The sequence below is a fragment of the Coturnix japonica genome, chromosome 1 (genome assembly GCF_054131305.1).
Source record: "Coturnix japonica strain WE chromosome 1, WE-NBRP24, whole genome shotgun sequence".
In the NCBI taxonomy this organism is placed as follows: domain Eukaryota; kingdom Metazoa; phylum Chordata; class Aves; order Galliformes; family Phasianidae; genus Coturnix; species Coturnix japonica.
Genome location: NC_140663.1, coordinates 20,664,599 through 21,241,314, shown reverse-complemented (window position 1 = coordinate 21,241,314; position 576,716 = coordinate 20,664,599). Strand labels below are relative to the sequence as shown.

At 36.4% G+C, this 576,716-nt stretch overlaps 4 protein-coding genes across 26 annotated transcripts; 2 read left to right on the top strand and 2 right to left on the bottom strand.

The window, feature by feature from the left end:
* Positions 1 to 181,388: 181,388 nt before the first annotated feature.
* Positions 181,389 to 235,935, bottom strand: LOC146762306 (uncharacterized). Of its 7 annotated transcripts, XR_014938950.1 has the most exons (7): positions 234,268 to 234,480; positions 214,381 to 214,623; positions 214,214 to 214,297; positions 200,511 to 200,564; positions 199,502 to 199,596; positions 197,411 to 197,494; positions 194,384 to 194,668 (listed from the first exon to the last, which is right to left on the bottom strand). XR_014938950.1 is itself a non-coding variant. In XM_085527581.1 (5 exons), the coding sequence occupies exons 1-3, from the start codon at positions 235,674 to 235,676 to the stop codon at positions 199,582 to 199,584; spliced, it is 366 nt and encodes a 121-aa protein (XP_085383707.1). In that variant the 5' UTR covers positions 235,677 to 235,935; the 3' UTR covers positions 181,389 to 183,882; positions 194,083 to 194,668; positions 199,502 to 199,581. The 7 variants fall into 7 exon arrangements, 4 of the variants coding, with proteins under 4 accessions (XP_085383707.1, XP_085383652.1, XP_085383755.1 ...); XR_014938998.1 differs by lacking the exons at positions 197,411 to 197,494; positions 214,214 to 214,297; positions 214,381 to 214,623 and adding an exon at positions 181,389 to 183,882 and having other exon boundaries at positions 194,083 to 194,668; positions 234,268 to 234,483; XM_085527581.1 differs by lacking the exons at positions 197,411 to 197,494; positions 214,214 to 214,297; positions 214,381 to 214,623; positions 234,268 to 234,480 and adding exons at positions 181,389 to 183,882; positions 235,380 to 235,935 and having other exon boundaries at positions 194,083 to 194,668.
* Positions 233,970 to 484,975, top strand: KCND2 (potassium voltage-gated channel subfamily D member 2). Of its 2 annotated transcripts, none has more exons than XM_015853454.3 (7): positions 233,970 to 234,093; positions 236,063 to 237,236; positions 467,640 to 467,802; positions 475,084 to 475,182; positions 476,667 to 476,762; positions 479,914 to 480,161; positions 481,686 to 484,975. In XM_015853454.3, exons 2-7 carry the CDS (start codon positions 236,122 to 236,124, stop codon positions 481,861 to 481,863), a joined length of 1,899 nt encoding a protein of 632 aa, XP_015708940.1. In that variant the 5' UTR covers positions 233,970 to 234,093; positions 236,063 to 236,121; the 3' UTR covers positions 481,864 to 484,975. The 2 variants fall into 2 exon arrangements, with proteins under 2 accessions (XP_015708940.1, XP_015708930.1); XM_015853444.2 differs by lacking the exon at positions 233,970 to 234,093 and adding an exon at positions 234,548 to 234,991.
* Positions 484,976 to 487,614: 2,639 nt separating this feature from the next.
* On the bottom strand, positions 487,615 to 530,680 carry TSPAN12 (tetraspanin 12). 10 transcript variants are annotated; one of them, XR_014938789.1, is made up of 9 exons: positions 530,140 to 530,272; positions 529,636 to 529,772; positions 516,064 to 516,146; positions 515,302 to 515,437; positions 500,661 to 500,735; positions 497,136 to 497,243; positions 494,391 to 494,431; positions 493,806 to 493,949; positions 487,615 to 489,227 (listed from the first exon to the last, which is right to left on the bottom strand). XR_014938789.1 is itself a non-coding variant. In XM_015853413.3 (8 exons), exons 2-8 carry the CDS (start codon positions 529,699 to 529,701, stop codon positions 488,922 to 488,924), a joined length of 918 nt encoding a protein of 305 aa, XP_015708899.1. In that variant the 5' UTR covers positions 529,702 to 529,772; positions 530,494 to 530,680; the 3' UTR covers positions 487,615 to 488,921. The 10 variants fall into 10 exon arrangements, 8 of the variants coding, with proteins under 8 accessions (XP_015708899.1, XP_015708889.1, XP_015708908.1 ...); XR_014938799.1 differs by lacking the exon at positions 500,661 to 500,735; XM_015853413.3 differs by lacking the exons at positions 494,391 to 494,431; positions 530,140 to 530,272 and adding an exon at positions 530,494 to 530,680.
* Positions 530,681 to 546,893: 16,213 nt separating this feature from the next.
* Positions 546,894 to 565,094, top strand: ING3 (inhibitor of growth family member 3). Of its 7 annotated transcripts, XM_085526656.1 has the most exons (13): positions 546,894 to 547,017; positions 547,182 to 547,253; positions 551,441 to 551,546; positions 551,731 to 551,831; positions 553,235 to 553,300; positions 555,630 to 555,726; positions 558,640 to 558,711; positions 558,979 to 559,098; positions 560,221 to 560,378; positions 560,705 to 560,895; positions 561,999 to 562,191; positions 563,204 to 563,242; positions 564,193 to 565,094. In XM_085526656.1, the coding sequence occupies exons 4-13, from the start codon at positions 551,736 to 551,738 to the stop codon at positions 564,307 to 564,309; spliced, it is 1,149 nt and encodes a 382-aa protein (XP_085382782.1). In that variant the 5' UTR covers positions 546,894 to 547,017; positions 547,182 to 547,253; positions 551,441 to 551,546; positions 551,731 to 551,735; the 3' UTR covers positions 564,310 to 565,094. The 7 variants fall into 7 exon arrangements, 5 of the variants coding, with proteins under 5 accessions (XP_085382782.1, XP_085382846.1, XP_085382722.1 ...); XR_014938635.1 differs by lacking the exon at positions 551,441 to 551,546 and having other exon boundaries at positions 560,320 to 560,378; positions 560,692 to 560,895; XR_014938623.1 differs by lacking the exon at positions 551,441 to 551,546 and having other exon boundaries at positions 560,692 to 560,895.
* Positions 565,095 to 576,716: the final 11,622 nt, after the last annotated feature.

Sequence of the window (576,716 nt, the reverse complement as noted above, 5' to 3'; positions counted from 1 at the left end):
AGAAAATGTGTGTGATCCATCCCTCAAGGTGTTCAAGGCCAGGTTGGATGAGGCTTTCAACCACTTGTCTTTACTAGATTGTCTTTAAGGTCACCTTCCAACACAAACAATTCCATGACATTATGTTTCTGTGATCATCTGGAGGAAGAATACAAATTTAGTAAACTAAGGAAATTCTCTGTGTTTTTAATCATTCAAACATGGAGCAGAAGTAGTGGTGGTAACAGATGACTGTTGAGAATAGAAAATAAAAAAATAATAAATGAGAATTTTTCCATTAAATATAATTTTGTTTCATCAAAGAATCCTACATTTTCAGTTAGATTCTTTAGAACTGAATAATTTTTATTTTGAAAAATCTGAAGTACTATGACTACACTATGCTTGAATTAATCAGTGACAAGTATTAGTACTGCATGTAAAAACTGCACGAATCAGTGTGGCCAGCACCCAAACTAATTCCTGAAAAAAAATGAAATGATTCAAGGAAATTTTCAATAGAAGCCAATGATATTACCACTGAAGTGATGTATTCTTCCATGTAAATGAAAACTGGTACAATACAATAAACGAAAATAATGCTTATAGAAAATCCAGGTTAATGTGATATATATACATATACATACATACATATATATATCTTAAATTACCAAACAACTAAAGCCTTTTTCTTAAAGTATCACTGGATGGTTTCACGGTCTGTATTCACTAATACCTGCATTAACTGGAACAGGTGGAAACATGAAATATATATATATATATATATATATATATATATATATAGTAATACTTTCTGTCAGATTTTGATCAGTCACATTATTGGTTTGTTTGAATGTGCTTTGAGAGCACTGTGAACAAAGAAATGAACAAGTGTAGAGCAAGAATTCTTACATGTAGAAAATTATTTAGCATTTACAGGACATATTCAGCATAGTAACACACACCATGAACTGCAAAACCCTTCCTAATGCCTTCTGACCATTTATAAAAGACTGTTGTATTTAAGGACTAAATAAAAGCAACAGTACTGAAATTAACTGGAAAATACAAATGTGAAAAATAAAAAGAATAAAGTACATGATCAGTTTGGGTTCCTAAAAAAGTTTTCCAGAGAAATAGAAAATCAAAATAATCAAACATCCCATTTTAAAGCTGTGCTAAAAAAAAGTCACTACTCTAAATACTGTTTGAGGAGAAAAAAATAAAAATAAAAAAATCTGTTTGATTTCATTTCACTGATTTTATCACCAGTAAAATCTTTTCCAAACTTAACATATGATGCCTGAATCTTGATTTATCAACTAGTCCATTAGGCGTTGATCAGTCAGTCTTGTATTTGTCAGATGCACTGAGAAATGTTCATTTAAGAAATGGCCAGATTAGAATTCTCTAGGGGATGAAATAGTGAAAATTTCCTTATAAAGTATATACAGAGTCTTAACTGAATTTCTAGGTATTCTCCACTGTTTAGCCCAAAATTATATCTGTCACAGCCCCAGGGAGTCTTTAACTTTTGAGTAAGACATCCACTCTCTTACTTATTTTCCACTCAGTTGGACAAACGCAGTCAATTTAGACATCAAAACAAAACCCAAACATCTATCTATCTATAAGAAGGCAGAACATCTTATTTCTTTTCTGTACCAACTGGAAGGTTAAACTTAATAAACACATCCAGCTGTCTTTTATTTTTCAACCACATACTGAATGATGTAATTACAGTGTGCACAAGAAAGAATAAAAACTCCACTAATCAGGCTACAGAGCTTTTGCTTAAAGTTAAGGCAAAAGGAATCAAACTAAACCCTATTTTCCTTCTGGAGAATATATTCACGAAAAACATCTTGATAATGACTTTCTCTATAGCTCTCTGCATTACACTGTGACACTATAGCTGCAGTAATAATTGATTCCGAAGCAGTAAAGAAATGACCTTAGTTAGCTTTCAAAGATGACGTCTTCTTAAACAAGGAATAAAATAGAAATAAAATCACTAAACCGACATCTGGGAATGTAGATATGCTAAAGTGAGATTATAAGACTGCACTAAATGGCTGCACCAATAAACAAGAGATACCAAATTCAACAACAACAAAAATGATGTGAAGTCTGCGTTTTAATTGGACAAAAAGGAGTATTTCAACTCAAAGATTTAAATTCCTCTGGAGTACCTGATATAAAAAGAAGATTTATTATACTTAAAGGTGATTCTGCAGCTGAAGCTGTCTTATGCATCCCACTTTAGAAAAATTATTCTACTGGGTCACAAAAATTACAGTAAATGCACACTCAACCTGTTTATCCATTGACTACCCCTCACCCACCTCTTTCTACCTTGGTTGTATTGTTCATAAAAATGATTACTTGCCAAATAAACCCTTAAAGCACTTATGCAGCCCAGCCAGGAACACACTTTGAATGCACCTCAGTTTGAATTCACAGTAACACTGGACTGCATGTTTGTATTCTGGTAAATATGAGACAGAATATAACCAACTCTAAAAGTGCTCTTTACCACCTTCACTATTTCACCCTGGCACAGAGGTTATTTCTTACAAAACACATAACAGAGTACAGTGTCATCACTGATGGTGAAATGAAGGTAGAATGATAGAAGAAGGTAGAATCAAGCCCTGCTGCATGAATACAGTGCATGTTTTGATGAAGTATTTTTATGTACATTTGCTGTGGACTGTATGCTATATTTTATGATTTTTTTAGTTTTCACTTGAGCAAGGTAATAAAAATGTTGTTACCCTATTTCTTAAATTGACATTTTACATTCTTATCTTGATGCATTTATTTTTCCTTTTCTGAGACAGCTTAAATGAGAATTGAGCATACACCATGGCTGCAATCACAAACTCTTTTTTCAAGTTCTATAAGCAAAACAGTTGCATCAGAAAGTTCAGAACTGCTAGTTACCATGCAGAATTTAATGAATTCTGACATACTCAATGGACAAAAATACTTGGCATTTTCTAAATCTTATAGTTGCTGGACCAAACAGACAGAAATGAATACAGTAATGAAATAAAAATTCGAAAAGGGACTCTAAAAAAATACTAATTACAGTTTTAATACATTTCATTATTGACATAGACCCTATCTTAAATAAGCTATTGTTCCTCTTTTTTGATTTCTCCAGGATATCTTTCTCATCCTAGGGTGAATCTAATCCACAGTTAGTCAATATGTAAACATTATTTGAAGAAAGTTAACAGAATGATTGCTTAACTTCTGTAAAAATGTACATAATTTCTTTTTCCAGACATCTTTACTCCAGTTCTGAATATGGACATTTCATTCCCATTGTACAGTTGATTTTTTGAAGGGACTGAATAGTTATTTCTTCTATTCTCTCTTGGTTGATACTATCCACTAGTGACCCAGATGTTCACCTCCAATAAACTGAACTTTATGAGCTCTACTTCATAAAACTCCTAGTCTAAAACTGACTTTAATATCGACTTCATTCTTTTACATTAGACCATCTGTCGCAAAGTCCATTTATTTGGAAAGGTATTCTACCTCAGCACTGCTAAGGTCATTACTATATCACCTCAGTGTAACAGTGACATGAAACACAGGACAGTTTCTTTGGATATTTGTATATGAAATGAGGCCCTTGAGGTAATTAAGAGGAAGGATTATGCAATAAATTTTTTCCAGTAAATTAAGTAAATGAATATGATGTGTGTTTTTAGTTTTGGGCTTTGACCTTCTGTGTAACCAGACACTTTATTAAACAACTGCCCTTTTATAACACACATGCACAATAAATGCACTATCAGCAGTAATAAGGTTACAGACGGCTTACTCTGACAGATACTATTTGGCCTCCTTGCTGAAAATTTCGTCTTTGCAGTAAAGAGTGGAAGGTGATAGAGGTTCAAATAACATGAAAGCAGTAAAGGGGGTTACAGTACTTATGATGGGAATTTAACTGTGAAGTAGTGGCCTCAGAAGCATGCAGTGATTCTGGATTATAGATAATTTCCAGACATTTACTGAGTCCTTTCAGAATGACAAAAATATGAGTCATACTGCATCGTGCAGTACATCTGTCTACTTGTCTGTCCATCCTCTCTCTCTCTCTTTTACAGAAAAAATTTTAGAATACCAGGTTATCAGAGGTCAATATAAAAGTTGTCCTCAGCTATTGCAGTAAAAGAAAGAGACACGGAGCAAGATGAACATAATGAGTTTTTGAATATTACAAAATTTTCTACTTGTGATTAATGGTTTGCATAAAATAAAATAAAATATTTCACTATTCGCAAATCATGGGAAGCTAACTGGCTGTGTTGACTGAGCTGTCCGATTTTGCCACTGCATTGGTAATCTACAGATAAATCTGTTATTGTACCAGCAGGAAAACATATTTTCAAACTGGAAAAACAATATAAAAAAGAAATAGATGGTATATAATGAGGATTAGACTATGCACTGCATTTTACTGCACTTAAAATTCAATCGTTGTCCATTTTGCCATGCATATTTTATTACTGGACACTTCTTTTGTACTTGTATATCATTATTTCTAGTCAATATTCATAATCAGGATTGTTTTGTTGTTTAAATGCAATCTGTATTTTTCATCCTTAATTTCCCTCCAGAATATCCTTTCTCTGTCCAAAGAGAAGGGTTACAAAAAGTCTAAAATTCTTGCAAAAAAATGTTTAGAAGATATTAGAATTATATTAAAATATGTCTACTACAGTTGATAATTATGCTGAAAGTGTAAATGCTGTATTTGCACAAAATGACATCTTACTTATGTTTTCTGGATCACCTCCTTAAACAAATTTTCATTATGGAGCCTGAAGTGAAAAAGATTTATTTTTTTTTTTTTTTTCTTTCAGGTATCTCTCTCTCTTTTTTTTTTTTTAATCAGGCATGGTGATACTGGTGGTACTTCCAGGAAAACTTATATAGGTACAATGATATTATTTGCATGCTGAACAAGCAAAAAGAAAATATTGACTAATTTACACCAGCATATGATGAGCAGGATGATGAAATTATCTTTTTGTAAAATAATATTTTTATGTGAACATGCGGATGTAATTGAGTGATAAATTTCCCCAAATTCTAAATAATGATCCTATGAGTTGGGATGGGATACTGACAATATAAGCTTCACAAAGTGTGGCTTCATGAGAATAAACATAAAAATCACTTGCTTCCTATTCTCCTTCAGAGAGATGAATGGAGGTACAATCGTGATCTACTGTTTTAATGCAATCTTCTGTTTTGATGTCAAGGAGTCAGCCAATACATAAATAACTGTTATTGTAGTTTTTCTGGGTATCAGAAAACTTTTAGAAATTCCCTTACCTCTGTAAATGAATGAAAAGGCTTTGGAAATTAATCAAAAGTGACATAAAGTGGAAGAACCCTTTCCTATGCATGACAGATTGGCTGAATGATGAAAAATAAGGGGTAATATCTTGCAGATTTACAGTTGTTCCTGTGGTTGAGTGAACAAGAGAGCTCTTTGGGGGTCAGTATGGGAGTTGTACTGTTCAGCTTAGGAAAAAGATCTGAAAAAGGTGAAGGTAGTGAAATAAAGATCATCCAACAGTAATGCTTTTTTCTTTTTTTTTTTTTTTTTTCCTTCTCTTTAGGAGTGAAGTGTAACTGAGAACTTACAGAATAGTCCTTAGAGACTAAATGAAGGGTCAATAATGAGATATTGAAGGGTCAGTATTGAAACTCAGTGTAGATGTAAAATAATGTGAGAAATCAGGGAACCTATAATCAGGAGGGGAGTAAACTGAAATGGCTGATAATAGCAGGACAAGGGGAAATGGTTTTAAGTTGAAAGAGGGAAGATTTAGGTTGGATCTCAGGGGGAAGTTCTTTTCTAGAAGAGTGGTGAGGTCCTGGAACAGGCTGCCCAGGGAGGCTGTGGATGCTCTATCCCTGGAGGTGTTCAAGACCAGGTTGTATGGGAACCTGATCTAATAAACGTGGAAGTTTGGTGGCCTTGCCAAGCAGGGGGGTTGGAGTTCATGATCCTTAAGATCCCTTCCAACCTGGGTGATTCTGTGATTCTGTCATGCAAATTGGTAAGAAATCTACTTATGTCTAGTTTGATGTAAATCACATATTCTTCTTTGACCATTATGGATACAAAAATTTTGAAGTTATAACAGGTATTTTCATAAAAATTACACTTCTGTGTATTCATCAAAAAGACATTAAATGTTAGTAATTACTATTAAGGATAGAAAGAGTAAAACAGAATTTTGTTATACCATTGTATAAATTCACTATATGATCACAGTTCAAATGACTTATGTAATTCTGATTCCCTCATCTCAAAAGGAAATGAAGGGCAGCAATAGTTAAGAATATGTAGCCAATCTTAAAAGTTAGGCACACAGAACTCATCAGTATCAAAAAAGGACAACCCTTCCGAATGTGTTGGAAGTCTTGTAATGGAGGTGTGTAAAATCATGACTGACATGAAGCAGAAAAATAGCCTATTTTTGTAAAAATTGTATGGGTTATATAAAAAGCTTTATAGAAGTCATGAAAGGAATACTGACAGAACATAGACTTCTGGTATTCCATGTCTCAGGGTAGCATGTGTAGAAAAAGTATATGTTGATCACAGGAAAATTAGGAAAATATTCAGTAAACTGAGAGTTATAAAGCAAGCAAATCACAAAGCTAAGACAAATTTCGGCTCAGGAAGTTCCCTGAGCTGAAAGACATGAGAGTGACTAGGTGGGTACTCAAAGGAAAGCTCATATATCATAGAATCATAGAATTCTATATACTTGCACATTTCTTGTTTTCTTCCAGAAGTCCATTTATGAATACTGCATTGAGTTAGAATGGACTGACTGGAGACTAAAAAATCTAATTACTAGTGGCCAGTCTTTTATTGCCGTATGCTGTTAGTATTTAAACTGGTAATTTTATATGGTATCCACTATGGTACATTGAGGCTTTATTAATGGGTTCAGCTACACAAAATTAAGTTATTGTATTTTGGCTTCCAAATGGACTTGCACATCACCTTTTCCTGATATCCAACCTGAACCTCCCTGTTGCAGCTCCATGCCATGGTTCTGTCATCAGAAAGAAGGTCAGAACCTGCCCGTCTGCTCCCCTCATGGGGAAGCCATAGGCCATGATGAGCTCTCCCCCCCCTCCCTCTTCTCTGGCTATACAATCTACCTGACTGCATCCAATTCTCATATGTCTTCCCCTCTATCCCCATCACTATTTTTATACCCCTGCTCTTGATGCCCTTTAATAATTTCATATTCTTTTTGTACAGTGGCATTCAAAACTGTGTGCAGTACTCAAGGTGAGGAAGCACCAGTGTTAGGTAAATTGGGACAATCACTTCCCTTTCCTGCCTAGAAGGGATAAACACTTCTTTTGCCTAGCTAGCAGAGTTCTGCTTGATTCACCCAGGATAACATTTGGCCTTCCTGGCTGCCTGCATAAACTGTTGACTCACATTCAACTTGCTGCCAACTGAAATCCCAGATCAGTTTCCACAGGGCTGCTCTCCAGCCTCCAGTCCCTCATTCTGTACATACATACAGGGTTGGTCCATGCCGTGCCCATTCTGCTGCTGCTTGTTAAATTTCATGTTGTTTGTGGTTGCCCAGCCTATGTGTCACAACAAGAAAAGAGAAAAGATAGCAAAATGTGTAAGGAAACGAGCTGGAACCAGTAACAAGTTAGAATAGAGAGAAGAAAGTCTGTAGGGGTTGGAGATTTCTGCTTTCCGGCTTTGCAGTTCACACTGCTAGCTCAGTCTTTTGCTTCTTTTCTCCATAAAATTTTCTCTAAATGAAAGAATCTTCTGGGTTATAGTTCCCCTTCATCTACTCAGCATTTCCAGTATTAAACAATTCTCTGTCAACACAAATACTAAGAGTGTACCTCTCACAGACTTTTTCTTTCTGTTCTGTTTTGTTTTTTCCTCCCTGAATGGAAAGAGTTCAGAAAAAATGTTGACTCCACATAAAGCCAACTCTGGGGTTTCTGTTTAACATTAATCTTGAGTTTGAAATAGGTTGCATTTTCAATGACCAAAAACCTCATTGTTTGTGAGTGACTGTCTTTTATCCTGTACCAATCAAACAATAATATATTTAGTGAGTACTTAATGAGGAAGGTGGTCATAGTGAGATTCTGCAAATATAGAGTGGAAAAGATTTTTGCAGCCATCATACCAAGTTCTTATGAAAAAACATCATATGTTCCTGAACTTGTCCTGTCTCACTTTTAAAGTAGTTAGATTTGTTCTGTAAGACCTTACAGAACCTCACTCATTCTTCTAATTTTCAGCCTAAATTTTCCCATTTATACCCATTTGTTCTTGTGTCAACCTTGTCTTTTAGTTTAAATAGCTTTCCCCTTCTTTAGCATTTATCTACCTCTGAAGTATTTATAGAGAGCAATGATATACCCTATCAGACTCCATTAAGTTATTTTAGTCTCCTCTTACAAGATAAGCTTTTTTTCTTTTTTTTTCTTTTTTTTTTTTTTTTTTCCTGGATCATCTTAGCAGCCTTTCTCTGCAAGCATTGCAGTTTAATTGTTTAATTAATCTTTCTTGAACACAGGCTATCAGAACAGTGTATGCAGAATTCCAAAGGAAGTCTTACCAGCGTCTTGTCTAATTGCACTAATTCTTCATTATCTCTAATAGTAATACTTTTCTAGGTTTTCATTTGCTTTTTCATAATCACATACTCATGTATCATACCTATATTTTGGCTGATTAGCCTACAACTGAAATAGACAAAGAATTATAATTCTAATTATTTGCTATCCATTTTTCCATCTCTGTTTTATATATACACAAAATTCAGCCTACCTACAGAACAATGAAATGTAAATACTCACTTTGTGGAAAAAAACTTTACCTATGGTAGATGATTCAGTGCTCTGTGTTTACTCTTTATCTCTATATCTTTTGTCATTGTATGAAGTTTATTTTCTAAAGCACTTTCTATGTGCTGGAACTTCTCTTCAACTGCCAAGTACTTCCATACAAGGCTAAACAAGAACAGTTCATTGTTTTTATGGTGATTAGAGAAAATGATTACTTGCTCAGGTTTGCTGATACCATATTTATACATGAAGTTAAAGATTCAGAATGTTACTCAAATATCAATTCAATATTAAAAACATGTTATAGCTGAATTATGGCTGTTGTTCAAATGACACAAGGCTGAACCACTGAATGAAACCCAATTATGTGTTATGGTAGTAAAAATCACATGCTGAATGGTCTTCAAAATAGCCAATAAATTATGTTCTTTCAGTCATGATTTACAAATTAATATGAAAACAATATGGATATCATAAAGAGATTGTTACAGTCCCAAAAGAGCATTCAGGCAGGAGAAAAAACTGTTTGAAATCAGCTCAGTTATCTAATGGATTGCATAATTTGTTTTAGCTAGACATTTAGTTTTGTGGATTCCATTCTGCAGATGAGATGTAAATTTTAAGTATACTTCCCAGCATTAACTAGTTAATCAGTAACAGCCTTGTCTTGATCGTTTTATATTACAAAGCATTGCAGAACTTCAAAATGTAAATTTTTCAGTTTTTAAACAATATTTTCTGCCTGTCTTTCTGTTCCCTAATTTAAATACGCAGAAATTTTTCTTTATAATAACAGCAATTCAGAAAAGAATGTAAGGTCAAAGTACAGTATCAGACTAAAATAGAGCACATTACTGCTGGCATCTTGCTAATGTTTGTAATAGGACAATTACATTGATGGTTAGTAATAGCAGTATAGTGATAGGCAGATACATTAAAAAGAGGACAAGTAGAAAGAAATTTAGCCAAACTGAGCTAAGATGTTCCAATTAGATGCCATAGTGGAAACATTTCTAATTAAAATCATCAACAACTAAAACAAGCCCACAGAGATATTCTTAAAGTTGGCAGTATAAGGCTTTTAGCAATATAAAAATATAATGTGTTATGCTGAAAAACAGAACAAAACTAAACAAAAACATCCTACTGAGCAGAAAATAGAATAAGGATATTTAATCTGAAGAGCCAAAAACTGTGCATGTTCGGTCTTTAAATGAATGAACAACAAATGGGAAAGAATTCTCCTTGCTCACAGCTGATAGAAGAATGTGTGATAAAAACCCAATAAAGCATCTGGAGTGATTTCAGTTTTACACAAACAAATGTTTGCAACAGTAAAGATAGGTAAATGGCAGTGTAGCTTGACTGGGAATCTTCACAGGAAGATTTTAAGAAGAGCAGATATGTGTCAAGTCTACACTATTAGGGGTGCCTTTCTTCTAATTTTAAGGGAAGAGATAGACTAGAAGAATTTCTAAGATTCCGAGGTCTCCTATACTGCAAGAGAAGGACATCGGCAAATTGCAGGTTGTAAACTGTTTCAAAATCATTAAGATGTGAGAGTTGTTTTTATGCTGTAGTATCTTGACTACTTTATTGTCTTATATGAAATATTTGTTTATTTATGATATGAGTCTGTATGTAAGAACTGGGAGTCCATAGGAATAAGCACACCAATTGCGACTTTCACAATGACATGGAAAGGACTGTAAGGTATCATTGTTCAAGGCAATCTGTCAAACTGTCTGGGTGATAAATAAGGAGAACTTATTTAAAGCAAATAGAAAAACTTTTGCATTAGAACATGCAATTGGAGATCGATTCATTGCAGCCAAGAGGATTCCTGTTTTATGGATGTCCTGAAAATAAGGCAAATTATGCAGTTCTGTGGTTGAAAGCACTTGGATTAATACTAGAGGTGTGACACTTTTTCTTCACAAACTGATCTGTCATTTCTGGTTCTGAACTGGGTGTGGGAAAAATGCTGACAGGACAAATTACTGGAAGACATTCACAAAAGAAGAGTCACTTTCATTTCTTTGCTTGTTTTGTTTGCCTTTTAGTGACAGTAAAGTTTAAAGAGGGAAAATATTGAGCAAGGACTCAGTGGAGGACAAACAAGAATAAGATGGGAATTAATATATCCTTACATTGTTAAGGAGATGAAAGCTGAATTCTTTCCTCATCCAATTCAAAAAAGGAAATTAAGTTACTTCTTGGAAAGAAAGCTCAGCTGAAACTAGGTGTAAGTAGAAAGCTGTTACTTAGCTGATTTTGTGCAATTCCTTGTGTGTGACACTAAGTAGGCCTAAAGGACCACAAATAGCCAGCTTAGACAAAATTAATTATTTTCTGATGACAATTTTAATTTCTCTTTTTAGGCTCCTTAGAATCCAGAATAAAATAAAGAATACTGTTTTACATATGTAGTCTTCCAAGCATACACTTTGTTTTGTTTCAGAAAAAGATTACATAAAATAGCACTTAGTGCTTACTTTCATCAGTTGTCATAATGCCCTTTATCATGAGTCACTGAATCCTACATATGACCAGGTGGGTCCCTGAGATGAAATATGGCCATGGATTTTATACATCTACCATTGTCTATAAGTTATCATCAGAGAAGTACAAATGCCTACTTCAAGATAGTATGCGAAGCTGAAAGCCTGTTACTTGGAAAGAAGCATCCAGAGACACTAGAAAGTAAAAAGAGTTATGATGATGATGACAAATGCTATTCCTACAAGGAAGGATTTATTTTTCTGCAAAAAGCCAAAAATGTTGCAATAACACTAAAGCACATCTCACTTTACCTACATCAGTCACAATTTCTCCCTATGAATTTAACATATACATTTGAACATATTGCTTTGTATTCACATTTGAGACAAGTCAAGAACATCTAGTTCTTCACAAGTATACCCTTATGAAATAAGTTTAGATGAACCTTTAGGGTAAAAAATGAATTAAATCTGAAAGATAATAACAAGCAAAATAAGAATTGCAAGCTTTTATTTGAAGAGGGAGAGGTGTGTGTGTTGTTTCTTTACTCTGTTTTTTTTTTTTTCTACTTCGATGAGCCAGTAACAACTAAATTGTCAACTTTAAATGTTGAGATATGTCCACTCTTCTCAGTTGAGAATGTCAAAACTCCAGTCAAATAACTCAAAAAAACACCAAGAATGAACTATCTAGATGGATAGGTGATCTCCATCAAGAGTACTATAATCCTACCGTTAGCTGAATAGCAGCCAATAGAACTCCATTGCTGTTATGTGGCAGAGAGAATTCTCTTTATTTCTAATTTCTGATTAATGGTCTGTGAGTGAATCTTTGGCCAGTTTATGCTTTGGATCAGAGTGTATACTATGCATATACAAACTACTGATCAATATGCACATGAATCTCATTAGAAACACTGGAAAGACTTTGTCTGAAAAATGCAGGAAATAAAATACCTCCAAACTTGAAAGTATGTATTTTCAAAACATTTACTATGTAAGCAGAGACAGCAACTAGGAGGCAAACTCCATAATGAATATGTAGTCAACTGCTTAACTTCCCTTTTGACGTCAAGCAATACATTTGAAAAATAATGAAGGTTAGAACTTCAGATATCTAGATTTAGTCCATTGTCTTAAAAAAAAATAACATTACTTATGGATCATCAAGTACACCTCCTGCTTGGCTTTGATGCAAGAACATATGTTATTGTAGACAGAGAGCTTGCAGAAGAACACCATCAGAAAGTGAAAAAGATGGTAAATCACAGCAAAATTATGCTCCAAACACAGGTTTGCACAGAATTTCTATTAACATTCAAGATAACAATAAAGTGCTAACAGTAGTAAAATTTTCTGTTTCTTGTCCTGAGGGACATGGTTTAGAGAAATATTGGTGGTAGGTGGATGGTTGGACTGGATACTCTTGGAGGTCTTTTCCAACCTTGGTGATTCTACAACTCTACAACAATGATAACGTTAAACATGACAATTTTGCCCAAGATAAATTAAAATAGATTTTGCTGTAATAGCAAGGAGGACTTCATGGGTCATATAAACTGTCCTCTCGTCTTTCTGAATGATATAAAATTATTTAAAATTCCATGTATGTAATATTTAAAAAAATATTCATATGAAGATAGTAAAATGAGAATTATTAGCAGTCTCTGAATCCCTCAATACAGAAACTGAATTTATTTATTTATTTTGTATAAATATGTAATACTAAAGAAAGAGATCAGAAAAAATACTATTTTTCTGTATTTACTCATCGATCTGTTATGTACTTTGTATGTTTGTTATGAGAAACAAAACAGGATTCAGTGAAATAAATATAACCTGTAAATAAATTAAGGGCTTGCACAGGTGTTTGTGATTTTCTAACATGCAGCACATGTGAATATGTGGGGCAATGGTGTTTTCTCCAAAACAGGTGTTTAGTCCAACAAGCCTCAGAGCTCTTTGATAAACACTTTACCAAACTGAAAGCACTTTATTTTACTCCCTTCAGTAGGATAAATATTTCATGTGTTGTAAGGTGTAAAAAAAAATACTGATATTAATAAGAGATCTCTTCAAAGCAGCTAGCAAGCTCCTGGAACAATTTTGAAGTTAAATCACCTATGCAAATTTTTAAACTTTAAACAAACACATATCTGTAATTTTCCAAGACAATTCTAAAAGTTAGGTGGACAAGAAGAGGAAACATTTCAGTAAATTCTAGGTACAGGCCTACAGAGATTGGGCTCTTAAAACTCCTGTTTACTTTAGTAGCTAATCTGGACAGGGTATGTTAATAAAACAAAGTATATTCTGGGTATTTATTTTTAAGGGAATTATTTCTAACACACACATATAAATATCATGGTGAAACAGGTAAAAAGAACTAAGAAATAAAATGCAGGAACCAGAAAAATCATAAGTCTGAGAGCACTGCCTATGCTGCATATTAAAAACCACCATAATGAATTAATTATATGAAACGATCTTCTGAAGTCACTTTTACAACATATAGAAAATGACAGCAAGGAAAAGAAAAAGGGGAAAGGAGAATTATTAAAGTGATACTGGATGAAGATAAGACTTGGCCAGGGAAAATATCTCGACATTCACTCCTTTGTAAATGACTTCAAACCCTACAGTTCCATCATAGAAATTAAGGTTATTTTAAGGACTAACTTACACATTTTGAAAGAGATAGAAGAGGAAACTACTAGAAAGGACAGAAGACAAAAGAGAAAAACATGGAAAGAAAACTAAAGGACACTCTGTTTCTTGAAAACTAATCAAGCAAAAATATCTAAGCAGTATACAGAAATACAAGCAATTGCTGTCATCTTTGTTATGTTCTTGAGAAGTTTACAAATGAATAAAATTGCTAGAGGCACCTCAGCTAGGTTATATGTAGAATACTAAACTCAAGTAGAAGAACTATGTATGAAAATAACTTTGGGGCACAGAATCACTGTCAGCTCTGCATTATTATCCTACAAACTTATATCAACATCTGCACTGAAGTAAAAAGTGAAAGGTATGGAAATGTGCATGAAAATATTGATTAGAGACAGATTTAGAATTGCATTTATTATAAATAATCATATTAAATAAAAAGTGTGGATTAACTTGGTTTAAGGAATGGCTGTTATCTCTGATGGGTACAAAATTCTTAACCAGTTCCTGTTTGGTGTAAAATTCAGTGGATTTTATTTTCTCATATCTAGACAGATTCACAGTTCATAAATTTGCCTTGGACTTAGGGTTTGAATTAACTCAAAAATAAGCTTATTTTAAATGCCAAGCACTGAACAGTAGTAGGAGACTGAGCCAGTACAACTTCGTACAGACCGCTTCACAGACTAGATTGAGCAATGATAGCATATTGCTCAGTAGTGTTTGTAAACTGTGAATATTATAGAAAAAAGAAAGTGGAAGACTAATATGGATTAAAATAGTGTAAGGAAATAATTACATCTAGATTTCAGTTACACACTGATAGTCTGTGCAATCCATGTTGTGGGAATGACTGCTTTTTACTTTTGGCTTTATATAAGGGATACATGGAACCAACATTCATCCAGCATCATTAGCCTAGCCATGCTGGCAAAAGTTCATTGTAATTTTCTTCTCCAAGGCAGTAACTCCTCTTTAATTGCTTTTATTCTGATGTCTGACCACGCATACACACATTGTCTGTTATAATGTTAACTGCAATGGGCTTGTTGAAGGTGAGGCTGTTTTGGAAGCTTTTGTGAGAAGCAGTTGGAAAGGGTCTCAGTTATTGAAAAAGTAATTATGGGATTGCTTCTAATTAGATTACACAGTTCTCTAGGGAAATAGAAAGATGTTGTGGTTTGACATTTTGGCCCATACAATGCTTTGCAACCATTTTTTAGAAAAAAGAACTTTCACCAGAGTGAATTAGACGTATCTCAGAAAGTGCATTAATTTGTAGAAATGTGGATTAAGCTTCAGTAAAGCCAGATTTTCAATTGTGACTCAGATGATTTCAAAGCTCTGTAATATAAGCTTATTATCTAATTTAAAAATGAGCACTGAAATAGTAACATTTTATTTATTAATGAAAAGTTTTTAATGAAAAAATGGTTATATTTTTGTCTTCTTAATATTGGTATAGTTCTCTTCAGCTGATTCTTAAGTCTTTGGATGTTCTCTAATTCATTTGTGAGGATTGTAGTGATATTTAATGAGAAATGTGTTGATCATTTAGGGTTTTATTCTCTTCTGTTATTGTCAACAAACAAGGCATAAATTCACAGTGTTCATTCACTGCCAGTTTTGTAGAATTTGGCAGCTTCTGTGACCTGAATGACTGATTTTACCTTACAGATTTGAAAGGTGGGCCCAGGTGAGCCTAATGAGGTTCAACACAGTAAAGTGCAAGGTTTTGCACTTAGGCTGGAGGAATCCCAGACATCTATGCAGGCTGGAAAGTGTAATCCTTGAGAGCAGCCCTGCAGAGAAGGACCTGGGGGTCCTGTTGAATGAGAAATTTAATTGCCCAGGGCAACCTGATCAATTGATCAATTGAAAATCAAACTGCAGCACAGTTATTTTTGTAGAAGTGTAGATATATCTCCAACTCAAATATACATATTTTTAATATAGTATTTTTTCTACTCTTGGTGAAGGAAAAATTCTACAAAATTTATGAAACGTTTATTTCTAATGTGGAAATGTGTCACGGGTTACTTAGATTTACCTATGCCCGTGACAGGGGAAGCCACCCCGTAGGGCCCCCGCCCCAGGGCCCGGAAAGGAGGGGGAAAAGGGGAATGGGATAAAAACAGTGGCAATCTAAGGAGGAAAAACTTATTTTACTAAATATGATATCGAAATACAAGATAACACAGTATAATATAATTGAGGCTAACAAATCAAACAAAACAGGGAGAGAGAGTCCCCGAAAACTGAGAGGCCTACTGTGAACTCTAGGCGAGAGGCCTACTGTGAGCTCTAGGCAACACGGATGGAACACTTCCCACTCTCCGAGAAGTTCGAGAGAAGAAGGAGGGCACTCCAGCCTGGACACAAGATTATATACCGTCCTGGTCCCGTGACTTATCACTACCCGTGTTGTTCTCTGGGATATGTAGTCTTCTTCTGTGGACTGCACATTCAATAGAAGTATCCATACTTTACATGATGTTATGATGTGGAATACTGATAGCAAAATTACAAAATTACAAAACCATGACAAAATGTTACCAAGCTGTTATGACAGATGACTTCAGAAAAAATTAAACATCCATTTAGGTAGTCACTGTGCAAATTGTCAGCTGAGGTTCTGTGATGAAAATTGTGATAGATTTCTGATAGTATAAAGAATACTAGAATGTACATAATTATTTATTAAATAAAAAGACCATGACTAGAGGAATTAAAGAACTTTGGATGGAAATATAACTGCTAATTTTAATCCTAATATACAGAAAAAATGAACTCAAAATTATAGGAATAAAATTTTTATGAAAGAAATATTCCACTAATGCCCACGCTGTACTCCATGCTGGAGCATCATTCCTTCACTAGAGCTCTCACGTCACCAAGACATCCTTCTTTGGCTCTGCCTAGCTTATCTGTACCTATCCCATGATCTCACCTACTACATAACAATATGGGTCCAAATTTGTTTGCTTCTTCAGTTCTTACATCTGCATATATAATATGCATACATAGTCTGGTCTTCTCCCTCTTCACCATTAATGTATTTACAGACTATAATTAAACTCACACCTTTTTTTTTAGTTTCCTACTGAAGCACTCATCTTTTGCTGTACAGTTCTGACACAACTACAGTTTCTGCTGGCCTGCCAGTATCATGCTGTCCCTTAGGAAATGGTCTGTGTACAAAGGCATAAGCTTCAAAGAACAAACTAGATCTGAAAGCATCACCACAATTACTGTGCAATATTAATCCAGAGTCCCATAGAATGCTAACACTAGCATTATAAATAATTAAACACAATTGGCATTGTTTCAAATATTTTTTCCAGTGTCTCTAAATCCTGGAAGAAAGGCAAATATTTCAGAAACACAGATCTTTGAAGGACCTGTGAATATTAGTGAATATTATGTGAAAATTTCATACCAAAATATGTTGTTAGAAAACGCACAGGTTTATGGGCTTCTATTAATCTTTACGTACTGTTAGTGTTTTTAAGTATTTTAGTTTCTTCTAGGAATATTCATGTATTTTATCATGTTGCCTGCGAACACAATTTTTTAGATATTCAAGTAACGTGTGCCTTTACAAATTAATCTCAGAAACATAGCTGCTAAATCTTTTCAAAATAGCCTCTTTTCAGGATTCTGAAATACAAGTTAATGTAATGACCTTCTTTCAAGTATTTAAAACAATTAGCATGATAAAAACATGCATACACACAAGAAAGAATAAAGCACAGAAAACAAAATAAATCCACACAACTAAATATTTTTTACATTTTTCACTGTCTTCACAAAATATCAAAATTTAGAAATACAAAAACTGTGAAATAAGAATCACCTAATTAGACTTTTCAGTGTGTTAAAATGTTGTTGAGGATCCTCAGATAAACTCTAAACCATGGTTTATCAATCTGTTGGCCTTCGGTTATCAAGTGATGACATTGGCAGGCCAAGGAAGGGCAATAGACACTGTCTGCCTGGACTTGTGCATGGCCTTTAGCATGATTCCACCCCCACATCCTTATAACCATATTGAGGAGATACGGATTTGAAGAGTGAAGTACTTGATGGATAAATAATTGGTTGGGTAGTTGCAGTCAGAGTGTTGTCCTGGTGGAAGCTAGTGATGTGTGATGTCCTCCAGATGTCCATCTTGGGACCATTACTCTTTAACATTAATGACCTAAATAGTGACAAAAAGCTTCCTGATGACACCAAGCTGAGTGGTACAGTTGATACAACAGAAGGAAGGGATGACATCCAGAGGGACCTGGACAAGCTTGGAAAGTGTGCCTGGGTGAACATAGTGAGGTTCAGCAATGATAAGTGCGAGATGTTGCTCTTTAGTTGAGGCAATCCCATATATGTGTACGGTCCGGGAGACGAACTCCTTGACAGCAGCCCTGTGGTGATGGTCCTTGTGAACAAAAAGCTGGACATTAAGAAGTATGTATAAGCAGCACAAAAGACCAGTATCCTGAGATGCACTGAAAGAGTGATGGCCATCAGGGTGCGTTGTCTGCCTCTACTCAGAATCACAGAATCACAGAATGACCCAGGTTGGAAGGTACCTCAAAGATCATGTAGTTCCAACCCCCCTGCCTAGCAAGGCCACCAAACACACACATTTACTAGATCAAGTTGCCCAGGGCCCCGTCCAACCTGGTCTTGAACACCTCCAAGGACGGGGCATCAACAACCTCCTTGGGCAGCCTGTTCCAGGGCTTAACCACTCTCCTAGTAAAGAACTAACATCCAACCTAAATCTTCACTCTTTTATCTTAAAACCATTTCCCCTAGTCCTGCTATTGTCAGCCCTTTCGAAGAGTTTACTCCCCTCCTGGGTGTAAGTTCCCTTCAGGTACTGAAAGGCTGCAATGAGGTCACCCCGCAACCTTCTCTTCTCTAGGCTGAACAAGCCCAACTCCCTCAGTCTGTCCTCATAGGGGAGGTGCTCCAGCCCCCTGATCATCTTCGTGGCCCTTCTCTGGACCCTTTCCGGAATCTCAATGTCTTTTTTGTACTGAGGGCTCCACACCTGGACACAGTACTCCAGATGGGGCCTCACAAGAGCCGAGTAGGGAGGGACAATCACCTCTTTACCCCTGCTGACCACCCCTCTCCTGATGGAGCCCAGGATCCCATTTGCTTTCCGGGCTGCCAGAGCACACTGCTGACTCATGCTGAGTCTTTCGTCCATCAGGACCCCCAGGTCCTTCTCTGCCGAGCTGCTCTCAAGGACCACTCCTCCCAGCCTGTACAGGTGCCTGGGGTTCTTCCGGCCCAAGTGCAAAACCTTGCACTTTGCTGTGTTGAACCTCGTTAGGTTCACCCAAGCCCAGCTTTCCAGCCTGTTGAGGTCCCTCTGAATGGCATCCCTTCCTTCCATAGTATCGACCGCACCACTCAGCTTGGTGTCGTCAGCAAACTTGCTGAGGGTATACTCCATTCCCTCATCGATGTCATTAATAAAGATGTTAAAGAGCACTGGTCCCAAGACAGACCCTTGAGACCCTTCTACTAACCTTGTAAGGCCACATCTAGAATACTTCATTCAGGCACAGGGCCCCCCATACAGGAAAAGTTTTGGAGCTATTGGGACAAATCCAGAGGAGGGCCATGAGATTATCAGATCTACTTAATAGCAAAAATATGATGTTTTCAAGTTTTCAAGCCCAGAACAGCACTGAGAATTCTGCCACATCTGAAATATTTTTACACCCTCCTAGCCAATGTCTTTCAGTTACTATCACTGTATGCTTCTTCAAATCATCTGGCTGATCATGTTGGTGATAGAGAGGTATTTGTGATCAGTCTTCTCCCTGCTATGATCCATTTCACCAGGTTACAAAGCAGACATGAAAACCTGTACTGCTGTTGTTTCTCACAGGACAAGATTGCAATATTAAAGTGAATTACATTTTAAGATTTTTGGTAACATATGAGGGTAGGTTTACCTTTGAACCTAAATGTCCAGAGGCACACACAAAGGCAGTATTGAAAGAACTTTGCAAAACTGAGCATCTGACCTAGGCATATTTTGCTCTTTCTAGTCCCTGAAATCTATGACATTTCTATATTTCTTACAGTGGAAAACACCTGCATGCTGAGCTTAGTTCAGATGGAAAAATAGGATCTTTCACCTTCAAAATCATTGTCTCCAAGGAGACAAGATAACATTCATGCCCATAGGTTTTCTGCTGACATCTCTGGAAGTCCCAAAGAAAAAATATTAATATTTATGATCTCCTGACAGCCTTGTAATGTTTCTAGAATATCCATAATATTTTGGGATTTTTTATGTTTTCTTTTTTTTCTTTTCTTTTCTTTTTTTTTTTTTTTTTTTTTTTTTTCCCAAGTGTTGGCTGAAAAACAGATAACAATTCTAGCCATCAGGCTAATATCTGGGGTGGGGGGGGATGGAGGGGGATGGGGGGCGGGTCATTTTCCAGGTAAAACAAATAAATGCTTCTGTCACCCCAATGTGGTACCTATGAAAATTTGGAAAATATGGAAGAAGTTTAACATTTGTCTTCTTTTACCTTGTTTTGTAAATATACAAAGGAGGCGTACTTAAAGTCCATGTAGGCACAAATTATATCTCATCTCTCTAAATCAAAACAGAATCAAAAAAGCTCAATAAAACAATGTAGAAACAGAATGGTAAGTGATAAATAGTTATTAACTTGTCCATGACTTGATTGATCAATCACTATAAAAACTTTAAGCTCAAATGGTGCTCCTTACAGATAATCAATTCTGTAATAGCCAATAACAAATGTTGAATTATTAAGATGTATGTAGCATATGTGCTTAAGGAATAAATTATGTGTGAAAATCTCTCAGTCTAATTGTGGTACACATTGTCTATGGTGCATGCGCATCACATAATTTATTCTGAAACACAGTAAACCAGGATTTTTGAGCAAAGCACTGTCTGACCCATGTTCATGAGATAAGATGCATCAGACTAATTTTGCTAGGATGCTCTCATTTCGGTTACACTGCTTAGTCTTTTCATTAACTATTTTCTTACATACCAATATAGTTGTAAGGCTGTAATTTTAGAAGCAAATGACCTAGAATATATTTCCCATAAACTTGTGCCTGAGCACATTTTTGAGTCCTCAATGTTAGCCTCTGCTGAATAAATTAAGGCATCTTAGTCGGTAACAGCTCTTAGAGTCTGAAGAAGGAATCCATGAAAAATGTATGTACAGACATGCTCTCAGGATCCACTTTACTTACTCCTGTTCTTCAGTTGTGGCCATCCAGTTTTTATATAATTATGTAGTGACTTAGAAAATATGTGTAGGAGAATCAGGATTTGATTCTGTTAACCAAACAAAACACATAGTAACATTTGAAATTCTGTAGAGCACTTAAGGCATCTGCATGATGAAAAAAATGGAATCTACAGGACAACAAATTCTGTAGTCACATACATTGGTCAAGTGGTATGCCCATCAAGAGATGGCACTGACATGGGATCCCTCAGTTCAAGAAGTAGTCTTATCCCAGGTGATGAAGTTATAGGTTTCTCCTCAGATGCAGAATCTCTACTTCCGATGCATCTGAAACAAGAATATTCTTTACCCTCTGCTGAAGAGTGTTCTACTGCATCCAAGAATACAACAAACGTGGGATCAGCTGAAGCACAAGTGAGAGGATCATATTCGACTGGTGAACATTGAGGGGACAATGGAGTATAGGTGTCACTGACCCCATTCTTCAGGTTCAAAAATCTTTCACAAGCAAAATAGGTTTAAATTAAGAAAACTCTGTGTTTACTTTGATTTTGTAATGAACAGATATGTCAGTAATTCCTGAAATATTTTGGTTTATGCAACACATGCATATTCTGTTAAGTCTGAGTACTGCAAATAGGTAAAGATTTATTTGATTGGTACAGTCCTTTTCCAAGAGTCTAAAGCTGTAGCTTAGAATGTTAATATTTAACAATCCACTGAATATCTGTACACTATACTATATAGTTTTTGCTGTGTGTTTTATTGCAAACATTCATTACTGACCTTTTAGTATTAAATTATAATACAAAACAAAATATTAAATAACATTAATCTGTACATTTTCAGGCTGTATAACACAGTTTTGCTACTTTGACAGCGTGTTAAGAATTAATCAAGTGGTGTTATATGTAACAGTTTGGAAGAATCCAACACATTAATGCCAGTCCAAATTGTTTGAAAACAGTAGAACAGTTCTTTCTTCTTTTTGGATCACATAACACACTTGGGTGACATATGCTTTCCTTCACTGTTTTGAGAGTCAACATTATTATAAAATATGTCAAGAAACTTTCAAATACTGTTATTCCAGAAGCAGATGCTTCAAATCCAAATAAATGAAACCTGGTTCTCTGAGTAACTGTGTTTTTTAGGCTCCAGGATGCTGAAAGATCCTTCATTGTCCTTCCTCGTGATACTGATTGAAAGTAACTGAGAAAATTTCAAGGAAATCCAACAATTTGTTTTTCAACAAATCAACAATATAAAGTGGACAAATCTGTTTCACAACAACAGCAACACCAAAAAAGTAGCTGGCCATCACCATCATCAGCAAATAAAAGAGAATGCTAGTTATTGCACAGGAAGCACCTTTCTCTCATTTTTGAACAGTTAGTTCAAGAGCAAAATAGTCAATTGAAGTACTGCTGTTTTTTTTCCAGAGCATCTAGTTCTACCTGAGTATGTGTGGCTGAGTATATTATTGCCACAATGACTTAAAGACCCTGGTTTACTGCCACTGGCATTGTACAAATAAAGAGAAATGAGAAAAGAGAAAGAAAAAAATCTTTTCTGTCAATGAAGGAAAAGTTTTAATATTGAGTAGAGCATTTTCTCCCCTCTCCTGCATCTGTCTTTCAGAGGTTAAAGAGGGCAAACCCACATTTTGATGAGCTGTTGCTCAATATAATCATTATTCTTGTCAGGTCAGCGTTCAACCTTGATTGAAGTAGACTGTTCTCATGGCATGCATCTTTAGCTATTTTCTCTGTTATTCTGAACAACTGCACAGGGAAGCTTAGCAGAGAACAAATAACCCGCCTTTGGGTGAAGTTCTGGAATTGGTACAGTATTTCATTAAAGATGACAGAGATCTACTCGTTTATCAGGTCAATGTTTTTGAATCAGTGGTGCATTTCTCTAAATAAAGGACCTATCTTATTCTGAAACTTTAGCTTCAGATTAATGACACTACTCTGAGAACAGATTCATTAAGAAACCTGATCTGAGAGCAACGGTTATTGTTGAGTCTATTCAAATTCCCAGTGGAATAAATCTATCTAGTTAAACCATCAAGAGATCTTTCCCCATTCTTGCTAATAAGCTGAGGAGTGCATTCAAACAGCAATCGACTCTCTATAATTTAAAGTTCATCTGCACAAAGAGATGAGTAGTAGCTTCAGAGAGGGTGGAATGCTTGTCAACTTGTCAGTGTAACAAACTACATGATACATACTCACAGGGAAACGAAAGAGCACTGTGTGCTTTTTTTCTTCCAGCAAGGATATATCTGACCGAGGACCTTGATTTAATTTTGTGCATTCTCTAGGTGGAAAGACTGGGATTTCATTCGATAGCCAGGCATGGATATCTGACATACAGTATATTCTGGCCTTCACAATCTAACACAGAATTTCAAGATAAGTTCATTTGCACAGATAATAATGGAAAAATCTTTTCATTGCTCTTTTCTTTCTTCTGGTTCTCTTTCCCTCTTTCTACTTTTCCTAATATTTCCAATGGATTTGTCCTTCTGAACATTTAGGCAAACTTTATGTAACATCAACAGTAAAACTCCTAAGTCTCAGTGAACGTAGCAGTTCCCTTATCAGGGACCTATTGGACCTTCTTGGTCCAGAAGAGGGCCATAAAAATGATTCAAGAGGTGGAACACTTCTACTGCCAGTAAAGACTATGGGGAGATCTGAGAGTGGCCTTTCAGTACATTTTAGGGGAGTTATAGGAGGGAAGGTGGCAGACTCCTTAGCAGGGTCTGTTGTGACTGGACAACGGAAAATGGTGTCAAACTAGAAGGGGAAATTGAGTATAAGAAAAATATACTTTATGATAAGGGTGGTGAAGCACTGGAACATGTTGCCTAGTTTCATTCAAGGCCAGACTGGACCAGACTCTGAGCAATCTGATCTAGCTGTAGATATCCCTGATATCCCTGTTCACTGCAGGGGAGCCGGACCAGTTGACCTTTAAGAGTCCTTACCAACTCAAGTGATTCTATGATTTTAATCATTTTTTTTTAATGACCCTATAGTTCTTGCCTCAATAATCATGCCCAGGAGGACAGCTACACACATTTTTAATTCTGTGTTTTAGATACAAAACAAAACAGAACAAAACAAGGGAACCCACATTTATTGACCTCTGATTAAACTTAATTTTTCTTCATTTTTCCTTTAACTTCTTGTTGTGGTGACTAGAAGTTGCTTAATATATCACTGTTATTAAAATAAATAAATAGATAAATAAATAAATTGCGATCTTTGAAATAGGGATATTTAAGAAAGTCAGAAGTCTTTCAAAATATTGACATCTCACTTTCCTTCTTCCTTTTATCATGCTTACCTTTATGAATTTTGAAATTATTAATGCTGCGGAGAAGCCTTCTCATCCTCTTGCTATTTAACCATGAAGGCCCTAGAAATGTTTTCTCATAAGACGCTTATGAAATTTGATGAATCTGTGTACATCTAATTTATCACTTGTTTTAAACTTACCTGGTGAGCTTTTGCTAATTTTAAGGCGGAAGGGCAGCCTGTGTGAGAAGAGCCCTGCAGTGCCTCAAATCAGAGCAGAGCAGCTCTAGATGCTTAAACAGGTCCCCACCATTGTTAGAGCTGAGCTATGAGTCTGAAGGAAGTAAGGCTCATGGATATTCCTGCAGGTGGGGACCCATGTGGAGCAGTGCCTGAAGGGTGGACCCCACAGTACAGAGCAGTGCTTACTGTGTCTGCTGGATTTCACCTGAGAGATGAAAGCTGCATTTTAAAAATGTGCAACTGGTATGTGCAGCTGGAACAGCACTTTGAACTATTTTTGGCTTATGATTTTATATAAGAACAATGTACTATATTATTATTCTATTTATTGATTCATTCGTCTTTATTTCATGGTATCACTCGATCTATTTTTAAGGAAGCAAACGGAAACCTTGACTTTGCCTTCTGAATGGATACAGCAGGGCAACCAGTCAAGTGCAGTCTCCTCCATGTCATGTCACTGATAGGAGGAAGCCAAACGGAACACCTTTTGGGATTAAATGGCATTTAGGGCTCAGGTTCATTAAACAAGAGAAAAAGAAATGTTCTAGAAGAGACTGCTCATGTGTTCAAGCCTGCTTTCTTGTCATTGTCTGTGGCTGGATCTTTATGCCTTTTGTAAGAATTAATAAGGCTTATTTATCATGCTTATATCACTTGAGGGCACTTGATTTTCATTGGAACCAATGACACTTAAGGATCTTGCAAAATCTGCATTTGAGGATGTCACCTTCCATAGAAGGTGAGAGCATGCACAGTGACTTTAGGATCAATGGGATGTCTTTATCTCACCATCCTGCATCCTGAGGCAGAAAGAATGAGCCCAGGCTCAGCTTTACAAATCACACCAAAATAGAGCATGAGACTGAACCTTTGTAGAGCAGGTATGATGAGGCAGAGAGCCAAAGGTTGCTGCAAGCTACAACTCTATTAGATGCTTACAGCTTGTCATTGGAGAGCCTACCTCCAATTAGAAGCAGGAATCATTAAGATAATTATCTAACAATAGCATTGGCACAAACATGTAAAAAAGCCAGATCTCTGTTTGTGGGAGCTGAAATTTTTGGGGCGTTAATAGTATTTAAGTCAGTTTTATTACAGTTTTAAGATGATCCAGTCATTTCTACAAAAAGAATAAAAATTGAGTAAATTTCACTTCTAATTACCTGATAGACTGTAGAAATGATAACAAAATGGATAGAACGTGTATGAAGCAGAGATTTTGGAACTGATGTTGAATAAAATAAAGAAATGACATTAATTCTTTGGATTATACAATTTTATTTATCAGCATAGCTGACACATAGAATAAGTCACCATTAGCAACAGAAATACTAAAAATATATAGATTTAAACAAAAGTTAAAAAAAACTTTTGGTGGAAAAGCAATTATTTCAGTATATGCTAAAAATATCTTAAAAATAAACTGTGACTGGAATTCTTGACTCAGCTTTTAAAACAAATGTATTTATCTCAGGAATTATAAGACATGCTATTGTCTTTGTTGTCCATAAGTCAAGTAGCTGCTTTGTGTAGAACAGGTTAGTTTTTCTTCACTTCAGTAGTGGCCCAGATTTTTCAATATCTTTTAAGAATCTGCGTATCCGAGCTCTTCTGTTGTAACCATTAGGACTAGCAATAAGAAGAAGTACATTTTAATTGCTTTAACTGACCTTTCTCCTGAGTGTTTGCTCAGATTAAAAATCCCTTTGTTTTATTTGTTTGTTTGCTTTAGTTTACTTTATTCCTTTTTGTGTTTCAGGAAGTTTTGGTGACATATTACAGTTCCATTTAACTTCCTTTTAGTTGCACTAGTCCTATTCTCATCTTTGATATGTACTATTGGTAAATATATCAGCAGTAGAGCCTAGTCTTTCTATAGTGGGAGGTAAATATTTTATTCAAATACCTACTGTGGAACCTGAAAATCAGTGAGATTAGTTATGAAACAGTTCATAGCAGTCCAGCAGGATAAGATGTGAAACTGAACAGAAATTTGTTTATTCTCAGTTAGCAGAAATAACACAGTCTGAGCAAGAAATATATTTAATAGTGATATTTTGAATCTGCGCTCTGCCAGAACAAGCCTTCACCCATGACAAGTTCAACTTTTAACATATTTATTTCTGTATGCCCCCTCATTAATCTATTGACAAACTATTCCAGAGTAACAAACATCTTCTGTTTAGAAGATTATAGGCTAAATTACAAGAATAAGAGATTTAAGGGACTTAAGAAGAACTACTTGAAACTGTAGTTCTTCTTTATAGGAGTACTAATTGCTATCTTTATCATATCTGGTTAACTGGAATCAGCTTGCTTGAGTAGAATCTGAATAGGATTAGCTCCATCTCAGCTAAATGTCAAAGATGTGAAGTTTGCTCCTGACATCCAAAAAAAGAAGTTAATTCTCTTATAGCCTGCGGCTGGATCAGATACCCCAGGAAGTTTCAGAACATCCAAAGCATGATGGTGGAGCTCATTATCCTTCCTGGACATAAGCCAGGCTACAGATGTAGTGAGGTGTACTAAAATGGACTTTTAATATTCCGGGTTATTTTTTACTATCAGACTAGGAAATCTCAGTCAAACCTGGAGTGTCCATAATCTTTTGAGCATAGCATCTTTTTTTTTTCTTTTTTTTCTTTTCTTTTTTCTTTTCTGTTTTTCTGAAACAAAAACTTTATAACACTGCTGTTATGCAACATGCAACAACTTAAATCAGAGGGGCTGAGTTTGCCCCCACCTCAAATAAACACCCAGGTACTAAAGTATACTAAGAAAAGATCAAACACAACTTTGAAAAGACAGTTACAGATAAGGAGGTTAAGCTTTTGCTGTTAAGAGCCTGAGTTTTCTCTGTTCTTAAAAGAACATCTGCTGACACAGGAAATGATCTTTCTTCCATGTTTCTATTGTGGTTTAACCCAGCAAGCAGCTAAAAACTAAACACCACACAGACCTTTGCTCACTCTCCCTTCCTCCTGGTGGGGTAGGAAAGCTGAAAAACTGGAATGTCCCTGCCTCTGTACTGCTCCACTCAGCAACATCTAAAACATCAGTGTATTATCAACAATGTTTTTCTCCTAAAGCCAAAATATAGCTACCTATCAGACTAAAACCAGGACAGGTTCTCAGGTAGACTATTTTCCTGCACTGTAAGATAAAGTTTCCTTTCAAGTGTGTACTGTGACACTCCATTCATCTAACCTTGTCATCCATAACTATTTTGCTAGTAAGCAACACTTCAAGTTGCTGTTTATTTTTTACCCTGCCTGAAACAGCATAGATCTTTTAATGCTCCCAGCAAGAATGCTCTAATATCCTACTGCAGTTGGCATCCATTATTACAAGGGCCACCCTACTGAACTTTAGTCCTTAGACTTCTTTAAGTAGTTTGGATATGTGGTAGCCTGCACCTTTGAACTGGGTTCTTAAACTCAAAAGGAAATGTAATGCAGTAAATACTCTGAGGTCAGCCTTTAGGCATAATCACCAAAGTGGAGGTTCTTAAGGACTGGACAACTAATACATGGTTAACATTGCAGCTGGCAAAAAACTTTTTTGAAAGTTTTGAAATGGAGCAGAACTGATGAGTATCTGCATTTCATTCAGGAGTTAATTAAAAGGTCACACCTTAAAATGATTATATTTCAAAAATTCTGTTTACTTTTGCATGAACTGAATGCCAATGGTTTCTGCCACTGAGTCTGTAGATAGTAAGAGTAGCTTAGTTTATCAAGACTGCAAAACATCTCAGGCAGAGCAAAAATCTTCTTCTGAGATAAGCTCTTTTGAATGCAAGAATCAATTCCACAAACGGAACTTTAAACTTAAATTCCCAAGGAAAAATCAGGGATTAAAAAAGCCCCACACCTTGGAAGAAAGGCTGCCTGGTTCTTAATACAATTCCTTGCTGGTTCTGTTCTAGCAGGGCCAATTAATACCTAGTAATGTAAAGAAATTCCACTGTCATGTGTTATTAAAGAGACGGAACTTTCTTGACTTCAAGTATGATTGTACCTGGATCTCCTGTGCCAGTTAATTTACAACTTTATACTGAGTAGTACAAGATTTTCAAATAATATTTTGTGATAATAGGTGACTGTTTTGGCTACAGTGTTCATGAAATAGTTGAATTGTTTGTCTAATGAGAAAAAATAGCTGAGTCACCACTCTCAACTTTAAGCTACTCAGGGAACTAGTTAGCAGTCTCCATTGGGAATGTGCATTTTAGAGGTCAATATAAGGTAGTCAGTTTTGAGGAACCATCTTTTAAAAGCCCAGGAACTGGCTATCCCATTGTGCCACAAGTCAAGCAAGCAGAGCTGAAGATAGTCTGTTGAACAGGGATCTCCTCTTGAAACTAGAGCAGAATAAGAAAATATGTGATCTTGAGAAACAAGGTCACACTTCACACGGAGATGCAGTTTGTAGGGAGAAAACAAGAAAAGCTAAAGTGCAACTTGAGCTGACACTAGTTGGTGTGTTATCAGAAAACAAACAAACAAACAAAAAAGGCTTTTTAAAGTATGAAGCAGGAAAAATTCTAAAGAAAACACTAAACAATTCAAAAGTACACATCTTCATGAAGACTGTAATGAATGCAGAAATGAGATGGAACTGTGCTAAGGGTGATATCAGGAAAAGTTTATTCACCATGAGGATGATCAAACACTGGGACAGGCTTCCTGGTAATGTGGTTGATACCCTGTGCCAGTAAATGTTCAAGAGGCATTTGGATAATGCCCTTAGTAATATGGTTTAGGATTTTGTAATCCTGAAGTGATTAGGCAGTTGGACTTGATGATTTTTTTATGTTACTTAGAACTGAAATACTTTATTCTAATTTCTAGGGAAATGAAAAGGGAAAGGTTCATGTTGTAAAAGACTTCTACATGACAGAATCATTAAATATGCTGTTACCAAAGATAGCTAAAAAATGGGCATCAGTACAGACGAAACTGTTTTGGAGAGCTAACTAATGACTTTATTAAGATATTTAAATGGGTTTCTTTTAATGCAAAATTCATTACAAATGTTACTCAAATATATTTTGGACTGCAATAAGAATTCAAAAATGCTCCTTGCAAGACTCTGACATTTCCACTAGAAGTAAAAAAAAAAAATCAGACATAATGGACAAAGCTGAAACATAGCTGAAAGAGAACAATGCAGATGTGTGAAAGAGAAGCATTATTTGCCTTGGCATACATTAGGGTATATGAAAATGTGTGAACTCATTCCTCACTGAATATTTCACCACAGCACATCTAAAATGCTTCAACACTTCTAAAAGCATGAAGTATCTTTAGTGCCTCCTGCTTTATGTAAAAGTTGCTGCAGTACAAGATTTGTGTATGCATTGCATGCTTAACAGTTTTCCATCTGATTTTTACAGCCTTATGCCTTAGTGCCAGTGGATAGAACAGACCTTTCTTATCTTAAGAAAAGAGAATATTCCCTGAAAACCAACATCTGTCTCCTTTGTATCACACTTGTTACTCGGCATCATTAATAAATCTCAGACTGAAAGGATTTTGTATCAATAGGACAACATCCAAATAAACATGGTTCTATTACTATAATAATATACTTATTTAAAATTTAGGTTTCTGATCCACTATTTGTCTGTTGCACAGTAACCACTATTTTAGATTTTTGTCTAAACTATCTGGTCTAGCTAGGTATACAATCTAATTTAAGAATATGGTTTAGAATCACAGAAGCATAGAATGGTTTGGGTTGGAAGGGTCCGTTAAGATCACCTAGTTCCTTCACAGAATCACAGAATCACAGAATTATCAAGGTTGGAAAAGACCTAGAAGATCATCTAGTCCAACCATCGCCAATACTTCCCAGCTAAATCACATCCCTCAAATCATATTCCTCTAGAGGGAAACCTCCCTCTAGACCAGGTTGTTCAAAGAAGTGCTGCCCAGCCTGGCCTTGAATGCTTATGGGGAGGGAGCATGCGTAATCTCTCTGGGCAGCCTGTTCCAACCTCTCACCACCCTCAAAGTAAAGAATTTCTTCCTAATAGCTAGTCTAAATCTATGTTCTTCCAGTTTAAAGCCATTTATTTATTCTTGGTTGTCATAGGTTTATTTACACAAGTCAAAATTCATTTATGGAGACTTAAACCTATAACATAAAATGATTCATGCTATGCTGTCCTAAAATACCTAGCAATCATATGACATATGCACAACAATAAAAGTTCTGCATAGTCTGCTAGCTGAAAAATGGAAATGATAAGCAATAATTGAATATAGCAGGTGTAACACTACCAACACAGAATGGAAATGCTTTCCTCTTCTTTACATAATTTTAACTGGAGGGACATGCTACAGGCAAAAGAGAATCACACCCATAAATGTTATATACCAGCCTTTTACTATGTATAAATTTCCATAGTTTCATTGATTTCCAAGTTAGCAGATTCATTTACATCAGTAAAAACTCTGTAGTGTTTTATTGCATAAATTATTTCATGAATGCATCTTATGAAGAACAAGGATGATTATTATGAACCCTGGTTCAGGTTGGACCCTGTAGAACAAGTGATTGTTTCCGAGCAGTTTTAATGTGTTTCACTATGGAATGATGAGTAGGTGGTAGACTGGTATAAAAGACAAGCACTGCACCAATGGCAAATGTTTTTCATTCCCAACCCCATTGCATCTGTGTGGCAATGGTGGGGAGAAGCAGTGTATATTTGACCAGAGGCAGGAGTTCTGAATACTTCTTGAAGATAAAATCATCTGCACAGCCTCTGGGAATCTAAGAATTGGAGAAAATTCAACCTTTATCTGCTTGCTATTCCATAGATTTGATTGATGGGATTAAAAAGCAGTGTAAAAATCTTGGGGTACTGCTCTGCATAGGTTCGTATGTCATATCACATAAGGGCAATTTTCTCATAATTTATTAATTTTAATGCATAATTTAAATGAAAAGTTGTAAAACATAACTCTCTCTGAAGTCATGGAAAATCAATATTCTCCAGCATGTTCAGGTCTCAGCACCATGATTTTAATATGGAGGTTGAGGAAATGTAGGGAAGGTAATTTTTTTCTGCCAGGAAAAAATAATAATAATAATAATAATGTGGTATTTGTGATGTTGCGCCTGAGTAATATTTTTTAAAAAGAAAACAAACAAATAGCCTTTGTTTGCCTAAGTCTGCTGGCAGCCAAATGAAGGTCGGATGGGAAAGTAAAGAACATCAGCATTTTCCACAGTGTATAATTAGCCTGTAATAGTCATTACCCCAATATCAGCAAGAGTAAAGTAACAGATACTAAAACAGTCAGGTGCATAAACAGCTGCTACATTCCAAAAGGATTTCCAAAAGGAATGCAGACAAGAAAATCCCTGCTAGTTTTTCTTATACTATTCTGAAAGTATGGCCTCTAGAAAACAGCTTTGCATATGTTGTGTTATGCTGCATACCTGCCTCCAATGCAAATAGTAGAGACACAGAAAATGCACAGACTGCATGAGTACTTTCCACTCCTTCCTATCGCACAGTATGGTGTATTTGTCAGTGCACTATTACCCTGAGTGTGCATGGTGCAAGCAAGAGATAGGTAATTATTTAAAGGTCTTCTCTGATCACCACAAAAGTCCACCTTGAATATTCACTCAGCAGTCATGGGAGTGGGCTTCAAAATCTGTTTCAAACAGCTGGGTGATTTTCGAATGTTTCAGTAGATATTAGACATCATTGTTTTAAAGGCATCTTAGCACTTTTGTGAATCGAACCCTATGACCTTAGGAAGATTAGAAAAAAAAAAGACAGAGTGTATTAAAGCTAGTTAGGTTGATAATCATAATAATCATAGAATTATAGAATATATTGGATGGGAAGAAGCCTTTAAAGATCTAACTCCAACCCCCCTACCTTGGTCAAAGGTATCTTCTACTACAGTAGTGTAGTCTTCTCACTGCTAGGGAGAGGGCATCCACAGCTTCTCTGGACAACCAGTTCCAGTGCCTCACCATCCTCGGAGTAAAGAATTTCTTCTTAATATCTAACCCAAATCTACTCTCATTCAGTTTAATGCCATTACCCCTTGTTCTAACACTTACAGTCCCCAATAAAGAGTACCTCTCTATCTTTCTTGAAGGCTGCCTTCATAGGAGAGCTACTCCAGTGCTCTGATCACCTCTGTGGCCCTCTGTATTTTTTCCAACTGATCTGCGTCCTTCATAAGCAGGGGGCCCCAGACCTGAACCCCTGGCAGCTGAACCTGCTAGCTCTGCTTCCTTTGATGTAACTGAGGATGTGACTGAAATCTGGGATCTGATTAACTGTATTTACTCAGTTCTAATAATGGACTACACGGCCATATTTTCAGTTTAGAATTTTTCAATTCCTTTAGTTTTTTTTTTCCCCACTGCGACCTTATGAGCACAAGTGAGGAATTCAAATTACTTTCTTTAAGTTCTCAATACAGGTAGTGCATGAAGGCAGACAGAATTCAATTTGGATAAATGTAAGCTAATGCATATTTGCAAAAAATACTCTGAATTTCTTGTATATTCTCAATACTCTAATGTCCTGATTCAATGAGCATCTGAGTGGTCCTGAGAGGATAAAGTGTATTCCTTCCTTGTCAGGAGTTAAGGGCTCTCTTTGTAATCAGACTGTAGTGAAGACATTAGCACTGAACCTTCATTCTTGTTCAGAAAAGGTCTAAGTGCCTGTTCAATGAAGTCAGCTTCTTGGTGTGCTGCAGCAAACAGATTGCTTGGATGAATTACAGGGACTGAATAAATGGTATATAAATACAATAAACCTCTTATATGAAGCAATGCTTCGAGTTGAACAGACAATGAGTCCAATTTTCATGTGATCACTTAAAAAAATTAATACTAGAATGTGGTATTTTGGAGAAAGTTAATGAAAACAAATGATATGATAGAGTTTGCAGGAAACAAGGTGTCAAAAAGCACATTTCCAGTCTCACTGCAGCCTATCTATTTATTTATTTATTTACTATGCCAGCAAGATTGGCCAACTGACCATTAGCCAGATGAGAGAGGATTTAATGCTAACGTGGGTGATTTTATGTCATTACCCTCTGCTGCCCTCAGGATCTCTGGAGTGCTGCTGGAAATGGTCCTGGAAAATGAAAGAAAGAATAAGGTCTGTGCTAAATACTCGGATGAGACTGGTGCTTACTGTAGTCCGTAAACAGCCATTCTCAACAGAACCCCTTTGAGCAGGATGTAGACAGGAGCTGCACACTTTTGGTGGCACAATTAAGTTTACCTCTTGCCCCTTCCTTCTTCAGTAATGGCAAGTATGGATTGCTGAAACAAATGTTGGTGCACAAAATACATAGTTTGGTCAGAAGTATGAATTCTTATCAAGGATCTTATGTTTTGTACGTATTTCAGCATAGAATGAAACATAAATGAAATTTGTTTTGCCCTTTACATGCGCATTTATTAACAATGTAAATTTCTGGAGAAAGCCCTTCTTTGACTTAGCATGGGAAATGAATTTTCATCATCTTCAGATGCATGTTAACATTATAAGAGGAAGGAAACACCATTTTTTTCCCCTTCATTAACCCATGTTGGTTGTGCCTGATAATAGCTTTGTTCTTTAAATGTCTTTCAGTGTCCCCCATACTAATCTCCATAACTGTTCCATGGACTGAGGCTAGACCAGCGGGTCTAGCTTTAAAACTTGAAACTTATAGTCATTCAGTCTGCTACACATGGTTCAACAACTCACCAAATTCAGAATTCAGAGAGAATTTACAGCTTGTGTTGAACGTTTTGTCATAATTGCACTGCGGTAACTAGATATTTTAAAAGTAGTGTGACCATGTTTACATATACAGCAGTGATCATTGTGTGTAAGTAGAGAGAATGAATAGATACAGATGGATCTGACAAAGCTGTAAATATGTACAAGTTAAATGTACATGTCCCACTCAATTGCTGCTCTCAATGGAGAAGTGTAGACACACAGAAAGATTAATTAGTTTGTCTGAACTGCTGACTAAAAGTACCACAGGCTGTAAGGTGTGGGACTACATATCTTCTTTCAACTCAAGATGTCTAACTGCAGGTGATTACTTAGAAGAGACAAATCCCACTCACAGTGCATAATGGATCAGAAAAAGATAAAGTACATTCAGCTTAAGATGCTATTGTAACATTTTCCATTGGAATTCACACCAAGCACAAAGATGAATGAGCTAGAATGTCAGGTAAAGGATGGAGACCTTAATAGAACAGGTATACCTAAAAGTATTAAAATGCTAGAAATCAAGTGTATTACAGAAAATATTCAGGCAATTTCTTTGTACCTAAGAAATTCCACAGAGTGAGATAAATGGCTGACTGGCAAAATATACAGAATCTCAATATAAATCTCTAGCCAAAAGAATATAAATAAGTTATTTGTCTTTCCAGACTCTAGGTCGCTGAAGGAAATTGAGTGTTCAGCTTGGTGGGAGATTTAAAGAGGGAGCTAAAGTTACCATAATGACAGTAGATTACTGGGTCTGAATAGATGCCGGTAAAATGTTGCAGTTGGGATAGAAAGGTCTACACACTCCCAGTACTTCAGATTCTTCTACTTAGGAAACCAGTGAAGATCTCATTACAGAAAGCAGTAGTTTTAATCCCCTGTTAAATAAGATGCAAAAACTTCTTCAAGAATAACTATGGTTGCTACATCACATATTATAACATCAAAGTAAGTTTACCCATAAGACTCATCTGAACAATTTTAAAATCTCTGTTTTAAATTATAATCTTCTGTGCTCCAACTGATTAAACTAGAGAAGTGGATTTCTTTGTTTTAATGCCTTCAAACTTTAAAGTAGTACAGCTGTATTATATACAGAAACCCATCTCATATTGAATTATTGGATTATATTGGATTTACTATCCATTTCTGTTGTGAATTACTTGTTCATACTGTAAGAAGACGCATCTTTGGTAGTCATTCAACCATGTTATTGTACTAGTTCATTTAATTTCTCTATTCCTTTTTTTAAGAATGAAGATACCTGGAAAACTTGTATTGTTTTACATGTACAACTCAGTGGTTGTGACCTCATGCTGCCTATGATGGATGCTAGCCAAAAATGAACACATTCCCTAGGTAATGCATGATAACTAGGAAAAAGACTTTAAAGGTGTGGTCAGTAGCCTGCTGAAGACACTTGCATCAGATAAGGTCGCAGTGTGTAAGCTCAGGAAACTTTAACATAAAGATTTGTACTGCATTTTCACATATTGATCAGTTAAACTGAAAAATCATAATACATTTTATTTTAAAACATAGTTACTAAAAAAAAGTCATTGGAAATGAAACTTTTCACTGTTTAGTTGTTTTACATTCTTTACAGAATCAAATCTGTGATAGATGTATGATACAACCACATACAAAACTATTATAATTTTCAAGTTGTTTCTTCAGCATCTGCCTATAATTCCCTGGTTGCAACACAATACATAAAATTAATCAACATTCATATTTCTCCAGTGAATTTGATTTTGAGTTGACAAAAGTATCTGATTGAAATCCCCATCAAAATAAACAATATACGGATCTAAGAAAACAAATGTGAAAGTTCTCCTGGTATTGCTGGCATTGTCATCTTGAATAGGAGGTGAACGTAGTTCACTTCATCCCCCTTTACCCTTGCTAGAAGGCCACCCACTAAAACTGTTTATTATGAGAGTATTTTTAGTAAGGTGAATACTTCTTTTCCAGTTCACTTTAGATGCACCATTATGACTCCAAAAAAGCAATAAAGTGAGTAATTGTTTTGTCCTTGCTTTATCCATGGAATTTTTATGAATAGGCACGTGGTCATTAAGAGAATTTGTTTGACTTTGTGACTGCACATTCCTGGGATTACATAAATTTACATTCGTAAATGAATACAATTGAAACAAAACAGTTTTGTTCACCTAAGTCCCCTGGTTACTTAATTTTTAGAGCACATTTTAAACCCACCTGAACTAGTGGTATTGCACTCCACGAAATTCCTAGATATTTCTGCCTTTTTCTTAATAACAAACTTTGTAATGGGCATACTGATGTCCAACTACTTCCAATACTCTTGGTTTTGTACCCATACAGGAAGTGAAATAGCCACATGAAGATTTCAGATTCCATTTCAGCAAATTGGGAACCACCTTCATTCATCCTTCTAAAATATTTATTTTATACCAAAAATTTGTTTATGTAGATTAAATTAACCTCACTTCAATGATTTAGTTGTTTTCTTATATATCTATATGTATACATTCCTTTCATATTTATATTCACCCAGTTAACCTGCAGGGGTGCTACAGTCCTCTGTTCCATCCTCAGGTCTCAAGATAAGCCAGCTTTGTGTTCTTATCTTTGTTACAAGTGCATATGTACATTTATGCATGTGGACATCAGTCCCAAGAAAAGCTTTTTTTCTTGAAAACCAAAATACAGAAATGCACCAAAATCACAATGAATATCAGCTGTTAAACTGTCAGTTTTGGAAAAGGAAGTAAATACTATTTTGGATTTAATTTATTTGGCAGCAGTAGATAATGCTGAAAGATAACATAGTCTCAGTGGTTCTTATATACTGAGGCAGCAGGCCTAACCAACCTCAGGAAAAGATGTAGCTCAGATGTGGTCATTAAACAAGGTTGAGTTTGGACATCTGTGCCTCTAGTAAGGCTTTTTATCTCCTGTGTTTCAAATTCTGTCTCAGCTTGAAAATTACAAAGTAATAAGCAGCCTGCCTGGAAAGCTTATTTTTTTGGGAGCACACTACTGTAACCTTTAAATCTAACTTGATCTCCTAGGGCATTCACTCACAGTGAGGTACAGTAGCTAAGGAACCTCCTTTGATATGTGTGCACCTTGTACACAACATCATCCTGCATTTTATATCTGTCTTGGTTTTATTCTGCGTCATTCAAGAAAAAAAGAAGCCATCAGAGAATGAAGTTCTGTTCACGGTGTGAAAAACAACTTTCTACCTAACCACCCTCTCCCTTTGATGAGAAAGTTATAAAGCTCATTTTAAAATTCTGCATGCTTTCACCTTGCTGGAAAAGGAAAAGCAATACTGTAAAAAAGTATGCTTAGACATACTAGAATGCCATTCAGTTGAATTTACTAGAATATAACAATTGTCAAATCTGATCTTTCAGCACAAGTGGCTATTTTCCTTCTTTGAATGAGTTACTCAGAAAAAAAGTTATTCTTTGAGCCTCATATTTTAAAGTAACATTCAGATACATTAGAGTCCAGTGCAGGCAGGATGTTTTTTCAAGGAAATTAGGACTGTCAGATCCTGAAAGAACTTAAACCAAGTAACTCCTTGCTAGGCCTCCATGTTTCACAGGAGTCCTTATTTCACAGTTGGAAATCTGATCACCAGCTCTGCTGGTGACAGATTGGAACTGATAGCAATGTCATCAGCAGTACCACAAACCAGTTAGTGATGATCAGGCTGCCCTACCCACTAGACTCCCCAGACAGGGAAGCTGTGATGAACAGAAGGTGGTGATGGAGTTTTAACTGAATGTAAGTCTGAGCAATGATGAGACGTGATACCCCATATCTTTTTTGTTCCCCTTCATTATTCTAGAAAATTTCTATACCTACAAGCACCAAAAATAATGCTTACTGTTTTATTATGTTGCCTCACAACATAAGAAGCAGATGCTGGTGATGTGGTAGTAGAAGCTGAATCTTCCCACCAGCATTCCATTACATATTGTTGCCGTGTGACAGATGGCAGCAGAGGGGCAGTCTGACAAAATGACGTCTGACATGGAATTCTTCCCTTTGATAAAAATTGCATCCACTGGCATTCATCAATGTTTGCTGTACATTGATGGAGAACAAACAGTGCGTGTGAGCACAGTGAGGTGGTGGGTGGAGTGTTTCAGCAATAGTGACAGTGACAGTGGTTCACCTCTGCTGGTACAGTTTTTTATGAAAGCAGTTCATAAAATGAGTTAATCACCGGTGAAAATGCATAGCTAATGGTGGTGGCTACATTGTAAAATAGCACTTGGTAGCTGAGAATTTGCTCTACCAGATGGTGTTATTGTGCTATTTCTATCTGTTGTACTTTCCATGCAAATTAGTAGGAGGCACCCCTTTCAGAGCAATACATGTCTTCTAATAACAAATGATAAAATAAGTCAGTTGTACTCTGCATATCTTGATCAAGACAAACAGAACAATTAGTATACCTAAATTATAGCAGTCAGTACAACTAGAACGTGGTACTGGCCATTGACAAAAAATGTTATCTTTGAAAAAAATAGTCATAGAAGGAATACTTGATCCTTAGAATGTGCCCTGGTGGTGCAAGTGGGAGGAATGCACGTTGCAAGCACCGGAGCCCAGGTGTTCGAATCCCCGTGTGGCGCAAGTGGTAGAAGTGCCACTCTGCAGCACAGAGGCTTGAATCCCAGGGGTTGGACTCGATGATCTCTAAGGTCCCTTCCAACCCTTACGAGACTATTACCTATTATTACCTATTACTTAGAAAATTTAGTTGATTTAAATGAATGAATTTCAAATATGGTGACATATGTTCATTATTGCTTTGTTTTGTTTTTTTTCTTCCACAAGTCTATATTATCATTTGGAGTACCAGGAAACAGAACATATTAAATATGAATGTATGCAATCTTCTAATTTGGGATACAGAGATCTAGCACAAGGTTCATTTTGGTATCTGTGATTTTTTTTGTCTGCAAGGTCAAGTTGTAAGCTGTATTACAATAAATGCAGATTCAGGTTTGACATAAGTGTCAATTAGTTTTGGTAATCTATATTAGTTAGCTTATTATATTGTCCAAAATGCTTTAGGAAAAGTTTGAAAGATTAGGTATATATAAAATAAATATTCAACAGGAAAAGATTGTTCAAAGAGCTTTTTTGTTTTGCTTTTTTTATTTTTTATTTATTTATTTTTTTAACATACATATTTTTATTGACTCTTCACTTCTGCTTTGCTAAGATGGTTTAAGGAATAAACACAAAATTGCAAATATAGACATCCATGAAGGTCTGTGGCATAACTCTACTTTGGGCTTGGATAGAAAACACACTTGACTTAGTAAAATAATTAACCTATGCGTTAATTTTTATTGCATGATGTCATAGTTTTAGTGTGACTAATCAGAGACAAATCAAATAAAAGCAATGGATTCAGTCAAAACCTAAGCTGACAACCACTTGCATGGGTTACCAAAGTGGTAACAGGAGATTGAGTACAGAGAAGAGAGAAGACCTTCCTTTCATTCATGTTTTTATTAAACTGAAGATAAACATACCTGTGATGAACATTTGACCTTTACTGTAAGTTGTACTTTTCTTATGAATAATTAGTTAAATGTTGCAGCTGGAAGGAGTGAGTGGATGCTCTTCACAGCTGGTATGTTTATCAAGCAGAAGATCAAGTGCAGAACTTTTGCCTCAAACTATGATGGACTGAACATGATATCGGTTTGTAGTGAAGATACTTACTTTTCCAGAGGCTCTGAGTGGAAGCTCAAAGCAGTTTGCTTTGTAATTCTTTAGAGTAATCACAGATTTTCAAGCTGGCTTCTGTTATTACCAAATTGCTCTGGCAGAAAAGTTACTCTGGCACTGTGAAATGGAGCAAAAACAAAGAAAAAGGAATACGAACTGCTAAGGCAGCTGTTTTTGTTACTGTCCTGCATTTACTCCATTTGGCAATGGAGGTGCTTTAGCTTCTGAGAATAATGTTTAAAAGTCATCAGAATTATCCCATAAGGGGAAAATACTTTTTTCTTTTAATCAGATTTACTCCTTCTACGAGTTTCAGATTTTAACGTTCCCTACTGTAAGATTATTTCTGCCAAATTTCAAGCTCATCTTGAGGGCTGCTGAAAACCTCAAATTCCCACTGAGATACATGTTAGCTGAAGCTGCTATAACACAGAAGATGCTCAGTTCCTCTTGCAAGTTCAGAACCTATGTGAAGTGTTTCTTTATAATAAAAAGAGGAAAGCATATACTCCTTGTCATTTTTTCCTTCTAATGATAATATCTCTGGCATTCTGCCACTGTATTTCTCAGTTTTTGTATTTCTCATTGCTAATTTATTACCTACTGTATGGATATTTTTTGTTATTATTCCACTGTAGGTGGGAGAAAAATAATTAGACTACCTTGGGGGTTACTAATTTCTTCTAATATTTCCCCTCAAGCCTTCATCTCTAAATTTTAATGAGGATCTGCTTGATTCCTTTCAAACTGGAATGTTAAGGTTTTACAGCTTCTGAGTGGGTTGTTTTTTTAATCTTGTGTGTACTGTGATTTCATATTCTTTTAAAATGATCTACTACAAACAAAGTTAACAAGGGAAAAATTAGAGGAGTGATGACATAATCCTATCTGTGAGCATCAGAAGGACACTGCAATTCTTCTAATGCTAATGCTGTCCTGTCCCTGGTCTGGTCAGGCTGGTCTCATTCACTGAAGCTAGCCACATCATGACACGGTTTTGTTGCTTACCAAAAAGATCTGCCATTTTATCAGCAATCTCATTTTATTGGAGATTTTTAGTTGTTATTTGCAACTCAGTAGTTCCCAAATACTTCTGTACACAATTGCTGCTCAGTTGTTTGCCACCTTGTGTGCATGTAATCTTATTACAGTAGGCAGAATATGAACAACTTCAATATGTTTCCATGATCATAACACAACTTCAAGATGGGACAAATATTCTCTAGAATTCTAGTTGTGGAATAATGTCTGTACTCATCATGTCATTTTATTTCACAATTGACCTTTACTAATGGTCACTGAAAATTGTACTCCAAGGTTTAATACAAAATTAAATGAAGAAAAAGAGAAATGTAATATTTCATTCATTTGAATAAATTTTAAAATTACTTTTTTTATTTTGCTTTAGCTTAAGTGCTAATACTGTGGTGGGATGAGTTCATCCATTTGGAGACACCAAGGGTTTCATTGGTGAAAAGCCATCAGCATGAATTTGAGATGCAGAAGTCATCCTATAGATGCTTAAAGGCATATAATTGTGTTTTTCCCAGTTTTCTCCCAGTGTTCTTCCTGTCTATCTGAGCTGCCAAGTTTCTGACTTGTTCTTCAATGTTTTATGCTAGTCAGGTGAAAAGTATTAATTTGAGAAGGTAATTTTCTATATCATCAAACTTTTGAAGACTGCTAATAAATGAAAAAAAAATAATAAAATCTATAGATTAAAAAAATCTTTTCTGTCGGATAAAAATTTCAAGAAGGAGAACAATATACAAGTTGCAGGGAAAGATATATTTTTGTTATTTGGATGTAGAGGACCAGGTCAGGGAATACTTGCACAAACTGCACCTACATAAGTCCCTGAAGAGATGCACCCACAAATGTAAGGGGTCCCATAGAAATCTCTTTCAAACCCTAGAATTTGTGATTCTTTGCATAAATAGTTTTGTTAGCAATTTAAATAAAATATTCAAGATTCCTCTGATTTAATCAAGAAGAAGACTCACAACAGCAAAATTAATAAAACTTTCATATTTTTCCTTGAGTGAAAGTTATGTGAATTCCAAAGCCAGGTACCTTGTTAGAAAAGGATAAGCTACCATTTATAATATTCACGGCATTTCAGACTCCTTTCCTTGTAATGTAACAGGGGTGTAGGAACTTTTGGCCGGTATCACTGAATATTAGCTATGGTTCTTTGGAAAGCCAGAAGCAATTTGTGCTATATTATCCACAAGAAATATTTTTTAAACTCCTTTTTAGACTAGAGAACTGGAAGGAATTGGAGCATCTCCATACCCAGGCAAGCTGGTAAATTGAGTCCCGTGAACATGGGAGATGAAATGCCATGAAAGAGGTTAACAGCATCACAGTACATTCACCACTATTTCAGTTCAGTGCTACATATTGCTCAAATCAAACCCTCTACAATATAAAATTGATTACTATTGCATGAGACTGGAATCTAGGGCCTCAGATGTACTTTATACATTGCTAGATTCAGGAAAATAAATGAGATTTTCAGAGACAAGTTTGTCAATTTGTTTTTAAATGTGCTCCTTTCTGATTTGTGCATTCAATGGCCTTTTTGACAGTGATAACACTTTTGAATACATGAGAAGTATGAAGTATACAAATATCTCACCCAAAACAGAAATATTTTATCCATTTTTTTTTTTACCTTGAATCCTTAAAATACAATCTCTAAAAAGATAATGATCTGTCATCCACATATCAATGCTGATAAAACTCAAAGCTCAGAAAGAATACTAGTATCCTACATTATTCAACCATTACTATAACTTCTTGTTGGATACGTATGGCAGCATGGCAAAACAGTATAGATTTGTGTATTTTAGTACAACATGGAATTATGCACTATATTATTTTGTAGTTCACAAGTCAGAAGATTTATAAGGTGCGAGATAATAGACTGTTCAAATGGGCCTTGTCTTCTTGGCAGTTAAAAGAAGGCTGTGTCTCAGTACGCGAATATTAACAGGGCTGCCAATTTGCTGAACTAGTAGCTGCTCAATAAGAAGGTCTAACAAGATTAACTACTAAATTTTTTAATTGCTAGTTATGAATATCACATATAGAAAATGCAGAGTCATATGAGGAGAATCTTATTGAAACTAATTTTTTTAACTTAGTTGATTATGCTCAACCAGGTGAGATTCCCTTTAAAGAATCTAGTATAAAAGTGCAAAGAATGCAAAAAGTGCTTGTATATTACAAAAGAGTAACTGTGTTTTTCATAGGAGAAAGCTAGTCTTATCTCTGTCTTTAACTCCAACTGGGACAGTTAGTCTTACAGATTTTCTTTGTATTATCCCAATGCTTTTATAATTTCTTATTATTACATTTATAATTTTTTATTGTTATAAATTTTTCTTAGTTTCTTATATTGTGGCTAGGACAGGGGTAATCCAGTTTCTACATAAATTGAGCAATAATCGGTCTTTCTGTACCTTCCTCTCCTCTTCATGTCTTAGCTTATGGGGCTGGAATTATTTCACCATAGTATTCCGAACCAATGCATCTAAGAATTAGATTCTCAGCTCCTCTCCCCTGTCAGTCAATGGAGAGAAACATGCACCTCCAGGAGGCAATTCATCTGGCCTGTCTTATACGACTATAGTAACACAAGACAAATGGCTCTCTGGTGCCTGTTTCTCTTCACTGATTGTAAAAATAGACTTGTGTGAGTACAGCAGTTTTAGATGTATATTTGTTAGATGCTTAAGGCAGATATACTTGAGTATATGTTCTCAGCACTTTTCTAGAGATGTGCATTGATGTTGTCATTGCTGATGGAGCCAGCTGAACTATTCTAACTTCTCTGAAACACAGTGAATCTCTGCAGAAAGGAATTTAGGAATTGATGTCTACAAGAACCATTTCTTTCTAATCACTAGAACATATTTTCTCTTGACAGCTATGCCGAGCTCCTGGTAAATACACATTCAAACATGGCTTGATGACTTATAGCACAATTTCAGTGACTCAATACATTTTCAGTCATCACAGTACTTTGAGTGGAAAACAATTTCCCTTTGCTATAAAGAGGTCTGTTTAGGTATACTCTGGGCACTACAATTCAAAAATAGAAGTGTCCTATGTTTTTAGTGCTCCCATTTGCTCTGGAATATGGAAGCATGTGCCTCTGCAGCAGTCTGAACTCAGGCTATTAAAGAAAGGCACCTAAATTTGAACATATTTTATCCGAAAAAATTGTCATACATTCTTGCAGAACCTTTGTTGTCTATATTAAATTAATATAATGTATTTAATAGTATAAACAATGGGAAAATAAAATATGCTTTTGTGGAGGTCATTTATGAAATCATTAGGTTCATGCTGAATTTACGGTGTATGTTTAACATAAAAGTAGTCATTTACTGCTCAAGCTAAAGGAGTTACGGGTCAAAGAACCTTACTGGATCTTTGTGCTTTTGTAGTGAAGAACTGAAAGAAGTTCCCTGGAGAAGCTGTGGATGCCCATAACTGCCATTCACAGCAAGGCTGAATGGGACTTTGGGCAGCCAGATCTAGTGAATGGCAACCCAGACCACAGAAGTGGGATTGGAACTGAATGATCTTTAAGGTCCCTTCTAACCCAAGCCATTCTGTGACTCTATGATTAAGTGATTCTGTGATTCTATGGTTCTATGATCTTGCCCGCTGTCTCCAGAATTCAAGTTCAAAAATGTGTTGACTGATGTACTGACAGATGAAAGCTTTGTAGGAAGTTGTTATGGACTTTGCCTTTAACATAAGGCCTTAATTTGCAAGTGAGATCCTACTTGATAAGATTTATAAAGTATATAAAATCAGATATATTTAAATGATAACTGAGATATTTTCAATGCCATGATGAAAATAAAGGAAGCCATTTCCTCTTTGAGGAAGATCGTACTAATCATCCATATAAACTAGTATAGGTATTTTGATGTAAACTAATTTGCAGTTGAGTGCCTAGAAAATGAATTATATATTACACATCCTATAATTTCATTACAGATTTATACTTTGAGGAAAATAAATTACAGAGATTAAATGGTAAAAACCAACTGAAGATACATCAATTAGTGATCCCTGCTCAAGTTTTAAATACTTCACATTTCTCTCCTTGATGATAAAAATAACAGAAAAAGAAAGGTTGAAAAATAGGGAAGGGAGGAGAGTGGAGAAGCCCAAGCATCCTAGTTGACATCCATCCTTCCAGTTCTAACTAGACAATGGAATGAAATGAGGAGTGAAATCCATTGTATTGGATCCATTTTACTTAGTAAAAATTCTACAGTTGGTTGAAAGAACAGCTGGTGATATTGTACTCAGTGCTCTCTAAAAGATAATTGAAAATGATAGGGAAAAAAATCTGATGTAATGTATAGCTGCACAAATTTTCATTTCACCCCAGACACTCATTAAATACGCCTGTTCTTTTTTCCCACTGAACAATGTAATTCCTCTGAGCTTATTCCAAAGAAACTCATCAACAAGCCAAAAGACAGAGACACAAGTGTAATGTTGAATTTCATCCATCCTGGATTAATTTTTGCTGTACTCTCTATTTTCTGATGTAATGTTTTGTATAGCATCAGTGTAGATATGTAAATATATATGGATTTTTTTTTAATTGTATTTTTTTTTTAACCATGACTAATATTACTGTAGTGCACAAAATGTCAAATGTGATGCTCCCAAATACAAGGAAGTTGCTGCAATTGAATAATTCACAATCTAATAGATTCTATTAGCAAGTAGAATGTTCATTCAAAATTATCTTTTTTGTCTAGAATAAAAGGTAATTTGGAAAGTTGGTGGATTTTAAAGATTGATGTTATTTTCCTAAATACATTCTGGGGTGTTACATTTCCACAGAGCATTTTATATTATCTGGGACATCAGATCAAGCATTACGTAAGAAAACAATAAAATATATTTCTCACATTTTCTCAGAGGTCATAGATACTGAGTATTAATTTATCATTAGGTTGTTAATCTAGCAGGCAGCTTTACAGATTCAACAAGTTGTGTACATCTAATATCCACCTTCTTAAAGCATCATTTATTGTATTTTTTGTCATCTGATATTAAAAGTCTTGTTTTCTGCTTATATGCAGCTGTGCAAGGCAATATAAAAATTTTTGACACCATTTTATATGTGTTAAGAAGCTGGCCACAGAAAGTATAAATGTCTTCTTTTGCTTATATATATGTATTCATGGTTCTTCATTACTGACAGAATTAAATGTCTTATGTCTCTCTTGCAGAATATGTCCAAGAGTTTTCTTCTATATCTTAGTCCTTCGTAGTTGACTCTGTACTATAACTGATTTCACAGTTCCATTATTATTGTGATTTTACAGACTCACACATTCAACAGACTGGAAGACCTGTACTACAATTTGCCATTCACTTGGAAACACTGTTGGTCTCATATATGTGGTCAGAGTTGTACAACACTTCTTTACAGTTTTGAGAGTGCTTACTGAGTTTTCCCAATATTTATAAGATTGTTGTTATAATTCATGCTTCTAGTTGATATTTAGTATTGCTCTCTCCCAAGTATTACAAAAACCTTTCCTTAAATAATAATAATAATAATAATAATAATAATAATAATAATAATAATAATAATAATAATAATAATAATATACTTGTTCTTTATTCTTATTCTTATTCTTATTCTTATTCTTATTCATATTCTTATTCTTATTCTTATTCTTATTCTTATTCTTATTCTTATTCTTATTCTTATTCTTTCTTATTCTTATTCTTATTCTTATTCTTATTCTTATTCTTATTCTTATTCTTATTCTTATTCTTATTCTTATTTCTGTTTTCTCCATAAAATGATGTCATGTAGGGATTCTTGACATTTGGAGAAGACACTGAGAAGCCTACAGAAGAGTTGTAAATTTATAGTAAGATGTTGACAAGGCCACACTCAAACTCCTTCATGTGTGTGTAGAGACATATACAGCCACAACTGTATGTTTATCATAACCATTGTTCCAAAATACTAAGTGATGCTCTGAAAAGGAGGCCCTGAGAACTAATCCCACCTCAAAAAGTGATGAAAACTCTTGTTCTAAATGCCATAAACGCCTCTGAGACTTATTTATTTTTCCACCAACACAATGTGAGAGGCAAGTTAATATATTATACTTACCCATCCAACTGTGTTTTTATGATGCCTTAAAGAGAAATTCTTTGAACAAACTCCTTGGAGGGATAAAAGTCATCAGAGTTAGTAAATTATAGATTTTTTTACTGGGAAATACAAATGCCTACAGTGTTTCCAAAGTTTACAGAAAATGAACCCCATGTTATATACATCAAAAAAAGTACTTTATGTGTGTTCATTCCTACTTGTGTTTCATTTATGGATAAGTCTAGGATCAAAATATTTATCTCTTCAGCTATACAGTAATATAATTGTTGTGGGTTGGCTCAGCAAGAAGCTAAACATAACACACCCTTTCACTCACTCCCCTGGGAGTGGAATGGGGGAAAGAACCAGAAAAAAAACAAAAACAAACAAACAAACAAAAACTTGTAGGCTGAGGTAAAAGCTATTTATAAATACAGAAAATGAGAATATAAGTAGCACTAATTGTATTACATATAGTAATTATAATAATAGATATGCAGTTTTGTAGATTCTTCACAATGTTGTTTTAGGTCAATGGTCCTGCTTCCATCCCATCCCAGCTCCTTGTGCACCCTCACTGGCAGGAGAGTATGAGAAGCTGAAATGTCCTTGACTCTGCATCGCTGCTCAGCAACAATGAACACAGTGGTGTTCTCCTAAAACCACAAAACAGCATCTTGCCAGACACTGTAATGAAGACTGATTTTTTCCCAGCTGAAATCAGTATGATGATAAACTCAAGACCTAAGTTATCCTAAGGATTTTCAGTCACTTATCTCTGAAGTAATTATACCACCTAATTCAGTAGTATTCTAAAATTCTAAATAGACTACAGCACTTAGACTGAATGCTCATTTACTAAAACCTACAGGTACTCTTCTATTCTAAGTCTGACACTAGTGACACATGCTAGACTGATATGACAGAGCAGCCTTTTCCATTTTGTCTGGTAAATGCATAGAATAACATAGAACTAGAAAAGAAAAAAGTTCAGTTTCGTCCTCAGGTATCTAACATCACCAATGAGCAGTCTCACAGTAGCACTGGAATGGATAAAACTATTGTCTTCATTTTACAATCAGTTCCTCCTACTAGAATATTATTTATTCCTATTGTGAGGAGAAATGTAAATGTTACCCCACTGACTTTTTCAGGGGAATGATAATGAAAAGGAAACCTGCAGGATTTCCGTATCCTGAATCACCATTTGCCTGCACAAACCATCACCTTTCCTCACTTCAGACAGACTAGAAGGATCTTTTTTTTACATTTCATATATTTTGTTCTGGTTGGAGGTGAGAGATCCATAAGAAAATATAGGCAAAGATTTTAGCAGAACCACTTAACATAAAAGCTTTACCTGCATCACTACATTTACAAACCTGTTTATGTAATAGGACAAGGTTTGGCTGTGCCAGGTCTGCAGACTTGCCTTATTATGGTTTTACTATGTGACAGAAAAGTGAGTGGTAGTCAGATCATATTAACACTCTTCCTAACAGTGTCTCCATCTCAAATACAACAATCGCAACTAAAGCTTGAACTACCCCCTTACTTCTCTTAGCAACAGCAGTATACGTGTGTGGCAGTGGAACTGGGAGACTGACAAGCCTTAATTACAACCTGGACTACAAACTCTGTAATAAATAAATGAGCATAGCCTCTTGTTGACTTTTCCTCCTCTGGACGTCCATAATATCCCCAAAACATAGTATTAAAGAAATTATTATAACTTATCTTACAAAGGTAACATCTACAAGTGCCCTCATTCCTTCAGTTTTCCTGTTTGGAAGTCCCTTAATATTTGGAGCAAAATACAATGCCCTGGCTTTCTGAGGTAACCCTGTTATTCATATGAAAATCAGAAAGAAGAAAGAAGAATGTTCACTGATAAATATTTAGAGTGGAATTCAGTTACCAACACGTACCTTTTTAGATCCACTTTGAGGTGTCTCAAGCATGTTGGTATGGGGCATTGCAGAAGACCTCCAGTAAACTTGCTTTTCTGGAAGAAACATTGATGACCATGTGGGAAACTATAAAGCTCCTCAAATTGCAGTCATGCCCATATTTAGACAATAGTACCTTTCTTCTAATATCTCATACCTGCCTTTGAATCCATGGAATTTTATGAAACTCTTATATTCACTGTGCGAGTTGCCATATCCATTATGGGAAGCCACTTGTTCTGCCCAAGCCTGTTTTGGAAAATATTATACTACAGCAACCATTTGGGTTATAAAAATGTTGGAATTGTAAGCTTTCTGGTGAACATTCAAATAAATTCTCCCAAGTTGTTGTTTTTTTTTTTTAATTTGCTTTATTTTTTGTTTTGTTTTGTTTTGTTTTCCATTTTTTAGGCTAATTTATGAATTTTCCTCTTGGAAACAAAACAACAGCTTAACTGAATAATACGAAGGCTGGTACTGTTTCAAATTAAGGTGAGCAAATTCATTCATAAAGCATTACTTTCCTCATCTATTCACATTTTTGAAAGAAAATATCTGCACTGGATAGCTGATCCATTTCCTCAGTTTCTGCTAGGAGATACTTAATGAGTAATTACATGTAATGAGGTAACAAATTAATGAGCTGAAGAACTTTAAGGTAATGAAGAAAAAATATGGCACAAATCAACTGCACTAAAATAGACAGATCATAGAATAGCTTAGGTAGGAAGGGACAGGGGCAGGGTTGCCATATAACAGATCAGGATCCCACCCAGTCTGGACTTAGCACCTCCAGGGATGGAGCATTCACAACTTCTCTGGGCAGCCCATGCCACTGCCTCATCACCCTCTGAATAAAGAATTTCCACCTAACATAAAGCCATTCTCCATTGTTCTGTCACTAGGAGAACATTTGAAAAGTCAGTTTCCCTTCTGTTTATATGCAACTTTCAAGTATTGGAAAGCCACAACGAGGTCTCTCCAGATCCTTTTCTTCTCCAGGCTGAAGAAGTCCAACTCAGTCTTTCTCCATAGGAGGGCTGCTCCACTCATCTGATCATCCTTCTTTCCCTCCTCCTCCAACAGCTCCAACTGCAATACTTATTCAGTTGCAGTTATTTTAAAAACAACTACAAATATTTTATACCTATTGAGTATTTTTTTATTTAATTAACAGAAAATATGTTTTTAATGCAGTAGTTTCATTCTTTGCTGGCTTTTCAACTGAAAGCAATAGTCTAGTCTATCTTCTCATTACATTCATTGTAAATGTAGGAAAAGTCTTGCAAATGCAAAAACAGTTCATGTCTGTGAGTCTGTGTGCGTGCAGGATGTCTTTGCCACTGATGTTGAGTGAAGAATCTATTCCACTGTAAATGCAAAAATGTTTTACTAATATGTATTACTAGACAAAAGAAGGCTTTTTTTTTTTTTTTAATTTTTTTCCCATCTAATTTCAATTGCCAATAGATAGGTAGATAGTTCTATAAAGCCCCCGAGACATTTCCAGGAAGACTAAGATGGTTTATTAATAGAAAATAAAAAATATATAGTTCAAACTGCTGAGAAACAGGGAGATGCATGACATAAAAAGTCAGTGCCTACGGATATAGGCTGTGAGGCTGATCCAAGTCAGACCTTCCTTTTAATCTGACTAAACAGTATCTAACAGTCCTCCTTCTAATCTGATACCAGTTTGGAAGTGAAGAATTATCACAACACCTATTAGGAACGTGCATGCTCATTCACACACACATTCAATTCATGTTTGTATATTAATTGGGCACATCTGATCTTTGTATTTTGCTAAAAAATAGGAAGATCAATAAACATGTTTATTATGTATAAATTGTTTCTATTTTACTTATTTATTTATTTATTCGTGTCGTGTCTGTTGTCAGATAAGGGACTGGGAGAATGTATTCTGTAGAGAAAAAGCAAAGAAACATCAGGCAGATCGACTGCTATGCTCCATGGGAAAGTATTCCACTAAAATCTAATCTGACACAATTACTGATTTTTGGCAGGCTCTAACAGGTTTTCCCAAGCTTCAGAATGTTGTTTTCCTCTGTCATTATAGTCCTTAAGTCCAGTGTGTGAGATCGTCAGGAAACTTGAAATATAGGAATGAAAATTTTAAGGTTGATGAAATAAATAATGTTTTCAATATGCAGACACTGACAATAATGACCCTATGTTATCCTTGAAAGCAGTACTATTACATGAGCAAACTGTTACACTGATGTGCACAACTGATAAATAAAGCCTCTCACCATATGTGAAAATAGGTTTACTGCATTATAGAGTTCTGCGAGAATGGTAATTGTGAAAGATAGCTGTTCTTAAATTTTGCCTGTGTGCCTAACTGTTTTTTCTATATACGTATCAAAGACGATTCTCATTCATTTTTTCCTTAAAAAATTTTCCTAGTATAAAATGCAGTTATTTGATGTTCTCTCTCCGTGACCTTAGTTTACTAATGCTTTAAAATTTTTAGCACAGATAAGTAAAATTGACTTTACTGATCAACATTTTTGTTTAAAGGATTAAAAGTAGTTAAATTAACAAAATATTGTTCAAGTGAGTAGTCAAAGGCTGATGAAAGTTCCAAGTGTCCTGCGATGTTAAATTTAATGGTTAGTATCATTATATCTCAAAATAGTTTAAAAATAGTAGTGTTAAGATCTAATGGTACAAAAATTGTACATAATTACACAAATCATAAGTCTACTTCTTTTACTGTAGTAATTGATCCTACAGTGAGATTTATTCTGTAATCATGGAATTCAATGGCATTTACAACTAGAATAAATTAAAGTAAATGAAGAGGAAAATTGTATCCTATGTAACATTTATTTCATTATAGGCTTAAACTATTATGCCAGTCCATGCTCATCTATATAAGATATGATGCTCACAGACATAATTAAATAAAACATTATCACCAAGCAACAGTTAATATTACACAAGAGTAGAAATTGTTACATTATAAAAGTTTTGCTTTTAAAAAGTTTTTATTGGTAGTTCTCATGAAAATCAGTAGTAAACAGCAGTATGGAAAATGATATTGTGTTCTCTACTTTTTTTTTTTTTCCATCTGAAATCATAACAATGCCTCTTCTGCATTGCCTACTGCTGGGTCTTCCTTTCTACAGTGTTGATGCTTGTTCCATACTCCATTAAGTGTCTCTGCAACTCTGTATTTGTTCAGTAAGCATCTCACTAGAGTTCATTAAAGCATATTAGATATCATTAACATTCCTGAGAGGATTGCAGCATAAGAAGTTCAAAGGCCTAAGAGAATTAGTTGGAATTTTGCTTGGTGAATATAAGCAAGTAAACTGTAGGGTAAAATGTGCATTAGGTTGTCTATGAACAACATTATTATCTTTCTGCAATCTTGAGACATGCAAACTGTACAATCTAAAACACTGAAATATCCTAAAAGTTCCAGTGAACTTTTCATTTCCTGCAATAAAAGTGGAATGAAGCTTAAATAAAATTAAGTCATAACTTAAAACAAATATTTTTTCTGCAAAAAAGAAACAGAATCAGTTTTTTTTTAATATGTTCTGATATTTTAGTATGATCATGATATTTTAGTATGGTTAAAAAAACTTTAGCATGGTAGTGTGGACATTTTTCTGTGATATGAAACAACAGAGAACTATTATTTACATCAGTGATGTTTCCTACTTAAAAACATGGAGAATTACAGTAGTCAAATGTCTTCTTATCTGAATCTTAAAATCTGTTCAGTCAGATGGTTCACAAATATTTGTGGAAGAGATGAACTCAGAAACTCTTCAGGTAGAGACAGGAACTGAGTGGTTAGGTCCTGGAACAGGCTGCCCAGGGAGGTTGTGGATGCCCTGTCCTTGGAGGTGTTCAAGACCAGGTTGGACAGGGCTCTGGGCAACCTGATCTAGTAAAGGTGTATGTTTGGTGGCCCTGCCAGGCAGGGGGGTTGGAACTACATGATCCTTGAGGTCCCTTCCAACCCGGGTCATTCTGTGATTCTGTGTGATTCTGTGTGAAGCAAAATTGTATTCAGTCAATTCAGTCAACATCCTTAAACACTGTGCTTCTGAAAAGGGGGAAAAATATTCATATGGATCTTTGGTGACATTAATGGTATCTGAGTGTTGTTCTTTTGTTTTTCTGCTTGTCGTTGTTGTTCTAAAACACCCAGCATGATATTAATTTATTTTCAGTTCAAAATTATGAATTTTGTGTTGAAGTAGTTACCCTTATTTTCAATTTATTTTATATATCAACAAAGGAAAAACCACAGCCATTTTAATGTTGTTTCCTCTTTCTGTTTTGCTAACATTGTTGCTATTGATGAATTGCAGCAAAAGCAAATTATTCCTCAAATCCAAGAGATGCCAGATAGATATCTAATGCCACATAGTCATGCTACATATTTTACAGACTTATTCAGAATTTCTTGGGGAAATAGTACTCAAGAGAAGTCAGTCTTGACTACCCTAGAGAAGGCTATAGAGATTTTATATATTTTTCATTCTAATTTCTTTAGTATCTGACTACCTTTTCTGATTTCATAACTGAGAAACATTATGTGCTAGTAATACAAAGAAAAAATAAAATACAATCTACCTATTTAAATATGTCTTTAGAGTTGCAAAAGTGCCGGGGATATCTTGGATATCTCACAGTCTTCCCTTTACACTAGTCCTGAGCCAGTGATCCAGTGCATTTGCGATCTGATTTATCAGAGAGGCACATGTTCAGAATTTATATATTAAAATAAATAAATAAATAAATAAAAATAAACAAATCAGAAGCAATAAGTCTTGCTATTCATTGTCAGGCTTAATAGCTTTATATGACAAAAAAAAAGCTGTACACTTAAAAAGTATTACATAGGAAGCTATTACAAAATTGGCAGTTGATGACAAAAATGCAATAATGAATTTCATGCTGAAACTGGAAAGAGATTAAACTTATCAAAGAGCAAAAACATGTTAAACAAGTTCTTATTCTTTGAAAAAATGCAGTCAAAGTATGCTATTTTACATTTGCATTGTAATCATTTAAAACATATCAAATCTTCTTAAAAAAAAAAAAGAATTCATAATAAATTTGACAACTTCCTCTTATTGGAAAATTTGGTCATTGCCAAGAGTCCTTAAACAATAACATAAATCTAAAACTAAAAATGCTAAATTACTTCATAAGTTCAGTATTTTAATTTCAATTCTTAATTATGGTCATGACAAAAATTGTTTTTAAAATTGTTGTAAATTATTGCTATTATTCTGTTTGAATATAATTTCCATAATGCCAAGAATGCATTCTGATAACATTTATTCTACCGAATTCTTTTTAACATTCATTTAACTGTTTCTCAGTATAACGTCCTGATTTTTTTTTCCAAATGTAATGCTACATATTTTTGGTTGGATAAATATATATATATTTGCTTAAATAACAAGAATAATTAAATATGATTTTTGTAAAAAAATATTTTATTTTTTGTAAAAAAAGTCGATAATTGTCTGTTTATTCAAAATGGAATCTACTGCATTAAGTTGCTCTTAGTAGTAGCAGTTTTAATCTTAGAGGCGTTGTAACTCAAACCTAGCCAGATTGTCTCAAAGCGCACCATTAACCATATAAATAAGTCTGGGCCCTGAGGGGAAATAAGAACATCAAAGACAGTTTAGAGAAAACACATGGCTGTGTTGTCACTTTACAGCTTTTACTGTTGAAGCCCTACTAAGATGCTTAAGAAAAAGTAGAAAGTCAATGATACAAAAGATGCATTACGTTTATACTCTAAAAGTTAATGTTAATTTAATTTTACCTTCATAAAACAGTCTAAAAGATTTCAGCCTATGAAGATCGTAATTTTGTTTGAACTTTGATTTTAGGAAGCTGTTCTAGAAAGCTTTTGTGTCTTTTTTCAATTTCTTTATTTTGACACCTGCTGTTCTGCTGTCTGTTTCTTAACTGAATGTGATAGATGCTAATGGCCAAGCTAATGCAGAATTTTAAATTTTGCAGTGTGGGTGGTCATCAGGTATTAATTTTAAGAACTTTTAAGAAACTGCATGAAATAGAATAAGAGTATCCAGTTGTCTGGTCACAAAGTTCTTAATTTATCAGTTCCTATGGTGTACTTAACTCTGACAATGACTGGTAAAATCCCTTCAAAAATGTTCATTCAAAAAGACCACAAAGGAACTAGCCCAGTATAAGCAATGCTTCATTTTAATATCATGACTTTAAAACTACGGTACTTCAGAGATGCTTAAATTTTGTGGTTTGGTTGTAATTAACATAATATCTGGACTTCTTCATCTCATTCTGCTCAACAGTCTTTACAACTCCCTAGGTAGATGAGAAGCTGTTTAAATTATATGGTATGCCTCCTTTTAACTTCAGTGTACTAAACTAAACTAATGAGAAACTCCTACTTGGAAGTTTGGGAGGAGATGTCTCTCAGAAGTGGAAACTACCATTTCATCCCTCTTCATTAATCTCTCTTATTTGCTGTCTTGAACTGTGACAACTTTAAAACTACTTCCCTTACATATGAATTTCTTCTCTGTTTCTTATTCCCCTACCCAGATACTCAACATTTCTTCTTTGGTCACATTGCTTTCATTTTCACTGTTGATTTCAACATTCACAAAATATCTGGGGAGGGGAAAAGGTGAGGGAGTTCTACAACTCTGAAAAGCACAAAGACTCCTCAGTGAGCGCATATCAGGGATCAGGAAGCAAATGCAGCATGGACACAGGACCAAGCTCAGTGGTCTATCTGAGAAGCGAAGTACATTAGATTACCAAAATACTGTTTTAATCTAGCTGTGCTGTTTCTGAAGCCCAAACTAGCATGACCAACAACTGGGCTAGCTCTGTAAGGGACAAGTTTACAGATGTCCTGGAGAGAGATGTCCAGCTCTCTCACCTCAATTCTCTTCCACCACATGTGCTACCCATAACAGATTTTCTAGCTGTGGTAGTTGTCTGTTTAAAAGCATGACTTTTTTCCATTTATGCTGCGTAAGTTCATACACACAGAGTGTCATGATGTACACAGCCCTGAGAGTACTTGAAAATCTTACAAACACTTGAAATTCCTCCTCAGTTCTAAATCCTGTTCTTCTTACAAGAAAAAAGTTGTTTAAATATTATACATACTTATTTTACTTAATTCTCTCATTGAATATTTATATAAATACATATATACATATATATATTTATATTAGGTAAATTGGAAGCAGATATTATGACAGATTATCTGAGGGAACAAAAGCTAGAGGCAATATTTATTCAATTTCAAAACACTGAGTGAATTAATTGAAAAGTAGTTGTGATGTTACTGAGAGCAGAAAACATTTCTGGAAGTATCTAGGAAGACTTGGTTACTTGATTAAATTACAGCTCTGCAAAATGGGGCAATTTTAATTAATATTTACTTTTTATCAGTCTTAATAATTTCTTTGGTTAATCATATTTTTCTTTCCAGTTCGAGGAAATCCAAAAAGGTTTTTGATATCCAGCTACATTCAAATGTAGCTGAGTCAGCTGTGATGTTGACAAAGTAATTCTGAGAAACAGCGTAAGCAGTAAGAACTACAGAAACAGAAGAGCAAAGTCATTGCCTCTCCTTTACCTAGCCTAGTTTATATTATAGCAACATGATCAGGTGAACTGTACCTGTTTATGCGTTCCACTACTTTAAAATTCTAATGAGAGAACTAAACTGTTACTCTAGCACCTAAGTAACAGTTGGCTCATGAAAGCGTAGTGTTCATGTAGCCTTGTTAGACATAGGATCTACGATACCATTTAAAGAGAAATAAATCTGCTGCTTTAACAAACTACTTGCTCAAAAATCCTTAAAAATGCAACTGGGGTGCAGCTAAAGCACACACACAAAATCTGTAAAAATAATTTTCTACTTTTGTATACAATGTCAAATATTAAGGTTTGATCAGTTTAAACAAGACTTGCAGGAACAAATTAAAGCTAGGTTGATATCTTGTAAGCTGAGTTCCATTCTGGTGGGAATTAAATTCACTGAGTCATGCACTATAGAAAAATGAGGTTTCTGATAGAACTGTGCTAGCAGGCATAGCTCTGATTACTCTTTAATAATGACAGTGGCAGAGTAAAATAACAGGTTTAACACACTCCTCAAGAAAAAAAAGGGAAATACAACTTCTCCATGTCTGGTGATAATAAGCAAATTTAATACTGAAAAAATTCTGATCTTTTTTATTTTTTTATTTTTTTCCAAAAACATGAATGTAATACCATCTTGCTGGTTACTCTGCATCACCTTATTGCCACCAGTGATGCTGAATAGTTCATCAATGAAAAAAAAAATATGATACTAGCATTATACAGAGAAAAGCTGTTTTAGAGTTCCTAGTTCCTCTCCCTGCTATTATACACGATACTTTTTTTTTCATTGAGATTACCAGTATGACATATACCAATGCATTGTTAATTAATATTTAAAGACCTCCAGAAATTTGTTTCAGTTTATTAATAAATATATGGAAATGCAACAGGGATGTCCCTCTGATGCAGAAAATAAAAAAGGGAAAAATTGTCATTCATTCCTATTATACTTGTTCTGAAATGCTGAGAATATGTCATTACCTCAACATGAGTCATTACTTTGGAATTATCTGGAATACATTATTTGGTTGCCAAGATCAAAACCAAACCTTCATATTCACATGTGATGCACATCACTTATATTTGATCCAACTCTGTTTCATGACCAATCTTCTTGGAATTATTATTCAATGAAAAAATAGTATTTTCATCTGTTTGTTTCCTAGAGAAGATCAAGAATAAAAATTTCTACTGCTTTCTGAAACATGATATGAAAAATAGTTGTATAGTTGTAGCAACTGAAAGAAGAATTAGACCAAAACTAATGGTCAATAAATACCAAAAGCTTCTGTATAGTATGAACAAAATGTTGTTTTGGAGAACAGTACATGTGCTCCTGATCTCTTCAACATCTTCCAAAGAGAAGTAAAGTTTCTTTTTGATATTTGATTTCCTCGTTGCAGCCTCCTGTGATCCAGCAGGAGCATATTGTAGTCCTCTGGCTTTGTCATTCCCAGTAACCTCTTTCTGATCTCTCAGATGTAGGCCCCCAGCAGGCAATGTAACTATCCAGAGAGATTAATGTAACTATGTAACAATGTAACTATCCAGAGAAGTCGCACATGGGTGCCTCAGTGTCCCTTAGCATGAATTCCCCAGTTACTAAGAACCTTCACATTTTTTTGACAGCAGTGATTATAACTCGAGTTTTTGGTTTGACCATCTAAATGTGGTTTTCCTTTTTGGTTCTGAACCATTATCCACACCTTCTTCTTTTCCATCCACAGAGCTTCATAGCTGTTGGTGTGGGGGACTTCAAGGGAAAGAGAGAGGCTCTTCTGCTCTCCACTGCTGAATGTGTCTGCAGAGCTGCTGACTGCCATGGAAAATGACATTAAGTGCAGTTGTGCCACATATAAACCTTTTGCTGCTGCTCCTCACCCTGCTCCCTCTGCATCACCTGCTCAGTAACTCTTGAACAAGAACTCTTGCATTAGAATCTTTTTCAACTTTAACTTCACTCTCACTCTTTTATATTAGGTGAAAATCCTATTTGACAAATGAGGGAAAATTGAGCTCTTTTGGGTTCATTCTAAAAATAAGGAATCTGATATAAAAATAACTTTTAATAGAGAAAGTGAATAGTCATGTGTGAGTTGATTAATGTATAATACAAATATACAGATTTCATTCCTCTACAAATATCTCATCTGAGAAGTTATGTCAGTGCAGAACTTACCAAACTTACATATGGAGTTACTAAACTACTTGAACTGCTCTGATGACAAGTTTTAACAATATTCCACTGCTCTTTAAGGTGGTATCATAAAATGCAAATAAAAATTTAGAGATTTAAAAGAGCAGAATCTCAGATTTTCCTAGTTTAACATTTAATAAACAAAATAATCATGGGACTTTGATGCTAACTTTATTCAAATAAGATACCAATGCACATACTAGGCTGTAAACAGGTTTTTTTTTTGTTTGTTTTGGGTTTTTTTTTGTTTTTTGTTTTTTTGTTTTTTTGTTTTTTTTTTTTTTTTTTTTTGCATGCTATGGGAAACACTAGACATACAAAGGTTCTCACAATGGATCTTACAATTGCTAAAGGGTATGTCATGCATAGTGATCCCAAATAAAACTATACAGCCTGCTCTTGGTGGCCTTGCTTGAGCAGGAGGGTTGGACCAGCTCTCTGGAAGGATCTTCCAACTGCAACAATTCCATGATTCTACACAATTCAGTGGCATTCAGAAACATATGGAAAACTGTAATTTAAAATAAAATATAAATACTACTTTGCATAAAATTGAAATAATTTTGGAAAAAAAACAAAACTGGAAGATGTAATGAGAGATGGCAAAAGAAAGCAATAGTTCATTTATGTCTGTTAAATGATATATATACATATATGTTACAGTTTGCCAGTCTTACAGAGCCTGTTTGTCTGTTTCTTGATTAAAATACAGAACTTCATAGCCTTGTGGATATTCTGTAAGACTGGAGCTTCAGAACCTTGACAGGCATTTGGCCATTTTGGCTTCCTGCTTCTCTTAATGGCACTATATCTCAGTATGTCAATTATTTACCTCAATATTAAACAATCTTACATTGGCACCTAATGTTTTTCCAGCACAGATCATTCTCAGAATGTAGAATTTCATGACATCATATAAAACAGGATGTATACTCAACTGTAAATGCTCATTCACTGAAGAAAACAAAATTAGCATTTATTTTCAGACTGTACTTAAACTATCTTATCCTTAGAGGAAGCCTTTTATTTTCTAGATGAGAACTTATATTATACTGTAATGTCCTTCAAAAATTTCCTAACTATGTTTAAAAATCCTTTATGCTTAACAAAATAGTCTATAGCAGCTGGTGACAGCTAATCTGTGCGTGATTCAAGCAAAATATAAAGCACAGTTCATGTTAAGAATAAACTATGAAATTAGGGAAACTCTGCTTCTTTAAAAGTGAGTTGAATGAGCTTCAAGGAGACATTTCCAGTCAATATAAACTCTAAGTGCAGATAACACAAATTACCTGGAGTGATATGATGAAAAAGTGAGGCATGGCCTGAAGTTGAATTTTCAGTGAATTTAATAGCCCGTTACTGCTAATGATAGTGTTACAAAAAGCCAGGAGGGTTTGAGAAAACCTGGAAGAAAAGACAAGTATGTAACAAATAAGGACCATAACCATGGATAGGGCAACTAAATTTAAAAAGATGGCTCTGTTTTATTTCTGTAATATCCATTGGCTTAGATTTATTTTGTGTGTGTGTGTGTGTGTGTCAGATCAGGTAACCTAGTGTATTATATTTGCATATAATTTTTTTGTAATATAATCCAATATTATAAAAGTTCCATAAAATACAGAAATACAGATCTTTACTTAATTCATATGCATTTAAACACAAAACAACAAAAGGCATTTATAGAAACTAGGGAAAGATCTCCTTGAGAGCAGCCCTGAAAAGATGGACTTGAGTGTCCTGGTGGATGAGAAGCTGGACATGAGCCAGCAGTGAGCGCTTGCAGCCTGGAAGGCCAACTGTGTTCTGTGCTGTTTTAAAAAAGGAGTTGCCTTCAGGGAGAGGGAGGTGATTGTCCCCCTCTCCTCAGCTCTTGTGAGGCCCCATATGTACTGCATTCAGGCCTGGGGCCCCCAGTACAGGAAGGACATGGAGTTCTTGGAGCAGGTCCAGAGGAGAATCACTAAGATGATCAGAGGTCTGGAGCACCTCTTCTATGAAGAAAGGTTTGGGAACTGGGCTTGTTTAGCTTGGAAAAGAGAAGGCTCTGGTGAGACCTCACTGGGGCCTTCCAGTACTTGAAGGGGGTACATCTGTTTATGAGGATGGGTAGTGATAGGACAAGGGAGAATGGTTTTAAACCAGGGGAAGTTTAGGTTAGATATTAGGAGGAATGTTTTCATACAGAGGGTGGTGTCACACTAGAACAGGTTGCCCAAGGAGGTTGTGGATGCTGTACTCTAAATGCTTGAGTAATTCTATTTCTTAATTCATTTCAGAGATAGAAATTGATTTCAAAATTATAAATCCAAAATTCTATTTTTCTTCAGCTTTTCTTCTTATATTACCTCTTCTGTTTAATTACGGTGCACAATCTACTGCCATTGGAGCTAAATTAGAGACACTGAATATTTCTAACTATTTAAGTGATGTGATTCTTGGATTCACTGTTTCTCACAGTGGTTTTATTTTCCGGTAGTAATATTTTTAACAAAAGCATCCTTGATATAAATTGATCTATGTAGACATTTTCTTGATGAACAACATATTCACTATTATAATTCAAACAATATTTAGTGTGATTTTTTTTGCAACAGGATACATCTCCTGTAATCTCGTTATATCATTATGCACAATGTCTGCATGGATAAAATCCTGTCTGATTTGATCTGATTTAGTGAAGAAAACTGAGATTTCTGTTAAAAGAAATACAAAAAACTAACAGAATAAACAGTCGGGAAAATGATTATATTACTACAACTGCTTGGAACAAATAATTCATTTGATGGATTTCACCTTTTGTCCTGTTTTGGCATGGTCCTTGAATACATCTCTGTTTTCTCAGTTGAGTTTTTATTATGGGAAATTACAAGGTCTGTGGAATGATTGAATTGTACTTTTGCTGCTGTTAATTCACAAACAATTCATTTTAAATATCTGGCAATGTAAGCAGGCATATTTCTTGAAAGCCAAGATCTCCAGATTTCCCAAACTAATGTAGAGTTTCTTGTCCTCATAAACAACGTCAAGATTTTTCCTCAGGCTGCTGTCCAGGAAAGATCTTCACTCAGTGTACTTCACACCGCATTGGAAACTCTGTATAACTTATTGTCTTGTTTATGCCATCTGAAGATGATAAGCATTTATAATATCTTAGTCCTTGATGAATCCTCCAGAGCACCTATGTCTAATCTAATACAGCCTCTTGTAATCATCATCATACAGACAAACCAAATTCAATGCTTGATTCATAAAAGCATGCACAGAATCTCTTGAAGAGAGTTTGGTATGTGGAATCCATATACAATTTAGAACTAAGCTTTAAGTAGATAGTCTTAGTAACAAACATCTTGATGATCTAACTAATTACCTACTCACTTCCACATTTAAGTTAGCCAGGACTCCCTTCATGCAGGTCTAATTGGACTGGTAAATTAGGGAGATTTATTTAGTATTCCCACAACTCTTTCTGAAAAATCTTGAAAGCATGCCTAGATTTGTGAAAGAAGGGGGTAAGAACAAGTTGCCTTTTCTACTCATAATCTAGTCATCTGACAGGAATTCAATGATACAACTTTGCTTCATATGCACTTCCTTGTCAGACTATGTCACACCATTTTGTCAGACTACCACTCTGTTGCCACCTATGACATAGTAACAGCATGTAACAGAATACTGGTGGGAAGACTCAGCCTCTAATGCTACACTACCAACATCTGCTTCTGCCATCATTAAATAGAAGGCATTACTTTCAGAGCAGCCTTTATACATTCTTTGACATAATTCCCATGTAATCATGTAACTATCATATAAGTAGATGTCTAACCTCAAGCACTTTTGGATGTTTGGAGAACTGTTCTGAATTTTAGACACATCTATGAGTATTAGATATCTTTGCAAAATTGATATTCTTAAAATTTGGTTTTGGAGGAGATACTATGTTTTTAATATATAATTAACACCAGCATTATAGAAAACAGAGACAAGTTTAAAATACATCTATTAATCCCTGGAACTGTGGTTCTATAGAGGATTCCTATGAGAACCTCAAATAAGCTGAAAAACAAGCAGAGCAAAAAGTATTATTATGATGTCTGTAAGAATGCCATAAATTTTGGAATTCCTTAGATGATGCTTAAAAGAATTAGCCTCTCAAAATTATTTAGGTTAAAAAATGCATATAATTAAAATAATACTTATCACATAATAATATAATATAATATAATATAATGCAATGTAGTGTAATATAATATAATATAATATAATATAATATAATATAATATAATATAATATAATATAATATAATATAATATAATATAATATAATATAATATAATATGTATATTACATCTTTTTAATTACAATACCAGTTCTTTACCTTTGTGCCTTTGTTCGTATGATATCTTGGTCTCACATACTAAAGCACTAGTCTTCAAAATCTTTCAGCATAATTAGTTTCAAACTGAGTTCAATCATATGATCAACATTTATAAAACTACATGATCTTGTTTGTTTGTTTGTTTTTCTTAAATTCAATCTGAACAGGGGTGAAGCTAAGGAATATAGTAATGATAATCTTGTGCTGCTTTGAGATACATTTCTCCCAGTTCTTTTCACTATAATCAATTTTATATTGTTTAGCTATCTTTAAATCATTATGTATGGCTTATAGCTCAGGTCGGCATCTATATAAGTAAAAATATGAGAAAAGAAACAGTATATTTTAGAAGCTGGACCTGGGATCAAATTAACCTCTTTATAATTATTATTACTATTATTATTATTCCCCCAATCTCTCTAAATTGGTAATAGATAGATGATATAAAATAACAGATTGTTTTAAATTGGTGGAGTCACTTTGGATTACTGTGTTTACATTTTCTGATGCTGCCAGTTAATATCAAATGACATATTACAGTTTGTCAAAATGACTTATCAGTAATATGGCAGAAACACCAGATGTCATAGGAACTCAAGAACTGCCAACCACATTTAGTTAATGTGTCCTTTCCAGACAGCCCATCTCTAACAGCAGCCAGTACCAGATGCCTTAAAAGAAGCAAAAAACTTTCTGCAGTAAAAATGATTTGAAAAATCAGTGAAAGGGAGAAATGTCTTTCAAAATTCAATTCAACAAACAGTTACCTGATTTCATGAAATTTAAATAATTTCTTCTGCTTTTAAAACAAAAATTTAATTGTATAGCAGAACTAATATAACTGTTGATTTATTTCTCAGCAATATCATCATTAGCTCTCTGAGAACTCTCCCAAAACCATAACCCCTGGAATTTTGTGCCATACATAAAAAGGAACTCCATGGTGGATTTGTATACTTGTGTCCTCCAAATTACTACTTCTTTGCCATTAATTCAAATATGTATCCCTTCAATTTTCTTGACTTTTTTAAAATTTTGTTCTTCTGTTCTGAGAACAAAAAACGAAACAAGAAAAAAAAAAACCAAAAACAATATTCTTACTCTTACTATGAACTTCTATAAACCAGAACTAAAATAACATAAAAACTGACTCTCACCAGAGATTAATAAGTTTCAGAAAGTTCCCTTTGTTCATCTGAATAAGGCTCCACATACATGAGTGCTTCTATGAAACACTGGAGTGATAATTCTTACGTTCCTCAAATGTTGTATTCAGCTCTTTCAATTTTTGATCATCTTATCGATTCTTACTTTTATGTCATATTCAGTTGACAGTATCAGTTTATTCTGTGTCAATTCAGGTATAACTAGAATATTCAGAAACTAAAAGGAAGAAATATTTCTGAATGCAACAACATTCTCATTATTTGTGCATGTAAAGATATTAACTGTATTAATCTGTTCTCTGAAAAAAGAAGCACATTTGAGTGGGGAAAAAAAACCACAAAAACTAGTCTTTCAAAGGATTTTTTTTTTCTTAAATAAAAACTACCTTGAGAAAATTAAACTGATGTATTTTTCAAGATTTTGTTAATCTAGGGGAACTTCAGTACCATGTGTCAGTAAGGAGACATGAAAGCATATGATGTGATATATGTAAACTTCAGGGGACCTTTGCATAAGGAAATTTTGACTACTTTTAAACAGATAAAGGAATACAGTTAAATGACCTTTTTCTCATAGTGTTAGAGAGATTTCAGGAATACATGCGTTAGCAAGCACATATCCTTCCTATAATTTTTCACCTGGGCCAGTTAGCTAATTCCTATTTTCTATCTTCTCCTCAGGAACATAAAACAGCATCTGTGTAGAAAACTACACATAATCTGCAAAAGTTTGTGACTTAGGGATACTGCTTTCTGTGAGATAGCAAATATCAGTTTCCTGACTTCTGATAGGGAGCGGTGATTGCCTTCTTATATAGTTAATATTCATATACAAGGTCTGCTGTGGAAATAATCTTCTATCTTATTAGGTAGGCCCACAAGTTCAGAGGCAGATATTGTTGGTATGGCAGTAGAGTTGAACTTTCCCACCAATATTCCATTACATGTTGCTGTGTGACAGATGGCTGCAGAGGAGAAGTCTGACAAAATGGCATCAGACATGGAAGTGTGTGTGGGGAAAAAGTGTGTCACTGAACTCCTCCATAAGGGAAAAAAAAAAAAAATGCATCCACTGACATTCACAAGAACTGCAAGTTGTGCTTTTTGCCCTCACAGAAAGAGAACATGCACAAATCAATGAGAAACAGAACATATACAGACGACCATGAAATATTTACTTGGATGAAATAGGGAAAAAGAAGGAAAAAAACATTAAGAGAAACAAACACAAACAAACAAACAAACAAAAACCAACAAAACCAAACACTTTAATTTCAAAGAAAAAATAAAAGAACAGGATTTTGTCCCAATAAGAATGTACTAAATGCACAATGGTTCCCAGTGTGGTTCCCAGAATGGTTCCCAGAACTAAATGTTCCAATGGTTGCTACTAAACCAGCTTACTGTTACAACACTGTTAGACAGTGAATGATTGACAATCTGAGCAGCTAGACTCCTCTGGGAGATCTAAATATAGTGTGTCATAACAGTCCACATCTAGTAACAAACATCTATACTTTAAACTATAATTTGCTGCATTTTGTCAGTCTTTGGCCCTAGAATCCCAGACTATTTATGGGAAAAAGTAGGATAATATCATATATCACAGTTCACTCAAATCTGTTCACATCTTTTTAATAACTAGGTGTAGTTTAACCTTGATCTTGATTACAGAGCAAAGAAAAGCACAGCACGAAACTAAACAGCAGCTAACAGACAAAAATTTATATTTTTAATAAACAGAACATATTTAATTTTTTATGTTTTACTCCCTTATTTCCTATTTTAACAGGTGTATATGTGCAGTTAGGCATCTTTTTCTCCATAAACTTCAGTTACGCATATTGGGCTTAGAGCTGACACTGGCCTGCAGCATTTCTATAATTAATTTATAGAAAAAGGAAGGAATTATTTTTAATCACTAATAAAATTTCCTTATTCATAACTTTATGATATTAGGCTATAAGTAGAGGCACAGGAAATTATCCCCACCATATCATTTTTTTCTCTCTCTGCTTCTTAAAATTACATATTTCATGAGTCTTCAGTTTTAGACTAAACTAAGAGATAAATTTCAATTTTATTTATTTATTTTTTGTTTGTTTGTTTGTTTTCACAGCAACAGTAAGTCATTCTAGTATAGATGTGCTACTCAGGAATTGAATTCTTCTTCTAGAGATATTAACTTCATAGAATCGTAGCGTATCCTGAATGGGAAGACACCCATAAACATCACCAAGTCTATCTTACTCCACACAGGATGATCCAAAAATATGACCATATTTTTGAGTATGTTGTTGAGATGCTTCTTGAACTCTAGCAAGTTCTGTACCTGACTATTTCCCTGGGGAGTCTACTCCAGCACCTAACCACCTTCTCAGTGAAGAATCTTTTCCTGATATCTCATCTGAACCTTGTTTGTCACAGCTTTATGCCACTCCAGTGGGTTTTACTGTAGATCACCAAAAGCAGAGTTCAGCACCTGCCCCTTCACTCCCCCTCATGAGGAAGCCATAAGCCGTGATGAGGTCTCCCCAGGATCTTCTCCAGAAACAAGTTCTATCTGACACACATGGTGGCCTCTATGATAGCATGTCACTAGACAAGAGAAGGGCTACTGATGCCATAAATCTGGTTTCAGCAAAGCCTTTGACACATCATCCTTCTCTCCAAATTATAAATACATGGTTTTGATGGGTGAACTGCTTGATGGATAGGGGATGGTGGCTCATACTCAGAGAATGCTAGTCAATGGCTTAATGTCTGAATGGAGATTAGTGACGAGTGGTGTCCTTCTGCAGAAACAGAGAAAGACCTAACAGTATGCAAACACTGTTCAGGAACAGCTAAAACATAGTTGTGTTATCAGCACTGTATTAGCCATGTGTACAAAATACAGAACCTCATGGGCTGCAATGAAAAAAGTTTACTTCATCTCAGCAAGGTCCAATAGATTTGATAAATAGTTTTCCAGTGAGGGCAGTTGCATCAAATTTCTATTTTTGAAGACCTCTCATGAGATAATGAGGTAAACAAAGGTCATCCTTATGAAAGTGATTGTCAGCTCCTATTTGCTCAGAACCTTTCAAGTTCTAATGGTCCTCTCAGGACAAGAACAGTTATATTTTCATAGTGCTTTTTTCCTGTTTTCTACTTCAGTTCTAAAAGCACTCAAGTTGAGTAGTCAGAGAATGTGTTGCTAATATCCACTTTTGCATTTTTTATTTTTTATTTTTTTTAATATCAGGACATAGAATATATTCACCCTATGTAGAAAGTCTCTGCTTTCTCAGAGATAAGTGCTAAATTAAACACTGTGCTTTTATTGCTTGTAGACAATATAACTAGCACAAGTCTTCAGGTTTATTAGTCAAGATTATTTGTGAAGACTTAATTGGAATGCCTAAGGCTCATTGACTAGATTACTATTAATTAGGCCTTAAATTTCAAATGATCCTGTAGGGAAAAAATAGCCCTTTGCATGATTTAATTTTTTGTGAATACAGAAGTAGAAAGAGGACTTTTGTGATTTTAAAGTCTTTGTTATTGTAGAAGAAATATATTTTAATATATTAGTGCTTGTAACTAGAAAACTGTTTTTAAAAAATCAGGACTCTACAATATGACTGTGACTGTTTCTTCACAAGGAGGATTATTAAAACATTGAAAATGACCACTGAACCTGACAGCCAGATCATTTAAATTTCAGTCTAATAAAAACCTTGTATGTGTACTCAGGGTTTAAAGTTCCTCCTTGAAAAACTTGTGAAGATAAAGAGAAGACAGTGTACCAGGCTCCTGTAAGCCTACGTAGCTGATAGAGAAATTCTGCTACAGCACCCCAGAGTAATGGCCAGTCTTGTCCCCTGATAACTGTTGGCTTTAATGATAATTACTAGCAATTTGATGAGCAATGTACTTCAAGAAAAATTCTGGGTGTTAGTTCCAAGATACATGTCATCTGGCAATTCATCCTGCTCTCTTTTCTTTTTTTGTAATGGCTAAATGTATCTGCTAGAAACGTGGCAGTCACATAGATTAACAAATCAAATGATTTCCCGTTTTAACTACACAGACTATCATAATGCAACAGGGGAATTCTCACAATATCTTTAGCTTAGGGTTCATGACATCAGTTTGTAATAAAAATGCTCTGTGTTGTACGAAAATTGGAATCAATTCACTTATTTACATTTACGTTCCCTCTTTATATTACATAGAGGTGGAGATTTTCCCAAAAGAAAAGGAAATACTAATTGCTACAAAACAAATGACACAGTGAATTTGTGTTTCTCATAAACATTTTTTTATCAATGCACAGTGTTTTTCTTAGATACTTGTATAGCTGGGCTGAAAGGCACAACTAACAAATACTCTTTTTTTTTTTTTTTTTTTTTTTTTTTGTGTGTGTGTGTGTGTGTGTGTGTGTTTGCCAAAATAAAATATTAAAATAATTTCATATTTGCATTTTTTCATTATACTTTTTTAGTAAGAATAAAGCATGAACCTGAATGGCTTATGAAATTAATTGTGTCAGCAGACTAATATCCAGAACGTGTATAACCTTTATTTAAACTTAGACAATAAACTTGTTTAAACAGATTCAGACATCTATATCTGGATATCTACATGGAAGCTATGTCAGAGTTTCTGTTGTAGCCAATGGAGATAGATATGGCTGATTCAGACTACAGATAACTTTTCAGCTCACTCTCAAAGAAGGTCTGTCTTTAGACTCCATGGACTGTAGTGACTAGCTGTCCTTTGAATAAAATGTTGTTGCAGCCAGAGCAGGATTAAATTTCCTGCATTACCTTAAAACATCAGAGCCTTATGCAAGATCTAAGATCTATCTATGGTATTGTTTCCAGCAAATACACACGTACCTCTAGGATGGTAGTTGGAGAACAGATGTTCTGGAGGATCCAAATATCATTAAATTGTTGTATGGGCATTTCTTAGAACTTATCAAATGTGTAGCATTAGCTAAGGAGTCCTACTATGTAGTGAATCACTCCCAGTAAATTAGAAGCTGTACTAGAGAATGTTAATGAAGAATAATGTGTGACAAAGCCTCCATTCATGTATAGAAACTCTTGAAGAATTTGTCCATTATTTCAGTATTATTAATGCTAGTGAAACATGTATGCATAGAAAATTACTTAGGATAAATGTCATCCTAGTTAAAGAGTGTCACCTCCCGATCCGGAGGCAAGTCAAGGCTGCCTAGTGACTGTACCATGCCTCCGCGCACGGGGAACAGATGGGACTCACACACGGTGTGTAATGCTGAAAGTACAAGTTTAATGCCTCGCAACAAACCCTATATAGTGCTACAGGTGAATCTGGACACTGGAGCTTATTTAAAAATCAGTAAGATTACAGTTTTTAACCTACTTGATTATCTTGCACATGCATCGGTTCACAACCTCTCAAACTCCAGTGCTAGGTTTTGACTTCCCTTCCCCACAGGAAAATTGCACCTGGCTCAAAGAAGGTTGAGCAGAAATTTGTGTCTGTTTTTACCACACATCTGCTCAAATTTACCAGTCTTGGGTATCAATGGCCAAGCATTTACCTACACGACTTTCTCTTTTCCAGGATCTTCTCATATATTCATGATCAGTTTTCTCCTCACGACCTTTGCTTTCTTCTTTTCAAACTTAGCTCTTCTTTTAGAGACCACTTATTTTGCAGAACTCTTTGAAGTACCAGCTCTATTTATCTGGATATTAAATTCATGATTTTCCAAATCTAAATAGTTTATGTATATGTGGAAATGTAAGTTGTGATCATCCTCCTAACTGATGGTTTTGCATCATGTGTATTTATTCATTGGATGATTCAGGGATTGTCACTTTCATTTAGTTGAAGCCTTAATCAAAATACACAAACAGGCAGTACTATTTGCAGCTAGCAAGTAGTAGGTCTCTGCTAGAAAGTTTAAATGTTCAGCTTTGGACATTCACTTCCAGATACATTGATGCACCTACTGTCCATCAGTACTCACAATATGAACAGTTTTCAACCTAAGAAACATGCTTGCATTTCTTAAGCCCCTGCGCCATTAAATTAAATTAAATTAAATTCTATGTGAAAAATTACTTTGTTATCTGGTGAATTGCTTAGCACCTTATCACCCACAACCTATGCACAAATATGTAAGCATTCTTTTTTACTGTCATTATAACACTGGTGACCATAGCATGTAACTAAAAAATATAATTCAGTAGCAGCAGAACTGTAAACAGAAATGGATGGTACTGAGTGTTATGCACTCCCAGTATAAGGTTTAGTTAACTGCACAGACTCTGAGAAACTATAGAATGACATGAGAAATTACTGAATATAACAAATAACACAGTAAGATGCTGGCAAAAATTAGAAATAGTGGTGTAAGGAACGGCTGCATTAAATGGCTAAGGGGGAGCGATTCAAGAAATGGCCAAGATTCATAGATAACTTCAGGGGGTACTGGGAATCACTGGAGGAATGGCGCCTAACTAACCAGATTGGTAATGTGAGGAAATGACATGAACCAGGTAACAGCATCAGAAATACTAAATTTCCATACAAGTGTAACAAAACAGTCTACAAGAAACTAAAAATAATTACCAGTTGAGTAGCTTATTTGGGAGGATAAATAATCAAGATGGATTTGGGGAATGTATGGCCACAGTAAGATGTATGTGTATTTGAAAGTCTGAATGCCAGAAAGTATAGACCAGTTTGTGTGAATGCTTTCCTAGAGTTCTTCATTTCTGTGTCTGTTTGCACACACACAGACACAACAGCGGGCACTTATCTGCCCTACTGAATTAAATGTTCCCTCCTACTGTTCCCTCCTCCCTGCTCCCTACTGCAATCTGGAACAGCAGAAGTTACAGTAAATGTGGTAAAATACTACACAGTGAAATTCAGGAGACTGACTTCAAAAGTACACTCTATTAACTGAACAGGGGTGTAGTCACATACAATGTCAAAATAAATTCTACTTCTGTTTTCTAAAGCTGACAGTATTCCAGGCTATTAGTCACAATGATTTCTTTTTCGTGTGATTTTCTACCTTTTATCATCTGGCAAGATACTTTGTAAACTTTTTATTCTATTTACGTCCTTTTTGGGAAGGGTGGCATAGGAAATAGAGTGTCTGTACACCACGGAGCTTTGATGGATAACTGATGAGTATCACTGTCATAATGATGTTTTCCATTTTGCTCTCTGTTTCTTATCCTTAAGATTTTGCTTTTCTGAGTGGTGTTTTATGGCTGGAGTCTTCAGACACAAAAATACTAGGGTTAGAGATCTGTGTTCTGATAATGATCACACATGCAAGTTATTCTCAAAAGCTACTGCAGCACTAGATCAATCATCTTTCCAGTGGAAAAAAAAAATGGTGTGGTGGGAGTTCACATGTAGCAAGCATCGTGTTCTGTTGAGATGTTTCTCTGGTTTTGGAGTTCTCCATCCATGGTGTCTCAGCAAATAAGAACATTTGTTAACTGCAACATTGGTTGTTTTGCTTGCTTGTAGTCCTATCTTTCCTTTTTAGGTTTAGTTCATCTAATAAGATTTCTTAAGCCATTGTGCCCTGAGAACTTTGTCTGGAGCCCAGCAATAATCTATGTTGAAACTTTAGAAACACCACAATTAAAGTTAAGAACAATATATATACATAATTCCCTATAAGAATAGCAGTAATATTTTCTGAGAAAATGAGTAGGTACTTTTTTGGTCCATGTTAACTATAAATAGGCTTTTTATCATTAGCCTGATCAGAAAATGAACTCTGATAGTTCACATTTTTCTCTCTTTCTTCTTCTAAACATCTATTGCAGGAAGCCAGAGAAAGGCAGAGTCAGTAAGTTTTGAGGTGGAAAAGACTGATACACCTACTTCAGTAAACAAAGAGAGAAAGTTCCAGGGTAAGCCTTATTTCTTACTATTTCTTGTTCAGTGTTAAAAAAGTACAGCTGTTCTTGTGCTTTGTTTTGTTTTTAACCATTTAACACATCTGATTCTGATTGCTTTTAAGGAAATAAACTCATTAGGAATAGAAAAGAGACATACTCTTCTGAATTCAAAAACATGGAAAGTGAGGTAAATTCCTTCGCAGCTCCAAAAGGCGTACTCCTCTGAACACAAAGAGCAATATCTTGTTCTCACCTTGAACTGTGTTGCCAGAAATTCTACAAATGAGTTTTGGTCTCATGAGCTATAGTCATCCAGTACTGCTCTTCTGTTTAATCTTCTTATAAAGCCATAACAGCAAAATGATAATCCTGCTGGATTACTTAAGGAAAAGCAAAAACAAAATTGAAAAACAAAATAAAGCAAAACAAATAAACAAAAAAGTTAGGCAGCTTTGCACTTTAAAACTCATTACCATATTAAGTAGTAATAGACAGTGGATCTGAAGCTTATTCAGTTTTCCCTAACCTTCTTAGCCAGAAATGTCACAGCCTTCTAAGAATGTAGAAAACGCAAAGTGTCTTAATCTTGCCATTTTTACATTTTTCTTTCCTTTTTTATTTTTTCCCCCACTCTAAATCTTTGCCTCTGAAGTCAGATTTTACCTTTTAAAAAGAAAGGCAGATTCAGCTCCCAAGATTATAAAGAAGTCTTTTGGTGCCAGACATCCATAGAGTAAAACAAATAAACAAATGAACAAAAAAACCCAAACCTGCCACGTAAGCCAGTAACTCACTATTTTAGACTATTAAACAGAGGTCTGTATGAGTTATTTGTGCAGAGGACTACATTTTTACAGCTTCAGATCTTAGGAGATTAGCGCAGATGAGAGAAGATGGCAAAGAGGTGAAGCCCCTGTTCTGATATTTTCCTTCCCCACTGTTATTGGGGTCTTGCATCTGTTCTAGGGAAGAACTGTAAAGATTCTTCCTCTTGAAGTGATTTTATGTTGTTTTTGTTTGTTTGCTTGGTGATAAAGCCTTCAAGAAACACATGCGGCTCAAAAATCAGATTTAAAAAATCTGTTAATCAAACACTGAGCAGCAGATCTCTCTAAATACTTCTGTTCTGAAAGAGAACTGTGTTTATTCATGGCACTCTAAGGTGAGATTGTCCTACAAGTGGAGAAGAAATTTTTAGGTTGGCAAGCTGCCAAGTTTTACAAAGTCAAATTCTACACCAGAAAATTCTGTATAATTCTGAATATTTAGTTCCAAAATTAAAATTAAATACCCCAGAATTTTATTAATATCCCTAAGTTAACTGGGAAATAAGGAAGCATCAAAAGTAGATTTTATTGAGGCATGCCTAACATGTCTTTTGCAAGCTGCTTACATGTTATTTCCTTATTCAAAACTATATTTCTATCAACCATGCTGTTTTATCATTTGGAAACAATAAGTACTCCTGTCATAATAAGTACACCTGTCATTTTATTTATTTACTTATTTATTTATTTCTGTGAACTGGTTAAAAATCAATCACATTTTGCCAAAAGAAAGCAAATAGCTTTCTTCATGACAGGATTTTCCATGGATTTTTCAGAAGCTATAGTGTTCTGCAGAAATATTTTGTCAGCTCATAACCAGAATGGCACCTGATATGACCGTATTTTCCTTGACAGTTGCAGAATAATCAAGCAGATAAAATATAAAATTAATAATGTCTGTTATCAAGAAATAGGAAGGTAACAGTTTACCTGAATTTAGAAGGAAGCACACAACTCAGTCTGAAAAGTTATTGTATAATACAGCCAAACCTAGAATAATAAATTCAGAAATAAAGGGTGAAGGTTTAGATATACAATATGGAAGATCAAAGATCATACTCATATCTCAAACAAGGAATTAGAGACCACAGCTTGTTATTATCCCAAAGAGCAGATTCTAGTGCAGTGCATTGGGATGCACTAAAGAGAACTAATATAAATAAAAATAGCTAAAATGATAGATACATATATACACCTAAACAGTGGACCCACCGTCTCTGTTGACACTTCTGAAATGCCCTACTCATCACCTCATTGTGCTCACATTCACTGGTTGGTCTCCATAAAAATTCAGCAGACATAGGTGAATGTCAGTGGGTGCAAGTTTTTCCTCACGGAGTAAATCAATAACACACTTCTGCTTTGTACATACTTCCATGTCAGATGCCATTATGTCAGACTGCTCCTCTGCTGCCATTTATCACATGGCAGGAACATGTAATATAATATCTGTGGAGAAGTTCAACCTCTACTGCATACCACCAGCATCCGTCTCTGATGTAAGCCAACATAATAACATAGGAAGACTTTCAGAGCACCCCTTGTGTTTGGCTTTTTGTGTGTATGAAGAAAAAAATTGACAAAATAGCATTTGATGTACAAAAATTGTCATGTTGATTACATAGGTGAATACTTTTATATAAAGAAGAATACTTTGGCTCATTTGGACAAGGTGTGATTAGTAACTGCAAGGCAAAATTTGATCCAAGAGGTAAAGCTTGCATGACTGTGTAGTTCACAGTAGACACTGTCACTGACTAAATGAATCAACAAGGACCTCAGATTCAGAATCTCAAAATATAGATAATTAAAATCCTTGTCAGATGAGGTTCTCAGGCTCTCCAAACCACAAAAGTAGTTTTCATCATAACTAGCTTCACATCAATGGACTAGATCCAACTATCATATTGTACTATTACTGTCTCGATTGGATTCGAGGGAAGAGTTTACACATTATAATTAAAGACTGCATTTTAACAGCAGTGAACAAATGTTTGTCTTGCAGTAATTAAGTATTAATTATATGTACAAAACTAAATCTATATGATAACAAATCACCTACTGTTGCACTCATGCACACACAAACATCGGGGACTTCATCATTACACTTCAAGTAGAAAAACATTCAATAAAATATAAAACAAATTTTTACCTAGTTGTTGGCCCCCAACCATGTTTACTTTATACAAGAAATGACACTTTAGCTTTTAGTGCTTAATCTCTTTTTAGCAACAAAATTCAGTTCTGTTCTACTCATAAATTGCTATGTAACCTCTAATCCGGCTGTAGGGTAACTTTAACATTCTGCTTAAGATCTTTTATTTTCCAAACTTTTTACTTCCCAAAAATTTAGAAATAGTCAACAACATTTACTTACCTGTGGGAGGATAAGGAAGAATAAAGAAAATAACTTTCCATCTTGTTTTCATCTGTGATAATTCATTTTCCTTGTCTCTTGTCATGTTGTGTTTTGAATTTTTGTTAAAATCATAGTGATAAAATACCAGTATTTTAGCACTGGAACACTTCCAGCATGGAGTCAAGGATTTTTCCGCATCTTGTGCTGCTTTGCCATCAAGGAGGCTGGAAACAAGAAGCTGGGAGAGGATGCAGCCAGGTCAGCTGGCCAAAACAGACCAGAGTGATATTCCATGTCAGCGAATCATAGAATCACAGGATCGTAGGGGCTGGAAGGGACCTCCGGAGATCATCAAGCCCAACCCCCCTGCCAAAGCAGGTTCCCTGCACCATTTTGCACAGGTAGGCGTCCAGGTGGGTCTTGAATATCTCCAGAGAAGGAGACTCCACAACCCCCCTGGGCAGCCTTTTCCAGTTCTCTGTCACCTTCACAATAAAGAAGTTCTTGTGCACATTCATGCGGAACTTCCTATGCTCTAGTTATGGCTGTTTCCCCTTGTCCTGTCTGTCTCCACACACTGCTGAAAAGAGTCTGGCCTCCCCACTCTGCCCCCCACAGCTTAGATATTTATAGACCTGGATCAGGTCCCCTCTCAGTCTTCTTTTTTCAAGGCTAAACAGACCCAGTTCGCTTAGCCTTTCTTCATAGGGAGATGCTCCAGGCCCTTCACCATCTTTGTGGCCCTCCGCTGGACTCTTCCTAAGAGATCCCTGCCTTTTTTGTACTGGGGAGGCCAGAACAGGGCACAGTACTCCACATGAAGCCTCACCAGGGCAGAGCAGAGGGGGAGGATCACCTCCTTTGATCTGCTGGCTACATTCTTTTAATGCACCCCAGAATGCCATTGGCCTTTTTGGCCATGAGGGCGATATGATACCATGCTCAGCAATAAAAGCTGGAGGGAAATAAGGATGAGAGAAGACATTCAAGATGATAAGGCTTGTCTTCCCAGTAAATCAATGTTTCTGATAGGCCCTGGTTTCCTAGAAATTGCTGAATATCTGCCTGCCAATAGGAAATATCAAATTAATATGCTTCGTATGAACAGCTTAATCTACTAAACAGTTATTATGTCAGTCCATGAGTCCTCACATTTGTATCTTCTGATTCCCATCCCCACACCACAATGTGCAGAGTAAGCAAGTTACTGTGTGGTACTTAGCTGCCTACCGTGTTAAACCACATGCATCAGAAAAAAGGGATACATGTGGATGTGGTTTTCTTCACATATAACTAGAATCTATATAAAATAAAGCTTGTGTTGCATAAGGCTCAATCTCACTAACCTATTGTTCTCTTTGTAATCTGTAAGCAATTTGCAGAAAAATTAAAGGGTTTGTCAAAACAGTGAAGAGTGATGTTAATGTTGTGGCATTCTACCTTCATTTAATCATTCATAAGTCTTCCTCAGGGTACTGAAGGGCCATGCGTTGGATTCATGTGAATTAACTGAAATCAAGGAGAGTGAAGGTACATGTACTTTTCTCATGAAGCTTTTTATTTTTTTCTATTCTTAACTTGCCTTTCTTTGGAATCAAATTCAGGCTATTAAGTTCTAGCCGGATTTTTCATCTGTTTTATGTATAAGAAACACAACTAAGCTACAAAATCTATGTGCTACGTTATAAAACTCATGCATATCTTAAGACATAAGGCTAGACAGAATCTTCTGGGATAATGAAAATGTTTTGTTAGTTTTGTTTTTTTCCTGATTTTTTTTTTTAATTTGATTTCAAAATAATGTGATTTAGAAGCAGTGTTTCAGTGCATTACTATTAAAAGGCTGTAAAAATAATTCAGTAGACAGAATATAGGTATAACACATCATGATCATGTAGAAACCAAGCCAGAATTATGATTTTATACAGTTTTACATAATAAAAAGAAAGTATGCATAAAGCATATTACAGAAATTTTTAACATTAGAAATTACATATGAGAATAGAATAAGACACATCTTCAAAACTGAGGAACGAATAAATAATGAACCCAGATGACATAAAATGAATACAGAAATAAGCAGAATTAACCCTGGTCACAGGAAAATTTCTCTTAATATCCTTTTTTCCTCATCCAGACTAGTAAGTGGATATGTCCTCAGTCTTTCCAGTAAGAGCCCAAAGCATTTCTCAATCTGCATGTCTGGATAGCACATATGATTCACTCTGTAATAACCAAAGAAAAATATCCCTATGCAAACAGTCAGACATGCTAGTGATTAGAGACAGAAAATGTGTGCATCCTTCCTGCATCTGGTCATGAACTCTGGTATCCTCATTTAAAATACACTTGTCCTAAGTGATGTATTTCTTTATTGCTGATTTACAATCATCATTAGATTAGTTTATGGATTGGCTTATTTATACTTTACACGAAGCCTGACTTTTTGCCACATCCTTATTTGCAAGCAGAGCTTCTACATCAAGATTGTGCTAGAAACTTCTGGAATAATGTTCTTTGTAGAGTAAGAAAGAAACATGGATCTGGATATGTACTCTACCCAAATTCAGTTGTACTTAATGATCTGCAATTTAATTCCCAGAAGTATTGTGTCTGGACAATGGTGATTCCCAGAAACATATTTCAAGGAAAGGCAATTCAGTGACATGATGGCTGAAATCTAATTTTAAGTAGTTGAGTGTAGTATAGAATCAGCGCCATATGTCCAAGTATGATATAGTACAATAATAATAATAACCTGACTACAGAAAGCAAATGGTAGCATAAATTTTAAAATTAAATATAAAATCTACCTTCCATTTTTACAGTTTTCTTAATCTAGACTTTATCTTTTGGATACCTGATATCCCATTCATTCCAATTAAATTATTCAAATCTGATTTTTTTTTTATTTTTTTTTCCAGGTCATGAGCTTCTATATTAAAGCCTAGATAGATATGATCTAAATGTACCAGAACATTAATCATTTTTTGAACAGTACATTAAAAAATCTCATTTTTCAATCATAATTGCCATTGTGTATCTTCCAAAAAATAGTTATTTTATATTACGAGGATAACAGTCACACAACACATTTTCTGACACTGTGGAAATTATATGTGGTTAATCAGAAAACTTATCTAAACCCAACATCTACAAATTAATTTCTGTATGCATTTTTTTGCTAAACTGAAAGTCCCTCTTAACCTCAAATTGCTCCAACCATCCCATCCTAGCATAATGAAAGTCATGGTCATTAAAGAAATGTACTGAGGAAAAATTGCATTTTCTTTTCAAATTGATCAGTGAGCAAATTTGCACAAGACTGTTTTTAAACAAAGGTGATATCTATTGGAAAGCAATTTTAGAATAATTAGAATTTTGAAAATCACTTAACAACCTCAACAAACTTTATAACACTATAATTATATCCTTGTACAGTTTTATCTTGTTCTCCATTTTAGAAAATCTTTTTATCTCCTTAATTCATTCATTCATATTTATTTATTTATTTTGTGCTGGAAACAAGATCAGCATCTTTACACCAGGATGAGTCTGAATGACGAGTGTGGGTTTTTTATTATACAAAATAAATTAATTTCTCAAAATGCAATTCACCACTATCCCTGACAAATCACTCCCAGAACTCATGTCTCCAAGCAACTCTGAAACTCTCTTTATCTATTAACCTAGGGATATTTTCAGTGTTATGCAGTGTATGACACTTTTAGAGATTGAATTTTCTCCACTTCTCATTTCGTTATAGGTGTATCTTCAAAATATGAATACTCTTATCAGAAACACTGCATAGCAATATTTTAGATGCAGTGCTCTACCATGTATTGAAGTCTCACCAGCTTTATTTACTAAGTAACAGGTTCAGAAAACAAATACTTTAACGCAGTAGGGATTCCTAGACATAAAGAGCAGAAAATATTTGCAAAATGTTTGTGAGTGTGCTTGAGAAGAATTATCTTCTGACTGGTTTTGTTTTGGATGACCTAAAGAATGCTGCAGTAAGAGTTCTCTACCAACAAATAGGCATAAACACTTAAAAATGTGTGCAAAGTGTGATTATCATTTAGTATCATACCAGCAGATGCCAGTAGTACGAATACTTCTGAAGCAGCTTGAGGAAAATTTGAAACTGACTCACAAAAAGCAGGTAAATGATTCAGGCACTTTACAGAAAACATGTCCTGACTATTTTGTAGAAAGAAATAATTCTTTCCATTTAGCTTTCCGGTGTAGCTGAAAGAAAATAAGACCAATGAAAAAAGTGTTGAACATTCAGAAAACAACCAGCTCTTCATGCAGTAATGCCAAGGAAATTGTTCTATCCAGAAGATCTATCTTCATGTCACCTTTACAATGACCTATATATATTTAACAGAAACCATCAATTTGAAAACTACTGTAAAGACAAAAACTAGAGCAAGATAGAAGGTTGCAGCAGTAATACCTCATACTCACAACAGCTATTATTGATAGTAGCTATCAAACAATGATATGATTAGTAATACTTGTTACAAAGTGACACCCAGAAAGCTGAAGTGATATGAGGGTCATATTTTGTTGTTGTTGTTGTTTTTGCACAGAATGTCTGAAATATCAGGGGATTTTTAAAATATCAGTCAAGAAAAGCACATAAGCCAGAGAAACTGAATAACTTATCTCCTAGGCAAATCTGTGGTTCAGTGCTAGAAGAAAGTTCTGAATTTCTGCTAAACGAGCTGTAGTCTTACTTCTAAGTTTTAGAGATACCATCAGTTCTCTAAAACTAAATGTTCCTTTAGTTTTTAAACCAAGAAAATAATTTTGAGTCTTCCTATTTTTATTTATTTATTTTCTTATTTTAGTGGTAAAAAGGAAAGCAGAGGAACATTGAACAGTGTGATTTAATCAAAATACCCAGAGAGTGATTAAAATATTCTGTTTGCTCAGGAAAAAAATAATTTATTTCACTATGTAAAGTCTGGAGTAGATGAAAAAAAAAATAGTATATCCAGTATAGTTTTTTTTTTTAATTTAATTCTGAGGTAGACGTTCAAAGATTTTAATTTAGAACGTATTTAAATTATATGACTTTGCTGATGGCTTTATTTTCATGAGTCAAGGGATAAAGGAATCTGACTAATTTGACACATAGTTATTAATTTATTCATTTTCCACAATATTTTTAGTTTAAGAAAATTATAAAAATTAACATCTAATCTATCTCTATGGACTTTTTAATTTATGTTCTATTATTTGTCACAAAGTACCAGAATGTAAGCTAATGAATGATACCACAATATTGTGCAGTCTAACAGCCCATGAACTGATGGTGGTGTTATAACTTCTGAAAACATTAAAGATGTCTACAGGAAGGTCATTAAAATGATACCATATACTTTATTTCATGGAAGCACAACCAAATCTCAGACAAAAATTTTCAAATTGTCATCTTACAGGAGTCTCCTAATCATACAGCTGCAACATATTATTGTCTCTCATTATATTCAAAGTTTTGAAGATATTCTATTTGAAATTTCAGCTGGTCAAAATCACAGATAAAGTGAACAATTGTCAGTATTTGACCTGTCTTTTGGATGACAGCATTTATTGTAAAGGAATTAGCCCTTCACAGCAATTAACATGTTGTAAAAGAAGACTCCTCAACTGCAATAATTACCTAGAGAGCATCCTCTTGTTTCTTCTGGATGAACTATTTCAAGCACATAAATTGATGAGACGAAGAAAAAGTAAAGTGATAATCACTGACTTAGTGCAGAAATGTTCCAGAGATAATTTTCATGTCAGTGTACCATCTTAAACTTCTTTAATCATATATTGCTGGCATATATTGAATCTTGGTATTTAATTCAGCTGTCCTTTGTCCTGCCACAACCCATTATTGATACAATTTGAACTACAACAACATAGAAATGTATTTTGTTTCTCTTGAGTAGCCGTACAAAACCATTGATTTCACACCCTATCAGGCTTAAATCAGATAAATTTCCTGGAGTATGGGACTGCCTTTTTGACAGATCACTCTTGCCTTGGAAAGTTTTCATTCCTGAATCAAATTTTGACAGCTGAGCTCCAGCCAGTTCTTTTCTTATTGTTGTTGTTTTCTATGTGTGTTACTGGAAGAAATTCAAAGTCACTTGTCAAAATGTAATTTCTTAGGGTAAAAGGGAATTTGACCACCAGCTTTCTACTGTAAAAGAGTTCAAAAAGTATGAAGAGAAGTAATATATACTAGCAAAAAAAGTTTACAAATTGTGAAAATGCACTACATTACATATTACATATATGTGTATATTTATATATATTTAAAACAAAACAAAACAAAACAAAACAAAACAAAGTTGTACTGACAAAATATATCACTCAGTGTTTCTTATTCTCCTAAATAAAATGCTTCAGTCATCAATCACAGGGCAGATATACTGTCACAGACTTTCAGTGGCTATATAAAAAACATAGGTAATCAATCAAAGCCAACCTGTCACTGAAAACGCTTTACTGAAACTATCGAAGGAGTAACCAAAACAGCAGTTTTCAAGCGAACTTTGCTGTCAGTTTGCAGCTGTTTTGGTAACAGCAAATGGTTATGACAGTTATTAATTGTGTTCTCAAAATTTTATTTCACTGAAGTTAGTTTCCTGAAGGTTTCTTTTTATTCCCTTACAAAAAGAAAGTATATGATATGACATTTTTCTTGAAAGTCATCTATAATAATCTATAATAAGCACATAATTAACGATATTAATTGCATCTTCTGATTTAAAAACATTTTAATTAGGCTTGATTATTCTGTCACTGTTTTTAAACAGTTCATTTAAGTTCTTTTCTACTGATATAACATAATAACAGATCAAAACCCCTATTTTTGCTCCAAATCTCTCAACACATCTATTTTCTTCACATCCTCTGATGTATGTACATACACATGTACAGAAGTACATTTTCACTTTCATTATTAGTATCATTGTAGTGAAGGACAAAGAAAAAATTTGTTCACACTGCTCAGTTTTCATAAACTTTCAAAAATATTCAGTACTTCAGCACTTCCAGAATCCAAAATTTTAGCTTTTGCTAAGCTACTTGCCAGTATTTGAGAACAAAAGATACATATTTAAATACCCTTCACACATTAAATCAATAAAAATTCTTCCCAGATATAGAAAACGGAGCCAGAGTATAATTGCTAAGTGTTCATGTGCCTTATACCAGCAGAATGCAAATGCTGCCTCACTCCTGTTTGTCCCAGGCTAATCTGTTGTGATGTCCTGCACTGACTTTCTGGTTTGATTCTCTTCCCGTGTGTTGGTAGCACTCTGCTGCATCTTCAGAGTCAAAAGGCTCTTGCTCTTAATCTACTTTGTATTCTAACTATGAATGAGGGTGTAGACTGCAGTCCTCATCCAGGAAGTTGAGGATTTATGTTTCTACAGCATATAAAGTTTTGTTTAGCCAAAGAGAAAGTCTAGGTATTACTAACAGCCCAACCTCAAAAGACAAGGTAATATGGAATTTCCTGGAAACAAAATGTAATGAGAAAATCTTATAGTCTCTGAGCAAAATTATGGTTTTGGTATTTTGTTTGTCTGACTCAGTGGTGAAAAAGCACCTCATTCGGTATTTCCTGAAGTCATACACACTGCAGGATGAATTATATTCTGTGTGTTTCCATCACTGTTGTACCATTCAGAACTGCAGCAAAGTAAGTTCCTTGGAATCATAAGTGTTATTCTATTTTGTAGTAATATTGGGAGGCCCTCAGTTTTGAGTTTGATTCAGTAATGCACCAGGTACTCCCTTGAGTGCTTACATAAGAACAGAAAGAAAACCATATGCAAGTTTGTTCAGACCTGTTGAACCTATTGTCTGAATATGACAGGTTCCTGGATTAATCATTATTGATGATGATGTTACTACTATGAGAAACACTCAAAGTCAACATTTTCAGGTGAGGCAGGGTAAGGTGAGATAACAGCAAGGCTTATTCATTATTGCAATAAAGGGTGCACACCTCCCTGCTGGTAATGAAGAAACTGCACACCAATCAGTGATATTCATCCTGTTACATACTCTATACCTGACGCAGGTAATGTTCTCCTGGCACTTGCTCATTGGTTGAACATCTAGGCTCACAATCTCCCCAACGCCGTTGCTTTGATAAATTTCCATACGAAGTGGTTACCAACCAATTTTTTATGTACTGTACACCATGAAACAGGTGTGCAATTTTTCTTAAAGCATGTTCACTTTGTTCTGTACTAGGATCTCCCTTCTCCCTGCACACCTGCCTTATCTTGTTCCTGTATTCAGTCCCGTCCATGTCAAAATGCCCCACTAGTGGAAGAAAAACAGTCTACCTTGTCAGTGCTCACTGAACTAGTGGAAGAAAAACGACTCACCTAACTGCTCCACTGTTTCACAAGGAGGTTCAGTAGAGGCCTACACTACATACAGAGAATGTTGGTCCCACAGTAAAGACCTACACTACAAACCAGAAGCACTTACTTCACTGCAAAAACACAATCCGCCTCCTACACTACTACGAGCTGAGTCAAAATGCAGTCCATGGAGTGGTGGTTCTTTAATTCATCATCGAATAAAAACTTCAAGACACAGTCCTCGGGAGGTAAAGTGATGTACAATGTCTTTTGCCATAGGAAAAGTATGATCCTTCTGGAACCCAGACAAACCATCAACTTTGACAGCTATTATCTTCCAACATATTGTCTGCAATATACTTTTTTTTTCTGTGGCTTAGGAATCCTTTTAAAGGACTTTATTTTAAAATTCATAGGATATAGAACTACAAAAAACATTAAAGAAAGTCTTATGTAAATACAAAGTGTAGTAGATACGTAGTAGATACTGAATAACAAAATTAAATCATATGTTTATATTCGCTTTGTTTTACACTGTGTAGTATGTGACATACACTGTGTAGTATTTTACACTGTGTAGAATGCTTTTTAAGATCAGAAGTTATGAAGGTGTAGTATAGTTTTATATATACATATATATTGATGCTTCCTTTACTTAGACACTGAGGTCATGATGTCGGAGTGCTGTACAAGAGCTTCATCTTGAACCAATGATTTCAACATTCTGGATGACATTAAATGCCAATTTATGACAAGTTCAATTTCTTTTAGATTTTTTTGTTTCATATTTTTTCTTCCTTTGTTTACATTATTTGCATAGTTACCATGAGTATTGTGAATGGATGTTGTAACTCTTTTGTACACTCAGTAAATTATAGTGTTTTCTTCATTCCAGATAAAAAGCTTTAGAAAATATTTCCTATTAGCACTTCTAATTTAAATAGAAAGTCATGTGTTTTCCTAAAGCATTCAACCACAATTGCACATTGTTATTAAAACAGAATGTAATAATTAATTCTTTTATCTACTAAATATAAAGAGCAGGGCTTAATTAATACTAGCTTTGGTATATTCAGTGAAATTATTAATAAATCACTTAAATATTTCCATACCTCTTTTCTTTAAGGTGGTTGTTACAATTACTCGAGTCAATAGCTTTCAGAAGCACTTGAATTATCTTTAATTATGCTTTTATTTACATAGAAAATCTTTTACATCACAAATTTTGTATTTATTCTTCTAGTCTACCCATTTTTTTCTCAGCAGAATTTATCTTTTCTGTTATCTGCTTCCCATGAATGATTCTTTAATCAATATGCAAATCTCACTGTCAATCTAGCTCTCAGGTTTTATAGGAACATGTGGTAAACTTTCTAAATACTTAAAGCTGTGGAAATGTTCATTGTATGTTAACAAATAAGAAACCTTTGTTCACCTTTTAATAATTCAATTCAATTAACACTTTCTAATTTTTTCTACTTTGCCAATATTTTGGTAGAATTCTTGTAGGTTAATATTTGTCTTTGAATTTAGTAAAAGGATGCAAAGTTTGTGGTTTGGAAGGATGTGGAGGTCAACTTGAGTGCTATTAAATATAGGCAGTTGGGCTGAATATATAGTCTCTTGAACATCTTGCAATGTCATATAAAAGACCTTATTTTATTATTTCATGAAGGCAGTCACTACCTAAGCAAAAACAAGAAATAATTTATGTATTTATTGAGAAGTTGTTCAGAACAGTATTAAATGCTGTTTTGTTAGAGAAAATGAGCATTAAAAATGCTTTATGACTTGGATGGATTTCAGTGATACAATTGTTCTTATGGCTGTATCTGTTCATTTTATTTTATACAATAGTTACAAAGATGTTATTGACAGCACAGAGGGAACATGAAATTGTAAGAGAACCTTGAGCTGTGATGAAGCTGAAAGAAGCGCATCTGTGTAGTTTATTATAATTACACAGTGACTTAATCTGTTAATCTGTGTCATGTTATAAATATGGTTATGTGAATTTTAAACAAGTAGTTCTCAATACTGATATTCATTTGGCAGACTGTATCTGCTTTGGAAGGCAACGTAAACAATTCATAATTGCTCACAAAATAAAATTTTCTTCAGGAATAATGCATATAATTGAAAAACTGTGAAGAGGAAGTACACAAAGCAAGTAATGATTGTAGCAAATAACTACCAAGTAATACATATGCTAATATTTTCACATAAAAGTTATGTGTAAAAACAAATACATATTTTGGTACACCAGTTAACTTTATCCTTAGATTATTTGCAAACAATAAGAATACAACCTTTTTCTAAGTTGCAAGAAGGAAAATGTTTTGAAAATGGAGAAGATAAATCTCATTAAGATATTTTCTTTGATGATATCTGACTTGGCTTCAGATTTTTGTTTTATTTCTCAGCTACAGAGCAAAGAAGCAGGGTCACTAATTTTCAGTTCATATAGACATCTAATTAGTTGATTATAACATTCTACAATATTGTACAAAGAATACTTGTAACAGGATTTTATCAAGAATATTAGGCAAGTGGAAGTCCATGCCAAGATTACCCAGAATCTGGACCCACGATTCTGTTTAATTCCAAACCAAATCATCATTTTCCAGTGGAAAAATGTACTGTCAAAAATTTCTTGGCTGGCTTAGCCGGCAGTTAGACGCACTGTGTAGCTAGCTGACTCCAGAATTCAGTTGAAATATGGGTAAAATAAAGAGGATTTCTGATAGTTGTTTTTCCACATTGTTACTGTGCACTTATATCAATCTATCATATGATAGAAGAATAAAAGAGCGATTTTCAGCTCCCAGTTTCTAGTGCTACTTTTGTATCCAAGTAAGCATTAGTAATGAGAGGTAGAATAGTCTCCCATCTTCAATCTTAAGATATTTCAACTCTCTTTCATCTTTATTATTTCTGAATTAATGGAATTATTTTATAAGATCTAAAGTGTAACAGTTAAAAACACAATCTCAGGATGTTATTTCCACAGTAATGGTGTAGGAAAATCTCACACTATACAACATATATGCAGTAATTATAAAAGCTGCTGAACTAAAGAACTGTGGAAAAGAGTTTCAAAGCCTAATCACATCTGTGTGTAAAGTTTCTTTAACTGTACAAGTCTTAAATCTCTTTGAATGTTCACTTTGCTTGTGTTATGAAACAGAGGGAGTAAGTCAGTTCTGACAACCAGAATGTATTAAATGATATCCATCTTCTTTTTCTTAGCTATATTTTAAATTCTCTATTCTCTAAAATTGATATTAGTAAATGATGTTTCTATGTAGACTCTTTTTCTCTTCCCTTTTTTCTTTTTTTTTTCTTCTTCTTTTTTTAACAAGCAATTTTTCTTTTTTCTTGTATTCTTTTCCCTTTGACAAATGAAATTCTTTTTCCTAATACTTTTAAAGCTGTTTCTGGTTTATCAGGCTCTACTGCCTCTGAATAACTAAAATTTTATTCCACATTTTAGTCTGTTTCCTTTTCCATATCATCTGTAAATACAACAAATAATCTAGGATTCTTATGGGAACTTGATTTACTCAAGAATTTGTATCATGCCATGATAAAAACTAAAACAAGATTTACAGAGAGTAAACATCCACTATAAGTCCAACTGCAGTCGTGCTTTCTGGCACACAAGTCTGATTTGATAAAGCTCTAGGGAGCATATACTGTATATATATATATATATATATATATATATATATATATATACATATATATATATATAATTTTTTTTTTAATCCTGTTCTTCTGAAACATGATACTGAAGAAAATCTTGTATATCTGTTTTTGTTGTTGTTGTTGTTTCCCCTCTCCTCAACTACATTGTTTGTTTTAATAAAATATATTACTTCTACCTGCAAAGCTTGTACTGCTACTGCCCTAGAATCATAGAATGGTGTGGGTTGAAAGGAATCACAAGGATCATCAAGTTCCAAACCCCCTGCCATAGATGGGGCCATTGATGGTCCCATCAAACTCCAGATCTGGCACAAGACCAGGCTGCCCAGGTCTTGAGCATCCACAGCTTCTCTGAGCAGCCTTTTCCAGCATCTCATCACTCTATGAACTTCCCCCTGACATCCAATCTAAACCTTCCCTCCTTGAGCTTAAAAGCATTCCCCTTTGTCCTATCACTATCCACCCAAGTAAAAAGTTCATTCCCCTCCTTTTTATAATTCCTTTTTAAATACTGAAAGGCTGCAATGAGGTCATCTTCTCTTCTCTAGGCTGAACAAGCCCAGCTCCCTCAGCCTGTCTTCATAGGAAATGTGCTCTATCTCTCTGATTATACTGGTGGCCCCCATCTGGACCCTCTCCAACAGCTCCGCATCTTTAAAGTACTGGGGACCCCAGACCTGGACACAGTACTCCAGGTGGAGTCTCATAAGGACAAAGTAGAGAGGGACGATCACCTCCCTGTCTCCACTGTTCACCCCTCTTCTGATGGAGCCCAGGATACCATTGGCCTTCTGAGCTGCAAGTGTACAGTGCTGGCTCACATTAAGTTTTTCATCCACCAGAATTCCCAAGCTCTTTCTGCAGGGCTACTCTCAGAACAGTCTCCTGGGCAAATTACTAAACTGGAAGTCATGAGATTTATACTCTGTTCTAAAACTTTTTTTCAACTTCCTGTAGCACGAACATTTTTTTTTTTTTTTCCCAGTAGTTGAAATAAATAATTTATATAGTCTAAATTTACTCTGTGTACTAAGTCTAGGCTTGTATGCTGGATTTTGGCATCTCTTCAGGGACATTTAAGATGATGTCTAAGACGCTGCTACAACATCTGAGTCCTCAGGCTCACCAACAGCCATAAAACTTGTTTCTTCCTCTCCTAACAGCTGTGACATCTGACTTTAATCCCAGTTTGTGGGATCACATATCGTTAAAATTTGCATAACTGTGAAGCTATGACACTTACTAATAGGGTCTCCTGTCAAGAAACTAGCAAATGGCAAATGACACAGACAATTCAAAAAGCAAAAAACTCAATATGAGACATGAACTTAAGGCAGAGGCTTGCAGTATGACCACTGAATAAGAACCTGTCTAATGAAATTCAGCTGTTATACTCTTCTGTATTTACACCTGCATGTGCACAGACTGGCCAAATAAGTTGTGGATGCCCCAACCCTTGGAGGTGTTCAAGGCCAGGGAGAACAGGACCCTGGGCAGCCTGGAGCTGGACCTAGGTGATCTTTCAGGTTCCTTTCCAATCCAAGCCATTCTATTATTCTGCAGCAAACAAAAGTTGTCATTCAAGTAACACCAGAACCTCCCTCCACTGACTGCCAGTATGAAAATAATTTCCAGTATTTTAATTTGAACAGATAAACATTAACTGCAGTTTTCCAAATACCTTCCTGGAAATAATCTGGTTTACTGCTCCAGAGTTCATAGCTATGTGGACAAATAGATTCCTAAACTGGCTCCAGGCTCACTAAATAAACAGAAGCTAACAGCTAAAATATTTCAGGAGCAACTCACTGAACTACTTTGTACATTTCAAATGGCATCCTTTCATACAAAAATGTTGATTGGTAAGGGTGATTTACCTTTTGTTTTTGAGATATGGTAGATAAGGAAATAAATTATAATACCAAATTTCAACTCGGTTCAATATACTTCTTAGATTTATTTAAAACACATTACTTACATAAAAATACTACACAATATATTGTGGTTTTTTTTCAGTATAGGTGATATATTGTCTACAAGAACCCTAATAAACACAAATATGGGAAAAGTTATGATACAGTAATTCAGAAGAAAAGTGTAGAGAAATCTACTCTTCCCATCAAGTAATATTGTGTTGGAAGCAACAACCATTTCCCAACAGAGTCCCTTGTGTGAAAGGATTTACACCTGCATGTAATCAAGCAGTCTAGGGCACAGGTGAAAAGCAGTTTTTATTGGCCTTCAGAATTTAAAAAGCATTAAATTTAAATCTTCAGCTTTGATGTATGCTTTAAATTACAAATATCTAACTCCAATGTAAAGTTATACACTTTAGAAATAAATACATCTCTATTTTTTTTAATGTAATTTTTTCAAAAATTAGCTTTATCATTCTGTTTGCTAATCCATTTACTTTTTCTGGTGTCCTCTATGAAATGCAGGCCTGCTGTCTCTCAGATAAATGTATTCATTCTATCTGTTGCCAGAGCCCTAAATATTTTGATGGTTTAGTTGAAATCATTTTATTGTTTTTCATTTAACTTTAAAATATGCTCTGTAAATATTTGAGTAGCAATGATTCAAAATAAAGAAAGTAAACAAAAAGAACATACTTCTTTTTCCCCATCCATTATTCAGTCAGTTTTCTTTACACATTTTAAATGACATTAAATTTAATAGTTTTTTCTTCTCTGAAAGATAGAAAGACTGAATACACAAAATGACCTATACAAGCAAACCTATACGAGAGAAAACTTACAGTGCTTTAACTGAGTTGTCAAATGCCTTCTGGACTCTTAAGAAAATACATGGGACGTATTATATTGCAACAAAAGTGATAAGAGCCCCAGCACACAATATATGAACATTTTAAGGATCTTTAATGATATTCTTCTGTTATTAGAGAATTAAAAGATATAAGCAAACAATCAAAACCATACCAGAGTTTATTCTTAGACTGTAAGAGTAGGTCCTACTCATGATACGCTGTACTCTTTACTGAACTACGCATGTCCCTCAAAATTAAATAGTTGATATTGTGTTCACTGGCAAATACTTATATCAGATATCTCTGTCAATTCCAGGAGAGATGATGCATAGAATAAAAACCTCTCATGTAGCCATATGCTATTCATTTGTGCCCTGATTTTGAGTTGTTTAGTTTTGAGGAAAGAGCCATTTTAGTCTCTGTTTGTACAGTTCTCATAGCCATGACTTTCTGATTCCTGAAGAGCTGGCAGCTGCCGGGTCTCGCTCAGCTTCTATACTGTTATGCTCTCGTTAGTTGAATATTCACTTACTTGTGGGGCTTGTGTAATGACAGAAGAAAGCATTTCAAGTTATGCCAGATTTTTTATAAATATTATATTTTGACACCAGACATGTACAAAATAAATAAATAAATAAATGGAAAAGGAAACACTGGTTAAAGACTGAAACAGTAGATAAGAAACAGACTACAGATTAGGCTGAGGAATCAAGTAGTACCACAGACTCCACGTGTCACATAGGGTGTTCTGACATAGTGATTTAGAAATCAGGCAATGATCTGGAGAACAAACACATGGCAGGAATTTTGCATTCATCAGCAGCTCCTCCTCATCATTCTGTAATGTACTTTCTCAAGAGAAGGCATTCTAGACAGAGCTATGGAATTTGCAGATGCTAGTTTTAATTTCCCTTTCCATCATGATAAATGGCAATATCTGGGCTGACCAAGTTTGGTACCTGCATTTCCCAATTGTGTTCTGCCTTTATTCCATATAGAATTAATTCAGATCTGTTTGATCTGAATGGTTCAGTTGATATCTGACTTAGTGAAGTCATCCTCCCATCCAGACTCTCTATATAGCCAATAAAGTAAGACTACGCTAGTTTCACATTCTTAGTATGTCAGATGTTTTGTACTCTAAAATGAATTTATCTCCCTGGCTATATAGTATCCAGGGCTTGTTAGTTCTGTCAACATAGCTAATCAGGTTCAGTAGCTCACATAGATAGTTTAGATCAGATCCAACTCTTCGGCCTTAGCTTAAAATCTTAAGTACTTAAACCAATAGGAAATGAATTAGTGCCTTGAGAACAGAATACAGAAACCAACTACTAGCTAACTAATTCCTAAATTAGGACATTTCAGTGTCTTCCAGACAAGATTTTCTAGGACAACTAACTATTCAGGAGCTTGTGCTCTTAAATAAGTTGATTTCAGTTACCAGTGTGAATAAACTCCTTCCAGCTTCACTTCTTCAGACAGCCTTTCTTTATACTTTGTCAGATATTCTTGACATCTTTTATCACAAAGAGTTATAGTAATTCCCCAAAACAATGAATTTTTAATATTAGTATTATTACAAAGCATTTGTCCTTTCTAGATATGTGACACTAAACAGAATCAATCCCACTCAAGTTGTGATGGAAAGAGCTAATTTTCAGCCTATGCATGACTTCCATCAGGCAGCTACTCAAATTAATATGAGGTATGAGGACTGAAAATGCTAGCAGTCAATGGAAAAATCCATTTCTGAATGGCTGCAATAATAATTTAGAAAATACAGTTGTGATCAAGTCTCATGTTAATATACTTCCTGACAGCAGCTGAAGTTAAAAAGTTGATCTCCATACAAGCACATCCGTATATCTTTCAGCAAGTTCTATTTCAGTTTGATATACTAGAATAACTTTTCCTCCCTTCTCCAACAAATTTAACTTTAATCAAATACACTTACTTTCAGGAGAATTAGACCATGTTAGTAATATTATTATTCTTTCTACTCTCTTCACTCCAAAACATTACAAGTAGAAAAAAGAATGAGACTTTTCAGTAAAATCAGCCACATAGAATCATTAAGATCAGAAAGGACCACTTAGATAATCTAGTCCAACCATCAACAAATCACCATCATGCTGACTAAAAAGTATTCCTTAGTGCCACATCCACACATTTCTTGAAATCTTCCAGGTACAGTGACTCCAGCACCTTCTTGGGCAGCCTGTTCCAATACCTCACCACTGCAAAGTTCATTTTCAAAAATGCAGACTGCATCACGAACACATCATGGGTTTGTGGAATTCCAAGTAATGTATAGTAGAAAATTTGTATTTACTAAACAATAGAAGAAGCCATCTTTGTTCCCCTTTATAGCAACTTATTGGAACCATACTTATTAGGTAGTTTGTATTAAGTACAAAACTACAATCTATAGTGACTGTCTTTTAGTCTTTTGCAAGTTTTGAGGGCAGAAGTTTCAGTTCTAAATCTTAGATGCTCATTTTAACTAGCTGATAATGTGAATAATATTTGTGACATTCTTAGGATCTCCACTGTGATGTTGTTCTGTTATTCTTGCTTGAGTTTTTCCTCACTGTGATCAGTTATCACGATATTAGGGACCCTAAGTGTAGGTGATACAAATATATAAAATTTTTATTGCATAAAAAATTAGTTTACATAAAAGAGAAACAAAGAGTGCAATCTTAAGGTAGAATGAAAAAAAAAAAAAAACCTTCATTATTTGAAGTAAAATTGTCAAGTTCCAATCTGTACCACGAAGCCAGTTATCTGTAATTTCACTTAATTATATGACCATAGAAGGAAAATTACTTAAGCTGTTCCAAGTTAAGAAAATAGGCTGCTGTTGGATAATATATGTAAGTTTGTTCAATACTTAACCTTGAAACCATTACTGATCACATTTTTCCTTCCTCACGCTTCTGTTAGTTGCCATTCCCAACTCTGGGGATGTGCCTAAAGGAAGGATTCTGGAGACTTACAAAAGATCATTCTGTCCTTTATGCAGTCTGTCAGTGCTCCTGCTTCAGAACTCCAAGAATGGGATTCATCTCTCATAATCTCAGTAATCTAAGGACATCAGATAATACCCAGACCCTGTTATAGTTAATACGGAGAAATAGGTAATAAGATGTGTGAAGCAGGGCAAATCTTCTAATAGTTAAACAACAAAAAAGATAATTCAGTAATGACTTTATGCAAAGCCACACATTATAACTAATGCAACTTCCTCTGCTGAAGAATCATTGCCCAGAAGATTAACAAATTGAAATCTGTTGATCTCCAAAGGGTGAAAATATTTTTGATCATTTTCTCTTTTCCCAGTAAATCAAAGTATTTCATCGGATGAATCTCTACTGACCTTACCAGCATAATGCTGTAAAATAGTCTTCTAGAAGAAATATTAAATCCCAAACAAACCTTTCTGAAAATGAAAACATTGATAATGATCAAGAGACTATAGAAAATATTTCCCTGATCTAGATACACTCAGCATTTTTGAAATTTCTAGTTAAGGTTCCTGTACTTGAAATTTTTAAACAATACATACATGATACTACATTTTTTTCCTTGTTTCTTTTTAGAAGTTCAGTAATTCATCCCAAGAAGTATCTGGTCAATCAGGTTAGTCTGTACAAATTTGGCAAATGTGAACTCACATTAATTTGTGGTCGAAGACTGATGTCCTATAGCAAATTTTTATAGTAAATATGTCACACTTTAAAAGTAAATCCTGTTTCCTCTAACCTTACTAAAACAAATGTTTTCTTACCTGAAAACAAGCAGACAAGAGCGAGGAAGAAAAAGATCATGAAAATTTAGTTTTGCTTGGATTTAATGCATCTGAGTAGTATTTAAAAGATTTAGTGCTATGCTTATGCTTAATTGTTGGCTCAATATTTTTACACTAATTTGCTTTGCTTGAAAAAAAGTCTACTTATTCCTGCATAGAAAATTCTTGAGGTTAATTTGTCTTTTTGAATTTCTGATTACATCACAGACTATTTAATGCAAAATGTTGGGAGGATTTTCTATCTTGACTTACGGTTTTGAAATTACTGTAATTTGTATGGGTTCTCTTATCTTCACACAGTTCACTCCCTCTGTGTCTTGTTGTATAAAATGCTGTCACTTCTATTCAAATTAAAATTGCCTAAAATGTGCTCCTCCTCTTGTCTTCCCATCTGAACTGTCGAGATATGATTCTAATAAAAGTATACCTACAGTCTTTTCTGTTGTTCCCATCAGCTTTATAACTACCAAAATAAGCTGATTTGTTTTTGCACTTGGGTTTCCAGCACTCCTTCTCAGAAGTCACAGGGGCACATGACTTTTCTGTTATTTGAACTAGAATAAACAGCCAAAGAGGGAATATTCCAGCAGTGATCTCCCTTTTTGTGTACTTGATAAATTCAGTGGTTCTACAGCTTTCAGATCCTGCACTTGGCAAGTTTATCATCACTGACTGTTGTGTTAGACCTGCTATAACCTTGTTGAAAGACAAACAGATCAGGCATCGAGCTCACTGTTTCAGTAAAAGCACTGCTGATGTAAAGATTACAAACACTTAGCTTGTTTGGAGTTTGGCCAACTATACTAATAGGTGCATTTGTATTGAAAGTGAATGGCTAAATACCATTGCACTGGTGCCAAAGTAGTTTCCACTCTTTGGAGGCTGCTAATTAAAGGTCACATTCCTAAGACTAGAAGGTGTCTCTTTCCTGATGTCCTGTTGCAGCTAATGTTGTTAAGTATTCATTTCATGCACTGGGCATATTGATGAAATAACTTTCTATGCCCATACTGAAATTTTTTAGACAAATTTAACCTCAGCAATTTTCTGTTTTCCTTAACTGAAAATATATGCAAGCCATTAAAAACATCAAGTCAACACATTTTCACGATATTTTCTCTTTTATTTATTTTGGAACAAAGAAGAGTTTTGAAGAGCTGAATGTACCACTCTGCAATGGGAATATTCAAAGATACAATGTGAACGTTCAAGTAGGTACTATGCAGCAACTATTTGTTTACTTTTAATGTATCTAGCCACAAAAATATATTTAGAAGGTAAAATATTTACAGAGGTTCCTGTTTCCACAGAGTTCAGTAAATTTATGTTTCTGATGGTGTGTTGATCATGCCAGTACTGTCTGCATTACTCAGAATTTTTCCATGCAATAGCTCTGACCATAGCTCCACAGTTCCACTACATTACAGCTAAGTTCATCCTTCAGGTGACAGGTATCAGAGTTACATGTCTCATGTAAGGAAAGCAAAGAAGGTTACCTATATAGTTATTCTACTATAAAGAATAACTATACCTATAAACCTATATAGTAGGTTTATACTATACCTATATACCTATATAGTAGAATATAAATATTCTACTATAAAGAATACCTATATAGTTATTCTACTATAAAGGACAAAAACTTTACTATCATGTTAGGTCACTGACAGAGTGGCTTGACAGCTAAGCAGTGTTTATCCTACCATCCAACTGTTTTTATTTTTAAACAGAACAAGAAAACAATTGTTACAGAAAATGAGCACTCATGCATTAGTGTAGAGTTAACAGATCATGGTGAGCTATTGCCTCCAGCTTTTTATACTTACATATGCACTGAATATAAGGTCCACAGAAATCCTTCATATTTCTTTAAATCTTTTTGTACTCTTTTGGTATAATTCTCATTACTTGTATGAGACAGAGAAGGACATAGTCTATATTCTTTTAACAGGAAAAAGAACACATGGAGGAAACTTTAAAACCATTTTTTCTTCTGTATGTGTAAGACTCTAAAGTCTTTCTGTAGCTCCTCAAAGTTGGTACTACATAAGACTTTTTGTTTTCAGACTAAAGATTCCTGCCCTTTTTTCTTTGTATAAACAGCAGATAAGAAGAAACTAATCTGTTCTGCTCCCAAAAAAAAAAAAAAAAAAAAAAAAAAGCAAAATTGCATCTAATGTTTACCAAGTAATACCATATGAAGTATACAGAAGTAGGTCAACAGTCATATATAGAAAGGTGAACTCACTCAGGAAGTGATCTCTAGCAATACAACACAATACAATACTTCCTCACAGAAAGCTTTCTGGAGAGGCCTAGGGGAGACCGTATTGCTCTCTACAATTACCTAAAAGGTTGTTGTGATGAGGTGGAGGTCAGCCGCTTCTCCTTTGTAACCAGTGATAGAGTACTAGAGGTCTCAAGTTCTGCCAGGAGAGATTCTTACTGGGAGTTAGGAAAAAATTATTTTCCATGAGAGTTGTTTGGTGCTGAAACAGGCTGCCCATAGAGGTGGTCGAGTCACTGTCTGTGGAGGCGTTCAAGAAATGTTTAGATGTTGTACTGAGGGATGTGGCATAGTGGGGAAATGTTGAGGTAGGTGGATGGTCAGATTGAATGATCTCGGAGGACTTTTCAAACCTTGGTGATTCTATGACATTCTTCCACAGACAGCCTCAGTGGGCAGCCATGGAAACAAGCTTCCTAAGCAGCTGCACCTGGAGCTGCAAGGCTTTAAATGTAGGAGGTTTTTCAGAGATATAATTTATGAAAATTTTTAATTTGTTGAAGAATTTAATATTTGTGTCACCGGAGGAATCCACACTTTTCCTAGGATACATCTTACAGCTAAAAATCAGCAACATAACAGTGTAGAAATCTCACTCTATAACATCGGCACCCAACATCAGCAGCTCCTGAAAACAGTGAAGTATGATTTGTTGGTCCAAAAAATTCCCGGTGCATCTGCATATAGGCTCTTATCTATCTGGAGACTTCACTGTGTAGGAGACTGATATGTTGCAGACAGTAGCCAAATGGATTCTTTGTAGTTCTGACTGCACAGGGATAATAATAGCAGGGATAGTATGTCTTGTCAGAAAGTGAGAACAGTACATCTGAACCATTTCTGGCCGACACTAGAAGTGAACATTACTTACCTGTATGTGGGTGGAGTGTTTGTTTTTTGCTTTTTTTCCCCCCTTTCTTTACAAATTTACCCCAATGGCTACTTTCTTGTTTTCAAAAATGGTAAGCCTTGCTCAGTTACATATCTGTTCACCTAGGATTTCAAGTGGTCCAAGAGCTTTAAGTTCAAGCCTCGAGTCAGTTACCAGAACTGGAGGGAAGTTTTGGAGTTATCAGTCAACATCAATGCTATGTTTTGTACATGCTCTAAGTATTTTCCTGTATTTCATGGCTTTAATTCTCTGTGAAGTTGATAAGGAGGGAATGTGTCTATGCATGGTGCTGTGAATCATTCTGCTAGGCTGTACCTAGTTCTAAGACGATGTGAAACCACTTAACCTATGTCTGCTCATGGTGAACTAAAATGAAATCAGAATCCATTCAATTCAACCATTCCAAATTATTATACTATATTTCAGTGCCATCTGAAGACTGAAAGAAGAAGTCACACTATTAAGCATGATCAAGTTATGTTGTTAGCAGGAGAAGCACATTTTCCTAGGTTACTGAAATATTTCATTCCTTGAAATAAAACTCTCATGCCTGGTCAAAGTTATTGGAAGGCTGGAACACTTATGCAGAACTTGCCAGAAAAAAAATCACTAACATAAGTGAACATTATATTTCAGTGAAGAAAACAAGTAAATGGGAAGGTAAATAATTCCAAAACACTGAAACACAAAATTGTTTACTTTAGTCCAAAAGAAGGATGATGTGATGTCTAGTAAACAAAAATCCCGAATTAAGCAAAAATAACACCTATAATTTCTTTGTACTCAGAATGAGAATGTAATGAAATGATTCACTTACCTCTGTTTCATGATAATAGGCAACAAAATGATGTCTTTGTTGTTGTTATTGTTGTTTTTCAAGGGCTGTCATCTTAAGATTAAACAGGATCTTTTTTTATACCTTTTTATTAACAGTACAGAAAGATCAAATTCCAAGGTTTGCAATGCCAGCTCTGAAGTTTTCTCCTTGGTGGGCAGGTGCTATGCTTGGTGTCATGATAGAGAGAGCAAGTATTAATGTTTCAAACAACTCATGCAAAGAAAACAAGTGAGACTTTTAAAGTCATCTCTACTCTCTTTTTCCCTCTAACATGTGAGCTCTCCTAAGTGGTTTGCATTTGCTTCTTTTCAGGTCATTTAGTTTCTTTTCTTAGCCATTATTCATTAAATATTAAATTTAAAGCGTTTGATCAGGACACTCACAGCTGGCAATGAGTCTGATCTAAACATTTTATCTTACCAATTTTCTCCGTCAATGCAATTTCTCTTTTACTGCTAAATGAATTATAGGAGATCACCATAGAGAACTAAAGAACCTCTAAAACTAACCCAGTTTAGATTTTAGTTTAATTTACAGATCCAATAACCTCCATAGATTCAAAACCAGGAGAATTATCATATACATTTGCAAATTCAGAGAACCCCATACATTTCAATTTAATAGCTATGATGTTCCAGCAGAGTTCAGAATCTCTTGCCACCATTTTGTAGTCCAGACTGCTTCTTTTTTTTCCAGATTTTCCAGCATTTATATGTAGAAGAAAAAGTAATGAAAGCTGGAATGACTGGGAAAACCAAACTGGGAGAACAGGCCTTTGTCCCCCCTTTCGCACTGCAGAGGAAGAAGGAGGTTTGGAACTAGGCTAGGTAGCAACCTAGCAGCTAGGACTCTTAAATGTCAGACAGTTTAAACAGACTACAAGAAATACCCCCACTGCACCTTTTTTGATAATCAATACCATTAGACACTCACTGACAAAATGTACTACAATGAAATGCAGCTGTGTGAGTTATAAACTGTTCTTCTATTTGTATCTACTAATAATTTGTATTTGCTTCTAATTCATTCCTGTCTTATGGCTATATATAATGCTATCATTGCATTTTTGTTTCCATTTTCTTCTTGTCTCCTAATGACTAGGTTCTTTTTTTTTTTTTCTTTTTTTTCTTTCTTTTTTTTTTTTTTTAATCTAATCTCACAAGTTCTGTTTTGTTGCCATTTCCCTCATTGTACATGGAGGGGGCAGTAAATGAACGGCTGTGTGGTGAGTAGCTACTGCTGGATTAAACCACAACTTCATACCCTTCCTCTGCATGCCACAGTTAGAATATTGTTTAAGAGTAAGCCCAGCTATTCCCTGCATCATACCTAAATTCATCAATGACATAATTTCAACCAATTTTACTGGAATAACTCAAGAGCTGATAAAGGATCAATGCCTATATAAAAAAAGTATATGCAATTTAAAATTCCATATGTGCAGAGAAGTGTTTTATAGAAGACTTACCTGTATTTACAATGCAAAATTTTAACACTTTAGCATGTGTTCTGAGCTTTTCCATGGGAATAAGGATAACAGCTCTTAATCTCTAAAGTGGCCACACAATTTCATATTATGGGAGTAACTCAGGAATAAAAGGCATACTACTGCTCATTCCATCAGTTCATCTTACTTTTAAGGACAGAGTTATGTACTTCTAGAAAGAGAACAGCTTAGTAATATTGGTCTAATACATACTGTTGAGGCTGTTTCTAGTAAAATACAAAGTTTATAAGACTGTTACATTCTATCTGACACATTCATTCTAATTGCCATTAATTCAGAAATAATTCTGGCTCTAGAGTATTTAATAACCATACGTTTGGAGTAATTTTGTGGTTTTGTATATCTTCAGGCTCTTTATCAATTACATTTCCTGCAGCAGACTGCAACAATTCAGTCCTTACACTAAATAGATATTTCAGTTCAGTTTTAATGTATAATAAGAAACACTGTTTCTTACTAACAAAACAGGAAAGATCTATTTTTTTTTTTCATTATTGGTTCCAAGCTAAGAGCATGTGGCCATATTGGAGTGTACAGAAAATGGCTTCAGGTGCCTAATACTGTTATAATTAGTCATTCATCAGCTATCAAATGTGAGGCATAAGTTGTGTCCACAAAAGCATCTTCCATTAACACAACTGTACTGTACTTAAGTAAAAATTCAGAGGAACATCCCTCAATGTTAATGTGCAGAATGAAAGAGAAAGCTGCTCAGATACATAAGATCACAACATGGCAGCCATTTTAGCAACACTGTTCAGAAGGGATAATTCGGTTCTTATTGAATTTCTTTATGCTGAGTACTTCTAAATCACCTATGTCTTTATTCCTACAGAGAAACACAGCTTTTTAATGTCAGCACACTGATGAGTTACATAACAATATCACTAATAGAGCAGGATTTTTCCAGATTTGTATCTTGTTTTATTCACTCTTCAAATGAGTTACACTAAAATCTATTTTCTGTCTGCCACACACTTATTACGCATATTTGTTACAGGGCCTCTCAAACTGGTTCCATGATATCCAGTTTAGATTCAGACCCTGGAGTACAGGGTGCACATACAATTCAAGTTGACTGAAGCCAAATTATCAATACATAAGCATTCATTTGCTGTTAAGCAAAGTCCCTGGCATGAAAGGGTATGTATAGATATATACAAAACTGAATATAAAAGATGATAGGAGGAAAACCTCTAATATATGGTCAAAGTGTGAGTAGGAGAGAAGCCAGTCAGATGAGCTATATCCTGTGCTTTTGTCTGGGATACAGAACTGCATCAGTGTGTCAGCCTTGTTTGTGCCCAGCTGAACAGCCACATACTTAAATTCATACATATCCAGCAAACAGCTAGAATTCATATTTGATTATAAGTTATTTAATATCTTATAGACGTAATCAGTGTAAATTAAACATGTGCTTAATTGTTTTACTGAAGAAAACCAGAGTGGTGAACTGGGTCTCATGAAACCCAAAAGCAGAGCAGTCACTCAAAATAGGAATTCCTTCTCCACTAAATACGTCTATATCAACACTTCTTACACTCAACATTAACTCTCTCCTGCAACCTCTACATTACTTAGAGGCTGACACACATTCCATGGATCCTAAAAACTTAAGTTTCACAAGCAAGATTAAAGGAGCTCTCTTTACTTTGTTGTTTTGCTTGCTTTTCTACATTAACAGCCCAAAGAATTATTGCCTAATTCTTCAATGGAAATTCATCTCTTTGTGCATATGTGCACATGTACCACTTTTACCAAATGAAATTATTTTTTTAGAATATCAGGAATGCATTTGCTCTTTTGATTTCCATCACTTAGAAATTTTTGAGATTCAAAAAAGTACTTCATCTAATTAAGATTTTCTCTGAAAATGTGAAGGAGATCACTTAGGATTCAATTTTTAAGATGTAGACATTCTCCATAAATACTCAGTGTTTCTATTTGTCAAATTTTATACAGATTTTCACTCTATAGTCACTGCCTGAGAACTGCTTCTAAATAAGATTTTTAGAGGACTAGTATTTTGTAACATCTGGCAAGACCCCTCTGATCTGGAACAACCGGTTACATAGGCCTTTTTCTATGAAAGCACTTCTGTGTGGGGGCATTTCCTCAATAAAGTAATAGTTTTTCATTCTTTGGTTCTTTATTTTAGAATCTGTGCATTTACTATTCCATTGATGTGTAACATAAAATTGACTAAGGGCCCTGTAGGGTGCTGTAGGGCTGCTCAATGAGCAGAGGCTGGGGCTGCCCCTTAGGCACACTCAGCTTACCTTGATCTCCTGAAACTCAGCACATCTTAAAATGCAGTAGTTTAGTTGCAGGAACACAGATTCCTACTCTGTATTAAATTCCCATTTGGATAAAGAGAAGCTTGGGGAGATTCAGTGTACTGTTTCCTTTCATCCACCAAATAGACCCTTCATTCCTTTATATCCAGAATGAAGCATATTCTAAATTGATAGAAACAGCAAACTACTTAAAAAAACCAAGATGAGCATTTAATGTACATTTTTAATTCAAATACATATAAAAAAAATTTATGTAATTGTTTTTAATATGATAATTGCATTGCATTCAAAATATTCTAGGAACTAAACTCTAGAACTTGCCTACTATTAGGAATTTTTTAAGTAGAATTTTAATTGAAAAGATACATATTTTTTCCTGTTTGTTCTTTACCTTGATAATACTTCAGATCTAAAACAATTAAATTCAGTTACAGGTTGTGTTATACAAAATGAATTTAGGCAGGATGAGTGAGAAGAGCTCAGACTATAACATCCTACACTTTACTTGTGCATATTCTATAAGACAGAGATTCTGGTAATATATAACAATAGCAAATGGACGTAACTTTAACATTCCAAGCAAATGCTGTTTATATCAACTTCATTGCGCAGAATCTTTCAAATATGAGAATCATACCATTCAAATTATGCTTTCCTTTCATTTTTAAATTATTTCCTTTTAAAATGTAGTTTATATAACCCACCTCACTTGGCAAGAGAGAAGAATATAATACTGGTGTGGATAAAATGGAAGTAGTGTGTATTATAGATATGAAAAATGCTGCTACTATGCATGTAGTTTACGTTCATGGTTGAGCTTTCCTCATGATTTTTTTTTTTATAACTTGCATGCTTGTTTTCTGACTTTTCGCTTAAAAATATAATACATATTTATTTGTATTTTATTGTGTATGGATTTGCTTCTTCAATTGGGAAAACAGTTAATTCTTTTTTGGCAAATGCTCAGGTTTGTATCTTATGTAACAGCTCTTTTCAGAGTTTGAATTAGCATTTTGCTTAGACAAGATCTGAAAATCATTCCAGCTTTATTGACATAGCGAAGACAAGATTCAAAATTGAACATGATTTTTTTAAGCCTAGGCAATATCTCAGTATTATAAACATTGCAGTATTGGCAGTGGCTACGGGAAGTTTTCTTGTAAAAATTACCTACAGATATCCTGTGGATAGAGGAGCTGATTCTCATCTTTTCTGTCATTCATCTAATATGCTTAAGGTGTCCTAAGGCTACAATCAAAGGGGTAGTGGAAAGATTGAAGATGGTGTCACTTTTGAGGAATCTGGCATCTTGGTTCCCCTGTCTGGATACTTACAACAGAAATTATGTTCCAACTCTGCAGAGCAGCAGTTCCAGGTGTTCCCATATCCTGCCACGATCCTTACTAGAACAAAATCCATATATGAGGATCAGAAGAGCCTCTGACAATTAAGAGACCAGGGTTGTGGAATACTCTTATTGCATATGGTCAGCCATGGTGTAAATAATCTGCTTGAAACTATCTGGAGATTAATATTTTAATCTGCCTGAACTGAAAACAGTGGAAGATGATTCATATGTCACGCTGGAATTCCATCTACTCTTCTAAAGCAGAATTGGGTTAGAAGTAAAGTGCAAATCCTAATTTCATAGGCAATATCTATTGTTAATATATGACAATGTATTCACAGTCTGATATCAGAAATATCAATAGCATGGAATCTCTTTACAAAAAATGTGCATTGACTTGGCTCCATGTTACTATCCCCTGAAGCAGGTTCCATCATGAGTGTTTTTTATTTATATTACTTATTTTTAGTACTGCATGTCAAAATTCCAATTTAAAGACTTACTATGTCTCCATTATTAATTTGACTTAATTATAATGTAAGGAGTCTCCTTAATTTCCAGATATGACTATGCTCGAAATAAGACTGATAAAACTTAGATGTTGCTATAAATATTGTGTATTATGCAATTCACTTTGGAACTGAAAGCTTAATTAAACTTTCAAAAACAAACAAAAAAAAATCAAAATTTAACTGGAATTAGTAATGAATCTTACTGTAATGAACCTTCTTGCCCATCGCCTGCACAGATGTACAGATAGAACCTGTGAAAAGCCAAGAATCTTTCCTTGCAAATCCATGTCTGGTTTTGGTATTTTATGCTACCAGAGTTGAATGGCAATTTCTGATTCAAAATACATTGCTCACTGAAGGGTTTTCAGGGTAGTAATCCAATGGATGAATCCTAGTATTTTATTCATGTCATATATATTCCAAGACCCTGAAGGTTAAATCCCAGAAGTGAAGCTAAGATATCTTCTAGAAAGTGCACACTCAAGTAAAATTGTTTTCCAAGATTTAAGATGCCCAAAGAGTATTTTTGGAACAAATATGTGCTAGTAATTGTACTTAATAATTCAAAAATCAATAATAAATTCAAATGCATATACACAAAAAAGCATGTATTACATGAGTCACTAGTGATAGAAATAACATTTTATCTATTTATAGTTTGAGAGCTTATTTGATGTCCGATTTTGGCAAAAAAAAAAGTGTAAACTCTCATCCAAGTGTTCTGCATCATGGCCCTGTGCTTCAGCTTATCATCAGTTCTCCATTAGTTCACTGCATAGTAGAACACCAGCATATTGATTCAATTCCCAGACATATATATGTAAAACATCTGCTAGTAGGAATATGGTGAATTTACAGTAGTTTATTTTGTTTTGTTTTTGCAGTTTTCCTTACATAGAAGAATTAATGGTTTCATCTTCCTTGCTCTATAAGATGCAGGAAGTCTATGATGAAGATAGCACAAAGCCAGACTGAACTGAATGGCTGGAAGTCAGCAGGAGTTTCTCACCGTCTTTGAAAATATAGCAGGGTCAGTACTCTATATTGAATCATTTTGTATGCTCTAAAGCAGTGAGGCTCTATGACTTACATTAACCTTAACACTTACAAATTCATCATGTTTTAGACTACCTAGTCACAGATGCTATGGAAATGAAAATTAGGTACAAACAATCAAGGATAAGATTCAGTTCAAAATGCAGTGTTTGTGTTACTGCTGCAAAAGTAACCCAAATTTCCATCACAATCCACATAAATCAAGTCAATATCCTAAGTGGAGCCAAGGCTGGGATTCAGATACAAAAGCAGTTCAGACACAATTAGTTTCTTTTATGCACACGTATCTATTGCCATTGGAGGTACTTTGGTACATATTTCCTTTTCCCCTGCTTCTGATGTGGGAAAGCATGATTATTTAGCATGATTATTCTGCAGGTTCTGGGTCATACATGCTAGTCCTGTAAGGATAACTCAGGTATGCTAAGGCATCTCCAGTGACAATAGATTCCCACCTGAACCCTCCTTCCATTGTCAGTAAGAGGAAATCTAGCTAGTTGATATTCACATACAGACACCCAAATTTAGGTTATTTTTCTTGCTATTTAAACATTCTATTCTAAGATAGAATAGATCCCTGATATACCAATGAACTCCACTGCCTGGCACTAAAATGGTTAGAGGGACTGAAGTAGCATTGTTTATTTAGCCTGGAGAAAACAAGGGTATCTAAATGGGCATCCAACTTCCATTATCCAGAAGGGAGTTATAAGTAAGGTAGAGCTGGACCTCTTTGATTATTCAAAGCAAAAGGTCAGGAGTTGGTAACTACTATCTGCAAAAAGCAAAATTCTCATTTGATAAATTAATCACTGTGGCAGCAGTCAAGCACTGGAAGAATCATAGAATCACAAGATTGGAAAGAACCTACAAGATCACCTAGTCCAACTGTCCTCCCTTTACCATACCTACAGAAAAACCACTAAATCATATATCCTAGCTCCCTATCCAGACACCTCTTGAGCACTGCCAGGGATGGCGACTCCACCACCTCCCTAGGCAGCCATTCCAGTACCTGACCACTCTCTGAGAGAAAAAGTTCCTTATGTCCAGTCCAAACAACATCTGATACAACTTGTGGCCATTTCCTTGCGTCCTAAATCTGCAGAGAGATGTGATTAAATTTCCCTCCTTGGAGATTTCCAAAATTCCAGCCTTGGGCCATCCTGCCTTCAGCAGTTTGTTGAATATGCCTAAGCCATTTGCCCTCCTCCAGTTAACTCCTTAGGGTAAAAGGGTAAATAACTGGGAAACCTTTCCACCAAAACCACAAAGAACATTTTACAGTAGACTTTCTCTCACTTAATTTATATTTATGCCTATTTGAAAGTTGAATGTCTTCAGAAAACCTGCTGTCCAGTGATGAGACAGTCTCATGCATTCTCAGATCTTGAATAGGTAGCAAATGCCAACTTTCAAAATACTCTCTACAGGTCCAAATGCAATTCTCAATTTACGGAACTATCACTGAATAGACAGGTAGAAAATAGAAGAGCAACTCCAATAAAAAATACATACCACTAACATACAAATAAGTGTAAATTGTTTTCTAAGTCTCCTGAAAATACATCTCTGTAGAAAAGAAAGAGAATAATGTTGTCCTATTTTTTTGAACTTCTAATGTCAGAAAATAGATTAATTCTCTTCTTGTCATTTTTATTTTATTTTCTTCCTTGTCAGGGAAAAGACATTCAATTTATGATAGAGGGCAAGCAATTGAATAGTGAAATTTATATTTAACACTGGCAAGCTAACACTGTAACATGCTTTTGAGGGTTTTCAGAACTATTTCAGATTCTTTGGTTGTATGATGTCATTAATATTCAGCCCACATTGGAAGAAATCAGAAAGAGCCATGTTACAGTTTCCACTGTGCTTGTTTGTGAACTGAAGCATATGCTGACATCCTGTAGTAGAAGCACCACAGTTCATAAACCTGCTTTTCTCAGATTATGCTGTTAGAATATAAATGCTTGAGACATTTTACTCAATAGGACTGTCTTCTATCATTTTGCCTTCAAGAAAAAGACAACTAACTTAAAAATAATTGCAGCATTACATTAATTTGGAGCAGTTATTTTATAGACATGGTGATTGAGGAAGAACAGTGTAAACTGATGTATACATCATGTTAGAAATTGCAAATCTCAGATGGTAAATTTGGTTGTTGTATTTGTGTTGGATGTAAGAAATGAAAGTTTAAATTCTGCTTCTTTCAGATAGCTTTAGAAGGGGGATTTGAAGCTTGATATTCTTAAATAATTGTCCTAATCACCTCATCACTTGTGAACACTTTTCTGATTTTCTGACAGATAGAAACTGAAGATAGGAAAGAATTTTTTTCCTAAAATCCAATTTTAACTTTGCCTGCTGCAGCTTTGTTCCATTCCCACACTTAAATTGTTATGTGTGGGCCTGAAGGATGTTTTGTGCCAGGATCACCCATATACCAGGCATTTCAAGACCACATAAGTATCAGAGAAGCAGTAAAATTACTGCTTACTACTTTCTATGCAGTCACTGAATTTTAGAATAGAGTTCACATCTGTCAACCATGAATGGAGATAAGCTTGTATCACCAGCTAAGTCTTATAGTCAGACTCTCCCCTCCCTGAGGGATTTCCTACTGGTTGTGTTAAATGATTCCAGGAACCATTGGAACCACCTGTAATTAAAAAAAAATATTTTGAAAAAGAAAAATCAGCAGGCTATCAAATGGAACACAAAGTTCTAAGTAAACAAATCACAGGAAATAACAATAATTACCACAATTATAAGATATTAGTATTCAAAGTACCGAAATTTTGTAACCATATTTATTTTCACTTATTTTCTGAAGAAGTTAACATTTAAGGTGTGTGTGTACTCATTCCCTTTTACAAATCAGCTCAATAGCAATGTGAACTGTGAATTTTTTAACTGTCTATCTGTTTTACTAAAAAAGAAGCAATTATATCAAAGAGCAATTGGGTACCTGAGGATGACTAGAATGACTGATAATGACTAGGACCCTACTAGTTTGTAGAGATGCTATATGGGAGGTTGCTGGATAAATAAGAGACTTCTTATCTCATTTATACGGCCGGTACACACTTAAATCCAGATAATAAATCTCTGATTTATTTTTATTTTTATTTTTATTTTTATTTTTATTTTTATTTTTATTTTTATATTTTTATTTTTATTTTTATTTTTATTTTTATTTTTATTTTTATTTTTATTTTTATTTTTATTTTTATTTTTATTTTTATTTTTAAATCAAATTCTAATTCTAAATAAATCAAAGTATTTTGTGATTAGAGCAGTCAAGCCCACTCAGACTACTGACGAAAACTATGCCCCAGAATATTCTAGGAAACACAAACCACAAAACTATTACAACAAAGGCAGTTTTTTTTAGACCAATGGTCTAAAGATGAAGCATATTCCTTGAACCTGTTTTTCTTATAGTGGTATTTCATTGAAATCATATGTTTAATACTTACCTGTAAGTGAAGTTAAGTTACTTTACATTGATTTCCCCCTCTCCCCCCTCCTCTTATTTTAAAAGACAGTATTAATGTCTGCCTGTCCAAGTTGGCCTCTAAGACCCCATGCACCCTCACTCACTCTCTTGCAGTGGTACGGAGGAGTGAAAAAAGCCTAGAAAACTTTTAAAATATAGACAGTTTAATAATACATTACATGGAATATCCCTTAAGCCAGCTGGGGTCAGCTGTCTCATCTGTATTCTTTCAGTCTCTCGCCCTCCCCCAACCTACTTGTTGAGAGGCAAAGCAAGAAATGAAGGTCTTGATACTTCACAAGCACTGTTCAGCAGTAGCTAAAACATTCATGTACTATAAACACAGCCATGGTCACCATCCTGAAACATAGAATTATATGGACTAATTTCACGGGTTACCTAGATTTACCTATGCCCGTGACAGGGGGAAGCCACCCCATAGGGCCCCCCCGACCTGGAAAGGAAGGGAAAAAAGGGGAATGGGATAAAAACAGCAGCAATCTAAGGAGGAAAACTTATTTTACTAAAAATGATATCGGAATACAAGATAACACAATATAATATAATATAATTGAGGCTAATAATTTGGAAAAAACAGAGAGAGTCCCTGAAAACCGAGAGGCCTACTGTGAGCTGTAGGTGACACGGCTGGAATGCTTCCCACTCCCCGAGAAGTTCGAGAGAGAGAGAATTCCAGCCTGGGAACGAGATTATATAGCATCCTGGTCCCGTAACTTATTCCTGACCGTGATGTTCTCTGGGATATGTAGTCTTCTGTGAACTGCACATTCGGCAAAATCATCCATGCTTTACATGATGTTATGATGTGGAATACTGATAGCAAAATTACAAAATTACAAAACCATGACAACTGATGTGAAGAAAATTAACTGTGTTCCAAACAAACACAATATGTTTGATATTCATTGTGTTTGCTGGAGTTCTTTTCACTTTCACTTACTTCCAAGTTACTGTCCAGGCAGCCAAAATATATGGTGTAGTCGTGCTGATAAATATAGCTATTATTAATTTAGCAGTTTTTGTCTTTTTAAAAAATTTGTTCCTTACATCTTTCTATTCATTTTCACTATTGATTTAATTGATGAGAAATTTGCTTTCTAAAAACATTTTTACAGACTACTTATATTGATATGGGTCAAGATATGCAAAGGTAGATACGACAGAGAACTGATAAGCTTCCCCTCCCTAGAGAAATTTCAGCCCTTTAAAAAGGAACATGTTGCTTAAAATATAATGTAATCCAGCAAAAAAATTTTTAGAACTTAGATACTTAAACAAAATAAAACAAAGAACACCTTGTAAATGCAAATGTTGCAAAGGAAATTGCTTTTCTTTATCTTTTGTTTGCCTTCCTACTGAAACCGAAAGTGATTTGCCTGATATGCATTATGTACTATTTACTGAGCAGGTGTCTTGGAAATCGTACTATTTTTATTAGTACCAAATGCAATGCAATGAATTAACTGTTAATATCTGCACTGTAATTTTTTTTTTCTCCAACAGTTTGGCTGTTTAAGAACATCACATCCCTGTTAAAATATCATATGTAAGTGTATACCACTGCAGGAGATAAAGTATAGCATAACTGTTTAAATGATTCCTGATAATCATATGCTTCCGAAGCAAGAACTGAAACAGTGATATTTTTCAGTGATCTACAGGTTTAGCTATTACCCTCACTTGGTGCATCAGGTAAATATTGCATTGATTTTTTTGAAATGGTATTTAGATTGTGGCCTTAATATAAGAACTGAAGTGTCTCACTAAAAGTACTCTTTATTCTCTTGGATACAGCAGCTGGAAATTCTATTTCATTTTTTTTTCTGCAGCAAGATCCTGTCCAACAGCTTTGTCTGTAAAGCAAAGCATTCAACCCATGCATAACTTCAGTACAATCTGACAACTCCGTAAATACACAGGATTCTTGCTTAAGAAATCATATTGCAAAGACAGAATGATAGCATTCTTATAGCCATGCTACATTTGGAATCTTGTCCTAGATCAACATCATTAAATTAATATTTTACATTTCAGGGAAAACTATGTAATCACAGTAAAAGGCAAAATAATGTTTAAAATAATTTAATTTCATATTCAAGATTTCTTCTTGGATAACAAGCTGGAAATAATTATCCTTCCCCTTCAGATTTTTGTTTTTCTTTTTAATTTCTGCAATTTCCTGAAAATCGCTCTCTTCTTGAGAGTAGCTGCCTACTGAAATCAGAACTTAAGCATTGTTCCATTCTTAAAAGAAAAAAAAAAAAGCTTTGTGATTCAGCAGTATTATTTAACTATAGGCTTAGCACTCAATTATCTCTGTTGTTAAGTCATGGAAGAGAAGATTTTTAATTACTTGCAATATTTTTTGAAGAAATCTTAGTGTGACTTTAGGGAATAGTAAAGGACAAAAGTACAGTACAAACTTTATGTTCTTCATAATTCTGTAATAATGCCTTTTATCTTAATAAAATGGGCCCAAAGTTAATTGAGCCTTTTAATGATACAAAGTGTTTTGCATAGGTCAATGAATATTTCAGCAGAGATGCAATTGGTTAGTTGAGATAGAACAGTGGACATTTAAGCCCAGACATTCCAACTTGCCGCTGACATACATGTCCCTATGAAGTATTACTAATTTCATCAATTTTTCATAATGTTTAATTGTATTAGAAATTAAGCAAACTCAGCTTCTGCTTGCCAAATTTCACGGATATGTTTGAGGTGATTGGTGATACCTGAAGAGAACACCACCAGTTTTCAAGAACAGTTCCTCAAGGCATCAACAGTTTTAAAGCCTGATAGTTTGAGATCAGACTATAGATATCAAAAATAAAATCATGAGACCTTTGTTAAAAAAAAAAAAAGAAAAAAAAAAAAAAAGAGTATGGCTTTGATTAATAAATAAATCAAACTAAGTGCTGTTTTACAACCTTTAATCACTATTCAGAGAACATTAATACTGTTGGCTGACAACAAATTTGGTCTTTCCTGTAATGGCAGCTATTAAATCCATGAGAAATCAAGTCATTATCCATTTCATACCAATTACTTAGATACCTTGGCTAAGCACAATTAATATCCTACTTTGTTAGTGGGACCCACAATAAAACACAGTAGCTGTGACTTGGGTCAGTTTAGTAGTACAAGCATTACCTTTGTGTACCACCTTAGTGTTAACTGAAAAAAAAATTTGTGATAATTATGACAGTTAAAAAAAAGGAAAAATGTAGTTCTGTACAGCACCTCACATTACTAAAGATAGTTTCATGAAGAGAAAGATGTATGACAGATGCTTTGGAAATAAAACCTCTCTTGAGGAGGACATGTTTAACAGCAATTACTTCAAAATGTATTTTCTTGTCACATCAAGGCAAACATAGTTTATGCTGATATTTTTCTGAAGGAGGAAATAAAATAAAATAAAATAATGTATATATATAATATATGCTATATATATATATATATAGCATATATATTATAATAATAAAAATATTTCAGTGAGAGGGAAATAAAGTTGAAGAATCTAGCCAGCAAACCAAAGTGTTACATCACATCCTAGTGCAATTAATTTGACCCTGACAAAGATGGTCTCTTTGAAGTACTTGTTAAAAGATCTTCTGTCATTTACTGTAATAAATTTTTGCAAGGAAGCTTATTCAAAGTCATACCAGAAACTTAGTCAAATTTGCACTGAAGAATAAATATGCCCTGGTTTGGGCTGGGATAGAGCTAGTTTTCTTCCTAGAAGCAGGTATGGTTCTGACAATGCTAATAAACCACCAATGTTTTAATTGCTGTTGAGCAGTGCTTACACTGAATCAAGGACGTTTCAATTTCTCATGCTGCCCTGTGACTGAGAGTGGGGAATGCACAAGGAGCTGGGAGTGGACACAGACAAAAAAACCCCAAAAACCCTGATCTAAAGTGTCAGGGTCAGCTTGAACATGAAACTAAAGCATGAAACAGAAGAAACTATAAAATTGGAAGCATTTTTGCATGGTTGGGAAATATTAGCAACAAAATTACATTATGTTGGTTATTTTTAGCAATGGCAAAGCACACAAGAAATGTCCCAAAGTAATGTAATGTAAACATGCAATTAGATTCTTTTTTAACTAAACTACATTTCCCCTAAAACAAATAGCATTAATATTTGTAAGCCACTCAGAGTTCCCATAGGAAAAAAAGAAACTATAAAAATGTAAATTTTTACTTTTCTCACCATACTGGTTAATATAAATACTATGTAGAATGCTACTTCCAAGGCATTTTTAATGTATAACTTTTTTTTTTTTTTTCAAAATGAATTATTATACACAGTCAATTTCGGACAAAACAAATATTACATGTAAAATGCGTACTTTAGAATACACAATAAATCTTTCAACAAATGATTCATTAGAGGAGAATTGCATAAGACTCTCTGCAGCCACAATGTGAGAACAGCTCCACAGCTACAGTGTGCCATTTGATTGCACTCTGATTCCTTCATAGTATTACTGAAGTGAGGAGATTCTAGCTTTCTTAAAAAAATATTCCCTATTCTCCATCTCAGAAATCTGAACCTGTACCATTAATTCATTTTAGTGCATTCTTCCTCCAGTAGTGGTGTTTTAAGCAGATGCCCACAGATCTGAATTTGCCATGTGTTCCTCTGCATTGTCTTGACTCATCCCAGTCTTTTTGTTTTACTTCAGTTCACTTTAAAATGGTCTTAAATTTGACTAACATGTTACGCTGAATTGATAAGTACATATGTAGTGGTACATGAAGATTCACTAAGTCTCAGTTACCATCATCTAACCTTACATGACCTAAGCATATCAGGTACAAACAACCAGAGAGCACAAAATGTTTTATATCTTGTTACCTAACCTCTGCATTTAATAAGACTAGATGCTTTGCTAGTGAAATTGAATTGGAAGGCTAAGCTTCAGTGCAAAAGCAAAAGCAAAACAAAAAAAAAAAGACTCCCAGGATGTAACGATGAGTTATAAACCTATGGAATTATAGAGTTACAATAGAAATGCTGATGCAGTCTTAGCAGTTATATGAAGATAGCAAACTGTAATTGCTCCTAGTATTAAAGATTTGAACTGGCTGTGCATTTCACAGAATTGATTTTGCAATCTGGTTGTAGCTTGTTTCTCAAGCATTGCATCAAACCATGCATGGTTAAGCAAAAAGATTATTTGTGATTTTTTTTCTTATTTTTTATTTTTTAATACATATAACAGTCATGTATTTTTTATGGTACTGCTTGAAGTTATTTCACTGTTAATATTACAAACTGCTACCTCTTCTCTTTGACAACACAACTTCTTAATTTCCTGAATAAATTTATCTCCTCTCACGCCTGAATTTCTTGTTCCTTGGTTATTTCTAGTTCAGACACATTTGATGTCCAACTTTTTCACCTAATAAGAGATACAAGAGATTATACACACCTCCTTTCCTTCCCAGCACCTGCTTTTTATAACATGAGCACTATGAGTGGAAGGAAAAGTAGCCATTCCAAAACTATAACATCTTGCATATATGCAAATGTTTATAGAGATTAGGAAAAGGGATAGAAATGGGTGGATGGAATAATAACTCCAGCTCAGGGTCTGTGATGCTCTTTTGAGCAACCTTTTTATGCCAACCCTGGGGCAAGGACAGGTAAATTCTTCTCTCTTTCTGCTATAGTGAGAAAATAGTTATTGTATGCAAGAATTATAATCTGCTTTCTTCTTTGTATGTGAGGAAACAGCTATGTACAAACTAGGATTATGTCAGAGTCAGAATTATCTCCTTAATGTGTGGAAATACAAGTATTTTGATTTGTGAAATATCTGAGATGACATATCTAGGATGACCTTTTTCCTACATCAGTGAACACTCAGAAGTGACCTATGAGTGTCCATGAAAATGAGATTGTTATTCATTTTGTTGAAGCAGTAGCTTCTGCATTTTACTGTAGCCCAAAATAAAAATAACATGTTCTTCTTTTTCAAGTATTACTGTTAAGTCCTTGTGAGTATTTTAGTAACATTTTAGACATAGCTCTCAGTATTTTTCTTTCCTGTTTCTGATAGTTGATGCAACAGCCATGACACTAGATGGGTATCTGTCAGATTTAATTTGAGTTGATTCAAAACTGTAAACAGAAGTTCTGGTCACTTCTGTAAAGCATTACACTATATGCAATAAATAATTTTCATTCAAACAGGAGAGCTGATTGATAAAGGCATACATATATCAAAGAACCTCTCCTCCCTCCTATAGATTGGAGCAAGACAGGTGGCCTGTAGCTATCTGTGTTCCCTAGGGGTAGATACTCTGACCAGTGCTGTTCAACATTTTTGTCAACGGGCTGGATGAAGAGATAAAGCACATCCTTCAGTAACTAAGCTGAGAGGAGCGGCTGACACACTGGAAGGCTGTGCTACCACTCAACAAGACCTGGACAGACTGAAGAGTTGAGCAGGAAGGACCCTTTATGAGGTTCAACAAGAGCAAGTGTAGAGTAACTGCTTGCATCAGTACACATTAGGGAATGATCTGCTAGATATGAGCACTCTGGAGAAGGACCTGGGGATAACGGGTTGACCATCAGCCAGCAGTTTGCCTTTGTAGCCAAGAAGGCCAATGGTATCCTGGGGTGCATTAAAAAGAATATGGACAGAAGTTTGAGGGAGGTGATCCACCCACTCAACTCTGCCTTGGTAAATCCATATTTAGAATATTGCATCCAATTCTGGGCTCCCCATTTTAAAAAAGACAGGGTTCCCCTTGGAGTCCACCAGCAGGGCCACAGACATGTGAAAGGGCCTGGAGCATCTCCCATATGAGGAAAGACAGAGCATTGGAATAGGTTTTCCTAAACAGTTTATGGAGTCTCCTTCTATGGAGATATTCAAGACCTGTCCGGACAGGTCTTCTACTCTAGCAGGGAGGTTGGACTCCATAATGTCTCCCAACCATTGTGATTCTGAGATTCTGTGAAGATGCTCATCATTCCATGGTGTAATAGTTATGCATGGCCACCTGGAACACAGCTAGTCTTTCATACTGCTGTTGTCACTGCCGAAACACCATCTATCATCTCATGGTGCTCCTATCTGCTGTTTGGTCTCACTAAACATTCAGCAAGCATCAATGAATGTCAGTGAGTACAATTTTTATCTCATGAAGGAATTCAAAAAAATAGGTCTAAAAACTGTGTAAAAGAGAAACTAAATATAGGTCAAATAACTGGACAAGAGAAAAAAAAAAAGAAAATTGTATTTTTCTATATTATGAGAGAATAGTCCAAGCTGTTGCGAAACTGCTTTCATACTGGTTTTCAAGAGCAGTTTTGAAAAATGTTTGTTGGGATGATTTCACCGTAAGGTGATGATACAGGTCATTTTCAAGGTCTTTTCTAATCTTACAGTTCTGCAATTTGGCTTCTTTATAATTCTGTGTTAGCATAAGTGGAGTATATTTTGTGTATAGAACACAATAGATAGTATCAGGTTTGTTTATGTAACATATTTTATGCCACTGTTAACATTTCATTAGCACATATCCACTGTAGAAAAGCAATAATTAAAAATCAATTTTCAAAACAGAAGAGTGGAGTGTCTCTTTATTAAACAATAATTACAAGTTTAAAAAGAAAAAAAAAAAAAAAAGATTAAAAAGTATCTCAACTACGTACTTTCTAAATATAAGCAATTAATTGTTACCACTTACTGTTTAATTTGCAGTGTAATTAAATTCAGAAATATTCTGCGTGGCAATTCTTTCACTCTGATGATGAAAATACACATTTTTGTGCAGTGCACTAAATTATACTTCAAGAAAGTTTTTGAGTTAACTGTTTTAAGTACTGTTGTCAGATAGTCAAATGCATGATTATATAAAACAACCAAGTTGCTCAAGTACATTCTAGAACTCTTTAAGAACAATCCTTATTTCATAGAGTTAAGAGAGAATATAAAGTATCAGGGACATACTCATTGCTTTGTTTTGTAAACCCTGTGAAGACTTAGCACGAAAGAGAAACTGGGTAGTTTATGATCACATGAAAGTATTTTATTGAAAGGTCAGTCATTAAAGTAACTTTCCATTGATACTACATGTATTCAGGACCAACTCCTTAAGTACAAGATCTCTGATAGTGGGGAATTCCAAAACTTCCTGTGCCTCATGAAAGATTTGGCTTTAGGAACACTGTTTAAAAGACAAACACAATCATGTCTATGCTTAAATTCTCTGTGAGGTTATTGAATGGGACCTCTATTCATTTCTGCTCATGAGTTTTACCTGAAAAACTGGGCTACTTTTTACATAGCGCTATGAACATGAACAATTGGCAGGACAGACAATAATTGATAATGACTGATATTGACTGGTGCATTCTGGATTGTCCTTACTTTTCAGGGGAAGTATCTCCTCCTGTCTGTGTAAAGAACAGCCATTATATGCAATGATAAATAATCATTGCCAATTTAGGAAAAAAAATTCAAGAATCTGAGAGGTTCCAGCTCATTTAGAGTAATGCTTATTTCAAAGAGACATCTGACATCATGTTTACAACTTGGATCAAAGATGTTGGCAGCTTTTTCTTGCACATGGAGCTGTGAATATTCTTTGCCAGAGAAGGTGGTAGGTCTTGCTGTGCCTACATGAAGAGATTCTCCACCTTCTCCATTTGTGGCTGCAAGCTTTAGAACACTATTCTTAAGCTTCCTTCAGTATTCATGTACTGGAAATTAATCACAGGGACATTTATCTTGGCAAATAGAGAATTTTCCATCACTTCAGCAGATATGAATAAGGATGATAATTAGGAGTGGTACCCAACAATCTGTAGTGTAATCTTGTGAGCCAAAAAATAGTGTTATCATTCAAATTTATGCAGAATTGCTGAAAAAAAAATAATAATACATTTACATTTATATGCCTCTGTGTGTCTCAGTGTCTCAAAACATGGAGAATATAAATGTGAAAAATATCAGAAATAATGTAAACAAAGTACTTTGAATAATAATTTAATATTTAATTCAAATGTCTTCCTTATTTTTCTCCAAAAATCTTTTAAATCAGTTTCCTGATTTCATCTTCGATGTAGTATATTTTTAAGGCTTACATCAAACTTTAAAAAATGTAGTAAATAAAACATAGAAGTCTTGCATGTCAGTTTGAGTTAATGAGTTAATTGGATTTTGGAAGTAATGAAAGTAATTGCCAATTTATTCCATTAAGTAATGAGATTATCACAGCTGAGCATCCCCAAAGCTGTCCTGAGCATGAACAAATTTCTCCCCCTTCAGGCCCACACGTACTACAGAACCATTCCTATCGTCATCCCTCCATTAACTTGCTTTCCTTGAAAATAAATACAAAGTAATACGAAATTTCCATGCTTTTTTTTTTTTTTTTTTTTTTTTTTTTTTAAATGGGAAATTCAGCCCTATTTTAAATCTGCACACCCATTATACCTGTTTCATTTCAACAACAGAAACACAAGTCTGAAATTGTGATGGTCTATGTTGTGTAAGATTCCTTAGAAGAATGTGAGAATTTTGACATATGTTCCATGAATCCTATCAGAGCTTTCCTAAAATCTGAAGACCTACTTCCTGGCAAATCAACAGATACATTTACTTCCTTCACCTGAAAGTTAAAAATCTACTTTTGAAGCATTAAGCTGTTACAATCAAGGCAGTCTCAAATCACAGTTCTTGATTACTGAACTTAATACTTCTTTTCATTTGCTATACTTTATATTGTACATCCTGCTATGTGTGATTAAACACTCTTGATCACTCATGAGCTCATGCTGAGCCGTATCATCTCACACAGGGTAAAGCTATTCAGGATGGATACTCACACAGAAAGCATTTGCCCCAGATTCACCTTCATCTTCAATTCTGTAGTCAACACGTGTTCAAATCAAGATACAAAAATCTATTTTTTTACTAGTACTAGCAATATATAGAAACAAGCACAATGTCCATTCCAAAAATATTTTGTCAAAGGTCAGGAAGGGAGGTTCAACCATCTTTTGTAGATGAAAAGTTGTATTCTTCAGTTTCTGACTCGCCATAATTCTTTTTCAGTGAAATAGAAGGTCAAGAAGCAATATATTCACAGGAAAAGGTAGAAGATTTTGTTAAAAATGTAAAGGGGATCTTAGTTTATTGAATGGAGTGAAAAACAAAGCTCTTGTTGTGTGAATTTTTTGTTTGTTTGTTTCACATTTTTTAAACAAGACTACCTTTTTTTCAATGTCTCCTATATATTTATACACCTCGTGTTAGGTTGAAGTGGGGCTTGCGATGGAAGTGGACTAAGGCCTGGAGTTTGAGCCACCTCAGGCCACTGTTCTGTTCACCTGTGGCTGGCACTGTGGCTTCTCTATTTTTCTCAGGGAACAGGATAGGTTTCTCAGCAGGATACAAAGAACCAGCACTGTTCCTTCTCTGAGAGAGGCTTCTCCAGTCCTGAAGATGTCATTTCCAAGGTGACTGCTGGCTTCATAGGGTGCTTAACTTCTCATTAGTCCTAGTGTGTTTCACCTGCAAATTATGAAGCAGGCTGTGACCAGCAGTTCTCCCTCTCTCCATGTGGTCATGAATGAATGAGTCTGGTGTTATTGCTCTGCTTGGGAGTGCACTGCCTCAGGTAGAAAAGTTCCTCAGTACTGGACTGCTGTATGAGACAAATGGATAATAGGAGTTTTTGCCACGTTTTCTACACCTCAGGGTATTAGACTAGGGATTTTCCAACTCCTTTGGCTTTAAGAAGTGTCGGAGAATGTGCTTTATAGATTTCTTCAGACATTTGTTTCAATATGACCCAAGATTCACTTTAGGAAGTGTTTGAATTGCCTGGAACAATTTAATAGTGCTGTAAAGCAGAAGTGAATACAAAACTTTGTTACTGTATTCATTTAGACCACAGACTTCTTAGGAGAGATGCATTGATATTCTAAAAGTGAACATAAGAAACGTCAATAAATATTGTGTGGGTCTGGTATGCTGCTGATTTCATCAGGTTCCCGTGCTACAGTTGAATTTATGGTGACAGCTGCTAACAATTTTTTGGTCCAGCAAATCAGTTGCTGTTCAGATTTTTATGCCAGCTTGTACCCAATGAATTTCCCAGGAATCTGGATTGTTTTCCCAATTTTCTGGACAGAGTGTTTTGCTTAAATGATCACATTTCCTTGACTTAGTTAAGTTTTCATCTGGGTGACCGCTTTTTTTTTCCATACAGTGAAAACAAATTTATAGTTAAAATTATAAGAGAAGCATCCATTTATTTTACTGTTACGTAACTGATTTCACTGGAACTGAAAGAAGAAAATATCCTTGCATATTTGTTTCCATCCTAGGATCTGAAGTGCTTACGTAGGGTGGTCAATATTTGCTCCATGAATCATCTTTCTTAACCACAAACCTTTTTATAGCTTGCTTAGACACCATTGTAATGGTAATTTTCTGTTTTTCATTTTCTATCACCACCTGGTGAAAATGAGACACCTGCTCTCCGTATATTTCCATTCCTCTTCATTATTTTTTCCTGTATGTCTTTCTTACAGTATTACCAAAAAAATGTTCAGTATCAAAAGTTTTCAAATAAATGTCAAATATAAACCTGTTATAATTGTTGAAGTAGTTATAAATTTTCCTTAGAGAAAAATAAATCTTTTAACAGTTCTACCTTTTTACTTTGTGACACACATATTTTTGGTAAATACTGAAAATACTGTATTGAAAACTATTTTTCTTCTTTTAGTCTCTGATTTAACACCAATTTTGAGTATATTTGTAAATGGCCCATTTTTCTCCAACTTCCAGTTTCTATTTCACTAGTTTAGGATTAAAATCTTCAATTTCCTTTGCTGGTGAATAATGAGAAAGGAAACAGATGTTTTCTCTTTAAGATGAAACCTCATTAACTCATTGTGAGTGATCCTTGTAGTGAATTGATAGTATAGCATTAACAAGCTTTTTTATTTTCTTTGTGTTGTTTGTTTTTTTTTTTTTTAATTTTATTTTTCATCCTGACACAGTTTGTATTGTCATAACTAAAAAGCGATATTTCCATGGCCACCCAATGGTCCTTACTATTATTTGGTGCCAATAAATAAGCACCAACAACCTGATAACCTGATGAAATACTAGAAAGATCAGGATAAAGTGATTTAGATCCGGATTTCCAATGCAATCTATAAGATTTTATATTTATCATAGATCTGAGAATTCAGACCTTAGGTGGTACCTATGTTCTATATTCACATTTAGCATAGTTTTTCAAAAATTTGAAAACTAATATTTATGTCAAACCTACAGTCAAACATATGTGCCAGACATTTCAATCTCACTCATTTAAATTGAAGCTTCAGTATCCCCTGTTTGAAAGTTTTTGGTTGTTTCACTTTAAAGTAAGTAGGTTAGATAAGAATTATATGTTCCAATTTCCTTTGCGTAAAACTGATCATAAAATCACTGGTGCCAATCCATAGATATTTTTAAGCTGTACACTAATATTGTTGGTGTTGATTTGCAAGGTTATAAGTTCAGACTTCAGTACAGCCAGAGCCTGCACTGATTTTGCAAAATACTAAACAGAAATTGGCTTATGCCAGAGAATGTGCGCTTGCATTAAAACCAGTGTAGATTTAGGAGCAATTCAAACTGCACCTGAATTAAATATGCAAAAAATGTATAGTGATACTAGTACACAATTTGCAAATGCCCTTTCTGGCTTGAGTTCAACGCATTCCACAATCTACACAATAGACTGGAGACAACCAGTTTTTCTGCAAAAGGATTACTAGCTATATTCCTAGAATAAAAATTATCCAGTTTACAATCAGTTGATATTTTAGTCACAACTTAGATATGTAGTTTATGTAACCTGGGAGTTAAACAGCAAATTACAACTTTGGTTTACTTTTTCTTCACTCTCCAATTACGGGTACCATTTTTCCAGCCTAGTCAGATGCATTCTGCTGATAAGGGGGAATAGGAATTACATGTAATATGTCTCAGTGAAATCTCACATGAACAGATTAAACAGTGTGTTTTCTTGGGATATTAACAAAAAGATTGGAGTGTAAATCCTTATGTGTAAAACCTTACTTTTTACCATATTACACATGGAACCTGGTAAAGCTCTTTCATTCCTGTAATCTGAGTTTCTGAGACAACTGAGTGTAACGTTCATTAAAACAAATCTTCTGGGGAGAAAAATATTTAGGCTCATTTATTTGGGTTTATCCATTAATATGTTTCCATATTAGTACATAGTCAGTTAGATAAATGAAAAGACTATTTGTAATTAAAATTATCAGTTTTTGCCTCTCTTGTTTTAGCTATGCAGCAGAATAGTAAAGAAAAATAGATGAAGTAGTGATTATATAAAAAAGAATGATAAAAAAATCTGTTTATGTGAAAAGGGAAAATGTGACTTGAATTGGGGTAAAGAAAATTATGAGTGAAAGACAGGTATTACAGATTAGTGGGCAATGCTAGAGGAGGAATGCTCTACACACTGTAAGTATAATAGTAATGATAAATATATGGTTTTGCTTGAGTATCAATATATTCTTACTAAGATTCAGTTCAGACATGACATAAGAACACACAAAAATTTTTTAACCAGTCTGTGCTGAAAAAATGTTCTTAAGCAACATGTTTTTAGCTAAATATAATCAGTTTTCATGTTATGAAGCCATCCCCAGAGAAAACAGACACTAGAATTGAAAAATAAAAGACTAAATACTAACATTATCTACCTATTTTTTTTCCAGACTGACAGAGATTTAAAAAAATACACAAAAAAAAAAAAAAAATCCCCCAAATATTTTTTTTACATTGTGAAAAGTGATACAGATTGTAATGCAGTTGTAAATATGAAGCTTTAAAAATCTCTTAGTGGAACTTCTTATGAACACAGATATTGAAATTATTAAGATTCTTGCTTCATAATCCTATGGTTTGCAACTCTTCACCCAGTCACCTTCTTAATGTAATAGAATTTTTACCCCAGCTCTGAGATTTTTTTTCCATCTTTTTTCTCTTTTAGTCACTGTGAGTTGTGATCACTGTGACTTCCTAAGACTTCCTGTTGAATACAGCCAAAAATATTTCACTTCAGAACACATGCGTGATCACACTAAGATGTTTCCTTCTCTGCCTTTCCTACCCTCTTTATCTATTCCATTTCTTCAGGATTATGTCTTTGCACACGTTTTTTAATCTCATCTTTCTCTGTAATGGAATGATCTCTTTGTGTTGTTTAACTAGTCATTTGGTTCCCAGTTAGAGAATGGAGAAAACAGACAAAGAATTCTTAAAAATGCCACAGACCTTCATCTTAATATGTCCCCCTCAATTTCTAAAAAATAGCCCATATCCTTTGCTTTACATCTCATATCTAATCAGTAAATTAAATAATTCTCCTAGACAGAACCCACAGTTCTTTTCTTTCTATTATCTAGACTCTATATTTGACCACTCATTATGTTGCTTTTTATTTCAGCTGTCTGCATCATATAACGTTGTGGACATTACACAGCCATCATTCAGCTAAACAATTACACATAGGATATAACCTCTGCTTGTATACATTAGCTCCTACAATGAAAGATGAGGTGATCCATGGCAAGGTCACATCCTTTGTAATGTCTGGAAGTCTCTCTGCACAGCTCTGCCAAATCTCACCAGCATCATCCCGAGAATTAGAACTGAATAATTGCTAAGCCAAGCTTCAGTGCCAATAATCAAACTGTTTAGTCTCAGCATGTTTATAAGCTGTGCACTGGCTGAAGTGTGCATTGCCCTACCATGACCTTTTCATCATATCATATGGATAGAGAAAGAAAATCTCACTGATTCATCCTTACTCATTTATTCACCCTTTCTTGAATTGCTAAATCTAAAATATTATAACTCTGTAAATAAGAAAAAAAGAATCATGAAAACCCCAGAGATATATTAGAATAGTACTGACAAGCCAAATATACAAGCTTGACTAATATTGTTGCTGGTTTTCATTTACTGTTTTCCTACTGAATTTAATTGAAAATTTTCCCTAATTTATCAAGTTATTAGAAATCTAAAACTATGACTGTTAGGTTATCATCATTTATTGTCTAATATATCCACATGAAAAATATTCAATACTTTCTAGCTTTACTGATTCAGAGTCTTATACATGTGATTAAAATTAGGTGGCAAACAGTGTCTACAGTAATTACACCACATCAAGGTTGCTTCTGTGCTCAAATGTGATTGTTTTTAATACTGGTTAAGGATTCCTTTATCTTTTGAGAAAATGTGGCCATTATTACATTCATTGCTTTACTGCCTTCTTTTAGGTGCTCTGCGTTTACTAAGGATACTTAGTAAACTTCTCATTTAAACTCATAAAACTGACAAGCTAATTCCTCTTAGGGGTTATGGATTTCAGCAACCTTGATATTAGGCTTTTAGTGAGAATATGGAACTTAAAAGTTTGCATCCTTTTACACCTTTACAGTGCTTGACACATTCTTTACTAGGAAAGTTTTTCTTTGCTTGTTTGTTTTTTAATGTCAGTAATTTGCCTGAGGACACTTGACTAAAAACTTCCCAAGGAAGTGAACCATTTCCAGTTTCAAATGCTCTTGTAAATGAATTATTTTTTTTTCTACTGTCTTCAACAAGATTTTGAGCAGACTTGGAAATCTTGGCATTATCGTATACTTTATATCCATTTTGATACCCCTACTGCCATTTTTCCACACTGCAGAAAAACATCTGGAAAACTGAAGGGTACCTAGACTGCTTTACTGAACTTGGACACCACATGATTTAATTTATATCACATTTCCTTCATTAGTGGTTGCATGATGCATGAGGTTAAATGCACTATGACTCAGACTCCTTTACATCCCTGTGCTTATGCATGTCATAAATGCAACACAAGTAAATTCTCTATCACATTGATAGGGAAAAAAAGCAACAACAACAAACAAACAAACAAAAAACTAATTAGTGTAGCTCATCTGCAGATCCTCTCTGCCTCTATTGCTTAGTTTCTAAAAGTAAGTTTAAAATCAGCATTTCTTGTTTGTTAGTTGAAAATCTTTTTTTATGGTAATTTGTACTTGCTTTTCTGACAGAAATGTGTGCATGCAGTGTAATCCTGTACAAAATCATTAATAACTCAGTGGGACAGAGCCTCATATCAAAGTCTTCCAGTGTGAATTACTAAACTATCTTCCAAGACATTTTTTCTTCTTCTCATTCTCTATAACTATTATAATCAAGAATATGATAAGGGGAAATAAAAAACAAAGCATAGAAAATTAATAACAAAATTATAAAAATATTGAGGTGGGAACGGATGCGAAAAAGATAGTTAAGTCATGATCACATCATTTCTTGCTTACCACCAGAGTTAATCTTATCTCATTTTGGATTGGAATATATTTTTTTCTGCTGTACACTGCTCGAGCAATTGCTTTGTTTTCTTTTCATTCTCCCAAAACGTAGAGTAGAGGTCATTTTTTAACATCAACTACATACTTCCAGTGGGACCAATTTCTAGAAACTGAAGTGCCTGGGTGCTGTCTCTTGCCTAAATGTCAAATAGCTAATAGCAGCTTTCTTCTCTGAGTCAGAAAGTTCTTAAGCTTTTGCTAACTCTACAGCTGTCTCTACACTTTCCTGCTGTCAGAGAAATTAAGTTCTCTAGAGGAAGACACAAACATCCTTTGCTCTTTTTTATTATGATGATTATTATGTAGGTGTTTAGAAACAGTAATAGCAGCTTAGTGTTGTTGTTAGATTCTTCAGAGCCAAGACACACACATACACACGCACAAAACAAAAAACAAAAACAAAAACAAAAAAAAAGATTGCTCTAAATGCACAACAGAGCCAAATTAAAGATCAAAGATCAGATAGTCTGCCTGAGAGCCACACATTCTTTATGATAGTTTGAGAGGTTTTATCATTCTTAAATTTCCCCTGTTAGTCACAAACACTTAATCTGACACTTTGGGCCCAATTTATTCTGTGGATGTCACTTAAGAAACATTAGTGCCTTGACTTAAAAGTTGGTTGCACTGGAGTTGCTTCATAACTTGCAGTCACCACAAAAATATATGCTCACATAAATATATTACTTCAGAAAACCTTGTATTCTTCTTGCAAGCAGTGATATATGCTTTCTTCCCACATTCTTCTCAGCGATTAGCTAGACTTGCAGTATGTTGGAACACCCTACTGCACAAAGACAGCTGTGCAGTTTTAAACCTCAAAAGAATTATCTTTTGGAGTTCTTAGATTATCCTCATTTTGATATCTAGATTTCAGTGACATGAGTGAATTTGCCATCAAATATTTCTTGATAATATAAAGTTGAACTAAAATAATAAGGATGTGATATTGCTTTATCTGAAGCAAATTGTTTATTACAGGTTCTAACATCCTATATATACATGCACAAGTTTTCTCTTTTAGCTGTCAAACCTGCCTTTACATGTCTACAAAACATTCCACAAACACTCCTTAGTGGTGCATGCAGACACTTATCCAGTCACAGTCATGAGTTCTTCCTTGCCATGTGTTCTTCCTCCAGTCAGAGTCATTATCAGGCAGTCTTCTCATGGAGGTGTCCTTTGTTCTCAGAGCTGCCTTTTCATGCCATTTATCTTGCTCCACTACTTCTACCCTGAATATTCATTCTTGTATCCCCACATAATATACTACAGAATTGTCCAATTTTACCAACTCTACAAGACTATGGCAGTTTTCATAGCTGGGATAACAGCATCCTGGGCTACACTAGCTGGAGCATTACCAGCAGATCCTTCCTCTCTGCTAAGAGTGGACTGGAGGCATGAAGCTGCAGCAACCTTGCCTCTGTTGGGCTGCCGGATTCATCCCAATTCCCCGACACTTTTCCACTGCAATTTCATGAACAGTTTCTGTTGGTGCAATAATTTTTATTTGGTTTATTACTCAGCTCATACACAAAACCTGAGAGCATTTAATGTCACCAGTGAGAAAATTTCTGACAGGAATGTAAAGTAATCTGAAATAAGTGTCTTACACTCATTCACCGGAACTTTTCCTAAATTTCATGTCTTATTGAAATCTGCATTTAAAAAAGTGCTATGTTAAAACTCCTCATGAAATGAGAAGCTGTCACGTACTTGATTATTTTGAACTGGAATTCCCTTTCCCCTAAATTTTTTGAGTGCTTTTCACCATACATAAAATTCCACTTTTCAGTAGGTTTCAATAATGCTATGAAAAATAAATCAGATTATAATTGTCTTCTTCCTTTGCTTTACATTTATTTATAATTGAATAAATATGTCATATATGAACTCAGACCTCCTTGTCCCTTTGCCATGTTTGCTTACTCTTTCTGTAGTCACTCCTTTTCAGTAGCATCAAGGTAAAACTTTTTCATTTTTTAGATTTGTCTCCACTACTATTTAAGCTTTTCAAAGAAACATATATTTTCACCCTGATGAATTTACAGTCTTTGTCCCTCTTCCTCTTAGGAAAACCCAACTTTCTATTTAATTAGATTTGTTTAATTTTGCATCAAGTCAGCAACAGTGGGGAGAAAAATAATGAGTAGATGTATTTCCAAGCTGAGAAAATGGCAATTCTGTCTCCAGAGAGGAGTGGAAAAGAACCATGTCTTTCACAGAGGCAAGATGTCACCTCAGGTTGCTGCTCTGAAAATATCCAGATGGTTTCCTATGCCTTTCTTCTTTATTACTTTCTATCAGGTCATCCTCAAATAGATTCACTGCTCTATTTTTAGCTCATTCATTATTCCTCTTCATCTCCCTCTGTGGTGATAAAGGGACAGGTCTGGTGTCAGTGGAAGCAATTTGAAATGAATAGATGTGTTAGCTGACCTCTTCACAGCCACACGACAAGACAACATTTAATGCCACTATTTATGTTCTACACTGAGGATTCAAGCTCTTAAATGATTTCAAGACAAAACTATCATTTGGAGGTTACTGCTGCAGCTTTTTGTACACTACAGTTCTCAAAGCTGTAAAGTTGTTAGTTGCCAAAAAAAATGGGTTTTGGTTTTCAATGATTGCCAGTCACAAAGAACAGTAGGATTTTCAAGGATGACTAACAACAGCAAGATATCCTCACAAACGTTATTTAGAGAAAATTAAAAAAATCAAATGTCCATCATCTTTGCTTTGATAACCAAACAGTTTATGCAGTGTAATCCAATTAGATTTGTGTGAGAAAGAATGAAAAAATACTTGATGTTACGTATATAGGAATGCAAACAATCAAAAACTAAAAACCAACCGAGTTGTTTTCAGTAATTCCACAATGACCAGGTCTGCCAGTCACCCACATACAACAAGAGATAAAAATTTGCAAAGGCTTTAAATGCAGTGAAGATTTGTTAACCCATTGCCCTCAGGGCACACATTCATTGACTCCTTCCTTTATTATAGAGTTTAATATTTAGTTAAGCTTTGGCCTACTTCTAGTGCATTAAAAAACAAAACAAAGCAAAACAAAATAAAAACATCCAGATTGGCTATTTCTGTACATTTCTCAAATTCTTTCATTCTATTTTCTCATAATTCCACAAACATTGTTTGACTTGATTATTTTCTATACTTTTCCCAGAGAGGGTTTTAAAGTGTCTATGGTAGATAAGATATGTAACATTCTCATTTTTGCTAAATAGCTCAAGAGCAAACTGAATCTTGCTCCACACAACAGCCAGGCTGAAAACTCTTTACATTTGATCTGGGTTGCAATATAAATGCAGCTTCTAGAGAATCACATGCACGTAAGGAGAAATTCTTTGAAATAAACATACCAGTGAAGATCTGAGTATCTGATAGGAGATCCAACCACAACAAGCATGTGGAATGAGAAGCCTAGTGAGACCACAGTGTATCTTTCGACAATGACAATCAGCCAAGCAATTGAAATGTGGCCAAAAAGAAGCTGATAAAGAATGTGAAGTTGCACTGTACTTTGTCAGTGTGAATTTGATAGAGAGCTTCTGTATACCAACAACTACAACAGAAAACCTAAAAGATGAAAAGAGGACAGGGAGGCAGAAGATGATCAGGGGGTTGGAGCACCTCCCCTATGAGGACAGGCTGAGGGAGTTGGGCTTGTTCAGCCTGGAGAAGAGAAGGTTGCGGGGTGACCTCATTGCAGCCTTTAAACACCTGAAGAGAACTTACTCCCAGGAGGGGAGTAAACTCTTCGAAAGGGCTGACAATAGCAGGTCACGGGGAAATGGTTTTAAGTTAAAAGAGGGAAGATTTAGGTGGGATGTTAGGGGGAAGTTCTTTACTAGGAGAGTGGTTAGGCCCTGGAACAGGCTGCCCAGGGAGGTTGTGGATGCCCCGTCCTTGGAGGTGTTCAAGACCAGGTTGGACAGGGCTCTGGGCAACCTGATCTAGTAAAGGTGTATGTTTGGTGGCCCTGCTAGGCAGGGGGGTTGGAACTACATGATCCTTGAGGTCCCTTCCAACACGGGTCATTCTGTGATTCTGTGATTCTGTGTGAAGAAGCAAAAGTGGTCATAGTCTAACGTATATCAAAACCAGAAGATTCTAGTTCTATCATTTTCCAGGCTTAAGGCCTAGTCAGTGAAAGGTCACACATCACTAAAATGTGATTCTGCCTAACTCATTTGGTAACAGTATCCATAGGTTGCTCTGAAAGTAATGACTCCTGTTTATTTCCATAGAAATATCAACAGCTTCAAACAGCAAAATAGTACTATTTGATAGAGAAAATTCTCAGCTACAAATTATTATTCTTCAACCAAGTCACCACCATTTGGTTCATATGACTGAGCTGTTCAAGACACTCTTCATTTAGTGGAGGTTTCAGATTCAAGAGACTAACAGAAAAATGCTAGAAAAAAATCACATTAAACAAGCTGGCCCTACTCTCTACGTTCTGCTGTCTCTGTGGAAATGACAGATCACACATCTGCAGAATTGGTGCTAACAAATATGAATGAATGAATGACATTAAGCTGACCTTTTATTCCTCATCAAATTCTAACAGTTGATGACAGTATTCAGAAGTCATGGAAAATATTTCAGAAAGTTGAAAGTCTGCCATTTTTCCCAAGAGTATCTGTCACTTAACATCTTCTGTAGTAAAAACTATCCAAAGTCTAAGAAATCACAGTATTGGAAAAAATGCACTTACTACGGTCTTTTAGCAATGTTTCAAGGAAGAAACACCGATAATGAAAGACAATTCTGAAGTAACTGAATGTACACTTATTATTTTTTACATACTACATTGAGTACATATATTAAGCATATAAACTATTTGTTATATTTATTTGAGAAAAAATTTCTGATTCTTGCATTGTGGTGCTTTCACTGTTTTGCCTAAAGAACAGAAAGCTGAATTCCTACGTTCTTTTTTAGCAAAACTCATAAGACAGTTTCTGATTAGATTAAAACTGGCATTTACAGCTGCTGACTCAACAATGCAATCTTTTTTTATAGGAAAAAAAAAAAAAAGAAGAAAGAAAAGAAAAGAAAACAACAACAACAACCAAAAAAAGGAAATAAAGGAGAGAAAGTATGTATTCTAAGGTGGTCACAATAGATACCCTAAAATCAGTGGAAAATGAGAGAATTTGTCAAAAATGCATTTGTGGCTCTTTAATCCCACTGAAACCAATGCAAAAGTAGAGATTCCTCCAGATCTTAACTTGGATGCTCTGATCCATTTTCTGGAGGTGTCTTTAGCTCTTCAATGAGAGCTGTGAGATCTGCTGGGATATTACTCTCATTACGGACTATACCCTGGGGCACACCTATAGACCATTCTCTCAGCTCTCTTAAAACTCTGATTTAAGAAGAATTAATTATCTGCTGAGGTACCTCTATCTTTTCAGGGAGCTTAGAGTGATCTGAGGGCAGCTACCTTTTCCAAAAGTCCTGCCTTTTTGAGAAAATACATCTGTAAAGATCAGTCTCACTTCACATTCATAAAGTCTATATGTGGTAATGATAACCATGACTGGAGATTCATTCATCTTCACCAGCAGACATAATTTATGACCTTTTATCAGAAAAGGTCATTAAAGCCTCTTTAACACCTCTTTGAACAATTGCAGTATATTTTATACTGAAAAAGAATTTTTGCAATCATTATCTTAGCTTTCTCTCCCAAAACTGTCATCAGAGAATGATGAAACCTGTTTATTGAACATCTGTATTCAAAGAGTGGTTTGTGAACAACATTAGGAAAGAACTCCAAGCAATAAAATATTCTCATGACTCTATAAAAAGAATGTACTTAAGGAGTGTGTAAAAAGTGTACTTTTCTGTAAGCATTTTATAGTAGCCTGATTTCTGTATTGTTCTAAGTAAAACTCCAAACAAATTTAAGTCAAAAGACAACATAACACAGTAGTTAATTTTAAGGGAGAGAATACATTTTATAAATGCTGGAAAACAAAAACAAAAAAAACTAAAAAAATAAAAACCATTATATTCGTGTACATTTAAAAATAATTTGTCTTAATTATTCTCAAAGAGCCTGGCTTGTAAGTGTTATTCTGAGCCTTTGCTTTTATTTAATTCAATTCTGCTTTAATAGCAGAAAACATTAGAAAAATTGGTGCGAATGTTTACATGTGAGACTGTATTTTGTTGGGGTTTTTTTTTGCTTAATTACTTTCTTTAATTAACATGTAATAATTTCTGTCTTATTGAACTAATGGATCTATAATGATGATACCTTAAAGCAACGTGATTAATTCATTGTCTTTTTGGTATCTCTGGTCCATTTATATGTTAATTTAGTAAGTCTGTCTTTTTACTATTACACATTTTGGTTGGATGTCTTTGCAGATTCTTGTTAATTCCAAGTACATAGGTCACTGATGGTAATGTCTCCTGTTTATTACCATGGAAACTACAACAGATGCAAAGAGCACAGTAACACTAGTTGATACAGGAAATTCTCAGCTACAAAATACTAGCTTTCAACATAGTCACCACTGTTAGCTAATCAATATGGGTGATCTGATCAAGACATTCAACATTTCATGAAGTGAAGGATGTGCAAGACCATTCAGAACATGACTTGTCTTTCACATTGCTGTCACTACTGCCAAAATGTACTACCCACCTTCATCCTACGCACATTCACTGTTTGGTCTCCGTAAAAGTTCAGCAAATATCACTGAATATCAATGGGTGTAATTTTTTCCATGTGAAGGAATTTAGTTCCATACTTCTGTTTATTAAGCACTTCCATGTTAGACACTATTTAGCCAGACTGCAACAAAATGTAAGGAAATATTGTTGAGAATGTTCAACCTTTCCTGCTACCTTATCAACATCCACTTCTGATGTTGTGGGTCAACATAATAAAATAGAAGGCATTAGTTTTGGAGCAGCCCTTGTATATAAAAAGAGACTCCACTGAAAATTCTATCTTAATGTAGGCTTAGTGCCAACTTAAATAGGTAAAGTATGGACTTCAACTGTCATTTTTATTTTTTTATTTTTAAAAAAGTTTGCTTTAGTTTGTATACAAAGTAAAGGCGATAAACACTCCTATGGCTACAAAAATGCATGAATATGTCAGAGTGAAAGCAAAGTTAGACATTTAAAAGAAAAAATACATCAAAATGCATCTATGAAGAAGGAAAGAATTATTAACTGAAGGAATCTATCCTGTGGTCCTTCTGTGACAAAAGTACTGCAGGTCCTACAGTTATGAACAGATTCGATTAGATTAAACTAGGTGATAACACATTAAATAATTACTATTTATTTGATCCTTCTGTCAGTCTGCTGCTACAATGGAATATAAACTTGTGTTATATTTTAGTGGTTTATTTATTTATTTATTTTTGACATTTTTACTTCCCATACTAACTTAAGTACTAAATTACTGTCAGAAAAGAGACTGGTTACCCTACTGATGTCGATTCTAGAACCTGTCATTCAGAACTGTTATCCACTGCCCTCCACTCCAATAGAATGCACTTCACAATTCAGTGAAACTAGAAGTATTGCAAAATAAAAATATTTTCCCATTTGATAAAGAAATGAGGACATTTAGCTTTGCCAACATGCTGTATAAATTACTGAGTTGTAATAAATTGTCTTTTATGTTTATATGAAAGCAATAAATCTGCACAAACTGACAATTAAGTACAATGCCTACTGTGCTAATGCTTTCCTCTCACTGTTCCCAAAGAACTGCGCACCACATCAGCAAGTACCTGATGTTGCACTGAGTGCAATGAAAAATTAATTCATATTTGACATTCGTTACAGCTCCTGACAATGATTCAGTTACAGTCTTTTAGAAGGGCAGAGGGGTATAACTATGTGGTTACAATCATTGCAGTATTGTGAACAAAGGACAGATGAAATATTATGTTTTGGATTTTGCTTCTGTTATATTTATAAACTACATAATAATTCCAACAGTGGGAAACTAAAAAGAAAAAAGAAAAAAAAATTGTTTTGTTTTGTTTTTGCCTGAATTTGATAGTTCATTCTGTACACAATGCTTGTGGTTCTTTCAGAAGAAACACCTTGTTTTGTTTAATAGTTTGTAAAATGATGCTTGTGATCTTGCCCCCTTAACACCACTGGCTCATGGGATCATCTGAGAAGGGTTATAAATGCACTTGTGTATCAGCAGGGAATGTGTTGTACACCCCAGATTGGATTTGGAAAAAAACAGAAATCTTGTTCCTCACCAAAGTTCAGCTATTGAAGTACCTGACCGTGTTACTTAATGTGATGACCCTAACATGTTTACACATCCAGATATCACTGGGGGGAAAATGAGAATGCAGACTTTTAGTGAGATAAGGGCAACACGATGACCTTCATTCCTCTTTGTTCTGTCCTCATACATCCATATATCTTAATTCAAGGAAAATTCATACTAGAAATTGTGGTGAGGTACATGAGGATTTTCTGTGTCAATATATGTTAGGAATGGAATTATATTTATTGACATCTAAGCAGGCCAGTTATTCTAATCCCAGGCTGACTTTATTTTACACTGCCTAACAAAAGTAGAAAGCAAACTTAATTTTATTTTTCCATATATAAATATATATGGAAATTTATATATTTCCATATATAAATATATATATTTAACAAGAGACAATGCCTTTCAAAGTGTGGGATTTTTTAGTCAGTATTTTTCTCTAAGATAAAAGAAGAGGAAGGAGTGTTTAAGATACTTTTTTCCCTGTAAGGAATATTAAAAAACTACTCAGATAAAATCTTCCCCATTTTCTCTCTTTGCCTCATTTTTTTGCCAGATGAAAAAAAAAAAAAATCACATTATCTTGACTTTAAATGTAGAACAATCCTTTAAATCCTCATTATTCTAAAGATTACAAAGATTACAAGTCTATACAGTATTTCCTGAAAATGGATGTGAAGAATTCAGAAGAATGTATCTAAATAAGAGGCCAAAAATTATTTCTTTCAAACACTGAAAGAAAATAAGGGAAAATCACATAGGATTTTCTGCAATTCTGTCCTCAAAACAATACAGTAAGGATAAACATGAATAAGAGGACTTCAAGTAAGCTACTTAACAGAAAATATGCTTATCTGTATATAAAAAATACAGCTGCACTTTCAAGGGTACCCCCAAACTGGGAAGATACGAATCAAACTGCAGGTTGCTTTTTGGAAGTTCAGGTTTTATATTCCAAATACTCAACTCCTTTAAAATTCTGGCTTTTGCAGTTTTACTCACTGCAGTCTATGATCACTAAAGTTGAGGATCTGCTTTTCTTTCATACAGAGATGATCTTGGCAATAAACTTACTAGAGCAAGATGTAGTTGTAGAGGACAATTTGCCCCCTTTTCAAAACTGTTTCCAAAATTTGCTTTGAAGAGTGTTCTAACAATCAATTCTAACAATGTTTTCCTTTGTCAAATGTGCTGCATTTATTGGAGTAGTTTGCATCAGTATTTTATTCAGGGAATACTAATCACACTATAGCCAAAAACTGAGTTGAGTTCTTCACTCAAAGTACATTTAGAAGAAAGTGAAATGAAAGCAGTGATGAAATGGGTGTTGATTTTTAGGACTAATGTCTACTTTCTAACATAGCCATCAGGAATGCCTGGCCAGTATCTGAAAATACTCTGATTGTGGAACATCTGGATGCTTTCCATTGTGCCAAAGAGCAGAGAATGGCACTGCGTAGCAATTTTTTGGTTTTGGTTTTGTTGTTTTTGTTGATTGGTGCTTGTTGTTTTTTTTTTTTTGTTGTTTTTTGGGTTTTTGTTGTTTTTTTTTTGTTTTTGTTTTTAATTGTCATTGTTGTAGAAAGAAGAATAAAGGACCAATACTTTTTATTACTTTTTAGAAATAGCAAATTGTTGCTTTTCTTTTTTCCTTCTTTTCCTTGGTTCAGTTTAGATTCCTTTTCTTGATCAACTGGAAGATAATATTTTAAGGAAGAAGAAAAAGGGATAGAAGATAAAGTAGATTGGGTTGCTCTGCCTATGTATACGTATCTGCCTGTATAATTTAATTGTGTGATTTCTAAACAAACCAAGAGATAGAAATCATAGAATCAAAAAATTCTGACCTCTTTTGAGGAATTTTGGAAGTGAGGATGGGTTAGAGACCAAAATTAGATCTCACTAAGGAAAAGCAGTGATGAATTCCTGGATAGTTCTAGGGAAAAATCAACACATACAAAATGCTGAGCTGTTGATAATATATGATGACACTGGAATATTAAAAAAGAAAAGAAAGAAAACGAATGGCTAGCCTTGTATTTCAGCAAGGGTCTTATTAGAGATATCCAGGCACCATCAGTAGAAAATGAGCTGCCACTCATTCTGCAGCTCATAGGAATATCATGGCTTTAAAACAATATGCTCTTTGAAAAAAATGTCATAATTCTGCCAAATCTACTAGTGCTCCTTCTGAAAAGACACCTAGCTTTCAAAATTGCATGTCTGTTTGAAAAATTGCCGTACTGCTTAAAGATAAAATCATTTGAAATTTAGAAATGCTATATACAAAGCAGATGAAGTATGAAGTCAGTTTGCATTTCCATTCATTAAACAATTGTGATACAGGTATCAAATACGTTTTTGGGGTCTAAATTCATTTATACCTATGCTTTTTGAGTATTTGTCTTTGTAATTTTTCATTGGAGTTGGAAGAGATTATTAGCAGAGTGCTATTAACAGGACACTGATTACCTTTGAAAAGGCAGCCCCTTATCTCAATGACTAAGCTGAAAGCTGAAGAGCCAGTTTTCTCAGGGAAGATTATAAGGAAGCAAAAGAATACCTGCTGAAGGATTTAAAGGATTTGAAGTCTTTCAAAATAACTAGTTGACTAAGCTTTACAAATGGAAATCCTAAAAACAGATACTTGTAACAAAAATAAAATAAAAAGGAGAGAAAAGGAAGAGCTCTGAACAGGTCTTAAGATGTTGAAATGAATGAAAAAAAAAAAATCTTAAAAATTGAGGCTTATTGAGATTGAGTTTTTCTGTAGAAGCTTTTTTCTTTTTCTGAAACCTATTTATGGTTGTTTAGAAATTCTTGGAGATCTCTGGTCTCTGAGCAGGCCTCTGATCCTTTACAGATTTCATCTTTGTTTTGCCCTAGAAAACATTAAAAACAAAATGTAAGAAAGTAACTTTCGGAGTCACCATTTCGGTGTAGGGCTGGAAGCAAGGGCATTCTATTTCCCAGTTTCTGAGAGAAGAGTATCAAGATGCAGATGGCTAACATGCAGAGATCCATCCCTTTGGGAAGGGGTACTTGACAGTGGTCCCACAGCCCAGGATGATATTTACATGTTCACAGATGCCCACTCCAAAATGAACTAAAAACGTGGGATTTTGTGATCAAATTTTCACGACCTGATGAGGTATGTTCTGAAACAGCTTAATTCAATATCATAATAGTGAACAACTCTATATAATATGTAAAATTAATTTGCTCAGTAGTCCTTATCAAAACCACTCTATGCTTTGTGAAAGAAATATTCTTTGAATAAAATGTCTGTATTTACTGACTATCCAAATATCTTCTAAGTATTCATGTTTCTTTCTACTTCTTCAAACCACATTAAGTCACAATTTACTGATACATCTGTATCCAGGAATTAATTCCAGCTCATGCTGCTTTTTGTTGGAGTAACAGAGCTACCGTCTATGTGGATTCCTTAGAAATGGCCTGGACAATTAGATTCTTCTTTCTTATTTAAATGCGTCATAACTACATGATCTGCAAGGATGAGTTAAGTATTCAATTTTCAAATTATATTTAGCTCTCTTTTGAATGAAATGAAACACTGATTTGTTTTTAGGAGGATATCCAGAACACATCCCTCCTGAACATGTCAAAAATACTTACAGAAGCAAAATGCAGAAAAGTTGCGAGTAACAGACTAAATGATGATCATTACAAAAATAAGTGAAAAAAAAGCAACTGCAATGTTCCAAGCTGACAGCAGTAGAACTGTTTCTGTCTGCTTACTAGTAAAAGCATAACAACCAGGCAATATTTCTTTAAACTTTTGTTACCTTTGTTAGGATTGGCTTTTTCCTCTGCTCTAAGAAAATTAACTCTTTGTCTACTGAAATTAATGATTTTCATTTACTCCAAAGACGTTAAGTTCAGATCTTGAATAAAGGATGTAACAGCACCCTAATTACTGTTCAGTATCACATCTATGTGTCAAAGCCTATGTTTTTTCAAAAAGTATGAGGACGAGAAACTCAACTGCTTGAGATTATTATTTAAGGCAAGACTTGGTTCTTACACTTACTGAGAGTAATTTTACTGCTTGACAGCACTGTGTTTTGAATTGTGACTAAACTATGATAGAGGAAGTACAATTCCTTTAAAAAAAAACACAACAAAAAATTGAGTCTTACAAGACTGAGTAGAAGTGTAAGAATAATCACACTGACAATGAAGAGTTTTTGTAAGGGCACACCTAGCATAGCTGTGAATAGAAAAAGTTTCTAGGATGACAAATATACTATTCTTTACCTTTCTCATTGAAGGCACTCAGCTGTTATAGAGCAGGAGTGACTCCCTGGAGAGCTACATACTAGCTAAAGGTAACTGAGAAAAATGTAAAGCAAAAGGAAAAAGAATTCACATTTTACACCAATCTCTGAAGCAAAAAGTAGATGTTTCAATTATTTTGAAATGCAAATGAAAGCAGTAAAATTTTTTGTATTGATTTTCAATACTATCAAAATATGCATTTGAATTATACAAGTGTTAAAATCTAGCAAATGAATCAGTTCCAGGAACGTGAACTGCAAATACTGTGCCAAGCTCCACACAGACTTTTTCTCCCTCCCTGAGAAAAGACACAGTCATTTCTCCCTTTCTGTTAAATCTTCATGTGGATGGTTCTGATATATATTTCATCCCATAAACCCTTATGATCCTTATTTCCAACTGAATATAATTAAGGTTGTATGGAGAATTTGTATTTTAATTTTATCAAATTTAAGCAGGCAAGTTTCTATTATTATTATTTCTGATTACATGTGCACCTTTAGATTCTCATTAATAGAGTTGGAATTCTGTCTAAGGCTCTGAAGTTAGGTCCTACAGCAGGTGTGTCTAGCCTGTGGCTGAATATTTATGAACTCCGAACAGTGGATCTGAGAATAATGAAGCAGTGGGTTGTGGGTTTCAGCAGTGGTGACAGCAACAGTGGGTCACTTCCAATGGGATAGATTGTTATGAGAGCATCATGCAGGCTCTTGTTTCTTGAAGGCACAAATGCAACGCTAATGGTGATGACTGTGTAGATAAATAGTGCACTGTAGTTGAGAATTTGCTCTATGAAACTCGATTGTGATGCTCTTTCTATCTATTGCAGTTTCCATGGAAATAAATAGGAGGCATTACCTCAGAATGACCTCCATTTTTATTTGCAGCACAATTCCTCAATGCAATCTAGGCAAGCCAAAAATTGGACATCCATGTGCCACACATCAACTTTTTTTTCCTTCATTGTTTTCCAAAATAGTTCATATCTTATTAAATAAATGAAAATTAATTGCAAAATGTTCAGTAAGGTAAACCTGTTCAGAAAGTTTCATGAGACTGTCAAATCTAAGATGATATAGGGAGCCAGTTGTCCACCAGTATTCAAAGTAGTTTGTAATGGAAAATAGTAAGAGCTTTTTTTTTTTTTTTTTTCCATTTCCTTGCCTATACAGAGTTGAAGGGACTTGAAGATAAGGAGCTGAAGTTAGTATTCAGGCTGTCCTCATATGTCCAACTGATGATATTTTTCATCTGACTTGATATATTGATGAAATAGTACCTCACTAGACATTGAAGCAAATAAAATATTAACTTGGTTATGCATGCTTTCCTCAATTTCTAATACTGAGACTAGGATACAAAAACTTATTTACATCAGCTACCCTGTAACAGATCTGTAGTACTGCATGTTGACTGAAAGGAGAAATATTTTTCCCTTGAGAGGTTACTGGAAGCAACTTTTCAATAATACTCCCTACAGAGATATACTGGTAGAAGAAGGAAAGACAAAAATTCAGCCATAGTAATTTCAAAGTTAGCAAAAAGAAAAAGCTAGATCAAAGTCCATCACTATAATTGGGTATCTTGCTAGATTCTGAAGACTTTGGATTAGACTGTAAAAGCAACCGTACTGGAGAGGACAAATTAAAGTCAATAACATAACTAAGATGTCTCTTCCAGATTATGAAAACCAGTTACAGTCAAGAGACTGAGAGAAAGAAAATCCAAATCAAGCCTTTCAGATTGTTTTCTGTTACAAATTATTAGACAAACTAATGAGTGCTCTATAAAACTTATACAATTCTACTTGTTTAATAAAACTGTCAGATGGGCAGTCTTAAGAACACTTGAAATTTTCCGATTTGGGACTTTAAAATTAAATTTTACCTTATGATGATAATATAAATCATTTAAAGCAACAGATACTTGTTTTTGTTAATTTAACAAAATTTCTTCTGAGAAAAAAGATCCATTTTGGTCATACAATTTCACACTATGCTCTACAGATTGACTTTCTGTACTGTTCATCCTTTTCATTCTTGGTTTCAAGGGCCTGATATCATTCATTATAACATTACACTTGGAATCAAGTCACAATCACATTTCTCCTAGTCATAGGAGTTAAGTTACTCCAAGAGATTTCTCAGTCACCTCTGGAAAACTATTTGGAAGGCACCAGAGTTGTCAAATAAAAGAGTAAATAAAACCAGTTAAAAAGGTTTGGAAGGGAGTCATCAAACAACTGTGTATTTTTGTTCCAAATATAGAAAGCATATTTTTACTGTGGAGAAAAATCTATATTAAGTTTTTTTGCTTGTTTGTTTGTTTGTTTGTGTTAGTCTTAAGCAGAAGCAGACAATTTAACTGTTCAGGGCCCCGCACTTCAGTGAGTCCTCATCACTTCTTTTTCCTTCCAACTGCTTGCACTAACTGAATACCAACTTCTCAGTAGTGCTCACTCATATGTACATGATCATCTGCCTGTGTACAGCAGCTAATACATTGAATTACATTCCTGAAAGACAAAATAAGACACAGTGAGGTATAAAAATCCACAGCCCTTAAGTGAGCTTTGTTTCAGAGTAGAGGGATGGAAAACGAATACAGTACAATGAGCATCGGACTAGAAGCGTGGGAATGTGGTAAAAACTGAACTATGTTCATTATAAGAAGTACATTAAGAGGATATAAATACCAAAAATATTGAGCTGAGATCCTGTCTAGAGGAAATGGGGACAGAGGAGGAGGAGGAAGGCAACTAGATGCAGGGGATATAGAAAGGTGAAAGTGTGAACGAGAAGATGAACTTTTATGCATGATTATTAAGGTCTTTTCCAACCTGAGCAATTCTATGATTCTGTGTGTGAGATACAGATACATACGTGTCGCACTGGTTGTCACACCAAGTGACATGGTTTGGTAGGCATGCTGGTGATGGTTGATGGTTGGACTAGATGATCTCAGTAATATTTTTCAATCTTACTGATTCTGTGATTCTATGAAATAAAGCAATCTCTGTCCAGTTTTGGATTTCCAATTCAAGAATACAGCTAATCCGGAGATAGTTCAAAGGAAGGATATCTTTATAATTAGGAGACTAGAGCTTATGAGCTAAGAAAAGAGTTTAATCTGAGTTTCTTTCTTGTGGCAGAGGGTGTATAATTATAGAGTGCAATTACTTAAAGGGAAGTTACAGAGGCTGTAGAACCAAACTCTTGGTACTACCAGATGACGAAGAGGGATAAATGTCTAAGAACAGAAAGTTGAGAGATTCAGACTGCACAAACAAGAAAGGGAGGGTACTGGAAGCTGAATAGCTGTCCTAGAGATGCTGTGCAATTCATGATGATTTTCAAAAACTAGTAAAAAATCTACAGTCAACTACATCAAATGTGATAATAGATCTGCTTCAATAGAGAACTGGAACTAGGAAACATCATTTTAACAAACGTTTATTTGATAACTATGTGCATATTTTTCAATTAAATTAGTTTCTGTTACGTACACCCAATCTCTATATCAAGTATATTATTTTTGTGCAATGCGATTCTTCCCCCAGTTAACACTTCCATAGCCATATCACCCATTTTCTGACACTGAAGACTGCTAAGTTAGATCTCTTGTGAGAAAATAATGTTTAGTGTTCTAATAGGGGCACCTATGATTGGAGGGAGTGGAAGGCCCATAAAAACATGCGAATTCTGCAGCATAGAGTTGTTGCTTTTCCATTTACATAACCCAGCTCACTTGCAGTTATTGACCTCGTAATTTCTTATTTGGACATATAACTTCATGCACTAGTGTGGTGGGTAACCTGGTATAGCACCCAAACTCCCTTCCATGTGCTTACTCATTTTTTCTCCCAGTGGGTTTGGGGGAGAAAATTGGAAGAACAGGAATGAGAAAATTCATGGGTAAAGACAAAACAGGGAAATCAATTACCAATTACAGCTGCAGGCAAAACAGACTCAACTTGGGAAAAGTAACTTAATTTATTCTCTATTAACTTAAATATTTAATTACTGCTTCAAGTGATGGGAAACAAAAATACAAACATTAAAACAAGCCCTTTCCTCCCTGCACATACAGGTTCAACTTCACTCCTTTGCTCCATACTGCTCTTCTTATCACCACAGGTTAAATCAGCTGGTTCAGAAAGGAAAAGTGTAAGCACACTGTATGACAGTACACAGTAAATTTTGACAATGAAATTTCTCACATAAATATTTACATTTCAGCCATAATTATCAAACAAAATTTCTCAGATTCTGGGAGAATCCCAAGAAGAAACTTCTGAAATATAAGCAGTCAAGATTAGACTCTCATACAATGTGTCTACAATTACAGACTGATAATAAATCTAGTGAGGGAACCGTGGGCTGATTTGAGACAATCTGGTATGCTTCCAGGATTACATGTACACACTGCATATGCACTAGCAGTGATGTTTGTGCTTCAGCCAACCTCTGGCAGACTTGGGGTTCAGTTGGTGTCCCACTGAGTGACCTCTGCTCTGATTTCTACCAGCTAGAAACCACTTGGAGAAAATCAGTGATTTTATTGATTTAATCCTGCAGCACTTCAGTACAGACATAAGGAAACTATGAACATGGAAGTGAAAGTAGCATGCTGAACCATAGCATAGGTTCATCTACTGCTGCATGAAGCAGAAAACAGAAGGGTTTTGTGTTGCAGTTCTCAGTGGTTTAAATTTCACGAACTTATAAGCTCAGAGCATGATGATGAAGCTCACAGGAGCTTCACTTCTTAGAAGGCAGACATTAAATTATGAATAGGAGCATGCCTTGTTTGAAAACAGAAGGAGAAATTAATCCTTTTATCTATTTCTATCATTTTTTGTCTTTTACCCCACACTTCAGTTCCTTTTATCCTTTTTCTCTCTTTCATTTTTTGCTCTGTTTTCTTTCAGTCATTGATTTGCAACTGAGGGTATTTGTGCTGATTCTTATCTCAGAGGTACTTGATGCCCACAAAATCACCTTCTGCTAAATAAAATTATATTGTGAATGTTAAGAGCAAAAATCACAGTGTGTAATGTTCACCCTGAAAAATAAACTATTTGTGGAAAGAGAGAATAAAATCATTTAGCATTGTTTAAGCCTATTATAAAAGAGTGGCCATTGAGTGGGACAATGAAGTAGCCAGTGATCTACAATCAATATTACACTTATAACATTATTAAGTGGACATCTGGATTTTATTCCCTTACCCAACCTACTGGAGTAGTTAGAACAACCTCAGTTACTGTAATACAGAGTCTCCCAGTAACTCCTGTTGTTTGCCTCTGCCACCAACTGGTGCTGAGTAGCCTACCTTCTGAACCTGAACAGATCACATACAGAGAAGGAAAAAAAAACCAGTAAGAATCCACAATAACTTATCTTAGAAAATGCTTATGATAAAGTGAGTTGAAAGGCTACCTAAAAGCATGTCTATAGGCAGGAGTTGGTCCGTCAACACAGCTGTATAAAAAACAGGTCTTGTTTAAGGCTATTGCTGACGCTTAAAACTATTTCCCAGGGGTAATTTGTGCTGAGCCAAGACTGTCATTTCTAGTCTCCCTCAATGGTTATGTTAGCAAAGAATCTAGAAATCCTTGGAGGCCATTATCTTTCTGAATCTGTCAAAACCTTTTACCAATAGGTTGCAGAAGGAGACACAAAACACATGCGATGGTTTTATGAACTTCATTCCCATAAATTCTCAGTTCCCTCAGACTGTTGAGACATCATCAGCACTTGTTCACTCAGCTCTGTGATGGTGTCTCAGGGAAGCAGACACCAATTTTATGTGAATGTAACAGATACTGTACTGTAACAGTATACTACTATTCCTTGAGCGCTTTTATAGCAATTGTTCTCCTGGGCTTTCAAATGGTTTGTGACATCCTTGTGATCTGAGTTTGCTCAGAGGACTCCAAGCAGCCTCTGTTCTTGTTGTATAATCTATTGTGAACACAGCATGTACAAATAAAAATGGTGGAATGAAAGATTAAGGTGACCTACAATATTTCAGTTTCAATATGATGTATAATCAGGAATATTTCATCGTCTACCAAAAAGAATTATATTCAATCAAATAACACACATGCTTTCAACAATATTTTTCAAAGTAACAGAAACAGACCAGCAGACTTTTACTTGAATTCTATTAATTCTGTTCAGTATTAAATAAATGAGCATGGAAAATTGGACAAAATATATATTTTCATTAGTGTAATTTGAAAGAAAATGTTGTTGATTTTCTCACTCAATTTAAAAAAAAAAAAAAGTATATAAGTATATATATCACTACAAGTAAAAACAAACAAACAAACAAAAAAAACGACAAAGTGAAGGAGCATTTATTTCCCTCCCTTTGCTACAAAGGCACAATCTTTAAGATGGGTTTTAAAGAAACAGATGATATATTATCTTGGGTCTCAAATAATACTTGGTCCCAAAATTCACAGTCTGGTGAAATAAGAAACAAAATAAATTTTAACTGCTCTCTGTTAATGCAAATCTAAGAACAATTTTCCATTATTTTAGCTACATTTGGTTCTTTTCTTTGCCTTAGGGGACACTGTGGTTAGATGAGCAATGTAACTGCAATTAACTATCTTATTAAAAAGAAAAACAATTTAAAGAAAGTAATAAACATAATTTCATTACAGTGTTGTTTTTTGGTTTTGTTTTTTTTGTTGTTGTTTTTTGGGTTTTTTTGTTGGTTTTCAGGTTTTTTGTTTGTTTGTTTGTTTTTGCTTGTTTATTTTCAAGGAACTTTTCAGAGGAATTTCAGCTTTGCACAGCAAGGATGCAACCACTCAGGTCCAATCAGTAATGAAGCTGAAGATGCATTCCCAGCAGGCAATCACACACAGACCACAAATATATACCAAATATATAAAATTTTTGCTACACCTGTCACAGTCAGACATTCAAGAGCACTCAGAGAAACACAGAGAGCATCATTAGCTTCATCTTGCTCCCTTCCTTGGCTGGATAGGATGGAGATCTACTAGTGAGAACACATATAAACTTAAGTATTTATCTCATAACCTAACAATGAGAGTACTGTAATTGGAGGAGATAAGAGATACTATAGTCAAACTCAAGAGGATTTGTACAGTTATGTCACTAAAGATGGTACAGGAACTCTATTTAATGACTCCGCAGCTTTCAATAGCCAAGTGAGAGGCAAAAATGTAGTATACCACTGTTAAAGATGAGAATATGGTAGGGGATTGGGGACCCTCAAGAACACAAGGAATAAGTAAGAACCTACAAAAAGCTGTCAAAATAAGTGTCAGATTAACTTTACTTGCTCTTATGACAGGTTAACATATTATGAATACCAGAACTGGATGCCAGTTTTCTTGATGTTAGTAAGACTTTTGACATTGTTTCACATGACATTTCATAAACTCAGGGGTAGTTTTCAGAAAGACTGGGTGCAAGGCTGGTAGAAAAGCTACATTCAGACAGCGAGTATTAATGAGAACGGCAGGTTTCCATGGCAATCTGGTTCAACATTTTACATTCCAGTAATGTTGTTCAATATTTAAGTTTCAGTATGTTGGAGAACAGTAGTGAGAATGCTAGGGAACATGGTGGAATCCAAAATATTTTTGAAAAGTCAGAGATCGTGGCCTGAAAAAAATGTTGAATGTTGTTCAAATGAGAAAATGGACAAGGTTATTTGCAATTAATGGAGAAAAAGGAAAAAGGCAGAATGCAGATAAATCAGAGCATAGAGAAGATGAGACTTTAGGCTATATCCGGGAAATTTATTTTTCAGTAGATACCAATAAAAAAAAAAAAAAAAAAAAAAAAAATTTAATTACAAAGGTCACTCTGAAAGTAATGCTTCTTATTTATTTCCTTGGAAACTACAATAGATACAAGGAGCACAATAACACTATTTGATAGAGCAAGTTCACAGCTGTAAAGCACTATTTTTCAACAGTTTCCATTATTAGCTACAGGTTTCTGCCAGTGATTTATAAGAGCCTTCATGCTATACTTGTAAAATTCTGCACCAGCGGAGGTGATCCACTGTCTCTGTCCCCAGTGCTGAAACACTACCCACCATATCAGCAACATTTGCCTCTGATGCTGTGGGCCAACACCATAAAATAGAGGGCTTTACTTTCTGAGCAGCCCACATAAAAAGCATCGTCGATGTGTACAGAACTGTTCGCCCATATATGCAAGGCATTTGTTTCATACTGAGGGAGATTCAGGACCATATTCCTTAACACAGATGTGGGGAACAGAGTGCCTATTTTGAAGTAAAAGATTAAATTAATTGCTTTCTTTTGCCTGAAAAACCAAGAAAAAGAACTGTAGCTGAGGAGATTAACTTCTTTCTCACAATCCACACCACATGCATAATTTCAGGGATTAAAACATAAAAAGAAAGCCCTCACAAAAATACAAATAACATATACTGCCTATAAATTAAATTAGATTGTAAATGTTCTAGTCATGAGAGGAGCAACATTTGTGGGAATAAATCTTCAAAAATAATAAGCTGATTAAAATGTATCTGGGAGCTAGTTTCAAGAATTAAGATGATACAGTTACCTGCTGTAGCACCTGGAGCTGGCTTTCATGCTTCGGGAAAGCTGTTCCAGTGCCAAATTCTTCATCTTTAATCTAAACTCAAAGCATACAATAGTTGTTGATATACATTGTTTAGTAGTACACCTCTATTAGTCTTCAGCAATATAAATCTACATACCCCATCATTCACTGGCACGTCACTGGGAGCTCAATACCGTTGTGACTTTAGCAGCCTTGCCTAGCAGCTTTGAGTCTCTTTGTGCCCTATCCCATACAAATCCCCATATTAACTGTGTTATTTTTGTTTTCATGCCCTGATTACTTATAGTCCATAGGCAGGTGTTAAATAGAAAGCCAAACATGACTTGGCTAGACCTACCTGTGAGATTTCCTGCTCATCAGGGAGCTTTTCACCTTATATTTTGGTTCCTGGTTGCAGCTGGTTGGTCCACCTGTCACTCTTTCATCTCATGAAGCATGAAAAATGTGCCTGAGTGTGCCCTGCCAGGACTAAATTACTCTCCATGGAGACCTGTGCTACTGCAGTTAGACTGTATTTAGAGAGTGCAATAGACAGATTAAAGGTGAAGAAGTGAGGGACGTGAAGTGATGGATGTCATATATAGTTATCTGCTTTTTGATGTGATCTGGTCTTATCAGTTAACATTTCAGCTGGGGAGTTGGCTGAACAGCTAATATTTCAGAGGGCTGGAAGAAGAGCTGTTGCAATTAAAGAGAATAATTCCTGTTCCTTCACCTCAGGAATTTACACTTAGAGGCTGTGTGTTGTTTTTTTTTTTTATTTCAAGAAAGACTTTTGTAGCAAGCGAGTCTGATGCTTTCAGTTTCACAAGGAATTTTTTTTTAAAGAAAGTGTATTTTCCTTTTGAAATTTAATAAAGATCTTTCTGAACATTAATAAGTAATAGTTTCTCAAGTAATATCAGCTTCTTATAATCATGGGATGTAAGAGTGCTATAGTAATGAAAATACTAATTGTCCTGCCTATACTAATATTCAAAACTTCTTACTAGCTATTTAACTTGCAAACGTAGAACTCAAAGTACATTAGCAATTTAAGAATTGAATAAAATAGAAACAAATTGAACATAACCAAAATATTTTCTATTTAGTCAAACTGCCTTTAAATTAAGCACAGAGTTTGAAACTAGAAATTATTTTCAGAAAAATATTTCTGAAAAATTTTCAAGAATTTTATCAAAGATTATGCAAAATGGAAAACTTATTTATGGCTTCTTGGACTCCACTTATGTATTATTCATTCATATAACCACACAATTAAGGTATATTCCATGCAATATAACTTACAGCAATAAAGAAGTATGTATATATGTATGTGTGTGTATGTATATATGCATAGGGCTTCTCCAGAAGTCCCGATTAGCTAATCCACATGAATTGGTTAGTGGTGGTGACTATGTTGAAAAATTACTTTGTACCTGAGAACTTGCTCAATCAAGTAATGCTATTGTGTTCTTTGTATCTGCTGTAGTTTCCATGAAAATAAGTAGGAAGCGTTACTTTTGGAGCGACCTATTTATCTAAAATTATAGCAGAAGTTGAAGTGATAAATTTAAACGAAACATATTTAATGAAATTGAGTTTCTGAGTTTCTACAGATAGGAATTGTTTTTACTGTTTTTCCTATATATATCCTGAAACTTACCATATTGGTAGGAAATAAAAGCCTCAAAAGGGAGTTTTAGATAGCTAAATAATAAACTAGAATAATTATTAGTGCTGCGTATTCTTCCAGAAGCATGCTTTATGTATGGATGAAGATAAAATTAAAAATGTCAGTAAAGGCAAAACAAGAGTTGCAATATGCAGCATTTTAGAACATTAGGTGTTCACCGAATCGTAGAAGTTGGAGGGGCGTATGGAAATCATGTCGTGCAACTCCCTGCTAAAGCAAGTTCCCTACAGTAGGTTGCACAGTAAAAATCTAGATTTTCCACATGTTAAATTTATCCTTTAAATATATGTTGAACAATGTAAATGCATTCTATGGTTCAGTAAAGAATTCTCAGTATTTCTAGGGAAGGAACAGAGGTGATTTTTATCCTTTCCTATAAACTTTCCTTAGTGCTGATAAAACATGCAAAAGAAATACCTATGTGGCATGGAACAAACAAGAACACTGATAGAATTCGTGCTGTATAAATGGAGTAATAATACCAAGCTCCTTTTTAAACCATTGGTAACTGAAGATGCTGTTGTTAACCCAGTCTGTTCAATTAGTATACACTTTGTGTCCATTAGCTAAAAGACGACACTTTAGGAACTGTTTCTTTTCTCAGATACGCTGGTAGAAATCAAGAGTTATTCTGCTTTATGCACTGGAGGTATAGCTTGTGAAATATATGTGAGAGGAGATTAAAGCCAAAAATGGCATAAAAGGACAGGGTATAGATGTGAGATACTGCAGATTTTGAACAGGTAGTAGATTTTCAAAGACAGATGCTTAAAAAAAAAAAAAAAAAAAAAAAAAAAAGTGCACTTTGAAAAATTATTTGATTCTCAAAATGTTTATGCTCTTAATTGTTTCCTTTCTGGAATCAGCTCTTCCTCATGTCAGCAGTAAACTGCCCATTGATTCACTGAGGTTTTTGAAAATCCTATGCAGAGTGTACTATTCCCACATATTACTGTTAGGAGCTACCTAATCCAGGAGCCCAGCAGAAGGGAGCTGCTGCATTTCCATGCTCCCAAGTCCAAATTTCCCTTGGGCAGCCATGCACACGTGTACACTGCCAGCCACACATATCAGCAGAGAAAATACAGTACTTGTGCAAAAACAAACAGCACTCATCCTGTTCTCCTTCCTAGCTGATCAGGAAGAGATCCTGTAAATGTAAAACATATATATTTAACACAGTTCACTGTAGCAGCCAGGCTCAGACACTCAGGATGCCCAATTCCTGGACACCAGCATTCCCAGTTGCTGGCACAAGGACATGGAGCCCTGAAGTCTGTAACTCCATTACACAGTTCTATTTAAAATACAGAACATTTTAAAAAATTGAAAGTTAGGGAAGCTCTAGTATAAAGGATGAGAAGGATGGGCTCATAAGTGGTATTGTATCAGAAGCTACAAGCAAAATTCATATCATTAACAGAAATGAAAAGGTATGTAAAGAGTACCAAAATTCCTGAATAAGCACGTTGAAGGTATTTAAGGCAGACAATCCGTGTGAATAATGCAAACAGATCTGGAGGAAAGATGATAAGGAAGACTAAAAACAAGAAAAGATGTGGAAAAGCTTTAGGAGGAGGGGAGGCTAAGTGAGTGAAAAGGACAAAATCAGAACACTTCAAAGTTATTGCAAATATATCTATAAAAAGCAAAGAATAAAAAAACAGAAATTAAGTTTAAAGTATTGCAATGATTTATTCACATCACACTAGAATCTTGCAAAGAAATCAAAAAGAATTTCTGTGTAGAAGGTACTAAAATAGATATATAGCTAAATATAGATACATAAAAGCCTCTTTTTTTGTTTATGTTAAGGTACAGCAGGATAATAAAAGTAAGGATAACACCACAGAGAAGAGGGATTGGTAGAACTAAAATGAACATTTACTGAATAGTTACCTTCCTGAGCAGGTAAGGTAAACAGAAACAGAAGCAGGTAATTAGAATTAAATTCCTGTGGGTTAGATTAATTGATCTGCTGCCTGTAAGGAGCAAATACATTACACTGAATATGAGTGGAATTTATCTGAAGACAACTGAACTCTTTAGTGGTGTCACTGTCCAATCCTGAAGCTTTCGCCCTTGAAAACTGCCATTTACATTGGTAGGAATAATCAAAGAGTTGAACCCCTTCTTCCCAGATCATGTTCTAACCGGTCAGTGCCACTGATACAAGTGTGCCCCAAAGAATGTGATGTGGTGCGAGCCATGAGCTACACTGAAACAGGGCTGAACCACAGCCAAGAGATGAGATGGCAGCAGCAGCAATTGCAATGCTACTGGCAACTTGCAGCAGACAGATGCCCAGCTGGGGCCTGTTAGCTGAAGCAACCCAGTGTTTTTTAGATGGAGGAGTTACACCAGTCAGTGATTCCATCTCTACATACAGCTAGTATGTTCTCATGGCATCTTTTGTCTGGTGACATAATCACTTAACCATTGTCTGTGGTAGGTCTAAAATCCCAATTTTCTTCCTATCTCTGAAAGATAAAGCTGTTCCTCAGTAACAGCTGAAAGGAAATGGACTTTTGAAAAGAAGAAAGATCCAATCAAAGGTGTGAAACTGCTTAAAGTTAATAGAGCACTACACATAGACTTTTCATGTGTGAAACAGGTAAAGAAACAATGAACTAGTTTATACCCAGTGCACTGGAGACTATTGTAGAAAGCTGACCTACAAACATTCTCAAAACATAGTGATTAAGGTACAGTTGTGAGCTGGTTTTTAGCTAGGTTCAATACACACACACACACACACACACACACACACACACATATATATATATATAAACAGAAAGTAAATTTTGAATTAAATTAATTGAGTTTACAGTGGCATTAATTCTAAAGTGGCTGCACTGGAGCAACCTTGAATCATTTTTTCTGAGAAGCCTCGGGTAACACCTTTCCAGCTAAGACTCCACTGGCATTCTCTTTATTAACATTCCTTTGAATGACATTAGTATTTCTGTGGTTTCAGACTTCATGAGAATGAAACTTAACCTGTCAGTTGAGAAGATTTAAATAGCTCTATTTATCTATTTGTCATTTTGATTTAGCATTTGGCAAAATATTAGTTCTTTGAGATTTCATGCACTTTTATGGCATCTTAATCTTGAAAAGTATAATTCAGTAGACAGATTCTAAAGCTGTGGTTGTTTTTCTTAATTGCATTACTTTTCTAACCGTGTAGATGTACAAGAGACTTTGAAAAGAGACCTTGAAAAAGCAGCTGAAACTGCTTAGCATAACATTTGTCCATTGTATCCATGGATAATCATTACTGTGCTTAAGCCCTAATAGGCAGAATATGTATTTTAATAACTACTGGTTTCTTTTGTGCCAGTCTAAAATGGTTACATAGCCCAGGAACATTTTGATAGGTTCATATGAGGTAAATGTTGGAACTGTTGTTAAAACTCTCTCCATGCTAAGCCAGTGTGTGGCATCAATGCTGTTGTATTATTCTGTTCAGAATGACCTGATTAGTTTAGCACTGGCAAACTGATGAGAAAAAAATGGATGTGGATGCTATAATTTCTTGTTTTCTTTTTTCTTTCTTTTTTTTTTTTTTTTTTTTTTTCCCTCCAGTGTACAAGAACCAGTACAGCTTATTGTGGGAACAAAGCAAAGTACTTTTTTTTGCCATCCTGTCAACTTGATTCAAGAGCAGACACTAAGCAGTTCAAGTGCTTCCCATGATATATGAAATTCCGTTCTGAACAGCTTTGCACAAGTCTGTACAGAGGGTTATCTTTAAGAAGCTTTTATGAACATCGTGCAGCATTGCTTGTTTTGTTGCACAGTTTCTAACATGACACAGGTTCAGATTTTTAAGAATTCACTACTGATTTTATGAAGTTCACCTTTTAAAGAATGCAAGCCACTGTAAGGCCTCATGTTTCTGAGACATTCCTGAACACTGTCTAGCAATGAGTGAAAGCAAGATAGAAAAAAGGGAGAAGTTTAAGGCCTTGTCAGTGCAGCAAGACTAGCAGTCTTATAAAGAGTGCATTTTCTCACAGAACTAGACAGAGGATTGAATGCCTAAAAAGTAGATAATCTATGGGACCAGTGTCTCATAGCTTCTGATCTCACTCATCAATAATGTAAAACATGAAACTGCATTTTACTCACACAAAGAACTTGTGTTTTTTTTGGTTTTTTTTTTTCATGCTCTCAGACTTAGAAGGACTTTTCAGCACTTGATCTCGAGTGGATTGAGATGCCTAAGGCTTTTGTGCAATTAACCCCAATTCTTAGCATTTCCTTCTGGGAATCTTTAGTCATCTCTTCACTGGAGGACCGATGCTTTGGAGCATCATTCAAAGGCATGTGACTAGGCACAAGACAGAGCTAAGTTTCTGCTTAACTTAGTATTTTACTGTGGATGCCTTTCTCATAAGCCCTCTGGATATGATACACAAATATCTAGGAAACTGAGTGTACATCTAGTTTCTCCTGAAAGGAGTAGGAGATAAGCTCAAGAGTGTTTATGGGTCTTAAAATTTGTATCAGTAAGCCTCCCGTAAATGGACAGGAACACTTCGCTTCACAGTACTTCTCATTCTTACTTATAAAGAACTTTGTAATGTTCCTGATGCTCAGTTCTTTCTCTAGACTTCATTTCAATATTTGGTCCAGGACAAAAGGTTACACTGACATTTATTGTCTCCATTCATATCTAACTTTTTACAATTTTTATATCAGCAAAAGGTTTGTAACAAACCGACCCTAATCTCTGTTATTTCCTCATCATATTTAATATATTCTAAAAATTGTCAGATAAAAGGACTCTACACTATTTTTTAATTTGTGTTCAATGCTACTGTCTATTAATAGTCTCAGCTATGAAATCTGACATGAAAAGTAAAGATATATAATTAGATTTGTTGTCCACATTAAAATTTTTAAATACTGACACACAGGTCTGAAGACTCATTCAAAGATGGGAGGGTTTTGAAATATTTAGAAGCATTTCTTTCTTTCTTTTCATTAGGGACAGTAAGTATAAAGTAAAGAATGTTTAAAATATATGTCATCTGAAAAACAGAGTCTCTTTTTCTTGTGTTTCTAGAGGTTTGGAAGCACAAGTCAAAAAACAAACTAAGAAAAAAAAAACAACCCTGAAGGATTATACAATGTTAAAGAATCCTCGTATTTGGACAAATATCCCCAAACATTCGAAGTGCTCAGTGAAGTGTTGTGACGATTCTCAGTGTCACTGAAGAAAATATTTTTATATAGGAGTAATTCATCAGTAGTTATGAGAGACCCCAAATATAAAAGTTCCCTTTTAAGACTGAATATCCAACAGGATAAGCTGGGGGGGCTTCAATATACATTTGTGCATCCTCAAACACAACACAGCAAACCCCTGTGTTGTGTTCGTGCTGTAATTGTAAGTCAGGCAATAAATATTCTGGGAAGGAATATTCTTCATACTTTTACATGTTAAGGAAAATAAATTTATGGGATGTCATTAAGGAGAAAACTGTGAATTACAAAGGAAAAACAGCAACACCTCATACCCGTGGTCCTGAGTATCTTCATTCAGTCACAGGCCTGAAGTGGACACTGGGAAAAATAGTTCTTCAGGCCTTAACTGGGGTAGAAATGCTGACAATTTCAATGTCTGATGAACTAATTTAGCTTCCTATTGAGATGCTTTAACAGTGTTTGTTCTGCAGTGTCACAGAAGTAATGGAAGTCAAGTCCTTTTTAAATAAATTTGTGTTATGTTATTTGTGTTATGTTAGGTTTTGAATAAATGTAACAGATCACCTGCAGTATGAAATTCTTATGAATTCACCATTACTGTTATATCATGTCAGCATTAAATGTCACTGATGACTTCTGGTCATTTTCAGTGCACATCTTTTTCTAAGGGTGTTTCTTAACTAAATCAATAATGTTCATATAATTTAAAATAGCAAGTGAATAGTGTGGTGTTCTGGAGGTGTTTCTGTCTCTTTCTCTTTTTGCAATGTCAGTCGTTCTCCTCTTGATATCATATTTGTAACAATCTGAGTCAGAGACATTCAATTTATAGAAAAAGTTTCTCTTCCAGTGTTATTCTCTTTTCTCAATCAGATCCTCTGCCCTTCTCTGTTCCTATGAAGTTCAATCTTTATTAAAAAACTGAGGGAATGAAAAAGGCCAAATGTCCTGTAAAAACTTATTTATGCAGATGAAAGAACATCAGACTAATATTTCTGAACTTAAACCCTGGCAACCTGGTGCTTAATGAGATAACTGTGCTCAAAGATTTTCTCTCGTGCTTTGAGGAAAGTTTTCTGGGTTAGAAAAAAAAATAAAATAAGACATGAAGTGGGGCTTGGTGAGATTTAACAATGAAGTCTAAAGCCATTACTGAAAAAGCCAATGGCTTTTGGCTGTTGTATAACCACGGAGAATTGGGGAATTTCTCTAAGAACTTGTTTTCTCAGGGGTCCTTCTAGCCACAAGAGGGATGGACTCCTTCTAGAAGCAAATCAGAACTCTCAACAGTAATTTTCCACCCTGAATTGCCTCTGAAGGAAACTCTATTTCCATTGACTTGTAGAAATTTGCACAGGCCAGGTCCAAAACCTAAGGTTGTATTTTGTGCATAGGTGCTTTCTTGTGTGTTCACTCTGAACTTGTTGTATCACCACAGTACAGTTTTAATATAAGCTTTGTCTATACATTTCCTCCAAAAGCTGCTGCCTATAAGCAGAATTACAGAATTGTTTAAACTGAAAGGCACCTTTTGAGATTGCTTAGTCCCACTTTCCTGCTTAAGCGTGGTCAGCTGGAGGAGGCTAGCTGGTACCATGACCAGTCAGGTTTTGAATATCTCCAATAACTTCCAGATAGTGTATATCTGGTTTGTATAAGTGTTTCCTTATCTAGTCCTCCTGCACTAAAGTCTTTCTTTCTCTTGACTTACCCTCTCATCTCGTAGCCTGGAGTTCCTTAATGCAGGGTTTTACAGTAAAGGCAGAGGCAAAGAAGGCATTGAATACTTTGGGCCTTTCCTGTGTTATTTGTCACCAAATTTCTTGCCCTATTCAGCGAGGGGACATGTTGTCTACTCATTGTATGTGCCTGTAGAATCCTTTCTTGTTGACTTTCACATCCCTTGCCAGATTTCCAGATCAGTCTTTCTTTCCCAGTCCTGTTCTTGCTACTCTGTTCTCTGGCTTGGGTCACCTGCCCCTGTGACCACCTCTGGTATATTTCATCCACACAGTCTGCATTTTGCCTTTGCTTGATTTCTTACTCTTCACTATGAAACTTTCTTGAGTTTGGACAAAGTGATCCTTGAATACTAACTAGCTCTCCTGGGCCTCTCTTTTCTCAAGAAATATATCCCATGGGAATTCTCCAAGTGGATGGGATGGATTCTTGGAAGCCCCAAAGCCTTTTCTACAGAAATGAGGGACTGTGGTACTGCTTTTTGCCCTATTCTCTCCTCTTGGGATCCTAAACACTATCTTATGGTCACTGAAACCAAAGCTGTCTGACTTGAACATCCCAGTCATTTCTTCTTGTTTATAAGTATCAGAAGCAGGAGAGAACCTTTCCATGTTGGCTCCTCAATTACAAATTCCAGGAAGAAGAGTAGGCTAATGTACTATGCATATCAGCCTTTCTGTTGTTCCTCTTTCCTAGGAGGCAGTCATACCCATCTCTTACAGAATGGCTTCTCATTTGTAAGTGGTGGATTATTTTTTTAAAGATGATGCAATTTGTTTGTTTGTTTGTTTGTTTTCTTTTTTTTTTTTTTTAAGAGAAGATGTTATCTAGGTCTTTCAAAGATAACTGGAAGCTGGGCCAGGGAAAGAATATCCATATATTCATAATCTAATATATAAACATTTAAGTCTTTAATTAGGCTATGAAATTGCCTATTGAATCTCTGTTTTTACTTTGTATCAGTTCTGGAGCTAACACAATGATCAGTCTAAAACAGACATAAATTAAATGTAATTAACTAACATTGGTGTCGAAAGTAAAGCTGACATAAAAAGAAAAGTAATGTTGAAGCTACAAGAATAGCATCAATAAGATTTTACTTGAAAAGAATGAGACAAACAAACTTTGGCAGATTTGGAAAGAGAGGAATGTCTATGTGTATTTGAATGTCACCTCAGACATCAGAGATACATAGTGATGTTTAAGATGTGAACACTGAATCATATAGTAGCTTAAGTTAAAAGGGACCTTAAATATCATCCAGATCCAACTTCTATGCTATAAGTGGGGCTGCCACCTACCAGATTAGGTTTCCCGGGGTCCCATACAACCTGGCCTTGAATGCCTCCATGGATGGAGGCCATCATTCATGCCATGATCCATCTGAGCACTTTAGGCATCTGCATGAAGAGGAGGTGAGCTCCTTTTTCAGAGAGCTTCTCTCCACAGCTTATCTGAGCAACCTGTTCTAGTGTCTCATCAGTCTCATAGCAAATAATTTATTCCTTCTTATTTATCCAAACCTGTCTTGTTTTAGTTTAAAATCTTTACCCATTGTTCTGTCTTGACTCCCTGATAAAGATTCTCTGTAAACTCTTCATTGTTTGTGAAGTATTTGTTATTTTTCTCTACAATTTCCAAAGCAATTTGCTATTTATAAACTTCACAGACTTCATACACAAGGCAGTTTTTTGAAGTTAGCAGGAGCTCACTCCAGTTTTTATGATGTCAGTGGAATTTCTCAATTTTTCCCTAGAAGAAATAGTAACAAGGTAAGAAGACCCATATTCCAGGTTTGTGGGTGTTTCTCAGGGATTTGTGTTTTCTCTTTGGTTTTCCTGGATTAACAGTCAATGTCATTTCCAGTGACAAATTATACAGTTAATTTGCTGTTACAGGGGAACCTAATTTCAAATACTGAGTACCCCAAATGGAGCATAAGCATTATTTATACACTGAGTGTGTGGGAAGTAATGTCAAATGACAGAAACAGTACTACTACAAGCTATAACAACCCATAACAAAACTCCAGTTAAATAATTTTCTTTCTTACTATGCTATCTGTTCCTCTGTTACTGAACAGTATTTTTGAAACACTTGAGAAGGATACTAAATTCACAGCTGGTATAGTGTCACCAAGCTGGTTGATTTGGAGTAGGGATAAGGTTTTGCCAAGAATATCATGCTGAAAATCTGTATAAGAAACAAAAATAATAATAACAAAAAAAGGTTTCAGTGTCAGCAGTCTGAGTTTTAAACCTAGCATCATAATTTCTTTCTATTTCATGGTTATTTCAAGCTTTTCAATTTATTTAATCTTTGCTTTTAACAGCATTCCAAGCTGTTTATCTGCAACTTAAGAAATTAATCATGAACACTGTATGAGTGCATGGAAAGAGGTAAGTTCGTACTTTTGGTCACTTAACCACTAGAAGAATATATTGCATTTTTTTCAAGACTAGTATTACTACTCAATTACAACATATTGTTTATATTCCTTTTATGGTCTTTTTGCTTCTAACTAATTAAAGTTTTTAATCATACTGTCTCATGGTTTTTTGTATTATAGGTGCAATAACTGAAGTTTTCAGTGTACATTGAGACTGGGACTTTGGGTAGAATAACCAGTTTGTTACATGCTAAATTTAATTTAAATATTTGATGTGGTATTTGTAAAGAAGTCTTCAGATTTCTCAATATAATAGTGAGTTTATCAGCGCACAGACCCACCCACTGTATAAAATCAGTAGAGAAGAATTCTACAGTGGCTCTTAGATCCATAGACAGAGCCTGGTAGGTGGATTCATGAAGCTAATATTTACTAGGGAAGGGAGTTTTTCCTAGGCGCCTCCATAGGCAGCAAATAATGTAATGCAGTTTCCCTTCAAGAGAAATTTCAGGGTGGTGTCTGTTGTAAATATTCTGAGACATCTTGCAAAATTAATCTCTTGTCATTTACTGTAGATGGAACCCAGGGAAAGACGATGGATAAAGATATATAAGTTTAACTTGCTTATATGCAGTTCACTATTTATTATGTCATTTAAGAAAAACTGTGAGCAGCTGAAGAAAAGGCTGGATTTATCCTGCAATAATGAGCTAATCAGGTCCTTTTGGGGAGGGACGGTTTGCTTGGCTGGTAAGGCAGCAGAGATCAGGTTTACAGACTGCTCTTAGTAGTTAAGGAAATAAATGATGTAGTTCATCCAAGTAGACAGAAAAGATTGCTTAACTAGGGAAGTTACAGAAAGTTACCTATTAGAAAGCCAGGCTGGAAGAAAATTCATGACATTTCCAGGAGGTATGTGTTTTCTCATTGTGATTCTTTGATCATAACTTTAGAGACTTGCAGCAGTCTTTCTGGGTTTGCCTTATGGAGGAAGTTTAACTTTTATTCTTTAAAACCAGCCCAGCTGGATACCTATTAATTATACCTAGGCACCTATGTTCTTTGCTGGAACCCAAAGTTTTGGAGTCATCAAGTCATAAGCTATTTATTTATTTATTTTTCTGTTTTATTACTCCTATGGAGCTTGATAATGTTTGTTTTAAATTTGCATTCTCTTTTCCAAATTATAATTCTGTACCAGTATTTTGGTCTTTCCTGATTTTCTAGGCAAACAATGCAAGTGAAAAACTTTTGACTACACTATATAGGGTATCCTGATGTATTTAGCAAAAGATGACAGAAATTGGTCAGTAGAAAGTAGAAAAGAAAATACACTTTGCGGGGCTAGTAAACTATTATTTGTGAATTAACAATGAACAGTGAATTTAGAAAGCTGAGTTATTTCTTCTTTGCTTTTATATCTTTATGAGCAAATAGGAGTTCTTACTGCTTAAGCATTTATTTGTTAAATGATAATGAACTCTGAATGTACTTCAATCCTGGAACTGTTCTATTAAAGAAAATGAAAGCAATATTAACCTTCAAATAAAGGTTAAAAATATATATATATGTAAATAGTAAAAGATCACTTTTTTTTTTCTTTCTTTTTTTTTTTTTTTAAATAAAATTTGTTAGTAAGAAGAGGAATATGTCAAAGTTCTTTTAACAAATTGACGGTCAACATAATGGAACTCATGATTTCAAGCAACAGTTAACAATACTGCAAGTCACTTGAGACTTAACTAAGAAGATTTAAAAAATAAATAAAAACAGTCAGCTCGGGAGTGCTGTAAATTATTATTTCTCAGCAAAGTCCTGAGGAATTCCATTTGCCTAAGCGAGCAACTTCTTTGCATAGCTGCTACTTTGCATTCTGCACAGATTGACGGATTCTTGTGCTTACTGATGAAAATAACTGGCAGTATAGTTAATGAGTAAAATTTCAGTCTCCTAGACATTTATTTCAAGGTACCAGTTCCTTGCAACAATCTTCACCCTACCTACATGAGGAATGGTGTTTCACTGTTTTAAGATATTGAACCTATTCTACTGCATCTGACTAAGACTGAAAAGGGAAAAATCTCTTAATTGCTCTCGTCAGTGATGGCTTCAGCACAAAAATAAATGAAGGCCAGTGCAGGCATATCACTCTACCCTGAATTTAATTATTAAATTAATTTAAGGCAAATCCCTGAAATTTTCCTCTGTCTGATAAACATGGGGTGAGGTGGGAAGAGTGAGGAACAACTCTTTTCTTAGAATCATACAATCATCTAGGTTGGAAAAGACCCTTAAAGATCAAACTATCAAACTAATACTACCAATTCCACCACTAAATCATGTCCATTGATGACACACCCACTCATTACTTAAATACCTTTAGGGATAACAACTCCACCACTTCCATAGGAAGCCCATTCCAATGTTTGGCCACCCTCTCCATGAATAAATTATTCCTAATATGCAATCTAGACCCACCTTGGTACATTTTAAGGATGTTTCTATGCATCCTACTAATTGTCACCTGATAACAGAGACCTACACCCTTCTTTCAGGTAGTTGTAGAGATTAATGAGATCTCCAGCTAGCAACTCTATATCTTTTTCCACCACACTTGAGGTGCTGTCTCACCAGATCTGAGTATAGAGGGACTTTGCTACTCTTGCTGGACACTATTTCTGATGCAGGCTAGGAAAACACCGGCCTTCTTGGCTCCCTTGGATCACGGCTGGCTTATATTCAGCCAACTGTCAACCAATACCCCCAGGTCATTTTCTGCATTGGATTTTGATTAATAATGAATTTTCCAGTTCAATGTCTTATGTTTCATACTAAAAATTAGGCTAATATAATTGCACGCAAGCTCATCCTAGAATTTATCATAGCTTAATGGAATTGCTTTCATGAGGTTACAATTGAGGTTTTCTATGGGGATAGCTGAACACTGAATATGTTGAAGTTTTTACTTGTTATTAAGGAAAAATATTCTGATTCACAATTCTAGTGCTGATTGAAAAAAAAAAAAACACAGTAGAAAATCAAAGACACAGGTAAGGTTTGTTTGTTTGTTTGTTTGTTTGTTTGTTTTCCATGTTCTACATGTGGTACCAAGCTTGTTACATGCTAAATTTAATTTAAATATTTGATGTGTATTTATTTTTTCATCTTTTTACTGAAAGTCCTCCTGAAAAATACTCATTCAAACATCCATAAGAATATGATGCACAAAATGGTACAAAGTCATTACTCTCATCATTGCGTTCCAGAACTGGTGAAGGGTAAGATAAATGTTCATTTTGGCTGTATTGGTTTCACACATACTGAATGCTAGCCTGCAGTGAATTGAGTATAGAATAAAATGGGCTCCAAGGGAAGAAGAATTTAAGGTCATAATAAACAGTTGATGGTTATCTATTTCCCTGCACCTATTATTTCCAAAGATTCTTTTGTTCTTGAGACTCTTATGTATTACTATGGAAAACAACCTAAAGAAATCCTTGTTGCCACATTCATTTTCTTGAGCAGTTCTTTCAGTTCCAGAATCTCTAGGTTCACCACTCAAGCTACTTTACCATAATGTTATCTCTGTCTTTACTCGGGATGTTTTCTAGGATTACAGTTGCAACATTTTCCAGAAGAACAGCTAGTTATATCCTGTCTTTGTTTCTTTGCTTTTGGAGACAAGACAATTTTAATCTTTATGGCTAAGTCCTGGTAGCTCATCAGCTTTGTTGGTAAATGTACTCAAAAGTTTGCAAGAATATTTGTCACTAGATAGCTAAGATCATCATACTGGGATCATTTTGTGACAGCAGTGAATGTGACTCAATGAATTTTTTGCTCTGTAAATAAAGCATAGGCTTGTTTCTATTCGTTGAGGAAGAGGGAAGACAAAATCCCCAAAACTGAACTTTTTTGTAGAACATGTAGACAGAAATTGTGTTTGTATTACGTATCAAAGCTTAACATCCTAAAATTTTCTAATTTCATCAGTATTATGTTATAGATAGCACTACACCTGGGCTTAACAATAAAAATATTATGTCATGATATCTTAAACCATCCATCCATTTTCATTATTTATCAGGCATACAAATGATACAAAGTAAGTGTTGTAACGTCTAAGGTTTTAGATGATGTAATTTGCAACTGAAGAAATAAAATTAATTCTCTTAAGTAATGACTTCATAACTGTCACATTATGTTTTAAATGTGAAATGGATTTCTATATTACATGCACATTAAAACTGTCTAGCAGTACCACAATAATTTTTAAAAATGCTGAATAAAGCTTCTAATTCTTTGAAAGATGTAGTTAGCTTTGAGCAAATGTATCCAGATCTGTAGTCACTTTATGCATTTATACTGTAGTGATAGACCTGGATAGGCAAACAGGAATAGTCACTATGTTCCAAAATCTGAATGACCATCTAATCATTGACATTTTACTAATTTCTACCAATTCTCAGCCTTCCAGTGTCTAGGATATTTCAGTGCCACCTTCCTCTCAATCTGTAAGAGCTCAGAGAATTAAATCAGGACCATGAGTTTTGGGCTGATTATGAATATTTCTTTGTGTCTGATACTTAAGTTAATCACTGTCCTGAATCATGTGAATGCCATGAGAAAAATGCCATGGAAATTAGTTGATTAATGCAAATGATCATGGACTTTTTAGGTGTTCTAGGATTTTAGAAGAGCAAGCTGTTATATGATAACTGGCAGCTTTCTCAGTACTTCTCTCTAAAGCTATTTTGAAATCTCTGTGGTGCTTGTTTTTCTAGTTGACTGATTATGTCATTGCACATTGCAGTGAGTAATGATGAATTCAGGGATAACTACTTGAGTGTGGTGACTGGTAACTTATCAACAATACTGTACGTTTCTATGTATCATTGTATTTTCAAAATTTTCCCAACTTATTTGAACAGGAATATAAGTTCATTCTAGGATTTCTGACATTCTCTAGCTCTCCTTAATTCACTGATTTTCAATAGCTTAAATTCCTACATCTGTCTGACACAATAGAAAAAGCTATCACTTTTATTTTGTTTATGGAAAAAGCCTGCAGAAAGTACTTTTGTCCTGTTTTGCATAATAAGCTGTGTTTAAGGCATTTGATTCTTCAACCTCTGCATGGGATAGGAAAAAAAAAAAAAAGAAAAAAAAAAAAAAAGGATGGTCTAGTAGCTATTTGTGAAACTAATTTTATTTTATAGCAAGATAGATAATTAATATTAACATCCATCTAGAATCTCCATTCTATATTAATTCTATATTTTCTGTATCAGTCACAATAAAACTTCTGTCTCAAAATAATTTATAACCTTACATCTGAAAGACCTCACCTGCATCATCAGGCGGTCTTCTTTGTTCTCTAAACAATACAGATTTACATGGGATAGTGGATAGTAACTCTACAAGAACAATCTGCTCTAAAACTCAGCTCACAACAAAGCCATCAGGGAGCAATACATCCAAGTCTTTTTCTATCCTTCTCCTATGGTTACCAGGCCTACTCTTTGCAAGTAATTAAAGATTTGTGCCATCATGGGATTTGAACCTGCCCTCCATTCCAGAATGTTGACAATTTAAGCAAATCGGATTTTGCCAGAGTACAAGACATGTTGTTATAGCTAACAGTGTTGCAGAAGAAGTGCTCTGAAGCCACACATTAACACAGTTAAGAGGTGATAAGATTTCAATATCAAAACAGCATTTAACTATCAATTTCTTCTTTTACTCTGAGTTGCTATGAGGCAGAGGACCTTATATATAATTATAATTGTATTTGAAACAGGGTAATTGGGACACTCAACATTCTGGATTGCTAGAATTTCTTGAGGTAAAAAAATCTAGAAGCAGAAAAACTCCCCTGAAAATGTATTTCAAAGCTCTGAAATTAATTTCCTATGCCCTCAACTATTAATATCCTATACCCTCAACTAAAAACAGTTTTTCTTATTTTGAAAATTAAATTGTAAAAATTAATCCATTTTCAAAATGTTGAGTTCTACTTGCAGGAATATTTCACTACAATTTTCCTTTTCATTAAGCAGATAATTTTAAAATTGAAAAACAAAGATCAATTTGTAATTTTTGCAGATTATATTTTCTTTACCCCAGAACATCGTTTGATATCCAAAGTGGTTTTATGTACTGAGACAAATGCTGTCTGTCACTACTTCATTTCTGTGTGCGTTTGAACATTTCTGTTTTGCAATGTAGCATATTATTAAATCATCGTGGTAAAGTTCGGGGAAAGCATGTTTAATTTAATGTGGAAAATATGTTCTTAGTTGCATTCAGATATTTATCAAAAATGGTTTGCTTTAATGCTGAGGTGTACATGAACTCATCTCCTTTCCTTTTATTATTATTATTGTTATTATTATTATTATTATTTTTAATCATGTGAATTGTTCTTCCTTAAGGCAGAAAACCATGGGCAGAAAATAATATTCCGTCCTAAACTTCTTTCACATCTATGATCCTGAATATAACCTCTCTATGAAGAAAGCATAAATGTCTAGTAAATAAAATCTTGTAAGAAGGCTAACATCCAAATAAATGATCCATGAAATAATTATTCCAGAAAACAACAAAAACTGAGTTTAAAACAAATCTCTAGTCCTCTAGTCTCTTATTCTTCCTGTTAGTTTAGATTTTCGGTATTTTCACTGAAGTCTTGCAGTAAACTCAAACTGTCTCTCAGCTAAATAAAGTATGAATAAAGTACGAATAATAAATACCTAGCACATTAAACAGTGAGTTTTCGTTTCTAGATTTGCTGATGACCACTATGATCTATTTGTCTTTGACTATTAGCCTTATTATAGTTCCTGATTCTGTTTATATTGTTCAATCTGTTCTTTAATGCCATCACTTCCCACCTTTCCACTAAGATTACTGTTTTCACAATTTCCTCAAGCATGCAGCCTCTGCTTTTCAGAAATTGGTCATCATAATTTTTTTTTAACTACTAATACGAAGGTCTTAAACTGACACCATCAGAGCTGAATACCAATACCCTGTCTGGGGCAACAGGTATCATTGGTGATGATGTACTTCTCAGGCTCTACCATTTTCAGTAATGCTTGATACATGCAGCCCAGAGGACATGAAGGAACAAGAACAGGGCTAAAGGAAAGCAAATATATAAAAAAGGAAGCAAATGCGAAGGCAAGAGAGATGTCCTGAGAAACAAGACTTTGTGAAGCTGGTAGTATTTGACAAAATTTAGGCACCAGAGTTAGAAATATGAGATGATGAGGAGAGATTTAGAAGGACCCAGCTGAATACAGAAGGTATGAGACATCTGGAGCAATAATTTCTCAAAGGAAAAAGAAAATTGGTAGAATTGCTGGTAGAGTAACACATGAGCATGAAAAAAAAGAGGAAATTTAGATCCTATGTGACATTCCCACAACTGAATATTGTCAAAAGTATAAATGGGTTTTCACTGTAGTTGAATTTCAGCAGGTTCTGAGTATGACAGTGCTCTCTAGTTTGCCTTTGGGGAAAAAAACTAACACAATTTTAAACACTTTTCTACAGGTTAGTACAGAGCTTGTATTTGTCATTCTGTTTACATAGCTGCATACCATTTAAACTTTACTGACTTCAGAAGATTCATTTTTATTTTTATCCTAATGTCACTGACAAAACAACCAGGAGCACTGTTTTTATCAAATGGTTTGTGAGAAATGTACTTAATCCTCCTTAACATCAGCCTTTTTCTTGGTGATTAGATTTCAGAGCTAGTAGATGGGAATTTTAATGAGCTGCTGGAAACATTTTGGGAATTAGGAATTTACTACTGACATTCACACAGTAAAAGAAAGACATAAATCACAATAGATTCCCATGGTGTGCAGATGCTGCAGAAGTATCACAAACTCCAAAAAAGACAAAACATATGCAATATGCAAAATTAAAAGAAATGATGGATGACACAGAATAAATGCTTTACAGTTAAGTTTCCAGGCTGTGAACAAGAAGAAAGACTGAAGTTGTTGCTATTAAAAGAAAATAAAAAATCATATGTAAATATCACCCATGCTGTTGTGAAATTTACATTTGAAGCATATTAGTAATGAGAGAACAACTGATATTTATTGCCTACAGAATGTGTTGAATTGATTATTTGTGCTGTATATTTATTACATTTTACAACCCATAAACATTTGAACTTTTGATTTTGTCTTGCCATCTTAACACCTTTAGATATTGCATTTTGTAGTTGTTTTCTACTTACATGCATCTCACTTTTTAAAAAATGTGTTTTTCAGGGGTTTCTCTGTTTATACTCAACAGGATAGGATCAGTCTGTGTTCAAGAAAAATGGAGTGTGAGTGATGTGCCAGATGATAGGTGAACAATTTTACCAAAAATGATGTAAATGAAACAAGAGGTTTCTGTGTCCAAAACATGAATTTCCAAGCTAAGATCTTCAAGGAACTCAGGAATGTGAGAGAATATTTTCATTATACTTCTGGTCTCTAGTTTCAGAAATGGGTTTATTAAAATGATTCTATCATAAACTGTTTGGAATATCTTACATTTTTTTCAGGAAATCTGAGTTTTCCTGCTCCATTTGTCTGATCACAGACAATCAATTCTAAAGCAATTTCGGCTCCAGAGTTCTAATTTTTTTGTATCTTCTGGCCAGCCTGGCATGGCTCTGACTACATATCCTGACCTGTTCCTGTCCTGCCCAAGATGAGTGACCTAAATGAAAGACATAGGTCATGTTTTCCATAGATGCAGAAACGTCTGGACCCACATAATACCACATAATGCTGAGAACCTCACTAATCTGGCTACAGATCAGTTCTGCTTTCAGAAAGCCATAGTTTTTCTTAAATGAGATAGACTGTCTGCATGGTACTGCAGTGTGCCAAACTGACATAAAATCTTGGGTAGCATCAGTTCAGGTGGTTTTGCACCTTATTTGATTGAAGAAAGTAGGCATTTGATATGCCTCTATCCACATTTTGTGGGTACTTAGCAGTACAGAAAATCACCCATGAGACTGACATAGACTTTGCCACATGCACATACCTAGCGATATTATTCTTATCAAGCCAGTGATTAGAACACTTTCTGAGAAATAGGATGAAATTCAGTGAATGTACTGAATGTACAGAAACTAGGAAAGTTACTCATTTACTGAAACAAATTATAGCTGGGGTAATGCTGTTATTTTTCCAAAACAGAACTGTATCATTGGTGATACAGTTGGTAAATGCAACCAAAATGCCTATGGTTTTCACCCATAAAAACTCATCTTTCTGCAACTACAATGAAGCATTTCATGTAGTTAGTTCCTAGATTAAGGCTTTCAATAACATTGAGGAACTGTCAAGAAAAGAGTATGAAGTTCTGATGTCATTTTCATTTATGAATATAATCCAAAGGATATATTTTTCTAAGCAAATTCTATTTATCTGTTGATGACAATGGAGGCAAGAATAGATAACTTGTTTAGATAACTACTTGTGATGGGAATACATTATTCATTACACTGCTTTTTTCACAAATAATTTAACTAAAACACATGGGCCAATAAAATCACAGCTACTGTTGAAGCTTGGTTCTGGCAGTGCTAAATGTTGTGAAATGAATGATCTTAAATAAAGTTGTATTTATATTCACTGCATATAACTTACTGTAATACAATTCATGTTAGTTTGGAATAAATTATTCTGGCGTGGGACTGAATACCGTGGGGCTACTTGCAAATCGTAATTTCATATGAACAATTGAATATGCTATTTTTATTGAGATAATTTTGCCAAGTGTCTGTTATAGATAGTAACAGTTGTATTCTTAATTTGAGTCTCACAGAGCAAAATACTTAAAGTGAGAGACTGTCCAATTACACATCTTTCTTATAAACCAAGAGGCAATGCTAGGCTGATATTCATAGATAAATGATCATTTCCCTATGGAAATTCTGAGTCAGACACATAGGATGTGTTGAATTATGTAGAACTACAATGATATATGTCATCTGCTGATCTGGGACAGAAACTTTAAATAGTTTCCTCTAGGACTTGTTATTCAAGATTTTCTGACAGGCTAGTGCACAACCAGTACAGTTTTTAATCATAAAGTGAGGTAATGCTTGCAGTTTATTATAGGAGATAAAATGAAAACTATGATTCAGGTGTTTTACTTTCAGAGCTTTCTTTCCCCTCAAAATAATTTGGAATACAATAATTTTCTTGCCTTTTTTTATATAATGGATAGTTATCATTGTAATAATCTTTCCATTCCCTTGAATATTTTTAAACTTTATTTTGGTCATTCAGTTCTGAAATTATTCGTCATGGTGCTGTTAAGCAGCCCCTAAATAGTTCACTGGATTCAGGTTGTTCTTCCACCCATCCACATATTATAACTTCTAATGAGATTTCATTTTGGATTTTTATTATTTCATTTGGGAGCTACTTCATCCTTTTTGAATATATAAATCAGTAATCATTGGCAAACAGAACACATTTAGAATTAGTTTGTTATTAAGAAAGTAATTGAAATAGAAAATCTGCAATGTGATTAAGCATTTTCCATGGAGAATTTGAGCTTTTAGGAGTTGCACTAATGTCTACAATATAAATATGTGATGTTTTCTGACCAAAATATTTTGGGCAAAATTCACAAATAACTACAATAGATCTAGTGGTCTACTACTTAATCTTTCTGAATATTCATTCCCTAGGGTTTCTTCCCATTGCTTTATAATGTGACAAATGCAGTATACTCCAGCTGCTGAATCATACTCAACATTCATTCGTGTTTGGCTCAGTTTCAAAATATACAAATTTTGATACAGTCTACTATTTGATGTACCTTACTGTTCATTAGCAAAGATGACTACATTATCAGCACCTTCTATTTTGTTAAGTTTAACTGTTGCTGCTTTTTCTTTTTCTTTATTTTTTCTTGTAACTTTCCAGTTTTAATTTTTTCTTTACAAAGTACTCCCAATGCATTCAAAGGTTGCTGTATTTACCAGATTTCACTGGGACAGTCAAACACTCCATACTGTGAAGTATTTTGTTCTCGCAGTACCAACCAATTTAGATTAGCATGATAAATGACAGCAGGTTGGTTTTATTAAGGTTAATGACTTGATGATTTACAAGTGAAGGCATATTAGAGGCAAAATTACTGCATTAATTGTTCCGTTAGACAATGTGAACTTTGAATATACTGTTTTGGATACCCTGGAGAGGTGTCATTATTATTATATTAATCGTGACATGGCATGTATTTCTGATGCTCTAGCAATTTAGAAAAAATCTAAGTACTGCTGCTTAGGGCTGACTAATAACTTAAAGGTTACCGTCTCCCATCAGCTACTGATAGCCAGGAACAAACTGAAAATTAGCTCAGACAAAAAGTGAAGTTAGCAGCAGCATGGACTATTAGACTTCCTGTGGCACTGAGCAGTGTTAAAGCTCAGGTTGACTGACAGGTTTAGAGGCAGTTGCCTTGTATCTGTGAACCACAGTAGCACTACCAATGGACTGCTGCCATCTTGTCCCTCTTGGCTTCAGTCCAATCAGAACTGCTCCATACAGAAGCCCCAGCTGTGATTTGTTGGGTTACAACCAGATAAAAGAAGAATCAAGAAAGCAGTGTGAAAATCATCTGCATCATATGAGATCTGAAATGTTTTCTAAGAAAATTGATTCCCTAGCTGCAATGTTAATTGTAGGAAAGCCTTACTGCTAGAATTAATTCTTTGAGAATAGAATGGGCTCTAGGAAGCAGCTTCTGGTACAAAGACTATTATTTTAGCCTTTGTTGATGACACCCCAGAATTTAACTAATATGTTTCAATAATTATAAAGGAGCGTTAGTATGAAATCTGTATCTTGGGAATTGAATCTTGTTTGCCATTTTTGTTCCTTTTTAATAATAAAACACTATGGTGAAGTTAGCTAATGGATGTCTTCTGAATTTTTCATTTACTGGGGCTATATTGAACTGATATTTTGTAATGTTGATTTTAGAAGATTTTTTCACAGTAATATCTTGTATTTTGGGAAGAAAGGTCAGTACAGCTGACATACTTGAAATGCTGAATGATGCCTCAATATTCTTTTACTCAGACATGCAGCAGTTCTTTTCTCATTAATAAGAGCAAAGGTGCCCAACTCAGCCTTGTTATCATTAAGTTGGCAAATCTTCAGGACACTTCAGTAAATCTACACCTTTTTCCATCTGATAAAGTTGATCAGAACTTCATTTTTTAGCACGCAGTTTCCTTTCCTTCCTATACTTGCTGACATATTATTCTGCTGTCCTTCCAATTTTCCTTTGTTTTCATTGCAACACAACTGCTAACACACATTTATCTTTAATTGGTACTTGTGATTTCCTGTTTCAATAAAGAATCGTATTTTTCTAACAGGATAGCAGTTTCTTAGGTGGTAGGCCTAATTTCTTGATAAGAACTGTTTAATGATATTCAGCAGTGCTTATTCATGGCTCATGTGAACTGAAAACTGATTATTCTACCTCATACTGAACAGTTTTTCAGTTTCCTTACTGACTCACGTAATTCAGTTGCAGTTTTATTAAATATCCTCCTTTTTGTTTCAGGGCACAAGTTCAAGCACAATGTACATATCTAACATATTCTAGCAGAAGTCCTAAGTAATGGCTTGAAACAGTGATTGAGTAATGGTGGGAAGGCAGGGCCAACCCAGGGGAGCTCTGGTGCATGCAATGCACCTGACTTGAAGGGGTGAAACCAGGAGCAACCCTCCGCAGACCTCATGTAAGCATTGGCAGGGGTGGCAGGGGTATCTTACTAAAGATCTCTGTCCATCTGTGGCCTTCCTAGGGTAAGCATTTTTTTTTTTCTTTGTTTCCATGCCTATGGCTGTTGCATTGAGCAAAAACTTACTTGATGCTGTTTAGGACTTTGCTACTCTGCTATCATTGCTGTGCTTTCTGTTGCATTATAGCATAACAAGTATAAAGAGTGAATACTCATATTTAGTTCTTTTAAGATGTAGGCAATGATTCAATGTGCTGGAATATTCAGCTACACTCTAATTTTATTGTTGTGACTGACAAATAAATGTTGGTACTGTTTATTACTGAGGTGTAATTCTGAGTTTAATAACTATCTGACACAGCAGGAAAAACAGTGTCTGTTTCATAAGCTATATATTGGTTAGTCTTCAATATAACACATTAAAAATGGTTAAAAATTACTAGGAAGGATTCCATCCTGTCAGAAACATATGGAAATTTCATGTTAAATGATATCTTTCATAAATGTGACTGGAGAAATATTATGTAGAGGAAACAAAATGTGTTTTGCTGAAAAGACTTCAGGAATTGTCACAATATGTCTTATGGTTTACAGAGTTGCTTTGCAAATTATCTGGTAAAAATTGCAGACTGAGCACGAATCATTAAATGCTCAAGCATAAGGACAAAAGAGATGTAAACTGAACATCTGGGTTTTGTTTTATTGTGATAACATCTAGTTCTGTCTGTAGTCACCAAAACTGGCTTTATTGCAGAGTGGCAATCTAAAAACCTGCAGCACATAAAAAGTCCCTTTTCCCTCTCTATTCATCCATTTTAATGAAATAAGGAAGTCACTACTTCACACAATATCTGTTGAGTAAAACACTGTCTGAAAATACGGTGTGAAATTCACATGTAGAGAATGCTGTTTTGTAATGTTTTATAAGAAGACAGCACAGATGATGATGCTTTACTGATAAAAATTGTTTTTTTTATATTCCACAAGACATCCAGAGATGTACATCTGTTCATGAGGAAACATTCTTCAGAACAAGGAGGCAGATAGTTAAACTAAAGGTTGGCACTTATTGCAAGTGGCAAATAGGATACCTGATAGAAAGGGAAAAGATTACATTGAAATATTAATTTTTTTGTCATGCATTAAAAAGAATAATTTTATACTTGGAAATAAACCTACGATGAAAGTGAGCGTATCTATAAATTTATTTAAACATATAAAAATTACGGATGGGTAACATGTATAAAACATCCACATAGGAAAAATGAGCTCTTCCATCATTTCTTGTTACATCTGCTGTTGTTCATCACTTACTGAAAATTCCCCTTCAAAAGGGTGAAAAGTACATCCAGTCAAATATTCAAATACTTGTCCAAAACTTCAGGATATCCTGCTTGAATTTTGTAAGGCTGATATGGAAATAACATGAGAATAATCTTTTAGCAAAGTTTCCAGCATATAGACAACCAGACCAGCCAGTCTTATTGCAGTTTCATAGTTTTTTTAACTGTTCCACCATTTACTAATCCAAATAAAAAATGATAATTCAGGTTGAACCTAAATTAATTTATTTTTTTTAAATCACATTCAAGTTTTCACTCAAACTCACTCAGAAGATTTTATCTTATGAAACTACTTTTGCCGATATCTTTTGCAGATAGTCATTTAACACCATAATAGGACAGCTGTGCTCAGAATTCATCTCTTGCTCCATTGCAGTTGAGTGCTAACACAACAATTCTAGTGCAGTATGACTGAAATGTCCTGTATAAAACCAGGGAAAATCAGATTTTTGTACTGTTGTTTGTTTGTTTATAACTCTTAGATTCTCATAACACTATCTCAATTTTGTCTCCATGAAGCATTTTTTACATATATTGTACTTAAAATTTCAGATCATTTTGACACTAAAACACAAAGATTTAAAGACTGTATATTGGTAGATATCTGTTTGAAGAATCTTTTAGTTTATTTTTTTTTTCTACTTTGTATTGATAAGCTGAGCTTTGTGGTGAAAAATTGAAAGCAAAATTTTGTAAAAAGAGTTCTGGCAAATTCAGTATTTCACTGATGAGATTCGTTCCCCTCTCAATTGTTAAATGCGATGCAGTTTTTCACCAGTAAAGCAACCTATTGTTCTAGTGAAGTCAAATGAATGTTAGTTTGTGTATTTAATGCTCAAATGCAAATTTTCAAATGTTCTTGTCAGAATATGTGAATACATAATCAAGTTGGTATTGATGCATGAAGTTACTGGTTTTCTGTTATAAAATGAAATGGCACATCTGGTAAAAATGAAAATCTGAGACTGCCCTTGGAGTTTTGACACCAGTGACTCTTTACAGTACAGTTTTTCAATTAGCATAAGGTCCTGTGCCCATGTGTAAAAGATGGGAGTCTGGTAGCAAATAATATGGAGATTTAAAGTTTGGAAGATGACTCTAATACATTTGAAAAGATGTAATAGTGGAATACAGGGGGCTACTTTAATGAGCGGAGAAAAGCAAAAGAGACAGTAGGACTGTGTTTCACAAGGCAAAAGCACTTCTGCAAATGCACTACTTGTACTTGTTCCTATCCTGATCTAAAATAGGTTACTTGCCTTTCATTTCTATCAGAATTTCACCACTCTGGGAGCAGAGCATGAGAATCTAATACCCCATTTCTGCTGTTGCATAATAGCACACTATACATTAGCCATAGCTCTAAAAAAAAACCTGCAGTGTGCTCTTAGACTGGTTAATATTAATATCTTTAATGATGTAAAGTTTCCACCAATGAAACTTTATGAAGAGACTACTATCCTTGTATGCAGTTTGGTCATTTCTAGGAGAAACAAAAAAATGAATTGAACTTTCTGCAAATACTTTAACATTTCCCATAATCTTTTGCCTGTAAATACATAACAGAGCAGAAGCTCACTTCCGTAGATTTATCAACATGTCCAATTGTAGGCTCAGAATTTTTTTTTTAATTATTTTTTTTATTTTGAAATGCTGAAAGCATGCTCTCTCATTTTTCTGACCTGTAGCTTTCATCATAGCAGCTCAGAAATTCTAGTGAACAACCCACACCTGTTACCTGTTTGTTGATTCCAAATATGTCCTAGGGATAAATTTAGACATCAGAAATAACACTCAGATGAGACATAGAATCAGCAGCTTGTAACCAGCAGAATCAGAATCTTTCATCTTTCTCCCACAGTGGTATATCCACAGGTCTGTTGTGGGGTTTTTTTTGTTCAGTTATGAAACTGAGGCTGTTGGCCTCCTATGCATTCCTTTTATATCTGTAAGAACATGAATAGTATAGGGATGTAATTTGAACTCAAAATGTTTTTACAGTGCATTTTGATGAGGGAGAAGGATTAGATATGTTATCTCATCTATTGCTTATCTTCATGAGTGTTTAGGGAGGTAATAAATGAAAATTAGACAGAATTACTTGTCATGCAGGGTATTTAAATTTCGAATTTCATGCAGTATTGACATTACGAGTAGTGGTAATGGATTTCATTAGTTTGAGATCTGTGATTGCCATAGTAAACTATATAAAAAAAAAAAAAAAAAAAAAAAAAAAGAAAAGGCTACTACATTTAGATAGGTGTTTCAATATCCCGTGTTTTATAAAGGTAAATAAAACCTTCTCATTATATCAGCTGTATATTACTTTGCTGGCACTCTGTGGTAAAACTATGCTTCTGAACAACCTGTGAGTTGTTGATGTTTACACAGTTACATAGTTTAGCTTTTAGAAAATGTATATTTAAAGGGGAAAAAAAAAAAAAAGACACAAAGCGGAATTATAAATAATGTGCTAAAATACCTTATCAAGCCTGACATCAAAAGTTAGAGTCTCCGATTTCCTATCACTCTGACTTATTTCTACAGTGTTACTTGTGAAATAGATGTCCATGTTCTTTCAACTGTGCCTCATGACTACACCTAGATGTGCAAAACGAATTGCAGTATTGAAACCTGCCTGAGCTGTGATTTAGGTGCACTAATACAAGGTGTAGTAAGAGAAATGTACACAAGGTGGGCATTCAGTGAAATGATCAAGATGAACAAGGAACCATAAACCCTTAAGGAGCAATTACTGGGAAACAGTACTGTACTAAGAGCAAGTACTGAGAAACAATTCAAATAACATTTCATACAAGATGTAATACGTGTAATTATATTAATCTTTCCAAGAAAGCACGTGTAGAAAATTCACGTTGAATCTAATCTATTTTGTATAACGTAATGTTTATTTGGAGCAAATACTTCAGCTGGAATCAATAGATCCACAGTTATCCTGTTTACTGAAATTCAGAGGCACTGTCTTACTAATACAAGTAAAGAAGATTTCTAAACTTTCAGGACTCTTCAATAGTAGCAATGCATAGACATTCATACCAGGATAACCAGTGGCACTGTGGTCAGAAGTTATGTGCCAGTATGCATGTTATCTTCACGCTTTCATAAAAAATATCATAAAAAATGATATAAGCATAGAGATTTTAAGTGGAGTCTTAGTTTTCCACATGCAGGGATAATGATCTATGTCTTCATACACGTTTGACAATGAATTCTAAAATCCAGATCATGAGTGCTAAAAAACTTGCCAGTTCAGAAGCTGATTCTTACAACAAGGAAGCATTAAACAAATAGTTATCTACTCACTTCAGGGAACAACCAGATATGAATAAAACTTCCACAAGGAAATCAAGCTCAGCTACTGGTAACTGTAAGGTGAAATTTTAAATCACTTTTGCCAAGGTGGGAAAGCAGACAGGGTCATAGTGTAACTGCAGTGTTATATGCCTGATTAACTTACTGTTCACCATTTTCCTCACAGCAGGACTTTATACAGGCAGTATTGTAGAAATAAATGATCACTGAGAGAAAACATGTAACTCAAAGGGCAGAGGTGCACAAAAATAAATAAATAAAACAGCCAGAGTGCAAGCACTGATTTCATTTTCCAATGACAAACCTTGGAAGTGGTCTCTACAGTTTTATATTTCCTCTTAATGCCATAGGTCTGTCTTCTCTACTGGAAAATAAGTAGAAGGCCATCTCCAAGCACACTGGTTAACACTAACATTTTCTCTTTCATGTGAATGGTATAGTTATTTGAACCTCTAGTAGAATGTTATGTATAGATCTCTTTAAGTTTTAGATCAGACCGAACTCTTCACTTCTATCAATGAATGATATAGTTTTTAGCATATCTGAAATCCAGATCATCAAAGAGAGAGCCACCTCCCCTTCAGTTGCTTTCAGGTTTGTTTGTTTGTTTGTTTGTTTGTTGTTTTTTGTAAACAGTAAATCAGTGCACTGAGAAGTAATATTCTAGAGGGACGGATACAGAATTAGCCCTGCAGTCTTAGCAGAGTTTAATAGGTGGTCCAATGCTTACAGCATCACTTTGTGCCATCTGTTCATAAGGGAACCACTGGCTGTGCAGTGAGCCCCTTTGTTACTCATGCTGAAAGAAATTTGGATGGCTAAAATTGAATTGCGTGAATAATCACATCCAGGAAAACTATTGCTGTATTAAACAACTCAAGAACAAAAATTAGAGAGAGAGAATTATTTAAATATTATAGAATTAGTTCAGTTTTCTCAGTTCTTTTGGTTCAATGACCTACATGCCAAGTCCTTCAGTAGAGAAACTGTACTTGCTACAGAGACATTGTTCAATAAATTTAGACACATTTGTATAAACACCAATCGTGATTTCACAGTTTGTTTAATTATTTGTTTTTTAATTTCAGAAGCAGTCTAAGTAACACATGTATAGTTTGAAGAAGCATATTATCACTTCAGCTGCTTTGACACATCTTACACATCTCGTTCTAATTCTAATATATAGGTTTTTTGTATTATTTGTGATGCCAAATAAAATGCAGAAGATTATAAAAACAAAATGAAAAAAAAAAGTAATAAAACTAAAAGAAGTGCATATTTATGTATATATGTGTGTGTGTGTGTGTGTGTATATATATATATATGCGCCTGTATACGTCTATAAAAAGCTATTAAGGAAAAAAAAGTATAGGAGTGGGAAAAAAAATAGTAGTTTAAGAATGTAGAAAAGCATAATAGGATTAAAGAAAATTGTTCTTTTAAATTTAAAAAAAAAAAATACTTTATTGCAATACTTGCTTGGCTACAAATTTGTAGAAATGTAGAAAGGAAAGTTTTGTAAGAAATAAACATAAACATGAAAAACAAAGACAAGAATTAAAGCTAATCAAAACCTAAACGTAATAAAGATGAGGGATATTTAGGCAGATTGTTAATTATCTAACCATTGAAACACAAACTCCCTGAAGAGCAGTCAGCATCAAAGACATCCCTGAGAAATGTGTCTACAGGAGGGGAAGGCTTTTTACTCTAGAAGTGTTTATTTGGATATTCTAATTAGCCATTTAAGCATACTTTAGTTTGAAAGCAGATTCAAATTATTTCTCAACAACGACCTCCATTGCTTCAATTTTTTATTTTCTAATTAGAATCCGGGGAAACATTTGCTCTAGACTTGTTTCCAGATCAGTACTGAAGCAAAGTTAAATTGTGTTCAGTTCTCTTCACAGTAGCTCAAACAAGATCTAGGCTACTGCCTTGCTCCTTATTTCATTTTATTGATGCTGTGTTTAATTCCAGCTTATCAGGTCTTCCAGCAATTAAGAATTATATTAAGCATAGGAAGTTTGCAAAAAGATAAAAATTAAAAAATTTAGTTGAATAGAGAGATCTGTCTGAAGGAGGTCTATAAAAATAGTGAAGGATCCAAGAGAGAAGACACATAAATAGCAACTGATGTCCCTTTCTTCAACCTGGAGAAGAGGAGGTTGAGGTGAAGCCTCATGACAGCCTACAGCTTCCTCACAAGGGGAGCAGCAGGGAAGGAGATGATCTCTGCTTTCTAGTAACAGTGACAGGACCAAAGGGAACTGCATGGAGTTGAGTCAGGGGAGGATCATGTTGGAAAAGGTTTTTCATTGAGAATTGTCTCCTCAGGGAAGTGGTCATGGCACTGAGCCTGCCAGAGTTCAACAAGCATTTGGATAACACTCTCTGACATGGGGCTTAAATTTTAGGTGGTCTTCTGTTGGAGCTTGGAGTTGGATTCAGTGGTACTTATGGGTCACTTCCAACTAAAGATATTCCAGAGTCAGATAAATAAATTAATCAGAATTAATCAGAAGTGGGTTATTGTCAGTAATTACAGAGTAATTTTGGTGTTATGAGATGCAATAAGTCTGATGAATATGGCTGTGTTTATTAAAAGCATTCATGACCATGTGAAATATATTTTTTTTGTATATTTGGTAACATAGTTTATTGTTAGCAGCAGCAGATGTGATAAAACTTATTAACTGTTATGGTTTATCAATGAAGTAAGAGTGTACTCCTTATTCTTTCTGCCTCATCACAGAAATGAAAGTAGAATAAAAAATTAAGGAAGTACGTTATAAAGGTAAAGTTTCTGGCAAGGAAATTAACATCCCTTACATATCTAAAATTTAAAACTTTATAAAATCTACTTTCTCATCAAGGGTGCAAAATCAGTCTTTTCAGCCGATGTCTTGCTAAATGTGACTAATGGTTTTTCTTGTCCAAAGAACTGGGAATTTTATGTTAACTTTTCTACAGCATTTAAATAACAAATTATTCAAACAGTGCTGCATTTAAGATGGCTTTGTGGGTATGTGTAAAACTCCCAGAGGTTGTATCTACATGTTTTAGATACACAAATCTTGAAAGTGAAGACTCCTCTTTTATTATGGGGAGATAAAAAGGAGGACTTCCATAGTTAGATACCCTGTGGAATCTACATCTAAGCTGCTAAGTTTTGTAGGATTTGGGCAGCTGAGAGGAAGATAAATAATTTCTAAGAAGATGTGAACATAAACACCAAAAATATCCACAAAAAATACTGAGTGGAGGAGCAAGAAAATAAAAAGGAACAGGATTCAGAAAACCAAGAGTAGAGATCTGTTTCTCAGTTATTAAAACTTCCTTTTTAGTTGATGGAGGTAAATGAGTATATCCAAGGCACTACTCATCCAACATAGATGTCTGTAGAAGAATTGCAGAAATGTGGGGATCTTTAAGAAAAAGCTCAGGTTGTATCTATGCAATTATAATAACAGAATTGTTCAAGATATACTACCTTCTGTCTCAACAGACATCCAAGTACCTTACTGTGAGATGACTGTCATGTACAGGTATTTACAAATTTGATAAGGAAGCTGGGACTGCCAGCCCCAAGCAGTGTGCAGTCTGAACCAATTATGTCCCTCCATACTAAATACTGTCGTAAATGCCAAAGATCATTTGAGTTATCAAAAATACACACCTCAGTTTTGCTCTCATCCTACCTGGCTTTATTATGAAAGTGTAACAGTTTCTGTGCAGTCATTGTCAGTGCAACTGGAGTTTTATCAACAGATGCAATTTTTTTGCCGCATGGATGATAGTGAAACAAATCCTTAGCCATACTGTGAATGACGAGATCAAAATATGGCTTAACTCTTCAAACCCACACTGAGACTAAGGTAGGGATTTTTAAAAATCCAGAAATTTGAAATGCCTATTAATGTTAATTATTAAGAAATGATTTGAGTATAAAATAAGGGCTTAAATGTCCATGGCAAATTTGAAAATTTTAATGAAAAGCCAACAGAAAAAAAAAATAAATGTATGCCTTTGTATATATTCATTTGCATTTGATGAAAGAAAAAAGTACAGAGATTACTGCTCTGATATAGAGATAAGAAACATATGTTGATTGTTCATAACTCTATTACATTTCAGTGGACAGGCAATATTTTTCTTATAATAACCAGTTATATAATTCAATGTTAGATGTAAAGCAAGTCAGCAGTATTAGTTATAGATTTAAAAATATATCACAAGTCATAACAATATGCATTTTTACTTTTCATGTCAGTTTTTCCAAATATTCAAGAACAGCTTTATTTTCCCAAGGCCAGTTTTATAAGATCCTGAATCACTGTTATTAGTAGGATTTGTTAAAGTGCTTCTTTTCTTTTGATGCTTCACTTTCTTTGTAAAGGTGTCATTACAGCTTGAACACTTAACTGTAATAAGCATCAATTTTCAATTTGAGAATCAGAAGCTGATTGTGATTTACAGTAAGATCAACCAAAGAGAGGTTCCATTATTTTAACATGATAGAAATAGAATTAACTTTCTTTCTTTCCTATCAGCAAAAGCTTTAAGAATGGATATCTGCTCTGGCTTTTCATTACCAGCATAAATCTTTCTGTCAGAATTGACTAAACTTGTATCTTGAGTGCAATTTGAACTGAAGGTCGATGTACCAATGACAGATTTCTTAAAATAAACAAATAAGCAAACAAAAGCCTCCACAACAGTAATTTGTTTTACAACAATAATAGCAGTAATACCAATAAATCCCAAAATACTTCAAAAAGGGAAAAAATTCTTATTAAACTTTTTTATTTCAAGTGTTGCTGATTAGGAATTTTCCCTTCTAGTATTCAGTAATAGAAATAACCTATCACAGTTTTTAACCTTTTCAAAATAGCATTCACTAATTAGATTTCTTCACTCTTTGAATGTTTACTATCTTTATACTGTACGGTCGCAAAGCAAAATGATCAGTTAGCTGTTTCTAAATCTCAGTATTATTTGTTGTTATGAACCACAGAACATAAGCAGAAAATTAAATCAGACTTTTTTTCTGTTGCTTTTTTACTCACCAAAGGTAAAGAAAATTTCTGAGTTATTTGAAGTAGCAATTCCAATTCTAGCATAGTTTCATTAGGTTCCTTTATTTCTCTGTTTACGACCATTCTGTTGGTGACTCTTTGCATCCTACTACCGTTGTTAGATATTGAAAATTTAATGTATGGGTTAGTTTGCTTATTTGACCGTTATTATTACTATAAATAATTGTAATGTGGAAAAAGGGAAATTTTAGTTTGACTGTTCTTCAACAGCAGTGGTTCTGAACTCCAGTCATTATAAGAATTATATATATAAGAAATATATATATATATTATAGATAGATAGATTAAATATATATCTTATATATATATAAGAATTATACATATATATTTTTACAAACCATAATGTTTCACTACACATTAAGAAAAATATTTTACAAATATACTACAATACAAAGGTCTCTGAGTTCCTGCAAATAACATATCCTATATAGCTCATCTAATAATATTAATTAAGGGAAAGCAGATAATGTCTTCACCATCATTCTATTTTACAGATCTCAGAAAAATTTTGAATCGTTAGTACCCACTTCAGTACCCTAGAAGGTTCTCTTCACTGAATATTAAAAAGCTCATTTCACCATGCATCTGTGCTATATTATATATTATATATTTATTATTATATTATATTATATTATATTATATTATATTATATTATATTATATTATATTATATTAATTATATTATATTATATTTCAGTGATCTAACTAGGTATGTTAGGTATGTACAAAACATTAGGGTCCAGTGTAGGTGTATCCCTAATAAGCCATGAAGAATTTCTAGTTATTCGGAATCTATGCACTAATCCACGCACTGCACTGAAGACAGGTAGAGCTGTACATTTTTTGGTATGCTTTTCAGTGCTCACGAATTCAGATTTAATCAATAATTTCATTTGAGAGGTTTTATATGGATAGTTTTCATCCAATCATTTGGTCTCTCTTGGTTTTAATCATGTGGTGATATGAAGAACTTCTGGGATTCCTGAGCTCAGGTTTCTGACTCTCCCCTTAGATGATGGAGCTGAATGTACCTAGAAATCCATGTGCCAAAATGGACAGTATATAACATTCATACTTAAAATTGTGTGCTTTCTACATTAGACATTTGTGATTATCTCTAGCAGTTGCAAGACTGTATATTTACAGTAATGATGACAGTCAATATGCAGCGATAAGAGCAATTGTCATTTTATTGAAGGCAAGAGCAAGAAACTTTTAACACTGTCCTTGATGAATGTTATGAAGGTTTTACTGAGATCATCTGATTGCCTATACATTTTGTTGCTTTTTTTTTTTTTAACAGAAAAACATCAAAAAATACATTTTCCAGTTTTATCTTTGCAGAAAATACATACATTTTTGCCATTAAGATTATATAATTTATGCATTTTACAATTGGACGTTGTTACAGCAAGGTGAGAACAGCAAGAATAGCAAATAAAACTAAACTTTTTTACAGAGCAGTAAACCAGAAGACAAACAACACAATTTAGATAAAAATATTACAAGAAATTTTAGTGTCTCATATTCATATCCACTGCCCCAAAAAACACAAAGATCAAATCTTCTCCCAGATCCCTACTCAGAAAATGGCAACAAACCATTACTCTTTTGATGACTAGCAACGTAGCCCAAACGTTTTGGATGGTTCCTGCACATTACTCCAGATTCTGCTGCACAAGAAAAGATATCTTAGTATTTTCTTGGTCATATCTAATATATGTATAATCTGTATTCTATGCATGGTATCTGAAATAATTCTTTTTCCCCATCTTCTAGAGTGGTACTTCATGACTAATTTTTCTCTCTTAGGAGTCTAGTAGTGGATCATCATTTTAAATGACACATTTTTAATCACCAGAAAAATGAAAAAGCAGTACTCGTAACATGGTTATCCCCTGATCTTCTGTTTGTAAATAGACATTATGCTCTTAGAATTGTTGCCATTGAACTTTATTCATAATGACTGTGAAATTAGCCTGCAACTGGAAATCTGAAGCATAGCCATAGTTACTTTAAGAAAGAATTGTTATAGGTTGAGCTTTTCACATTGAGAGCCTTTTACTAAGATCGCACAACACTTTGCACTATAAGGCTTTCCTTTCGGTTACTTACAGGATTACTAAACATAAATTGTATGAGTTGATCTTTCTTCATACTAGGTATCTGCCTCAGGCTAAATTCAATTTGCTTATTTTGTTTGACATGCAAAAATGCAGGCACTCTTTTCTACAAGAAATGAAAACTGGAAAACTAGTAAGGAAGACAGAAGAAAAGAAAACTGAGAAAGAAGAATCACTAGGATCGCAAAGAAGGGTTTAGACACAAGGACGATTTAATTTTACTTGATCAAGGCAAATACAATTAAGAAAAATCAATAATGGAAAACAAACAAACAAACAAACAAACAAACAAAAAAAACCATATAATGCAGAGGGAATTCTATTTGAGAGAGATAAGAGCATTTACCAGATGTGTAAAAAATTGGTTAAGAATCAGAGAAGAGGAAGGCAGATGATGAGGAGCTCAGGTATTTTCAGACAGAGTCATGGTGCCTGAAGCCAGTAAATGTGGATAGAACAGAGAAACAAACCTGAAGAAACTGGTGTTGAGTGCAAAAGGAGATTGGTAGCTAGGTAAAAAGCTAAGGAGTAGATCTGGAAAATTTGATGGAAAGGAAATTGAAGGGAATAAATCTAAGGTTTTGGATCTGCTGAATAAGATCATACAGAGATGAATGGCAGCAATGAGGAGAAGCAGCCAGAAGCAGATTGATAATCTGTCCAACTCACAGCACATTTTTTCTGTACAAGTTAAATTAGAGATCATATTTCTTAAATTTTAAATCATTGTTTTCTGTGGAAAAAATATTAAAAAATCAGACTGTCAAAGTAGGATGAATCTGGCAACTTTCTGCTGCACTTGATGACAGAGAATCAAGCACGTTTATCAGGAGGGCCTCTTCCCCATGTTTGGCTACAGGGCTTCAAAGAAGTCAAGCAATGAACATTAAGGCCTTCCTGGTAATCCATTTCAATGATGCTAATTTTCAGGCTTTTTTTTTTTTTTCCTGGGTTCTTAATCTAACTCTTCCTTATTGTATTTATGATTCTTCTTTGGATGTGGAGAGTATTTAATCCCCTCCCCATAATAGTAGTCATTTAATATATCTGAATGTTATCATCCTGTCTCAATTTTCTTTTATGAGTATGCAGTACTGTTATATTCAATCAATCTTAATCATCTTTTAAAGACCTTTACCACACTTGATGTCATTCTTGAACTCAGTCTGGTAAATCTTTCTTGAAGTACTGTACTTGTGCTACCTCGTATAAAGTTTTGCTGGTTTTGTTTGTTTGTTTGTTTTGTTTTGTTTTTGTTTGTTTGTTTGTTTTTTATAACTCTCTTCATTATATTACCCATAAGAACATGACATCTAAAGCTCATGTTCAGCCATAACGTAGATCTTTTTTCTTGGCTATCACACAGTCACAGAACTGCAGAGGTTGGAAGAGATCTCAAGATATCGTTGTGTCCAAACCCCCATGCTAAAGCTGGTTCCTTACAGTAGGTCACACGAGTAGGTATCCAGATAAGTCTTGAATATCTTCATAGAAGGAAATTCCGTAACCTCTCTGGACAAGCTGTTCCAGATCTCTGTTACTCCTGCCATAAAGAAATTCTTCTGCATGATTATACAGAACTTCCTGTGCTCAAGTTTTAGGCCATTACTCCTTGTTTAATTGCTACACATCACTGAGAAGAGCCTGGTTTCATCAATTTGCCTCCCATCTCCCTTTACATATTTACAAACAGCTATCAGATCCCCTCTCAGGTTTCTTTGCCCCAGGCTGAACAGACCGGGATTACTCAGCCTTTCATCATACACCAGATACTTCATGCCCTTAATCATCTTTACAGCTCTCCATTGGACTTTTAGGAGATGCCTGACTTTTTTGAACTGAGAACCCCAGAAATGGACATGGTTTTTTAAATGTGGCCTCACCAGAGCAGAGTAGATGGGGAAGATCACCTCCCTCAACCTGCAGGCACCCCAGGATATTATTGGTCTTCATGGCCACATGAGCACACTGCTGGCACATGGCCAAGCTGCTGTCCTCAGGTTTTTCACCAACAGAACTCATCTCCAGCAGATCATCCCCTAACCTGTACTGATGCACACGGCTATCTCTCACCCTTTTGTTTTGCAATTGAATATCTTTTTCTTGGAACTTTCCACTTGCTATATTGAATGAAACCCTGTATTTTTCAAACCATATCTCTAACTCATCAAGAGCCTATTGAACTTCAAGCTTTCCTCAGAAGGCAATTCCCATATGAACAATGCCTGTTTTACGTCAAGGTTGTTAATGGTAATACTGAATAACAGTGAGGTCCCGAGAAATTCTGGCATATCATTTCCACTTTGTAAGTGAAACACTGAAATCCATCTAAATAAAGTTTTCTGACCTAGCTTATAACTTTTTCTTCTAGGAAATGTTACCTGTTGTTGTTTACTAGAATATCACTGAACACTTTGAAAGGCTACTATTTGTCACTTATGTAAGTCTGTTAGCTTGGGATATAAGCAATTAGATTTGTCTGGCATTGTTTGTTCTTGGCAAATCTACATTGGAGTTACATACCCTGTGGTTAATTTCTGGTTGTGTCTCTAATCATTTTTTTCCCTTTCCTAGTATATGACAACCAATTACTGATTCCAGATACTCCATAAACTCAAAGAAAAACAGTCTGTATATTGGATCTAGATTTTGAGGTTACCAGTACAGTGTGTTGATTTTATCCTGACACTTCTTTTTCACTTTGTTTTTGAAAATCTGGAAAATTTCTTCAAAATACACAAAGATTTGAGACAAAACAAAGCAAGACATTGAATACAAGAAATGGCAAAAGAAATATTCTTTGTGCTATCTAATTTTCTTGTTCAATTATAATGATGCAAACTTTAATAAGGCGGTAACATTGTGTTATACATATTATATTCTTATACTCATTTGGTATTCTGCTATTTATGGTGCTGAAGTATAATCCTAATTTATTGTCTTTTGATTGAAGTATACAAGTAGTTGTTCTTTGGACACATTAATTAGATCACCTTCAGTGAATCAGTTGATGATGCCAGGAAAGTGAATTTGTAAGAAACTTACAACCAGCCCTGCTTGAAGTTCCAGGTGAGAACATGAATTTTGATACAGTCTTTACTATTGGTATGTATTATCTGTGCAACTTTAACATATTAGGTCTCTGAATTCAAGTGTCATGTTTCAGAATTACGTAATTAAATCTCTAATTACATAATCAAGAAAAAAGATTTCAGCAGAGCTTTAAAAACATGTTGATCTAATTCATCTTGGCCTTGCTTTATGACATACAGTCATGCAATGATTTTATCGATCTACTTGCTGTATTAGCACAGTCACATGAAAGTCTGTGATCTGATGTATGGCAGAAAGAAGGGTGATCTGTCTCCCTGCCAGTACGTATGCATTATTGAAAAACTATTATTCTCTTTTACAAATGTGCTGCTAATAGCAGTAATGTTCACAAACACTAAGTAACCAGTATTTTCCTCCATTTAAATAATTATTACTTTTACACAGATCCTTTTTGTCAAGCAATTATCCATCAGCCAAAATCAGCTTTTTATCTCTCTTGATGTTGCTTTTGTATCAAAAGCTCATGCATTTCAAAAGTGAGCACGAGAGAGAACAATGTGGTAGAAAGACAGAATGTGGACTTGTTAACAATATTGCTTTATGTTAAGAGCAATGAATGAGGTTAAAAAACAAACAAACAAAAAACAAACAAAACCACAACTAGCCCAGATTTTAATTTGCAATTATTGTATTGCAGATGTTAAACTGTGAGACTGAGTGTTTTGTAATAAATGCAGTCTCCTTTTTAAAAGTGATTAACAGGTTTTCTTGAATCTTCATTTTCACGGTGCCCACAGACAACACTGGGATCACATTCAAGAGAAAACCAAAAGACTGTACTGAAGTCTCATGCAATATTTCCTTTTTAAAAACTAACTTATTGCTTGAAATAAATGGAAGGGTATCTGTAAGTGACAAACGGATTCTAGGCAATTAGAGTTTAAGGTCTCAGAATTGTACTATTATTAATATTTTATCCTGAATTATTTTATATATGTAAATTCAACATTTTAATTACTCACACTGCTCTACACTCTCCCCACTGTACTGCCTATAATATTTAATTTCCCAGTGGGTTCCATTCCCTCGGCATTTCTTTTTATCTTCAAATATCTGCTACATTCCCTAGTGTCCATTCTCAGAGTTTCTTAACTTCTCATGTCTACATCTTTTAGCTATTCCTGATTGCATTTTTCAGTTTTTCTGACATCTGTTGGCTCCTCTAGAGAGTCATCTCTCTAGATTTCACTCACTTTCATCGGTCAAGATTTTAAACACTCTGTGCTTTCAGCTGCAGCCCTATCATGTACTTGTCTTATTCTAAATGCAATTGCTAGGTCCATATCTGTTTCTGTTCACTTCCTCAGAAGCCAGTTCTCCAGACAGCAGCAATGAAATAACAAGCCCTTGTTTCAAAGGCTTTACAGAAGCTATGTGTGCCAGAAACACATCTGCATGACCACAATTGTACCTCCTGAACTACCTTCTGTCTTGGAAAAAGCACAGACAAATGTGATCTGGGAGGCACAGCATCTCCAAAGCACATTTCCCTCTCTGTTTTGCTCCATAGCAACAAATATTATGGGAGCCATAGCTGCCTGTGGGTGCTGCCAAGATCACTATCTGTTTTGCATGAGGTAATGTTTGTCCCACTTGCCTTGCTGATCATGACAAGAACCAAAATGTAGCTAAAACACTGCCTATTACTTGCTTCTTCTGCATTCACTCTCTAATTTCTGGTGACTTATGAAGTGGAATAAGGTTGAGAAGCACATGAGTTCTTAGTTTTTCTAGGTCAGACAGCCATCTGGAAAACAATCCTTGTGAAATATCCTATCCACCTGGATATACTAAAACAATTCAAAAATTATTTTCATTAAATTATTAGTAAATTTAGAAAGGAGGGAAATTGGAGAGCTAATGAAGTACTTAACATGATGTGTATCTCTGATGTGTAACTGAATTATGTCATAATCAGGAGATAATTTAGTACAGTTTAAAATCAGTTGCTGATTTTAGCTACATAGTTGCCTAAGTTAAATTGTATTACTGAGAAAATATTACACACATTTTTTACACACACCATGGAATGCCTCTGCTCTTTTATACTGTATTCAATGAAAGTAACCCAATGAGAAAAGGAAACACACAGAGTTTTTCCAACTATGACTAAGAAATAAGCTAAAGAACCTTCCAAAAAAAACAAAAAAAAAACAACCCAAAAAAGAACAAAACATGAGAACATCAGAAAAATGTCTGATATCCTCTTGTTCATTAATTATTTTGGCATTAGATCAGTCTAGTTGCTGTTCTCAGAGCCTTCTGGTAAATACTTCATCCATAAAAATCTTCATCCAAAAAAACTGTCATCAGAAGAAGAGGATTATTTATTGCTAGCTTCTGATATTTCTAGCTTCCGCCTCATCAGTGTCTACAGCTGTGTACATTCCTCATATGTGCATTTTCCCTTAAAAACTAATTTGGAAATGTTAGTAGATGATGTAGTACCTACAAGTATGACCAGGAATCTGGAAGAAGTTCATTGTGTGATTTAGGGCTGACCTTCAAGAGATGACAGTAGGCAGAACAATCATAAAATACTCTTATATGCCAGAACTTCCATATTCTGTCCTTTACCAGACTTATAAAAGGCGTTTATTTCTCACATTCAGATGGTTTACATGTAAAAACATTTGTACATACTTTATAGTACCATGTATTCAGTTTTTTTCCTTCTTATTGTGCACCATTAATTCATTTTTCTGAAACTATTGCATGATGCTAGCTTTCCTATTTCACTAAACATGCAATTTTCCATTTGCCACCTTCTCAAAAACTGTTCCTGGTGTTAGATGAAAACTAGTGAAAATTACACATATGCTTAGTGTTTTTATTTTCACCCCTTTAGTGAGGAAATACAGAAGGGTTTCTTCTCCTTACTCCAGTAGATCAGCAAACTCCTATAACTTTAAATGCTGTTGACAGCATTCAATTGAATTTGAATGAATTCAACCCATGGGACCCATTTTGACATGCTTATTATCAAATGTGCCCATAGCAGCACTCAAAAGCATCATCTGTTTTAAGACAAGTCCTCTTTTCTTCATTTGACATAAAGTGTGCAAAACACAAGCCACGGACGATCCAATTTTAGTATGAGTTGAAGAATAATATTCATGCATTGCCTGTGCCAAGATGTGATGATGTTCATCAACTTGGAATTTCAAGTATGATGATGTTGATAGGCCTGTGTACTCTCTTCTGCTATAGCAAGCTTGTTGTCTACTATTTGTTCTTTTTTCCTTAAAATGTATGAGTATTTTAGTGAAGACAGGAGAGGTTAGGAAAGAGGTTAGCAAAAAGCTAGAGCTCTGCACTACTGGATATTTTGACGTTTATGTATTTTACTGTGAGTCTGGATGTCTGTATTTCATCTGCAGACAGTGGAAAACTATGAAGCATTGCTAACATAATATATCTGCGGCTGATATAAAGCATCCTGTGTTAGACTCCAACACTTTGGATCTGCATTGCCACTGTTTCTGGCATCCAAGCATGTTTTTCCTCTTACATTCTTTCTGATGGTTCAGCACTTGAGGCCGAGAGACTTTAGCCTTCCATGGCCTCAATTTTTTGGAATGTGCATAGGCTCCTCCATATTTATGGCTGTTATAAAAAACAGGATACAAAGGATACTTGTTAACATTCCTTTAAAGAATAGCTTTGTTATCTGTTCTGTTTCGGTCTTCTTTTGCTTGACATTGTCTGTACATGACATATATAAAAAAAAAGAATACTTGTCTTTCTTAACAGTCAACTCTGGTCACACTGATAATCTGTACGTATATTTTCATAATGGAGAATAACATCTCAGTGGCAGACACTGAGGTTGAAATAACAAATGGCACAGAAATCATGCAGATATCCTCCTCAGTAGAGCATAAAACACTCAACAAATTCTCCTTCTGATAGGAAAATAGAGACTGGAGGTTGACCATCACTTCAGGTACCAGTACTGTCAAAGCAATGCTTAATTCTCAAAGCAGTATGTTGATTTGAAACTCAAATAAAACATATTTAGTTTTTACAACAATTTTAAATCTATATATATGTATATAGATTTATGTATTTATTTAGTTGCTGTAATATTTCACTTGTGGGTCCTGCATGACAGGAAAAGAAGCTCTTTCCACTAGTTCATCTTTCTTCCACCTTTTCAAGTTAGTCACCAAAAGACGGCTGAGGGAAACTGCATCTGTGCACTTTAGCCAGAGTAGGTTTCAGTCCCCTAATAGAAAAGATGTTGCTGTTGATTTTGGCTGATCACACTGAAAAGCAAATCTCTGTCTCTCATAACAGCTTTCACCTAGGAACTAAACCTTGGTCTAGAAGATATTTTTTCAAAATGCATCAGTCACTCAATATTCTGGACATGTACCACAAACTGGACTTAACATTCATATCAAGCATGCATCAATAAACTTTAACTTTCCCAGAGGTGTGTTTAATAGTCATTATGTGACTGCTGAGTTAGAAAGTAAGGGAATATTTGTGATGATTTAGATGGCCAGTCTGCTGTTTCATAAGTCAGGAAGGCAAAGTTTTGCTGAGTAGTGGGGAATTCTGCAAGTTTTAATGTCTGTCCTTTTTCCCTAACTTTTTGCCACCTTTCAAGACAGAGGTCAGAAGTACTCTTTTATTCATCCTGGAACAATAAATGGTATAGATGCAATTCCTTCAGGGGCTGTGGTAATCTTTTTTTCTCAGCGAATTGTAGTTTCCATGAACTGAAAAGAGAACGAGCACATTCCCTAATGCACTTGTGGGATTCACTGAAGACACAGGCAGTCAGAGTACATTGGGGAATTTTGGGGATTTGCAGTATGCAGCCAAGTTCTTTTCCTAACACAGAATATGCACTAAACCCTGGCTTTTAAACCGTACCCTCAAAACCCCCTTAAGAATCAGATATCTTCTTAATTCCTTAGTTTTAAGGCTTTTCAAGTTTTTGAGGACCATTACCAGATGTCACTATTTTGGAGACCCGTGTGGGTTATCAAATTATCCCATGTAGCCTGTATTATACACAGCTAGTTCTTGAGTGTTCTAGAATGCTACTCTGGACAGCAGGATACCGTCACATAACCAGCAACGTAAATACAGTAGTTGTATTTATAGAAACAGAATTTTTTTTGTCTCAGATAATTTAGAGACAGCTCTATAAGATAATAATTCAAAGGTGTCTTCACTTAATAACACAGACTTGAAAAATGAAAACTAATTGAATGGAAAGACCACATTGCATGGGGAAGTGACAGATGAAGGTCCCTCAGGATTACATAAACTAGCTTCCTTGTTTTCTTCATCTGAATTAAAACAGAAAACCTCTTTCCAGTTTCATATGCAACCAACTTTGCTTCTTTGAGTAACACCAGGGAACATTTTCTCCAGGGAAAGAAGAATGACACAAAGCAAATTATCTAACCAAACTTTGTTCTGGTTCCAGTAAATCTTTTCCCACTTGTCTTTCAAATAATATTGTGAGTGTTTTTCCAGTGCTTTGGTATTGTGACACCTTAGGTAGAAATACATTTCTCTTTTGATATCTCTAATGTCTATATATATATATTTGAGTTATTGATTTAACTTCCCCTTGTCATTGGAGGAGGAAAAGAGGTGGCTCCAGGGTACCATTTCTCCACTTCATTCTATGGTTCTATGATTCCATCATCAAGAAGAGTTGAATTTGCCCTAGAAGAACCTGCTTGCCTGAATGACTTATGGTGTCTGAATTACCAGTTTCAATATAGATATGTACTCAGCAAGCATCTGTATTTAGCCAGATAAATTCAAACTTGATTTTCCTTCCCTCTTCCTGTTATTTAATTAGGAATATTAAACTGTTATTTAATTAGGAATTTCTTGCCTCTACACTATTTTTCTATCACAAGAAACTGATAACATGTATATATTGTGATATGAAACAGTAAAACACAAAGTGTTTTACTTGAATCATAGTTATTTTCTTTGTGTGAGAGTGAAAAAATTAAAATTGATATAATAATACTCAAACTGAGTTACTACTTCTATGTTCTTTGTGCTTTGTTTTATGCAGAGTGCTCCTGGACAGTCTTGTGCATATCTGTGTCGAACAATGACATACATAAGAAGTTTCTAAGTAGAGCATCACAGAGAGAGTTGTAAAGCTGTAGGGCCTTGGCTGGGGGGCAGGTCACAGGTTGAGAATTGTCTGGGTGTCAGTGTGGATGGTGAGACACTGCATTGCTAGCAGTCAGAGGGCAGTTGTATTCTTAGCTGTTCATTGGTTGGTGAGTGGCATGTAATTGTATTGGGGATATATGTTTATATCTGTATAATTATTATTGTATTTTGTTTCCATTTTCTTTTTCTGTCTTAGTAAATAGTTTTTATCTCAACCCTTGAATTCTATTTTGCTTCCAGTTTTCTCCCTTATCCCACTGGGAGCGGAGTGAGCAAACAACTGTTTGGTGCTTAGCTGCCTGCCTGATTAAAGCACACCAAAGGCAAAGAAGATTTTTCCAAGTGGAAGGATATGAAATAGCTCTTTGATACATATGTAAAGTATTTAATTTCTTTTTCCTTCATGAACTGATTTTTATTTCAGATTTTAGAATCCCTATAGAATATTATTTAAGACATGATATATGTCATTTGAAGATAAGAAGCTAAGACTGAGGGTTCTGATGTAGCTTGACATTGTAGTAAACTATAAGGAAAAAACAGGGAGAAAAAGCTTATTAAAAATGTTAACTTACTGCCTTTCTTAATCTTTCCCTCTGTGTCTTCTGATCTCTCTCCTGTGATCCTTCCCATCTTCTCACTTCTCTCTCTCTCTTATCTGTACTCTCTTTCTTCTAAAATCTGTATATTCCTGTCAGCAAGAATCTGCCATAATCTAAGAGTGATAACAATAATGCAAGTAAACAAATACCCAACCATCTCATATGGCAGAAATGTCACAAGGAATACTCTCAGAAAACTGCATGCAACATATAAAATGCAAATGTAATATGTAATGTCCCATGTGGAAAATGAAAATGTTGAGCTCAGTTCTTGCCCTTTACTTGCCTTTTACTTTGACTACTACTGCTGAAGAACTTAGCCATAAACTCCCTGCACCTTATCTCTCCTTCACAACATGGATAACGGTAAAGAGGGTGCTAGTTTCTCTCAGAACTGAAAGAAAATGAAACTTCCTTAATGGCTTATTTTATCAAGACCACTTATTTTGCAAATGCTTTAGTGTGCCCATGTCAGCCAACAAACAAACAAACAAAATACCAAAAACTTCTTATAGCTTTCTCCAGTCATAAGTATCTTTTGACCCTATCAACTGCTGCTCCTGCAACAAAACATCAACAGTGTGAACTCACAGTCACAGTAGGAATTTGAAGTCTTCTACTTTTCTTCTGAGTGTGTTTCTTCCTCCTGTTCCTGCCTAGATTACATTTCTTCCCACCTCCAATCTGCTATTTTAATTGCACAAAGTTCTTAATAATATTTGGGGCTTTTGCTTTTTGGTTTTCTGAGTAAAAGATGGAACTGGTAATGTGATATACTTGAACAGCTTCTGGAAAATTCCCATTGGTGTGTCACATTCTCAGTTGTATTACAACTTAAAGGTTGTATGTTTTAGACCAACTTCCTTTAAATGTCCTGAGTGTTTACCTCAAATCTAACTGAATTTGGTTTTGTTTGCTAGGCTAATCAGAGTACTTCAGTTATTTCAGAAATCTGGAGATCTTAGCCCTGAACAGCTTTAACACTCTGCGGTTTGGCAGAAGTCTTGGAATTGGCAGAGGAGCTGCAGTGTGTCAGAAGAGTGCTTTTTATACATCATGAAAATCTGTTTTGCTGCATCTATTGAAGAATTGCCAGTGCAGGAATTGTGGGTGATAATTAGAAGTAACCTACGATTTTTTTCATCCCAAGTATAGCCTTTCCCAAACAGAAATCAGCATCTCCAAAGGCACGTTATTTCTACCAAAGCACTTCAGCAGAAAGAGCCAGATTTGTTAGGGCTGGCCACTGTTAGCAACAGTGAGGAAGTGGGAAGTAAACAAGGCATGTTTGTGAGAATCCTTCATGATCAGCATAAGGGATCCTTTTGTAGGGGACAGCTGACAAAATGGAAGGTGGAAAAGAGAAAAGCCAGAATACAGAGGGGAAAAAAGAATGTTCTTAGCAATCCTCAGATAAGACTACAGCTCCAGAAAATGAGATAAAACATGGATATAACCCTGGTAGTTGGTCATGAGATATAGAGGAGTTTTCAGTGGTCAAGAACATGAGGCAGGGAAGACAGATAAAAAGCACACAGAGTAATATCCGGAAGCTGGATTTCACTGAATAAATCAGATCAGTTTTAAAGTTTTGTGAGGGTTGAAAAAGGACCAGAGCAGACAGACAATAATGAGCAAAAGGGCCATTAATGGGAAGAGCTGATGTATTGATGGTATGGCTGAAACCATCAGAAGGAGGAGCCTGAAGGATAACAAGTGTAAATACATATCTGGACAAAAGAAATGGGGTACCAGGAACAGCCAGCTTCTTGAATGGCTGTGGCATATTGTGGCAGCTGGCACAAACTCCTTTCCTCAGAAAACTCATTGTCCCTGTATGTTGCATAGAGAGTTCGGAGACTTACCTCAGAGCCGTGGATTGCATTTGGCAGTACGATGTTCAAACATTCTCTGCAATGATCTTCCTCCTGCCTTCCAACCAGCGCAACTGTCTATTTTGCTTCTTCCTGTATTCACATCCCCCACATCAGCGTAACCATCTGGTGAGCTGGGAAGTCAGTGTATTATAATGGACCAATCTGGATTTATCACAGCACGAGAACTGAGTGCTTATTCTGGTTTTAATAGTTTTCAGTTCATCTTGTTTGATATTGCAGGAAGGAAAGGTAGTGTTAGTCTGAAGTGGTAAGAGAATCTATACACAGATTTTATTCAAACTCTTCATTTTTTATTTCTTTTTCCTTTTTACTTTATAGAAAAAAAAAAGTTTCTTTGATTGGAATTCATCATCTAATGGAAAAAACTACAGTACATTGTCATAAAGCTTTGTTGGTTTTCAAATCCAGGCAATATGGCGAAGTTTAAATGGGAGGTATCAATGTAGTTCTCTTTTCTAAAGATGTGGCCTCTGGTGACGTGTCACTTACAAGCTGGATTTTCAGTATGCAGTAGCTTGAAGAGAAATATGCTCATGCTAACCAGTTGAAATTGCTAAAAACAAACAAACAAACAAACAAAACAATACAAGAAATCATATTGTTATTCTTGATGTGGTCCAATTATAGCTCTGAAATATCTGAAAGGCACACCTCTCAGCTGACAACCATCACAGAAAGTAGCTGATGATTTAATTTTCCTTATAAAGAAAAAAGGCAGTAGCCTTAATGAAAACATGCCACTGGATGGAACAAGGCTCAAGGCTGTCAGCTGACCCATCTAATTAAGAAGCCAGGGTAAATTCCTTCCTCCTTGGACTTAGCCTTAAATTCCTTATTTCACATTTCAGCTGGGTTTTAGAGAGGTCTTTTAAAGCAAATGCAGTTAATAATTTTAAAAAGAAGAGCATGTACATTTCCTTGATGTGAATATAGCTGGCTGAAGTATCATTACAACTTCAAATATACGTATATTAGGACACAGAATAATATGGAAAAATCTTCCTTAAAGAGACCGTTTCAACTATTATGCAGGTAGGAAAATTAGAGGTAATGCTCAGAACAATTTTGCATTCTTAAATATTGTATTTGTTACCATGGTACAGAGATGCTAAGTTACTGTATTCTAATTAGGTACATCTTACTGAACTATTAGGCAGTTCAACTAATCCCTGAAGTTTAATGCGGAGAATTTCCACACAAGAAAGAAGGAAAAGGACCTTATATATTCATAGTCCTTTCATTTATTTTTTTTCTCTAACAAATGCAAATTCTCTTGTTCGATTCCAGTACAACACAGCTGAAACATTTGACAATAATTTCATATTTATGAGGAAAGGATTGCAATTTTTAAAAGAACCTCACTTCATACAGTGACTCCAGTAAGGAAAAGTGATTACTTTCTTACATCTTGTACATTATGAAAATCTCGACTATTTAAAAGCAAGTCATCAATAAACATTCATCTATGTACTGAAGAATGGTACAAAATATGCTACTAATAATTACACTGTTTTAATGAAACCAAAGTTTGTCCTGATTAGGATGTCTACTTTTGTTTATTTATTTTAACTTTCCAGATAAAGTACATTTATCAGAATTCAGAATTCAGAATATTCAGAATATTATTCAGAATATCAGAATTATCAGAATAATTATCAGTTATCAAAAGTCATTTAAAAACCTCTAATGTCTATAGCAAGCAAAATTCCTTCTCTTTAAAACGATGCCACTAGAAGAAAAAATAGAATTATTTTTATGAATAGAACTAGTATACATCTCAAATGCAGTTTTTCCACATTTAATACAATAAAACTCTTTTTAAGCAATGCATTTTTTAGTAGCGCAGTTCTAAACTGTGCAATTTGAAGCCTAGAAAGTTACTGTTATTTCCGTGACAGGGAGAGCTTCCCCATACCAGTGTGACATAGGCTAAAGCCTGAACAACTTGTTTCTGCAGTGTTGTTGTTGCTATGGGAACAGATGTGAAAAGCCTACTGCTGTACTATAACACAATTAAGCATATTATGGCCTCTTTAATTGCATTCTTTAGAAGCCACCACAAACAAAGAAAAAATAACAGGCTGGATGGACTCTCGCTCATTCTCAAATGGAAATTTTTGAATGAACTCCGAAGCATATACTTTCATGTATTTTAACTGCTTCTTTCTCCCACAGTTCTCATGCCAAAAGAAAAAAAAAGTCTTCTAAAGATATCCAACCTATTACTACATTTAAAAGATGGAAAGACAGAAAGCTGGATTTAAGAGCTTTCTGAGCCAACAGATCTTATTTAGTAGATCTTTCCAATTCCAGGCTGGTAGATAATGACAGTGGAAAATTCTTGAACAAGATGCCAGTTCCTCCTACAACATGGACAAGCTTTTTAAATAGCTGGGAAGAACTGATGATAAGTCTAGATGTAAATATTTCTTAGAAGATGTAGTTTGTACAATGAAACAGATGCTTTCCTTCCTGTTTTTTTTTTTTTTTTTTTTTTTTTGTTTTGTTTTGGTTTGGTTGGTTGGTTTTTTCCTAATATTGACTCTCCTTTCTGGTTTATGTACCATCTAATGAGTTACTGAACTGCTGTCTCAAAATGAAGCTCTGTCATTTCAGTGAAGAGGAAAAGAAACACACTCAACACTACAATGCAAAGCTTCATAACAGAAGCACTGAGAAGAGACAGAAGGATGTGGAGAATTTCAAAGGCTTCGAAAATCTAAATTCTTGTACTGTATTTTAAGTACTGCTAATTTGTCACTGTCTGTGACATAATTCTGTCCTTAATCTGTTACTTTTATTACTCTGCTTTTCTCAGAGTTCTGTAACAGAATTCTAGTTGTAGAGCAAGAACTGTATTGAAATTTCCTTCAGAAAAGAAAAAAATAAAAATAAAAATAAAAAAATAGAGAATAGAAAAGGAAAAAGAAGAAAGTGGCAGGTGAAGTGTGGAACACTAGATGGAATACTTCCTCGTTTCCAGCCAACAAAAAGCAGTTCAGTCATGATACTATTATATACTGTGTTGAGCACAACTTCAGGCTAATCAAACCTTGCATTTTAGCAAACTTCTCATTGAGTCGTATTAGTTCAGTTGGAATTCAAATCTGCTTTGAAAAGATAATAGTTTTGGAAAACCACCTAAACTCATTACTTTTTATGCTTGGTAAATAGGGATACACTGTTTTCCAGATCTCATATGATAACACCATGTATTAAAAACTGCAGTTCTTAAATAAGCGAAAAAATATAAAGGTAAAATGTAAATATTTAGTTAACACAAAAATTTTTGTACCTTGCTCATGATTGCAGCTTTTCTGGTGTTTTTTGTTCGTTTGTTTGTTTGTTTGTTTTCCCAAAGCCATCAGCCCAGAGGTCTCTGCAAGCATTTGGACACCAATGCACATTATTGTATTTATTATATTATATTATATTACATTTGTATGCCAAGTCTATACACATTGGATCAGTTGCCATGGGTACAGCACCTGCTTTTTATTATTTAGGCCATGACCATCCTAACTGTAAAAAATAGCTTAGGGACCATCATCACCCATATTATACTTGAAAGTTAAAAAGTAGTGTGTTGTTATCAGGATTTCTGAATCTTGCTAAACTGAGATAGCAAAATAACAATAGCTGAATTTTTCCAACTGAGGACAAGCATTAAGCTTTGAACTGAATTGAACTGAAGCATTTGCTCATAAGGAGTAGTGAAAGATGCTGAGAAAAAGAGGATCTTTTGGGGTAGAAAATCAAGGAGTATCAGGAAGAAACAATTCAAACTGTCATAAAGTTGGTTTGATCAGTAGGTTTACAGACCTATCAAAAGGTGGGAATACCTGGAAACAAAGCAGTATTATGGTCCATGCACCACTGCTTTCATTCAAATTATTATCACTAGTGTATTTTTAATCATCAAAACTGTTATTATCATTATTAAATGTCTGTGTGTTTCGGTTTCCCTTCAGTGTGGCAGAGTGCTGAGTTGTGAGCTGACTTCCCATGACTATTGGAACAGCTAACAGAAGCCAGGTGGAAATTATGGCTACAATGACTGACTGGAGGCAAGAAGGCATCAGGCTTTGTTCCAAGGTAGCGGGCAAAAAGGTGTGCTGTAATTTGCAGTATCTTCCCTGGAGGTTTTCAAGGCCAGGTTGGATGGGGCCCTGGGCAAGCTGATCTAATACCTGCTCTAGCAGATGGCAGCCCTGCCTGTGACAATGGGGCTGGAATGTAATGACCCTCTAGGTCCCTTCTAATCCAAGTTATTCTATGATTCTATGATTCCATGATGTGTCATCATCATTCCTATCTCAAATACGCTAAAAATTCTGAACATTTTTGGTTGTCTGATACCCTTGATCTCAGTAATTAAGTGTACTGTAATTAAGTTTCCTCAAATTCTCACAAGATGCTGGCTGCTGCTGTCATTTCAGTCATCTGGACAGTTCTCGGCTCACAATTTGCTTTTTGACAAGAGCATTGGCTACATCCATGGGTCAGAAAATCTGTTTGAAACTCTGACCTTAACATTTGGAGGAGAGAGTACATCAAAGCAGAGGACTACAAAGGGGAAAGCAAAAACAAAGACCTTTTCATGTTATCAGTGAATGCTTAATTCATGTCACAACAACAGTTTTTCAGTGGTGATTCATGTGCCCTTCAATGGAATAACTTCAAATTGGTAGACCATCTGTTAGTATGAAAGAAATCAAATGGAATGATGAAACAAAGTAATGGAATATAAAGAAATTATTTCTATGTATTTGTTATTTCTGATAATATATGGTTAACTTATATTTATTATCTTTATTTCCTCCCTTTGGGAACAATACAATGTTCTTCTGAAAAGATTAACTGGCATGTGATGTGTTTAAAAAGACAACAGAGTGGGGCTAACCCACAAAAAGACATAAAATTCTGTTTAGACAATTCCTTAAAATGCTTGAGTCTGCTTTAGGTTACTACAGTAACTGTTTGGGTGATTCTGCTTGAGCTGGTGAGGTTGAACAATAGGACCTCCAAATATCCATTTCAAACATTTTCTGACTATGCCAAAATTCAGATTCCAAAAGTTCATATTCATCAGCCATAATAGTGGAGTGTCTTAACTTTCCCTGAGAAGAGATTGCTTTCAGATATTACCAGAAATATATATGGACTGCAATTAAAAGTTACTTGCTCTTTTTCCTACATTGTCTGTAGGGATAGATTTTGTAAACATTCGTAGCGCTTGTTGGCTGAAATATAGCATGTCACTGGCACGAGAGGATATGTTGCTTTTCCTCACTTTATTCACTTCTCCAGATTTTGACAATGCCTCAAATGAAAAAAAAACAAACACAAAACAAAACAAAACAAAACCATCTTTCTCTCCCTTTACCTGATCCCGTGTGGCAGACACCAGTCTTGTTTCTGTTCTGCAGCCTGGTAAAGACGGACCATCCCTCTAGCCCATTCTGGCTAAGCTGTTTCACCCTGCAGGAAACGACTGCATGTTCAGTATTCAATATTTAAGCATGACTTCACACGCTAGTGGGTAGGGAAAGAATCTCTGATTATCTACTCTATTGAATGCTTAACATAGAACATCGTTTTCTGGCCTGCAGTCTTCGCATTCAAAGCAGTGTACTAAATATTGGAAATACGTTTTTTCTGTTCCTGTTTGCTTGTATGAAAGATACGTGTTTATTTTATGGGGAGAAAAAAAGACATTTTCATAAGGAAGTGCAAATAGAAACTTATTTCATTCTATTTGAGCTATTATTGTCTGGACATGAGAACATTCATGAGAGCTGCAGAAAATTAAGGTTCAGATACCCCTAAGCAGGGTAAAGATGTAAGCATGATCTCACAGCATGGGTAAGCTATTGATCTATTGCATGGAATTTCTGGGAAAATAGATGAAAAGGAGAAAGACATAAAAACAACCTCAGTTCTTCCAGCTATACACTCGCAGAGAGGCTGGAATAAGCAGCCAGTGTCAGGAGCACTCTGAATAGCATCTGGTAATTGAGGCTTACGTTTCTGGGTTCAAACCCTGAATCCACTGTGTCTTGTTAGGTAGCTCAGTGGCCTATTTTGCTCCTTGCTTTATGGATTCTTTTACAGATTTTATCTTTAGAAAGGAGTGCCTATTCCTTTCATCAATCTTATTTCTGTGGACCTAATTTTCTGGAGGCATTTATTGCAAGCCTAAGCACTGGAGCCAGGATGGTGGATTCCATTTCACAGAAAAAATGCTTTAAAGAGACAGCATAGTGCTTACAATTGCTATACTTAAGTCTTTTCATGGGTTTAATCCTGAATTATTACTGCTTTTGTGCAAGAGTATAATTTATAGTAAAATGAGTGAAAATACTGAAATGAAGAAGATAACGTATTGCTCTTACCTTCTCCATTTGTAAAATATGAGGGTCAAAAATGCCTTGTTCCATTTCTAAGCTCTGTGGAAAAATAAAAAATAGCTTCAGAACTCGTACTTCATCAGGTAACTGACTCTCCCTAGGCTAGAGTACTGGCTTTCCTTCTGCAGTTGAATAACTCAGTCCTGGTATTCACTTGCTTTTTGTATGGATTCTTAGAATAAAGCTGTTAGTATAATTTGTGGCCATGTATTTCATGGCTCTGGTTGTGATTATCAAGAATTATCAACAAGATCAATACAATGATAAAAATAGCGTTCATAAATGGAAAGAAGTTTCTCATTAAAACCATTAAATTATAAAATTATTATGGAACTATAAGATAGTTTTTGGATCTGGAGATAATTTTTATGGTTATAAGTGTTATGAATTTTAATTTTTTTTTAGGTATACAATTGGGATCAGAGAAAATCCTAAATCTAAGACTATGTCAATAAATTGCAACTTCTGTGAGTGATAGGATAGATATGCTATACATTCTCCCACTTAAAAATAATTTATCTCTGTACTGTCTTTATACGTGTCATGGTTTTATGATTTTTGGTTACTGGTATTCCACAACATCATGTAGGGCAGTGGGAGTTAAAGTGTTAATGCATCATATACACCTAAGCAGATTTTTTTTAATGCTTTTTGCAAAGGAAGATGTACTTTTTCAAACAGAGATTTGAGTTTATTAATAGGCTCCTGTGATTATCCAGGTATACCCAGTGTTAGCTGCAGCACTAACATTGGTTCTGAAGCTAAAAGAAAACATACTCCCCTTGATTGATTGTTTCAGTTTAAGGTATTCAGATGCCAGGGGATAATATTTAAAACAGATGTTCTTTATACTTCTAATATAAACTAAAACATCATTTTGGGAAACTATAAAAAGAAAACAAGTTGCTGCTGTCACCAGATATTATTGGTTACTTTATTTTACTGAAACAAAGGTGTAGTTATACTGATACTTCAGAGAAAATGGACAGCCAGGACAAATGTAAAATAAAAAAGCATTTATCCAGATTGCTTGTTCATTTTGTTTCTTCTTTCTTCCTTCTTCTTTTTTTTTTTTCTTTTTACAACTGACAAAATTAATGCTGCAATAAAATGCAGAACACAAGCATTCCTTTGATGCAGAAGCTTTGTTTGTTTTCTCACTAACAACTCACATAATTTCACATCTGGATTTTATATTCTATTTAAAATAATTATGTAGAAATTAACTGATATTGTCACATCAATGGAGAAATTTACAGGAAATACTTTGTTGTGCATATTGTATATACAAATTCTTATTAAATACTCATTTAACTTTTTATTGCTTCGGTAGTGAATCTAAGATCCATACTCCAAATTTCATTGTTTAACACTGTCCTTAGAATCTGCTTGCTCTAAGATCATCAAGCTGTGTCTACAGATAGATCAGTTGTCACTTTCTGCTTGTATGCAAATAATCTGAGCAGCTACACACTGAGAAAGCATATGAAACTCCACTGTTCTTACATTTGTATACCTCTCCAATACTCCACCATAGCTGCTATATTCAGAGAACAGAAAAAAAAAAAAAGAAGAGTCAGGACTGAAGTACTTGAAAAGGACATACTCTTTCCTGCACTATGACAGCATTCTCATCTAATTCCATTTTTCCATCATGCTCCATGTCATCACAAGGTCACTACCAGTGTCACACTTCCTCTCTGTCCCCAGTGCTACTGTCATTACCCAAATCTTTAACTTATTTAGCTTTTTTTTTTTTTTCTTCCCTAAACAACATTATTAAAATGAATTAGTTTAAAATAAGTGCAAAAAGATGCAGATAAAAAAAACCACAATATCCTTATTTCCAGTACAGTAACACAAAAACTAGAAAGCATAATGGTATTCTGCTGCCAAATGAGTCAGAGGCAGGGAAGGCCAAAGGATTTTCCGGGTGTCATCTTCTTTCTTGAAGTCTGCCATGGCTGGGGAAGTTCCAGAAGCTCCAGGGAACTGATGGCCAAGTTTGCACCAGGACTACTGCCAGATATTAGGGAGACAGTTACCAGAAGAGACAACTGACTGTGGGCTTACAGGTGACTGGCAATGTGGACATACTTTTATACAGTGTTTTTTGTCAAGAGGCTGAAAGGTAGTAAAATGGAGAAAAGTCACAACACAGAAGAGTAGAATGATAGAAAGGCTTAGGTTGGAGTGGGCTGTAAAAATCATCCAGTTCCAATCCCCTGCCATGTGCAGGGCTACCACGCCACATCTCAGGCTGCCCAGGCCCCATCCAACCTGGCCCTGAGTGCCTTCAGGGATGGGACACCCCCAGCTTCCCCAGGAGACTGTGCCAGTGCTTCACTGCCTTCTGAGTAAAGAATTTCTGAACATCTAACTTAAATCTCCCATCTTAGTTTAAATATATTTTTACTTTCAAAAAAAAAAAAAAAAAAGGACTGAGGAGTGACACCTGAGTGAAAAAGGCATTAAAATTTATTTTAATGAATTGACAGCTGTTACTACATCTCAGGCAAATCTTATACTTGTGAGTTCATCTCATTCTTCATCTTTATGAGTTACACATCCTAGATCATTGCCAGTGCATGAACAGTGAACAGCAAAAGTAAATACATACACTCCATAGGGAGCAAAAACATGAGCAGAGGAGACTGTATGTATCTACAGTGGATTGCATGAGTTTTATGTAAAGTGTGATTCAGCTGTCCTTAGCATATTTAAATTGGTGCTCATGTGGGGAGAAATAGACTATTTTTGCTATAACTAAATCTCCATCAGATGTTCTTTAAAAGAATACAGACGGAAAATAATCCCCTGGGAAAATGATTTCTGATTTTACAGTATCTTTTTTTTTAAAAATACATGATCCTTAACATAAAACTTTCATGCCAAATTTCAGTCTGGAGCAAAGTTTTATTGTTGTTATAAGCCCCAGAAAATAGGGACTTATAATGTAAATCCTGACAAGATCCTTAGCTACTGTGGTACAAATGGCAATGGTATAACAAGTAACGTGCTGCATATTATGGTAATATTTCTGGTAATAAATAAACACAAGACAAAACATGCCATTTTAATATTCCAAAGTCATATACCCAATATGTTAATATACTATGATACACCATCCTAAAATATAGTGTGCAAACAAATCTAAGGCATCATGCCTTTATAACTGCCCACCTAACTAGAAATAAGTAAAAACACTGATAATATCAGTGTAATGTATTGATACAATACGGTTTTACCCCAGCAGTTACCTCCTTTTATGTGGATCTTATTTTATTAAAACTCTGTTTGTGGTCTGTTGTTTTGTTTTTCTTTTTTTAATTTACTTTTATATGCAATCAGAATTGAACATTCACAAAAAAAAAAAAACAAACAAAAAAACCAAAACAAACAAACAAAAACAAACAAAAAAACAAAAAACAAACAAAAACACGGTGTGTTATCAACAGTGGTTTTCTCCTAGAACAAACACAAAGCATCATCGCAGACACCCTGAGGAAAACAATTCCATCCCAGCTGAAACAAGGACAGAATCCTGACTGGCCCTATATGAAAAGGGAAAAGTTCACTTACAGGAATAGAGAATAGGAATATGAAAAACCTGTTGATTACTAGGAAAATCATGAGGGTATCAAGATGTACAAAGTGTGAATACTGCAGCACTCAGATGTTAGAGAGAATGTGAATGAGGCAACATGCTCTTCCCTGTTCCAAAACTGAGGGTGTCTGGAGTCAGCTGGGGAGTGAGCGCATGGGATTCACATCTCTGCCCCAGACCATGTATTGAATGGCTAAAAACACTGCACTGACCACTCAGCTTCTCTCTAGGACTATGTTTTCTTTCTTGTGGGGCATGGAGGTCATGAAATACGTAAAACTGCATGTGTGCTTGAATAGGGTGTTTTGGTATCCAACGCCAATTTATTCTCTTCACTGATATTTATCTCGAATGGTGAATCAGCCAGCATGTTTCAACAAGAGCTTACCTGTTAAGTTATATCAGCAGTCCTCACTTTTGAAGGAACCTACGTAGTTTTATCTAATTAATGAAAAGGTAAGTGGTTTGAATGTTTCTGGAAAGCATAAATAGTACTACTGGAAGGCACTGTTTTACTTTACCCACTTGCAGTGTTAGAAATTAAGGAAAATAATATAAATGCAGCAATCTCAAATGATAGAAAGCTGTAGACTGAAAAGCTGCATCTTCAGCAAAGTATTGAAATAGTTTCTGTCTCTGTGAGGATCTGAAGAAATCAATGATGAGATTTTAGACTGATTTCCTAGACAAATATGTGCTTTTATTGCCCTGTGTAGAATGACTTCATTATCTGAATGACAGAGAAGTGACCACAAAACTTTCCTCCTTCAGGCCCTGTGGAGTAATCAAAAGGGAACAGTCAATAGTTGATGAACTTTTGCTTGACAGCCTGTACAAGCCTATTGACTTAATTTCCTGGCACTATTTTCTATAGCTACAGCCTCATTGTAACAGCCTCATTGGCCAACTCTGCAGAGAGAGCCATCAGTTTCTTCAGGGGGGGCTTTGTTTTGCCTCTGTCTTTCTGTGCAAAATCAGTGACAAGTAAGTTTCGGTTCTATACCAGTCGATTTTCTACTTTCCATAAGCATTAAAATTAAATTCCTTTGAAAGTGTGCTGTTATTTTATGAGCCACAGGGTGATTTTTATTGTAGCATTTTAAATCTTCATTCAAACCTGACAATTTTAAGCCTTTCACAAGCACTGCATTTTGTATTGAAAACTGTTCAGAAAGAACATGTTGTCTCTCTACTGCTTTTACTATGCATAAAATGGATTTAAAAGGAAGGCACTCCCAAGAAATTAAGCCCACAGGGAAAAACAACAACAACAACAACAAAACAACAACAACAGAACATGATCTGAAGAAAAATATATTGTTGTTAACATTCAGTTTTCATGCACGTACAACTCCCTTCTTTGTAACGTGTCACACTTCCTGATTTTGTAGGCTGTAGACATGGACATTCTGTGTTTTTAATATTTCCTACTGTACTAATACAGCTGTCAGTCTATGAGACAAACATTTTTAGAAAAGTTCACGTTTTAAAATACACTCAAGCCCATAATCAGCCAGTCAATAAATATGCATCTTACACTTCCTTGCTATTGCAGTGTGAAAGGGAAATAAAGGACAAATCTAACCTCAATCAATAACTAATTCCACTAAGAAGAATAAACAGAAGTTTGGTATCTGTATGTCTATTTGATGTGCTTGTACATACTTAGTGCATAAAGATGATTGTGCATGAGGGGCATACAGCAAAAAATCAGAAGTTCATCAGTATTTCAAGCCTAGTGATTGATTCCTGAAATCAGATCTATAATGAATATAAACTGAGAAAGTCACAAATAAGGAGGCCAGCGGGAAGTCACGAATGCATGTGCAACTTTCAATTAAAAATATTTGCTCTAAGCTTTTTTTTTCCCTATATTTTTAAAAATCACACTCAGAAGATGTGTCTTGCTTAAAATTAAGCAAGCTGATTTGTTTTATTATGCGCTTGACTCATAACATTATCTGCCCTCCTGTACATAATTAAAAAAAATAAAGGATATTGATTTTCATGCCCAAAGGGCTAACATTCAGGGAAGCAAAACTACAAACAGAACCCAATCCGGACAAACTCTAAAAGGAAAGAGGTAGTGAAAATGTTCCCAGAAACAGGACAAGTAGCAAAGAGCTAGTTTCAGCATCCATGTCTGCACTGGCACCCTAAAAGGCATCACACCCAGCCTGGAGTAAAGGGAGTGTGAAGCAGCTTCATGTGCTACAGCTTGGGTGACAGTGCTGAGCACATGTTCAGATATCCAGCAGACACAGCCCACTAGAACTGAGATCATGCATAGCATGGCTAGTACCTACACTAGCAAACTGCCAAGACTGGATAGCTGAAGGCAGACTGCCCACTGGGTGTGCTTCTGCACTGCTCTGGATGAAAGAACAAGCTGGGGAGCTGCCGAAGGATAGCAGTAGGTTGAAACAAGCCAAGTTATTTTCATGGAATATGCTGAGAGTTGCCAAAGCAAGGATGATCACATTTTCAAGCCAGTAAGTATTTTCAGCATACTTGAATTTATTAATATAGGTATATCTAGAGAGACTGACAGAGGAACAGCTACACAGACACAGCTGCTTGGCATCCTTAACTGTAAAACATGCACTGGAAGCCAGTTATGAACTTTTAAAATTACTTAATGAATCTAATTTAAAGCAGGTTTCTATCACCCAAAATATTTAATTATCTCAAGTCTGAATTTTTTTACTGTGAGGTGACAGGCCACTGGCGCAGGCTGCCAAAAGAGGTTGTGGAATTTTCTATGCTGGAGATGTTCAAAATCCATCTGCATATGGTCCTGGGTGACTTGCTGTAGGTGGCCCTGCTTGAGCCTACATGACTTCTACAATGGGACCTCTGGAGTCGTGGGTTTCGAGACAGAAGGGCAGAATGAGATGTAGTTTAATGCGGCATTTGGATGGAAATGGGAAGTTGTAAATTATCCTCTCATGACAGAAATTATGTTTCAGGATGAGTATTTCAGTTTGATGCTTCAGTATGTCAAAAGTGATGTTTCTTCTTTGTGGAAAAAAAAAAAAAAAGTTGGTTGTTTTTATTATGTAGTCCCGTGGAATTCACGTTGTTACTTTTTTTAAGTGTAAATTAGATCCACCTACTTTTTTTTTTAATTGTCATTGTTTGGATATGAACTTTGTACTTCTACTTTTTTTTCTTTTTTCAAAGGTCAAAACTAGAAATATTAACTGACATTTTCCTCATGACTAAAACCAGGAATTTCTGGCAGACTCCTATCTTACTGTATTTGTGTCAACTCTTCTATGTTGAAACGAGTGTTTAATTGGACGCTGAAGATTTTTTAAAATTTCCTCAACTATGCAGACACAACTGGTAAAGGCAAAGAAAGTCAGCCAAAACTATGAGAGCCCATTTCAAATTCCAATCCAGTAGCAAATTGTATTTTGATCCCCAATACATATGTTAAAAGCCCTCTTTGATATAAAGTTTGTTACAAATGTCTAAAAACAGCAGTATCCTATAAAACATAACGTAACTTTGAAGTTAGTCTCATTTTCATGAAGCTTGACTTGGACTCTTCCATCTTAAATTATTATATGACTCCGGAGTCATATATCTCCTTCAGGATCTGTAGGTACCATGTTGGTACCATGTTGGACCAGTTTTTCTTGTAAAGATGACATTTATTTAAAGTGATGAGTGTTAGGTCAGTTCAAAAATGCATCATTATGGGTTTGCTTCTATTTTTTTTTTTTTATTTTTTTTTTAGAAACAGAAATGAAATTTAGAAAACAAAGCTGTTTGTTTAAAATGTATTTATTAAAAATTTGGTGCTTTCAAGAAATTCCTTGTAAAAAATTGTCCACCCAAATCATTAAAAAATGCATCTATTTTAGTCATTCAGTTACCATTTTTCTTAAAGAAGCCAGACAATAACCCTGATGATTTTTTTCTTAAAAATAATTTTTTAAAGCATTTTTTTCCTTAGAATTATTTTTGTTTATGTTATGGTGTCATTTCTCTTCATTACGTATCACTTGTTTGTGAATCATTATGACAGCTAACTTGTGTACTCGTTTTCGGAAACTACAGTATTGGATATTCATCACTTGTGTCATTTATATGAAAGCTGTTTTCCTCCAAATTCAATGTTCTATGCCAGAATAAGATCACTATCTTCTAAGTTGATAAAAAATGCAAATAATGCTAATGATTCAGGTTTTAATAAAATAATATATATGTTTGAAAAGTGAGTCCGCATTAGGTTCAACACAGCCAAGTGCAAGGTGTTGCTGCACTTGGGTCAGGGCAATCCCAGATATGCATACAGACTGGGAGAAGAACTCACTGTTAGCAGCCCAGAGAACTTGGGGGTTGTGGTGAGTGAAAAGTTGGACGTGAACCAGCAGTGTGCTCTTGCAGCCTGAAAGATCAACAATATCTTGGGTTGCACCAAAAAGCAGGACAAGGGAGGTGATCATCCCTCTCTACTTTGTCCTTGTAAAGCCCCATCTAGAGCACTGCGTCCAGGCCTGGGGCCCTCAGTACAGGAGGGATGCAGAGCTGTTGGAGCAGGTCCAGAGGAGGACAACAAAGATAATCAGAGGGATGGAGCACATCTCCTCTGAAGCTGGAGTAGTAAATTATTCCTTGTGGCCTCTTTCAAGAAAAAGCTTCACACAGGATCCCTTCATATATTAAAATGCTAATCATAAAGACCAAAACTTTCAAAACAGAAGTTGATAACTTTGCTGAGTGCTGCAGATACGCGTACTTCAAAAGAGAACTAATAAGAGAAAGAACAGTTGTACATTTAAAAAGAACCAGTTTCTCAGAAGAGACATTGTCACTCAAATCCAAGCACAAGCAGTGTTACTTACCATTCCCCAGCCAGAAGTCCCGTATCAGGTGGCCTCAATACATGGAAGATGAGCAAAACAGAACTGAAATAGCAACAGGAGCATTCTCATAATACAAAAATAGAGCACAGATAGAGACAGGGAGAAAAAAATCACTTCACAAAGAATGGTAAAACTGTAGAGGAGAGATCAAGATACAAAGCAACAGTGGGAAACTATGAACTGAAGCAGAAAGGGGGAGTAAAAGAAGTATCTTAATGTTTTCCTGTCAACACAGAGGCTGGCCAAGGAAGCTGGAGTTAACACTGCTTTTGTTGGTTTACATTACATGATGTTTCCACCTTTTGGAAGATGCATTTGATGCAAGAAAAAAGAAGATTTGAAATGTTGAACTGAACTGGCCATATAATTCATTTAAACTGAATATGGGACATTTGCTGAAGTAGTGCCAAATTAAAAAACAAAAACACAAAACCAAGTCAGAACAGTATTTATTCAAAGTAGGACAGCTATGACAATCAAGTTAAACACTATATGGGGTAATAGAAACAATGTAAGACTTTTGTGTTTGGTTCCAAGCCTAAGTAGATTTTTTTCAATTAAATTTACTAAGAAACAAGGATTATTAGTATACTGATAAGTTCTCAACACATTAAAGAAACACAGTTCACCTTCTTGATAAAATATGACTTGGCAGAGGTTGTTTAAAACATTCATAGTACAAAGGGTGCTGCATAGGCTGAGAACAAAAAAAGACTTAATTAACAATGGCAGGTATACACTGTCATTTGTGTTTGTGAAATTCAAATAAATGGATGAGGCCAATAATGCAGAAGCAGATACTACGTAGTGGAGCAGGAACAGATTTATCAAGAGTGCCAAGGAAGCAACACTGTTTACCTTCTCCTGCCCAAACAGCATGTCATGGGATAAAGGCTGACATGCAGCTGCACATTTCCTGAAGCCACATGGATGCATTACACATTGTGCCATCAAAACACAAATGCTTCCTGGCAATGGAAAAATGCCTCCTATTTTATATCCATATAAAAATAGCCATGCATGAGTAGAGACACAAATGATGAAACAGTAATTCTGCTATCAGACATTAAGGTATTCTCAGAAAAGGAAACCCCAGTAGCTCTTGGGGAATTCCCACTTGCAACAGTTCTAAGCATGTTTCCAAGAAACTGCTGTGTTTACTTCCCTTCTTCCAATAAAGAAATATTAGCAATACTTAATAGGCCTCATCATTACATTGTTGACTTTTCTCTTTCTCATGTATCATGAGGTTCCTGGATTCAGTTTTATGATGTTTTCAAAAGACCTTTTGAGTAGGCAAGGAACAGGTAGCTTAGGAAGCACAGACACAAACATTTAGCAAATCTAAGCAAAAGTGCAATACCATCTATCTTCTTTTAGTGTTAATACATTTTAATATTTTAGAAAATCCATGAAAATAGGGATTTATTTGGGTAAACTTTATTTAATTTAAAGTGAACATGAAGTAATTGCCCAGTGATTGCAACATAGAGGTTCTGAGGAAGTCACAGGAAAAGGAATGGGATAATCCCTTCCTATTTTGATAATGTTGTGTACTGTCCATCTGCATTTGCAACAAATATATCTCCTAACACTTTTGGAACAGTGATTGCACATAGCAACCACTAGTAAGCTAGGAACTTTTTCTTCATGGTGTTTCATGGATGATCATTATACTCATGTATTAATAGGGTATGAAAAGAACACTTTACCTGGGTTTCACAGATTGGTAGTGGCAAAATGCTAAAAGCACACATAAAGCAGCCATCCTGAGAAGTCCTCTGTGTCATTTCATTCTGACATTCTCTACCCTTTATCCAGTCACTAAGTAATCGAATAGCTCCTTTTCACCTGGAATGCATTCAAATTCCTTCTTGGTCAGATAGATCTGAGTTGGTATCTCTACCCACTCAAAAGAAAACTGTATGGATATATGCCTTCCTTACCCTGTGGAAAATCTTTCTCCTTGACTGAGCTCTTGAAACAGCAAGACATGAGACTGACTTTAGGTTTTAGACCTTAGACAGGTGAGAGGAGTATTACAGTCTCAGATAAAGATTTGTTGTACAGGTGAAACACTAAAGATGCAAAGAATCTTTCATGGTTAAATCACTCTCTTGGAAAAAGATGCATTCAAATGCTCTCAAGGTGAGAAGAAGGTGAAAAAGAACTGAATATATATAATCAGGATTCACAGTGAATGCTTTAACCAGTCTTTTTTGGCTATGCTTTATGCTTTATCTGCTCAGTATGAAGTAAATAACTGCCAGGACAGACTGCGTAGAAAAGCTAGAAGAGGCCTGGAGCTTATTACCGCCTGTTTAAGAGAAACAGCCATCTACTACTCATCGCTATCAAGAATTGATTGGTTCTGGAAATTACACTGCAGAAATAGAAGACTTTCAGAACCTCTAAAAACATTTTAACATTCACGTATAGGATGATATGTGCTTGGGATCTAAATCTAAGAGTAGACTGGTAGACATATTAGAAGATTCCCAGTTATTTGTCGCTGTGGCTTTTGGCTTACTGAACTGGATTTTGCTACATAAATATATAAAAGACTACAATCCCTCAGGTGTCACCATCCATTTCATAACTGCTAGGTGACCTTCTGCTACAGATTTAAATGGCCTTAATGCAACATCTGCACTGTCTTTCAGAAACTGAGCACATCCCAGTCAGAATACCAGACACAGTATGAAGAGCTTAAATTAAAGAGTTGCTAATGGAAGTTGGGACTTGGGAAGTCTAACACTGAACTTGCTTTATGTAAGCATCAGCATCGGTATTAGCCACCTAGCAGCAGCAACCAGCAAGTACTCAGAGAAATGAAAACAACAAAACCCATCAACAATCAGAATACACTTCTTTGTCCCCCCCAAAAAATGAATCAAAATATTAGCACCTTTAGTATCTTAAAAACTCCTGACATCATAAACACATTTAAAAAAAAAATTATATGTGCTGTCTATTGACTAGTTTCTTTATAACTATTACATAGCCTATAGCTGCACTACGGTCCCTCATTTTTTGCCTCATTCTACCTTTTTCCAAATGAGAACAACCTCATCTGCAAACTTTCAGCAGCATTCTGTCACTTTCTATCCAAACCTAAATTTTTCCAAATGCAAACTAATAACTCTGTGAAAGAAGTTTTGGAAGAAAATGGAAATTCTAAAGCACACCTGTAAGGAACAGAACAGATTTGCAATCTGGACAAAGTACTGAGAATGTTTTACTTGCATTGAAAATACAGATTCCCTGTGCACTGCTGTACTCATAAGTGAAACAGAAGAATACACGAATGTTGAACAGAACATATGTGAAGTTTAGTAGTTTTGAACTGATAAGTGTCTTAAGTGAGAAACTCATCCATTCTGGATTAGTCTAATGTTTATATGATTTACTGTTTATGTGGGATCTGCCCAAGACAAAATGAGCTGACCTATCATCACCTGACAAGTCTTTTTGTTGTAGCAACTCTCTTTGCGTAACTCTCATATGGCGAGGATGGCTATAGACTGACTTCATTAGTTTCTAGTTACAGTAAAGGACCTTGCCTAATAGAATAGTTGAAGTTTGCACTTAATAACTGCAGCAGCCCCAAGTTTTCAAGACCCTTCAGGCTCAGAGAAGAATCAAGGGCCAGACTCTTCCTCATGCAAAGAAAAAACTTGATCATGCATATGTAACACAAGCAGAACAAGGAAGGAAAGGAAAGCCTGTGAATTTCTAAAAAAAATTGCCCTGCAAGTTGCTTTGAAAATATAATTTTCTTCCATTTCTTAAAAAAAAAAAAAAAAAAAAAAAAAAGCCCACAGTTATACTGTGGGAATAGGAAAATTGATTCTCACTCAGATCTCTTTGGGAGAAAGACTACTGACATTTACTGTCATTCCCCAGACACAGATAACAGAGCTACATCTCCTAGGGATTGCTCCAGTTGCAGTAAGACTCTTCAGATCTGCTTCACAACCTGCAGGGATGTTTGTCAAGCATTTTTCTACATGCTTTCTTGACCAGTTAGTCTGACCACATTTGAACTTCCTTTTGCTGACCATATTAGGAAAACCCACACTAATACTATCCAGTGAGAATATCCCTCACTGTAAAAGGACTTCAACCAACTACAGTAAAGCTTTACCAAAATATCCTTCAAAGTCACCTACTCAGCAATAGAAATACATTCAACTAGAGAAAAAGTGTAGATTCATGTTTCAGTTACTGATCTCATTTTGGTTCCTCTAAGATAAGTTTATCCAGGTATAACTGGGGAAAAATAAATAAATAAATAAATCATAAATGAGTAGTTTCTTTGCTTTGTTTTGTGGATTTTTTTTGTTTGTTTTTTCACAAATAAGAAAATTGGCTTTAAACAAAAAACAACTAGAAAAGTTTGTCTTTTCTTTTGAACTTTGCTACTGTACTGTGTAGGTTATTTCATTACTTCTACATACATCATCTTTCATTACTTCTGAGTTGTGTCACATATTTCCAGTGAACCACTCTGGCAGTTTAATTCCATGAGAAGATACAGAAACATCTTAGGAAAGCGCTAACTACCTTGGAACTAATTGAGGCAACTAAGCTCATTTAGGTCCTTCCCTTATTAAGGGCATAAATCTAACAAAGAAGAGAACAGAGAGAATTTTGCTGGCCAAGAAGTCACAGAACACAGCTATGGGAAAACACAGCAGGAAAACTGAATACTTAAAGAGTTTTTATTTTGGGGGAGGACTTCTATTCGCCTTGCTACATTTAAATGTTTTGTGTCAGGCTGGATAAATCCAAAATCCTTGAAATAAATCCCTAACTGTGAAATGAGTTAAAACCTGAGCTTTGAGGGAATATTCTTCTTGCTCTGCCTTTGACTTGCTTGAAATGACTAAAAAAGTATAAAAATAAACAATTCGATCCAGATGAAAAGAAATAGGATAATAATAGCAGAAGAATGAATATGTAAAAAGCTAAAAGGATTTTTAAAATGCACATATTTGGCATTATTCCTGGCAATTTAGTAAAGTGTTTGCCAAGGGGCAAGCTAAAACCTGCTTTTCACCTCTTGTGTAAGAGAGAACTTATGTTGAAAAACTTTCCAAATTGACAGTAGGACAGCCATTTTTGAAAGACAATAGGAAGGGCACAAAGGATTAGTAAGTAGACAGAACTTAGATATGAACTGGTTTTAGTAGCTTACATACCTTCTTACTTAAAAACTGATTCACTAAGGGAGCTTCGGTCAATGGTAAATTTATGCTTCTGTCTTGTTTTCTGTCACTTGGACTCTGGAAGAAGGGCATCTGATCAGACTTGTACATACTGCACTAAGGGAACAGGCTCACTCTTCAGTACATGGTAGAGCTGGTACCTCCATCTGTTTTGCCATTAAGAGTGAAGGACGTCAGTGTGCGGCACGAAGATTTGGAACAATTTCTCTCGCCTTCTGAAATGCTCAGGAAGCATTTGGAGCCAAGGCCATCTGACAGATGTCTGTTTCACTCAGGACTAATATCAGTGATCAGTATCATGCAATATTTGTTTCTGCACTGAGACTCCACCAACCAGTAGATGTAAGATGCTCTAGCAGGTAGATCATCTCATACATACTTTCCTAGTAAACAGAACCATGATTGTTATTAACATTAAATATAACACAGACTTTCAAAATCTATATTGTAGATGTAAACTGGCATTAAACTATAATACTAAATGTTATAAAATGCTATTATATAAAATTATAGAGGAGAAGAAAAAAATAAACTTTGGAAGTTGTTATTTTAGACTAAGATTTTATGTTCATTCTAACATGAAAGAAATTTACGAAATAAAATGTTTTTGTTTTTGTTGTTATTTTTTTCCTTTTAATAACTATCAAAAACTATATCTTACACAGGAAAACATCCAGTCAAAACAACTTACTCCATAGCTGACTTAAAATATGACTTATTTCTTGTCAGTTTCTTAATGTTCACAGAGTCACAGAATTGTAGGGGTTGGAAGGGACCTCCAGAGATCATCAAGTCCAACCCCCAATTCCTCCGAATTAATACATTTCAATAAATGTCTACAGTGGATGGACTTCTAACAACCCTCATTGACTCTGACATTTTAATTGTATTGTCAGCCAATATTTTTTGTTATTAAAGTGGGATTTTCCCCTGTTACACTGAAGACGTTTGACACAAAATACACTGAGCTAAACAGATATATGCATTTAAGTATCTGCATAAATGAATAACTTTTCCTCCAGAGTGTTTCACTCACCTAGTTCATTCTCTGTGCTCATAAACAAACTGCAAATATTCTTCTCAGTAATAGAATGTTACCAAATTTATCTTTCCCCTCATATCTGATAATGATCATTTAGAATAAACATTTATTTTACTCTGAAGAAAGACAGGATAAATGTGTACAAATATAGATACACAAGAAGACATTGGAAACACACCCTGTCTAGCAGAGTAAAAGTGATTTGGGACTCATAAGATACAGAGTCAAATATAACTTCTGACATTCCTTTACTGTCCTATTTTCCAAAGATAATGTGCTTTCTTATTTCATTCCCTGTATTTGCAAGACAGAGATAACGGACTCTATTGTTGGATAGATACATAATAAAAGAGCAAAGCACTTTTTGCCCTGACAAATTTCCACTGTGAATGGGTTAGGGTGAGTGATATGAGTCAAGACAGTATGAGTCTAATTTATCCTGAAAACATCTGAGTTACTTTGTGAAGCTAATCTTAGTTCAATAAAAATACTTATGCAAGTACAGGCTAAAAATGCAGTGTAATAGCCAGCAAAATCTCTGCATTGGTTGATGAATCTGTACCAAGCTTGCAGATTTTAGATTCTGCTCTGTGCAATGTCTGTAATGCTCCTGTAAACTCCATTGAACAATCATCAAAAAAGGTTGTTGCACTGCTAATTCTATGATGAGAAAACATTACCAAGTACGACGGCAGTGTGAATGTTTCAGTGGTGGTACATACATCTAACCAGATCATCCCATTGCAGAGAAAATTTAGGCCTCTTTCTATTCCCCTTAAAGTAATGTATAAATCACTCATTCTGTTCAAGAGATATAAAACAAGATCCTGTAAAAATAAAATTGAGAAATTATATATTCTGTGCCAAAATATGCTATCTTGAAAGGCCCAATGCTTATGTTAACCATTTTGCCAATTTCTACCAAGAAATGCTTTGAGGACAGCGCTGATATTTTATGCTTCATGTGCAAGACAGAAAACTGGGGCAGCAATGACTGAGCCATAGAGCTTAGGGAATAATTTATAGTTAATAATTTATTATAGCTTCCTTTCTTCCTTTTTGAACAGTTGTGAAAGAACATTTTCCTTTCAGCTGTGAAAGACAGTGGCACACAGGGTTGCTCAAGGTGAGGAAGAGGCCATTAGATATTTTGCACCAATGGAGCCTGCCTTCTTGCTTAAGTCCTTTGTCCACACGTCTTTGCTGCATGGTGTGCAGCCACTTGGACTTGCTGGTTTGTGACTCAGTGAGGCTGGAATGCAGGCTATAGAGCGCATGAAGAAAAATAGCTTTCAGTTGCATGTTCATAAGACCTACAGACCTTGATTTGGATGTTCAAAAGGTAACCCTCATCTGCATAAGTCTCAAACATAGAATGGGATACAGCTTGGAAAAGATGTCTGGGATTAATTTCAAAATTTATAGTGCATTAATACTATCTATTTATTCATTAACATTTCCCAACCTTTGTAAATGAGCTTGGTAGTAGCCTAGTTAATAAGCTGTTTATTACAAGTATAGAATAACTAGAGACAGTAGAGATTAATTCAGTTTAGAAATTTTATAATTTATTTATAGTAACAAACTGAAATAGATCTTTAACTCATCTGTGAATACAAGTCTTGCACAAACTGTGTTAATTTGTAAATGTACCATTCTAAAAATATTTCTACCCATGTTTGGCCATATGTAAGACCACTCTGGCTACGCATTAAGTTATGGATACATAACATTTGTAGAGTGTGTATTTTATACACACTGTGTACTTGATTATGCTGATGATACACAACTGTAAGGGGAAAAGAACAGGAGATCAGAGGTAAAGTATTGCAGCTAGCATACAACCAGCAGCCACACTTTTTGTTCTCTGCAGGACAAGGAAGAACTTAAAATGAATAGCTTGTTGTCCATTTTCAGTAACTGTATATTAGAACTCCAACTATGACTTTCATTAGTATAATCCACTATTCAGTAAAAACACATATTTTAAGCAGCTGCTCAGTAAATTAATGTCCTATGATATTCTTGCAAAGTGAGCACAAAATGAGTAAGAATATTGCCATGGAAAGTGTAGTGTTTCATTTAAATGAATGTTTGCGGATTTCACCCTTCATTATCTGCTTAGCTATACTCATCTGCAAATACAGAACTTGGAAGTTTTGCCTTTTTCGAGTATCAACAGCTGAAATTCTAGTTCAGATTTTTAAGGGCTGGAAATCCGTAAAAGAATGGGAAGAAACACAAAATCAGGGACTTTCTGAGCTACAAGTTTTCTAACTCTTACATACACACAGATGTAAATGTATCTTTAAGCCCCTACAATTCTGTGATTCTGTGATATTATGTATTTGCATGTATAGGTACATTACATATATTAAAATACACCAACAAAAGCAATAGGAAAATTTCCACTAAAGATCAACAATAAATGATCAGTTCTAAACAATAAGTTTAGAAATTTGTTTTTAAGAGACATAGTTATGGACAGCTACAGTGAAGACAAAACAGTTTCAAGTCTTTAAATACAGACACAATAAATTCCCTACCACAACAGTACAAAACCAAGACAATGTCCAATGTTTGTAGTAATATGTAGCTCCCTTCAAAAGTATTGTTTCCTATTTATTTCCATGGAAACTAGAAGAAAAGGCGCAATAACACTACTTGATAGAGCAAATTCTTAGCTGCAAAACAATGTTTTTTAACATTATAACCACCACTAGCCAATATGTATGGATGAGCTGATCGTGACACTCTTAATTTCCGGATGTGACAGCTGTGCATGTCTGTCTGGAATGTGGCTTGTCTTACACTTCGATGTCATCACTGCTGAAATGCACACTCACTACCTCACTGTGCTCACATCCACTTGCTGGTGTCCATAAATGTTCAACAAGCAATGACGAATGTTAGTAGGTGCATTTTTTTCCATGTGGAGGAATTCAGGGACACACACTTGCTTTGCATGCATTTCTATGTCGGACACCATTTTGTCAGACTGCCCCTCTGCTGTCATCTGTTGCAAAGCAACAACATGTAATAGAGTATTGGCTGGAAGGTTCAACCTCTACTGCCACACCACCAACATCCACCTCTGATGTCATGTGCCGACAGAATAAAATAGGAGGCATTACTCTTGAATCAGCCCTTGTAATATGCGTACTGTTGTTAATGCAATGAAGCAAAGTAACACCAACAGTTTTAAATGAGATTTTCAAGTTTCATGTAATCACTGGGGTTGTTTCATCCCTTGACTGTATTTGCATGCTGATTTGCATGACAGCTCACAAGTCCAAACAGCATGAACAACACCTTTGATTGCTATTTAACCCTTAGGGCAAACAGTGTGAACATAGGCGACAATTCTCATTACTGATAAAATGGAGTTTGTGTACCCAATTAGATAAGTGAAGCATGAATTTTTCTTTTGGGATGACAGTCCTTTATCCAATGGTTTAATTTGTATTATCAGAGAGTAAGTATCTTTGACACAGCAACAGGTGACAGTTTTTCACAGAGTGCATGGTATTGTTTCCTCCTGATATATGAAGAAAAACAAAATGAGAATGCAACTGTATTTCCTCAATGGCTGTAGAAACAAAGAAGAAAATGGGGACATACAATTCCTCAAGTAATCACATTGCCACTAATGCAAAACCAGTGAGGCATGGTTTTAATTCAAGTTAGGCAGACTGTGTACAGGAGAAGCAACATCATACATTGTACATCATCAAAGTTCTGAAAAGCGTAGGCTCCATAAACTGTGTGAAAATGGTGGAAGGATTTACACACAATTACTTCTTTTCTTCTTCTGAAAGCCGGTAGCTATATTTTAAATAAATAAATAAAAAAAGGTCCTATGTGATCTCATTGAACTGGAATTTTGAATTTATTTTTGTATCAAAATATCTTCTCTTTATACTCATATACATATATCCACTCTATTCATATTTAGGCACTTGCTACACCAACAAATTTTTCCTATCTCTCTCCCTTTCCATTCTTCTCTATGGGTTTATTTGCCTTGAATATCATTTCTCTTTCCTTTTCATCCGCAGAATTCCCTCTCTATGTGATCCCAGTTATCCCTGAAAAAGTGGTATGGTCAAGACCTTCACTGACAAGATTTCCAGTACCCCCCATCTTAAGTGTATAGAGGGTATAGAGCATACAGACAACAAAGACTCCTCTGCCCTTTTTTTCCTCATTATTTCAACCTTCATAGGATAATCAAACTACTAGCCTCTGTGTTCTTCCTTCCTTAAAAGTGATCCCAAGACAGTGAACTACCTTGTCAGCATCAACTGCAAGCATTTGCCAGATGTGTACAGTAGGGATCTCTAGAAAGTCCCTTAGTTGCTCTACAGTTGTTGTAAATGTAGCAAACCACTGAACAGATGCAAGATCTGAAATCTGAATTAAAAAATAAAATAAGTCACAACCACACTGCAATAAACTGGGCCAAAAGGGAGGGAACGTGCAGTATGTCACCTTTAAGATATATTTTTTTGTCTTGCTGGAATAAATTCTATATATTTTTTTTTCTCTCTTACTGTAAAAGATTTAGCCCGCCTGTGATCCACAGATACATGAAGTAGGCTTATTTTAAATTTTGATGACATTTTTAATTGTACTAACCACAAACTGTCTCTATTAGACAAATATTTATTTTAAATGAAGCTTAAAATAAAAACCTTCTTTCTGTCTCTATTTTTACACAAGTATCATTGTTGGTTTCATTCATGTCAGCACAACTCAGAAATGAGTTTTAAATGAGTTGAGCTTCCTTTGCTGACTAAATTTGCAGCAGCAAAGCATAAAACATTTCAGGCTCTTCAGTAATGCAGTCTTATTTTTTGTTGTTGAAAGATGGATAGCTTCAAAAACAAATAGACACTAAGATCTCAATATGCCTCTTTCTTGTAATCTCCATGCAGTGTATTGAAGGATTTCAGTGCATTAGAAAATCAGCAGGCTTCGTAAACATTTTTATATTTGGCACCTGAAAAACATGCACAGTACTATATACCTTAATTGTACAGCTGTTACAGTTAGACAAGATTGTCTCTGTAATTGAGATACAGTATCTCCAAACAAATAATACATATGTCTGTATATATGTATACAGCATATATATGTTTGTATCAAATAATTATTTTCTAGTAGGAATTAAAGTGATTAGTGGCATGTAACAGTTCTCTGGATGAAATTAGATTCACATCACACTTTGTTTTCTCACCTGTAGCATGCTGTCCAGTTTTCAGTTTGGCACTGTCTAGGTAAGCAGTCACAAATGGAAAGCCAGTATGCATTGCATGCTTTTCATCTGCCATTAAACACTGAGCTCTCCCATCATTTTGTAAACACAATTTGTAATTCATTTAGTTCTCATACAGGATATTCTAAAATAACGCAGCAAAATGATTACTACTGACAGTCCTGGATTTAAAAGCAATGAAAAATGAACCTACTCTTAGAAGACTATATGTGCTATAATTTGCAGACCTGTAATCTACAGCACAGTGTGAGGGATTAAAATCATGTATGAGATTCTGTACTTTGAGTCTTTGATATGACTTTTCTGTATTGACTTCTGGAACAAAAATGATTATACGCATGATTTAATACTACCAAAGTAAATTGTAGTTTCTTTTTTCTACACTGTGTTAAATGAACAGAAGTTTCATACAACAGCATACAACCATCTAGTATCTATTACATGACATGGAAAGGATGATGACTTAGGGCATACAATACAAATATCTTTGCATCAGTAGATGATTTCAGTTCTGAGGTGATGCTTCATTTTTAAGTGTATGATCTTGTGTATAATAAAATAATGGAATGGCCTGGGTTGAAAGGGACCACAATGGTCATCTGGTTTCAACCCCCCCTGCTACGTGCAGGGTCACCAACCACTAGACCAGGCTGCCTAAATTTCCTCTTGCTCTCACAGAACCACCTTAGATGCAAAATAGCTTTACAAAATAACCAAAATCTCCTGGCAGGTTTCCTTAAATTATTTTATTTAAAACTTTTGCAGAAATTAAGAGGAAAATAAAGATGAGATTCGATAGCTTATGTTTCTCTGTTGTCAATATAAGGAGCTTAGACTATTATCTTAAGATAAACCCTTAATTTTTAGATTGTTAAACTTAGGAGAAATGCATCCCATCCTGCAATGTGCCTTTAGAGAGCTTCTGCAGCTCTCTTCAGTTCCTATCTAGTGGTGATACTTCAGTGAGTTGTACTTCATATCGCTAATACTATTCATTATAACCTTACACTGTCATCCAGCAGGTGTATGTCACTCCAAGGATTACTTTTTTTGCTTAATTACATCATGGAATTTTTAATATTTGTACATTTGAAATACCTAAGGTTTCACTGAACAACAATTCTGTAATGCATGCACAACACACAGTGCTAAATATTATATTAGGATTTCTTAATACCACTGGTAATAAAAGCCACTCTTTAGAAATAATAGAACTAAACTTGCTTCTTCTTTCATACATGTTTGCCTAAGCAGTAAAGTAAAGCAACCTTTTCTATTAGATACTAGAACATCATTCACTGAAGGAAGCAGCATATGGACAAGTGTGTTTAATTTTTGCAATTTAGGCTCAAATTTTACTCAAGACCTAACATATTTAGTCTGCTTTGATCACTGTGGGACATATAAGTAAGTATAAAAAATTACAAATTAATCTTACCCAGTAGGAGAAAAGTTTCATGTCAAGGATTAAGAATTACAGGAGTATAACCAGAACAATTATTAGGTTATTATATCTATTAGTTATACTGTAAAATATGGAAAGAAAACTGAACAATATTAAAACAGAGGCAATCAGTGTCAAAGGCAGGTGTAAGCTTTCACGCTATTCCAAAACTATTGCAGATATGCTAGAGTGCAAAACGTGTTCAGGAATGTAAAGCAAAAAAAAATCAGAAAGAAATAAAGGAAATGGAACTACCTTTACTGTTTTACCATGAAATATGCACTCAGCTACAGAAAAGTTTCTTACATCAAGATTAAAACGGCACAAGCATGTCATTTTCTTACTTTTGTATGGGTATATGCATGGTGTTTGCATGTACTTCTTTTTCCTTATGTCATTTATAGTTTTACTAGAGTTATGATATTTATACTGCACCAAAGCAAATGGCAGAATATATCATTTTCAAATATAAAATTATTTTGCTTTTTTTTTTTTTTTTTTTTATTATTTCTCAAATGATTGAGTGCATTTAACAAAACACTACATTTAGGCTTTCTATATGTGAAGAAATATAAAAGAAGATTTGATACCCAGAGATTCCTTCCAATCCTTGTGATTCTATGATTGGGTGAAAAGCAGACTTCAGACTTCTGAAAAAAACTGTACTGATCTTTGCTATTTTTAGTAAAAATCAGAGAAAAATAGATTATTAATAGCAGAAAAAAAATATTTGTTATTAGGAAGATTTCTTCAATGGCATAAATGATATTAACCATTAGTTCACCTTTTGAAAATACAGTTTTTCACTGTAGACCAACAAAAGAAAACATTAAAATTCTTCTTCCAGCAATACACGTTTAAATCCAAGTAAATCTGTTTGCTTCAGTGGATTTAGTCAGACTTGCACCAGTGTAAAGAGGAGTTAATGTGGCTTGTAAGAGGAAAATCGATGCTTGATGAAAATTCTTGCCTAATATTGCATGCAGAATATGAATTCTGCTCATGGTGTATTGTTTCATACATGGTAAATAAATTCTAGATGAAATTTTCTGTAAGTAAGTTGTTTATTTATTTTTCTGGTTACAATTTTGAATAATGTTGAAACAGTAGATATTTTAACCCCTTTTTAGCTCATTAAGTACATATTAGTTAGAAAGATAATTATTTTGTCTGGTATAACACTAATTCTATTACCAAAAATTTAGCAACTACTATTTATACAGCATATCACAAATCAATACATCATGTTGCTGACTGAGAAAATCCATTTACACTTATGTAGTTGCACTCTGAGCTTTAATTTAACCCTCGTGGCAGCATAAGGAAACATGAATAGATAATTAAAATTGGATCTTTGCATGATGATCCTACAATTAATAGAAATCACAAACAAGAAAATTAATTTAATAATTATGAGTTGCTCCAGCAGCGTAGTAGGTGGTAAATAAGAGCTTGTTCTTGTGAAGTGCTTTACATTCTTAGACGCCATTAATTCCATTAGGAGAAGGAAGTAAATGGTAAATAGTAAGTAAACGCTTTTTAGGATGTGAGCATCAATAGCTCAAAATTAGGCTCTTAGTTCCTCGCAGTGAGTTCAAATTGCTAACATATTTAAAGCTGTCTCATTCACTGTCTGGTCTTCAAGTTCTGAACACACTTAAACATTTATGATATGTCACTGAAAGTGTGACATTTGAAAAAGTATGAAAAGTTGCCCTAGGGCCTCTACCACAAAATGATATGGCAGAAAGAAATAGGGAGCACATAACTGGAAAATTTCCTTGAATATTTTCATGGAATGGAAACAAATCGAATATTTGATAGAATAGAAATGAACAGAATATAAATTCAGGGACTAGAAAAATTGTTCTTTTTATTTTTTTTTTTTTTATTTTATTTTGTTGTTGTTGTTGTTGTTGTTTTTCCTAAACTGCAGCTCTCCCGGCTGCTTAAGTTACATGAGTTATACAGGCCATGAGGTATAGCTTTTATATTGAGAATATTGAACTATAACCCTAAATAAACTTTATGAATCTTGCTAAAATCTTTTTTGTTGTTGTTGTTTTAAAAGTAACACACGGTAATAACAAAAATCTACAATATAATGCAAAGTAAGAATTGTACAGACTGTTTGCTGTCAGGATAATATTAACAGGGCAAGAACACAACTGTTTGGAACTGGAAAGTAGGGAACAAATTGCTGCTTCCTTTGTTTTTACTAATGTTACAGAGTTGTAATTCAAAGGTTCATTTACTTGGCAGCAATTAGTGCATGTCTTGCAGGTTATCCCCAGCTCTAAGAGATGGCTTTGTGGCAATTAGCAGGTCCTCTACAAGTTAAATGGTTTTCCTGTTTGTTTATTTTTCCTTCTGAGTAACTAATAACTACACTCCCCTTATAAGTATTACTGTGATAATAAATAACCTATATTGTGCTCATTTTGTATGGTAATGTTCTTTTAAAACTCCACTGTATCATTCTTGCCCATACACACAGGTCTATTCTGCAATATTTTTCCTGAGAACTCCACAAGATAAAACGTGTTTGACACTGAGTAGGGTCCAAATAGGATATGCCACCAAAGAGCCATTGCTTAAGAACAATGGCTGACCTAAAGACACCTCTGGCTAGTAACACTTTGAACAGTTATTTATGTTAGTAGCTATGGAAAAGCTGCAGAAGGATTTGTTACACACTCCCACTTCTTAATTGTAATTCTCTGTTGCAGATCAGGGACATGGCAACCAGGCAAGAATAACCCTTCTGTTATTCCTTGTGTGACCAGATCTTCCTTTCCTACAGTAAGTTGGCTAGAATCTTTCAGAATTAACATATCAAAATAAGGAGAGAGAGCAATTTCTAGCCTGGTTTTCTAGGTAATTGAGTAAATTTCCAAGTAATTGAGTGAATGCAATCATTTCCCATGTCAGTCTCTCTGTCAATCTTACCATAATTCTGGAACATCATTTTGGAGGACTAAAGAGCCTGAAGACAAGCAGTTTTTATAATTTTATGAGAACTGGAAAGTGGATGGAGAAAAGACACCCTATTATTAATCCCTGTGAAAGGGGCTAATGAGATCACCCTTTCTTAGACATCAGAGACAGGAGAGAAACCAGACATGATTAGTTATGCTGCACACAGAATTATTCAATTTTTTCAAAGCCTTCCATGTTATATTATTTTCTGTTCTAATTGCTAAAACTGAAGGATGAATTACAAGAGGATGGTATGGATTTGGAGGGGTTCATGAACCATCTAGACAAGATTTCCATTCAGTATAAGAGATTAATTTAGATGACCAAACAACTGGTTTGCTGAGGCTGAGGAGAGCAAAGCAGAAGACACAAACTGACTTTGACCCACAGCAGATCTCTCAATGATTTTGGGACCTAGAGCTGAAAAGTTTGCTTGAAGCTGATTATTTTATCAGAGCTGTATTTACAGAACTGCAGAATCATTGACTGATTTGAACTGAAAGGGATCCTAAAGATCATCTAATTCCAACTCCCCTCACAGTGGGGACGTTGTCACCTATCAGCTTAGGTTGTCCAGGGCCTGATCCAAGCAGACCTTGAGCATCTCCAGGGATAGAGCATCCACATCTTCTCTGGGCAGCTGTGTCAGCGCCTCACCTCCCTCTCAGTAAAGAATTTCCACCTAACATGTACCCTAAATCTCCCCTCTTTTAGTTTAAAGTCATATCCCCTTGTCCTATTGCTATACATTTTGTTAAAGAGTCTCTTGTCATCTTCTTCATAGGCACCATTTAAGTACTGGAAGGTTACTATAAGATCTGCCAGGAGAGAATCCCTGTTGCCTAGTGTATTACCCTTCTGCTTTCTACTGCTTCAATGTGAATTACATTTCACAGATTATTATTATTTTTTAAAATTCAGTTGGTATATGTCAAATATCTAGACTTTAAACAGTTTTGAGGCTGTTTTATGTTATACTGTACAGCAGTCATTTTGTTTTTCCAGTGATACACTGCTATAAGGAAACTAAAGATCTGACATTGTGATGATTTTGTTATTATCATGCTTTAAGTAAGTTGTAATTCAAGTTAGATATTTTCTTGCTATTTGATCTATGAACAGTGATACCAGAACAAAGCAATGTTTTTAGCTGCCAAACAAAATTACATCTTCTTAAAAAGCAAGTATGATTTAACTGAAACTTATTTCTAATAGCTTGGAAGGCAATAATTTTGTGCAAGCCTCCAGTTGTTTTAACAGCATAATTTATGACTGAATAATCTGTGCTGAAAATTGTCCCCCCAGGGAAATACTGTTCATCTGGGAATAAAATATTTGTGATGAAAATAAACACTGAGTAAGTTTAGTGTATCTCATAGACTTTTTTTTTTTTTTTTTTTTTAAAACAATGCAGAGTGTAATGAATGGTGGATTTAGGGCAATTTTCAATTGTGATATTTTGATTTTACAACTGCTAAATCCAGACAACTACTAAGTCTGCATACCCCAACATCTAGTCTAATTAACATATTTCTCAGGACTTGTTAACTTACCATTACTGGGCATTGCTTAACAATAGCAGACAGATACCTTGACATTCTCTTTTATCCTTTCTTCCTTTTGGATGTTTTGATTCAACATTCACACTGCAGCACTGTGATCAGGACAGTCACAAATATTTTATTCCCTCCTTAAGTTAGAGATGTTGTCTTGCTATAGAAGACTGCTTTCTCACTGCAGTTTATGCAATTGGAACACAATCATTAATGTGAAAGAAGGTTTTTATTTCCTGTTCCGAACCATGGCACAGGGCGCTTTAGCAATTACTGGCAAAAAAAGGTGCTCCTTCAGGCAACTCTACAGGTATTCTTAAGGCTGAAGAGTTACCAGCTCCATGCAAGTCTGCCTGACTTCAGGCTTCTCCCTGAAGAGCTGGCTGGACTAAGGAAGTCATTTATAATGCAAGATAATAACTTTATTCAATCTACTAACTTCTGAAAAATGTTCTACATTCATTTGTGCCAGTGAGTGACACATTGTATCTATTAACTATATTTTTTTCACATATTCATCTCTCATATGATTCCTGTAGAGCCACTGAGATCTGAAATAGTAGAAGCTTTGCTGGAACAGAAACCAGTTACTGAAGTTGGGTAGGACACAATTCCAGTTGCTCTCAATCAGACTGCACTACATTTATTTGGGTACCCTCCACATAAGGTACTAAACACGGAGCCAATCCAGTAACAAAGCAGTTTGGAAAGGATTTGCAGTATAAGAGAGATGGGACTAATTAGGCAAGGAGCCATTGATCGTTGTGAGGCTTTTGCAGGAACAGAGGAAGGTGGCTGGCATCCAAACCCTACATTTCCTGGAATACAAAGAAAAAGGAGTATATCTAAAATGTTAAAATTTGGAGAGATTGAAAGATTGCCATGCAATGAGTATGATACAGAGTGAAAATGAACACACACACAAAAATGAAGTCAAAAGTTGTGAAGTAAAAAAACCTGTCACTATTTTTTTATTGTTTTGGCTGATAATTTGTATCACCGTACAATCTGTTATCTACTGGAACAGATATCTCAGAACTCAGAGAAAGGTCTGCTACCAATATATATATAAATATATATGCATATGTATATATTTAAAGAACTTCATAATTTTCTTTATACATAGCTCTTCAAGAACTGCCAAAATCAATTACAAAGAGTCATGTAAGAAAAAAGACATAGGTGAGAAAAACATTAGTTGTACCAAATTGAATTTGCTTATCTACATTTTCCAGAGATATACCACAATTTCAAAATCTTTAGCAATATTGACAATACTAATTAAAGCAGCAAAAAATATAAAGTACACCAACCTTTTCATATTTTCTTCAGATAACATTATGTATCTATTCTATAAAGTTTCATTCCAATTCAGTAATGATTTAGTACTTCCATGGAGCAGATGACTTTTTGTAAGTACAAGCAGACAGATGAGGGTAGTAGGGGTATAGACAACCTGGAGTAAGGAAGCTTAAGAGAAGGACAGAATATTTTTTTCTGTGGAGTTCTTCATGTTCTTTGAATTTGTGACCTACAGAAACATAAACTAACTTTTATTTTATTTTATTTGTTCTATGTAGACTTTTAAAGGAAAAAAAAAAATGACCTAATTTGAAACCAGAAAGGCTCAGGCTTTCCAAGATTGTGCAAATTTATTGTGTCCTCTGAGATTCTGTAACCACACAAGTGGAGTCTGTGTCATCCTCTATGGTTACACTGGTCACAGACTGCCCAGGTCCCTTTCAGTATTACTCCCTATGGATCTGTTCTCGTTCAGCAATTTTGCAGCTGTCTTTGATAAACATGTTTTCAAGCAAATTTATTTCCTGCATAAACAGATATTCCCATTTCATTTACCTTTTGCAATGCTGTAAGGATAAAGAACTTAATAATTTCAATTTAATGTCTACAGTATGGTCCAAGGCCTAAACAAAACTCAAAAACAAAACTCAAAGAAAAGTTTTATTCATTCTTCAAATCAATTTGATCCTTAGCCAAACTTTCTTCTGAATAAAGAACAAACAAATGAAGGAATGCTCATGACTGAATCATACTCAGATATTTCATCTCTGCTGCAATATGCTCTTTGTACGCATCAGTCTTTGAAAGACAGCTTAGAACTTAAATCACGTCTGACATGTATTTTACCAAGTGGTTCAAGCAAATGATGAGACTCCTATTTCACAGAATCTGAGCACAGAAAGAAGGCCAAGAGAAGTGCCAAATTCTGCATCCTTAAAGGGTCAACTAGTCAAAGTAAAAGTAGAACACAGGCATGCACTAATGCACAGACTTGCAAAAACTAAATGCTTCATTAGAACCTCTTGGTTCATATAAGAATACAATGTTTCTAAACCATCCTATACATTCTGTTGTGCGCAGGTTTTTTTTTTTTGTTTTTGTTGTTTTTTTGTTTTTTTGTTTGTTTTTATTATTGTTATTATTATTATTATTTGTTTGTTGGGTTTGCTTTGGATTACTTGGAGCTTGGGGACTGAAAAACATTTGATGATGCTAGAGATTCTGCATGTGATTAGAATCAGGGCTCCAGGGACACATTAAAAAAAAAAAACAAAAACAAGCAAGAAGTACGCTTTTCAAAAGACTTCCCAGTGTGTCTCAACACAGCCAGGAGTATGAACTTAAGTGGTTAATTAGCTTTTGCATTAATTCACTCAGCGCTCAAAGCCCACAGTCATATTGCCACTCAGTCATCAGACTTGGGGTTAGCCTGTCAATTTAATCCTAAATTAGAGTCCCTTACTTACAGGTGTTAGTAAGGTGAAGGACCATAGTCATCCCAGTCTACCTTTTATAGTAGATGGATACTTATCTATATACACTCAGACTCCAAGTAGAATGGATTGCTCTCTGGAGTTATTTTTTTTTACTATCAGATGTAGGAAGTTACAGTTAGTAGGCACTTAATTAGGTATCACAGGTGCCTAAAGCTAAATTGGTTGAAATTGTGCCTCATTATAAAAATGAAAAAAGTATTTATTCAAAGACGCTACATGAGCTAAAATATAATTTTAAAATAAGAAATACACACCTATCTATTTAAAAGTTTTTATTTACCATGTCACTGATAATGGTAATGTAAGTGGGTAGAGCATCACTAATTTCAAGAGGAACTCCCAGTGCTCAATATGACTAATACATTCTTTAATGGAGTTAATCTTTTCCATCATACTGTCTACAACAAGAAAAACACACACAAATACTAAATTGGTATTTTTTTGTTTAGAGATGATAAAGTAGAAATCTTTGCGACCATTCAGACACTTCAGAAATGTGTGAGGTCTTGAGATTATTCTAAGTATTCACTTAAACACACCTTAAGCAAAAGAGAAACCACAGAGCTGATAGCTCTGCTATTCTCTTCCATCCACTAAGTCTGTAATAAATACATTAAAAATATTTTCCAGGGAAAGAGGGTTTTTTTCTTTTTCTCTGTTGTTGTTGTTGTTAATGCTGGCTATACTCTCAGGTTGACTTTGGGATTTAAATGAACTGGTGCATTTCCTGTGCTTCCTCCACAGCATGTCCTAATCTTTGCCAGTGGGAGGTAAATTTATGGTTCAGAGCCACCAATTTGTCCACACAGAAAGAAGGACAACAAGCACATGCACTGCAAAGTGAACTGAGCTCATTTTAGCAAACTTCCAGAAAAATGGCTCTTTGATAAATTGTGCTCATATCAAAAAAAAACTCCTGTTTATTCTTGGGATGGGCAATCACAGGCTGGGCAATCAACTGTATGAAACAAAACAGAAGTGAGTGCTGGATTCTGCACTTGGGAAAGGGCAGCCCTTTATATACATACAGAACAGGGGAGGAGTGGATGGAGGGCAGCCCCATAGAAAGCAGTATGCAGGCTCTGGTTGATGTCAAGTTGGACATGAGCCAGTGGTGTGTCCTGGCACCCCAAAGCATCAACCACACCCTGGGGTGCAACAGGCCCCGCACTGCTCCTGGGCAAGTGCCACTGCACTGCTCTGCTTCAAATACTCTGTGCCATTTTAGGCACCACAATATAAGGACATGAAACTGTGTGTCTAAAATAGGGCTGTGAAGATGTTGAGTGGTCTAGAAAGGCAAAGAAGGCAAGATGTATGAGGAGTGGCTGAGGCCCCTGGGTTTGCTCAGCACAGAGCAGAGGAGCTGACGGGAGGCCTCAAGGCTGCTGCATCTCCTCACAGGGAGCAGAGGGACAGCGCTGAGCTCTGCTCTGTGTGACAGCGACAGGGTCAGAGGGAACGGCATGGAGCTGTGCCAGGGGAGGGGCAGCTGGGGGTTAGAAGTTCTTCATCAGAGGGTAGTCGGGTTCTGAAATGGGCTGCCCGGAGCAGTGATCACAGGGTCACGGTCCCAAGCTGCCAGAGTTCAAGAAACTTTTGACAGTGCTCACAGACATAGGGTTAGAATTTTGGTGGTGCTACATGGAGCCAACTGTTGGATTCTGTGATCCCTGTGGGTCCCTCCCAGCTCAGAAAATGCTATGGTTCTATGACTCTATGATTCTGTCAGACCCACAGTACGAAAAACAGATAAAGACATGACAAGTCTGTGAAGCGGAGGATATTGTGACCTATGAATACATATACTTGCATTAATTACATGTCTGACTAAAGCATTATCTTTTTTTGCTTGTATTATTCAAAAAAGGTCCAGCCAACTGACCAAAAAAACAATTAAACAAACAAAACAACAGTAAACAGTACCTCAAGCATCTTTTGTTCAGAATGTGAAGCAGTCAGACCTACAAGTCAGTAATATATGAAGTAGATAAAGCAGATCAGTAGAATTTTCTTTTAATCATAACTAGAGTGGATCTTGGAAGAAATCTCTGTACTTTGAAGATTAGTAAGTAATTTTGTTTGCTGTAAGTCAAGAAAAAAACCACTTTGCATTCTTTGCCCAAACAGCAGATGTACTCTTTCATGGAAGCTATCTTTACCCATCCAGGAGGAGAAAAGCCTGTACTGAGAACCCAGATATATGTGCATGATGTCACATATTTGGCATTAAGTATGCAAAAATCTTAGTATAGGAATGTAGGAATTGTGAAATTTTCTTATAAACTAAAGAGGGAGGGGGAAAAAAGCCAAAGGTATAGCTGAACCTTGAGGTTAAGACTTCCAAAGAGTCATTAAATAGCTGTACTGTTCTTTCCTCCAAAGGACCACTAGCTTAACACTTAAAGAACTATGCAGAGATGTGTATAATTCCGCCTATAAAGAAAATTCTTGGTTTTAAATGTTCTGAATGCTCCTAAAAATATTAAAAAAAAAAATAAATGTTTTAATATAAACTTATGCATTCTAGCTGTTATCTTCTTTAATCCTTAGAGAGTTCTTTGTGCTTCATGACTCTGGAAAGAATTAAGAAGCAGCTCATATTAGAGGCCATTGTTACATTCCCTTCAGTGTCATTTTCTTCTTTTCCTACAATTACTGAGATTTTTTTTTTCTTTTTGCTTGAAAATAGGATTTTTGTCTCATTTGGGTCCCTGCTACTTAATTCCTACTTGAAGTCATAATCCTCCCTGCCTCACCACACCAATCTCCTTGAAGCTAATTGTGATGTCATAGAAAGGCTTTTGACTTAGGTGGAACTGATTATTTAGATACACTTCATGTACCAGAAATAAGTCCCTCTGTAGTACACAAAAACAGGAATACTGCAGCCAAACAGATTCAAAGCACAAAACAAAAGTTTGAGCTTCCTGGTTAGCATTTCTCAGCAGTATTTTAAGACACTTTTTGCTAGAATAAGGAGGCAATAAAGTATGCCTAGCTATGCAGTCTTTGGTTTTTCCTTTCATGATTCTGTTTCTGAGAGAGGCTTTTCTGACACACACTCTGTATACAAAAATTCAAGGTGAGGTAATCACATTCCAAATAGTGATGTCAGAAAATACTTTCAACCTGGAATGGTTTCAAAGCTCTGACTTAAAACCAGCACAGTGTTGCAATACCACTTGATACTCATTTGTCCAAATGATTTCTTTTTTGTTACTGTTTGTACTTTTTCATTTTTCCTGATAACATGTTAAGTATCTAAAGCATCATTAAGATTAAAATAATCAAACTGATTCCTTAATAAAACCCATTTCCATCTCTGCAGGGACCAAAACACCTCTGTTGCAAGTGAAGAGTCATATTCTGGAAACACCACATAGAAAGATCAGCTGAGAGTAGTAACTGTTTTCTGCAAAGCTAGAAGGGTTAAAAATAAGAGCAATTATTTGACTTTATTGACTATAAATGAATCTACAGTTGATAAGAAACCCTCTTTTGATTATTTGCAGCAAAGGAAGTCTCAGTGCTGGGCTGACAAGACCATAACTTATACTTTATTAATTGCCATAGGATTATCTTTTTGCATCAACAAATCAACACACTGGAACAGGTTGCTCAAGGAGGTTGTGGATGCCCCATCCCTGGAGGCATTCAAAGCCAGGCTGGATATGGCTCTGGGCAGCCTGGTCTGGTGGTTGGTGACTCTGCACATAGCAGGGGGTTGAAACAGGATGATGATCATTGTGGTCCTTTTCAACCCAGTGAATGGGTTTCAATCCATTTCAATGATTCTATGATTCTGTGATTCAAAAGCACTGATCGTATGAATAAGAATATTCATATCAGTGAAAGCTTTATCCTAATATGCTGACTGTCTAATTTCAAATTAACAGGTTATCTTCTAGGATACAGTGTACTGAACAAATGACTCAGGAAGAAAAAATCAGTAAAACTACAGAAAGTAGCCTTTATTTTATGTGACATTTTATATCATGTGATTTGATTAAGCTTTCTTAAGTTAGGAAGCACATCCAAATACTTTGAAAACCTTTATCTCCGTGTCTTGGGGTGGTTTCTGATAGGAACAACTTACTGTTAAAGATTTGGCAGTGACTGTGTTCACCTTTGTCACAGGAACTTATAGAGAAGCTAATATACATTGGTGTTAAGCATATTTTATTAAAATATTGAAATGAGGTAACTCTCAGCTTTCTGTTTATCTGACTTTGTCGTTTTGTTGTGGTTTTTTTCCCTCAACATTTTCCTTTTCTTTCCTCTCCTGTTTATGTGTTTTGTTTCAAATCTCTATTACACATGACTAAGCTGGGTTATCCGAGTGGGAGGGATGACCAGAAGATCTTGAAGCTTGTAAAGGCACCCGTTTACTCCGTGTTTCCTTTGCATGCCCTATTACTTCTATGATGTTAAACCAGCGCAAGGAGGAATGCCTAGGAACGGTATCCTGATGTGAGATCTGTAAAGACGACACTGTTTTCAGGCTATTATTTAAGACACCACGGATGATTCCTTTTATTCATCGTGGCTGTCAGAGCGGCACGCACAGCCCTTTCTACCCGCAGATGTAGCGCTGCCGGTGGCTGCCGACAGCCCGGCCCCGGCGGGGCGCTCACTTCCCGTCATCCACACGCCATCTAGCGACGGGAAAAAGGGGGCGGCTTTGCACGGGAGCGGAAAGGAGAGGAGGAGGAAAGGGCTCCCATCCCCGTCCCAGCTCTCGCCTTTCCCAAAGCGGGTAAGAGCCATTTGGATATTGCAGCCAGAACTCCAGAGCGGCTCGTGAGGAGCACCGCCGCACTCCGCTCCCTGGCATTTCACCCCCACCCCCCCCTTCTTTCTGCTTTTCAGTGAATCGTTCCCCTCCCCTTGAAAGAGCTAGCGCTGCCCAGGAATCCCCCGGATACCTCACCTTAGCCATCTCCTAAGCCGCCCGCCTCGAAGCACCGATCCCTGCCTGAAGCACCGCCAACTCCGGCGGCTCTGCGCGGCGCTGCCAGCGGAGGGCTCGGACCGCACGATCGCGGCTCCGCAGAGACACGCGCACACACACACACGCACACACACACACACACAGCACACACACACGATCGCTCCCAGCCGCCGGCGCAGCCTCTCCGGCCCCTTTGTTCCGCCCGCGGAGCGATGCCCGCGCCGCGCCCCCCGCGCCCCGCTCCGGCACCGCCCGTCCCCGCGCCCCTCGCCCGCGGGAGGCGGCAGCGCGGCGTGGCTTCGGGAACCCCTCCGCCCCCGGCAGTGCAGGGGCCTCGCCGCCGCCACCCGCAGCCCCGCGGCATCCCCGCGCCAGGGGCAGCGGCCGCGCCTGCCGGCAGCCCCGCGCCGCAGGATCCGCGCCCCGGGAACGACGTGCTCCGCCGAGCTGCCAGGCGCGATTACGTTGGTTTTCCCCCCACCCACCCCTTGAACTTGTTGCTTGGCGCTCGGCGGCGGCGGCGGAGGGGGGTGGGGGTGGGGGAAAGGGAAAGCCTTATTATCGATGTCCCTTTGGATGCGATCAAGCTTTCTCAGGAGCAACTACTTCCCCGCCGTTCCCGGCGGGGCGCGGAGATCTAGCGGCAGAGCCCGCATTTCCAAAAGTCTCTATGCAACTGAGCGCTCTCGCCAGACTTTCCCAGGTAGGTACCGCGGGCTGAGCACGGCCGGAGGGATGCGAGAGTAGAACCGAGGGGAAGGGGAGAGAAGCAGGAGACGGGTTAGGGGGTGTACGATCCGGCCGCCGTGCCGCGACCTGCCGCACCGGGGCCCCGCGCCGCCACTCTCCTGCCCCGCTCCCGCCCCGGCTTCGCCCTCCGCCGCCCTTTTGGCCGCTGCCGAGGTGCCCCCCGGCTCCCCGCCCTCCCCTCGCCATCGCCACCGCCGCCCCGCTCCGCATCAGCACCTTCCTTGCCCCTCTCCCCACTCCGTGCGGAATCTCCCGACCACTCCCTGCCCCGGGGCGCGCTCCCTCGCCCCTCCCGGTCCCCTCTGCCTTTTGACGTTTTTCCTATAAGAAAAAAAACTTGCCTTAAAGTTTAATGTTGCCGCCTGGAGCTCCTCCCTCTGCCCCGCCGGCTGCCCCGGCCCCGAGCCCGGGTCAAGAGGAGTCCCCGGGGCAGAGATCAAGGTCAGCGAGAGGATTTGTCCCCTGCTGCTCCGCGGCCGCCCGCCCAGCCCAACCCTTCCTCCCCGGCACGGCGAGCTGCCCCGCTGCAGCCCACCCGGCGACGGCTCCGCCGGTGGCAGCGGCCCCGCGCCGGCAGCGGGCGGGGAGCGGAGCGGGGAAGGGGCGGGGGGACAGGCTGCATCGCGCGTGGAGAACATCTACTTCCAGGTGGCTGCACCGCTGCACCAGGGCTGCCAACCGGCTCCTAGGGGTAGCGTTTTGTGGACCGCAGCTTCCATCCAGGAGCATCGCGTAGACCTTGTATCCAAAGGACCTGGCTGCTAGGCAGTTGTAGAAGCCATGAATACGTTGATTTTCCAAGTGCCCCGATTTATTGTCCTGACCGGCTGACCAGCCTCTGGAAAGGACATTCTGGGGGAAAAAAAAAAAAAAAAAAAAAAGGAAAAAAAGAAAAAAAAGAAAGAAAGACGGGGAGAAGAATCAGACAGCCTGGTTAATTCTGAAAATCACATCAATGTTTGGAAATTCTGGAGCCTTGAAAATGTGTGAGCATTTGTATTTTTCTTTTCCTTTTGTATTTTAGTGGCTGGACCAGAACTGTCTGTAGATTCACTCTCTCAGCTGTAGTAGCTGTTTGGAACCATGGCAGCGGGCGTAGCAGCTTGGTTACCCTTTGCCAGGGCAGCAGCCATAGGATGGATGCCAGTGGCCACAGGTCCTATGCCAGCTGCTCCACGGCAGGAGAGGAAGCGAAGCCAAGACTCTCTGATTGTGCTGAATGTGAGTGGCATCCAGTTCCAGACATGGCTGGACACCTTGGAGCGCTACCCTGACACTCTGCTGGGCAGTTCGGAGAGGGACTTCTTTTACCACCCTGAGACACAGCAGTACTTTTTCGATCGGGACCCTGACATTTTCCGCCACATTCTCAACTTCTACCGTACTGGGAAGCTCCATTACCCCCGCCAGGAGTGCATCTCTGCTTATGATGAGGAGCTGGCCTTTTTTGGCATCATCCCGGAGATCATTGGTGACTGCTGTTATGAGGAGTACAAGGATCGCCGGCGTGAGAACGCCGAGCGTCTGCAGGACGATGCTGACCAGGATCATGCAGCTGAGAGCTCCCTGCCCTCGATGACAGCTCGGCAAAGAATGTGGCGGGCCTTTGAAAACCCACACACCAGTACGCTGGCTCTAGTCTTCTACTATGTTACTGGTTTCTTCATTGCTGTCTCTGTTATTGCTAATGTGGTGGAGACAGTGCCCTGTGGGGTAAGCCCAGGTCGCATCAAGGAGCTGCCCTGCGGAGAGCGTTATGCTGTGGCTTTCTTCTGTCTGGATACTGCTTGTGTCATGATCTTCACAGTTGAATATCTCCTACGCCTGCTGGCAGCTCCAAGTCGCTACAAATTTGTGCGCAGTGTCATGAGTATCATTGATGTGGTAGCCATCATGCCGTATTACATTGGCCTGGTGATGACAGATAATGAGGACGTCAGTGGGGCTTTTGTGACACTAAGAGTCTTTCGTGTCTTCAGGATCTTTAAGTTTTCCCGCCACTCACAGGGGCTACGCATCCTGGGTTACACCCTCAAAAGCTGTGCCTCGGAGTTAGGCTTCCTCCTCTTCTCACTCACCATGGCCATCATCATCTTTGCCACAGTCATGTACTATGCAGAGAAAGGTTCATCAGCCAGCAAGTTCACCAGCATCCCCGCTGCCTTCTGGTACACCATTGTCACCATGACAACACTGGGGTAAGTGCAGCTGGCGTTTGGTTACAGCCAACATTCCAACAAGTGGGTTGACAAGAAGGAAAAATGCAAGATTTTAAAAATATATAAAATTGATAGTAAAAATGAGAGGGTAGATTCCTTTGCTACACAACTTCATGAATACAGTTCAGCACTTCTGTCTAAGTGTTTCACATATGGAGTTAAGTTAAAAATGTTGCTGAAGTAACCCAGACCCCGAAACTATAGATAAATTGAGAACAAAAAAAAATGTTTGCTGTCTTTGCCATTCGCTCTAACATTTTATTCTTGTTTGGCTTTTGAAATGTGAATATTTTATGGAGATCTGTGAGTTATCAGTGGCTTTTTAACAGTGCATTGTTTGCTGACATGACTTGTTACGGTGTTGCTTAAGTAAGGATAAGGACAACCCAGATGCAATATTTTAAGGTGATCATGCATAAAAGGAAGTGGATCTGCCATTTTGTTTGAAATGATATATTGTAGACTGGGCATTGAGTTGGATATTACAAAGTCATTCACTTTCATGAAAATAAAGCAAGTACAGATACTTCAGTTTTCACAAATATGGTTCTTGATGTTACTTAGGAGTCTGGATAGATTTCCTTTGATTTCTGTATTACTTTAACTTGTTCCCAAGTAAATGGTGCGTCTCGCTACACTGACCTGTGACAGATTCTGGAAAGTGATCTGAGGAAATGTGAGACATCAGTACAACAGATCAAGCTCATGTCTTGAAACATAATTCTAATGACAGTTTGCATTCTTGAAGAGCGTTAGGAATGTAAACATGCTGTTGTTGGCATTAGGCAGACCCCAGTTGAGTTTACTGAAAAGGTGGGATGTAATATTGTTTTTTTAAACTTTCTTACTGATACCAGAATCATGCTGTAGCAGCTAATTTGGTGGACCAAGTTGTAAAATGTTTTTGTAGTTCTAACAGGGATTTAGAAGGCTGACTAATTTAAGAAGCTTATTTTGAGATGTAGAATATGAGCTATGAAACCGTAAATTGTTGATTCTGTAGAAATTATTTTAGTTATTTAATAACTACAGATGTTAAATTCAAACTTTTTTTCTCATATAGGGAAAGCCTTTCATTTTATTAATCAAACACTTCACCACATCTTGTTGGGACTCTTGAGATTTATGAAATGTGTGTAATTTTTAAATTTAACAAAATGAAAGTACACTATTAAACTATTATGAAAAAGTTGATTTATTATGTGCAATTTAATTTACTTGGGAAATGAACATACAAAATATTGGAAAAGATAAAGGGACTGTGTAGTGCCACCACTTTTTACACTGAGCTTTTATCTTCAGCATGATATAACAAAGATAAATATAGTGCACTGTAAATATTTCATACCACTTGTAAGGGCAAGTTATGCTAAAAAGGAATGACAAGAGCTTTGGGGATTTTAGTCGGCTTTTTAGGTTGCTGGATTTTTTTGGTTTTTACTTTCTTCTGTTAGTGACAAACTGAAGGGACAAGTTAACATAAGGTACAAGTTATAAATGCTAACCAGTTCCAAAGTCCCATGCTTTCTGATGCTCATTCTTTTTGTCACATTGTTTTAACATGTCATGATTTCAAGAAGTTAGGTTGTGAGAATTTATCAGTATCCAGGATATATTTCTATTATGGAAGAGCAGGAGTTTATCAGTACATATACATTTTTTAATGAAACGTGTTAAATAAGTTGTACTCACTATTTTGGACACTGTTTTGACTGTACTTGTCCGTGGTACTGAAAAGAATTTTGACCTAAATCTTATGACCAGTTCATAACTGATTATTACAAATGTATGATATTTATTAGGTGTTGATATGATTTCTCTATTTCTTTCATAAAATAATGGAAACCTCCAGGTTTTGAGATGTTATACTGACTACTGATGAGATCTGTTTGTAATTAAAAACTCTGAGTAGAACCTGTTTTCAAGTATGCATCCACACAATATTTACATCCTGGTGGAAATTAAACGGTTTAAAAAGAATGCAAAGATGCTTGACTCACTTTTGGAAGTAGTTTTCACAGAGAAAGTGCTGAGCTGGTTGCACAGGGATTTAAGGTTCCACGCTCAGAAGTTCAGGTATGGCAGACGTCACAAATGCCTGGGAAATCGTTAATCAGTGCATTAGCTAGATTATGTTCTTTTGCTAGTATCATGATAATCATATAAAGATTATGTTTAAATGTTAAATGCGTATGAATAGTTTAAATAGAAATAACATAATAAAAGCCTTGAACTCTTCAGTTGATGGAATAATTGCACAAAAAGAGAGGGAAATTACAAGGAAAAGTAGTAAGGGTCAGTGAAAGCTGATTGTAATTAGTACTGCTACCTTTGCTTCTGTGCAAAGTCCTCTCATCCACTTACTAATATAGAACTCTCATTCATTTTTAATTTTAGTTTTAGCTGAATTAGAGCCAAATAAACGGGCTCTATATGATTTTTTTTGTTTTTTGGTTGGTTGGTTTTTTTTGTTTTGTATCAAAGTGAGATGAAATATTGTAGTTTTTTTAATGACAATAATGCACAATAGACTTTATGAAATACTATAAAAATACATGTGAATGTTAATACAAAATAATAGGCTGATATGAAGTTGAGTTTTTGAGTCTTGCTGTCATTCTCATATTTTGCCATATAGCACGGGTATTGAGTAAGCAAATTTTGCAGTTTGGGGAGTTATCATGAAAGCAGAGCTGTATTTCTCAGTTCTGCATGATTGCCAAGTAATTAAACTATCTTTTAAAAACATAGATTACATTTTTCTCTTCAGAGTGCCAGTGACTTCAAGTATCACTACATTTTAACCTTCAAAGACGTCCCAGGTATTAACAGTTCTTGACTGGTTCACTCAGGTAGTGCACAGTGGTAGATGGAGTTGTTACATAGAAAGAGAGGAAGGGAGGAAGGGAGGAAGAAAGGAAGGGAGGGAGGGAGGGAGGGAGGGAAAGAGGAAGGAAAGAAGGAAGGAAGGAAGGAAGGAAGGAAGGAAGGAAGGAAGGAAGGAAGGAAGGAAGGAAGGAAGGAAGGAAGGAAGGAAGGAAGGAAGGAAGGAAGGAAGGAAGGAAGGAAGGAAGGAAGGAAGGAAGGAAGGAAGGAAGGAAGGAAGGAAGGAAGGAAGGAAGGAAGGAAGGAAGGAAGGAAGGAAGGAAGGAAGGAAAGGGAAAGAAGTAAGGAAAAGATAGACAGTTGTCTTTAAGGTCATATGCGTTCTTCTGTAAACTGAACTGATTTCAAATTTCAGTTTAGTATTTTATCAGTATTAATTCTGTCAAAGTAAAATACAAAACAGGGACAAGATAATAAAATTGGAAGACATCACAGAGCAGTTTTATGGAGATTTAAGATAACAATGAAATCAGAATTTAAGGCAAAAAGGTCAAGAAATGGGGTAATGTACAACATGGTGGAGGGAAAAAAAAGAGCTTAGATGTATAGAATTGGGACTGACAGACTTACATGGGGGCTTGTGAACATCTATATCCATCATGACACAGTTATGTCACTTTCTGCTGTCACCTCATAACATGATAATCTAATAACTTTTCCTCTGCCCTGCCAGTAGCCAACAAAGGACTGGAATAGCTGGTAAGGTTTAGATGGTGTCTGTGTGATGTTTATTCCCAATTCAGACAGAGCTGTAGTGTACTTTAATACTTTATAAAGATATTATACTTTAAGTAGGGAACACAGTGCTCTTTTGCGACTAGTTCCAAAGCAATCTCACTGCTATATTAAACTTTTATATTTATAGAATTTACATCAGGTAGCTTTGTCAGGTCATATAATACATTTGTGGTTAAGCATAATATTTTATTAAGAGAGGCTTAAACACAAGACTATTCATTTATTTGCTTTCATTATGTAAACTAGAGGTATGTCTTCCAGAAACAATAAAGAACCCATTCATTTTCATTATTTGTTAATATAGCCCATAATGTATGAGAGATCCTATCTAAGATATATCAGATTACTTGTACCTAATACTTTATAATCAGGTGACTGGATGTGACAGTGGAAGGCTTCAACTAGTGAACAGGGTAATAGGATGATGGATTTTGTTTTCCTGCAAGTTTCATTCCCTTTTCATCACTCTTTTTCCATTCTAACTACATCCCTGGGGTATATTCCATCCATTAGTTTTCTTTGCAGTTCTTTCAAAATACCACTTTACACATTCTTCCTGTTTCAGAATTTGCCAGCTGACTTGGCTCCTTTTCTCTCTAGTTTCAGACAAGTTTAACATCTATGTTAAGACTCTTCTGTTTCGTTTGATTCTGTTTCTTTGTTTCAGAGTCCTGATTCATCCTACACCTTTAGATCAAATCTTCCATTCATCATCATTGCCATTCATTTAACCTGAACTTTCCTCATATGAGGGTATTTTTTCCTGACCGTTGTTTGATAGAGTTTTTTTCCTTATGAGCATCATAAAATTTCCACCCCCCCCTCCCCCCCTTTTTTTTTTCTTTCTTCCCAAATGGCACATACATTATCTGGTTTTCCTTTTCTTCAAGTGCCTTTTGTTTCCGGTGGTCTCTTCGTGTTGGTTTGAAAGTGCCCGTCTCTTCAGAACTCGAATTAAATAAAATCTAAAAAGAGGGCACAACATTAGAAATCCTTGTTTTGTGAATAATTTCACGAAGAGTTAAGAAATACATCCATGAAAAATATTACAATGGTAAAGATTAGCAAAGATGGAACATTATTTCTCTGTCTCTTATGTATGGGTCATTCGTGTGTGTATTTCATATTTTCAACCCTATTTCAAACAGTGTTTTTATATTTTTACATTCTTGTATCCAACCTAGTGAAGTTTGGATTTTACAAATGTGTTCAACATGTAAGTCTATTTTCTCTTCACAGCAGAGAAATTGCCTGAATCATTAGAATACTATATAACAAAGGAGGGACAAAGTATACTGTAATCACTTTCAAAGAATGTTACTAGATATTCAGAAATGGCTCCAGAGAGAAATACTAAAAAGAAGGGTCATTTTGATGGCAGTGAAAAAGATTGTTTGTTCTTCTATCAGAAGATGGCTCAAATTGTATTTGGCCATTCAGCAATGGTCCTTGACAGGGGACCTATTATTTTTAAAATATTATCATTATTTTCCTGTTTAGTTGCACTACGGATCAGCTTTCCTGTTAAAAAATTATACTGTAGATCTCTTAATAAAACAGCAGTTAGTTTACTTCACCTGTTTCTCTTGATCATGAATTTCCTTGCTTTATTTAAAAAAAACAAAACAAAACAAAACATTAAGTTAATACTTAATGAAAAGATGTTTCTGCACAGAATCTAATTTATTTTGTCCTTTGGTGGAAACAGAATTTTCTTTCCTTGTAGGTATTGTGAGACAAGAAGCATGAGATCTGTGGGGAGCAGGATGTAGTAAAGAAATACACTGATTTAGGACAGCAGAACAAATCGACTCAGAGTGTAATTATGACTAGTGCCTGACCTATTAATTGTGACGTATCATTCACCTAATCCTCATTGAATATTGTGTTTTAGTAAAATCCTTAAGTAATCAAACCCAAGAAGTTCAAACAGAGTGGTGGCAATCTGTACTTGACTTGGATAATCGTGTTCCTGTCTAAGAATAAAAATTTGCTATATAAAAGTCATAGAAGTGTAGGAATACAGTATTAGAAATAGTTGTACTGTGCATAAATAAACAGCAGTCTGGAAGCTGAAGCTGTGTTTTGTAAACACAGAAGTGTATAAATACTGCAGAAATAAGATGATCATCCAAAATAAGTTGGTAGCATCTTGCAGCTGCATGATGGCAGTTGACTTCTCAAACATTTGAAATACAGTCTAATCGATTACTTCTATTACCTGAGTTTAACAACCCTGTGGTCCACTAGCAGCAATGTTGCAATGCATGGTTTATATCCTGGTAAACAGATGAGAGTAGAATTTCATCAGATAAGTTGTTTGAAAGAGGGACTGTAAATAAGAAAATCAGAAATAAAGTTCAGATAGAGCTTTATCGAGTTTCATCAGTCACCTGACAACAGAGCTGAAAGAATGATAAAAAAATTCTGTATATTTCTGTTATCATCTATTGAGCAATAGATTTGAGCATATTTTTTATGAATAAGGCATAGTTTTTAACACATTTTCTGCTCTGCTCAGACAGTAGAAGAAAGGCTTTTAAATTCACAAAAAACACTTTGAAATGGTAGCTCTATGCTGCATTTCCTGGAACAGTAATACTTACTGTGCTTGGACTTTGACCCCTATTGCAATTAGTATCCTAAATTCTATCATTATTCCTTAAGTTTGGGTTGTTTTCTTTTTTTGTTTCTGAAGCATATGACTTTGATCTTACCATGCTTAAGTTAATATGTTGTAATCCTTCTGTTAATTAAAAACTTTTGGCTTTGTTATGATGAAAAAAATCATTTTCTTCAAAGTACACAAAGGAATTGGCATTATTGCCAGAGCATAAATGTCCAAAAACAGGAATTAAAGTAAAATAAAAAACAGAGCGCCTGATGTGCAACAAGTGTAAGTATTCAAAAAAAAAAACAAAAAAAAAAAAGTGTGATAGAAATATTTGCTTATCTGATGTAGGAAGGCTCAGATTTAACCGTAAGCACACAGGAAGGTCAGGTGACATCAATCCTAGAATATTTTAGTTTTATTTAAAAAAATAAATAAATCTTCCATTAAAATTCATCTTTACTGTAGTTTAGATGAGACTGCTGTATCTTTCTTGCAAGAGGGCAAACAAACTTTCTGTATTATTAGAAGGCATATCATAACATACTCAGTCAGCAGAACCAGAGTTCCTACTACTATCAGTTCAGGTGCAATTATCAGTTAAGCCTGCCATTAGAAAGGCTGACAAAACTTCATGGATGCTATCTATGTAAACGTTAAAGTTTTTTCATGTTATTCATATTAGCAATAATGTCCCATGTACGTAGAAAGAAAAGTTTCCTTTCTTACATTCTCCTGCAGAATTTTGTTGCCTATTTCTCCGGAGGTCTCCATCTTTGGAGCCACTGTGCAAACACACAAAATCCTGTGCTGCTATAGAAAATGGAAGGTTGCCCAAAATACCTACACAGATGCTATTAACATGAAAAAAGTAAATTCTGCATGTGAAAGTATTTAGTAATAAAATACTGTAAAGAAGATTTTTAAAGGCATTTAGGAATCTGGAGAAGCAGATAGGCACCCAGCTTGAATTCTCAGGAGAGGCTTATGTGCTTAGAAACAGGAGAACACCTGAAAACTACTAAACCGGGAAACTACATAGATAGTTGCCTTAGGAAACATAGTGCTGTGTACAAAAGAATAAGTGCTAAACTAGAAAAAGTACTGTACAGAGACTCTGAGAATGTCTTGCACCTTTCAAATCAAATAGGTCTTACAAGAGTCTGGTGAAAAATACAATGTGTACCACATTCACATAGCACTATAGAAGTAAATAGACTACTGTGTGTATATTATTCTTCAGAAAGAGAAATAAATAGTTCTTCTTTTCTTTTCTTTTCTTTTCTTTTCTTTTCTTTTCTTTTCTTTTCTTTTCTTTTCTTTTCTTTTCTTTTCTTTTCTTTTCTTTTCTTTTCTTTTCTTTTCTTTCCTTTCCTTTCCTTTCCTTTCCTTTCCTTTCCTTTCCTTTCCTTTCCTTTCCTTTCCTTTCCTTTCCTTTCCTTTCCTTTCCTTTCCTTTCCTTTCCTTTCCTTTCCTTTCCTTTCCTTTCCTTTCCTTTCCTTTCCTTTCCTTTCCTTTCCTTTCCTTTCCTTTCCTTTCCTTTCCTTTCCTTTCCTTTCCTTTCCTTTCCTTTCCTTTCCTTTCCTTTCCTTTCCTTTCTTCCCTTCCTTTCCCTTCCCTTCCTTTCCCTTCCCTTCCTTTCCCTTCCTTTCCTTTCCCTTCCCTTCCTTTCCCTTCCCTTCCCTTCCTTTCCCTTCCCTTCCCTTCCCTTCCCTTCCCTTCCCTTCCCTTCCCTTCCCTTCCCTTCCCTTCCCTTCCCTTCCCTTCCCTTCCCTTCCCTTCCCTTCCCTTCCCTTCCCTTCCCTTCCCTTCCCTTCCCTTCCCTTCCCTTCCCTTCCCTTCCCTTCCCTTCCCTTCCCTTCCCTTCCCTTCCCTTCCCTTCCCTTCCCTTCCCTTCCCTTCCCTTCCCTTCCCTTCCCTTCCCTTCCCTTCCCTTCCCTTCCCTTCCCTTCCCTTCCCTTCCCTTCCCTTCCCTTCCCTTCCCTTCCCTTCCCTTCCCTTCCCTTCCCTTCCCTTCCCTTCCCTTCCCTTCCCTTCCCTTCCCTTCCCTAAAATATTAAGTGCGAGGCAGAACTGCCAGTACTAAGAACACTACATATAGATATTAAATATAACGTAGAGTAACATAATATAAACAGATCTAAAATCTTTCCTAAGAAGCTACATAAGTTTGACTTTTTGAGTACTGAAGACTCAGTTTTCTTAGACAGATAAAACTTCCTGTGTTGTAATAAACAATATAAACTTCTAAGAATTTATATGATTACTCCGACAACTTTGGTAACTTAAAATAATGTAAGTATATTCTACTATAGTTTTAATTCACCTTGGAAGAAAAATAGCTCTGGAACTTCATAGAGGTACTGATCTAATATTATGAGACTACACTGCATTGTTTCTTGTAGTTACTATCTTGAAACAAATTATTTTGAGGCAAAACCCCAACTTTCTTCAAATGCATATCCAGAAGAGTTTTCTTTTTTATTGTGCTGGCTGACTGTCAAAATATTTTGGCTGATACACAAGGAACAGTCTTTCAAATTATCACTTGCAAGCTTGGCCATCCAGGCGTTCTTGCTGAGAGTCAGACTGTGAGGTTGTAAAGGACATAATGTAACTTTGTCAAATACTTGCTCACTGTCTGACAGTGTTTGCTGCATCCTCACTCATTCTCTTCATTTAAGTAAGATGAATCAAAAGAGTTTTCTGTATGAGAACAAGTGTAATATGAGTGAGGTCCTTAAGTCTTTCCTGTTTTGTCGATCTTCCTCCTTTTATAACCCCGAAAAGGAGTTGTGTTACTGTGATCATGGCCCTATTCCAGGTTTTCCAACTTTCATCTCTCCCACTTTCAGCCAGTTAACAATTCCCTGAGCTCCCTTATCAGCTATGGACAGCAACTACTGCACTGTGCAGGGTTGCTTAGGAACAAAATTGATGCTCTTTGGCATGGTGGATTACAGCTGCAACTCTCCGGTCCCCAAACTCCTCTGCTTCCCTGAAAGGAATGAAAAGATTGAAGATGTTTTTCAAATCTGTCTTGGGAGAGAATATATACATTTTTGGTTTCTATTATTTAATCTCTTCAGTGCTGGTAAATAGCAGGTTCAGAGTTGTGTCCTTTCTACTGAAAGCAGCATAGTATCAAAAAATCTTGTTTAGTAACAACTCCTTTAACAAGAACTTCATAATTTAAATGCTAAGATATCTTGTATACCTTAAATAATTGAAAACTTTTATCTTTTCTAAACTTTTGTAGTTGTTGTTGTTTGACTTTGGTTATTGATGTACATGTTTATATAATTTCATCAAATTCATGTTGAGAACTGGGGATAAGCATAACCAGACAGACAGAGGGTGTAGACATTCTCATACACTTTCTGGGAGCTAGAAAAGTTAAAGGTACAACTATTTCTTGTGTTTATTTGCTACAGGTATTGATCTAAAACATTAGATTGAATATTTCCATCTATCCCCAGTCTGGCTTAATGATTTAATGAGCTTGGTATTTATTTTTCAAGTGAGAGGGAAGCTAAAGTTTTTATCTGATTTGCTTGTAAATGCATAAATCAGGGTGTTAATATGTGTTAAAAGGTGCTGAGGTTTGGAGAAGAAAAATGTGTAATCTATGGTATGTATTGTACACTTGTGCACCATGTACTACTTCTGACACCCTCACCCCCAAGTGAGTCAGATCAGTGAGGAGATGGTAGCTGCTGAAAGACTGCCCCCCAGAGCATTGTTGTCATTATCATTCATTTAACCTACAGTTTCTTTCCTTGAAGGCCCAAACTTTTAAATGTCACATGTTAAATCATTCATGGGTGAGGCAATGTTTCTAGTTATGCTGGTGAATCCTTCAGCATGATTCATGCTCTGGCAGTACCGGCATGGCTGCAACATCCTTTCTCCTCTGGGGACAGGCACAGCTGCAGATCAGAGATGCTGCTGCTAGTTGCGTCTGACACATGCAACCAGTAATTTTAGGAGACACCTTATCTTACACATGTAAGGTGAAAACCCTGCTGTGGGAGACGAAGGGAGGAACCAGTTTTTTTGTCTTCAAAAAGACTAAAGGAGAGTGCCTGTCTTCTGCACAAATTACTTTGGAGGTGGCTGTCTACTCCCAGCCACTTTCTTTCCTGAGCCTTATTCAAGCCCTGAGAACACAGTCAAGCAGTCAGTAATCCAGTGAGTAGATTTACAGTGGGTTTCACTCTGCAGTAGGAAAGAGGCTGTATTTTTTGCAACACATATCCACCATGTGGAGAAGATATGCGAGCTATGTTTTGCTATGTAGTCACCAGCTTTAGTGTGTGGTGTTTGTTACATCTTTGTAAATGAATAAAATAGATACAGAGAAAAGGGATAGATGATGGTGTTAAGAATCTAGACATGACATTGACCTAGGCTATGGAATTGCATCCAAAGATGTGTGTTTGAAAGACACTGATTGCAAAAGGCTCAAAACAAGTTGGTCCATCTGTTCCCTGTCAATGGTGTGCCTTCTGCCTTAGAATACTTTCTGATACCTCTTTTACATCTTACTAGCTATACTAAAAAGTATCCAAAAACAGTAGAAAAGTTTCCTCATATTCTATAAAAACATATACGCTGTATGTTTACAGTTCTTTTTCTAGTCCTTATGTTTGTGTGTGTATAATTACAGAATATATAGGTCATGTTTTAGATGGGAGGAGGAATTAAAGGGAGCAATCAGGACATGCTGTGGAAAATAATGATTAGAGAGGAATCTAGAGAAGGAACTCAAGCTTATTTTTCTGCCAGTTATGCATGATCTTGCCCTAACTTACTCCTTCAAAAGTTAAATCCTTCCAAACTAGTCATTCTTGTTCCACTTAAGAGGCACTGAAGATAAGCAGGCATCTAGAGGTGCTGATTTCTCTCCACCGAGTATAACTGAAATTTACTGTTATTAGCAGAGGCATTCATCTAAATCTTAGTGTTCAAATTCTGGGTAAAATGTATGAGATAATGCTTGGGATTTGATGAGTATTTTCAGTTTATTTTTAATAAATAAATAAATAAATATATTTATATTTTCATAGCTCTCAAGGGCAACTTCCATCCAGACATTTAGATAGATATCCACTAAAATTTTCTGTATGAAAGAAGTCTTTATCCAAATACCAGTACTTTTTTAGTTATCATATTGAGAGTGTGATGACCATAACTGGAAAGTGATTCAAACTACATTTCTGAATGGAAAACCGAGAGACTGATTCATGGTCAATTTTTAAAATGCCTCCATACAAAAGCACTTGTCTTACAATGAGTTGCTGCCAGGCACATTCCTGTATATGCCATTATTGTAATGTCTTCCAGGAGGAGTCAGATCTGAACACCGCAGTTTGCGTTGCCAATGTGTAGATCTAAAGCAAACTGAAAATCTTAGAGACACACTAAGCTAAATTTCACCAGGGACACTCTTCTCATTGCAATACTCATTTCCACATTTAATTCAATTTTAAAAGTTACCATTTTCTTTTATTTAGAGTTACCTCCAGACTGCAGATGCTAGAGGGCAATGAGAGTGGATTATGGTTAAGACTTCTTCAGAATTTATATCTTTCTCATTTGCCTTCTGATCTTTGTTCCCTTCTGTGTGAATCATATGAATCTCTTTGGTGAGAAAATTCTGTAATTTGTAATGCTGTTATTCACAGTGATTTGGTTTAACTCAGTTAGTTCTTCTATATGGTCTACTCTTTCAGAGCAGCAAAGCTCAAATTTTCCATCTAGTTCAGTTCTATACTACTATGAATTAACTACATTTCCTTCAGTATATTTGTCTTTCGTGTAACATTTCATGAAATTATTGTGCTTTAGGTATTAACTGGCATATTCAACTTTTATTTATTTATTTATTGTGTTTTATAAAAACAGTTGAATAAACTGAAGAGTAAATAATATCCCCTCATTTCCTCTTCAACTGTGCAGCTTTATCTTAAACTTCTGGACAAGATCTAAAGAAAGAGTGCGATTCTTTGCCTCTACAGAAAGTTTGCTACTCCTTTGAGGTGAAACAGAGGTTATTTCTTGGTTTAGGGATAATAATTTTCGTTTAACTGTGTATAAATATGTGTGCATATAGATGCATAGCACTGCTGCCATTTGCTGTTCCAGTAAATGCCTTTTACAAATTTGAGGGCTGATTATGTAGATAGGAGAGAATGCAGGCTTTCTTAATCTTCTTGCCCTACTCTAAGCTGTCCTTTGAATAAGTCCTTCTGTGAAGGTACGTTTATTTACATACACTCTTCCAAGACTGAAAATGATATTTTTAAAAAGCCAACCATTTTTTCATTGTGTAAGAAACAAATGGAGAGCGAGGACTTATGGAATATGTTTGCAGATAAATTAATTAGCTAACTAGCTAGCTGGAAATTAAGAAAATTTCCATTTTAATAATCAAATAGAAGAAATAGAAATCTAAACTACTTGTTCTTCACAGGAGGTAATGACTGTTCTGCACTGTGATGTGGTGTGAGGTGAGAGAGTAATATGCTGGCTACTTTCTGGCTCTCAGAGTGAAAGGACTGATGACAAATGGCATAATGAAGTAACATTTTTAATAAGGTAAAATAGCTCTGAAGTCTTACATCCCTTCAGATGTTGGGAACTTAAGGATTAGATGAACCCCAGATGGATTTTCCCATGACATGCTCACAGACTGCCTGTAAGAGTAGATTGTCCGTTTTGGTCCTTTGAGCTACTGTATATTTTTTGGTTTTGTTTTACAAGAAACCAAGCCTATTCATAAAGAATTCTCTCATCACCTTTCTGTGCTTTTAGACAAAACCATGCAGGTGATATAATCACTGGTAATGAGTGGGAGCTGCAGGCAGGCTCCTCCAACACAAATTGCTGCTCAGGCTCAACCACAGAGGAGGGATTTGGGCAGCACAGCACAGCCTGAAGCAGGGCTGAATAGGGAGCTCAGGGTTGCACCTGAGGGCCACTGGTATGTAGGCACCAGAGCACCTCTCTAGTAGAGCATAGAGCATTTCCCCAGGCACTTTCACTACAACAGGTCTGTGGTGACAGGAAGAAGAACAATGTAACTGCTATCAAGCTTTCTTTTCTATAACTTAAAAATTTGTTAACTTCCTAACCTATTAATTTCCTGTTTCCAAAAGACTATGAATTAAAACCACTTACTTTATTATTTTTTTCATTAAAACATCTAGTTCACACATCTGAAATGAAATAAAACATTTTGATTGCTTGATCTAATTGTTTTTGAGATTTCATTTCAAAGCAGTTTTGACTTTTCATTCTTATGTGTAATGAAGGATATAGATAAAAAACAATGTTGTGACAGAACTGTTTCATCTTGTGATGAAAGGCCTTATTCCAGCCGTAGCTGTTTTGTTCTTTTTTGACTGAGAAAAAAACAATTAGAAAGATTAATAGCAAAATTGCCATTAATATGTACCAAGCATAAAAGATAAAACATCTGCCTTGGGAAGTCCTTAAGCTGCAAAGTGTTGAAAGCTGAGGAGGTCTAGTAGTGATATATTGCCATATTCTTGCCTTTTTTTTATGCTTTACCCGCACCATTTGTTTCTGGCCACAGACAGAGAGAGGGCATTGAACTAAAACGGATCCTTCAGCTGACCCTGAATGACCACTTGTGTTCTGAGTTAATGGAAATGACATAGCTGTGGCTTAGTTCAGGCTTGGGTTAGAGAATTAAACTGGTTTATACTTTTTCTTCCCAAACTCTTTTTATAGTACAATGGGCATTGGGTAAAAGATTTTCTTACTGTAACAAGGGTCAGAGGGTCAAAGAATAAAACAGAGCTTGAAAATTGCAAACAAGAAAACATCTGCTTTAAACTCAGTTATTTCTTGCTGTTTTGTTTGTCTATTTATATAATCAAATGTCATAATCTACAATGTGCTAAGAACTTATGTCAGCTTCAGAACACTTAATAAGCATTTCAATGGAAGATGCATAAATGCTACAGCACCTGTGAATGCTGAATACCCCATAAGATTTAGTGCTATTCACTTGATCCAGAGCCAGTGTTAATTAGAGACTTGGATTTGACATGAGAGAACTTTTCATCAATCTTGTGTATGAACATCTCTAGCAATATATTACCCAGGACAATAGGATTTAAAACAAACTTAACAGAGACTGCTGCAATATGCATACTGCTTTCAGCAATTTACAGCTACTGATATGTTGAGATATGGTGGAAAAAGCAAACAGACAAACAAAAAAAGAGCTTTGCTTTATTTATTGAAATACAGTTTCATCAGTGAAATATTAAAATAAGTGACACCAACTTCTGATGTAACTGGTTTATTCTATCTATGGATAATCAAGGGAAAGCAAATAATATAGCGCTTCCTCTTGTACAGAGGTTGTGTCACATGTGAGATCTTTCCAAAATTATGTTTAAAAAAGAACAACAACAACAAAAAAACCACAAAAAAAATAGTTTGCTTAGATTTTTTAACAATTTTTTTTTACAAATAAAGAGGAAAACGTTATCTTCCCCCCCCCCCTCCCCCCCCCCCACCGCCCCCCCTTTGTTTAAAAGTCTTAAGTCACAGCAACTTTCAGGCAACCTTGATAGGATGTCACACATCACAGAACCTGACAGCCAGAACTGATGTAACTAATTTTGGGCTGGTATAACATTGCTATTTAGAGCAATAAATGATTTGTCTGTAGGTTGATCTGTTTACTAAAATAGTCGGTGAAAAATATGCCATATATTATACTTTTTTGTTATCCTGCTACTATAAAGGAATTTTAAACTGATAATTCTGCCTATAGTTTGAGACTCTCTCACCCAACTATATTAAGATAAGGTCATCTGTGTTATAAATGGATATAAAGAAGAAATGTACAGTTCTCTAACAATAAACTGTCAAACAATCTGATAAAAAGAATGACTAAGATCCATGCAAGACCCATAAGATCAGCGATGATTTTCCTATGCACTCCTTTGCTCGCTTTCTTTTCCAGATTAAAATCCAAATTCAACACTCCCATTGAGAAAGTCCATACTTCATTAGGCTCCTGCCATACTGATGATCATTAGCTTAATTATTTTTTTTATTGAAAAACAAATAAATTTAAGATTCTTTTCAGGGATTACCATATTCTGAAAGTCCTAGCAGAAGGTCTGAGAGATATTAGATTTTATTCTCAGGTTTTAATCCTTTTCACAGGGTGTTACAGCTTTGTTGGTGTGGATGTACTGCATGAGTGACTTTATGCATATTCACAAATGTTTCTTGTAAGGAAATAGCTTGGAAAGCAGTATCATGTAACATGTGTAAAGTAGTTTTGTGGATAAACAAATCTTTCTTCTCACTGCCTTAGATAGGATGTTGATTTAAAATATAATAATAATTCTGGTGGTATTTGCTCTTATAGGAACTTGCCAGTCATTTTATGTCTGATTTCTTTTCTCTCTGAGAAATTTATTTTTCCTTATTTCATTTATATATATAGATATTATTTTTTTCTTTGTCCCTCTTGAATCACACACTTGAAGAAAAAAGGGGCAGAATTAGGGGATGTCTAGGTATGGCCATAGGTGACATGATCAAATACATATGTCCACTTCCTGGTAAGTTAAATCACTTTCAGGACTTGTTCACTTCTTCAACACCATCTCAAATACAAAATATCTCCATGTACACATGAGAAATGTGCTCATTTTAGACTTGAATCCCTTTCCAGGGCAACAAAATGGACTGATCATTATATCAGACCTATGCAGTTTGGTTTCTCTTCAGATATGGGGTACTGTCCTCTGTAGTGTTCTGTTGCAGTTAACTGTTCCTTATTCAATTTTCCAGCTTCTTTCCCCAAAATACTTCTTCCTAAATGCACTAAATGTCCACTCAGAAAGAGTTACAGTATATTTCTCAAGAGAAATTACACAGAATGTATTGAACAGGTCACCTTAGAACTGAAATTCATGTACCCATATTCTCATTATGCTTATATTACAGTCACTTCTGTACATACCATTAAAGATTTTATACTTTTTAAGGTATAATATCTGCAAGAAAGTGGCTTTTTTGTTTTGTTTTTGTATTAAAACCTAGGTGAATATTTCTGTGCTAATTGAACAGAAAGAGGGAAACCATACAAGCTTCACAACATTTAAATTCTCTGTCCTCGTTAGTGCATTTATCATTGAAAACTGCTAGGAAAAAAGAAATAGAGGAATATTATGGACTTGTAGTACAAAGTAGTGAAATGAAATGAGAGAATCTATGGCAAATAAAACTGAAGACGTATATGTAGTGTACACTATATCATATGACAAAAAGGTCACTAGAGACTACAGATTGTACTTACTGATATCATACATAAAGAAAAAGGAAAACAAATATAACATTTTCTATTGGAACACCTTTCTAAGCAGCAATGTAGATAAAATTATGGATAAGTTGATAATTTCTGCACGTGTTTGGGTTTGGTGGCAAAGCCCACCAGAGGCAATAGAAAGGTTTTCATTTTCTTCAAGGGGCTTTGGATCAGGTTTCTAGTTATGTCTTATAGCATATAATCTACAATTTCTGTGTCATTTGTTCATCAGTTTAAGGGAACTCATTCCGGTGAGTACTGCTCTGTTGATTTTTTCACACATGAAATCTGAAGTAAAAGTTTTGACCTGCTTTCCTTGTCAGGAAGGCAGGCAACTCTTTTATGATGGACTGGTGGAAATGTTAATGAAAAATCTGAAAATATATGTATTTTATTTTTTTTTAATATTAAGTGCTAAATGTTTCATGGAAAGGTTTACTTACTTTATGTAATCCACTTTAAAATGCATGTCTCAGATGTCAATTTAGGACATATGAATGTGTAAAAAATGCAATTACTCCTCAGGGCTGAGGCAAACTCTGATAGTTAGATGCTGTGCAAGCTTCTGAGTCTAGGCACCGTGACGATTTTGTAGGCATCTCATTAACAGATTGTAGCACTGCAGCATGCTCTGCTTTACTTATTTATTGAAAAGATAATGGGAAATAACTGGTTTCTTTGTGAAGTCATAAATAATATGACAGAAGGATATTAAATGCACTGAGATGTGACAGAGAAGCTAAAAACTTGTGGGGTTAATATTTCATGGTACCAGTTCTCTTGTATCAGTACATGTAAAACCAATAGATATGTTTTAGTTCTTTTTGTGAACAATTATCAATGTAATAAGCTAGCTTCTGAAATGTAGGCATTTAAAATCATAAACAGTATTTCAGTTTTTCTGTTTTGCAGTAACACGAGCTACTAAAGAATATATCTTCTTTTATAATATATCCGAAGACTTTCCAGCTACACTTTCTATTACATAAATTTATATAATTTTTTAAAGTACAACAAAAAATAAATTGTTGACACAGAAAAGGAATTACCACAGAATCATGGAATGTCTGAGGTTCAAAGGGGCCTCTGGAGCTCATCTGGTCCAACTCCTTGTTCAAGCAGGGCCACTTAGAGCACACTGTATCTGTACTACATTTGTGAAATGCAGAGTTTCATCCCTGATTGTTCAAATAACTGAAAAGCTACTGGATACAAATGTCATGTAGTTCTGGAAAAAAAATAGTACTATAAACACTTATTAATTTTAGAATACTACAGAATCCTTGATATGGACGTGCAGCAGATGAGATGCTCACTTTGTGATCATTTATAGGAAAAATGAGATCACTTTATTGTTCCTGAATTACTTGTCAATTTTTGCTAGCTGTTTGATAGAAAATTTTTTGCACTGAGTCAACTTTCCTACTGTTACAATAGCTGTGCTTTTTCTCCTTGCCTCTATGGGCATCCAGACAGGAGAAGGGGAAAATGGCATATACAGCTTGCAGCTGTATTCACACAGGCATTTGATGTCTTTCATCAAGCATGGAATGACTAAGGATTTACATTTCAGACCATATTTCAGGAAGAAAAAGTCAAACAGAAAAAAAAGAAAATTAAAACAAAATAAAACAAAACAAAACACCTCAAAACCAGATGGAGCGCTTCTCTTTAAATGCCAGTTCTCCAATGTGAAGAAGCTGTGGACTTCTCACAGGAAATGTTTACTATTTGAAGAGTTACCAAGAAGTTATTTCTGAAGCTACTTTTTTGAAATAAATGAAAAGATACAGGATACAACATGGAGGCCTAATTTCGATACTATGTATATGCCCATGTAACTTTTTTTTTCAACTGACGGAAGGTTGATGACACACAGAGCTTTTAATGGATTATTTCTAACAGCAACCTGTTCAATTAACCAACCACACAAGGATAATAGAAGATAATAAATGAAGATCTTTGTCTAGAGCTGCAAGTAAAAGAGGTAATAGACAGGATCACTGTCATATTTTGTCACAAATGGTCTGTGGTAGAATAATTCTGTGTTCATTACTTTCTACTTTTAATATTTTTGAAAGCTGTTTCACCAGTATTTCCAAACATCACTTTTCAAGAAGAATGAGCCTAACATGCTTTGGTAAATACTGGGACTATTTTTCTTGAAAATAGTAAAGAATATACATTAAAATGCCAGATTGAAATTTTAATTATCAAAAGCTAGTAGATGTACATTAATTCTATAAAGTATTAGATTTTTTTTCCTGATGCTTTTTTTTTCTTTTATCTATTATTTATTTATTTATGTTATGTAAATATTTCTTTGAAAAGGGATGAAATTATGAAGGCTTCCTCTTTGCCTTTGTATTACAGTAAGCAAGTGCATACAACAGGACAGAACTGTTCCATCAGAAGAGCCTGATGCCCCGTACTCTGTCAGGCAGAGGACACAGCCTCAGCATTTCACAGCTTAACCTAAAGGGTATTCTCACACCATCCTGTCTTGTGAATATTACCTTGCAGAATATGAATTTCAGATATGCCTTTTTTCAAAGATGGTCTGCATATTATGTCTTCCTCCTTTTATATCTAATTCATTTTCCTATACTGTGCCATATCTTTGCAAAGATACCTATACTTGGCAAAGTAGCTAAGAGCTTTGCTGACTTTTACTTGAGAAGCTTGTAGTTCCCCAGGCATCTGTCTTCAGAAGACAACACCATGACATTTCTCGCTCTTTCAGAAACAAGGTATGAGATATCAGTAGACTAATGTATAGTCTGTTTGAATTTTTCTTCCCTACAAGATTTGCAGGGCCTATAAAAATGTACTCTGTGTACATTTCATTTATAACAAATATTCTCATAGTGTGTATAACTATGTGTTTGTTTATATGTGTACATTCAAATTGTAAAAATGCATTATCATACAAATAAGAGATATATGCAATTACAATACATATTGTAGCAGCACACCATACATATGCTTCAGTATGTTCAAAAGCTTTCAAATTTTGAAATGAGCTACAGCTCGTTCTTTTTCTAACTGCATGCTATTTTTGTCTGCTACAGAAATGTCTTCTTTTTTTTTGAGTATTTTATTTTTGCTTCATTTAATTTCAGTAAGATTTCTTGCATATGTAAGTACTCAAAATGTAAGGACTGCTGTTTCTAGATTCTGACTCAGACATTAGCTAAATAGTAACATCTCTACCTTGGATCTCTCTGTATTCCTTTAAACTGGCAGGGAGCCCAGGAGTTTTCTTCATTGAAGGCATGTTCACATATTTTAGCCTACTTTCATGCTAATTTGATCTTATAATCACAAAACTAATCAAAATCTTTCCCACTGCTTAAAACTAAAGAAAAATAATTAAAATCTAAAAAATAATTTAAAAATCAATTTAGAATGTATTGAATAGAACTTTACTATTAATGACAGAAAAATAATTACAGTTAAAGTTGTGTCCTGTAGGCAAGTGGTGACTAAATTAGTGGCTTATTGAAAGCTCATTAAATATTCTGTTGACTTCAGAGAGTTATGGATTAGGTCTCAGTAAAGAATCCTTACTAGAAAAAGACCTTAAAAGAGAGGAAAAATGAGGTAGCTTTAGAAGTATAAGTTGTAGCACAGTTCAGTCTTTGGCCACAGTAACGATCAGATATGGGCAAAAGATGTAGAAAAAAATACAGAAAATGCATGATAAAGGAGGGTTTATTCTTTTGCATTTCCTTTCAAAATCATCTTGTCCTTGTCAATATTACATTCTAAAATACAAATTTCCAGAAATACTTTTCTCAAAAGTAGTCTACCTTCCTCCTTTTGTATCCAGATTGTTGCTTCTATGGCATTCTATGCATAATCAAAATTCCAGACTTTATGAAGCTGATTGTGGAAATTCAGTTCTGGAAAACTCAAAAGCCCTGTCAGGTAGCATAATGTTCCCAAATGGTGAGGAAAAAGAGTACTGTCAGAAGAAGAGTTCAAGACCTGGAAGCATATTTGAATGTTATGGTCCTCGAAGAAGCGTTTTTTCATTAGGTCATGAAAAATCCAAGGATATTTCAGAATTTGCTGGTTCCCTTCCCATGCTGGCATAAGCTGAGGACAGCAGACTCAATGCACAGCAGGACAGCAAGGTCACAAGGAGGAAGACGTCACCAGGTGGTGCTCTTGTCCATTATGGTCAGTGTTCCTGGCGCTTCGTATGTGGGCGTAAAGATCAGTCTTGGGAAGGCGGGTAGAGCTGATCACCCAATTCAGGGTTATGGAAGATCTTAAATATGTATTGGAGGAAATAAGGTGGAAGTATCGCTTATTAAAGCTTCGTTAATACAGAAGAAAAAGAATTTGTATAATGTGATTATTTATCAAACTATGTGTCAAATAAATGGCAGGCCAAGACAATGTCTACGTTAAAAACTTAAGGATTATTTTTATGATTCTATTTAAACCTGGGAACATTTTGCATGGTTCTAAATTTTAAGCTATGCTGCCATAAAATCTGTGGAAAAAACATTTCATAGTTTCCTCTCTCATTTTTAGAATCTATGGTCACAAATGCTTTAATGCTTTATTAATCCTTGCTTTTGTCCTGTATTAAGAGACTTTAAGAGACTTTATAGTTCTTAGGAACTAAACTTTTTTTTTTTTTTTTTTTTTTTTTTTTTTTCCCCAGATATTCCCTACATTATGCAGTTTCTCATGTCATGGAAGTTTAAAAATGTAGTTGTGCTTAAGGAGCTTGGAAAATTCTTGACAGAAAAAATCAGTTATGCTTACAAGTACATAGGAAAGCTATCTGCTTCATAAAGTCCCTGAATTGAAAATAAATGGAATCTGAGACAGTAGTAAGGGAAAACATCAAATATATTTCCACTGTTTTTCTCTGCATTCAGTAAAAGCTGCAGAACCTGGCCTAGATATATCTTTGTTCTGACATATCTTGTGAATTGTTATGTTTCAAAACTCTTACATCACTTTTAAACCAGTGTAGCAAGAAGTTGCTGTGTTTTGGCCAGATGAATCAAACCCTGTATGCTATGGAAACTGAGATTCCAAAATTCCAGAATATCCCCAGTGTCACCGCTTTTGAGTCACCAGGAGTCCATTCAACTAACAAAATATTAGGAATTCAACATGTCAGCATCACATCACCTCATCATAAGAACCATATCAACGTAAAACTTTTGCCAGAAAATTTCCAATTATCTGTCTCTAGAGACTACTGTGAAAAGTCTGGCTACATATTCTTAACATCTGTATCTCCAATCAGGTATTTGTACACGTGAAGAAGGTCCCCTTGAACCTTCTCTTTTCCAGGCTGAACAATCTCATCCCTTCTAAGCCTCTTCATATTCAAAAATCTTCATCATCGTTGTGACTCTTCACTAAACTTGCTCCAATGCATGCATTCCCCCTTATGTAAAGGAGCCCAGTGCTGGACCTTTCACTTCATTTCTGGCCTCCTGAGTGTGGAGGAAAGGAGAAGATCACAGCCTTGACCTGCAGGTGATACAGTGCACTTCTTGAGGCAGCCCAGAAGAGACTGTGGACCTCTTCTGCTTGAATTCATTGGTGGCTTATGATCCTCAAGGTCCATTCAGGCCTTTCTCTGCCAAGCTACTTCCAAGCTAGTCAGCATGCAGCTTGTACCAGTGCACACGGTTTTTCCTTCTTGGGTGCAAAATTTGGCATTTCCATTTCTTGAACTTCTTTTGGAGTACGGGAAATGTGACAGCTGTTAATACAGTTTACATGTTAGTGACTTAAAAATAAAGTTCAAAGATAGATAAGATAAAGAGAAAACAGGACTGAAAGCTTAAACTATAAACTGATTTTATATATATATTTTCATTTTCTCAAAATCTCAAATATTTTTTCAATAACTCAAACTGTCAATTATAAATTAACATTAAGAGAAACACAGCTCTGTAAACAATGTAATGATTAGATGGTCACACTAATACTTCTGTTTGGTGTGGAAAAAATTGGAAATAAATTTTAAAGATAATCATAAAGTAGATTTCAGGACAAATAGAACAGAAAATAGATAAACTGTAATCTTCCTTCTATGTATTCTTAAGTGCTACTGACTCAAGTATTTGAAAACATCAATTATTTGTTTTGAGAAAAGAAAAGAACCCACAAAGCAACTAAATTACTGTAGTATCCTGAAATCAGTTTGAACAAGTATTAGGCAATATGTGGCATTTTTACTCAGGAATCTCACATGATTCATTATGAAACAATGTTAGCATCTGATTATGACAATGTTGGCAGCAAAACTAATTCTTTTTCCTATTTTTTTTTTTTTAAAGAAAAATCAGTTCCTATTTTGGGTGAATGTTTCTATTAGAAATACATAGAAGTTTATAAAGTTTAATCTGCAGAGACAAATATTACTCTTATTTATTGAGCAGTACCTTGCTGGAGTAGTACAGCTCATTGATTCCTGTTCTAAGGCTGGGCACAGTCGGATTCCAGACTACCCATCAATTTCATGGTACCATGAAGCTGTAGTCTGCCTTGTTAGACCCTGCTGGTTTTTTTGTTTGTTTGTTTCTCTATGTGGTCAGAATAAAAACTCACCACAGACATGTAAAAGGTACTGTCAGTACTGAAGATTGCTAAAAAGCTCAAAACTTCCTGTCTGTCTGCAAAACTTAGGAAAAGGGCAAAATCTGATTAACATTTACAAGGCAATTAAAATGACAGATTCCAGGTACTGAAAAACAAATGTAGACATATGCAAAGTTATTTTAATAATTTCTTTCAATCAAATCTATACCATTTAAAAATTGGCTTGAAATTATTTTGTGCAGTTTTCATTACATGCAGGAACTTTATAAAGAGAAAATAGGTTATGGAAAGAAGTAGGTCTTTCTTATTGGTCATAAATAGGCTACATAGTGAAATGTGCCCAGAGCTAAACATGTCCCACGTGGTTCTAAGTAGAAGCTTATATTGATACTTTGAAGTTGATTGTGTGAGTATCTAAAACACCTCTGGACCTGCCTTGTGCTTATGAGTTTAAGTCAGATACTCCCACGTAACTGCACAAAATGAAGTAGAACCTTCAATGTATTGTGTAAAAATTTTAATGGGAGATACAAGACAGAAAAGTCTGCACCTACAGCATATATAAAAGTCCATAATACATCTTCAAAACTTCAAGCTCGATTAACAACCTCAGAAAAAAAAAAAAAAGAGATCTGACAATGCAGAAGAGTGAAACCAGAGCCAAAAATATTTACAAGTAATAAATGAATGAAGAACTTTGGTATTAAATATGTGGTGCTCTCTGTTGCATTTATAATTTAGTGCGGTTACAAGGCTGAAAACTTTTCATATTTTAATTTTTAGACAGGAGAGAGCATTTTTATGTTCTGTTTTAGAACTGCTCTGGCATGAGCACAGCTTGTACTGAAGTCTTGCATATAATGAATTATTTCAGCTCTGAGTAGCTAGTTGTGTAGACATACAATAAAGACCGCTAAACCAAATAAGATATTGAGAGTGAAGATAATAAAACCTTTTTTTTTTCTTTTTTTTTTTTTTTAATTAAAGGTAATATGAAAATAGGCAATGAACTTCTCAGTTGAATTGATTACATTTGGAACCTATATATTCACTTACAACGTAATATCTAAGACAGAAGTGAAAATTTTTGTTTTGGATAGATGAAAATTAATATTGGCCAAGACATTTGAACACTGCTATCATGAAAGAGTAAAAGGTTATTGCATTTGTGAAGTGCAATTACAACAGTTTTGGAAGAATATTAAAAAAGTGGAATTAAATTTTAGTAACATAGTGTAATTTATACAGCTGTCTTTTTTTATTTATTTTTTTCCCTTTTCAAAAGTTCAATTTATGCAAACTTTATAGGGGAATTTATGCTTAACTTTACTTATTCCCACCGTGTTGATAGAAGAATTTATCAGCATATATTCTCTGAATGGGCATTCCCGTATTCACTATGATCAAATCAGTCACCAGTTAATAGAGTCTCTTTGATATGTTGAATGGGCAATGTGCTCCTGGAATCTTTCACTATGAATGATGTTTTCCAAACTTCAGTCATTCTCGCGGTTATTCTAAGAATTAATCTTCATTCTTCAGCATTGATCTTAAATTATGTGCCCCAATACACTGCATTCTCAGAGCACTCTGCAAAGATTAAATTGCAAATAATACGCGTGTAATTGTGATTCCTATGTATGTACTGGAGAATCACACTGGCTGTTTGTCCACAACAATCAATTGTGAGCTATTTAACTGATTATATCTTCTACTATAAATTTGGTTTAACTTCAAGTAATTAAGACAAGGATTAAATCAAACAATAAGAATATTCATGCAGCTGAGCTGACCTCATTGAGGCACTGAGATTTCAGTAGACACCGGGAACTGTGGGAGCATGCTGTCTGTGGCACTGCATGTCAGAACTGTGCCTTAAAAATGTCTGCAGTACATTTATTTGAACTTCACAGAAGTTTCAAGTAAGAAAATAGAAAAAAAAAAAATGCACAAATTTGTCACATTTCAGATGTTAATATAAATTAAGATCATTTGCATTTGGGAGAAGCATCATCCATAATAATGCAACAAACTGGGAGGCACCTTTATACTGTATGTAAGGCTGAGCAAGTGCTTATTGGAATCTGACACTCCTTGGAGAAGGATGCTAGGTTTGACAGAGAGGGAATTTTGTTGAACAGGAAATGCAGAACAGATATTATAGTAACTTCAAAGGAAAAATTACAGTTGCTTCTATTGCTTTTAGTAGGGTAAATATTCACTTTCCACTGCAACAAGATGTTTTAATGAGATAAGACAGCATTATATCTCTCTTATCTAACTACAGTAATTACATTAAGATTTATACCCGCTATTAAAGGAAAAAAAAAAAAAAGAGAGAGAGAAGAGAGAAATAAGAATGCTATTTTGTGAATACAAAGATTTTATGAATGAATCTGATTAGAGGTTGCATGGATAGAGGCATGTGTCAGGGGTACTTAGTCATCTGTATGTAGGACTAAAATAGATAACAAAAAGATTGTTATAACAAATATGCCAAAAACGTACCGGGATTTATACAGATACACACAAAGCATTAGTTTTTCCTTTTTCCACTGAAAGTAGTGCCAAATGTCCTCAGAGATTATTGGGATGAGGAGTACAACTGACATCTCACCTATTAGAAATATGTTAATAGGAAGTAAGTTTAGGTCTACTTAAACAACAGCCTGGCATATTGAAAGTGTGTATCAAGAAAAACACAAGCATATGTTTGTTGAGCATATACACATATATTAAATATTTATCTCAATTCCCGCTCATCAGAAAGAAATGCATGTAAAGCAAAGAATTACATAAATAATGGATGTTTTGAAGAACACACGCATACCAGAAATCACAAGGGGACATTTAGGATGTTAATGTATAAAATGGTTAGTATATTCTTTGGTACTCTGAGACCACTGGAAAAATTTGAAGTCTCATTAGCAAGTCCAGGTTCCCCTATCATCCTTTACTTAACTTTCTTTTAGGCGACTTGGCCACTCCTGATAGGAGTTTGGTACCACGTGAGTATCCTTCCCCATTCTCTCAAATCATTTACTCCCACTTTTCTGGGCAACTCTATACAGCTTTTGGTTTCAGTTTTCAGTGACCGTTTTTTTTCTAAGCTTCTTATGCTTTCCTTAAGTTAAACTGATATTCTGAGGGAAATGCTTTTTTCCTAGTTGGCCTGCTCAAAAATTTTTACTTTTTGAGATGGACTTTGTGCTTGGAAAGTTGTTGTTTATTTGCTTAGGTGCTTGTTGTGATGGGCTAGTATTCAGAATTCTGTCTGTCTCCCACAGACATCCTCTGGAATCCCCCAGTTTTGGAGCTCCTAAGCACAGACAAGGTCCAAGCAGGTATTTGTATTCTAGATGATAAAGCTGAAGTCAGGGTATTTTGTAGGTTTGCTTCATTGACAAGATATCAAAGGTGATCCTTATGTACCCTCATCACCTTTAGCTGTAGGTTATGCACATCACTGAATGTGTCATACCACCTATCACCCTATTGTATTGTATCCTCATGGAGACTACATTTTCAGTGATTTCAAACCTTTGTATCTACACAATTCCATTCAGTTCTGTTACTAAACTGTCCTTTGAAAGGCTACTTCCAAGCTGCTTGCAATGCAAAAGCAAGGTAGTAGGTTCATTATGGAATGGCAATATTACCAGTTCTTTCTTAATTTTAAGACAATGCATTAATGTCAAACATAGTACTATCTGAATAAATTGAAAAGATGACATGTACCTCCCTGCTTGAAAGGTGGGGGACCAGTCCTGATAATTACATTTGTATTTCACTTTAGTTTGCTATGGTTAACTTGCTAAAGTTTTAGCACCCAGGTGTGAGACAGTATAACAGATTCTCATCTAGATCACCTCTGCTGTTATTTATTGCAACTACAGGCAACCTGTTTCCTGTACTTGACAAAGAATTGTTTTCAAGAACCAAAGCAGGACAAATACAAATTTAGGATATATCCAGCACTAACAATCCAGTCTTGTTTGCTGTTCTTCCTCAGGCAGACTCTATTGAAAGGAAACAATTCAGTAACAACTATTTTCTGAACAGTAGTGGTAATCAGCTCAAGGCCATCCAGAGAAAATTGTCAGAAATATTATCCGTTGTACATTAATGTGTGACTCCATTGTGGATGTCATACTACGAGCAGATCTTTAACAGAAATGACATTGACACAATGCAGTGCTTTGCCTCTGGTCATATGGCATCGCTTCACTTGACTTCATGGGGAATGTAGCTGCTCATATACAGTTGTCATGCAATAACGGAGTGAAGCAGTGACGGTTATTCTCTGGCAAAATTAGGCAGTTCATGCTTTGCAGTGGCTTGAAGAAGTTACAGATCTGAGAAGATGGCTTTCTTTCTTTCTTTTTTTCTTTTTTTTTTTTTTTTCCTTTTGCCTGTTTTATGGTGCATGTAATTAAAGATTTCTCTGGATAAATGGCTTTTCCAAACAAATGTGAATTTTCCAGCTTTTTAAATAAATGAAAGTGAGCTATGTTTTTTGGCATGGGCAACACCTGCTCAGAGATGTCAATTACTCTTTCTCTTTTCCTGCCTTTAAAAAATGAACTATTCTAAATTGAATAGCCATTTAAAAGTAGCATTAATTAATATTTCATTGCTTTACACTAGAGAATAGAACAGGAAAAGGGTGTTTTTTGTTGGTTTTTTTTTGTTCACTGACATCTGTTTAAACAAAGCTAAGTGGAACCTTCTGACATTATCAATGCAAGGATCTGAAAGGAAAGCTGCTCTGTACAATAGCTTCCTTCATGTATCTCTGCAACTATTCTATCCCAGTCTGTTTCAAAACAATATAGCTTGTGCTGATTATTTTTTATCTTTAAAAATACACTGTAGGTACAGTGTTCATTGCTTTTAGTACCAACTAAATCCATTTGCCTGTTCTTACATGGTTGCTGAAATACTAAGCTGATCTTTTCTCACTGAACTTTTAGTTTACTCACTGAGTAAATCAGTCTTACATTTCATTAACTCAGCTATATGGAGTCATCCTTTATTTCCATTATCTAGTTACCACTACCAGCTACTGCACCTCACCTCAACCACAAAGCACCTGTGCCTTCCAGGTGAGGAGAGAAAATTCGTAATTTTGTCCTGTACACTCTTTTCCTTGATATATATATATCTACCTATACGGAATAGAAATCTTAACACTGCATAATATTCTGCATAAGAACGCACCTGAGAATATGTTTTGCCTCAAGTAGTCTATTCCTTTCAGAAGTGCTTCTGATTTTCCTCATACTGCAGTTTAGGCCTAATCATTCAGATACTGCAGCGTTCTTCTGTGGTGGCAGGTGCTTCCAAGAAAGCAGTCGAGATCAAGGGCCAAATCTAACTGAAAACTAAACCACTGCTTATAATGCTATTTCATCCATCTGTAGACATACACACACACTGCTTTATGCATACTTTTTTTTGTTTGTTTTCAAGTTCAGAAATCTTAAAAACCGTGGATATATATAATTGTTCTGAAAGTAATGCCTCCTGCTTATTTCCGTGGAAACAGCAGAAGATTGGTAGAATACATTCTCAGCTGCAAAACACTATTTTTCAACACAGTCACCACCATTTGCTATGCATTTTCACCAGTTATGGACAAGAGCCTGCATGCTGTGCTTGTAATAATCTGCACCAGTGGAGATAATCCATTGTTTCACAGCTGCTATGACAGTGTCATTACTAGGAAAACACTGCATATGGTGTCTGTCTTCCACTGTCCAAATCAGGTGGAAGTCAGAAGGCACCGTATCTGGACTGTTGGTGGGTGTGGTAGGAAAGACCACCCAAGATTAGCATGGTATTACCATCGTTTAACCATGGTATTCAAGCTGGTATGGGGCGTGGCATTATCATGTTGCTAGAGAAAGTTTCTCTTCTTCTCTGGTCTGACTGCAAGTTCGAACCTTCTGCTTTGCCAGCATCATGATGTTGATGGTCAGTTGATGGTTTGTCCAGGTTCCAGGAAATCCAGAAGTCTTGCCCTTTTCCTGTCCCAAAGGAAGTTTACATCATTTTAACCACTGAGGGCTGTGTCTTGTATTTTTTTCTTTGATGGGGAATTCACATCACCACTCCATGTACTGCTGTTTTGACTCCACATCTCATCAGCAGTCATGATGTGATCCAGGGAACAGTCACCTTCAGCCTTGTATTTGTTCAGTAGATCTTGACAAACCTGCATACAGTGTTCTTTCTTTTCCTGTGTGAGCATTTGTGGGTGGGACCCAACTGGTACAAACTGTATGGTATTCCAACATTATGCCACCATCATTTCCAACTCAATGAAGCTGATACACAGTTCCTTGGTTGTAACCCACACATTCATATGGATTAGCTGATCAAGAAGCTCTTCATTTCATGGTGTGACAGCTGTGCATGGCCATCCGGACAATGGCTTGTCTTTCACACTGCCATTGCCACACCCAAAACACACCACCCACCCCACACTGTGCTCACATCCACTGTTTGGTCTTGACAAATGTTCAGCAAGCACTGATGAATGTTAAAGGGTGCCATTTTTTGCTCATGGAGGAATCCCGTGTCACATCTTTGCTTCAGATGTGCTTCCACGTTAGACGTCATTCTGTCAGCCTGCTGCTCTGCTGTCATCTGTCACACAGAAAAAAAAATGTAATAGATGATTGGATGTAAGGTTCAGCATCTAATGCCATACCACCAAAATCCGCCTCTGATGTAAAGGGCTGACAGAATAAAGTAGGAGCACTTTTAACTTTGTCTGTTAAGAAATCAAGCATCTAATGCCAGTCTTACTCATACTGATTAGATTAAATGCAACACAAATTATAAAAAGCTATTTATAAATCTTGTAGCATTTGAATGTTTCATTGTATACAATGGCAGCAAAAGCAAGTGTGCAAATATTTACATTAGTAGAAAGAAGCAAATAAAAATGGAAGCTAATCAGAAAATCAGTTTGTTAATAAGTACTTTTACTTACCAGTTGATTAAAACAAACAAAAAAAATAAGTAAAATAAGTTATTTAATTATGTTTTGTACAATATGCTGTTGTATGAAGTTTGTGATCACAGTTTTATGGAACAGTTTTGTGTTGCCAGCAAATTTTTCAAATGCCGTGTTTCTCCGAAGCTGTGTATTTTCATCTAATTGAAACATGTATGTAACAATGCAAGACAGTAATTTTGCATCCTGAAAAAACATAGTGGAAAATGGTTCCCCAGGTTATTGGCCATGAACTGCTTATGCAGCTGAAATACTACACTTCCCAGAACTAATTGTGAATAGTTTTGTAAATTTGAGTATTTAAGTATTTTCAAAATGTTTTAATAGTCTGAATGGCTGAAAAATTGTACGTGCTTAGCATAGATTGCTGTTATGATTCTCTGACTAACATTCCTTTCTATAGGAAGATTTTTCATATTATATTATGTTTTTTTACTATGTGATTCTTAAAATATGTGGTATCTATCTGCAGAAAATCTTTATTCTCTTCTTTTATGGAAGTTTTCCTTGACAAATGAAACTTGCACATACTGACCTCACTAAATTCATCTGTTGTCATGACTCTCCACAAATCTCCCTGTATGCCTCAGTTTCTATAAAGTGTAAACATTATGTTTTTAGACCTCCTAAATGAAAAGTATGACAAGGAGCAGTGCCACCTGCAATGCCCTGCAAGGTTCTAATCTGCAGCTCAAGAAATAGTTCCACTGATATGACCAGGTGTTATTATGGGCCTGAAATGAGCCATGCCGGTGACATCCTTGTTACCAATAGATGAAGGAGTAAGTGAAATAAGTCTGATTTTCCAAAATTTGGATTGTATTAGAATAAAAATAAAGCCTTTGTTAGATTTTGTTTCAGAGGAACTGTCCTGCCTCACTCTGTTAGAAATTGTGTGACTAACTGTGGGAGAGCTGAAGACGAGTTGGGAGTTATCAGTGAACATACGTGCTATATTTGTTTTTAAATTTTCAATCCTTAAATTGTTGGAATTCTTAAATAATCATTTATGACTCTGTATCATCAATATTTTACATTGATGGAATGATCTTGTTTGAATTTTCTATCTTTAAGTATATACTTTGTCTCCAGTGAAATATATTTCCAAAATGGCTTGATCCTACTATTAACGTTCAAAATTAGAAGCAAAATTACTTGTACTTCAGCACTGGATAAGTTTATTTTCCATGGTGACATCCCCTCTGAAACTGACATTTCCTGACATTATTTATATTTTTGTTTGTACCGAGATTTCTGATCTGACAGTAATGATAGCATATTATTATCCCTTGGCAAGAACAAGAAATTTGCATTTTATTGTAGCTGATCCGCCTTGGAAAATAAACACATACTCATTCTAAATTTTCGTTATACGTAAAGTGGTATAAATCAATTTCTATGCAGTGCAGATGTTAATTTTTGCATGGGAAGGTATCTGTATTCAGTTTTCTAAGCTATTTTATAAAAATGACTCAAAATAGAAAGATTCAGAGAAGGAATTTTCGCACTGGATAAAAACTTTAGCAACACTGAAGTAGGTGGGAGTTCTGCTTCAGAGGGGCTAGAAGTAAATTCACTGAGTATCAGTACATAATGTAATAATGTATTCCTCCCACAGTTCTCCATAAAGCTGACTAAAGAGCAAACAACATTTCCCCAGGCGTTAGCCTGCAAATCAATAGTATATTTAGTATCAATAATCAATATGTAAAGTAAAATAGCAGCCTTAGTTTAGCAAAAACTTAGCTTATCCGTGGGTTCCTTATTAGCAAATTTCTGGCTGCCTAGGGTGAAACTTTCCCACTACATACTGAACTAATCATTGGGTAAAGAACCATAAGGTTTTACTGCTTCTTCTTTGAAAAGGTTATGGCTACACTGAGCTAGAGAAGGAGAAAATATACAGTATTTCCATTTAATAAAAGAGCATCTATGGCCTAGAGAGGAATTTACTTGCTGGTTTTGCAGAACTTGTGAGTAATTTTTGGTTAATGTCATCTTGTCCTGCATAAGTGGTTCCACTTGGTCCCGTTTCCTGACATACAAATGACAAATTTTACATTACATTTGCAGTTTTGTTTTAAGCCTTAACACTTGTTGCTCCAGCAGACATCGGGGGTTCTCAGCAGTTTTTATTACTGACTGCACAGATATCTTCTTACATGAATATTTCATTGAAAGAAGCATGATAAGCATAATCTCTGGGAAAACTTTTCAGCTAAAAGAAGTGAAGGACAATATTCCTGAGAAAGGAGTTTTTAACAGTGTTGAATTCTTTCATGTTTTTAGGTTGTAATGGGATAGGATGTGGAATTGGGAATCTTCTTGTTTGTTTTTCAAGTAAGCTCTGTCACTTCTCTGCACTGCATAAACACAACTCTTATTTCTGCAAAGTTCATTTTTCCATATAACTTTGAAAGTCAGTGCTTCTGAAGGAAGTCACTTAAATGCTACTCTACGTGATCAAAGATGGAAAATAAAGCATTGTTTTCTTCTGAAGAATACTATTTTGGCTATTCTTTACTGCACTCTTTATATACTTGAGGATAAAAGAAAACATTTTTATTTTTACATTTTTTTGGATGAACAAAAAATGTTTGTTTTCAAGTACGGATTACTGAGGAGACCAAAGTTTGAGCAATCACAGAAGGACTTGCTAAAGCTGAGAAAAAATGATTAATATTTAGGAAATATTTCATTTTATTTATAAAGACTGGCTATATAAGTGATTTTGTCAAAACTTTTGATTATCTTACCAACTAAAGCACTCTTTATCTCCAAAACTTATGTGAAAAATGTATCTAAACTGTAATGACATATCTCTCAGAGGGAGAACCATATATGTCATATGTTTTTATTTGTTTTTTCTGTTTGTTTGATTTTTGTTTTTTCTCTTGCTTTTCTATTAGCTTTAATGTGTGTCTGTCCCCTTTCTGGGGAGCCCTGAACATCTGTGTTCTCTGTGCAAGGATATGTGATTTTACCTATTTTAACATGATGGCCACAGCTTTGAGCAGGAGGAGATGTAGACTGATTTTCACAGTTTGTTTTGAAATGCACATCTTGTTTTTGTGTCATCTTTGAAATTCCCATGCCCACTTATCTCTAGATGAAAAAAAAAAAAACCAAAACACTGTTCATTTAGGCATTGAGGTATGATATATAATGTATTTGAGAATGATGATTGCACATTTTGTAAAAAAACTGAAGGTTGATACATTAACATTCCAACAAAGAACTGTGAATATTCTGGCTACTGCAAAGGGATGGAAACAGTCTTCTCAAATCTTGAATAAAAATCTTTTCTCTTGCATGAACTGAGTTGATATGGAAAAAAGTGTTTCTAGTTTGAGTTTCTACTTAATGAATTTCTTTGTATTGAAACAGAACCAAGCTTCTTTTGTTGTTCTGAATTCTAAGAGATCTTCTAGCTTGGAGGAGTCTTCAGGGAAACCTCATTGTGGCCTTCCAGTACATGAGGGAGTGTATAACAGGATGGAGAAAGACTGTTTAAATGGGTTGATAATGACAGTAAAAGAGAAATGGTTTGAAACTGTGTCAGGGGAGGTTTAGGTTAGATATTAGGAGGAAGTTTTTCATATGGATGGTGGTGATGCACTGGAACAGGTTGTTCAAGGAGGTTGTGGATGACCCATCCCTGAAGGCATTCAAAGCCAGGCTGGATGTGTCTCTGGTGGTTGGTGACCCTGCACATAGCAGGGAGGCTTGAAACTACATGATCATTGTGGTCCTTTTCAACCCAGGTCATTCTGTGATTCTATGATATGATATGAAAAACAACCAAAAGGAAGTGTCTGAAATGAGCTACATACCCAAGGCCCATCACCAATATGAATTACAATTTATTGTGAAACATGAGGTAGCTCCAGTGTAACACTTCAGAATCAACAAACTGCTCTTTCATTAACAAAACTTATTTGCTTCTTCTGACATATCTTTCAAACAGCCATAAACAAGATCTAGTCATCACTCCTTTCTGATGCTTTTTATTCTGTGGTCTTCTTTGTCCTGAAGATTGCATCCCTGGATTCCATCTGAGCTAATCCATATTACCAGTGCAAATGAATATATTTCTAGCTTATTATTCATTTACAGTTGTTTGGGGGTGGGGGGATGGGGGTGGAAAAGTTAAATTGCACTAGCAGAAATTCTAGAATAAAGGCTGTTACATAGATAGTGGAAGCCCAGTACTGAAATCGTATTATCAAATCAAGGGACTGGAAAGACAAAGCTGATTATGGTTGCAAAAGTATACAACTAAGCACAGAGTGGAAAATTGGAGTCTGAGCAGCTACTCAGCATAGAAAAATACTGATGTTTGAGTTGGCCAAGTATAAGAACTGAACACAGAATCTTTATAATCAGAAATATCAGGGAAATTTAACATCAGCTGGTGCTGTTAGCCCTGCCTAAACTGCCCAAATCAGATCAGGTGTAAATAGCTGCAGCTGTCGCTGACAATAACAGGAGTTGCACAGGATTGGATTAGGTTCCTAAAGATAAAGCAGCATTTATTCCCTCTTTTTTCTTCTCCTAGCTGAAAGGGCAATAAGACAGCCTTCTAAAATAATAGTAAAGATAAAAGCAATGATCTTCAAGGCAAATATGGTGAAAGATAAAAATGTTTTATAGTATGAAAAGACTGGCTGAGCCACACAAATCGTGGGAATTCATATCACAGTACACTCACTGGTCTTATAAATTCATGAATAATTCATAAAAGAAAAATCTACAAAATTAAGATGATCTACACTATGAGAACTGCAGGATTTTAGTTGACCGCTGACTCTTTTGTATCTTAACACTACCAAGCCCCATCAAAGAAGCCACTCGAGTTGTGTTTCTGTTTACCTCAGTGTCATTATCTGATATTTCTCTTCTGATACAAATGAGTTTTCTCTACAGTTAGCCAAAATGTCAGAAGCATATAATAAAAGCAGTAAAGAGCCTTGAATTTTAGAGGCACTATTAACTCTCCATTTATATTTCTAAATTCAGTGATTAAATATGCCCATGCTACCTCTTTCTGTAGTTTAACAGCACAGAGCTTTTGCTGAGGGAGACATGAGTAATGACATTTACATGCTAATACACTTAGGATTCCCATTCTACATGCATACAGTACACACCATATGCATATCTCCTTATTAAGAATAATAAGGAACTGATTTGGGCTTTTTGTTGGTTGGTTGGTTTGTTTTATGATGCATCTCTTTTGGAATTGACTTACTCTCCTTCTATATTCAATGAACAGAAACAGAAAATGATTTGTAATGAAAACTGTTCCTCTCCCTCCATTGGATAACGTTAGATGCTAAAATGACTTTGCTCCTGTGCATTTACACAATTATACAGTCAATAGATAAACAGAGGTTTAAACACATGTTTCATATGAAAGATTATTGCAAAAGATAATCTATGATAAACTGAAAATGCTGATGTTGAAGCTTCACAGTAAACTCCACAAAGGAGCAATCTCCAGAGGAAGAGATCCTGCCTTAGTGGTAGTCAGCCTTTAAATGACATCTGGGAGAGGTGGAGCCAAGCTCTACCCCTTCCTGTAGCACAGCTGAATTACCTTCAGCTGTGCTCCTGCAGCTGACTCATTGCTTTGCCCCAGGTGGTTAAACAGAGGTTCAGGCTTTGAACAATAAGCTCCTTCTTAAATATAACTAGAATAAATGATGAATACTAATAATTCTGTAATAGAGAGATTACCAATGGATACAGGTTTAGGGCAAAGAGAAGATGTGAGGAATTATCTTCCCGTCTGCTAAGGTATCCTTCATTTGGAATTCTGTAGATAACATTTCATCTGAAGGCATTGTGCTGCACTGGTTACTAAGATCAAGTTACCATTACAATGCAAGACTTCTTTAACATAAAACACCTGTCAGTTATATTGTTCACTTATGCTTTATTATCTTCACTTTCTGAATCAATACTTGTTTCTTGTTAACTGTCATAAATGACAATTTATATTCTCGGAGGCATAGAATTATAGGATGCTTGATGTTGAAAGAAGCTCTGGAGGAAATCTGGTCCAACCCCACTGCACAAGCAGGGACACCTAGGGTTGGTTTCTCAGGATCACTTCAAGGCCACTTTTGAAGATCCTCAAGGAGGAAGACTCCACAGCCTTAACAGGCATCCTGTGCTACTGCTCATTCACAAAGTAAAATGATTCCTGACGTTCAGACAGAACTTCTTGTGTTCCTGTTTCTGTCTGTTCTGTCTAGTCCTGCTACTGAGACCACTAAAAAGAGCCTGACTCCACTGTCTTTAACCCTTCTTTCAGTTAGTGACATTGTTAAGATCCCTTTGAGCGTCCTCCTCAGCCTTTCCTCATAGGAAATGCTCCAGTCCCTTTATCATTTTGGTGGTCCTCTACTGGACTACTTCCAACATGCCCACATCTGTCTTATATTGGAGGCCTAGAACTGGGTACAGTAAACTGATGAGAAGTGAAGGATCACCTCTCTTAACCTGCTGTCAATACTTTACGCAATACAGCCAAGAATACCATTGTCCTTCTTAGCAGCAAGGGCATATTGCTGACATATGTTCAACCTGGTGTCCTCCAGGACCCCCAGGTCCTTTTCTGCCAAGTTTCTTTTCAGCTGGATGACACCCAGCATGTCCAGAAGTTGTTCCTGTCCAGGTGCAGGATGCTGTCCTTGTTGAATTTCATGAGATAATAGTCAGCCCACCTCTCTAGCTTGTTGTGGTTGCTCTGGATGACAGCATGGTCTGGTAAATCAGCTGTTCATCCCAGTTTAATACCAACGTGAAATTCTGGATTCCTTCCTTTTTAAAACATTTTCTTCTTATAGCTTCACTGGCACAAGTAATTATTTTAAAACTATGATAATTCATCCTTAGTTTAGGGGAAAAAAAATAGAGTATATGAAAAATATACCATGTATATTAGTGAATATCTTTAAAACAGAATTCTAATATTGACTTAAGAGCGAGAATATATCTTCAAGTTTTATTTCCAAACATATGTTTGCCTTTTCTGGCAGTTATTTCAATCTTTTTCTAACATATCTCAGTTTTTATCTGGTGTAAAAATGTCTTCCTTCTCCCTACTGCTTTCTCCAAATCTGATAAGAAGTCTTTTCTACACCCGTAAATCAAAATTCTTGTTAAAAAATGAAGATATTCTCCTACTTAAGGGAAATGGGAATTTAGCACTATTGTTTTATTTATCGCTTGGAGGCTTAGATCTCTGTCTTGACAGTTCAGATGTTAAAACAGAGTCACAAGAGTGACAATTGTTGTAAGGCACGTAATTAAAGTAGCTATACCATTTTGTGGCAAAATAAATAAATAAATAAATAAAAAATAATCTGAGAAGCTTTACATTCATAGTATAGATTGAAAGGGATAAAATTTTAACTACAGTTACATCTGTTATGCAGTTCACAGCTGAAACCAGACAAGAAGCCTTTTACTGTAATCATTACAAATTGCTTGGCATTAAAAAACATGTGCTTTAATGACAATATTGATGAGCAATGAGCCATAAGACTCAAGAGGGAAGGCTCTGATTAAGAAATAAGGTGACAAACTGCAATAGCACTAATCAAAATATACCTTGGATGCAGACACAAGGTGCTGTCAATGCATAGAGCCCCTAATGTACTTAAAATGTGCATTAATCAACTCCTCATGTGTTTGACTTAGATTTCTACTCTGCATTTTTAAATCAAAGTTTCTGTATTAAACCAAGAAAACATCTCCCTCAAGTTATAAGTAGTCCCCAGGGAGACCCTTCTGCAGATGTGCAACATTTTGAATAAACTGTTTGTTTGGATACTTTATGCCATTAAGTATTTTATAGGACTATTTTCCCCCACTTCGTGGAATCATAGAATTGTTAGACGGGACCTCTAAAGATCATCTAGTCCAATTCCCCTGCAATGAATGTGGACATCTACAACTAGATCAAGTTACTCAGAGTCCCATTTAGCCAGACCTTGAATGTCTTCAAGTATGGTACATCAACTATTTGTTCCAGCGATTCACCACAATTAACATAAGAAACCTTTTCTTTATATCCAATCTAAATATCCCCTTATTTAGTTTGAAACCATTTCCCCTTGTCCCATCACAGCAGACTCTGCTAAAGAGTCTGTCCCCTTCTTTTTTGTAGCTCCCTTCTAGATACTGAAAGGCCTCTATCAGGTCACCTCGTAGCTTTTTCTTCTCCAGGCTGAACAGTCCCACCTCTCTCAGCCTGTCCTCACAGGAGAGGTGTTCCATCCCTTGGATCATTTTTGTGGCCCTTATCTGGATGCACTCTAACAGGTCTATATCTCTCCTGCACTGAGGTCTGCACATCTAGATGCAGTACTCCAACTTAGGTATCACAGTGCAGAGTAAAGGAGCAAGATAACTTCCCTCCACCTGCTGGCCACACTTCTTTTCATGCAGCCCTGGATATGCTTGGCCCTCTGGACTGTGAGGGTGCATTGCTGGCTCATGTACAGCTTACCATCCACCAGTACTCCCAGGTTTGTGGTAGGTCTGTACTTTACATTCACCAGCTTGTACTGATAGTAGGGGTTGCCACAATGCAGGAGCAAGACCTTGCAATTGGATTTGTTGAACCTCACAAGGTTCTTCTGGGCCTGCAGCTCAAGCCTGTCTAGGTCTCTGTGGAAGGCATCCTGTCCCTCAGGTGTGTCGACTCTTTTCATATTGTAAGATGTCTTTTTTAACTATACTTGTTTTGTTGTCAATTCAGCATTTATTTGCTTTGCCCAATAACATGTCAATTTACTTTGCACTAGAAAATTCATCCAGGCCCTGCTTAGTTGCTGACAACATAGAAGTGTTACTCAAGTTTTGTTAGTGTAACTGGCAATGGACTGTAACTTTCAAAAATTTAAAAGAAAGGAGAATCTCATCATTAACCATCTCACTGAAACTACAGCAAAGGTCATCCAATGAATTGAAAGTATTCTGACATACTTTTACTAACTAGACATTTTTTTCACGTCATGTTTAATGACTGTATACCAGATATTTGTTGCTGTTCCATAAAGCTGTCAGAGGTTTTGTCATGTTTTGTCAAAATGTGATTTTGACACAGTATATATTTTCCATGGGAAATATACCTTCCAGATTGCAAAGACATTGTTTAATAATAATTTAGAGAGATGTGTGGGAAGGCACTCCCAACCTGCTTGAGTTACTGCTCATTTCCTTTGATCATTTCCCTTTGATCATTTGCAAATTTAGGCTCTGTTACTTCTAACACTCTTGGGCTTAATTCTCTTTCAGATAAACATTTTTAGCATTAAAGTCTTGAAGTTTTTTCTCTTTCCATCAAAGGCTGAAGGCTCAGATGTTCTTGGATGAGAAGTGCTGGATGAATATATCATACATAAAGCTTTTTTCCTATGAATTCCACCAGATATTTCATTTCCTCCACTTCTATTCCTTCCCATCAACAGTGCTAGGCAACATGCCCAGGCTGCTTCCTACCATCATCATATCCTTCCCATCACACAGTCTAAGTTTATAATTCTCTTGCAATCTGACATAAATTTGTGTGTCCGTTCATATAATTCAAAATGTGAGTCTCACAAGTCTGGATTTAGGGAAGACATGTAGGAGGAAGATTCTGAGTGCCAGTTTGGCACTTTCGATAAATTAGCACCCACACAGTTATTTTATCACACTGAAGTGCTGAGGAAAACCGTAGATTATCATCTACTAGATGTAAAGTACAAAGCACACCTCATAAGAAGAAGCTACAACTGCCACTCATCATCTCAAATTCAGAATACACCTTTGCATTAGAGTCATACATTACCCAGGCCTGTCTGAAGAATGTGCATATAGAGAATAAAGTTTATTGTTATATATAGTTTAAAATAAACAGTGTCTGTGGGTAAAGAAATAAAAGAATAAAACATAAATGTTTATGATTACTACGCTCTCTTTTCAAAGTGGTAATGTGCAAGGAAAGGGGAATGTTGTTCATTTTGCAAGAGATAGTTCAAGAAGAATCCTAGCCATCCTGACCTGATAGTCTGTCCTAGATTCTTAAAAGAACCGTAGGAGCACGTGAGTTAATCCCTTAAGCAGAATGTGCATCCTTTCTGGTTCATTAAAGACCATTCTGAGGCTTTAAACCAATAACAGTACAGTTTTGAATAATATAAAAGGTACACCTAGCAAATGTAAATTAAAAAATAAAAATAAAAAAATAATAGGTGAAATGTGTCACTTTTGTTCGCACTTTGCCAACTGAACTGACTTAAGAGAAAGAAACAATTTCATACTTAACCTGCCCACTAAGGAGAAGCAAACTAAAACCAGCTTCAGGAAACTGCATTTTCTTCTAACACTTCTGGCAGTTTCTTGAAGCTCTACAGTTTGTAGCTTAAGTATGTTTTCTTTGCTGTGTTGGTGTTTGAAAGACAGCCACCATAAGAAGAGTCTGACTGGAATGCATGTAGTGACTTCTCTTGTTCAAAGTGATCTCTTCTGAAGGATATTGTGCCCAGGGAGTACTCTCACAGGCAAGAAAGTTGTTTGCTGGCATTACTTTTGCTATTAGCAACAAAAGCTTGTTCTCTTCTTCTTCTGCTTGGCATTGCTCTTGGTTTCACTGTGAGAAAAAAAGGTAAATGGATACAAGACAGTTATCTCAAGATTCATACAGAAAAGGTCTGGTTTTAGATGATGGTAGAACTCTTCTGAAGATTACCAGTACGTAAATAAGTGGATGTACCTCTGGAGTACTGGAAGGAAGTATGCATCTGGGTCACCCTGCTTTGGATCACAGAATGGAACAGAAAAAAGCCTCCTTTTCAACTCTTCCTCTTGCTACTTCCACACTGAGACCCATACTGGGGGATTTACTTGTAGGGATTGCCCCGCAGAGGCTAGGGAGAGAGAGAGAGACTCATCAGAGTTTATTTAAGTTCTCAGTTCTGTCTTCAGGGAGTGGATGGGAGCTAAGGGATTTCCTGTGCTACATTAAAAAAAAAAAAAAAAAAAAAAAAAAAAAAAAAAGCAACAAAAAGAACAACAATCTGACATCCCAAGAATATGGAAGAAGCAATTAGCTCAGAACATCTCATCAGACTCTGTCAATGTTACTCCAGAAAGCAAAGAAATTCAAGTAGTGATGCATTTTGCATATTTTGGCAGCAGCATTCAAGCCAGTAAGGTTGCTTTGGAAGGAAAAAAATATCTATTGGAGAGACATAATTACTTTCAAAGCTTATACAAAATCAGGCTGTTGAAAATCTGCTATTTAAAGACCAAATTGTGGAATACACAGCTTAGATGTTATTTTCACTTTAATATGTGAATATGAAGGTTGTAAATCCATCAAGGGTACAGACACTGATCTCATTTCTTCCAAAGTGAACACCTTTTGAGAACACTGGGTATTACCTTGAATACACTGAATATGTACCAAATGGCATCAAGACTGATGTTTATCAAATTTTATATCTAGAGATATCCAAAGAGAAGATGGGAACATATGGATACTGTATTAAGAAAAAAGCTAGAGATTTGCCATGATTGTGTGTCACTGGACACCTGAAGAGTCATGCAGGTGGACCAGCTAAATGACTCCTGCCCAAAATTATTCTGAAAGGAGAAAACTCATGAGACTGAAAAACGCAAAGAATATAATGAGCAGTTCCTGGCAGGTCTTATTTGCACAGTAGGCAATGCTTGACAAGATGGGAAAGAATGAGCTTCAGTTGTTAGCCTAACTTTCAATCAATCCATGTCAATGATCAGAACATTAAGTGCTATGGAAGTTGACAACATCCCTTTAAATAAGAAAAGAGAAAGTAAAAAACTTGATAAGCAGTTTTAGGATTCTGTTACAAAATGTCAACTTATACTGGTCATGATCAGTAGCTCCATTGTATACAGTGTTGTCACAATATATCATGTCTTCACACTTAGAAAAATTAGTTTTAGAAAATGTACAAATGTATGACTTGCATGTATGGTAATATCTAATAAAGGAATAAAATTGCTATTCCTTTGAAAATATCTTGTATTTCGTTGCTAAATATATATATGCATACCTTAAAATTTTATTGTGCCTATGACCCTTGAAATCTATAAGCCTTTATTTTGGTGACAGATAACAAGCTGTTTTTTTGTCTAAATATCTTATCAGTTATCCAGATAGAAAAGACTTGACACCCATATTCATCTGTACACAAGAGCTAAATGCTTGAATACCTATTTGCATCCACTTCTGTGTAACTTTGAACCTTCTAAAAGTGCATGAACTGAACCAAAACTGATTACTGTAACTGGAAAACTGAATGTTGAATTAGAGATAAATATAGCTACATTTCCTCACTAAGATTTTTTGAAAGATTAACTGGCACACTGGGAGGGATCAATATTGTATCTCTTAAAGAAGATAGGATGAAATGTTGTTTGACAACCTTATCAGAAAAAGAGTAAAATGACTGTAAAAGCTATATTTAAGGCCAAACTACTTAGTTATTCTGTGCATTGATTTTGAAGAGTTTTTCCACTAGAATTTTTTCAGAAATAAACCTTTGAAAGATAATAATTTTTAAGGAAATTCTCATATTACAGACTTACAATCTAGTTATCTAGGACCTATCATTTTATTTAGTTTGTACATATGACTGATTGCACCATGGAAGAGAAAGTCAATGCTCCATTTTATTGAACGGTTTTACTAAAAAGAGTTAGTGGTCTTTGGTGAAAATGGTGTTATGGAGTTCTGCAAGGTGTTTTGGACTGTATTTAAATTGCTTTCTGCAATGAAACAAATTAAGATCTTGATTATGAGTAGCAAGTGGCACTATTTTGCTTGGACCCAAGAGCTCGTACACAAAATTTATAGTGATTTCAATAAAATGATTTGTCATAGAACAGTTAAGTATTAATACAAAACACAACAGTCTAAGTTTTCCTGACATGACAAAGGATTAAAACTTGGGAAAGAACCAAATCAGGGCACTGATATAGTGCAGTTCAGAAATTAAAATACTGACAGAACAGTGGAAATCCCCTTGGCATAAATTTTGAGTAGTTTTGACAATGTTTAGCTGGAATGGTGAATCAGAATTAGCCAAGACAAAGCCAAGGAACATCTCTGTAACAATACTCATGAGAATCAGTGGCACTGGAAATACCAGCAAGGCCGTCTCATTGGTCACTGTATCATCATCTGAGGTAAGCAGTGAAAAATCTCCATATCTTTGCATTATTTCCAAAGTCCCATGTAGTTTCTTAAAATTCTGGATTGTGAAAAATATATGTTTATACATTGACAGCAAGAGGGTGTCAACATATAATCTTGGTTTGCTTTTTCTTTTCCTGAGAAAAGTAGGGTTTATAGAAAGAAGTGAGCTTATTCCTTTTGGCTTTCCTGTTGTCTTAACCCCAGGGAAAGAGGTAAGAAATAGTAAGGGGTAGAAAACCACTTTGCCAGCTCTCCAACTGTCTGGGAATATCACACTAAGAGTATCAGTTGTTGGTGAGATGTTTATTCCTCTGTACCAACTGACTGGGCAGAAAGAGAGAAGTAGATGAGCTAATCTAAACCACTAAAGTGCAAAACTGTAAAATGTTCTGATTTTGAACTGGTACAAAGCATCAGAGGACTAGGCTTTATTTCAAGTAACTGATGGCATACGGTGTGAAAGGACTCTGTCATTAAATCTGGTGATAATAGCACACTTGAAATGTGAATTGTATTTTGCATTTTTTCATTTACATTGTAAATACTTCAAAATTATGGAGTCTGATTTAATGCAGAGGAGTGTAAAATGGCACTGTGCTGTGCTATATCTGTCTGCATACATCACATTTAATTCAGTAGAACTGAAATAAATAGTGTCGTGGGTTTTTTTTAATTATATTGACTGGCCATAACATTCCACCTCTGTTTAAAAGCGCATTACGATTGAAAGCCTGCCTAAAAGTCTCAGTTCTCAGTTAACCACTGTACTAATGGAAAGTCTTTTTAGTTATACTGCTTATTCAAGCTACGCATTGAGTTTACAAAACAGATCATATATTAATAATTACACTTTATGCTTTTCTAAAAACTTGAGATGGGCAGTATTTTATGAGAGAGTAAATTAAGGTCATTTCCTTAACAATATTTGCTCTTACACTAGACTGACCAGCTTATTGTTTTCCTTGTCTTTTCGAAACACTGGCATGAAACAAAGAGATTCCTGCACCTAGCACAATGATAAGTTTAGCTATTATAGATGTTTTGCCCAACAATTATTGCCAAGATATGGCTCTTTGGAGATTTGAGGCAGGTGGCTGAGCTTTCAGTACCGTTCCTGTTGCAATGACAATAAATATGAATACACAATCAGAATGAATATGAATGTGAGCAACCCTAGCAGGATATGAGACAGGCACCTGAAGACACAGTAGAGATATGAAAAATATTTTCTTGAATGTCATAGTGATGTAGCAATTGCTGTGTTATATTTTGTGCAGAAGTAGCTAGATTCTCAAAGACGAGTTTTTAGTCAATATCACCATTTTGTGCACTATTTTTTGCCCACTCAGCATTTTCTCTGGACAAGTTCATTATTTGTGAATATTTGTCTGGTTTGAAGACACAGATAAAAGACTGACTTGCTCATCTATTGCAGATAGATATCTTCACAATTGTAAAATCCCCTGGATTCCTATTTCCAACTTCATCTGACAAAAAATGAAAATACATTTCTGTATTGTATTTAGTTTCTACTTCCTGATATATAAAATGTACTACAAATGTGAATAATAACTATTACACACACTGCTGTCAAAATAGTTTGTTTGCAATGTGCTCTGAAAACGTGAAATGCCAGTCGTAGTAATTGAGTTTTTAGTATCAAAATTGTCTTGAGGAGCTGAAAATTTACTTCTTTATTTTTCCAACATTAAATTTTGGACTTTAAACTGATTTGACTGTACTTGATTTGTGCTCTAGCTCTTAAACAGCACCTCAACATTTATTCTCGGATCTTTCTGGCTTCATAACTTCATAACTGGATTCCGAATTAAGTATTCTTACTTCCTGCTATTATTTGCTTTTCTGTTTTCTACTCCTTAACTTTTATTGTTTCTCAAAATATACATGGAACTTACCTAAGATATGGCAAGATATTGCAGAGGCCAAAATCCTTTTTTATGTGGGAGTGAATCCTTCCAAAACAATGGTGTACAGTGGAGTATGCAAAGTGTGGAATTAACAACCACTGCTTGCTCCTTGTTTCCACTTAATCTTAGGATGAGACATGACTGAATTCAACAGGATGAAAGTGTGAACTTTCATTGATATCAGACTAAACATCAAACAGCATTTCACTCTTATTTGTTGCTGAATGATGTAAAACATAATATAAAAGTACTCTTCTAATTAGTTATCTATAAAATTCTGCCTTTAGCACATTACATTTGGCAGCTTTATGAAGTGTAAAAAATGTCACAAAAGTGGATAGTGTCTGGGGAAACAGGTACTTGTTTCTAGTCCTAAAAAAACAACAGCTTGTGAGGGTCAATCTTTTAAAGTATGCTTCACTGAATGCAATTATTAATCTCTTCCCTTCAGGAAAAATATTAAATTAAGTATTAAAGTACAGATCTGAACAGTGTTAAGTGCCCAGAGCTACTGAGTTCATGGTTTCAGCTATATTTCAGTGTGAGATAATTGACCTTCCACAATGCAAATGTGGAGCTGGCACAGACTGATACAAAATGACTCATCCTGCCTCAGTATTTTATCTCCTTGCATTTACTTATTTATTTTGGTGTCCATCCTCAATTGCTGTGAAGATCTCACAGGGCATGCTTAGGATTCAGTCCTCTGCTGTATCCATTTTTAGCAAGCACATAGTTTGCAGGATGATTTTCCCTAATGTGACAGCTTCATAGTAAGGATAGATGAAATTCAGAGCAAATAATATAGTTATGACTTTTTTTGATCATTAACAATCCTCCAACACAGCTGAATTCTCTGAGATATAAAACTGTTTGTAAACTAAGATGATTCTCATAGCTAAAGAAACAATATCCCTGAGCAAAACAAACAAAAAAAATCATAACATAAATGTTTTTTCACTATGATTATGATACTGACAAAGACCTCTAACGTTTATCCTCATTTTATTATTAAAGTGCTCTCTGTAATTACATTTTAATAATATGATTTACGTCACTAATTACAGACTGCATCTTTTCTAAAGCAATGCCCAATTCCGGATGCTTTCCCAAAGTAGCATGATGATAATATCTAAAAGAGAAGAGCAAACTGCTGGTTTGCTGATAAAAAGAAGCAGACATGGCAAGCATTACCAGTTGAAAGGAAACAAGGCTGGTGCAGTTAATAGGGTCTGAAATGTAGGGTCTTTGCATGTGTGTATATGTAAGACTGTGTACATAAGCACATGCCTACATCTACATATACATACATACAGATTCACGTGTTTACCTTTGCCTAACTGAAAAATAGAGCAGTTCTGTTACTATCATGCTATCATGAATTTACATTATTTTGTATCCCTGGCAGCATTTCACAGTGGAAGGAGTGTTGTTGCAGAACGGTGATTTTGAAAAGTGTGATTAGGAAAGAAAGACTACTCTGGTGGGAAAGATTATGTCCAATGTGATCAGAGCTTAGAGTTTGATTCATTACTCTTTCACAGACCGGTTAACTTTAGACAGGTCAGTTATTCTTGTCTTGTACAATGGCTGTGATTTGGAAACAAATACTTCACATGAAAAAATCGTGTTATCCCAAGTTCAAAGAGAATTCTTAAAAGGTCTCATTTTTTCCATGCACAATTTTGTTGTCAACTGAAATGCTTAAATACTGATGTGGATTTTCACTATACACACATCTCCAGTATATTATCAGACAGAATTAAAATCCGTCATTTTTAATGATAAACTGACATTTTTTAACCACCAAAAATCTCTTCATGATGCTCTGATAGATAATCACTGTGAAAGGAGAGATAGGACCAAGAAACAGTTCAGGACCTTTGTTTCTTCAGTTTAGAGTTGATATTTCAAAAAACTTGGGTATCTAGGTCCCAGCCTTCTTAGCAAAAACAGAGCTTCTAATGCAATTACCTACGCAATATAAAAAGTAGAATCTGAAGGAGGTGATCACAATTCTATGATGCTTAGACATCTCCCTCTATGCAATAGCCTCATAGCATGAGTGCTCAAAGGCAACACGGGATGTCCCAGCTTGCCCCCACGTTTTAGAGAGAGCAAAGCCTTCATCCTTCATCCCTGGTGCACTAATCTGGATGCAAGGCTGCAGACTCTCCTTTTCTGATGTAACTGTATGATATAGGAGCATTTCAATAAATAATCTATAGGTTAAGGATTTGTTTGTACCTATATTGAGGCATCACTCTGGTAAGTACAGTTGCATTTTCTGGGCTGATTTCTGGCTCTGATAAACTACTCTGTCTTAGATATAAGGAAACAATCCAGTGAAAGTCAAAGCAAACCCAGTAAATCCAGACAGAAAGTTCCACCTTTGACAACTGGCATTTTCATATGAAGTGCCATTCTGATAATAATAATAATAATAATAATAATAATAATAATAATAATAATAATAATAAAAAAAGCCAGGACATTTCTTGGATGTTAAATATGAATAGGCTCCTTAGAAGAATTATTTTGAAATGATAATGTCTCTAAACTTTTAACTTACTTTTGTTCCCCAGTTACTGGCATAATTTTGAGTTTTCTTTTAGGCTTTCATAAGCCTTTGATAAATTCCTGTATATTTAATTTAAACATTTTTATCTATTTGAACCTTGTTCAGGAAATAATACCAGTATTTTAAGTAAAGGTTAATCGTCCTTCACATTTTAAACTATGTTCAATTGACTTTTGCTAGGGCAAAGCCAGAAATATGTACCAACTAGTTTCTGTCAAAATCCCATAGGAAAGCTCTCCTACTCATTACTAAGTGACCCTATCAAGCAGAAGTAAAATCATAATCCAGTGTTTGATTGCATGCTGAGGATTCCAGCAATTTATCTCCTTACACTGATGCTGTGTGTAGCTCAGGCAGGGAGAGCAGATTTCTTTCTATGAATGCTAGTTTTAGTTGCAGGTTCACAGCAACTGCTTTCTTTTGTGGTTGTGGTTATATCAGCATTTGTACTGTTTTTTGCCTTGCATCCACCCACATTCTCTTTTCTGGGATTTTTCAAAAGACACAAGTCTTCAGGGAACAAGTTCTGAGTGTTGGAGCACATGTATGTGCCTGATACACTGCCTCAGAATCTCCACCCCTCGAGAGGATGTGTAATTGGAAACTGCACAAAGCCCTTGTGGTTGGACTCTCTTCTCAGCTTGGTTTAGCTGCTGTAGTACATCTATTTACATTTTTTATTTTTTTATTTTTTATTTTTTACTTATTTTCTTAATTATTTTTAACATTTAGCCAGTCAAGAGAAGTGTATTCTTGTTAGAGACTATGAAAAAAAGGAAAGAAGAAAACAATGAGAAACAGTTATAATTGGAGAAACTGTAGAGAAGCTGAGCCCTTTTTAATTTTAGTCACACACCTCAAGTTCAGACTCTGTGTCCTTGCTTTTAAAGACCCCTCACAGTTCTGCTCCAAGCTCTCTCTCAAACCTCATTCACTTTTGCATTCCTCTGCTTTATGCCACCAACACCTGTCTCAGTGCTTCATTTGTCCCTGATCAATCTCTCCAGGCTGTTTTCCATGCCTGTACATTCCAGCTTGCATTTCTTTGCCAAGTCACAATCTTACTTTCATTAAAGTCCATTAGCAAAAATAAAATATCACAGAATCACAGAATGGTCCAGGTTGGAAGGGACCTCAAGGATCATGAATTTCCAGCCTCCCTGCCACAGGCAGGGCCACCAACTTCCTCATTTAATAGTAGACTAGGCTGCCCAGGGCCCCATCCAACCTGGCCATGAACACTTCCAGGGATGGGGCATCCACAGCCTCTCTGGGCAGCCTGTTCGAGCAGCTCACCACTCATAAAGAACTTCCCCCTGACATCTATCCTAAATCTTTCCTCCTTCAACTTAAACCATTTTCCCTTGTCCTGCTGCTATCTACCCTTTAAAAGAGTTGACTCCCCTCCTGTTTATGAGCTCCCTTTAGGTATTGGAAGGCTGCAGTGAGGTCACCCTGCAGCCTTCTTTTCCCCAGGCTGAACAAGCCCAGCTCTGTCAGCCTGTCTTCATAGGGGAGGTGCTCCAGCCCTCTGATCATCTTTGTGGCCTTCCTCTGGACTCTTACCAACAGCTCTCAGTCTTTCTTGTACTGGGGGCACCAGACCTGGACACAGTACTCCAGATGGTGCCTCACAAAAGCAGAGTAGAGAGAGACAATCACACAATCACCTCCCTGCCCCTGCTGGCCACCCCTCTTCTGATGGAGCCCAGGATATCATTTGGTCTCCAAGCTGTAAGAGCACACTGCTGGCTCATGTTAAGTTTTTCATCCACCAGGACACCCAGGTCCTTCTCTGCGGGGCTACTCTCAAGGACTGCTCCTTCCAGCCTGTAAATATATCTGAATTCAATTCTTCTGGTCTAAGTGCAAAACCTTGCACTTTGCAGTGTTGAACCTTATTAGATTCACCTGGGCTCTCAATACAGACCCCTGGGGGACACCACTTGTTACCAGCCTCTACCTGGACATGGAACCATTAATCACCACTCCCTGTCTGCTGCATCTGAACCAATTCCTTATCCAATAGGTGGTCCACACATCAAAAATAAGTAAATAAGTAAGTACAGCACTTCCACCAAGTTTAAAGTGAATAGAGAAAGAGTCAAATTAGAAACCCACCAAAGACATGATCTGAAAACTTGCTTGCATTGGAACATGACCAGGAAAATGAAAATGCAAAACTTGAGAGATGATCCTCCCCATAGAAATGAACCCTGTTTATGTCAAATCTGCTATATCACTTAGTCAGTTGGTATTACACAAGTATGTAATTTCAGTATTCATTTGTTTTACATAGGTATCTTAGTAGTATTTCCATGACCCATAGATATCATTGCACCCTGATGAAATTAATATACCACAAGAACAGTAATTCTCACCTGTCTTTAGCTTAAACATAGCACTAATTAGGGCTAGATTCTGCCATAACAAAGGTTGACAGTGGAGCAAAATCTTCTCCTAGAAAAGAAAGGATTTTTGCATAACTATAGGGTGTCCTGGTTTTCATTACCTCTTAAAATGAGCCTGGCAAAGTTCAGTTCTGGTGTATGCTTCTCCCTTGTTCCAGAAGCCTTTTTGCTAGAATTGCTGACTGTTTCTGTTCCAGATAAAGTTGCCTTGTGCTCATTCACCAAGACACACTTCTGAATGTCTTCCAGTAGTACCTGATGTGGCTAACATCTGTCCCATGCAGACTGATGTCTGATTCCTGTCCTGGGGAGAGGGACAGATGGAGCACAATGCACTGCCCTGTTTCACTTTGTACAAATTCTTCCTAAAATGTAGCTTAAAATAATGAAATAGAAAGAGAAGATAAATAAGCAAAGTCATTCTCTACCCACAGCTGTACCAGCTGCTGAATTTGTGAATTATTGCTTGAGGTTGGATGTAATCTCAGTTCACTCCTTACTCCTTTTTATAACTGGAAAACATCAGCAGCAGGAACACAGAAAGAACATCTGTACCCTGAGTCCACAAGCACAGGTAGGGTACATTCCTCCCACTGCAGACAATACCCAAGCACACTGCAGGGCTGACAACCTAGTGTTTAAATGTTTTATTTGTTTATTAATTATTTACCTGTAAAAGTATCATGGTCCTTAATGTTTCACTGAAAATTTCATGTTTCAGTGAAAATCTCCCCTAAACTTTATTCACTCTGAGATGTGAAAGTGGAGACATAATGCATAACCGTTAAAAGATTAAAAAACATTCATTGAATTTCACTCAGAAAGACACTCTGTTTTGCCTTTTAATGCTGCAAAGTGGAGTGGCACTACATAGAGAAGGCACTGCACCAGAAGGTTTGTTTCCTAATCCTTTGACAGGCTTCCTATTTTTTTTTTTTTTCATCAGAGTTCTGAAATACAGAGAGAAAGAAAAGGAAAAAAAAAAAAATCCACTAAAAAACCTCTGAAACAATATAAGTGCTAAATTTAGCACTGCCAGACAGTACGAGATTAGAGCTATGTGTTGTACTCCAGACTTCGAACTGTCAAGAAGTCTTCTAACCAACTCACTGCTGAACAAAACTAAAAGACAGAGGGGAAAGCTGTTTACTTTTTCACTTGTTTTTTAAAGTTGATTTACTTAGTGGACATTAAATCATTCATTACAGTTTTGATCTCTATATCAAAAGCAAACAAAAACAAAGAAACAATGATATTTAAAATAATAATAATAAAAAAAACAAAAAACAACCAACCAGGCTTTTAATATTTCTAGAAACGCTTTGCTAGATTCTAGAAATCACTTTACTAGATTAGGATTTCATATGTTATCTTTTACAGATGCATAGGAACATTCCTTAGGATTTGTAGCATTTGGGCTTCTTTGCCAGAATTCCTTGGGAGATATATAGGAATGCTCAGAGCTATTCCTACTTCATCTGCTATTTTCCTTCCAGATTTTATTTATCTGTATGAAGATGTGTTATTCTCTTCACACAGTATTCTGTTCTCTAATTCATTCTTCTTTCCTTCATCCTACTGAATGATCATGAAGAAAGCAACAGCTGTGCTGAAAGTTACATCAGTGAAGAAAGGTCTACATTCTTGTCTAGTTTGCTCCCTAAAAATAAGAGATAGAGAGAAGGAAAAAGGCCACCAAAGAAAATAAGAAAAAAGAATTTGCATTTTGAAATGAACCCACTATGTAGTCTGAGCATTACTGAATGTATTTATGTAGAAGAATCTCCACCCCAATGATATTGTCATCTGGGTTGGTTTCAAGGGCACTTAGAAATGCCACAGTTCTTTAAAACCCTTTGTAGCATTAGCAAATTCTTTATGATCATTTGTTCTGAATCTTGCTGAAATCAACTGACAAAAAAAAAATTGGAATTTATAGCCCTAACAGAACTGTCAGAAGTGTACAGCAGAAGTGGCAAATATACCAGACATGGGATGTTGATTTAGATTTAATCATTACATACTTTCATCCCTATAATAATTATGTATCAGAGAAAAAACATCTGTGCTGTATTATGGTGAACTATCCTACCAGTGGAAAAGCCTTTCTTACATTGAAATGAAATTCCTCATTTTTACTTTGTATCCATTGCCTTTTGGCCTGACATATTGCACATCACTCTGAAAAGTCTATCTCCATCTTCTTAACTTCTTCCATCAGGTATTTATACAAATGAATCAGTACCCCTGGGCCTCCTGTTGTCCATCCTCAACAATCTCAGCTCTCACAGTCTCTCCATATAGATCATATGCTGAAAACCTTTCATCACCTTTCTGGCTCTTTTCTGCAGTTGCTCTAGCATGTTCACGTCCACTCTGAACCAGGAACACAGGACTGAACTCAGCACTCCAGTTGTGGATTGTTGATGAGAAGGATCACGCCCTCAGCCTGCACTAGGTGTTCCTAGTGCAGCCTAGACGGGGCCACGGGAATGCATTTTTGGTTCATGGTTTGCTAGGACCACAAGGGCGTTTCCTGAAAGATTTCTTCCCAGCCAGCCAATCCCTGACTTGTGCCAGCATGCACAATTATTTCTTCCCAGGTGTTTTTTTTCTTGAGATTGCTGAGGTCCTTCTGAATGACATTCTGACATACATTTCATCAAACACTTTTCCCAGTTTTGTATCATCTTCAAATTTGCATTGCACTCTGTCCCATCACCCAGGTCATTAGTGAAGATCATAAAACATTGATTGCAGTATCAACCACTGGAGAACACCATTAGTAATTGGCTTCATCTGATCTGATTCTGATTCTTCCTGATCAGGTGTTCTTTACCAGGAATCTACCACAACACTGCCAATGTTGGTCTACCAATCATTAATGCTGACCAGTCATCTCTCAATTGGCTCATACCTGTTCCAATCAAGAGCTTCAGGAACCATGCTTCTCCTTCATGTGAGAGTAATACTTTCCTGTCTTTCCTAAATCACTTGTGATGAAACAGAGTAGAATAGTTATTTTTATCCTTGATACTTGAGCTATCTTACCACATCACAGTGATACTGTGAAGATACTGTAGTCCTGCAACTGCATGCAGTCTTTGGATTTCTCCTGTTGGTTTTTCATGCTGCCTGCATTATTTTAAAGGTACTTTGGATGGGCACCCAGATATGCTGATTTCCATTAAAAGGAATGAGAGCATTCCCCACAGTGCCATCCTGTAGACACTTTTTATATTTAAGTGCAGAGAGCAGAGAACTCCTTTTAGTAATGGCTTATTGCTCACAAGCTGTTCACATGGCCTTGCAAACATTACCTGCCATCTTGGTCCACTTCTTTTTTGTTCATTAAATAGTTATTCCTCCCTGTGGATTTTTTTTTTTTTTATAGCAGCCAATATGATCCTTTATTATGTTGATAACAAATTGATGTTTAGTTATTTCTGAGCTGAGATAACCATGATAGTGGCTGAGCAGTGCCAGGGATATTTCAGTTTTTCATGCTGCCCTGACACAGAAAGTCGTCTGGGACAGAACCAGGACAGCTGACCTAAACTAGCCAAAGGTATATTCCATACTGCATGACATAATGCAGAAACTATAAAACTAGGGGGAGAGGGGGTGGAGGCTTGGCTAACGGGGCAGCCACTGCTAAGTATGTGCTTGACATTTGTTGCTAGGTGGTGAGTAATTGTGTTCTGCATCACTGGATTTGTGAAGCGATTTAAACTAGTAAATACAATACAAATGCAATATACAAAACAATAATACAATAGTGGTATCACTGCTATTATTTTTGCCCTCCTTTTCTGTCTTAGTAGATTTTATTTCAACCCATGAGTTCTTCTCTTTTTTTTCCTTCAGCTCTCTCCCCCATCCCACTAGGAGAGAGAATTTAGCCAATAACTATGTGGTCTAGGATTCCAAACATTAAGAGGCTTGTATCTGTTATTAAAACAAAATATCAGCTTTACTGACTCAAGTATAACATTTTGTCTGCTTGGCCCACATACTTTAGAAGGCAGTAAATCACACATTTTGGTATCTTCACTCTGAACTATTCTTGCAAGAGATATTATGAATTTCATCACAATCATAGCTTTCATAGTTGGCACTACCCTTCAGTATCTGCAATCTACTTCCCTCATACCCATTATTCTTTATTCCTTTTATGCATATCTCGTTTTCTACCTCTGCTCTTTCTATCATTTTTTTCTACTCAGCATGTTCTCTGTCTCTTTTTTCCCTTCCACTTATTCCTCATCTTTTTCTGCTTTGACCATTCTTTTTTGGAGATAGCACCATTTGTTAAGAAGCAGGGTTCTTCTTCAAAATTCAAATGCACACACTTTCCTTGTAGAAAGAAGCTAAGAAGATGATCAGTATAGGATTAACACTAAAAATGTTTACATTTTCATACATTTGAAGCAGTTATCTGAACAAATGTTCCACTGTTATCAGTAGCCTGACTTCTGAAAGATCCAGTGTTATTTGTCTTTGTTATATTTTCCTTGAAATCAAGGAAAGTTGGCCATTGAATAATTTTTATACATTGTGTGTGCTTGAAGTTTGCTGTGCATAGACAGAAGGCATTTTTATGTGAAGTATAATGGTGTCAATTCAAATGCAATTGCAGCTGGAAATTTTTCCTGAGTAGTTTCACAGTTGAATGGTGATTTTCTATCTTTTCAGTCCTTTCTCTGCTGATGTTCTTTACACTGTTTACAACACATACACACACCACTCTTTTTTTTTTTTTCAGTGAAATATGGTATGACTCCTGTCTCTCCAGCCTTCTCAGATACCATGTTATATCTTTGACAACGTGTTGATTGCCATTTTTTTTGTATTATGCTTAATTTGTAACTTATTCTGCACAGAAGTTATTGTCAGCATCAAAAGCAAGAGGTGAAAGATGAAGCTTTGTGTCCAGATTATTTATTCTCAGAAGATGACAGATTGTTCAAAAGATTTTCAGTAAATACATGGTGGAATAGAAACAATTATGTCATCTTTTCTAGAAGGACTGAACTTGCAGTTACAAATCTAAGAAGTTAGGTCTGGCTTGTGAGCTAGTGTAAATCATTGTAAATCCTCCTCAGTCAAAGCTATGCTGAGGTAAGGATCATCCTTCTTATCAGGTGGCAGGAAAAAAATGAATTGCTGCAGCAGATTGCACTATCTACTTCCAGAGATTTAAAAATATTAGCTGCATACAGACGTTAAGCAGAATTTGTACTAACCAGTACATTTCAAAAGTCAGTATCAAGGTGATGTGCCAAACCTTACTATAACAACCCATTTACAAATTAACTTGAATACATAGAATATGCCAGAACAACAACAACAAGAATTTTCACCTTGACAGAATGCCACAAGAAAGAAAGAAAACAAAGTTAATCCTAAAATGAATAATCAGCCTACTAATTAATCACGTGTAGCATCAGATAGGCTTTTGGCATCAAACATAATGTCCTGCTTCCTACCTAATTCAGAAAATAAATGTCCAATCACATACCTTCCATATCCAGCAAGTGGATAACAGGCAGATACTTGAATTTTGATCTACATTTGCAGGCAGGTCTCAGTCTGGAAGAAAGACCAATGTACCTTAATGTCTCTTTTTGTATTCCATTTTGTAACTTTCTACTCCCCTGTCACAGCATCATAAAACAGCTTGAGTTGGAACAAATCTTAAAAGATCATCCAGTTCCAGTCTTCTGCAGTAGGCAGATTTGCTACCCACCTGATTGGGATGCACAGGGCTCCATCCAAATTGGCCTTGAACACCTCCAGGGATGGGGCCTCCACAGCTTCTTGGGGCAACTTGCTCCAGTGCCTCCCCACCCTCTGAAAAAAAGTATGTGTAACATCTAACCTAAATCTTCCCTCTTTTTAATTATAACTATTCCCCCTTGGCCCATCACTATCTGCCTGGGTAAAAGTCAGGTCTCCTTCCTGTTTATAAGCTCTGCTCAAGCCTTCCCATCTCCAGGCTGAACAAGCCCAACCCTCTCAACTTTTCTTCATAAGAGTGGTGCTCCAGCCCTCTGATTATCTTTGTGGCCCACCTCTGGACCTGCTCTAACAGCTCCACATCTATCTTCTATTGGAGTTCCCAAGCCTGGACACAGTACTCCAGACATAACCTCACGAGGGCAGAGTAGAAGGGGACAAACTTCTTCTGCCACCTGGCCACCCCTCTTTTGATGCAGCCCAGGTTACAGTTGGCCTTCCAGGCTGCAGGCGCACACTGCTGTCTCATGTCCAGCTTTTTGTCCATCAAGATCTCCAAGTCCTTCTCTGCAGGTCTGCTCTCAATGAGTTCTTCTCCCAGTCTGTACACATATCTGGGATAGTCCTGACCAAAGTGCAGCACCTTGTACTTGACACTGTTGAATCTCATCAGGTTCTCATGGACCCACTTTTCAAGCTAGTCTGGGTCCCTTTGGATGGCTTACCTTCCTTCTATTGCGTAAACTGCAACACTCAGCTTGGTGTCATCATTAAACTTACTGAGAGTGCACTCAGTCCCACTGCCTAGGTTGATAAGGATGTTGAAGAGCACCAGTCCCATCACAAATACCTCAGGGACACTTCCCATGACCGGCCTCCACCTGGACATAGAACCATTGACCACAACTTTCTGGCTGCAACTATCCAACTAAATCTTTATCCACTGAATAGTTGAGACTGAAAAATTGCATGGATTTGCAATGAACTTTGTCACTGAAGAAACAAGTTCCCCTTAAGTAATGTCTTGCTAATTTTGTAGTAGTCAGGACTGTGTGACTTGCTACACACGAACTTATTCACCACCACAGTGCCTCACTTTTGAATGCCTAGTAGAACACAATATTTTTACAAGAAAGCAAAGTACAAATGCTGACTGAACACCTCTCTATTCCACTTTCATGTGACCCCAGCTGAGTACTGCACTGAGCTCTGGGGCCACTGGCATAAGAAAGACATGGACCAATTGGAGCAGGTCCTAGGAAGAAGTCACAGGGATGATCAGAGGGCTAGAGCACCCTTCCTAGACTGAAAGAGTTGGGGTTGTTCAGTCTGGAGAAGAGAAGGCTCTTGGGAGACCTTATAGCTGCCTTCCTGTATTTTAAGGGGACCTACAGAAAAGATGAGGAGGAACTCTTAAGGTGGGTAGCGATAGGACAGTGGAAAATGGTTAAAACCAAAAGAAGGCAGATTTGTATTAATTATATGAAAGAAATGCTTCACTATGAGAGTGGTGAGGCACACAAATAGGTTGCCCAGAGAAGCTGTAAATGCCCCATTCCTGCAGGCTGGATGAGGCTTTGGGCAACACTAACATTCTAGACAGGGCTTTTACTATTGTTTTAAAGGGGAAAAGGAAAATGCAGGCCTTTAGTGTACATCCAAAAAGAAATAAACTAAACCCAGAAACACTTATTTTCTCTGCCCAGTAATTATACAACTACATCTTTTATTTATAAAAGTGTTCTGTCCTTGAGCCCTTGGAGTGCCTTGTAAATGCTCAGAACAAAAACGTTGGAAAGAGGCCAGATGAAAAAAAAAGTCTATCAGGGAGAGAGCAAACAAGAATAATGCACTCTAAACTAACATTGCTCTTCAATTCAAGAACTGAATTTGCACTCATGAGTACAGTTAGAGTTTATGGGATTGTTTGGATTTTTGTGATTTCTTTTACAGCAAATTGTCTCATATTCTAACATAAAATGCACATTCTCAGGAGCAGATAATATGACAGTTTTTATCAATTTCTTCTCAATACTAAGGGTAAACTGGATTTAAGTCATTGAGGGGATACAGACAAGTTATCTAGAAATTCCAGGTAGGAAGCTATGAGTGTATTTTGGGAGTAGTTGTTGGGGAAGGGGATGAAAGCAAGAGAGACTGGGAGAGATGGAGGCAGCTGTGTCTCTCACAATAGCAAAAAATCAGATGTAAAACTTTACATTAAATTAGGATGACTTTACATTTGCTACCATGACTAATAGCTTACACAGTGACTGAGTCATTGCATAAACTCCTTGCTTATGGGTCCACCCTGTATAAAGAGAAGGTGCAATCAAGGGAATAAACTGTTTTCTTTTTTGCAGAGTTTTTTAATGACCCTGGACAAACCTTTCAATTTAGATTTTCAACATAATTGTGTCATATAGGATATATTTGCAGAAAGTGATATAGGTATTTCAGTCTAGTAGCGCATTCTGCTCAGTACCATCATGACTCTCTACTATCTTACGATGCCATGAAGTTCTGAGGCTAGCAAATGCCATGTGTTTAGAGTTAACAATCTCGGCCTCCCAGAAACCCAGCCTCAGCTGAATGTAACTAAATGTAAATGAAAACACTGAGAAGACCCATATAACAAAGTCAGCTCATTAATTGCTTCCTCTTCTCAGCATCCTCACATGTAACTTGCACTCCCCACAGTCATCAGCCTGGCACTGAGAAGAAAAATTGCCTTCCTATTTTTGAAAAACCTATAGTGGGAAGAGTACAAGCTTAGGAGTAGGAGATACAAGCTTTTCCCTGCTCACCTTACATGAGATAAAGCCTTGAACAAAGTTTGTCTAAGCAGGAGAAAGGTGACAGCTTTTGTGAGCTGCAGTTTCTTGTATGGTGGATATGTTCTTTTTCCTGTAAGTATTAAATAGTGAAGGGCACACTTACAGTACAGCTGCAATGCATTTCCCTGAAGAGTGGTAACCCATGTTCAGACCTTTGTGTCAGTCATTAGATAATTGCTTAAGAAAAAGAACTGCTCCCACAAGAGAAATCTGAGATCTAGCTTAAATAACTGAATATCAGAGGGGAGAGGATATTCAGTTGAAAGATGGGAAATTCAAGCATGAGACTGCAATGACGTAGTCCTGCTAAGATTTGAGATGAGCAGTGCTAAAGTCAAGCTAAATACCTTCATTGTAAAGGTGGCCTTTCTAATTCCTCTATCCTTAGAAGACCAGAAAATGTCATGTATTCCCTTCAGGATTTCTATGAGGCAAGCAAAGAGTACTCACACATCAGTAATGAGATGGTTTTAAGAATATCTGTAACAGTTGCACAAGAGACTGGACGATACGGGCACATCTTTGAATCAAATTCTTAAGAGCAGATTCCAGTACATGCGAGTGATACTTACATTTTGATAGCACAAATGTACAAGAACAAAAGATGCTTCTTCCTCAGTGTCTTTTGGATTAATGTAAATGGTTTCCTTAGAGAATATAAACTATAATTGCTGCTATAGAATCCAGCTGGAAGGAAGATAGATTTCTAAAAGTCTTTTATACTATTATTTTTTAGCAGTGCTATAGAATTATTAATTAAAAAGATCATTTCTCAAATGAAGTTTTTAGGAAGCAGAAATCAAATGTCATAAAATCATTTTCGGGATCAATAATTGTAATTAAATTGCATTTAATTGAAGTAATTATTACAGCTTTGGATTATTAAATTCAAAGGATTAAGTGACATAGGCTATTAATTTTTTTTTTCACAGCAAAAGTTGAATGCGTTTTCTATCACTTTGTGTTAGCTAGGTGATCAGTGAATTGGTCCTACTTGGAGTTATCTTAAAACTCCCTCAATTACAAGTCCACATCTCTTTTCTTTGAAATTTAGATTATTCAGTATTCTCAAAATCATAATATGAAGTCTGCTCTGAAAGTAGTGCCTGCAGTGTTATTCTGTCAGCCCATGCTGTGGATACTGTTGGCATGGCAGTAGAGGCTGAACCATCCCATCAGTATTCTATTACATGTTGTCACAGTGTGAGAGATGGCAGCAGAAGGGCAGTCTGGCAAAATCATGTCTGTCATGGAAGTTTGTTTGAAGCAAAGGTATGTTATTGAATTCCTGTGTTAGGAAAAGATGGCACCCACTGACATTCATTGACACTTGCTGAATGTCTATGAAGACCAAACAGTGGATGTCAGCATAGTAAGGGGTGGGTGGTGCATTTCAGTAGTGGAGACAGCAATGTGAAAGACAGGCTACATTCCAGATGGCCATTCAGATTTTTGGAAGCTCAGCATACTAGCTCTTGTTCATTGCTGGCAAAGATGCATTGCTAACGGTGGTGACAATGTACAGGAATAGTACACTGTATCTGAGAATTTGCCCTATCAAATAGTGTTGTATTGTGCTCTATATCATCTGTCGAAGTTTCCATGGAAATAAATAGAAGCATTACTTTTAGAACAATCTACCTATTATTCAGTATAACTTATAAATCCTTAATTCCATCATCCTTTGGTATCTATCTTTTCTATCTTTTAATCTTTCAATTGTTAATGTTGGATTAAAGCACTACTGCAATACTACATCCATAAGGCTTTCTTTGGGAAATTTGAACTTAATTAATCAGAAGGAATGTTTGCTTGTGGTAAAGAAGGTAATAGAACAAAATTTTGTGTAGGCTGAGTACCTTCTGTTTGACTATATGACTATAATTAGTTAAATTGAAGCTAATGAACTGTGGATTAGCATTTGGAAATCCAGATAACAAGTTCTTTCCTGTTAGATTGCTCAGAGTTAATCCAATCAGTTTCTGTTTTTATACTGTACATATCCATGAATTTTTTCTAAGTATTACAGAACTGTTTTACTACATCAGGGTATGTGCATCATGTTCAGAGATTAACTTGTGAAAGAGATGGATGGATAGTGTTTTCTTAGTCCCAGTGATATTCAAGTTCTGTAGAAATACAACACTTTTTTCTCATAATATTCTTCCATGTTAAATAATTTACACGCACTGGCTATGTGCTAGTATTTTTTTAAGAAGATTTTCAGTCAATAGTTACACACTTTTCATGGACTCACCAGTGTATATTGGGATGTTGGGAAGTCTATGAATTCATTTGCTAAGTCTCTTGTACCACATTCATCACAGTAGTTAAACACAGTCCAAAAGCACTTTAACTGGTATTTACAAATTGTAGTTAACTGCCAATTATAGCATAAACATGGCTCATCCTGTTTCAAATCCCATATCAAGAGAGGCAATTGTCTTCTGCTATGGTATGTTTCTACAGGATGTTGACCTTTTTGCTTGATCATCTCTTCATGTCATTTCATATCTTCAGAGAAATCCTAAAGAATCTTGTATTATGAAGGCAAACTTTGTCATCCTGTACACTTCTTTCTTTTTAGAAAATGTGTTATGTCTGAGAAAGAAAGCAATCTACTACAGTTCCAAATTGCTGAGTAATCTGGTGCACATGCAGTGCAAGCAAACTTTTCAAAAATGCACTTTTAGGCAGTACGCTGGCCTTGTGAGACACCATTAGGAAATAACAAAGGTACTCTTAAAAAAAGCAAGAGTCAGCTGCCCGTCTGATATTTGGATGCAGAGGAGATCACAGAAATGAAAAGGACTGAAGGAATTCAGTGGGTTTTAATACAACTACTGACTACAGAAATGGGATATAAAATTAGAAACTACAGGAATCTGAAAACTCTGTACCCATGGTAATGATTTCTGTTTATTTAACACAGAATAATGCGTAAAAGTTAGTAAATAACTGTGAAGTGTTTATCAGTCTAGACTACGTGGAGTGAAAATATTAAGAAATCAGGTATCGTGGGACTATGCCTGAATGAATTTCAGCAATGTTATCATCCTATTTCCATAAATATACCTTTTTAAAAGTATAGGCATTCGTTAGAAATGAATTTCAGCCCTTACACATTAAACAAAATTCCTCTTATGATTCTGTATTTCTGGTATTAATATTCACAACCAGTTTCTGAAACATGCATCATCCCAGAACCAACACACAAAGCATTAATGAAATTGTAAATCTGCATGCTTTAACACATTAATTATACTTATGAACATTTTTGCGCTGAAAGACCAGCTTGCCTAACCACTTATGGTACTTCTCTGTTCATACCAGGGGCTGTAATTTTACATGGTTTGCAAGTATTTCTGCTTTCTGTATCTATTCATTGTATGCAATAAATAAATAAATATGATTCTTTCAAGAAAAAAAAAAAGTTTTACGGCTTACCAAATACTTCTAAAAGTCAGCATTCAAAGCCTTAATGTAATAGACTATCATTTCAAACCAAATTAACTAAGCAGTATTTATTCTTTTAATTTCTTTAACAGGTCTAAAGTTGTATTTATTCTCCTTTTATAACAATTCTGTTTATAACAAAACAAAGAATTCAGAAGATTCCTAAACAGATTAATGAGTCAGTGCCTCTGTCATTCTCAAGATCAAATCGAGTTTCAGGCTTTTAAGTCCCTGGCAATCTTGAGGTAAATCTTTGAATGTCTCAAAATAGAAACTGGCAGAAGTTTCTATCAAAGCCCCATCCATACAAGCAGGTGCAGGCTTGTCAATAGATCTGATGTGATTGATGGTACGTGAATTGGTATGTGATTTATGCCCATAACTTGGTTGATGGAGCACCTGTTTGTTTTTTCAGCCCATGCCTCGGAACTACATATAAATAAATAAGCTTAGTAATACACAATTTACTAACATACTTAAGCTTTTAGGTTTAGCTTTCAGCCTGGGATTCTTCACAGGTAGATTTCATTGTACTGGATTATGGATCCAGGTATGGATATTTTAGGTAAGTGGCAGAAGTTCTCAGTAACTGAAGAAGGAAGAAAGCATCTCATGAGGGTTTCTATTCTTTCTATTACCTTCTGGGAGTATCAGTTTCTCTTCCTTGATTAAAAAGGGAGTATACATAACTAAAGCTGATGAAGCAACTAATTTAAGATGTTTAAAATGATGTGAAACAGAGGCAGTACTTAGGGTCTGACAGCATCTTGCACTGAGAATCAGTAACGTTTACAGTGCATTAGCTTTACACTTTAATTGTTCCCAATAAGCTCAGTAAGAAGTATTGTCTTGTTTTCTGTTTAAAACAGGCGTTTGGGCTTTGTGAATTACACAAGTATAGAATTTAGTAAAGGATAAAGAAGTAATCAAAACTGTAAGGACAGTAGGAAAAAAAAAAAAAAAAGTAAAATGAATAGATGACGAATTTACAGCATTACAAGTGTTAGTAGGGATCTCTGGAGACCATCCAGTCCAACTCCCCTGCTAACGTGAGTTCCTACAGTAGGTTGTACAAAAAAGCATCCAGGTGAGTTTTGGAGTTGGGGGTCCAGAGCAGACACCACATCTCTAGGCAGCCTGTTTCAGAGCTTGAGGCTCTGACACCCTAACTTATTCTGTTTTTTTCTTAATAATTCTAAATTGTTTTAATATTATTTCAGTGTTTTGGGAAATATATTAAGATTACAGGAGTCAGAGATCAGTGAATGCAAAAGATCTTTACTTGTTCATTTGTCTTGTAACACACATAGAATCACTGCTTTTCCCTAACATGGAAACTACTATTCTGAAGAATTAGAAACCAGATTTTAGTGCCAGCCTTTCCCTTTCAAGGGCTCAGTTCCATCAGAAGGGTTTAAAAGGGTAATTTAAGATATTTCTCCTGCAACAAGGAGAGGTATTAGTAATTTTGTCCATCTTAATTTTGTATTGCAAAATATTATCTTTTAAGAATGGAAAGGAAAATCTCTGTTCCTTTCTTATAAACACTCCCATCAAATTTCTGACAGGAGTTTGGAGGCATGCCACTGATTATTAAAACTATTTTCCCCAACAAAATTGCATAAAGATAGTAAACATAGCTGTGATATTTAGGCCCAGTTCTATTAGGAAGCTAATGTATTGTGAAGTCCAGGGATGGGAACTTACTTTCAGTAATCTCACTTCCTGAATTTGAACAATTATTGTTCTGAATGCATTTCCTATGCACAGTAAAACACAGTACATAAAATTGCACATTACAGCTGCTTAAATGTTCCTGGGCTGAAAAATAGCACCATTATTTAAGTGCTACACAAGCAAGAAACTGATCTGTCTTGTACTTCAAGGCCAGTTAATTTTTTTTTTTTTACTGAAGAAACACACCACCACTGCTTACCATATATATGCATGGCACCATATATGGTTGAAAATAAATTTAGAAATGCAAAAGAACTTAAATCTTATCCTAAATTAAGTTCCCTCTGCATAACTTAGTAACCATCACATGGAGGTTTAAGTCTACAATCCTTTCTGAGTATGGATAATTGAATCACTCTTTTCTTTAAATACATTGGGGTGCAAAAGGGATGGAGAAAAGGAAAAAGGAAAAAGGAAAAAAAAAAAAAAAAAAAGAATATCCATCTTTTGAGTCATTATCCTAAATCTGCTGTTCTGTATGGTGAAATCCAAACCAAATGTACTTCTTCCCAAATAAGTCATTTTATCCCTTCTCACTGGCTGGTGTTAGCTGATTGGTATTTTGAAAAACATGTGATCTTTTTAATAAATCTGATACATTGAAAGGTTTTTTAGAGAAGAAGGGAAAAGGTCACAGTTGCAATTGTATATTTCTTTGAAGTAGACGGTTCATGTCTTCCACATCTGCTCAGAAAATCTGTCAGTTTAAGTGAACAGCTCGTTTGTAGCTGAAAGTAAAATAAAGCTAAAAGAAATGGCTAGTAAATTGTTATAATCACTTACAGAAACTAAGACAGACTCTTCTAAAAGTAAAATATTTTGCTCCAATAATATTCATAAGGCTCAGCGCTAAAAGGTTAAATGCTTTACCAGGAGTTAAAGAACAGTCAGTTTTCCTGTTTCATTTTTAACTGGATCATTTGTGGAGTGATGCAGATACATGATTACAGATGTACATTTGGTCATATTCTACCACTTCTAATTTCTGAACAGAGAGCTCCTCTGGACTTTCTAAATATCATACAACCTTAGCAGGAAAATATAAACAAAGCTGTGGTAAGAATAATCAGTGAAATCTAATTCTTCTGGTTTTAAAAATGTATATTCAAAATGTGTCTAAAAACCGCTAGCAGTGAAATCAAGCTGAACTCGGGGCTAATGACCCTTGATCTAATTTGAAGAGCTGTATTGAAAAATCTGGTGTAAAAGCTACCTTGGGGCAAAAGTTTTATATACTCATAAAAATACATTTCTTTCAGTGTGGGTCAAAAATATCTTTCATTATTCTGTTTCTTTGCTGTAATCGTTAATCAGGCCTAAGTTTCTGGGAAATACTATTCCATCAGAATTTGTAGCAAAACTCTATTGATGTCTGCAGACTTTTATATGCAGTGCTGATGTTTTCAACTTCTATAACTTTTTTATATGTAGAACACAGAAAGCTTTACACTGCTAACTAAATGTGAACTGGGTAATCAAGAAAGTTAATTAGAAAAAACATATCTGTTTCTGAAAGTGACTTTATGGTAGCAGAAACAGCGAAGGAACTAATGAACCACTTCTGTACTGTGCTGTGACTCATAGTTAGATTTTCTAACATCTTAAATTGTAATCTTTAGTTGAACTTTTGTTGTTGTTGTTGTATTTTTTCTTTTTTGGATGCATTTGTAACTTATCTGTCTTTCGTGTTTAGATTTTCTAATGTCTGATTAGTGGTTAATTTATACTTTATTCACATAGCCACTGGACATATTAATAAGTTTTTCACATTTATCAGTAGTCATTAAAATTTATTTGAGGAACTCGTTATATTTGATATCGTTATTTCTCTATCAAATTTGGTAGACTTTGAACAATGAGTTCAAAAGTTGATTGGGAATTGACAAGAACATTCATTGCTATTACAGCAAGCTCTTTCTTAGAATAATAGCCAAAGAAATGCAAAACTGAGGGTGAGAAATTGCTGAAAAATCAGCATTTTGTTCAGTTTGCTTAAAGTCTATAGATTTTTAAACTGAATAGGCAGTACCTTATGAGTAGCAAAATACTTTCATCTGCTCACTGAAGACAGTACAAGTGTTGAGGCATGTGGCATCCCAGCTGGATCTGTGGCTCTCACCACAACTGTAACATAACTGCTGAGCCAGCAAATCAGATGTTTCAGAAGGTCTCACGGTGGGCTTCTAAACTGCAATAAATGAGAAAATAGTGGTCAATAAATTCCAGGTGAGACATTTTCAGAAATGTTACAAATTATACATGAGGGTTTTTGTTTCATTTCTACTTTATCCTCCATCAGGAAGAAGATGTTTTCAGAAAATCAAGAAAATATTTAATATATTGACTGACAAATACTTTCTGCCTCGTTGAAATATAATCTAACACCATGTGAAAGCAGAATTGAAAATAAGATTATTTTTAAAGAGTAATCTGGAATAGAAGGAAAAAGTAGTTCTATTGTTTTAGTGGAAAAAGATAATACTAAAAGGAAAAGAATGCAGTTACTACTTCCATGTCTTTCCAGTTTAATATGCATGCAATGTATACATAATATAGATCAGAATAAAACCAATTAAAAAGTAAAACTTACTCTCCTAGCATTTTCCTCTGTTTAAAATATAATAGTTTTTTAGTAACAACAGAAATTTCAAGGGCAACGTGTTTGTTTTCCAAGGCATGTACACATTTCCTTAATGAATACCAAAAATAGAAAGATTCAGGACTTGAACAGAATTTAAATCATTTTCTTAATGGCAAATCAAATTTTAAGGAAACTATGGAACAGCTAAAGGTTATCTCCAATCACCCTTATCTGAACAAAAGAAAAGGGATTAAATCTCTGATATAATCTCTTAAATCTCCTTGAAAAGCTTGAGTTGCGCACACACCAAACTACATAAAATTACTTTACTGCTTATTTTAAGAGAATTATTAAGCATTGAGTTAAATTTAAGACATTGTCATTGTCTTCAAGGTTGTTATGGTTCAGACCCCTTTGAGCATAAGATTTTTCTGCTAGAGAGATGATCAGTATTCTTTTTCTTCCCAGACAGACAAAAGTGCAAATGATTGCATCACGTGTTAAATAAATGAGCCCAGCTGAACACATACCTGTGATAAACAGATTTGTTTATTCAGGCTTTATGTGCAGAGAGATGGTTACTGTGCATCTGAGTTGGTGAGCATCTGGAAAATCATCAGGTTACCACTGATGTATGGGAAAATAACTATCTCATATGTTGTTTATACAACATACAGGGTTCAGCCAAGGAACCATGAGGTGAGACATCTGATTTGCACAAGAAAGACAGAATGGGAGATTGTACAAAGGCCTGGCTCCTTTAGACATACACCTTTCAGTGCTACTGTCATTTCATCAGCAACTTTTCACTGTTTTCAGTAACCTCTTCTGGACTGTTCATGTGAATAGTGTGAGCAGACCACCACACTAATTTGATTAGTTTACACCTTCAAGGTAATTAGCTCCTTATGTTTCTTGGCTAGAGGCAATTTGTGCTATATTCCAGGCAGCTACACAGTTGTCTTCCCTTCTGTCCATATTCATTTTGGGTTGCCCTGGAAGGTAAATTGTGCTCTAGAATTACTGCTACTCAAATAGGTTAATGAAATTGTACTTTTAGGGGAGAAATCCAAATCTGAAGTGCAGCTATGAATCTGTTTTCCCATGTCTCTGAGATTTTCTTTTCTGTGGTCTATTTCTCATTTAAGTTTTTATTTGCATAAGACTATAAATTTACTGTAATGACTGAGAAAGGATATAGAAGTACAGATTGGGTAATATTACAACTCAATTTTAGGATCTATGTATTTAATAAGTTAGGACCTTCTGCATTGAGTTTTATTGTTTTGATTTTGATTCTTAAAATTCCAAACTTGGTTATATAGCTGTAAGTGTATTCTATTTTATTATTTTATGGAGACTTTTGCCATATATCCTTCCAGGTATGGAATAAGTTACTACTAAGGCTATTTAAAATAGTTTTTTAACTGTGGTATAGAAGCAAAAGAAACATCTGGAGGAGGGCAACTTCATTTTATTTTCATGGAGAAAGTATGGGTAGGTCATCTAGAGATGTTTAAAGGAAGTATTTGTTATTATAAAAGTCACTGAATTACAATTTCTCGAAAATTACATTATGAATCAAAGGTGTCATCAAAACTGTTAAGATTTAGTAAGATAAGATATCTCAAAGTGACGCCATTCTCACTGGAAATGGTAACACCAGTACATTAAAATCAAGGTCACTTTTATGTAAAGTTAATCACATAAATCCCTCAAATATGACTGTTATAATAAAGCATGTTATGGTTCTCTGTACTGTATAACTTTTATATTAGCATTATAACTAAAAATATATTAAAACATGAAATTGTTAATAAATAGATCTTTATATGTTATTTTTTAAGAGTTCTTTTCATAACACACATGCCATAGACTCAGTACAAAACATATCTTACAGGATATTTTCTTCATAATATCTCCTCAGTCAACTAAAAAATGGAATTCTTAGATTTGGTTTTGCTGTGAAAGGCACTTCTTTTTATTCAGACTTTAAGCAATATGGAAAGAAGATAACCAAGATGTCTCTGTAAAAATCTAATAAAAAAATCTCACTTCACTTAATCACTACTTTGGTACTTTTCCACAGTATTTTGAGGTAAAAATACTAAATTCACTGCTTGATTGATAATGCATATTATGTCAAATAAGCATAAAGCCCCTATTCCTAGAAACCATCTTGAGAAGACCTTAAATCCTTGTAGTAATATTCCTGTGGATATTTACTATGAAAATTGTATTGTATGAAAATTTTTAAAGTGCAACTATAGTCTAAGGAATGACTGCAGAGCTTTTTTTTTTTTTTTTCCTTTGATATGATTAAATAGCTGTAGATGTTCAAAGTACTGTACAAAGAAGGGAAGAACAAAAGCAACATTGAACTACAATTTTTGCACAAATTTTCTAGTGTTTTTGGGGAAATAGATGTGATAGATTTTTCACTGAGAACAGATGGTTCAGAACATCATAAAATGTTTTGACAGTACATCTTTACATCTTCAAATGGGAAATCTAGGAAAATTACTCAAGGCACTCATCGAAACTGTAGTGTATGTCAGGTCTAAATTACTCCATGTTTTCTATTGTGTCTTCTCTGCACTCAGCAAAATCTTTTTTTTTGTTTTTTTTTTGTTTTTTTAATCCCAAGTGAAAAATTGATGTTACTACACTGTGTAGATTTCTTTCTTTCCTGAACTTGTTATTCTGCAGTCTCTAAACAATGCTCATGATCTCTTTTATTAATGAATGCCCTACAGAGTGACAGCCAACAAGTGAAAAGCATAAGAACCCAGCTTTAGCAGTGCAACTGGGACAGAAATGCTGTGGAAGTCAATGGATCTCAACACTTTACACTGTGTGAGAATCTGACTCCTAGTTCCTAGTACTCAGGTAACTCTTACTCTCAGACTACAAAAGGGATTAATAAATACCTTTAAAGCATATAGCAATTCAAAGGCTACAGTGATGAGGTATCAAAATGTATGCTATGACTTAGTTAATGATCCTGGAAGAAGCTGTGTGATTTTAAGATGCTTCTAGAAGGGGTAAATTCCTCTTTCCTATAACTGTCAAGACATTGTTTAAGATTGTCTTAAATTATTCAGACATTTCTTTTTCTATTATTTTCAGCTTGCTCCCTTTGTTTTCTTGAACTCTCATTTCATTCCTTGCCTGTCTCTCTCTTCTTATGCCCATCCTTGTCTTATTCCTCATAAGGGAGATTCAGGGCAGGGAGCATGGTAAGGCTCTGAATGCACAGCCTGGATAAAAGAGTACACCTCAGGTAAAATCTAAAGAGTTTGATGTGTCTCAGGACTGAATTTTCTCTTTACATATGCCAGACATTAATTACATTATAAAATAATTAGTCTTCATTCCAGATGACCACATCTTTCTTCCCATCTTCCCTCCCCCCACTCTCCCCCAAAAAGGTCAGTACAACTTCTGATGTAAATACAAGGGATAAGTTCTTCCTTCAGAGAAGAGCAAATAATAAGGCATAAGACTTTTCTACCTCTGTGCTCTTATGGGAGCAATAAGACGAGCCTTCAGGCTTCTGTAGTTATAAATCTCCTAAATAGGAATCAAGAATCACGCTCTTCCTAATTTATCATATTGTCATCTATTATAGATATCCTTTCATCTAAACTCTCTTAGCACTATATCATGTTCATCTTCTTAAGCCAACTCTGTCAATCGCTGTAATAGACCTTAAGTTTCTGCATTCACTTTTGACTCTTCTTACATCCACTCCCCCAGCTTTGTTGTACCCACCACCCCATCTGCTGCTCCAGTGATTTTCTGCTAGTCACATTTTCATACTCACACTGAGCAATATCTTACCCCAGATCCTTTCTCATCTCATCTACCTTTGAAGCCAGTATTAAAATCATAGTAGTTGATATAGATCATCTGTCACAGCCTAAATTACTTGTCTTTGCTCTTTGCAGCTTTTTTTCTTGCACAGATTCTTTTCCTTTTCTTAGTGTAAAATTTGCTTAAATAATTCATTTAACTTCTGATTGTGAAAACATCTGAAGATTTAAATATAGAAAGTTTCAGAATGGTTGCTTCTTTTCATTTCATCTATGAAATGTCCAGATAAACTGTGCTCTTCCATTTCTTATTGGAAGAATTCCAGAATAGTGCTAAATGGTTTCTTTGTAAATGCACACTCTTCTATTTTTGATTTTTAAAGCAGGCTCTTTTAGATCAACTTTCTTTCTTGATATGATGAAAAATTCTGATTAAAAACTGGCATTTGAGAAAGCTAAATAACTCCATAACTAAGCTTTCATCTTAAACAAACCTGCAAGCTAGAACAGAGTAAACTGATAATTCTTGTACTATCTTCTGTGATAGAAATATCTTTATTTCTCCACTGTTTGAACAGGTGCTCACTTCTAGACACAAGATGAAAACCTGAAGGAAAAATAATTAATATATATCTCTTTAGTAAGTTTCACAATCATTAACATAAAAAACAAACAAACAAAAAATCTTTAAAATTATGACATCATTAATCTTACTTTTTGAAACATTTTAGAAACACTAATTTTTATACCTTGTGATCCAGAAACTTTATGTCTTCTACATAAGTCATGAAAGATCATTGAAAGTAGTGCATTATCAACATTTTTAAAATTCAAGTAGTTTCTTCATAGAATGTTGTACACTGAAAGAAACTGTTTTCAAGTTGCATTGTTTGTTCTAATGTAAGAAAAATGCATAAATGTTTAAAACTAGGACAAATATGGCTCTATAAATAGCAGTCAATCTCCGTGAAGCACAGCAACTTAATCTCCATTTGAAGCTATTCTGAACACAAAGTTAGGTTGAAGGACTTGAAACCTGTTTTGGTTCCCACTGTCTTCCTATCAGTACTGTCATCCTAAACTTCCATATTCTCAACTTGTCTCATACTCCCCAAGCCTTGTGTTTATCGCTTTGTGATTTTCTCATTCTTGACATCTTATGTTCCTACTTTCTTTCTTTTGATGCTCAGCAGAGTAGTTTTAGCCTTAAATTTTCATCTTTCTTATCTTCTGAGAACTCAATCAGTCCTCTTTCGGCTCCTTGAAAGAAGCATGAAGAAAACACTTTTTTGAAAGGTGGGAATAGCTTTTAAACTTGTGGAATCTCTCTAAATAAAATTACATATATGTGTATAAACATATATAGCTACAAGGACTGCTGCTAGTTTTTCCTCATGGTGTTAATCTGGGTAAGACTTCTTTACAGATGAAAATGTACAGAAAGAATAATTAATGAGTACAGTACAAGAGATAAGGGGTATATATTGTATGTAATAAGGTAGCATATAGGAACAAAGCAAACTGGAGTTGATAGGTAGACATGTTCTTGATCAATATGTTTCATTCTGCTACAGTCTTCTGGGGTTGAGTTGCATCATTCTGCAGACAAACTAGAACAGAATGGATCAAAAAGGGGCTTCCTCAGAATTTCTTCTTGCAATTCCAAGCTATTTTCTTGAAAGGCAGCAGAATTTATTCTCAAAATAGAATTGGCAAGCATCCTCAGCTTAAACCTCATGAACACTCTGATATCTCTCAGAGCTTAATACTCCCTGGAATATAATTTAAGTCTTCTCTCTGAGGCAATTGGACTTAGGCTGTCTGAACCGGTCTCCACAGAATTTAGAGTGATGCATTATTATTTTTCACAGTCACCTACACAACACCCTGAGGTAAGATGCTGATATTTCTAATGTCATACAGGAAGGCAATGCCAGAACTAAGATTCAAGTTGTTTCCCAGTCGTACTTTTGATCCCTCCAGGCACAGAAAGCTGTCAGTCCCAAAGACTGTTATTTGAAGTGGCCAGAACTCCACCAATCAATCAGCAAGTGGTAGCTGTGTGCATCCTGTTAGAAGCAGATAAACAGCTGAGCAGACCTAATGGGATCAGTGGTAGCCTACAGCTGTGTGAAGCAGGCCGATGGCTGAGGTGGCATGTAAAGGGGTGGGTTTCTCAGCATTCTGTAAAATCAGAGTAGCTGTAATTTATATGCTGCATCTTGAATAGATGATATATGCTGGAGTATTTTTCAAGTCCAAGCACACTCAATGGTTTAATATGCAACTGAGCATGATACAGGCTGTCTGCAGGTTGTCCTTCATGCAGAGGTCAGGCAGATCATGGAGCACCCAAGGATTTTGGTCACTACTGCAATTACTTACCCACTCAAATACAGACATACCAAAACACTGCTTTCTGTTTATTTCCATGGAAATTTTAAGAGTTACAAAGATGAAAATAGCACAATTTGACAGTGCAAATTCCTAGCTACAAAATACTATTTTTCAACACAGTCACCACCGTTAGCTATGCCATTTTCACCAGCAATGAACCAGAGCCTGCATGCTGCACTCGTAAAAATCTGTATGGCCTTTTGGAACGTGGCTTTTTTTTCATGTCACTGTCACCACTGCTGAAAGGCACAACTCATGGCCTCACATGGCATCAATGAATGTTAGTGGGTGCAATCTTTTCCTCAGAGGGAAATTCCATGACATACCTTTGCTTCAGACACATTTTCATGTCACTTGCCATTTTGTCAGATTGCCTCTCTGCTGCCATCTCTCATGTGGCAACAAAATGCAATGGGATATTTGTAGGAAAGTTCATTTTCTACTATCATCACCAACATCTACCCCTGACATTGTGGACCAACATAATAAAATAGGAGGCATTGCTTTCAGAGCAGCCATCATATGTCACAGATAAAACCTGGAATACAAGGTTAGCCTCTTAACTTTCAATCCCTGCTATTGTGAAGAAGGAACAAAAAATTACGAAAACAGGGTGGAATTTTCCTTCCCAAGAGAGCCACTCCTTCATCTTGTATCTTTGGTGCTCTGTAACTGTTTGGACTGTTGCTTCATGGCTTGCTCCTTTTTTGCTGCACCTCCATTAGGACTCAGTGCTGCCGAGAGACTGATGGTGCAAGAAATTAGGCCAGCAGCAAGCAACAGCAAGATGATATGAAAAGCTGACAGATAATAGGGACTTCAAGAAGCAGTTGAATGGTGAAGAAAAGGGAACTCAACTCACTGTAACATATACAGTGTTAATAAAGGAGAAAGTAGTTGGGAACTAGTGATCCAAAACCAGATAACTGATTCATATTTCTGAAAGGGGCATTAATTTATAAAGGGGAGCAGGCTTACTTCTTGCATTTCCTTCCTTTAGAATCCTGATTAGATACTACTCTGCTCTGGTCAGATTAGGTTTCTTGTACCCTCTCCCTCTCTTGCAACCTTATGCACAGAACTATCTGTGGGTAGGAAGAATGGGCTGAAAAGCAAATGCACCTCATCAATGTATATGTATTAATATCATGTTTTAGTGTGATACAATATTCTATTATTTTAAAAGTCTTAAGTAATGCTTTATCACTAGTAGATTTAGTAGATTTTGTCAGGTATTTTTTTGTTGTTGTTGTTGTTCTGTTTTGTTTGGGTTTTGTTTGGTTTTTGTTTTGGTTTGTTTTTTTTTCCTTCTTCTATCTGTATATTTTTATGTGGTTTTCCTTATAGGAAACAGTCTCTGGTTCATACGCTGCATCTGAAGCATGACCTTGATGTCTCTTTTGTATCGATTACAACAGCAGTCTAGATACCTGAGTGTTTGAGCTCTAGTAGGTCATTTCAGTATTACGCCCACTTTAAACAGCTTTAATTTGTTTTTTGTATAAATATCACATCATTGAATAGTTTCTTTGTATGTCAGATCCATTTAGCCATTCAGGGTAGTTTGCAATTAGCTCATATGCTGTTCTGGAGCTCTAAAGGCACAGCTGGCGTCTGCAAACAACCTTTCTTTCTATCCTTGCCTCTGCCCATTCTGTCAGCCAAAAATTTGGCTCTGCACACAGACCTCATGTTCTCTTTGCCACCATCTCCTCCCCTTCACACTGATGATCTACTGGTCTGTGAAGGGGAGCTATGGTTATGCATTCTTTGTTGCATACCATGTAGCAGTGGCAGACAAAAAACTGCATTGTAGATAAAAGCTTATGAACTCTTCTCTGTGAACCCTTTTGCTATGATCCTTTTTTTTCTTTCTTTTTTTTTTTCTTTCTTTTTTTTCTTAAACTTTTTTAATAAGAACAGAACTCTTTTTTTTGCCCCCCAAAAATGACTGTCTTGTGGATTCAATCAGACTCTAATTGAATACACTTCAGTTACTTGTACCGTATAACTCCTTTACTTTTAGGTATTATTTTTGTTGTTTTGAATTGTGCTACAGTGCCAGTGACAGCTTTTACTTCTGTTTTGGAAAGAAAAAACATTTATGCACAAAATCATCCTAGTCCTTCTTTATTCTAAACCCATGTGGTGATGTTCTGAAAAGGCATTATTATGAACACATGTGGTGTACCTGCAGTAAGAGAGCTGGATGAGAGCTGCTGTCCTTAATGTCCTTGTGTTGCTTGAAGAGATGACTTACTATTGTTTTAGCATAACCCTGTGAAAGTTAAGAAAAGGAAGGGGTAGGAAACCTGCTTGTAAATGCCATTGTTCCTCCAATGTCCCACATATACAGGGGCATCCTAGAACACTAATGCAGTGACTAGTCTGCTGGATTTTAGTGTGACCACTGATGCTCAAAATTAAACTTGACCTTAGCAGTTAGAGTAATGCTAAGAAACACCATCTCCTGTTGGCTGCTGGCATTCATCTCTTTCTCACCCTATGTGACTCCTGATACTACTGAAAAATGCCTTCTGTGAAGCAATGATGTAATTCGGTCTAATAAAAGAACAGCCCTTGAGAAAACAGCCACAAAGATTTTGCATCACACAGAAGTAATGTATAACAGCTTCATCAGTCGCCATTTTAAATTTAATTTACACCGCTCTCCCCCCTGTTGAAACAACTGTGAGGAATCTGAGTTTTAAAAATAAGCTTGAATGGTCCTATATCACATTGTTAAATCTGTCACTGAACTATTGCTAAAATCATACTATTTTTTATTATGTCTTTTGAAAATACGTGGTGTATAAAGGAATGAGCAATAGGCTAATACTTGGAATAAAGAAAACACCAACAAAGACAAAGAGAAGGACCATAAAAGGGAATTCAATGCACCCTAGAATTGGCCAGGCATCTAAGATATTGATCTCTTGCAAATAGTATGGGCTGACCCTGTTCACTAGGTGAAGCTGAAGTGGAAAATTGTTCTGCAGCTCCAGGATTACAGGGACAGCCGAAGGCCATCTGCCACTCAGGAAATGCCAGGACATATTTCTCTGCTGTACTATTCTTGATGTTTTGCGTTACCTGAAAGCGATCATTACACTGTACAAAAGTCATCTATCAAGAGAGCGTCTCCCCGAGGAGTTTCCTGAAAAAAAAATTGTGTATTTTGGTTACATATAGTGAATTATTTACAAAGATGGAAGGAGATAAAGTATTTCATAAATTGAGTATATTTTTGCAAATTTACAAAGGGCATACAGTACACTGAATTCCTGCTTAGGAGTAACAAACACTGCAGCAAAGTTACTTCAGACAAAAAGTTAAAGGTGAACGCTTGGGCTTTGGGTTTTCTTTAACATTCCACCTGAGTACATCACTGGCTTCAGACTGGTGTGTGATCAGTGCTTTTCACGAAACTAAAAGATAGCTCAGATATAGATGTCTGATTATATTTTGATCTGGATTAATGTCTTTCCAAGAATTATTTGGGAATAGTGTGTGCTGGCAGCCCGGAAGGCCAGCTAAGTTCTGGGCAGCATTAAAAGAGACGTGGCCAGCAGGGAGAGGGAGGTGATTGTTCCCCTCTGCTCAACTCTTGTGATCCCCATCTGCAGTACTACATCCAGGCCTGAGGTCCTCAGTACAGGAAGGACATGGAGCTCTTGGAGCAGGTCCAGAGGAGGGCCACTAAGGTGATCAGAGGGCTGGAGCACCTCTCCTACAAGGAAAGGTTGAGGGAACTGGGCTTGATTGGCTTGGAAAAGAGAAGACTCTGGGGAGACCTCATTGTGGCCTTCCAGTACATGAAGGGAATGTATAAACATGAGGGAGAAAGACTGTTTAAATGGGTTGATAATGAAAATAAAAGGGGGAACGGTTTTAAACTATGGCAGGGGAGGTTTAGTTAAAATATTAGGAGGAAGTTTTTCATATGGAGGGTGGTGATGCACTGGAACAGGTTGCTTAAGAAGATTGTGGATGGCCCATCTCTGGAGGCATTCAAGACCAGGCTGGATGTGGCTCTGGGCAACCTGGTCTGGTGGTTGGTGACCCTGCACATAGCAAGAAGTTAAAGCTAGATTATCAGCCCAGGTCATTCTATTATTCTATGACTCTATGATTCTAGTTTTATTTTCTAATTAAAGAGAGCATTCTATCAAATCAATTAAATAGAATAAAACTGTGATAGCATGTTTGCACCAAACGTGGAGTATCTGCTTGCTTAGACAAAATATATAGTTACAACCAAAACAATATAGAAAAGAGAAATACATGGTACTAAACACATTGCCAGAGTTCCTTCCTTTTAGCACTGCAGACTGTCAGCAGTTTATCCCTTTGTGCGTCAGAAGGTCTTGCAGCTTTATAAACTGAAACCACACATACACATCCAATTATTTTTTCTCTCATCCTATTTATACTGCTTAGATTCTTTGAAGTAGAAGGTCTGATCTTTTATTATATTGAGCATGAATATATCTTCTATATTTAGTAGACTGCAAAAGACTATTTGCACAGGTGCATCCAAAAACACTCTGGCTTATAGCTATTGTTATCTATTCTAGTTTCCTCATAGATTGCATGGCATTATGTTTCCCAGCACAACTTGAATGCTCTCTGCTTCTTATTTAATTTAAAGTTAATTTGGGGAATTTCTTTGACATCATTAATGTGTTAGCTCTTCCTGCATATCCTGATTAGTCATGTTTTGTTTTGCTGTTTGTTTTTTTTTATCATGTTCCAATGTGAGTCTCTGGAACCATGTACATCATGCAATCCTTTACATGTGGCCATTCCAAATGCAAAATTACTATCAAATCAGAATAATATCTGTGAGTATTTGCATAGGATCTTGACACCAAGGAAATGAGCTTTAACGATCATCTCCTCAGCATATGGAAGGGACATGGTGGCATCTCTGTCCTTCTTATAGAGAATTCGATGCTTTCTGCAGTCAGTAGATATTTTTAGGCAAGAACTTGGTGTCTGTTAGTCACAGGTATAAAAGGAAAGTGACTATATGTGTATTGTGTGAATGAATATCATAGAATCATAGAATCACAAGGTTGGAAAGGACCTACAAGATCATCTAGTCCAACCGTCCTCCATTTACCATACCCACAGAAAAAACACTAAATCATATCTCCTAGCTCCCTATCCAGACGCTTCTTGAACACTGCCAGGGATGGCGACTCCACCACCTCCCTGGACAGCCATTCCAGTGCCTGACAACTCTCTGAGAGAAAAAGTTCCTTCTTATGTCCAGTCTAAACCTTATCTATGTACTTCTGTATACAAATAATTGTTTTTTCTAAATATCTCTGCAACATCAGTTCAGTTAAATGTCCTTATTTCTATAGCTTCATAAAAAGACCAACAAAAGAAAGCATGGCTGTTATGGCACATATTCCTCAACTTGGAAATAGTTAAGTACAGAAAAATATTCAACAAGTTTTTCTGTTCTATATATTGGGGGGAAAAAAAAAAAAAAAAAAAAAAAAAAGGAGAAGAAGAAAACAAAAACCTTGAAATCAGACAGCTCTGTGTATTATTTTAACTGATTTTTGACTGTTCTTAAACATGGATAAATTATAGAAAAAATGGAAAACTACTCATCATTTCATCATTACTTAAGAATAGTAAATAAGACAAACTGGGAAGTATGAGCCTGCAGTAAAAGTAATGAAACAGTGATAAAGACCTCAGTTGCTAATGATTTTTATTTGAACACTCTAGGAATAAAAAATTACTGTAAGCTCAAATGAGTTAAGAACTACCTAGGTGACTTGTCTCAAATGAACATGTATAATGAAACTTCTGCCATTTTGAAAAGAGTGGCCCAGTCTTTAATTACTATAGAGTGAAAACTTATAAAACAAAATTTTCAGTTGATGCAGAACTTAGAGAACTGATAAATAATGACAACAATGGTAACTCTTATCTGGACTGTTTGGGATACTGAATGCAGACAAAACATATATTATTATATGTTCAGCTATAACCTGTGATGAATGAGATTACACAATGGGACTTCAAGAGAAGACTGGAATTCTGAAACAGAATTAATACCTTGCTATTAAAGCTGAACCTGAGTGTCGACTGAATAAAAAGAAAAAATGGTTCATAGGTGCACAGAGCTATGCCAAGCAATAAGTCAGGTCCTTCCATTACTTCAGTCTGTAGCGTTGACACAATCCCCTAGTGATTTAGTGCTAGTTGACACCTACATGAAAATATATTCTTACAAGAAAAAAAAATACAGATTATTTTCTTAAGATAATTAATAGATTAAAAGGAAAATATACATTAAAAGACCATAGAAGATCTTTGTATTCAGTGTATCAGATAAGAAGTCTTGAAAGATTGTAGTGTATACTGGTAGGTTCTATAATCTGACAGGATTGAAATTTACCACTGGCTAGATGTGAAGCTAGAAAAAGGAACTACATCTCTAGCAAACTTCAAGAATTTAGGGTGGATACTATACCAACAGAAATGTGAAATCAAAATTAGTCATTTGTTCTGAAAGAAATGTAATTTGGATAAAACTTAATCTCAGAAGGTCCTGAAATCTGTATGATGCAAATGGGTGTGATTGTGGAGATCCATTTGGATTTATGATCTAGAAATTAGTGAAAACATTCAACTTGATCAAAATTCCGTACAGAAACCAATTTCTAGCACTGCTGCCTAAAAAGACCTAGAAGGTGATTCTAAGGAATAGACAGGGAGAAATGGTTTGTAGGGAAAAATACATATATATATTCCATGAATCTCATATTTTATACAGTCCTGTGTACCTTTATCTTTTGTTTCTGATGCTAAAACTAGAAGAAGAAGAAAAGAGCTAAATTTTTTTTCTCAGCAGTCTTTTATTCTGAGAAATGGGGGACATAGGCTGGAGATCCTCTTCTCAGACTGAACAGTAACAGATTAACTTGGTCCAGAAAGACAATGCTCCTTTGCAGAAAGATTTTGAATTTCTATTATTGTAAAACATCGCCAATTAAACTTCCTTTCTGTATTTTATATGCACTAAGACATTTTAAGAGCTTCATATAAATGCATCTCTAGATTAACTGAAAAAATATTCACCTGGTTTTAGGGAAATACGTATCATTATAAACACATTTTACAGAAGGAGATACCAAATTTGTGAGAAATTGAATCATTTTTGGTAATACTATGGAGGAAGTCAATGTCAAAAATTGGAGTAAGTAGCAGGGTGTGAGATGCTAATGCCAACTATTTCATTTGGCCAAAAGTTCTATCAAACAGGCCGGTGCAACAAGGAAACTATTGTTCATCCTCTTCACAGCTTTGGTTATTTGCTTTCTTTCCTTCCAGCGAGCCAGAATTGCACACCATTTGCTTTTTAACTCAGTCCAAAAATATATACACTACTTCCAGACCTGTTATGTTTTGCATTTATTTCCTCTTTCAAGAGGAATCCAGACAATTTGGGTTACACTCTGTGTAGGTAAATATTCCAAGACAAATAGTTCTGTATATGGCCTCTGATTTAGTTGAAACAGGCCTTTATGTAGTTTCCAAGTATTACAATTTAGACCTAGTTACAAGTTGATAGTTTCCTGTGAACACAAATAATAGTGTGCTGAAACTCTAGTACTCTAGTAATGGATTAAATTGGAATTATATTAGGCTCACAGTTCTGGACCTCATACCTCTTTTTAGGAATGCATGTTGAATGACATAGTAAAGCTTGTTTGTTTAGCAGTTGAAATATTATCATACTTCAGAAAAAAAAATATTCTTTTTCTTAGGATGAATGTTTCAGTTTTAAATGAAGGCACTATAAGTAAGATAAAATCTACAGTGGGATTGTTATTTTTTTTAATCTAAAAATATATTATTTTTTATATGTAAATATGTTATATAAATGTTGATACGTGGTTTAGATTTCAAAACTGAAACAGCTGTTTGCAGTGTAGATGGCAAAAGAGAAGGTCTGTGACAATACTAGTAAAATAATACTACAATTTTGCATCCTATTTCACTGCTGTTTCACTTTAAAAATTAGTTTCATAGTCATAATTGAAGTAGCCACTGTAACGTTACTAATAATGGCAGGAGACACAGCAGGAACATAGAAGCTAAAAATTGTGGAAATTTTTCTCTAGCCAGTAAATCTTTTTGTATGCAGCTTCCTGACAGTTTTAATGACAGATCCCCGGTGTCAGCTGCAGCAGTATCTCCTCTTACTGTACCTGTCAGCAGGAAGTGAGTCGTTCCAAAATTTACTAACAGCATCATGATCAACATGACACCATAATGAAACTTAGGCGAATATTAGAACAATGCATCATATCACAATCCAATGTTAGTGCTGCAGGTCTCGATGGTAAATGTTTTTTAGCTCTCATCACAGGGAATGCAATAGGGTTCTTTGCTCCTCTAAGGAGTGCTCATGGAACAATGTGATCCTTTGATAACCTGCACAGGCATGGTTAGAATGGCCAGTGGAATAAAACATCCTGATTAAATAATTAAAATACAGTAGAGGGAAATTATGTGATGCGTAATCCCTGTTCTTCTAAGAGCCCTGCTTTGGATCAGGAAAGGTAGAGCACAGCAGTGGATGGAAATGCTTGATGGTGGAAGGCCTGCAGTTAAGAGGTGTTGAGATCCTCCTGAAGTTCTCAATTGAGCAGTAGGTGTCTATCGGGAATATGCTTTCAATTGCCAAATGTAGACAGATAGCATTTTTGTTCAGGTGTCTTACATTAGGCTACACTGCATTCTATACATAGCTGTTACTTTATATGGTTTGTTCTCAGAAGGGGGTATTCACACCATCTAACTTCTGGCATCTAACTTAAGGGCCTAAATTAGGACTACAGGCTTCCTACTTAGCAGTCCTCAAACAGTCAGTTTAGAGCCAGTTGGCCCTAAATATCTGAAGTTTGGAAAAGGTGACAGGCAACTCAAATAAATCATAGTACAGGATCTCTGTGGTGTTGCAGAAATTATATCAAAATTTTGTACCTAGATGAACACACACATCTTCATCATTACAAATAGTGCCAAATACCAGGGACAGCTCACTTCACTAAAGGTGGGTTGGTGGAAATGCGTGTCTGTAAAATATGTTTTATGTAAATGTGATATATGTCATATTTAAGGTTTTCAGCACTCGCTGCTCAATTTCAAACTCCCACTTTTTATTACAGAAAATGAGTTTTAAATCAGCTGGTATGTTTAGATTCCTTTTAGCAATTTTTCTGTATTTTCTGAGGCCGCTCCTCATCTTTCATAATGTTTCTTTCTGTGCTTGGCTTTTAAATAATCTTGTGCATACTCTTAAACAAACTGCACTGAGGTCAATAAGAGCCACCGTAGGTGCAGTTTCCCTGAGAATCAGTCCACTTTTAACTAACCTTTTTATCTATGAGGGGTCAAATTACAGGTCATCTTAGGTATTGACAGTTTATAATAAGCAGTGACAGTGAACCAATGGCACACATGACAGAATTAGCAGCTGGGGTTGTTGCCATCAGCAGAGAAAAAAAGCCCCAGGGGTTTCCTGGGAAGTGTCACTGCTGCTGCACCTCCTGTTTGCCAGGTGGCACCTGGCTGGGGCAGGCTCTGGGGAACAGCAGCAAGGGGATGGGAGGGAATTCAGAGGCCCCAGTGGAGAAGATAGTGGCACGTAAGTCCTATAAACTATGAATTTGAGTCAAATGTCGTATTAATATTAAGGTAGCAAAAGTACTTTTTATTCTTATTTCAGCCTCCTGGCACAGAAAGGAGAGGAGTGGGTTCAGTATGCTTAGTCTGCAGTTAGTAAGGAACATTCCAGGTAAAACTGGGAGATACTGAGTTTCAGTGGATTGGGTCCCATCCTTGCTATCTCAGATTCCCAAATACAGGTAGGAGAAAAACTACACTCTCATTGCAACTACACTTACATTCAGGGAATGAATTAGATTAGAAGAGACCTGTGGGCCCAGCTCCCCCAGCCCCTGCCCAATCAGGGCCAAACAGAGGAGGGTGCTCAGACCCAAATCCAGGTGGCTTTTGAACGGCTCCATGGAGGAGACTCCACAGCCTCTCAGCAACCAGTACCAGTGCTCCATCACCTGCACAGCACTGAAGTGCTTCCCTGGTGTTCAGAAGGAACCTTGTGAGTTTGTGCCCACTGCCTCTTGTCCTGGTACTACTGCAAAGAGCCTGTCTCTGTACTCCTTGCACCTTGCTGTCAGGTATTTGTGCACTTTGAGAAGATGACGCACAAGCTCTTCTCCAGGCCATACAGCCCTAGCTACCTCAAACTTTCATCACAAGGAAAGGTCCAGTGCCCTCCACATCCTTCTATCCTCTTTACAGGACCTGTTCCAGTAACTCCACATCTCTCCTGTAACAGGGAGCAGAGAACTAGACACAGGACTCCAGATATGGCCTCACTAGTGCTGAGTAGAGACTCACAAGTATGCTGAGAATACAAAAATCTGAATGATTATGAAGATGTCTGGTATCCTGGTTTCTAGAATGCAACTTGAATCAAGCAATTAAACACAGAAAGAATCTGAGTTAAGGCAGTAAGTGCTGTCTAATTGTTCTGTTACATAAGGCTTGAGTATTTGACTTTCTGAGAATAATGTCATGAGGCAGCTTGTTTCTTCTGTCTTGGATTCCTCAGGTTTAAAAAATAAAGCACAGTTAAAAAAAGATCTTTTGATGTAGAATCACACTGGCACACTTACGATTTATCCAGAAGACTTTAAAGACTAAGACCAGGCCCCTGCTATTGTAGCTCACAGATATTGTAGCTCTCATTAATAGATCTATAGCTAAAGGTGAATCCTGCTACAGCAAACCTCACTGTATCAGTTCCCTATACTAAAGACCCTACATTTCCTTTCCCTGCATACCTCTGTCACGGACTACTGGAGCTGCTCGTCCCAGCTATTTTCTCTCCTGGGCTATTCATCGTTCAGCAGTGTTCAAACAGTCAGCTGCTCTACCGATAGTGCCTCCCTCCACAGTTCTGCTCTGCCTCATGTGCAGAGAAACTACTCTTGAGTTCCCCTCTTTACTACATACCGCTTACAGATAGACCTCAAGCAACCTCTCCCTCTTATCCTTCTATCTCCTTCCAGTAACTATTACTGTGAAACAAAAATGCAGCACGAAAACTTCTGGCCTGTGCTGTAGTAGTTGCACTGAAAGTATTCACAATTTTCTTTTGTATTACAGTCTTATTAACTTCACTGGCTTTTAGAAATATATTATATTGCAGTGTATACATTTGAATTCAAATATTAACATTTCTTAATTGATTCTATATTTCATTAGTTTCCGCTTGAATAGAAAAAAGTTGTTATACTTTTATGTTTTCCACCTTAAATCTTATTTATTATGCATTATTAGAAAAGTACATTTCAAAAGTGTGTCTCTCCTGATAAATTCTATTTGGCTCATAATGGCTTCTTTGGATACTTTGGCAAAGTTTTAGTTTAGTAGTTCAGGCTGCACTGGATGGGGAGTAAAGTCTTTCAGCATACTTGAAATAACAAATAGTAAGAGCAAGCAGGGATACTTAGATCACTTTCATATGTTGTAACAGTCTCAACATGTGATGGAATGTAGCACATCTGCATAAAACAAACACACACAAACACACAAAAGACTTCAGTTTTCCTTGTACTCATAGCAATACAAGAAGCATTAAAAATAAATAAATATGGGAAAGAAGTACTTCCAGTCTTATTAGAGAACATTAGAATGCTGGAAAGCTCTGTTGCTGCTGTACCAGAAACATGTATTTATAAATATAGCTGCAAATTATTTTTAGTTTAAATCTCTACCATGATATAATCCAATGAAAAATATCTAGAGTATCTGGAAAACCTATGTGCCAACTGCAGCAAACAATTTAAAGTCTTTTAAATTCCAACAGACAGTTACAAAAATTACTTGTCAATGTATGAAGAATTTCACTTTCTAAAGGCAGACCATGATATATATTAAATAGGAGGTGAAACTGGGGTATGCAGCACATTCTGACAGTAACATTTTACATCTTAGGAAACAACCTCATGGGGAATACTATGAGTTACAAGGAATATAAGTTGCACTGAACCTTCATTGTTTTCTTGGATTTGTAGATATTGACTTGCTTTTCAACGAGGGCACATGAATTTGTTCTTTGCTTTCACTGTTCACAAATGTTATTTCTGGGTATATTTTTCTCAAAAATTTTAGTCAATCTGTCTGTCTCAAAGGCAATTTTGCTAAATCAGAGCAAAGACAGTTAAAGTCACAGTGAGATTTACAGTGAAGCAGTCCCAGTTTAATTGCTTAGAGCTGCTTGGGAATGTAAAGGCAAGAGCCACTATAAAATGCTGAAACAGGTGGATCCTACTGAAATGCATCTCACAATATTGACTTGCACAAACCCTCATTAGTTTCAAAACACCTGAATATCAGTTGTTACAATATTTGGTATTTTATTGGTTCATGTGATCTTCTGTCTTTTTAAAATTTGATGAAATAGAATTCTGTCTTTGATACACAATATGTCAAGAATTTCATTTTTTGGACTTCTGGATCATCATGGATGATGGAAAATCAGATACTGGCAGGAAAAATAAAATCTGCCTGGAAGCTTCTCTATTCGATTTCTTGCAATTAAGGTATGGTATAACTGCAGTGGGAAAATACATTTACCTTTTCATATTGTACTGGTATTTTGTATACACTGGTGCAAGGAGAGTCCATATCAGTTAATGTAATTGGTGGAGTAATTTAAGTTTTTCTTCTTTGTTTCCTAAGGACAGTCATAGAATCATGAAATATCCCATGCTGGAAGGGACTGAGAATCACTGAGTCCAACTCCTTAGTCTACATAGGGCCACACGAGAATCAAACTGTGTTTCTGAGGCCATCGTTCAAATGTTTGAGCTCCAAATTTCTTATTTCTGCACTAGCAGTACAGTTATTTAGTGATAACTGAGAGAAGAATTACTGTAAAGTGTTCGGCACTACTTTTACATACATTAAGAATTTATATGGCCCTAATTTTTCTCTTTCAAGTTGATTTCCAAGGAGAGGCTTCCCACGCAGTAGCTATTATGTAAATAATCTATTTAGTTAGTCACCACCTGACTTTCTGTCTTGGCAGGGACAATGCCTTTGCATTATCTAGAACCTTCTGCCTTTTCTCTCTGCATCACTTTGTACAACTTTTACCATAAAAAAATTGCACTCTGCAAGAGGGATGTACACATCCAAAGACTATAAAGCAGGGAGTTGATTGATTAGTCTTTCTTCCTTTACTTTTTTGTTGTTGTTATTTTTTGCATTGCTATATCTTATTTATTTTATTTTATTTTCTATTACGCAGCATAGTATCAGGACAAAGAGGAAAGCAGATTAAATATTAACATGTTCCCTACCTATGTAAGGCATATAGCAAGTCTTTGCTGGCCAGTGTGATGACAGCTGTGGAAAGGGTCAGCCTCCATTGCTGATCCTTAGCACTGCTGATGTGTCACCCTGTTTTTCTCTTGTAATTTTATAACTTCTCATGTTGGTGCTTTTTCCTGGAATCGTTGAGGTGCAAACTATCCCTGTTTCAACAGTCTTACCTCTGCCTGTCAATTTAGCCCTCCTTTCTAGCTTTTTCACAGCTCTTTGTCACAACTTAGCATTTTTCTCAAAAGTTTGCGCCAAGATTATACAACCATGTCATATCAAAAGCAATCCTTGAATTGCAGACAGCTCTGAGAGAACTCCTGGGAGACAGGTTACATGCCAGTGACACGGGGAGGCTGACAACATTTAGTAAGGATAGCTTCTGTGTTTTCAAGTAGAAAGGATGACATTCTATTAATCCTTAGGTGTACAGTAGTCAGACTTAGGAGATATTTAAATAGAGGAAACCTCACCTTTGTCATAGCTGAACTTTAGAATGAAATGCTATATAGAGGAAGAAATAAAAGTGGAAGAATCTCAAAACACTGACTTCAGTGCTTTATGCATTTCAGACCTTTATGTTTTCTCAGAAAATCACCTCAAAGGGTTATCTATCACATATTCAAGCCTCCTCTGCCTAGGAGATTACAAGACCATCTGCTCAGGTTTAGACAACAAAGTAGTTAAAATGCTGGCATCCTTCCTTCTCTGCTTTCATGAATGTTGCCACCAAAGGAGGTGAATAGGAGATAGCACATCCACGTGTGTGAGGTACGGGAGGAATGCTGAACACCGACAACATGCTAATGAGTAGGAGAATGTGTAAATGGAGAAAAAGGGAAAGATTTAGTTGGTATAGCAGAATATAGAGTGAAAAGTAAATGGAAGTACTCCATAAAACAAATAAATTTAAAAAAATAAAATAAATTTAAAAAAAAATTTTTAAAAATTTAAAAAAAAAAAAAAAAAAAAAAAAAAAAGAAGAAGAAGAAAGAAAGAAAAGAAAGAAAAGTAATATGAATTCCACAGGGAAAATGAGAAACTGGAAAAATTCAGTAGGTCAAAAGGAAGTGGACTGTATTCCTAAAGGGCAGTTTCTATGCTGAGTCTTCTTCTGAGCAGGTCCAGAGGGATAAGATGCATTCACCTACAAGAGCTGAGATGTCTAAATAGAGTAGGTTGCACATCCTGCTTGGAAATTGCATGAAAAATAGAAAGAAATAAAATGCTGTAGTGCAAAATATTTTTTATTATATTATCACTATCATGCCCAAAGGTAGGCTTTTCACATACAGCATAAATCAAGATAATGAAAGGAAGCTTATGATGTGTGTGTAGAAACACGCATATGGGTATCAGTGAATTAAAACATCAGACTATGTACAGGAAATGCAATTCCTATCAGACAGACTGGATGCTATCTGTCACAGTCAGTTTTCTATGAGATGACTGGAAATAAAAGTTATCAGCTTCCAGGTTGAGACCATCTATGTGAATTATCCAGAATGTATTTCTTTGTTATTATAGTCATTATTTCATGTTAGATTTTTTGACAATATAAATTCATCAGTATATCATTAAGAAGCTTAATGTCATAACAATGAAAGTTTTTGTTTTACTCTTAAAACTGAGTAGTTTTAGTCAGTTTATGTTAGTGAACTAACAAAACAAGTCTTTTAAAAATGTATTAAGCCTTTAGACAAATTACTTCATTTTTCTTGCTCAGACTGTATAAATTGAAAGGATTATCTTGCTGCTATGGTGCCCCCTCCACTCCTCTCCCCAAATAAATAAATAAATAAATAAATTTATTAATTCACAAGGCATTGCTTTGATCAAAATTTTCTGGTTGATCAGGTGATGTGATGCAACATTTTTGCGGCCACTCTTAGGTTTCATTCTGTGCTATGAATTTTATTAGGAATTGTGCACAGATTTTTAGAGTTAAAACACTTATAATGGAGTTGCTGTGTGGAAATGATTGTGTATATTTATATAAATATTTACATATTAATCTGTAAACCAAGCATGTTACAGTTTCCTGGTTCTTTGCCATCAGTGGAAGTTAGATTAAAGTTTTTGGTTTCAACTTTTAGTGAAGCGTCAATATATAACATCATATTTCTTCCAATATAGTAAGCACAGAAGATCCCACTGACTACAGTTACCCAAGCACAGATGCAGTGGAGATTTTGATGTGAATCAGAATTTTTTCATTAATCAATTAGCATATATTCACAACTAAAAACTGTTCATCTTCATAAAAACTCTTATAGTTTCTGTTTAATAACTCTATAATCTGACCAATCTAATTGATACATGAGCATAGTATTCATTATATAGATATAATTATTTATTTGTTGTGTAATAATAATTTTCTGAAACAAATTCTGCAGTTATGGCTACCAGAAAGACGAGAAGAGTATTGCAAAGTCTAGGTGACATACATGAAGAAAACTGCTTTTAAGCAATATGCAGAATTTCTGATGTAGATAAGAAAATAGATGAAAAACTGATTTCAGTATTTATTACTGTCATAAAAGCACTTTTTATAATTTATTTCTATGAATCTTTCCTATGATATTCTATTTTTAATTTTTTGTATGAGGAACCATCTTTTACTAAAAATAAAATAAAATTAAAAAATGTTTATCTTATTGTACACACATCTAAATTTCATTTAAATGTGACTGTTGGCAATGCATCATGCTCCCATTTTTTGTTTGTGTAATACTTGATATTACTACGAGACATAAACACAAAAAAAGAGCAGGTTAGCACATCACTGTATCCACTGAAATCATAAATATAGAAATCAACACGTACATAAGTGGAAGAATATGAGGAAAAAAAAAAAAATCATCCTGACCAAATGTGACAAGAAAAATAAAACCCCAAAACTTTAATGAGAAACATGATTCTTAATAGGAACATAAATGTTGAAAAAGTAATTCTGAATTTAGTCCTCTTACAGACTAAAAATGAGAAAAACAAGTAACATATATTCAGTGACTGTGTTTAAGTGATTTCCATGGCAGTTTTAGATACCTTTAGATCTCTGGATCATTTAGATCATTGATAACAAGATCTTATTTGACGAGGACTGGAAGACAGCTACTGTAAAATCTAACATCTTTTTTATTCACTCATGGTAACTTTACTGCTGACTACTAGTAGCATCATTGTTTTGGGCTCAAGATTTTTGAAGAAGTTAGGACATAATAGGATAAGACTTGATGTCTTTAAACATTATTACTGGGTTCTGGCTCAAGTTTGGCAATAATACATTTTGTCATCGATAGATTATTTCTTCACATCAACTAATCATGAATTCCCATGTTGTTATGGAAACAGTAGGTACACTTGATACTCTGGGTCCTAAAAATTGTGTAGGCATGCATGTGAGAGTATATAGTGTCCCTTTGTTTCTTTCATTCTTTCTTCTCAGACTGAGTGAAATTACTGTTGAGCAATTTATTCACACAAAAGATTCTCACAGGATGTTTAAGATTTCAGCTACTGACACATTTTTTTAATCTATATTGGGTTGCTAAGATTTAGTGAAGAGACATGAGATGTAAGCAGCATCCTGATGATGCCCAGTTTTACATCTCTCTCTTGTATTAAATATTCTACTGACATCAGTCAGCTCACTGATGAAAGCAAATAGCCTTTGTACATCTGAATGAAATAAAAAGTGAGGAGGTGATGGTGGCATGTGGATATATAGCAACATCTAAATCAGTCTTCTGAATGCAGAGTATTTGCCAGACATTTGGGCATCAACAAAAATTGTTATTTAATTCAGACTCAGATATTCTGAGAAAATCTGGAAGTAGCATACCTTAGTTCTTATGGAAGACCAAGTTCACATTCAGCTCACATCTCTTCAGATGTGGACCTTAGTACACAGACCAACTTTTGCCATCTTTGGGCAAGATAGTTAAGAATTCTCACTGTGGGCTAGACTAAGGAGGTAATGTGTAGAGAATTAACTGCTTGCTACTGTGAATATTAGACCCTACAACTCCACAGCTCCCAAACAGAATGACATAATGCTGGCTTTGATCAGTAAAAAAATGATCTAATCAAAACAAACCAAACAAACAGCAATCTTCATAATTCAAAGAGATCAGAATCCTCACCTGAATTCAAACAAAGGTTTCTTCTATATAGACAGGATCTCTTTTCATTGTGAAATACTAAAACAGCAAATGGATTGAGAGAATCTGAGACAATATTTCTGAAGGTCTTTTTCCATCCCAACTTTCGGGATTCACATAAGAAGTTTTTCCCCACGAAGAAACTCATCTAAGGAATTGCCAGCTCTGTTCCAGAGAGGGTAAGCACATTAGCATGAAAAAAAATCAGTGAAATGTAAGTAGTTTATTAGTATGTGAGCCATACATTAAAGACTAATAAGGATCAGTAATAAGTTTTGAAAGCCCACATATGATGACTACAGACAGAAAAGGTGTGATACTTAACATTCCCTCTCCTGAACTAGAGTCCTTTGATCAAGGTATTTGTTTCAAGTTCCTTAAGAATATCTGCGCTAAATTCATGCTACTTTGTCAAACAAAACACAAAGTAAACTTTAAAAATATATAGGCACCTTTAGACTCCTTGCTGAAGAAGTAAATGGCCACATTCTTCTTGGAGTAGTGTACCACAGCACGTCGGCTTAGTTCATTACTGGAAAAAATGACTGGAGTCAAACCCTGACAAACTAAAGCTGTTAAGCAATTTCTTCCTGCTTCATGCTGCAGTTCAATTTTACCATAAAATCACAGGCACCACTTGCCAACACATTACACCCTATCATAACTCCACACAGCATGAGAGAACAGCAATTTCCAGCAATGGGCCATCATCTGCTGCACTCCGCCAAGCACACACTACTGTAGCATGTCCCTGGCTGGCTGCCAAGCTGCTACGGCACTCCACAACACTCTGTGTCCAGCTCGTAACTCAGCACACTAATACCAGGGCACCATAATGGACATCATTGTGTGAAGAAGGATTTAGCACAGCTGTAGAACCATGCAGCTGACACTCTCATTGTGATACATCACCTTATAAACCCAGTAATATCCACAAGAGGGGAAATGGAATTGGCTGGCCAGATGAAGATGCAGCTAGATAGCTCCCATCATTCTGCAAATCTCTGTTTCATATTAACATATCAGATTTCAAATTAGCTTTTTGAAGCTGAAAAACTAACACAACATTTCATATGCAAAACCACTATAGAATATTAGGCCAAAGTCTATCTTGCCTTAAACCCATGTAGCACTATTGAATTTACTGTGCACAGTAAATACTGAGCAGGTGTGCTTAATTTCAGCAAAATGTTTTGTTTCATGCTACATAGCATTCCAATGCAATGCAATGTCAGGCTGTATGGCAGGAGACAAAATGCATAATGCACTGTGAAGTCTGTCTAGGCTCTCACTTCAACCTTATGATCTGATGAGCTCAAAATAGCAGACCTATCAAAAACAAAACTAAACAACATCCTTTTTGATTTCACTCTGTGTGAAGGTTGGAAGAGAAAGTTGTGACATAAGGAAAACCAAAGACTATGTTAGCAAATATATTGTTTAGAGTAGCTTAACATACTCATCTAGCAGATGAGCACCTCCACCTCTTTTTGGCAGGGGACTGGGTTTCACAGTCTGTTAAATAAATCACACTTGACTTTTGGAGGATGGTTTCAGTTTTCACTTTAGTTATCAAATTTTCTAAGAGAAAGTTGATTCTTCCACTTTTCCAAGAGCAGAGGTGAAGCCTTCATAAAACCAGTCTGCTCAAGCTGTAGCTTAAAAGGAGATGTCTTTGTTTCACACATAATTTGTTTCTGGGTACTCGTGGATGGAAGAAGAAACAGGAGAAAACAGAAGCATCAAAAGAAGCGTAACCAGCAGGGCAAGGGAGTCACCTCTCCTGCCCCTCTACTCTGCACAGTGAGGTCTCACTGGGAGTATCGCGTCCCAATGTGGATCCAACAGATGAAAAACCTCCCCTACAAAGACACGCTGAGTGAGCTGGGGCTGGTCAGCCTGAAGAAAAGAAGGCTCCCAGGTGACCTGATAGTATCTATAGAGGAGCTACAGGAAATAAGAAGACAAACTCTTTAGTATGGTCTGTGGTGATAGAACCAGGGGAAGTGGCTTCAAGCTCAAAGATAGTAGATTTACGTTGGATATAAGGAAAAGGTCTTTTACAGTGAAAGCAGTGAGGCACTGGAACAGGCTGCTCAGAGATGTGGTTGATACCCTATCCCTGTAGACTTTTAAGGTGAGGTTGGATCAGGCCCTGGGCAATCTAATCTAGCAGTGCACATCTTTGCTCATTGCAGGGAAGTTGCACTAGATGAACATTAAAGGTCCCTTCCAACTCAGATCATTCCATGATTCTATGATTGTGTGAGTTACAGATTACTCCCAGGTAAATCATAGTAAACTGTTGTTTTCAGTAAACCATATGTGTAGCCTTCTGTATTTCTTCTTACACACTGAAGACAACTCTTACCTTTGTCTGAAGATTGATACTGTGATCTCCAACTGCTCAAAATATGATTAAAAGCTAGAATTTTTTTGAATGGGCAGCATTTTCATGTACTTACCCATAGGAAGGCTTACATTATAAAGCTTTGAGAGTACTCAGGAGCCAGGTGGTCTACAGAAGAGTAAAAATCACTCTTACTAATTAAGCGCTCAGTAAAAAGAATTTGAGTTCCTGGAAACAACAAGGCTGTAATGCAGTAAGGCATTTAGAAGTGGTACTTGTCTCAAAGCCTCAGCTTGTGTCCCATTTGTAAACAGTTTAGGCTGCTTAGTATTTCATAGATATCTTATGCTTTAACTAACATACATATTGAAAGTACTTTGATTTTAGTTAGGGCACAACTGTATCCAGGAGCATTAGTAATACCTGTTATAATATTCTATACTTCCACTAACACAGCCCCTCCCAGATATATAATGTGAATTCCTCAAATGTAATCTCTAAATTTCTGTTGTAGAAAGTTTTTCAGTAATCCAAATGAAGAAAATGTTCAACTAATAAATCTCAATTGTATCTTAAAATAGAAATTTCTAAAATGACCAAAATATTTGTTCACTTTTTTACTTCTTTCTGATATTCTCTACATTTTAACATGCAGAACATATAACTCCACCTTCCAAAATGCTGGTATAAATGTATACAATGTTAAGACTTTGCTCCTTATTTCAGGCAAGAACACAGAACAAATGGAGTAATTATGGTTGTCTCTCTCTATTTTGTAAGCAGTTGAACAGTTAAGAAAAATGATGTTCAATGTTGAAGACTAAAGGAATTATGAGGTTACGAGATCAGTCATCCAGTAAATGATTGGAGGTAATACATGGTTACCCAGGGTACAACACTTCAAGTTCTGAAGCTGTTCAAATAAAGAAGTAAATAAATAATAAAGCAAAAAAAGCAAAAAACAATGTCTCTTCTGTTGTTGCTTTAGTTTTGAAAAAGTACTTAAACAGCCAGAATAACAGCAAGACATTACATCCTCTCAATGATCTAGAAAACTACTGTTTTTGTTAAGATCACAGCTACTTAAGTTAGAATAACTTCTTATAACTGCTTTTTTTTTTTTCTGAGTAGAAAGGTAGGAAGCAAAGGGAGCATTATAAAGGATGGAAAATTAAAGTATTGTATCTGGATAGCAGTTAGTCATCAGTTTCACCGTACTGGTCCTTGGATGTGGAAATCTAAGCCTGTATGGAAAATCATTATTCTGCCAAGTGGCAAGGAAGTCATGCTGGTAGATGGGGAATTGACAGTTGTCACTGAACAGATGACTGTGGAAAAGCTGTGAACATTCCAGTTCATTTAAGTATTTGCAGTCAAGCTGAAGTGTAAAAGATACTGATAGGAAGAGTCATTGAACACTGGAATCTACAGCCTCCTTTAGTAAGGGCAGAGGCTCCTTTGTTCAAGTAAAATCAAGTGAAAAAGAAGACTGAGAGGGGACCTGGTCCAGGTCTATAAATATCTGAGGTGTGGGGGGAAAAGTGGCGAGGCCAGATTCTTTTCAGCAGTGTGTGGAGACGGGACAAGGGGAAACAGCCAGAAACTGGAGCATAAGAAGTTCCGCATGAATGTGCGCAAGAACTTCTTTACGGTGAGGGTGACAGAGCACTTGAGCAAGCTGCCCATGGGGGTTGTGGAGTCTCTGGAGATATTCACAACCTGCCTGAATGCCTACCTGTGCGACCTGGTGTGCGGAACATGCTATGGTAGGGAGGGTTGGACTCGATGATCCCTGGAGGTCCCTTCCAACCCCTACAATTCTGTCATTATGAGTACTAGGATAATTTAAATTGCTTCCAGTTTTGGGTGGTTTTTGTGTGCGTTTGATGTGGCTTTAATATCTGTCAAATTCAAACTGTAATGGTGAACATGCATTTTTGTAGAAAGCATAGGGCACAGCAGTGTCTGAAAATAGCCATGTGAGTTGTACGTGGTATTAACAGAAGGAAACTCTTAAAACAGAAATAAAACTGAAAAGCTTTTTCTTAATATTTGTAATGTAAATATGTACAGTAAAACTATAAAAATATGAATAATAATAATTATATCCCCAGCAGATTGCTCTTGTTTGAATAGATCTTCTGTTGTAAGTGCCACAGGGATTTCTCCTTATTTAATACAGGGATAAATGAGCAGAGAAAATCAGAAGGAGAAAGGTGGAATAGGATGATGTTTATGTTTTAAACTAGTCAAAATAGTCAATTTTAAACTAGTCAATAAATCTGCAGCTTACTTTTAAACAGTGCACAACAATTAATTTCTAAGCATTGAGAGGGAATTAAAAACAAAGATACGGATAGGGGCAAAGTGATATCAGGAGAAATCCTTCACACCCTACCTGAGATTCTTGCAACTACTGCTTAATGTAAATGTGATGGGCTCTAAATTAGCTTTTGCCACCCAGAAAAGAGTAATCTTCATTAATTGTCTAAAGAAATAGTTCAGAGATTGAAAAGCTCAGTAACTTGTCCTGCTGTTATGAGCTGGAACCAGAAAGGTGTTGGAGAAGTTCTGGGATCTGTCATAAACAGTGTAGTAGAAAGAAAAAGTACAGGGGAGCTCAAAAGGAATTATAGAGACAAGGAACAGACTTAGAATTTACAAAGAAGGGATTAAAGTTCATCTTGGGAAAGAGACAATGTAGTTTTCTTTAAAATTACTAATGGCAAGAAGGTAAAGCAAAATGATTTTTCTATCTCTCTTGCAACAGAGGAACTAGGGAACATCTTAATTCTCAGACAACAGTCCTAAACTGATTTAAAAAAAAAAAAAAAAAAAAAAAAAGCTTCCATACAATATGTAGTTTAAATTCTGTGATCAGGTGATCAGGAGATTGGTCATATAGACAAAATAAGTAAATTCATTATGAGTATATGCTGGCTTTGGTATTAAACACCATGTTTCAGATGCAGCCTGTGGCTAACTACTTGTTGCTGGATACTGAAAGGAGACACCAGGACACCAGAAGGAAGAACACCCTATTTATAAGCTGTTCTTACTGTGTATCTGTTCTTTTACTTAAGCCTCTATTGGCATCTATCAGAGCCATGCTAAAGGGCTAAGTGAGCATTTAATCTGACTTGCTGCAATTCATGTGCTCCTCTTAGATCAGGCCTTCTTAGCACTGTGTGTTCCAAAGATTTTGAAAGGTGCAACCATTAATTTACATTTCACACTCCTGATTTTTAAAATAAGAAGTAGTTCTAGCACTGTAGAAGAGATGCGCATATGATGGAGTAAGGAACTTTTTTTTATGAGTGCATTATGTAAGTTTTTGAAAAGCTCTTAAAGGTAGGAAAAAATTCCATTTACCCAGAGAGCAGTGAAAACTGCTGGCATTTCCAGAGTACCCACTGACCATCATTGACTTGTAAATGTTCAAACCCAGCACAGAAAGCTGCATTTTAATGCATGTTGTGTTGAATATATAATATTTATGTTTTCATGTGGCAACTTTGCTTCTGAACCCTATCTCAATTCAGTGCAAGTGTCTCTCGTACTTTTAACAGCACAAGCATTTTACTTCTTACACTGTATAATTTCAAAATACCATTTTTTGGCTTCTCTACTTAACTGAGGACATGTATCCTCTCAGTCAAGTGCTTGCATTCTAATTACAATTAGTCAAATCCCATTAAATCCATAGCTAATTCAAAACAATTCAGAGTTTTAGCTGTCTCAGTTATCTGCTTCTGATTATCAGGACGTTTGTGCTTTTTGTCTTCTAACAGTTGGTAGCAGTGCTTTTCATCAACCAAAATGCTTGTTATGAGGACTTTGGTTGCATTTTTCACTGCATACACAAATATTAAGCAAATGTAAGGAGCTGGTAATCGCTGTATGTCTGTGTGCTGGACTACCTTGGAGTTGATAAGTCTTTGTTCTGATGAAGGAAAATTCCATCCTTAAGTCAGTTTTAGTTTGTCACAGATATGCTATAGATTTTCTCTACTAAGCCAGTTTTACCCTCTCCAACTTCACCTCAGCTTGTACGTCTTTTTGTACTGGATTTTTCCAGCACTTTTACACATATGAAATTTTGACTAAAACACTGTACTTCATATTATCTAAGAGCATTTTTCCTTTAATCCTCTTGAAAGTACCCAGAGTGAAAATACTCAGTGGCTGTAAAAGAGCAAAAATGTTTCTTAGAATCACAGAGTCATAGAATCACCAAGGTTGGAAAAGACCTCCAAGATCATCCAGTCCAATCATCCACCTGCCACCAATATTTCCCCATTAAACCATGACCTGTAGTACCACATCTAAACATTTCTCAAACTCCTTCAGGGACACCGACTCAACCACCTTCCTGGGCAGTCTGGCCACTCTTTCAGAGATTTTTTTTTTCTAATATCCAATCTGAACCTCCCTAAGTACAACATGCAGCAATTCCCTCTAGTCCTATTGCTAGTTATGCAGGAGAAAAGCCCAACTCCCACCTCACCACAACCTCCTTTCAGGTATCTGTAGAGAGCGATAAGGTCTCCCTTGAGCCTCCTTTTCTCCAGCCTAAATAATCCCAGCTCACTCCTAATAAGACCTGTACTCCAGACCCCACTTCTTAATTTGCAATTTGCTCTTTTAAAGTCATTTCTGTATCTGTCTACTTCATTCAGTATTTGGTTGGGGCAGTTAGGGACAGAGGAGACATTTAGAAAGGAATTTTAATTTTCAAGCATGGAGAATATTAATGGAGCTTCCTTTTCCACTGTAGCTTCTAGAAAATGATTTCCCTGCAATAGGAAATTCTGTTACTTCCTCTCACCAACAAAAAAGCTTGGGTATGACTCTCAAAGAACAAGTCATACTTAACCTGAATTTGTTTTTAAACATCTTTTATCTCTTTGATCAGTATGGATTAAATTCATCTCAACAATTTCAGATATTTCTAAAATGGGTGCTTACATTTCACTTTGACATTCGTCATGGTGAAAGAAAAGAATATTTAGTGAGGAATTTCTTTGCCAGTACCTCTGCTTTGTATTAGTCACTGCAAGATGTCTGGTGACCTTCTTCTCCATCACAGACTAGGTCTGTTGCAGAACATCCGTAATAGAAATGTTTAAAATTAGGTGGGATTAATTCTATCCTATCTATCTTAATTGTTTTAATTTTATGATGTCTGAGAAGCAAAGGAAATAATTTAAGTAAGTAGTTAATGTTACTGATGAAGCATGGGAACTTCTGCCTGCAATAGACATACATAGTCATCAACACATGCCTGAAATAGGGAAACTTCATTTACACTGCTAACAAGCAAATTTTTATTGTTTCAAAATGGAATTTGTGCACTGACTGATTTGCTTATTTTCTTAAGGTCTTTCCTATTAATGCTTTTCAATCAGTTTTATGATTTTTTCTTTAGAAAGGAAATGTCTATTCTTGTACTTCATGAGCATCCTGTGCAATAAGACCCTTTTTTCACTATATCTCATTCATATAACCATGTATAATACAGATTACAGAAGCTCTGTCATGATTTGTTTACTAGCCCAATATCAGATATCTCAGCAATCCACTCTCATTTCCTGTTACCTTTAATGTGCATTTCTACCCATCCATTTTATTTCATTTCTGTTTGTAGGAAATCCTGCCTCTATTAAAGTTGGTATGAATTTTGCCATCTCAGAAAATTCATTACTTCATCTTAAATGCAAGATTTCACTGCAGCTTGAAATAGTACATGCTGGAGATGACATAACTAGTATTTTCCAGACATAGGTGAATGCAGGATTCACAGAGTATAAGTCGATTTTGTGCAAAAGAATGTTGAGACTTATTTAAGAATGGATACAGAGACACTTTGATAAACAACACTTAAAGTGATGCCTTTAGTTTCTGAAAAGCAGATTTACAAATGAGGTAAGAATTAGAAGATTAATTTCTTTGCAAAAAGAATCTACTGACTGTCAAAAGTCTCTATATTGTGGAGAAAGATGCTTATAGTAATTAATTACTTGAAGATTAAAATTGAATAAGAAACTGTAAGAAAAAACTTGCAGCAGCGAGATTAACAAATTGTGGGAGAAAACTACAGGTTACCAAGAGAGTCTCTGTGGCCACATGTATTCAGATACAGTCTTGATGCTTTTCAGGAAGATATTCTCTGGCCAAACTCAATTTGTACTTTAATGAAGCACAAATCATTGACTTCAACACCTAGAAATTTGATAAATTGTAGTTGTCTGTAACATATGAAGTGATCTAATGGTCTTTTTAAAAAAAAAAAAAAAAAAAAAATTGTTATTATTATTTTTAGTTGGTTTTTTTTTTTTTTCTTTTTCCTTTTCCCTAGCAGTATATTGAATGGAAAAGATGTGGCCACATAATCATGTTATAACTGTTTTATTATTCATTTTCTGTCTATTGGGGCCTGGCTGTTCTATGGAACACTTCTACAAGCAGTCTTCCTGCTGTTCTGTTCTTACTGCAAATGAAAATAAGGATGCAAAGAAAATGTAGGTGTGTAATGGTAAATACATCTTTCTAAGAAAATATACCAATAACGCACACATTCAGTACTGACACCATTTCTACTGGATTACTGTGCTCAGTTCCCAGTAAACTTCCAGAAAGATGTTAAAAAATGAAAGGCTCAGTGAAATGTCAGAGGGTCAATTAAATTAATGGAAATATATCCAAGAAGAAAATGAATGCTCTGAAGTCATTGGCATTATGAAGAATGCTTTGATCATAGTTTGCAACAGAAATTCAGAACAAAAATTTGATACCAGAGAGTTTCTCAGTCCAACAGTGAAAGTCATAATGGATTACAGACTGATAAATAAAGACACAAAAACTTAAACACTGGACAAGACTACTTGGGTCCTGGGGTTTTTATTTCTTTGTTCTTTCTTTCTACAATGCTAGGTCCAAAGTCCAATCTCACATCTTGCAAAAGTTAAGCCAAACTGCCTCCTCAAAGATTCTGAGATCCTCTCTGTGCTGGAGGAGGCACAAAGTAAGAAGCGGTCTAAGTTAAAAAAGGCTTGCATGTTCCAAGTTATACATGTGGCCAGAAGTAAATTGAGTTGGCAAGAAAACCACCTGGTAGATATCTTAGCTCATTAGTCTTTTCTGGGCACATTTTTGCAGTCTTTTTTTCAACCTAGCAATTAACATTTGAGTGACTTGAAAAAATATATAGTGAATGTCCTATGTGTTGAAATGCAGAAATGAGATTCCCATTTCAAAAAGAACACATCTATTTCAGCCACACATACTGGAAATGCTCTTAATAATAGTAGAGCATAATTTAAGGAAGTTCTATGGTTACATTAGGAAAGATGTAGGACTAGATGTTCATAGTTTTCTCTTTGTCTGAAATTTTTTGAAATCATTAACAAGTGAATGTTTTGGTTTTTTTTTAAAGTATAATATTATTTCATTCATAAAACAGCTAACATCATAAAAAACTTGATCAATTAAATAAAAAATGTAGGGTTTTTTTTCTGACTGGTTGCCTGATTGTGTAATCCCAGTGATCATTATCAAGGTGCAGTTAGGAAATGAGCATAGAATTTTTTCTGAATAAGTTAATATTCTTAAGAGGTTTTAAATATCATTCATGCTCTTATTTGTCTCTTAAATTTGATATTGCCAACAAATAATCACACTATTAAGTCTCATAATGATATTGTAACAAAGAAGATTACACTGTTCTGAGACTGCTGACACTGCTCTTGCTTCTCTACTTTCACTCTAGCTGAAGCAATTGTTTATTCCTTCTTTGTTGCTGATTCAGTTTTTACTGCTGTTGCAGGTATCAAGGAGAAAAAGCTTAATTTTAGTGCCCAAGAGTCTCAAGTATTAGGCTATCAATTTCTGTTTGCAGCTTGACATCTGAAGTGGAATAGTACGAAGAAACATTTCTGTATGACTGTACTTGAATACAAGCTGAACCTGAGAACATTAATGCTCAGTAATGAAACCAGGAAAAAAAGAAAGCTAAATAAGTAAAGAAAAATAGCAATAAAATGTTTTTAATTCCCTAAAGCAAAGGAGGGAAACAATACCTCTCTCAGGATTTGTTTTAATACAGCAACTCCTGTAATAACTCTTACAAAAAATGAAAATTCTTAGATGAGATTTGGCCTTCTGTAAAGGTATCACATCAGAGATCAAGATGTTATGGTCAGTTAAACTGCAGCTTTAAAATTTGCACTTAATTACAACCTTCCTTGCCAGTAGGAAACATCAGGAAAAGTTATTTTGGAGAAGTGTGCTTATAATAGGAATATATCATAGCAGACACAGGCAAATACATTCTTCTGTCAGTTAGGGGAAAAAAAAAGAAAAAAAAAAAAAAAAAAAAAGCAACGACAATAATGGAGAACCTATTTCAGTTCTGAACTAACTGCCAAATGTTGCATCTTCACATTCTGCTTAATGGTAGTAGTTTCATTTGCTATTTGTCCCCTCATTTAACCTCCCCAAAACACAATTTCTAATCATGTGTTGTGCTTTCTTCACACCTGATACTGATTTTCTACTCTAGTAGCTCAGAAATGTACTAGAAACTTTATTATACTGATAAATAGTTCAAGATACACAATACAGACCCATATGCCTGAATTTATTATCAGATCTCAAACATGAAGCAGTAAACCTCTGCAAAGTGAGAGTTGGTTGACTGTGACAAGTTATGGCAAGAAGGTTCAAACTGTTCTGCTGCTGCCCTGAGAAAGGGGAATAATGATAATAAGTGGGCTTTGCAAGATGTTTAGGTAAGTTGTGGTGTATTACCAAATGCTTTTATACAAGATTTTCTTTATTTAGCATAAATATGTTCACAGCTTTTGGAGGGATATGTTCTTCAGTATTTTAAATATATCTGATTTAATTTAAGTTCCAGTCTTCATAAGCAAGTGAAGGGAAAAGGGGACTGGTGAATGCAATGAGCACATCTGGGATGAAACAATGAGTTGTATGCAAAAAGTAAGATAATACGGTACGAAGTTATTATTTAAACTACGTACTCTGGAATCTTTTCCAAGGAAAGTAATGGTAGTCGGACCTGGCAGCAGAACATAAGAGATTCAGAACTTGATCTGTACCCAATCTTTAATAATCTACGAACAATTCTAAGAGGATATAACACTTTGTTTGGAAGACACTTCACAGATCTATTTAGCTTTGACTCATTTTGCACTACATTGTATAAATCTCTGATATGTTGAGTGTAGAAGTAAATCAGTTATAAGCTTTCATTTGTGGAGATTAACATTTAATCTCTACCATAGCACCATTATGAAGTAAATGTGGTTATCAATCTTTAAATTATTTATCAGATGTATTTCACACTAAAATATTTGACTGCAATATAATCACACTGTGGTTTCATTATAACACCAAAAGGAGATGTTTTATTTCAGTGCTGTTAACAGCTCCTCCAAAATGAGACTTCACAATTTCCCTCCTTTTACTCTTTTCTTTTTTTAAATACATGATTTGCAGAAGATTAAAGGCTTAGTCCAACCCTGCAAAAGATAATGGCAGACTTTCACTTGGAGTGTCTCATTAGTTTTCTAAAGTGAGGAAGAAATCTCACCACTTTAGGTGTTATTTACACATTATTAATTTATGTAATGCGGTTCATGAAAGTGTTTCTTGGAATTAAAACGTAATAAAAATTGTAGCACAAGACATATAAATAACCAGGGGATAAAATGAAATAGAATAAAAATTAGGGGAAAACCATTGCAAAGTGAAATTTCTTATTTAACAATCCACTCAGTAGCATAGGTTTAATGTTTATGTATAAAAATGGTAGTTCAGTATCTGCTTTCACTTCTTTTTGGGACTTTTTTTTTTTTTTTTTTTTTTTTTTTTTTTTTTCCTACTTGAGCTACCAGAATTTCAGGAGTCTGAGTATGAATCTTAATTCTTGTTATAAAGATGAATAGTTATAATGTTTTTTAGAATGTTGTTATGTTTCATTTTAAAGTATATATTGAAGATACTGCATGATAAAATAAAAAATAGACAAACAAAATTAGCGTATGGCTTTGGAAATGTTAAAAAACTAAATTTTTGTCTTGTGTACTGTAGAGGTCATTGACATTCAGTTCACTGTAAGGTACTTTAGACTGGACATGTATTCAGGTAAAATCAAGTTGCTGAGTGCAGCAATTGACCGCAGGTAACAAGTTTTACGTAGCCCCAATATTATTTCTATAGTAGCAAAGCTGTAAAAAGAAAGGAAAAATCAAGCTAGCTTAATAGAAAGGGTTAGGTAACAATTTTTAAGTGTATTACCTCAGGAAAGTAATAATAATAATAATAATAATAATAATAATAATAATAATAATAATAATAATAATAATAATAAATAAAGCATACCACTTTCCTGCTTTTGCTCCACTTTTGTGATCTCAGTACATGCTAAATTCTCTGTAATTACTACTGTTGAAAGACCAGTGCAACAATTCAATACTTCACAATTTTTTATCAGTCTTCCTGCCATACTTGTGAAGAAAGATATCTTTATTTTCCTATTATAATGTGACTGGAAACAAGGTAAAAGTATTTGATACTGGTAGATGGACAGATAGTCACATTTTTTCTTCACTGGAATATAAATTATGACAGCATGATGGAATTTTTTGTCTTTTAAAATGTATTTCCAGAAAAGAAAATACTTTGATGTGAAATGACTGTCATATTTTGTAACAACAAAAATTTCTATAAAACATAATTTCAATCCTAGTAAAAAAGTGCATATGTACATTTTTTAAAGCTAAAAACATTTTACTGAAACTCAAAAGACCAAGAGTTTCTTGTTGATTTTCAGGTATCTCTAGTCAAAATATTTAAGAAAAGCTACATGAGTTTAGATGAAAGTTAATCCCAATCCAGCTGTATGAAAAGAATAAAGAAATGTTATGTAGTTACTTCTTGCTATTTCTCATGAGAGATAGGCTTGCATCCTTGAGCCCAGCTCTATCTCACCAACACAATGCATATAGCTGACTGCAACAGCTTTTAAGGGCATTATCTCTCTCAAAGTCAATACTGGGAAGATTGGTTAAGCTCTAATTTCAAAGAACATGAAGTGCAAAGTCTGTTCATGTTTGTTATTTTTAGAAGACAAACAACACTGAGGTAGCTGAAACAAAGAAAGCTCAGTTCTAGTGAGCATTTATTTGAAATTTATTTGAAATAAAATGTTCATTAAACCTGTCTGTTCTTCAACCCTTTCCTGTAGGCTTGCTTTGTAACCTCCAGTGTTTACTTCCTGTTTTAATACTGTCTTCTTAGAGAACGTGAAGAGACCTCTCTCTTGTCACCACAGACTCCCAGGTGGTCCTAAATGTCAGTGTCACTTTCTTTCCTCGCAGCCATTATGAGAAGCTGTAGGAATGCTCACAGGGATGGCACACTGATGGCCTGTGTGCCTTCTACCCAGCCCAGGAGAAGCCAAACAGGTAGCTGCTGCCTTCTGGCTGCTGGATTTTTTAAAATAAATAATAAAAAATAAAAATAAATTCACAACTCTCACTTATACAACTAAACTGCAGTTCTGTAATGTAAAATCTACATTAACAAGGCAAAAAGGGAGATCTTGCTCTTCTAAATAATGGGAGATTTTCTATTTAAACCACAACATCTAGAACATCACCCAATTATGACTGGAAAGCAAAAGAGTCACTTAAATATTTATGTGTTGGACCATATCATAGAAGAGTGTCATAGCGATCCTTTTCCCTTGTACATTCGCATGGGACAATTTCTCCTCTCAGTTGCATGACATACTTTTATAGCAGCAGCTACAGCAATTAATGAGCTGGAGGAGTAACACTGTAGAAAAGAATTTAATAAATTTCAACTGTTTTCTGATGGCTCTGCTCTCCACAGAATGGCCTATTTATTCTTAGGAAAAGGATTCTGAATTACAGAGTTGAAAACATCCCTTTCAATTTTTTAACAGCCTTGCAGGCTCTTTGTTGCAATTCAGAATATAAACGTCAGTATGAAAACATGGCTTGGGAGCTCCTCAGATAGATTAATTGGGTATGTGTTTGATCACTGACAGCAGTCACACTGACTTAAGAGAGTGATCTTTCCCCACCTGCAATGATATGAGGCAGAAGGAGTTTCAGAATGGTTTATATTCTTCATCAACAAAAAGGGTGATATATGCATCAAGTTTACATATTTATATACAAATGTAGATATTTTGAGTAGCTGCTTCTGTGTTCTTACGTCCAAGGGTTGTAAATGGAGTGTTAGGAACCATATGACAATTATTTTTAATGTGAAATCTATGAATCACTCATTTTTATCTACAGTCACCAAAGATCAACCAGTACAATTTTTTCTTTTTTCTGTATTCATCTGCCTCTGCATTTCCTTTGTCACTTGCCTTCCTGTAAAATCTCATATATTCTGTACTTTCAACCATGCTTAAGTTGAATGTTTCTTCACACTTTACCACTTGTTTACCTTCCACTTCAGGATTTATTTCCATTTTTCACCTCATGCACTCAGTAATATCTTTTCCCCAAGGGAATCAGAGAGCTAGATTATGTTTGTTGGCCATGCATCTGATACAATTAGCTTTAATTAGCAGATTTGTTTACTCATAAACATAGTTTCCAGGTAGATCATAATTCACATGACCAACAGCACATATCACTGGATCTCATAAATGTTCTATCTTTATACTCAGTGTCATAATAGTTTACTGGCACATAAGAGCAAATCGTTCACTTCCACTTCATCCCTGCAACACATTATGCAAGCAACTGTCTCTTGCACTAATTTACAACAATAATCAGTAAAATATATGTTAATGATATCTTAATATATATTATTATAATTAATATCTATTCTTAAGTTTAGGGGCAAACCGAGGCTGGAGTTCCTAAATGTCTTTCATTTCTCTGGATCTGTTGCACTAAAAATCAAGAACCAGAACAAAAATAGAAATCTTAAACATAATCATATTCTTCACATATTTTTAAATAGCATGACCAACAGAGTGGCTGAATGAGTTTTGAATAAGTTATCAGTATGTTCTAGATGGAATAAGATGATTGAGAATATCAGTTAATGCACATTGAATTCTACAACAACTCAATAGAAATGGGTATTTTCTCCAAGCACAGATTCATCTGCTTTGGGGTTGGGATCCTTGGGAGAAAACCAGCAGCTTTAGGAGTTCAAGAGATAAAGACATAGTTGCTTTAAGGAAAACAGTACCTAATTCAAAACTACATCTGTTTGGTTATATAATTAATTAAAATCCTATTTTCTCAAATATTAGGTACTTGTTATAGTATCCAAAATTCTTCTTCTGTGGATTTTTTCTGTGATGCTGGGCATCTTTTGCCTTGCAGTGGAATAGGCATGGGCTCAGACAGCCACACCATCCTATGGGGATCAGTAAGGCAGAACTGATGTAATTTGTACTACATGATATAGTCCATTGAAATGTTTCAGGCTGGATTAAAATTGGTATCTTTTCAGTAAGAATGACTTATTTTGTCAAACATTTGTTCAAAGGCAAAGGTCATATTCAAGCCCATCTATTGACTCGTGTTCCTATCTCCTGGCCACTTAAGCCCTCCTTATTCTGTAGCCACGTGCCTGAGAGCAGCCATGGAGCCATTATTTGAGACCATTTCTATCTCATTTTTGTACATGAAATACTCTTCTCTCTATGTCTGTACAGCAGCACCAGACAATGGATTTTTTCACGAACATAAGTCTAGTTAGTGGTCCTTTCCCAGAGACCTTTCCCATGTCCATTTCCCCATCTGAACCTATAATTCATTTGGTGTTTCCTTATAATGACTTCTCATAAAGATCAGTGAAACCTAATTTCACAACAGTGACTTGCCTGTAAGAGACGTCACATTGAAATACTTTCTTCAGGGCCGTATTGCATCCAATATTATGTTACAGTATATGAATGAGGAAAATAAAATTAAGAAAGAAATAATACTTAAGCTTTTCAGTTCCTAAGAAAAGCCTTTTGAGATTTGTCTCTGCTCTATCTTTTCTGTAGGTTTGAAGCCATATTGTAATTCCTTTCTTCTCTGTACATCTCAATCACTGTAATACAGGTCATTGCAATCAGTGTGTGCAGCTGCTGAACCACAGAAACTCTCATTCATGAAGCCGTGCAGCCACTTTTTTCACACAAGCTGAATCTTCCAGCACCCTTTTAGATTTCCAGCTCTGAAAGCTTTTGGGAATAGGCAGCTGCTGAATACAGCAGATGCCTGCGTAGAGGTTAGCCATTCTCCTCCAAGTTTTCTGACTTAAAATAGTGGAGGCTTCTTAAAACTATGCTTCTAGCCAGATGTTCTGTAATTTAACTTTAAATTTCATTGACTTGTCAGTTCTGGAGAGAGCTATATATATTGACGTTTTGCATCTAGTTACTTCCTTATTGATGGCAAGGCTAGTTAGCAGATATTATTCCTCTGAGAAATGTGAAGTAATACTACAAAACTTATTCACAAACATTATTTGAATTTACTATATATATATATAGGCTGGGTTTTTGGCCCCAGAGGATTCACTTTCCACAAATACTGCAGCAAACAATTTTAAAAGGAGGCATGTTCACAGAAGGATCCAGCTGAGCAGCTCATGCATATTCAAGAAAATATTTAAGCATATGCTTAACTTTAACAGATTTTATTGAGTCCCGGACAGCTTCAAGCATTTGCTTAGAATTCTTCCTCTGATAACTTACATTAAAAAATTAGCTATCGTGTGTCCTAAGGTAAGACCACAAACACAAACATATCCAGGATCAGCTGATGTATTGAATATTGCCCAATCTGATCATTTGTCTCTTCAGGAAGCTTCTTAGTGTACCTATTGCCTAAGAACTTAGAACTCATAACATGGTTTACCTCAGTGACTTCTAAGATGCAGTGTTATTTCTCACAAATGTGTGAGAAAATCTCAGAGTTTTATAACTAGAGGAGCAATTGAGCCATAGTAATTTCAGACTACATGCCAAAGCAGATAAGTGTTTGGAACTAGAATTTTCTCCCAGCTACATCTTTTAATAGCTAATGGAGCCCAGCTGGCATTGTCACCTTTTTGGGATCCCTAGAAGATTCCTTTGGCTAGAAACCAAAAATATGTAAAATCTATAGTCTTAATTTAGTTTAAGTAGGATGTATATGAGCCTTGATCTTATAAAATAGATCAAGGATGGCACTTGGTTAGGGACTAGACCCTGACGCATTTATTTCTTATTGCCATTAAAAATATACTCTTTTTTTGAGCAACTACTTAAAATCCCCCCCAAAAGTTACTAACACTTGCAAATGGAATTCTTCTCTGCAAACAGAAAAATGTTTTGATTTATTTATTTATTTATTTATAGTAGGTAATTTAATTCTTTACTGATAGTGTCCATCAAACTTGATTTTTCATTAAGCAGAAGTTTCCTAAATATTATCTAATTTATCTGATGAGGATTTGATGAAGTCTGCTATATTCCAGTTTTTATTATGTTTATACTATCCAACCCAATATACTGTTCTAAGTTGGCTCTGATTGTTTGCTTCTATATGAGGCTGACATCACTGTTTGGCGACTTTAAATTTGCTAAGCAACTTAATTCATCTTCAGCTGTTATAATAAACACTTGACATTGATCTTTCCTTAACTGTCAAATTAATAGTTCCACTTCCTCTCTTGTGAGCTTTCTTTTGGTTATCATTTGTTTCCTCTCAGTGGAATTTACAAAAAGCAGAGTAGAGAACATTTCTTCAACCAAGTATGCACCTGTTTGGAGGCGTGTGGGCATAAGGATGAGATGGGCTGTTTTTTCTTTGTTTCTTTCTTATATATTTATTAAATTAATAAAGGCATTATCTGCCTAACTGTACCTTATAAAACAGATCACTCCATTCAGACAGAAGCTCCAGTATTCCAGCAATAATAATAATGATGACAGTAATAACGATAACTGTTTAAAAGTTGTTCGTGTACACTGCCATCATTGTTGAAACTGGAAAAAACAAAACAAAACAAAAATCACTATTATGGCCAATAAAATTGTATCATTTGTGTCATGATTACATTGCTATATTAACTTTAAAAGTATTCAGGAATATTGTCTTCAAATTTAAAAGCTCAGTCAAGAGTAGATGAACAGAAAGTTTCAGAAGATTACTGACACATGACAAATGTGTGACCTACTGTAGGGAATGTGCAGGAGGCTGGACATGATCTCCAGAGGTCCGTTCCAACACATAAGATCTGTGATTCAGTGATTTTAAGATTAATTGGAAGTGTGTTTTAATGCTCTACAAGAAATGTACAGAAAAGATGAACAGGATATCTGCTGGGTGAAAATGCACTGGAAAACATTGTAAATAAAATGAAATCATTAAATTATGTATACATAGAGAAATATTTGTGAGATTGATTGCATTTGTGGAATATGATCCTCACCTGACTGGTGGATTTAGGTATAATTAATTTTAATTATTTGATAAGGTATTCCTGTTATTTAAATGTTTACTTGTGTGCTATCACCGAGTTCCTGTAATACAAAATTCCAGTTATGCTTGGAAGAGATAGAAAGACAAGACAAGGAAAATCAAGTAGAATTAGTCTTCACTGGTGCAGTTTAACGAGGACGGTGACAAAAGACTTCAGTGTTTTGGGTACGAATAGCATGCAAAATAATTTAAAACAAAAAAAAAAAAAAAGAAAGAAAAAAAAGAAAAGAAAAAAAAGAAAAAAAAAGAAACCGCATTCCCAAGATCCCAAGATGAATGTCTTCTGTGCCCTGCTGAATTCATAAATTTTTGTGAGCAAGCAGCACACTCGTGTACTGAGGCATACCTCAGGTTCTACACTGCCATATCTACCATCAACATTAACTTTTGTTGGTAAGAAAAAGAGACCTCTGAAAAAATTTTTTGTCTCTGCAGTACTCTAGTTGCCAAACAATATTGTATCCATGTTATGTATTTATTTTCTGATTTGGGAAAGCATTCCATCATCTCTAAGCTTTGATATACGTAACATCTAAGGACAATTATAAGGAACTTTTCCCAAGGCAGCGCTTAAGGGTGAGAGTTCTTATTTGGGTAGAAGACAAAAGGGGACAAGTACAATAGAGATTGTTCATTTGTTGCATACATGAAGAATAATCACCTACATATTCCTTCAGTTTTATTCCCAGCTTGTTTTCATATTGTTTCTATTCTGATAATTACTTGTTGGCTTCAGTCAAGAATATTTATCGTCTTCTATTTGTGCAATTGGTATAACTACATAATTAGTGTAAATAGATGTAATCATCATTAAAATGTTTTGGATTGCGTGAAACTTTATGGAAATCACATAATACATATACTCAGTGCTCGCTGAAATAGAGTAGTCAGATTTTTTCAGTCATTTCTTCTTAAAATTAAATTTGATTTTACCACAGCATGTGCCTGTAATGAAAATTGCAGTAGGAGAGCAAGTGAAGTTCACTTTTTCCCAAATAATATTCAGCAGCTCCTCTCAACTACTTTGAAAACATAGGAATACATACTGCACACAAATTATTATGCAGAAACATGCAGGCAGATGCTAAAACTCAAATTCATCAAATTCATCTTTTTCACAAGGTTCAACTTAGTATTTCATTAACATCTGCCTCTTATTGAAACAAGACAGATTAGACGGATAAATAGATATGGGCCCCGTAGTACAGACTAGAGCCATGTTGGAGCGGTGCTGGGAGAGCAGCAGCCTGTGGGAAGCCTGTACAGAATCATCCTTTTTTTTTTTCACAACCTCTCATCCTATCACTGTCACCTAGGAAGAGGTCAACCCCACTTCACTACAACCTTCTTTCAGGGAGCTATAGAGGGTTACGAGGTCTTGGTTGACCTTCCTGTTCTCCAGACTAAACAGCCCCAGTTTGCACTTTCAGTTCTCACTGCTCTAGTTTGTTAGCAATAGCCAATAAATAACAATAATCTCTATATTGAGTCTGTTTTCCACTTGATAGTAATTGGTGAGGGAACTCCCTTACCATATTAAAACCTACAAGAATTTTTTTCCATCATACCCTCTTCTCTAGTGAAGTTTATTTAGCTACCAGAATGATACCACAGCTTGATGGAGACTCTCATAGCTTGCAACGATGAAGAGATGTTTCATCCAAAATAGTCCCACTACACTCACTCAGCAAGTCTTGAATATTGGTGGCTGCATGAAGAATGGAAAGCTAATGCTATTCTGTGCTGCAGCTGCAGAGCTGGAGATATTAAGGACATCACAGTGTCCTGAATTCCTAGGAATTCTTCCTGGTAACAGAGTTTCATAAGCTGTTTTGTGAAGGACATCATCTGAACCCCAGGGACAAGCAGCTGCTTCCTGCAGAGGTCTCTGGGAAGAATGCTATTTTGCAAGATAATTTCAAGAACCAGCCCAGAATCTAGAGATAAATAAAAAGCAAAACAAAACATGAGAAAGCCATGGAAGTCTTATGACCTTTATTGGCCACCTCCCTAGTCAGATTTGCTGTGTCATTTCGTGATAGATACTGAAGGAATAGCAATATATATTACCCATGACTAAGATCACTCAGGAGTGACCTTGTTGCTCTCTAGAACTACATAAAAGGAGTCTGTGGCGAGGTGGGAGTCAACCTCTTCTTCCAAATAACTAGTAATAGGACTAGAGGGGATGGCCTTAAGTTGTGCAAGGGGAGGTTCAGGTTGGGTATAATAGAAAGCTTCCTCTCTGAAAGAGTGGTCAGGCACTGGAATGGACTGCCCAGGGAAGTGGATGAGTTCAAGAAACGTGTAGATGTAATACTTAAGGACATGGTTTAGTGGACAATATTGGTGGTAGGTGGACAGTTGAACTAGGTGAACTTTGAGGTCTTCTCCAACCTTAACGGTTCTGTGATTCTATGATTCTATACTAGATGGCCCTTTCTATAATTATTCATAATGAAGGGCATTTTCTTATAAACAACACCAATGATATATCCCCTGTTGTCATAATAATACGTAATTCCATTCACATGAATAAATTGCTACCTAGCATGCTTAAGCATTGGAATTCTCACTTTACCTAGTAATTTGCATTTATGAAGATATAGGAAAGGATAAAATATATTAACTCCATTGCTGTTTCTGAGTTTCTACTTCTAAATCTTGAAACTCTGAAACAGACAAAAGCAATTGGGATTTTGTCCAGTTAACTATTTTAGGTATCAATTAGCAGACTAAAAAATATAGGTTATTTTAAGATTTCTTCTCCATTTAAATATTTCTGTGACTGTATTTCCTGTTGTTGAATATGGTTTCAGAGTTAGACATAACTCTGTAACAGAGTGATTTCAGAAACAGCATAATTTAAGGTAAACTTAGACAACAGACTGCAATATATTTTAGTTTCATTGGAGAAAAAAGGAGCATTCCTCCTGCAGTTCAAAGTTGCATTTCTGAACACTCTACAGTTTTCTTTACCTTCTTACAATTTCGTGAATTACATTATTTGAGTATTTTTAACTCTACAAATCATTCAGTGCAGCAGTCTTTTGAGGAATTTTGCCATAGAGGAAATAGTCTCGTAATTTTGTGATTTGGACATCCTCGAATCTGCAACACACATACACTCTTGGAGACAAAAATAAAATTAAAAATGCAAAGAGGGTTATTTTTTGTGTGTTTATTTTTTAAATTTAAAAAAAAAAAAAGTTTTAAATTTTATGAAGTTATCTTAAAAAGCATATTACAATGCTGCTTAATGCTAGCTAAGGTTGTCACTGGCAGAGTGCTCTTGCATTCTCTTGAATCTGCTGGAATTCTTGGAAGAGCAGGGAACCTTGTGAAAAGAATGATGCTGGCACACAGCTTCATTTATAGCTTGCACAGTCCAATTATGGAAGTGAGCACTACTTTACTAGGTTATTTCAATGCATTTGCTATTAATAAGCAGATAATAAAGGGAATACTCTGTAGACATCTGTAATCACACTAAGCATGTGAACCAGAGCTATTACATTTTACACCTCAGACAATCTATTAAGCTGTAAAGAGAGATGCTTTGTGGTCATCCCCTGTTCTCATATAACAGGCGTGTAAATCCCACTCATTCCTAACTAAAATGAAAGAAAAGCAAAGGTTAATTTTTAATGGCAAAGACATTATAAGAAAGTATCATAAGAATATATCCTGATGACTGTTTTATTCCTTGAAATTGTTCCTTTTAGCTTTTATTTGCTGTGTATCCTAGCTGGTCTGGTCACCCAGTCCACTTCTGGGCCCGTTTTCCTTGCCATTTACAGATTAGGAAGGGGGACTCGTTCATCCTGTCAGACTTATGAGCAGGGAGAAGGGACACTATAGCCTATCCCAACTGAGAAATTGTAATTTCCTTCAGTACAGAAAACTAATGTGCAGGAATTAGTGTCTTGCTTATATGTTCTGCGATGTCAAGAAACCGACTGAATATAACTGCCTTGGAAAAGATTGGTGACAAGAATTCTTGCATGTTTTAATTCTGAAAATGTGATGCATAACCATTACAATTTTTATCAGCCATATCTGACCATTATATTATTATTATTACTATCATCCAGGCCCTCCCTCTGAGCCTTTCCCTTACAGCATGTATTTGAGGCCAGATCATGATTCAGGGGATTGTGTGAGTGAACGGTGACTCCTTCTGTGTCTTTTTTTTTTTTTCTCTCAGTTAATCATCTCTGCATTCTTGTTTGCAGGAAGTAGTCATTGTCTAAAAACAATTTGCAGGTGTGGGGCAGTTTTTTTTTTTTCCTCTGGTCATCAGTGCAAGGCTCTGCAAATGAGATTTTGAAAGGCACCATGACATCTGTCTCCCACTGATTTTGATGAGAGTAAAATGTCTAAGTACCTTGAAAAATCTTGTTATAAATGACTTAGCAAAATCCAATTTTCCAAAGTGACTTAAGCAGACTTAGGAGCATGAGAACTCAGACACACAATTAGGTTACCACCGCTTAACATGTTACCATTCATCAGCTTAACTTGAACGTCAATCATTTCAGGCTAGGCTAAACAAAATTATCTTATTTTTGCTACTGGCTAAGACTGAGTGCACAAACATTTAGAGTTGCTCAGCTAATTCATTACATCCTGTTAAGTCATGGTAAAATGACAATGTTCCTGGATGATTTTTCTGTTTGAAAATCAGTGGGATTTAGAACATTGATAGAAAAAAGAATTTCTATGGAATTATACAAAGACTGCTCCAAAATTAATGCCCCCTATTTAATTATGTTGGTCCACAATGTCAGCAGGGGATGTTGGTGATATGGTAGTAGAGAATAAATCTTCCCAACAATATTCCATTGCATTTTGTTGCTGTGTGACAGACAGCAGTGGAGGGGTAGTCTGACAAAATGGCGTCTGACATGGAAGTGCATCTGAAGCAAAGATGTGCCATGGGATTCCTCTATGAGGAAAAAATTGCACCCACTGATATTCACTGACGCTTGATAAAAATTTATGGAGACAAAACAGTGGATGGAGGCTGTGGGTTGTGCATTTCAGCAGTGACAGCAACATGAAAGACAGGCCACATTCCAAAAGGCCTTGCAGATTTTTATGAGTGCAGCATGCAGACTCTTGTTCATTGCTGGAGAAAATGCATAGCAAATGGTGGTGACTATGTTGAGAAACTGTTCATTGAAACTCAGAATTTGCTCTATCAAATAGCATTATTGTGCTCTTTGTATCTGTTGTACTTTCCATATGAATAAATAGGAGCAATTACATTCAGAGCAACTCATGTACTTTATTCTGTGACAGGTTTTTAATCATTGACAGTCCTTGCATTTTCTCGAGCCCTTGGCACAATGTGGCAGAGTATCCCCTTTTTTGTGTTGTGTTGTGGCATATGTTAATGTAAGGCAAATGCATTCACACGAAGAGTTGCATTATCTTTAGCTCATCCCAAAATTTATTATGAACCATTACATTAATGTTTTTAACAATTTGTACAAATACATCTCACATGTCTAAAGACATTTAAATCCTGAATAACTACAATTTAAATACCTATATACCAGTTTTACATTAACTGCAGTGGTAACAATGAAAGTGTAGGAACATCACTTTCACTGTGAACTAACTGCATCAATGTTTACCCAACTTGTCAAATAGATGAATTTCAGTTCATAGCAGATAAAGCAAAAGTACTTTTCATGCTAGATAGTTGATGTAAGAACATGGAAATAGCCATAGTGAAGGCATATGTAGCCTGGCATCTTATCTCCACCAGTGCCTCAGAAAAGTGTTTATGAAAGTGCTCCTAGACAATGGTCAGAACATTCTGGTATCTCCTCTGGGATTCCCTCCAGAATTCCAGCAAAGTGAGTCCAGTAACTATATCTTCATTTTTTCACCTTGTAATGTTTCTTTTCCAGAAATTCATCTGGTTAGCTTGTTTATTTTGAAATTTCTGGAAATTATATTTGATATTCTCCAGCTTTGCACCTTTAACAGTTTGGTTCTGTCTTTCCCAAAGTCACAGAGAATGGCTGGAGAGAAGGTCTGAACCTCTTTTCCTGATTCCTGCGTTGTGACATAGAACCTTTACTTTTAATATGTATTAATTTAAACTATATGGAATTTGGATGAACTTACTTTAATGTATTCCAAATTTGAACCAAGTTGGCTGGAAGTGAATACTTCTTTGAGTACTGAAGAATAAATAGCATATAATATTATGAAGGAAGCATTGCAGCTAAGGTGCTTAAATGTTCCAAAACACTTTTCATGTATCAGGAGCCCAAGTATTCCTATTCAGCTTATATAAATACCTTATGAGCATTTTTTATTTAATATTATCTCACAGTAAGGACTTAGCCTGGGGTCCTTATTTTCAGACCACATTTCTCCCATGAATAACCTCATCCTATTGATTACCAGTAACACCTTTCAGCTTTTCTGCAAAATCTCTTGTAAATTATTGTCACATATTAGTTATCACAGGGAAATATGAAGCTTACTTCATTTCTGTGTTATGTGCCAACACACATCTAAATCTGGCTTCCTGAAGTTCTCTTTTTTCTGATGTTGTTTTGTGGTGTTTGTTGGGTTTTTTTTTGTTGTTGGTTTTTTTTTGTTTTTTTTTTTTTTAGAATTTGTGGTGATTTTTAAATCTTTTGTATTGTTGCTAATAAGAAGCTGTTCTCTCCAGCTGGAGAGTGAACCTCATTTCCCTCCTTTTCTGATTTCTGGCCTTGTTAGGCTGACTGACTGTTATCTACAACCTTGGAATCATTTAAAGGAGTCAGTGACATCTTCCTCAGAGCAAGACAGGCCCACTGAACTTTATTCAAGTAACAATTGCATTTTTGTTTGCAGTAGCACTATTGCTACTCACATCACTTTTGTTTGCTTAATTTTATTTTTTTAATTGATAGGCTCAAGTGAGCCATAAATTCAGTAATGTGTACAGCATGTTAGGAGGAAAGTTGTTCCCCTGTATCTGGCATCTTTTCGTAAATCAGACTCTGCCTCTTATCCCAGTGTCTTTATATTATGTATGTGTTCACAGAATCACAGAATTACAGAATCACCAAGGCTGGAAAAGGCCTACAAAATCATCCAGTCCAACCATCCACCCATCACCAACAGTTCTCACTAAACCATGTCCCTCAACACAACATTCAAACGTTCTGTGAACACCTCCAGGGTCGGTGACCCATTCCACTGCCTGACCACCCTTTCAGAGAGGTAGCATTTCCTATTGTCCAGCCTGAACCTCCCCTGGCACAGCCTGAAGCTATTCCCTCTAGTCCTGTCACCAGTTACATGAGAGAAGAGGCTGACTCCCAGCTCACTACAACCTCCTTTAAGGTAATTATAGAGATAAATGAAGTCTCCCCTGTGCCTCCTCTCCTCCAGACTGAACAATCCCAACTCCCTCAGCTGCTTCTCATATGGCCTGTGCTCCCGACCCGTCACCAGCTTTGTTGCCCTTCTTTGAACAAACTCCAAGGACACAATGTCTTTCTTGCAGTGAGGGGCGCAAAGCTGGGCACAGTACTCAAGGTGCAGACTCGCCAGAGCTGAGTAAAGGGTAACAATCACTTCCCTGTTCCTGCTGGCAACACTGTTTCTGATGCAAGCCAGGATGCCATTGGCCTTCTTGGCCACCTGGGCACTCTGCGGGCTCACATTCAGCCAAGCACCAATCAATACCCCCAGGTCCGTTCCCTCTACACAGTCTTCCAGACACTCCACCCCAAGCTTGTAGCGTTGTCTGGGGTTGTTGTGGCCAAAGTGCAGGACCTGGCATTCCATTGTCTTTGGCCCAGCTCTCCAACCTGTCCAGGTTCCTCTGTAGGGCCTCACTACCCCCAGGCAGATTGACACTTCCAGCCAATTTGGCATCATCTACAAACTTACTGAGGGTGCACTCAATCCCCTCATCCAAATCATCAATAAAGATATTGAAGAGGACAGGCCCCAGCACTGACCCCTGGGGAACTCCATGTGTGACAGGCCACCAGTTGCATTTAGCTCCATTCACCTTCCCTCTCTGGACCCAGCCCTCCAGCCTGTTCCTTACTCAGCCAAGGGTGTACCTGTTATCATCAGATGAAATAATATTAATTGTAGGACCATTTCTCTTATAGAGCAGTTTTACATAAAGCCATTCATTAGCAAGTAGTTTGTAATGATGTTGTTGCAGAACTAAGTTCTCCCTAAATTTTATGGTTTCTTCTCTTGACTTTTAAGGAAGACGAAGAACAGCAATCAATAAAAGATTTTATTTTTTTCTTTCAGTTGTTTTTTACATCTAATGCAGAGAAGGACATTTAAAGAAAGAAAGCTATGGCAAAAAAGAGTGCAGTTCCTATAGATGTGTATAACGGCAAAAAGCTGTATAAAAACTGTATCTTTTGTTCAAAAGAAGACAAAGGAAATTTATACAAGAGAATGAATCAAGCTAAAGGCCCCAAAGTTTTTTCTGCTATTAGTACTTCTAATAGCATCTCAGGCACTGAAGCAGCAGTTGTAAGTTAAAATAACTTCTTTCATATTTCAGGTCTTTATGTACTAAGAAATTGTGCAAATATACTTTTCTTAACAAAGTGCACAGATTTCTATGAGAAACATTTTTAGATGTTTAAACCTTGATCCATTACATTGTGGCAAACTTTCAAGTAACTCCTGGCAGTATGGCACACACTGTAATGGGCTGCTCAGAGATGTGTTCGTCTCACCATCCCTTCAGCTGTTCAGCAGTCGTTTAGATGATGTACTGAGGGACATGCTTCAGTGGGGAAATATTGGTGGTAGGTGTAGAGTTGGTATAGATGATCTGGGAGATCTTATCCAACCTTGCAGATTCTGTTTTTATGATTCTAAACCAGCATTTGCATTGTATTTCAGTGTAGAAGGAATATTAGCACTAGCAGTTTTTTTTTCAGCAAATATCAAGTTCTTCATTACAAATGCTTTTGATATGTGTATTATTAAGACTTGCTCACTCTGGAATTTTTATTTATTTCTTTATTTTTATCTGAATCTACTTTTTCATTCCTTTCATTCATCTTTGAGTTTTGACAGAGATGACCTTGCCAAAGATCAAGAGGTGTGTTTGTAAGAATTATAATTTCTTGAAAGACGATTTATGGGATTCCTGTGTAAAAGAATGCTTGTTCTGTAGTGATTGATGACAACAATGGTAGTATTGACTGATCGTTAGAAATATTAATATGGCAGGTTCTTTATGGTGATAGTAGATCTGTTGTAAAGATTAAACACAAAACAAGAGGAAAGAAGGTTGGTTTTTTTGTTTGTTTTTGGGGAGATATTTGTGTGTGTGTAGAACCAGAGCTTGTCATTCTTTTGCAACATCTTTAATTACTTTCTTCACTTTTGCCTTGTTTTACAGACAAAAGTTTACTAGATAATTGCCTCAAAAATGATTTGTTCCCACAAAATTAGTAGTGCAGATGTCTTTCATATATTTCAAAAACAGTTAAGTTAATGTTTGCAATTAGTGTTTTAAATCACATGTTGGTAGCAGTATTCTTAGATGTGGAGAATATTCACAGTTATGTATTAATAAACAAAGATATATTTTTGCTTACCAGTATCTCAAAGTTTGCTGCACAAAAGGACTATAAGGCAATGTGCAAGCTTTGTTATTTGTGACTCTGACGTGTTTAGACTGGACTTGTCCTATTTGTTATTTATAAGGCTCTTTTGACATCTTAATGACTAACCTTTAGTAAGTGTTATGCTAGTATTTTAGCTATTTATAGTCATTAAAAATTAATAGTCATTAAGGTGGCTATTCAAATACAAATAGAGCTGGGATCATTCTCAGTTTCTCCATATAACACAGGTACATTAAATAGAAAAATTCAGTAGAATTACTCTCAGTTGGCTTAGGTGCAAGTGAAAGCAAAGCTTCCCTGCCTGCTGGTGTATGAGTAACTGAAGGCATACGTGTGTGCTCAACCTTCTATCTACTTTGGTATAAATATATCTGAGTATATATATATATGAATGTATAGTGAAAATTCCTATGTAGTATGACTAGAATTATTTCTGCTTGACAGAGAAAATATCAAAACATTTCATTTCTGAGAAATCTATTAAAAGAAACATATTTAATTAATAAATATGCATATTTAATTGCTTTAATATTTCTTTCTTTCTAATGCAGCATCCTGAAAATTTTTTCTTTGAAGAAAAGTTTTTGAATTTTTTAAGCACTCACACAGGTTGGCCAGAGACACTGTGGGCTCTCCATTCTTGGAGATGTTCAGAAGTCACCTGTATATCAGTCCTGTGCAACCTGCTCCAGGTGGCCATGCTTGAGCAGGGAGCTTTTACCTCCAGGGTCTCTTCCAACCTCAACTATTCTGAGATCTTATGGATCTTATGTCTTATATAAAGTGCATTGTTTCAGTACTAATAACAGGCTGCATATAATATAAAATACAAAATAGCAAGTGTTCATTAAGATGTACCAATATTATTGTTATTATGCACTGAAATAAAGAACAAGTCACATTTCTAAGATTACATCTTAGCATACTTACGTATGGCAGTACTTGCCAGAATAGAGAGCTATTTTAACTCATCCAGCCAAAAGTGTTAAAGAAGTCATTTATAGTACATATCTAAATTTATCATTTGTCTTTCGTGTTACATTTTAAGAGTGTTAATTATTAGTTGCTTTTAATGTTGCTTCACGGCCTTTGTCCTGGAGGCTATCCAAACTGTAGATTATGATGGTATGCAATTTATGAAACAGTTTCCAGGCATAATGCCATCCTCAAGACCATGTGAAACAATTGTTATGAAAATTAGGAAAATATTAGTATGCATACTTAGATAGTGAATATTGAGACAAAAACGTTTGACACTATTCTGCCAAGTGCTATTAATCTCATGAAAGTTTAGGATTTGGTTTGTCTTTTACTGTGATTCCTATCTCTAAATTAAGAGCATGAGACACAGTGTTGTGTCACTGCTATTGCTCCATTTGCTGACAGAGAGCACAATGGCTTCTTATCTTTCTTAATCTTTTTTAAGTTCTTGTGTAGGTGTGTAAAAGCTCACCCCAGAGGCTTGGAAGTGGCTGTTAGACAAGACTTGTCCTTGTAACATCACTGCTTCTCAGAGGAGTGGTTCAAATGATTTTAGGTGAAATAAAACTGGTAGAGGTTCTTGCACAGTCCAGTGACATCAGTGAGGTTCTACTGAAGAGCTGGGTAGATCCTCAAGTAAGTGGGTCGTGCTGAAATCTGTGCAATTGTGGCTACTTGTGCAAACCTGGTTAATGCTACCTTGATGAATTATGATGTGATATTGGAGGCACATTGCTGATGAAATTGAATATATACAAAGACAATACATTTTAAGGTAAATACAAATAAATATAGCATAATTACAGATTAAATGCTTCAGACTGCTAGCAATGTCACAACAGTGATACTGTAAGCATTTTAAAGTCTTATGACTTGAAGAAGCATCCATGCAAAGAACCAGAAAAACTGTCACAGAGGATGATCCCACAAAGGCTTGCTGAATTTTATTTTCCTGAATTGTCCCATTGCTGCTTTTGTTCATATCTGTGCTGTAATGGAAAATGTTCTAATACCTTTAATAATGTTAAAATGTAATTGAAATTGTAAAAATGTTATAAACAACTAATTGTGAAATATGAAAAAATGTCTTCTGTATTTATGAGCTACATGATATCAGTTATATATACATATAGCACAACTCATTAGCTCAGGTCCATACAATGAAGCAGAAGAAATAATCATACAGAATTTACAGAGGAAGATGATTCTGCTAAACATAAAAATAAAATCTGATCCAGAAACCTCATAAGGACTATTTAAATGTGGAGGTTTCAGTTAAGCCAAAGTATTTTCAATTTGGAAATGCTCTTAGCACAAACATTCAGGTGTTCAAATCTAGTATAGATAGAAGCACATGCATGCTTAAATTTCTCTAGGACAAGAATTTGCCACAAGCATGTGAGCAGAAGCTTTATGGTATGAAGCGTTAGTAATCTTTGGTTATATTGAAGCGCTACTAGTAGGAAGAATAGTCTTTTGTCTGGCTTGTGCATTAATGTAGTATAGTACATTATGATCAACAACTATTAAACAAAATAAGAAAACTATTAAACAAAATAAGTTTATTTGTCTCAGTGTAACACCATTTAATATGAACTCTGAAGATCTAATTTCTGATTAACAGTGTTTCACTCCAGAAAACTACAGAAGTATTCCCCTAACCCTCTTTCTGGCTTTGACCTTGAGCCTGAATTTAACCAGCAATGTTGACTGCAATTTGATATTTGATTATTCATGCTAGCTTTTAATGTTTCTCCATTTTATTTATTACACAGTATTTTCCATGTTGAAACTTCTCAGCCTTTCCCTTTAGAAGTGATGTAATTTTTAATTTTTTTACCTTCATTGCATCGCTTCTTTACATGGTCACAAGTCAGTCTCATTTAGTGAGGTAGTTAAACATGGTCTTAGTTCCTACTCAGCTTAGCACATTTGGGAGTGTTCTTTTCTCTTTACTTTTTCAATTCCCAATCAGCACTTTACCAAGTCTATGAGAAAAACAGCATAGTGGTAGTTTCTGAGTTAGTGTTCTGACATGTGCTTTTTAGAAAGTTTGACCTGGACAGAGGCTTCTGTCTTTTGATTGTGACAGTATATCACCATTTTGCTTCATCTTAGGTTTTGTTGTTGTTGTTGCTGTTGCTATTGTTCATATTATGACTGCATTCTCATTTCTGACTTCTCATTCACATTTTAGGACAGTTAGACAATTTCTTTATTTAATTTAATTATTTATTTTTGAATCTCACACATTTTTAATTATTTTAATAGCATCCTATAAAGTTTTCTATATCTTTCTGCTTTCTTCTCTTTATTCTGAAAAAAAAATAATAAAAAAAAAAAATCACAGTAAATATACGGCAGACATTGATCCTTACCTTCTTTCAAAAAATCAGTTAGTCTCATAGTTTCTGTACTTCAAAAAACATTTATTCCAAAATCAGTATAGGGCATTGTCTTAAGGGTTCCTAGTAGTTTAAAATAATAGTTTTTGCTTAATTATAATGAACATTTATGAGCTGAATCTCATTTGTGTTAGTAATAGACTTACATTGATTTTAATTTGAAAAGTTCATCACAAATATGTTGTGTTCTCTTGATTTAGGTAATTATCTTCACTTAGAATGTTAATGGCAAGGATTGCTCAGGGTTTTTAAAAAGCTCTCAGTAGAATAGTTATTAAAAGGAGCAGAGAGTATGTAGTTCTCTTTGATCACTTTAATGAACCTCAGTGTTTCTGTTGTCTATTCACTTATATGCAAAGTGTGGTGTAACTTTGTATTAGCTACTAATTAGAGCTTTATTCGAGAAAAATATAAGAGCAATCTATGTCATAATTAAGATTTTGAATAATATTGTTTCAGACAGTTATCAAAGAGAATGATAAATCCATTTTAATTACTTCTAAAATGCATTTGTCTTGTAGACACATTGCTTTTAGTTGATTTTGTGTTTGCATTCTGTCAAAAAGACAAATTTGAGCACAGCCTTTGTCACAACCTTTGCCAGTTCATGGGCAGCAATAGAAAAAGAAAAATGCTGTGAGAACAACATGAAATTTTTATCTCTCTCTTGGTCTTAGTTACAACATTTGCATTTACATTTCCTGCAGCAAACATAGCAACATTCTAATAAAATTTGCAGTCAATGAATGGACAGCAGCTGCCACAGCTGTTAAGTCATGTTATACTTGAATTATATTTAAATAAGACTGCACCACTCCTATTCAGTGCATTCATTGGACACGACATTGTAATATGCACGAGAAGATTCTGAACTGTGCCTGTTGTAATTCTGTTCCCAATGCAATCCATTTTTTCCAGTAACAATTCAAGTGATGGTGTGTGGCATCATATGGTGCGGTCACCAATAATCTGTTCATGGTACAATTCTTCATGTGCAAAAAACTGATATAGCATGACAAAAACATCTATGATACAACCAGCTCTTCAGGAGGTGGAAGTGAAAACAATTCATCAAGCTGAAGAATAGGATAAGTAAACATAATGAAAAAAAAAAAAAAAAAAAAAAAAAAAAAAGACCTTGCATGAAATGAGAAAGTATCAGTAATAGCTTTTTGCACAGGTAAATGACACATTAAAATACCCCAATTATTTGGAACTATTTGGAATATGTAAGAAGAAGGATCACAGGAATGGGCTACATAAGTTAACAAAAAACATAAAGGGAACCTAAATATCACCAAAGCCCTATTAATAAAAAAGGTAAAAAGAACACAATTTTAGGTGATGAATATCTCAAACTTTTCAGCATATAGTTATGTTCAATTAAATACAAATGTTTATACAAAATATACATACATACACAAACACAACTTACAAATACATTTAGATGTTGTTCTGCAGGACATGGTTAAGTGGGAAATATTGAAGATAGGTGGACAGTTGGACTGGATGATCCTGGAGGTCATTTCCAACTTTAGTGATTTTATGATGCTATGAGTTTTCCTTTTAAGCAAAGTACTCCTACTTCTCTAAGAAATATACAGAATGAGAAATTTTATATATGTTAGAAAAGAGTTGTACGTAGTTCCTAATGATTGGTTAATTGGTGGTAGCTCATTGACTCCTGGAGGAAATGACTGAGAGAGATAAGAAAGTAGGCTTAATTTTTCACTTTTTATAGATCTAGTATTTTATGACTCCAGATCCTTAATAACATTCAGCCCTTAGAAGCAAGTTTCTACTCTAATACAGGCCAATGGTGACACCAACCTACAAGGTAGCAAAATCCTCCAATGAAAGGTGCTCTGCAGGAACTTTAAATGTTAAAGTTACAAACAGTTAATGTTATTAAAAATAGTATGATTTTCTGCATATAATTCCTTTTTTTTTTTTTTTGTGCCAGAAAAGTCCCACAGCCACAGATGAATTTTTCAATAACCTAGAATAATGCATATGCACATTATGAAGATACAATTTCCATATGTGTTGTTTATTAATGTTTTTTTCTGTTTTATTCTTTTCTACTGGTAATTTCAGCACTTTCTTCAGAAATGAATGAACCGTGGGCACAAATGTTAATTAGATGAATTAATTTGTGAAGTAGTTTATTTGTTCTCTGCACTGTTGGACATAATGTTACAACTTACCTGTAGTCAGACAAAAACCTCTGAAAGCATTCTGTGTGGCTTTAGAAAACTTCTTCAATTTTCCTTTTTCATGTATGCAGCACTTTTTCTTAAGTGAAAATATCATTTAGTTAATTGATGTCACGTCTGAAATTGTACCAAAATTCTGGAAGAGACACTTTGCTCTCATTAGCCCTGTGAGACTGCTGAATTGTAGAACTGACCATCTTCTGATCAAGTTCCTACTCCATAACCTGAAACAGGGGCCAAATGATCACATAGCTGTGGCTTTCTTACTGCCTCCTTTTGTCCATCCATTAACTCCTCCATATGAAAACAGAAATGTTGCAGAGAAAACTACTTCTTTCCTCACTATGGCTTTCTGTCCCCACATAGATCTCATTGTAACCAATTTATTCCCTCTGGTTAGTGGTTCGCCTAATGCCAGTAGATTAAGCAGAACAGTTCCCATTGGCTTGTATGGATTTTGGATCACACGAAATGGGATCAGTGTGTTAACTGTGATAAGAATACTGAATATTGGTATATTGAAATGCTTCCTAGAAGTTGGTATACATCAAACATTATTCATCTAAATAAAAAGTTTTATCAGTTGCTTCTAGCATGGCATATTTATGGCCTTTTCCTACCAGTTTTTATGCTGGGGGGAGGGAGGGAGATGGAGGTCAGGTGTTCAGTAGTGCCTAATCCACACCTCTCCTGTGAGAAACACCAGAGGGAAAAATGCGAAGGAAGCAGAGGCAGAGGAGGACAGCAGCAGCTGGAGGAGTGAATGAGTAATGTGCCAGAGCTGAAGATAGCAGCACACTCTGCACTCAGCAGCAGTTGTGCAGAATCAGAATGCTTTCTACTCTCTAGCTTTATACTCACGCACTAGCTGCTCACTTAAATTTCCCAAAATTGACCAGACAAGATTCAGCAAAGAGTACTTGACTGCAATCTATGGTTCCATAACAACAGCTCACACTCAGTTTAATGCAATCAGCTCTCAGGAACCACCCTTATTCTTAGTGCATTGTTGACAAACAAAGACATTACTTTATCAGATATAGTATGCCAACATAACATAATTGTCTATAACCTTCATAAATTAGAAAAGGTAGTAATTATAAGCTTAAAAAGTCACTTTTGAATTGACTAATTAATCATTCATTGCCTATGGCACTAATAAGACAGTTGTGTAGTGGCTCATTATAAGGTGCAATATGTAAAAAGGGCTCATTTATGCAACTCATTGCTGAATGTTGATTAGGTTATTTATAGATAATACATGCTTGTTATGATCAGTTGTGACATATCACTGGGAATGTGCTATTTCTGTTGATATGTAACAAGGTAAATGTTCATTTAAAGCATCTATACTATTATTGTATAAGAGCTGCTCTGAAAGTGATGCCTTCAATTTATTATATTGAGCTATGATGTCAGAGGTGGATGTTGGTGTTATGGCAGTAGATGTTGACCCTTCACACCAATATTCTATTACATTTTATTGCTGTGTGACAGGTGGCAGCAGAGGGACGAACTGGCATATGACATGGAGGGGTGTATAAAGTAAATGTATGTCACTGAATTCCTCCACGTGGAAACAATTGCACCCAATGACATTCACTGACTCTTGCTAACATTTACAGAGAGCAAATAGTGGATGTTCGCACAGTGAGGTGGTGGATGATGCATTTTAGCAGAGTTGACAGTGACAGTGGGTCATTTCTGCTGATGTAGATCTTTACAAAGCGTGGCATGTATGCTGTTGTTCATTGCTGGCAAAAATGCATAGCTAGCAATGGTGACTATGTTGAAAATCAGTGTTTTGTAACTGAAAGTTTGCTCTATCAAATAGTGTTACTGTGCTTTTTGTATCTTGTATTTTCCATGGAAATAATTAGGAGGCATAACTTTCAGAGCAACCTACGTACTTGAGTTATTCATGCTTCCTGAAGAACTTGCCAATGTAAGAACTAAAAATACATGTTGTAAATAGACTGTAGTGTATGATGACAATTACATAGCATTATTCCAGTTTTGTATGCTAATGTTCTAAAGGCTTCAGAAATACAGTGTGAAATCAGAGATACTGGATATATCAACTTGTGTATTGAAAATGTCATCTGAATTTAAAAGAGATACGGTTACCCTAAAGAGAGAAAAAAAAAAGTGATAGAAGGAACATTATGTCAACATTTCCCAATTGTAGTAATTTTTTACTTGTTCCTTTCTGATTTTTACCTCAAGAACATAATTTATAAACAAGCAATTAAAAATACCCATTTCTGTCTGAAAAGAGCATAAATAAAATGTGGAAACACATCAAGCTTTCTTTATTTTAAAAAGCCTGCTGCAGATTTAATCCCAATGCATATACACAGAAATCTTCTACCCCTTCTGGATTACATCATCTCTAAGGACAACATTTAGCACCATGAGAATAATTGTTATGGCTTCAGCCAAAAATCCAGTATTGTTAGCTACTTGCAATGGAAAACCTGTTTGATATAACCCAGCCTCTTCTGTTTGACAAAGTCTTTCACATTCAGGCTGCCACAGAGAGCAAAAAAAAAAGGCTGGAATGTAAAGAAGATAATCTGGGATTCCAGTTCACTATAGAAGAAAAAAAAAAAAATAAAGCAACTAAGTAAGCAAACAAACAAACAAAACAAAAACAAAGCAAGTCCAAAAGAGAGAGAGAGAAAAAGCAATTGTTCTTGCAAAGCAGGTTTACAAACTGGGAAAAGATGTATAATCAAGATAGGACGAAATGAGGCTGGTACAGAGGTGACGTGCAATACCTTTAAGGTGGGTAACAAATCACAGAAGAACCAAAACCAGTATCTACTAGATCTGGGACTACTTTATCTTCTTTCCCTTCTGTCTTCACCATGCTCAGAACAGAGTATATTGAGATACCTGTGCAGCTTAAGAGCTGCCTGAGACATGCTAATAAGAGTGTCCAATCGAGGAGAAGAGGACATTATGGTACCCCTCTTTCAAAAGGAAAAAGTAACATGGTCTTGAGGAAAGAATTCCCAAATATGGCACAGGTGCATTTTATCTTTGGTTGGTTGCTCTACTAAGAGGAATTTCAAGGACAATAAATAACCATATTTAAAGGATTATGTATGTAATAAAACTAGCAGACACCAAGAGTTCTTTGGCCTCTTTCCACTAAAGTGAGGCTGTATACAGAATGTCACCTCCAGAAATAAGAATGTGTTTAACTGCTTTTTTTTTTTTTTTTTTTTTTTTTTTTTGCAATATTATATCATGAATATCTTGGAGAGATGATAGCCCTTAGAGAGTGAAAACAATCTGAGCAAGGGGTTGCATTTACCTAAAGTAAAAAGCCCCAGCTTCTGTGAATCAATATCCTACCATTTGCTCAGAGGCACGAAAGCCCTGTATGCCATAGAGAAATTATCTGGAAACTGTATTAGCAAGAGCTTGCTACAATATGGGTCCTGCACAGTATTAAATGTATGCTTAAATCTTCCCAACGAAATAGAGGGCTTTAAATGTAACCCAGGTGAAGTTAATCCTAAAAAAAAAACAAAACAAAACAAAAAACCACAAACAAAACAAAAAACAAAACAAAACAAACAAACAAAAAAACTAAAACAAAAACAAAGTAAAAAAAGCACATACTTGTGATATACAAGTGTTAAAGTGGCTCCTGGATCAGGACCTGAATTTGTTTCTGGGTTATCTCAGAAAAACAAAGATGTCATTATAATCTGATAATTTCATAGCAGCTGGTCTCAAACATGCTTCTGTGACTAGAAACCGTTTTCGTTTCTTTCAGATTTTCATATGAGTTAATAAAAGACTGAAAACTTCAGTGCTTATTCATAAAATAACTACGTTAAATGTATTTAGAAATAAAAGGAAGAAATATTTCTTGGTGAATTTAAAATTAAACTCCATTGGAGCCTATTCAGTCACCTTTGCAACTATTTAAAATGATGATTGTGCAATATTTATATGATCAAAGCTAATGTAATATTTATGCAATCAAGTTAATGTTAAGAGATATAATGATTTTACCACATGAGCCATGTATATAAATGACAAATTAACATAATTATTAAAGATCATAATATTTGCATGGAGGAAAAAATATTTTTTTGCAAAAGTAATGGTTTGTCTCATTATCTCTAAGAGAATTCTGTGTACCGTTTATTTTATGAGAAAGCTACCATATAACAGCTTATGATTTAAACTTTTTGAATGTTATTTGAAACAGCAGCAATGAAAGAGGGTTTGAGTTTGTTTCTAGTAGATTGACTTTTAAGTACATGGACTGCTATGTCTTTAGCGGCTTTTAGTCAGATTTGGAGTCCAGTCCATCTTGGTCATTGACTTGAGCAGGAACACAACCAGATCATTAACTGCCCTTTTATGTTTATATTCTGTTGTTGCATTTTATGGAGTTGTTATGTCTGAGTGAAAGAAACAGAAAAAACCTGTAGGAGCTGCAAGCTTCACCAGAGATGAGGTCTATGGTAGCTCCTCCTCTCCACCCATTCTCAGTAAGCTCTTGCTCAGCCCTGAGACAGCAGCCTTCAGGGAGGGCTGTGCTGCTCTTCTCAGGGTCTGGCATGGCCTCCTATCATATAGCACATAAAGAATTGATGGCATTGTGTACGGTTTATTGTTTATGTGGAAAATGAGAGTCATTTTTCACATGTTATTCTGTTCTCTTCATCTCACATATCAAGAAAATATAATCAGGTTTTACTTGCTTTTGAAATATAAACTAGAGAGAAACCAGAAAGATGAAAATTCACCAAACACTAAACATTGCGAAAGTTAATATCTTATTCTTATCTTGTACATAAGATTCAGTATGTCAGAAAAATAAGTATTTGATTTTCATTCTAAGATGCTTACACGTTATTTATCCCTTCTCAATTAGTGGCTATAGAAGAACTCTTTAAATTTTCCTTTATGTTTTCATTAATTATTCTTTAATTCCTCCTAATTGTCATTTGGATTTGTCCAAAAAGCTTGTTTCTTAAAAATCCCAAATATCCTCCACCTTCACTAAAGTTATTCAGCTCTGGGATCTCTTAAAACCCTGCCACAAATCAGAGAGAAATTTTCATGCAAGTGATGGGCTTAATCATTCAGTACAAAGAGGATCTTTTCTCATGGTTCCGTGTCACAACTAGAAATAATTATTATCTATGAATATTTCTAATCAGGATTAGAATAGAGGTAGCTTTAGGATGAAAATAAGCAACAGCAATCAAGTGTAGATGCAGATGAAATACGCTCATGATTTTATATTTAATTAATGAATACTTAACAGTTCAGTTTCACTGAAGCTGGCCTCATAAATGTTGCCATGTTTAAACATACATATTTCAGAATGGTAATGTTGATGTGAGCATCTTAAATACTGTGGAGTTTGTTGATGTGTTTTATACATAATACAACCATGTACACAGCCACAACATAGTGTTTTCTCATAATTTGTAACAATAATGCTACCAGTAAACCTTCTGCACATCCATTTGTAATGACACTGTACATATATCATAGCATTATACTGACATCTACTCTACTGTTCTCAGACAATAAAAAGTAATGAGAGGCAGTTCTGTGACTATAATTTATGAATACCATAGTTACTTCAGGAGATTATCTTTGTCCTTATGCAAATTATTTATTTTGTGCCTACTCATAGTGTACCCTTTGAAATTAAAATCAAATTACTGAATGCCTTAAAGCCTGACTATCATGTACCAGATGTCTCAGTCAGCTGGCTTGTCAGTCAATACAGACTGCAAATCATTACTATATTTGACCCTGATTGGGAGGCTATTTTAGGAACTGTGCCAGTGTAATGAACAAGTTGTCCTGCAGGGATCATCGGATCCTTTGTAACTGTTGGGATGAAAACAACAAAAATAATCACATCTACACAAAGATGACTTCATTGTTTAAAAAAAAAAAAAAAAAAAAAAAAAAGTGCAATTACAAAAAAAAAATATTTTTAGAAAACTCCCATAGCCTACACCCTACTGATCTCTCCAAACATTCTATCTCACTGTTTTTCTTTTTCCCTCACTCGGTCATTTTCTTCTGCTCTATAAAGAATTGCTGACTTTCCCAGCTACTTTGAAGCTCTAGCTCGCCAGCCTCTGTCTGTGAGCATTATCACTGGATGCTGATGTGGATTTCAGTCTTGTTTTCTTACTTGTTTGTTAAAAGATTCTGATGGGAAAAAAAAATAGATAGATAGATAGATAGATAGATAGATAGATAGATAGATAGATAGATAGATAGATAGATAGATAGAAACTGTAGGTTGCTCCAAAGGTAATACCTCTTATTTATTTCAATGGAAATGACAACAGATATGAAGAGCTCGATTATACTATTTGATAGAGCAAATTCTCAGCTGCAAAGCACTATTCTTCAACACAGTCAACGTTAGCTATAGATTTTCACCAGCACTGAGCAAGAGCCTACATCACTGCAAGGAAAATGTTCATGCAGTCCATCTTTAATTGCTATGGACAGAGGGAAATCATGAGACAAAATCTGGACTGTACAGTGGCTGTGGAAGGACAGTCCAGCCAAAACTGACAATGTGTTTCATAATGTATAAGATGGTATTAGGCCTAGTGTTAGTGCACTGCAAGAAAAGGTTGTCTTCTTCTCTAGCCTGACGCTGCACCTTCAGCTTAGTTAGCATTGCAGTGTAGCAGTCAGAGCTGACAGTTTGTCTGGGTTACAGGAAATCCAGAAGGATCACTCCTTCCCTATCCCAAAAGTCAGTGCATAACACTTTGCCCGTTGAAGGCTGTGTCTTGAACTCTTTCTTTAATGGAAAATTCTCTGCTTCCACTCCAAGGACTACCATTTTGACTCTAATTCATAGTGGTCACACCACACCCCATCACCAGTGATAATATGATCCAGGAAACTGTCACCTTCAGCCTCATATTGGTTCAATAATTCCTGAAAACTTGCATACGGTGTTTCTGTGTGAGCATTCATGGGAGCCACCAGATGCAAACTTTGAGATATTCCCATTGTGACACCACTTTGAAGCTGATATCCAGCTCCATACAAAGTTTCCTGGTCATAACCCATTGATTTTAGTGAACAGGGTGATCAGAGCACTCTGCATTTTGTAGCATGCATATGTACTGCTGTACAAATCCATCCAGAACATTGCTTGTCTTTTCACATTGCTGTCTCCACTCCTGATCCACACTGCCCACCACCTTGCTATGGCAGCATCCACTGTTTGGCCTCCATAAATGTTCAGCAAGTATCAGTGAATGTCAGTGGTGCAATTTTTTCCACATGAAAGAATTCAATGACGCACCTCTGCTTTCTACACACTTCTATATCAGATGCCATTTTATCCCTCTACTGCCATCTGTCACAGGGCAACGATATGTAGTGGAATATTGGTGGAAAGGGTCAGTGTCAACTTCCATACCACTAACATCCACCTCTAACGTTGTGTGTCAGCATAATAAAATTTGAGGCATTACTCTCAGAGCTACCCTTGGAGATATTTATTTATTCCTGAGGAAAGCATGCCCAGGCTGCTGATGTGCTTCACATCACTCTAATTTTTTTTTCTATAAGATTTGAGAGTTTTAGGGGCTGATCCTTTGTTTTGACTGATATTATTACATACAGACTGGGGTTCATTCATATGCGAATCTCTGTTAAAGTCTAACCCTAGCCTAACTGGGTTTTAGCAGAGGAAATATATTGGGGAACTTCTTTTCAAATGTCACGATAAATCATACGGATGCTTCTTCTGGACACATGCTCACACTCCCCAACTGAAATGTTTAATTTAGGCATGGATTAAAACAATACTTTTTTAATAGCCATTTAAACGCTATCACCATCTCATAACTTATTCTGTCTCTGGGCCACATTTCTGGCAGACATAAATATAACATCTCTGTGGTTTTCGGACTCTTCAGATGCATACGGTCACCCAAAAAGATATATCCTCAGACATACTATCAGCAGACTTTTCCAATCTGCTTTTGTGATTTCATCCATAAGTACTTGCCAGCCTGTCTCACTGTTTTCCTTCAAATCACAGGTTCTGCCTTTCCTTTGACATTTACACAACTCGTGATAAACTATTGCCATTCATACTGCCTAATGTTACCCCACTGTGCTTTTGCAGTCTCTGTCTGCCTGCACTTGACAACGAGCAGTCTTAAATCTAAGTTGCCTAGCTTTTTTCTGTCTTCCACCACCACATTTATCACATTTTAATCCAAAATTAAGAATAATTCTTATGGAGGATGAAATATAACATAATACATGTTCCTTGACCTTTTATTTTCTTTGAGGAAGAAAAAGTATGAAAAAGGCATAATAGTATTGACTGTGAAAATATGTGTTCTCCTAATTTCAGCAATGTCATGTACTGAATCTCCTCTTCACATCTCTCTCAGAATGCTGCTTGTTCATGGCACTTACCCAAGCTGCTTTTGTCGTTACTGAACTTGAAATGCTCTCTCACCTTGGCTTGGTTTCAACTGTGTCAGTTAAATCACAAAGAGAGGATGCTAAACTAACAGCAAAAAATCACTTTTCCTGGAGAGATATGATGCTGACCCTGAAATCAGACTGAATAACCAAAACATCATTGCTAAATGCAATAAGTTTTAATCAAAAAAGAGTGATCTACTGGCATCTGTACATATTCATTCATTTTTGTGTTTCCTGATGTCATGTGGCATGTGATTACTAGTAAGATTTAAGCAAGGAAAAGGAAAAATAATCTGCAGTGTATGAAATGTTCTACTTGCACTCTGTAATACAGGATAGTACAACATTTAATCAGTGATCATTATCATTCCACTTCATATGGAAAATACATTGCTTGCAGTAGAATGTTTAGAGTTATTTTAACTACGCATTTTCATACATTTGGATATATTAGTAAAAGGAATGCTCTACTTTCCTGAAATTCAAATATCAAAGTACATTATAACTAAGATTTTACAGGAAAGATTCAGGATAAATTCAGGTAAGAACATGTTTTTTAGACTAAAAATTTACTTAAATGTTGACAACAAATGTCTCTTGGATTTTTTCCTATTATATTATTATTTTCATGGTTTCATTAAGTGTCAACAATGTTTTTTTCATAGCTACTATGTCTATAAAATACAAGGAAATATCTTAAAATCCTAAATGTATTAAATAGAAATGGGGTAAGAACAACAGCAAATAAATATTCTTTGCTTCCAGGTGGTATTAAAGAGTATTTCAAAAGCATTCATTTTTGCTTTAATTTTATTTCCAGTGATACCGTCTTTACCATTGGACTTTATGAAACTACCACCACTATGATTTTAAAATCCCTACCTTACGTGCAAATTAAAACAAGACATAACCAAATCAAAATTTAGAACAGTTTAATTGGCTGTTTTGTTACCTTCTTACTGTTGCTACCTGTAAATGTATAATAGAATATTCTTATCATCTCAGTCAATGGCCAAGATTGTCAAATGCCAAGTCCTTCCTAAGGTTGATTGTCATTTACTCCTTATTTAGAAATTTTGAGACATGTTGAAGTTATAGTCAATAAAGTTTGCATATGGACATTATGCCCTATTCTCTATGCACCTTTTTCATTTGTGAATACACAGCAAGTGAAGGAGATTCTTTACATTTCTTTTAAAGCTTTATCTTTGATGGGACAGTGTAACACTCTAATTGCAGTGTGCGTGATTTGATAAACATGTCGCTTTGGGATTTTCATCTCACCAGGTGAAATGAAATGTGTACCTGCTCTGTATATTCATGAACTCCAACAATAAGAATATATTTAATAGTCTGTTTCAATCATTCTATGTATGTCATTGTGTATTACTAAAGATCTCAGAATTTCTCAAATACATTCATTAAACATGACATACACAAGTAAAGAAGAAAAAAAGGAGAAAAATACAAGGCTTTTTCTTGTACTAACTCTCCACTGGGAACAGCGTATTTTGTAGTGATTTTTTTTTGATGAAGTGATAGTGGTGTTGATCCATTTTAAAATAGAATTCCCATTTTTCTACAGTGTTCATGGTGACTGGAGACTAATGCAAATGTTACCCCCCATAAAATTGAAGTTATAACATGAGGAAATTAACTGATTCACCACTGTTAGTAATGTAATTTTAGAAGTCTTTTAGATCCTTATTCAAACGTGTCTATTTAACATACATACCTCTAATTTCCTTATGTAAGATTTCTGAATTTTCTAAAAATACTCCCTGGAACATTTAGTATTACACTTTCTTTGAAAAGGAAAAAAATAAAAAATAAAAAATAAAAATAAAAAAATAAATATCAATAGATATTTTTGATCAACTATGCATACATAGTGTCAGGTCTAAGTGTTGAATTGTAAAATATTTTCACTGATTAGTTTTTAATTTAGTAATATAATATTCACCATAAGACATTACTAGTGCACAAAATGCACCAATGTAGAGTAAGCTCATACCATAACTGTTAAGATGTTTTTCATTTTTAGAAACCACATAATGGGGGAAAAGATTCCATATTAGGATGTCTTCATAATGTTCTATTTTGGTCCTGCATCGCATAAAAATTATTTGTGGCATACAGCCTTCAAAAGATTGATTTTATGTGGTTGGCTGTCATGCTATTTAATGCCACTTCAGTTGTTTGATCTTGTCTGAAAGAAGGAAAATAAATGAGAGAAATAACTGTGTTTGATGATTGAAGAAAATTCCACTTGAACATTTCCAACAGATGTCATATTATTGTCCTCAGAACCTGTGTTTACCTACCAGTATGAATTTGTGTACAGACCTTTATCAATTTAGCATCCCAAAAACCTCAACACATTCTGGGCAGCCTACTGACTCTCCCTGGTAACTGTTATACCATTAATATATAACACACTATCAAGAGCACCTTACAGTGCGAATTTGTGGCTGCTTGGATTGTGAATCTTTCTATAAAAGCTGTTTATTTGGGGTATCTGGAGGCCAGGAAAGATGTTTAACAAAACACACTAACTTCTGATGGCTTTTCCTATAGTGAAGGCATTTCTTAATTGTACCGGGGGAAAAAAAAAAACAAACAAAAACAAAACAAAACAGAACATAAAAATAAACTATTTATTAATAACTAAAAATAAGAATCAGCCAAGTAATATATTAATTATTCTCCTTCCATTCCCCATGGTAATTTCTTCAACTCATTTATATTTGATTTACATTAAGTATAAATGGACCTTAAGAACTGTATTAATTAAATAATTTGAGAAACTAAAAAAAAAAAAAAAAAAAAAAGAGGACGAAACTACAAATTGAACTAGTTGTAACTACAATTAAGTAGTTACTAAAACTTTATCTGTTTTAATCAACTCATAATTTTACTGTTTTCATCTGAGATGATAGAGTTAATTTTCTTCCAAGTAGACTGTAGATTGTAGATTTTGCTCCCATTCTACTCTGGTGGGGGGAGATGGAGAAAGTGACTGTTGTTTAGCTGCTATTGTTAAGCAATAGCAATAACTGTATCATAAACTCATAGAATCATAGAATAATTTTGGTTGGGAAGAACTTTAAAGAGTCAAGTCTAACCATCCATCTGACCTACTGAGTTCTATTACTAAAGCATATCCCATAGTTCCATGTCCACTCGTCTGTTAAAAATCTCCAGGGACAGATACTCTACCATTTCTCTGGACAGCCTAGTCCAGTGATTAACCACCCTCTCTGTGAAGGTCCAATGCCCAGGCTAGCTCCACTCCCTGTCTTGCTGACACAACTTGAGTTTCTTCATGTCCTATCACTTGACACCTTAAAAAAGATTTCTATCCACTTGGGACAAGTACAACAAAGGGGCAATTTGGCATGTAAATTTTGATGATCTAATCATTCAATCCCCTGTGATCTCACTTCTGAAGTACACTAAGTCCTATTCAGAAAGTTCTGCAAAACGCTTAGTCCCAGCACCAGGTAGGTCCTAGAACTGCTGAACACGTTGGTAACCTAATCTCTATCATCATACATTGGAAGACCTTAGTGTCTCTTAGCTAGTGTGTTGTCATCAAGAATATGGCTGTACTCTCTGCCTTCCTCTAGCCCCTCTCATAAGTATAGTATTTGCCAAGTAATTGGGATATGTTATGTGAAATCTTTGCTCAGCACAGGCAGTGAAAAAACCCTTTTATATGACTGTGGCTGAGTTTTAAGGTGTGGCATAGCTCACTTCCATGACTACGTTGCTCTTTTTTAAACAGAATGGTGAGAAGAATGCATTGATCATGCCATTCTCTGAAATGTAGCCTGGCCCTGTTTGGGTTGTTTTCATAGTATCATAGTATTATAGTCTCTTGCGGGTTGGAAGGGACCTTAGAGATCATAGAGTCCAACCCCAGGATTCAAGCCTCCTGTGTAGCAGAGCGGCACTTCTACCATGCGCCACCAGGGCACACAGTTTTGCAGTGGCGTTGCTTAGGACTAAACCAAGAACCACGCTAACAGCTGAGCAATATGTACAATATTGGACCAGATTCACTGTGGTCACCTTAGAGTCCTATTTTACTCAATGGTATAATGTCACATTAAGGAAAATTTTCTCCTGAAGTCGTCCAATAGTAATTCCCTTTTCATTTGGAAACCTTGTCACTATATATTTAACATCTCAGTTCCTGAAGTTGACTTTAACAGTTGTCATTTAGTAGAAATAAATTCTCGTTAATACTTACGAATTTAATGGAACTGAACAAAGAGCTGACATGGTTCACACATTTGCAGAGTCAGGTTTAGAGTGAAACAAATCTCTTAAAAATGTTATTAACATGACAGAAATGATTTCAAAATATATCACGCATCTTGAAGTTTCTTAACCTATCAGAATGAAGTGGGCTCTGGTCTCAAAAGCTCAGCAGCAGCATGGACTTTTACTTGAATGAATGCAAAATTTCATCCACTGTGATAATCATATTTTTTTCAGTCATTCTATTAATATGATTATTCTCAAAAAAAATAGATCATTTTTGCTGGATATGTATTTTTTTCCATCATGTTTTGAAGATACAGTTATTTGAATGGCATACAGGGAAGAAAATATTATTCAGCTACCTTCATGGTAGGTTCTTGCTCATTTTCCACTGATGTTCAATGCTCATATTTTAGTGGTATATTAATGTAATCCCATGCAAATTTTAAACCAGACACTGGAATAATTTCCAAACATGAATTTCAGAAATCTGTTATGCGTTGGATATTTACATCCGATGTGTTGGATATTTACATCCGTCATATGGCATTGTTTCTTTCAAGTTAAGTAGATCTCTTGGAATCGTGGAATGTAAAAAATTCCTGAATAAGAGGCAAACAATAATTACCATAGAGACTTCTGACTATATTTAATAACCAGAATATTCAAGCATATTACAAAATATGTGTGTAATTTCTAAACAGGGATGAAATAAAAATGATGAAAATGAAAACTCAGAAGCATGCACTACTATGTTGCATGGACTTTATAAATTTGTCTATGAATTTAACTGGGAAAATAATTTAGCTGTTTTAGTAAAATATTTTCCTATACTGTTGTCGTGATTTTTTATTACCTATTCTGTTGTTGATTACCTCAGAAATTAGACTTAACAAAAACAAAGAATGAATAAATTTCAGAATATAAAAAACACTTTAAATTTAGTGCTGCGTGCACATTAAGCCTTTAATCTTAATAAGGATCATATATTTAGTGAGTGTAATAATATTCATTCTACATACAAAATTTGAGAGACATGAGATCATGTCTAGAGTTCTCTGGTTCTAAAATTTTGTTGGCACTACTCTCAATGATTCAGCATATTTTCTTATTAATATTTCATATTTATATATTGCAATTCCTTGTAAGCAAATTTTGTTGTTACGGTTACTTTTACAAAATTGTCCCTTTCATTTGCCCTTTAAGGAGCTCAGTAACACAAGTTTGTTTTTTATTTTTAAAATTAGTTTGAAAAACTTGATACTCCCCAAAAAAGTGCTCAGAAGTATGTTCTTAATTAAAAAATAATGTCAGTAGAAAAGAAAATTTTCTTAGGTTAATGGTCTCCAGCTGACACATTAACACTGAGGCAAAGCCAAGACATTTATTTCCAAAGATGGAAACATTGATCTTATAACAGTGCATTATGATGACTTCATTTCTATTATGTGAAGAAAATTATGTACAGAAAATAATGTAGAGTTAACCATTCTTTTTTCAGATGAATTGTGGTATATGAAATTTACAGATGTTCAGAGTAATAATAATTAATTTACTTCATCCTAGATGGATAGATAAAAGCAGAGACTTTGACTTCATTTATCCAATCAGATGCTAGATTAAATTTTGAAGTTACCCTATTTGCAGATGGGACTTTGTCAGAATACTAAGAGAAAGAAAAATGATTGTGGAGTAAGAGATGACAATATTGGTCATCTGTCTCAAATTATAAAATTGTTCACTCTCATCATTGCGGTATAAAAATAATGCTTTAAACTTTAGGATACATTTTATGTGTAATACATAATTTACATATATAACTTCCAGAACATTCATTTGCACTGAATGTTACTGATTTCCTGTGCATCAAAAGAGCAGTCAAAATATCAATATGATTTCTGTAGAAATAAGTTGTCTTAGATGAACAGTTGCCTTATATCATTAACTTTCTGAACAAAACATTGTACAGTCACCAAATAATTTAATGTTGCAATGTGTTTTCGAGATAAACAATATGATATTACAGATTAGAAACTGAGGCTACTCACAGTGGCAAAATATATGTAAACTAATTAATTTTTCTTATTGATTATTTTCCCTTACATCTGTGTGAAAGGAGCAGTACTTTTTAGGATGAAGTAGAAAAGAGAATTTTCCTGTGTCCAATTTTCAAGCTTTTCACTTGTACTCAGATTTGATGCCCAATGTTTACTTCACAACCACATCACTCAGGGAACTAAAAAGTAGGGGGTTACTTTCTTCGGGTCCTATTGTTGAAAAAAAAGAAAGAGTGTTTCTATAAGAGTCCAAATAAAAACAGTTGGCAGAAATGCATTGAACCTTGTTCAAGATAAATTTATTTCTCCTTAGATACTGCTGAGAAATGTTAGAGAGTATGGCTTCTTAAATGAAACACTTGAAATCAGATCATGTAAGGCTTGGTTTTCACGTATTTCAGATTTAAATTTTTTTTTCACATCAACACTTCACTGTAGGAGCTTCAGCTCTTACAATAAAATTAAGAATTGGCAGAACTCCCAATAGCCCACACCAAGTTTTAACTTGAGAGATGAAAACTTGGTAAAGTAACTTGCAGCTGTTGAATTTTTTTTTGCCCTTTTAGTCCCTCAGGGGGAAGAGGTAATCCAATACACTGAAATTTTAAAATCACATTCTCAGAAACATGTTTCTGTTTCCTCAGGGCATTCTTACTGAGATGATAAATTTAGTATGAAGTTTAACATTTAGCCACTTGTTCTACATGACAAACGGACATGGAAGTGACCATTGGGTCCTCAGAAAGAAGGACTAAAGAAAGTAATCAATCTTTTTATTTTGGGGTTGGTTAAAGCCATAGTTTTTGTGAAGTTCCAGGAGTGATTATGTGTGATACTTCTTTATAGGAGTGTTTTTTAAATCAATGTTTATCTTTATGGACTTTTTCAGTTAAAGTTTCTCCAATGCAAGTTTCACTTACCAAAATTCCATGGTTTGGGCTTCTATTTAATAAGGAATATATTAGGATTCATTTAAAAAAAAAAAAAAAAAAGCAAGTGAAAATAAAATTAGAACTAAAAGTATAAATAAGGGTTGGTTTTAAGACCAACAAGAAGAAATTTGGAAGAAAACTGCAAATAAAGTAACTTCATAATGCAGGAAAAAAATCCAAATCAGTTAGAAAAATCACATTGAGACTGCAGATTAATTTTTTTCTTGTTATTTCTATGATTTTTAGTATGTTGTTAATATAGTTAAACTGAATGAAAGTCTACTTCATCTCAAGCAGAGTCACTAACATTTATAAAGCCTGAACTTATAAGCTTACCATAAGACAGCAGTGCTTTGATAGACACTCAAATGTCAGAAAGGAAGGATAAAGCTGGAAGCCAGAGGCTCTGGCTTCCTTACACTTTTAAGAATCCCCGCATCTAAAAGCCAAGGCAAGTCCTCCTTTCTCCTCCAGTAGAAAAACGGAGGCACTCTCTGGAAGCACCCAAAATTCTGCATGTCCATTTGGTGTCCAAATTTCCTGCCAGTTGATGAATAGTTGGCTTAAACCATTAACTTCTGTTGACTCATCTTCCCTCTGTGAATAGCTGGAACTTGTGACATGTTGTGAAGTTTTAGCCAAACTTGTTCCTTAGTTTGCATTAGTTTGCACTATAGGATGTGCTTAGACTCATTTGATATATTTGTCTCTTTACATCATTAGTGTAACATGGGATTTACAGTATCTGTAGTATCGCAGTTAGTAACTTTAGACTTTCTTTAAAGTCCTGGAAGAGAAGCAAACATTTGCAGTTTACAGTACTTCTCCCTAAATGCATTAAAAGTTATGCCTTACACTTCACTGTGACTCTAGAGGGTGTCTACAAAACAAAAAAAAAAAAAAAAAAAGACACCAAAATATGTCTTCACTTATGTAGTTATCAGATATCTCCTACTCCTTCTAGCAATAGGTATGGTCTTTGAAGAGCATTTTCTGCTTTCTATCACATTCAAATTTATTTAATAATTCAATAACATAAAGACTGCAAAGGCCTGTTCCCACAGTCCATAGGTAAAATATTAGATGTAGCCCATATTTCACAAACTTGAAGCAAAGGGTTTTTAAACATCTACTGTTGCTATTTGACATTGTAACATGGTGTTTAGAAGTGATCTGCAAATGCTCAAACTGTAGATATCAAGCTGAAAAATAAGCATTCTAATACATAGTCCAGATATAAAGGAAAAAAAAAAAAAAAAAAAAAAAAAAAAAAAAAAAAGATGCTGTTGCAATAAATTAAAAGTGAAAGAAATTTAAATTAATTTTTCATACTGCATGATTAGTTTTGAATATCTAATCTTCTCCTATTAGGAAAATCAGAATGTGATTGATAGAAGGCGGACATTTTAATATACACCCCCAGATCTTGGCAAGATACTTTTTTGGGTTATCAGAATTATCTTCTGCCCCAAAGCATTTTCATAAATCATTCAATGTTGATGTAAAAATGGCTGGTTACCATAGAAAATTTTACTTCTGAGATCCTGATACGATGCTGTGTATTATTGTGTAACATTTGTAAGGGATTAACAAATCTGAAGAATTCAGGTCTTCTTCAATTTCAAAGCAGCATTAAAATGTTTGCTAGGTTTTCCACAGACAATTGAAATAATTATCTAGTCACATTTTTTGAAGCATTGCATACTCATCTCCATGCTTCATCAGATTATCTGTTAAACTTCAAATAGTTTATATGAACTAAGATGTTGAGAAGTACAACTGTAGCTGTGCTATTTTTGGACACACTGAGAACCACAGTATTAAGGAAAGAAAAAAAAAAACAAAAAAAACCACCATAAAATATTGAAGCAGATAGCTCTTGTGATTGTGAATACACAACTTACTGAGGAGGACAAGTAAGAATGGCACAAAGAAGCACCAAGGGAGATTCAAATTGGATATTAGCAAAAAATATTTACTGTGAGAGTGGTCAGCAACTGGAATAGTCTTCCTCACAAGTTGGTTAATGCCCCATTTGTTAGTGTTCAAGAGAAACTTGAATAGTTACCTTTTTAGTGTGCTTTAACTTTTGATTAACCCTTCCTGAACTTTGTTATAATTCATGCTGTATCTAGTTGTAGTGCAGACTTCTATTCTTTCTGTTGAAATAGCTAAATGCCCTTTACTGTGTCTTAAATAAGAAACTGATTCATACAAACCAATAAACCTTAAAATCCTGTCAGGCGTCATCTATTTGTGAGATTAAAGGTATTGTGAACAGAACTAAATGTCTATTTCTAATCTTTTCACCTACAATCTTGTAGAAGGCAAAGGAATCAGCTATGAAGCATGATATTTCTTATCCTAAAGAGAGGATATATCTCATCTGAAATTGGCAGACAAATTATATCTTAAGAATGTATTTTTCTTTTACTAGCACTGTTTAAAATGCTTATTGATTACATGGACAGTGGGATTGAATGTACCCTCAAAATGTTTGCTGATAATACCAAACTGAATTATGCAGTTGACACACTGGAGGGAAGGGACAAAATCCAGGAGAACCTTGATAGGCTCAAGATTTGGGCTCACTTGAAAAATGTGTAGTTGAAGAAGGCCAAGTGCAAGGTCCTAAACCTGGGTCAGGGCATTCTCAAGCATTAATATAGGCTGGGCAGTGAGTGGATTGAGAGCAGCCCTGTGGAGAAGGACTTGAGCATAGAGGTTAATGACCAACTGGAATGTGCACTTGCAGCCCAGAAAGGCAATTGTATCCTAGACAGTATTGAAAGAAGTATAGCTGGAAGGTCAGAGAAGGTGATTGTCCCCTTCTATTCTGCTGTCATGAGACCCCACCTAGAATACAACATCCAGGTCTACAGCCCACAATGCAAGAAAAATGTAGAGGTGTTGGAGTGGGTCCACGGGACAGCCATGAGGATCACCAGTGGGCTGGATTACCTCTTCTGTGAAGAAAGGCAGAGGGAGCTGGGCTTATTCATTCTGGATAAGAGCATCCCTCCTAGTGGCCTTCCTGTAACTAAAAGGGGCCTATAGGAAAGATGGGGAAAGGCTCTTTAGAAGGTAGTGTAGTAAGAGGACATGAAATGTCAGATGTCAAATTAAACTACTCACATCTCATTTTAAACTAAAAGAAAGCAGATTAGATTAGATAGTTGGAAAGGATTCTTTTACTATAAGGGTGATGACGCACTGTAACAGACTGCCCAGAGAGTGTATTCCTAATCCCTGGAAGTGTTCAACGCCTGGTTGGATGGTTCTTTGAGTAACCTTGTCTAGTGAAAGGTGTTCTAGACTATGGCTGAGGGTGGAACTAGGTGGTCTTTAATGTTTCTTCCAATTCAAAGCATTCTATGGTTCTATGATTCTGTAACTTCTCTTCCTTGACTAGGAAAAGAACCTGGAGGAGTAGTTTTGAGGCACATTCTATATCTTTTCTTCCAGATGTAAAGATTCTCATAATTTATCACTGTTGGCAGCTGAACTGTAAACAGTATTGGGTTATCACAATAACACCAACAGCATATAACTTGGGATCTCATTGTTCTACTTGTACAAAGAAACAATAGAAGAAAATTCCTGATTCAGAAAGACAGAAATAATATCCTTTTCATTTTATGGGTAGGTGACTGAGGCACAATTTTCTCAGTAAAGAGTTTCATCTACCTAGTTGCAAAATGTTTAGTGCAGCGTGGATGCCTGGATGACATTCTTAGGTATTAGTGCACTACTGATTAAAGTCATGATAATTTAGCAAAGGCCCAGAGGAAATCCACAAAATTCCCACTGATTGAACTCTTGTTTCCTAAGCATTAATCTGGTGTTTAATCACTAAGCTATTATTCTTGTTTTATATTTCTAAGATACATTTTAGGACTTAATCTATTATGTTTCTAAGAGCTTGAATGCTTCCCATAGTAAATCATTAATTCATTTTTCAAAGAAAATTTCAGCAAATGTGGACAAAGAACTATTTTTTAAAGCATATTCTAAGGAGAGAGAAATCAATCCTGATATTTGTCATAATGGAAGATGATTTTGTTAACATGCCTTTCATACTGTCAATCCTGCAAAGATTTATGACTCCTTCATACGGCATTTCATTTAAATTCAAATGAATACCATTTGTTGGGTTGTTTGCTTGTTTGTTTGTTTGTTTAGATCTGCACTCAAAAGCAGGAACTGATATTTGAAAATAAAAAGGTTTTGCAGATAGTTCAGCATGTTAGTTCTTGACATTAGCTGGATAGCCTAAACAAAGAAATTGTTTCAGCTCTGGAATAACATTCTACAAGTATGTTATGAATGATCTTTAATTGTTCTCTCTAAAATCTATCCATTTAATTTTCTTGTGACTCCATACTCCTCTGTAAAAACATTATCCAATGGCTAATAGTATTCTCTTTCTTTGAAAATAGTCTTAACATTACAGACCACAGTATTTCCTGGTGTAATGTGAATAAAATTCTTAGAGTTTTCAGCCGCAGATCTGAATAATTCTCAATAAAACCAATAATGTCTCAAATATGACCAATTAATTATTGCAAAAAATATGGATGTAGCAGGTGCAATACATTGATATTTTGCTCTATAAGAGGAATATGCTTGACACTCTTGCAGTCATTAGCATTTCAAAAACAGGAGAATCCTTGATGTCTTTTCTACTCTCCCTTGTCTTTCCCCATTTATTTGTTGGTATGGCATGCTTGGTAAAAAAGGAAGCATAGTATTTGATTAATAGAGGCTTCATCAGAGTACATCTCTCCTGAATGCTATAGCTTATCCTTCTGAAAGGCTGACTCTAAACAAACAGAGAATGAAGGGGACTCAAAACTGCAAAAGAAGCAAGTCACTAATAATGATGTGTGGACCTTTTTGCCGTAGTTGTGGTCATTCTTGGGCTGATGGTGAGAAAGTGTCTGGGATCAAAAAAGGCAGAAAGGGCAGGACAGGAATGGTTTTCACAAGACCAAACCAATCTGTCTTGTTAGGAAACGCCCTCCCATAAGATCTCAGATCCTTGTCTTTCTAGAGAATAAAAGACAGCTTTAAGGGAAATTGATACAACTTTTTATTTTTTAAATAGTGCTTCAGGTTTCTTTGCAACGGTTGCAATAAACTTCTATTATAGTGTGGAATTAAACCTAATAATAGTGTCACAGTGATTTCTTTTTTTTTAAATAAAAGCACACAGCATGCGTGAATAAAGTGCAGGACAATGAAACACTATCTGAGATTTTCTTCAAAAGCATTGGAAAGATTGCCCTTAAACAATGCACAAACTTTGACCTGACCTGAGGTTTGACGCCAGTTAAGGGAATATACATTGTTGGCTTAGTACTAAGATGTTTTTGCTTATAATCAGACTTTGATTCTTTGATGCAATCTCTTAGTGAAAGTCTAGAGATACAAAATCTGAAACTGAGCTGCTTACCACCTGAGACCAGTTACTTGCCAGATGGGTTGCTAAAGAAATACTTTTTCAGAATTTTCCTTTTTTATTACATGTCAGAAAGTGACTTTTGAGCTTTCATGTGTACGGATTTAAGGTTTGCAGGAAATCTCAGAACCCAGTTTTACAGAGCACTGCTTCATTGAAAAGATGTTTCAATATATTTTACTAGCAAAATAATTTTTACCTTCATTTATTCATTTTGCCTACTTTCTGAGCTTTATAAAAGATCTCCCTGTTGTTTCCCTTGCCTGATCAAAAGAATAAGAAATAAAAAGATAGCCTCTGAAATACAATTAAAATGATCATGAAAGGTTATAAATATCTCTCCCTGTTCTTTACCCTTTCTAACACATAAGCTTGTATAAAAATATAGGGCTTGAAGCTAACAGTGAGCCAAAAAAATGAAAATGAAATTTCAGTTTTCCTCAAGGACAATTATATTTTTTTGATTAAACCTTTTAAATTCAGCTGGATTTCTACCACTATTTGAAACTGATTTGGGATTCTGTATTAAAAAAGGTACTGTAGTCAAGTCTGAAAAAGACTAGGCTTGAAAAGCAGCCATAGGAGAGAAGTATAGATGTAAAAACAAAATGTTTGAACAGGAAAGGAAAATTCAAGTAAATTGAAACATTTAATTTTCTTCTACACAGGAACAGAATTCAGAAATCTATACGTGAACTATTTTGAACAGTCCACTAAAGAGAAGTACTTCCACAAACCCATTTTATTTTCAGAGTTCTGGAAGTTGGCTATTTTAAAATACTTCTTGTGCTAATAACTTCTGAACAGACAGTTTTTCTTCCTTTTTTGTTTAATGGTTTGCTTCAGAATGCCAATTAACTACAAAGGAAATTGGCCTTTCTTGATTGTGTTGGACTTTGTTAAACAAAATACAAATTTATAGAGCATCTCCTCTTTCCATGCTCTGTGTAATGGGAAGTGCATTTCCAAAGGATTATGTCTACTGTGTGTGTCTGTGCTTCAAAAGACAAACACATAATCAATATATATATATTTCTTTCTTAGTAAATATAATAGCTATAGAAATGCTTGCCTCTTACTGTTAGTATTCAGATAGCATGAGGACTGCTAGAAAGACTGTTGCAGCATTGCACAGTGCCAATGACTTTCACCGTCAATATTTTTTTGCTTCTGAGCTCTTAAGATGGTCTTTTTGCACTGGAGTATATAAGAAGTGATAATGGCTCTCTTGCTGTATGCATGAAGCATACACAGGTTCTCTCGTAGTCAAAAATTTGATGCCTCACACAAATCTTGGTAACTTGCAGTAATTATTTTTTCACTTAAATTCAGTTGCATTGTGGCTACATCTCTGCTGCTATCCCTACTACCATCTACTGCTACTTCTTCTCAAATTCATCATTACAATAGCCACCTGTCCTTTTGCAGATTTCAGCATTGGGTCCTTTGTGACTGACAATTTATCATGCTGCTCGACATTATTCAAGAACTTTCTTCAGTATTCCTTCTCCAAAGAAATATCTTTACATGAAACAGATGCCAAATCTACAGTTACCTTTGTAAAAACAAGCAAACAAACAAACAAATAATAATAATAATAAGTATGGTCATTTATCCAATGGGAAAACAAAACAAAACCAAAACAAACAAAGCAAAGCAAAAACCAAAAGCAAACAAACAAACATGAAGTCTGCACTGCTATTAGGTTCCTGAAGGACAATTCTCATCCTGTCCTTGCTCAAATAACAGCCTTGCATGACAGCAAACCCACAGCAGACAGTCTGCAAGTAAAAGCTCAGTAGCATGTACTGTGCTGTGATTTCTAACCTGCTATGGTCCAGATTAGTTTTAAGAACATATTGAAGTCAATTACAATAGCAGTCTTGGGAATGTTTTTGTATTTTGTTGCATGCTGTTAAAATATTTTAATTGGTTTCAGAAATCTGTTGACATAAAATAATTCAATTTATTGTGCTGCCTCTAACAATAAACACCAAATTACCTTATACCTTCTCTACAGTTAAGCACAGTACATCATGTAGTGAATAGCTGAAATACTTCTTTTACTGCTTATTAGTCAAAAGCTCTGTATTACAGATAGACACAGCTTGTCTGTGCACCTTAGTGGGTTGTATGTATTCTGAATGACTGAAGAACAGAAAATGCATATTTTGTGTTGAAATACTGAGCAATTTATGGCAAACTACATAATATAATATCAAACCTATAATGAAAGCTTCAGTCTAACTCACACCTTCTGCTCAAACAAAACTGTAGCATAACATACGCAGAAAGCTGGTGCACTCAGCTGAATTTCCATCATATTACTTTGCTGTCAGTGGGTGCTATATTGGGTAGGTAACTTCCTAGACAGTTTTCTCTTGTGTCCCATGTTAATATCTTTGAAGAGAAGCCCAGATGCAAAAGATTTTCACTCGTACAGTACATGTGTGATAAAAGTAGCACTAGGGACTTCCCTAAGCTATAAATACAACAGAAAGATGGATAGGGATGGCAGAGTGCCAGTAAAATTTGCTTCCCTAATCTCAGAGTGCTGAGATGTGCCATGGATTTAATTAAACCAGTACTAAAAAGGAACCTTTCAGATTTCCAGTACAACTAAATAAAACTTACTTCAAAATTAATAATACCAGGCAAAATCTTAGTGAGGAAATGCAAATCCACTGAAGAACTAAGGTTTTTTTTTTGCATTTTATGAGGCTAATTTTTTCTCTTCTAAAAGAATCCTTTGGTAAACACTGCTAATTTTTACACCAAAAATGTGAAAGCTTTTGAAAACAACAACAACAACAACAAAAACACTATTCTTCAAAAATATATTTGTTGTCCCTAGCCAGTAAGAAAATGTGAACTACCTTCTTTCTCTGACAAACAAAAATCTTCCACTTTTTTTTATATTTCTGTGTTAATTGGTGCAGTTTGGTCTGTATGAAATCTGGGCAAGCCTGATGTAATCCTCCAAGGAATAGAATGAAGGTGGAAAAACTGGCTCCTAAAAAGGATCACAATTAAAGTTATTGAATCTCAGTCTAGATCTAGGTCTTGAGAATGGGAGAAGAATTCCAGCTAGCTCTGGAGTCATCTAGTTTTGGACCTATTCTCTTATCTACTTCTGGAAGGCAGGCTCTGAGAATGAAGTTAATAAAAACAGTTAATAGCAATATAACATCACCAATTACAGATCTGTCCTTCTAAGAACAGTTTTAGATGAAGTCTGCCAGGCTTGGGGCTGACCTGCTCTGGATTCTGATTAGATGAGATATGTGGCTGACTGTGGGGCACCACTCTGGAGCTTGTGGAGCCAAGCACTGAGCTCAAAGATTATAACATATAGTATCAATGTAGCTGGAAAGTCACTTTTGAAGGAAAGAATGAGAGTCAGTTTTTTAGATCAGGTAGGGGACTCTCCAACACTGAGGGATAAGAAGACTGAATGAAAGAATGAACACTGTAGCAGATAAGGCTGCTATGATTTTCTGCCCAAAACTGAAGATGGAATCTTTTTTTAATAGCTTCAGCATGTGAAGTCTGAGAGGCAGGTTCAGGGAGACTGGACTGTTACCCAAAGGCAGCTGGTATGTTGTGAAGGTCGTCAAGAAGGCTAAATGGTTCCATGAGACAATTTTTGTCCTTTCAAGACCTTCTGATTCCTTTTACAGCCATTAAAATATTCTGGACTATGCTGTGTTTAGAGGAACTGAGGTTGTTTCAAAGGGACTAATTATCAAATATGCTGTTTTCCCTGAAGCCTCTTTCAGTTCACAGTGCTCTTTGGGGACCAGGAGAACCTACATCTGTGGTTTAAATATAACTGCAGCCATGTTCTTTGGGTCCTTCTTTGGGGTTTGAATGGAAATGCTTAGAGATGCAGGTGTATACTCTTAGGACCTGGTGTGGTTTAACATGGCAGACAGCTAAGCACTACACAGACATTCGTTCATCCCACAAAAGAATTGGAAAAAGATAGAACTTGTGTTGAGATAAAGACAATTTAGTAGGACAGAAAATGAAGGGAAATAATAATACTAATACTAATAATTTATGGCTATATAAATACAAAACAAGTGAAGTACAATGCAATTCCTCGCCAACAACTGACTGATGCTTAGCCATTCCCTCCTAAGCTTCTGCAACACTTGTAGTCAACTTCCCCATTTTTATTCTTCTGCATGTTATCACAATATCATATGGAATATCCTTTTGGCCATTTTGGGTCAGCTGCCCTGCTCATGCGTATTTTTTTTTCTTAAATCCAAAAAAAAGCACCATACAAACCCACTATGAGGAAAATTAACCCAGTCAAAACCAGGGCAGGACCAAACAGACTATTTGAAGAGGAATAAGTACCTAAGTGTATCACTGTTTTCTTTGTTCCATTTTTAGGGTTTTTTGTTTTGTTTTGCTTTTAGGCAAAGAAGTCTATAAGGAAAAAGTATTTGGAACCAATTGTTTTAAAGACGATGTAAAGGCTTTATAGGAGTGTTCTTTGTCAGATAGTATTTTGATTACTCAGACAAAATTTCAGGGAAATTAAAAGACAATTCCACCATTTATCCACACATTCCTTTTTTGGGAACTCTATGGGTTTAGGCAGGTCTAGAACAAAGATTATATAGATTCAAGGAAGCAGTGACTCCAGGAAGGCTTTTCAGCAACCATGACAAAATCTGCAGAGTTGAGGAAAGAAGAAAGCACAATCTTGAAGGACTCAACTTCTCCATCTTCCCATTATTCTTGGTTTCTCATGGATTATCAGTTTCTGGACTAAGGCAGATTTTTTCTTTGTAAGATGTATTGGTCTAATGCATAGTAATAATAGAAGAAGTAGAAGTGTGATTTCCAGTCCTGTGAAGTAGACAAAGCAGAAGCAATATCTGTTGCTTTCAGCCAGCTGTTGTAATCCAGCTCTTTCACTGTGCCACAAAATCTCAAAATATCATGTTCAAGATTATACAAGGCAATTGACAAATTTGAAACAACTGTGCACTAAAGCATCACTGTCTGTGTACAAAGAGCAGAGCTTTGTGACCTAATGGAGCTGGCACATTTTTTATGCGGCGTCCATAATGCTAAGGCTAACACCTCAGAAAACATTCTAGCAAAATGTTTCTGAAATACATAAATCAAAAGTTGAAAGGAATTCCTAAATGGTAACAAACTTTAAATTCTACTGACATTTTTCCTTTTTAAAACTGTAATTCTACAGGCAGTTACATATTATTTAATATATATATAAATATATAATCATAATTAATACAAAAGGGTTACTGATTGTGAGACCACTAAGGGATTTATTCTGGTCGTGAAAGTCTTAAAATGAATCATACTTTGAACTTTTTATTCTTGAATTCTCCATCCACAGATGGAAATTTGATATCAGGACATTTTATTGACATCAACTGCAACATTACACACTGGTTGTTCAAAAGAAAATCATTAGTAAAATATCTCATTTTAAGAAACGGTGTAATTAAAACAAAAAGATCTACTTACAGGTAGTAGGAAACCATTTAAAGAGAGTGCAAATTCTGTTGCATTTAGGAGACGATCCTGATCTTCCTCTGATGATATGTAAAAATTAAGAGAAATTTCACTGCTGGTGAAGACACAGAAGTTTATAACTGTTATGAGTTGTTTCAAGACTAGATTTGTAATCATGAACACTAAAACATTAAAGTTAATGATGACATTTCATTTGACATTTGGTAGTTTACAGTTCCTCATTTGAGCTTCTCCAGATAGTCCATAACAATGAACATGGTAAAGGCTAAAGACAACTTTAGGAATGGTAATACTTGAAAAGGTCATCATGATTTTTCTATGTACTGTAGAACATTTGTTTAAATGAAATGTCCTTGTTATAAATGTCCTTTATATATTGGCACATGCACAATATCTGATATAGTCTAGCTTATCCTTGTCAGAGACGTAAATATTTGAGCAAAAGAGTTTTCCTGTCTGGACAGAAACGCACTATCTTTCTTTCTGTTTAAATCTTTCTGTCTTCACATAATCAATCACTTTCAACACTAAGTCTACCCTAAAACTTGAAAAAATGTTATTTCCTTCTTTTTTTACAACTACTTTCAAAGGCATCAAGCAAGAGAACGCATGCTTGAATAACCATATTGATGATAGTAATAGTAATAGTAATAATAGTAAGAGTATCGTGCGGGTTGGAGGGGACCTTAGAGTTCATCGAGTCCAACTCCCAGGATTCGAGCCTCTGTGCTGCAGAGCGGCACTTCTACCACTTGCATCACAGGGGGGATTCAAACCCCGGGGCACACGATGTTTAAATCTTGGTGCACTGTAAGCTTCAACAATATCGTACAGTTTTGAGTATATCTAAGTTAGTCTGGATACAAATTAATGGTCCGTATCCTGTTTCCTATTATATGTCTGGAGATGTGACTGATATACAACAAAAATGCAGGCACCTCTGCCATGTGCTAAGAGCTCCCCTGGATATGAGACAGCATAAGGTTATTTAATTAATTGCCTATTTCCATAGGTGTTTATTTGTGATGAAAGAACAATCAAGCTTAGAGAGTCAAAAGGGTACATCCCATGTATGATAAAGGATAACCCTTAAATATTCTAGAAAGTTCTCAGAATTAATTATTTTGGAGGGCGCGATGTAGCATGTAGACCACAGGATGGTTAATCTTGAATTTCGGTGCCATATTTTGGCTGACATAATTTCCAAATGACACCTACTTGTTCCTCTAGGGAATATGTGTCTCCCTGTCTCTTCAGAGTAGGCGACCCTCTAGCTAATAATGTAACAAAACTAGGAGAGTAAGAGTGATGCTGACTACATTTAAGTAACCTCATTTCCTATTTCTCAAATAATTTCTATTATTAAGAGGCAACTATAGACACTCAGACAAAGCACTTGGGATCTTGCAAGTGAAAACAAGCCCCTTCCTTTCTCTGGCTAGCTTCCTCTGTAAAGTTGATTGTCTTGTTTTTCAGATTTCCTGTTAATGAGTTAAGTCTTTTCATAAAAGAATCAGAATTCAGTGATCAGTCACCAGTCTTTATCAAATGACTTTTTGTTGCTATAGGGCTCTTACTGCTATCTTTAAAATTAAAATGTGAAATTCTTTATCGTTAACTAGACTAGAAGCAGGAAAGTCCTTCATCTGTTTAAGAAGAACAAACATCATGACTTTCTCTTATGAAAAAGAAAGAAATTTTGAGTTTGGAACAGTTATGTATGTATTATTTTATTATTTTGAAGTTGAAACACCTTTAAAGAAATAAGCAATTGTACTGACTGATGGAAACAATTCCTCTGAAGTGTAAACACTATCAGTGGCTGCTCTTGAGTGGCTAGAAAAAAAAAGCTTTGTTCTTATCTCCAAAAGTACTGGAAATTGGTTTCCCTCTCTTTCTTTTTAAGATTAAATATTTCATTGAGAGTAGCTTTCTGTTGAAGTAAAAACAACTCAATGAGTTTGATCATCAGGTGGGACATGCATAAACTATTAATATTGGCTTACAGACATGATAATAGTTTAACTCTTCTTCCAGACTGCTGCAGTTGTTTTCTCCCATTCTGTAAGTAAATGTGATGAAGATTTATTTTCCATTTGTGCTCTTCCTTTTGAAAAACAAAACAAAACATGAGAGAATTGTGTGCCACAGAGACTACATACAGTCTTTTGGCTTTCCTTATTATGTTGTTTTCACTTGTTCTGGTAATTCCTCAGGGTGTGTGAGCAGCTTTGTGAAGGACTTTTTCTCTTGGATGTTTTGGTGGAAAGAAAAGTAAATTACAGTTGCAGACTACCTACTGCCTTTCAAGCTCTGCAGTCTCCAGTGTCAGACTGAGTTAATTTTTGGACACTCTTGTCTTCAGCCATTTATCTGCAGTGACTTTTTGGATTGTCTACATTTAGACAGATCATGGCTAATACTCCTTGTTGTTTATCACACAGCACTCCACACTGGGACAAGCCGGTGATTCTGTTATATCAAAACACTCTTGCCTTTAGTTCAAATCCATGTTTTGACTCATATTCCGGGATTTACAGATGTCTCCCAGTTTTCTTTTGAAATAACAATGTTAAGCTTCCAATCTTACTTGCTTCTAATTTTTCTTCTAATTTACTTTTAATGCTTACTGGCATTTCACTAACTAAAAATCTTGTTTTTCCCTGTAGATGTTTTGTATTTTGTTTATTTGGGAATTGTAGTCTAAACAGGAGGGGAAAAAAAATTAAGTTGATTTGTAGCATTTGTTGCAATGTTTTTGTAAAATTTTCAGTTCCATTATTTTTTACTCTTATGCTTTGTGTGCTATCATACCTCGGAAACCATAATTTTTAGTGTTTTTTCTCCTGTTTGCTTTCTGAGCATTCAGAGAAGTAACTACCAAACTTAAACTTTTTTGTTGTTGCTGTTGCTGGTTCTTTTGCTACAGATCTAGTTAGAATAATGTTAAAATAACTCAGAATAAGGATCAAAGCAGAGTTCGTGCTTTCAAATTATAATGTGCACACTGCTGTGGAAAATTACAATGGGAATTCCAGGATTCAGCAAACGTGCTGATATTAGCTATGGTTTCATAACATTAGATTCTTAGGAATTTGTTTGTTGTTACAAGAATTACAGTATGAGGATAAATTTCTGCCACTACCAATAAATACAGACACAAGTTAAGAATCCATGAAGTGTTTGTATTTAAACACAAAATGGAAGCTAAATTAAACTGAAACAATTGCTAGATTAGCATCTAAAAATCTAGATTTTCTGTCATACTTGCAAATGTATCTCCATGGATGTAAAGAGAATGCTATTTAGGAAGCAAAAGTAGCCCACTATTTCAGTTTAAAAGAAGTCCATTGTAAAACAATTATGTCTTAACATTCTTTCTAGCAGGATTAGGTAACACATTTCAAAACTGTAAACTGCCCATACATTATATGACTGCTTCACTCCACATAATTATATAACTTAGAATACAATGTTTGAAACAGTGATTCCATCTAGTGACAGGTTAGACTGCATACAGATGCATGTTTCAAAATAAAATCACTTTTAAAATCCCTGATAGACTAGAAACTGCAAAGAACAATTTAGCTGTTGTGGTGTTGCAACCTGATTCCAGGAATCTGAGTCTCCAGACTGGTATATGCCATTGTATGATGTGGGTTTCGAGGTAAATAAGAGCTTTCGGTGGGGGAATAAAGCCCTTGGTGTCTGTAACTGTGCAGTTATTTCACTTTCAGGCCTTTAAGAGAAAAAACAAAACAAAACAAAACAAAACAAATGTAAAATCTCTCTGATTGTCTTTCAGAACTGAAGTTTTGAAATCGGTCCCAGAAAGAAAATAATTAACAAGTACTTTTATCTTTAGGAGATAGTTTTTTTTAGACAGTTGACCTAAAATGTGTGTTCTTTTTTCTTCCTTTGCTGACACAATATACCTCTTTGTTCCCCTCCAATGACTGGAGCATTTATGATGATCTGTGGGATAGTTACTGCCCTGAGCTGGTAGATTAGATGTCTAGTACAGTAGAATACGCACATTTTTTTACAGCCTATGGTCATCATACAATGGCTTGGGTTGGAAAGGACCATAAAGATTATCTAGTTCCAACTTCCTTGCCATGGCCAAGGACATCTTCCACTGAACTAGGTTGCTCAAAGCTCCATCCAGCCTGATGTTCATCCAGAACTACTCTGCTCAGTTTGTTCCAGTGTCTCACTCCCCTCATAGCGAAGAATTTCTTTTGAATAGCTAATCTAAATTTACGCTCTTTTAGTTTGCAACCATTATCCACTGTCCTATCACTGCACTCCCTGATGAAGAGTCCTTCCACTTCTTTCCTGTAGACCCCTCTGAGCACTGGAAGGACACTGTAAGATCTCCACAGAGCTTACTCTTTTCCAGATTGAACAGTTCCAAGTCTTTTGGCCTGTCTTTGTATGAGAGGTGCTTCATCCCTCTGGTCATTTTTGTGGTCCCATGCTCACTCTAACAGCTCCATGTCTTAAAGAAAAAGATTGCCATCCAAACCCACGTGGACCTTGGACTCTTCAAAATCTTTCAGACTCTTCCTTTCTGTTCCTTACCTCATTTGTAGCTTTCCATTATCTTCCAAATTTGTCAGAAGACAAATCGTATTCCTTCCAGACATCATCCAGGTCCCTTGCCAATACCTCAAGTTCATCCCTAATGTTGCTCTCATTGCCCAGCTAATCACTCCTGCGAAGCCACCCACAAGAATAAGGATGCCTGCTCTTTTGGGTTAGCAACAATCCTACAGCAACAATCCTACTTTCTTCATCCAGGGGGAACACTGAGCTGCTCCATCTCTCCCATTTGTCCCAGTTACTCACCTCTTCCTATCCCCTTTCCATACAGGGCTGACCTGTGAGAAGCCCCCAACGCAGCTGCACATTGGCAGCTACAAGCTCCAAAGCGGGTTGCCCTGTGGACAGTTGCCTACAGCAGCATCTGTCCCATGTGCACATTTGTTATCAAATATCAATTCCTCAGAATTTGTTAGCTGTTAGGTTGATGTTTTACAGTACGTGTGAATTTAACCCTCACATTAAAGACAGAATTGTGCAAAATACCGCTAGAGATTTTTTCTTTTTTCATTTTAATGTAATTTGTTCAGGATTAGGGTCATTTTAAAACATCTGTGTTGAGTACCTGAGTCCCTTCTCTCTTTCATCCACTCTTCAACTCTGTTTCTGATTGACAGCATTTATAGCAAGCACTTTAAGTATAGTTTAGAAATGTCATTGTAAAATCTAGATATATTCCACTTTTGCTCAGAGCTCAAATGAAGCAACAATAGTTCTCTTTGTTAAATCCAGAGATTTCTATCTTAGCATTCAGACTGTATTTTCAATGCTGAGTATACTGTGAAAGTGGGAGAAAATCAGCCCTCTTCAGAAAATAGAAACTAAAGCTGGTTTCAGATAAAGCTTATGAGTCAAGCTATCACTTCCTTGTGGGGGACTGTACTTCAAACTTGAGAAGCACCTGGAGTTACCTCTAGCAGGATTACCTTTTGCTGCTGTATTGACAGGTTAAACAAATGTGATCACACTAAGTTAAAGCTTAAATAAAAATAAAAATAAAATAAAATAAAACTGTAAGTTCCTGCTTACATACACTGGGGGGAATAAATAAATAAATAAATAAAGAAGTCTAGCGTTGGAATATTATATGAATCAATTTTCTTTCTAGTTGTCTTGCAGAATTTCTGAGGTTTGTTTTCATTGTGAAAACTGATGGGATGACACAGTAGCATTCTGATTTTGTTAGGCTGACCTCCACAGTGTGCTTAAAGAACTGGAGACCTGCTTGGTTGGCTGGGATAGCCAAAATTGGGAGATCTCTGCAGCTTTTTACCTCTCCACATCACTTTGATGCACGTGGCTCCCTTTTTCATTCCTGGTTTTATTCCTGAAAAGATTTAGTTTGCAATCCAATGCAAATGTAATAAGTGAGTGCTATTCTCCCCTCTTTTTCAGGGGATTTCTCCTGGTTTGCACTCCTGCTGTTTTTTTCACTTAGTACTTTTTGCTGGTGTAATCCTCCTACCTTAAATGGCTTTCCTGTGAGATCACACTGCTCTCAGAACTGTTACAAAACAATATAAATCATATACTATAAAAAGTCCTCATTGTAATGATCTCAAGCTCACAAGATTCAGATTGTTTTTAACTTTTTAGAGAAACAATGTGCCATCTATAGCAAGGGTGACAGACTGCTTTGTCTGAACCTGTTTCTCCCTTATTTATTCTCAGCTTTCTGTAATGCTTCCCCAGTGTTCCAAACACTGGGAAAACAATGAATGTTGCAACATCAAATACTAAAAACGTAGGAAATGCCAAAATTAGATTTACCTTGGTAATTTCAGTCTCCCCCATTCTGCCCTGTAAATGCACATTTATGAAGTTGATCAATAATGTTTGTTAACTCACAGATTAATGTTAGGTTTGTACAGTGAGTCCTTAAGCCTTCTTATTGTGAACGAGTAGGTAAACTTAATCCTTTGAAAAATAAAAAGTATAAAAGTCAACATCTATTTCATGAATCTGTGGGGTAAAAAAAAAAAAAAAAAAAGAGAGAGAGAGAAAGATAGTGGGAAGGAGGGCAGCAGATTTACATGTATGATGCATATTATTTAAGTTTGAATTCATATTTAAAAGTGGCTACCATATTCCATATGGCTTTAAAAGTATTTAGTTTAATATTCTATCCATTTATCACCCTCAAACCATTGAATAATCAGTATGGGATTAAATTAAAATCCAAACAGTATCTTCTGCAAGTGCTGGAGGATGTCAGTACCATTCTGAGAGATGTGGATATGCCCAGTATATGAACTCAGCACATTCAAAGCCTATTGATTTTTTTTTTCCATGGTGCTTTCTATCCAATTTATACTAAAGTCAGTAGTTATCTTTTCACCAGCTTCTGTAGGATTTGGGAGCAGGTTTTTAGGCTCTTTGATTTTATGAACGTGTAGAAATCCTGAACAGTAAACCTTTGTGTGTGACCAGCTATTTGGTATGAAGTGTTTTATACCTGTGGAGTTAATTTATTGTTTACAGAGTGATTTAAGTTCAGAGTTACAGTAAGTGCCATTTTCCAATACTCGAATGCTATTTGACTGCTAAATTGTATAAAAATATGTTCAGCAGTGTGCCAGTCTGGGTTTTGCAATCAAATGTTAAAAGACATGTATGCATGCATTTCTCTATTAGTAATTCATTTAGATATTCTCATTTTAAGATTTTGATCATTTTTATTATAATAAAATAATTGAAACTCTGGAGAATCTGGGAAAAAAAAAAAAAAAAAAAAACGATTTAAAAGATTTATCATAATGGAAAATGTCAAGAGATGTGTATGATCACCTGTCCAGTTACAGGCATAATTCTAATCCTCCCTCTGGTTGATATCCTTGCCATGCAGGGCAATAAAACTTATACAAGTGCCCAAGTGCCTTTTAATGATTTACTCTGAAGTTCATATTCAGAGCTTCAAGTGGTTGCCATTAATGTTAATAGAGGTGGCACAGCACAAGCCAACTTAATCAAGTTAAAATATATAAAATATATATATGAAACCCTATCATAGGACTGCACGTGTCTATTTGCCAAACTAACAGAATTGCAAGTTTCAGTAGAAATTTGCTGTGTATTAATGTGAGAAAAAAGTACAAAGAATACTCAAGAAAAGTGTGGAAGACTGTTATTGTACGGAATTAATTTCTACCACATACACTGTCTTCCTCATCCACAAACACACATTTGATGAGAAACAGATCTCTAAACTTGACTATGGAAACAAAGTTTAACACAAATAAGTCTTCTCAGTATGAGGTACCCAAGATAAAAATATGCAAGCCCTTCTGTTTAAGGTATGGAGAGGAGTAGTAATTCTTGCAACAAAACCAGTTTAATCTGCCAGTTTTGGATTTGTTTTGATCTCTTAACATAGAAGAATATCTTGCCAAGAATGCTTAATTTGCAGGAAGAATTGAGTCAGCTAGCATTATGAGATCTTGTCTTCTGCCCTTCAGTGCTGCCTTAGATTGATGTTCCTCTACATTAAAAAAATGTTTCCATTACAACTTTATAGCTCAATGTGAACTCAGACTGAATCAGATGACTTTGAAAGGGAACAGCCCTTCACCACACAGGTCTGGATGCACTGAAAGGGATTGCTGGGTGCTGAGATGATTCCCCAGATGATCTTTCTCAGCTCCTTCTCAGAACCAGGAATGGCTAAAGAATTTGAGAAGTGCTGAATGAAGGAGAGGTTGTTGGTAATCCTGCATAAATGTCTCCCTTTCCCTTCTCCCCAGAGATTAATCATGGAGAGAAAGAAGAGGGGAAAAACTGTAGCTGAAATATCTTACTCCAAAAAAATCCCAACATTTTATTTTCTGAACATTTTGGAAAATAGTCATAACATGTGTTTGCTCTGCCATGGTTCCAAGTCATAGAGCTGGTTATGGTTCCTGTGGTATTTACTTCATGCAGAGATGGATTCTGCTTTAGGATTGGATGCTGGAGGGATTGGCCTTTACATCTATACCCAAGGGTACAGCCTGGAGTTAGAGCTTTCCAGAGTGCCAGCAACTGTGCTGCTTCTCTAAACTGAGGATACGCAGGGATACTGCACTCAAACAAAAGCCATTTGTGGTCTTCTTAAGATTCCTGTCATGCTGTAACAAAACCTCATCGAAGAGCAGGGATTCTGATATCTGAGATTCCAAATGGCCTCTGCAGGCAGTGGAGAGATACATCTTGTGCATTGTGTTCATATCGCTGAACAGGAGTACAAAGGGTTGTGAAATAAGGATACTGCTTCAGTATTGAATACAGCAACTGTACAGGCCTGTGGCTGCAACAGTGGCACAGGAAGCATACCTGGCAGGGGTTTTAGATATGACGCATTATCAGACAGCTAACCTGCTGTCAGGATTCAAAGACAAAGAGAGGAGAGGTGTCATGGTTTTGTAATTTTGTAATTTTGCTATCAGTATTCCACATCATAACACTATGTAAAGCATGGATACTTTTATTGAATGTGCAGTTCACAGAAGACTACATATCCCAGAGAATAACACGGTCAGTGATAAGTCACGGGACCAGGACGCTATATAATCTTGTTCCCAGGCTGGAGTGCTCTCTTATCTTGGACTTCTCGGAGAGTGGGAAGTGTTCCAGCCATGTCACCTAGAGTTCACAGTAGGCCTCTCGGTTTTCGGGGACTCTCTCTCTCTCTGTTTCGTTCGATTTATTAGCCTCAATTACATTATATTGTGTTATCTTGTATTCCAATATCATATTTAGTAAAATAAGTTTTTCCTCCTTAGATTGCCACTGTTTTTATCCCATTTCCCTCTTCCCCCTTCTTTCTGGGCCCCAGGGGGGCTCTATGGGGTGGCTCCCCCCTGTCATGGGCATAGGTAAATCTGGGTAACCTGTGACAAGAGGTTATAAGGCTGCTCATGAAATTGACATGCCAAAATAGGTAATAAGTCCCAGAAGCACAAATTCAATTCATACAGGTGCTGTGAAGTTTGTCAGGTTTTTAGAGCATCAGCAACATGGATAAGCTGGTAAAATGAGTAACAACAGCAGCACAAAAATGAAGAGAAGAAAGTGGCCAGCACAAAGCTGTTATGTGTGGAAACAATGGCAAGGCAAAGCTTTCACATAAAAGAAAGATAAATGAAGGTGTATCAGAAAAACAAAGTTCAGTTTGTGGCTGAAATTCTCCCATTGCAATGGAGAACATTTGTTTAAATTTAGTGTTCTTTCCTCTCAAGTAGAGCATCAGCTACTATATAGGGTTCCAGTCATAGCAAATTCAAAAACAATATGGATGGTAATCATCAGGAACATCACTTCATAGAGCATAAAAACAACCCATCATTTGACAGAAAAAGAGCAGGAAAACGAGTTATTGGCCACAAATTTTAGCACAGACTCTATATGTGGCCCAAAGACAGCAGTCAGGACCTTCCTGTGAGCTCACTGCTGTGTTTCAGTGCTAAGAGCAGGATTAGAATTCCAAATATCTGTTGAAATGAGGAAACAAAATGTTCCTCTTAACAACTATCACCTTGAACAGAAGCATGGGATAAATTCCTAGTGATAGCTCTACTGCCTTTTTGACCTAGGAAAGGATGGTCAGAAGGGTAGAGAGCATCTGGCTATTATCCATCCCTCAGCAAAGACCAGCTGGCAGAATAGAGTGAGAAATGCTGGCATCCTTCCCTCAGGTGATGGAGCTGGCACTGTGAAAGTTACCAATACTCTGTTCCAGACTGCTTAAACTACTTTTGAGAAGAGTGGTACGAAAACATAGCCTTGTCTTTCTCTGTGTTATTTTTTTTAACTGTTACATTTGCAATAAATACTTCCCACCAAAGGAAACAAAAAATATTGTCTGTACTGAACTGTCAGTCCTGGGTCCTTCTGGCTTAACTTCAAGGAATTTATTTCAGGTTCCAGCTTACAATAACAACCTCCAAATATATCTGCGTAAGGATGTGGTTTCTGAAATGTTAATGTTGCAAACTTTAAAATATCCCAAAGCAGAAGGAACATAAGATGCATGAAAGTATGATTCTGAGCCAGTAATCTAACTAATCTAATTTAATCAACCCAATAATCCAACCATAACATTAAACAGTCTGATAACTGCAGTGCCAGTACTCCTTCTGCTTAAAGAAAAAAGGAAAATGGAACCTAATATTCCATTAACCTATCTTGGATATAATAAAACATGGAAAAATGACTGAACTGTCCTGTAAAGTCAGCAAGAGCCTCTTTCAGAATCAATCATCCTTTAATTCATAAATCCATTTACTACATCTTATAGCTGGCTGGAAGTATTCAAATGAATTTTAAGGAATACTAAGTATTAACCTTCTAGGATCACTGTAGAAGATTATAGATTATAAATAGACTATAGAAGATTAAAACAAAAGGTCATTTGATAGTGCTAATAAAAAAAAAAAATCAGCAAGGGCTTAAAAACTTTTCAGACTAATTAAAAGATGTATGTATATTTCTGACAGGCAAACCAAATCAAACCAGAGGATTTTCCTTTTCTCTTTGTTTTCTTCTCTTCCTTTTAATGTCTAATAAAATCTTACCAGTGTTTCTTTTCCATGAGCTATAAACAGCATTGTAAGCAAACCTTTTTTACAGGTAGCAATAATAAATGAAGTTGTTGACCACACTTGCAACATTAGCCTGATGGCAGTAGCGAAACGCAGCTGAACAAGAACTCTTTGTCAATAGTCTTCCTAAGAAAAGCCTTCCAAAAGTTGTGTTTTAAAAGTAAATGGCATTTTAATTCAACCAGACATCTTTCGTCCTTTGAACTGCTGACAGAAGCCAAAAGTGGCAGATGTAGCTATCATCTGTACAGCCCTTACACTGATGAACAAGCAAGCTGTGTTCTGGCTCTACTGCTTTCACCTGCATGTTTGTCAACTACCAGACTGATGTAATGTTACTCAACACACTAACAGCTGATTAATGTGTAGGCTGCTCCGAAAGTAATGCCTCCAATTTGTTTCCATAGAAAATACAACAGATACAAAGAGCACAATAGCACTATTTCTGCGCTCATAAAAATTTATAGCAGTGGAGGTGATGACTGTTACAGCTGCTGAAACACACCACCTCATTGTGCTTACATCCACTGTTTGGTCCCCATAAACATTCAGCAAGCATTGATAAATGACAGTGAGTGCCATTTTTCTGCATGAAGGAATTCAATGACACACCTTTGCTCCCTATGCACTTTCATGTCAGATGCCATTCTGTCAGACTGTCCCTCTTGTGCCATCTATCACATGGCAACAACATGCAATGGAATATTGTTGGGAGGTTCAGCCTCTACTGCTGTACTACCAACATCCATGTCTGATGTTGTGAGCCAACGTGATAATATAAGAGACATATTTATGGAGCAGTCTTCATATAAAGAATCACTATAAGCAGAATAAAACAGCAAATATCTCCTCTGCTTCCTGTTATCTACACTTTCATCCACATTTCACACTGATCTACATTTCACTTGGTAATGGTATGATTTCTCATGACTGCAGTTTGTCGCAGCAGCACATGCAGCATTTCAACCCTGTTCTACTGTTACGCATACATTGGTGCTTGCATCAGTGACCACTGCAGGTTAACATCTGAGTCTTCAATCACAAGATTCACAGTTACTCGTAGACTAGCACTGAGCATATTCCAGTTCTGTACATCTACTTAGCACCTCTTGCTAAAAATTCTCCATTAACTGATGCATCTACAGATATATATATATGTATATACAGATATATTGATATCTGACACATTTTGGAGGAAGTTTTAAGGCCTGTATACTTTTATTGGAGCTTGTAAGAAAAAGTGCAGAGGAATTTTATTAGAAGGGAGGATATATATTAAGATATATTTTGCAGCACTATTCTGACAGAACACATGCAGGGACTATGTAACAACATCTCGGCAGATCTGAAAAGCTGGGTGATTTTCTGCCTGCTCCCCTGCTTCAGTCATCAGCACAAAGCCATCTGCCAAGTGACACGTCCATAACTGCCCCATAATCTGGCAACAGCACAGTGACCTCTGATTGCTCCAGAAGAGCTTCTCAGATGCCAATCAGGCAAATTATTCTACTGCTGGAACTTCATTCTCTTTTTAGGAAATTCTGTGAAGTTTAGGCCAGCGTGATAGTGATTCATAACTATAGATTCATGTCTTGCCATTGCAGGTGTAACATTGCTATAATTGTGACTTATTTTCTTTTCATGGTGATGGTAGTGTGTGTTAGAGTTTGAGTTGGTTTTATTGCATCTGAGTAATTTTCAGTGCAGAACATCCACAGGATGTGTAGGTATACAATAAGCATAAGAAATAGGAAAACATTAACATGGAGGATTTGTCACTTCAGTACATAGAAAGGCAAGCATACAGATGTGAACTTTGTTTATTTAGTTTGTCAAGTAAATCTTCAGAAGCACAGGTTATGTCTTAGAGTCATTTGTTTTCCTCTCTGTTTTAATATCAGCATAAAGAAAATTGTGTGATAACACAGCAGTTGTTAAACATAGTAATATTCTGCAACAGAAGACCTTTGGCTGATAAATAAATTAAGGGAAAGTTGATGGAAAAGATCTAGATGCTCTCCTGTTCATCCAGATTTGGATGATGACTAAGATTATTCATTCCTCCCATTTACTTTAGGCAAATGAGTGGCTTGGATATGGATTCTATTTAATTTTGGGGAGATAACTTGGAATGTGTCTGGATATGAACAGATGATGAAACATGCTAACCAAGATGATTATTTTTACTGCTCTGATTCTTTTCTGGCAAGTAATCTGGTTTACAAAAGATGTAGATTGGTAATTATTAGACTCTGGTGAGAAGTTCTCTACTTTGAAATTCACTTTGTGCCCCTTTTTGTGTTTAGGCCAGTACTAATTTTTCTAAGACCAAAAGCTTGACTTTTGAATTGTTTTCTGAAAGTCATTAACATTCCCAACTGCAGTGATACTCAGTTTATTATTGCAAAGATGATTTTCCACCTATTAAGCCCTTTAAATATCTTAGTCTTGTCTGCCTCTATCTATTCTATGCCTCTTGAATCTGTGCAATGAAGGAACAGGACTAATAGTTTCTTAACATGAAAACAGAAACCCTGCTTCTTTGTAGTGCTCATTTTCCTTTACCTGCCTTGAGACTGCATCAGAGAACATTCAGGGCCTGAAGGCTTCCAAAATGCACAAGAAACAATCCTACTTATTTACTGATAGGTTCCCCCAAGTTCACATTATTATTATATGATCCTAATACAAGTGAATTTATGACTTAAAAATCTAATGCAAGAAGTTTCAAGAAGCGCATATTGATCTTTTTCAAAAGATACATTGTCTCAAACTTCCTTTAGTAACCTACAGCCTCCCTATTCTTGCCTTGAGCTATCATTAGATTTACTCCACTGCAATTTAATTGGTAGAGGTTATGTACTGGAAGCATCAAGAATTGCAAGTAACTTCTCATGGTCAATATACGTTTACCATTTCACATGCTGAGCTTTAATGTACTGAATTCAGGTTGATTAGAGTTCAAGATATGGTCTTAGCACAGCAAATGTACTCTAGGAGATCAGCAAAATAGACCAAAACAAAAAACAAAAAAGACCAAAAAAAAAAAAAACCAAAAACAAAACAAAAAAAAAAAAACACAAACAAACCCAAACGTGACAAATATGAGCAAGGTGATGATTGATTCTGCCTTTCTGAACAGTTTAGCATGATTAAATGCTGAATTACTTTGTATTTCCCCTGGAGACCTTTTCACATTTCTAGGCAATGTAGCCCCTAAGCTGAGATCCTACTGGCTGGTGCTTTGGGTCAGCATAGTAGTCCAGGCAGAGCTGTGAACAAGAGAGCATAGACTGCCAAGGGATTCTATGGATCCAAGTGGATTGCCAACATAAGTAGCTTTTAATTTCAGTCTCATTAATGTCCTTTCATGGGGAAATCTGCAGTCTGTGAAAGTTTTGTTTATTTGTTTGTTGTTATAGGTTGACAGGGTTACAGTTATGTAGCAAAGCTGCTTAATTAGCAAGTGGGTACAGTTTCCTTTCATTGATACACTGGTATGAAAGTAACACATTTTAATCCATATTTTTCTCTGTGACATGAACTTTTTTGTCAGTCTTATACACATCTGCACTGAACATCTAGTACATGGCAGCTTGGTTTGTTAACAAAACAGACATCACTCCATTCTAAGCACTGTTTTCTTTTTCTCTGTGTCCACAATTTTATGACTTCAGTTTATAACAAAAACATTGTGATGGTTCTTACATATATATATATGCATTTATTTTCAGTTAGCTCCCATTGAATTGCACAGGGAAATGCAAAAGTCTTTCAAAGAAATAGAGGAATCAATCCCATTGTGAATTTGTCTTCACATTACAGAATGAGATTTGTGTATATACTTCAGTGAGACACTGGGGAAACAGAAAACCGCCTGTTCTCACCTCAGAGCAGGGAGGGTGCAGTGCTTCAATCCATGTTACTTATCACTCTAGGCACAGAATGAGGAAAAAATAAACAACACTGAATAAGCTGCAGAAGGAATGAGCACATCAGAAATTATTTCATCTGCACTATAGTGAGTTGCTAATCAGTCCTGCTAGTCACTGAAAGAAGGAAAAATGTGGGGAAAAAAAAATAACAATAAAGACTCAAACTCTTATTTTCTCTTAGCAAAGTAAAAATAGAGCCAGCAGGCCAAAACTAGCAGTTTCTCAAAGGACAAGGAAATCACTAAAGAATACCAAAGTTGTACTGATATATGTATATTTATGCAAGTTTCTTTATTTATTTATTCCATACTTGTGTATACATATGCATATGTAGATATACTTGTAATTAGGAGGAGAATTGTTCCTCCTCTGATAAATCTTGTGTTCCTGAGGGAACTTGCATCTTCAAAATGTATTACAGCAGATTCTGAATAAAATGGGCTGACTTCTACAGGGATGGTATGTCTGTATTCTCAGAAGGCAAATTGATATATATGCCAAATAGTTCCTAAAAATAGCCATATCTACCCAAGTGCTGCTTTCTCTCAACTTGTGTTGTTACAGTTGACTGTGGAAATAAATCATGACTCAAAGGCCTGTGAACCAAAGTCAGTACCCTTCAAGATGACCCTAGAGCATGGGACAATTAACAATGTCACTAATTTGCAATAGTACCTAAGGGTACTATTGCAATACTATTAGGATCATTACCTAAGTAATATTCAACATCTTCTCTCAGAATTGTATAAGTTTTGCTATAATGTGAGCTTCAGAGACGAGGAAGGAAATGGCAGGAATAGCCAATAGTAACTATACCTGAAAAATAATGATATACAAACAGAGAGCAATTTCCTTTGCCCATGCATTTTTACAATATCTTCTGTACAGATAAAATTAGGCATGTTTCACGAGACAGCTTGCAGACTCATATTGACAAAGTTTGAGACGCAGAGAGGAAGTTTGTTCAGCCATCACAGAACTCCAGAAATCTTGAAACAGCTCAAGGCAATAACAGTCAGTCATTGTTGTTGTACAGAGTTTGTTCTTTTATATCTTTTTTTAATTTCTTCTTATTTCTGATGTAAATTTATTGACTTTGTTTATGTCTGTGCCTAAAGCCTGTTACTGGCTCTTTCTCATTAGAGTTTCCTATGTCAACCAAATACAATATTATAGCATGCATGATGGCAATGTCATTTAATAAGCCACACTGTGAATACCTTACAGACTTCGGAAAGATGACAAATAATGCTGCATCAAATTTAACTAACTATGTAATGCTCAGTTTTAAAAAGGCCAAATTCTTCAGTAACCTGTCTCGTGTCCTCATATAAAGCTTTCTCTTTTTTTATATTCTTTTTTATTTTAATCTTATATTTTTTAGAATACAAACCAGGGCTCTGATTTTGAGGACCAATGTCACCTGAATAAATAAACAGATAGAACAGAATATCAGAAATAAATACGCAAAATCAGAAACAACCTGGAAAACTTACTTAAAAGGAATGAATAAATTTGTCCAATCTTTCTGTATTTTAGAGAGATTCTTTACTTCTAACCGATGGGTTAAAACCATGAAAACCACTTTCATAGTGAAAACATTTCAAGCCTATGAAAGTGACCAGGACTACTAGAACTGGAGAAAACACTGTATTATCTATTATACAGTTCTGTTAATTCTGCCTGTTTCTGTACAAGACAGTTTTTTATTATTTTTTGGGTTATATTTGGATGTAAATGAATTTTAAAAATTCACCTGAGGAACTAGTAATAGTGCAGATAGAATTCATGAGTCAAGTGTTTCATACCTAATAGCTGTAAATTCACACTAAATTCTATATACTTCAAATCTTCTGTCTGAGGAAGACTCAAGACCACAGAAAGAAGTTATTTTAGTGTCTGAATCCTGTTTGAATAGATTTTGAGCATACTCTTGATCACTTAATAAGTGCATGAGTATTCAAAGGTGAAAAACAATTCTGAGCATAATTTTATGTCACTACTGTTATTGAAAAAGAACAATACTGAATATGTAATAGCTTTGGATTGTCCATAAGTATTAGAAGATTAACACATATTTGATATTTTTTCAGGTAATTGTAACCACATTATGCTTTTTGAACAGTCAGAACTAAAGACATCCAAAGATAGGGGATTAATGGGGTTTTCAAAAGTATTGTGGCAGCCTCTGACTGATTTTAAAACATGAAAGGATTGGCTTTGCAAGCACAACAGATATGTTGCAATGCATTCAATGTGTTCTTCCAAATGTTAGGAGCCATCAGTAGGCTCAGTTCTGCCTACATTTCTGAGAGATCAGAACCACAGATTTCCTGTCCTGACAAGTAGTTCTGCATCACACCTACATTTCTCAGGTGACCTTACTATCTTCTCTGCATGCTGTTCTGAAGATTTTCAATACTCTTCATGTGAAAGCTTACCCAGCACAAATAATTCCTCTAAATGCGAAGGCGTCTAAATGTTAGATACTGCAGTTCTGATCACTGAGACACTGAAGTCCATCTGTTCATTTAGCCCCTGACTTACAGCCTCAATAGTATTTCCCTGTCTTTTGTTTTTTGCCTAAGTACATAAAAAATGTGGATTTTTAATAATAAAAGTGAAAATATTTGAACACACTTCTTAGCATGTTCATTTATCAAATGAGATCAAGGTGATCTATGGGTCTGGCCTAGGAAAACACCTGACCAGCACTGCTGTTTCCAGATTAAGATACAGCCAAATAGACCCTAACAGATAGCTGTTCAATTTAGCCAGCAAGAAACAGCTTAAAAAGTGATTCAAGATAATGGATTTGACTGAGCTCTTCCTGAAAAGTGTATAAATCTTTTCCTGAATGTATTTCAGTTGTTAAATAGCAATATTTTCCATCTGATGCATTGTCAGAACTGCTAACAGTAAGAAGCAAACCATTAGTTTCGGAAAACAGATCCCCTCCCTGTGTGCTGATATGAACTGTCAAAATGCAGATGACAGTGGCATAAGAATCAGTTTTTAAAAAGTACTCAAGATTAATGACAAGTTTTAGTCTCACTATCAAAATCAACATTCCTACATGCAGTCCCCTGTCTGTGAATGGGCAGTCTGAAAGTTTGTTGAAGATCAGGGATGTCACTGTCACTCTCATCAGTTGCTTCTCTCTAGCATGTTAAAATTCTGCAACAAACTGTGATTATACATCTCATAGATACGTTAGTAAATGTGTATGTCATTCAGAAGGGTCTGTGAGATTTGGACATCAGTGTCTGCAAGAGGAAAAAGCAACCTGAAGCTGAAGCAATAAAACTCAAAAATTAATCAAGAATGCTTAGTAAATGTCTATGAGAGTAGACAGGATTACATAATCTTTTATCACACATCAGAGTATCAAATCACAGACAAGGAGGTATAGATAAACAGGAAGAGAGCATTTCAGTTTAGATGAGTGGAGATGATCTGCTCATTACTCATCCTCTTAAAATGAGCAAGGAGAAAGATCCTTCTTTTAGAGTTTGATATTAAGAAGATATACATAGGGTTTTCCAGAGACTTTGCTTTCCTGCTGGAAATCTGTATTTACAACTGTATATGCAATATATATGACCATATCTTTATATAGTCATACATTTCAATTTCCTGTTTTCAAGTATGCAGCAATCAATAAACTACATTATTAGGACATTATCGCAGTGTTCTCTGGGTGAACTAATTTATCTGTTTTGGCAACAGAGTACACCTCTGTTGAGCAGCACAACTTGTTTTTTGATAGATGGGAATTTAAAGTTACCAGCTTTATCCATCAAATTTCATTGGGTTGTAGAATCATACATCTGAGGAAAATACTTTCACTGCAAGCAGCCATTAAAAGTTCATGGGGGTTAGGTCTCTAAGTTACTTAAAGTTCAAACAAAAATTTCACCCAAGAACTCACTTACCGTTGGACCTTTGCACATAGGTCAAGGCTCATTTTAAAGTACTTCCCTATGTGTAGCTTTTAAGGAACTAATTTACAACATTTGGCAATTTAAATTCTCTGTTCATTTCTGTAAATTTCTTATTCAGCAGGAGGGCTCTAATTGAGTCATAACTGAGGCATACAGTAATTAACATTTCTTCAGTCATTTCTTCAAAGTGGTTATTATGGTCAGGGGCTTGTATATTCAAACCTTACTCATCAGATATGGCACTTCTATGCAGTCAGTCATATGAATTTATTTACATTTATTTCTTTGAGTGGCAAAAAAACTGCCTACTATCAGCACAAAGTCAACACAGATATGAGACAGTGATTTGATTCTGTTCTGGCTGTCAAATCAGCTGCAGAATCATTAACTAAATAGCAAATTCTCTATTACAACTTATTTGTGAACCAATAAGAAAGCAGTTCTGAATTTGTTTTCCAATTAAGCTGAAAATTTCTTACATTCTTTGTTTATAGAGCAAGAAAGAGCTTGTTTGCTTACAGCACGAGGGAACAACGAATTGCAAAATACTCAAAGTTGTGTATTAATGCTTCTTTTCTAGAACATAACTGTTCTTCAAAACATTTGCATTAATAAAGATGTCATTCAGTGGTAATGCAGCTTTCCCTAAAACCATGCTCACTGTGCTAGAGGGTGAACATCTTATTAAAAATGTTTATGGTCATGATAAACATCTTTTAAAAGATATTTTGCATAATCCATGTGTTTTATTTCATTACAACTACAAACAACAAAGATCTCCTTCCCCCACCCTCCAAATCTAAAGAAAACTCAACAGTGTACATTTCTTACAGATGTATACATTATAGAGATAGATAGATAAAGCAAAATAACAGAAAATACTGTTTGTCTTTTTTTCTTACTTTTAAAAAATACATATTTTAAAATCTTCTCTTTCCTCTGACTTGCACAGTTGTCAAAATTCTTTAAGCAGCCTTTATTAGTTTAGTAAAACTCAGAAAACAGAGTCGAGTCCAGTTTACTTGTAAAGTCATTGTAGATCATCCTGATTTACCAGGTTGTCTCGACAGCTTTTGTAGACAGAAGATTTAAATCTCCATACTAATGCAACTCTTGGGAGATACATAACTCTTACACTGTGGAAACAGTTGTGCCCTTCTTCACCTCTACTCTGCTTAGAATGACCAGTGCAAGCAAAAGTTGCTAATCTACCCAAAGGTGTGAAAAGCAAATGGAGACATCCTACACCACCATTGCTTCTGTCCATAAACATATCAGAGGGGGTTTTCACTCTTCCTTATGCCAGAACTGTTCAAGTTAATAAAATTGACTTTGGCAACGAACAGAAAACCTTGCACTATAAACTGTTTCTTGAGCCAGTTCCTTCAGGCCACAGATCTGCCTTTTGAGCAGAATGCAGTTCTCTGCAACTTGAGTTGAGGAGGTACTTCATCATAAGTTCATAATCTATGAAAAGATTATTCTGCCTTCTTTAAAATTCTTGAATGGAAACATCCCTTGGTAGGTGAGGGTTGCACAACACCCCTGCATGAAGAAGGTCATAAGACAATTATGAGGTGAGTGATATTTCCTGACAAGGAAATAATACACTCATAATAGGAATTATTCAATTTTACTATTCAATTTTAAGTGTTCACTTAGATCTGGACCACAAGTCAAGAAATGCATTGTACTTTCCTTCTTATAAAAACTATGCACATCCTAGTTGCTTATAGATGTGTGCACTTCAACTTAACAGAAACATACAGTTCCAGGTAAACTCTGTTATGTATCCAAAAGCTGATTTTTTAAAAGCTAAAAGACTACTATATTCAACCATTAGTAAGTACTCCTCATTTGATAGATTTTAGTGTAATAACAATTCTACTTACAAAACAGTGTCAACAGAAGCATTCAAGTAGTTTTGTATTGTATCAGGTTTATGTGTCACTCATTTGAACTTATTTGTTAGCCATTACATTAAGCTGTTAATAGAAGAATAACTTAAAATTTGTCTTCCCCTTAAAATAATTAAAAAATAATTCTGTCCTGTTTCACAAACCTTGTCATAAATGAAAGTCATTGAAACTCACATGCACTGAGCTATAATTTAGAAGAATGAAGAATGATAATGGCAATAAGGACACTGTCAAATACTAGGAGCTGTATGCTCAGAGCAAACTTTAAATTGCAGGAGATGTTTCTTGCATGGGAAGTGTCGCATTTAAAGACTTGTAATTTACAGCGGAAAAAGAATTTAAGAGTACATTGTGTCTCACACATTGCCTCATTTCTACACAGATGATTACAAGGACAGAACTGATTTCACTGTTCCTTTTTGTAGCTTTGTATTAACTCATTTGCATACAAGAATGAGGGAATAAGGCAAGAAAAAAGAGAATATCGAGTCTGGTAGAGGTGGAGGTCAGAATTCATCCTATTCAACTTGACTGAGCCTCCTAAGTTAGAATGTTAGTAGCAGTAAGTTTCCTCTGTAGTCAGTGGGTAGAGACAAACATCTCTAAAAGGCAAGTCAGCTCACTTTAAAGAATCCATTTAGGGCTTGTTTTTTTTTCTCTCTGTTTTAGCTGTATGACTTAAATTTTACAAATCCAGACCAAAACTCAAATCTTACCCAACGCCCTTGTATAGTTTTGATATTGAAAACATATAGTGTGTCTGCTTAGAAGAGAGTTATAACTGGCTTGCAGAAGTTGTCCAGAGGATATGAACTGAAAATAGATGCCACATGTATTGTTGCAACTGGTAGCTTATTCTTTTTGGCAACAGCTTATTAAGTAAATTCAGTATCTGTGTCTTCCTTTCTCAATTCAGAACATAGATCACAAAACCTTACTAAAAACAAAAAACAGAAAAAACCAAACAAACAAACAAAAAAAGCACAGAAGAAAAAAAAAAAAAAACACGTGTGTAAAAAGATCAAAAGTATATATGATATGAGTTAAAACTATTTACTAGGATAGAAAAAACTGTAAGGATAATAGTTAAGACCATTTATATATATATACACAAATGTATATAAAAAGTGATGTAAGGGGGCTAATATATAGATTAGAACCATTAATCAAATTAACATAACAGTGACTACTTTGCAGAATTGCACATATTTGCTAAAAGCAGACAGAAGAACTATATTTACTGATAATCTACAAATTAGATATGCAAAAAGTAACTTTGAAATAAGAAGAATGTTTTAAAGAGTACTTCTTAAAAGGATCCTTAATTTTTCTTCACCCAACTGTGTGTATAGCTCACTTCATTTATTTATTAGGAGTATTTTTATAGTGGCAGTTGCAGGAAGATCTGTTCAGTCCTGAAGGCCAGTCCTCCCTTGCTGTAGGGAACTGTAAGACTGATTCATACTTGATTGGATTGCTGGGTCACAGAAAATGGATTACTCTTAACGAAGAGACGAGACCCATGTCAAATATATTTAAATGGAAAGAACATTTATTTTCTAGCATCATTGTTGCTTTGGGTCCAATTTGAAAAAGGAAATCTCTACAAATATTGTAAGGCCTGGGAGGCACTGGCAAATCAGTTCTTTACGTGCTTCAAAAGAATACTCAAAAGAATTTAAGAAATTAATCCCAACTATCCTGAAATGATCTTCAGAAATTTGTCATTAAGATAACTTGTTATTTGTTGAAATGCATTGATGTCTGCCAAGTCAATACAAAAGTCTTTGAGGGAAAACATTAAGGGATTCTGCCTGTGGCAAAATATTAAACTCTTGGCACAAAGGAAAGCAGAGGATACTCATTTCGCAATTGCATTTGTCAAGCTCTAGCTTTGCGCTCTACTGGCTGTAGCAGAACTTGCAGCCTGCATGAACAAGTCTAGAGACTGTGCTACAGAGCTTTGAGGCTGCCCTCTCCATTAAACAGGACAATCTTCCAAATGCAGACTTCCCAGCACAATCAAAACAGTGGTTTTTGCAACTATTGTGGACCACTACTCCCTAATTGTTACTGTGTTAGAGAATATAAAGCTGGAAGAGATCTCAGGTTACACCATCTATCTGCCTATTCACATTAAAAGCAAAATGAAGATTAGCTACATTCAACGTATTTATTTACGGCTTTGACTAGCTTGTTCTTTGATTTTCCACACATTTCCTCTTCTATAAAATGCCCAAAGCAAAATTAATTTTTAATTCATATTTCTTTTAATGTTAGGTCTGGTGCACAAAATGGCCTGAAGTTCCTGAAGCACAAAATTAGCAGTGGCATAGGCTTGGTTAGAGTTACCCTCCTGTGTATACCTAAGAAATACAAATATATATTCTAAGGTAGAAGAATTCCTCTGTATGATAATGGTGAAGATGGTGTGTGCTTATACTGCCCTGAAGATTTACAGTCTGGGAAACTTTCTGCAAAGCACTTTATTAGACACAAATTTCTTGATCTGACCAGACTATCTGGCTTCACCTAAGACTGAAAATGCAAGAGGACTTTTCATCACACTCATACTGAACAGACATTGAGGCCAGATGAAGACTAGACATCATCTAATGTAATAGGTACAGCAATGTACAACCATAAGAATAGTTATTATAGCTGGCAGCTTTCAATGCTAATTCCTCTAATTCCTTGAGACACTAAGCAATCGATTCCCTTTCCTCAGACCTTATCTGCTTTGATAAGAATGGATGACATATAAAGGCATAACAGAGCACATCTGTGGCCTGAAATCACACTGCTGAAGATAAAATAGTATGAGAAAAATCCAGAATCATTAGAACAAGAATACTGGGAAAGGACTGCACTAACCCTATAGAATCTTCCACATATCTTCCCACCCTACCATAAGCACTGAATGCTAGAGGAGAAAAGAAAGGTTGTGACTACAAAGTAACTCCTGTGATATGATTGCTATATATGACTATCTCTGTCTGAGCCATATTCTCCTTCCGAGCTTGGCCAAGAAGTTTATAACAATCAAAGGAAGATTCATCCTTCCCAGCTCCAGCTGATCATGGTTGATGTTCACTACTGAAACACACATATACACAATTCATCAGCACCCCTCATTCAAGCAGCCATGTTCGCATGGGCGTCAAGGACAGGGGTGGCACTTGTGGCCAACATCTGTGCCTGGATCACTGCTCTCCGTTGGTATCAAGAGCTCAGATCTAGACTCTGTCTAGATGTGGGTCTCCTCCCACTCACCAAACAGACCAGCCTGAAACTTGCTCATGACTTACACACAGATCAGTGCCTCTGGGGTGTCTGTCAAGGATCTAGTGTCTTCCAAGACCCTAGTCCCTCCAATTTCTGACCCCTAGATGTGTCATCCTACACACATTAGCACGCACACAAAACAGAGTGTAAGATCAGACAGAAAATAAAAAGCAAATTTCAAAGTCTGGAAAGATGCAAAGTTGTTTTCCTTCTTATTTGTATTCCTCCTCTTTTGGCCTTTCTCTCTAAGTATATTTTTACTTTTATCTTCTTTTGGAAAACATCAGCCGTTTTTTTTTATTTCACTAGAAGTTAATCATGTGATCTGCATTGTCCAAAAGTGCTGTGTGTATTAGAAGATGTAGTAAATACATTTTAGCTGTGCAAGTAACTTCAGAGAAGAATTCATAATATAGACGTATCCATGTTCTTATAGCAATTATTTTGTAATTAGCTATCAGGAAGAACAATGTAAATGTTGGTATCTTAACTGAAAGCCATGAATAGATAGGTGGCAGGTGGGAAGGAAGGTGGGCACAGGGGTTCAGAAACTCAATTTCAGTACTCTGAGAGCAACTATGATAAGAATAAATTTGATGTGAGAGCAAAATGATTGCAGAATTCTGAGGATAACATTGAAGGAGTGAGAAATTGACTTTTGGAGGTAAGAGCACTAGGAAAGAAGGAAGGAAAGGATATAGACAGTGCAGAATGGGAGCAGTGGATGGAAGAGTTGTAAAAAATGACTACAGGGTGAGAAAATCTGAAATAAACTATGGGATTCTGGAGTTATTTAAGAGATGTTAATAGTCTATAAAGCAAGGAAAAACTAAGTTTTGGAAAAGGCAGCTTTGGTAAGGTCTGCTATAAGGCCACAAAATCTGTGACAGTGAGATAGTATGGGTCTGCAGTATTGCCACTGAACCATGAACTGAGACAGAGGAGACACCTGATTGCATGGGCAATAAGAGGAAATTGTCAGTAGAGCAGATAGAAAAATGATTTATTCTATTGTGTTTGTGTGTGCATTCCCCAGAGAGAAATAAAGGAAATTCAGTTAATATAGTTTGAATTTACACAAATAGGGTGTAGGAATATGGCAGCAGTCCTCTATCCCAGCCAGTGGGGTGATTTGAGGGGAAATGAGTGGTTTTTGTCTTCATCCAGAGGTGCCTGCACTTTCAGAGGGAAGGCAGTGTTGCTGTATACAGCATTTTGGACTCTAGACACCTAAAAAGTTTCACATAACTGACACAAAAACATTAATCTATTAATTCATGACAAATGGAGAGCATCAAACAAGGAATCCTTAAAAATTTCCTTGGTAGGCTTTTAAAAAATATTAACTATTCTCTGTGTGCAAGAATACCTATGCAAAGTGCTCTTGAGTATTAATTCCTAGAATGCACATACAGGTGCATGTTAGTGCATTTTGGTAAGAAATATCAGCTCCCTCCATTGAAATGCTTCAAGATGCCACAATTTATTTAAAAGTGTATTATATATGAATTCTGACTTGCTTATCATTAGGAGGCTACGGTAGGGTCTGTGTTGATATAAAATGGGGAAATAGCTTCAAGCTCAGTGAGGGTAGATTTAGGTTGGCTATAAGGAAAAAGGTGAGGCACTGAAACAGGTTGCCTCATGTTGTGATTGATGCCCTGTCCCTGGAGACTTTCAAGATGAGGCTGGATCAGGCTCTGGTTAGCTTCATCTAGCTGTGGTGTCCCTGTTCACTGCAGGGGAGTTGGACTAGATGACCATCAGAGTTCCCTTCCAACTCTAGGGATTCTATGATTCTATGATTTTCAAGTTATCTACTTATAATAGAAATAGATCTACTACAGATCTAGATATAGATAGTAGATATAGAACTATATAGGTTTGGAGATATTTTGTACTTTTACATAATGTAGTCAAGAGAAATAATGGCTGGAACAGCTGGTGAAGATTAATTTATTGTACAGGGAAGTGATATTGAGAGCATATTAAGCTGTGAATGTAAAATAAATGTTTAGCAAGGGGGCATATACCTAAGTTATATTCAATGGAAATAAAAATTTAAAAGTTATAAATTATAGAATGAAAACAGATGGAAATCGATTCTCTTTCTTTCATGTCTTACTTATCTGCAGTTAAAGAAATGATCTTAGATATTAAGAAAACATGGCATATTCCTCCACTGTCCACTGTCATCTTTTATTTAGCCTACCAATAGGATAATTGGCAAGATTCACAGACTTTTACACGGAGTCTACAGCTTAAGAAATATAAAAAGTTGAATGTCTGTCTCTTAATATTTAATATCTCACCTTAAGGTACTTGTGCTAAAGTGAATTTACTGTCTTTTTTTTTTTTAAGACAGTTAAAGAAAATAATCTTGCGACGACTGTGTATGGTACCATCCAACACAGTTACTGTATTATTGGTATTAAACTCTGGCAGCTGGGAAAGAATTTACCCCTGGCTGATGTTCAGGCCTAGCTGGCAAGTAGCTCTGCAGAAAGGACTGTAGGAGTCTCATCAGAAAGCAAGCTGAACATGAGCCAGCAGGATGCTCTGGTAGATAAGGCCAACAGTATCCTGGGCTGTATTAGGCGAAGCATAGCCACAAGGCTATAGGAGATAGAATCTCCTGCCTACTCCCTACTTAACAGTTGTTAGGCCATGTATAGAGTATTCCATCTAGTTTTGAGAAATACACCAATAAACTGTTTGAGTTACAGAAGAGGGCTACCAGTCTGGTCAGCAGACAGGACAACTTGCCCTGTGAGAGGAACTCTCTGAGGGAATGCGGTTTGTTCAACTTGATGAAAAGAGGGCATAGTAGCATCTTGGTGATATGTGTACAGAGTTTACCTGAACAGGTGGAGAAAATATCTTCCAATATTGTATGGTGGGAGGACAAAGGACGGCAGATGTACAAAAGAGTAGCTTAGGCTGGACTTAGATGAGAACTGTCAAGTCCCATGAGGACAATCAAGCAGCAGAATATGCTGCCTAGGGAGGATGTCCAGCCTCCACCCTCAGAAGTCTTCAAGATCAGTCTAAATAAAACTCTGAGCAACAGTGCCTAACCTCACAGCCAAGTCTATTTTGAGCAACCATTTGTCCTAGAAAGCTTCTGAGGTTCTTTCCAAAAGAGATCAGGCTTTGGTCGGCTGCCCCTGTAGTACTGGCAGAGCTGTCCCTAAGACTGATTTGTTGGGTTTTTTTTTGTTTGTTTGTTTTGTTTTTTGACACTGTTCTCACAATTTTTTGGCAATATACACAACCATTATTGAGCCCAGTTTTGTGGTTATTTCATAGCAACAAAAATTACAGGATCCTAAATTAAATACAACTTATAATTACATTATAAGCTCAGTTTGGCTCTATTGAGAGGTGAAGCTACTCTACAACAAAGCTGTAAAAGCACATTAGGAAATTAATTCAGTGATAGATACTTATCAGGTCCCATTTCAGTGGAAAAGCAGTGTACTGTTCTAGACATGAGTGAGTTCTAGTGAACTCAGTGAAATAATATATAAATGAAAGAATACTTAACAAGTCAATTTGTTAAACTCAATCTAATGGGCTGTTTCCTACATACATTTTCATAAACCGAGATAAAGAAATTTGAAAAGTGCATCTAAGTATCACATATTATAAGTCAAACAAAATGACTTTGAACTAACAAAACAGGCTGGCTGTATCAAAAAGACTATTTTTGTTTTTGAATAGAAAGTTTTCTGACTTTACATTAAAGAATACTGCTTACAACTTTAAAAAATATCATTTGACACCCATTGCTGAAATCCATGATAGGTAATTAAGATGCTAAAGCCATGGTAGAAAATGTTTGCATCATTTTATAGATTTCAAAAGAGAGAATAATGTAAACTAAGAAATTGTTGCAATTTAAAGTAGTAGGCAGTTATCTGAAACCAAGGCAAACCATATTTTACTTCTCAGTCTTTTTCAGCCTTTGCTATCCTTGTGCAAAAACAGCAAAGGAAAAATTCACTACTGACAGAAAATTATGGTGAAGTGCATTTGTAGATAAGAACATTATAAGGGCATAAGGTGCAATAATCTAACTTCTCAGGATAAAAATAAGTATTTGTTAGTTAATGGATTGAACTCAGAACTTTTTTGACTTTTGAAAGAACATTGTATTATAAATTTTCATTGCAGATGTTATTCATATACATATGTTCTTGTGCTGAAAAGTTCATTCATATTTTCAAAGTGAATTGAAGATGAAGAACCAAATAATGTGAACTTGTTTTTCTGTTTTCTTTCAAAATTTGAAATTCATCTGACAAAGCTTTTTTATATTTATTTCTCATGATCTCTGGTTTGGTTATAGGACTCCTAATAATTGGAAAAACAATTATTAATTTTGTATTATTGTGTCAGACCTTATTAGTATTATTGTACTATCTGTTAGAGGAATAGAACAAAAGGTCTAAAATATCACCAATTTACTTTTTTTTTTTTTTCCATTTCTTTCTGTGGACACAGAACCATAAGTATAGGATTATGTAAGAAAATACTATTCAGAAAAATAATTATTATGTTAGATATGATGTGTGAAATCTATCATTTGAAGCTTTGTACACTGAGTCTTTAAAATCAGCCCAGTAGGCAGGTCTTGGACCTGTTTTTTTATAGAAAACGTTAAATCACAGCTATAAAACCAAGAAGTCTCTCCCTCCTTGGGAAAGGCACTGTAAAATATTTTTTCCTAGGCATTCTTAGAGAATTACAACTGTGTTGTATCTTAGCCCTTTTTCTTTTCATAGCTTCTCTTACCTCTTTTTGTAGACAAGTGCTCTTTCCTGCCTTCCACTCTAGCTTTCATCTATGTAAACCAGTTGAAGCATGATGAATGCTGCTTTTTTTTAATCTACCTAGTGATTGTTATATTTAGGTCAATATATTAAGAAAAATGTCCATTAATTTTACATGCCTTCACTATTTGTTTTAAGAAATTGATTCTCCCATTTATATAACATCCATCATACCTATAATCAAAGCTATAAAGTCTAAAGAGCTAAGAAAACTAGGCTTCCTGTGAGTCGTAGGAAATAGGTTTATACCTGACCTCTATACTCAAAGAATATGTCTACGTGACTCATTTAAACTCTTACTCTCTCCTGTAAAAAAGTTTTTCACAGCTCTAAATTCCTTTTTGAAGAATAGGAAATGTCCTTGAAATTCTAATTGCAGTACACCCCTCAACCTAGACTTAGACTTTTAAGTATGCACTTAGAGAAATTATTGTAAGGAATGTGTATAGAGGAGAATGCATAATTAGTATACATCAGCTTTCTACCTACATGCTGAGACTGACTTTCATTTTATTGCTTCTGAGGTGATCTATCATCATTTGAGTGGTCTTCCAAACACCTTCTAATATAGTAAAAACACAAAATGTACCAAAAACAGAATAACTTTAAATTGATTTTCTCACTCAATAGTGACAGAAAACCTCTGGCAGGTTCTCTGATTGGAATCTGAATACATCTTCAGCTTCTAAGAGAAAAAAAAAAACAACACGCTGGAACATTCTGTTCTACAGAACACTCCCACACTCTCACATGTGCTTCTTAACAGTATCATCTTAGTGATATTTTTTGTGGAAGGAACTAGAAAGGTACCAGCTGTTTTCTTCTTTCTCATAATAGATGAGTAATTTTATAACAAAAAGTCCATCGTTGACTGTCAGAAAGCAAATGAACTTATTGGCTTGGGAGCAAGAATTCAGACTAAAAGAGAAAAGACTCCATGTTACTTCAAGAAAATTCTAACATTTTCTTTGGAAACAGTTCACCACTGTAAAAATTGTAGCTTCAATTTCCTAGAAAGATCAGTTTGGTCTTTTATTGTGTTTTTATTGGCCTTCACAGCTTTTTGTTTTTTTGGGTGTTTTTTTTTTGTTTTTTTTTTTTTTTGGTGTTTGTGTGTGGTTTTTTGAGTACGTATTTTAATCAGGTTCTATAGCTTTAACATCCACAGGTAAGATTTTTTACCCTAAGCTAGTATCTGAGGGAAATTTTAATCAACTGACTTATTAAAAGAATTAATTTCAGCATCTGTTGAGCTACATGCTTTCCGTGGAAGATTTTAGTGTAATGTCCTCAATCTACTCCACCCCCCCCTCCCCTCCCCCCACCCCCTCCCCCACTTTATTATTGCAAGTTATTAAAATAATTCCTTTACTTTGTTCTTCACTTTAGAAATAGGTTTTGATCATTATTTAACATCATGTTTTTTGACTAAATACCTCCTTTCCTCTATTATTAAAAATCATTTATAAAGTGTATGTACTACAGTATAACAAAAACAAACAATAACATTAAAAACCACTGATTTACAGAATAGACACGAGTGAAAAGGACCACTTGAGATCATTTAGTCCATCCCCCTCTGTTCAAGGCAGAGTCAAGCAGCTAGGGATAGTTTTTGAGGATTTTGTCAAGGACTGATTCTTTGCAGCTTCCAGCAGATTCCATTGACTTTTCATCCAGAAGTGTTCAGCAAGTAGTATGGAGGAGAAAACCCAGAACAGAATTCAGTAGTGCAAATGCCGGCTGAGATATATCGATGACAGTCCAGGCTTCTAGACAGAAGTCTACAGAACCAATTTCCCAGCTACTTTGAATCAAAAAGTTAGTTCTATACATGAGGTTTAACAAAAGAAAGGAGATTCAAAGGCATGACATTTAGAACAAAGTCAGTCAGCATATCATTTGAGTATTTGGGAAATACTGACTGAATTTCTCATCCCATATAGGATGCCACCAAGATCAAATTAAATCCAACTTCACATAAAAGTATATGTATATACTTTGGAAATGGAATTTTCTCTTCAGATGATGAAGTCCAGTGTAAATAACTGCTTGTTTTTCACAATAAATTGTAATTATTTAAGGCTAAAAGCTGCCAAAACAATTATACTCTTTATAAAATCCTCCACGGTACTTTTCTTGGAAGTGAACCTTACTATTATTTTGATACATCTTACATCTAGTATTATTCATTCCTGATTAAACTATGAAATTTAATCTACCAAGTACATGTTCTTTCTTGCTCAGTTAGTCATGTTTTTGCTGCTGTGAGTGAACTTAATTCCAACCAGGCATCAGTAGATATAAACTAGCAAACTCTTTGGTCAAGAGAATTATCTTTTATTTCTCAGCCTCTGACCATACTTTATGTTACTAAATCATGCAGTACTTCAGCATTAATACTTTGAACACAGTAGTCTTTTTCAATTCCTCTAAAGCAAATAATTTATATGTAAAACATCAGAAAAAGCTACTGTGAGAACATTCTTATGTCTAACTTGAAACTCTTGTGTACAGGTCATTCCTCTTTTTAGAAATATTACTAAATATGGATATCTTATACGTGGCTTCCTAATAACATTCACTACATTTGAAGATTGATTGCTAGCAGTATTTCTGTTTTTCCCTTTTGATACTTCGAACCTACCCTGTGGACTCTAGTAATATAGTGAGCTTTCAAGGAAATTTATTGTCCTTTTTAGGCTACTATCTTAAATAAAACCATTACATAAACATCAAAGCCCTAAAATATGTCTTCTGTTCTCCCTAGCTATTCCATATTTTATGTGTTTGAGGTTAATGTGAATGTTATATTCAAATTAAATAAATGCATGACAAAGGAAATAGTAAACATTAATAAGCTACATTAACCACTTTCATTGAATGCTTATGCTGTGTAAAAAGTTATCTTGAGGTTACAAGACAGGGTAAATCCTCTTTACCACCATTATGTAGTTTTGTATGTTACGGAAGGATTTATAATCCTTTGTAGAATCTGTTAAAGAATTAAGTTATTTAGCATATTAAAAATAATCATTAGCCTTTCAAAAATTGTCCTTATTGCTAAAGGCTTTCTCAGCTATCCACTTCTGCCAGCCTTAAATTGTACATGCTGTATAGCAAACAATGTTATTCCATGAAAAAGGACATCTTCCGTCTTCTTTAATCCAAAAATGCAATAATTATAATATTTTCTACCCATTTTTAATATTGAAGAGCTGTAGCAATGAATGGGCACTATTTTCTTAGTGTTAAAATTCTATGTATTACACATCATAACCTGCGTTGTAAAAACAGCTCTTTCTAGACAATCTGCATGAAAGAAAACTTCTGTCAGTGACTCTTTCGGGCTTTGTATTCAGTTTTGCTAGTTTCTCTTCCAGGAGAGCCAGGTGCAGCAGGTATGAATTATACTATCATTCTCTGCATGTGAGGTTCAGATTACTAGGAAAATGGTTTCTGAGTCTGTACCATACTTCTTTATCCATCCTTCCTTGCCTGGTTTATATTCGAGCCATTTAACAGTGTAGCATCTGCGGGAAATCTGCTATCCCATTCACAGCATCTAGCTCATCGAAATGTCAGGTGGCTCTGGACAGAAGGATACTGTGATCACTGTAACCAGAGTAATGGTTTATTTCACACTTTGAAAAGCTCTATTAATCAAAACTATTATGTGACTCTCACTGGCTGCGAAGTCCTTGGTAAAAAGATTTGCATTAGCAATAAAGGTATGCTTTACATTGAGAACTAAATGCACCTGGTCTCCCATTCATGCACATCACTTTAGTGAATGAGTGGAATCTGAATGAATGCATCTGCCTAAGTGAACATAACCCAAGGTGTATCTGAGACCACAGGCAGGTGGGCTTCTGCAGCAAGTGTGCTGGACAGCAGTACCCTGGGTAACATGTACCAGATGTAGCTGGTTATGTGCTGTGACTTTGAAACAACATGCACATGTTTTCTTCATGTGCACTTAGACTTACCTATGCAGGGCTTTTCTTTGTGATTTGATTAATGACTTCTGGAAGTATTAGATGGCTATTTTCAGCTCAATTTCCTTTTCCTTCAGCCTCCTTTTCATTACTCATTTATTTCCAGAAGCTGCAAAATCACTGTTGGTAGTCTAGGAGCCTTGTTATTCAAACTAAACAATCTTATATCAGCCTATTGTTAGACTTTTTCCTCCTCATAGATGAAACACAAATCTTGAAAAGAATTTATTAAGGTCTAAAATTTGGACAGCATATACCTTTAAAAAATGTCACATCTAATCTTTGTCCCATCTTCCCAACAGAGAAGTGAGTAGTCTCCTACAGTCATTTCCCATAGCAAAGCTAAAAGTATGAAATCTTCAAAAGTGGGTTCCTATTTCAGCTAAAACTGAACAGCTAAGCTGCTTTGGCTTTACCAGGGGGCATGTCAGTGTAAATAGCAGTTACCATGGCTAGAAAGCACTCTGTCAATTTGCATGATCTTAGAATTTCTTCTCAGTTGTTTATCTGAAATTTTAAATGCATATGTTTTCCTTTGGCAGTTAAAATTCTAATCTTTCAAATCAAAGTGGAGCATTAAAAAATGCCTCTTGCACTTCTTAATGCACCTGACTTGGCCCTAGAGCAGTTCTGTAGATCTCCATGGATTTATGCATGAGTGGATTGACATGATTAGCAGTTCTTCATAACTGCTGGAGAGAACATTTTAAATTCAGAATTGGTAACAATGCAATAATTAGATTGTAATCTCTGCACATTTTCATGGATATGAAAACTTCAGGGCACATATAAAGAATTAAACACTTAAAGAAGCATTCAGTTGCAGTTTAGGGTGACGTAACTGTGATTCTGAAACATTTCATGGCTTGAGCCCTGACAAGCACCCATGCATCTTAACAGACTTCTGCTTCAGATCACCACACTCCCACAGAGCTGCTTCTGGCACCCAGCAGGTCCCTAGCTCCCACAGGGCAGAGCCACTCACATCTCTGCTGCTTGAGATGCCGAAGTAGGTCTGCTGCTGCTGCTGTTCTCCAGAAAGGCTTCCCAGTAATTGTGAAAGCCAAGCTTCTCAAACACCACTTTGATGGTTGCTTTCTGGGCCTGTAGCAGAAATTCCAGACCTCAGTTGAGCAGAGTTGGTTCTTTGAGCTTCTTCTGTATAACAAGTCTTCCATACAGCTGCAAAAACAGGAATAGAAAGTATAAATTAGATCACCTTATTTCTTTAAAGTATGTGTGAATGATTCCAAGATAAATGAAAGGAAGAAAAGCAAACAAACACCAAAAACGCACACAAGGAAAAAGAATCAAAACAAACAAACAAAAAAACAACCACAAGTCTGTTTTATTTTTAAGGAAGCAACTGCTTTCAGGACAGGTTTCTGGGCTTTCTTCCTAATGATGTGCAGACTTCAAGATTCAGGTCTGCAACCTGCATTTGTCTAAAGGCTCTTCCCAACAGACTCCCCACATTGTTTCCTGATTTATTACTGGCTGAGGTGCTTAACTCTCCCCATACACATCCAAAGTGCCATATTTTGTGTCACTAAGTCTTCATGGGTGCTATGGTGCCATGCCAAAAATAGGTTGTTATGTTGTATGATCTTATAGTTCCATCCAGATTTTAGTTTATAAAGCTTAGAAATTTCTCTGCAGCAAAAGATCTACTTTCTCGCATATTCTCAGTGTCCTAGATGAAGATCTGATTTCCCATAGTGTAACCCAACATACCAATAATTTTTTCAGGCATTGATTGATGATGACAGTCGTGAACTTGAAGCGCAGCTCTGGTGGGGTGTGGCTATCACTGGGTTCTGAACGGTTTCTTAGAATCAGATGTCTCACAGCTTCCAGCTGTATCTCTGGTTGTTGTGTTTTTTGTTTGTTTGTTTGTTTCTTTGGGGGGGAGGGGTGGATTCAGCACAACTTGTCTGGCATGAGTGAACTTCCAGACCTCCCAGAGTCTGTGGCAGTTGTGCTTTTGATTTCAAATTGCCATATAAATCTTTGTCATAAGCACACAAAGCATGTACAGAAATATGATGGAAATGTTACAAAATGGAATCTGCCTATCCAACAGACTTTCTGCTTCAGCATCGAACAAAGAGTTTTGATTCCATTTGATACTGAACTCAAAAATGAAGGGAATAAATTAGTGAAAAATTGTGAAAACTGGCAAGTGGGATAGAATCAGAGAGACTAATTTAACCCAAAACATAAACAGCAAAGTCATTTAATCTATTTTCACAGTAAGGTTGTCATAGTTTGGAGTGTTTACCTACTATTTTGTATTAACTTTAAACTGATTGTTTTCCTAATTTAGCAGATTGCCTTGAAGTCTGCTACTGGCTTTCTAGTAAGCTTGATCTTTTATTAGTTGCAGCATTTTATGATATTCATTATACATTCATTTACATTTACATTTTTACATTTCAGAAGAGCATTCCTATTAGCATTCTTTTGTTACTAAGAAATGGCAGAATAATTAACACAGAATATTTGATCTCATTAATAGTTTGGTCTTTTGAGCTCAAATAAGCAGTGGAAAAAAAATGGTGAAATATTACTCTCTTAATATATTCAAGATACCTTGTCTGATGCATCCTTTTATGTTTTTTATGTCCACTCTGCCAGAAATTCATCATTACCTGCACGCTCATGTTAATATGCTTTTTAATTCTATGGGAGACAAAGCATGCTAAGCTGCAATTGGTAGTTTGAACTTAAAAATACTCTAAAGTTAAAAAAAGACAAACAAAATGAAACATGAACTTTTCCTTACTTACATCACATTTGGTTAAATTCTCTTGGAGTCAAGTTCTTCCACAAAGTATCAGGGAAGTGCACTGCACAAATTTTTCTTAATTTTTTTTGTGTAAGGCCATGCAATTCCATAAAATGTACATGCAGTGCCTCACTCCCACATGTGGCGTTCCTTTTCCTTGGAGAACTGAGAATTTTCTCTCAGAACTTAAGCGTTTTTCTCCAAGGTGGAAGTGGACAGCATCCTCAGTTTCTCAACAAATGCTGGGGAGACACATAATGTAATTTCAGACAAGACAGGCAAAGGAAATTCTCAGATTGATTGCTAAACCTAATTTTAATGCAAATACTGATGCTAAGCACTCTTTGGGTGATTCCTCCAAAGAAAATGAAGGCACTTCACCCAAGGAAGGTAGTGGGAAATACAACCAGGGTGTGAATGGCATGGTGGTAGTCTCACAAAGGTGAGGCTGTGCATTTGCCAAAAGGGTACAGTTCCCTATAACTTGTCTGTAAGTGTTACCTAGTGACCCACAGTGAGATGTTTATTTCTCTACTGGACAGAATACTTGTACATCCCTTTGGTAGCTCTATGCCAAGCACGAGAGGATAATTCAAGCTGCTGTGGCAGGTGTTTGGATGGGATGCCAGGGAGTGTGTGGAGAAGCAGTTACATATTGTATCCTGGCCATTTGGCTTCGAAGACAGTGATCTCTGGCAGCAGACTGGGAGCTAGAAACTAGGGTGGAAATAGCATCAGCTATCAGAGTTACTTCAGTTATGTATGCCTTCTGTGGTCTGAAACATCTAGTATTTGTTTAATTGTTCTTGTATCTGTTTTTTCTGAATGCTAGATTTTCAAATAAAATGTCAAGAAAAAGTATCCGAAAGCTTTTAAGATAGGGAAATCATTTGTTGAACACAGGGACCTCTGGAGAAAATTAATGCGGCTTAAAATTATCAACTGGGCTCACCAGCACATCAGACTTCAGCTGGCTGTAAGTAATTGAGGGAAAGAGCAAAAGAAAGGGCATCACAGATGCTTTAAGGAACGGGAGCAGTCTGATCTGCAATGGAAAATGGAATATAGTGTTTGGTACGTGCAACATCTCTCTCTCTCTCTCTCTGGACTAGGAGGACTAGCCAAATATGGATGGAACGGGAATCAGTTTACCCTTTGTTCCTGACTGAGAAATAATGTGTGGTAGTATGCAAGTCTGAATTTGTTAGGAAAAATATCTTCATAAAGCCCTCATATGTATAAATAAGGAATTTATTATTTTCTTGTTGCATCAGCTGTGCTGATTTTAAAGCTCTGAAATCACTGCTGAGTTTCAGTAAGAATAGGGGAAGGGAACGGCCCGGCAGAGATAGCAATCTGGGTATCCTGATTCTTCAAGCATATCACTGTGCAGTGAGAACCATTATGCTCCGTGAGAGTCTCTGCCAAAAGTCACCATTTCTGATAGTTTTCATTAATAAAAGCCTTCTGTATAGGCATTTATTATTTACCAGGAACTTTTTATTCTGAAACATGGTAGTATAAGAAACAACTGCTTCCCACACTTAGATCTGTTTTTTTTTTCCCGTTCCCACTCCTACCACTCAAAGAAAAAACAGTAGAACAAAGGCTGAAACTATAACTAAAACAACAACAACAAAAACCAACAAACAACCTTAGGAAGGCTGTTTGACAAAGAGCATCTGACTCTACTTGAAATTGAAAAATGGTGCAAATGTGGAGCAAGTAACACAAACAGAAAGAGTTATGTCTTCCCTGGAAGTCTTTTTGTAAAATTTTTGTTCTGTGTTTACTTTTGCCCACAGGAAATCCTCTTTCATGACCTTATAAATCTTATATTTTAGATTAATGGCTGAAAGTCATCTCAGCTGTATGCTGAAAATAAGCTCACTTACACAGCTGCTTAACTGGCAAGTGGATGATGTGGAAGAAAAGTATAGTTATGGCTCCAGTTTGGTATTCAAGAGTGCTTCAGATTGGTGAAAAACTGCTTCTGTTTTGTGACTCTCTGTTCTCCTCATACTGTGCCAGCAGGTGCCTTCCAACTGTCAAATGACAAGCAGATAGGGGACTTCTGGATTTTTCCAGGTTTTTAACTGCATTTTTAATTTGATTGTTTCTAATCAGGACAGGCATACAAATGGAGTAGGAGTTTTCCACATGTTTCACTGTGCCAGTTAGTACAATTCTCTTTTGAGCTTGCTTTATTGATCAGACCATGTGTGTTATCTAGAAGACATTAAAATGCCTACTTCTGCAGCTAAAATGAATGTACCAGTTGTGCTTTGAAATTTATAAAATACAGGTTTTGTGACTGATTAAATGAATAGGTGTTTTCTTCAAGAGAAAATATGAAAACTTATCAGGAATATATCTTCTTAGTAAAGTTAAATGATTGCTCTTTAATAAACAGCAGGCTTAGTGCAAAATACATCTATTAGGAGCCTAGAGAAATTCTCTAAATTAAATTAAATATACTCATAAATCCTGGCCAAAAATACTGGGGGGAAATTTCTCAAATAACATATTGTTTTGCATCATTCGTTAAAAACAAATTAATTACAAAATGAATTTTTCATTTATCTGAATATTTTTAAAGAAAATATGCATTTCTATTTAGCAAAACCGAATCTTTCAAGTTTACTTCAAATTAAACATCACTTCCTTATTCTTCTATTTCAGCATTTTCATAGATAATGTCTCATTTCAATCAAAAGCCAACTAACTCTTATCTAATTCTACTACCAGAGCTACTTCTAACTGTGACCGTAGTAACTGTCTCTGCAGATGTATTTTCTTTCTTTTTAAAAAGACTGACTAGAAAAAAGTATGTGATACATTTCCATTTATTTATGTGGAAAAACTATCACTGATTTCATTTGTATGGTAAGAGTATATTCTAAATTCCCTGTATCTTGGTTTTCCTTTAACTTGTCACTAAACAACAACTTTACTCCAAAGCAGTAATCAGGTGAGGTTTTGTTTTTGTTGCTGTTATTGTTTTTAATAAAAGAATTATTCCTTTTTTTTTTTTTTAATAGCACACATGAAGTATCACAATTAAAGTGAAATTTATGTTAAAAGAATACATGCAAAACACTGGTTATATTGAATATTAGTAATTTAGACATCAGTTCTTATTTGGGTGGGATGTACTGGTAATGAAGCTCCAGTGTGATTATCAGAAATATTTTCTGTGGGTTGTCCATGACCAAGCAGAAAGAAAAGATTAAATAATAATAATAATAATAACATTAATAATAATAATAATAAATATTTAAAAACAACAATAACAACAAAAGATATTTTCTCACCTAATGAAATGAATTTCTTCCCCTAACTAAATGTAGTCTAAAACTCCCCAAAACAACTTCCCAGGAGTTATTTTTCTCTGCTACTCTCCCATTAATGTTCAGTCAAAATATCTGTTAGCTTCTACTGGCAGATATCCAAGTGCAAGATCATGGCCTCTGGAAATCTCCTGGAATGGAGTTTGCAGCATCATAAAGTGCCTGCTATTTTCTTTCCTAGTAAGGACATGCAAAGGTCCAGCTCAAAAAGGTGGACAGAGAGTGCAAGTAGAAGTTTGCAAACAATTGGAATATGAACAGAAGTGCCTCTCGTGCAGAGCAATGCTAAGGTCACACTGGCAGGTGACCTTCCATTTCATGTAAGTTTGATGGAAAGTTTGTTGTAGTCTAAGCAGATGAAAATCAGATTCAAGAAGTCATGTTAGGTACAGAAATGGAGTTACTCATCTGTAATAGTTGAATATATGTTAGATGTACAATATCTGTGCCAGGAGTATTTAGAGTAACTCATAAGTTTTTACTGAGTTCCTGTCAGAGGGCTAATGTTAGCTTTACAGCTTCCTTAGCTGTATTTTAATCCCATAAATGGTTGTAACTAAGTTCAGTTGTTTTTATTTTTATTTTTTCTAGCTGGCAGGTCTTTTTCATTTTGTTGTTGTATTTAAATCTCCTGTAGTAAACAACTTTCTCTGGTAGATAATTCATTTTTAATTGTATCCTATGCTAGCTGCAGTATTTTACAACTTGGACAAATGTCACTAGCATTTAAATGACATGTGACGTCTTCGTAAGTAATACAATTTCCTACAAAGATTTTAAGGCCATGGTAAATTAAGAATTCACAGAGAAGCAGATGTATCAGTCCAACTATGATGAACTGACAGTTGGACTAGTTGATCTTAGAGGTCTTTTTCAACTACAGTGTTTCTATGATTCTTTCAGTTCTTGGTAGTCACTTCAAAAATATCTCCTACCGGTTTCCATAGTGTAATTCAGACAGGTTCCCCAAATTGGCACCAACATTTTGTTCCAAATTTATCCAGGTAACAAACACACATTCTCAAGTTAACATTATCATTTAACTAAGTACACATTTATTATTATTTATTTGCTGATATTCTAGTAACATCTGAAGTCAGGTTACTATCAAATGAGCTGCTGTACAAAACTGGAGTAAATGATAATCCTCTGCTTTTAAAATCCAAGTCTATAAATCAGAAATGCATTTAATTATTTATTTAAGTGGCTTTTATCTCTTCAGAAAATTACTTATACAAATCATTTAAGTTATACACAGGTATAAGTATGTTCCCATTATGGAGTGATTTCTAGATTAAATCTCTTAGATTATAGCCTGATATAAATCACTAATTTAGCATGCAGGTTTGTGATTCAAACCTTGCATTTAAAATCCATCTGTAAAATGTGTTCAGAGATGCCTTTGAGAAAACTTCATTTCAGGTGTTGATGTTATGTCTGCCATGTTTCTTAATGGTGTGAAAAACCTTAAAAATTAACAATGAAGATTGTAAAGCTCAGATCACTTCACTTACATGAATTTATTTCCTCATCTTCTCAAGAAATAAAGTTGTAAAGGTACAGCTTTGACTTTCTGAGCCTCGAAGAGTTGTCTTCACTGTTGACTGACAAGCTCTGCCTTTCTCATTTTTAATGCTTTTATCCTGTCAGTTAGGTCTATCTCTTGACAAAGTAGATTCCTTCCAAAGAAGATTTAATTACTTTGTTTCAATTCTTTCAAGACATTATTCTGCTGAAGAATTTCAATGCACATTTGTATTTTTATATGGCTAAACATTTGCATTTATAGCTTTTGAAAGCCAAGTTCATGGCTACTCTAGTTAATAACAATGATTTTATAGCAAATTAACTGTCTAACCACAAGGCTGAACAACAATAACATAAAAGTTACAGCGTATGCTTCATTCCAAAACAAACTTAGAGAGAAGAAATGGACTGAGGAATACAGAACATTAAATAATTCCTTCTTAAATCGTGCTTGTCCCTTATTTACAATTTTATATCAGAAGAGTCTTAGTCAAAAACTCTGTCTGCAGCAGTTAAAGAATACAGGGAGAGAATGAAGGGCAGAATACTATTGGTTACTTGCTTTCCAAAATTATTGATCATATCTGTCATTGATATATTTTTTGAGGCATATATCCATTAAATACACATTTTTCAGTTTTCTCAAAAGTGCTTACAACACCTACTTCTGCAAAGTAGATGTCTTTTACACTGACCAAACTAATTCAGTATCTTCCTGCTTCATTCTGCTTTATGTTGTTGTACTATTCTCAAAGAGCTGGATAATATCAGACTCTTCACAGTTATTAAAAGGAGCGGTGAAGAGTTCTTTGAAGATATACAACCTCAAAGGCAGTGCCACAGTAATTGATTGGGAACACAGTTTATTTTTATCACCCCTATATGGACAGCCCTAATTGCTGGTCAGGCCCTACATGTGGGATGGAGGTCAAATCGTGGCATTGCCTAGTCCTTGTTAAAGATCAGAGTAAATTCTCCTCTGACCAAAGGAACTGCCATTCTGAGTATACTACTTGAAAGGCAGGATGGGGAAATAATAATGTTTCTCTTAAATGACTTTAAAACCTAAGTATATCTCTAATCATGTTAAATGAACTACTGTTCTACACAGAAAGTAGGGGAGGAGGTTCATCATATGGTTCTCTGTGACATAGCTTAGGGAAATAATTATGTTTTCATGTGGAATTGACTTTGAGATTGATGAAGGGATGAGCCTCAAGTCTGAAACTGGGATAGAAATCTTCATCAGTCTGAACCTAAACTCACCTATTGTCAGCACTGACAAGACTTTTTCTTGCCTGATTTCTTTTGACAAAATCCCATGGTTCTCTAATGCACTATGCTGAAGTTCCTTCTGCCTTTCTTTCTTTTTTCTTCCTCTGAATTTAAATGACGTATTTGGGTCTAAACTGTATCCTCCTTCTGCAGTTCAGTTTTAAATATGAGTTTGCCAGTGGTTTCAGCTACAACTGCTTATAACATACTCCAGGCAATCTGCAGATAAAGGCAGACTGTGTTTATTTTACATTTGATACACATGTGGCACACATCTCTCTATATTCAAATACAATTTGTCAACCGCATACTCCGAAATCTTTGCTTTGTTTACTACAACAATGCAGAAATCTGCTTTATGTGATATATTGGGAAATCTTTGCTGTTTGCTGTTCTAAGTTGTTGAAATTCCTCATTAACCAATTTTATTCTTAGAGTATTTTGCCATTGTAACACTAGGAGAAACACAACAGATTTAAGCCATAAAGCTTTCTTTGTAATGTTTTTAACAGCTTTTGCTCCTTGAGGGCACAAGGAAAAGGTGTTGCATATGTATGCAACTTTGTTGCCAATGATGCTGCAATAAAATTAGTTAAAAACCCAAGATTTTGGTGTTTTATGGAACAGTTTTACTATTAAAAACAAAAAAACAAAAACAAAAAAACTACAGTAATATTCTTTCCATTCCTATTTATATTAATTGACTAACATTGTTTCATACAGGATCTTTAAAAGATTTATTTCTCAAAAAATCTTCCAAAATACAGTAGGCAGATGGAACAAGCTATAACTGTGTGCTACTCTGTCATTTAAAAACATTTTGTTTTCACAAACATTCACAAACACAGCAGGAATAAATTAACTCTAAAACACGCAGAGGCCCCATTGCACTGTAGGAAAAGGTTGTGGTGGACCAAGTGATCTGTGATTCTGTATCTTACTGCAGATCATCCAAGCAGTCTGCAGAAGAATCCAGATGCTCAGCATGTTAATTCTGTGTGACAGACATGGCTCTTGTTTTTTTCAAGGCATGTTCTCTCTATGCTCCCACTGTAGTAGATGGAGGAAGAGTCTCCTTCCAAAGACTAAGATCAACACTCCAATCTCCTTCTCTAAATCTTTTGGCTTCTGAGTCTTCAAGCTGGGGCTAATATTAATTGTCTCCTGCCTGAGAAGCATATTATAATGATGTTCTTGTCTGTCTGACATTTATGAAGGAAGTTAGATAGAACCATGTCGGCAGAAAAATAACATTTGGGCTCAGATATGTTACTGTCAAGTGCTTTGGCCCCTTGTATCTTATAAACTACTCAGTATTCTTAGTGGTTGTAAAGGTGTCATATTATGTCATATGTGTCATATGCAGGTCTCTGCACCTTTGCTATAGCATGCATGGATAAGAGTATTTGTTAGTTATGCCATGCAGAGGGCAGTGGAAGAAACACCAAATATTCACAAAATTCAAATAAATTTTTAAATTCCTTTGTTGTATTTTCAAATATTATGTGGATATTTCCTTCTATTCTTCTCCATCTTACTTTCCTATTTGTCCTTCTCTGGTAGAGAAGGATGAATAGAGAAGGCAGAAACAGACAGGTTGCAGCCTGGTAGGGAAGGTACACTCATAGTAGTGCATGGAAGGAGATAAAAGGTTGTTGTAAGAATAACCTGTCATCAGTGCTGATAACATCCCTGAAATAAAAAAGGCAGTCACAGATTTAGTATCCAGGTGTAAGCAATGGTGTGAAAAATAAAAAGGGTTCAAACATGAAAAGAAAAATGGCCTAGTCTGCTGGGGTCTGTGGCACAACAGCACTTAAATCAGAAACTTTCCGGCTTGCCTGTAGGTCAACTCTATGGAGAAACATTTTAAGTTTTGTTTTGTGTTATGTTCTTAGCTATTTGATCCTGATTTTTAATCGGCAAAATACTTTTTATATACTAAATATTTTCATAGGAGTAGCTGACAAACCTCCTGACTTCCAGAAGCTTCTGTGAAAACAGAACATTTGCCTAGAAATTTATTTACTTACTTTAATACGTTGGGGTTCCATTGGTTTTCTTTTTCTTTTTCTTTTTTCTTTTTCTTTTTCTTTTTCTTTTTCTTTTTCTTTTTCTTTTTCTTTTTCTTTTTCTTTTTCTTTTTCTTTTTCTTTTTCTTTTTCTTTTTCTTTTTCTTTTTCTTTTTTTTTCTTTTTCTTTTCCTTTTTCTTTTTCCTTTTCCTTTTCTTTCTTTTTTTTTTGTTTGTTTGTTTTCTTTTGTTTTGTTCTGTTGCTGTTAACAAAGGGTCTATTTTTGCTTCAGAGATTTGTGTACCTCAGTGGGGTTTCTTTCATAAGTTATCTCTTTGTGGAATATGTAATGAACTGTGAGGGAAAAAAAGTGCAAATGAAATATTGCAGCTGCATGAATAGTTCACATATATTTTAAATCATCTGTGCATTCATGGATGAGTGTTCATAAAGAAAATGAGTGAAAATTTTTCCTTGACAAGGCAAAATATATAGTGTAGCAAAGAATTTGGGTCTTGTATGCTAAAAAATGCCTAAAATTCACCTACTTAAATTAATCAAGAATTAATTTTCAACAATAATTTGAGCTTTTTTTACCTTAAAATGTAGCACTGTGCTATGAAAGCAAAAACCCAAACAGACTGAAAAACAATGCAGCACACAGGGGCACTCTCAGATGAATACCTGGTGAAGAACCAGACGTGTGCAGAATTTTTCTGTGCATCAAGGTTATTCATTTAAATGGTGTCTCTTTTACTATCTAAGAGCCTGCATTTTCCACCTAGAAGATTTCACACATGAATGGGAGTAACACATTCTGTAATTATCCTTCATACTATGTCTTTGTCACAATGTGTAACACTGCAGTTTTTCATCATTAGAAACAGGGCAGGAATTTAAAATACTTGAAATAAATTTTACACATTGTGTATTTTTTTTCCCCTCAATATTCTTGCAGTGCATTTTAACCACAGGAATGTCTTTTTGGACACAAAAGGGGAGAACTCCTTAATAGTAATAGTAATTAATTACTATTTTGAGAAGGAATATAAGCAACAAAATTATTTAGTTTTTCAGAATTATCTCTGAAAAATTTTTGAACTATATTGTTCAGATTCAGTGGGTTAGTAAATAAAATAGAAAATTCACTATTCTGAAAAATTAAGACAAGATATCAAATCAATTAATAACAAATAAAATGCCTAGCAATTGTTAATTAAAATACCTCTAATATTTCAGTTGCTCTGATTGTCTGGTAGTTGCAAACCAAGTTCAGCAATGACTGAGGCATTTAGTAATCATTGATCAATGGTATTTTCTACATTCCACTTTGAGCCTGAGCAGTTACAGGAAATCAATGAAAATATAATGCCAATTTCATCACCTCTGAAATTATGGCCTTTTCAGAAATATATGATGATATTAGTACCACATCTTTTCATTAAATTTTCCATGTATAGTCATTTCTGTGTCATTTCTCTGCAAAGCATGATCAGCTCATAATATTTTATAGCAACTCAAGGTTTCAAAACATCTGTTCAAAGGAAGAACTTTAACTGCAGAAGATGTACAGACATACCTGTAAGCCCATCCTTGTGAGAATACAGAGCCACTGCAAAATACAATAACAGAATTTTATGTGGGATGACTGCAGAAGTTTCCTGTTCATTACTTCCCCTATTCCCTCCACTTTTTAGTACCCCATCAACTGAACATTAAAGTTGCATGTATGCATTCATTATGTCTGCATTATGTTGGTCTAATTCTGAACCTACAAATTTTGGAATGCAGAGAGAAGTCCTGGGTCACTGGGAGCAGTGGTGTCTCCTTGAAGCTTGGCAAAGCCACAAAGGCCACTAGTGACCCGCACCCAAGGACCCTGTAACCCCACTATAGCAAAGACAAGCCTGCCTGCCTCTAGGTGTTTTACTGTGTGTAACTAAGTAGAGATTATTTTCTAGCGACTCCGGTTGAAGCAGGAGAATGAATTAAGCAGCAATGTCCAAGTTTCTTAATGTCCAGTGTATTTAAAGCCAAAAGTCAGCAAGGGGTTACATGTGTCTTCTCAGATTTGGTGCATTCTTACACTAAGAACAAACACTAACACGAGTAGCATTTGAAGAACATGCTGAGCTCCTTTCATCATTTAACATCTTCCCACTCCCTAGGTCTACTACTAAAGGCCCTGTGCCTTACAAAAATGAGCCAACCAAATATGCCAAAAGTTCCAAAGCATCAGTGTAACCTCTGTGTGAAACAAGTGCAGTCCCAGGGCAACGCACTTCCCATTTGCCAGTGGCAGCTCCTTCTCTGATGGAAAAGATTATAAAGGCATCCTAAGTTATTAGTTGGAAGTAATGATGAGGATGGAGAAGAAAATGTTAAAATTAGCTGGCAAATGAATAAATAAATAAATTACAGATAGCAGAATAAATAGGCTTTGAGTGACTAAATTAAATCACATTTCAGTATGAGTACCACATATCTCATTGCTGTGGGGAGTGATACAGAACCTGAGCATAGGACATTACAATATCACATGCTTGTTATTTGGCAGAATATACTGAATTATCAGATACTTGCAGTTCAGAAATGGTTAGAGGTTATAGTCTCCTTGTGGCATTGGCAGCAGATATTAAGTGATACTCATCCTTCCCCGGTTTTAAAACATTAAAAATACTATGGAAAACATTAGTATGCCTCTGATTAGCACCCCACTTTATCCCATCTTTGGATAAGACATTTCAGAAGAAGGCTGCAGCAAAACATCAGGCATTTTATAATGGCTCTGTAAACAGCAATAAAACCAAGGCTGTCATTTAGAGATCCTTCTACAATTTACTTGGAAATCCTTCAGCTACTTATAAATTCACTTAGAAAGGAAATAAAAAAATAAATAAGTGGCTCAAGTGCAATAAGCCATGCCCTTCTTCATTATCCAAATATTCAAAATACTAATGCATTCCATGGGAAGCAGCTTGATGCTCCTCTTATAGTTCAATAACACAAAAGCTTTTCAGTGTTATTGTTCCTTAAGCTTGAAAACTAAGCTGCATGAAAAGCCAAATGTGGTGGCGAACTAATGAAATATAGAATAGGGTGGGCAATTAAGAAAGATTTTAAAAAAAGCGTTTACAGAACAGATACATTCAATTCCCATTTTTAACTCTGCAATCCATGTAAGTTTCAGCAAATCAGAAGTGCACAAGTCTGATAATTACACAGTTTGTTGTGCTAGCTAAGCAGCAGATGACTGTTCCTGAGTCCTTCCTTTGCATAAGTACTTATTAAGGAGAGAGCAAGGATTGTTTCTGAAAAGTTATATCATAGCTGCCGAGGAGTGTTTTGGCACTACTAATTTGAACAGCACATAGTACATGAAATGATGATAGACTCCTGTCTTCTTCAGAATGTCCCTTTTTTTTTTTTTTTTCTTAATTGATGCTATTAATATAAATTCATTGTTATTGATAATTAGGCGAGTGTCCTACATTTATAACTCTCTTCAACTCATTGTTTCAGGGCGAAAATTCATTTCCTTCCTTTTATGTGAAGAAAGATACATCTTCTAAAATCTGGTATCAATTGCAGTTGAGTTTTTAGTGGTAATGTGAACAGATTTTCAAAAACATAGTGTGCAGCAAGTAATACTTTCTTTATTGTGCCACCATCGACTCCATGGAATGTGTGGAACTTCGCCAGCATGAATCAGACACGCTGGCTTTTAATTTTATCAAGTAAACAGGAACCAACTGACCTTTTCTGTGCCATCGTTCTAATAATATCTTCTTTATTTATCTAAGATCTATCTCCATAGATTTTAATTGCGGTTGAACTGTATTTTTACAGACCACAGTGCTTTCCTTAATAATTTATGCTGTTATTGCACTATTAAATGAGCTCCTCAGATTTCTCTAGCTTTCAGAAGGAACAGGTTTTTTTAGTGAAGAGATAGTGGAATGCACTGTGCATCTCTCACAAAGCAGTTATTTAAAAACAAACATTTTGCCACAACGTTTTGCTTATTTCATAATCCTTTAGGTGTTTATGAATGTAATCTATTTTACTGGGAGGAAGATGTTCAAAAATATAATAGATAAGTTAAGAAATAAAAAGTAACATGCATCCAAATCAATGAATTACTATTTTTCTGGAGAAGTGAATGCATATCTACTTGCCATGGTAATTAGACCACTTTATATTTCACATCCAGCTTTTTTTTCCCCATTGCTTCTGAATGTTTGAAAATATAATGAACCATTAGGTTCACAGATGCTAAAGTTTTGTAATGAAAGGCTTCTAAAAATGATGCTTGCAGTTTAGAACTGTCACAATGTAAAGCTCCTCAAAAACAGAAGAATGCCTAGAAGCAATTAGTCTGAAACTATTCCCTGGTCTTGCATTTCAAATGAAAAAAGCCCAGATGGAGTAGAATATCAAGATTCACTTTGTTTCATCTCTACCTATGATGGCACTGGTCTTGAGCAGGTGTAATTGGTAGTGAGTGGGCAGGGAGCTGGTGGTGTATTATAATCCATTTCAACACTATGTACTGGTTGTTTCTGTGGGTGTTTTTCTTTTCTATATGAAGGGCATTGTTTAAAACAGCCTTCAGATGCCCAAAACCAGAAAGCTGTCCAGTTCTTTCAAACATGTAAGTTTAGATAAGTTTATTAAGATGAAGCACAATGAAATATATGTCCCTAATTGTAATCAATATGTCTTAGACAAAAAAAAAAAAAAAAGAAAAGAAAGAAAAAAAGGAAAATTAAAAATGGGGGGGGGAGGGGGGGGGCGGTAGGGTGCAGGAGGGGAGGAGGGAGAAGAAAAACAGATATATTTACCATGTTATTCAGAAGTACTGAGAAGTTTTAGATTTGATTCCATGGATTAAATCAGCAATCCATATCAAAGAGGATCTCCATCTCTTAGTGAGAGCAAAATCCTTAATTTGTTAACAATTTGTGTTGAACTGTCAATGCAATGAGTGGCTTTTGTGAATGGAGGAGTTTCCCCTTGGCTCCACTTAATGAAAATATGTCTAGTTGGATAAGTGCACATGTACTCTGTCAATGTGTACTATATTTAATCTTTATTATAATTCCCACAAACTACTTTGAAATGGTTGCCATGATCTGGCCGTAGCTGGATCAGAGCTTCCATTTCCAGTCATGATGAAACAAATACAGTTTGTTTACACACAGCATGTAACTATAGTATCCTCACTGGTAGAAATATGTTTGGTTTTTTTTCTGTGACAGCTTCTATAATAAGTCTATAATCTGTTTCAAGAATATCTAATTATGTTACAGGTTCAGCAATGGGAGATTAAATTGAAAAATAAGAGAAACAATGGTTTCACCCATTTACAATTATTGTTAAAATGTCTACAAAGATGATGAAGTTGTGAGTGATTTTTCTGCTGAAGATAATGGCCATGGGATTATATTTGTACAAATATAATCACTCTTTATTTTGTCTGAATTCTGTTTGATAATGATAATTGACACCTATCTACTGTTCTAATTCAGGCAGCCCATTGTAGATTTCAGATTCTTCTAGGTAATTTCCTTAAGAAAGAGAATTCAGTGATATATAGCTGGATGCTTTCACGCCTAACTTGTTTTATTCATCCTGCATAGACAGGAGGTCACAAATGGCAGAGTGAATAACACTTTTCCTGACTCTTCAGCTGTGATATCAACCCACTCCTTAATAAGCAGACCTGGCCCAAGACAAGGTTTTTGCTAAAAACTCAGGGTCAAAGAGTAGATTCCTTTGATCTACCCTGAAAGAGACTTTATGACAGTACAAGCAACAATATTGTATTTCTTCAAAGATATACCCACCTCAATTGTTCAAAAACACTTTGTAAGATGACACAAACTTTCAGACTTACTATCCTCCTATTCCACATGCACATATATTTTTCTATTTGATGACACTCACCCCATTTTTACTAATTCATCAAAATTCTCCTTCTGCTTAGCCTTTATTGATTGTCTGCTCTCTTTATTTTTGTTGGTTTCTTAGACTATATTTTTTTAGAACTTTGTTGTCCTTTAATTGTGCTCACAGTAGCCCTGAAATCTGTGGACCAGTCAAGCACTGTTTCAAATGATAAAGCAAAGGGCAAATCTGAATTTGCTATGGATTTAGTTCAGTGCAACACTAATGTAATCATACTTCTTTCAGAGCAGTGTAAGAAAGTACTGACTCAGATTCATCATTAATAAATATAGTTCATAGTTTTGTTCTTGCTTGGGATTATGTAATAAACCCCAAGGAAAAATAATTATATTAAAAAAAAATAATAAAAAAAAAAATGGTTTCCCTCCATTGCCAGCTTCTTTCCAGTTGTTTATTACAGAAATGAGAATATTTCTTGATCTTTGCCACTATAAATGACAGCTAGATTGAATTTATAATTCTCACATTTCAGCTTTCTTTCAGAAGATGTTCCTTTTCTTAAATTTAGAGTGAGATTTTAGTATTGGCATTATTTAAAATCTTCATATAAGAATTGAATTAGAATGGATATCAACTGTGGGTAAAACATCTATAATTATTTTCTTAAGGGACTAAGGAGAGCAATTGCATATAAAGGCAATTCCAGCAGAAACTAGACAATTTCTTATTGCTGTCTTTGAATCTTCTGGATTTATTTTTCTCTTGTAGAGTGAGGATGTAAAAAGTGTGTGACCATGGCATAGTCTTTTATTTCAGTTATGATTTACACCTCCTGCAGTAAGGAAGGAAAAAATATTTCCCTTTGTTAGTCGCCTTTCATTTTTATATGTTGGGAGTTACTGTCATCCAAAAGAAATGAAGGCACATTTTACATGTGTAAAACACAAATCAGAGCAAACAAAAAAAAGCAGTTTTCATTGAAGGGATTATAATGCAAATAAAAGTTACGAAAGGCTTTGATGGTAATTTTACAGAAAAAGTAAGGAAGGTTTTACTACACAAAGTTATTTTTCTAATATTGCCAAATATAAAATACAAAGAATTCTTAAAGACATATTTTACACAGGAAATTATTGAGATAGAGTACAAAGACATTAATGAAACCATTATAAGCTTACTACTTTTTCTTTTTTTTTTTAGCTTGAAAGCCAAGCACAAGGCTAAAACACTTTTCTTGTGTTTGGCAAAGCCTGAAAATGTTTTTTGCTACTGTTTGTCTCAGTATCTTTTAACAAAAGACTTTATAATCAATTTGAAATCTGGAAGCAACATCTGATTTCTGCAGGCACTTTTAATTTGCACAAAGCAGTGCTATGCTCTCTCACCACAGCTCCAGCCCTTCATTTTCCCCTGTGCACCACAGCCACCGTTATTCTGGTAAAAACACTCAGGCAATAATGTACCAAATTGCTCAATAATCTGGTTTAAACTAACTGTGGAAATTAAATGTTGGAATCTGAGTCCATTCTCTGAGTTGGTTCACTTTGACTCCACTAAACTGTGGAATAAAAGCATAAGACTAGAGCACCCACTTCAACATTAGTACCAGAATGATAGGTGATTGAAGAGGCTAGAACACAGTGTATGTTAGAGAAAACTGGGGAATACCTGTAAAGGTAAATATTTCAGTAAGATTGTTTAATGGGATGAAGTTCCACAAGACCAAGGTACTTTACACAAGAACTGCACACACTGTGATAGGCTTGGGACAGAGTATCTGGAAAGAAAAGTGGAGGAAAAGGATTTAGGGGAGTTAATCAGTGCTCAGCTGAACATGAGCCAGCAGTTTTCCCGAATGCATTCCCAATGGCATCCTGGCTTGTATCAGGAGTAGCATTGCCAGCAGGATCAAGAAAGTGATCATCCCTCTATATTCAGCTCTGGTGAGGCTGCACCTTGAGTATTGTGTTCGGTTTGAGGCCCTTCACTACAACAAAAACACTGAGGCTCTGGAGCATGTTCAGAAAAGGGCAATGAAACTGCAGAGAGGGCTGGAGCACAAGTCTTAGGAGTCACGGATGAGGGAACTGGAATTGTTCAGTCTGCAGGAGTCTTGTAGAGACCTCATCACCCCCTACAACTACCTGAAAGGAGTTTGTGGTGAAGTGGCAGTAAGTCTCTTCTTTCACATAACTAATGATAGAAGACTAGAGAGAATGGCTTCAAGTTGCAGCAGGAGAGGTTCAGGTTGCATATTACAAAGAATTTCTTCTCAGAATGAGTGGTGAGGTTTTGGAATGGACTGCCCAGGGAAGTGGGGGAGTAACTGCCTGGAAGTGATAAAGGAAAGTGTGGATGCAGTACTGAGGGACATGGTTTAGTGTGGAAATATTGGTGGTAGGTGGGCAGTTGGACTAGGTGATACTGGAGGTCACTTCCAACCTTGATGATTCTATGATTCTGTGACTCTAATTACAAGGGTAGTATGCTTATTCCTCAATTAGACATAATGTTTCCTATCAATATTGAGGTGATTTTTGTGGATCTATTTGTTGTCTTCTGCACTGATATGCATAGCTCTGTGAAGTTTATTATGAGCTCTTGTGGAGGACCAATCCCAAGATGCAAGCAAGATTCATATAATAGTACTCAAATTGGTATGAGGCCCCTAGCAGCAGCACAGCTGCACACATTCAAGTAGAATCTCTTCAGCCATATTGTGCCAGTTTGGGCCTTACAGATTTTCCTGCCCATGTTGCAGTGGGCTGGGGATGTCCTCTGTATACTCCCTGGCTAGGTCACCGTGAACCCTATGGCACTGATGCAGCAACACTTCACAGCACTACATTTGCATGACTAATCTTGGTAGAACTGAGCTGGCCTCTCCAGCACCCCTGCGTTTGTGACACAGTTAATCTGTCAGCTGCTCATGGATAACTAAGCATTGGCTGCGCACAGTTGAAAATGAACATACATGGCACACTATCTATAGTGAGAATGTAAGGACAAGTGCTGATTAACAAGTCTTCTCATCACACTAATTTCTGTATATACTTGGTTTACATTGAAGGCAATCTTAACTGAAAATGGTGGACAGCAATTGTTTCTCTATGCCTAAATTATGTTGGATAGTAATTAATCAGGTGTATAACAGGGTAAGAAAATTCAAAATGCAGTCATGTCCATTGCAGATGTAGTTTATTAACAGGTATAACCACAGTGTCTTCTGTAAGGGGCAAAACCATTTCTGTGCTTCTCAGGGGACCCGTGCCATAAGCTTTGCAAAGGCTGCTTGAAATGCAGCTTTGTGCAATTTGGAACTCAGAGCCCTGGATGTCAGTGAATGGCTGCTCTGACTGCATTTTTTAGGGGACAGGAAAGCAGAGCTTGTTGGTTCCAGCTGGACAATAGGAGATTCCTGGAGCGGAAGATTTGGTTTTCTGAAGCACTTTTGAAAGCGCAGAGAGGTTTACCAAACAGGACATGCTCCAACAGTGCCAGCAGGTGGCTTTGAGGTTGGCATAAAAAAGCCTCTGACGACAAACACATATAAGGGTCTATTTAGGTATGAACAGAAAAAAAAAGCACCTGCTGTGTTTTGAAGAATAATGAGCTAAGTAAGGCAGGGGGTAAATGGTGTTGTCTGTTATCTGGATGACATGCTAATAACTGGGAAGATTTCAGAGGAACGTTTACAAAACCTAGAGGAGGCTGGATAGAAATTACAAACGTGATTCTAAGGATAACAAAGATAAGTGTGTTCATTTGTGTTGGATATTTCCTTCCCAATGCTTCTCCCAAGCCAGGTGACATAGCATATGGACAGAAAATTAAAGCTACATATCTTCCAAAAATTAAAACCTGATGTACAGTGAATATGAATAAGACTTTCAAGAGTTCAGGGTTGAGGGCATGTGAAGAACTAGATATGGGATGCTGAGGAGGATGGAGGGAAAATCTCTCTTATATAGGCACAGGACTGTACTTGTGAAATGACTTTTGGAAGTTTATTGTTTTAAATATTTTTTTAACATATATATTTATATATAAAATTTTTGATTACTTTGTTAAGAGTGAGAGCTCTTCCAAGCTATATCTCAGAATATTCTGCTGCTTAGACTATGGAATTCAATTCCAGACATATCAACAGGAACTGGCTTGATATTTGTCCTCACAAAAAGAAACAAAACCTGTGAAATGGCTCTGCACAAAAGATAATACACTTAGAAGAATCAAGAAACAAAAATCTAGTGTTTCCATTTACATCAAAATCACACTTGATCCCAAATAATATTGTCTAATACCTCTATTCCAGGAACTGAGCTGTGACTTCAGACATACTTAAATCCAAGACTGAAAATGTGTTATATTTCCTTCCATAGCATTAAAAATGGGGTGTAGAAATGACTAGAAAACCATTTAGATTGGAGATTATTAAATTCCACACTGAAAAAGTTATTTCCAACTCACGAGAAAAGTCACTAGGGGTTGGTAAAAATACTTCAAAGATGCACATTCCCTTCCATAGATGGTGACAGTGACAAGCCTGAATCTTACCAGACCATTTCAAAGATCCTCAGAGAGAAATGCTAATCTTGTAGTTTCTGTCCTGGCTGCCATTTCTTCATGGAAAATGTTCACAGCAAAGTAATTCTTCATTTCCAAAACAACGTCTGTATTATAATTAAAAATGTTGCTCTAAAAACAGAAAGAATTTTGTACCAGTTAAGATGATGACTTCTGTGTGCTTTGGATAACTCACTTATACAACAAAATAAAAGCTTCTTTTTTTTCTAATTCAGGTGATTGGATTTACTGTGAAAAGTGTTGCTGAGTACTTAATGTAATAGTACCAAAATGTCCATAGAAAGTATGCAAAATAGGAGCCAATGGGAAATAAAAGCGAAGATCAGAAGTTAGGAAGCAAAGGAAGCAAATATATAGGAAGCAAATATAGAATTTGTCCATAGAAATGGCAAGGAGGAGTCTTTATTTATGGAGTTTACTCCTTTATTTAAGGAACTTACAATCCAGCGTAATGGATTCATTCTTTCTATAATATTGTGATATGTCTCCTAGTTCCATGCACTTTTTTTTTCTTCAGAATGAACCAGTCTAAGTAAGTACGTGATTAAGATTTTAGTTTCAGCTATTGTTTAAGCTTCTGCAGTAACACTGGTTTTGTTGTTTCTTCCTGCTGTTTTCCACTTTCTTGACAGTGTTTTGCAGATGGAAAAGAATGTGCAGTCTTTGAAAAGGAGTGCTGATTGATTTCCCATCCCCACACATAGCAAAAACGTAACACAAAACTAGAAGGAACACACATCTCCTCTTGCTATAGTACCAAGTGACCACAAACCTGTTTTGCTCCAAGTTATAAAGAAATAAGGGTCTTTAAATTACCCTTGACAGAGACTACATTCAAGGCCTTTGGGGAAAAGTGTTAGCCATACAGAGCTGTAGGCATGGAAAGCTACTACCACCTCATCTTTTTTTTGATGAGTCCATCTCATCCAGCATAAAAAGGAATAATTTGCAGCTGAGATTATGGGAGGATTCATCATCCTTCATAGGTGTCTTCAAAACTTCAAGCCTTTTAACCCTAAGGGTGATGAAACAATCCTTTCTCTCAGCGCAAGGAATTGCACTCCCTCCTTACATGAAAAACTGGACAGACTGGAGCAGATGAAAATACATCACACATCCTTGCATTCACCTTAGTGAACCTCAGCTGTTGTCTACAAGATCAATTTTCTTTCAGAAAGAAATGCCTGTCTGTAATTCAACAGCAATTGTTCTTTTTCCCCATAGAAACAGCTCCTGGTTCAAGCAGGCAGGCAAACATATGCATTCCTTTCACAGTGAAAAGCGTGCTCTCAGTAGTGCTCAGGTAGGCAGGCAACCAGGCATGAAACCAAAAACACTCGAGCACAGACAAAACAAGAGCAGGCAAATGCAGTCTCAGGCTACCAAAAACAAGATAAAAAACATACAGAGGTTGAGAGACAAAGATCAGATCTCAGGTCAACTCTTACTATTAGTTTTGAGGGGTTTTGGTTGGTTTTTTTTTTCATTTTCTCCAAGTGTTTCCTGCAAAAGCAGGAAGGTAATTGAGTTATTCCAGCACCAACTACATTTCCATTGCTGCATCATGCAACTCTGCTTAGTCTCATACCGCTGTTCCTATAATGTGCATGCACAGGGGCGGGCTGCAATTCTTGCTGGCAGAGACTGGACTAGCACTGGGTATCGACCTGGTTCCCTTCAGAATTGAGAACCTCACAAAGGCAGCTGAATGAACACTTTGTCATACAGACATTCATTAAAAAGGAACAATGGGGCATTCTTCTTTTAACAGAGAGCAGGCAGGGGATGATGAGAGTACCTAGATGAATTGGACTAGATGATTCAGAAGAAAGGATAAGCAGACAACGGGGTCAGGGCAGTGTCAGCTTGGGGTCTGCTCAGCCTTGAGCAGCAAGCAGTCCTGAGCCTTAAAGATCTTTAAGGTAATGGCTTTTGAAGGGGAAAAGGAGCAGAGTGAACCATCAATTTTGGCACTATCTATGCCACAAGGCAATAGAGAGGCTGAATTATTTCATAATCTCATTTTCCCCAAGCATATATCCATGTTCAAAGAGGTCTGTATAGACACTTGGGACAGATTTTCATAAATTTAAGGTTGGGAATTCCAGGAAGAATAAGACATGCCTATTCATAGGCAGAAAAGCATAGCATCAGCAGAGGTAAAAATGACTGCCAAATGAGCTTATTCACCAACAAACTGCACATCCTGAGCAGGTGTTATGAGACCCTAGCTCTCTTCAGAATGACCTTCCTATATTTTTCTTTCTAATAAATATCTGGTTTCATGTCAAGTTAGCTCAGTTTATCAATCAAAAGAAGACATTTATTTCTGGCAGAGTTAAAAATGCATTTTGGGATTTGTAATATCTCTGATTCATATAAAATCTATATTACTTCCCTTTTTTATCTTTCCTTTTTATCTGTCTTGATACTAAATGATTGTTGTTTTTGTAGAATTCAGGTGGCCCTCTGATCTTCTGAAATAGGAAGAACAATAGCTAAATGCCTTCTTTTTCTCCCTGGCCCAGGGATAAGATAGCTTGTTTGTGTTCATTTTCTTGTGTCTGTACATTTTTATGTGATAAAGGGCAAATGCGTGTCTCTTGCATGTGTATATAAATTATCGAGAGAATATAAGCTAAGTGTTATCTTTTGTTCTGGAAGCTTTTAGAATACTGTGGATATTCTTATCTTGTGCAGAGTAGAGCATGATAATGTCCATTATCCTCTGCAAGATTTGTTTGCAGCTCACACACCAGCCTGGTGTGGTTCCATTGTTTCAGTGGCCCATAAATGTTATCAGAGGCAGCGGTTAGCAAGGGGCACGCAGCTTCTCAGCAGGAAGGTTTTGATATTTAGAAATTTAGTCAAGCCTCCTGATGAGAACTAATAGGAAGTCAGAACACAGAACTGAGAAACACAGCAGCGGATTTGCAGACCAGAGGATAGAAACTTATGTGTTGTCTGCACCTTCGGACAAACTGGGAAAGAATGGCTCATAGTCAGGATTGGAGTCCATTTCAGCAGGTTTATTTGTGGTAATATGGTCAGTCAGTGACAGTTTACAGCATCTGTACTATTTAGTGAGAGCTAATTTAGAGCTCAGTGAATAATGGGCTTTTTTGTGATGAGTGGTCATCATCAGACAAGATGCTGTCAATCAGTTAAGGCAAGCATCAGACCCTGTGAAAATGGCCAAGGCTTTTCTCCTGCCTTCCAGGTCTAGTCTGTGTGTGAATTGAATTGAGCAGAAGAAATTAAATTTCAGTTATTCTGTTAGACTTCTCCAGGGATTGTCTGTGAGGCCATCCTACATGTGGGTGTTGATCTCTGAGCTTTGTTCTCGGGGGCATGGAAACAACAAAGAGACAAGCAGTTCAGAAGAATTTGGCAAGCTGTTATTTAGCCAACAGTTTTAGTCATGCTGATGAGCCTGAACAGACTCTAGCCCACTCTCCTATAGCAAACACTGGCCTACTTTTTGCTCCTCTGAGTTTTCTCCATGAATGCTCACAGTAACACCATTTCAAAACTGAACAGAGCACAATAACATTTAGTTCACTTGCCATCAGCTGCTGTACTGCAGATCTAGGGTACCTTGGATGCAGAAATAACATCTGTTCCAGGACTGTATTGGAGACAAGGAGTCCACAGTCTTTTGAAAGGTATCAAGAATATCTGGTGCATCAGGAAGCCATTGGGCCAGGTGGGATAAGTCATGTGATGCTGCTGAGCTTGGTTTTGGTTGTGTGGGTTCCAGCTGAGCCAATTCAAGGGGTCTTAACCAGGTTGTCCCATATTTTGGGTTCCAGTTGATACCTGGGCATATTTTGAGTAGGCCAGTTTATGTGTTACAAGCACAACTGTGTTGTATTCATACCCAAGGGGACATTAGAGGCAGAATATAGCTGCATTTGGGTGCTGCTGAGCCTAAGTTAGCCTTATCAGATTTATGTAGTCTGCAGACAGAGCTCGGCTATTTTTAATACCTTTCACAAATTCAAATTTATTTACCAAAAATGAAGGCCTGTCTACACTGTTCAAAAAGAGCTTAAACAGACTTTTTGCAAACACCTCCAACATCCAGTAGCACAGAAACTGTTTAGCAGAAATACAATAAAGCTTTATAATGCACAAGGTAAATAAATGTAGGTATAAAAATGTATCGTGCTGCACTAAAGCTGAAGAAGGCCTACAATTAAATGAGAAATGTAATTAAGTGGAATCCAGTAATTCATTTTTTTAAAGACAGTCATTTGAGTACTAGATCACATCATATGCTTCCTTTTAATCTCTAAGACAGCTAGCACAGAGCAAGAAAAGAACATGCTCTTAGCCTAGTCAGTATTTCCATAGTCTCTGAATACTAAATGGTAACTCGTCAAAATCTGCAGGAAGATAGAGGGAAATTAATGACACTGAGCAGAAGTGAAGCTATAATAATGAAGCTAACTGGGCATTTTGTCTGCCTTGGATTGGTTAGCTTTAGACTCTATTGCAAAAATTCTTTTTTTGCAGTCTTATAGAATTTTTATTATTATTTGTGCAATATCCCTGGGGGACTTAACTAAGTGCTCCATGTACACTTGATAAATATAAAACAGTCTCTCTGTGGGGATTTTAGGTACCTTATGCCTCACAGAAACTCGATGTACAAGTGAAGTCAAGGAAAGGGAGGAGAAATGGAAGTGCAAAGAACTATATTCAGACTACCTATTTCATGGTACTTCAACTCAAAGAAAGCGCTGAGAGTCCACCTGCTGTTACGGGCTGCTGGCTCATTGTGTAACCATAGAATTGCAGAAAAAAGTATTGCTAGAGGTCATTTGGTCTGGCCTACTCTAAACATGACTAACTTTGAAGTTGGATCACAATGTTCATGCCCTTTTCCAGTCAAATTCTGAATATATCCAAGGACAGAGATTCCACAATCTCTCTGGGCAACCCATTGCAGTGTCTGACCACCCTCATAGTGACTTTTTGTCCTTTTATTCAATCAGAATGTCCCCTCATACAGTTATGTTTGTTAACAATTATCTCTGTGCCTTTGCAAAGTCTGATGCTATCCCCTCTGTAAAGGTGCATTTTGGAGCTGAGAACAGTAACTAGACAGTAACTAGATCATCTGTGGTGAACAGTGTGACTGTGGCCCAAAGAGTTTAAGAAACATGATTTAGTAAGCACCTGCCCTCTCAATCCATATTTTCTCTTGAATTTGGTATTTTATACATTTTTGCTTGGATTTGCTTGACTGAAGATGCCTCTGCAATGTGCCCCTGTCCAAGGGACATAAAAACCAATGTCAATCACAGCCTTACCTTGTAAATAGACTTCTGGCTTGCAGGCCCCAGCAGTCATTGTGCCATTCCTTACATCAACATGGATAGCACATCTGTATTCCTACTGGGTATGTAAGTAAGCCACTGTAGATCACCTGGAGCTTCATTTGGTGCCTCTCAGCTTACATCATAGTTTTTCTGTTTCTCAGGGGCCAGCCATAGGTTCTTTTATGATGCAAGTGGCTGTTACAGAAAGAAGCATCTCAGATAATGAAAGAAATCCCACTGCATATTGTTCTCATCCTAAACTAATTGTTCCAAATGTTTAAGAAGCAGCATTGCTTTTCACAAAAGTACTGTTTGCTGAAGAAAATCATTTGAGCTGAGTACTGACGAGCATATAGGCTGTTTTCTAATTGAAGCTGTGCTTTACATCTTCTTCTCTTAGAATTTTGGCACGTAGAGGAATAATAAAAATCTATTTCATTCTGTGGACAACAAATTACCAACGTACAATTTAATGTTGACTATGATAACAACAGTTTGCAGAACCTTCTTTTTTTCCTTTCCTCCATTAGCAATCCAGTTTTGGGTTTAACTATGTTGTGAGGTAGTTTATTCAGGCTAGTGGTTATAACAGACCTTAGGAATGCCCAGAAAGATACCTCACAATAAAAATTTCTAGTCTGATATGTTAAATAGTTTTGAGCTATTTCTCCATAATAGTTAGCACATACTAATATGAAACTTGAGCATGATCTGATTTACAGATAATCCTTTACAGCAGCATCATAAAAATGTATGAGCATGTAAACTAAAAAGGAAAGGGAAAAGTGCATGTGTATCTTAATAGACTAAGTGCACAAAATATTGAAGTACATATTCAGTTGTTTAAGGCAGAATAATAATAAAAAATGCAGTACAGAGAAAAAAAGTGGAATTTATTTAGGCTAGAAATGACCTTTTAACTTTAACTGTAAACCAAAAATAAAGTCAGAAACATCTTTTCTAACACCAGGCATTTCAAGTTTCAGGCTTTCTAATAAAAAGCAAATAGATTTATTAGACTCTATAAAAGTCTGACCGAAGGTGTGAAATATGCATATACTTATAAATGCTCGAGTACATGTATACTGTCAGGTAAGCACAGTCAAGTAAAATAAAAATTGAAAATAATGGAACAACTGAAACATTCTGTGTGCCTCAGAGAAAAGGACAAATTTAATTAACATACTTACTGATCTGGTCAGAAGAAAAAATTTTTATATTGGCAGTTGGAAATGGAGCCTGAGAACTTCAAAGAAATGCCATCATTGGCCACTGAGTGTCTTGATCACTACTTCTGAAAACAAAAATGTGTGGACTGAGATTCATCTCTTTTAACTTTTAGCTATCCATAGACAAAACTCTTGAGTTTACTTATTCTTTCAGATGATGATGACAAAGAATAAGCTACCTTGAAATCTTTGGAGATGGTTTGATGATGCATTGAGTGATCTCTGATCAAAATTCCCAGCACAGTTTATCAAAGTGATATGAAAGTGACAGTCTATACAGTCACATATCATATGTCCCACTATTCCAACAGAATTCCCATTACAAACAAATAATCTGAGCCACAATATATACTTAACTCCTATTCGGGCTTTTTTCTCCATTCCTCTGTTTCAGCTTGAACCCCTATCCCTGCCCCACTTCTGCTAACGTTTTTGTAGCATAGCTGTCACCTTCATCTCTGTCTATAAGCACGCATTAGTAGCACTGCACAAATAATAAATCTTTATCACTAGTATTAGGGAACTTATTTTCTGTCTTATTTGAAAGGCTCCTGATGGCAGGGATTGACTTTCAGTTTTAAATTCACTGACCCTTTTTCTGCAGTAATGGCTCACTGATCCCAGTGGGTGTTCACTGTGTTAAATGAGGTTAGAACTCTATCTACAGTGTTCATTTAAGGCTACATTACAAGAAAACTTTCTTTCTAACTACCTTGACAGTTGTCTTCACTAAGGAGCCCTACTTTAGTTTCCCCGTCACTTTAATTTTAAAACTCTAATTAATATGAAACATATTTTTAAATTAAAAGTCAAAGGATACTTTATATCCAAAGCTTAGAACAAACACACTTAACAGAAAGTTGCATTTGTTGATCACTATGGAATAATCTTCCCAGTAAATTTCAACTCAAAATTGGTTTCTCATAGTTCTTACAGACATCTTCTGCATTTAAATCCTGAAAGTTCATATGCAAATTGTTTTTGAAGAAAGCAGGTTGTAATCAGTAGTTTTAGCTCTATCCTACCTCCTGCTGATTTGAAAGAGTATTATGGGTCTAATCCTCCTCTTGCTAATTCAATAAGATCCAACAGTACACGTATGAAGACGCACATTGCCCTTGCATTAGCTTCAGTCAGAAAATACTCTTTCTTCTTAAGCTGTTCTTGCCTTCCTCAAATACTGCACATAGAATCATAAGACTTAAGGCTTTAGGTTATTCTTTATAGAAGAAGGACCAAAAAAACAAAAAAAACCAAAAAAAAAACAAAAACCAATTGTGTTAAACTCCTTGACTGCTACCTTGAGAACCTGACAGACTAGGATATCAAAAATAGCATCCATGCTTGTGCAACAGAAGCAAGATAAGATGATAATCTGGGAATGCAAGACAAAGCTATTTTTAATGTGGTACTCACTGAAAAATGAAGATTTGGGGTTGTTGTTGTTTGTTTGTTTGTTTTGCTTTTCTTTATATGTTACCATTCAGCCTGTGGTGACAACTAACTCATAGCTCTCATGAGCAACATCTCATATGAGTAAGAAGAGCTGGATATAATGCAGCAGATGACCTCCCAAAAATCCAGCCTTTTTTTTTTTTTTTTTTTTTTGGAGTAAAATAAAATAATATCAAAGTAATTGCATCTGACGTATCCAAATGGTTTCTGAAAAGCACAAGAGTGTTTATTATACTGGTTGTTTTACATCACATTCTGATGTACTTTTCAAGGTATATATTGCATAGGTTTATTTGCTTACAAAGGCTTTTAGTCATGTGGATTTGCTTTTTTGTGTTTGTTTTCTTTTGAGGATTAAGTAAATCTGTTCAGTCTCTTAGCTAGAAGTTAAAGTGCATTAATTACTTGGATTGTCACACAGTATTTTTTGTTCTGAGCAAATATTTCCATGGGAAACTCTTCTCTTTTTGCCCTTCGTTCTTCATTCTCTCTGTGAGGCTTTCCTCGTGTCAGTGACAAAGATTTATATGAAAGCAGGATCCCAAAGGTTGTAGGCCATGGCCCTGTAAACTGAAATCTGAGGTTGAATGACTGGATAGCAGTTCTTATGAAGGAGATGATCAAAGATTATGAGACTGTTGAAGCTTTTATTCTGGGAAGAGGACAAAGCAAAGTGTAGTAACATAAAATCAGAATGAAGTAATATAATAATCAGAGCTGCTCAGCTCTCCTCTGATTATTGATACAGATGGGAATTGCTGATAATTCCCAGAGCAGCCCCATTCATTTGGTCTTTTATTTTCTCTCTTGTGAGAGCTGACCTCCTTTGGGTTTTTCTCCACTCATTCCCACTCCTCCTGAGCAGGAACAGGCTGGTGACATACCTACATGACTACTCGTTGAGGACACAATTTTGGCAGTATGATTTAAGGATGTTCTCTTTACTAAGGCAAATGCATTTAGTAGTTAATACAGATAAGCACATTAGAGAAAGGGAGCCTGGATAGATTACTTGATCAGCTATTATCTGACATATAAGCTTGTGATTGAACAGTTTTGTGTTAAAAAAAAAAAAAAAAAAAAAAAAAAAAAAAAAAAAAAAAAAAAGGAAAACTCTTAATATTTACAATCAAATTTGCCCTAATCTGGCAGCAATTAAAAATATTTTACTGTCTCCTTATCTGTCTAATACTCAGAACTCTTTAGTACGAGCAACTCCTAACAGTAAAAGGACTCCTCACCAGCAGGGTGATGGATTACCCAGAATTCATGAGAGGAAAAGCCAGTAAGTATGAAAGGAGTTCAGGTAATAAGACTGTGTGATTATGTAGTTTCAGATGCTTAAAATATTTTTACTGTATCTGTGGAAAATATTAATTCTGTTTTTGTAGTGCTATTAAGAATAATGAGCATGGACCTGGATAAGAAGATGAGAATATTTTTGTCCACTGCTGTGCATTTTACCCAGAGCAGTGGAGTAATCTCTGTGCCCTAGCTACACCCTTCCATTTTTCCCACCTGGCTCTAACCAATCTCTTACTCTAATAAAGCTGTAGAGGAAGGTAGGGTATGAAAAAGAAAGACATAGCAGAGAACCAAGGAAAACCTCTGCTGTGATACTGGATGGAGTGAAGCAGTGCAATTTTGAGAGGAGATCATGCTCTGAAAACACATAGGAGAAAATGGATTGGTCTCTTGTATAAAGTAAATTAATAGGCATTATACAAATTACCTCACTATGTAATGTACATCTTCATCACAAGAAACAGCTTTAACATTCGCAACCATGTATCAGTGGGGTTCTCCTCCCCAATCAGATAGAGGTTATGAGCCAAATCACAAAAATCAGATACTTACAGCTGAGAGTGAATGCTCATAAAAGAATCCCTATGGCAGTAAGTGAAACTATTGTTACCAGAAAGAGGCCAGAAACTTGTCCTCATCAGAAGATATACCTCACTTGAAAAAAAATTGCTCTTGAAGAAAATTGAATGCTGCTTTTCAGACTACAGTGACCCATTGAGTTAAATCTCTGGGCTAAAAGCCAGTGTGAAGAGTCCTTTCAGAAACCTTCATCTCTGATAGGAGAAAAGAAGTCAGTTCTGGCGATATGCATGGGTAAAATGACATACTATCCACAGAAGTGACACACAACCATGCCTGTATACCCTCTGTCTCTCATACCACACAACAGCTCAAGGCCATTCAGTCATTTCTGCATCCATTACATGCATGTGCAACTCTATACAGATTGGAAAATCAGTGGGCAATCACCAGACAACCCCATCCAGTCCATGGAACAGTATCTCACAGAATCATAGAATCATAGAGTGGTTTAGGTTGAAAGGGACCTTAAGGATCACCTAGTTCCAATCTCCTGCTATAAGCAAGGATACCTCCTGCTAGACCAGGTTGCTCACAGCCCCATCCAGCCTGGTCTTGAATGCTTCCAGGGAGGAGGTATCCGCAACCTCACTGGATAACCTGTTCCAGAATCTCACCACACTCACAGTACAGAATTTTATCCTACTATCTAGTCTAAATCTACCCTCTTCCAGTTTACAGCCATTTATCCTTGTGTTGTCACTACCTGCTCTTATGAAAAGTCCCTCCTAAGATCTCCTGTAGGCCCCTTCAGGTAATGGAAGGCCACTATAAAGTCCCTCTGGAGCCTTCTCTTATCCAGACTGAAGAGCCCCATCTCTCTCTGTTTGTCCTCATAAGGGAGGTTTTCCAGCCCTCTGATCATTCTTGCGACCCTCCTCTCGACCCATTCCAACAGTTCAATGTCCTTCTTGTATTGGGGGCCCCAGAACTGGATGCAATACACAAGTGGGGGTCACATAAAAGCAGAGTAGAGGGGCAAAATCATCTCCCTCTTCCTGCTGGTCACACTTCTCTTGATGCAATCCAGGATACAGTTGGCCTTCTGGGCTACAAGTTCAGTTCGCTGAGGTATGTCATCATCTGTATAAGGACTGCTACACTGGCTCTCTGCTCTTTCAGATGCCGTCTCCATTCCATCCCCTAAGCTTTGCAGGTGTAATGTGGCCACAAAAATAAAAACAAAAAATAAAAAAGAAATAAATAAAAAAGTAGCTGTAATAAAGGAAATCAATGTTCAACACACTGCAAACAAGCCTAACAGCAGAAAAGGACAGAAGAGCTGCTATATAAAAGTCTCTAGAAAGAGATTTATACTCAGTGAGAAGCAGAACTAATTTAAAATGCGTAAAAAGGAGAGGGTTTGGCAGTCCTCATTAAATTGTGCCTGTTGTTATAGAGATAAAAGAAACACAGTTTGAACTAAAAGAAAAAGAAACTTAAAGTCCAAGGACAAAAAATTTCAGCGAGTGGAAAAGGCAAATTAAGTACAAGGGCTGTCAGATATTGGTGAGAACTTCTCATTGATTTTGACAAACAAAAAGATAAACACACTGAATATATGTGAACTTCAAGTGAAGACAGGTAGAAGCTGCTAGATTATCCTTTGATGTTGTAGTGGAATTTGAGGTCAAGCTGGAGAGAAGATCAGGAAATAATCTTTAGCTATGGTCAGAGGGCTGATCAGGAGGAGCTTTATTTGCTTAGTTATTATTTACATCAAGGGGTCCAAACACAGCCTGCAAGGCTAAGATAAATGATCTGCAGTATATTACTTTTATAGCTTTTTCAATTAAAAAATGGGTTTCTAAACATTCACAGCAGTCAGAGGAAGCCAGTGTGTGGCTTAAAGTGCTCAGGAATCACCGGGGATAAGCAGAAGGAGCCCTTATTTGCAGCACAGAGATCATTACCGGAAAGGTAATTTTTTCAGTGCTTTCATACTGGTGTCTGATATACCACAGTGTTTCTCTGAGCATGACGCACAATCTTAGGAAGGAGAAAGAATTACAGTGGAGGCACAATATTAAGAATTCCAAAAGTCTTGTGTCACAACCCCGAGCAGTGCAGCATCTAATTATTAGGCATAATAATTTGCATGTAGACTGTGCCAAATAATGACGGGAGAATTAGACACCTAAATATGGAGCTTGCCCTCTTAGGAAGGTCAGTATAAACGAATTGGTGGGGAAAAAAAGTAAAAAACAAGAAAAAACGGGTGTAGTGCTGTGGGACTGAATTTTTATTTGCTTGGAGAATCCAAATCCATGCTGTAAAGAGGGCTGTACTGACCAGGAATACAAACTGATCTGTCATCTTAAATGAAACAGGTCTGCCTTAAAAACCTGAAGAAGGGAGAGGATAGGGTAAGACTTGTCTTCTGAAACCCAAGAATAATACTGTGGGTGTTAACTAAATTTTAGCCTTGATGTGCAAACCACACTGGAGAGCTGGGATCAGAAACATTTTCTGTCATGAAGGATTTGACCAATCATGAAAGTTCCAGTCCCCAAAAGCTCTACCCAGTGTTGGCAGTTAAAGTATTTCTCTCTCCCATCACTTTCTAATAAATATTATTCAGTTGAAAGATTTGCAAGACTTCTTGTAGCTGTAGTTTGTCTGATAAGTTTAAACAGTATCAAATCCAGGGCTTGACTTTCTGAATATTTTGATCTTTTATGAACACAGCCTGCATAGGAAGTGACTGAGAAAAATCATTCACCAGCATTCTCTATATCTTGATTTCTTGAGCATGGAGCAACAACAGTCATATCTCTCCGGGCAAAAAGTCTCACATGACTTTCACAATTCCTAACTTTTAGCATTGTCCATCCGGCATATTATTCACAAAGCCCGAGATATGTTTTAATTAACACTGAAACTTGGAGAGTTTGCATCTTAAAGCATTATGGAAAGGATGTCTGACAGGTTGGAAACTCCATTTCTGAAGGATCCACAAGAAAATTCAAGGGTTAACAGTGATCTCTAAAATAAGTGAATTTTGAAAAGGCTTTAGCAGAATGTTTTTAATCAATCATTATGCTTGAATGAGTAAGAGGACTGGCAGTGAGATACAGAACCTTTCAGTTACGAGACACAAGTTCAAAGGAGAACGTTAGTGGTGACAGGAAGTCACTGTCACGTCTTTGCAGTTTGCTAATGTTTAGAGATTCATGGTAACCTGAGTCCAGTTACACAGTAAGTCACATTACAAAATGCATTATCAAAAGTGGCAGATGTGGGCATACCCATTTCTACTCTACATAACTTGCACTAACTTTCCATATGAAAAGTTATAAAGTTGTCCATTAAAATTCACATGAAGACTCAAAGCCACAGGTGGTGAAGTGCTCCTTGACAAAGTCAATACTACACAATCTGACAAAGAGAGGATTTTAGTCTCCTAACTATTGATTCAATTCTTTTCATGTGTACTAAATGCAATTTTCACTATATAAATCACATAAACTCTGCAGTGCCAAGCCTTTTCAACTTGCCAAGGTAGCGCATGGCAGCTGGGAGGGTGAGGGTTAAGCTGTTCATGTAGTGAGTAGCTCACACAGGCTTTCTGGTTTCTTTGCAAGGAGATATAACTATGCTCAGCTGAAATGAATTACTCTGTGAGGAAACTTTAAGAGGATTGAAAGCTATAGCACTTCCTCCTTCTCTCAAGGTTTGGGGGGAGGGGGTGGTGATTTAGTGCTGATGGAAAGCTGAGTTGTGAAGAGCCTTGAGTGAACTCAGAAAGGATTTTTGTTTTTCTAGATCTGAAGTATGCGAATTGTTTCATTTTTCCCGGAGAACATCCCTGAAAAATGGAGAAGAATGAAAAAGGCAATTAGACCAAGGGGGAAAAAATAGCAAATATTCTGTTGTAGCTGGTAACTTCCATTGATGTATTTTCTAAATAGTAAGGCATGAGGTTGTCATGAAAGAGAAAAGAGCTGAATTTCAGAAGCAAAATAACAGTAGAAGCTTTCAGGAAAAATTGTTCTCTTGACTATAAGCTCAAAAATGGCAGTAAGATTCTTGGACTGTGATTAATCTTCTTATGCACAGATGAAATACATTTTTACTACCTTAAAGGAAAAGTTTAAGTTTAGCCTTATCAGAGTATTGTATTTCTGTGTGTTTGTGAATGTGTGTATAAAAATGTATGGGAGTAGTTCTTACTCTTTCTTTAACAGATGTAGTGTTAGAATTAAAGAGCTATTAGCTACAGCATCTGCTCTTTGCCTGGGAACCCTAAAGACTTAGGTCAATAGCAGTGCTGCATGGACAAACTGTTTTGTGCTTTTCAGCTTGCTTGAAGGATTGTAAAGATAATAGTGGCCCAGTGGTAGTTGCATTGATCAGTGCTGAAGATGATACAAACAACTTTTGAAATGAGGTGACTATCTTTGAGGTAAAACAGTAGCAAAGAAAAAGGAAGATTCTGATTACTTTTAAAGAGGAGAAAGTATTTCTGTTTATTGCTTTAAGAAAAATTTTGAAATATTTTGACTTTCAGTATTTTCAATGTATTAAACTCCAGCTAATGGGACTAAATGCATGAAAGTTATACTAGCATATTATGGTTTTTGTTGTTGTTTTGTGTTTGTTGTTTTGTTTTTTAAGTTACAAGGCAATGCAAAAGTGTGTCAACAAAAGCCTGTGCTGAGGACAGGGTACTGTTAGTAGTTCACTGAAAAAAACAGCAGGATATGAAATAGCAGGTTTGGTGGAGACCATCCCTCAATCTTGGTGTACTCATTTGAGCGCTGGACAGACCTAATGCTAGCAGTGGCTGAGCTCATCATTTCTTCCCTCAGATTCACTTGAGCAGGGGAGCAGCTGGGTTTGATTGCTAAGTGAAATCAGCTCACTGATCCCTCTGTTGTGCCCAGTTGCTGTCACAGAAAAAATAAAAAAGAGGGCTGTCCTTGCAGACTTCCACAGTGCATTTCTAGTGTTAATGTGATTTATGCTTGGCATGCTGATGGCTAATATATACTCAGGAGAAACTTGGGGATAGATTGGAAGATTAATGCTTTGTTTGGACCTTGCCTCTGTTTAACACAAATATTGCATCTGAAAGAAAATCTGTAGGGTAAATTAATTACATAACATTTTCAGCACTATTTCTGAGATGAAAAAAGAACACTGCACCCCTGCTGTACCTGATCACACCACTAATAGGAAAGTTCTTTCTCACCTCCAGTAATGCAAGGCTGCATATCAAAACACACCCTTGGGCACCAGAAATGTTCCATTTGAATATGAGCCTAAAGCTGTGTTTCATGGCACAATCCTAATTTTAGTAACTATGCTGAAAAATGCTGCTAAACAGAAGACTTGAATGTGCTGTTTTCTAAGTTTTCTGTAGTGTCTGAGGGAACAAAGACCCTACATAAACCACGATGAGGGAAAATGTGCAGTAGCTGCCTTTAGAATCATTTCTGAGGGAGGATGTTTTAAGTCATAGCCTGTCCTGTTGGGAATTAATGGAGCCTACAACAAGGCTACTATTATAGACAAGTTGGTGCAGTCAGTGAATCCTGAGTCACTTTGGTTTACTACTACTTGTAATGTGGGTTCTTTATTTGGTCTTTACAATGTGCTATGGCCAGAGCCTTACTTGAAGGCACTGCCTATCATTCATTCCTAACCTTTAATGCAAAGAGTGGCTAGAGGTATTAGTAGTTTTAGAGGTGGAAAGTTTTATGTTCTGATGTTAATGGCTTGAGAAGGGATTTCTGGAAACTCTAATCCAGTGTATTCATACCAGTTTATTGAAGATGCTGATTACTCAGTGTTGTTCATCCTGGTTTCTGTTTTTCTATGGCATTATGGCATGTAAAAAAAACCTGCCTCTTAACTTTGTATTCCTTTTTAGTTCTGTTCTCCTAAAAAAAAAAAAAAAAAAAAAAAAAAAGGAAAATAATGGTTTTCAAAGGGGGGAGAGAAAGCAGAAAAAGTGAATTAACTGGACAAATATATATTTATTTTACCCTAAGTGATCATACAAATATAGGAGTACCTTTCTTTTTCTGAGTAGCAGGGGGTTGTCATTTCAATGGTTATTTTGTAAGGATTTTATATCATGACAGGCATCAAAACTCTCATGCTGTGCCAACAGCCCAGCTGCTCTGTTTTCTGTCAGTGATAGACATCTAGGATGTAAAACAATTACCAGCCCCACCAATATTAAGCTTTGGACAGATAAATAACAGGAATAAGAAATCACATATTAATATTGTGAAAAATAATGAATTATTGTCCAAGCTGGCACCTGAAAAATAAGCTATTCTGACATTGCTAATACCTCTTCTTTGAGAAATGCAGTTCTAGTCTTGTTTTCTTGTAATTAATATAGCAGAATTAAAAATATATATATATATATATATAGAAGAGAGGAAAAGGTATACCGAAATATCGGTATAAGTATATATAGGAAAAGGTATATAGCAAAATATGGAGTAGATTCTGCATAAGCAGAGTAGAACTTGCCTGTCTGGAAAAGACTTAAGGAAAAGATGTGTGAAATCACAAGTACCAGGAGCAGGGTGACCGGAGATCGCACAGCAGCTGCTTTGTTGTCAAGGACCCGCCTGGGGACATCATATGGAGCTAGGAATTGCCATCAGAAGAGTCAAAAACAGACCAAGGGCAGCTGACCAAGGAACTGCCTGAATGCTAAAAATCTGCATGGATTCAAGGGGACAAAAAAGTTATGTTGAAATGCATTAAGAACAACTAACTACAATGAATTTCAAATAGCACAAAAAACACCAGAGATGTAAATGTCTGGAGGCTGGAAGAGCGTTCAGGGATATTATCGTGTATTTACTGTATTTTTTTCGTATATGTTTGTTTGCTTAGGGTTAAGAGACTGATTGCTAGTCTAGGTGAAGCTTTGATCTGCTCTGCTACTGGTGGTTTCTTGTTCATCTCTGAACTTTGAAAGAATTGGCTAATCCTACCTGACTAAATAAGTATTGTGCCATAGAGTCTTAGGAACAAAAACCTTGGAATATTTAGTTTTAAGGAAGCAAGTAAGTTGGAATTATGGTAGTGAAGATTGTCATTCAGATTTTTTTTTACTACTTTGTTTTGCTACCATTGGCAAAAAAAAAATAAAAGAATACATTAAATCCCAGAAAATGTAAAGCAAGTGATTGATAGAAGAAAAATATCATCTTACTTTATTATTTTTACCATCATCAGACCATCTGATGAATATTATTCCCAGTTCCTCTGTCAGCTATGCTAAGCATGAATAATTATCCCACAAAGCATTTCTTTGCTGCTTATTGCCGTGGGATCATAAAGACTTGAAATTCTGAAGGAATACAACAAAGTCATAAATGAAATCTGTGTTAATTAGAGATATTATTCTTAGATGATTTTCGGAAATGAAGACTTCTTTTACATACCTCTTCATCTCCTCTATGCTTTCTTAACCAAATATATAACAAACCAAAGAGTTTTGTCTTATTCTTCCAAATCAAGCTCTGGATCATTTCAGATTCACATGCAGTGGTGTTTTGAAAATACTATTCACTTCTAAGCTGCAGTTTAGATACGTTTCAGATTGCAAATGAACAAGTTGATTCCTTAAGGCAACAGAGCTGAAATCTTTATTTAGATATTCCATTCAAGCTTATTACCAGTAACATTTTAAATTATCTGTTGTTGCATATAATGTTGAAATAAATGACTAATCTGAGTCAACTTGCCAGCATTTAGTCACCAAGCAGCTTGGAAGCTGCAGGGAATGGCTTCAAAACAATTTTCAGTACCTCCTTAGACAAGGACACCATTTTGCAGTTGTGGGATATAATTTGACACCTCTATATTCTTTTCTGCTGCACTTCTTTCCCTATTTTCAAAATTGGGTTGCTTCTGTTCTTGACTGATTGTCTGCTTCCCAACAGTCTCAGTGTTAAAATGCGTGACTTATATTTGCTCCCTATCAAAGCCTATCTGCATAGTCTTGTCTGTGAAGCAAGTTGAGATCTGTTTGTTCACATTCTTATGGAAAGTGGAGGGAAAAATAAAATTCACCAATAAAAAGTCCTGCATCTGAGTAGAACGTCTATTCAGGTGTTCAGCTGTAACAGACATATTGGAAGTCAGCTGAGCTGTAGCCCTAGTAATGTAAATAACCACCATACATCATTAAGCAGAGACTGCATTTCTATGGCGCTTTGCAGCTGCTCAGGAGCAGGTAGAATGTTAGCTTTCCCCACGGAGTGAGGGAGACGTGACAAAAAGGAAAAACAAAGACATTTTTGTCTTCTCATATTTAATATTTTATAGTAAAGGAAAACAGAAGGATATTAGTCATCTGGATCTCAACTACAAGAAGATGAGAATGTTTCTATGGACAGGTCTTTTAACTTTCCCATGCAAAAGTTCCTTTTTTTTTTTTAATGACCTCTAAATACTAACTCGCACCTCAGCAAATCTGCTTAAGCTTCTTGGATGGAAGCCCTAGTGCAGACGCAAAACAATCCCTGTATTTCATTGGAAACCTTATATTTCAGAACCACAAAATCATCCAGGTGCAGGGGCAGTAGTGTGTCACCATCCAGAGGGACTCTGCTCCTGCAGTCTGGAAAGCGCAGGAGCACGGCTGCTCTTGAGAAGCAGATGTGCTCTTCATCATTCATGAATGATCATTCTGGCTGGTGCTTGCAACAGCATTCTAGACCCCAGAGGGGACAATGTCCATCAGTATGGAGCAGAAGAGTGGGCTGTTGCAACAGAGGGCCCTTCACAGCAGTAAAAGCAGCCAGGAAGATTATTTGTAATTCCATTCAGAATCTCCCCAGGTTGGAATAAAATTTGGAATAATGTGTGTAATGTTTCACCTCTCATACCTAACAGCAATATTTTGTATTATTAGAAATTACTTTTCCAAAATCATTAGGCTATTTTAAGACCTAGGTAAGGCTGCAAATTCATCATGATTATTGTTAGTGTCAGATAGGCTGGAAGTTAGTTTTCTTTCTTTCTCCCCTGTGCTGGAGCTTATGTGCATGCCTGATGGGGTGGCTGGCTGCCTAAATGCAAGGGCCAATGAGCAGCTGTGTGATCTTGGTGGTGAGTCCTTCAGAGTGGCCTCTGGGGCTCTGCCTGAGGCTGCTGGAGAGGAGGGAAGTGCCATCAGCTGGGATGGGAAGCCAGAGGGCAGGTGCACAATCCCGCAGGGGTGAGTGGCCAACAACCCTGCCAGGCAACTGGAAGGGGAGAGAATATGCTTTGTCCTGGGAATGTGGGGACAGCGGGGTGAAACTAACAGGGCTGAAGGAAAAAGCTTGGATTGCCAGCATTGCATTAATCACTCCCAGTGCCAAAAGCTGGAGCTCTACCTGCATGACATACCAAATCCCCTGGGAAACATGGCTGTCAGCCACACAGGTGGAAAAATATGCAGCTCTGGCTTCTAATTAGATGGTTTCGTTTCCATGGCTCTTCTACTGCTTTCATTGTTCTTTGACCATACTTTTCCTTGCTTTTAAAATAAATATTGCCGGATAAATGTAATGACTTTTTGTTGGTGTTTTCTTTCTTTTCTTTACAACCCCATTATTTTGTGATATGTTTTACATGCTTGGAAATGTTACCAGCTTTCCCTCTTTAGCAAATCAGATGGGAGCAGGCAACGGACCTCAATCAACGTAATGTTTGTAAAAGAATGTAAATGAATTCGAAAGAGGTGGGAGAGGGCAGAAGTATTTGCAACATGCATTAAAAATAGTTTTAGGCATTTGCATTTAATTTTAATGGTGTTTATGCCCCCTAGCGCCAGAAAGCGCTATTGCACCTCGCTGTTCTGAATATTGCCAAGTGTATTTTTCACGTCAGCCTAAATTATTTGATCTTTGTAAAGGTGCACATCCTGGATTTATTTCTGCTATATATCTCCTGCAATCTGAGACTTTCTCTGCTGACATCACTGGAGGTTTGGGGATTTTCTGCTTATGGTAAATGATCGCAAATTTGCATTTCTAATCTCTCGAGTGCATATAAAATAATCGCTACATAGAAAGAAAAATATTCTTTTGATTATTATTTTACCCTCCAGAATACACTTAATTTTCATTTGAAAAAAAAAGAATTACTCCTGAGTTCATACAAACAGACGTCTAAAAATCAGCACTGTCAATCTCATTCACAAAGGTTGTTAAAGGAAAGACCTTCTCTGCTCAGGGAAAAATGGCTGAAAGGTGCAACTTGTTTCAAATAATGACAGGTGACAGAGCTTCTGTCCTAGATCGAACAAGAAGAAAAAAAAGCATGCATCATTAGACTCAGTAATAAGGCAAATATCTGAAGATGACAGAAATACTGATTCAGATTTCTTGAATTCTCAGTATGCAACTTGAGGTGTATTAAGCTCAACAGTTACAAAAGCAGTATCGCTTTGGCAGGTGGCTGTCTGTGGGTTAGCTCTGATGTTGTAATACTTTTGGGTACAGAATGGGCAGTTGTAATATTCTAAATACATCTGTTTTTCCCAAGCTCCTACAAAGCTCACCTTTCTGTGTGTGGTTCAGTCTGCATTTCAAGCCTCCACATCTGCCATGCAAAGCTGTAAGAAATCATGCCCCTGTTGCTCAGGTTAATACTCTGAAAAATCCAGTGTTTGTTTTCAAGATTTGCTGTGTCCACTTGCAATATGGCATCAAATATGCAGACATGTTCTATTGCCTGTTAAATGCAAACAGCTGAGAAAAACATGTTCCTTTAAATCCATCCATTTAGTCTGTCCCTTAGTGACCAGAGAGCCACGGACTGAAGCAATAGCACATGTCTGACCTGTCTGGACTATGTCCAGTAAAACCAATGCATTTGTTTGATCACATCATTTCTGAGTTGTGATTTGATAAAACTTGACTGACATATCTAGTTTGTCACATCCTTTTCACTTCCTTTTTTTGGGTAATGTTGAACGCCTCTGATGGATAACACGGATAAACACGGCATCTCTTTTTCCTCACTTCATCCAGGGCTTACAATGTTGTGATGACACTTTTGATGTTGCAAAATTAGATTGTCAGTAGAAATCATAAATGCCCAAAGACCAACATGGGCTTTGGCCACAATGAGACATATATGGAACAGACTATATATAAAAGCTATGAAAAGGTAGATTGAAAGTAGGAAGAAAAACAACACAAAACCACACTTACAGAATATGTTTGCAGTAACAGTCTGAATAGCAGGGAGACAAGGAAAGTAGTTCTGCATAAAACCCTGAGATAATTCCCTTTTGGGAAGCCTCTCTATGAAAAGTTTCTAAGAACAGTCAATGTTTGTTGTGTTTTCATCACTGAAGAGATCAGATTTGTGGCAGAAATAAATATTTGTCTTGCAGATCAAGTGTTATTTTTCCCACTTTAAAATACAAAAACCACAAAGCTACATCTAAAAATTGAGTTATTTTTAGTGTAGATTTTTCCAAGGGAAGTTACAGATAGGGTGGAGGAGAAATTTTCCCTTTGTTTTCTGCCATCCACATGCACTGATGATACTCACTGATATACGAAGTACAACTAAAGGTAATATTTAACCAGCAGGAGGAATATCAATAATAATTTTAGTCCTGCTGATGATAGACTAAAATCTGTGTCACTGTCCCAAAGGAGAGCAAGGCTAGACGGGGTAGTAAAACCTCCTTTGGTGAGTGAACATAATTTTGAATGCAGTACAGGTAGAGTGATGTCTTGGTGGTCATATTTTCTGAATGTAATCTTATTTAAACCTCCCAAAAACTGTTTATCAACAGGTGAACCACTAATTCTGTTAGGGTTATTAAAGATGTGAATATTATTAGCACTAAACAGTGGACAAACAGCATTACTTCTGGAAAATGTCACTGTCGTACAATTCACTCAAGCTGAAAAAGAAATAAAAGCAAGTTATTTCAAAATAGGTGATATATCCATCTACCTGTCATCTTGCACAGAAATGATGAAAAAATATTGCAAAATACCTTCATATATCAAACAACGTTATTTGTTTGTTTGTTTGTTTAGTTCCATAACACTGAAATGCCAGCTGTCTCCCTATATCCCTAGGTAGGCCACATATGAACACTGAAATTTTGGAGATGTATATGCCATAATTCCCGTCACCATGCCTAAAACATCAGTTTGTGGATAATTCACATAATTATGGTGCCATGTATTCAGCAGGGTGATACATCCCTGAGCAACTTCAAACCAAATTAGAGCTAGAAATGCCTTCAGTCCACAGCAGCTATTGGTGGTAATGTAGGCTTATGACGGTTCAGCACTTCCACGTTTCAAGTGATAATTTTAGTTATCTAAATATAGACTTAGTAATCTAGTTTGATAGGTCTGTCATAATAGTACTAGATGTGTATAAATTTTGTATTTCAAGTTCTGATAGCATCAAGTGTGTGTAAATTTATCCTGCCTTCTAAATAGCTTTCTGTTGATACACTTTAATTCAGTTTCCAAAAATACTTGGGTCATCTCCTAAAGGAAGAAGCAAAACACCAACAGTTCCTGTAAGCCAATAATTTTTACCACTGGTCTGATCCTTGGCCTTCCCTTCTAAGCAAACTTCAGGCCACCCATCACACCCAGGTGCTCACAGGGCAGTATGGGAGTGCTGGGCAGACCCTCCCACCCCGCACCAGCAGCATCCCTGTGCTTCCACTCATTCACCACTGCTGAAAAAAGCTGAGTGCACTAGTCAGGTGTCCAGGACCCTGTTCAGCAAAGGGACCTCAAAAAGCTGATTATCCACCCACAGGCCCAACAGTTGCATATGTGTCACCTCTGAGAACGGCTGGTTAGCTTAGGAAGACAAGCACCAAAAATACCTTTGTTCTAAGCTGCAAATGTTAATAGCTCAGAAAAGCTCTCTTTCCAGTGTTCTTTATTTTATACATCCTGTAATTGAGACAACCTGTATTATTAACTTAGAAGATGGTTTCTATTACCTGATGTCATTTTATCCACTCCTGCATGTCACAAAATCAGCAATTACCAACACAGAAATTCTGAGAAGGTGACTATTTTATTAGTACAAATAATAATATACAATTTTTCCTGTGAATGTTTTACACCTTGGCATGCCTTATAAAGCAGCTAAACATTTATTTTACACAACATAGTCACGGTCAATAAACTAAGACATGGCCATCTATATTATGTCTGCCTGGATGAACCTTATTTGAATCTTTGAGTTAAATACCTTCATCTTATCTTAGAAAATTCAAGTCATTCATCTTCCCCCACAAGGTGATATATGATCTCCTTCACACACAGGCTGAGCTCTTGTTGCTAGAAAGTGCTCTCTAACCATGGTTAGACAGCCCCTCTTCTCATGATTATGGGCACAATTTGGACCATGTAATTTGAAGACTCCACCCTAACTTCTGCTTCTCCAGCTTCCTTCTGAACTGCTTCTGTTTTCCAGATACCACTCTCCAAATATTGTTCCTCCTGCAGTTTTATTTCTTACCTTTTTTCATGTTGTAAACTCCGCAGTAGAAAACATTCTCTGTCACTTCACACAAGGACATGCTACAGTCTATGTTTACTAATAGTTTAAAACTCAGTTGAAACAGAATGGTACTTGCAGGTAATGTATCTCTTTATTAAACTCTGTAGTCTGTAATTACATCCTTGTCCTATAGAATATGGCAGTCTACAAAGTGCAAATAGCAGATTTCTCTTAATAAGCTGGCACTGGAATCTCTCTACATACTTCTTAGCAACACTATAAGAAATATTATACACTTGCTGGAAAAAACAATATCCAGCATCATAAAGAAATGTGGTAAATTCCAGTCGTAGTAGTTCTGAATACTGCCAGGATTTGCAATTCAAATTTCTTTAGTTGTTTGCACTTGTGGCTCAAGTTTCTGGGGTTTGCTTTTGGCTACGTGGCAAAATATTTAAACTATAGGAGGGACCTGTGGAGGTCAGATATTCTAGCCTCTCACTCAGAGAAGTCCTATCAACAACAAAAGATTAGGTCAGACGTCTTTCTGTTCAGCCAAGTCTTGAAAATCTCCAAGGATAGAAAGTTCATGATCTCCCAGGCTCCCTGTTCCAAAATACACTGCTTTCCTAAAGGAAAGCTCTATACCAGCTTAGTGAGAATATAGATTATTCAGCTTGACATCTAACTTACCAAGTGATCTCCCTTGGATCTCACCAATGGAAAGCAGTGAGTTCTTCAATCAAACAAACAGAGGAAGGACTTAGACCCTAAGAATTTTTCCAGAGGCAGGTCTGTCTTCATCACAATAGAGTCAGTTGGGAAGACTTGAGCAGCTAAAAACATAGATGCTCACAGTTGATCAACAGGATATCAGACATTACCTTAACATTAAAAAAAAAAAAAAAAAAAAAAAAGCATGCCCAGCACTAGGCTTGCTATATAACAAATGTGTAAAATGTGTAAAATATGATATCCATCAAGTGTTATTTGCAAGAGAAGAAAAATCTACCGTGCAATTAATTTATCTTGAAATTCGGTACTTAGAAAAGATTTTGTCTTTGCTAATGGTTTTATTTTCTTCAACCCAGGTATGGTGACATGGTGCCGAAGACAATAGCTGGCAAGATTTTTGGTTCAATATGCTCATTGAGTGGGGTCTTAGTGATTGCTCTGCCAGTTCCTGTCATTGTCTCCAACTTCAGCCGTATCTACCACCAGAACCAACGAGCAGACAAGCGCAGGGCACAGAAGGTGAGATCCTCAATTTTTCCCCTTTTGATACTGACAGTAGCATAAAGGTAAATTTTTATGTGTCTCAAAAGCGAGTATGATTTATTACAAAGATGACTGCTATATATACATTATGTGCCAAGCCAGAGTTCCAGATGCAAATGCTACGTTAATTTTAATTTAAATAAAAATGGTTTGTTTATCTTTTTTTGTCAAAATGTACAGATGTAATTACAGATGTAATTCATCCTAATTGTTAGACCAGATCTACTGTTTTTAGGCAATAACTGTAGTACTGCCTACTGAAAGCATTACTTTTCAGCAAGACTTTCTTTCCTCAAGAGTGTTCTGAGAAAAAATGCAAAAAGAAACACACACACACAAAAAAAACCACCTAAAACCTAAACATTACTTCTAATGTCTATCTTAACAGCCAGTTTCACTAATCCACTTCTTTAATTCCCAGGTTAACTCTCTGGGGAGTGACTATTGGGAACTTGTCTCCTTGGCACTACTTTACTTAAAAGGCTTCAGAAAAAGCTGAATCAGGAAAAGACAAAAACAAAAGATTGTGTTGTTTTTTTTTCAGCTTTCTTAGTGACTGATATCACTAAAATATCAACTAGTTCTATGACAAGACATATTTTCCTCCCTGACCTACATGCACAAGGTCAAGAATCAGGAAGACCTATTTGCCAGGAAAGATGCAGCCATGACAGAGCAGCACCACTGTTTCCATTCCACATCAGAATTGCCAGTCCCAATTCACTTTACTTAGCCTTCTGATGAGAAATGTCTTATATGGCCTCTCTTGACACCTGAAGCCCTGATAAGGGACTGCAGCTGTTCTGCTGTTTACTCTATGGAAAAGGTTCATCAGCCAGTGGGTGCACAGGTTCTGAGCAGTCCAGTGAGAATAGGATCCCTGCCCACAGAGGTGTACAGGATGGTCATGGCTGTGAAATTCAGACCAAGGGAACAGAGGCTGCATCTGCTTCATATAGACAACAGCAATTAGTTTAGAGACTATAACATGAATAACAAAAATTTGTTATTCCTGGTCACCTTTTTGACTGATGACTCCATAGAAAGGAAGTGAAATAAGCAAACACGGTGATATAATTCTTGGAAAATCTTAGAATCATGAGAAACTGAGGTACACTGCCAAGAAAGTCAGTCATAGGCTTGGGATAAAGATGTTATATCCTTTAAATAGCCACGTCTTGAAAGACTTGGGAAAATGGCTACCAGAGAGAACAGTGGTATCCCAGAGACACTTAGAAACCTGATTTCAAACACAGGCTGTATTAGTGCTCCAAGTATCATATCTCCCCTAGCTACTAATTACACACATCCTTTTGCATCTTGTTTTGTCCTGTGTCCCAGCTGTATACTCCCTTCTCCCACAATCAGAAAATATAGAGTACATAACTTTTAAACTACACTGCTTTTGTAGAGAATTTTTCATTTCTATAACGTAAATGCAGTAAAGAGTGAAAGAACTGTATGTACCAGCAGAACACAGTGCTTCATTACTATGCCTCAGAGCATTGTGCCAGTCATGGATAACAGATCTGCTTGATCCCAGCAATCAATGTGCCTGTTCTGAGCTTTCATGACTGCACAGACAACCAACTTCAGATACACACAGCCTCCTACTGTATAATGTTGAATAAATTTTTCTATATCTGATTTGCACTTTACAGTGAAAAAGAGATGGAAATTGGAAAATACCTTACAAAAATTAGATCAGCAGACTGGTGGATATTCCCTACAGTCTCTTCTTGAATAGAAACTGTTTAATAACAGACTTTCTCTCCTTGAAAAACAGTGAGCTTATTGTATGTCACAAACAGGAACGTGAAGTGATGAATGGCAGTTCTGCAAAATCTCGTTTCCTCCAGTCTCAGAACAATGCCAAGAGTAAGGATCACAGATTTACTCTGACCAGGTTTATATCCTTCTTGCTTTAGAATTAAAAAAAAATAATAAAAATGGCTTTAAGGTCTGGTTAATGTAGCACTGGGTATGTTTCACTCATTTATTCTATTGCAAAACTTATCTTCCCTCTCATTTTAAAATGACTGAGAGGATATGAATCGAGTATTGCTCTGAGGGACTGAAGGAAAAGTCAGCAGAAAGAACTTACTGAATACTGTACAGCCTGTATTTATCAATATTTACCTATGAAGTATAGACTTGAATTTCACAGGAGAGCTCTACTACCTCCGTATAAGGTGTTCAGGCCACCATGTTGGCCTTAACCCATGGTCATACCACAGCATGAGGCACTGAGGTGATGGCCCTGCCCAGCCTGCCTTCCCTTACAAAGCCCCCTCCCATTTTGCCTCCCTCATTTGGCTGTTGGCTGCAGCTCAGCAGAATGTCCTGGCAGCAGAGGTGCGTGGTCTAGCAGGTAGAGATGAGCAACGACATTAGTAAGAGAGTACCACCACCAGCAGCACTGTGACATAAACAAGCCTTTATTTTGAATTGAGAAAGATCCAGTGCCTTATATCTGTGCAGAATCCCTACCATCTAATATTCCCTGACAACGTAGTGCCATTCAAGGAACTTGAAATGACTCCCTTTAAAGGTGGCTATTATCATGGGAAAGAGATCACAAAAACTACCAGTTGCACAAAGCTTAGCACCCAATGTTACATTAGCGCCTGCCAACCATCCAGCCCTCCAGCAGGCCAGTTGTAACCATGGATTCTTAGGTGGAGCTTTGGCAGTATTCTTTCTTACAGTTGGGTTTGCAGTCTTTGCCTATACAATCAAATACATACTGAGAAACACAGTTGCAAGAACAAATAGAAGAAATCCAAGAACAAATTAGAGGTAGTTTCTGAGTGAGTGACACTCTGAGCGTCTGACTTTTGACTCTGGATAAACGATATTTTTAATTCATTTTGACCCAGGAAATTACAAGCCTGTCAGCCTGACCTTCATCCCTGGGAAAGTGATGGACAACTTATGTTCAAAGTAGAGCATAAACCCTTGTAAGAGATGGTACCTCCTGTTTGATTCAAGAGGCTTCCATCTAGCTAAGAAAAGCGGATACTGGAATTGTGGAAATTCCTTTATCAATATCTCATAGATAAATTCAATCAAGGTAACCTTTACCATGGATAAATTCAATCAAAATAGCCTTTAGAAATGACCAAACATTTGAGCTGTAAGGAAACTTGATAGAATTCAATGACATGCTTGGAAACTAATCTCAAGGAGATAGGAGACTTACTGAAGATCCATGTGACCACCAACATATGCATTTACTGAATTCTGCACTGTCCTTCAAGATTAGAAAATAAAATAATGCTGCACATTAATGTTTGAGAAAAGAAGGAATTTATAAACATGTAATCTCATTTTGAATGCATTTTAAAGGAAAATCCTACTTCTAATTATGAAAATGCATTGTTGTAAAAGAGACCCCAATATAAACAATAAGTGAAAAATATACAAAAAAACAACAACAAAAACACTTTCTGTGCTTATCAGAACATTTTTCTCTACCAGCCTTTGATATCCAAGAATCAGACCTTATCTGGCAATAGAGAGATATATAATCCAACCTACATACAGGAGTTAGCACTCAGGGCTTAACTAATTATTGCCTACAGTCCTATTTTGTTTTTACCTCAAGCAGATTTATTAGAAGTGTAGACAGTTTTGAAGAATGCTGCTTTTCTCAGCTAGAGACAACTGCAGGAGGTCAAGTTATTTTCATTTCTCATCAGTGCCTTCAAGTGGCAAATTTAATGACAGATGTGTTGTGACTAGTCCATACGGAAACAAACAGACGGAAACACAAATGGAAACACAAACAGAAACATGACAGCTAGCTCCAAAATCTGACTTAATGCATACAGTTCTGATTCTTTCATATTATTGTCTTCTACTTTCACATTGCAAAATACTTCGTGAAGATTGGCTGGGCTCGTATTTCATTATTTACTGGTTGTACATGATGTATTTATCTGTCAAGTAATAAATAATTAGGTACTAGATAAATATAAATAACTTTAGGAAAGGAAAAGTTACAATAACTGCTTAACAGCACCTAGCAAGCTAAAGCCAAGCTCTTGCAATAAGGAACCGTGCTACCAATGCAACTTATTTTAGCTTAGAGTATTAACCTCAGTGAAATTGTAGAGATAATCAGTGGAATAGCTTATCTAAGATCTTTGAAATTCAGCACAAAAGCACTTGAGTTTACTGAGTTTGAATAGAGTGTGAAAGCAAGGTGCAACTCATGAACCTTTTTAATTGCATATCCACTAACGTACAAAGTAAACAGCATTTTCCTTTCTACTGCACACTGATGTTCTATAAATTATTTTCTATAATGTGAAGTTAACTATTAGCAGTTACTGAAAATGAGAAAAATCAGAGCCTGATTGTTCACTTGAAAACAAGTATATACAATAGATTTATGAAAGACCAAACAAACAACTTAAGTACAATGGGACTAACCTTCAGATCATTCTGACAGTTGCTATAAGAGCCACAGAAAGGCTATGAAGGAATTTTTCCTTTTTAATTGTACAAGGTCATTAAAGAAATAACACCTGTAAGGTAAGTACATTTTCAGTTTTTGATACCAAGACAGTTAAGTAGTCTGGAGAGCAGCAGAAGGGAAACAAAAGGAGCTGTGTAGGTACTAATTTTAAAGGGGCAGGTTACCTCAGTTCTTGCATAGCAGACAGAAGAGAGACTCTTGTCAAAAATGATTCCCAGTACCACGATAAGCTGTGCCCTAAAGTATTTCTGATAAATCTCTCTTACCACAGTTGATCAGCTGAGGGTATATTGAGTGCTTAAAACTGGATATTGGAAATAACCCATCGCACAACATTCAGTGTCGTTTAAAACCTTGTGAAATTAAGTGTTTATCTTTCTGAAACTGGCAGTCACCAAAGAAAAGTGTTATCCATTTGTAAGATTTCAATTATTGCAGTCATACCCACCTCTAGGTTACAAAGGACCCACCCTTAAGTTACAAAATTAGAAGATAAATATGAAGCAAAGCATTCAAAGGAATTCAGGGCAGTACAAGGGATGATGTAAGAATTGAAGCTGATCGCTAGTTCTGTTAGAAAGTTTCATGTTAGATTATGGTGGATTTTCATCCCAGTAAAAGAACTTAGTTTTATCTCATGGTTTTTGCCCTAAACACCATAAAAATTACCAAAATTTTTACCAGTAAGGTTTCACATTGAGTGGGTAACACAGGAAACATCATAAGACTGAAATAATTTACTTATGGGACTGCAAGTTGTACTCTGCAGTAGCACCTCCAAAGCATCTCAAGCTCCTAATGAGGAACAGTGCTAAGACAGACTTTTCATATATTCTTGAACACAGCATGTGCACATATCAGCCAGATTCTAGTCATGCTTTCTATTAGCTGTCATGAATTTCTTGGCTCACTGTTGAGAAGGTCTTCTGTGAGTTTCAGCCTGCGAGTACAAAGAAGCATGGTGTTGAGTCATTCCTCGCAGTGAATTATTAGTCATACCAGAGAGACGATCTGGTGGCCGCTGTGACTGGGCTTCTTCCCGCTATCTTAAGCACTCAGGGATTCTCAATCATTTCACGTTGTCACTTAATACCAAAGAAACTGAGCGGAAGGGACAAATACGCTCCCTTTGTTTTCTGGCAATACCAACTGAGGAACTGTCAGATATGGAAATCCTGATTAATATATTAAACTTAGTTCTCCAAGTTCTTCAATTGTATGCTGTGCTTCAGCAGACATTGAATTCCTGATGCTTTCAAAATCAGAAATCTAAGCTGGAAGGTAGGCCCAAACTCTCTATGATACACACAAAGAACCAGCCAGAAAAATTACAGAACAAGGATACCATTCTAGAACAGCCACAAATGCTTTGATTTTGCATAATATTTGTCAAGAGGGTCATTTCTTAATGCTTTCCTCTGCAGAAAGAGTAACTCCTGCATAAGTACAGATTAAGGGCTGATCTGCTGGAATTCTCTGTAGAGAAGGACTTGGGTGGAAGACAACAGGATAGCAATGAGCCAGCAGTGTGCCCTTGTGGCCAAGGAGACCAGTGGAATCCTAGGGTACATTAAAAAGAGTGCAGCCAGCAGGTCAATTGGAGGTGACACTCCCCCTCTACTCTCCCCTGGTGAGGCCACATCCAGAGCACTGTGTCCAGTCCTGGGCTTTTCAGTTCCAGAAAGACTAGGAAAGTTCTAGGAACTCCTAGAAAAGATCCGGCGGAAGGCCACAAAGATGATGAGTGGCCTGGAGCATCTCCTTTATGTGGAAAGACGGGGCTGTTCAGCCTGGAGAAGAGGAAGCTGGGAAAGGATCTTAACAACACTTAAAAACATCTAAAGGGTGAGAGCCCAGTGGAGGAGACTAGGCACTTTTCAGTGGTGCCTGGAGAAGAGGCTACTTCTCTGGAGACTATCAAAACCTGCTTGGATACTTTCTTACATAACCTACTCTGGGAAGCCTGCAGCAGGGGATTGGACAAGATGGACTCCCGAGGTCCCTTTGCTAGGATTCTCTTATTCTATAATGTTAGCTTCTAATTGTTCTGCAAATTAGCGGATTCAAAGCATCCAACAAGACGCTTTCTCTGGGATGAAGGTCACCTGCATAAACAAGAAGGTTCACTTGAGTACACTCAAATCAGATCTCTATCTCAGCAGTTGGATGACTGCTGTCTCTGAAAAAACAGATTATGGATAGATTATGATCAACAATGATGACTATTAAGTCTCATTATAAAAATACACATTAAGACACACTTTTAAAAGTCCTGTCAAGTATTTAGGAATTTAAATGGGAGACTAAAACCAACCACTGTTATTTCAAAAACTCAGAAATCTCTGAGAAAGCAGCTTACAACAGTTGCAATATTATGGTTCTCTGAGTTATTTCTTCCTATTTGAAGAGTCATTGCAGGAGCAGCCAAGATGGAAGCCATGCTCCTGATCTACAAGGTACAGACATCCAGGAAAAAAAAAAAGAACAAAAAACCCCATGGCAGGAATCACTTACATGCTGATCTGTCTAATCCCCTCTCCAAAATCATTGTTCTTCTCAGCTGATGCATACAAACAACTAAAAACGTGTGGTTTTTTGCATTTCTATAGCAAGATATTTGTGATTTGCTCCACCTGGAGGACAACTGCAATGCAGCCTTTCAGTGATTATGACATTGGTATTCATAAGCAGCTGGTTCCAATTAGTAGTTTTAGATAAACAGAATAATGGATACAAGTGCATGTGACACTCTCTTATTTTGTCTGTTTATGCAGAAAGCAAGACTTGCTCGAATTCGTGCAGCAAAGAGTGGGAGTGCTAATGCCTACATGCAGAGCAAACGGAATGGCTTACTGAGTAACCAGCTGCAGCAGGTAATGTGTTTGTGTCCTCCACCTCCACAGTAACAGCTTAATAACAGCACAGCAGCAGTTCATTCTGTTTCTTGCTAGGGCATGTCAGCTTGGGTGTTTAGGCAATGCTGTCTTTAGAGGTAGATTAAGGAAAGATAAGCTGGGCAATTATTACTGCTAAAGGTACTTTACAGGAGCTGATAATAGGGTAATTAAAAAAAAAAACAAACAATCAAAAAACCACCAAGTGAGGAAATAGCCAGTTAGAAATGCTGTGTTCAATATAAACTGGATTTTCAGAGGCAGATCTCATAGAAAACTCTCTTTTAAGAAAGCTTAGTTCATTTGCCTTCTAGGATACATTTATCTCATTTGGCTTTTTGCAGCCAGAACGTGGGTGATAATTCTCTCATGTTCAGTGAGAGAGGTGGCCATAGGGTACTGTTGGCACAGGTGGGTGTTGCAGAGTGGCAAATGTTCCCTGGAAGCACCTACTTTTGTTTTGTTTCTTGGGACAGCCTCAGCCATTACCCCCAGGTGCAGCAGGGACAACAGGACTGCATGTGGCCAGAGGCAGCCACTGGCCTGCACAGAGCTGAGCACTGAGGGCTCACTGTTTCTCTGTCCCTGCTACTTTCTGGCAGCTCCCTGAGGGATACAGGAAAGCTTTCATTCCTCTGTGCCCTTTCTGTTTAAGAAGTGTTATAAAGGCTAAGGTTATAGCATATAGCCAGAAAAGGAAGTTGACTGTGATTTAGCATAAAGGGAAGCGGTCAGAGCTCTCAATTCCTCTTCTGCTCAGAAGAATTCAAATCACTGCAAGAGACACCAAATGGCTTAATTGCCATGCAGCTTTCAAATACCCCAAAGTTGAATTCTAATCTTTCCTATTATCCCACTTCCTCCTCTATTTTATTCTTTTGGTTTCCAGTGAATAATTACGAAAGCAATTAATAAACAGTGGATGCTTTCTACTTAATTCTTCATTCTGTGTCAGTAACATCTGTTGTACGCTCTCTGCAGTCAGCAGATTGGGATCACTGACATGAGTTTTTGTGTAAGCAGCAATACCACACATTCTTTAGTGCAGTGAAATGATCCCAAGAGGACGACTCTATTTAATTTCCTTCCAATAAGGCACATTCCCAAGCAAAAAATATTTTACTGTTGCTGAAATTTATGTTAACTGTAAGTATGTATTAATACAAAATGCAAGGCTTGCGTGTTGATTGCACTTGGAAATTATTTTAGTCGAGCTATACAGGCATTAAAAGACCTAAAATGGAAATATTTAGAAGGAGGTGCAAGGGAAGGACAGGAAGACTTTAAATTAAAAAGAAAAAAGTAAAAGAGTAATCACGTCCAAGGTCATTTGTGTTATCTCACGTGGAGGAGGCATTACAGTTATGCTACAGTATACAATCCAGATTAGTTCTGATCAAATACTTGAATAAGAGCCTTCTTGTTCACACATGAGACTAATACGGAGTTCTTTATATTAACAGTCCTCCAGTGAAGAAGAACAGGCCTTTGTTAGCAAATCTGGCTCTTCCTTTGAAACGCAGCACCACCACCTGCTTCACTGCCTGGAAAAAACTACGGTAAAAAAAAAAAAAAAAATTTCTAGTAAATTTCAACTTTCAAATTGAAAAAAAAAATTTTTCTAGTAAATTAGTCTAATTCTGAATGTTTTCAGTATTTTTTCTAAATAATAAGCCTTTTGTGAACGTGATTAGTTGGGAAGAAAAGCCATTTGATTGTATTTTAAAGCATGGTACCCACTGCACTTGAAAAGGAAAGAGGGAGCCAGATGAGAGTCTCGTCTAGTGTGAAAGGTAAAGTGACATCAGCCTAGGCTAGCAGCATATGTGGCCTTCAGTGTGCATTTGATGGATCACCAGAATGGGCTGCCCAGTGGCTATGCAGTCTCCTCCTTGGAGATCTTCTATAGCCACCTGGATGCTGCTCTGGCGCCCTGCTCTGGGTGTCCCTGCTGGAGCAAGGGGTGGGCCTCCAGAAACCCCTTCCAACCTCAACCATTCTATTTTGCAGCTTCTCTTTAAGGTCTGGATACATAGTGGGACATTGTGTTTTTCATCTTAAAGTTACTGTCTTTTGTGTGTGTGTGTGTGTGTGTGAAAGGACATAGTAATTCTTCTGCTATATTCAATAGAAAGTAATGTGCGATTCTTACCACCATTCTCAAAATAAAAATATAAAGTTTTCCCCTTCCAGTCATTGCTAAAATATTATGTATTCATATATATAAATCAATGTTCTCCAGTAGACAACTTTTTCTTGTAAATAAAATAGCCCATTTGTTATATCACTTAGCTAGTTATATGTCATCTCTCAGGTGCTTATGTTTTTCCATGCTTACCTTCAGAATATTCAATCTTATATAATGGGTTGTAGGACACAAAGTCTTGCTTCCTACTCAGAGTATAATGTTGTTACTTTGCCAGTATTCAGCCTGGGTTCTTTTGGAACATTTTTGAGACATTCTGTACTAGAACCTGATAATAATAATCTGCCTTGAAATGTTCCACAGTTGAATATTACAAACATATTTTCAAAACCTAGTAGTAGCCACAGGTCTTGTTAAACTCTCATAGAAGTCATCAAAAAAAATCCATTTGGTGGAATTCAACCTCAAAATGTTCACGTTTCCTCTAATTATAAGGATGGAATATGGAAAGTTTATGTAAGCAACTGTCTGGCCAGATCTTGCATTCCAAAAATTTAAGATGCAAGTAGAAATTTCAGGCACCCAGATTGTGGAATCTGGAAAGCAGCTGTTTCCTGGTATACCAACAAGAACAAGATGCCTTCTGCATCTCTCCTCCTTCTTCAAAATAACTTCTTTTGAGTGGGGCATATACCAAATGCTACGCAAAGCAGTATTTAATCTTTTCCAACAAATCAAAGCCAATATAATAAAATCTTTCATACTCTATGAAACACACATGAGTAATGTCGTGGAATTCTTTGAAAGTTACATTAATAACGAAAATAATTGTACCAAATGTTATATTTTATAGGCTACATTTAGCTGATGTAAGAACAGTTAATTTGTAAGTGTAATCAAATAGATTAACTGGAGCCATTATATCATTTCAAAATGTTTCCAGTCTATATTAAAAGTTCATTCAGCAGCCCTCTTTAATGGACCCTACTAATTGAATTCTGTTGGTTGCTCCATAAAAGTTTTAGAAAGAACAAAATAATTTTCAGTGGGAAAATGAGCAGAACTGTTGGCAAGTAGAATGTAAGCCCTGAAAGAGAATCTGAAGACAGTGATCAGGTCTTTTTTCTCTCTGAAATTTATGTCCACTGTGTGATAGTGTTCAAAATCTTGTTTGTTGCTGACACATGCTTTAGATTAGTCTATTTTCAAGCAAATCTTTTCTTTCCATATCACCTGAAATGGGTATTCTTCAGTATCAGTCAATTCCACGCACATTTATGTTTGAGTGAAGGAAAAGAAGAAACAGAAATGATGATAAACCTATGAAGGTGTTTCCATTTTTATCAACAGTTGGCTGCAGCTGATACACTATTTATTTTGCTCACATATTTTATATTTGCACTGTACCACAATTCTCCTGGGAAACGTGAGCATCTTTCTAATTAGTGAGTCCTTCTTTGAGGGGAAGATAGTTTTTTCTCTTTCCAATAGATAAACATGCAGCAGGCTAACAAACCTGACGTGAATGACACTGGGAAGAGTGTGAAACAGAGCATAGCCCCTAAACATTGCCAGGATATGTAGATAATTCCATTGATAACTTCAAAGAGAGAAAAAAGGAGGCTTTCCATAAGTGCATGCGAATGTGTCTTAATCTCAGTTTAGTTTGGGCTGCTGCTTTGAATACATATAAATATGTGTATATTCTTTCTTTATTTAGTCTCTTCCTATTATCAGCACCACTGCTTCACTGTTTCAAAATGTGGAAATCACAGCTTAGTGTGAAGCAATCCCCACTCACTTACCAAGTCAACGTAAATTGCCATTTGCCTGAATCTAGATTCAGTTCTAGGACAACCCTATGAAATTACTGAATTTTTGTCTGTGCTGGGATTAAGCAAGGATCGCAAGGACAAAGACCACCTTATTTAATGAAACACTCCATCTTCAGAACTGATTTTGATATTTAGATCTGCAGTAATGAGGAGCATACTGAATGGTTTTATATAACTGTTTCACCATCTCCTGCAAACAAAGGGTATATTTATTTGATTCTTTTTCTATTACATACATGCATACCTTGAAACAGTGCTTCAAATCCTGCTTTCTAATGTGTAATCCAAAACTGACGTATTATGAAGTCATCTGAGAAATATTTATCAATTTTACTCTAGTTTTGTTCAGCAAATCCTATTTCTCAATGGCATTTAGGGCATTTACATAAGCACCACTTTTATATTTACAAATAAACATAATCCCCCATTTTCTGGCACTCCTCAGATAACAGACATTCATAGCGCAGCCTACGATATGGTTTTACAAAAGAACTTGGGTTATTTTTTCATAGCTAAGTACCTTGAGAGTTTTGTTCCAGTGTTTACATTTGTACTGGTATTCAGCCCAGGCTACTATGGGCTAAACACTGTAATCAAAACTAAGCTGTCTAACTTTACTGATTTATTCAGTGGTACTGATTTAAGCCTTTAAGTAAGCATACTTAATATGTCCATTTTAATTAACTTTCTGTGTGTGCTTTGTCCCTTTCCTGGGTTCCTTTGTGCTAGAATCATGAGTTTGTGGATGAACAGCTTTATGAAGAGAGCTGCATGGAGGTTTCTACAGTCAATCGACCCCCGAGCCACAGCCCCTCTCTTTCATCCCAACAAGGCGTCACTGGCACTTGCTGCTCACGAAGACATAAAAAGACGTACCGCATCCCCAACACTGCCCTCACGGGCAGCCGCCACGGCAGCGTACAGGAGCTCAGTACCATCCAGATCAGATGTGTAGAGAGGACACCTCTGTCTAACAGGTACTTCTTAGCATCAGCGCACAAGGAGCTGAAACCTATTTGTTTACTAGGAATACGCTTTGGCCTCCACAAATAGCCTGGGAGGCTGCAGATAAAACTGAAATTGTCATCTAGAATGGACAGTAGTCCTGAAATAGCCCACGCTCTGCTTTCTCCTAATGTAATTCTAAGGTAAAAGAATAGTCAGTCTCTTCTCATTTCTGCCCTCTTATGTCCTCCCCATAAACCGTTGTGTGCTCTTTGCAGAGAATAGCATCCAGGGACTCCAAATGATATAAAATACCAAACAGTACAGCTCACAGGCAAACACAGAAGAAGAAAAAGCACAGAAAAATGTGCAGTTCTCATACACAAGACAAGCAAATGGGGAATAAATGAAAAATATGCTGTTTATTTAGTTCAGAAACGTAGCACAAATTACACTTCCAAATAAGGGAGAGAAAAGGGAAATAAAAGTAGATTGCCAGAGTCGTAAGCGCTGTAGTAATAAGAAGGTCTCTACCAAACAGAAAGTATGAAATGGGTAAGAAAAATGTATTTTGAGTAGTTATTACAAAAGTGAGGAATGTACAGTTTAAGTCTGCAATTTATTGAAAATCTCTGTACTCTCACAAATATACTGTTTGACTTTTAGGTGTATCTGAGCACCATCTCTTGAGAACATAACAAAGGCATCAGAGGGCTCAGAAATGTTGAACTCAGATGTGCTGCCATTTAAAAAAGATGTGTTCTCATCACGAGTTACTAGAAAGATTCACTTTTTAAGTGACATTTTGAGTAGCTTGCTTTAAATAGTTATTAGGTTTGGATTTCAATTCTATGAATAATTCAGCAGCTTGTAGCTAATGGAGTTTTTCAGCTCTTGGTCACCACAGAGCTCCAATCTATCTTGGATTGCCTGGACCCATCCTTTCTCTGCTGGCAGACTTTCTTGCACCGCACATCCCATCACAAAATAACTAACATAGTGAGAGGGAAAAAAAAAAAAAAAGAAAGAAAGAAAAAGAAAAAAAAAAAACTAAATAACAACAAAGTTTGAACTGCCAGTCTCACCTTTTGTGAGTTAGCTTTAAGTTTCTTATTATGCTGAGTTTCACTAACTCAAACAATTTGTGTTCGTATCACTGCGTCTTACTACTGACGGTATGTAACGTACAAAGGCTCTTACATAAAGATGACATCGGGGATTCAGTAGGGTACGGGGAATTTCACTTAGTTTCTGCTTCCCTGCAATGTGAGGCATTTGTCGATGCTGTTTGCTCTCCAGTGAGCAGCCCAAATGCTCAGAAACACTTAGGTGATGAGCTGAGAAACTTTTAGAAGTGTAGCAGGTGGGAAAAAAAGGGGGGAAAGGCCATAGCCCTGGGCCACCTGCTCCTGGGGTAGGTGTTGGTAGGGGCCCAGTGCCACTATGTCCCTCTGAACTCCGTAACAAGGCAGGGCAGAGAGGATTGCACTGAGCACACATCAGGTGTGCAGGAATATGGACTTGCTTTCTTCATGAGTTCTTGTTTCTTCCTCCAGCCGATCCAGCTTAAATGCCAAAGTGGAAGAGTGCGTTAAACTAAACTGTGAGCAGCCTTACGTCACTACAGCAATAATTAGCATCCCAACACCTCCCGTCACCACGCCTGAAGGAGATGATAGGCCAGAGTCTCCCGAGTATTCAGGAGGAAACATTGTCAGAGTATCCGCTTTATAAAATAAGGAATTATTTATAAATTAGAATAAAGACCACTTATAAGCTGAGTTCTGCAGAGAGAAACGAGTCCCGAGGAATGAGAGAGCTGACAAAGACAACACCCCCTGATGTGTGTGCCAGCAGCAACGGAGTGAGACATTCAGGAGAACCACAACAATTTGTGGCTGTCAGTGTCACAGCGTGGAAAACAATGGAGTTTCTACATAGTGTTGGAACTGACACACAGTGGAAGTTTCTGTGACCATCCTGACTTACTGTAGAGCACAATGAAATGTCCCCATTGATGCTTCTTCTTATCATGAGAGCTCTTTTTAGAAAGAAAAAAAAAAAAAGAGAGAAAAAAAATGAAAAAAAAAAGAAAAAGTACACATAAAACAAAAAAAAATAGAAACCTGTGTTCCTGCTGAATGCAAAACAAGAAACATTTTGATAACTTGTCTTTTTTTCCTCCTGTTAATAAACCACAAACTTGTTGAGAAACTATTAAAAAAATAAATAAATAAAAGAAAAAATGCTCATAATGAAATATGTTTGTACTGACTGAAAGAAATACAACCATAATGCATGCTGAAATTATTTGGAGCTGTGATCTCAGTTTACTTTTGTTGTTTTTCAGATTAGGCATGATAAAATATTACTGTAGAAAGGGGCATTTCTGTGCACTTACAACAAGCTGATTGTTAATGTTCCATGGTAGTTGTACAAATAACTTCCCTTTGAAAAATGCAGTGTTTCTTATTCAAACACTCATTAGTGTACTAAAGGTGTTCAGTTAGTTCAATATTTACTATTGTTTTATCTTGCTTCCTAGGTACTGTTACAACTGCAATAAGTCATTGTACACCTGTTGTATCAGGAATCAGGATTTGTTTTTCTTTAAGGTATTTTACACAACTTCATCTACACTATAAACGTCTAATGGCAAATATCTACATAATCTTACAGCCAAACCGTGCACCACAAATGTGCTATTCAGTCACTGTTCTTTTTGTCCGCTGTCCTCTATTTCTATCACAGTTCATTGTCTGCTCCAACATTACCATGCTGTTTGGGATTTCAAGGCTGCTAATGAACAGGTGTAGTCCTTAGTTCTGCAGACATCTTGTCTCATTCTGTATTTTCAGAACAAACCTCTTGTCCAAGTGTAGTGTTGCAGGATCACTCCTATTTAAATTGAGATTGGAACAAAGGCAGTTTGGAGATCAACTAACATTGTTCTCTAAGCCTTCCCTATGGATGTTCTGCAGCATACAGAGTGTTGGCTGCAGTGGAAGATGCTGAAAGACATTCAGTAAAAACAATGGAAAAATTATTCTTGCAGTTATCTACTAACTTGAATCCTAAAATTAGTTTGAGGATTTATATTGTGTTAAGGTATGTAATTCTCTAAGAACACTGATAAATAATGGTTTGGGTCTCAAAGCTATAAAAATGTGACTGATTTCTATTGGAATTTTCCAGTGGGCTGATCTAACAGGTACTATGAAGGCTCTCTTAGTTAAGGTTTTTTGGCTTCATTTTTAGAAGACACTGGTGTTAGAAGAAACCTTTCTGATACAAAAAGGACACTTTTCTTCATGAGAGTGCATTAGATGATGTATCATAATGCTTCATAGGAATGTACACAAACTACCATACATCCTATACATCAAATATACATGGAATATTTGCATATCAGTGCGTACATATATACATCAAGAACACTGGATCAGAAATAATTGCATGTCTGCAAAATAAAATATGCATATAAATCAAAAGACTCGGTACATTAGAGGCCATTACAATAAATGATTAACACAGTTATTTAATAGTTTGAGTAGTATATATTTCAATATAGTATTTGTTAGCATTCTACTGACCTTAAATTTTACATTAGGAGATGACACCCACTAAAAACTGAAACTTGCTGATAGGACACTTTTTACTGCACACACATAATTCTCTGTACCTGTCAACAGAGACTGAAGAGTAGATGATGGACTATCATGCTACAGTATATACACCAAAATGTAACAACTTCACCTATTAGAATTGAATTGCAATCAAAAGGAGCATATAATGTAATACATTATGCTTTTTTTCCTACTGTTTGCTTATTCAGATGCTTGGTTAATTTGCAGTTATCAACTCGCTTTTTGTTCCAATCAGAAAAATTTACTGTAAACCGAGCTTCTAAATTTCTTTCAGATTGTAACAGATAGCAGAAGCACAGACTGTTCTCTGACAGAAGAACACTCACTTTGAGTCATTCTGATGTCAGCTATGCTGTGTTGCATGCCTGTCTTTTACCCTGTTAGAAAACTGTGGTATATCTGCTGAAGCTGGTGGGATACCTAAGTTTAAAGGGGTTAACATGAGAGCTAGAACAGACCTTGAGCTTATGCTTACATCCTCCATCTACCCACGGTCACTCATAAAAAACTGGCTTGGCCCCCACCTTGTGCTAAAAGAACTATTGACATAAAACTGCCTTTACACTAGCATATCTGCAACAGCAGCTTAACGCCATATGGTACTTCTTGAGTAGGAACATAGTTAAATAATGTTAAAAGGCAGTTACCAAACCCAGTTTGGGACAGATTACATACAACCCAAAAAAACCTATTGACTCCATCAGTTCACGTGTCTCTTAAAAGCTCTTTATTCTCCTTTTTGCATGGACTAAAAGAATTGCACTAGAGCAATACACTTGCATAACAGTTAGTTACATCCCAAAACCAACCTGTACCTTCATTCTTAAATTGCAGTTTAGGGAATAATTTAGTATGATTTTGCAGAATTCTAGTCTTGTCTCATATCTCCACATGCCACATGCGAGATCATTGCGTTATTTTGAATTTGGAAAATACACATTCTTTTGGTGTTTTAGGTGATTTAAATGCTGTTTTGGTAGTGAATGACTGTTGATGACTGTGTAAAATGCATCTGTACTGTACATGAAATGTAATTATTTCTGTGTATCATACAAAGAAACCGAAGCTGTTGTTTTTGACAATTTTGTTTGACAGTCATATATCGTATTTCAGAAGGCAGCATAATACATGTGTTATGCTGAATAAATAGACATTTGAGGAGTACTTAAATAAAACATCTGCATGCTTGAATGGGTCAACCTAGTTTTGCAATAACTTATTCATGGAACTTGTTTTTCTTTTTCTTTTCCTAACATGATTCAAAGAGCACTGAATCTGGGGGCAAGGACCCCCAATACCAGTTCCATGCAAGCACATCTGAGCTCATCTAAACCATAAGAGTCACCAAGACCACTCGGCCAGAGATGCACCACGGAGCTGCCCAGCTCAGTGGAAGGCAGCTACCATGTTTCCCTTCCACACTCCCTTTGCTAACAGAGGTTAGCTATTTCATGCCCAGCCTGCAGCAGTAGCAGAGAAATTTGGGGCACTGAATTCTTTTCAGTAATATGAAATCTACCACTCTGTCTTTACTTATTAGAAAATGAACATATCCAGTCACTGTCTGGATGCATATCCTAGGTGACAAAATCACCTCAAGACTGATATCAAATTCCCTTGATAAAATGTTAGTGCACATGCACATGTGTGAACAAAGTCCTTTTGTAGCGTGGAAGCAGCTAAAAACACACTGCAAATCATTTTGCAGAGGGCAACTGACATTGCAGGTGATGCCATACACCATAGCAATAAGAAGGATAACAGCCAACTTTATCAGGAGCTGAGCCAACCCAGGACATTTTTAACAAAAACGATGGCCTTCCCATAGAATGTCTACAGAGGATAAAGATTTTTGAGGGCTTAAATATACTCACTGTAGAAACACAGTCACTGCTAAATTCCTTTGCAGTGAGAGCTGAACTTGCTGTATGGGAAAGGGTGACATTCAAGGAGGAAATTGGTCTGGAGGAGGATAGACTAGTAAAGTGACAGGATAATAAAGGTTTGGACAGGGAGGGTACTCAGGAAGTAATGTGCTCACTTGCCTGTATCTGGGGCCCACAAGAGTACATTTTGCCATTGACCATGGAAATATCCGAGGATGTTCAGGTACTCTGGAAAAGCAATTAGCAGTAACTACACAGCAAAAATGATACTGGATATGTAAATGGAGAGCCAGAACAGCGGTCAGGAGTGAACAACACCCACATATGGAACTGTAAGATATACCTTATTACCTAGTGGTTTTGATTTCTCACTTGCCCGTATTATGTATCAATTTACTATTCAAGTACTCATTTTCTTGGTATCAAGGCACAAGGAGCAAAGAAAAGGAGGGAGTAATGAATAAATGCAAATAGATGAATAAAAATTTTGATGTATTTAGGATATCCTGAGCTTTTAAAGAAATGTAGTAGATTATACCTGGATTTTGCAGTTTTAGATGCAATCTCATTTCACGTGAATTAAACACAATGCTTTAGTGGTAAAAGCTTTAAAAACTATTTTTAAAATCCCTCCCTGAATCATAATTTAACTGTGTAGTCACTGTCACCAACAGTGTCTCTTTTTACTATTAATTCTTTATAATTTTCCCTTAGATTTACAGAGTACTATTACAAAATCCACAGTTACAAAGAGAAAACAGTTACGTTTCCTCCATAAAGCCTTGTTATACGCTCTGTTGGCAGACACAGCAAGATCTTGTCCAAAGACCAGGAACAGCAAATTTTGCCTCCTAAGAAGTATCCCCATTCTCTCGGATTGTTCAGTATGAAGAAGAAGAGGCAACTGTAAGAATGTTGTGGCAATTCTGCCACGTAACTAGCAATAGAAGACTAGAGGGAATGGCTTCAGGTTGCACCAGGAGAGATTCAAGCTGGACACTTGGAAAAAAATTTCCTCCAAAAGAGTGGTCAGGCACTGGAACAGGCTGCCCAGGGAGATGGTCCCCATCCTTGGAGGCATTAAAGAAATGTTTAGATGTTTTACAGAGGGACTTGTTTTAGTGTACAAATGTAGCTGGTAGGTGAACAGTTGGACTGGATGATATTGGAGGTCTTTTCCAACCTGGGTGACTCTATGGTTTTATGATTCCTCAACCACAACAGTGAGGGGCAAAAATGCACAAAATCCCAATCCAACAAACTGCAATCCACCACACAGTTTGTGGTTTGACTTTCTGTCTTTTGGCTGATGTGATTTTGTTCATTTTGGTTTTGAGGAGGAATGAAAACCAAGCAGCACTGGCCCAACCCACTGAGTGACTGCAGGTCACCATATCTTGGACATGTCTTTTTTTTTCCTACATGGAATCTTGTCTGTAGCTACAGAAATGCCGCCCTGGCTAACTGGAAGGGGAGGGGGACACAGAAATCTTCTGGACATGTGCATTAATTTTGGGCATATGAATTTCTGAAAGGTGCATAAAGGTGTATTTCTTGGAAAGTCATTTTAAGCAAAGAAAAAAAAAATGGGAAGCTCTATCCCTTATCTTTTTTCTAATCTCCCAAAATAAATATTAGCATCTCTGTAGGGGAGGTACAAAAGCAAAAGGTAATCTTGCTTGCAACAGTACCTGTGAAGTAATTACACCCACAGGTAGACTGCTGAAAAACAAACATCCCACACAATTGAAGAGCTTAATTTCACCATCCATTGGAAGCTTTCGTAGACGCAATAAAAAAGCAACTAAAATTTTCACAGTTCAGTTTCTTCATGACAGAATAAGTGGAATGGGTAAAGACGCATCAAATTAAATCACATTAGCAGGAAAACCTTCCCAAATGTCACCAAAGCATTCACGCACTGTCTTCATAATAAAAAAGCCACTATGGAATTTAAGACAATAGTGATTTTATTGTCTATCAAATCACACCTTGATTTTCTTTTCTTTTACAAATTTCTAAAACAAAGCAAGTATTTCTAAAATGTAGCATGTAAAAACCCATTTGCCACAAACTACTGTACTCAGTGGAACAAATATATATTTCTGGAGCGTGGCCGAATGTAAAAATAATCCTATGAAATAAACATTGTTCATAAAAATACAGTAAAATGCACTTTCCCCACCTCAATAAATACATTTTAATGCTGTTTCCAGTTGGCATTTTAAGCTGCTAGAGATCTCTTAATGAAGTACAAGCCAAAGTATAATTTCTCCTTATGAACTTTTACAATTACTTCAATAGCATCCGGAATTGAATGACTACAAGCATTCCCCTTGTAGTCTTTTGTTTCTCTCTCCATGGGAATCACAGACAGAATAAAAGATTTATTTATAAAAATGTGCTACTCTATATTGATCCCCATTTTGGAAAGAATGCTTAGGTTTGTTCTTTTCTTTTTACTAAGAAGCAGTCCAAAGAACAAACTGTTTGAAATGAGAATTCTCTAGTACTCAGAAAATTAAAGTCTATTGTCCAGAATCATATTTTTGCTTTTAATCCCTCTTTAATACATTTAAACTTAAAAATTAGTCACATAGTTACATAAAAATATAAGTTTTAGATCATCTTTAACAATAATAACTAAGATAGAGGTTTTGTTAGAAAAAGAAAATCTTGTCCTTTTTACAGATCTTGCAATTTTTTTTAAATCCAAGTATTTACTTGAATTATAGTTCTGTCATCCATGCACACACAAAAACACACAATTCTATATACACAGATCCCTGATTATTTTAACACATTTTCCAAATGGCTTATTAAAAATGCACAAGTCAATTTCAGTAAAGTCACATTTAGTTTGTCCAACGCACAGTCATCTCAGAAGACAAGTATCTTGATGCTTCCTTAGAGGTTCTGTCCATCTACGTGTGAATGCATCAGTATTTTACACATCTTGTAACAATAAGTTACTGTTACTGTGCCCTGTGAATGAATGCCTTAAAAACAAACAAACAAGAAAACAAAACTAATTCTGTTTCATGGCTCTTTTAAGAGGCTGAAAGGCAGACAGTTGCTTATTTGTCTTACTACAGAGGCCTCTTTATCAATCATTAACTGGTATTGGAAGCACAGGAAGACTGGTCGATTTTGCATACTTAATAGAACAGAATAAAAAATTTAAAACAAACAAACAAACAAACAAAAAACACAATTAAAACCCTGGTAACTTTTTAGATTAATTGTATCACCTACAATTCTACAATTCTTCCATTTCGAAGTGTGTATTAAAGCTGTTTGCTGTAGATGTATGTTCAAAGATTCCTGTTAGGCTTGGTTTCAGTAGCTCCACAGAATGGCATGACAGTTGCTGTGAGGTATCGTTCTTCAGGGACATTATTTGATCTGCCCCAGGATCTCTTCTGTCATAGTAGAGAGCCCACAGTAAAGTAATAGTGAGGATCATAGCCAAAATCTGTGTTACTCCAATAGAGATTCCAAGAAATCTCAGTACTTGCAATTGCTTCGTCCCCCTCAGAAAAGTGTACATTTTTTTACCGCATCCCTATGAAACAAAAATAGACAGAAAGTGATTAGTCAATATTATCTGACTTGCAGTTCCCAAGGCTTAACTCAAGTTGGACTCAAGTCCAAATCTTAGCTCTGCACAACAGCACCCAAAATCCAGTCTGTGATCACTGCCCTGGGCAGCCTGTTCCAATGCCCAGCCACCCTCTGGTGAAGAACTTTTCCTAACCCCCAGCAGCCCCTCCCCTGACACAGATCCATGCAGTTCCCTCGGGCCCTGTCACTGTCACACAGAGCAGAGCACAGCGCTGCCCCTCCACTCCCCATGAGTACCTGCAGACGCCATACGGCCTCTCCTCAGCTTCTCTGTTCTGTGCTGAGCAAACCAATGGACCTATACACCTTGCCCTCTAGACCCTTCCTCATCTTCGTAGCCCTCCTTTGGACACTATATCCTTCTCATATTGTGGTGCACCAAATCTGCACTCAGTGGCCATGCTGGGCCTGGTGCACTCCAGGATGTAGTTGACTCTTTTGGCTGCAGGAGCACACTGTGATTTGTGTTCAACTTGCTGCCAGACAGATCCCACAGCTCCCTCTGCGCAGGTCTGCTCTACAGCCTCCTGTGCACCATTCTGTACATATATCCAGGGCTGTCTTGTCCCAGGTACAGAATCTAGCATTTGTTCTTGTTAAATCTCATGCTGTTTGATATTGCCCAGTCTTCTAACTTGTTAAGATATCTATGCCCTCAAGGAAGTCAACAGCTCCCCCTAATGTAGTGTCCTCTGCAAACTTACTATGTATACATTTGAGTCCTGCAATAAAGTTATTGATGAAAACATTAAAGAGAATTGGCAGTAAAATGGAGCCCTGGAGATCCCTACTAAAGAATGGCTGCCAGCCTGAGGTAACCCCATTTAATGTAACCCTTTAAGCCCAACCCATCAGATGCCAGCTATTTACCCATCATTTTACTATCTTCATATTACTAGCTGTCCGTGCTAGATGTAGCAAGTACCAACACCTGTCTTGCTGACTTATTCCCATTGAGACTCTGCAGACATTTGAAGCTTTAAAGTCACTTTGCTGCATTACTGCCTTGTTTTGTTTTGTAAGTGTGGCTACAACAATCTGGTCTGCACAAACTCAAGCAGGGAGCTCCAAAGATCATACTCTCCTCACAATCCATTGGAAGATGGTTATACCCACCACTTGTCCCCACTGCTTCTGGGCAGCTGCAAATTCAAAGCACTTATTTACAGAATTTACACAGAAAATTCTGAAGAATAGGAATGAATTTTAAAGATAACAAATTGATGTTTCCTAAAAATGGAAATTTAGAATAATCACTCTTTCACTGCTCAGCTCTTTTCAAAACATCAGCACACACTCCTGTTTACTGATGGAGCCAATAATTGCTGCACAAGGTTTGGATAAGTCTCTCAAGCCCCTCAAAGTCAGCAAAAACCCACAAAGACACCGGCTCTGAGGACTACTGAACAACAGTGCAAACACAGTATGCTATTTGCTGATCAGAAAAGCTGGTGTCTTAAAAAGGATAAATGACTGAAAAGTGAGCCCTTAGCTATTCCGGCCCATGGTAAACCTTACAGGACTTCAGAGTACAGAAATTAATGGAACACAGCCAGCAAGGGAAAATTCAGAGTAATAATTAATCATGATAATAGCCAAGATAGGATAATACAAAGGAGGCATTAGTCCCATCAGAAGACCTCCTAGAACCATCACAACAATTTTGTGTTCACATCCATCTTACAGCTTCTCTATGAAAAGAAAGCAATTGATCTAAATGACAGAAACTGAAGACAGCATGTGATAATTAATACTTTTCAATCACACTGACATTCCCAAAAGCCTGTTGTTTCAAATGCTGCAGTCATCAATTTATTTCATGAAAGGCCCGATTCTTGACTGAAACACTAAATTCACATTGCAGCCAACAGTTCCTCATTTTGGGTATATGTACTACATAATAATTGTACCTAAGATAAAGGATCTTAATGTATTTTACTGTTTCATCAATTTTGGTTTTTTTTTGTTTTTTTTTTGTTTTTTATTTCAATTAACACAGTTTAGAGACTGGAGAAAACAAGAACAAGGAGAAAAATTGGATTTTTTGAAATCTGTAAAAAGAAGAACTGTAGCGAAAACTATGTAACTGATAAAGAACAAAATTCATCATGCTGGTGTCTTTTTTCCTTTCTTGGATAAAAGAGTGTTTTAATTATGTTACTTTCCAAATTTGTTTTTAATTACAGAGAAACTGGCTGCATTTTAATACTTTGATAACTTTAAAGGATTAAGGTACAAGCTGGTCACAGCTTAAAAATGTTCAACCACAGCAATATTCAGATTCAGTTCATTTGTTGCCTGGAGGAAACATCCATTAACAAACAGCAATAACATTAGCGCTGGCATCTTCTGCAGAACAGGCACATAACTGAGACAAATTATACTTAATCTAGATAGACTGTCTCCCTCTGTTTAATGATGTTACAGTTCTGCTCTAATACATGTTCAAAATCAGCTTCAAAACTGAGAAATATGAAGTGACCCATTATCCTCACACGCATTTTATTTCTGCTTATACAACATATTCATACTTGGTAGTCTGCATTTAAAGATAACATAAATATACTTTGTTAAGCAGAAGCCTGTCATTAAGCTCAAAGCTCTTGTTTACACCTCAAAAATACTATAAAATGTTGTGGTGAACATTCAGAAGAATATTAGCTGCGAACTCTTATGGAGCTACAGATTAAAGGTCTGATTCACATTTACTCTACAGATCATTTGATATTTTTAGTGCTAAAATGGAAACAAAGCACATTTTTATGACTTACTGAAACACCATAGCACCAATAGAATAATGACCAGATCTTAAATAAGCCACTTCTCAGAGCAGAAGAGAACAGATAAATCATCAGTATCACATTCAACAGATCCGTTATATATTTGAATTTCGAGCGCACACAAAATTATGCTAGAAAACATGCAATTTTGACTTTTTTTCCTGAAGATATCAACTCATACCAACTGTTTTATTTAAGCTACAGTTTCTTATCACAAAACTAGTACACATCCTCTTGCCCTCAGACAAATCAAACCCCCGAGGCTACTCTGTTCTCTCATGCACTTCCCACACAACTACTATGTAAGCACCATTTCTTCTACAAATTACACAAAGGAGAAGTTTATCAGAATAAAAGCAGTTTAAGAAGATTTTTTTTTAAATACCTTTCAAAGTCCATCAGCAGAAACACAACTGTGTCAAAAATACTCTCAGGCAGAACTTGAAGTAGGCCACCTTTCTTTCCTCAAGAATTTTACTTTAAAGGACTTCAATTTAGACCACAAAGAGCTCATAGACCCTAGCAGAAAATTATAGCACAGATGCAACAAAACAATTTTATCCATCACAGGAAACAAAGCAAATTTTTGGTTTCCTGAAATACTAAGAAGGACTCCACAACATCATTTTTCATTATTAATTTTCACACATCTTCTCAGATCCTTGTAACTAATTGACTGAGATGAATTTGTCATTTTACTTCTACTGAATCTCTGATTCTCTTTCCATAGCCATCTTTTTACTGTAGGACTTCACATTGAATCTAGCAGCTTTAATATTTGTCCGTTTGGAATGTGCTGGATGATTTCAGGACCTGAATGATTTGTACAGAATAATCTCTTCCTCTTTCCTCACAGCTGCCATCTCTACCTTCCAAAAGCGACAAAGATAATTATTACATTATAAGTTCAAATGTTGACCTATGTGGTCTGCAACTTGGGAAAAATCATGAATGGCAACTTGTCAGCATCACAGATGTCCATCTTCAAAGTCTGAACTTGTTCTACTATTAATTTCTATTCAGATTTCAAACAAAAAAATCAGCATGCTGTTCCAGGCATGGTTCAGGATTCATTATCAATTTTACACCCAGAAGAGCTGAGTTGTGCATTGCTATTCATCCTCCACTCTTAAGTTAAAGAAAGAAAAAGATCTCACAACATCTTTGTCTCAGAAATTACTTAAGCTATACTGGTGGCCACCCAAAGAAGCAGAAGAGTGCTGGCCTACTACTAAACTGCATGTTGATGTGCCTGAGTCAGCCTGAAACATTTGTGTTCAGTTTCTCTTCTCTCAGTACCCAGAAGTTGGCCAGCTTGTAAGATCATAATTGTTTTATGAGAAAGTTAGCCCATGTAACTCAGTCAACTGGACATTCTTGCAGTCTGGTAGACACACAAATCACCTTCCCCCAGGTTTTATCATTACCAATAGCTAAAGTTTATTTGCTAAACTAAAGAACTGAGGTTTCCATTCACTACATTAAGGGTCTTGTAGAAATGTTTTCTGTTAATACAGACAGAGGAACTGTCAGGTTTTTTTTCTCTCATCTTACTCTAGATTTTTGAGAGAGTTTATTGAGTTTTCCTATACAGAAAAGTTTTAAAAGTACTGAGAAATATCCCATGTAGTTTCTGATCTAGGACACAGCAGAATTTGTACAAATAAGGTAAGACTGAAACATAAATGCACCAGAAGAATGCATAAGGCTTTCTGAAAAATCCTCATTTTAAATCCTACCTCCTGATAAAGGTCACTGAGATCCTCATGATGTGCCTGCTTAGAGCATCCTGGGAACTCTCTGACACAACAGGAGTCAGGCGGCCAGTCCATCTCTGTCATTTCCAGCCAGTCTGTGAAGTACACCACCCCACAACATTTAAACTGCAAAGGAAGGATTAGCCAAGATCAGCAATAATTATACTACTTCTTCATAAAAGTAAGTCATCAAACAAGCTAAATAAATTCCTACAAAAATCTTCTGAAATATTTAAATAGGACCAAAATATTCACAAGAATTTTCTTTGTATTCCTCTTCTGTACATTGACAGAAAAATGGTGTGAAAGAAATAATGCAGTGAACAATGTACATCTTAGAAACATCCAGTAATACTCTTGTCCTTTACAGCCCTACCATTTCCTATAAGGACATTTCACATAAATTGTCCTACTCTGCAGTTTTGCTATTTGTATTAGAGTGAGGAACACATGATAATTTCATGTCAAAGAATGACTGTAATGAACAGTGAACGTAAATTGTAGGAAAAGATTATTAACACTTTTGTAGTAAGGACAATTCCTGCCAGGCTACAGCTGTGGACATACCTGTTGAAAAACAGATGAGAAAAAACATACAGAAGATTTATCTGAAAATAGAGAAAGAAAAAAAAAAAGGTACAGAAATCACAAATACTGAAAGGAAAAACAGAAGAAGAGGGTATCGTGCTAAAATAAACACTGCGACAGAATCGAGCATAAAAGTAGGGACTCTGGCTGCAAAGCAGATGAGCCATAATTGGCTGTAAAAAGCCATCAGGACTAACAACCTGTCATCTTCTCTGAAAAGCACACCAGGAGATTTAAAGCTGAATGACTGGCCTACCACATTCCCAGCTGCATTCACATAAAAAATGGCTGAAACAGCTGTATCAGATTGTTTTTTTGGCATCAGATAGGGAGTTGATATGACTGAGAAAAGGCCTTGCTGGAGGAACGAAATGGTGCTGTCTGTCTGAATGTCCTCCTCACCTCCTCTTTATTTGCACTTCATCACCTTGTAATAACCCACATAATCAACATTTTCCCACCTCAGAGTCAGACTCCTGTATATTGCTTCACTTCTCAGTCACAATCAAACAGTGCCCAGACATGACGCTTGCACACCAGTCCTCTTACAGATCTCACTTCTTCCCTTTTCTGACTTTCACCACAGCTTCAATGTCTGCTTTATCAGTTCTTTAGTCAGCCAAAATCCTCCCTGAATTCCAACACAGGAATTCCAACACTTTCTAAATGAAAGCTCGAGCTCTGTCTCCTCATTGCAACTGTAAAGAGGACCTCACTGAGTACCCTCTTCTTATTCTTAAATCTCTCTTTTCCCCTGACAGTTCTTCCTTCCTGACTTGAAATAACCCTTCCTATCTTCATTAGCATTGGTAAAGCTTTGATATTAGACCAGCAAGGGACATGATGGTGGTGTGGGTGGAGAATACAATTCCCATCTTTAGCAGATGGGAAAAAGATGCAGAAGAATAAAGACAGAGACGATCAGAGCTGACTCTTCAGGAACTAGAAGAATGATAATGCTGACTAGAGATGGGCCTCATGCAGTGTGATCATTCAAGCATAAAATACATATCATGCTCACACATTCTGTATCTGAATTATGAATAAACAAAACAAAAATTAGACTCCATCAGTTCGCTAGGAGTGGTGGAGGAGCCTTTCCAGACCACTTCAAACTTTCTCAAAATCATTCCTCTGCTCACAGATGGAAAACAGGGAATTTAACTTTTAAAATAAGTTCTTCTCCCCCTGAAGAATTAAGGCACAGCTTCTTTGGCAAAGAAGCAGACACTTTAATACTAGCACTCACTTTAAAACCAGCTGTTATTATGACATTATAACAACCAGAAGCATAAAAAGCAGCTTTTTATTTTACAAACCTACACATTTAAACCAAGATACAGTACCCCAGGTACATAAACACCCTATCTGCATATGAAGGATTACTAAGTTTCACATAGCACTTGAATAACCAGGGCTGGGGATGGGGTAGGGATGTTAAACTCATGTAGTCCTCATTTTTTCTTTCAGGTTTTAGTATAAATATAGTCTAACCAAGTGTAGCCAGGAAATGTTTAAATAAACAGGAAATCTGTGCTACAATGATAAATTTAAACAATTCACCAAGGCAGCACAATGACAGGCATTTAAAGAGTTCTCTTCCTGCATGTGCATTGCATTTGGAGTTAATGGCTTTTACCTCAGGAAATTTCATGTTTCTGCAACATAATACTTTGTTCTTTAAAAATAGTTCTGAATCTTAGTAGGCCATCAGGCAAACCAGTGAATAAACGAGGCAGCTTTTTGGTATGGTTTGTTTTTACCCACTATGGTTAAACAAAATAAAATTCTGATCCCTTTCTCTAACCTCAACCAAAGAGACAGTGTTGGCAGCTTTTAATAAACTTCCTTCCCCACTCAATTGCAGGTAACCACATATATTGGACATGGCCACTCCATTAGAGGAAGCTAACAGAGTATACAGGAAGACTGTTTAATATTACAATAGCATACTTTACCTGAAGAATTTCAATTCTATATACATCATATTCTTAATGTTTGCAGTAATCCTAAAAGGTGTTGGTGTCCCAGTATTACTGGCAAAAGAGGAGACGGTGCTAGCAATTTAATTGAATTTAGCACCATTCTTATTTTTGCAAGTGCAAACAGAATGTTACTAACTTTTAAGTATTATTTTTAATTAGGCTTCATGATTATGTACAGTAAGTAGATCTAGGCATTCTGACTCCTTTGACTTGTACTGCTAGATCATAGAATCATGTCATAGAATCACAATGTTGGAGAGGACCTACAAGATCATCTAGTCAATCTGTCCGGATACTTTAACGATATTAAGATTTAAACATGTGACTGAACAGAAATAAGCTATTTGGATTGTCATGACTGTCCTCTATTCTACTACCAACCAGTAGTCATTTTTTATGTTTCTTTTTCTTTCTGCGTGTGTGGCAGGTCTTTAAAATGTACTGATCTTAAACACAAGAAAACCTATAACCACTTACCTGCATTAGATAAAGCTACAGCATGTCCTGTGAATAATACATATAATTTCTAAGAAAATGGGAAATCAAGCTGTAAAAGATGCATAATAGTTTCTTTAGCGTCTACAAAAAGCTGAATATCAAGTGATGTAAAAGACACTATCACTACACATGGATTTATTCAACTTCCATTCATCTACTGACTAAAGAAAAAGAAACAAGCCCTTTTCCTTTAGCAGATAAATAAGTGTGTATTCTGTTCACAAATTAACTGTCTTCTTACCTCCCTCTGAAAGAAATTCCAAGCGTGTGTCAACCACTGGTACCTAGGTAGGCCATAGTTGGTCATCCTGGCTTTCAGAGTGATCATATCAGACCACTGTACTGGAACCTGAAGCAGATAAAGAACAGAGATTGGCACAACAGAAAACTGATGAATGGAGCAATTGTGCTTCTGGCCCCAAACACTGAGCTTTCATCTATTCTGTGGTCTTTCAAGTGCAATGACCAAGTAACTTTGTATTTAAATAAAACAGGTAAATAAATGCTTCAATTTATGCAAACACTGAATCTTTACGAGCCTATATTATAACAGCAGGAAACAGATATTTGTATCTTTTGCTGGTAATACAGTGTATGATGGAAAAGAAGCTGTTGTATTTCAGAGAGATTCTGTATTGTGCATACAGTCTGATTATATTATTTCCAGATGTTATCTGGCATAAAATTTGAACCAAGCTCCAACCCAGTCATCAGAGACGGAATTCATCTGCCCCAATTTAGTTACCTCTGCTATCATCTTAGTCAGCAGGAAGAAACAGGCAGCTGTCCAGCACAATTTATCTCACCTCAAGATAAATATTTTACTCTAGGCAGAAGTATCCCTTGAAGTCTCAAATCCAATTTACTGTCTAAGGTGACAAACTCAGATTTAAATGTCTATCTTCTAAATATATGCAATTAATTGAGATGAATTCTACCCTGAGTGCACTGCAAGTAGCTTTCAGGCTTTGACAGAAGTCTGCCTCTGTAAGTTTTCTTCTCACATGCCCTTGTAAATCTCTGCTTCTAAAAGAAGTATTCTTAAAGTGCTACTTAGAAGTGAGGAGCTGGTGCTCTCTTTTCAGACAGTGATCCCCAACAACCAATTTGTCAGAAACCAAGCAAATAAGTGCTCTGGCATTGGATATGCAGTGCAGTTAAGAGGCAAGGTAAGAAACTGGCTTCTATTCAAGCACCATATATTTCAGTGTGTGAGACTATAATACGGAGCTGAAGACTTCACAGTGCTCTTCCAGGCATGCATACCACTCATGCTGAGTAGTGCCTTGTTCCCATTAGCTATAGTAGCCATGGTGAAAGCAATCACAATTGCAATATGGGCTTTCATTTGGACGGCTGAGAAGTCAAGCTACTCTAGTGGCGATGACTGAGCTCTACACTTCAATTTGGAGCAAACAGTAACAGCACTATGTGAATAGTAATAAATACAAACCAAGGAGAAAAAAAACTAGTCAGAATACTTCCCAAGAAGCCCAGACGTCTACAAAAATATATGTACGCTCACTGGCTGATAGACCCCATAATCCAAATACGAGCATTTGAGAACTTTTAAATTATGCTACAATTTTGAATATGAATATATTGAAAAGGGGAACAGTGAGCAAATGACTGCGCGGTGCTTAGCCACCTGCCAGGTCAAATCACAACAATAACCCAGAAATTTAACACAACTTTCAATTTGCAGAATTTTTATTTCTCAAAGCTATAAAGCTTTGAACTCACAGTTGTCTACATAAAAAAAATATATATACATTAGCAATATAGTACTAAAATTACTTATGAAAAGAGTATCACAGAATGTTTCCATTGCAAACATTTATACTGGTCAATAGAATAAAAAAACTTGCTTTTGTACTCAACGAATTTCTTTTTACACTGCAATGGAAATCAGTACTCTGCTTTCTTTGGATAGTACTTGATATCACAGCAATTAAGTTAATATTTGCTAGGCTATTTTATTATCTTATTTGAGTTGAATACAGTCCAAGATTACGCATGTAACACAAGGCATTCAACTTCTTTATGAAAACAATGAGAAACAGGGAGAAAAAATCCAAAAGTGAGAGAAGAAAATTAAAAGTAAAGCAGTCTAAAACCCACTGTAGGAAGGCAATTTGAATTCTGGAACTAAGGAAAGACACTGCAATCCGTGTGATTGACTGCTACCACAACATCAAGATGTCAAACTAGGGCCTCCAATGTATTTATTAAATAGTTTTCTGGCAGATCATGTGTGCAGTATTGCACCACAATTCAGAATCTTGAGATTCATTTATTTGACTGTACACCATTTGTTTGATTTGTCCACCACTAGCTTCATGCAGTGTATAGATAAAGAAAAATTAGATACTGGTTTCAATTTAGCGTAAGCACTACAAAACTCAGTTTGCTGTTCAGATCTTCTTGCTCATTGTTGTTTATCTAATGAGTATCTAGGCTTGACCAATGCACAAGTAAGCTGAGAACCCATACTGGCTTTTCAATTTTGTGGGTGGAAAAATCAGTCACAAGGCATGCTTCATGCTGAGAGCTATCATAAGTTGGAAGGAAAATTGTTTATATAAGAGCTCTTAGAGCAGACTTGACCACAAGCCAAAGAAAGACCATTTTGGATTAGCAGATGTGGCTATGCCTCACTGACATTTTTGACAACATCACACACCCACCTACACTAATGCTAACTGATTCTCTGAAATCCACAAGAGGTTATTGTGACTTCACGCTGTGCTGAAACCAACATGACAGTGAGTCACTCCCTTGGGATACAAGGGACTCTTCCTATCTCTGTGTAGCATAGAAGTGTAGAAGAAAGCTCCAGGAAAGTGACATGAACAGGTATGAAAAAAATCACTGAGAAACTGCTGTGCTCTTCCAAACCACCAAATTTCCTCAGCACGTGAGCAGCTGGAAACCTGAGTCTGGCCCATCTTGTAATGCTACGCACTGCTAAGAAGACCAGTCTGTTGAATGTATTTTGGGCAGCTCAGAGAATATTCATTACTCATACAAATGCATGAGTACAGATGAATACAAGACAAAAAGATATAAAAACAGCCAGCACAATAACATTTCAGTTCAGCTTTTGCTCAACACCTACCCATTTTCTTGCATAATGGTTACAAGGCTTCAAGTATGAAAACTAGTGACAGGTACAGCTATAAAAACTAGACATCGATTAAAACCTCTTCATGAGTTTACAGAAGTGTGTCTTACAGCTAAGACATGTTTAGCTTAAAACTGGCATTTATAGCTTGTGGAGCCAGTGCAAAAATTTCAGAAGGTAGCAAGTCCTCTGTTGAACACATTGTTTACAATACAGAACACTGAGCCACAGCTCTTTAAAACATGAAGAATTTTTTGGAACAAAAGACTTAGAAATTCTCACATCCCCTTCTCAAAATACTTTTCTTTAAAACTGAAGTTCATATCTAATCCCTAAAATTTCCACTGGCTTCATTGACAACTCATCTAAGCAAGGATCAACTGGAAATATACAGTTCTTAAAATAATCTGGGGCTGCGGGATTTGGTCTCAAATATGTAATGGGTGGTGAGAAACCCAGGGAGGACTTTCCAGATAGATGTGCCTTCCCAGAAGAATTCACTGCTTAAGAAAAAATAAAAAAGACAATCACATGAAATTAGAAAATTAAATGGTCAGTGAAATACTAATTAGAAAACTGCTAACTAATGGAAATCTTTTGTTTTCTTCCACTGAAAAAATGCAGCCTCCTTTTCTGACTCACCGTTATTTCCTGCTCATAGGTCCAAACACCACAGGCCAGTTCAACACAGAATATTACAAGCAAGCTTCCAAAGTACTGCAGAAAACAGAATGGCCTCAGTTACTTCAGAAATTCAGGTTAACTTTGAAAAAAGACCTGAAAATATTTAAGAAAAAAACACAAAAACAAACAAACAAAAAAACCACTCAAAACATCACTGATATCTCTCATGATTACAGAGATGAAATCTGAAAAATATTTCTTGTAATCAAAATATGTATTCAAGATTCACGACACAAACTTCCTAAAGATTTAAGTAATGTAGCTTTTCTTATTGACTTAAACATGAAGCATATGCAATATTACGGGAAAACAAACTCATTTCCTTGATGCTTAAAAGTATGCTGGCTAGCTATCATGACACACCATGCTGAAACAGACATAAGGAGAATAATCTTATTTCCTTACATAAAAGTAAAAAACTACTTCTTTATTTTTTTCCGGTTTTACTTATTTAAGCAATGTTCTTAGGCTAGAAGCCAAAAAGGAGGGAAATAAAATAAAAAGCAAAGACTGACAAGATAGAAAAAAAAAAAAAGGTTCTTGAAAGCTACATTCCTAACAAAGTAACTGATCCAATTACCTTGAGATCAGGCATAAATGTGCAAATAGTTTTTAACACAGGCTGACATTTGTCCATCCCATGATCTAACCCTTGAACTATTTAAAATTAGAAGACATTTCTCTAAATGAAGAAGCTGTACAGGTCTTGTTAAATACAGTTAAGGAAAGTGGAATAAAAGTGACTTCTTATATAGTATTAGGAAAGCACTTCTGGACTGAAGGGTAATGTAGCATGGAAACAGATCTCTCCTAAGTGTAATACATCTCTTTCATTTGAAGGTCCCATTTCTTTCATGTCATTGGACTGAGGTCCCACTTGTTCTCACTACACAGGTCTTGATTAGTCTTGATTTTACTGATTTTTTATTTTTTTTTTTTAAATAAAGCACCTATGATTTTAAATTTATTCGATGAATGCTTCTATTGTTTCTAATTTACACATTTCCTAGGTCTCTCTCTATATTATTTTGCCCAGAACGGAGACAGAAGAGTAGAAACTTCAAACTCTAGAAGTTCCAGTGCCCCATGTTAGCTTCCTCATCATCATTTTTGAGAGGTACGGAATTAGTACATGTATTCCATGAAACACCATCAAATATATAAGGCAGAGCAGAATGTAATTTCTTTAGTAGGGTACACGCAATTTAATCAAGGAATATATTTAGGAAGGCATAAAAGAAACACAAATATTTACTGAGCTTAAATATTGTGGGGATTTTTTTCCCTATTAAAAGGTTGATGTGCTGTATTACTTAAAATGGAGAACACAAATTCACAAGTTTGGATCCAATGGTCATCTACATAGGATCACCCAGTTTGAAACTAGGAAATTCTGGAATAGTACCTTTACTTTACTTCTACTTCCCAGTGAAATCTAACTACTTGAACTATGTTGGTAGAAGCAAATAAATTGTGCATGTAAAAATATCCATGTGAATTTTCAAAACAATCCTCCACCAATTTTCCACCTGCAAAGGAGATGGCACTGAACGAAGAAATCCTGTTTTACCAGTCTCTTCTATGATAATCTACATTTTCATAGCTATTATAACTAACACAATTGTGCATATTTACAAATCAACACTATTAAGCGCAAGCAGAGCTCCGGTATATGCCTTCATCACATATTATGTTCATCCTCTAAAAGTTCAGAAGAGAAAAAAGTTTGAGCTACATCGTGTAATAATGCTTTCTTGAAAAATTACATATATACTTGAGGTTCTAGTCAACCATAGAATCGCTCAAGTTGGAAGAGACCTTAAGATCATCAAGTCCAACCACAACCTAACCACACTACCCTAACTCTAACAACCCTCCTCTAAATCATGTCCCTGAGCACCACATCCAAACGGTTTTTAAACACTTCCAGGGATGGAGACTCAACCACCTCCCTGGGGAGCCTATTCCAGTGCTTAACAACCCTTTCTGTAAAGGACATTTTCCTGATATCCAACCTAAACTTACTCTGGCGCAACTTAAGGCCATTTCCCCTCGTCCTGCCACCTGTCACCAGTGAGAAGAGACCAAACCCTCTCTTGCTGTAAGCATGTTTCAGATACTGGAAGAGAGGAATAAGGTTGTTGTCCTTCTTTAGAACTCTACATTGCCTCAATGTCCTTTCTGAATTGAGGTGCCCAAAACTCAACACAGTACTTGAGGTGAGGCCTCACCAATGCCAAGTGCAGGTGCAGGATGACTTCCTTAGTCCTGCTCACCACACCATTCCTGATACAAGCTAGGATGCCATTGGTCTTCTTGGCCTCCTGGGCATGCTGCTGGCTCATATTCAGCTGACTGTCCATCAGTACATCAAGGTCCCTTTCCATCAGGCAACTTTTCAGCTACTCCCCCTCAAGCCTGTAGGGTTGCCTGGGGTTGCTGTGACCAAAATGCAGGACCTGACATTTGTTCCTATTGAAACCCCTACAGTTCATCCTGGCCTACTGATCCAGCCTATCCAGGTCCCTTTGCAGTGCCCTTCTTTAGCAGATCAACACTCCCTCCCAACTTGGTGCTGTTTGCAAACTTACTGAAGGTGCACTCAATCTATCCACTGCCACTCTAATGATTGCAATTTATGCAAATACGTTATTCTTTGTTTTCAATTAGAAAACCAGGAAATTAGGGAAAAGTGCTTAAGGGCATCATGGGTAATATTACATTTTTGTGAGGTAAATCAACTAAATGCTTAGGTGAAAAAATGAATTTGAGTTCTCAGTTGTCAAAGAAAATTTCAGTGGTTTTATAGTCTGAATTATGAGTCTAGGGCTGTCAACAATCCCCAAACGTTATGTAATATTCACTGATCAGACTGCAAATGATTGACCAGGGGTATATGTGTGGAATACTCTGGAAAATTTTTAATTTTCAGTACCTTGCAACATTTCATTCAGTCACAAACCTCAGTATGTGATATTTCCTCAGTTTTGTCAACACAGAGTTAAAAGAATTTCTGGTAGCAGTTGGAGATAGAAGAGCCAAAACACATGATTTTCTCCAGTTACTGGATATAATCTGGGATAGGACACTGTTTGTCCCAGGTCACTCATAAAGCATTTCTGGGTCTGCCAGGATCTGAGAGCTCATGACTCCAGCAACATTTGGACACATCACAGCAATGTAGAATGAAGCCTTCTGTTCTGAGAAAGCCCATCTTGTGTCCATAAAGAAAAAGACAACAAAAGACACAAAGAATTTACACATATGAAAGCATACTCTAGGAAATAAGCAACTGCAAGTACACCAAGTTCTCCTACATGAGCTTCAGTTTCATTCTGCTGTTGAAGGAGAATATTATAACTCCCTAAATTTAATGGTTTGCAGAGTAATACTTACTGAAGTTGTGCGGAATAAAAAAAAAAAAAGGCCTCTGGAGCCATTATAGAATATTACTTCTAATTTCTATCTTTCGAATACATCAATTATTGGCATCAATTCTTATTCCTCAGCCCCAGTTGAATTCCCTCAGGAGTCTGACTGTTAAATGCCTCTTCCTCCATTTACAGACTCCTACTTTTTGCCAGATACACGGATTTGGTTTCAAACCAAGGTTTAATGTTTCTTCCTTGCTTCTATGGGCTAAGCAGCTACACTTCATAAAGACTAACCCACTGAAGAATTCCACTGTGCTCTACACTCAAAACTGAATCCCACATCCCTGATACTTCTACACCCCACCTCCCTCATAGCGCTCTTGACCACTGCCAAGGTATTTCAAGATATTTTTTACCTTTTTTTTTTTTTTATTTCTTTTTTTTTCTCCTCATCTAGAAGATGGCAAGAAAGGAAGACAAGGGCCTTCAGAAAACACAGTACTCTGAAAGAATTCATAAACACTTTGCTCTTCCTCCCAGTCTAGTCCCAATTTAAAATATCCTTCTCCAAAGTATTTCCAAGAACGTGGAATTTTTCTGAGATTACTGAAGTATTATCACATGGCTTTTTGTTTTGCCACAGCTAGGTTTGTTTTGGTTTTTTTTTTGCCAGTTGCCTACACAATGCCTCAGCAACATTCAACTACTATGACCTGTAAAACTGGCGGTCCATTTTCCCAAGCAGTCTGGAAGAGTAAATGTGGAACCAGAAGTCCAGGCAAATCATGAAAACAGAGACACGGTTCTGTGACTGCCTAAACCTCATCAGAACTAGAAAGGCATAAGAGTAGTTTAATTCACCTTTTTCCTTCCTCAGACCTTTTGCGTTGCACATTATAAGATGCCCCTTTTTACTGGAACCAGGACCCTATTTCACCTTTTCTTAAAGCCTCCTGGCTAGCTTCTGCTTTTCCAGAAAACCTGAGAAGAATTCATAAACTACTAAATTCTTCCCTAAAGAATGATTATATCCCATCAGACAACATACTTAAAGAATTGGCTTCTTCTGAAGTCCTTTTCCAGACAGTGAGAAAGAAAGAGCATTCTGTATATGAAAGCAAATGGAAACTGCAGACAGGCACAAATGACTGGAGTCAGAAATTGCAATATGGTAAAGAAAAATGAGAGCATGGGATATTCAAGTAGCTGGTAATTCCGGTCTATGATACTGCAAAGTTGATTTTTGAGGAAATTTAGCTTTATTTGAAGAATTAGTATACGCATTAATGAATCATCTCTCGTGCTTTTTTATTCTGTTTAAGAAACAAATTTTGAAGACTTACCCCTCTCCTCCCAAATGCTTTACTTTATTCCCAGAAGATACAACACTTTTTTTTTCCAGACTCAAGAAAAACCACATTCCTCATGTCAGAGCAAACAAAATGTAAGTGATCAACAAGTCCAGCCGCAGACTTGCTTACTAGGGTTCACAGCATCTTTTTGGGCAATGTGGTCCAAATGGCAAGAGAGGCAAGGGAAGATCTGACAGAGGAAGGCAGGGGCTGAGAGAGATTTCAAGGGTGAGCAGCTGCAGAATAAAACTGTATGGGAACCTCCGAAAAACCAGAGATAAGGTATGTGAAAAAGATGCCAAAAGATTTTAAAAGGGTTATGCAAAATATTTCCCAATGGCTAACAAACAGCCTGAGAAGATCAGCAGTACTCTTTTGAGACACAAGACATCCAAACATCTGTCTGCACCCTAAGAAACATCAGATGGCCACCACCACAGAGCCTGATTACCAACGAGAATCAGACATTTTCCATGAAAAAAATTATTATGTCCTTCCTTCCTTCCTTAGTAAGTTACAAAATATAGTTCCCTATACCTGGTAGTTGGAGAAGAATGGATTTGATGGATGGACTACATGCTGGATAAGGAATTGGCCAGCTGGTTGCACTCAGAGCTGCAGTCAACAGCTCGATGTCCAAGTGAAGGCCAGAGACAATTGGCGTTCCTCAGGAATCGGTGCTGGGATTGATGCTATATAACATCTTTATGACACAGACAGTGGGACTGAGTGCACTCTCAGCAAGTTCGCAGATGACACCAAGCTGAATTGTGCCATTGAAATGCTAAAGGGAAGAGATGCTACCCTATAAGGACCAATGGAGAGAGTTAGGGCTCTTCAGCCTGGAGAAGAGAAAGCTCAAAAGAGACCTTATAGCAGCCTTCCAGTAGTTGAAGAGGCCTACAGGAAAGCTGGGGAGGGACTTTTTGTAAGGGCATGTACTGACAGGACGAGGGGAAATGGTTTTAAACTGGAAGTGGTTAGATTTAGACTAGATAATAGGAAGGAAATCTTTACTGTGAGGGTGATGAGACATTGGAACATGTTGCCCAGTGAGGTTAGTGAATGTCCCCTCCCTGAAAGCATTCAAGGCCAGGCTGGATGAGGCTTTGGGCAACCTGGTCTAGAGGTGTGTCCCTGCTCACAGGAGGGGGGTGGGAACTAGATGATCTTAAAAGATCCTTCCAACTGAAACCATAATATCTTTGTCATAGTCTAAGAACTAATGAATCTATTTTAATGATCACAGAATGGCTTAGATTGGAAGGGACCTCAAAGATCACATAGTTCCAAGCCCCCTGCTGCGAGCAGGGTTGTCAACACTACAACAGGCTGCCCAGAGCCCCAGCTATACTTTTGAAAAGTGAGTAAACAATCACAAAATAGAGTCAGACAAGCTGCAAAGAAAACTGAAATTCTCTCTCTGTCCACTGCTGCAGCGCAAACATTCACCCACTCTCCCTCTTCCTCAGCTCTCAGCCCTGCCCTGAAGGAATTAACAATTCATTTGTTAATCTAATTTAAAATACGGACGCAACAATGTTGAAATTTATGAGGGATGCAGTCACAGGTCAACAAGGAAACAGGCTGAAGCCACCAATTTACATTAGCTACCGAACGCCATACAGTCCTTCAAAATACATTCCACAGCTAATTGATCACGTTTTATATTTCAGTACCCCAGATCATCCAATTTAATCAACCTGTACGAAGTGTCTTAAAGCCTGTGACCTTTGCAAAGTCCAGATTTTATACCAATAATGATCACTTTTTTTCCAAAATCTTTATAACAAATTTTCTGAATCAAACAATTGGCTTTTTTATGTATGGAAATGAATGTTTTGATTTTTTTTTAAGGTATGTGTTCATGTTATGTATGTTGATCTTCAGGTTCATGTGCCTTTTTAAGAACTAGTCAATATTACATGAATACTAAGGACATTGTTCACAGTCTTCACCGTTTTATACGATATTAATGATCTGTAATACATTTTTTTACTTGAACATAATCTTTGCTTATGTGAGGAAATGAGTATTACTTTGACGATAAGCAAATGTGCATTTCAGACATATTAGAATTTATTTGCTTCAGGTTCAATTACATCAAGTCAACAAACTCCAAGGAATAAGGGTCACTGCAAGGTCATGGTAAAGTACTTAACAAGACACTGGTAAAACAGACATTAGGCAATAATTTCCTCAGGGCTTAGAATATTCCAGTCCTTTTTCTTCTCCCTGTAATTCACAGGATTTATATTAAAAAAATAAAGCTTCCTGTTCTGTATGGATTTTTGAAAAACAGCCCTCTTAACCACTTTTTCCCCTTTCTTTATAAAATAAATAATAAAATTTTCCCTTTTTCTTTATAAAATAAAATCGTAGAACCTTAAGTTTGGAAAAGACTGCTAAGATCACCTAGTCCAACCATCAACTCACCAACACCATGCCCACTAAACCACCTTCCTCAGCATCACTTTTGTTAGAAAGTGTGTTCCACCACCTCCCCGTGCAGCTTGTCCCTCTATCTCACCACTTTCCCTGAAAATAATTTTTTCCTAATATCCAACCAGAATCTCCCCTGGAGCAAGTTGAAGCCATTACCTCTTGCCCTATCACTGTTACCTGGGAAAAGAGGTCCACCCCCACCTCACTAGAACCTTTCAGGCAGCTGTAGAGAGTGATAAGGTCCCCCTGAGTCTTTTCAAGACTAAACAATCCCAGCTCCCTCAGCTGCTCCAGATCCCTCACCAGCTTCACTGTCCTTCTCTGGACATGCTCCATGGTGTCAATGTCCTCTTTATAGTGAGAGGCCAATTAAAGTAAGCCTGCCTCAGTAGGCCCAAAACACCTCCAACATTCACCATTCAATGACAAGCCACACACAGCACAGAGTCTCTCTGGTTAATTAGTCAAAAGCTCAAGCTTAGGCAGGAAAAGAGATGCATTTACACAACAGGACTTCCACTCCATATTCATTATGTGACAAAAGAATGCAGCTGAACCACAGTGTCACACATGCTGCACTGTGAGGTTGGGCTGCAGCTAAACAAGACACAGAGGTTAAGCTGGGCCTTGTGGGTCTGTTTACTCATTAATCAACTCCTCTCTGGGACTCACCTGTTCCCCATTTCTTTCAGCAAACAAAAACAAAGAAGCAATGCAAATAAGCCATCAGAGCAGAGGAGCTAGAAAAGACAGAAGGGAAAAAAAAAAGCCCCAGAGCAACAAGGCCACATATTATCTCAGCAGTTCCCCATCTTCTCAGTGAGGATACGCCTCTGACTCTCAGAGCTCTCAGTGCTGCTTGAAAAGGTAGCGTCAGCATAGGAATATCAAAGTCTGCAGCAGGTGGGCCCCATAAATACACAGGAACAGAAAGAACACATCATGCAAGTTTGTCAGGACCTTCAACCTCACGTTGGTTCAATAGGTGATAGTTTCCCAGATCATATACTTATCAGTAATGAGATGTGGTGTCACCATTACAAACCAAAGTCAAAACAGCAGTTCATGAAGTGATGACATGAATTCCCCTTCAAAGAATAAGTTCAAGAGAAGAAGCCAATCTTTCTCCTGCAACATGGTAACATCAGGCCTCATACCAGTTTGAAGACTATGGAACACATTGCCAAGGTTAGCTGGACTTTCCTACCACACCAATGTGTAGTTTAGATTTGGTGCTTTCTGACTTCCATTTGTTCAAACCAATGAAAGATGGACTGTCTGGGCAACATTGTTCTAGCAATGATTCTGTCATAGCATCTGTTAAACAGTAGGTCACCTGAACTGGTGCAGATTTTTATGAGAGTGGCATGCAGGTTCTCTTACTCATTGCAGGAGAAAATGCACAGCTAACAGTAGTGACTATGTTAAAAAAATAAATATCATTTTGTAGCTGAGAATTTGTTCTATCAATTACTGTGCCCTTTGTATCTGTTGCAGTTTCCATGGAAATAAATAGGAAATATCACTTTTGGAGCAACCTACATATATTCCAACAAAGGACGGCAATTCTAGGCAACTTCTATCTCTTGCCTGTAAGCTGTTTCTTCTACCTAAGAAAATCATTTATAGTTTCAAAGCACTCGCCTTTGAAAAAGTCCTTTAAGTGCATATACATCATGTCTGTTTGTGTTAGAGGAGACTGAATCAACAAAGTGCACTTCCTTCATAGACAGGCAGACAGAGAGGCTGGTGCTAGACTCCAAGACCAACATAATCCACTCTCTTGTGCTTGGAGCCCTGAAGAATGAACCCTCTCCAGCAAAACTAAGCTTCATTCTACCAACGCAGCCAATACCATTCTCAAAACCTAACGATTTATTTGAATCTTTAAACCCTGGTCTGAACAGGACAGACTTGCCCTCTATCCAAAGATATCTAACAATGTAGAAACATCTCTCCAAACTGCTCAGCTTGAGAGTGAAAATCAGAAATATATAAAATAAAATAAATAGTTCTATTTTTACTTTCTTCATAAAGTTGCTTATATCAAACCTACTGGCCTATAATAAAAACTGGTAAACTTAAAACTGACTTAAAATCATCTTTCAAAAAGGCAGGCTAACCCGTCTTCTGAATCTATTTTCCTCCAAGCCTCACTACCTTTATAAAAGATTTGTTTATAAAGCACAAAAGGCAAAAATGACAAATTCTGGTCTCTGCTCTAATTCTAAACTGCATGGGATTACAGTAAATGTGTTTGTCTTATTTCCTCCCTTTCAATGCTTAGTAGTTTAATAATGATGAAATAATTCTGGTTAGTACATAATTAATTCCAGTGCCAAAAGGTTGCACAAATTGCTGGAGTATCTGTGACTGCGTTAACATGGGTCAGAACAAATATGCTGCAGAACTACAGAAATAAATACTGACTAAAAAAGAGACAAAAATTTAATTATCACTAGATTCTTGTACTAATCCATGCTGACAGTAGCCAGATGCCTTGAAAAACAGGTGGTGGTATAGTACTGTTGCGCAGCTACATTTCATAGGGAATAAGGATCCCTTCTAGAAAGATATTAGCAATTAGAATTGATATTCTACAATGTAATGGACGTTCAAATTTAATCATGTCTATCACCTGTGCATCCACGTGTTTAAATGAGAATAATCTGTTCCAAGTGGTGACATAGTCAGTGGTTCCCACTCATTCTTCGTATGAATTTACTAAAACCACTTTCAAAAACACTGTGCTTAGCCAGCTGAGAATTACTGACAACAAACAAGCACACTCATGTCACACTTGTCAAATGATTATACCCTACATTTGCATGTTCAACTGAAACGTGAATAGTCTGTAAATTTTTTCTCTTTATAACATATTGATGCACTTTTAAAGAAAAGGTCAATTCAGTTGTGTAATATTTACCTGGTTGCATTTCAGCTCCATTAACAGACAATTCTGCCTGCCAAGTTCCAATTTGTAACCAGGTTCTGTCATAACCGATTTAACAAACCAACAGGGCCTATGAATGCTTAGCTCTGAACAACATTTAACTGACAATTTTATAATAAAAACCAGTAAAAAGATTTGCCTTGTTGACCAAATATTTCTAATAGCTTTTCTTTTTTATGAAAGCATAGTCAGATAAATTTGAGTTCTGTACTGTTTGAAAGCTGTAATTACAGAAAACTCGTAGTTACAAATGCCAGAATTTGCAATACGAACTCCAGCCAGGAAAATATTTTCCAGTGGGATTTTCATGAAGAGCTTTCAGCCAAGCAATAGAGTTTACTCTTGTTGTCTTAATGCAACAAAAACTTCATCAAGTTCACACACTCCAAAGATTTCTATTCAGAATAGGCCACTAGACTTATTTTTTATATACAGAAGTGGGCTATGATGACAGCCTGAATTGGAGCATCTGGATCCCTCAATTTCATCCCCAAACTTCCAACATCAAGCAACTCAGCTCTCCTCAACTCCTCCCTACACTATGCTACTGCATAATTTACTAATGCTCCCCACACTGACCAGCCTGCCACTGGATCAGCAACAAAACAACCCTTTAATAAATGAGAATGAATTTGATGCTACTGTATTCCATAGCTGTAACAAAAAAATAAGGCCACTCTCTCAGGTCAAGATGAGCGAAGGGACATTCAATGAATCAATTTCAAAGCCATAATTATGGAGGCTCAAGTTAACATGCTGGAGGTAACAAAAGTCTAACTAAAAAGTGTTTCTGGTTTTGTAAGTTATCCCTATTAGTGAACTAGGACACTCTTGAGGAAAGTTTATAATAAATCTTAACTGGAATGAATAAGGTTCCAGCTCTAAACAGAAGATTTTCTCAAGGGATTATTTTCATGGTAAATAAAAAGTCTACTTCTGCTGCTCTGGCTCAATACTCTATAATTTTTTAAGCATATGGATGGAATCTCTAAAACTATTTAACCTGGTGTAGTACTTTGCTGTGCTAGTTGCACTGAATTTGCCCGTTGAACAGCTTTCTCCTTTAGAAGAAAGTCACTGCTAATTAGAAATAACTTGAATGATCAAGTCTTATTTTAGAAAAGGCATCATTTCTAAAGGCAATTTTATAGATTAAAAAAAAGATAAAAAATCATGTTACACTGTTGTATACTGGTAGGCATCAACTATATCCATTTAGTAAACAGACCACTTACAAAACAAAATCCAAACGTACTGAAATGCATCTCACACAAAATTCAACACATAACAACCCACAGACCATCTCTCACTAAACCTACAAAGTCTACAACTTTAGTAACTTTAGTTAGATCCTAAGAAATATGAAATATGTAAGCTGCAAACTATAGATCTAAATCAAAATGACCAGGTGTACTTCATGTTCTGGCTACTTTCTTTCTTTAAATATTCATGCAATGAAAAGTTTTGTTGTTGTTTCGTTTGTTCCTTTTTTTTTTCTTCTAGACACTGGGTGCTCCATAGAACTGTTAAACACAGGAAGCAGCAGATTTGGGGTATGAAGTACTATGATGAAAATTTATCATATAATCAAACCCACCCATCTTCAATGATTCATCTTAATACTTAAATCATCAATACTGCAAAATGGGGCAAGACAACCTCACAATAATTTAGAGCATTTTTTCCACACCTGAAATATTAATTTCTTTGTGAGGATGAGTGTCATTTGCAAGACACAAAAAATTACATTATAGGCACTGTACAGCCATGGGTTATTTATACCAATAGTCTTTAGGATTATGTATTCCTAAAGCAATTAAAAATCAATGATTAGAGCTTAAAATTGCTCAGTTCTACAAACAATCCAGACCATAAACCTCAGAAGACTGAATTATTACACTTCCTTACTATTAAGCAGAGCAAACATTAACTCAGCCACCATTTATGCCCCAAGCAAAGCTGGAAAGGTTTCAAACATTTTATTTCAAGCCAAAATTTCAAAAGTAAATTAATGTAATTGAGTACTCAGTTGTATTAAAAATATCTACTACGTCGACCTTATGCTTTATTAGATTTTCCACAAATCCTGTTCAATTAACAATATCAGCACTAGCAGTTAGTACACTGCTAGGAACATCAATATTTGAATCCAAATATCCTTGTACACTGTCATTATGGCGGCTCATGCACCTCAAAATGATTAAAGGCATGACTGAAAAGGTTGTTAATGTTTAACATGAAGATTCTTCTGTTTGAGTTCATCCGGTTTTACAAAAGCTCATTTTGTTGATCCATCATTTTTCTGATCAGTCTGAAGAACAAAGCATTGACTTTTGTCTGCATACATCTGCAGTAGAACAGGACTGTATTAACTGAACAATGAATCAAAGACAGTGATATGATTAAGAAGATATCATTTACTTATGCTTATCAGTTTGGTTAGCAAGAGCAAATTCTGTCACTCCCAAGAATGAAATACTGCAAGTTAAACTATAGAAATGTCATGGTTTGATTTAGTATAATTTAAATGCCTAAACACAGTTCCAATAACTTATTTCCAGATGTCCCTAAAAGCTATGCATGATTTGGTCTCTTCACTGGGAGCTTACATAAAACGGGTCAAACAACAGTTTTAACTTCTTTTTCTTAGTGTTTCTTTGTAATTAATTACGATTTTTTGAAGGCTTGTAGCAAACAATCACTCTTACCAGGTACTATACAAAACTGGTACTTATTATGCAGTTGCTTTTGCCTTCTAGTTCACTTCAATTTACTTTAAAAGCTATTACTATAAACAAAACTCTTAATAAAAGTAATCTTAGAACCTTACCAAAAAATCTAAGGGCTTAATGCAATTTACCATCTTTTAAAACTTTCACTATATAAAACAAAAGTATGTGCAAGGCCCTTCTACAATGTAAGGTTACTAGATAAATTATATTGTACAAAATTACATTAACCTGCTATTTTTATGCAAGTACTCATAACTAAGTCACAGAACTTGTTTTCACTGATTTGCACGGTGAAGATCTAGAAATAAAAAATACGTAACTTGTATTACCATAAAGATTTAAATTATAGTTTTCCTTGTTACATAACTTTGAAACAATAATCTTCTTATTGTATTATGTGTTTAATATCCAAAAGGAAGAACAGTATTTGCCATCTAGCAGTTAGTTAAGGGACATTTGTGCTGCAGACCTCCAGTTGGAAATCTCAAATATAATTTATTCCAACTTCCCCTCTAAAAAACTAATTTTAGTACAAATCCTTGTTAGAGTTTCCTGATTGTTTATAATATTTTCAATTCGATAAAAGCAAAGGTTGGGTAAATCTCAGCCAACTTCACACTTCCTTTTAGGTCATTCTGGGCAACGTTTGTGAGGTTTGGATATCACGCACTTCAGTCTTAAGCCATTAGAATACTTAAAGAGCCAATGCTTTGGGAGAACCCAATGTAAAAATCAGCACAAGCCCAACTCTACATGAACAAGACTCCTGGATATTAAGAAGAGTTGAATGAATTTACTTCATCCCACACTGCAAAAACAGTAGCCAAACCTGATACACTTCTTTCACGTTCATTGCTCAGGGCTACACTATACTTGCTTTTCCACTATCCTTATGTTAAAAGGCAAAGACCAGATCTGCAGAGAACAAACAGCTAGATTTCACATAAGACATGCAGACATTGATCTCAGCGTTGCCAAGGGCCTGAATGTATTTAAAATCTAAATATTTAAAATATATTCAAAGGTTGTTATTTATTTAAATGATAGAAAAACCCAACATTTATCCTCAAATTCATTGAATTCCAAATGAACTAAAAGGTATCTGACCCCCATTTCAGTCAAAGCCTCACTCCACTGAGATTTTACATAAAGCCTTGTACAGGAGAGCCTATTGGGAATTAGCTGCTTGTCTCAGTGCCCAAACAAAAGAAAAAAAGTGATTACTTGTAACTTAGTTTTGAATTTGCTCACAAGCAAATGCAAGGGCAAAACTTCACATCCAAGTAAAAGAGATTATGAATGTACTCAGACTCAATTTTCATCAGGTAGAAATACTATCATTTTGCTTTATTTCTAGAGTCAACTGTGAATATAGTTTATCTAGTCATTGAACACTCAAGAGTGAGAAGGGTAGCATAAGGGTTTATTTCCAAGCACTCAGACTCATTTTCCTGTAATTAGTACTTAAGAGTGAGTTATTTTTCCCTCCAGCAGCTCTTCTACTTAATGAAGTAGAATTTGAAAAATGAAACATTGCTTGTATTTCAGCCATAGCATAATTCCATCTAAGCAATAAATTCTTTCCCACTGTGTGCTTATAGCAATTACAATTCCTCACTGATAGCATAACTCAACATGCTAATAAAAATAATCAGTATTTATCTAGTGCCAGAGGAATAAAACTTTTCTTACATTGTTGAAGTGAAGCAGAAGTTAACTGTTATTAGAGATTATGAAACATACCCAGACAAGGAGCAACAGATTTCTTTTCACTGTTCCACAGTAGCCCAACATTCCAACTAGGATAAGGAAACAGCAGACTGCAATCATGACTGGATGGACCACAGGAAAGTAAGTCAAAATGACAGCCTCCTCCACCCTGGAACCAATCAGGACCATAATCAAAATGGTACAATTACACAAAACCTATACAGTAGAAAAATGTAAGATAGCCACAAAAATGACAAGCACAGATTGACAGACGTGTAATTTCCAGTACCTTAAAAATTTTACTGAAACCTATTATATGTGGTTTTGAATTCAAATGCTGCATTCAAGTAGCAGAAGGCAATGTGTAATCTGAAATCTCTTTGAGACAAAGGCAATGTACCTGCCCCACACTTGCAGAGCATGCAGCACAGAGATCCTGTTCCACAAAAAGGGCACAGAAACATTGTAGGAATAAAACTAACAGCATTCTTAAATCTTTGGGCAGAACAAAGTATTCAAAACAAAAATGGTTACTTGTTGGGAAGTGGCCAAAATCGATCCCTGTCAAAAGAAAGGCACAGGAGCAAAACAAGATTAAATTCAGATCTCCCCCAGCTCTAATGACAATTTATGCCAGAAAAGTTTACAGAAATACACCTTTCAACAATACCTAATTGTTGAAATAATTACCTTAATTAAGGGTTTCTAGAAATCCTAATTAGAAAACTTGCCATACAGAACAAACAACAAACACTACAATCATTCACAGATTAATAGGTTTAAGGAAAACTTTACCTTGTTTCTGCAGTTAAAGTGAGAACATTATTCAGGTAGTCTCTGATCCAAGCAGAAACACCTAATACACTGATGGACATCAACTAGAAAGAAAAGAATAGAAAATAAAGGTTATTTATCACATATTTTAACAAGCTGCAATATCATTTTTAGTAAAGTAAAAGAATAATCATCAATAACATCCATCATACAATCATTTATCTATCAAGGCAAAGTGCTGGACATCACATTGTAAAAAAATTGTACTTCTATATGCTTGGAGTTAGTAGCTGCTTAAAAGTGAGCAACAAACCAACAATGATTTCCTCTACCAGTATGGACAATTAATGCCTGGAATACCTTCTGTTACACCCTGTGGAGTAATGCCACTGCTGGCTCAAGTCCCATCGCTGCACAAGCTACAACAAAAAGGGAGGATTTATGCTGCTAAAACCAGTGACTCTTTCAGGTCTCAGAGATGGCATCCATCTGTTTGTATAACACCATGAGGTCACCTATATGTAAAGCCAGTAAAGAATAATTTGAAGAAACATTCAGGATATAATAGTACTAATAAGGAGAAGAGAAAAATCCCACGGTTAAATTCGAAGAGTTAAGTTCTCTCGTTCAGGTAAAGCCATAGTGTGATCACTATGTCTTAGTCTCCTGAGCTGTAAAATGACAATAGAATTCATTGCTTTTAACTCACACTATAAAACCTGGGTCAATTCAGTGTTCAGTGCCTGTCTGTCACATTCTTGAGAGCTGTAAAGCCACAACACATCATCAGCACTGCTCCTAAAGGAAAGACTGAATCTACCCAGAAGAGCCACCACCTTGACAGCACTGCGTTTCTGTCAGATGATGCCACCTGGCACCCAGCACACTCTGGATCTACCAGTAGATGCTCCTGCCTCTTATTTTTGTTTAGCAACCACACCTAAAGGATATGGTCAGAGCACACATTACCAGCACTGTTGCTTGTGCTCTGTTCTGAAAGTAGAGGTTCTGCTGGAAGACAATATGGCATTCTTCACCATACTTGTCCCTGTATTTGCACTGGGTAATACTATCTTAGGTCTGAAAAAGGCAGCTAGGTAAGTCAGTGCATCTTTCCTCCTAGAGGACGGACACCACAGCAACATTTCTGAGTTTAAGAGCACCCTCTGGTCCTAAGAACACTGCATTTGCTCCTTCATGCAGAAAACAGACACAGTACTGCTCTTCAAATATAGAGATGCTGCTGTGAACCCCTTCAAGGAAAGGAGGGATCCACTAGGCTTTTTCTACAAAACTGAGCAAATTTAGAGTTACTAGTAACACTACTGTCTACTTTTTGAACCTTTTCAGATAATTCTGCTGGTTTATTATACTGAAAGGAGAATCTGGACACAGAAGGCACAAATATCACTCTCACATTGTCACTTATGTCTGAACAGTAGTTCAGGGACTGAAGCTGTCAGAATCAAGATTTCACTGCCTAGATGAGGGATGGAGATCTGAGCATGCTGGCTCTCCTTAATGCTGCTTTCAGGCATTGTATAGGTGAATGCCTGGAAACCTCAGGTGGCCAAGAGAACCAATGGCATCAGGAACAGTGTTGCCAGAAGGAGCAGGGAAGTGATCATCCCTCTGTACTCAGCACTGCGTTCAGGTTTGGACCCCTCACTGTAAGAAAGACACTGGGGTTCTGAAGTGTATCCAGAAAAGGGCAGTGAAGCTGGTGAGGGGTCTGGAGCACAAGTCTTATGAAAAGCAGCTGAGGGAGCTGGGATTGTTTAGTCTGGAGAAAAGGAGCCTCAGGGATGACCTTATCACACTCTACAACTTCCTGAAAGGATGTTATGGTGAGGTGGGAATCAGCTTCTTCTCCTATGTATCTAGCAACAGGAAGAGAAGGAATAGCCTCAAGTTGTGCCAGGGGAGATTCAAGTTGGACGTTAGGAAATACCTCTCCGAGAGAGTGGTCAGGCACTGGAATGGCTGCCCAGGGAGGTGCTGGAGTCGCCGTGCCTGGAGGCCTTCAAGAAAAATTTAGATGCTGTACTGAGACATGGTTTAGTGGGAAATACAGGTGGGTGGTTGGACTAAATGATCTTAGAGGTCTTTTCCAACCTTGGTCATTCTATGATTACTGGGCTTACTTAATGCTTCTAAAATCAATGAGAAGTGCCAATCTCCCCTGTTACCTTCAATGGTTACTGCTGGATTTCCACGTCTTCAAACTTCCGTAATGTTATCATAAAGAACTAGCTAGCAGGCACAAGACTAATGAATAAGGGAAGTTCTTCTGTGTCCTTACCGGCTCTTTGCAATGCTTTGCCTTCGCCTGCAGCATGCTCACAGCAGACTACTTCTGCCTTGAATATTTCATGTGAAGTCCCGCTTGCTACTGCATGCTGCTTCAGCCCACTTCGTAGAACTGATGCGCGAAGTACAGGCACTGCCAGTGAGAACCCCAGCTGCTCAGTGTGCTTCAAGCACAGTCAGGAAAACTTGCTTCAAATCTACTACATAGATGTGCGTCAGGGCCCATTTCCTTTAAGCTCCATGGAATCTATTTTGGTTGTTAAAACAGTAGGAGTAAAGAGCATTTCTGTTCTGTTTAATTGATAACATAGGAAGCTGCAAGAGGAGATAAATAATGACCATCATTCCTTTCTAGCTTAACTCCCAGACAACTACCTTCTTAGAAGAAAGCAACAAGCAAGTATTATACAAGCAATACAGATCATATTTCTAACACAAAGAGAGGTAAGGAAGACCACAAGCATATAGCACTCTTTCTTATGGTTACAAAGCAATAGAAAACATTTTATACTCTCCCTAAAAAGTCTGCCAATACTTCCACAGAATGATGACATTAATTTGGTATAAAGCAATACCAGCCAAACTAAACTGTTGGATGTAAATTAAACACAAGAAAATTCCTCCTGTAACCACAGTGGGAACCAAGCTATAGGTCACCTTTCCTATGCTTGGACAATCACACCACTTCTTCAGGCATTACTGATTTCTGCTACTCTTACAATGTGTGTGTGGTATTAATGCTTTAGTTAGTTCAGCATCACTCAGAATGCCTTACCACACTGCTATACTGATGTTACACATGCGTTTCCTGGCCAGCATCTTTCTGCCAAATGGACACAGTCCAGGGGACACAACTTTGGAACTTCTTCAGAAGAAGGTAGAAGCTGCCTTAGTATTCTGAATAACCTGAGAGACAGATTTCTTGGATACACTGGATTCACATCCATGAAAGTCAGTAGCACCGTCAAATTGGGGTAGCAATTTGACATGGCTCAGGAACAACATGCAAATACTCGGGAAGCTTCTATATAGATGAGGAGTCACGCAGTTGAGTAAACCAGAAGAACACATAAAAGCAATTCAGCCATAGACATTACAAAAGGCGTGTTTTACTGCATATAATACAGCAACTGTCTGTAAGCTTGTAACTACAAGAAGGAAAAAAAGTCACATCCTTTCTAATCAGCTAAGTCAGACTCTGGGCAGGAAAACCATGCAGTACGAAAGGTGTGTTTGCAATACCAGACTGCCCCACAGTAATGACTGATGTTGATGTTTAGTTTAAGGACAAAAGCTTATCAAGCATTAGCTCATACTCATCAATCAACTTGACAGCTCACTCGCTCCACAGTCACAAGAGAATGACAACAGAAGCATGACATACATCCCCAAATCCCACAGCCTTCTACTTGTGACTCAACATGTTGCCTCACAGCACGGATGCTGCCCTGTAAAGATGCTAAGCATCTTCAAGTGCCATCTGAAATCAGCCAAGCTCAAAGCACCAGCTACTTTACAAAAACTAAGCCAGAGACTGATATTCAGCTGAAAACACAGGGAATCATAGAATGGTCTGGGTTGAAAAGAACCACAATTATCATCTAGTTTCAATCCCCCCCGCTATGTGCAGGGTTGCAAGCATCAGACCAGGCTGCCCAGAGCCACATCCAGCCTGGTCCTAGAACGCATGAACATCAGCAGTGCAACTCAGCCCATGTGCTTAACACAGGGAGGAACAACACCACTGCCCTGAGTGGGCACCCAAACCTACCAGTAATTCTCTGCAACATCGCTTTCAAGGAGTCGTGGGCAGAGGCAAGGTCCTCATTATAGCTTTCATTAGTTCATCTGGAGGCAGAACAAAAGGTGGCCTATAAAACTGGCAGCCGCTTCATAACTAACTTAGAAGCAAAATACAGACCAGTCAGAAAGTTGTACCAAGCAATCAGATTAAAGGGCAAAAAGTTTATGAGAAACAGAACTACCAAAATAATTTTCACCACATTAACAGCAGTTACATCATTTAATCAAAAAGTTTTCATCTGAGCTTCTCTGATGACAGCCAGTCTGCTGTGCTGTAAACACAATATGAGAATAGGCAGTAAAACAGTTTTATTTGTTGCAGCTGGCTGCAGTGGTCACAAGGGGTTTCATACTAAACTATCCCAATATGTTACATAGCCATCAGCATGAAACCAAAGGGTTTATGAAATTGTCTGCTGTCATATCCTATTTTAAATATATTTTCATCCTTAGTAAACAAAGGTAATAAATTATATTTTAATATATGTGCAATATGAAGATCGCACAATGAAATATTACATTTCCAAACCAGTTCATAATCTAAAGTTTTCAAAGCTCCTAAATGTTATAAAATCAATCTACATTTGCATTTCATAAGCAAATAGGCATTTCTGACTTTGGGGAAGCAAGACACATCGCTGTAGCTATTTGCACACCTGTTTTTATTCTCTCATCACCTTTTTACATTCAAACGTTCTAACACCGTAATTTTTGCCAATGGAACTTGCCGTGCTCATTGGAGAGCAGGGTTTTTCAGTCACATTATTAAACCAGAGGAAAGGTTAAAATTCTCCTCCACAATAAAAATCACACAGTTCTTTGGATCAAAACAGATGGGGTAAACAACTTCAGGCCAAGATCTGGGTTAGGTACAAAATGCTGAGCAGTGGCACTATGAAGAAATTATATCTTAAGATTTGAGTTAACCTTAAGAAAGATTTGCAGCTCCAGGGAAATCAATTCCCAGATATGGCAGCATTCAGCAAAAGAAGTCTTTTAATTTTAGTGAAGAAGTAACTCTTGAGAAATTTTTTCCAGTTAGGACTGATTTGGGTAACCTGAGCTGGGACTTTCACCCATAGGGGGGCAGGGAGGAATCGCTACAAGGTCATGAACAGAACATGTTGCAATGTTTTCACAGGATTTTCACAATTAAGTTCAATATTCAGATCCCTGGACGAACACAGATGACTCAGATCCCTGGACAAACAAGCAACCACATTTTTCAGGGAGGGAAGGGTGTAAGAGTGGGGGTCAGAGGGACAAGAGATCTCAAGTTTTTTTTCTGTATTACCTGGCAAAAGCATTCAAATGTTTACAGAAAGAATCGTGACCTATAAAAAAAAAAAAAAAAAGAAAAAAAGAAAAAATCCCAATTCCCCACTAATGCACCTTTTATTTTAAGGATATGCCAACACTTAGTTTTAGCCAAGGTCCCTGCAGAGGGTTTTGCCTTGGTCCCCTCCCACTTGCAAACAGCTGAAGCATGTGCTTATTTGCACTTTGAATGCAGGTTTGCTTGCACAGCTGCAGCTGTGAGTTAACAACATGATCCAGGCTTGGCATGAGCTGGAACTTGCACACTTCGCAATCAGGCAACTGCTGGAGTACAGACAGCCCTGCTAAAGGGTTGCTCTCCCAAGGAAAGCAAACGAGCTCTCCAACAACTGACTGCATGAGGATCCTACAGCACCACGGCAAAAAGAAACGTGAAATAAGAGCTCAAATATGTGAACAGGTTTAGGTACAGCTAATCTAAAAGCAGGCTACTCCACCATCAAAACAATATGCCTTCACATTTACACAACACACTCTTAATTTTATTGCTGTAAGTGCTTGCTTCAGTTCATGGACAGCAGTCCATCTCTGTTGGGCAATCAGTGTTTAAACTCAGAGTATATAAATGGAAAGCTAATATATGAATGACCATACGTATTTCCTGCAATCCATAGGATTTGTTTATCAGATGGTTGAAGGAACATCACTTAATTTCTTTGTTTTATACACAATTGCCCACCAGCACAAGAATTACTCAAATGAGCCTGTACTTTTTACTTAAATCACAGATTCCTACAACAATACATGAAATTAAATTGTTCCTTATTCCTTTGGATTCCCCAACTGATTCCTGAATGTCCATAAAGAATCATTAACGTTACTTCTAACATCAGGGTGAAGTCTGGGTGTATTTTTTCCTTTCCATCACCACGTCAAGCCACTCTGTTTTAAGGGACTGTATTGCTGAAACTCATCCACCGACTCCGTGTTCATAAGGAATGAGCCCTTTCCCCTATGAAAGCAGGTGGGATAAAAGGTTACACAGAAGCAGATACAAAGTTGACCAGTGGCTGAACTCTGCTTTACCTCTTTAGAACACACACTGGTAATGTACTGCTCTGTCAGCACTCCTCCCACCAAACTCCAGACCTTTAGAGACACTCCTGGACCTTCAAAATCCACAGCCTCTCCCCGGTCTACATTCATCACCTTTTACCCACACAACTTCCTTTACTGTGCCTCACTCCAAACACGTTTCTTACAGCTTTTCCCTTATGTAGAAAAGCTCAGATAGGAGCCGATGAAAAATAAAATAAGCAGTTTAAAAAAAGAAATTTATCTATATGTGAATCTCCTCAAATTTGCTTAGCGCCCTTTCCAGAGACAGCACTTGACTTTTCTCTGATTTATATTTGTACAGAAGCTTAAAGAGAACTCTGACACATGCTTTTGTGTGCTCCCAGAACCTACGGATGTTATATAAATAATACAGCTCAAAGACATCAGAAAGTAGATTTCTCAAAGACCAACATTAAAAGCATTTCTGGTTCTTTGGAGCTCCTCCTATAGCTTGCTCTGCCATTAAAAGACAATATACTCCCACAGAAGTGGGAGTTATTCTTGAATGGCCTTCTAAGTATTTTCTTTATGCAAGAATGCTAAGAAAACCAGGTTTCAGTTACTGCATGTATGCAGCAGTCTCTAAAAGCAGACTATAATGGTCCAGCACGAACACCATGTTTACATTGGTAAACACAGGTACCCAGCTTGGCCAGTGTTCATTTCAATGGATATTATTAGTCACTTAAATGCTTTGAAAATTTGACCCTTCCTCTATTCACTCCAAACATCTTCAGATGCAACTGGCAGGAGAGGCAGTTGGACAGCAACAGAAACACAACCCCTACTCAGTATCTGGATCCGAGGAAGGGATGATAGATCAATGTCTTTGTTGTGCCGCAGCAAAGGCAAAAAAGGAAATAAAAATAATTACAAGATTGAACACATACATTTGAGGTAGGAAAAAGATACATTTGAGGTTAGAAAAAGAAAGAAGCAATACCTCTGCTTCTAGTCATTTTTAATGCTTCTAGTTCACAAGCACAAATTCAAGGTAGATGTAAAGCAATTTACATTGTCGGCCAGGAGGGTTTACTGGCTGCAGTCACGTAGCCTAAATTAGATGGTACTGCTACAGAGTAGGAGACAGCAGCATGAAGGAAAGTTCAGGCACAGTTCAACAGAAACAGCATTTCCTCAGGCAGATGAACCTCATGGGGTGAAGAAGATGGCAACAGATCCGACTCTGCTGAACACCCAGTGACACTGTGAATCACCTGCTAAAGAGAAGCCTACCACCTATAATACAGTCACCTGCAGCTTACAACCCTGATTTGCCCAAGCCACGGTCACTCTAAATTACAACGGACACAACAGCAGCTGCTCCTTCTTTCCACACACATTCACCAAAGAAAAAATAGAAGAAGCTGGCAGTTTTCTGAAGATAGAAAGCCCATACAGACTTTTTCCTGCATTTCAGATACATTTGGCTTTTTTAAAAAATATGGGAAAACATGAGAATTTCAACAAAACAACTGTGCTGTTTTTATCTGCATTTAGTAGCACTACATAGCTGACCAGTTTAGACTATAGTTTCTTAAAGGAACCCATGTGTCTGAGCTGCCAAGAAAAGTAAAACAAATCTGCACCACCAAGCTGTTGCTTTGTTTAATCTTCTACTACTTTAGACAGTCAGAACACTGAATTCTTCCAGTACTCAGCACTGTTTTCTATTTTCTGTTCTAGCACAACCATGAAAGCCACTGCCCATAGACAATGTCCTGTGTTAACAAGCGTACCTTTACTACCGGCTGGCCATTCTCTGTGACTGATGCCTGCCTTTAATGCCAAGGTAAGGTCTCTCCACCTTAAAGGAGTGCAAAGAAAGCTGAAGGGGGAAGAAACTGTAGCGAAGTCCAGAACAGCTGGCACTATTGCAAAACATGGTGAAGAGGATTTGCAGCATGACAGGTTATGAAGATTTCAAAACAAACAAGGATGCTCACATTAAATCCATGTCTGCTACTAAGCTGGAACGGTGTCAGGAGTTTGCTAGAAAAGCCCCAGAAGTACAGACCCTTGTAATCTCATAGACTGCATAAAACGTACTTGTAGAACTATTAAATCTCTCCAAGTAAACTAGATTCTCAGTAAAAACTAGATCTCACTAACACACGTGTTATCTTAAGATAAAGACTAGTACTGACTCTAAAAACTGAAATCTAAGAAGCAGTAGCAGCACGGCTTCTCTCAAGCACCAGCAAGATAATTTGCTTAAGTCAAAAGTCTTGGGCTAAAAAACGCCGAACAGTGCATTTCTGTAGATCCTAATACGCTGCAAGTAGCAACATTACAAAGAAAAGACATCTGCAAAACCAAGTTGCATCTGTGAGTCTAAATTCCTTGAAGTGATGCTCATTTACACATGCAGATGACAGAAGAATCAAACCCAATGTTAAATGCAGGCTTCAGTCTGAAGGATATTCCTTTCCAAAGTGCTACTAAAAAAACCCCAGTGAACCAAAGAGAGAGAAGCTCCTAAAACCACAATTCCCATTACTTTGGAAAAGACATATTGCAGTCAGATGCATGATTCAGTTGATCTTAGAATCATCTTCCAGAAGGATCTACTACCACATTCAGTCACTTAATCAACAATAATTAGAACACTGGCAACACTCATATTCCCACTTCAGAACAAAATCCTTACTGCAAGTCACAGCTTAGGAAATACCAATCCATTCACATCCAGACAACACTCCTTTCATCCCACTCACGCACATTTGTTATCATCAACCTGCTGACTCTTCCAAATCACTGCTCATTAGGTAAACCCTATAAAAAGTGCTCTTTCCAAATACAAAGCATGCAGTTGTACACTAGTAAGTTACGCTCTGGAGAAGCTACAAGTGTCACAGCGCAGTGATTGATGAAGTTCTCTCGCTTCACTGCAGAGGGCTTTGACAGTAATCAAATTACGAAGACACCAGTGTGCTACAGCAGCCATCCACACAGCAAGATTTTCTGCAAGATTGATGGTCAGACTAGTCAGCTTTATTATGCATAAAAGCTTCCTCAAGGAGCTTCACATGCACTTGTCTGCCCTCAACAGGCTGGCAAGGTCAAAAGCTGGAATCCCTTACACAAGTGCTGCACCAGTTGCACACAGGACACATTTGAAAATTACTCTAAATGTTCCCTCCTGAGAGGCAGATACTCAGACTGCATCAGACACAGCATCTGCTGGGTGTCTTACTGCTTTCTTTAGGGCTTCAAATATTAGAGGTCAGCAGAGCTGAGGCTCTGTTTTCTTCCTCTCCTAGGACAAACCAAGCCTGTCTGCACTATACGTGGCTGGACTGGCCACTGGACAGCACCAGAAAGAAACAAGGACGGAAGGTCACTGCATTCTGGTTAGGACCCTTAATCAAGCCATGACTTTAAAAAGTCAACACATGCTGTTTGTACATCTTCAGTGTTTTCAGACAGACACTGATAACCAACACAGCAAATGGACACAGTAACGACTGACTTGCTGTTTGGAGCCCTTTGGAAGGAATGAATCAGAAGTTATTGTAAAACACCCCAAAAACAAGTTTTAGGAGTATAACATACATGCTCCCAAAACTGTGAGCTCTCTGCACACTCCAGTACCACACATTGCTCTCATCTATTTTAAGTATGCTGCTATTGTGTTTATCTGTTAAGGCAGAGCACACCACACTCACAGCTCAGGAGGAATGCAGCTGCATTTCCAGGAGCTGATCTAATCTAAACTCCCTGCCATCCAGTCCATAGTGTGAGCTGGTATTTATCAAACTAAATGCTAACATAAGCAACATTACAAGCTAAGGCTTTCCAAATGGAAGACTGGTGGCGAAGAGAAACAGCTCCCACCCACACAAAGGCAAGTAAGCACCTGCTGCACACAGAACTTGTCCATGAGAACTTTTTGGTCAGCAGGGTCATACTCTTATAATCAGAAAAGCCAGTGGTAGCACTCCCACTGATCCCAATGGGAGAAAATTCAGCTTTGATAAAGGGAGAGATATGAGACGTTTCACTACAATAAGCAACGAGAAGCAGATTTGTATTTAGTTCTTAAACACACAGCCAAACAGCATCAGATGGGAAGCAGAAAGAGGTTTTTACATGCACACGCCTCCAAAGAATATGATTTAACTGAAATTGCCCACCTACCATTCAACCTGTTTCTCACTACACAATTATGGCAATCACTTTTTGTTTGTTTGTTTTATTCTGAGTCAATCAGTTGCATACATTTACTTTTCAAAATGCAGGGAACGCGCTCCAAACAGACTGGCCAATTTTTCTCTTTAGTTCTAACACCTTTAATACTATACACATCACAGAAAACAGCTTTATTCTACTTAGCATCTGTAATGCAAGCTACCTGCTGAGCCTGGCATTTACTATTCAATTACATATTCACATGCTTTGACACATGTTTTGTGAATACGGATCTTGCTTAGCTGCTTGGGTGTTATTTCCAGCATCCTGCCATCAGCCATGAAGATTAAATTTAGGTATTTTTCACATTCTTGTCTTGAAGATGATAATGAAAAATTGCTGTTTTCTTCCCTAGGACTTCTTGTCATATTGGCATAGACTCAAAAGACTCCCTTTCCTATATGATTATGAAAGAAAAAGAAAAGTCATACTTGTTACTCAGGGGTGACTTGAGACATTACTCAAAAGGCAAATAAAAAAAAATCTGAAGAATGAGGAATTATTTCTAGCCAAATGCTTTAAAGGTAATATTGAATGATGGATGGACAAGGCTAACAGCAGCATATTATGGATGTAGTTGCTGTTAATCTACTGCCAAGCTGCAAAGTGCTCTGCAGCTCTGTGCTTTAGCTCCGCAACAGAAAAACACAAGAACAAAACAATGAAAATCTGGAAGGAGCAATCTGACATGAAATATGGAACAAAACTTAATTCAAGCAAAGAGGGAATATGTTTGAATCTCCCAAGCGAGCCAGCATGCACCCTACCACACAAGTACAACTACACGCATCTCCCATCTCCACTCATGCTTGTTTCTCTCTAGACCTGTTCCCTGCTCATTACCTCTACATTTGTCCAACCTCAGCCTCCTTACATGTATGACGTTGCATCAGTCCTTGATCACCCTAGAGAGGAGCTGTGATGCAATGCACCAGTCCCCTCCAAAGATATGGGCAAACTTCACTCAGAAGGAGAAATGGAGCACTCAACGCCAGCACCAAGGCTCTCACCAGCAAAAAATGGGGGCATAACTACATGAGGTTATCACCTAGGGACTACACAAAGGGCTGATTTCATCTACAAAGATGCCCCTAAATACTAAATCTGATGAAACACGATAAGCACAGAGCAGGGAGGGAAAGAGAGAAAAGTGGAATAAGCTTAAGGATACAAGCTGCTTTAGGGGATGAGTTAAGGGTGTGAAAAAAAACTGACAAGGGTAGCTCAAGGCAGCAATTTGGAACCCAAACAAAGGCAACGAGAATGCCAACTGGAGGACAGGATGTTCCCAGACACATAGATGTACATTCACTCAACTCTAGCAGCATATGCCTAAAAATCAGGAATTGAATCCAGGCAGCCTCGCCTTAATGAAATGCAAGTTCTAGGATTTTGTGTGATATCCAATGAATATCATGTATAATGTGATAAATAATTACATATTGTTAAAACAAACAAACAAGCAAACAAAACAGAGATGTCCTCATCTTTTGTTTAAAGGGCTTTAGTCCTACCTTTGCTGGAGGAAAGAAATATTTCAGTTTCACCACTGACAGACACAAAACTTTCAACAGAATCTCATTTTGCCCCAATGCATTTTAATAATCTTCTCATTTGTATTCTGCCCTCCACTTTATTTTCAGTAATCTTCATTTTTACCTCAATATAAAATATACTTGGTGACAGCCTATGTATGCTGCCTGCATCACACAAACATGCAGCACCTCTCAAATCAGTACTTGCCAACGGGTGTGGGATGTCATGCCTCTTACTCTTGTTCTTTTTCCTATACTTAGCCAGCACAAATCTCAATTATACAGGCGATACAGGCTTCATTTGTTGTGTGTGGTCTGTGAGAAATCTGCATCACACAGTTTGTGTGGAGACGTGAAAAGTTTAGGAGCCAGAGCTGAACACACCTACTTATGTTTGAGAGCTGGAAGCACTACTGCTGTAATTACAGCTTTGACTGAAATGCTGAAAAGCAAAATAAAGAAATCATTCTAGGCCCCGTCTGCCAACTTGGATACTGTCCCCAAAAAGACCATGAGCTGGATAAATCACAGAATCACAGAATGACCTGGGTTGGAAGGGACCTCAAGGATCATGTAGTTCCAACCCCCCTGCCTGGCAGGGCCACCAAACATACACATTTACTAGATCAGGTTGCCCAGGGCCCTGTCCAACCTGGTCTTGAACACCTCCAAGGACGGGGCATCCACAACCTCCCTGGGCAGCCTGTTCCAGGGCCTAACCACTCTCCTAGTGAAGAACTTCCCCCTAACATCCAACCTAAATCTTCCCTCTTTCAACTTAAAACCATTTCCCCGTGTCCTGCTATTGTCAGCCCTTTTGAAGAGTTTACTCCCCTCCTGGGAGTAAGTTCCCTTCAGGTATTGAAAGGCTGCAATGAGGTCACCCCGCAACCTTCTCTTCTCCAGGATGAACAAACCCAACTCCCTCAGCCTGTCCTCACAGGGGAGGTGCTCCAGCCCCCTGATCATCTTCGTGATAAAGCCTGCATAGGGCAGCTCAGTGCTCAGATACCTCAGCGAGCTGAGTTCAGACCAGGTCATGGGATGCTCTGACACTCACACAATGAGGAAGCCACAACACCCCTAAGTATTTCCCTTTCTGAACACACACATACATTACGGGTGCACACATTCACATGTGTATTTATAACACGAAGCCAGCACCACACTGATTTCACTTACAGCAAGTTTCCAAACGCTTTTCTTTAAGGCATCTCATGATAAGCCCCGCCTGGCCAGGGGTGCACATCACAGGCACCCAAGATGCCGCTTTCCCTCCCCGGTTCCCGCACCCCTGATGCAGGGACACCACCGAGGCCGTGACGCGCACCCACGGTCGCCACTTGCTCGGACTCACCCAGAAGAGGAGGTTGAGGGCGTAGAGCAGGCAGCGCAGGCACCTCACCGAGTCCTCCCTGGCCATGGCGAGCCCCCGCGAGAGACAGCCCCATTCCCTCACCACATCCTCGCTGCCGAGGCCGGGCAGCCAGCGTTCTGCGGGGAAAGGCAGACAGGGCCGGGGCAGCCCGGTGAGCCGCGCGTCGAGCCGCAGGTGGCGGCACAGCGGCACGGTTCCCTCCGCCCAGCCTGACCCAGCCCGGCCCGTCGGCGGCTCCGTAGGCACAGGGCCGGCTCAGCGCCGCGGGCAGCAGCGCACCTCCCCTCCGCCCGCCGCTCCCAGACACAGTGTTTAAAATGAATAACCAGAATCGCCCTGAAAGGCGACAACCCTCGCGGTGCCCCGGGCTGCCCCGCGGGACGAGCGGCGCTGGAGGAACAGCGCTGGCCCGGGAGGGACGCACTGTCCCGGGGAGGGCGGGCGTGCGGGCGAGGACAGCGGCGCTCAGCGCCTCTCACTCACTTGCTCCGGCGAGGACTCATCGGGGCCGGGCAGCGCAGCGCGGAGCCGCGGCGCCCATCCACGCCGGGCGCTGCCGGGAAGCTCCCGCCGCTCACCCCACAACACTCCGTCCCCGCCCGCAGCGCTCCGCCGACCCAGCGCCACCGCGCATGTGCGCCCGCCCGTTCCTGCGCCCGCAGGGTCCTAGCGCCGCCGCCGGGTGCGGAGCGCTTGGGGAGCGCGGCAGGAGGCCCTGAGAGCGGGCCGGGCAACGGGACGGGGGTTCCTCAGGTTGGGGAGTGCTGTGCGCCCAAGCGATAAGGCGGCAGAGGAGTAACGGAGTTGTCACTGAGTCCACGCGCTGTGGAAACCTACCTGGGGCCAAAATGGAAGTGGCAGTTCGGAGCGCGTCCAAATGTTCCGTGGGAAAGAGCTTAGGTTTCACTGGGCAGATTGCTGCCCGCCTGGGCCGGTCTGGCTCTCAGGCTGCCAGGCCAACCCCAGAAGGTGCATCCCCAAAACGCCCTCCCTGCCCCTCCTGGAAGTCCAAATTTGCCAGGCCTGGGGCTGCCTCCCTTCTGCAGGGGAGAGATTTTGAGCAATTGCCTTAAGCCAGCTGAAATACACCAAAACCTCCTGTGGTATTTTGGCCCAGAGTGACAAATCAGCTCACAAAACAGCTGTGGCTTTTTTCATAGGTTTTTTTTCTTTATTTTTTTTTTTTCCAAGCTTTAACAGACATTTCACAAGATTTCAGCACTGTTACGTCAGAAATGAAACTTGGCTGAAATCAAACTTGAATGTGACAATTTGCAACCCGGTGCCCCATCCCCACGCAGTAGAAAACTCTGAGGAGAGAAGGGAGAACTGCCCCTGTTTTGCAGTGCCATCCGCATGGAAATCGCAAGAAAATACCCTGAGAATTGTATCTTCGCTAGCAGAGGAAAGTTGTCTTCCACCCATGTTGCATAAAAACTGATAGAATGGCTGCTAGTGAAAACTGGAAAAGAGGAAAGAAATGCCTTTAATGAGCAAAACTGAACTGCTGTGAGGCCAAAGAAAAGTCTGCTTCTCAAGCACTGGAAACATGATTTGAGAAAATCCATAAACTCTAGATAGTGCTTATCACTGGGGCTGCCTGCGTAATCCTACTTAAGCTCCGCCAATTTCATTTCATTAGTATTGAATCAGGGTGGAGTGCATCTTCACATCCATTCATCCCTCCTTACACCAGAATGGACATGGATGCTTCCCAGAACGCAGTGATTTTATGCCAGATTTGTAGAGATGAACACAACTAGTTGAAAATACCAGGAAGCATAAATGCAGTCTGTGAAGATTCCTTTTTCCTTCAACTGTGCTAAGCTGTGAGCTTTGGCTGTTAGTTTGATCCTGTTTTCTGGAACCAAGTCCCCCTCAGGAAGTGCGCTGTGCCACGGTGTTACTCTTCAGTGGATGTGTTTGGTTCTATACCTAAATAAGGCAAGCAGAGCTAAGACGGATAATTTTTAAAGGTGACATTTTACATTCATTGCGCTATTTACATACCATTCATTCCTTTTATTACTGAGGACTTTTCATGAACAGTCAGTGAGATAGAGCTTGAGCAGGTATCGTCTTTTCAGTGAACCAAAGCTGGAATACAGAAATAGTGTCAGTTTACAAATGAGCTCCAGCCTTGGCTGAGGACAATGCAGTCTGTTATAAGCCAGATTAAAACTAATTGAGGTAACATTTGCATTCTTGGTTGTTCAATGGGAAAAAAAAATGAACTACCTGAGCCACAATGCTCTTCAAAAGCATTCAATTATCTCACGCCCTGTGTTTTTTTTCTTTAAACATGTCTAAAATAGTCAAGGAAAAGTTGTCTTCCTTGTTTCTGCTACCTTTGGCTTACAGTTGAATTATTCCCAGTGCATAAGGAATTCAGGAAAAGGAAGAAGATTGGTCTGTGAGATCCCTTATTAATAATCCAGCCAAAATAACACTTCAGCAGTTTCTCTCTGAATTAACTTTTTTTTTGGGGGGGTGAGGGGTGGAATTGGTCACATGATGCTCTCAGAATAACTCTGTGTCTATTTAAAATTCTATGACAATTACTGCATCACAAAATGGAGTATAATAATAATAATAAATAATTAGAGAAGCACATAGTTAAAGAATATGTAATAAATATAGAGGAACATAAATAAATATTTATTTATATATAAATAATAAAGAGGAGCACACAGTTGAAGGAACATTCTGTCTTTTAGCTGTCAACAAGATCATTATTTGGCCAGTAGTGATGGTACTGAAAACCTAAATAAAACAGGTCCTATTTAGGAATGCCCGCCAAATGCTAAGAGGAAGGTCCCTTTGGAGCAGTGCTGTTACCAGTTTGTCATACTTTGTGAATTTTCCATGATGTCAACACTGGGAAAGAAATACACTGACAGTTCCCATGCATTGAGACAGTGTCTAAACCAGAAGTATTAGCTGACCACCTAAAAAAATCTAGGAAGCTACTATGCTAATTCAGTACATACTTCAAACTGATCACTTCAGATTTTATTTAGGGCAAGAGATATGATGGTTTTTATAAACATAAGTATAATGCCAAAGCTCTTTGTATGTTTTTTGAAGTGAGAGTTGGATGTTATCAAGTAATGGTGTAGCAAAGAGATAAGCAAGCGAGCTGCAGAAGCTTTGCAGTTTGGGATTGGATTCTCCATTGTCTAATAAAATACACATTCTAAAGCTTTTTCTGTGACAAAGCGTTGTCATTAGCTTTCTAATATGAATTCTCTAGACTCAAATGAAGTGCTCATGGTACAGCCTTCCAGTGGCAGAGGAGGGGGGTGGAAATGTCAGTCAATCTCTTCTTTCCATGCTAAACTACCAATTTTAATTTAACATATGTAAACTTAGTAACTGTAGGGCTAGCTCCTCTCTTTCTAATGTGTTTGAAATTGTCGAACAGGTTCAAAAGCTATTAAGAGTGTTGACCAAGAGACATATGTCTGCACAAATACTCCAGTATGATCTCATAAGCCCTTCTTCACCAGAAAAACAGACTGAAAGAGTAGATATTAAGATACACCCATTCAGCATATAGTTACAAGTGTCTTTAATTTATATTACATGAAAAGCCTGATCAAATAGAATAGCATTGCACATGCATGTAAATTTATAGGTGATAATTGCCTGATACTAAATGGCAAGAAACTTTATCACTGAAAACTAAATGAGTTACAGTGATATCCTTTTATATGCCGCCATAATATTTAAAATTACTCATCTGAGTTCCAGAGTGAGGAACATATGCGTACATGTACTTTGAACTGTGCAATTTAATTCTGTGCTGTATTTACTCATGTTAGCCTACTCAGATGGGAAAACTGCTCATGTACACAGATTTATGTATATGAAGTCTAAGATAGAATTGTCTTTGACAGCACCAGGCAATTTTTATTAATTAATTTTAATATATTTCTTCCAGACACAATCTGGCCCAAATAGTCTCTTGCACAGGGACTTCCTCATCTTCTAGTTGAGCAACTTTCAATGGCTTCCTCAATTGAAATAACACCTCAGCAGGTTGGTTTTGGAAGGAAAAATTTCCTTCTCTCTGTCTTTTCAGAGGCTTCACTGCAAATATGCTCTCTTCCCCTCAAGAGTCTCTTAGTTTGAGCTCAAGCTGAATAATTCCCGGAGCCATTTGGTTGCACCTCACAGCTAACTCTGCTCAAAGCAGGTATGGACTAAAGAACTCCCAAGTTTCCATCTAACCTGATTTATCATCTAAGCCTATATTTCTACTTCTTTCCTTTCTGTCTCCTGTCCTGGCCACCAGTGTCACTCTAGAAGCAACCCTAGGCCACTCTTCCTGTTGGCATCAATCTTCTCTTCCATCCTTCCAGTGGCAACAGTGACGAGGCAAACAATCTTCCACTTCACACCAGCAAAACCCTTCTTAATGAAACATGCAGGATAAAATTCATACACAATACATTTTGAGAAGCAACCAAAGAGTTACAACAACAATCACTGTGTCTTTCAGGATCCACGAGCATGGATTCAGCAGAGACAGGTTATCTGGAACGAAAAAAAAAAAAAAAAAGAGCAGTAGGAAATAAGAACATTAAAAATATGAGAACCACACACCATACGGCAGCTGGAAAAATGAAAATTGAGGAGATTCAAAGTTGCTTTTAATACTATATAAGTGAAAAATATCTCACATTTTTCAGTCATTTACTTTATACATCTTATGAAAGAGCATAAAAAATGCATAGAAATCTGCATGTCAGACAAATGATGCAAGAACCAAATTCAGCAGGAAAAATATGTCCTTGATATCATAAGTAACATGTTAGAAATAACAAAAAATGACCAGTAACCAGAAACAGATGAATCTTGCTCTGTGACTGCTAGGTCAAGAATCTTGAGATGTATTCCACAAGCCAAAAGGCCAGAGTCCTTGGAAGAGGTGTTTATCAACTCATTAAGAGTTAACTCCCTATTAGGACAGTTTAGAAATCACACCCATTGAGAAAACATGCATAGCCAGTGAGAGATGGAAGGCTGTGGGACTCTCCAACAAAATATGGAGTTGGATTGTTTTATCAGCCACACAAGGAATTCCATAGGTGGATCCCAAGAGTCCTCTCAATGTCAGCTCCTCATTGTCATACTTCTCTCTCCACAGGGAGTGGATTTCTGTCTAACAGAAAGATCTTGCTTGCATTCTAAGACATAGTTTGAAAACTATATTGCTTTCTAGTGGCTTTTCTTCACTATATGGTGTTTGGAGCCACAGAGCTTTCTGCTGAAGAGTTTTTCTGTTCTAGTTAAATTCCATGAGAAGTTCAACATGTGTATTTTTTCCAGCAACAAGAAAAGGCACAGTGATCTTCAGAGTCCTGTTTATCACAGTCTATCCCTCCTCTTCAGGCATAGCATGAGATTTTACACTAGCAAAGAACACATTTTAATATCTGCGATACACCAGTAGCATTGCCAGTTATGGATGTTGTATGATATTTCTTATCAGAAAGTATTGTTGGAGAAGTGAAATGTCAGGATGATGTCATCAATAGACAATAACTGTGTTAGAGAACCAAAGCTGATCTCCACTGCAGAGTTCCTGTGTGGCCAGTTCCTTTAATCACACTTTTCCCAGGTGGTTCTTTTGTTCTCTATTTACATCATCCAGCCTCAGCTCTCACAGGCTCATTTGCAGAAATGTTTAAACACTCACAAATTTATCTGAAACTACAGGGAACTGCCCCTTGAAAATATGAAATGTTACCCATTGTAAGCTACTTGGATCAGCATAATGTCTCAGATACTGTTATTTTAGAGCCCGAGTTTCCCAGTTGGAGGGTGGGGATGACAGCACTTATTTCAGGGAAATGTAGAGAGGATTGCTTGGGAAGCATATACGTGCTATGAAAGCTGCAGAACAGGCCAGTAGCTGAGACTGAATACTAGAAAGTTAATAGACCACATGCTGAGTGAAGCTGGATCAATAGCTAAAATGTTCATTTTTTGCACATAAAGTAGCAGAGGTCAAGAGGAAAAAATGTATATGATTGTATGATTAAGAGAATGTACTAGAGTCAACAAAGTGAAATCTGGTGTTGCAGAGTAGTGGAAGAGCACTTCAGTAATGAACAATTTCCTTACGGATTTATAAGGAAGGGAGAAGTCTGGACCTTCTTCCTGTTTGTTTCACCTTCTTTGTTTTTCTTTTCTTTCTTAGTTTATTCTAATGAAGTTACTTTTTTGTGTGTTAGAAGTCAGAGATTTTTACTAAGAGTTTTTAACTCTGTCATGTTATAATTGGATCTGTATAGGCAAGACAAGCAGCCATGCTATATAAATACATACAGCAGAACTGTTGCAGAGTTTCCTCGGAACACAAAACAAGTATTTTCTTAAGTATTTCAATTTCTAAAAGTTGGTGGATGAGAATGTATGTCATTTAGTTGTTAAAATGCCCCCATGAAGAGTCTCTTTATAATAACTTTCATTAACATAGCCTGTTTTTCAAGTGGGTTAATTGGCTGCTTACCAAGTAAACAACGTGCGATTTATATGTTCATGTATTACTCCCATGGACCAAACGCAAAGGTGAGTGCAGGGTGTGCAGTCCAGACGGAAGCATGCAGAACTAGACTGCCACTTGGTGGTGTGGAGATAATCATTCCTTCTTCCATTACTCACTGGCACTGACAGGACGGGGTTATATTGTCAGCTTGACAAAATAAAGTAACATGGGTGCAGAAATGCTACAGAGCTTTAGTATAACATCCTAGGAATGCCAGAGTGATCATAAATAGATTCTGTAAGTAATTCTGAAAAGGACAATAGGAACTGAAATGCCACGAAGCTTAATTTTGTCAAACAGTAAAATACCATTATTAAGGAGAACTGTCAGCCTTGTTTTATCACATTAGTGATTCAGACACTTACCAACTATCATTCATCCATGATTTTCCATGAAATGTGTCAAAGTGACATCACAGTCCTGGTGGACAGTTCATCAAAGAACTTGTATTTCAATAATACAGTACAGGGATGCTTTTGCTAGCTATGGCATAACTTAGATTAAATAATCTTCCCTGTTTCCATCACGCAAGTGATGTGTAGATGATCAACTCTTCTTTTTCAGGATCCAAGGACATCTTACTGCACTTCAGGAACTCATTAAATCTATGTTTGTAAATAAAGCATTTGTTCCAACAGTACCAGGTGTCCTTGAACCACTACAATGAACAGCTCTGCAGGACATGTCCTAAATGTACTCAAGGCTCCAATGAATGAAAGAAATGTGACTTGCCTGTTAAATGCGCTAGGAACAACTTGTTATGGCCTATAAAGCAGTAGAAAAAGTGCACACAGTGGTATTTTCAAAGGTGAAACACAAATCTAATTATGCTCCCATCAGATGGCTTATTTGAGTCCCTGAAAGATTGCTTGACTGACTGCAAAGTTTGTCTTGTAGATTAATTGACCAGCTTAATGTTCATAGTCCTAACTGCGTATGAACACTACTTTATGCACTTTGCTGTACAAATACTAATTGGCTTTTACTTAATATATGTGCATATTGCTGCTACTTTTGCAAATGAGACCTGTCCCGAGTGACCTTTCTAGCCTGTGATTGCCATTGTATTGTTTTATTTTCTTTGCTTTTCCTAAAAATGAAAAATGAATCAATTTGTTTTCCAAGTTGGAATTCTTTTTCAGGTTTATCAGCAGCTGAAACCCAGTCTGGCATTCATGCTTCACAATTATTGAAAAAATATTTAATCCAGCCCAGTAGTCGTTTAAAAACAGAAGCAGAACAAATTATACACAGAGCCATCTTATAGACAAAACCAATTAATCTACAGTAGTTTAATTGGTTACTCCTTCCAGGAGGTAACTTGCATTTATGAGGAGCTACTGGACCAGGCAATGAGCAAAAGGACATTCTGTCAGTGTCGCATATGACAACAACTTCTTGGTATTGATGCTAAATTTATTAGAGTCAGCCTCAGTATCACACTGTTCACAGCTACCAAACAGCAAAACCATGCTTTCATCCAATACTAGTTTTGCACTTGAGATGGCAATTTTCACAGCAGTGGATTCTACTGTGCTTTCACAAAAAAAATATTTATAGCTTATAAAATCCCTACATTACTTTGTAACTAACTTTACCACGAAGATTAGATTTTCTTGTATTTCCATCTTTTTGTTTATACAGCCGTATCAACTAACAAGTCAAAAACTAATGGCAGATATTACATTTTACTTTTAAAGAAATTAAGCCAAATGAAAGACAGAATATTTTCTTGAGGGAGAAATCTGCTCTGATAACATCTTTTGAGAGGACTGAGAAGACTAGAGATAAAAGGCAGTGATTGGGTGTAAGTATAATTTCAAGACTAGAACAAGATATACAGGGAACTAAGAGATAACTCTAGATCAGTTTCCCTTACGGGTGACTTCAAATTGCCACGTTATCTGTGTCCAGTTCTCGGCTCCTCAGGTCAAGGAAGATGGGAACTTAGAGAGTCCAGCAGAGGGACACTAAGATGGTGAGGGGCCTGGAACATCTCCTGTATGAGGAAAGGCTGAGAGAATTGGGGCAGTAGGAAAGATGCATGAGGACTCTGGGTTTGCACAGCCCAGAGCAGAGGAGCTGAGGGGCGGCCTCATTGCAGTTGCAGCTCCTCCCATGGAGTGGAGGGCAGTGCTGAGCTCTGCTCCTGCGACAGCAACAGGGCCTGAGGGTCAAGAGAGGTCAGAGTGGAGATTAAGAAAAAGGTTTTTCACCACAGGGTGGTCAGGCACTGAAACAGGCTCCCTGGGGCAGTGGTCATGGCACTGAGCCTTCTGGAGTTCAAGGAGCATTTGGACTCCTCTCTCAGACATATGGTTTGAATTTTGGGTGATCTTTTGTGGAGCCAGGATTTGGACTCAATGACCCTTGTGGGTCCCTTCCAATGTGAGATATTCCATAATTCTATGACTCTGATTCTCATTTTTTTAGGTATAAAGGAAACTGTATTTTAGAGTTTCAGCGCTCGATGTCCCTGTTTGATCTGGGGGGTTGAAGTTCCTTCAACCTCAACAGTTCTGTGATTCTGTGATGTCAATGTGATAGAAACAGAGGCTATGCTCAACTGGCAAATAACCACAGGATACAGGATTCATATCTCAGTTCCTTCTCAAATCAACCATGTTACCGTACTTGGAAAACACAATGCAGCACCAACAACAGACTTTTTCTGGGATCCCTGTTTCTTAAGGAGTGCTTAAAGCATGGAAGTCTGATTTGGAGATGCCTTTCTAGTCTACAAATCTGTTATGTTCCATGATCACCCCATGATGGACAGAGAAAAATTCCTGGAATGTGGGGAAAAAAAAAAAATAAAAAAAAAAAAATGAGGCAATTAAGATAAAGCTATTCTGATGCCTAATTTTGCCATTCAATAGTGTTGTTTCCATGGTAACTCCTCCATCATACAGCACCTGTGTTACATGATGCAAAGACATTTCTTAAATTACACAAACACTAACAGGAAGGGCAAACTTCTGTGTTTTTTTAGTCTGAAGTATTTTATTTTCATGATAAATTTTCCATAATTCAGTGGGAATTCTGACTGTGAATTTCTAAACAAACTGTTATTCATAAGTGAAAAACAGATAGTATCTAAAGTGAAAATATTCCAGGAAGGAGGAAACTATTGGGTTAAAGGGACAGCTGGTGTATGTGTGTTATCCAATATGGGACTTCTGCTCCATGTTACTATTTTGTTAGTACTGTGGCAAGACAGCAAATGATAGCTACCAGTAATTCACTGAATGAGGCACGTGTGAACTCCAGCTGTACCCATGCCTTCATTCTATCTGTAAACAGGCTGAAGAATGGAGTCTCTGTGTAATTTTTTTTTTAAACTTAACAGAGATGAGACTGGTAAGATTCTATGCAAATTACTTCAAAACGTACGGATTTCACCTGAGCAGGTATTCTTTTAATATATGAAATTATCGTACACGATTCTGTAACAAGGTGATTACTTCCTACTGAAATCTGTAGGATAATAAAAATGTAGCAAATTCACACAGGCTTACTTTCATTATTTTCTCTTTGTCCATTTTCACTTCAATCTTTCTTATCAAAATCATGTAAAGCCATGCACACGCCTTCACTAAAAATATAAATTCTTTTATCTCCTCAAATTCTGAATCTTTAAGTGTAGCTAGCACCAAGTGAAATGAGATATGCAAGGAAAGAGCGTGGAAAATAGGATTATTAACAAGACCTAAATACCACTGCTGAAATAACACATGTATGTAGACATAAGCATTCTCACACGTTCACATACGCATTATGTGGAAGGGAATATATGTTTGGAAGGGAGTGATTTAAGTTGAAATTTCCATTAGATGACCACATTATAACATTTCTACTCGACTCAAATATATCGGTACTGAACTAACATTCTCTATAATGAACAAATGTCTAAGTCTGAAAGAGACAGCAGACACGGAGCGCCTTCATACTATACCTTAATCATTTGGGATGCTAGATGTAAACACATTTAGCTCCAGCTAAATTTGTAGGTCCTGTAAAGTTTTACCTCTGAATACTTACCTGACCTACATCTGTTATGTTTTTAACAGTTGGATGTGATCATACTAACTGCTGCCTGTGTTATACAAAAAGTGTCTGTGTTTTTGAAAGCAAGAACCAAGGTATTATTGCACATTTTTCTTCATGCAGTTAACACTGATTGAAAATAGAAAAGGAAGAACATTCACAGTATACAAATGCACACATAGGTGTATTATGTTTTTACATAGCAGCTTTCAGTCTTAGTGTGACAATTTAATCTTCCCTCCATTCTGTTCTAGTCGTTTTCAAACATTGTCCTATTTGGCACACAAACCTCCACTTCTCGGTTGGAAACCAAATATTTTTTCTTTCCAGGGCAGAAATTCTTCAGTCAAGTTCAACTCAGCGGTCCACAGGGGAGCTGTCTTTGTTGTCCAGGCTGTTAAGATACATTTATGAGCCAGCATCGGTAAATAAAGAAAGCAAGCTGCATCTATCCCCCAGCACTTGAGGTCACTGAACAATTCCAGAACTGTAAGTTACCAATTTAGTGGAAATTCGCATTCAAAAGATTATGGCACATTAGACCATATCTCATGCCAAACTGTTGTATTCCCAGAAAAAAAAAGCCATGAATCAGGTTTCTCTGTCTGACATCTCTTAAGTAAATTTACTGTAATTCTGTGAAAATATACAAAAATGTTAAGAGAAATTACCTGAATATTAAACATTGTGTAGATTTTAATGAACTACAGTCCACTGTGAGTCACTTGCATGGTATGAGTCTAAGAAAATCCAAAGCCAGATAGAGAATTCATTAATTGTTTAAAGTAGTGAAGTATAGCAGGGGAGCAGGGGCAAGAAATACTGGGTGGGAGCCACAAGAAGGCATATAACATGTTCCATCCCCAAGGATTAACTGTGAACGCTGCCAGTCATTTGGTTGAGTAAGGATGTGGAAATAAAAGTAGAAACCAATGCATGCAGATGATTTAGCAGCTGGAAAGGTCCCTGACAACTGAGACCAACTGGTTATGAAATGAACAAGGACTTGAGGTCACCTGGCACATCTGGGACTTCCTCAGTTCCAAAAAATTATAGCAGTCCTGTTCAGATTCTTGTGGGAATGGGTCCTGCCAGGATGGAAGTCCTAGGCTATGAAGGCTTGATGCTAGCTTAGATAGGCCAAAACTATGCTAGGTGCTATGGTAATAATTAAACAGCATGTGATTTTGTTGTTAAAATCCTAGCATCATTTTTCACTGACACTGACTTACTGCTGTCTGAAAATGCTGAATGCTGTCTTGGAACCCTACTTTGACAACCAGTAAGAAAACATCCTTAGGGAAAGAATGATGCCTTGGATGAAAGCACAGCCCATTGATGGCTCTGGTAACCAGTCCATAACATCGCTTCTTCAATAATCTCCTGTAGAGAGAGAAGGAAAGTGCTCCATAGAGAATCTCCTCAGTCACTGAATAGGACAGTAGGAGGATTTACTTAGGGAGATACTAGTTACTCTTTAATTACTGCTCTGGTTCTATTGCCACAGAAAAAGTTGACACAGCTCCCCCCTTTTTAGTTTGATAATGATGAAATTGTTTGCATATTTGATCTTTCCAGTTCACAGAATCACAGAATGACCCGGGTTGGAAGGGACCTCAAGGATCATGTAGTTCCAACCCCCCTGCCTGGCAGGGCCACCAAACATACACCTTTACTAGATCAGGTTGCCCAGGGCCCCGTCCAACCTGGTCTTGAACACCTCCAAGGACGGGGCATCCACAACCTCTCTGTGCAGCCTGTTCCAGGGCCTAACCACTCTCCTAGTGAAGAACTTCCCCCTAACATCCAACCTAAATCTTCCCTCTTTTAACTTAAAACCATTTCCCCTTGTCCTGCTATTGTCAGCCCTTTTGAAGAGTTTACTCCCCTCCTGGGAGTAAGTTCCCAATTCCTACAATTTCAATTTATTTTCTGAAGCTTAGGTTGACTTTCCAAAGTGCAAGGCTGACGTGAGATCTAATAGAACATGATGGGGAACTGGTGAACACTTTTATCCAAAAGTGGAGCAGATATGGATGGAAATCTCACATAAGTCTCTTTATAGAATCCTATGATGCTACTACATCATGTGTTAACTCATTCCACTCTGCTATTTGCAGGGCACCATACTGTATGAGAAATATGATAGTAGTCATTTTAGCTAAACAACCGCATAACTGATTATCTGGTCATTGCACTACACAGAAAATGAATGCATTGCTATGAGAACTAACATTTATTCAAGCATAAGACCACATGATTAGAAAAAGAAAAAAAGAAAAAATGCAATTATGAAATGCCATAATCTATTCCTGTAAATTACCGGTGTTAATTTTAGCTCTAGACAACAATGACAAATTACAGTCCTAATTTCAAGGATATGAGATGCATTACATAATGCAAATCTATAGTGTTCAGAATCGTTCATCATCATCTTCTGGCAGAACTTTCTGTGTTAATTGTGTTTACAAAAGAAGAGACCTACAAAGACGTACTATTTCAGGCTTTCCTTCATAAATATTCTTTAGCACAAATATTTTTAATCTGCATTTATCTTTATTCTCAGAATGGAAAAACAGGCCAGATATAATTCCAACGACAAAATGTTGACATCCGTGATAAAAAGGAATTACAACTGTTTCTAATTTTACCATGTACTTATCTGTTGCTATGTTAATTATCAGCTAAATATTATTATAAAACTACAACACTGTGTTATCTGTTTTTATACCTTACACAGACAATTTAGGGGCCATTGTTTTTTTTCTTCTTAAAAGCAGCTCTCTTGGAAGCCATGTGAAGTTCCTCCAACTTTCTGTCACACGAAAGACTCCCATTGTATATACAGTTTAGTGTTCACTGTCAATCACAGAGTACCAGATTTCACTGCTAGCAAAAGTCAACATTAGTGGCATCAGAATATAAATACAGCTGAACTGTATTTACTAACTGAAACATAACCAGGTTTGTGTATACATTCATAATTTTGATTAAATCTCTCCCATTTTGATGAAAGATGCCCAGCATCATGAGACCATGAAATGGTTTTCTGATCCTGTAAAATGTTTAGGGTTTCTTAAGTAGACTTCTTCACTAAATGGCACAAAAACCTTTCAGTTTTACAGATGCACAGATAACAGTCTGACAGTGAGAGGAACACAGGATACAGGAGACTCAGGTTCAGTCCACAGGTCTACCATCCACAGGTCTACCATTCCTTCCTGCCCCAGATATTTGTTCTAGCCACCAGGAAAACAACTCCGCACAGATTTTCCTGATCTGGAGATCAATTAAGGCATTTTGCATCCATATATCTTGAATAATTTCTCACCAACAGTGCCATGAAGCTGAGTACCCAGTATCTCAGATACAATAATCATTGGACTGTCACCACGGTGGTTTCTCTCACATCTTGCTGTCTGCAAATTATGTCAAAATCAAGAAGAGAAAAGCTCAAGCCCAACAGCTATATAAGTAAGAGGTTAATCCAGACCTTCCTTCGCATCTCCCAGGAAAGTTTCATGATCACAAAGCTAATTTATTATCCCAATGATTCCTCTTGTGGTCTTTCAGTTTTAGTTCTCTGTAAAAGCTGTGTTGAAGCACCTGTGTACTTAATTTTTATCATTTTGCTGTTATATCAACAAATTTAATAGGCAAAATTCATGGTCACCACACGTACGACTATGAATTTGCATTTCTGAACAAAGGTGATAAACAATAATATCCTTAAAAGTAGCTAATGCAAGTCACTGGAGTATAACATTAATTCAGTCATAAGTTAAGCAAATATTTATTTTTAATTATGTTGCAAATTTGACCAAGGATATATGAAACAGGAATGTTTAGGTCAAGTGAAATATTTGTACAAGTTAGAAACATCACATGGAGAATGTAAATAGAACAGCTGAAGAAGAGCCTGTGTGCTTCCCAAATTGGCCATATTTTCATCAATGGCATACATCTCATTCAATAGCAGTAGGTCTCATCTCCCTTGGTAAGAAGCTATTTTGCTTGCAGTCTGTCACAGAGATGTGTCCTCTCTTACAACTCGAGTCTGAACTCCAGATTCTTGGATGCCCTAATTTCTGCACAGCTTGTGTTTAACGATCATGAAGGAGAAGGTGATTTCCGTGTTGTCCTCACAGACCTGATAATGCATGCCCAGGAGCAGTGAAGATTCATGTCTGCCCTCAAAGTCTGTGTCCTTTCCTGCAGCAGCTGTACTCCTTCAGTCAATCATAATGTCACTTTCTTGGCAAGTTTCTCAGGCTATTTCCTTCCCCTGCTGCTACTTTCACCTTCTTTGAATTTGCTCCAGAAACAAAAAAGGCCATAAGTACATGAATTAGGGAGGAGGGCAATAACTGCATTGCCACCCCTTAATTTTCATCTCCTTTTTTTCTTTCTCCTTAACCTGTGCTGTCTGCAGGGCCGAATTCTCAGAGGACGTCTTTTGAGCAATATGGGAGATAGATGCTACCAGCCCACGCTTCTCTATGCTATTAATATAATAGCAGCCGCTTATACAATTTCTTGGTGAAAAAGCTACCAGCTATGGACCTCTTTCAGCCACAAGAATTTGCTGATCTCATGGGAAAAGGTATGACTGTAAATCTGACTGTTATAAAAAAGGCAGGATACATCCTTCATTATAGATAATCAGTTACAGGCATTTCAAAAGTAAACTCTTATTAGAAGTGTTTAAATATTCAATAAAACGTAATCTTTAAACTTTATTCACATGCATGCATGTAATTCAGCATTGAGGATTTTAATAAATAAAAATCAAGCAAATAAAACCAGATATTCTTTGAACAGCAGAACCACTTAAATTGCTGCCTTGTGCATTTGTGGCTTATAACAGTGCCTCACAAGTCACATCCAATGACAGAAGCTTTTTCTGTGTTTGGGGCACTCTCATGACATTGCTCTCCTGTAGATTTTCTTGAGCTTAATAGAGTAGGAAGTTCACACTCCAACATTTTCCTCATTGAAAGGAAGAAAAAGAAAATACGTTGGGGACAACACAGCATTTAAGGCATATTCAATCCCTTAGAAGGACTATTTTTCTCTCAGATTGGTTGATTAGTCAATTAATTCCAAAGAGACAAGGCAGAGAGAAAGGACAAAGTGTGCACACAGACACGCAGAATGCTTATGTAAGCTTTATTTCCTTAGGAAGTCAGGATAAAAACATCTCAGTGATTAATATACAAACAGTGATCGCTCATATCCTGCAGACTTTCAGGAAATAACTGAAATCTGCAAGTAAATTTAACTGAGTCTGTAGCAGACAAAATTAACTAAAAGATGGAGATGTAATTACCTGAGTCTGTACACAAAGTCAAGCTGAAAGATAAATGGCAGATCCATTTTCCTGTTGACTGTTGAAGTAAATTAATTATCTGAGGTTATGGATTTGTTTCCAGAAATAAGAATGTGAATATGAAGTATTTGAAAGAGTTTGTAGTAAGTAGAAAATGAGTGTGATTTCTCAGTTAGGTTACCATGCAGCCACAATACTGCTGGGCCAAATTTGCCCTTTTGAGGATCATTTCACAGAAGTGTGAAGTTTCTGCATAGTGCTGTACTAGACAAGGGTAACATTATTTATTTGATAGCCTCATCCTGCTTTTTCCTAGGATCTGGCTTCGAAAGGAGTCTCCCATTACATGAAGTTGATTGTCCAGAACAAATATGATCATGCTGTAACTCTTACATGGTACTCAGTCTCAAGACAATTTAGTTATTTAACAAATGCCCTCCAACAGTCATGGTGTGCAGTACAGCAGGAATGACAGTTATTTCCTGCAGTGAGTATGCGGCTGTGGGTGATGTCCCTGTATTGGTAGCAGTGGAATATGGGCAGTGATGGGCTCCATGGCAGCTGTGAGGGACAGCTGGACTGTGAGACCGGGAGAACTGAAGAGAATGGAAAAACAACAGCAGCAGCAGAAAAACAGCATGCAACAAACAGGAAGTGAAAGAATTATTATAAGTGTGTCAACCAACAGGCCTGATACTGGCTTTGGCAGACAAAACAGCCCTGAATGCTGCTACAACATACCCTTGCAGCAGTGCACCATGGTAAATGGATTCTGGCCCACCAGCCTGGACTTCTGCAGCACAGCACTGGCAGGTGCCAAACAAAAGCAAAGCAACACACTGTCCAGGCTGGTAGCTGTATGCTGTCATTGCTGCATTCTCCTCTGGTGCTGCTCAGTTGTCACTGTATCCTAAAGTTCTGTGCAAATAGGCAAATAGTAACAAATGAGTTTGGTTTTCTATGCTCTGTGGTCAGCAATCTCTGTATGTAAAAGGCTGAGAGGCTTTCTTGTGAAAAGAGAGCACAGGAACATAACAGCACGTCCTTCCTTGCTTATATACACGCTGAATCCCACTCCGCCCTACAGCAGCTCCGCTCCTCCCGCCCCGCCGTCCCGCTCCCTCCCCCTCATCCCCTCCCCTTCGCGGTGCATGGCGGCACTCGTAGTTCTGCGGCCTTTCCCGTCCGAACTGCGTTTCCCGTGGTGCCGCAGAGCAGCGCAGGCCGCGGGCGCGTCACGGTGCCGTGCAGCCAATCGCGGCTCGGCCGAGGCGGGCGCCGTCAGCCGCCAATGTTGTTTTCGCTGAGTCGAGCTGCCGGTGTTGTTGGCGGCGGCGCCATATTGGAAGGGACGAGCCCCCCGTTAGCGAGAAGCCCCTTGGCGCTGGCCCGGCCGCCGCCATGCTGTATCTGGAGGACTATCTGGAGAGTGAGTGTGTGCGGGACGGGGACGCCGGGCGGCCGGGCACGGCCGGCGGAGGGGAGCCGGGGAGAGGGCGCGGCGACGTGGCGGCGCCCCCCCCCTCCCCCACGGCGGCGAGCGACTGACCCCCCCCCCCTCTCTCCCCCGCCCCTCCCTCCGTGTGCCCGCAGTGATCGAGCAGCTTCCCATGGATCTGCGCGACAGGTTCACCGAGATGCGCGAGATGGACCTGCAGGTGCAGAGTACGTGAGTCCCGCCCCCTCCTCTGCCCGCCCCCTCCCCTCCGCCTCCCGCCGCTGCCCTCCGCCTCCCTCTCCCGGCCCGCCCCGCCGGCAGGGGGCGCCCGATCCCCGCCGCTCCCGTCGCCCCGCTGCGGGGCAGGAAGGCGACCGGCGGGGGCGGGGAGCTGGGAGCGAAGCGCCGCCGCCGCCGCAGGTGCTCCGATTTCCGCCGGCATTCCGCCGCTCCCCGCGGTTCCCCGCCGCCCAGCCCGGGCCGCTCGCACCCCCGCCCGCCGCCAGCCCGCGCTCCAGCAGCTCCGCTCCGCCGCTAGGAACGCCGTCCCGTCGCCCCGTCCAGGCTGCCGGCCGCCCTGCGTCTCCTCCGGCTTGTTGGCGGCGGGAGGCGGCGCTGCGGAGGCCCGGCCCGTGGCGAGGAGCTGCCGGCACACAGCGAGGGGCGGGGCGCGCTCGCCCAGCGCTCTGACACGCCACGGCCCACATCCGTGCGGCTGGGGCTGGTCGGCTGCTGGGCTTGTGCTGCTCCCTGGGGTTTTATGTGGCACGTCCCAAACTCTCGAGGTTTTTGGTCCCTAAGAGCAGTGATGGTGGTTCGGATCAGGAGCTGCACCCCACTCTTTCAGCGGGTCGTTTTGGTTTTGAAACCTTCCAGCCAGCTCCTCTCACCGCAGCGTACAACAATGAGGTTTTTGCCCGTGCTCTTAGGCTTTAGTTGACGCAAAACCACATACACGTTTCCTCTGTAGGTCGTTTTGTATGTGCTTAGCACCTGCAGCTGTTAACAGGATGTGTTCCCCTTTGATCCTTTCCAGCAGTCCCCTCTGGGGCTCATGTCCCACAGCACCCAGTGAGGTGTTGCTGTGTTAACACGCAATAAATGTGTTCGTCTGCAAGTGAGAGGCAAAGGTCTTTGTTAACGTAACTTAGACAAGAGATGAGAGGATTCCTCAGTGCCAGAGGGGTTGGAGTATCTCAAAGAAGAATGAGATAAGTAACATAAAATCTGCACCATGCTTTTAGTTTCTTACTTAGTAGGATCACAGTTCTGGGACTCATCAGCCTGGAGAAGCGAAGACAGGGAGATGATCTCATCACTGTTGATAAATATCTGAAATGCAGGAGTGAAATGGATGGGGTGGACTCATTTCAGTGGTGCCCAGCATCAGGACAGGGGAAAACAGGTTCAGACAGGAAGTTCCATACAACATGAAGAAAACTTGTTTGCTGTGTGGGTGACAGCATTGAAACAGGCTGCCCAGAGGTCATAGAGTCTCCTTTGGAGATATTCAAGACTTCATTTGGATGCTTTCCGGTGTAAGCTTTTCTAGAGGATCTGCTTTAGCAAGGATGATCCTTAGAGCTTCCTTCCAAACACTATGATTCTGTGATTCTTTAAACCAGTAGTTTAACATATAATAGTTTGAAGTGAGGCCTCAGGCTTTCTCTTGGGTATTTATTATTGATAGCCAGTGCTGCCAAGATTATAGTGGTGTCATTTCCTTTGCTTTAACTGGAAGTAGTGAAAAACACTGAATATTTGTATACAAAGACCAACCCTATGACCAGAGGAAGGTTTTCTTGGGCTGTGGTTCTTCGGGGATTCTTGCAATGATTGACAAGGCATCTGAATGCATTATGAAACTTCTGGACTCAGATCTCTTCAGCTGTCAGTTTGACAGCTCATGTTAAACACGTCTCATGTTAAACACGTCTTGTGAACCTGTGGATTGTTGTGGTGCTGAGACCCAGGAGGTGCTGTGAAGGATCAGCGTCTCTTGAGTAAACTCTTCGAAAGGGCTGACAATAGCAGGACACGGGGAAATGGTTTTAAGTTAAAAGAGGGAAGATTTAGGTTGGATGTTAGGGGGAAGTTCTTCACTAGGAGAGTGGTTAGGCCCTGGAACAGGCTGCCCAGGGAGGTTTTGGATGCCCCGTCCTTGGAGGTGTTCAAGACCAGGTTGGATGGGGCCCTGGGCAACCTGATCTAGTAAATGTGTATGTTTGGTGGCCCTGCCAGGCAGGGGGCTTGGAACTACATGATCCTTGACGTCCCTTCCAACCCGGGTCATTCTGTGATTCTGTGTGATTCTGTGATTCTGTGACCTGTATCAGAACCATGTTTTGGTGGGCGATACTGGCCCAGAAACCTGTGCAAGCCTTATTTAGAGATAACATAGCTGCTGTGTTTGAGAGTGAATGATGTTTGGATCATTCAGACTTTGAATGGGGCAGATTTTGGTGCTCATCATCAGAAGATAAATCAGCAGACAGGTATATGCTGGGTGCCTTGATAAGGCTTCTGTGGGAAAAGTGAAGAACATCACGGTTAAAAGTTAGTCACGAGCTCTGAGACATTTGCACACAGAGTATAGAATGTTTTTCCCCTACATAGGTTCAAATCATGTGTTACCAGCCAAGCTCTAGAAAAAAAAAAAAGCCTGTCTTGTAATAGAATTTCTGTCATCTCTTCAGGAATCTGTTCTAAGAAATCAGCATGTGTGAATGAAGTAGCACAAAGGAAAGAGAGGTGAGAGGGGAGAGAAGCTGAAGGGTCTTGAGTGTATTGTGGAGGACCTTCCATGTGATGTAATAGAGCTGCCCTGCATTCCTGTTTCCCAGTTCTTCTCTTTCAGGAGACCAAGTTTCTGTGGAAGTTTTCACTTAAACAGTTTCACACAGACTGATATGTGTTCTTAATAAAAAGATAAATGACTTTTATTATTTTTATTCCTCTGTCTATGGAGCTGTTGTAATAATAATCTCAAGGTTGTTTTCAGGCTGGGAATAGCAGGTAGAACCTTTTGTCCTTTAGGTTTATGGACCAAATTATAGTCACTTGATGAAAGAACAAACCTTCTGGAAGCCTCACTTGTTGCTCAGTCACTATCCTCCCTAAGCATAACACAGTGCAAATGGAAAATGTTCATTTGACTGCTCTGTTTTGCAACAACTATTTTGGCTTGGGATAAATTGTTATCATTCCTGTCTAAAGTTGTTAGTTTCCTGTTGCTTTTGATTCTGGCGATTACCTGCATAGGCAATATCAATAATTCTTTGCTCACTTACTATACTTGATTTTTCATAATTTTCTTCTCAGAAAGGGTAGTCAGGCACTGGAATGCACTGCCCAGGGAGATGGTGGAGTCACCGACCATGGGAGTGTTCAAGAAACGTCTGGATGTTGTGTTGATGAATATGATTGAGCTGGGAAGTATTGGTAATGGTTGGACTAGATGATCTTCTAGGTCTTTTCCAACCTTGATAATTCTGCGATCATTTGCTTGAGCAACTATTCTGGTTGTTGCTGAGGATTTGCAAAACATGAAGACTTGAGGCTCTGTTGGATTTGAGGAACTAACTATGCTTGCAGATTCATTGATTTCTTGAGTTAGATACTTGCACTCCCACCCTATCACATAGTGCAGTTTTAGTGCTGGCTTCTGAAAAGTGTTTTTATGGTTTTACACTGAGAGCTTGAGATCTGTAGGTAGGTGGCGCATTGTCTTGTTTACCTTGAAACTGTTGTCTGGATTGTATTGCTGAAAGTTCTGTTTAAATAATAATTGCAGTACTGTCCCTTATCTTGGGACTAGCCAGGCTGTCAGAGCGAGTTTGACTGAAGCAGCTGTTTGGTTTTGCACATACGCAAGTTGTTGCATGCACAAATGTCCAGCTGTTGAAATACTAAGCTTGATGCTTTTTATAAAGGATGATGGAGGGAAAGTGAGTCCCTCTTCCTGCTTCAATAAATAACCAGATGAGTAACTTATGGTTGACGTTTTCCTTTCTTATAATATGTTGGGTAATTGTTTTACTTCTTCTCCTTGAGATATTTCTCAGCTACATGTAAGGGAGAGGTCCTGTCCATGGTATCCCATCAGTGCGTTTACCTCTTGATTCTACCATATGGCAGTTAGGGGATGGGAATAAGCCTGTGAGTGTTTTCAGTTGCTCTTGTTCTTCCTAGCATACAGTGGAAAGAGCCTTGAGTTAAGGGTTGACTCTAGTTGCTCTTCTCTTTTGAGGCACTGATTTTTGCAATTATTTGGTTTCGTATTTGACTGTTTCTCTTAGGAGAGCATTTTGTTACCTGCTCAGTTTGTAACTGGCTAGAATGTTCCAATGTCAGCAGTCTCGAGCCCTGGGTGAGGAGTTTGGGTCATGCTTTAAGTCACCACCACTGCTCTTAGGGGCAAAAATCCTTTAGAACTTGGAGTCCTGCCTTTCCCAAGTGGAGAGCACAAGAACCTTGATGTGAATCCTACTAGAATGCAATTCTGCTTCTTGGAAATTAAGGTAAATATTCCCCTCCTCTGTCTGCTGTCACTTATTTCATTCTTTTTACTTACTTATTTCTTTTTGCTATAATAATTTACACCTCGGTCCTGTCAACTTTATTTCAGAAAAAAAAATCCACCTTATTTTGTAATGTTTATGTATGTGAGGAGATAATATTTATTTTTAATATTTTCCTGTGCAGATGCAATGGATCAGCTCGAGCAGAGGGTCAATGAGTTTTTTATGAACGCAAAGAAGAACAAACCCGAATGGAGAGAAGAACAGATGACATCAATAAAAAAAGTAAGGATATCACGGGAGTGGGGTGAATTTATTTTTTTTAAGAGAGATAACCTTAGGAAAAAGTAGTTTATAATTGAATGAAGGCTTAAGCATTCAGAACTGTGACTTCCGCTGGGCATTCTCAGAGATGCATAGAACTTACTTAGAGGAGAAAAATGACTGGAAAGTTTCTTTGATCAAGCGTTTCTTCTAAGTTTTGCTGAGTATTTACTACTGTTATTGAATCTTTAAAAAGTGAATCTTGGAGTGATTAAACCAGGTACTAGAATTGCAACTTGTGTATTTTCTTCCTGCTTCGTAAGTTAATTGGCATTATTTTAAAGGTTGTTTTTCAGTCTTAACTTCAACATCCCCTCTGATTCTGCACGTGTCTTTGTATATAGTATTTATGTGGTATACGTACCGTGGAAGAATAAGAAGATGGATGTGTTTTCTGTTTGCTTTTATCATTTGACACTTGGCGTTGTTGGTATTATTAGCAGGGTAGTCCATCATTTTGGCAGGTGACAAATCCTTTCTAGTCCTCCTACACTTGTAACTTCAGTCCTTAGACAGCCAAGGTTTATTTTTTCCTTAATTAAAATAAATAAATTATCTTAATAGAAAAGAAAAAAAAAAAGAACACCAAAACCAACAAAACACAATGAAAGTCAAAACTCTGACTTCAGTAGAGTAAATTAAAAACAAAAATGACTTTAATGGGATTAAGATTTGAGTTTTCACCTGAGGTAGGTACTTTTCGGTGGAAACTGAAATAAAAAGGCACTTAAACTTGTTTGAACCTAGAGATAAATACGCTTATACTAACTATAAAAGGGGACTTATCTATAGTTTTTCATTATTTAGAGCAGATTTTAAAATTGCAACTTTAGTCAGTTTATTTTATAAAAATTTATTAGTTACAGCATCTTTAAAATACATTAATTTACAAATTTACATTATGTACTTCGTTTTCTATATATCTAACTACAGTGTTGAAAAGGCCTCCAATCACAAAACTGTGTAGCATCATTTGAAAGACAGTAGTTTCTTCAATGGTCTTAAAGGCCCATATCAAGTACAAGACATTATTTCATGTTGAGGCCATAATGCTGCATAGTAAAAAAACACATTGAAAAGTGTTTCTTTTTTTTGCAGTGAACCACGTTGTGAAATATAAGTGTCATTGTGGGGGGAAGTGTCCATATCTTGTTGTTTTGCTTTGTATAAGCAATAAATAGACAGCTGATATAGCTCTCATCTACCGTTTAGCTTATTGTTGTTTACAATAGTATCTCAGTCATTCTGAAAACTGATTTCAGTTTCTGCTTTTAATGTACACTTTGTGCTAGGTTAAAATAGCTTAAAACATCTGAAATTAATTCAGTTGCATTTGTGACTTAAAAGCATTCTCTTTCTACCAGGATTATTATAAGGCTTTGGAAGATGCAGATGAGAAAGTACAGCTGGCTAATCAAATATATGATTTGGTAAGTATACAAGAGGTTTGTAGTGAATTACCTGAATTTATATCTTCAGGAGTTCAGAACATATTAATAAATGCTATAGTTGTGTTATTTGTACTCTTACATCAGCTTCAAACAGATTATTTTTCTCTTTTAGAAAGAGACTTTTAATGTAATTTCCCTGTGCAGCATTACGTCTTCTAAAGGGCATTTCATGTACTGTTCTTTCTCTTCCAGATTCTACACCCATACTCAAAAAATCCCCAAATGCTCTTAGCCTTTTTTCTTGTAGCAAACACATAGTATTTTCTCTTGGAGCATCATCACCTGTAGTGAGAGGAGGGCTTCTGGCTTCTGAGCCAATATGGAGCTTTGGTGAATCCTGTGATTCAATGGGCAGCTGGGGAGCAGAAGCCCATTTTAGTGCTAATTCCGAGTGGGAAGTGCAGGTGACCAAGAAGTTATGATTCCTTTTGTTCTTACATGTGCTTAGTTCTGAGTGGTGGAACACTGCTGGAAGGGAAGTTCTTAGCAGACCAGATAAAAAGGTGTATCTTGTGGTTGTCCAACTGCTTAGCTTGTCTGGGCTGCACTTAGCAAACAAGAATTGCCAAGGGCCACGTATAAAATATAGAATAGATTTAATGCTTATCATAACAAAACTTTTTTTAAACGCATTTATATTAAAACATAAAAAACAGGGAACAATAAAAACATAAAACTAATTTGATGTTTGACCTTGTTTTTGTGAAACATGTGCATCAGGCTGGTTTTATGGCAGTGGTTGCCATTCTAGGGAGTTCACAGGGTATTCATCCGAGATTTGTGATGAAATATTTCTCCTCCTGTACTTCATCCTTGACAATAATCATTCACAAATGTATGTACTGCCAAAAACTGAAGGTGTGAATAAACGTGACCATGAAGTGAGGGGTATTTTTCTCTGGAAAGATGGGGCTTATGAAAGTTTGGTAAAGAGACATGACAAAATTTTTCTTTGAGTTGAACCCTGATTGCAACTCATTTTGCAGTGAGTTTGCACTCACATTGTAATTGCACAAGTAATGGATTTCTGTTGACTGAAACTGGAGTTGCAAATATATTAAAAAAAGGGATTTCTTTTTTTTGAAGTACTGAAACCTATTCTCACATTTCTTTATGAAAATGGAAAGCACAGCTGAGCTGTTTTCACTGTTTACAAGACTGTATTTAGCCGATGTATCAAAATGCATCCAACTATTTTCCATTACTTGAGCTTGCCATAATTTAAGTTTCATTTCAAATACTGTTAATGTTTGAAGTCTATCACAGGTGAAGTGATTTTTCACCTTGAAGAAGCATGTTTAACTCTTTTAAATGAACGATCAAATCCTCCAAAAACACTGAATTTATGAGCCATTTTTAATCTTCGTGACCTGGCACAAGTTTTCCTTTTGATGCCGTGAAGAACTTGATTTCACTTTGCAGAGTCTTTTTAGCGTTTACTCTGACTTAGCCACCTTCCTTCAGGAAGGTAAATCATTACCTCATAAATACATCCATACTTTTAATGAACTGGCGATGATCCGGTCCCTTGGACTTGCTGAAATTCACAGCTTTGTGATTTCTATGACATCATCCAATTTTGAAGCTTTTGCACATATATTTTCTTCATGTCTGATGCAGTGAGATACAGATGGTAACTGCATCATCATCTACTAGTTTTGTAAGTCCATCTTTTTTTACCAGCCATCTCTGGGTCCCCATCAGTAGCTTTACTAGATATGTTGGCAAAGGTTAAAGAAAATCACTTTAATGTATCTTTTTACTGATTCAAATAAATCAGGAGGTTTAGCTGTGTCTTTCAGTGGTGCCAAAGAAGCCATTTCTTCAATGGTGTTATATTTGTTATCAACACCTCTAGTGAAAATGGCAAGTAGAGCTATCTTTTTAATCAGGACATGCAATATCCATTGTGCTTTCCATAAACTCACTATTAGGAAATGGTTGTTATTTATTTATTTATTGCAGTCAGATTTGCTATCGCATTACTAGCTTCTATAACAGAGTTCATTTGGGTTTATTTTTATATTTTGTTAAAGTGACGGACTTTTTTCAGTTCTACTGTTTTGTATTTACAAAGCATTCCCCCATATGCACCAAATTTGGCAGCATGCTTCTGCATAGAATGTCTCTTCAAATTGAAACCTTAGCAAACTGATATGATTTCTTGCCATATTATGCCATATTATGTACCAGCACTGCACTGTGAGCTGAGTTGGGTCACACGTATCCTGTGGGTTGGACGTGCCTGATGTGGTTATTCATGTTCCAGAACTGGACACGATTTACTGTTGCATTGTCTCCAAAACAGGTAGACCGTCACTTGAGAAAACTGGACCAGGAACTTGCTAAATTTAAAATGGAACTTGAAGCAGACAATGCTGGAATCACAGAAATATTAGAGCGACGTAAGTATGCATAATTTTCTTAAAATAATTGACAGATTTTTTGTCACTTTACAAAAGTAAGACACAATAAAGTTGTTATTGGCCTGCAGTGTTTCCACTCATTTTGCAGTTTTGCTTTGACCTGCGTACTTTTTTAAGGCAGTGATTCTCAAATTTTAGTTCAAACTTTGATTTTTACCAGTGGAATCAAAATGCGACTGAGAAGTTAGAATAATTTCTCTTTTTAATAGTGCTGTTGTCCATATGAATAGGTACAGGAAGGTATAGAATTCTTTAAACTTGTTATTAATACTGCAGGCATTCAGGAAAGTTTTGCAGTCTAAGCTTAACCTACCAGGCCTGTTGATTGCCACCAGATAGAGGAGGGTGGATGTCCCAGTTGTAGGCATGGAATGTCAGGTAAGCTTAGCTACTTTGTGGATCTTTTTTTTGAAGAGAAGAGAATGGATGATTTTGTCAGGAGGTGGTTACCAAGGAACATTTTGGGGAAGAAACCTGCAAGCTTAACAAATAATGCAGCATTGCCCAGCTAATGTTCAGAATGTAAATGGGACGTAATGTGATGGTTTTAAGGCAAACTAGGTGTGGAAAAATCCAGCCCTCCATACCTTTTAGTATTTAGGTGTCAAGTTCAAATGTGGTGATGGTAAATTTCAAAGTTGTTACAGCATGTGTTATTATGAAGCTAATAGTCAGTGACTGTTCTTCATAGCCAAGGCTAGTGAAAAGTAACCCATGTCACCTGAAGAAATAAGGGGTAAATATTCTTTCTTTGAACTTTGTCATAAAAGCTAATTTTCCTCAAAATTTTGTTTGTAATTTCTCGCTTGTTTGTTTGTTTTTAAATAAGAGGCACAAAAAGAAAACTGTTAAGTAGGTGTTACTAATGAGCAACTGCAGAAGAGGGCGACTAGTTTATTTTTGAGTCCAAGCTGCAGTTTTAAGATCTGATGCTGACTTTATTTGGGCCATTTGTTTGGCAAGATAGGTAGGATTTTGAAAACTGAAAACACAAATGAACCAGACTGTATTTAAGATATTACTTAATATTACTTAATAAAACATGAGGTAGAATGAAAAGCCTGTTAACATTTTTAGCTTTCAGAGTAAAAATGTATTACTGAGGTTCCTCCAGAGGGCAGCCTTTGGACTAATTCACAGCGTGATTAAAGTTAGTTTAACCTTTCCTTTCCTCTCTCCTTTTTCTATTTCCACTTGGGATATTTTCAACATCGATGATTTTGAATACAGATGTATGACAGAATGTTTGGTCAACTTGAAACGTATTTCTGGTCTTAGTGTGTTTTGAGTCATTATGACAAGAAGGGAAATCACCTCATTGATGCAGTTTACATCTTAGCTGTGTTTCAATACTTATCCTCATAAATATGTCTACAGTTTTCAGTTCAAATAAGCACATATTGTCAGCACTTCTAGTGCAACTTTACCGGCCTGTATGCAACTTACTGGAACAAGAGGGCCAATGTCATCCTGGCCTGCATGAGAAATAGCGTGGCCAGCAGGAGTAGGGAGGTAATCATCGCCCTGTTCTCAGCACTGGTGAGGCTGTACCTTGACTACTCTATTCAGTTTTGGGCCCCTCACTGCAAGAAAGACTTGGAGGCCCTGGAATGTGCCCAGAGAAGGGCAATGAAACTGGTGAGGGATCTGGAGCACCAGTCTTATGAGGAGCGGCTGAGGGAGCTGGGATTGTTTAGTCTGGAGAAGAGGAGGCTCAGGGGAGACCTCATTGCACTCTAGAACTTCCTGAAGGGAGGTTTCCTCAGTTGGACCCAAGGAAATGGCCACAAGTTGTGCCAGAGGAGGTTTAGATTAGACAAAAGGAAAAACTTCTTCTCTCAAGAGAGTGGTCAGGCTCTGGAATGGATGCCCAGGGAGGTGGTGGAATTGCTGTCCCTGGCAGTGCTCAAGAGGTGTCTGGATGAGGAGCTACGAGATATGATTTAGTGGCTTCTGGCAGCAGTGGTAATGGGAGGACAGTTGGACCAGATGATCTTGTAGGTCCTTTCCAACCTTGTGATTCTATGATTCTATGAAGTGGTACGTTGAAAGCAGTGTTGTTCTAGGTTCTCAATATTGGCCTTGATTTTTAACTTTTGTTTGATCAGTTGCACAGCAGTGGTCAGTAGTTTATATTTTAAAACCTTCCTGTTAAAAGGGCTTGCAAGAGTAAAGTCCTGTTTAACTGTGTGTGACAAGGCTGGGGGGCAGCAGGCCCAGCACTTCCAGCTGGGCAAGGCAAGTGATTATACCCCTTATTCTGCACTGTGTGGCCTCACCTTGAATACTGTTTGTAGTTTTGGGCATTGCGGTATAAGAAGTATGTAATGCTGTTAGAGAGATCTAGAAGTGGGCTATGAAGATGGGAAAGTCATCTGAGGAGTAGCAGGGGTCCCTTGGTTTGTCCAGCCCAGAGAACAGAAGGCTAAGAGGAGGCCCAATGGTGGCCTCCCTGTCTGGTGACAGCAACAGGGCTGGAGGGAACAGCATGAAACTGTCAGGGGAAGGTAGGACGAGTGTTAGAGAAAGGTTGTTCACCATAGGGTGGTTGGGCACTGGAACAGGCTGCCCAGGGCAGTGGTCATGGCCACAGGCTGCTGGATTTCGAGGAGCATTTGGACAACATTTTCAGACACATGATTTGAATTTTGCCTGGTCTTGGGAGAAGAAAGAGATTTGACTCAAAACCTTGTACTTCCCTTCCTATGTGGGATATACAGTGATTTGACTTAGTTGTTCCTGGGAACTTCCTTTGGGAAAGATTCTAACTCAAATCCTTCCAATTAATATAAGTGTATTTGCATAGTGTTCTGGTTAATACTGTAAGAACTTAGTGTCTGAAAAATCATTCCACTGTATAAAATTTTCTGGCCTTTTTACCTCCATTTTTAGGATCCCTGGAGCTGGATACACCATCTCAGCCTGTGAATAACCATCACGCCCATTCTCACACTCCAGTAGAGAGTGAGTATTTGATAGATAAAAGCATATTAGGCCTTTTAAGGTTTATTTGTCATTAAGTACATTTATTACATTTTCCTCCAAATGCTGGAAAAATTGGCATAATTAAATGGTGATCATGCCTATTCGAAAAAACTCCGAGTGAAATAAAAAGGTTTTGCTGGTGGCAGTTAGCTGAAAGTGCTATTTTATTATCTGTAGTTGTTAACAGTTTTACTTTTAAACTGAAAAGGCTTTTCCATTTAAGTTCACTTCATTTGTTTTTCTTAGAAAGGAAACACAATCCATCATCTCACCACGGTGCAACAGATCATGTTCCTGAGAAGAAGTTCAAATCTGAAGCACTTCTATCTACCCTTACTTCAGATGCCTCTAAAGAAAATACACCAGGTAGTCTTAATTGTCTTACATTTTATTACTTTTTAATAGAGGGAAGAGAAATCCAACTATGTGTGTGTTTTTTTTTACTTTTTTTTTTTTTAATACACATATCAAAGACCCAAACACTTCTCTCTGGGATTTTCAGTCATTTTAAAAATGAGAAATTGCAGACATTGTTACTCATTCGTGTTGTGCATGAAGCTCATTGGCCTTGTTGTCATTTGACAGCTGTGTGTTGGCTGTTTCTTTTTATTGACGCTGTTTGGAAGAGGATAGCAGTATAGTTGTCATTCATCCAGTGGTAGAAATGTAAGAGATCCATGCATTATTTTGAGGAAAAGAAGCCCATGCAGTGATTTCCAAAGCAGGAAAAGAATATTCATTCATCTTGTAAGGGTTGCTCTGACCTAGCATTCAACTATGTTCAAATCCTTCTGAATGTTGTGTGAAATGCAGCCATGTAAGACGGCCCTTTGATTAGTGCATAAAAACACAGCACAGCTTTCTGTCGGTTTTCAAAATAGGGATACTTCATAGATTCTTTTCTGAAAATGAAAGGTTATGAGAAGGCATTAGTGAGTAAAGTACACTGGCTTTTGGAATTTAATGCTGTTCAGTATTTTTAAATAGTTTTCTTCATAGTCATTTATCTTTAAGGAATTTCACGAGTAGGTAAATAAAATGGAACTGCATTTGAACAGCTGTCAGGAAATCTGGTGCATTCGAGTTGTGATTTTTAGATTTTAGAGTTAAGATTGTTTGAAGTGTTGTCTTGGGGAAGTTTAGTTGTACAGTAAAATTCTGGATTTCTCAGTCATTACAGTAGTCAATGTAATTTCAACTGAGGTTGGGCTTATATAGTCATAACAGCTGCATTATGTCTCCATATCTCTGCGTGTGATAGTGAGGACTGCCTTTCTGAAAGCATTCCTTGCATGCAAGGGTAGATGTTTAAGTAAAAAACAAGCAGCATCAAAACATTTTTTTAGAACTTCTTTCCAAATGATCGGCCGGCCTACTCTGCATAAATGGAGTTCCTAATCTTTCACTGGTTGTCATATATAACTCTTCTTAAGATGCAAAGGAATTTAGTTTCATGTTGAATTTCATGAATGTGTTCTGTTCATCAAGGGTGTCGAAACAATAATTCATCATCCTCTTCAAACAATACATACAATACAAACTCTTCTCAACCATTGGCATCATATAACCTCGGCTCATTATCTTCAGGATCGGGGGCCGGTGCTATTACCATGGCAGCAGCTCAAGCAGTGCAAGCTACGGCACAGGTAACGTCAAAACATTCTCACATGCTCATCAGCCTGCCACCCGCTATTCATTAAGAAGGAATACTAGTAATTTTTTTTATCACGTACAGCTAATGTGATGTAGTTCTCATCGTCATTGTGTATGTGCTACAGTTTCATCCTTTAAAAATTCCATAGGACAACTCATTTTGTAGCTTTTCTTGCGGGATATTCATACCCATTTTTACCAATTACTGCGCATCACTTTATTAAAGAAATAACTGGTGAATCTGTGGCAATAATAGTAGCCTGGTGTGTCTTTAGAACTCTACTGTGTAATCTGATACAATATCAGTATTCTTTTTTAGATGAAGGAAGGAAGAAGAACATCCAGTTTAAAAGCCAGCTACGAAGCATTTAAGAACAATGATTTTCAGCTTGGAAGAGAATTTTCATTATCTAGAGATTCAACTGGGTATTCATCATCAGCTCTGGCATCTACATTAACACAGACATTAAGTTCATCAAGCACAGATTCACGAAGTGGCAGAAAAAGCAAGTAGGTTTTCTTGTTGACTGCAGTTGACAACTAAACTTTCGCTTAATGGTCATAGGCCATATTAGAAATACTTTGTATTTAATATGAATGGGGTTTAAAAACACAAGTGGAAAGTCATTATTCCTTGCTGGCCTTTTTTTGTACAGGACTTTATTCTTTTCTCCGTTGTTTTCTTTTTCCTTACGCAAATTCAGTCCAAGGTTTTCAAGAAATATTTTGATTTATTCTTTTGTCTGTTGTACCGTCTAGTTTCTTTCATCATTTTTCTCTCTACAGGAGAGAAGATCTGACCTAAATGTAAATGTTGGAAATCAGCTGTGCAGTGCTTTCTAGATGGTTTGAAATAGATGTGGAGATTTCCTTCATGCCACTTTATAAATAACCAGAACGTATTGTGATGTCTGACCATCTAGGACAGGAAGCAGGGCGAAATTTACTTCTGATAAAAAGTGATTTTTGAGGACTCTAAAGTATTGTTTGAAGGATTTTATCCCAGAATGCTTGTATTTTAAACTGACTTACTCTTTTTCTTTTTTTTTTTTTCATTCATACATATTTATTTTCACTCACAGCTCACTTAAGAAGTTTGTTTTAGAATCGTTTCTCATCTACATATGCCTTGGGTGTCAGATCTGACTTATAATCAAAAATACAGAATTTGTATATTGACATTGTTCCAGGGGAGTGATAGCTGATGCTTCAGTGGAGATTAGCATAGAATTAGTTATCTTAACAGTAATTTATTGCACATGACACTGTAACATTATTAACTGCAAATGCCTGCTTTATCATATACATTTTCTTAATGGAGGCTTGACACTAAGGGTACCAGTAAGGGAAAAAAAATTGTAAAACATCCAGTAAAGCCGTCTGACAATTTAAAGCTGTTCAGTTCCACAGATTAGAATAGCCTGACTATAAACTGTTAAGACTGATTTCTGAAGAGATTCAGTTTTGCTATTGCAGTGCTTGAATGAAATGTGTTAAGGAATGTCACTTCAGGATTTACATACTATAGTATTTCAGTCAACAAGGAATTGCTTCTACTTGCCAGTAAATTAACTTAAATTATGGTATGTTTTTTTTGTTTTTTTTTTCTTCAGAAACAACAACAAATCCTCAAGTCAGCAGTCATCATCATCTTCCTCTTCATCCTCTCTGTCATCATGTTCTTCTTCATCTGCACTGGCACAAGAGCTGTCCCAGCAAACAACAGTAATACCAGAGTCTGACTCTAATAGCCAGGTTGACTGGACCTACGATCCAAATGAGCCACGTTACTGCATCTGTAATCAGGTAAAAACATTGTCCAACCTGAAATATAACCAGATATGCTGTTTCACTGCAGGTGAGCTTCTTGCTCTGATAAGCTCATTTAAAAACATCAGAATTTCAATACTGCAAATAGAATGCTTTTGTTTCCTTAATAGTAATATGACAGGGCATGGGAAGATGGTTTTAAATTGAAGGAGGGAAGATTTAGGTTGGATGTCAGGGGGATGTCCTTTACCAAGTGTGGTGAGGTGCTGGCACAGGCTGCCCAGAGAGGTTGTGGATGCCCCATCCCTGGAGGTGTTCAAGGCCAGGTTGGATGGGGCCCTGGGCAGCCTGGTCTAGTATTAAATGGGGAATTTGGTGGCCATGCATGCGGCAGGGGGGTTGGAGCTTCATGATCCCTGAGGTCCCTTCCAACCCAACTCATTCTATGATTTTATGAAAAATGAATTCAAAGGCCCAGGCGAAAAAGCCAGTTTTCCTGTAATGTGCTACACGTGGAAAGCTCTAAGTCTCTTCCTGAAGAATTTAGGAATAATTAAATTCAAAGTTGAATACGATCACAGTGAATTTACTTCAAATTTGAAGTTAGAGTAATACTTCTTTCTCTCATACGTTCCTCCTTTTGTAAATTGAATAATGGAGAAGTTACTATTTTTGTAAAAGGCACTCAGAAAACTGAAAGACTGAATGAGAGCATGAGAAGCTTGTTTTTAAAAATGCCTATTCTGATTTTATAGTTTTAAGTGTTAATTTTATTCTTTTTAAGAGTTTACAGAATTCTTTGGTTCTTTTGAAAGTATTTGATTGTTTATTTCAAATAGTTCTTGAAGATGTCATGTGTGCAAAGGAAATGCTAGACATAAATATATTTGAAAAATGGGAGAACAGCAGCACTCAGTACCAAAATGTACTTAGTACAAGGGTTTCTTACCTGACCTGAAAAAGAAACAAAAACCTTGCATTCCACGCCTTCGAAAGTGTTGTTTTTATTAATAAGGTGTTTTGGGTTTTTTTCCTTCTTTTTAACTAGGTGTCCTACGGTGAGATGGTTGGCTGTGATAACCAAGATGTAAGTAATAAAGTTCAGAATGTTCATAAGAAAAGCCTTGTGCATGTAACTGTTATTTACAGGAGTTATGAGTTACTTTTCTGTAGTGCTTCCTATGTTTTCAGTTTTAGTGCAAACAGGGACAAGTACAGCTCTTGGTTTGTCTCACATACACACAACAAGAAAAAATTATTTTTCCTTTTTCCATTCAAATTGCTTACCTCACTTCAGACTTAAATACATAGGTTCGGTGGGAACAAGCAGAAAGCATAAAAGAAAACATTTTTAATATTCATCTTTTCAGCCATGTAGGAGTTCCGTGTATTTCTCCTTGTTTAATCACAGTAAGGTTCAATTACTGTGCGTAACTTCAAACAGAAGTAGAACTTAAAGATTTGTGTGAGAATTACGGTGTGAATTAATGATGTGCATATGAGTTGAAGAATTCTTCAGGAAACTTCTCCCCATCTGTCCCCACAGTTCAGATTCTTTTAGATGTCTTCTCTCTTTCCTGAGCAAGTTTGACATACTTGAAATACCCCCTTATTTCTGGGAACAGCTAGCTGTATCAGTAGTAATCCCAACTGCCTGATTAAAACAGTGCAAGTTTTTAAAGAGCAAGTGAATGTAATGATGTACTTACTGAGAATCTCCTGCATTCAGACAGAAGTGAATATTACTGTTGTGTCGCTTAAATTTAGCTTGACAGTGTTTTATCATTAGCACAGTATGCTTGTTTTCTATATAAATGTGTCAGTATATGACTCCAGTAATTCTAGTTGCTTTCCTTATGCCATTGAGAGTATGGATGTTTAGATTCCCCTTCTTTTTTCCTTTTATCCCATTATTTGCTTGGTATGAAAGGCAGAACCCACACTTTCTACTAGCGCTTCTTTTCATAGAACTGTATGTGATGACAATTTAAGATAAAAAGCAAAATCCCAAACTCTCTCTAAACTCTGTTTTTATAGTGTCCTATTGAGTGGTTCCATTATGGATGTGTTGGACTGACAGAAGCACCAAAGGGAAAATGGTACTGTCCACAGTGTACAGCTGCAATGAAGAGGAGAGGCAGCAGACATAAATAAATACCTTCATGTGGAAAAGAAATTGTATACTAAAGGTTTTATGGGGGACTTAAGTAGGGGTAGGAACCCCCACCAGGCTTCCTTGCAACGACTTAAAAGAAGGGTTAACATAGCAGTCATAAGATCTTGAACTATTGGCTTTGCTGGTTGTGTTTTAATATTGTACGTAAGCTGTTTATGCACACTGATGTGCTGCAGATACTATTCCAGCAAGCCTCAGATTGTTCCAGTGGCCAACATATGCAGACATTTGTACTGTCAAACCATTTTCTCGAAGCAGTGGGCATTCTACGATGATTCAGTCTTCAGAAGATTCTGATAAGTCAAGATTTTAAATGTATGTTTTATATTCAACAGATATATTCTGCTGCATGTACTGTACTCAAGAGCTGTTATGTAACACTTATGTATATAAATGGTGCAAAAAGTCAGTGCTTCTTAAAAAAAAAAAAAAAGACAATGATTTTTAAAATGCCTTTATAGCTTTGGTTCTTTATGAAAAAAAATTCAGCAGGCTGAAGAAAATGGTTCTTGTATACAGCGGGCTGTTGTCCTCTAGGGTACTGGAGTATGTAAAAACAAAACAAATGCTGTAGAATAAAACAAACTTGTGCCATTAGTCTTATATGTTTCTGCTCCAGGGAAGGTGCAGATCATAAGAAGAGAAAAAAGGTGTTAAAGTGATGATAAATTTTTATACCAAATGTGTTTATTTTTGTGTGCAAGTAATCCTTTAAATTTGAATTGTATTAGGTGTTAAAATAAAACAACCTCGACTCCCTCCATTTCATGTTTTCTGTACATCTGTCAAAAAAGAGAAGGTCTGTCCCTGTCATGGTTTCTGAAGAGCACAGCTGAGTCTCCGTGACAAATTCTTGCCATATTCCTTCTTGAACAGCAGCTTTCACATGAAAGTCAACACATGGATCAGGAAAGATGTAAGAGGATAAATAGCTCATTCAGCTGTGGAGCCCCTGTAGGTATCTACCAGGACCGGTCATGTTAGGGAACTTAAAGGCAGGCCAAAGGTAAATCAGAGCTGCTGTAGCACAGGATTGGGAATCTTGATTTCTAAATGAGAGCCCCTTAAAAGGTACTTCCCTTGGCCATGAATATAATGGAAATTTTCTCTTTTTTTTCCCCAGCTTGTTTATTTTGGATGTAGGCTGTAGATTTCCTTTCACAGAAAGTCTCCTTCTGTTGTTTTTGTATGGCTTTTTGGTATGGCAGCAGCACTGAACAGAAACAAGAATTACTCTTTTTTCCTCCCTTCTTCCTTCCACTACTAAAAAAATGCATTTTCCATTTGGAGCAAAGATTTTATTGTAGTGTTGGAATTCTTTGGGCTGTCTGTGTACTTTCCATGGACCTTCACAGTAGCTTTCCTTGGAACATTTCCAAACAGTCTCGCACTGAAGTACTCCAGTATCAAGAAAAGGAAGAGTTAGACTTGCTCATATTAGGAGCATGTGCAGAAAGCTCAGGCTTTATCTAAACCAAAGTGAACCCAGACTTCTATTACAACATCTACAGATGCCCCATCCCTGGAGGTATTAAAGGCCAGGCTGGATGTGACTCTGGGCAGCCTGGGCTGGTGGTTGGTGAGTTTGCACATAGCAGGGGGTTGAAACTCAGCGATCATTGTGGTCCTTTTTAACCCAGGCCATTCTATGATTCATTTTATGAGAAGAAAGTTGTTAAGTCCATACACTGAGGAAAAATAGATGGAAAGAAAACATGACTGTATTGAAAGAATAGGATATAAGTTGATGAAACAAAAAGCAGGAACGGGCAGTGTAATTAAGATTCCATTAAAAGTGGGAAATTAGCCCACTGTGTGTGTATGTTTCTGTAAAGTCTCAGACTAAGAAAATAAAAAACCTAAATACTTAAAGACTTGCATATCTAGTTTTGGGAGGCTATTGAGACCACAAAGATAAGAGGAACTATTTGTTCTCCTAGAAACTGGTGCCAATCTGTGATTGGAAGTTAAATAGGTGATAGGTAATCTGGACTCCCCTTGGATTGAGTGACTCAGTCTCTCAAACTAAGGGCTAAATGCAGTAAGAATTGGGGCATTCTATAGCAAATTCCTTCACTGGTGTTGGTAAATGCACCTAAAATGGTGCAAATATTAAATAAGTGTCCACTTCTAGCAAAGCAATTTCCTAATAGAGTCTTCATCCTCATTAGCATTTAAGAAAATAGGGAAGGACAGTAGTGAAAGCAATGCAAAAGGCGAACATGCAAAACAGTCAAACCTGGTGCAGCAATTAGATCAATACAATGGAAAGATGTGAAAGATGTTACAACAAAAGTATGATGATAGGAGGACTGGCATGATTCAGAGGTGCTAAGAAGAAAGGGAGAAAGATTGCTCACCTGTATCAGAAGATTCCAGATTTACAAGAGAAAAGTCCACCAAGGAGAGATTTCCAGAAAGAGATCCTTCCCCAGTAGCAGTCAGCCCTTAAATGAGGTCTAAGAGAGGTGCATCCAGGCTCCACCCCTTCCGGTCACACAGCTGAATTGCCTTCACCTGTGCTCCCAGGGCTGTCCCAGTCCTTTCCTCAGGTGCTCAGTCAGTGGTTCAGGCTGAGACTCAGCAGTTCCCATACACCTGTATCTGTGCTTTTTCTTTTCCCCTATACAGGAAGCCTGTCAGAAGCTAATGGGTCATCAGGTGGTTTAAGTGCAAAAAGAACTAAAATACTGTGGTAGAGTAGCTATATTATTTCTTCACCATGTGGGAGGTTAGGAAGATTTGAATAGTGGGACCTTTGCTGCTTGAAGGTTGCTCTAAAATAAGGTACGTGTAGAAGTGAGTCTGCAACATAAAGCAAACGTCTATGGGAGTTTCCAGAAAGATTCACATAGGGAGAATTTAAGCTGTTGTGTCTGTGTTAGAAAAACACCAAAAGGGCTGAAAAGCAATAAAGATTGTGCCAGTTGTTCAAAAGCTTCAATTTGGGTTTACAAACTCAGTTCTCAGTTCCACGTGTGTTGGTAAAGATCAGAATTAGTGCATGAGTGAGTAAATATTGGCAGAGTCTCTCTACCTTGTGTTCGTTAGAGTTGTAGGAAAGCTTCTCTTAGGGAAAAAAAAATAGGCCAGCTTGATGCAGTTTCCATGAGGGCTGGGTGTTTCATTAAGGTTCCTTTAAAAAGCAGTAATGCAGTGAGGAGAGGGCATCTCTTAATGTTACAGGATGTGTAAAATAGAATAGTAAAGGGTAAAGAATTAAGTTACTGATGTTGCCAATAAGGGGAGGCTGCTAAGGGAGTCCTGGGGGTCTCTGCTACTCTGTGGTTATGTGAAACATAGTTAGAGAAGGGTAAATAGCGACAAAGTGTTTGCACTTGCCTTGAGCTCTCACAAATAACAAAAATGAAGAGTTAAAGTATCAAAATGATCTCCTGATCCTGTATCTCGTTAAACAGGAGGTGCAATTCAGTGTTTGTTAATTTAATGTGAAATAAGATTTAAAATAGCTCTTGATTCTCAGTTTACCTACATCTGCATCCTCTGAATTAGCTACTGCCGAGTAGGAAATAAATGGTTTTGGAATCACCTCAGGAATTCTGTGGGAACATTGGTATATATCACAGGGATTGTTCCTGTATGGCTATGACACCCTTTCCATCTTCTGGCACCCAACATGGGACACGAAGGGTTCAAGATAAGAGATTTGATTGGAATATGGGGTGTATTAGGCCAAAGTTATAGATGTTGTAGCTGTTTAGCTGCTACTTGACCAGTTCCTGTGCTTGTGGTGAAGCTTGCTTTCCTTACCGTATTTTAGACTGCAGTGCTTGTTAGTGGCTGCTTTTGCCTCTGCTGTTTGCTCTATTCCTTATCATCTTGTTTTGCTGTGCTTGGAAACATTTTGATGATAGCTATGGCTGTAAGCCTGGGCTGGCAGATGGCCAGGGCGTTGCTGCTGTCCCTGTGCTGCTTACCAGACTGGCTGGAGCTCAGGCTGAACTAAAGCCAGAGGAAATGTGACCTGTGGGTAAATCCATGTGAGAGCACGTACACTTCAAAGTGTTTGTGGCCATAGAGTTCACTCCAGAGCAGGTACCCCTCAAAGCACCTACGGCCATGGAGAAGTGCATGCTACAGGAGGTACACGTTGCAACATCCATGCCTGTGGATAAAGCCATATCAGAGTACCTTGAAGTGTCAGTGGCTGTGGATAAGATCATGACGCAGCAAGTGCCTGAGGGGATCTCTGAAGGGACTGAAGTGGCAAATGGAACAGGCCATGCCACAGCAGGTACACCTCAGTGTGACTGTGGCTGTGGCACATCAGAACAAGTAGACATCATAGCATCTATTGCTGATGACACAGTACGTACAACTCTGAAGGGACTCATGGATAAGGCTATGCTGAAGGACATACAGTGGAACTGTAGCCCATGGATTTGCCCAGGCTGGAAGTAAGGGCAAAGAGAGTTCATCGCAATATTAAACCTTATGACCTAGTCCAAAGGGACAAGAGGTGGAGATTGTAATGCATGTGCCCTTAAATTGTTGTAAATCATGACCTAAGTTGCATATTTTAGTAAGGTCTTCAGCAGAAACCACTCGAACCAGCAGAAGATGACTCTCACAAGAACCAGTGCAAGTGCAGTGATGAGCTGACCCGAGCTGTCTTTGGCATTCAGTAACTCCTCAGAACACACTGCCTCGCCTGTCCCCAGCCACTACTAAGTCATGGGTTGAAATAACTCAGTGGACATTTTATGAGCATTTCATGGATGTGGTCAATCGAGTAAGGGAATGTGTATTAACCAAAGGGTGGTGATTAATGAGGTTGGCTTGGAGAGTGTGACCTGAGCATGACTTAAGCAGTATGGAGAAAGGGGTGGATATTATTGTGGTTCTAGCTGGGATTAAATTTTCTTAATAGAGACTTGTATGATGCTATGTTTTGGATTTTTAATGAAAAGATCGTTGGTAACACACATGTTCAGTTATTGCAGAGCAGTGCTTACACAAAGCCAAGGACATTTCAGCTTCTCATGCTGCCCTGCCAGTGAGGAGCTGGAAGTGCACAGGGAGCTGGGAAGGGACAGAACCAGGACAACTGACCCAAACTGGCCAAAGGGACATCCCATATCGTATGGTGCAAGGCTCAGCAATGGAAGCTGGGGTAGAGAAGGAGGAGGCAGGGAACACTGAGAGTGATGACATTTGTCTTCCCAAGAAACTTTACCCATGAGGGGTGCTGCTTTCCTGGAAGTGGGTGAACATCTGCCTGTCAAGGGAAGTAACAAATGAATTCCTTGTTTGCTTTGCTTCTGCCTGCAGCTTTTGCTCTACTAGTAACCTGTTTTTACTTCAACCTGTAAGTTCTCATACATCTACTTTTACAATTCTTTCTTCCATCCTACCTGAGTAGAGTGAGTGAACACCATGGTGGTCCCAAGCTGGGTTAAACCACCATCACCAGTGAGTGCTGTTGGTTACAATCACTATGTTAGGTAAGCCTTTGGCATCAGACAATGCAGCTGTTTTTAGTTTAATCCCAGTGTTCAAAACTTTGGGTGAATGTTTAGGATTAGGAGGTATTTGTAATACCACAAACTGGGAACCAGTGTGCTGAGCATTGGGTTAGAACAAAAAGTGGTTTGTGCTTTGTAGGTATTTGTATTTTTAAGAAGCTGTTAAGAAAAGAAACTTTCACCTCAGCTTTCAGTTTAATTTATTCTAAGACTGAAATGAAACAGAGGAAATATATTTATGTTTTCTGTTCTGAAAACGCTTCTCTGTTATCTTTCTGAATAGCACCAAATTATTTCTTTATTGAGCTTTCCAAATGTTGTTCAACTGCACACAACAAAGATGAGAAATTCTGGGGTTTGTTTTCCCTCTTCTGTTTCTTCTCACCAGAGAGGTATTTCCAATGTGATATGGTTTTACTCAGCTAAGTTTTTTGTCTCCCACCTCACCCTGCTGGAATGTCTGGACCACGCACTATTTTGTTCAATAGCAGTGGCAAGGGACAGAAGTAGGATCCTATTGGTATGAGCATTGGCAGCAGAGGGTCCTTTAGCACTTTCAAATGCATCTCTTGTGTTTGTAATCATATGATGTTCTATAAAGACATGCAGCTCTTTCCACAAGATATATCAGGAGCTGCTGAGCATGCTAACATTGCCAACAACCGCATGATTATTTACAGCCTTCATAGAATGGCTTGGGTTGGAAGGGACCTCAAGGATCAACAAGCTCCAACCCCCCTGCCACATGCAGGGTCACCCACCTCCACATTTAATACTAGACCAGGCTGCCCAGGGCTCCATCCAACCTGGTCTTGAACACCTCCAGGGATGGGGCATCCACAACCTCTCTGGGCAACCTGTGCCAGCAGCTCACCACTCTCTATCAAAGAACTGATAAAGACTTGTGCTTGCGTACATCACATCTTATATTTCAGTTTAACCAATAGTCTCCAACATTATATCACATAAAAAAGTGAGCATATTATATTTAGAGAAAGACTTGCCTCATGTCTGAGCAAGAAATCTACCAACTGCACTAGAAAATAAAGAGCAATGTTAGGATACACAGCAGTTTTAACATTCTTAATGCCCCTACTACTTATTTGTACTTTGTATTGTATTATGAGACTTTGTGTTTTGTGACTGCTCTGAGCCTTTCTGAAAGTTATTCCTTGATATCATATATGTTAAACAGAACAAGTTATGTCCACACTGATGAAAAGGGCTACTTCCAGTCAAGAAAAGTTTTGCTCAAGTTTAAAGATACAATGATGGGACTCTTAAACAACGTAAAGTAGACTCAGTTGTTCAGCTACAATTGTGTCTGATTTTCCTAAAGATAAAAAGAATTGAGAGAATCCTAAGTATATTTCATTGCTGAACATGAACTTATTTCTGTTAATTTCATTTTCCTAATTAAGATAACACTAAGTCTTTCTTTACCGCAGAATAAATAATGGTTCTATGGTATTTTTACAAGAACAAGTGAAACAAAATGGATATAATTTGATATTGTTTCCACCTGCAAAACTGTGGCCTCGTGATTTCAAAGCAAGTTTTACTGTTTCTTTGCAGGAAAATACGTGTGTGGGACAGATGTTCGGAAAATGTTTGCAAACCTGAGTGCAAAGCCCTTCCAGGGCTCAGTCAGGGAAGTGCTACAGAATTAAGGAATCCTTTCTTCTCAGAAGCATGGGGATATTTTTTTCCTGTCTTGGTAACGTTTTTTAAATGGAGTGTATAAATTTTCTTAGGCACTGACTGAGAGCATATTTTGCACAAGGAGGTTCTGGTTTCAGAAGTAATAATTACCTCTTAGAGAGTCACTTACACCAGAACAGTTTTGAACAGTTTTGCCCTTCTTCTCTAACACTGTTGGTTGTTCTTGTAATACAACATAAAATATGCGCTGTGAAAACATCTCAGTTAAGTTTTAGCCCAGAACAGGAAAACTAAAGATGACTCTCAATAATAAAAAAGAAAAAAATACATATATAAAAATCCAACTTGAAGGTGTTTTGACTAGTAGCTACATTAATGGTCACGATTTGCCAACTCGAAAGTACTTTTCATCTTGAAATTGCTTTCCAAACACTCAGGTACTGCTGTTTACTTAAAGACTTCTGTTAAGAGGAGGGAGGGAAAGAATGTATCGGGAATTCCTTTTTATGAAGGCTCACGAGCATGTGAATGGCAAAGATCGTAAGGTTTCCTTTTAACTATTGTTTCAGTCTTAAGCAGCAATATTTACATTAACAAAGGAATCATGTAAATACTTGCATATTCTTCCTAATTACATCAATGCATTATGAAACCATGACTTGATTTCATACTTAGCTAATTATGATGTGATTTTTAAATCAACTCTATAATCATCTTTCTAAAGTCTGTTAGCCATCCACTTTGTATTTATTTTATACTTACCTTATACTTTCCTGTGCTGGCAAACAGTCTCTTTGATACGCTTTGGTTCCAAACTGGAACACAGCTGTATGGAAATGGTAACTGATGTAAACCCAGTGCTTACTCAGCTTCTTTGTACTGGGAGTCTGATTTGGTTAAACTTTGATTCTTCTGTAATTCTTGAAAAATCAAATACTAAGATCAATGGCTTTAGCCATAGAAGAATTTATTCAACAAATTGCTTGGTCTATTTGTGGCATCCCTTGGTTCCTCTGTCATTAAAAGCAACAAAACAGCCCACAAAAGCGACAATCACCAACAACTGATTAATTGGAAAGTGAACAAAAATACTTCCTATTTACTTTTCAGCCCCTCTCTACTATTCAAATCTTGTACAAAGTGTTAAAAAATGTCAGCAAAGCTATTGATAGCTATCAGACCTGAGAAATGTTTTGCTTTTTCAACTAACCCTTCTTGGAATGCTAGGTTTACACATGACCCATTCAATCAAAATGGTTTGGGTAGCACACACTGGCAATAAGTTGTTCAGCTTCCTTCCTCTTAGCCTTATTACAGCAATGCAGTGCAATGTCACCCTCTTAGTTTCACCTTTCAAGCCACTTTCTCCCAGCCCACAGAACAGCGATCAGGTGTGTTCTGAGCAAGCTGTGCAGTTCAGCAGACCAGGGCTGAGGAGCAGAGTTGTGACTCTGTGTGGGGCAGGACACAAAGGACTCACCCATCTTCATGCCAGCTGCAATGGAGACATTCTGTGTGGCCTTCTTCATTGTACTTATTCTGGCTAGTTTCATTTAATTAACTGTAAAAGTGCTTAAACTTAATTTTCAGCTTTGTTTTAAAAAGTCAGTGCTTAAAAGTTGTTACGCACTTAAAGGTACTTCCTTTCCAACGTAACTTCTGTGCCACATTGGTAGCTATAATCTTGCTCTGCTGTAATCATGATACTGTAGCTAGACTCATGAAATAATATGAACTGTTGGATAAGTTCAGAAGAAGTATAGTTTTTTTCTGGCTTTGGTTGCCCAGAGAAGCTGCAGATGCCCCATCCCTGGAGGTGCTCAAGGCCAGGACAGATGCAGCCCAGTGGGGATGGGGTGGCAGCCTTGCCCATGGCAGGGATAGGTGGAACTCGATGGTTTTTGAGGTCCCTTCCAACCCAAGGCATTTTATGATTCTATGCTTATTATATCTTCGAGACAAGCAATGCAAGGTCTTAGTAATAGATTAGGCTCAGGGCTAGTGCTTTTATCATAATTCTCCATGGCACAGTGTACAAACAAAGTACTATACAGCACAGCAAACTGCAAAAGCCCAAAACAGCCTTTAACAAGATCTCATACTTGAAGTACATCAAAAAAGGGGTTCCAGCAGGATGCCAGAAAGATGTCTACCACCACAGAATCATGTGAACAAAATCATGCAACAAAATAAATTATATCAAAATAGAAAATAACACAAATATCTTCAGAACCGGGAGTACTTCACCGTGTTTCTGCTCTTCATACCCAGAGATGAAAGTCTGTGTTGTTACAGCCTATTCTGAGCATTCTTTTGATTATCACTGATCATTATTCTGCTTTCAGCAGTAGCCAATGAGTCTGAGCAATCAAACTGGCTATAAAATCCATAGATCTGTATATAACCAGAATAACTGCTTCAAGAGGTGTGTGCAGACAGCCAGTAACAGTGAGAAGGAAGAAAGAAGGAATTAGCTGATCTATCTCTTCCCTGACATGTTCTTTATTTATTTATTTTATTCTACAAAAGACTTTGGCCTTTGGCTGTTTTCTGTTACCCACGTGTCAAGCAACCTTCTGTGCTATCGAAATAAATAACTAAATAGAACCATGTGTCTCAGTGTCCACACTGTACCAAAAGACAGCAGTAAAGAACATGGATGAGATACAAAGGAAAATCTCTGGACTCATAACCAAGTAGCTACAGATCCTACCTAAAGATTTGGGTTAACTGGAGTGGAGACAGTGGTCTGATGAGCTGCCTGTTCCCCTCCTCTGTTGACATCTCCTCTCATCTGTCCTCTCCTGCTGGTTGCCTTGTACTAGCACCAGGGACCATAGGACCTCTGCAAGGGTCAATTCAACACTCTTTTTTTGTTAAACCAGCCCTACTGCACACTACTTTTCTCATGTAAGGATCAAAGGATTTAATGAGCACCACCACAAGGTAGGAAGAGCTGGAGCAGAAGGTGAAGTCAGGGGAAAGGGCAACTAGTAAGTTCTTCACCTTTCCATGGCAGATAATTCCTGGACTGGATGATCTGTCCATGGAACTGGAGATCTAACAGTATCTTGCTTGAGGTTCAACATCCAGCTATGACAGCTTTTTACACAATGATAAAATACAACAAACTATCAAACAAGAGCTAAAATGGGCTATATATACATAGACTATACATATAAAGGAGCCGCAAACCCTCTGGCCAGAGAAGCATATGCTGCCTGTGCAGTCCAGTTCATTTGCTTCCTTTTACATAAAGACAAAAGATTAAATCAATCAAGCAATAATGAAAAGTAAAACCAAAAAGGGAGTCTCCCCTAATAGTTGTCTCCTGTTAACATCAGCATTTTGCCTTCCAAGAATGTGCAGAATCTTCTCTACTGGGCTGTGTTTTCTGTGAGCCAGGATCAGAGCGCTGGGCCAAAGCAGGATGAAGACGTGAAAACTTGTCTCTGGAGTGTTCTGTGGAACAAAATTACAACATCATCGAGGCTTGCAGTGGTCTATGAATGGGAAAAGGGGTAAGAGCCTGTTTTTGTTTTATTTTTCCCATGCTGGAATTGATTTAAAATTCAATTGTTGTATCACATCTTCCAAAGTGCAAAGCAGTAGTGAAATTTATTTCTCCTATTTTCTTGACTTTGTTCCTCTGTGCCAGTATTCCTCATTCGCTGTTCATAATGGGACCACACACAGGACTGAAGACACATGCAAATCCAATTGCAGTCTGGATTGAATTCAGGGTGAAGCCAAGAATCCTGAAGGGTTGCAGCTCAGTGGGCCCTCTCCAATACAGTTTAATTGAGTTTCTTATTCTTGAATATTTACAGTGCTATTAATGCTCATTCAGCATTTGAAGTTAATGTGAACTTTCGGCCCTTGGTGCAGTTTCTAGCATGGAAATTGAAGCGTTTACCATAAACAACAAAAATAACATATAGGTCTGCACTGTGAGGATGACAGATGTGATTGCAAGGACTTGCTGATCAGCCCAGTTAGAAATGATCTGTTTGAGCTTATTTTTCATATGAACTCATTCATCATTAAAATGGTTTCTAGGATGTTATGCTTTGAACTTTGTATCTTGCTTTAAAAAACAGCAAAAATGAATAGGTTTTTAAACATATCTACTCCTTGGCAATCTCTATATGGTGAAATTATTGGCGCAAAATGTTTTTTATTACATTAAGTCCTGATCTTACAATCACGTTTATCTAGACTTAGTTTTCCTTAGAGTTGCAGGATGAGTCACGTTAGATCTCTGATTAAAGTTAAGCACACATAAAAAGGATATCTGGCCTTAAATTCCTTCCATCTTTCCACACCTCGTATTTTCTCCTTGCTTAGCTCTTGGCAGTTGTGTGTCCAGGTCACTACATAGACCACTGAAATCATTCTTCATTGGTCACTAGCTTTCACCACTGCACAAACAGAGATTAATGTAAAATGAAAGCTGCAAGAATAGGAGCTGGATTGCTTAAAACCACAGCAAGATGACAAATGGTGCCTGCATGGTATATTGGCTAAATCCTTTCAAATCCTAGTCTCTTGCAATTTTTATCAAGTCTTATTTTCCTCTTGCCTTTTCTGTGCCAGTGTTTCATTCAGCACTTACTGTCTGTTCCAGGTGATGTGGATGAGCTGGGATGCTGGCTGCAGGCATGGGAGATCACTTGTGATAGTCATGTCTGGTTGGTTGTTACAGAAATGATCCCTACAGGACTTTGCTTCATGCAGAGCTGGACTGCAGCTGACTTCTTTCTTCAGGGAGCATCCATGTGTGCAGTCTGGTGTGAGTGGAAGGAGCAGGAAGAGGTGATCCAGACAGAGAGCAGCTACAGGTTCAGCAGTTCTGAATAGAAAAAGAATCCTTAAATCGTTTGGCATGTCAGAAAAAGGGGATTTGTGGCTTTCTGTGAAGAAGTCTGAAATATATACACATACCTGAGGATACAAATAATTATATGAATCTGATCCTATAGAGAATTGTATTCTGTGGCTGTTTGGATGCTGTGTACTGAAGGCCTACCTCTTTATTAGTTAATGCAAGTCCCTGTCAGTCTCCATTTTCAAAAGTCCCAGTTTAATTCCCAGAGTGTTGAAATGTGACCGAATAAGTCAGTAGTAATAGGCCGAGAGATGTGATGAAATCCTGATTAGAAGATGACAAATCCTGTTCATTGCACGCTAGCTGTGATTGAGGGAAGTATTTACAGCTCAGGAAAATTTCATAACAT

Coding starts and splice junctions, on each gene's coding strand:
- LOC146762306 (XM_085527472.1), bottom strand. CDS start 235,676: ATGTTCTCCACGCGCGATGCAGCCTGTCCCCCCGCCCCTTCCCCGCTC. Junction 200,565..235,379: donor CGGCAACATTAAACTTTAAG/GCAAGTTTTTTT, acceptor ATTTTTCCACAG/AGCTTAGAAATGGAACAAGG. Junction 194,669..200,510: donor ATATTTTACAAATGGAGAAG/GTAAGAGCAATA, acceptor GTTTGTTTTTAG/CAATTTCAACTGGTTAGCAT.
- KCND2 (XM_015853454.3), top strand. CDS start 236,122: ATGGCAGCGGGCGTAGCAGCTTGGTTACCCTTTGCCAGGGCAGCAGCC. Junction 467,803..475,083: donor ACAAGCGCAGGGCACAGAAG/GTGAGATCCTCA, acceptor CTGTTTATGCAG/AAAGCAAGACTTGCTCGAAT. Junction 476,763..479,913: donor ACTGCCTGGAAAAAACTACG/GTAAAAAAAAAA, acceptor CCTTTGTGCTAG/AATCATGAGTTTGTGGATGA.
- TSPAN12 (XM_015853413.3), bottom strand. CDS start 529,701: ATGGCCAGGGAGGACTCGGTGAGGTGCCTGCGCTGCCTGCTCTACGCC. Junction 515,438..516,063: donor ACTTTAACTGCAGAAACAAG/GTAAAGTTTTCC, acceptor GATTGGTTCCAG/GGTGGAGGAGGCTGTCATTT. Junction 493,950..497,135: donor GGAATTTCTTTCAGAGGGAG/GTAAGAAGACAG, acceptor CTTCCTTTGCAG/TTTAAATGTTGTGGGGTGGT.
- ING3 (XM_085526471.1), top strand. CDS start 546,990: ATGCTGTATCTGGAGGACTATCTGGAGA. Junction 551,832..553,234: donor AGATGACATCAATAAAAAAA/GTAAGGATATCA, acceptor TCTTTCTACCAG/GATTATTATAAGGCTTTGGA. Junction 562,192..563,203: donor GTTACTGCATCTGTAATCAG/GTAAAAACATTG, acceptor CTTTTTAACTAG/GTGTCCTACGGTGAGATGGT.